The sequence below is a fragment of the Heloderma suspectum genome, chromosome 11, assembly GCF_057233095.1.
Source record: "Heloderma suspectum isolate Gila_16-S chromosome 11, 16-S_ref, whole genome shotgun sequence".
NCBI classification, from domain to species: Eukaryota; Metazoa; Chordata; class Lepidosauria; order Squamata; family Helodermatidae; genus Heloderma; species Heloderma suspectum.
Genome location: NC_139468.1, coordinates 31,325,345 through 31,858,804, shown reverse-complemented (window position 1 = coordinate 31,858,804; position 533,460 = coordinate 31,325,345). Strand labels below are relative to the sequence as shown.

Below are 533,460 nucleotides of genomic sequence, written 5' to 3'. Positions count from 1 at the left end.
CTCCCCGCTCTGCCGTCGTGGCGGACGAAGCGAAGCCGCGGGCCTCGCGAAGCGGCCTGGCGCCCACCGGCGGGGGGGCGATGGGAGCGGTCGTCCGTCACCTCTGGAGGGCGCCGGGTCGGGGAAAGGCTGGGATGGAGGACACGGCCATCAGGGGCTTTCAGTCGTGATGGCGCTGTTATTTACCTCCGGTACCCCGGGGCTGTAAGCCGATTGCTGGGGAACAGGAGTGGGAGGCTGCTGTCGCACCGAAGTGTTCCTCGTGGGCTTCCCATGGGCTTCCGGGCGAGGAGAGCCAGCGTGGTGTAATGGCAAGAGTGTTAAACAAGGAGCCGGGAGATCCGGGTTCTAGTCCCCGCTCGGCCATGGAAGCTCACTGGGTGACTTTGGGCCAGTCGCAGACTCTCAGCCCAACCCACCTCACAGGGTTGTTGTTGTGAGGATGAAATGGAGAGGAGGAGGAGAATGTAAGCCGCCTTGGGTTCCTTGCAAGAGGGAAAAAAGGCGGGGTATAAATGCAATAAATAAATAAATAAATCCGGTTGGCCGCAGCATGACGAGAATGCTGGACACGGTGGGGCCTTTGGTTTGATCCAGCACGCCTCTTTTTATATGCTTATGCCCCTTAAAAGAAAACAGGCACCACCCTGGCAATACGGGTTCTCCTTTCGCAACCAGAGTGTAAATTCCTCATGTGGCTTTCCTTGGAAGCCAGCCCCACTTACTCCCAAGTAAGTGTGGCCTCTAACAATCCAGCCTAATTGGCCCTGATTGCAGTTTAACAGGAATATACAAAACTGCCTTATATCAAGTTAAAGCATTGGCCCATCCAACTCGGTATTGTCTGTGCACTGGCTAGCAGGGGCTGAGGGTCTCCGGGGTTTCAGGCAGGAGTCAACCTGAAGGTGCTGGAGATCAAGCCCAGGATGTGTGCCAAGCATGTCTTCTGCCACTGAGCTGAGATCCTTAAGAACATAAGAAGAGCCCTGCTGGATCAGACCAAAGGTCCATCTAGTCCAGCTGTCCATGACTGCAACAGCACCCTCCCGCCCATGTTCCCCAGCAACTGCTGTATCTAGTCATACTGCCTCTGATACTGGAGGTAGCATATAGCCATCCATACTAGTAGCTACTGATAGCCTTATCCTCCTTCCCTATGTAGCTCCAATAGGGAGCTAAGCATTGCCCAGAACTGCTGGGCTCTGCCCCAAGGAGTTTATAGTCTCCATTAGATGGGGGCAGAAGAGGAGGGGACAGTCATTGCAGAGCTATCAAGGGTTATGAACCATAACAACTAAATTAAACTTCTATGTCCAGAGGCAGTATATATTTGCCTACCAGTTGCTGGTGGCATACCTTATGTTTTCCTTTGCATGCCATATCTGTCTGGGCCAAACCCAGGTAAAAACAAAGCATCATTAAATCTCAGTGGAATTGGGTGCAGAAATTAGTAAATTGACAAAGTGGTTAACAGCATCAGTGTCAAAAATGTTTGTATTGATTTTATAAATCACCATAATAAACCAATCTTGTGTACCGTAAATACTTGCAATAAAGGAAAAATAATTCCAATAATCCTGTTCTCTTTGGGTTCCCAGTATTGTTTACATCTATTCTGAGTCTACTTAAAATCTATTAATGCAACATTCACCATGACATCAGGTACATACATACACATGCCTAGTCCTAACTGACAGCCCAGCCCAGCTCAGAACTAAGGCCCCCTGAGTTCAGTGGGAATTACTCCAAAGTAAATGTGCATAGGATTGCAGCCCAAAGTGATGAGCAGTACCATTTCATGCGGAAAACAATTGAATTCTCTATATAAAAATATTCCCTCGACGCAGAAAAATAGATGTCAGAGAAGAGTTCTAGATTAGCTTTCTGCCTCACATACTAATTGCCTATGTGCAGGGATTTTAAATTTTTGTACGGAAGAGCATTGGGGCCCCATCTTTGAGTCCAAACTGGTACAGTCCAGACATAGGTGAGGACTAGTCCAGTGCTGGCCTGCATTTACAGGTAAAGGTATCAGATACTTTTCAATACAGTTGGAACCAAACTCAGCTCTCTTCTTCAAACCACAGACTTCTTGATGGAGAATGTGGCTGTAATATCTATATATGGAAGTGTTTGTATGGCCTCGATGGACTCAAAAACCGTACATCCAATTGTTATGAAGCTTTCAGGATATGTTCTACCTCTATCTGGGATGGTTATAGGCAGAGTTAATTTTTTTAAAGAAAGGGGAGGGTAATGTAGAAGGAGCTGAAATTAGATACAGATAGATACAGCAGGAATGGGGAAAGGAAGCAAGTTGCTCAGGTAACAGAAGAAGAATGTTGGCAATTGATGTGATGGGAGAGAAGGAAGAGCGGAGGAGAAGGGAGTCATGGCTGACAGAGAGGGAAGCTCAAGACAGTCTTCAGAAGACAAAGAACAAAACAGACCCCTTTCAGGAGTGCCCTAGCTGCCTCTTGCAGCCTCCTCCAATAGCCAACTCAAAACAGATTAAGGATTCCTTCCAAGGCTTTATTCCTTTATAACGTAATGACTCAGATACTAATCACCAGCAACTAAGCCAGGAACTGCACTGGGCTAGTTAGCAGAGTAGCCTAAGCTCTGGGTAAGGCAGTTGGTCCCCATTTGAAGGAGAAGGGCGGGAAGATTCTGAACTTACAGGCTATGGAGAGGTCCTCCCTCTTTCCCTTGGGTCCTCGGGACGTGACCGTTGTTTGAGCACCAAGTGAGCAGAGCACCTCCTCTTGCCGCCCTCCACCTGGCGCTGCTCCCTGCGTCTGCGCTGAGCGTCCAGCAAGGCCCTCTCCCCCACTCTCTCGCTGCCAGGGTCACTCAGGAATGCAGGCAGGAGAAATCTCCCTGCTGCTGTGCCTCTGGGAGATGAGCAGGCTCCTCTCCCACAGGTTGTTGCTCTTCCTCAGAATCAGAACTGGTCTGGGGCTCTATGGGCTCAGTTTCCACCCTGACACCCCTCCCTCAAAGGGCTATGGGTGTCACCATGGCAGGGGCTGTCCATCTCTGGCAGTTGCGTAACTTTGCACGAAGGCTTTGCTCTATCCAACTCAGATAGGTGTGTATGGCTTTGTTGTATCAAACCAAGGGCTCTTCCCAACCTGTGCGAAGCCAGATCCTTTTGCTAGTCTCATATTTATATATAAAAGGAAGTGTTTGTCTGCATGTCCTCGATGGATTCTAAAACCATACATCTGATTGTTATGAAACGTTCAGGATTTGTTCTACCTCTGGGATGGTTTTAGGCATAGTGAAAATTCCTTCCCCCATCTTGAAACAAAATGGGGGGCAACCAAAATGCGTAAAGATGTACTGCTTCTGTGTAACTGTTCTTGATGGACTCAAAAACCACACAACCAATTGTTGCATCTCTTTCTGAGATGGTTTTAGGCATAATGGTCACCACGGCAAGGGTGGTGCCTGGGGCCAGGGCAGGCACTTTGCTTGAAGGCTTCACTGTATCAAACTACATCCAGAGCAAGTGGTCATGTGATAAAGAATAATAAGTAATGGTTCTAAGAGCCTAACCTAACTTTTGTGACATCACTAACTGCTATCCCTGTCAGCTCCCACCTCAAACTCAACTAATTCTCTCTCTCTCTCTCTCTCTCTCTCTCTCTCTTCTAACGAAGCAACTGCCTCAGCTGTATCAGACTAAGGGCTCTTCCTAGCCCGGGTCCATTTGCTAGTCAGGTATAATTTGAAGGTCATTATGTCTTCATCTAGAAGCTGTTCTGTGTTCCATTTCTGTATTCAGGTGTTTGCATGATAAGACTGAGGTTGTGACAGCAATGTGAACTTGTGAATTAGCTACAAGACATAAAGATCAGTGAATATATATAAAATGGTGGAAAGGATAGAGACAGGACACTGCTTGTCCAGTTAGAGGCAACGGGCTGGTTTGCATGACATGGCCAGTTCACTGTGGGTTATTAAACCCATGATGAGCTGAGACATGTCCCAGGCAACATTTTGACTATGTAACCCTGAGCGGAGGTTGTTGTGTCATGCAAACCTGGCCACCGAAGGTTATTTGAGGGTTAAACAACCCTCACATAACCCTACAACAAACTGAGCAAAGAACCAGTGAGCAAGTAGGTATAGGCAATGGCATCTACTTCTCCTTCTCACCACCGCGTCATCTGGACCAGACTGAGAGGCAGGTGAACAAGAAGGATGCAATGGTGAGGAGTAGGAGCAACTTCAGGGGCTCTTATCAGTGGAGACCTGCTGGGGTGTGGGCCCTCAGCAGGTGCCCGACCATGCCTACTCTTAACACCAGCCCTGGTTCAGGACTACAGTTGCCTTCTTGGAAGGTGAGATGGGAAGGTGAGACAGAGCTGGCCATCATCTGCATGATGCCTCACTCCAGATCTCTGGATGACCGCTCCCAGATGATTCATGTAGATGTTAAAAAGCACAGGGGACAAGAAGGAACCCTGTGTGACTTCATAGGCCAAAGAGCCAAACAGCAGTCTTCCAGTACCATCTTCTGAGTCCTACCTTCAAGGTAGGATCAGAACAAGCACAAAACTGAGTCCCTGCAAACCCAGCCAGTCAGAAGACTAGCATGTTCTATAGTATCAAAAGCCTCTGATAAGAGGTCCAGTGAACCCAACAAGGATGCACTCCACAACTCTGAGCACAGATCATCTACTGAGTTGACCAGGGCTGTTTTCATTCTCAAAAGTGGACCAGAATCCAGGCTGAAATGGGCCTAGATTAAATCATATCATCCAAGACCATCTGGAGTTAGGTTGCTGCTAGATGCTGGAGTACTTTGCCCCCAAAAGGTCATTGACCTATGAAGCTTTGGATCAAGGGATTCCATTGACCTTTTATCATTTTAAAAGGAAGTTCAATTCAGGCTGTGTGGCTATGGTTATAAAAAGGAAACACATCACAGTGTCAAAAACAAAGAAAAGGGGGATGGTGGGGTTTTATATCTATTGAGGTGTTAAGTGGGTGGTGGGACTTCTATCTCCCCTGAGTGGATTGGGCCTGTAAGAACATATTATGATTTGCAACAAATACACAAACTGTCATCAGTTCTTTGTGCAACTCAACACTTCCCTTGAAAAATATTTGCAGACTAAAGCAAGCATTTTCTGATGTGTGATAGCAGGATATTTGCTTTTTGTAGGGTTTAAAAAAAAAAGTAATAATTCTTTCTCAACCTTTTTTATGTTGGTCATGCTCCAGCCAGAGTGAAACACTTTTAAATCCTGTTAATTTTCAGTGAGAGAAGTTAGAGGTTAGAGCCTTTAAATAAACAAACAAACAAACAAACACATTCAAATCATGGAATCATAGAATACTAGGGTTGGAAGGGGCCTATAAGACCATCGAGTCCAACCCCCTGCTCAATGCAGGAATCTGAATCAAAGCATCCCTGACAGATGGCTGTCCAGCTTCATCTTGAACGCCTCCAGTGTGAGAGACCCCACCACCTCCCTAGGTAATTGGTTCCATTGTATTGTTCTAACAGTCAGGAAGGCTCTTATATAATGCCTCGGACAGTTTTGGAGAGAAGATTAAGAAATGATTAATATGTAAATTCATTAGTTCCACAAGTATTTTGTGTAACTGAGTTATTGATATAGAAGTTAATATTATAGAGGAGCCAGAGTGGTGTACTGGCCAGGGCTGGCCTTAGGGGCAAGCGTGCGTGGTGATCGCCCAGGGCGCCGAGCTGAGAGGGGTGCCGAGCTGAGCTTAGTCGCTTTGTTTTTTGAATGCACTGTCTGCAGTGAGCTAGAGTGGCAACAAGCAAATGTCTGTAACCTTTTCTTCAAGATTCTACAGGTTGTCTGGTGCTAACAACAAAAATTATCTTCCTTCAATTAGCTTGAAAGTATGTTTCTTTGTCCATTTCTACGTTGCTGTCATTTGCGCTAGGTAAAGGTAAGTGGAACACAGCTTTACTTTGAAGCAACGTTACTGAGCACTTAGCACTTCAAATGCTGCGAACACTATAAGCATTATAGAAATAATAATACAATAAAACCATACGCTGTAAGCGGTCAGCTGGAAGCATATCTATCATTGTGCTTGATCCCAGTGCAAAGAGAATCATAGAAGAGTAGGGCTGGAAGGGGCCTACAAGACCATCGAGTCCAACCCCCTGCTCCATGCAGGAATCCAAGTCAGAGCATCCCTGACAGGTGGCTGTCCAGCCTCGTCTTGAATGATAGATGGCTGTCCAGAAGCTGCAGGCGAGAATTCTTAGATGTAGTCCATGCATGCAATAATTCTCACATGTGGCCCCAGCTTTGTATACATGTATACAAAGTCCTTATAGGGGGCAGCAGCAGGGCCCCCAACATCACACCTGCATCAGGCCCCCATAAACCCTCTGGGTGGCTCTGCAAAGCTGACCCCTTGGGGGGCGGGGTAGAGCACCAAAGGCACTCCTCTCCCAGGGCACTATTTATCCTAGGACTGGCCCTGGTAGTGATTATTGTACTGGCCTCAGACTTGAGAGTCCCTGGTTCAGAATTATGCAGGGTGTGGAGAAAATGGATCAGAAGACATTTTTCTCCCTCTCCCATAACACTGGAACCCAACGGGGTCATCCCATGAAGCTGATTGGTGGGAGACTCAGGCAGATAAAAGGAAATGCTTCTTCACACAGCGCATAGTTAAACTATGGAATTCACTGCCAGAAGATGCAGTGATGGCCACCAGCTTGGATCCCTTAACAAGAGGATTAGACAAATTCATAGACAATAAGGCTATCAGTGGCTTCTAGTCATCATGGGTATACATTATCTCCAGTACCGGAGGCAGTATGCCTCCGCATATCAGTTGCTGGAGAATACAACCAGGAGGGTCCCCCTTCTGGGCTTCCCACAGACACCTGGTTGACAACTGTCTGAACAGAATGCTGGATTAGATGGATCCTTGGTCTGATCCAGTGCGGCTCTTCTTATATTCTTCTTATCCCTACACATCTCCTTTGTCACCCTACGTACACTTGATCTGTGATGGGCGCCTGCTTTTAACATGTTGATGCCAAAACAAGTTTAAAAATGACACAGTGGTCAGCCTGCAGATCAGAGGGCATACCCACGTTTAAATGTTTTTGCAGAACTTTAAGGCTTAGAAATGTGTTTGTTTAAATAAAACCTGAGATCCTAAAGAAGCCATATTCTGTAAAAGATTCTAGGTACACCATCCCGATTTTAAGGGGCGTGGTGCTGTTTTTTATCTGGAGGAAAACCATAGTTGTCATGTGAATTAAGAGTCTGTCTATGAGGCTGAGTCCTCCCATGGTCACAAGCTTAGCAGCTGAGCACATCTCAGCCCTGTGTCTGGGAGGGGCCTTTACTCCATCCTAGGAATGTTCTTTCTCCCATGGCCCCAGCCTCCATTCTTTAATGTAGAAGGTTCCTGGCACGGTTTGTGGCATCTCCAATTACAGTCAAACTATCAAGATTGCGCAGAAAAGGCCATAAGAAGGAATGGCTTTTGAGCAATTATTTCCCTGAATGGACCATTCAGGAGCACATGTTTGTCTTGCCCTTAAACTTATGGTGGCTTTGTTCATAGTTCTTCTGCTCATCGAATGATGATAATGTGCCACATGAATAATATATTGTCGGAGGTTCTCCTCTGCCAATGATGGATGGCACCGATACATAATCAGGGCAACCCATTGCTAAGCTGATGTATTATAGCAGCGTGCTATCAAAGGATGGGCTGTTGTTTTATTGATGCCCCCAGCATGATCTACTGTCTGACTAGGACCCTCTGATGATGTATCACACACCAGGGACTATTTCCTGGTTGGAGAAGGAAGGTATAATAATTGCTAGAATAAGGCATACAGGGAAGGAATAGCCATGTTGATAGACTGGAGTAAAACAGGATAGGGGATTGCCATATGATACTGCAGGGGTGGGGAACTACTTTCAGCCCGAGAGCCACATTCAATTTCAGAGAAGCTCTTGGGGGATACATTCCAGTGGGCGGAGCCAAAGACAAAAGGGGTGGGGCCAAATCACAAAAAAAATGCCAGCACATTTTAGCTTAAAGCTCCCATCACCGGTTACTAAGCCTTAACAGAGGCATTTCAACCTTTTAGAATGGGGAAAAAACTGCACGAAAGCTGGGAAGCCACTCAACAATCAACACTTGGGGAAAAGGGGGTATGGCCATCATCTGGGCAGCCCTGGAGGGCTAGATTGGGATCCCAGAAGGGCTGGATTTGGCCCCTGGTCCTGAGATTCTCCACCCCTGTTATACTGAGCCAGACCACTGCTCCGTCTAGCCCAGTGTGGCCTATTTGGACCGGGAGGCTCTTTAAAATCTTGGGCAGTGTTTTTACCCAGCTATCCTGTCTGAGATCCTTTTAAATGTGATGCCAGAGACTGAGAGCATCTCTACACCAGCCGAAAATCCCACATTATAAAGCATTTTATATGCAGGATCACGACGGACTCCCTTTACACACACTTCCTTCCCCCACTCCTTTTCCCCTTTATCTGAGTCTTCCATATGTTTCATTATACAGCCACTAGATGGCACTGTGGTCTAGCTCCTCTTATCGTGGCTTTTCTTTTTTCACAGAGGGAACACAAGTGCTATAATTTGATAGCTCATTATCTCCAGTCTTTAAAAAAACGGAATACAGGTTATTTAGTGCAGGAGACACCCTGCAGGTTGATGACGTCATCTAAACGACCTGCGAATTTCTGTGAGTAACCAATCTCAATAGCAGGATAAAAGCTCCGTGTGAAGAAGCCCTGAATATGGGACCTGTTCCTGTTCTGCATACAAAGTATGTGCTCTACCTCTGAGCAATGGTCTCCCTCACAAAAAGAATCACGTTTTTCCAATGACCAAATACTGAGGTTTGGGGAAATGTAATTCTCCAGCAACAGATATTCGGGGGGGGGGGGGAGAGAGGGGTGGTGGTGGTGGGAACATGTTAGGCTCCTCCATAACAATAAAACAACACAATGTAAGGTATTTTGGAGAAGCCCTTCATGCCAATAGTAAACTAGAGCTAAGCATGATGTAGTGGAGAGAGGCCTTCAGTGAGGAAGACCTTGGTTCAACTCAGTGATTCATTTCACTGGGTAATCTTAAGTTAGTTGTTCCCTCTCAACCTGCCCTACCTCACAGGGTTGCTGGGTGGATAAAATATTGTAATTATTATTATATTATTTATATAGTACCATCAATGTCCATGTTGCTTTACCGCAGTGGTAGGCAGAAGGTAGATGTTTTGAACTTCAACTCCTAGAAGCTACTGCCAGCAAGGTCATTGGTCAGGAATGCTGGGAGTTGAAGTCCAAAATATCTGGAGATCTTCCTTCTGCCTACCACAGCTTTACAGAATACAAGAAAATGGGTCCCTACTCTGAGGGGCTTCCAATCTAAAATGTATACTGCTTTGAGCTTCTTGGAGTAAGGGCAGGACACAAATAATAATAATAATAGAATAAGGGCACCATCCTGTGCATGGTTTGACAGAAAAAAGGCTTAAAACTCCCAGCATTCCCCAGCCAGCAATTGTAGGCCTTTATCCTTTCTAAATGTGCATAGGATTGCACCTTAAGAGAGTAATATTCTCTTATTAGATTTTCTTTCCAGACAATTGCTTCTCACTCCTCTAAATGTGATGGAATTAACACAGAGGTAAACTTAATGGGGCCCATGTTGCTGTTGTGTTGTTGTTGTTGTTGTTTAAAGTGGCTTATTTCAAATGTACTGGATCCAGTCCTCCAGCTCAGCCCAGGTCCTGGATGCAATCATGAAATGAATATTTATCATAGTAACCTTCTCTGTATGAATGTTTCAATTCAAAGCTGGAGGCAGACTGTGTGATGCAAACAGCTCAAAGATGTTTCTGAGCCAAGCAATTACGGGTAAGGAGAAACCACTTCAAATACCTACATACATACATATATACATATGGAAATACCAAGGTAAAAGAGTTCAAATCTGCAAGAACTTCAGCCTTTCTTAGTTCTAGAGGTCCTTTCCTTCTGCACCCCCTCCTCCGCTCCTTCTCCTTTTCCAATTTTCCTTTCCACTTTCAAATGCCTCCTTGTACCCTTCTAGAATCTGTACAGCCTTCCTTTCTTGGCCCCTGCTTCTTTTCTCCTTCCTTTCCTAGGAATTTGTGCCTGCCCCGCCCCTTCTGAAAGGTCAGAGCAGTTCAGCCAATGGCAGCCAGATATTCTTAGGACCAACCAGTGGCTCTTGCTTCTGCAGTTTAGGTTTCATCATTACCACAAAATCCCCTCGCACATTGCTATGTAGATTGTAATGATATTTTCCTGCCACTCCCCCTAAGCTACAATTTTGCAAAAGAATCAGATCTACAGTTTTTGTCAGTGGAGATGAGATTTAGCATGGAATAGTATAAAGATCCAGTAGCACCAAGCCACAAATTCAGCTATGGTTATTATTTATTTAAATGAATAATTTTTTTAAAGCTGTGATTATTAAACCCATTCTTCAAATTCTGAGCACTCAAAAACCCAGGGCTTGATTGCATCGAAAGAGTTGGTTTACATTTTTGCTGTGTCAAAGCTGAGACTGGAGTATTGGAATCGCACCGAGCATATCCTCGTATCTTATCCTATGATTAGATTTTCAGAAGTGGGTGGCTTTGTGAGGAAGGGATCTGTCATGTCATTTAGAGGGTTGCTGCAGTCGTCGGGGAAGTCGTCGATTTCAAAGTAGGAAATATTCATTCCCAATCTAATCCTGCTGTTACCAGCTGCTGTGCCACCCAGATTGCTGGTTAATATTCACAGTGTCAAGGCCAGGCCAGGCCAGGCCAGTGAGCATCCTGTGCGTGCAAGATCTCTGAGGTTAGCTGTGCTCAGCTGGCAAAGACAGGAGTGAAGCAAGCAGAAGGTAACACTGATCAGAAACAGCCCTCCTTTCTGATACCTCTTCCCGCCCCTAGTTTGCTTTTGGATGAGATTCTAGGGTGCCTTTTAACAATTCGGTTACTGCATGCAATTTGGTTACTGCATGGTGTACTGGCATTTCTTTTATCCTTGCCTCCCCCTCTTAACTGCCTACTGTAGCCTTCCCTAATCCGGTGTCCTCCAGATGTTTTGGACTTCAACTCCCATCTGCCCCAGCCAGCATGGCCAGTGGTCAGGAATGCTGGGGACCGTAGTCTAAAACATCTGAGGGAAAGTTGCAGTAGGCAGTTGCCCTAGTGACTGGTGCTGAGTTTGTTTGAGCTGCACCTATTCTGTAATATGTCTAGCCGGATGTATCGTGAATGATGAACAGATCACGCAGCCTTAAACTGAATCAGCCTTAAACTGAATCAAATAAATTTATTTATTTAGTTAAATAAATAAATAAAAAACATGCATTGTAAATACAGATCAGCCCTGCAACGGATTCCCTCAGGCAAACAGAAAAAAGGTTGGCCTTCTCTCTCTCTTTTTTTTTCTTTCTTTCCCTTCATACAAATACGAATGTGTGGCTCTATCTAAACCTGTATTGTCGTCACTGGGTCCTGGTGTCTCTCCAGGCTCTCAGACAGGGTTTTTTCCCCAATACCTGCAACCTGAACCTTTACATGAAACGAAATTCTTGAGACTGAGCTGGAGGGCACCAGGTGAAGCTTCCACCACATCCGGAAGGCTGAAATAGAGGATGTCTTCATTTAAAGGGATGCCCTCTGGCACTGTCTATTTGACACATGGGCTCCCTAGCATAGGTGTCAGGATTGCTTTAAACTGTGATCCTTGGTGTAAAAACATGGGAGGAGGGGTGGGTGGTGTCCTATAAGCAGTGTCTTATATTATTTTCATCTGTGTAATATTTAAGGGGCTGGAAATCTGAGGACCAAACGTTCACGTTGTTTGTTCCTGGTTGCTTCCTAGGCCGGGCTCGAGTCTTAGGCTTTCTTCACACGGCGCTTTTATCCTGTGATTGAGATTGCTACCTCATGGGAAATTGCAGGCTCTTTACATGACACTGTGACTCTCTAGGACATCTCCTGCACTAAATGCCCTTTAAATAGATCACAGATAATGAGCTATCAAATTACCCTGTTGTGTTCCCCTTCAGTTCCCTTTGTGAAAAGAGGGAAAGCGGCAAGAAGAGGAGTGAGATCAATGAAAGAGAATGGAAGGCTCAGATACTGGGAGAAGGAGGGGGAAGCGGGTGGGGAGAAAGGAAGCAGGTGAAAAAGGGAGTCGTTGTGATCTTGCATTTAAAATGGAAGCAGAAAGCCCCGTTTTAAATGCAGGATTTTAGGCTGGTGTGGAGATGCCCTTAGACCCCAAGCATCCACCAGTTCACAGCCTGCCAGCCTGATGCAAGTGAAATTTCTCATACACCTCCACACCCACATGCCGCTGATTCCTAGATTCCTTTCATAAGAAGACCGATGGGGAGGGGGAGAGAGAGGGAGGGAGGCTGTGGGTAACTGTACCATTGGTAGCTCAAGTTCAAGAAGTTAAATAAATAAATAAAAAACATGCATTGTAAATACAGATCAGCCCTGCAACGGATTCCCTCAGGCAAACAGAAAAAAGGTTGGCCTTCTCTCTCTCTTTTTTTTTCTTTCTTTCCCTTCATACAAATACGAATGTGTGTCTCCACAGCTCCGGTGCCAAGAAGCAATATATTATTGAAAGAAATAAAGCTTGAAAGTTTTTCCCCGCCATCCTCCCCTTGAGAAACTCTATAAGCCTCTGCTGGAAATTGGTGTGGACACAAATCCAGTGGAAAACCACTGAGTGAACTCCTGTTTCAGCAGCATACAAAGAACAGCCTCTCTCCCTTAGATGTGGCTGCTGCCCTTGCCGCTGGTTCATCATTGCAGACTCCTGTGCCTTTAAGCAATGGCCTGATAGGCAGAAATGAAACAGGTGAAGCTTTACTTGGCAAAGGGGCAAACAAAAAATAAGCATGAAAGCTTCACCTGTTCGATTTCTTCTCATCAGGCCTGCTGCTGTTCAAAGCAGAGGGCAGTCAGAGAAGATGGGAAATGCAACATTGCCCATGGTTACCACTGCAACATGGAACAATTGAAATCCTGCCTCCACTGACCGGCCATAATGTGCTCACCAGGAGGGCTGGCCTCAGGCATTTTGCTGCCAATCTTTCTCTAACCAAAATCTACAGGTACCAGCATACTTGACAGAACCCCAAGATAAGTTAGGAGGGAAAAAACCCTAAGGGGACCACCCCAAAGCAGCCCAGTCAGGACTGAATTTGTTCAGTGGGCATGGAATACTGGTTAATTATTCTGGAGGGAAACATAAAACTGCGGGGTGGGGTGGAATGGAATCTCCTGGAAAAGGTTATGTCTGTACGTATGGCTGGCTGGCACCCTCAGCGGGAGCAATATTTTGTTCTAGGTCCTGCTTGAGCTGTGAAATATGTAGTGCTAGAGGGAGGAAAAATGCCTGCTTCCCCCATCCCCCACTTTTAATATTCAGTAGCTGCAGTTCTTTCTCTGGGTTTCATTGTCAAGTGGTTCTGGCGAGACAAGAGTGTGAGCCTGTTTGCTATGGTGGGAGGTGAACAGCCTTCTCTGCTGTGGCACCCCGGTTGTGGAATGCCCTCCCCTTGGAGGCCTGATGGGCGCAGACATTGGCCTCGTTTCGGCTCCAAGTTAAAACATGGCTCTTCACCAAAGGCTTTGCATTCCCTAAAGTTGCACACTGTTTTAACAGTTTTATTGTTTTAGATTTTTTAAATCAGTATTAGCTTGTTTAATGGTTTAATATGCTTTTAGCTGTTTAAATTATTCATTGTTTTATACTGTTTACATTGATTTTATCTGTACGCCACCCTGAGATCTTAATGAGATAGGGTGGGATACAAATGTTTTTTTAAAAAATAAGTGTCGCAACAGCTCACAGTGGGTTAATTTACCCATGGGGGCTGTTGCGTTGTGCTGGGCACCCAGCTTGCTGTGACTTGTCATATCATGCAAACCCAGGCGGGAGGAGTTGCTTGAGGGTTAGGCAGCCCTCAAATAACCCATGGCTTGATTTAGAGTTTTTTTGAGCATGGTCTAACCCCCAAAGAGCCACTGCTGCCTGGGTTCGACACAACACAACAGCACAACAGACCCTGGGGGTAAATTACGCCACAGTGGGCTGCCGTGTCATATGAACCAGGTCAGTATGTATTAAGTAAACAGTGGTACTAGACCTGTGGCAAAGTCTGCGCAAGCATGGGAAGATGTAAAAGAGGAGGAGCCAGAAAGAAAAGGATGAAAGACCATCAGGGTAAGATGTATTAGTAATTCAAATTACACATTATGAGGAGACATTACAGCGAATGCCCTTGAATGAATGGAATGCTTAGTACTTCAGAGCGAGGGCAATGGGAAAAGGAGAGATGGGTGGAATTTCCTGAGCAGGGACTAGAGGGCATCTTTAGACACATTTACCTGCACGATATGTCTGCTGTCGTCTGAAAATAGCTCTTGCTCATGATCACCTGTCCAAAAAAGGAAGACAGGAATGTAGTACAGAAGGTGGAATCTTCCCAAGTCCCAGTGGTTTCGAAACAAACAAAAAGCGGCTCTCAGAATTTGCCCAGACCATGTTGGCTATGTTCATTTGGTTGCAAGACAGTAGAAGATCGAATTCACTTTCTGCTAGAGTGTGCTAAATACGATGATTTGAGACTCAAGAGGTATTTTTCCACTCCTAAAGAAAAAGAGGCTGGAAACATCAAGGGATATGGTGCTTATGTTATTAAATGGATTGGATTATTATGCTGCTTTTAGAATGGCAAAATATATTCTGCTCTGCAAGTGAGCCAAGGGGCTTTGAATTCAAAGCCCAAATTTTGTTTAGTTCAATGTAAGACTAGCCAAGATGGTTTGGCCGTAGGTTTTAAATATTAATTTTTAAGGATTGTTGTATTTCTGGATGTAACCAGTGGCTGTATTTTAGTCAAATATGTTTTCGCTTTACGGACTGGTTCGCTGTTTTGCAAATGACTGCTTGTCAACGCAATAAAACTGAGCAGAACAAAGAGTTTGCAGTGAGGGCAAAGCCAATGGCCACTTGACCTGGCTCTGTAATCTATCAACACTGGTTTTCCTAATGCCCCAAGATATTGCAGATGAGGTGTGTATTGAGGGACGGGGGGGGGGGGGGATGCCGGTAGGAACAGGCCTGGTTCTCAAAGGGAGGGGGTTGTCAGGGGCAGGAAACAGGTATAGCACTGTTGTATAGGTAGAAGGAATGACTGCAGAATCAGCATGCCTCAAATATTGATTGATTGATTGATTGATTGATTGCATTTATATCCTGCCTTTTTTCCTCTTACAAGGAACCAAACACAACTGTCCTTTATTTATCGCACACAGAAGTGACCACGTAGCAGAAGCTCCAGCCACTGCTGCTACTCCCAGCTTTACAGGAGCTGCCAAGGTTCGAAACAATAACTAAGCCCCCCCTTCCCCCCCCCCAGATACATAACAAGCCCACATCCCCTATGACAGGGTTGTTAACACTCTTTCAACCCGAAGGCTGATTTCCATTTTGGAGAAGCTCTTGGGGGCCACATTCCACGGGTGGGCAGAGCCAAAGGCAAAATAGACAGGGCCAAAAATACCACAGCATTTATCTTAAGGGCGCAATCCTAACTAGATAGGTGACAGCCTCCGAACTCAGGGGCGACCACCTATCCAAAGCAAGGCAGGAGAGGCACAGGGGAATCGTTCCCTCTGCGCCTCCCTGGCCGACTGGGAGAGGAAGCTGCTGTACGACACATTGGATCTGTTGTACACGCAGCTCCGCTCTCCTCACCCCGGAACGCCCCCCCCCAGAACGCCCCTTTTCAGTTGCTCTGTGCTCCTCTTCCGATCGTGGAGGATGGGGCTTCTCCACGCTGCCTCGGAGGCAGTGCAGACGAGGGGGGAGGGCTGTTTGCTGGGAACTGACCTCCGACCACAGGCTCCGAGGTCGGTTCCCGGAAATGAGCATATCCTCTAGACAGCATCTAGTGGCCATAAGATTGCTCCCTAAAGCTCTTAATGCCAGTAAATAAGCCTTAGGAGAGGCAATTCGACCTTTAAGAATGGGGAAAATACTAGTGCTGTGCCGAAAATTTCTCCCACACCTTTTTCCAGCCATTCTCATTCCATTTGAAAGAAAAGAAATGGCTTTCGAAAAGAAATTCAAAGGAGGAGAAATTTCGGAGACGTTCTCGTGGGCTGGGTTTGTGATTACCTTACTTAGGAGGTGGCTGAGGAGGCTGCATGAGTGTCCTGTCTGTCATCGTACAGTAATCTTTGTGGCAGCCTCCTCAACATCCCGCACTTCAGTTAAAGCCCTCACGAGGAAGACGTCATGAGGCAATTCCTCCCATGGGGCTTTTTCAGTTCAGGAAGTGCAGGGGGCCTGGGAGGCTGCAGAGCAATGGAAAGATGTGTGACAGAGAGACAAAACACACACAGCACCCTCGGCTACTTCACAGTGATTAGGTTAGCTCAAAGATTCCACCCAAAGAAATTAAAATTCTGCCTCAAAAAAGTGGAAGCCCCACCTACAGAAGCAGTCTGTATGGGATGCTTTGGTTGCGTCCTGCATTCTAGATCCTGCACTGATCAGGGGGATGGACTAGATGACCTCCATGGGGTCTTCCAGCTCTAAAAATCCTATGAAACTATGATTCTGTCTTCACAGGGCAACCTGTGAATGAGTTCATACTGCACAGTGGGTTGGGGAGCCTAAAACAATAACGATCATTAGAAGGATGCTAAGCAAAGAAACTGGGGTCAGAGGGAGGTATGGTCTCTTCTCCCACCACCCCTGTAAATTCTGCCTGTGCTTGCCTTGTTTGATTATTGCCACTCACTCTTCATAACATCCATGTAGTCTGTGAAATTATTAATGAAGTCTCCAGCATACCAAGTTCCCGCCTGGCCGGAGATGAGAAGAGGCAGGCAATTGCTTCTCAGAATTATTCAAGGGCAGTTTAACAAGATTGCTCTCTAGGGCATACACTGTGGTTGTCAAAATTGTAACTTTACCCCCCTCCCTACGTTTTGTTTTGCAAAGAATAACAATGATTAGCAGCTCGTTTTACTATAGCTGTCTCAGATACATTGTGTGAAATCTCCGGCAATATAGCACATAGGGGGTTGCCAACTGACTAGAAAAACAGAGCCTCAGACCTGCTGCTTTGCCTATAAGAGCAGTTTGATCCACAGAAATCAGCATTTGTTGGCATGGGGATTAGCTTAATTGCCTCCTGCTGTCTGCAGCTCCAAGGTGCTATTAAAAACAACAGCAAAGCATAGGAGCAGGAGCTGCTAAAAATGTGGCAACTTCACATACACGCTTCACATTTGTGTAGCACTTCAGAGTGTACAAAGTGCTTTATGTATATTATCACCCCCCAAAAAACCTTGCAACAACTTGTAAAAGACGTCAGGATGATTATCCCCATATTCCAGCTGGGGGTGGAGGAACTGAGGTTGAGGGTTGAACCAAGGATTTCTTAATTTCCAGCTCAATCTCTTATTTGGAAGAGAGAGAGAAAGGAAGGATCGGAGACTAACTACCAGAGAAGAACTAGATAAAAAAACTAACAGTTTAAGACTAGGCACCTCTACTCAGAAATTAGCCCCACTGGGTGCAAGGTTTCCTCCCAAGTAAGTGTCTGTAGGATGCAGCCTACACATTGTCATTACCACTAGCCAAATGCCTAGAACTATGTATTTTTTATTATTATTATTATTATTATCATCATCATCATCATCATTTCTATACCTCCCCATAGCCAAAGCTCTCTGGGAGGTTTACAACAATTCATAAAAAATGCAACAACAGCATTACAGAATACAACACACACATTAAAGAAAGAGGGAGAAGAATGCCTTTCAAGCATTTGCCCCATACCTACAGGCCAAGATATTGTTCCATTATGCTTAAAAGAGGCGGTTGTGAGGCCTCTGTTGAAAAAGCCTTCCCTGAATCCCACCATACTAGATAACTATCGTCTCTAACGTACCATTTTGGGGCAAGGTATTAGAGCGTGTGGTGACCTCCCAGCACCAGGGGTTCCTGTATGAAACAGATTATCTTGATCCATTTCAATCTGGTTTCAGGCCTGGGTATGGGACGGAGACAGCTTTGGTCGCCTTGGTGGATGACCTATGCTGGGAACTAGACAGGGGGAGTGTGTCCCTGTTAGTTCTGCTGGACCTCTCAGCAGCATTTGATACCATCGACCATGGTATTCTTCTGGGATGCCTCGCTGGGATGGGACTTGGGGGTACTGTTTTACAGTGGCTCCATTCCTTCCTAGTGGGGCAAACTCAGAAGGTGGTGTTGGGGGATGCCTGTTCAACTCCGTGGCCGTTAGCTTGTGGGATCCCTCAGGGTTCTGTTCTGTCCCCCATGCTATTTAATATCTACATGAAACCGCTGGGAGAGGTTGTCCAGAGTTTTGGAGTTCGGTGCCACCAATATGCTGATAACGCCCAGCTCTACTACTCCTTTCCACCAGATGCCAAGGAAGCTGTTTCTGTCCTTAACCAGTGTTTGGCATCAGTAATGGACTGAATGTGGGAGAACAAATTGAAATTTAATCCAGACAAGACAGAGGTGCTCCTGGTCAGTCAAAAGACAGATCAGGGAATAGGGATTCAGCCTGTGTTGGATGGGGTTACACTCCCCCTGGTTCGCAGTTTGGGGGTGCTCCTGGATTCAGCCCTAAGCCTGGATGCTCAGGTTTCAGTGGTGGCCAGGGTTGCTTCTGCACAGTTAAAACTAGTGCGCCAACTGTGCTGGTTCCTGGAGATGTTTGATCTGGCAACGGTGACACATGCCTTAGTTACATCCCGTTTGGATTACTGCAACGTGTTCTATGTGGGGCTGCCTATGAAGAGTGTTCAGAAACTGCAGTTGGTTCAAAGACCTGCTGCCAGACTGTTGACTGGGGCTGGCTACAGGGAGCATACAACTCCCTTGTTAAAACAGCTTCACTGGCTCCCAGTCTGTTTCCGGGCACAATTCAAAGTGCTGGCTATGGCCTATAAAGCCTTTTACAGCTCTGGTCCAGGTTATCTGAAAGACCGTATCCTCCCTTAAGAACCTGCCTGTGTCCTTCTCTCAGTCCCACCACTGTCACTGGCACGTTTGTTGGGAACCCGGGAGAAGGCCTTCTCAGTGGCTGCCCCACAGCTGTGGAACACCCTTCCCAGGGAGGCTAGGATGGCTCCCTCTTTAATGTGTTTCTGGAGGCAGGCTAAAACATTCTTGTTCCAGCAGGCCTTTGGGACACAGTTGGAACCTGGGGGTAAGCTGCTAATATACTGTTTTAAAATGCTGTTTTAATGTTTTAATATAATTTTAATTGTATTGTTTAATTTATATTTTAACTTTTGTATATTTTCATATGTTTTAATTGTATATGTTTTAATTTTGGAAAGCCGCCTTGTGTCCCAGTACTGGGAAAAAGGCGGGGTATAAATATAATAATAATAATTTTGGACTACAGCTCCCATCATCTCTGGCAAGCACCACTAATGGACAGGAATTATGGGACTTGTAGTCCAAACTATCTGGCCTACACCTGTAGAATGCAGCATGCGGGGGCAGAGGTTTCTCTATAGACAATATTATTTATTTATTACATTTCTATCCTGCCCAACAGCCAAAGGTCTCTGCGCGGTTCACGCTAATGAACACAGGTAAGTCAGGGCAGAGCTTGCAGCTGGCCAATCCCACTCACTCTCTGTGCATGATCATTAGAAGGTCTGAAAGGGGTTTAGAGAGTCTGTATGTTCAAAGGATGTATGGGGCATAGTATATCTTGTACACGCAGCGCTGGACCAAACCCCTTTCCTGGTTGAGTAGAATCCAAATACACGCACGCACACACCCCTTGTAGAGCCAGCTCTTTAAAACCACCTTCCACAACCTGGTTCCTTCCATATGTCTTCAACTACAACTCCCAGCATCCCCCAGCCTCCTTTAAAAGGTCTCGATGCAACATTCAGACACCAAGGGTGCTTCCATATGGAAGACTCCTAGTACAGTGTACTGCACTGCAAGGCTTGAGAGCTACTAGTGGTTCTTGATCACCATAGGCATGTCTCCCTCTCTCTCTTTTATTCTCACGTTCACTCTCTCTGTTTTTGCAGTAGTTGCTCAGTCTCAGCAGGGTCTCTCTAGCTCTGCTTGGTTGTTTGCTTTAGCGCTGGCCTGCTGCTGTCATCTGGGCTACTGGAGGAGGCTTCGGGGGTAGGGAGTCAGGAGACCTGCTGTTCCTCAGCTGTACAGTGGCTTGGGGTGGGGAGAAAGGTGCAGGCACCATCAGCCAAATAGCTGTGGCGCAGGAGGAGCCCAAGAGGCAAAGATCAATGTGATTGGCTAGCTGCAGTGCTGCACTGCACAGGGCGGAGCCTAGAGCCCAAGTGGCTCATGTTGAAAAATAGTGGAGATCGCTGCCCTAATGCTAACAAGGCCTTTAATGCTAAAGGCCTTGTGCAGCTCTTCCTTCCTTGCTTCCTTAATGCATTTGTTTTTCTGGTTAAAACCGAAGAATCTGCAGGAAAGCTAGTCCTGGATCTAGTGTTGCTCTGAGGCGTTCTAGGAGCATTTCTACATGAGGCTTTTATTGCACACTAAGGACTGGTCACTCACAGAAGTTTGCGGGTCCTTTACATGACATCGTCAACCTCCAGGACGTCTCCCACACTTTCTGACCTTTATTTAATTATTTATTCATTCATTTCATTTCTATACCGCCCAATAGCCCAAGCTTTCTGGGCGGTTCACAAAAATTAAAACCAAACAACACACAGTAAAACAATTTAAAATATACAGAACATTAAAACCACAATATAACAATACAACCACAATAAAACCTAGCAGCAGTGCAGGAGTTTAAAATACAGATTTAAAACAGCAAAGCTAAAAATTTAGAAAGCTAAAATGCTAAAATGCCTGGGAAAATAAAAAGGTCTTCACCTGGCGCTGAAAGGAATACAATGTAGATGCCAGGCGAACCTCACTAGGGAGCTCATTCCAGAGCCAGGGTGCCACAGCAGAAAAAGCCCTCCTCCTAGTAGCCACCCGCCTCACTTCCTTTGGCAGGGGCTCACGGAGAAGGGCTGCTGACGATGATCTTAAGGTCCAGGCAGGCACATATGGGAGGAGGTGATCCTTCAGGTAACCTGGCCCCAAGCCATTAAGGGCTTTGAATGTTAGCACCAGCACTTTGAATCGGGCCCAGAAATGGACTGGCAGCCAGTGCAGCTGGAAAAGTACTGGTGTAATATGAGCTCGCAGGCCAGTCCCTGTTAACAATCTTGCTGCCCTATTTTGGACCAGCTGAAGTTTCCGGACCGTTTTCAAAGGCAGCCCCACGTATAACGCATTGCAGTAATCCAGACGAGAAGTTATCAGAGCATGGATCACTGTAGCTAGGCTATCTCTGTCCAGATAAGGGTGTAGTTGATATACCAGCCTAAGCTGATAAAAAGTGCTCCATGCCACTGAGTTCACCTGTGCCTCAAGTGACAGTTCTGGGTCCATGAGCACCACCAAACTACGAACCTGATCCTTTAGGGGGAGTGCAACCCCTTCCAGAATAGGTTGAATATTACCTAGCCAGGCAGACGAACCACCCACTAACAGTACCTCCGTCTTGTCTGGATTGAGTTTCAGTTTATTGGCCCTCATCCAGTCCATTACCGTGCCCAGGCACTGATTCAGAACAGCCACTGTCCCACCTGGTTTTGATGAGAAAGAGAGGTAGAGCTGGGTGTCATCCACATATTGATGGCACCTCAGCCCACACCTCCGGATAACCTCCCCCAGCGGTTTCATGTAGATGTTAAACAGCATGGGGGATAAAATAGAGCCCTGTGGAACCCCATGTCACAATTGCCATGGTACAGAGCAATAATCCCCCAGCACCACCTTCTGGAATCGGCCATCCAAGTAGGAGTGGAACCACTGTAGTGCAGTGCCTCCAACTCCCAACCCAGACAACCTATCCAGAAGGATACCATGGTCGATGGTATCGAAAGCCGCTGAGAGGTCCAGGAGAATCAACAGGGTCGCACTCCCCCTGTCCCTCTCCTGGCAGAGGTCATCCCACAGGGCGACCAAGGCAGTTTCCATTCCAAAACCAGGCCTGAAGCCCAATTGAAATGGATCTAGATAATCCGTTTCATTCAAGAGTGCCTGGAGCTGTCCTGCAACCACCCGCTCAAGCACCTTGCCCAGGAAGGGGATGTTGGCCACTGGCCTATAATTGTTAACATCCTCTGGGTCCAGGTTAGGCTTTTTCAGGAGTGGTCTAATTACCACCTCTTTTAAAGTGGCAGGCACCACTCCCTCTCTCAAGGAGGAATTTACAACCTCCTGGACCCAGCCAGACATCCCCTCCTTGTTTGATTTAATAAGCCATGAAGGGCAAGGGTCAAGCACACAAGTGGCCAATCGGACTTGGCCAAGCACCTTGTCCGCATCCTCAGGCCTCAGTAACTGAAATTCATCCAATAAAACTGGACCAGACGGTGCTCTGAACGCCTCTACCAATGGAACTGCATTAATGGTGGTGTCCAATTCATGACGAATCTGAGCGACTTTATCCTCAAAGTGCCGTGCAAACTCGTCACAGCGTGCTACCGAGGGTTCCACCGTCTCTCTCCCTGGCCCAGAATGTAACAGGCCGTGAACCACTCAGAAAAGCTCCTCTGGACGACACTGAGAAGATGCAATGCTGGTGGAAAAGAACTGTCTCTTTTCCACCCTCACCGCCACAGAGTAGGCTCGATAGTGGGCTCTTACCTGTGTTCGATCAGACTCGGCACGAGTTTTCCTCCACCTGCGTTCTAGCCGTCTCCCCTCTTGCTTCATTGCCCTCAGCTCAGGTGTATACCAAGGAGCTGGCCAGGCTCTGCTCAGAGGGAGAGGGCGCTTGGGCGCAATTGTGTCAACCGCCCGAGTCATCTCTGCATTCCACAGAGCGACCTGGGCTTCGACAGGAGCACCAGCCATACCAGCAGGAAAATCCCCCAGAGCCCTCTGGAATCCATCGGAATCCATTAATCTCCAGGGGCGGACCATTTTAATAGGTCCCCCACCCTTGCAGAGGGGGAAGGCCGCCAGGAGTCTAAACCTCAGCAGGAAGTGATCTGACCATGACAAAGGGACAGATGTTAATTCCTCCACTTTCAGATCACCGTCCTCCTGCCCAGTCAAGAAAACCAGATCAAGCGTGTGTCCTTTTATATGCGTTGGGCCGATGACATGTTGGGACCACCGAGACCACCTCCGTCAGCTCAGGCAGGGAGTCTGATGGGCAGCGGGGTGGGCGGTACACCAACAGAATCCCTAATCTGTCCTGGGTACCCAACACAAGGTACAAACACTCAAGATCTGCACTCGAATGAGCAGGAAGCCTGGAGAGGGAGATTGAATTCCTATAGACTATGGCAACACCCCCTCCCCGACCCTCAAGTCGGTGTTGGTGCTGCACCGAGTACCCAGGAGGGCACAGCTGGGAGAGAGTGACCCCTCCCAGTTCCCCCACCCAGGTCTCAGTAATACATACCAGGTCAGCCCCCTCAACCACAATCAAATCATGGATGAGGGAGATTTTATTTTGGGCCAACCTGGCATTCAGCAGCAGCAGCACCAGACCCGAGGGCAGACTGGTAAGGCTGCCAGGAACCATCAGGTTGGGGGAAGAACCAGAAGAGGGGACAGCTGTGAGGTGTCTAGCCCCTCTTCTCCTCAGCTGGCCTGTTAATCCCCCAACGCCATACCTCCCCCTGCCCGTGACCACAGTTATAGTGGCACCTCCCCGACCCCCTGAGTTGCCCAATAGTCCTCCCAGGCACATATTAAAATGTTAGGGTATAAAATGTTCAACAGTATAAAAGAATATAAAAGATAAAAGAGATAAAAGAGAACAGCAGCTAAGAAGGAGCAGGTAAAGTCCACGTTTGCCCCTTTCTCCCTCGTCTTTAAAGCTGCTGCCCTCTGCTGCTGCTATTTGCTGCTGGTATCTGTGGCTGCTGGTGTCTCTGGAGAGGCAGGTGGGTGGGTCTTCAGGTCCTGTTCTACGCAACTCCAAGTGCAACGCTAAGTGTGCACTTAGCATCGCACTTGGCGCAACGCTGAGGCCCTGCCTCTGGCAGCCCCGCCTTAAGTACCTGTTGGTGGGGGCAGAAGCAGGCTCAGGATCCACCTGGTGCAGCTGCTGGCTGGTCCTCCTTCCCCCAGGCTCCTTCCCGAGCAGCCTCTGGCAGCCTCGCCTTAAGTACCTGGTGGCAGGGGCAGAAGCAGGCTCAGGATCCACCTGGTGCAGCTGCTGGCTGGTCCTCCTTCCCCCAGGCTCCTTTATCCCGCTTTTTAAAAGATTGGAGATAACCAGAAAAGGAACATTAATCTGATATATCAGGTGTGTGTACTGATGGAGTTGTGCTACAACCACAGCACCATCTAGTGGCTGTAAAATGAAACATATAGAACTTGCCGAGAAAGACAGCCCCCCCCCCCGCAACAGCCCATGTCAGCCTGCGTATGGAGCCGTCCTTAATCCCACAAAGAATCCAAAAGCAGAAGCCCCAGTAAGTTGTGGGACAAAAAGCCTGGTGTGGTGAAGCCTTGGGAAATTAAAAGGGTGGCCAAACCCAGCCACTCACTGCATCTTGAAGCTCTGCCAGTCACTGCAGCCAGGTAAGCCTGCCAAGGCCCACTAACAGAGCAGGGGGCCCACCCAAGGACACACTGCCCAGGATCCCTCAAACCCGGTCCCCCACTCAGCCATGAAGCTTGCTGGATCAATGTCCAGTAGTTGCTTCTTTGGGGGAGGAGGTTATTACACAGATAAATTTTGTACTGGAACAGTCATGGAAATTAACAAATAGTCAGTGCAAATGGATTCTCCACACCCTTTTGACCCCTAAAAGACTGATATTACAACATTGGAAGGATAAATGCTCACCTCCCATAATGCAATGGATTGAGGACCTTACAATGCTTTCAATATTTGAACAGGTGGCATATAGACACCACCTTCAAATAGATACTTATTCGGATATCTGGTCTGCTTTTGTTGATGCCTATGTATAATTGCTAGTAAGTTGTATTTTCATATATATATGCATTTCATATGTATTCATTGCTATAGATATATACGCATTGATGTATGTGTATGAACAAAACTCAACAACATAAAAAGGGGGAAGAATCCATGAAGCTTGCCAGATGACCTTGGAGAAGGATCACACAGACTCACCTACCTCACAAAGCTGTTGTGCCACTTCTTGGAAGACGGGTTCCAAGTGCCTTTGCATGCTGAGGTAAGGAAGGGGACTATTCCGGAACTGGCCTTTTCAACAGTACTCCCACACCCTCCCTAGAGAGTTCCTCCTGGCACATACTTTATCTTCTTGGCACGAGGCAAAGACCTTTTTCTTCTCTCTGGCCTTTCCATCCTCTGTCTATTTCTGCGGCTATGTTGCTGCGGTGCAGCAGCTTGGGCTGGATTTGGGGGCCAAAATCCAGGACCCCCAAGAGACCACCCAGAAAGCAGCAGGTGACAAGAGCATCAAGGAAGCTGAAGCAAACTCCTTTTTATTCCTGTAGTCACGATGGTGCTATGGTTTAAGGGAACTTAAAAAGCAAACCTGCATCTTCTTGGAGTTTAAAATGAGGGTTGCGAAACAGTTTTGTTATTCTGACATATCAGGAATGTAGAAGCACTTGTAAAGCATGGAATGGTGACAGTAGGGAGCAAGGTGCTTCACAACTGGAGTAGTACACATGGCTGTGTCCAGGGGTGCCCCATAAGACCATTAAGTTCAGGGTCTAAAGTTACCTAACTGTACCACTGCTAGGTTGTGTTTTTAGGGGCACGATCCTATGCATGCTTAGACAGAAAGAAAAAGTCCTACAGCTCCCAGCATTGCCCAGCCAGCAATCGTAGGACTTTTTCCTGTCTAAACGAGCATAGGATTAAATCCTAAGTAGTTTTATTTCTGCAGTACGTTGAGAACTTTGTGATGCTGGCTGTTTCAGCCTCTGCTGCTTTCAACTGACGGTGGCTTTTAACTGATTGTTTTGTTATGCTGGTTTTTCTTTGATGGATAAGGATTTGGATTTCATTTGTGTTTTTATCATGCGTCACCCTGGGAGCTGTTCACTATAGCGTGAAGAATAAATTTTAGAAATAAAGAAATATGGGCAGGATAAAAAAGTAACAAATGCATCAATTAATCCATTTAAGGTTGATGCCTTATTGCCAATATTTTGGCCAGCTAATGCGAAGAGAAAACTCCCTGGAAAAGACGCTGATGCTGGGAAAGATTGAAGGCAAAAGGAGAAGGGGACAGCAGAGGATGAGATGGCTAGATAGCATCACCGATGCAATGAATATGAACTTGAGCATGCTCCGGGAGAGAGCGGAGGACAGGAAGGCCTGGCGTGCTATGGTCCACGGGGTCATGAAGAATCGGACACAACTGAACGACTGAACAACAACAACTTATTGCCAATTTGAGAAAGTTTACCAATTGAATTTCTTCCAACCGCACAGCTGTTAAACGCACAGGAGCACAGGATTTAGCTGCCAGGTTTCCCCCTTCCTCCATTTTATTCTCTTTGCATTTTTACAATTTGCAACTTGAGGTGCTTTATTCTTGTCTGAGATCCAGATTGGGAGATAATGATACTTCTGTTTGTCTCACAACATATGTGGTAGGGCTCAGATTGTAGTTAATAAGAGAGGAAAATAAAATTTAGTCTTCAGCCAGCCAGCCAGCATTATTGGACCTGGCAGTTATCTGGGCGAACCGCAGATTGAACTGTTAACAAAATTCATGGACTGGAGCTGACGTACACTGGACTCAATAAATTAAGCCCTTGATAAATTAAGCATCCATTTCTCTTTTAGAGAGGGCAAGAAAATGGGAGGTTAATGTCTTTATAGTTAGAAAACGACTTATACGTCTTTGTTAGACATAATTGCACTTTATCCCAAAATGCAGCATCCAGAAGAATTGTTAACGCTTAATAGAAAGTTAATACATATTCTTAAGATTATGGGGAAATTAAAAAGAAATACTGAACAGGGATGGCATTGAGGGTAGGCATAGTTAGGCACCTGCCAAGGGCCGACACCCCAGCACAGGCCCACTAAAAAGAGTCTCCTGGACTTGCTCCTCCTTTTCACCATTGCAACCTGCTTATTCATCTACTTCTCACTCTGTCTCAGACATCAATAATAGTAAGAAGGAGGAGCAGGAGATGCCACAGCCTACTTGCTCCCTGCCTGTCAAGCAAGCAAGTGGTAGCAATGAGAAGAAAGAGGTGAGAAGCAAGAGCCGCTGGTGACCATGGCAGTGAGAAGGCAGCCTCGCTGAGGGAGGGGGCCCACTGAGGGAGGGGGCCCACTTGCCCAAGGGCCCTCAGAAACCTGGAGGAGGAACTGATACTGAATACCGAGGCTGGTTCAAGTGTTAGGATGACTGCTACTGGCAACTACTGGTCTGTCTATCTGTGGCCTGTATAAAATTAATAGGCTCTTTATAACCAGTTAGAAAGAATACCAGGGAAATTGATTAAGGCTACAGTCATATAAACATGATTGCAGCCAGGCGTAGATCCAATGGGATGAAGTGGGGCTTACTTCTGAGTAGACATGCACAGGATTGCACTGCAATTATACTCTTTCAATTCAAACAGAACTCTTTTCTGGCTGAAAAAGGTACAATTGTCTACTCCCTGCCCAAATAACAGCTCCTTAAATATTGGCCTCTTGTGATCTGACCAGGGAAGATTTTGACACTCCACGCCTATGCGAACTTGTTTGGACGCAAGCTCCATTGGACACCATGGAATGTTCATCTGAGTAAGCATGCTTTTGATCACAGCACACCGCTGCAGTCCTGTACCATCTTAATTGGGAGTAATCCCAATGGCACCGAAAAGACTTATTTCCAAGAAAGTACACATAGAACTGGACTGAGAAGAAGATTGCCATGTTTGTTTGTTTTTACTGGCCCTACTCCAGGGACGGGGGACCTCTTTCAGCTAGAGGGCCAAATTCCATTTTGGAGAAGTTCTTGGGGGCCACATTCCAGCGGTGGGCAGGGCCGGAGGCAAAGGAGGCGGGGCCAAAAATGCAAAAAATACCAGCATATTGTAGCTTAAGGTAGCTGCCAGTAGCTAAGCCTTAGGAGAGGCACTGCAACCTTTTAGCACAGCAGAAAAAACTGCACAAAAGCTGGGAAATTGCTACACAATTGGTGGTTGGGGAACCATTTGGGGAATCCTGAAAGGCCAGATTGGGACCCCAGAAGGGCCGGATTTGGCCCTCAGGCCTGAGGTTCCCCACCGCAACACCATTCACAAGGCCAACACAAATTTAGCCAGTGCAATTTTTGTTTTCCAGACAGGGGCATAAGCCGGTGGGAAACGGGTCGCCTACTAAATTTGCATGTGTTAGGTGGCTGCTAAAGGCACGACAGCCTTTTTTAAAAAGTGGACATTGGCACTGCAGAAGCTCAGGTGAAAGCCCCTCCATCTTCAGAAGCCAGCCACCTTGTCTGCTAGGAGACAGGTTGAGTCAAGTGCCTGGTTGTGTATTCACAACAGCTTCAGTTGTGTCTCGGGACCGAGCTACATTGCACCCGCCATCACAACGAATTCAGTGTCCTGTCAGGTTAAACGCTCTTGCATGATTATCCACACTCGGCCATTTTCCCCGTTGCGGTGCTTCATCAGATGCGCGAGCTCGGTTCACACTCGAGCGCTGTGCTGTTTTCCTGCTCTTAAAGACAGCAGCTCTCATTGGAGGATCAGAAACTCTTCCTGTTTCTGCCAATTCCACGCCCACCACGCAGCAGTGGCGTAGGAGAGGCTTGTCATTTTCCGCATGTTTTCTTGGCTTCGGGGGAAATGACCAGCTTTTCCCTTGCTGCCGCCACTGTAGCAAGTGTGTTGGAGGGAAGAAGGAGGCACCTATTCTATTCTCCACCCCCACCTGCTGGAGGCCAGGGACAGCGGCTGGGGGGTGTCTGCCAATGCTCTTTTCCCCACGCCAGCCCTTGACAGCCGGCGTGAGGAAGAGGGGCAGTGGTGGCGGCACCCAGCACTCGCGTTTGAGGGGGGGCTGCTGGCATCTTCGAAGCTTCGAAGCTTCACGTCGGCCCAGTCAGTAGTTGGATGGGCGACCACCTGGGAATCAGGCTTCCTGCCTTGAGTAGGGGGTTGTTCTAACCCTTCAAATGAGACTAAGTTTTACCCCCTTCTATCCCCTGCTTCAGCTTTTTTAAAAAAATTAAGGCGTTATCTTCAAAGAACCATGGCTTTGCTGCGATCTTTTTTTTCTAATTCAGGCATGATCTTCGAATCTTCAAAGATCATGCTGTCAGGAGCGCCCTAGCTGCCCCTTACAGTCTACTCCAATAGCCAACTCAAGACACAGACAAAAGGATTCTTTTCAAGGCTTTAATCCTTTTACAACTTAATGACTCTTTCAGATGCTAATCACCAGAGACTAAGCAAGGAACAGCACTGGGGAAAGATAGCAGAGTAGCCTATGCTTCAGGTTAGGCAGCTGGTCCCCGTTTGAAGGAGAATCACTGGAAGACCCTGAACTTATGGGCTAGGGAGAGATCCTCCCTCTTTCCTTTGGGTCCTCGGGATGCGACTGTTGTTTGCGTGCCAAACGAGCACTACGCCTCCTTTCCGCGCCCTCCATCTGTTGTCACTCCCTGCATCGGCGTCGAGCATCCAGCAAGCCCCCCTCCAGCACTCTCTCGCTGCCAGGGTCACTATCTATCCCAGGAATGCTGGCAGGAGGAATCTCTGCCAGCGCTGTGCCTGTGAGAGATGAGCAAGCTCCTCTCCCATGGATTGCTGTTCCTCCTCAGAATCAGAACTGCTCTGCGGCTCTATGGGCTCAGTTTCCACCCTGACATTAGGTTACTGAAAGTGGGAGCATGGAAGCGGGAAATTCCGGTTCCAATTCGAGGCAGGGACTGCATAGTGTGAAAGACGGGCGGTGAAACCTCATTGGAAGCTAAAAAAACCTGTAAGTGTAGATCTGCCCTCGGGCTCAACTCAACCCTTCTGCGCTGCCAATCAGATGAAATGCAGGGTGTTTATAGCTAAAGCAGATCCCACACCTAAGCAGACGGAAGAATCCTCATTTGCATGCACTTCACCCATACACGGCCAGCTTTTAGGGGGCCCTCGGGCAAGACACCCTCCGTGGGCCCCCTCCTTCAACGGGTCTGCCTTCTCACTGCCATGGTCACCACCAGCCGCTCTTGCTCCTTCTCCGCCTTCTCACCATTGCTGCCTCTTGCTTGCTTGGCAGGCAGAGAGCCAGGGAGCAAGAAGGCCGTGGCATCTCCTGCTCCTCCCGCACACCACCACCCTTGTCTGGGCCAGAGCGAGAGGCAGCTGAACACGCAGCATGCAAGGGTAAAGAGGAGGAGCAGCTGCGGGAGGCTGTCGATTGGCCTCTGCTGGGGCGGGGGCCCTCGGCAGGTTCCCAACCACACCTAATTTTGACACCAGCCCTGCACTCATATATATTTCTCCACTCAGTCCATTGCAGCCTTCCCCAAGCTGGTGCCCTCCAGATACACAACTCCAATAACCTCTCAGCCAGCATGGCCAAACAGTGTGACCTGGCAGAAGGCAGCTTCCTATGTAACTTTGGCATCTTCAGAGGCCGTTTGCTTTTGCCATCATGGCTATGTGGACAGCAGAGAGATGCATTTTAACAGTTTTGTGGAACCTAGGTGCAGATTTCCCCCCACTACTTGAAGCATGATGGGGGAAGTCATACCTTGCAGAAATTCTCCCCTTCATGCAACTGGAGCTCTGTCCTGTATGGAACCTGGCAACCTTGGGAGAGGAACCATTGCTCTGCGGTAGAGTTCATGCTTTCCATGCAGAAAGTTCCAGGCTCAGTTCCTGGCATCTCCCATCAAAAGGCTCTTCAGGAAGGTGATGGGAAAGCCACCTGGGACCCTGGAGAGTGGGAAGGTGATGGGAAAGCCACCTGGGACCCTGGAGAGTGCCTGTGAGTCACAGTAGGCCAGCCTTCCCCAACCTGGTGCCCTCCAGAACGGGCTGGCACCAAGGGTAGGCATGCTTGGGCATCCACACCCCAGCAGGGACTCACTGGCAAGTGCCCCCTGGACCTGCTCCTTCTCTTCACCATTGTGACCTGCATGTTCACCTGCCTCTCTTTCTGGCCCAGACAACGGTGGGGCAGGGGGAGGAGCAGGAGATGCCCCTGCCTCCTTGCTCCCTGCCTTTCTGCCTGTCAAGCAAGTGGGAGCCATGATGAGAAAGAGGAGGAGGAGCAAAAGCAGCTGGGGACCATGGGGGTGAGAAGGGAGGCTCACTGAGGGAGGGGGGAGCCCACTGAGGGTGTCTTGCCCACGGGCCCTCCAAAACATGGAGCTGGTGCTGCCTCAAGAGGTGTTGAACTACAACTCCCCTCATTCCTAGGCAGCATGGCCATTGGGGAAGGCTAGGGAAGAGGGTTAAAGAGCCTCTAGGATCCTGTACAATCCCTTGTGCTCACTCCACTACAAAGAAACTCAAAAGCCAAACAAGGACGTAGCGGATGAAAAGAACTGCGAGCTATTGCGAAGTAAACGTTTCCCCAAAGCAACACCTGGCATATGGCATCTTCAAATGGCTCTCTTTTTAAAAAAACATCACGTTACATACCCAAGGGAGGGAGCGGGACATACTTTCCGAATGTAAGGACACTTGAAAGTGCGTGTCAGGACAGCCAGCCATTACCTGCCAGCGTCTGTTGCAAGTGATGCCCACTTAGAAATTCCTCGGAGAGCCCCCTCAGCTGCCGAGAAGGAAGCAGACGTTTGAAGCCAGCAGATGGGAAGTCTCATTTACGCACCTGTTATCCTCCAGGTAGGAGAGAAGATTCCCAGGTTGATGGATATTTTTTTTTAAGCTATCAATTACTCAATAATAAATTTACAATCCTCTCACTTAGCACAGTTAGGAACCCTGTGAGAAAGTGGCGCTCTTACAACACTGCCGATCAGCATATTTTCTGGTTGAATGTTTCCTGCATGTAGGCCTCAGTCTGATAGCTCTTGTGATGACTCAGTGGAAACTCCCATCTGCAAAGGCAGGATACCTCTGAAAGCAGATGCTGGGAATGGGCAAGGGAAGGTTGCCATGTCCTGTGGCTCTCCTGTCCAAATGCTAAAGCAGGGGTGAAGAACCTCAAGTCTGGGAGTCAATTCCAGTCCTCGGAGTTGCCCCATAGTGCTGTGCCAAAAGTCTCTTGCATATTTTTTTTGACGATTCTCATTCAATTTGATAGAAAAGAAATTCAAAGGAGGAGAAATCTTGGAGAAATTCTCATGGGTTGGGTTCAGGGTTCCTGCACTTTCCTTACTTAGGAGGTGGCCAAGGAGTGTGCACAAGCATCCTTTCACTGTACAGTCACCTCTGTAGCAGCCTGTAGCCTCCTCAGCTTCCCTCACTTCAGTTAAAGCCCAGAGGATTTTATTATGTTTCAATAACAAAATCATTCCTCCCCTTTTTCAGATCAGGAAGCGCAGGCAGCCTGGGAGGCTGCAGAGCCATTGGGGGATGTGTAACAGAAAGAAATCAGACACAGACACACACATGGCGCCCTTCACCACATTGCAGCAATTAGGCAAGCTCAAAACCACTACCAAAATAAATTATAAATTGCCCTGAGAATGATGTAGAAAAGTGGAAGCCTCAACACTTGTTGTGGCGGCAGAAAAAAACAAAAACCCTTAGGGAAAAAAGAAAGAAGCTGTGCTACAACCCCTGACAATTGTGAGTCCTGACTGTGAGAAACTGTTGGAGAATTTCTCCTCCCCTTGGGGAAATTCGGGGAAATTGTCCCCCAAATTTCTCTGCCCACAAATACGCTGGAGAATTTTGAGAGGCCGTTTAGGCACAGATGTAGTTCCCCGTATGGTTTGTCTGCTCAGGGAGATGGTGTGCAACCTGTTCTTGATGGGGTTCATCTCCCCCTACAGCAGTGGTGTTGAACCTCAGGCCCATGGGTCATAGAATCATAGAATAGTAGAATCACAGAATCATAGAATAGTAGGGTTGGAAGGGGCCTACAAGGCCATTGAGTCCAACCCCCTGCTCAGTGCAGGAATCCGTCAGAGCATCCCTGACAAATGGCTGTCCAGACTCGTCTTGAAAGCCTCCAGTGTGGGAGAGCCCACCACCTCCCCAGGTAATTGGTTCCATTGTCGTATTGCTCTTACAGTTAGGAAGTTTTTCCTGATGTTCAGCCGGAATTAGGCTTCCTGTAACTTGAGCCCATTATTCCATGTCCTGCACTCTGGGATGATCGAGAAGAGATCCTGGCCTTCTTCTCTGTGACAACCTTTCAAGTACTCGAAGAGTGCTATCATATCTCCCCTAAACATGCCCAGTTCTGTCAGTCTCTCTTCATAGGGCTTTGTTTCCAGTCCCCTGATCATCTTTGTTGCCCTCCTCTGAACCCTCTCCAGTTTGTCTGCATCCTTCTTAAAGTGTGGTGCCCAGAACTGGACACAGTACTCCAGATGAGGCCTAACCAGTGCTGAGTAGAGGGGAACTAGTACTTCCCAGGATTTGGAAGCTATGCTTCTATTAATGCAGCCCAAAAGAGCATTGGCCTTTTTTGCAGCCACATCACATTGTTGGCTCATATTCAGCTTGTGATCGACAACAATTCCAAGATCCTTCTCACTTGTAGTGTGGTTGAGCCACGTATCCCCCATCTTGTAACTGTGCATTTGGTTTCTTTTTCCTAGGTGCAGAACTTGGCATTTATCCCTATTAAATGGCATTCTGTTGTTTTCTGCCCAGCGCTCCAGTCTATCCAGATCACTTTGAATTTTGTTTCTGTCTTCCAAAGTATTAGTTATCCTGCCCAATTTTGGGTCATCTGCAAATTTGATCAGCATTCCCTGCACCTCCTCCTCCAAGTCATTAATAAAAATGTGGAAGAGCACCGGGCCCAGGACTGAGCCCTGCGGTACCCCACTCATTACTTCTCCCCAGTTTGAGAAGGTCCCATTGATAAGCACTCTTTGAGTCCGATTCTGTAGCCAACTGTGGATCCACCGGATCGTTGTTTCATCTAGCCCACTTTGAGCTAGTTTGCTCATCAGGATATCATGGGGCACTTTGTTGAAAGCTTTGCTGAAGTCGAGGTATATGACGTCTACAGCATTCCCACGGTCTACAAGGGAGGTAACTTGATCAAAAAATGAGATCAGATTTGTCTGGCAGGACTTGTTTTTGACAAATCCATGTTGGCTTCAAGTAATCACGGCATTGTTGTCAAGGTGCTTCCAGATGGATTCCTTTATCATCTGCTCCATAATTTTCCCAGGGATTGATGTCAGACTGACTGGTCTGTAGTTCCCAGGTTCCTCCTTTTTACCCTTTTTGAAGATAGGGACAATGTTAGCCCTCCTCCAGTCATCTGGCACTTCCCCCATCCTCCATGATTTCTCAAAGAGAATAGACAGCGGTTCTGAGAGTGCTTGTGCCAGTTCCTTTATGACTCTAGGATGCAGTTCATCTGGCCCTGGAGATTTGAACTCATTCAAAGTAATAAGGTGTTCCTTGACCATATGCCTATCAACCTCAAGCTGCAATCCTGCCCCTTCAGCCTGTACTTCGCCTTTGCCAGGGGGCTCATAGACCCTCTTTTGGGAGAAGACTGAGCCAAAGTAGGAATAGCACCTCTGCCTTTTCTTTGTCATCTGTTATCGTTTTGCCATCCTTATTTAATAGCTGAACCACCATTTCTTTCCTCTGCCTATGCACTATGCACGTAGCTGAAGAAAGCCTTTTTGTTGTTTTTAGCATCCCTTGCTAACCTCAGCTCATTCTCAGCTTTAGCCTTCCTGACGCCATCCCTGCAATTCTGTGCTACCTGCCTGTACTCTTCCTTTGTTACTTGGCCTTCTTTCCACTTCCTATATGTGTCCTTTTTTGTTTTCAGGTCATCCCTAAGCTTTTTGTGAAGCCACATTGGCTTCTTCTGTTGTCTTCCACCTTTTCTTCTTGTTGGAATTGTTTGTGATTGTGCCTTGAGAATTTCCTTTTTTAAAAGCTCCCACCCATCTTGGACTCCTTTTCTCATTAGCGTCGCTTGCCATGGGACCTTACTGATCATTGTTCTGAGTTTATTAAAATCAGCTTTCCTAAAATCCAGGGTACGCGTTTGACTACACTCAGCTTTTGCTTCCCTTAGAACCAAGAACTCAAGTACAACATGGTCGCTTTCCCCCAGAGTTCCTGTAACTGCTGCTTTATCCACTAAGTCATCTCTGTTGGTTAGGATCAAGTCAAGGATAGCCGATCCTCTAGTTCCTTCCTCCACTTTCTGTAGGAGGAAGTTATCTGCCACACGAGTCAGGAATTCCCTGGAGGGGCCATGTTTTGCAGAATTTGTCTCCCAACAAATATTGGGGAAATTGAAGTCCCCCATTACTACTACATCATGCTTCCTTAAAACATTGGCTATTTGCTTTTCAAAAGTTTCATCCTTGTCTTCTCCTTGATTGGGTGGCCGGCAGTAGACTGCGACCACCAGGTTCCTTTTATTCTTTGCTCCATTTATTTCAACCCAGATGCTCTCAATGGGGCTACCAAGCTCCTCCTCCTGTATTTCTGTGCAGAGATATGTATTTTTCACATACAGTGCAACCCCACCTCCCTTTCTGTTCCTTCCATTCTTTTTGAATAAGTTATATCCTTCAATTGCTGTATTCCAGTCATGAGAGTCATCCCACCAAGTCTCAGTTATACCTATCAGGTCATAATTTCCCTCTTGTATTAAGAGTTCAAGTTCGTTCTGTTTGTTTCCCATACTCTGGGCATTAGTATATAGACATCGAAGACCATGTGCTTCATAGTCTGGCTTTCTTCCTACATATGTCTGAAGTCTATTATTGGGCTCTGTCAGAGCTGTTCTCTCCGTTGCAGTGCATCTGCCTTCGTCCATTGTTACCCCCAACATTACATCTCCCTTCCCCGTAGGATTCAGTTTAAAGCCCTCCTGATGAAGTTCTTCATGCTGTGGCCAAACACATTCTTCCCATCCTTTGTGAGGTGCAACCCGTCCCTAGCCAACAGCCCATCTTCCAGGAAGTATAGCCCGTCGTCCCAGAATCCAAATCTCTCTCATCGGCACCACCTTCGTAGCCAGTCATTCACCCGGAGTATTTTTCGTTCCCTTTCTATCCCTGTTCTAACTACTGGAAGGATGGATGAGAAAACTATCTGGGCCCCAAAGTTCTTGAGTTTCCTTCCCAAAGCTTCAAAGTCTGATGTGATCTCTTCGTAGCTCCACTTGGCGGTATCATTTGTTCCTGCATGGATGAGAAGAAAGGGATAGCTGTCAGTGGGCTTTATGAGTGCAGGCAACCTTTCAGTCACGTCTCTAATCTGTCCTCCCGGGAGACAACATACCTGGCGAGTCCACGGGTCTTCGTGACATACTTGGGTCTCGATCCCACGCAGCAAGGAGTCTCCCACTACTACCACTCTTCTCTTCTTCTTCTTGTAGGCCTGGGTTTCATCGCCCCTGTTTGACTGACCTTCAGCCTCTTGCTCACTCTCATGCAGGTTCCCCTGTGATTCTTCCTCTGCAGGCTGTCCTCCAGTCTCATCCGCAAGTCCCTGGAATCGGTTCCACAGCTCCACTGCTTCCACTGGTGCAGAGTGGCGTCTAGTTCTTCTTCTCCTAACTGTCACCCTTTTCCAAGGAGTATCCTCTACTCCATTTTTCTTCACCTCAGCATTTCCCACTGCCTCATCTTGCTGTTGCTCTTCAAGCTTCTGGTCTGCCCTTTGCTGCTGTAGTTCCCCCATTCTGTCCAAGAACTCTTCCTGTTCTCTTATTCCCCGGAGGGTCGACAGTCGCCACTCCAGTCCACTTACTTTTTCTTCCAGCAGCGTGATCAACTTGCACTTGTTGGAGGTGTAGGCCATGTTGTTCTCAGGCAAGAAAACAAACATTGCACACACCTTGCAGGTCACCACCACTGGAGAGTCTTGTCCTTCCATAGCCTCTTTTCCCTTTTTGTGTCTAGCTTTGTGATTGTTCTAGACTAGCCTGTGCCTGCTCCTCTACTCAGTAGAGGTTAAAAGCAGAGTCCCACTGGTGTGAAAGTGTGTGTTAAAAGACAAATAAATGGAAAAAAGTTAGTTAAAAAAATAAAAAAAAAATGTTAGGGGCCTCCCCCTTGACCTCCCCTGGCCAACTCCTGTTTGCTCCCCCTGTCCACTTGCTCTGTTCGCTCGCTCTCTGGGAGCTTGCTTGCTTCTGTAGTCCCTGGACCAGCTGGAGCAGCTTGCTCTGCTCTGCTCAGCTGGGAGGCGGGAAACAGACTGAAGCTTCCCGCCCAGTCAGCTGCTGGGAGTACTCAGGCCACACCCCTCCAATTCAGTTGGAGCTCTCAGAAGCACCTGGTGAGCTCACAGCCAATCAGAAGGATAAAGGGCAGCTCCCTGGGCTTCCTGCAGCCCACTTACCTCTTGGCCTCTGTCTCCTTTGTCTCCTTTGTCTCCTTTGTCTCTTCAACCACTGCAACTCCCCTGGCCAACTCCTGTTTGCTCCCCCTGTTTGCTCGCTCTGTTCGCTCGCTCTCTGGGAGCTTGCTTGCTTCTGTAGTCCCTGGACCAGCTGGAGCAGCTTGCTCTGCTCTGCTCTGCTCAGCTGGGAGGCAGGAAACAGACTGAAGCTTCCCGCCCAGTCAGCTGCTGCGGGTACTCAGGCCACACCCCTCCAATTCAGTTGGAGCTCTCAGAAGCACCTGGTGAACTCACAGCCAATCAGAAGGATAAAGGGCAGCCCCCTGGGCTTCCTGCAGCCCACTTACCTCTTAGCCTCTGTGTCCTTTGTCTCTTCAACCACTGCAACTCCCCTGGCCAACTCCTGTTTGCTCCCCCTGTTTGCTCGCTCTGTTCGCTCGCTCTCTGGGAGCTTGCTTGCTTCTGTAGTCCCTGGACCAGCTGGAGCAGCTTGCTCTGCTCTGCTCTGCTCAGCTGGGAGGCGGGAAACAGACTGAAGCTTCCCGCCCAGTCAGCTGCTGCGGGTACTCAGGCCACACCCCTCCAATTCAGTTGGAGCTCTCAGAAGCACCTGGTGAACTCACAGCCAATCAGAAGGATAAAGGGCAGCCCCCTGGGCTTCCTGCAGCCCACTTACCTCTTAGCCTCTGTGTCCTTTGTCTCTTCAACCACTGCAACTCCCCTGGCCAACTCCTGTTTGCTCCCCCTGTTCACTCGCTCTGTTCGCTCGCTCTCTGGGAGCTTGCCTGCTTCTGTAATCCCTGGACCAGCTGGAGCAGCTTGCTCTGCTCTGCTCTGCTCAGCTGGGAGGCGGGAAACAGACTTTCAAACAGTAGGGTTGAAAGGGGCCTATTAGACCATCGAGTCCTTGCTCAGGGCAGGATTCTAAGTCAAATTCAGCCCAACAGGAATCCCAATACTGCCCTCCGGCATTCCTCAGATGGCCATACCCACACTCAGATGGCATTCCTCTGGCCACACCTCCTTTCCCCCCAACCACCTATTACTGGGTGGTTTCCACGATTTTCTGCATTTCTTCCCTCCTTGTGTAAGGTTGAAATGCCTGTCCTTAGGCTTTGTTGTTGTTCAGTCGTTAAGTTGTGTCCGACTCTTCATGACCCCATGGACCATAGCACGCCAGGCCTTCCAGTCCTCCACTCTCTCCCAGAGTGTGCTCAAATTCATGTACATTGCATCAGTGATGCTATCTAGCCATCTCATCCTCTGCCGTCCCCTTCTCCTTTTGCCTTCAATCTTTCCCAGCATCACGGTCTTTTCCAGAGAGTTTTCTCTTCGCATTAGGTGGCCAAAATATTTCAGCTTCAGCTTCAGTATCTGTCCTTCCAATGAGCAGTCAGGGTTGATTTCCTTGAGGATTGATTGATTTGACCTCCTTGCAGTCCAGGGGACTCGTAAGAGTCTTCTCCAGCACCACAGTTCGAAAGCATCAATTCTTCAGCGCTCAGCCTTCCTTATAGTCCAGCTCTCACAGCCATATGTTACTACTGGGGAAACCATAGCTCTGATTATACAGACCTTTGTTGGCAAGGTGATGTCTCTGCTTCTTACCATGCTGTCTAGGTGTGCCATAGCTTTCCTCCCAAGGAGCAAGCGTCTTTTAATTTCATGGCCAAGGAGCAAGCGTCTTTTAATTTCAAGGCCTTCTTGTCTCTCCTTGCTATTCTCTGGAAATTTGCATTCAGTTGGGTATATCTTCCCCTTTCTCCCTTGCTTTTCACTTCCCTTCTTTCCTCAGCTACTTGTAAAGCCTCATCAGACAGCCACTTGGCTTTCTTGCATTTCTTTTTCTTTGGGATGGATTGAGTTGCTGCCTCCTGAACAATGTTACGGACTTCCGTCCATAGTTCCTCAGGCACTCTATCAGGTCTAGTCCCTTAAATCTATTCCTCACCTCCACTGTATATTCATAAGGGATATGTTTTAGGTCATACCTGAATGGTTTAGTGGTTTTCCCTATGTTCATCAATTTAAGCCGAAATTTTGGAAGCAGCAGCTCATGATCTGAGCTACAGTCAGCTCCAGGTCTTGTTTTTACTGACTGTATAGAGCTTCTCCATCTTTGGCTGCAAAGTACATAATCAATCTGATTTTGATATTGACCATCTGGTGATATCCATGTGTAGAGTCACCTCTTGTGCTGTTGGAAAAGAGTGTTTGCTATGATTAGCGTGTTCTCTTGGCAAAACTCTTATTAGCCTTTGTCCTGCTTAATTTTGTACACCAAGGCCATACTTGCCAGTTATCCCGGTGATTTCTTGAGTTCCTACTTTAGCATTCCAATCCCCTATGATGAAAAGGACATCTTTCTTTGGTGTTAGTTCTAGAAGGTGTTGTAGGTCTTCATAGAACCGATCAACCTCAGCTTCTTCAGCCTCAGTGGTTGGGGCATAGACTTGAATTACTGTGATGCTGAATGGTTTGCCTTGGATTCGTGCTGAGATCATTCTATCATTTTTGAGATTGTACCCCAGTACCGCTTTCCCCCAGCTTGCTGCGGGAAAGGTAGTCACGACTGGGGAAGGCAATGGCAAACCACCCCGCTATAGTCTGCCATGAAAACGCCAGTGCAAGCGGCATCCCTCTAAGGGTCAGTAATGACCCGGTGCTTGCACAGGAGGAACCTTTCCTTTTCCACTGCTTTTCCTACCCTTTTATTGACTATGAGTGCTACTCCATTTCTTCTAAGGGATTCTCGCCCACAGTAGTAGATATAATGGTCACCTGAAGTAAATTCACCCATGCTTGTCCATTTTAGTTGGCTGATTCCCAAGATGTCGATGTTCAGTCTTGCCATCTCATGTTTGACCACCTCCAGCTTACCTTGATTCATTGATCTTACATTCCATGTTCCTAAACAATATTGTTCATTACAGCATCAGATTTTCTTTTCACCACCAGACACATCCACAGCTGAGTGTCCTTTCGGCTTTGGCCCAGCCGCTTCACTCTTTCTGGCGCTACTTGGAAATTCCCTCTGCTCTTCCCCAGTAGTATATTGGACACCTTCCGACCTGAGGGGCTCATCTTCCGGCATCATCTCTTTTAGCCTTGTGATACATTCCATGGAGTTTTCTTGGCAAGAATACTGGAGTGGGTTGCCATTTCCTTCTCCAGTGGACCACATTTTGTCAGAACTCTCTGCCATGACCTGTCCATCTTGGGTGGCCCTGCAAGGCATAGCTTATGGCTTCACTGAGTTACTCAAGCCCCTTCACCACAACAAGGCAGTGATCCATGAAGGCGTCCTTAGGCTTAGCTACTAACAATAGGAGCTTTAAGCGAAAATATTCTGGCATTTGGGGCCCTGCCCCATTTGCCTTTGGCCCCTCTCCCCCACTGGAACGCAGCCCCTGAGAACTTCTCTGACATGGAATTCAGCCCTCAGGCAGAAAGAGGTTCTGCACCCCTGTGCTAAAGGAATCTTTGAAGCAGCCTTCTTTGGAGTTGGACCATTGGTTCATCTAGACCAGTATTGTCTTTTCTGACTGGCAGGGTCTTCCAAGGGTTACAGGCAAAGAGTCTTTCTCAGCCTTGTTACTACTTGAAATCATTTCACTGGAGATGCCAGGGATGGGATTACACAGAGCACATGCTCTACCATTCATCTAAGCCTCCCCTTTTAGTCAGTGGGGGCTGGTGGCTCCAATGTGGTGTAGTGGTAACAGTGTTGGACTGGGAGCCTGGAGATCCGGGTTCTAGTCCCCGCTTGGCTATGGAAGGTCACTGGGTGATTTTGGACCAGTCAGAGACTCTCAGCCCAACTTACCTCACAGGGTTGCTGTGAGGATAAAATGGAGAGAAGGAGGATTATGCATGCCACCTTGCAAGAGGGAAAAAGGCGGAATATAAATGCAAGAAATAAGTAAATAATAAATAAATAAAGTCAGTGGGGTGGTGAATCTGCTCCAGGTTTTGGTCAGAACTCTAAAGGAGCTATCCAAGATTGGAGAGCTCTTTCAGAGTCCCGACTGGTTCTGACTGAAACCCGGAGCTGATTCACTGCCCCACTGACATCAGAGCCACCAGCCTCCACTGCCTTTAGTATAATCCAAGGGTAGGGCACAGTCTCACCCCTCCCAGAGAGCTGCATTCCCTCAGACAAAAGTAGTGGCAGGGGGCTGCACTTTGGGTCAGGGCCCCAAAGCAAAAGTGGGTGGAGCAAAACTCAAAGTGGGTATGGGCAAAGCCATCTGCCAACAAACTGTGGATGGGCAACTTCCTGCTCTCCCTCCTTATGGTTATTTACATAGCCGGCCCTACCATTAGGCAAAGTGAGGCAGCTGCCTCAGTCAGCAGATGCTGAGGAGGGGGAGTGGTGGCAAGGTGCTGGGGGACAGAGTTCTGTGTGCCAAGCAGGGCCTTCCCTGTGCCCCCCCCCCCAAGCTAGCCTGCTGCCTTCAGATGCATTGGAGGATCTGGGTGTTAGAGTGGCCATTTATGAATCAATGTCTAGGCATATATAAAAATGTCTAAACAGATTTTAAAATGTGAAATGTTTTGGCATAAAAACACCAGCTTCAGTCTCAAATAAGAATATGCTACAATACCACTGATAAACAGAGTCATAAACCTTCACTGAGGGTTTATTTCCTGCACTGTTCCTGATTGGTTCTGGCTCAGTTTATAAGTGGTATTGTAGCCCTCTCTTATTTTTGACTAAAGCTGGTGTTTTATGCCAAAACGTTTCACATTTTAAAATCTGTCTACATATTCTTTGATAAACTGGATGTGGTATTGTCGGTCATTTGTTCTGGAGCACTTATGAATCCCCCCAAAAGGAGGAAATTCATCACCAAAGAAAAGAGGATGATAGAACAGCAATTTGCATAAAACCTGAAACAATCACATCACCTGGCAGAGTCCGATTTGAATGTCTGCTAATCCCCTCCTCCATATCCTCTTAAGACTGACTATGCAGACATCCTGTCACCCACTCCTCCCATCTCCCTGCAACCATGACCAACTAGCTTTTTGTAACATCTTGCCCAATGAAGACATCTGGAGATCTCGAGAGCTTGCACATTTTTTTAAATGGTCTTTGAGTTGGCCTACTTGAGGTATTACCCTCTGTGGAAGTTAGGCAATTGGGCATAAGAAAGTCTTGAAGATCTACTAGTAGATCTCTGGGCAATTTGCAGTAGATCCCAATCTACCTTCTACCCACCTCTTGCTGTAGCGTTTTCATCTCCACCCTCCCCGGCCTGTTCTAGTAAGTTGGAAAACAGGTGGGAAAAGTGTGCATGTGTGTGTGGGGGGGAGATTGTGGGAGGAGGAAAAGGGGATAAGCCACTTTTGCCCAGTCTCTTAATTCTGTGGCCAATTTAAGAACATGGTGGAATCCCCAGCATGCAACCTGACAACCTTAATCTAGCAAGGCAATTCTTGTTTCTGAACTGGAGTGGCTGTCCTGTCCTGTCCTGTCCTGTCTTGTCCTGTCTTGTCTGTCATGGCAGTGCCAGCAGTGGCATTAGGGCAGGATGTTCAGGGCCCAGAGCAGAATGACCAGTGGCGGGCCCCAACACAGCACAGCCAGTTTGCCGCAATTTTGAAGTAAGTTAACTAATACACATTACAGTCTGGAGCGCTCCCATCCATCCTGTAAGGTGGGGTGCAGAAACTTTGTGGTCCCAAGAGATGTCACACTGGCACAGGAGTCTTAGACACCCCCCCACACACACACACACAAATATCTTGATACAGATGCTAGCAGCAGGAAAAGAATGATTTGCATCAGGATCGCTGGGGAACAGAGTGAATTTGGGAGCAGCAGCGTCAGGACACCTGTGGGAGAGGCACATTTAAGGCCTGGGGAAGGGGACAGCTTGTGTACCCCTGCCATAAGGCCACAAAGTTCAGAGTCTACAATTTCCAAACTGCACCACTGGACAGGGCTCCTGCACCTTTTAGCAGTTGCACGACAGGCAGAAATTCAGCAAGTGAAACTTTGCCTGCCAGAAAACCGTAGTGAACGGGACAGCCGCATCAGCTGAATTCTGCCCAGTGTACCACAGGACATCTTTCTCGGCACTTGCTAAGGTTCTTTATCCCTTCCACTTAAAAACAAGCACATTTGCTTGTTGTGATTGCTCTGAAACAGGTTTCTGTTGGTGCTGAGAACTGTGGGCTCAAAGGAGTTGTGTAGTGTGCTTTGACTCCGACCCACCTCTGTCTGATACTCCGTCTTTTGAGCGGGTTACTTGTCCTTTGCCACACCTCCCAGGGCAGCCATTTTGTGGTGGGTGGCCAGGACAGTTTCTCAAATTGCCAAATGTGCTCGGGGCCCAAAAAGATTGCTTACCCCTGCCATAGTTAAAAGCACAACAGCCCCACCAGAGGAAAAGGTGGCAATACTAAACAGGCCAGTGTGCACTGGGTGAACTGTATCTAAGCAGGAAGTAATCCTTGTCTGGACACATCTGAATACACATCCAGGTCAAGTGTAGATGATCACTGCGCCTGTTACTTGCATGAAAGAGATCTGCAGTTGTGTTTATTGTAGTAATTACTTCTAAATTTGCATCTACCCATGTCTATTAGCACTGTAGTCAATTGCAAATGTTATGCAAATCTGTGTCCTCCTTTGCCCTATTTTTTTGGGTGACATGTTTCCCCCTTTGTGGTCATGTAATGTGATCATGTTGATTTCTGAGCTGTGAAAAGGTTTGGTTGCTGCTGTGAAATTTTCTTGTTGTTATTCAGTCGTTAAGTCATGTCCCACTCTTCGTGATCCCATGGACCATAGCACCGCCGCGCCTTCCTGTGCTCCTCTCTCTCCCAGAGTGTGCTCAAGTTCACATTCATTGCGTTGGTGATGCTATCTAGCCATCTCATCCTCTGCCGTCCCCTTCTCCTTTTGCCTTCAATCTTTCCCAGCATCACGGTCTTTTCCAGAGAGTTTTCTCTTTGCATTAGGTGGCCAAAATATTTCAGCTTCAGCTTCAGTATCTGTCCTTCCAATGAGCACTCAGGGTTGATTTCCTTTAGGATGGACTGATTGGACCTCTTTGCAGTCCAGGGGACTCGTAAGAGTCTTCTCCAGCATCACGGTTTGAAAGCATCGATTCTTCGGCGCTCAGCCTTCCTTATAGTCCAGCTCTCACAGCCATACTTTGCTACTGGGAAAACCATAGCTTTGATTATACAGACCTTTGTCAGCAAGGTGATGTCTCTGCTTCTTACTATGCTGTCTAGGTTTGCCATAGCTTTCCTCCCAAGGATCAGGCGTCTTTTAATTTCATGGCTACAGTCACTGTCTGCAGTGATCTTGGAGCCCAAGAAAGTAAAATCTGTCACTGCTTCCATTTCTTCCCCTTCTGTATGCCAGGAAGTGATGGGGCCAGATGCCATGATCTTTGTTTTTTTAATGTTGAATTTCAAACCAGCTTTTGCACTCTCCACTTTCACCCTCAACTAGAGGCTCTTTAGATCCCCTTCGCTTTCTGCCATTAGGGTGGTATTGTCTGCGTATCTGAGGCTGTTGATAATTCTCCCGGCAATCTTAATTCTGAACTGTGATTCATCCAACCCAGCGTTTCTCATGATGTACTCTGCATATACGTTAAATAAGCAGGGTGACAATATGCAGCCTTGTCGTACTCCTTTCCCAATTTTGAACCACTCGGTTGTTCCATGTCTGGTTCTCACTGTTGCTTCTTGACCCTCGTACAGGTTTCTCAGGAGACCGGTAAGGTGGTCTGGTACTCCCATCTCTTTAAGAATTTGCCATAGTGTGTTGTGATCCACACAATCAAAGGCTTTAGCATAGTCAATGAAGCAGAAATAGACGTTTTTCTGGCATTCTCTTGCTTTCTCCGTGATCCAGCGAATGTTGGCATTTTGATCTCTAGTTCCTCTGCCTCTTCGAAACCCAGCTTGTACTTCCGGTAGTTCTCGGTTCACATACTGCTGAAGCCTAGCTTGTAGGATTTTGAGCATAACCTTGCTGGGATGTGAAATGAGCACAATTGTACAGTAGTTTGAACAATCTTTGGCATTGCCCTTCTTTGGAATTGGAATGTAAACTGACCTTTTCCAGTCTGATGGCCACTGCTGAGTGTTCCAAATTTGTTGGCATATTGAGTGCAGCACTTTAACAGCATCAACTTTTAGGATTTTAAATAGCTCAGCTGGAATACTGTCATCTCCACTAACTTTGTTGTTAGTAATGCTTCCTAAGGCCCACTTGACTTCACACTCTAGGATGTCCGGCTCAAGTTCAGTGACCGGACTATCATGGCTATCAGGGACATTAAGGTCTTTCCTGTATAGTTCTTCTGTGTATTCTTTCCACCTCTTCTTCATCTCATCTGCTTCTGTTAGGTCCCTGCCTTCTTTGTCCTCTATCATGCCTGTCTTTGGACAAAACGTTCCCTTGAGATCTCCAATTTTCTTGAAAAGATCTCTAGTCTTTCCCATTCTGTTGTTTTCCTCGATTTCTTTGCATTGTTCATTTAAGAAGGCCTTCTTGTCTCTCCTTGCTATTCTCTGGAAATTTGCATTCAGTTGGGTATATCTTCCACTTTCTCCCTTGCTTTTCACTTCCCTTCTTTCCCCAGCTACTTGTAAAGCCTCATCAGACAGCCACTTTGCTTTCTTGCATTTCTTTTTCTTTGGGATGGATTTTGTTGCTGCCTCCTGAACAATGTTACGGACCTATGTCCATAGTTCCTCAGGCACTTTGTCTACCAGGTCTAATCCCTTAAATCTATTCCTCACCTCCACTGTATATTCATAAGGGATAAGATTTAGGTCATACCTGAATGGTTTAGTGGTTTTCCCTACGTTCATCAATTTAAGCCGAAACTTTGGAAGCAGCAGCTCATGATCAGAGCCACAGTCTGCTCCAGGTCTTGTTTTTACTGACTGTATAGAGCTTCTCCCCCTTCATGGATCACTGCCTTGTTGTGGCGAAGGGGCTTGCGTAACTCAATGAAGCCATAAGCTATGCCGTGAAGGGCCACCCAAGACGGACAGGTCATGGCAGAGAGTTCTGACAAAATGTGGTCCACTGGAGAAGGAAATGGCAACCCACTCCAGTATTCTTGCCAAGAAAACCCCATGGAATGTATCACAAGGCTAAACGAGATGACGCCGGAAGATGAGCCCCTCAGGTCGGAAGGTGTCCAATATGCTACTGGGGAAGAGCAGAGGGTATTTCCAAGTAGCGCCAGAAAGAGTGAAGCGGCTGGGCCAAACCCGAAAGGACACTCAGCTGTGGATGTGTCTGGTGGTGAAAAGAAAATCCCATGCTGTAAAGAACAATATTGTTTAGGAACCTGGAATGTCAGATCAATGAATCAAGGTAAGCTGGAGGTGGTCAAACATGAGATGGCAAGATTGAACATCGACATCTTGGGAATCAGCGAACTCAAATGGACAGGCATGGGCGAATTTAATTCAGGTGACTATCATATCTACTATTGTGGGCAAGAATCCCTTAGAAGAAATGGAGTAGCACTCATAGTCAACAAAAGGGTGGGAAAAGCAGTACTGGGGTACAATCTTAAAAATGATAGAATGATCTCAGTACGAATCCAAGGCAAACCATTCAACATCACAGTAATTCAAGTCTATGCCCCAACCACTGAGGCCGAAGAAGCTGAGGTTGATCGGTTCTATGAAGACCTACAACACCTTCTAGAACTAACACCAAAAAAAGATGTCCTCTTCATCATAGGGGATTGGAATGCTAAAGTAGGAAGTCAAGAAATCACCGGGATAACAGGCAAGCATGGCCTTGGTGTACAAAATGAAGCAGGACAAAAGCTAATAGAGTTTTGCCAAGAGAACATGCTGATCATAGCAAACACTCTTTTCCAACAGCACAAGAGGCGACTCTACACATGGACATCACCGGATGGTCAATATCGAAATCAGATTGATTATGTCCTTTGCAGCCAAAGATGGAGAAGCTCCATACAGTCAGTAAAAACAAGACCTGGAGCTGACTGTGGCTCAGATCATGAGCTGCTTCTTGCAAAATTTCGGCTTAAATTGAAGAACGTCGGGAAAACCACTAAACCGTTCAGGTATGACCTAAATCATATCCCTGATGAATATACAGTGGAGGTGAGGAATAGATTTCAGGGATTAGACCTGATAGACAGAGTGCCTGAGGAACTATGGACGGAGGTCCGTAACATTGTTCAGGAGGCAGCAACGAAATCCATCCCAAAGAAAAAGAAATGCAAGAAAGCAAAGTGGCTGTCTGATGAGGCTTTACAAGTAGCTCACGAAAGAAGGGAAGCGAAAAGCAAGGGAGAAAGGGGAAGATATACCCAACTGAATGCAGAGTTCCAGAGAATAGCAAGGAGAGACAAGAAGGCCTTCTTAAATGAACAATGCAAAGAAATCGAGGAAAACAACAGAATGGGAAAGACTAGAGATCTCTTCAAGAAAATTGGAGATCTCAAGGGAACGTTTTGTGCAAAGACGGGCATGATAAAGGACAAAGAAGGCAGGGACCTAACAGAAGCAGATGAGATTAAGAAGAAGTGGCAAGAATACACAGAAGAACTATACAGGAAAGATCTGAATGTCCCTGATAGCCATGATAGTGCGGTCACTGAACTTGAGCCGGACATCCTAGAGAGTGAAGTCAAGTGGGCCTTAGGAAGCATTAGTAACAACAAAGCTAGCGGAGATGACAGTATTCCAGCCGAGCTATTTAAAATCCTAAAAGATGATGCTGTTAAAGTGCTGCATTCAATATGCCAACAAATCTGGAACACTCAACAGTGGCCACAAGACTGGAAAAGGTCAGTTTACATTCCAATTCCAAAGAAGGGCAACGCCAAAGAGTGTTCAAACTACCGCACAATTGCGCTCATTTCACATGCCAGCAAGGTGATGCTCAAAATCCTACAAGCTAGGCTTCAGCAGTATGCGAACCGAGAATTACCGGAAGTACAAGCTGGGTTTAGAAGAGGCAGAGGAACTAGAGATCAAATCGCCAACATTCGCTGCATCATGGAGAAAGCAAGAGAATTCCAGAAAAATGTCTATTTCTGCTTCATTGACTACGCTAAAGCCTTTGATTGTGTGGATCACAACAAACTGTGGCAAATTCTTAAAGTGATGGGAGTACCAGACCACCTTACCTGTCTCCTGAGAAACCTGTACGAGGGTCAAGAAGCAACAGTAAGAACCAGACATGGAACAACCGATTGGTTCAAAATTGGGAAAGGAGTACGACAAGGCTGCATATTGTCACCCTGCTTATTTAACTTATATGCAGAGTACATCATGAGAAAGGCCGGGTTGGATGAATCAGAGGTCGGAATTAAGATTGCTGGGAGAATTATCAACAACCTCCGATATGCAGACGATACCACCCTAATGGCAGAAAGCGAAGAGGATCTAAAGAGCCTCTTGTTGAGGGTGAAAGAGGAGAGTGCAAAAGCTGGTTTGAAACTCAACATTAAAAAAACCAAGATCATGGCATCTGGCCCCATCACTTCCTGGCATATGGAAGGGGAAGAAATGGAAGCAGTGACAGATTTTACTTTCTTGGGTTCCAAGATCACCGCAGACGGTGACTGTAGCCATGAAATTAAAAGATGCTTGCTCCTTGGGAGGAAAGCTATGGCCAACCTAGACAGCATAGTAAGAAGCAGAGACATCACCTTGCCGACAAAGGTCCGTCTAATCAAAGCTATGGTTTTCCCAGTAGTAATGTATGGCTGTGAGAGCTGGACTATAAGGAAGGCTGAGCGCCGAAGAATTGATGCTTTCGAACTGTGGTGCTGGAGAAGACTCTTACGAGTGCCCTGGACTGCAAGGAGGTCAAATCAGTCCATCCTAAAGGAAATCAACCCTGAGTGCTCATTGGAAGGACAGATAATGAAGCTGAAGCTCCAATATTTTGGCCACCTAATGCGAAGAGAAAACTCCCTGGAAAAGACCCTGATGCTGGGAAAGACTGAAGGCAAAAGGAGAAGGGGACGGCAGAGGATGAGATGGCTAGATAGCATCACGGATGCAATGAATATGAACTTGAGCACGCTCCGGGAGAGAGCGCAGGACAGGAAGGCCTGGCGTGCTATGGTCCATGGGGTCACGAAGAGTCGGACACGACTGAACGACTGAACAACAACAACAACATAGAGCTTCTCCATCTTTGGCTGCAAAGGACATAATCAATCTGATTTCGATATTGACCATCTGGTGATGTCCATGTGTAGTGTCACCTCTTGTGCTGTTGGAAAAGAGTGTTTGCTATGATCAGCGTGTTCCCTTGGCAAAACTCTATTAGCCTTTGTCCTGCTTCATTTTGTACACCAAGGCCATGCCTGCCTGTTATCCCGGTGATTTCTTGAGTTCCTACTTTAGCATTCCAATCCCCTATGAGGAAAAGGACATCTTTTTTTGGTGTTAGTTCTAGAAGGTGTTGTAGGTCTTCATAGAACCGATCAACCTCAGCTTCTTCGGCCTCAGTGGTTGGGGCATAGACTTGAATTACTGTGATGTTGAATGGTTTGCCTTGGATTCGTACTGAGATCATTCTATCGTTTTTAAGATTGTACCCCAGTACTGCTTTTCACACCCTTTTATTGACTATGAGTGCCACTCCATTTCTTCTGAGGGATTCTTGCCCACAGTAGTAGATATGATGGTCACCTGAATTAAATTCACCCATGCTTGTCCATTTTAGTTGGCTGATTCCCAAGATGTCAGTGTTCAATCTTGCCATCTCATGTTTGACCACCTCCAGCTTACCTTGATTCATTGATCTTACATTCCAGGTTCCTAAACAATATTGTTCTTTACAGCATTGGATTTTCTTTTCAACACCAGACACATCCACAGCTGAGTGTCCTTTCGGCTTTGGCCCAGCTGCTTCACTCTTTCTGGCGCTACTTGGAAATTCCCTCTGCTCTTCCCCAGTAGTATATTGGACCTGAGGGGCTCATCTTCGAGCGTCATCTCTTTTAGCCTTGTGATACTTTCCATGGGGTTTTCTTGGCAAGAATACTGGAGTGGGTTGCCATTTCCTTCTCCAGTGGACCACATTTTGTCAGAACTCTCCGCCATGACCTGTCCATCTTGGGTGGCCCTGCACGGCATAGCTTATGGCTTCACTGAGTTACGCAAGCCCCTTCGCCACAACAAGGCAGTGATCCATGAAGGAGTTTCCCCCTTTGTGGTCATGTAATGTGATCATGTTGATTTCTGAGCTGTGAGAAGGTTTGGTTGCTGCTTTGAAATTTTCTGCCCCTCCCCTTTTCCGGCACTCCTAAACCAAAGAGCATAAAAACAGACAGCAACATTGTAGGCATATTATTAAAAAGGTTCTCTCAAAAGGGTTCATTGCTTTTTAAAAATTTTAACAGGCAGGCCTGGTCTGAAAGTCATACAACTGCCCGAAAGAAGCTAAAGCAGCCTTCCTCCAATCTAGGAGCCGCCAAACGTGTTGGGCTACAACTCCTATAGTAGGGGATGATGGGAATTGTAGTGCAATACATCTGGGGGGCACCATGCTTGGGGGAGGCTGAGCTACAGTAGCTTTCCCCAGCCTGGTACCTTCCAACCAGATGTGTTGGGCTGCAACTCACATCATTCCTGGCTGGCAATGATGCAATCCAACACATCTGGAGGGCATCTGGTTGAGGAAGGCTGAGCTAGAGGAAACTTCACCCAGAACCATACCCAATGTTGTAAACAAATCATGGAATGGAATAGGAATAGAATAGAAGTACGGTTGGAAGAGGCCCACAAGGCTATCGAGTCCACCCCCCCTGCTCAATGCAGGAATCCAGGTCAAAGCATCCCTGACAGATGGCTGTCCAGCTTCATCTTGAATGCTTCCAGTGTGGGAGAGCCCACCACCTCCCTAGGTCATTGGTTCCATTGTCATATTGCTCTAACAGTCAGGAGGTTTTCCTGATGTTCAGCCAGAATCTGGCTAACTTGAGCACATTCTTCCTTGTCCTGCACTCTGGGGTGATTGAGAAGAGATCGTGGCCTTCCTCTCTGTGACAGCCTTTCAAGTCTCCCCTCAGTCTTCTCCCCTCCCCTATCTCCCCTCAGTCTTCTCTTCTCCAGGCTAAACATGCCCAGTTCTTTCCACTTCTCCTCACAGGGCTTTGTTTCCTTCCCTGGAAAGAAGTCCCTGGATAATGGCTGGAGGTAGAATTATTCAGCAGGCAAATTATTATGGAATTTGGTAGATCTAGAAAGATCCGTTCCTGGATGGCCATAACCTAGAGTCAGTAACTAAATATAAATATCTGGGAATCATTTTTTCAAAAGCTGGTGAATGGGATAAACATATAAAAGGGACGGCAGAGAAAGCTAAGATTACAAGCGGGGCAATCCGAAGGTTTTCAGCTGGGAGGGGAGGGCGCTTAAATTTCCCCACTTTGGGAACTTTATCGTTGTAAACTATTGCCACAAATGCTTTATGGGGCTGCGCTGTGGGCAAATTCAAACCTGGCTGAGCTGGAATCAGTTCAACATGGGTTTTTAACAAGACCTCCAAATGTAGCAAGAAGCACCCAAGGGCCATAATAAGAACTGAAATGGAGGTCTTTCCCATCTCAGGCCTGGTAATGAATGCAGCGGCTCATCTCTGGCTCAGATTGGCTGGGTCATGGTCAGGTACAATGGAGAGTATGTGTCCCAGATTGGTTTCTCATATGAATTCCTTTTATTAAAGCGTTATGATGTGGCCAAATCACTCATAAAGCAGAGGATAGCAGATATATTGTGGCAAATGGACACAGCCAAGGTGGCTAATTGTAGGTCAAATTATATGCTACATTCAATCAGGTGGCAAAATATCTGGCACACCCAAGTCCCTATTCATTATGGGTTCTTATGACAAAATGCTGACTGAATAGTATTCCCTTGAAGGAGGTAGAGGGAAGATTTCATAGGCCATGTCAGCTATGTCCGTTCGGTTGCAAGACAATAGAAGACCGAATTCACTTTCTGCTAGAGTGTGCTAAATACGACAACTTGAGATTCAAATATATTTTTCCACTCCTAAAGAAAAAGAGGTTGGAAACATCAAGGGATAAGGTGCTTATGTTATTAAATGGATCGAACTATTATGTTGCTTTTAGAATGGCAAAATAGATTAATTCTGCTCTGAAAGTGAGACAAGGGGCTTTGAATTCAAACCCCCAAATTTTGCATAGTTCAACGTAAGCCAAGCCAAAATGGTTTGGTCATAGGTTTTAAATATTACATTTTAAGGGTTGTTGAATTTCTGGAGGTAACCAGTGGCTGTATTTTAATTAAATATGTTTCAGCTGTATGGCCTGGTTCATTGTTTTGCAAATGACTGGATGTCAATGCAATAAAAAAATTGAATGATAAATTAGCATATGCAAATTTCATGCGAATTTTGCTGAGGCATTTCCCCTTTTTTGGCAACATGTAAGTGGGCCTCCTAATCATGCCCCTCTAACCTTTTCAAGGAGTAGCTATTCCCCCCCCCATTAAAACCAACTCTCCAGCTTTATATATAAACAGGGCAAACATTCATAAACATAAACATTCATAAACAGCTCCCATCATGTTGCTGTAGCACAGAATCCAAACCACATCCCACCCCACTATGGTGAAATGATTTGGGAGCCCAGAGCAAAGTCTGACACGCTTTCCACAATCCCTCCCAAGAGAAAAAAACATTGAGTCAAAAACTGTTAAGGTTGGAAACTGGGGGTGGGACTTATGGTGGAAAACAAAGTCTCAAAATAATTACATACAGGACGAGGGGGAGATTATATATATATATATATATATATATATATATATATATATACATACACACACACATATACATACATACACACACACACACACACACACACACATATATATATATATATATATACATACATACATAAATATATACATCTCTCTCTCTCTCTCTCTCTCAAAGGCACAAGCTGTTTGATGATAGGAGAACAATCTTTTCATTCTTGGCTTGTTTCTAATCCTTGAGATGATATCAAAAATGCAGGAAATTGCATTTTTTAATGAGACTGTGCTACTTAAAAAATGTAAATCTTAGGAAATAGTTCAGTGGAACTCAATAACAGGGAGATAAGTATGTACTTGCGCCATCCAGCCCTCCCCGCCCCCCAGCAATCAAGAAGCTACTGGGTCATCTCCTTGCTAGAACAAATCCTATTTATGCCAGGCCATAAACCACACACGCCTTGCCCCAAGTTGGGAAATTATTATCATAGACACATGAGGCATGACCTGCATGAACCCACGAAGGGAATGGTACCAGGCTGTGGCTATTCCTAAATTGCAGAAGATCTTAAAGCAGCTTTCCCCAACCTGGTGCCTTCTGGATGAGCTGGACTACAACTCCCAGCTGGGAGTTGTAGTCCAACTCATCTGGAGGGCACTAGGTTGGGGAAGGCTTTCTTAAAGGGCTGGTAAGTTCATATGGGAGGAGTTGGTCCTTTAGGTTCCCACACACAGGGCGAACTCCGGGTTTGAGGACCCCCTTCAGCAAATTACCATCTGGTGGGGCTATTCCTGTGTCAGTACGCCCCAGAGTGCTTACCTGGCAGCAGACAGGACTGGGCAGTTTAGAGCCATAATTTTAAGTGGTGTATCCAATCTACCCACCACTTGGGATTTCTGTTTCCCACAAAGCTCCAAATTGACGCTTATCAGGCATTGTGGGAAATTAAAATGGCAGCTCCAAGCCATTCGCGATGGGGGGCCCAGCGTGAGCATCAGTGTGACAACGACCTCTGCTGAGGCTCTGGGGTCCTGCCAGCCGCATTCTGCACACCAGTGCCAGGAGTGGTCAATTCTGAAGTGCAGGCGCTCATCCTGACAGCGCCAGTAGCATCATGCTCCCAAGGAGAGTCCAAAAGTTCAGGCAGCTGAATCCATATCAACAAGCCTACTGCTAGCAGTTTTATCTCCACCAGGAGCAGGTCTTTTGTAATGCTAATGGCTCTCAATTGCCCATTGACACCAAGCCACCAAATACTTTGCATCACATCAGGGAATAATATATTGTTGTCGGGATCATCTATTCCCCACCCCCCCACCCCCAGCTACTGTGAGGATTGCAGCATAGCTCAGAGAGAACAAGGAAGCCCAAGGGGTGTATGCGTGGCAGATAAGATCAGTGTCCTTGTTGATAAGACCTGCCACTGCTGCATCCCTATGAGCACTGGCTCTGGGGCACCGCTGGGTACCAAGCATGGGTACTCACTTTCAGCCCATTTAGAGGTTTAAGGCAGAGGCAGGCAACTTGTGGGCCTCCAGATGCTTTGGCCCACAACTCCCATCAGCTCTCACCACTGGCAGCTGGTGCTCGCTGTGGCTGGTGGGGTGGAGGGCAGGGCAGAGAGCCAAGAGCTGCTCAGATGGGCATGTCCCTTTGGACAGCCTTGCAGCTATGTTCTAAGCCCTGCCACATGGAGGCCCCACCAGCCTTGCACTGCAAGGTGAAGGTCTACAGGGCAGGGGGCATCTGCCGTACTCTGTTGGCTCCCTACATGATTTCGAGTCCTGATCTTCCAGGGTTCCAAACAGCATAAGGAGCAAACATGAGTATAACAGGCTCCCTGCTGTGGAGCATCCCCATACATGGCAGGCCCAGCCCTACCACTGGGCAGAATGAGACAGCTACCTCAGTTGGCTGCAGCAAACCCCACCGTCCTGCTAGGGCTGCATCAAGCTCACCATTAGGACAAACTGCGGGGCAAGCCAAAGGCAAGTCAGTACATAGGCAATGGTTAAAGACACAGTTTTACCAGGCAAGTAGGTGGTTTCCAGAAGAGATGTCTGAAACACAGCCAGAGTCAAAACACAGATAAGCAGTCAGATACAATGCACAATCCCAGAAGCAGAAGCCAAGGGCTCAGTAGCACAAAGGTTCAATAGCAAGGTCAAGAAAACACACCACAGAGGCTAACAGAACAATGCTGCTGCTGACACAGTTAGCCTCACACTGAAGGCTTATATAGCCAGGGCTTGGCCGCAGCTATTTACAGGCTGTCTCGGGAAGTCCTGCTCAGGGGAAGGGCCTTGCTCACAAGGAGTCCTTCCCTCTTGAGGAGTCCTCCTCTGTAATTGAGCACTCCTTCCCAAAGGAGCCCTACCGACCTGCTTTTTGAGGCGACGATGCTCTCAGGGGCCCGGGAGTGGCTCAGCCTGTCCTTCAGAGGTGGAGTCCCCTGTTTCTTGCTGGCTGGGGCAGATGGGAGTTGAAGTCCAAAACATCTGCAGGGGGGCATCAGGTAGGTGAAGGCTGGCATAAGCGCTGTAACTCCTGAATAGGACTTATGTCCCATTTGATAAATGAATAAATGGGGACGAAATAGTAAACAAATGACTTCCTGCCACCACAATAACCCCCTTTCTAGCCAGGTGTGGCATTCTGATCCCAAATTTACCAAGCCAAAGTGATTTTCATAGGAACATAGGAAGCTGCCTTATGTCGAATCAGACCACGGGTCCTTCTAGCCCAGTATTGTTGACACTGACTGGCAGCAGCTCTCCAGGGTTTCAGGCAAGAGCTTTGCCCAGCCCCCTTAGCGGCAACTGCCAGGGATTGAATGGGGGCCTCCTGCATGCAAAGCAGGTGCTCTACCAGTGAGCTATGGTCTCTCCCTTACTGTATCTCATTTCTTGGCTGAGGCCAATTTGGCAGCCAGATTTGGCTTTCCAGCATTGTCAACGGTGTGCGGGCCAAGGAGAGCAAGGAGCCGCTGGCACGAAGAGATCCATCTCAAGTTGGACATTGTTCACTGGGAAGAATGGATTGCAGGACAAAGGCTTGGAGGAGAAAGAGGCTTTGGTCACTGCCAGGAGAAACGATGAGTCATTTGGCCCAAACAGAGTTATCATCACCCTGTGATGAGGAGGCAAAGGAAGGGACAGTTGGCTGCCATTCTTTCTTCCAAGACCATGGAGCATCTGTTCCGTATCCATGCCAGCTTCCTTTGATCAAAACTTCACAGCTGCCATTTTGGGAGGTTGGAACTCTTCCACATAAACATACACACACAGATTGGGAAGACACTGGTTTGAATCTCTCCTCAGCCATGACCTGACGAGGTGGCCTTAGGCAAGCTGCTTTCTCTCTGCTTCAGTCCTCTCATCTGCAATGTGGGGAATAATAATACTGACCTACAGAGCTGTTCTAAGGACTGCAGCTAGATAATGCACATAACATGTGTTGAACCCTTGAAAGCGCTATACAAAAGTTAAGAATTGTTGTTGTTATTAAGTATATATACCAAAGACACAAAACTCTTTTCTTAAAACGCCAACATTGTTCTCTTTTCGATGCCAGGTTAAGACCTCTCTGTTTTCCCAGGCATTTGGCAGCATATGATGAGTTTCAATCGGTCCTGGGTGTGTCTTTAGTTATGACTGACTGTTCAAAGTTGTTTTTAGTTATATGTTTTTTGTGTATATTGTCTGTGTGCTTTTATGTAAATGGTTTTTAAACTCTGTATATTGTATTTTGATGATGCTGTCAAGATGATGCTGTCAAGGTGATGCATGCCATATGCCAGCAAATTTGGAAAACACAAGAATGGCCACCAGATTGAAAAAACCAACTTATATATCCCCATACCAAAAAAGGGAAACACTAAAGAATGTTCAAACTATCGAACAGTGGCACTTATTTCACATGCCAGTAAGGTAACGCTCAAGATCTTGCAAGGTAGGCTTCAGCAATTCATGGAACGAGAATTGCCAGGTGTACAAGCTGGGTTTAGAAAAGGCAGAGGAGGAGACCAAATTGCCAATATCCACTGGATAATGGAGAAAGCTAGGGAGCTTCAGAAAAACATCTATTTCTGTTTTATTGACTATTCTAAAGCCTTTGACTGTGTGGATCATAACAAATTGTGGCAAGTTCTTGGTGGGATGGGGATACCAAGTCATCTTGTCTGCCTCCTGAGGAATCTGTATAACAACCAAGTAGCAACGGTAAGAACAGACCACGGATCAACGGACTGGTTTAAGATTGGGAAAGGAGTATGACAGGGTTGTATACTCTCACCCTACCTATTCAACCTGTACGCACAACACATCATGCAACGTGCTGGGCTTGATGAAGCCAAGGCTGGAGTTAAAATCGCTGGAAGGTGATTAATTAACAATCTCAGATATGCAGATGATACCACTTTGATGGCTGAAAGCGAGGAGGAGCTGAGGAACCTCATGACGAAGGTGAACGAAGAAAGCGCAAAAGCTGGGTTGCAGTTAAATCTCAAAAAACCCAAGATTATGGCAACCAGCTTGATTGATAACTGGCAAATAGAGGGAGAAAACGTGGAGGCAGTGACAGACTTTGTCTTTCTAGGCGCAAAGATTACTGCAGACGCTGACTGCAGCCAGGAAATCAGAAGACGTTTACTTCTTGGGAGGACAGCAATGACAAATCTTGATAAAATAGTTAAGAGCAGAGACATCACACTGACAACAAAGGTCTGCATAGTTAAAGCAATGGTATTCCCTGTAGTAACCTATGGCTGCGAGAGCTGGACCATAAGGAAGGCTGAGCGAAAGAAGATAGATGCTTTTGAACTGTGGTGTTGGAGGAAAATTCGGAGAGTGCCTTGGACTGCAAGAAGATCAAACCATACTCCAGGAAATAAAGCCAGACTGCTCACTTGAGGGAATGATATTAAAGGCAAAACTGGAGTACTTTGGCCACAAAAGGAGAAGACAGGATACCCTGGAGAAGATGCTGATGCTAGGGAAAGTGGAAGGCAAAAGGAAGAGGGGCCGACCAAGGGCAAGATGGATGGATGATATTCTGGAGGTGATGGACTTGACCTTGGGGGAGCTGGGGGTGGTGACGGCTGACAGGAAGCTCTGGTGTAGGCTGGTCCATGAAGTCACGAAGAGTCGGAAGTGACTGAACGAATAAACAACAACAACATATTGTATTTTAATGTTTTAACTTCTGTAAACTGCCCAGAGAGCTTCAGCCATGGAACGGTATAGAAATGTAAATAATAATAATGATAATAACAAAATAAAGCCTGTTCCCAGCACTTGAATCCAAAAAGGGACCTTTAGGGTGCAATCCTATGGCTGCTAGTCAGTGGCTAGACGGCCATAGGATAGGTTGGTTCCCAGGAACCGACCTCAGAGCCCATGCTCCAAGTTCAGTTCCCTGAGAACTGACCTCCACCCCCTCCCATGCTGCCTCATAGGCAGTGCAGATTGGCCCTGCACTCTGTGCTCATAAGAGGAGCAGGGAGCAGCGAAAACGGGGCATTCCTTGGGGCAGGCTGGGATGGGAAGGGTGGACATGCCTTTCCAATGCTTCCTATGCATTGTCGGGCATCACACACACACACACACACACACACACACACACTCCAACTTCCCACAGCTACACAGTTGAAATTGGCTGTCTAGCCGCAAAAGCAAGGTGGCTGAAGTGCGGAGGGGATGATCTCCTCCGCGCTGCTCCTGCTCTGCATTGGATAGGCAGTCGCCTCCTGGTTCGGAGGCGGCCACCTATCCTGATAAGATTGTGCCCTCCATAACACAAACAATTAAGGGGAAAGGGAGGAGCAGAGGAAGATGGGGAAAGGGTGGGAGTGTAGACCAGTAAATGGAAGCAGTGGGGTCTGGTCACACTAAGGGATTGCTTGTCTGTGTACACACACACGCATCCCAGAAACTCACTTTGTTGCTGCTGCTGTTTTTTTTATCTACAGGGCAGTTATTCCTCTCCCCACCACCACATTCCAAGTGCCACGTTAATGAAATCTCATAGAGTTTTCAAATAATCTTGAATATATCCAAGAGCTGGCTTTAAAACTTGCTGAGAATTTTATCCCTCATCTCACCCTGAAATCTCTCCCACCTCCAAAATCTAAAACAGTTGAGACAGAACCTGCTGGCATTTGTCCACCTGTCAAAGTAATCAGGGATAGCAACCTAGACCATAAGGAATCAACACTACTGGTGAACTCAGCTTAGTACATTTTTTAAAGAGTACATCATAGGATTAGGATTGTGCTCAGACAGAATCTGCAGAAAGATTGGCCATAAAATATTTTCTTTGGGGTCTGTGTCTCCCACACCCTGGGAGAAATTTATTTAAGGTTGTCATCTTTTTTCCTTTTTCCCTCACAGGGAATGCACCTGTGCCATTAACAGCAGACACCCGATAAAGTGACACACAACACAAGTTTATTTCATAAAGACGTTACTGTGTTCAAGAATGGTACTCCCAGTTTCAACTCCTCCCCCTCTGCAAAGTGCTGGGAAATGTGCACAAGGGCGGAGGGGTGGGGGTGGGGGTTGCATCGGGTCGCTTTCAATAGCAAAAGGAACATTCCTTCACTCTGCTGGGGGGGGGGGAACCCCCTCAGTATTTTAGAGTGGAATACTTCACTCATTGCAGGATTGGTTGTTCATCAATTCCAATTCCAGGGAGTCAGGGACAAACATTTTTTAAAGGCTTTGGATGCCCTCTAGCGGTGCTAGGTTTTCATACAAGGGCTTGTTTCTTGGCAAAGGATGGAGGTCAAACATATAGTGAATCCACCATAACCTTCAACAATTCATTGATTAAAATAGTGACAGAGCCAGGGATCCCAGAAGAGTTTTCAAGGTGGTGTGTGGGGTGGGGTGGGGTGGGGTGTTCAGATGAGTGTTGCCTACTTTTAAGGTGCATCTTTACATCTGCATATTTAATGGAAAAATAATAAAACCGTAAGCCAGTCTCCCCCAACCTGATGTAGAATCATAGAATGGTAGGGTTGGAAGGAGCCTACAAGGCCATCGAGTCCAACCCCCTGCTCAGCACAGGAATCCAAGTCAGAGCATCCCTGACAGATGGCTGTCCAGCCTGGTCTTGAATGCCTCTAGTGTGAGAGAGCCCACCCTGGAGGCATTCAAGACGAGGCTCGACATGTGTTGGACTACATGTCCCATCGCTGAGGGGCGGGGGGACCAAAGCCTCTTCTCCTTCCCCAGTGACCGTGATTGGGATTGCTGTCCCAACACTGCTAACAGCTAGCTGCACAGAGAGCGGCGGAAGCCATGGGTTGCCCACCCGTAGCTTAAATAAAGAAATGTGGCCCCAGACAAAGAAAACTCCATATTATCTCTGCATCTTGCTGCATCTTGCATACTGCTGCTAGGTTTTATTGTGGTTGTATTGTTATATTGTGGTTTTAATGTTCTATATATTTTAAATTGTTTTATTGTGTGTTGTTTGGTTTTAATTTTTGTGAACCGCCCAGAAAGCTTCGGCTATTGGGTGGTATAGAAATAAATAAATAAATAAATAAAATAAAATCTTGCAAAAGAAGACTCTATCCTAATGAACAGGCTGGTGAGTTTAGAGAAATTGCAGAAATGAATAGAGGGTATATTTACCAACAGCCGGATAGCAGTGTGGTGTAGTGGCTAGAGTGCTGGACTGGAAGTTGGGAGATCTGGGTTCTGGTCCCCACTCAGCCATGGAAGCTCAGCGGGTGACTTTGGGCCAGTCACAAACTCTCAGTCCAACCTATCTCACAGGGTTGTTGTTGTGAGGATAAAATGGAGGAGAAGTATTACATATGCCACCTTGAGTTCCTTGGAGGAAAAAACGGTGGGATATAAATGTAATAATAGAATAATAAATAGCAAAACATGAGAGGCATGAACCATTAGAGAACATTAGAGGCAGAACCATTCCCTTTATTTCCCACGTTCAGACTGTGTTTGCTGACGTTTCTGCAGCCAAAATGGCACCATCTATACACAAAAAAGAGGCTTGGGGCAACTCCAAGGTTTGAAGAAGTGCAATACATATTTAGATAAAAGAAGCCCTAAAGGGGTGAATGGGCAAAAACAGCCCGGTGAGGCTGCAGAATTCTGACTAACTATTGGAGGGAGGAATATGACCTGTGGGGGAAGGGGAATGGAACAGAATGTCTGTAATCTTGAACAGCAGTATTCCGCACTGCAACATTCTGTTGCAGCCCCCACTTACACATCTGAATATCAGGTGCTGAGGAAAAACATCAGGGCAGGGCTGCCATCTTAAGGCCCTACTTGTACAGAAGGCTGGACAAGATGGAGCTGAGTTTGTTCTAACCAGATAATTCTAATGTTTTTATGCTTGTTAACTCTCAAAATTAATTTTTTCAACACTCGGAGGGCAGGCAAAACTTTGTCAGGTGGCTTACCATGGATGTGTGTGTGTGTGTGTTTGCGCATGTGACTGTAACTCTGTGTGTTTGATATTAGAACTGTAATATTATTTTCTGTGTGTCATGGTTCATGGGATGTTTATTTAATGTGCTGGGCTGGATAAATAGGAAGTTGCCTATATACAGAGTCTGACATTGGTCCATTTACCTCATTATTGTCTGCGCCAGCTTTCCACAACCTGGTGACTTCAGGACGTTGGCTGGGGATAACGGGAGTTGTAGTATGACATAGCTGAAGGGCATTAGGTTGGAGAAGTCTGTTCTGTTCTGACTGGCTGCAGCTGTCCAGTATTTCAGGCTGGGAACTTTCCCCATCCTACCAGGATATGCTGGGGATTGAACCTGGGCCCCTCTGCAAGCAAAATATAGGGCTGTAATTAGCAGATCCATTACAGCACTCATGTCCTGCTTGTGATTTCCTGTGGGCAGCTGCTTGGCTGCTGTGTGAACTGAATGCTGGACTAGATGGACCCTTGGTCTGATCCAGCAGGACTCTTCTGATGTCCTTAGCAGCCTCTCCCAACCTGGTGCCCACCAGATGTGTTGGACTGGGGGGAGCTGGGAGTTGTAGACTGAGTGACAGCTTCTCCAATAAATGCTGTGATGTCTGTTCCCCAAGATCAGGGGGGAAAGGGGTCCATGCACCCTCTGGTGGCAGGAAAAGAGAGAGAGAAGATAGGGAGCTACAGTTGCAAAATATTTCCCTGTGAGTTTCTGGATGCTTCAGGGGCTAAATTATACAATTTGTCACCAGAACTGGCAACGGAGCTAGTGGGTGGGTGGCCGGGTGGCCTACTTTACAGACAATAATCCCCTATTTGGCTCCCCAGTTCAAGTTGGGATGCAAGATAAAGAAGCGGGAGAAGCCGGCAGAGCAGGGGGGCCCTTGAAGCTGCCCATCCACCGTTAGCATCTGCACAGCAGACTGAGCAGGGACACAGGTCTTCCCAACTACGATGAGATGAGAATGGAAATGCATTACGTTATAGTCATTATTTCTAAAATTGCACCCATACCTGTAAATTAGCATATGCAAACTTGCATCTTCTGTTGTTCTTTTTTGGGGGAGGAGTGATGCGCAAGTGACCACCCTACTGCCATGTAGGAATTCCATAAGCAATCCCAAGCTAGGGATTCTTTCAGCATGGCCACGCTGGCTGGGGAGGGTGGGAATTGTAGTCTGGTGCATCTGGAAGGCACCAGGTTGAGCAATGCTGCGGTAGCATAATGGCCCATGAATCCTCTCTCAGATTTGTTACTTATTCTGACCAACTCCTACCCCCTTCTTCTGGCCAGTGTTAAGAACCACACTGTTAAGAACATCAGTGAAGGGTCCTGCTGAATCAGGCAAGGAGTCCATTAAGTCCACCATCCTATTCCCACCTATGGACACTCATAAGCAGGGCATGAAGCCCCCCAGCCCCCAGCCCCCCCACACACTGTGAGCCTGTTCAGAAGCCTTGCTAAGCCATGATGGTTAGGGAATTTGCAGAAACCACAGTGGCTTCGTGTGTCATGGGCGGGGAGAAAACCACTTTCCTCGTGGTCAGTAAGCCACCCTGGCTAACCACTCCCCTGCAGCAGGGTTAAGGGCCCCCGGGGTGGCTGACCATGTTGTCTGGTGGACTCCCCGGTGGCTAACATGGGCTCTAGAGGACTTCCAGGCTGCAATCATAGAGTCCATCAGTTAGAGCATCTGCCACTACCACAGACTTTCTCTATAGTTGTGTGGCCATTTCAGACACTTGAGCGGATGCCAGAAGCCTGTTCGCACCACCGAGGATGACAGGATGTGCACTAACCCCACTGGGATGATCACTAGATAACTACCGGGGGGAGGATTGTTTGGCGGGCCCATGCATCATGGTTTTGCTACCTGCCCCACCCCAGTTACCCTAACCACGCTCTCACCCTGCGCATTTGAACAGGCCCAGTGTGTTCATCCCCAAAGACCTATCTGTCAGGGTGGAAACTGAGCCCATAGAGCCCCAGACCAGTTCTGATTCTGAGGAGGAACAGCAATCCATGGGAGAGGAGCTTGCTCATCTCTCACAAGCACAGCAGCTGGCAGAGATTCCTCCTGCCAGCATTCCTGGGAGAGAGAGTGACCCTGGCAGTGAGAGAGCGCTGGAGGGGGGCTTGCTGGATGCTCGGCCCAGATGCCAGGAGCGGCGACAGATGGAGGGCGCCGAAAGGAGGCGCTCCGCTCATTTGGCGCTCAAACAACGGTCGCATCCCGAGGACCCAAGGAAAAGAGGGAGGATCTCTCCCTAGCCCTTAAGTTCAGAGTCTTCCCGCGGTTCTCCTTCAAACAAGGACCAACTGCCTTACCTGGAGCTTAGGCTACTCTGCTATCTATCCCCAGTGCAGTTCCTTGCTTAGTCGCTAGTGATTAGTATCTGAAAGAGTCATAAAGTAATAAAGGAATAAAGCCTTGGAAAGAATCCTTGTCATCTGTGTCCTGAGCTGGCTATTGGAGGGAACTGCAAGAGGCAGCTAGGGCGCTCCTGACACTATCTTCCAGGCATTTGCTTAGTCCCCTTTCCAAGCCAGTGGCTACGTCTTGTGGCACTAAATCCCATAACTTAATTATGCATTGTTTAATTAGTAAACTCGGGATGGCTGCACTTCCAATCTTTCCAAGAACACTGCAGCCTTCCATGCTACAGCCAACGCATTTTGATTTAGGGCCGCTCTATAAATCACTATGACTGACCAACTTTTTTTTTTTAAGTGTCTTCTGCCACCTTATCTGCATATTATTAATTACACTGCAAGCTCATCTGACTTCTGTACACCCACCCACCTGCTTCTGTTGCCACCCCAAGAAAGGCTTTGCTATAGATCTAAGGCGGGGTGACATTTATTAGAATAACAATAAAAATAATAATTAAATTCCCAAAGCAGTTGCTAGTACTAATTGGATGTCTTAATCTGCAGTGAGAGACCTATTTCCCACATTCCCCTCCACGATTAATGTTACAGATCTTGATTTATCCCAGTTTGGAAATGAGACTGTTGCTTGTGCTGGTCCTTCAATAACAGACATAAAGACGTTGACAGCTGGTGATCTGTGTCCATAATAACATCAGGAGTTTACTATACCTGGTGTTAATGGTATTCAACTTTTCATTTCCAAGACCTGACCTGCAACATTGCAGAACTTCAGGCCTGGCGGCCAAATTCTGCCCTCTAGGGCTTCCAAGAAGGCCATGCCCTCTTCCTCTGGTCCTACTGCTTTTCTCCAACCACTCATTGTTTGGTGGTTTCCCGGCATTTGTGCAGTTTTCCCCCACCCCATTTCCACTCTCCAAAGGCTTAGTTACTGGCAGTAAGGGCTTTAAGCTAAAACGTGCTCGTACTTTTGGTCCCACCCCTTTTCCCTTTGGCCCCACCCACCACTGGAATGTGGTCTCCAAGAGCTTATCTGAAATGGAATTCGACCCTCACACTAAAAGGGGTTTAACACCCCCGATATACCAAACTGCTGTATATTTGAATCAGATCCATCCAGCTCAGTGTTGACTGTTCTGGCAACAGCTCTCCAAGGTGAGATCCTTTTAACCGGGATTTAACCTGGGATCTTTTGCATGCAGGGTGTCAGGGTGGACACTGAGCCCATAGAATCCCAGAGTAGTTCTGATTCTGAGGCAGAGCAGCCGCTCCTGGGAGAGGAGCGCGCTCATCCTTCCCAGGGCCAACAGCTGGCAGAGATTCCTCCCACCGGCATTCCTGGCATAGATAGCAGTCCCGGGAGTGAGAGAGCGCGGGAAGAAGACTTGCTGGACGTGCGACGCCGACACAGGGAGCGGCACCAAAGGGAGGGCGCAGAAAGGAGGCGTAGTGCCCGGTTGGCGTGCAAACAACGGTTGTGCCCAGAGGATCCAAGGGAAAAGGGGAGGGACTCTCCCTAGCCCATAAGTTCAGGGTCTGCCATTGATTCTCCTTCAAACGGGGACCAACTGTTCCAAATTAGGGCATAGGTACTCTGCTGCTCATAGCTAGTTGCTAACAGTAGAGTTGTTAAGTTGTAAAAGAGGAATAAAGCTTGGAAAAGAATCCCTTTGTCTGTGTCTGGACTTGGCTACTGGATTAGACTGATAGAGGCCGCCAAAGAGCCCTTAACATAGGGATTTAACCTGGGATCTTTTGCATGCAGGAATTTAACCTGGGATCATTTGCTTACTACAGTCCATGCAGTGGAGGCTCTGATTTCAGTGGGGCTGTGAATCCATTCTGGGTTTCAGTCAGAACCAGACAGAACTTTAAAAGCGCTGCCCAAGGTGCTGAATACTATCCCCCCAAGTTGGTTTGGCACCTTGGATAGCTCCTTTAGAGTTCTGGCTGGTTCTGACTGAAACCCAAAATGGATTCACAATCCCACAGAAATTGGAGCCACCATCCTCCACTGAACCCATGGTAGCCCTTTGTCTAGTCTGATCCTATATGCATGTCCCACTGTGCTCAATGGGTAAGAGTGAATAACAGTGCAGCCTGAATCTTTTACTAGTGCACTGGGGCTTTGATCTGTTGTAAGCCTGTGGTACAAGTGAAACAATCTGGATTGGTAGAGAAATCCACAAAGATGAGTTTGTTGCCAATGTCCTTTTTAAAAACACACAACTAAATCTTAGGCACTCTAGAACTTGTACTTTAAAATAGAATCTGTACATCTACAAGTCTTATTTGCTAGGGGGGAAAATACTATAGCTGATCCGGAAATATTCTGTCATCCCCCGCTTTTCTTTTTTTACAAAAAAATAATGATTGTTGGAAATTCATTGCTTTTTCCTTCTTGAATTATGTTTTACTATGTAGCTTTTATTCATCAAAAGCTCCACAGAAGGAAACTGGCTGCCAGTGGGCGTCTTTACACCGCCAGTTTATTGCATATTCATGACTGGCCACTCACTGAATTGTGCGGGTCCATTACATGACATCGTCATCATCCAGTCATTGTCCCACCATTTCCACACACCTATCCCGTGTTTTCCTCAAATGGAAAAAATGTAGTATTTTTCCAAATATGCACAAATGGAGTGCCATGACCTCCCTGTGTATTTCTCCCCTACTGTGAATGAACTGCTGGGTGTTGGTAGCTGTAGGTGGTTGTTGGGGGTTGCTGGGGGTGCAGTCATGATGGCGAAGGCAGTGACGACAGGCTGAGGTCGCCTTCCCACACCTGCACCATTTTGGGTCCTTGCCATTTTTGGCCTGCACAATTCTGAACAAGGCAGCAGGTCAGCAGAGCAGCAAGGCGGCAGAGCGGCAGGTCGGCACAGCAGCGTGCTGGCCATCCATCCTGTCGGGACACCCTCCTGCTGTGCATTCCCAGCAAGTAAACAGCTGAGTAAACAGCAGAGATTGTCAAAAACTCTGAATGGGGAGGTGCGGGGGGGAGATCAGTGGGGGGACTGTCTGCGTGTCAGTCCCCATCCACCAATAACATGCAAGGGGAGGGAAAGGGACAGGAACCAGGAAGGAGCTGTTGCTACACCCCAAGTGAATGTAATGCTTTTTTGTGGAAAGGTGGCGATGCCTCTGAGTGGCATCACACACACACACACACACCCCCGAGAAGGAAAGAAACAAAAAATAACATGATGGGGACAGCCATCTAAAGAGAACGACCCAGTCCTGCAGTGATACTGGATGGGGAAAGAACCGGCATTGATGTGGAATTCTCCGCCTGTGTGATGGAGCCCAATGACTCCCATTGTACAAACTGCATTTGTCTTCCCTTGTGGAAACAGAACATCTTGTTTCACACTGTGGTACAGTAGATTTTGTTGTCATTATGTTGTCAGGGTGGAAACTGAACCCATAGAGCCCCAGAGCAGTTCTGATTCTGAGGAGGAACAGCAATCCGTGGGAGAGGAGCTCGCTCATCTCTCACAAGCACAGCAGCTGGCGGAGATTCCTCCTGCCAGCATTCCTGGGAGAGAGAGTGACCCTGGCAGTGAGAGACTGCTAGAGGGGGCTTGCTGGACGCTCGGCGCAGATGCAGGGAGCGATGACAGGTGGAGGGCGCCGAAAGGAGGCGTACTGCTCATTTGGCGCTCAAACAATGGTCGGGTCCTGAGGACCCAAGGGAAAGAGGGAGGATCTCTCCATAGCCCATAATTTCAGAGTCTTCCCGTGGTTCCCCTTCAAACAAGGACCAACTGCCTTACCTGGAGCTTAGGCTACTCTGCTATCTATCCCCAGTGCAGTTCCTTGCTTAGTCACTAGTGTCGCTTAGTATCTGTAAGAGTCATAAAGTAATTAAGGAATAAAACATTGGAAAGAATCCTCGTCATCTGTGTCCTGAGTTGGCTATTGGAGGGGACTGCAAGAGGCAGCTAGGGCGCTCCTGACATATGTTTGGTTCAGTGAACCTGGGCAATGGGATGAGCTTCTTTAGTGGTCTGCAGTCCCAAAGACAAAGTTTTAAATGGGTTGATATTGGCATTAGAACTCCAGAGGGTTAAGCAGAGATTTACACGTCTGCACTGCAGAAAAGCCGGCGGGTGGCACTCATTATCTCCTGCTGCTGTGATAAATGACTGGTTCCCTTCTGCCTTGCTGCCCCCTGTGCCTGGAACCAGTGGTGCAGTGGCAGATGCTGACATGCAGGCCTCATCATGACAATTCCAGTAGCCATGCCCCGAAGGTGAATCCAAAAATGCAGGCAGTTGTGTCGATCTGTATCAACCAGGGATGTCAGAGAATTTCGCCACGAATCTTGGGGAGGCCGAATGACGATTTCGGCCCCCTGAAATCGGTGGTAAAACGGTCTGCCGCCCCCCCAGGATGGGACTTACCTTGTGCGAATGTCCCTGGCGGCGGCTCCGGCGGCGGTGCGGTGGCGGTGCGGCAGCGGCGGCCGGTCTTCCAACCGGCTGACACCACCACCATTTCCAGTAAAAAAAAAAAAAAAAGTGATAGGCTACGTAAACATTTACATAGCCTATCATGGCTAGATTTTAAAAAAATACCGTGATAGGCTACGTAAATGTTTATGTAGCCTATCACGGCTGAGTAAAAACAAAAAAACAAAAACCGCGCGTACGCAAATGGCGGTGCCCATGGGCGCCGCCATTTGCATTCCTTATTTTGGCACGTCTATTCTACGTAAACATTTACGTAGACTACAGCGAATATAAGGGGAACGCAAATAGCGTAGCGTCTACGCTATTTGCGTTCCCCTTATTTTCGCTGTCTTAGTCTATGTAAATGTTTACGTAGAATAGACATGCCAAAATAGGGAACGCAAATGGCGGCGCCCATGGGCGCCGCCATTTGCGTATGCGCGGTTTTTGTTTTTTGTTTTTTGTTTTTACTCAGCCGTGATAGGCTACGTAAACATTTACGTAGCCTATCACGGCTGATTGCAGGGACGCAAACGGCAGCGGCTACGGCCGCCGCCATTTGCGTTCCCAGCCAGCCAGGATTCACGGCGGGAGGGACGAGGCGCCTCCCCCCCCGGCCAGAATTTCGGGGGGGAGGGACGGGGCGCCTCCCCCCCCGGCCAGAATTTCGGGGGGAGGGACGGAGCGCCTGCCCCCTACCGCGAAACAAATTTCGGGCAAGGTAAGTGACTTTCGTACATCCCTAGTATCAACAAACCATTCTAGGGGTGTGTTTCCACACTGTCGCCTTTACTTCTTTTCCAACTGTGTTGTGCTGTTTCCCCAAGCGCATTTTCTCTCTCGCATGTTTCTTTGTCCCAAAAGGACCCAGTCTATCATCATTGTACCCTGATGGGCTGCACTGTTTCCACAGAGCCCTAATCGTGTTATTCTCTTGATGGCTCGGGGGGAGCCTTTTTGGAGTGGGTTGGATCTGCTTACCCCGTCTGTTTCCCAGCATCCTCCTGTTTCCAATTCCCCCCTCCCTCGCCCCCTCTGCCTGGCTGAAGTTTCCCGCTCTGGCCAGTCTCCTCCTTGCCTTCCCAGCCCTTTTGTTTTGCTTTAGAGAAGGAGCAAAAAATCAAAACACTGTATCTGGAGCATCCCCTCCCCCCTTAAACCTTCCTTGTTGCCCCTAAAACAGAGATTGAAACCACAATTATGCATTAATGAAGGGGCAAAAAATCAAAGCACTGTGTCTGGAGCATCCCACACCCCTTTAAACTTTCTTTCTTGCCCCTAAAACAGGTGCTTATGTGTGCATCTTTTCACCTCTGCCTGATTGCTCCCTCCAGGATCATCTCCCCTTCTCCTTCACACAACTTCAGTGTTCCCCCCTCCTTGGCCGTGTTTCCAGGACAGCAGAAGGAAAAGCTAATGGAGGAGTAGGGATTTTTAAAAAGACTTTCCCTTTCTCCCCCCCGCCCCTTTCTCCTTCCCCTGAAAGTCCAGAAGCGCATGCATTTCAGGAGCAAGCCTCATTGAGCACAATGGGAGTTACTTTCAAGTAGACACATATATGCTTGTGCTGGGAAGGAGCGGGGAGGGGGGAGAACACAAAGAGGGAAAGTAGCCCCTATTTTAACCCAGAGGACCTCATTGAGCACAATGGCAGTTACTTCTGACAAGACAGTAACGGGTTTGTCATGGGAAAGAGAGCAAAACCAACCCCTATTTTAACGCACAGGATCTCTGTTTGGAAGCTGTGAAGGAGTTACGTCCTAAGGCAATGGACCGAAGCCTCGAGATCTCACTTAATCGCATTTAAGGAATTGGGCTTAAAAGTGTGCCATTTCAATTGAAGGGGAATCTCTGTAATTTCTGATGTAGGCATTCAAAGGCAAGCCTCATTCAGCACAATGGGAGTTACTTCTGAGGAGACACTAATGGGTTTGTTGTGGGAAAGAGAGTAGTAAAGAAAAAGACAGAATCCAGCCCCCACTGTAACCTGCAGGATAGCTGTAAGGAAGCTGCGAAGTACTTTCGTCCTAAGGCAATTCATTGAAGCCTCCCTTGGTTGCTTAAACGCATGTAAGCAATTGGGCTTTAATGTGTGCCATTTCAATTGAGGGGGAATCTCAAGCCTCATCCACCACAATGGGTGTTACTTCTGAGGAGACACTAATGGGTTAGTTGTGGGAAAGAGACAGAAACCAATCCCCATTTTAACACACAGGATCTCTGTTTGGAAGCTGTGGCAGAGTTACGTCCTAAGGCAATGGATCGAAGCCTCGAGATCATGCTTAACAGCATTTCAAGAACTGAGGGCTTTGATATGTGGCATGCCAATTGCGGGGTTTCTCTGTAATTTCTGTAGTCATTGAGAGGGCAAGCCTCATTCAGCACAATGGGAGAAAACACCCCTTAACTGGGGTTGTAGTGCTTATTTTCAGTGATGTTTTCAAACTCGGTCCCTTGGCATCCTGCTTCAAAATGGCAATGAAACTTCCGGAAAACAGGGAGGGAAAGGGTTGGGCCACTGAGGTCAGAGCGACATACCCACAAAGGCCGGGCTACACGCCCCGTGGGCAGGGCTAAGACAGCAAACCCAGCGCGACTGTGGAAACAGGTCAGCAATGGAGCCGCCAGAACCGGGAAAAGTCGGACGATAAGCGGTCTCGGAAGAAGCGGTTTGTCAGCGATAAAATGCGACACTGGGGCTGAATGGCCACAACATCATGGAACCACAGAGACCCCATGGCGCAGGCAGGTTGGAGTAAATCGCTGGTGGGAACACAGCCCATGGCTTTTATTTCCATCAGGAGCAAGTGTTTTGTAAAGCAATTGCGTCTTAATTGCCCATGCAAGACCAAGCCACTGCAAAATACTTTGCATTGTAGCAAGGATTTTTGCTGGGGGAAATTCAAACCCCCCCCCCCCGCTACTGTGAGGATTGCAGCTAAGGTCAGAGGGAACAGAGAAGTCTCAGGGGGGTGGCAGGTGATGTCAGCGTCCCTGCTAATAAAATGTGCTGGCGCTGTGTCCCTGTGAGCCCTGACTCCACCACAGCACTGCTTGGAACTCCGTCTCCGAACACCTAAGTGGTGCCTCCCCCTCTCAATCTCTCTTCAAAGAACTCCTCAAAACCCCTCTAGGAAGCTGTTTAAGCCTCCACTCTTCTCCCCATACCAAAACAAATACATGGGGAAGGCCTGCGGCTCAGTGGTAGAGTGGCCAGGTGTCCAGTCCTCTGTTTGAAGGCCTGTCCAGTCCAAGTTCATTTGAAAGATAAAGAGCCGTTAGAAGCCAGGAGAGCAGGGCCCTTGAAGCTGCCCATCCATTGGTACTTGTTTATTTATAATCCTCTCCCCTCCCACCAAACCAGGCCTAGCTGTTTGTGTATCGGTCCTCCAACACACAGTTATTTTTCATTTAGAAGCATCGACTCCATCGTTCATCCACAAAAGCTGAAGGCTGCTTATATGAAGTTAGGAATAATATACTGTAGAGCCATAACAAGAAAATATTGCTAATAAGAGAGAGCTTAAAAAAACAACAACAACACCCAGAGCCATGCTAGCTAATTCCATTCATAGCAGCAGGAAGCAACTCTTTCTCTTTCAGAAAAATAGAGGGCATGACTAATGGGTGGACGGAGAGCTGTTGAATTATCTTTGTGGCCAGTATTAGCCTTATTTGGAAGGTGGTAACCAGGCAGCAAACAGGAAGCAAGCACCATCACCTACCGTAGAGGATTATTAAGGGCATCCGGTGAAACTGCAGGCTTCCGTCCCCTGCGGAAAAAGAAATTAGTAAGAAGCTTTCAGCAACCTTTCTCTTGTAAGATCAAGGGGAACACAGACTTCATGTGTTGCTTGCCACAGGTTCCCACCAGGCAAAAGACTATCTGATAAGGAAACCCCTCGCTACAGGCACTGTCAGCAGCAGGAAACCAGACCACTAACGCTGTATTTATTCATTTATTTATTGCACTTTTAGGCCACCCAATAACCAGATTTCTCTGGGCGGTGTACAGGTACATTAAAAAGCGACAACAACGGAAAATACAAAACAGTAAACGGATAAAAGAACTGCACATAATAAAACCAAGATACCTAGGGAGGTAGTGGGCTGTCCCACACTGGAGGCATTCAAGATGAGGCTGGACAGCCATCTGTCAGGGTTGCTCTGACCTGGATTCCTGCATTGAATCCAATGCTCTGACATGGATTCCTGCATTCCTGACTCGATGGCCTTGTAGGCCCCTTCCAACCCTACTATTCTATGATTCTATAAAACCATTGGCAAGGGGTAAAAACAGAGTTGGATCCAGATGTAGGTGTGTGCAACTGAACCGCAACATCCCCACCCCCTCATGCCTAGGGCAACCCCTCCAACCCTGTGGAATGCTACACAGAGGGTCAGGGGGCTCTGCTAAGTGGGGAGAGCTGTGGTGCAGGGCAGCTTCTCTGAGTGGAGCCCTTCCGTCTGCAGAAGGCAGATTCTATGGATCCAACCCACAGAATACAAAACAGTAAACTGGTAAAAGCAGAGCCCAATAAAACCAAGATAAAACCAGCAGCAAAGGGTAAAAATAATGCAGCACATACAACCAAAATGAAACCAGCATCAAAATAAAACACTGCCAAGATCTAAAAGCACTTAAAATAGAATGCCTGGGAGAATAAAAAAAAGGCCTTCACTTGGTGCTGAAAAGACCATAAAGTTGGCACCAGGTGAGCCTCTCTGAGGAGGGCATTCAACAACCAGGACCCCACCACTGAAAAGAAAGTTAGCAAGAGCACTGAAATTTGGAATTACATTTGTTTTGGTTGTTGTTGTTGTTTTTAAATCCCAAGCACATTTAATCACAAGCTTTTCAAAAATCCCAATGTATTGTTTCCTCACTGAAATAATGTCTTCAAAACATTCCCTAGGGTGGATACTATTGGATTTGGTGAGAATTAGGAAGGGACTAAGAAAAGAACTGAGTGCTAGGATTTAAAGACAATAAACAAGGAGACTTGGGTCAGCGGTGGGCCCCCTGCCAATTATATGGGCCTTGGCAAATGCCCAACAATGCCAACTCTTGCATGCCATGGCTCAGCCAAATCCTGCTATAAGTGGCCTTTTTGGTCCTTACTTTCAAGCATCCTTGTGTCCCCCAGAGGGCACCCTTATGCCTGCTTACCTCTACTCCTGTTTCCATTGAGGAGTAGACTGTGCACCAGGGGCAAGCAGATGCAGGAACATTTGGAGACATGGCCTGGAAAGGTTGCTGGTAGCCTTGGACAACCGGGTTGAGTTGCGGCCTCCTCAGAAGAACTATGGGTGCACCATGCAAGGAGGCTGCTGGAAGGAATAGGATTATACTGGGGCTGGATTGGAGCTGCCTGACATCCAGTGGAGGCTGGTGGCCCCAATTTCAGTGGGACTATGGGTCCATTCTGAGTTTCAGTCAGAACCAGCCAGAACTCCAAAGGAGTGATCCAAGCTGCTGAACCCAGCCCCCACAATAGGTTCAGCATCTTGGGTAGCTCCTTTAGAGTTCTGGCTGATTCTGACTGAAACCTGGAATGGATATACAGCCCCACCCAAATCGGAGCCACCAGTTGCCACTGTCAACACCCTATTCTCCGTGTATCCAGAATATAGACTTGCATTCTTAAAAAGATAGCCTGCACTGGCGGTACATTTGCAGCTTGATTTATGCTCAGTGTACACCACAGTTGTATTAATTGACTAGAAACCACACACTGTGTCTTAAAAAGACCTTTTCTGCATATATTATGGCTTGAAAAATAAACCCTTCATGTGAAAGGGTTTTGGTGCTGCCCCAAAATCCATGTCTAATCCACTTTATCTTAAACTACTTCTTGAATCAGGCCAAGACCAGCTATGGTACATAGAAAGCTATACACTTGGCCACACTAAGGATGCTGTGTACAGTTCTGGTTGCCACATCTCAAAAGGGATGTAGCAGAGCTGGAAAGGTACAGAAAAGGGAAACAAAAATGACCAGGGCACTGGAGGAATGCTCCCAGGTGCACACTTCTTCTGTGCTTTGTGGAATTCAGACCCAAAGCCGTTTGAAACCAATCCGTTCTGAACTGGCTAATGAGAATACACAAGAAGCAGACGCACCCAGGATTATCTTTGGAAGGAGGGGGAATTAAGTAGAAATGTACAGCCAATTGTCCAGACACTCTAATCTATCCTGCGAGGTTACGAATGGCCATTATTACATTAGTGTAATCTGACTGGGAAAGTACATCTCTTTGGCTGTCATGCCCTTTGTAATGCTGAAACATTCTTTCACTTAGCAAAGAGCACCAAAAGCCTATATGGGACAGTCTCACGCAATGGATACAACTATTTCCTCCGGTCTGATAGCTAACCGCCTGCAAGTCTCCTGGTGGGATAGGAGTGGCAGATCAAATGCCTAAAATGAGAATTTAATGGATCAGATTGGGGGATAATATTACTAACACAGGCCAATTTAAAACTATGAACATTACAAAGCATAGCTGGTCATTGTTATCTTTGGGGTAAGAAAGCAGACAGTTGAGCTCCACTGGAACTGCTCTTGAGTAAGTGGTGCTTTTCAGGCTCTGATCCTTTAGGGGTCAGCTCCCTCTCGAACTGTGGTCTTCGCTGGGAACATGAAGCTGTAGAACAGGGGTGGCCGTGTAGATGATGTTGGACTGTGACTCCCATCAGCCCCAGCCAGCATAGCCAATGGTGAGGGATGATGGCAGTTGCAGTCCAACAACAGCTGGGGGGCCAACACGTTCAGCTGTCCTGCCTTAGCTGGGCCAAGGCAGGGGAGTGAGCTGCCAGCAAAGTTTAGGTCCCAGTGCCAGCTATGAGGGGTAGGGAGCACGGTTTCTGGAAACCAAGGTCAGATGACCTCCATTTCCAGAAACCAAAAAATCCTTTGGCTGTCTAGGTAGTGTCTAGTGGCCATAGGATTGCTGTCCTCAGCTCTGACTGCCAGTAACTAAGCCTTAGGAGAGGCATTTCAACCTTTTAGACTGGGGAGAAAAACAAGCAAAAGCTGGGAAACCCACAAACAAGTGATGGTTGGGGGAAAGACGGTGGAGCCAGGGTGGTTTTCTAAGGGGCCACGGAGGGCCAGATTTGGCCCCCAGAGAGCCAGATTTAGATCATCCTCTGACAAAGATTCCTCCCAGGGAGTGGGACATGACACTACCCTTGCTGTAGCAGGTAGCTGAGGGATAAGCTTAGACACGTAGTTTGAGCGGGAGGTGTAATCAGCTACAAATCGGGATGTCACCCTTGACTTCTGGACAGGGATGAAGAAGAATCTGTTCCCTGGGCCTGTTTGAAATAGTAACTAGGGATGTGCAGATTTTGTTAAATCCACTCTGGCTGTGTTTCCCAGATTGTCAGGCATCTTTCATTCTGTTGTCCTCTCGTTGACAGAATCTGATTTTTTTAAAACCAGAATTTCATCCTACTTGTGCTAATGCACACTTGTACAAATGCATATTGATTAGTGCATATTAGCTCTAATGCACACTTGTGCACTTGCACTAATGTGCTAATGCACATTAGCTAATGCGAATTAGTGCAAATCCCCCCTCCTCAAAGTAAAAAAACGTTCCGCAAGTCCATGGAATCCATGCAACTCGGGAAAAGCCAGCCCTTTGCGGAATCTGTAGGTCGGATTAATAGAACTCTGAACTCACTTGAATCTGTTGCAAATTTCTCCAACATCCCTGATAGTAACCAAAGTCGGCTAGAAGTTGCCGCTGCATTAGGAATGTTCTACAGGGGTGGGATTGGATATCTTTCACCTCTTGAACCAGTTTCTTGGCAAAAGACAAGACAGCAAGTGGCTGTCTTCTCATCTGCAGCCAGCTAGTAGGTACACACATAAACAGTGATGGTGAAAATTTATTTTAAATTTCATTTTAAATTTAAAAAAAAATAAGAACGTACATTTGCAAATTTCTTTATAAACAGCATGGAAACAACCTGAGATTTTTTAAAAAAAAAATCAGATGTGAGAGAAAGCGAAACTGACAAATTTCTCTATCCAGACAGAGTGCTTGGTGTGCTTAGCTCTTGAAAGTTTGGCTTTGAATCCCTGTGAATTCAGCCATGTTTGTGGTGTTGAATCAGGGTTGCCACTTCTTTATTTCTGACAGGCCCATCATCTTTAACAGCTGTTTGGCAGGGAGGTTCTCTCTGTGATGGGAATAGCTCTACAATACATTCCAAACAAGGTACAAACATTGAAACGAGATTAAAACACTGCAGAATAAAACCAAAACAAAACCAGTAGCAGAGAATAGAATCTTAGAATTATAGAATAGTAGGTTGCAAGGGGCCTACAAGACCATCAAGCCCTGCTCAGTGCAGGAATCCAAGTCACAGCATCCCTGACAGGTGGCTGTCCAGGCTTGTCTTGAATGCCTCCAGTGTTGGAGAGCCCACCACCTCCCTAGGTCATTGGTTCCATTGTCGTATTGCTCTAACAGTCAGGACATTTTTCCTAATGTTCAGCCGGAATCTGGCTTCCTGTAACATGAGCCCATTATTCCGTGTCCTGCATTCTGGGATGATCAAGAAGAGATCCTGGCCTTCCTCTTTGTGTCCTGGCCTTCCTCTCTGTGGAATAAAATCACTACAGCTTCATAAAACCTAATTAAAACCACCAGCAGAATCAAGGTAGTAAAACAGTGCTTAAAATGCCTGGAAAAATAAAAAGGTCATCACCTTGCACCAGGGAAACTATGATGTAGGCACCAGGTGAACCTCTCTGGGGAGAGCATTCCATAACCGGGTGCCACCACTGAAAAAGCCCTCTGTCTTGTTGCCACCTGCCTTGTCTCATTTGGTGGGGGTATCGGGAGGAAGGCCTCAGATGATGATTTTAATGTCTGGGTAGGTAAATAGCTAGTAAATATGTAATGTCTGGGTAGGAAGACATATGGAATTTCCTGTAGGATCCTGCCTGACAACTAATTTATAACAGGGGCTGTATTTTGAACAGAGGAAAGGCTGAAAAATCAGCAACATTGGTTTTCCTTACTCCCACTCATGTGATCCAGATTATCATCATCATCTATATCCACCAAAACTGATGGCTGCGATGTGGAAGTTTTGTTCTCATTGCATGTGAATGTCGAATTTGGAAGGGGAAGAGAGAGACCACACAAGGCCTGCGCCCTTAGAAATTGCAACAGGCACACTTCCTCTGCTTGGGCTGGAGGCGACATTGCTTAAGAAAAAAAATTAGCGTGCAGTTTATTTTAGGAGCCCACGGCATTTCCACTTTCTGCAAACCTTGCTGCTTGTGTTGTGGTTTGACAAGCTGAAGGTCCTAGGAGGAACAGTCGAGAGGGCTGAGTATGTTTAGCCTGGAGAATGGAAGACTGTCTTCCAGTAGCTGAAAGGCCATCATGCAGAAGATGGAGCAGACTCATTCTCTGTTACTCCAGAGGGCAGGGCTAGAACCAATGGGTGGAAATTGCAGGGAAGCAGGTTTTGGCTAAACATTAAGACAGGGCCCCCCAACCTTTTTGGACCCGTGGGCACATTTGGGAATTTGAGAAACTGCTGTGGGCACCACCACAAAATGCCTAATCAGTGGATCACCGCTTTGGGATCTACCTGTCATGTTTATGGATCTTAGGCTTCATCTTATTCAGCAAAAACATTGCTTTCATGTCTGTTGGACACTGCAATGTCTCTTTAATAAGGGATTGCCTAATTCAGCAAATTGCTGGCGGTGCAATACAGTTCATGCTTTTCTTACATGTATGTTCTGGCACAGTCCATTATTCGCTTCTTCTTGAGGGGAGGTTATTACACAGATAAATGTTGTACCGGAACAGTCTTTAATATTCATTGATGTACACGCTCTTTTAAATTATTTCCCTGCTTCATGGAAACGAACAAAGGGTCAGCGTAAATGGATTCTCTTTTGACAGCTAAAAGACTGATATTATAACACTGGAAGGATAAAGGCGCATGTCCTATAATGCAACAGATTGAGGACCTTACAATGCTTTCAATATCTGAATGGGTGGCATATAGACGCTACCTTCAAATGGATACTTATTTGGATATTTGGTCCGCTTTTGTTGAAGCCTATGTATAATTGCTAGAAAGTTTCATACAAATCCAAGTTTCATTTCATACAATTCCATGTAAATAGATTTTTTTAAATGGGTAAAATAAAATAAAATATTAAAAAAATGGGAGCTTAGGGGTGCCACATTGGGGACCCCTGCATTCGGAGAAACTTCCTAACAGTGAAAGTTCAGCAGTGGAACAGACTGCCTCAGGAGGTGGTGGGTTCTCCTTTCTTGGAGATATTTAAGCAGAAGCTGGACAGCCATCTCTCAGGGATGCTGTAGCTGCACCCTGCAGTGCAGAGCCTACATTGAACAGGGGGTGGACTAGATGATCTCCAAGGCACCTTCCAACTGTAAAATTCTATAATTATAGGGCTGCTTCCAACTCTTATCATTCTATGTGGATGGTACTGGTTGCCAACTGGGTACTTGTTACATGGAATGGTAGCTTCATTTACCTGATAGCTTTGGTTGCATAGACTCCATGTGTCTATTCCAGTAAATAGATAAATCTGGGACTTCAGTCCACCATTCTGCCGCTGACGGCCATCCAGCTCCAAGGCAGTGGTGTAGCTGGAACTAACCATAGCATTGGATACCATACCATATGCATATTGCCTAAATAATGCGACCATTATGGGCAGCTGGAATTGCCATTCACAGCTGTAATTGGAGCCTGAGTGAACATGGGAAGTTCTTAACACAACATGTTAAACTGAAAGGGGTTTTTTGTTTACTGAATTCTGTGATATCAAGAGCCGAGCGCCTTTTGAATACTGCCAGTCGAGTGATGGTCTGCGGCCACTGAAAAGGGTTGCCATCTTTTTTTCTCTTCCTGATTCACTGTGCCATTATCAGCTGCGAGACAAAAATTCAACCTGTGTAGAGCTACCCCATGACTGTATATCCATGCTGAAGAAGATGCACCTCTTTTAAGAGCTGGTGTTGTGTAATTCAGTGGCTAAGAGCATGAGCACAGAGTTTCCTGTTCAAGTTGCACCATGGCCATGAACTCACTAGGTGGCCTGAATGCAGGACTGACTGGCAAGGACCCCTGCCCTGGCCTTTGTGCTGCTATGCCTCCATTTGAAATGTCCCATAGTGCCTCAGAGTACATGCCATGTCAGGATTCCTTTTGCCCCCACTGAACTTCAAATGCCAAATCAAACACAGGCAAGAGGCTTCAGTCTACGTCTTTTATTCCATTATTTCAATGGGTCATACAGATGCAAATTCTCAGTGACTCTCAGTATACAAAGGAAATGCCTTCGGGGGTTCAAGAGGTAGCTATAAGGCGGGGCTCACTATCCTAACTTCAGGGGTGGGGGAGGCCTCCCTCTCACTTGTGAGGCCTCCAAGCTCAGCTGTTCACGCCGGATCAGTTGGGCAGACCGTCTAAGTTCTGCCTCGGCCATCTCTCTCTTGGCGCTGCGTCTGTGCCTAGTGTCTAAGAATTCAGGCTCTCCAAACCCCGCCTCTCCCTGTTCGCTATCTCTCACAGGGGGGAGGGGGTGAAGAGGGGCCCCCTCCATCCAGCTGGACCTTTGAAACCTGAGGAGTCTGCCTAGCCATGTCTGGGCAAGCCTGGGAAACTACCTCCCCCATGTCTTGCGTTTCTTCTTCAGAATCTGAACTACTCTGCCACTCCCTGCGCTCAGAGGCAACCCTGACATGCCACAGCATCGCTCAGGTGCATTGTGGGAAATTTAAAATGGTGGCCACCCACAGCTGATCACAGAATTGCCATCATTCGGTCCAACTGCTCAGGGAGGCCCCCACTGGTGTAGGATGGGTCCACCAGAGACCACCATGCTGAAGCCCCCCTTACAAGGGTGGCCACTTATGCATTGCCATAGAAGACGAAATGCATCAAAGAGGACAGGAGAGGGTACAGATCTGCATAATTTTTGCATCTGCTAATGCACATATACAGATGCACATTCAGAAATAATTACCATCATGGCATCCCAGGTATTACAGTCTTTCAATTTCTGCTGTTTTTAAACCTGTTACTGTATTTTACATTTTTGCACTTATCTTTCAGCCGGGCTCGGACTGGACAGCCCTTCAAATAGGGGATGGCTTCAAATAAAGGACTAATGGGGCCGCAGTGGCTTAGTGGTTAAGATGCTGAACTGCAGACCAGAAGGTTGGCAGGACAGCAGTTCGAGACCCGAGTGCTGCGTGACGGAATGAGCTCCCGTCTTCAGTCCCAACTCTTGCCGACCTAGCAGTTCGAAAGCAAGAAATTGCAAGTAGATAAACAGGCACCGCTTCGGCGGGAAAGGTAACAGCGTTCCGTGCACCTCAGTGTTCAGTCATGCCGGCCACATGACCATGGAAGCGTCTTCGGACAGCGCAGGCTCTTCGGCTTAGAAATGGAGATGAGCACCACACCCTAGAGTCGGACATGACTAGCTGGGGACACCTTTACTTTTTTACCTCAAATAAAGGACATTCTTCTGACAGTCTTTGGAGGACTGCCTTCTGTGGGACACATGGCCAACCTTACCCTCAAACCTAGAGATGACCCTGCCTTATACGCTAAGCGTCACTCCCTTCAGGGTTTAATAACACCACTAGTCAAATGCTCTTCACATATAGAGTGAATATGTGTGTGTGTGGCGGGGGTAGGGGGAGAGCTGGATTACAGTGCCAAGACCAGCCTCCTGACCTCAACATGTTCATCAGATTATCTGTGCATTCTTCATCCGTATTCAGACTATATGTGTGTATGCTCTGTATGTACTGTACAGTTAGGGCCCTGATCTCATATACAGAGCCTCTATATTTATAGGCTCTCCTATATGTATATATTTATAGGCCTCCCTACATGTATTCACTGAACTCTTTTTCCAACAGTCTGAACTAGACTTTCCCCAATCGGATGCCCTCCAGACGTGTTAACAACATAAGAGCCCTGCTGGATCAGACCCAGGGTCCATCTAGTCCAGCATTCTGTTCACACAGTGGCCAACCAGCTGTCGACCAGGGACCCCCAAGCAGGGCATGAGCGCAACAGCACCCCCCCACACCCATGTTCCCCAGCAACTGGTGTACATAGGCTCACTGCCTCTGGCACTGGAGGTAGCATAGAGGCATGAAGACTAGTAGCCATTGATAGCCTTCTCCTCCAGGAATTTGTCTAACCCGCTTTTAAAGCCATCCAAATTGGTGGCCATCACTTCATCTTGTGGCAGTGACTTCTGCAGTTTGCGCTGTGTGAAGAAGTCCTTCCTTTGATCTGTCCTGAAACTCCCACCAATCAGCTTCATGGGATGACCCCACTGGGTGCTAGTATTATGAGAGAGGGAGAGAAATGCCTTCCTATTCACTTTCTCCACACCATGCATAATTTTGAACACCTCCGTCATATCTCCACTTACTGGCTTTTTTTCTAAGCTAAACAATCCCAGCTGTTGTAACCTTTCCTCACAGGGGAGTTGCTCCAGCCCCTGGATAATTTTAGTTGCCCTTTTCTGCACTTTTTCCAGCTCTACAATATATTTCTTAGCCAAAATGGCCAAAAAAACCCTTAATAATAAAAACGACAATAATAAAACAATAATAAAAACCACCACAGCAATAAATATTATTATTAAAATATTATCATCATCATATTTCTTTTTCCAGTCCAGGGATCTTGCCCCATTGGAAGGTACCAGCACCTTCATAAATATAGTTAGGTTGGCCAGTCGACTCCCCCGAGAAAGTAAAAAAATGTTCTCTTTCATAGCAAAGATCCATGGAGGATGTGGATAGGGAAACATTTTTTTCCCTATCCACTGATGTTCTGTTGTTGGTGCATCTATAATTAGGCATGGAAAGATGGGACTGCTGGGTTGAGACTAATGAAATCAGAGTAACAATTTATACATGCATATTGGCTTAACTTTGTTTAGTGAGATTAACCACATTTTATTGTCTCCATTATTAGCTTCAATAGGTACAAATACAGATTACGGTTTGAGGCAGTCTCGGCCATCCATGTATTTTATAGCTGCCTGCTAAAACAGCTGCCTGTCTCCCATTCAGCTCTGCCTCTGTCATAGCAAGGGTTTAGTGGTGTCATTGGCTGCTGGTTGAGGCCTGGGTTATAGGTTCCACTATGGATCAGGTCTTTATAAGGGTTTGGGGCAAATCATGTTTCCCAGGGAGGCAGAAGCAGGAATAGCTCTCAGAATGCTAGAAAGGCTGCTTTATACTTAAGAAAGCTAAATGTATTTCAGCCCAGATTTTCTTTGGGGCTATAAAATAGACAATATATTTAGGGTGCAATCCTATGCATGTTGAGACAGAAAAAAAAAGTCCTACAATTCCCAGCATTCCCCAGCAACCATAGCTAGCTGGGGAATGCTGAGAGTTGTAGGACTTTTTGTCTGTCTAAACATGCATAGGATTGCACTCTAAATTAAATTCCTTACATAAAAAAGGGGAAACAACAGATACAATGAATACATTTCATGATTGGCTATGTATACTTATGTTTTTGAAATAGCCTTGAGAGAAATTTAAGGGATGCATTGATGCTCATTTAAGCAAGCTATGCCTGTATCTTTCACGTTTAGCTCCTGAAGAGCCTTGAGAAAAGGTCCTATCTGCATGGCTGAAATGATATTGATGCAATAAAGCCATCTCCAGGATTCTTTGTGGTTTTGCAATTGTAAGAGAGAGCTAATTTACCCCTTGAATATACAAGTTCATGGCTGGCCAGAGTGACACTGAGGGAGGACAACAGAAGATATATTCCTCACTGAGATGAGGAATAGAATCCCATATCCAGTAGAGAGATGAAGATGAGAAACAGAATAGCCGTACTCCCAGAGTAATATAATCACAGACCTGCTCTGAAAAGTCATGTATCAGCAAATATGGAGAAAGCTTTTATTTTCTAAATGAATCTCTCACTTTGGAATGATGACTGTAGTTCTATACCTAGAAGGAACCCTTTCCTTATTGACTTACCTGCCAAGAAACGTCTCCTGCATGTCAGCTTGAAATTGTAACTCCAAAGGACATATTCTATGGCGCACCTTCAGTTCGCATTGGCCAGGTCTATGGAGCCTCTCTGTCATAGGATGGCCACTTACACATAACCAAAACAAAGGGCAAAAGCAGACACTGGATTGCATAAATGTGCGTATGCTAATTTATAGGCATAGATGCAAATTAAGAAATAATTACTAGGATTTAAATAGAAATACAATACAACTCAGCAGAGGTGGCATCAAGGGTAGGCCTGGTCGGGCATCTGCCAAGGGCCCACAGCCCAGCAGGGGCCCACTGCCAAGAGCCCCTTGGGTTGCTCCTCCTCTTCACCATTGCCACCTGCTTGTTCACCTGGCTCTCATTCTGGCCCAGACAGCGATGGTCATGAGAAGGAGCAGCAGTAGATGCCACTGCCTGCTTGCTCACTGGCAAGCCAGTCATAGCAGTAATGAGAAAGAGGTTGAATGGGTGACAACTGGTGACTCATGGATGGAGGAAAAGGGCAACTAAAATGATCAAGCATCTCCTCTATGAAAGAAGGTTACAGCAGCTGGGATTGTTTAGCGTGGAAAAAAGGAGGGTCAGGGGAGACATGACAGAGGTCTACAAAATTATGCATGGTGTGGAGAATGTGGATAGGGAGACATTTTTCTCCCTCTCTCAAAATACTAGAACCCGAAGTCATCCCATGAAGCTGAGTGGTGGAGTTTCAGGACAGATAAAAGGAAGGACTTCTTCACACAGCACATTGTTAAACTATGGAATTCACTAGAGATTTACACCCTAGAGAAGGGATAGGCAGAAGGTAAATCCAGGTCTACTGGTACATCTTTGGATGATTTCCATAGTACATCAACAAGGACATCTGACTCCCAACCGTTTAACAATAGCAGCAACAAAACAACCCACCTGACCCTGAATTATACTTCTAAAAGAAGAAAGCTTCAGGTAACCAGGTGGGGATTTTTGTGTGGAAGGACTGTGAGTTCCATTTAGTTCTGATACTCAATTTTGTGGGCTCAGCATTCTTAGATTCTAAGCATAGATAGTACCAGTCTCCAGTTGGTGGATCTTGGGGTTCTAGTAAAAAACAAAGTAGATCTCAGAAGTGTGAAGTTTGCCCACCCCTGCCGTAGAGAACTCTGCAGAGTTCCGAACTCTGAAGAGCGACATTAACAAAATCAGGGGAGGCTGGTGGCTCCTATTTCAGTGTGGCGGGGAATCTGCTCTGGTTTTCCATCACAGAACTCTAAAGGAGCTACCCAAAGTGCTGAACCTGCTAAAGGAGCTATCCAAGGTGCTGAACCCATTTTGGGGATAGGGTTCAGCACTTTGGGTAGCTCCTTTAGAGTTCTGACTGAAACCCAGAGCAGATTCGCTGCCCCACTGAAATAGGAGCCACCAGCCTTCACTGAACAAAACATTTTAAAGGCAAGATAGGTGCAGAAATGTACCAGAAAAGTAGGAACTGAGCCTGGTAAACAGGGACAGCTGGAGGACACATAGACTTGAACTCAAGAAAAGCAGCTGAGTCGAGCTTGCAGGGAAAGGCCCAGAGAATTCTGAACCAATTTTTTTTTTATTTTGGGTCTTTTTGTGTGGGCAGTCTGCACACTGTGACTCTTCTGACATCATTCCTGGGGCCTTAAATATCATAGCTGACTAAGTCCCAGTGTCATGGTTATTTCTCCACACTAGATTAACAAAGGAAGTCATGTGAAGATGAGCGTACGAGAGCTTCCCCAAATAGAAACTGATTTGTATGATGTTTCCATAGAAAAACCTTTAAAACTATAGGTGGGAAAAGAAAAAGTTTCTACACTGCAAATCTGGACTAGACAGACACTCCTATCATCACCCTCAGTCTGGGACTGGTCAGGAGTCCATCTGGTACTGCATAAACACAGGCCTCGCGGTGACAGGCCCAGGTTTCGGAGGGCCCTTGGGCAAGATACCCTCAACGGGCCCTCTCCTTCAGCGAGTCTCCCTTCTCACCACCGTTGTCACCAGCTGCTCTTGCTCTCCTCCTCCTTCTCATCATTGCTGCCACTCTTTTGCTTGACAGGCAGAGAGCCAGGAAGCGAGGAGGCCATGGCACCTATTGCTTCTCCTTACCACCACCCTTGTCTGTGCTGGACCGAGGGGCAGATGAACAAGCAAGTTGCAAGGGTGAAGAGAGGGAGCAGGTCCAGGGGGCTTTTGTCAGTGGGGAGTGGGCCCTCGGCAGGTGCCTGTCCATGTCTAGCCTTGGCATGGGCACTGACTTGTGGGGAGGGCAGTTGTAATGAGGAAAATGGCAAGGGGTGGGGGAGGATTAAGTGCACACTTCTCCAACTCCAGCGTCCCTGTCCAAAGCACCCCTCCCCAGGTGCTCTTAAAACTTTTTTGGAGGGTGGGCAGAGGAGGGAGGGAGTTACTAGTTGTGGGTTCCTGGTCGACAGCTGGTTGGCCACTGTGTGAACAGAATGCTGGGCAAGATGGACCCTCGGTCTGATCCAGCAGGGCTCTTCTTAGTTGCTGATGCCCCACATCACCTGGTCTAATTTTGCTCACAAACTTGTATCAGCATTGTTTCCGTGGGTTGAAGTTACTGGCTGGCCTGTCAGCCAAATCCAGCCAATGGGGATTCTCCATCAGGGTTCGCCCCCTTTCTCCCAACCCCCGATTGTTTGGTGGATCCTTCAAGTTCAAAAGCAGTATACCTCTGAATATCAGACGCTGCCTGGGGCCAGTTGAGAAGAGAAGGGTATTGCCCTGCTTGAGACGCTCCCGGGGGTGTCCTGCTGGGTGGGGCGGGAAACAGGATTCCGGACTACATGCCCAGTTGTGGTCTGATCCTGCACGGCTCTTCTTGTGTCCATCACATTGTTCTCTCGAGCTTCCTGACCACAGTGGGATGCATTGCTGGGTACAGGCTTTAACCTATGGTACAGTTTGTCAGTTTCAATTGTACAAAAGAAGAAAGTTGTAAACCAGCCTCAAATATGTGTTATACTCTATTGTCATGCATGTGCACTTTCTAAAAATATTTTCTGGTTTTTAGGCTGATTAATATTTTCCAGGAAAGATAATAATATTGGCCAACACCCTGTGTTTATAATTACCCGCCCTTTATTTCCTCCAGCTGTGCTGTTTTAAAGCTAGGGCATTACATTTTGAGAGATATCAGTGTCTGAGGGCATCTGCCTAAAATCCTGCATTGAAAACAGGGCTTTTTGCTTCCATTTTAAATGCAGGATCACAACTGACTCCCTTTACATGTGGTCCCCCCCCCACACACACACACAGCTGAGTCTTGCATTGATCTTGCTCCTCTTCTTGCTGTTTTTACTCTTTTCACGGAAGGAACTCAAGCGGAACACAACAGGGGTAATTTGATAGCTCATGATCTGCGATCTATTTAAAAACGGAACAAAGGGCATTTAGTGCAGGAGATGCCTGGGATGATCACTGCATCATGTAAAGAGCCTGCAAACTTCCGTAAAGGGGCAATCTCAATCGCAGGATAAAACCTGGTGTGAAGGAGCCTTGAAAGTGGTATGAAATAGGCATTGTTACTTACAGTGGGTTATATCCAAGTAAGTGCTACTTAGAGTGGATCCATTGAAATGAATGGGTCTTGTTAGTCATGACTAACCTAAGTCCCATTCATTTCAATGGGTCTGCTCTAAGCACTTAAGTTGGATTTCTCCCAATGCACATTCTTCCTTTTCTTTTCTTTTTTTCCTCTCCCACTATTGTGGATGCTCACATGGGCTTTGCAGATTTTAGTAGCAGGACAAAAATAGGGGAAAACTGAGAGCAACAGATTACTGAGAAGCTCAGCCATGCTGGTTTTCACCCATTGTTTGGGCATCACCCTAAAGAAATAAATTTAGTTCTGTACAGATCCTGATCTACAGTCACTGAGAAAAGTCACCATAGAGTGAGGTAAACAGGTCAGTTGAATCCACATGTGGCTGGATTGCAAATGTTCAAGAGTTATAAATGCTTTTAAAAAGGGATTTAGCAAATTCATGGCATCTATTGAGGGCTATTTGCTACAGCAGGTAAATGTTCAGATACAGTATGCCTCTAAATATCAAATTCTGGGGACAGAAAAAAGGGGATCACTGTTGCCTTCATGTCCTGCGTGAGGGTTTTCCAGAGGCACCTGGATGCTGCCACAGTTGGAAACAAATACTGGGCTAGACAGGTCTTTCATCTGATCCAGCAGGGTTCCTCTTAGGTTTACAGAGCCTTGACTTTCTCTTTCCTTTTTGTACTTAGGAAGTACAAAGCACACTCCACGGTGGATCAGTTGGCGGCTGTGTGGGAGTACACCACACTCAGCAATCATAACAAGAACAAGGAAGATTCAAAAATAGCTGTAAAGCCCCCAAACCATCACACACAAAAAGTCAGCTCTGCTTTGAGTACTATTTTTTGGCAGGAAGGTGGGCTGGCCATAGAACAAGTAAGTAAGTAAGTAAATGACCCCGACACGTTTCGAGATGTGTCTCTTCATTGCCGGTAATTCTTCACTTCTAAAACTTTGTAAAGACCTACTCTGGATTACCCAGGGCCAGCCCCACCATTAGGCAGAGTGAGGCAATTGCCTCAGGTGATAGATGCTAGGGAGCCGTGGTGGCAGCCTTCTTAACTCCCTGCCTTTTCCTTTCTGAGGACGGAGTTGTATATGCCACGCAACCTGGGTCTCCTAAACTAGCCTGACACCTCAGGTGTGGTGGTGGACACTATTGCCAATGCTGAAGTAAGATTCAACGGCTGGTCGAGCTGGCTTCTGTATGTAGAAAGGCAAAGGGTGGCCATCTTGATGTTTCCTTCAAGCAGCAAATTGTCTTGGGCCAGCCCTGGGACTACCTCAGATCTTCCTTGGATGAGGCAGAAGTAAAGTAGTCCTGAGTAGCTTTTTGGGAAGTTTTAGAAGGAAGAGTGCCCAACTCCCCTTAAAAGAAGGAAAAGATGGGATGGGAGAAGCAATGACTGTTGGATTTCTGTTTATTGCAGTTAGCTGTTAAAAGCAAAGGGGCCTAGCCAGGAAGTGCGGAGCGTAAATGGTGTCCTCCACATGGATGGTTGAGCCAATGTGGTATACTGGTTAGAGACCAGGACTAGGGACACAGGTTCAAATCTGCACACAGCCATGAAGCTCATGGGGGAGGAGGGGGGGCTATTTCTCAGCCTAGTTTACCTCACAGGGTTATTGTGAGGGCAGAAAAAAGCTACAAATTAGGAAGTCCCCAGTTCATATTTTACCTCTGCCATAAATTCACTAGTTGGTCAAAGCAATAGCACGCAAGCCAGTTTCTCAGCCTCTGTACCTGCATTTTAGGGCCAGCCCTACCGTTAGGCAGCATGAGGTTAGCTAATTTATTTTAACTTCCAGAGGGGTAGATGTCTTAGCCTGTTGCAGAATAAACAATGAAGAATCTTGTGGCGTCTTGAAATTTAACACATTTATTATGGCATATACTTTCATGGACTCTGTCCAAAAGACTCTTTGTTGTTTTCATTATTGTTGTACTATTTTTATTCCCAGGGTAAAGGGCTTGTGGGATTGTCTGCTTCAGATGTCAGAATAACTTGGTCAGACTTGGGTACAATGTACTTCGAGTTGTGGAGGTCAGTGGGGTGGGAGGAGGCACCATTTGCTGTTTCTCCTCAGGCAGCCTTGGGCCAGGGCCATCTTGGCCCATCTACAACACTGGGGGTGGGGAACATAATATTGACTTACATTACAGGGTTGTTCTATGGATTGCAACTAGATTATGCTTTGAACGTGTATAGATGATGATATGATTTTCTCTGGAGCTAGGGCCCCTGTCATGGGACTTACAAGCAAAGGTGCACAGGGTTGTTAAGAATGTATATGCAACAAATCCTCTAATTTGGAGCCATGGGGCCAAAATCGACATTACTTTAAATGAAAGGTGGGCAGGATGTAGGGATAACATCCAACTTAAGTCCTACGTAGAGTAGACCCATTCTAATGAATGGGAATTAAGTTAGCTATGACTAACTGAAGTCCCATTCATTGTAATGGGTCTCCTCTAAGCAGGCCTTATAGAATCATAGAACAGTGGGGTTGGAAGGGGCCCATAAGACCATTGTGTCCAACCCCCTGCTCAATGCAGGAATTATGTTGGAGTCTACCCTAGATCTCCAGATGTTTTGGACTTCGACTCCCAGCATTTCTAACCATTGGCTATGCTCTCAGGGGCTTCTGGGAGTCGAAGCCCCAAACATCTAGAGGTCTATATCTTCCACCCACCCCTGCTTTCAATGGCTGTCTAGCCCAGAGCTGGGCAAGTTGTTTTGGCCTACAGCTCCCATCAGCCTTAGCCAATGGTGAGGGCCGAGATGTAGGCGAAAACATCTGGAAGGCCAGAACATGCCCACTCCCGTTTCTTTTCATTTTTAGTCTAGAGTAAGCGCAGGATCCCCAAGCCAGAACTTAACCCATCCCCTCCCCTCCCCACTCCTCCGCACTTGGGCCCCAATCCGGATCCGGGGGCCGCTGCACTTTCTCTAGAGCAAATGCAGGAGAAAGAAAAGACGCTGCTGCAGACGCACAGTCAACGTTACGCCCGCGTCGGCCCCCCGGGCGCGCTCACGTGGGCCTTGCTCCCGAGGAGAAGCTGGCATGATCGAGCATTGCAAGCTAGATCGGGGTTGCTGGAGGGATGGGGTGGCTGGGGGAGGAGGAAACGCTCGTCTCCCCTTCTCAGCTGCTGCTGCTGCCCGTAGTTCCTCCTCCGCCTCTGCTTCCCTAAGAGCTGCTGCCGGAAACCCAGCGCTGGGGCGCGCGTGGCTGGTGCCGCCGAGCCTCCTCCGCCCGGAGCAAGCGGCGCAACAGCCTCCCGGGGAAAGCGGCACGCGGCGGCGCTTCTGAACGCCAGACTTCCTTCGGCAGCGCCCGGGAAGTTGCTGCACGCCCTCCTCCCCCTGCGTCCCCAAACCGGCGCGCTCGAGCTGCGGGCTGGGGCGGCAACCTCCGGGAAGGCGAGCCCGGGAGAGGATGGAGTGAACCCCGCAGGCGTGTGGAAGACGTGGGGGAGGCATTAAAAAGCGATCTCCGGGGGAAGACGCGGAACGTGCTTTTTTCGGTTTTGTTTTTATGCGGGGTGGAGAGAGGGAGAGAGAGGGAGACCAGCCCATCTTTTGATTTTGGCCAGGGGGAGACGCGTCGCCCTGCTCCTTCCTCCCCGCCACCATGGGAGATGTGAGTAATGTGAAGCTGCGGATGGGTTGGCGAAGGGAGGGAGCTTAAAAGGCTTCGCCTTTCTGCGCGAGAAGGCATGGGGAGGAGGGGGAGACGTCCTGAGAAAAGTGCGCCTTTCTTTCAGATGGTTTCAAAAGTTAAGTTTCCAGTCCTCTGGGTTCGCCGCTTTCGTTTGCTTCGCTGGCAACCCCAAAAGGTGTGTGTGTGTGTGTGTGTGGATCCCTTTTGCACATTCTTATCCGGAGCTTGTCTTGCAAACGGGCTAAACTTGTGCAAGTTTCACATCGACGTGAAGGAGTAAAGTTTTTAAAGCTCTTTTTGGGGTGGGAGATGGGAGAAGCTGATGGAAGGCAAAGGTTGTGGAGGATGGAGGTGATGGTGTGTGTGTGTGTGGGGGGGGATCTCTGCTTACTCCGCACTCCCTGCCAAGATTGCTGCAGAAATGAAACAGAGGGAGCTCTCAGAACGGCCTGGACAGACGCCCTTTAAAGGGTTGTTTTCCTATTGGCATGAGATGGTCCTTGGGCAGGGAAACCGAAGGGAGAGAAAAAAGCACAGCCTGTTTTGCTGATGGACGTTGTGGCTGGTAAATAAGGGGGGGGGAAGAGCGCTCGCTTCAGAGGTCTCTTTGGCGAACCCTCCAAGGCAGTGAGAAAATTCAAGAGGCTGATAAAGTTGCCAACTTGTTTTTACTGACCCTGCTCGGGTGCCTTTCACGGAAGCTTGGCACACAGAAATGTTAGCCGGTAAAACTTTCCCTGGCACGCATATAAAGTGTTCAGGGATGGAGGCAAGTGGGAAGCTCCGGCGGTTTAATGTCTAAGCACGAAGCGCTGTTAATGACAGTGGAAGAGGGCCAATTAAAAAAGAAGTTGGCAACACCACAGATGGACCTGAAAGGCGGTTGATACAAGTGGTTTAACTGCATTGAGTGCGCAGCACTGTAGGAAATAGTCATGGCTAGTGCTTTTTCTCAAGTGTGTGTGCGGGGTGTATCATGAACTTTGGAGAAAAAGTGTTTGCTGGGCAGAAGCAGGGCATGCACAGGAGTTTTCAGCCTCTTCTGATCTACCTTTAGCTTTGATGTGTGACCCTCTTCTGCTTCCTGAAGGAGGGGAATTGTGCATCTTGACACTCCCTCCCTGGACCCAGAAAGCCACTGGAGTTCATAGGCTGCAACTTTTAGCCTATGGATGGATCAATTACAAACATTTGGTTGATAAAAAAAAAAAAAGCTCCTGCAGATTGCAAGTGTCCTCTTAGAAGAGGCATTCCTTTTTGAGTGCCTCTTCTAGGCCTGCTGTGACTCATCATCTCGAAACAAGGAAACGTGCCTTTTCTTTTCAGAACCATTGTGTTTTTCTTGAACATAACTGAGATCAGCTAAAACCCATATAACTAATAAAGAGTTTTATAATCTGTTGATGGCTCTAGTAAGTATGGGTGTTTCCACATAGAAGCTTCGTAGTGCAACCAATGAAAAGCCATTGTACACCTGTTCCGTCTTTTTCTCCTTAACTGATTATTTTCTGGTAAGAAAAAAGATGGAAGAAGTGGTGGGAAAACACAGGAACGTTACAAATGGAAGACGATAACGTCTGGATGCTGTAAAATTTCATGTTTGTGGTGAGGCGGTTCCAGGACGAAAACCTCACCCCCAGTCTTGACAATAGGGCCACAGAACACACACCTCTTGTTAATTTGTGGGTTAATAATGATCCAACTGTCCCCAACGTTGTCAGGCTTTACTACCTAGAGGGAATCCCTGTTCATCACAGGCAGCCAGATCAGTGGCAATTTTATAGTCCTAATGTAATTAATTCAAAGGGTCATACGAAGCACATTGAACCCATTCTGTATTACAGATTGCCTCCCGCTATGCTGATATTGCGGCACTATGATATACATGATAAGCCAAGAGATGAGAGAGAGACCTGCTTTGCTAGCAATGCTCTTCGTACCTTTAGCATGAGAACGCTTTGCAGCAGAAAGCTGTTTTCCTAGAATGGATAGGTAGTGGTTGGAGTGGGACCCAGGAGATCTGGGTTCTAGTCCCCACTCAGCTATGAAGCTCACTGGGTGACTCTGGGCCAGTCACTGACACTCAGCCTAACCTACCTCACAGGGTTGTTGTGAGGATAAATGGGGAGAAGGATTACCATGTAAGTTGCCTTGGATTCCTTGCAGGAGGAAAAAACGTGAGATATAAATCATGTATTATTGTTGTTATTATCGTTACTAACAACAATAATAACAATTTTTATTTTCAAAATGCAGCAGTAGTGCCTTCCTACGTTGATGTCTACTCTTGCATGTGTCTGTCTATCCAAGTTGTTTCTGGTCCAGGGTGAATCATACCCCCTGGCCTTAGCATTTAAATGGATCTGTCAAGACCAGTTTGTGGCTTCTTTTTTCTTCTTTCTCCTCCTTCCCCTTTTTCTTTTCTGTGTTTTCTCTTGTCTTTTCAAATGGGTCTCCTGTCTGCTTTTGCCAACAAACTCTACTTGCACCAGTTCTGTCAGGGCACTTTTGTACTGGCACCCGCAAGCTGCATTCTCTCTGCTAATAGGCTGTTCCACTATGAACTCTTGAAAAGTGGATTTGATGGAACCTTCAGCTGTTGTGTCCACTCGCATAAATAGGAAGTGGGGAGGGGAGAGGAAATAGCTCACAGTGCTTTATAAGGGCATGTAAATGTAAACCAGTTTCAAACCTGCTGAAATATCTTGGCTCACGATTTGGAACAGAAAGAATAAGGGCACCACAGACTTAAATAGGTTCTATACTACCTCCCTGTCCCCACAATGTCTTGGGAACTGTAGAACCTGGGATTTTTCAGGATTAAATTTGGGATCTTCTGCATGCAAACCATGCATTCTACCACTGAGCTGCCTTAATAAATCACTTAATGCAAATTAGCTATCCCCTTTAATCACTCTGTTGTGTTCAGAGTGGTTATAGGGAGTGGCAAAAGGATGGATTTTTCTCTTCTGTACATTCATTTGCATGCGTTTGGGTGAAGAAGAGGTTTGTTTTAGTGGTGGTTGTGAGTATGGATTTGAAGAGTGGTGATCTTTCTGGATTAATTAACGTGCAACATGCAATACAAGCCTATCACGCCTGTGTCCCTGTGGGTTGAACTTGTGTCCCCGAGAATTTAAGGAATATAAGAATTGCCTTGCTAAGTCAGACCATCTAGCCCAACACTTCGTTTCCAGAATTGGTCAGCCAAATGCCTCAGGGAAGTTTACAAGTCGGTAACATTAACTGGGTTCACACAACGTGCTAACCCACACTGGTGGTTGAGCATGGCTTGTTGTTGAACCATGAGTTAGAGTGCTGTCTGAACTCAGGACATTTTCCGCAGGGTGGCTGGTTAACCAAGCAGTGTGGCTTGTTAACCACCCTGAACAACCCAATAACAAACCATGGGTTCTCAAAGTGGCTTGTTCGAGGAAAATAAGCCACATTGCATGGTTAACAAGCCACCCTGTGGAAAATATCCAGGGTTCGGACAATAAGCTAACCCACGATTCAACGAACAACCCATGGTTCAACAACAACTCACACTCAACCAGTGAATGTGGGTTAGTGTGTTGTGTGAACAGCACCAGTGCGGGTTAGTGTGTTGCGTGAAACCAGCCACTGGCAATATCTCTCTACCGTTGTTGGTTTCCAGCATCTGGTATTTTAGAGATGCACTACATCTGAACAACGAAGTCACAGTGACCTATCATTGCTAATAACCATTGATACATGGGATTCATGGAGGATAAGTTTAATTTGTTTAAAAAACCATCTAAGCCACTGGCCATCACTACATCTCCTTATTTCCTCTTTACATGATCTTTCTTCCTCCCTCTGCCCCCTTGTTCACCTCCCCAGCTCAAATGATGAGGTCTCTATGCTGAACATTGCTATTTTTATTACATTATGCAGCTTCATTAGATTAAAGCCTAATTGTTTCCAATGATTCGAAGTAACCAACAATGACAATGATGCTTGTTTATAAGCTCCTGTGATTCTGCAAAATTACTACTTGTAGATGTACACTTACTGTGAGAAGTCTTTTTCTAAGGATTGCCTAAGCTGTGTGTATGTGGATTGTCCCTGACTTTCTGTTGAGCTTTGGAAACTCTCCACAATCATCTGAAGCTCAGTGGCACACCAGAGACAAAACCCCTTCCTCCCACCTCCATTGGGAAAGCACTGGGATCCTGGCAACTTCAAAATCTGGTTAGCAACTAAAACCACATGAAATTTGTAGATGCCTGCCTCAGTCCAGAATTATTTATTATTTATTTTTTATGTCCCAGGGCACAGTCTGAAGGCACATGAGGCAGTCACCTTGCTGAAGCTAAGCAGGTCTGGGTCTGGTCAGTGCTTGGAGGGGAGACCACCTGGAAACCCCATGTAGCCACCTTGAGTTCCATGACGGAAGAAAGGTGGGATATAAATGCAACAAATAAATAAACAAACCTGCATGCACAAAGAAAGCTCCCTCTGGGTAATATCGTCATATGAGGAAGAAAGGGTTACCGTAACCCTCTCCTTGATATGCTCATTTGTCTTTATGTGCATGCATGGGAGCACACCAAAATATGATCCTCCCACATGCTAGTTGAAATGGTTCAGTCCAGAATGTCACCAGCTTATTTTGTGTGATGTATAGAATGGCTTGAACCTAATGTACAGTTTTCAGTTCCAGTATGAGAGGAGACTGGGAGAAGCAGGCAGCTTGAGATAAATGTGTGGTAGCCAATGTTGTGTCGAAAAGAATTGAATTAACCTCCCATGTCGACCGCATACCTGGTGACTTGCCAAAGGGCACCGTCTGAATCTATGTTGGAGCACCAATTTCAAAGCGGTTGTACCGCTTCCAAGTCCGCCACTGCTTCTGCTGGACCACACTAGCTGTGGACCACTACAAAGAGAGAAACTGGCATCAACAGGGCTTGCTGATTCCAGCAACTGGAGGTGCTTTTTTTTTTAATGCATCGGCTAGCACTGTAAATAAAATGTTAAAAACATGTCAGTGACGTGATCACTGAGATCAAACATGCAGGGAAACTCAGAGCTATTATTTGCAGAATGTTTATTTGTCTTACAGTGCAATCCTGTGTATATCCTGAAGTAAGCCTCATTGAGTTCAATGGGACTTATGCATGGTAAGTCTATAGGACTAATCTATATCTTGAGGATTTGGTTTATGCTATTTTTGAGCCCTACGCAATAGAAATTGGGGTTATTTTTATCAATTTAAAATTATTTTTAGGTTGCCTTTAAAAGAAGGAATAACAAATCTGTGATTTGAAAAGTTGCATCAAAGGGGGCTTGATCAGAAATCCTGACATGTACATATTTGCAAAAGATCTAAAGCTTACAGGAAGCAGTAACATTTAGCAAGATGCAACTTCCTTGTGTCTTAAGAAGGTGTTTTTTAAAAGTAAAATAAATATAAACTAATTTAAGAACTCTTTGCATCCTCCTCAGAAGAAGTTTGAATTGAAGGAAGTCTAAACATTGTGAATCTTTTAAACTGCATCTAAATACAATTAAAGTCAGGACCGATAACAGCCTACTGAGGTTCCCATACAGAAGGCATTTGGAATTCTGTATTGATATTATAGTTGGCATTTATATTGAGCTTTACTGAGTTTAAAGAGCTTTGCATACAGTATTTCTTACAACCTTTAAGGTGGATCATTATTTTTACTCATGGCTCATGCTTTTACAGCACAAGTCAATGCAAGTCTACTCAGAAGTAAGTCCCATTGAGATCAGTGGAACTTACTCTCAGTTAAGTGTGTATGGGATTGCATTCATAGCTACTAAGGATGCAATCCTATGCAGGTTTAGACAGGAAAAAGTCCTACAACTCCCAGAATGCTGGGAGTTGTAGGACTTTTTCTTGTCTAAACCTGCATAGGATTGTACCATAAGAATACACATTGAGCAAAATAGCATATGCAGCTTGCATCCCGAAACTAGCAAAGGAACCTCTTGTGTGGAAGCAGGATTCCACATATAAATCTCCTTCTGGATTCTAAACTCTCACACCAAAAAGGGGGCTATGTGCACAGATCCTGAGACTATATCCTCACATGGCCCTCATTGCTAGGTGGGTGCTGTGCATGCAGCACCAAACAGATGGATGGTGCTGTCTCAGCTTTGTCAGTGCAAACCACTTGCGTAACATTGTGTGAGGCAACTAAATTGGGGAGTCTTCCTTAAACAGGTGACTAGTGCTGTCAAAGCTGACAAGGTATGACTCTCTGATTGACAGGTAGGTATGCTGGAAAGCTATGTGGAAGGAATTGGGAACTGAACTGAATAAATTTCTCTGACAGCTACCCCCCCCTCCCCTGCACAACTCTTTCTCTGGTGTATAAATATATAGGAAACTGTAGAGTAATTTACAGGGTTTTTCCCCCCTGAAACCATGAGGGCTAGTAAATTGCTACGTAGATAACTGAAACAAAGACTTTCAGGTGTGGAGAAAGAATATTAGTTTCAGCACCGGAGATCAAAGTGACCTTTTCAGTACTACTGGATTATTATTATTATTTCTGTACCACCCTATAACCAAAGCTCTCTGGGCGGGTTACAAAGATTTTTAAAAGTCTAGTGTACTGGATATAGCAGTACACTACTGATATAGCAATACTGCTGGATATAGCAGTACTTTTTACCTTTCAGAAACCCGTATGGCAGCCTTCTTCTGCCCATGCTGGCTGGGGGGTGATGGGAGTTATAGTCCAACACATCTGGGAGGTACCAGGTTGGGGAAGGCCACCGTGCTCTATTTACTCACCTACCAACTACTTTGGAACACAGAATATCCAGGGATGCATTGTAGGGTGTACAGTGAGTTCATGTGGAGTGCTAGTCCAGTTTTCTTAAGCTTTCCCATGATCGCACAGTCCCCTTGAACACATCCAGAGCTCACCTGGGAAGATGGGTAGCAAGCTGTCTCCTGGTACTGATCATCTCGGTGAGAAGGCCTGGGGCAGGGGCCACAGCTCAGTGGTAGAGCTCCTGCATTGCATGCAGAAGGTCCCAGGATTGAGGTGATGGAAAACACTTCTGGCTGAGATCCTGGATAGCCATTGCCAGCTAGAGTAGACAATATTTATTTATTAACATTTATATACCGCCTTATCTGCTAAAAAAGCATTAAGGTGTTGTTGTTGTTGTTGTTCAGTCGTGTCCGACTCTTCGTGACCCCATGAACCACAGCACGCCAGGCCTTCCTGTCCTGCGCTCTCTCCCGGAGCATGCTCAAGTCCATATTCATTGCATCAGTGATGCTATCTAGCCATCTCATCCTCTGCCGGCCCCTTCTCCTTTTGCCTTCAGTCTTTCCCAGCATCAGGGTCTTTTCCAGAGAGTTTTCTCTTCGCATTAGGTGGCCAAAATAGTTGAGCTTCAGCTTCAGGATCTGTCCTTCCAATGAGCACTCAGGGTTGATTTCCTTTAGGATTGACTGATTTGACCTCCTTGCAGTCCAGGGGACTCGATTAAGGTAGTATACAACACAATAAAACAAAATTGTGCAACAATAAAAACAAGAACATTAAAAACTGTAAAAACATTTTTTCAACTGCACATTTTAAAAGGCTAAACTTAAAAGATGTGTCTTTGATCCCTACTATTTAGAAAGGGTATAATCGTAGTACTTGAGGGAGCGCATTCCATAGTTTGGGGACACCACAGGAGAAAGCCCAATACTAGTAGAGAGCACGGGCGGGCAACTTATGGCCCTCCAGATGTTGCTGGACTGCAGCTTCCATCAGCTCCCAGCGAACATAGCCAGGGGTGAGAACTGATGGGAGTTTTAGTCCAACAACATCTGGAGGGCCATGCGTTGCCAACCTCTGGTCTAGACGGATAAAAAGTCTGACTTGGTATAAGGCAGCTTCCCATGATGGGTGGGAAAAGGATATTGTAGAGTTGGGAAAAAGTGCAGAAACAAGCAACAAAAATGATCAAGCGGCTGGATCATCTCCCCTATGAGAGAAGGTTACAACATCTGGGCCTCTTAGCTTAGAAAAAAGGCAAGTAAAGGGAGACATGATAGAGGTATACAAAAGTATGCATGGTATGGAGAAAATGGATAGGGAGACATTTTTCTCCCTCTCTCATAATGCTAGAACCCAATGGGGTCATCCCATGAAGCTCATTGGTGGGAGATCCAGGACAGATCAAAGGAAGGACTTCTTCACACAGGGGATGGACTTTGCTACCACAAGATGTAGTGATGGCCACCAATTTGGATGGCTTCTAAGGGATAATGGACAAATTCATGGAGTATAAAGTGACAGGGCCAGCCCTAGGATAAATAGCGCTCTGAGTGAGGAGTGCCTTTGGTGCCTCCCCCCCACCCCCCATGGTCAGTTTTGCAGGGCCACCCAGAGGATTTATGGGGCCTGGTGCAGGTGTGATGTCCATCAAGAACGACGCTGCTCAAAACCTTGATCTCTCAGCCACTGTTCTTAAGTTTGCACAAGCCAAAGTTTGAAAAGCCACATTCTGAGCAGTGGGAGTGTGCTATGCAACACAGCAGAATCATCACAGTTTTTACTTTCAATATTTTTTTATTTTGTAGCAGATCCTATCTTTTGGTAAGCATTCTTTATTTAGAATATCCATTTTTATCTTTAACAATAATAAAGAAAAGTTATGAATAAAAAAGGTATCCAGCTGACCTCTAACAGCTTATGGCTTTATTTTATTATTTTCTGTAGTGCTTATAGTGTTTACAGTATTTGAAATAAGCGCTTGGTAACGTTGCCTCAAAGTGAAGCTGTGTTCCACTGATTCTGACCTAGCACAAATAACATCGAAGTGGAAATTGAAAAAGAAACATACCTTAAAGCTAAATGAAGGAGGATGATTTTGTAGTTAGTACCCAAACAACCTATACAGCCTTGAAAGAAAGGTTACAGATGCTTGCTTTTTGCCACCCTAGCTCACTGCGGACAGTACATTAAAAAAAAAAAAAAACAGCCACTGAGCTCAGCTTGATGCCCCCTTCAGCTCAGCACCCTGGGTAGCCTCCCAGCTTGCCCATCCTTAAGGCCAGCCCTGGCTATCAATGGCCACTACTCCTGATGGCTCTATGCCATCTACAGTATCAGAGGCAGTATGCCTATGTACACCAGTTGGTGAGGAACATGGGCGGGAGGGTGCTGATGCACTCATGTCCTGCTTGTAGGTTTGCTGTGGGCAGCTGGTTGGCCACTGTGTGAACAGAAAGCTGGACTAGGTGGACCCTTGGTCTGATCCAGCACGGCTCTTCTTATGTTCTTATGATCCTAACTGCTGATAAGCTTCTGTTGAGCCGCACCATTCTCCAGAACACTGTTTGGAAACCATTGGTCTATGGCAGGGGATGGAAAAAAACAATTATGCTAAGAGCCGCATTTCCTTGGAGATAAACTATCTGGGGTCCCATGCCAGAAGTGGGCAGGGCCAGAGCCAAAAGTGGATGGAGCCACCCTTTTTCTTGTCTCTTTTGGCCACTCCCTTTCCCGCTCTCTCTTTCTGATACTCTCCTCCCTCTCCCCCTCTGCTCAGTGGGCTGCTGGCAGAGGGGGAGGATGCTTTTGCAGGAGGTCTGAACTGATTACTTACAGAGAGCTTTTGAAATTAGACTAAGGGCTGCTTGCAGCTATAGGGCCCATGCTTGTTCTGTGGCAAACACTTGCCAGTGTCAGATGGCTGGGAAATTTTGCCCACTATAAGGGCAAATAAGCCCAATAAGCATTTGACCATTGAATAGTATGCACTGAGTCTGGACTTATCTCTCCTTTGCAATCATCTGACACAGAAGTTCCCTGTTCCTCATGTAATACGTCCCTTTCAACATCCCTCTGTATACGCACGTGCTGTATGATATTTTTTTTCTTTTCCTTTCTGTCTCTTGGATGGTTTCCCCTTTTCGTTGTTTTGCTTCAAAGCCATGCAAACCACTCTCCGAGATGGTTTTGGCTCATGAAAAGAGGCTTGTATCTGAGCTCCCAAGAATGTGAGCTGTAAAAGTTTTATAGGAACTCCTCCTTTTTGTGTTAACTAGATACTGCAAGACTTTCAATTAAAAAAAAAGAAAAAGACCTGCTTCGTCTGGAAAATAGAAGCGTCTTGTCCCTAAAAGGCCTGGAGGAAGCTGTGCTGGAGTTTATTTCTCTCCAGATATACTGGTGGATGGTTGGGTAGCTGAGCTGGTTTATGGGCTTCTGTTAAATGTAGCTCTCAGCAAGGCTGGCTGAGGTGGAGATGCAACTGAGGCGGCCTACACCTGAAGAAGAGGCTTTTTTTTAAAAGACAAAATGTGTATGAACGTGACAGGAGCAAGAAAACAGCAAGAACAGGAAAGGCCAAGTTCTTTGTATAGTCTTGTTAAAAAAGAACCTGAATTACTGAAGAATCTTAAAGCTTCTTTCAAGGTATTTTTTTAAAGGTCTGTAATTAAGACCTCTGTTGCTTTCAGAGGTAGCATTTTGTCAGCGGCGGGAGCGCTGGCTACCAGCAATTCCCCAAGTTCACGGTGCCAGTCTCCAAGGTGCTTTGCTGCTAGTTCACATGAATGAGCAATATCGGCAAAAGTGGTAGGAAACCGTTATGACAAATACAGCCTTTCAGCCCCTGCAACAAGAAATACCTCTCCTTTGAGGTACCTCTGTTGTGCTTTCTGTCAGGTAGGCCAGAGGTGTGAGTGGCTGTATCTGAAACCATACATAGAATTGGGGGTGGAGTGTTCTCCAGTCCAGGCTTGAGAGGAAGTACTGCTCTCTTGACTAGAGTAGGCTAGAAGGCCAGGCTCCTACTATTTATACCAGACCTGGCCAATCCGGAGGCTTCGTGCTGTGTGCCAATTAGGGTAGCCAATGTTGCACATCCTTACTGCTTCTGTGACTGAAGGGGGCCCTGAGTGCAGAACGTTCTTCTAGATAGCTAGGTTTTTGCCTCAGACCGTGAACTTCCCGGATCATGTCTTGGATCCTCTGATGGAATAGTTGCTGCTGACAACAGCTTTCTGAGAGCTCTCTTTAATGCATACCATTTATGTTACGCTAGAGGGACGTTCAGGTGAATGCCTGAGTGTCAGTACCTGAAGTAGGACAAAAAGGGTGATGGTTTCAAAGTGGGAGGAAAAAGAGGTTAGGCCACACTCAGTTATGTCCCCTAGAAAAGAGGTTGGATGCTGTTCTGCCCCACTTCAAACGCTGCCTCATGACCTCAATATATGCGTTGGTTCACTCTTCTCCAACCTTGTGCCTTCCAGGTGTTTTGGACTTCAGCTTCTGTCAGCCCCAACCAGCACAGCCAGTGGTCAGGCATGCTGGGAATTGTAGTCCAAAACATTTGGAGGGCCCATGGCTGAGGAAGGCTGCCCTAACACGCATACAATGAGAACATGAGGTGGTGTTTGGAATGTGGTGAAATAGCATGCCCGTTCTTTTCAGGCAGACATAACTGAGTCCGGCCTAACCACCCAACTTTCTCTTTTTCCTCCCACTTTGAAACCACCCCCTCTTTTTTCTCCCACTACAGGCATGCGAACACCTGAACATCTGAACACCCCTCTCAGTCAGTGGATAAAGGGGCCTAGAGCCTCTTTCTCATCAACACTGAATGTGTGGCTACTGGGGAAGTGGCTCACAGGCACATCGGTGTAGGATGGGGATGCCCAGTAGGTATATTCCCCCCTTCCCCACTTCACACATTCAGTGAAAAGGTTTGAATACCCTTTATATCATGCAGATAAAAGTCATGCTTACGTTTGCATTACTTTCAGAGATGTCAGAGTGTGGGTTTCTAATCACAACCATTTTTTTCCTTGTGTGACTCTAGGGTGTGAAGGAGGAGACCCCGGAGAAACCCAAGTGTGTGAGGGCAGACAAAGCTGGCTGGATCAAGAAGAGCAGCGGGGGGCTTTTGAGTCTCTGGAAAGAGCGTTACATCCAGCTGTGTAAAAACCAGCTCTTGATGTACGAAGATGAGGTAAGAACAGTCAAGGAAGACCTTTTTGAAGAGGGGTTTGATCTTGGTCAGTGCTGTGTGCCGTTGGGCCCTGCTGCAATGCAGTGTTATGTGCTACTTGGCTCTTTCTTGAAATTGTGCCTGGCCTGGTTCAGGTGTAACGACAGCCCAGAGTATGGGTTGAGTATGGGTTGTCGTTGAATTATGGGTGGTGGCTGAATCATGTGTTGTCGTTACAGAATCCTGCTCTATGGTTTAACTATGGGTTGTTAGCAATGAACCACCCAGGAAAAGAATCCATGCTTTTTTCTTGGGTTGTGAACTCTTGAGTTGTTTGTGGTTAACAACCCATAGTTAAACCATAGTGCAGGATTTGCACGTAGTGACAACTCACGATTCAGCAACAACCCATGACTCAATGACAACCTGTACTGAGGGCTGTCGTTACATGTGAACCAGGTTGGTGTGTCTGTGAGATAATTTTCGAAGATCTGGGTCATAGTATCCCTATTTTTCTTCAGTTTTAACGCTGCAGCTCTTAACGCAGACCAACAGCTATCTTTTCTTACTGCATTTACTCAAGAGAAGTGAATTATTTCCAAGCGATATTAATTATTACAGTTACTTTCCTCGCCCTTTGGTGCTGGTCTACAAACTTGGTCTGGCAGAGAAGAGCATTGGGCACGTGCTCTTTCTGCTGCTGGGTATTTAGTTCTCTCTGTCAGACAGATAAGCTGCCCTGTGCTTTCCGGCAAAGAAAAAGGTGGGATATAAATTCCATAACAAAATAAGCTGCTGTGAGATGCATTCCAGAGGGGCTAGCTTTGTTAGTCTGCTGCAGCTGAAACAGCTGAGTTGTCATGGTACCTTAAAGACTGCAATCGTATTTTTTAGACGTGTGTTCGAGTGTGTTTTAGAATTATGGTTTCATGGTTTTATGGTCTGTAATATGTTACAGATTGCTTTAATATGTTATGAGCCTCCTTGAGAGGGGTAACCCTGAAAGACGGCCTATAAATACAGAAATAAATAGAGAAATGCATATACATTTACTGTAGCATGGCATTTTCTTGAACTCCCACATCAACCTGCCCAGGCAATAAGATCTGCCTTGGAGGCTGTGCTCTGTGACATCATCATCACGAGAGGTCAAGGGAGTGAGCGCAAAAGGCAGGACCTTCTCAGTGGTGACACTGAAGTTGCTGACTGAAGTCTTGGAATATGGAAGCCCTGTGGAGCTTCACCTGGTTCCCTCCCTGTTGTTTTTCAGACAGGAATTGAACATGTTTTTATTGAAACAAGTTTTTGATATCTTAATATTGTGCTATTCTTAAATATTTTAATAGCTACTTTCCATGGTTGGTGGGTTGTTTTTTTTAGTTCTGCGGTTTTTAATACTGTATTAAAAATGTATTGTATTTTCCTTTTCCTTTTTGCTAAGCCACTCTTATACTGGTAGAAAAGCGAGATAGAAATGTAAAATAATAATAATAGAGCCCACTTCGTTAGATGTAAGGAGTGTTGTTCTGTCCATCACTGTTTAACTATCTTTTTCTTCTATTTCTGTATGTGTGATCTCTCTCTCTCTCTCTCTCTCCCTCTCTCAACTAAGCCCAACAAACGATAACGCTTCATACATCTGATCTAGGCCACAAATGTTTATACCACAATAAATCCGTTAGGGTGCAATCCTATGCATGTTTAGACAGAAAAACGTCCTATAACTTCCAGCATTCCCCAGCCAGCATGACTGGCTGGGGCATGCTGGCAGTTGTAGGGCTTTTTTATGTCTAAACATGCATAGGATTGCACTCTTAGTCTTTAAGGTGCCACAAGACTGTTATGTTTTGTTAGAGATGTGTTTGATCAGTACAAGTGGAGTTCACTAACTTACACGGGTCTCCAGTGTGATACCCGTGGACACAAATGTGCCCATGGACACCTTCCTTGGCACCTGCCAGGCTCTCTGCCTCTCCAGATCTTCATTTTATTAAGATGTTATTTTATTTTTTAACTGGGAGGGTTAAAAAATAAAATAAAACTGTCCCCATGACAGCCATTTTGTGAAAATGCCCCACGACACTCTCTCAACATTTCAAATGTGTCCACCAATCCAAAAAGGTTGAGGATGCCTGAGTTAAAAGACTAATGAGTAAAAACGTGTCACATTGGTGCTGTGATGGATGTGCTGGTCAGAGCTGCAAGGGTGGCTCAAAGCTGTTCCATGCATAGTATGATGTGCCACAGAAAGAACTGATTCAAATGAAGGGGACCGAGTGGGAATGAAATGTCGTCTAAATTCCAGTGTTGACTGGGGGCTGGGCTTGGATGTCAGAGAGCTGAGTTTGAATTGTGCCTCCTCTTTGCCCTTGTGCGAGTCAGTATTTTACTCTGTTGGACTCATTTTGTCATTTGTACACAGGGAATAATGGTGACTTACCTTGCAGGGCTTTATGAGAATTACCATTAATAACTATTATTTATACAGATATCAGGAGCCTCTTTTTATATATGATGAGAATACTTTATATGAGAAGTACAGGAAAGTAAAATCAAAGCCCAAAGGAGTGAATTTGTTCAGTAGAATTTGTGAACTATTAACTGGAGTAAATTTCAGACTTCAGCAGTGCAATTCTGTGGGTTGTATCCAACGCTGTCGTTCCGCTGATGAGAGTGGTTCCTTAAACCAGGAAGGGGGGATGCCCCATCCTGCCCTCAGCATCCCCGCCTTCAAAATCAGCTCTGGAGGGCTAGGAAACCCTCCGGATTAGAGTTTTGGATGGCACAGAGGGCTGCTATGGGAAGAAGAGAGGGAGAAGGTCCCATCATCCCTTTACCACTCCTCCCTCCCATTACCGTAAAAAGCTAGCCAAGGCATGTGCAGGCTAATAAGAATAAAATAAAATTTGAGGTTGGTGAGATTATTTGCAAGGCTTTTGCAAAGCACTATGGAAAATTTAATGCTGCTGTATAAGTTGCATTAAATACATACTTTTAAAACACATATCCCATCCTTCAGTGTCGCTCCTCCCAACTGGTATTAAAACAACAAAAATGTTTTTTTAAAAATCTCACATGTCAAAAGACAGATCTGTTAGAAAGAGCAGAGCAAGGCAATAAAACCCTAACAACAGCAGGGTAAAACCCAGTTCAAACAGCCTTTTAAAAGGCCTGGAAAATAGAAAACAGTCTTTGTCAGGCACCAAAAAGAAAATGATGTGTTTTGCCAGGTGAGCCTTTCTGGGGTGTGCTCCATTAATGGAGTACTGCAGTCAGGGAAGCCTTTTCTCCAGAGAGCCTTGGAGTTGCCCCCCCCCCCCGAATGTCCGAAGCTGGGGGGACCTGGAGAAGAGTCTCTGAGGGTGATCTTAATGCTCAGGCAGGTTCATGTGGGAGAAGGTGGTTTTTTAGCTTCCTGGGTGCTTTAAAGCAGGGATGGACAGAAGATAGATTGGGATCCACTGGTAGTAAATATCTGGGTGATTTGCAATAGACCAGCAAGTTTCTTTCTGATTCCCAATTGTTTTCATAGAATCATAGAATAGTAGGGTTGGAAGGGGTCTATAAGACCATTGAGTCCACCTCCGTGCTCAATGCAGGAATCTAAGTCAAAGCATCCCTGTCAGATGGCTGTCTAGCTTCATCTTGAATGCCTCCAGTGTGGGGGAGCCCACTCCCTCCCTGGGTAATTGGTTCCATTGTTGTATTGCTCTAACAGTCAGGAAGTATTTCCTGATATTCAGCTGGAATCTGGCTTCCTTGTAACTTGAGCCCATTATTCTGTGTCCTGTATGTTGGGATGATAGCGTGCGTGTTAGCAAGAGACATTAGCAAGCAACGCTAACAAGAAAAGGAGTCCAAGATGAGTGGGAGCTTTTAAAAAAGGAAATTCTCAAGGCACAATCACAAACAATTCAAACAAGAAGAAAAGGTGGAAGACAACAGAAGAAGCCAATGTGGCTTCACAAAAAGCTTAGGGATGACCTGAAAACAAAAAAGGACACATATAGGAAGTGGAAAGAAGGCCAAGTTACAAAGGAAGAGTACAGGCAGGTGGCACAGAATTGCAGGGATGGTGTCAGGAAGGCTAAAGCTGAGAACGAGCTGAGGTTAGCCAGGGATGCTAAAAACAACAAAAAGGCTTTCTTCAGCTACGTGCATAGTAATAGGCAGAGGAAAGAAATGGTTGTTCAGCTATTAAATAAGGATGGCAAAATGATAACAGATGACAAAGAAAAGGCAGAGGTGCTCAATTCCTACTTTGGCTCAGTCTTCTCCCAAAAGAGGGTCTATGACCCCCCTGGCAAAGGCGAAGTACAGGCTGAAGGGGCAGGATTGCAGCTTGAGATCGATAGGCATATGGTCAAGGAACACCTAATTACTTTGAATGAGTTCAAATCTCCAGGGCCAGATGAACTGCATCCTAGAATCATAAAGGAACTGGCAGAAGAACTCTCAGAACCGCTGTCTATTCTCTTTGAGAAATCATGTAGGACGGGGGAAGTGCCAGATGACTGGAGGGGGGCTAATGTTGTCCCTATCTTCAAAAAGGGTAAAAAGGAGGAACCTGGGAACTACAGACAGGCAGTCTGACATCAATCCCTGGGAAAATCTGGAATAGATGATAAAGCAATCCATCTGGAAGCACCTTGAAAACAATGCAGTGAATACTCGAAGCCAACATGGATTTGTCAAAAACAAGTCCTGCCAGACAAATCTGATCTCATTTTTTGATCAAGTAACCTCCCTTGTGGACCGTGGGAATGCTGTAGACATCATATACCTCAACTTCAGCAAAGCTTTCAACAAAGTGCCCCATTATATCCTGATGAGCAAACTAGCTCAAAGTGGGCTAGATGAAACAACGATCTGGTGGATCCACAGTTAGCTACAGAATTGGACTCAAAGAGTGCTTATCAATGGGACCTTCTCAAACTGGGGAGAGGTAACGAGTGGGGTACCGCAGGGCTCAGTCCTGGGCCCAGTGCTCTTCAACATTTTTATTAATGACTTGGAGGAGGAGGTGCAGGGAATGCTGATCACATCTGCAGATGACACAAAATTGGGCGGGATAGCTAATACTTTGGAAGACAGAAACAAAATTCAAAGTGATCTGGATAGACTGGAGCGCTGGGCAGAAAACAACAGAATGCCATTTAATAGGGATAAATGCCAAGTTCTGCACCTAGGAAAAAGAAACCAAATGCACAGTTACAAGATGGGGAATACGTGGCTCAACCACACTACAAGCGAGAAGGATCTTGGAATTGTTGTCGATCACAAGCTGAATATGAGCCAACAATGTGATGTGGCTGCAAAAAAGGCCAATGCTCTTTTGGGCTGCATTCATAGAAGCATCGCTTCCAAATCCCGGGAAGTACTAGTTCCCCTCTACTCAGCACTGGTTAGGCCTCATCTGGAGTACTGTGTCCAGTTCTGGGCACCACACTTTAAGAAGGATGCAGACAAACTGGAGAGGGTTCAGAGGAGGGCATCAAAGTTGATCAGGGGCCTGGAAACAAAGCCCTATGAAGAGAGACTGACAGAACTGGGCATGTTTAGCCTTGAGAAGAGAAGACTGAGGGGAGATAGGATAGCGCTCTTCAAGTACTTGAAAGGTTGTCACAGAGAGGAAGGCCAGGATCTCTTCTTGATCATCCCAGAGTGCAGGACACAGAATAATGGGCTCAAGTTACAGGAAGCCAGATTCCGGCTGAACATCAGGAAAAACGTCCCGACTGTTAGAGCAATATGACAATGGAACCAATTACCTGGGGAGGTGGTGGGCTCTCCCACACTGGAGGCATTCAAGACGAGGCTGGACAGCCATCTGTCATGGATGCTCTGACTTGGATTCCTGCACTGAGCAGGGAGTTGGACTCGATGGCCTTGTAGGCCCCTTCCAACCCTACTATTCTATGATTCTATGATCGAGAAGTGATCCTGGCCTTCCTCTCTGTGACCACCTTGCAAGTACTTGAAAAGTGCTATCGTATCTCCCCTCAGTCTTCTCTTCTCAAGGCTAAGCATGCCCAGTTCTTTCAGTCTCTGGGCTTTGTCTCCAGTCCCCTGATCATCTTCATTGCCCTCCTCTGAACCCTCTCCAGTTTGTCTGCATCCTTCCATTTTAACAATGGCAACAACAAAATGGAGTTTTCCCTCACCTCAATTCAGTTGTTGAGATGAAGAAAGCTTGGGGTAACCAGGAGTGAAATGTATGTAAACTCATTTCTGATCTTGGACTGGAAAAGAAGTTTGTAGGCCCTGAATGTGCTCAGAGGCACCACTCTTTTCTTTAATTCTGAGCCGATGTTTTTTGCACCTGGCTCTGGATGGTGGATCTTACAAAAACAAAACAAAGTAGATCCAACAAGTCTGTTGTCTGCCCTGAACTGCTTTAAACACTCTGAACTGGACTCATCAATGGCCCGGCAACCAGTGGGGCTGTTTACAGACTGGCAGTATATATTCTCTTTGGCCCATCCTGGTTACTGTATTTTTGAAGTAGCTGAAGTTTTTGAATAGTCTTCAAAGGAAGCCCCACGCACAACACATTGCAGTAGTCCAGAGCATGGCTAACAGTAGCTAGACTGTTAGAGTAAATATGGCGTTTCTAATTGATCAGTAATTTCAGTTGGAAATGACCAAGTCAGGGGGACAGATGAGAAATATAAAAATTCATATACAACAAACAAACCTCTGTGTGGATTGCCAGAGCCCAGCTTTCCGCCTGCTACTGAACACCTAAGCAACTGCACAGCTGTTTGGTGTCCTTCAAATCTTTTGGTCTGGCTTGCAGCTTTCCCCTTCTTCCTTATTATCCATTCATGGGCGTGAAGGACACTTTCCTCTGTGTGTGTGCGCGTATGTTGTTTTTTTCTGCCTTAAATGCAGATACCTCTATAGATGTTGTCAGCTTATGTCATCCCCTGCTTTGATTGAAAACAATTTGCAAATCCAGAGGCTGAGCTGGTCCCTTAAGTTTTCATTTGAATAAAAGTTACATTAATCCGCATGTACTTGGCTTGAAGAACAAACAGGGCTTGGAGTTCAAACCAGTTTTTCCGCCAGTGGTACAATCTCTCCTGAAGAAATCAGAGACAACAATAGATATAAAATAAATAAATGCATATCTGTGTGGCATAAATATGCTGTGAGGTTGTATATATGTTAGACTGAGGCTGTAGTAGGGGTATGTGTCCTAATTTACAGAGGACAGTTCTCTATTTGAAGGTGTCCTCTATTAGAACGATTGTCCAGTCCAGAGCCTGTTTAAAGAACCATAAGAAGAGAAGGAGTGCAGTGGCCTTGAAATTGCCAATTATTTATTATTATTTATGTTTTATTAACATTTATATACTACCTTATCTACTAAAAAGCAGGTGTTCAACAATTACAAACAAGAAAGCTGTAATAAAAACAAAAACAGTAAAAACATTAAAACATTAAAATTACACATTTTAAAAGACTAAATTGAAAAGATGCATCTTTATACCCTTTCTAAAGGCCAAGTGGGTTTTCATGATCACGGAGGGAAAATAAGGCATGCTAGCTTATTTTCCTTCCCTGTGTAGACGGTCGCAAGCTTCCTAATTAGCATAATTACCCTCACCAGATGTGGGTTGTCTTGGTGTCTGAACTTGGCTGGGGTGGTTTACAAGCTACCCTGAAGCGTTAGAACAATCAATGAGTTTCAGGGTGGTTTGTAAACCACCCCAGCCAGGCACCCACCCTCGCCAAGTTTGGATATCACAACAACCTGTGCCCAGCGAGGATAATTATGCTGATTAGACAGCGACTGGCATGCACAGGAAGGGAAAATAGGCCACCATGCCTTATTTTCCCTCTGTGACACAACATGCTAACCCACAATCAGAAGTTGAGTGTGGGTTGTTTTGAACTGTGGGTTGTTTGTTGAACCATGTTGTCCAAATGCAGCCAGGGTGGCTTGTTAACCATGCAGTGAGGCTTATTTCCACCCTGAGAACCCATGGTTTGTTGTTCGGTTATTCACAGTGGTTAACAAGCCACATTGCACGGTTAGCAAGCCACCTTGGCTGTGTTCAGACAATATGATAACCCACAGTTCAACAAACAACCCATGGTTCAAAACAACCCACACTCGCCCACTGAGTGTGGGTTAGTGTGTTATGCAGAGGAGCAATCACAGTTCTTGAGAGAGTGCATTCCATAGTTTGGGGGCAACACAGGAGAAAGCCTTTTCACGCGTGCCTGACAAATGGGGCTTTGTGGGTAATGGTGCCCTCAAAAGGGCCTCTCCTGCAGACCTTAATTACCTGGGCAGGTTCATAGCAAGACAGGCAGTCTCTTATGTCAACAGTTAGCACCTGGACAACACCTGGTCCCATCAACTGTTACCCACCTGGACAACAGCTAACTAAGCAAGCACACAGGTCACCTGGACACAGTATTCCCCACTATGGTCGGAAGCATAGCATTTAAATTATAGCAATTATTTCTAAATGTTCATATATACATATAAATTAGCATATACAAATATTATGCAAATTTGTGCTCCCTTTTTTGGCAATGCTGCCCTAGGCTGCCACGTTAGACTTTCGCAATGAAAGAGGTAAGGAGTGATGGTTCACACATGTACACATTTTAGTGAGCAGACAACGAACCTCAAATGGTAGCTTGCGTGTGTGAATGGTCTGTTGTTGCAGATCTAAAGCCTTCACCCAACTTCAGCCGGTATGCTAGCTCTGCTTTTTATAAGATAAAGCGGATCAAGCCACTGTGATACATCCTTTGGTCACATCCAGAATAGATTACTGCAATTCACTCTAGCGGGGCTGCCCTTGAAAAGTGTTTGGAAACTTGTGGGGCTCAGTTTTTGGAGCACGTTTAGCTCCAGTTTTGTTTGATCTACACTGGCTTCCAGTTTTGTTTCTAGTCACAATTCAAAGTGCTGGTAATTATCTATAAAGTCCTAAGCCAATGGGTGCAGAACCTCAGGCCTGGGAGGCAAATTTGGCCCTCTGGGGGCCCCCAGACAGCCATGGCGTTTCCTCTGGCACTGCACCCTTTCTCGCAACCAACCACCATTTGGTGGTGTCCTGGGTTTCGCATAGTTTTTCCCCATTCTCAAAGCTTGAAATGCCTCTCCTAAGGCTTAGTGACTGACAGTAAGAGCTTTAAGCTAAAATATGCTGGTGTTTTTAGTATTTTGGGGCCCACTCTTTTTGCTTTCAGCCCCACCCCCTTTTTCCTTCAGCCCTGCCTACCACTGGAACGCGGTCCCTGAGAACTTCTCCAAAATGGAATTCAACCTTCGGGCTGACAGAGGTTCCACACCCCTGTCCTGTACAGTTTGGGAGCACAGTATTTGAAGGACTGCATTCTCCCACATGTGCCAGTCCCCATCGGCCCCTTGCGACATGCCCCATTGCCATGGGATGGCTGGTTGTCTGGGATGCAGGTCAGAGCCTTCTCAGTCGAAGCGCTCAGGTTGTGGAACTCCCTGTTTCAAGTGGTGTTTGCAATCACTTTAGAATCAGGCAGGAGTTATACAAAATACATTTCTTTATTTAACCAAGCATACTTCTAACTCCTCACTTTCTGTGTCCCTCCTGCTCAATCTCTGTCCTTCTGTGCCGAGTCATTTCCTGGTAGCTGTTTCCTCTATGTGTCGAAGTTATTCTTCCTGTCTGCTGTCCCAACTCCTACTTAGTTCCACATACACTGATCAATTCCTGACCACAGGAAGCCCAATCAACCTAATCTTCCTTGGCTTTTTGGCATTTTGTTAAGGCTTTTCTTTTCTTTTTTCCTTTTTTTGCCAAGTCTTTGGGTTGATTTGAGTTTGGGGGGTTCCCCCGTTGCCATTTTGTTTGGCTCTGGTTTTTAGCTCTCTGTTTTATTTTGGTTTTGTTGTTGCAGTGTATCATGTTTCTAACTTGCAATGGTGAGCCATCTTGGGTGCTCGAAAGTGCAATGGACTGAAAGGTGGGATAAAGATGATTTTAGCAATAAAAGTATCAATCAAGTCACAGGCAGATCTTGCATCTGTCATTGCATCGCCTCAGACACAATGCTGTTCAGTACAGTCGGCTTGTTTGTTCAGCCACCAGGCACCAAGGCCTAGTTCACACTTGCATATCGCTCACATGATTTCTCTAGGCTTGATTTCCCTGTACTGGTTGATGACTGACAGCTGAATGTGTGATCTGATTTGCACAGAAAAATGTTGCCTTTGAGGTGATAGGAAAGTTCTCTCTGCGATGGCCCCATTCATCCATGCAAGCTGTTAGGTGATGTTGGCAGTAATCAAGTGCATAAAGAAGATCTCGGACTGAAGAGCTCCAGTTTTAAAAAAGGATGTTGGATTGCCGGTGTGGGAAGGACGTCTGCTTGAAAGTCACCACCAGTCAGAGTAGATAATACTGGGCTAGACAGATCCATTTTCTGTCTTGGGGGCTGTATCTGTACAAAATGTGAACCCCAAATTCTGCAGTGTTCTGGCTTATCGGAAACAAACAAGGAAGCATGCTGGTGCACGCGTCCCGATTGCTCCTGCTTGGCTCCTCCTGCAAGCGGGAGCAGCTATAGTAACTTAGGAATTTAACCAGGGCAGGAAAGCTTAGTGTTGCGTCCAAACTCTGACCCTGGCTTGCTGCTCCTCTAACAAGCCAGGCTCCATAAGCCAGCTACAAGTCCTGGCTTCAAACTCTGGTTTGTTAGAGGAGAGACAAGCCAGGAGTCTGGGTTTGGATATAAAGCTTAGTGTTCCCTAGTTGGTTTAGCTGATCCTGCTTGCAGGAGGAGTCAAGCGGGGGTGGAGTCGCCAGGTGTCCTTCTTTCTCTGTTTAAAAGGCTGTCCAGTCCAAGTCTGGTGTCAAGATAAAGAACTATCAAAAGGAAGAGCTAGGCCTTGACATTTTCCACCAGCAGGTAGTATTTGGACAGCGGACTGAGCAGTAAGGCACACAAGTCATACAGACACAGTCTTCCCCACTATGATGAGACCCGTTATATTCCCATTTAAAATATAGCAATTATTTATAAATTTGCATCTATACATATAAATTAGGCTATGCAAATTTTGTGCAAATCTGTGTCCCCTTTTGTCCTCTTTTTTTGGTAATGCATTTCCTCTTCTTCTTTTTTTGGGGGTGTTGAACGGGCAACCAACCTAAGAAGGAGCCATCAGCCAGCATGCAGCAGCATGCTTACTCATTACCAGTAACACTGCTAATTGCTTGTTGCCAGTTGTAACATAATACTGCCCTACCTTTCAGGATTGTTGTACTTTGATTATTTAGGGGAAACGCCGTAGGGCTTCAGCTAAATATTTAGCTAAATATTTTGAATCGGTTTTGATCATATGAGTTTTAGTTGATTCATGAATCTGCTGAATGTAAATTTAGAGCTGGAGCTCTCATCATGCTTAGCATCAGCTGATGCCCTCGTTCTGGATGTGGCACTATTGTCCTGTTAATTAGCTCAGTTTTATTGTGGGGTTGGGGCACGTAGCTCAGTGGTACAGCAGATGCTTTGCACGCAGGAGGTTCTGTCCCTGGCATCTCCAGGTAAGACTGGGAAAGACTCCTGCCTGAAACCCTGCAGAGCTGCTGCCAGTCAGTGTACGCAGTACTGAACAAGATGGACCAGTGATCTGAATCAGCCACTTCCTATGTTCCACTTCCTATGAGCCACTTCCTATGTTCCTATATATCAGGGGTGTTGAACCTCTTTCAGCCCAAGGGCCAAATTCAATTTAAGAGAATATCTCAGGGGCCATATTCCTGGGTGGGCGGGGCTAAAACTACCAAAATATTTTAGTGTAAAGCCTTTACTGCCAGTAACTAAGAATTGGGAGGGGCATTTCAACCTTTTAGAATATTATTATATTATTATTTTTATTATATCCTAAAAAAAAATAAAAAATTGTAAAGCTGTAAACAGTGCAGAAAAGGGCAACTAAAATGATCAGGGGCTGGAGCATCTCCGCTATGAGAGAAGGCTACAACAGCTGGGATTATTTAGCTTGGAAAAAAGGAGAGTAAGGGGAGACATGATAGAGGTGTACCAAATTATGCATGGTGTGGAGAGTGTGGAGAGGGAGACATTTTTCTACCTCTCTCATAATACTAGAACCCAATGGGGTCATCCCATGAAGCTGATTGGTGGGAGATTCAGGACAGAGAAAAGGAAAGAAGGACTACTTCACATGGCACATAGTTAAACTATGGAACTCGCTACCACAGGATATCGTGATGGCCACCAATTTGGATGGCTTTAAAAGGGGGTTTAGCAAATTCCTGGAGGAGAAGGCTATCAGTAGCTACTAGTCCTGAGGGCTATGTGCTACCTCCAATACCAGAGGCAGTGAGCCTATGTACACCAGCTGCTGGGGAACATGGGCAGGAGGGTGCTGTTGTGCTCATGTCCTGCTTGTGGGTTTCCCGTGGGCAGCTTGTTGGACACTGTGTGAACAGAATGCTGGACTATATGGACCCTTGGTCTGATCCAGCGGGGCTCTTCTTACGTTCTTCTTCTTATTATTATTTATTACATTTCTATACCACCCTATAGCTGAAGCTGTCTGGGCGGTTTACAAAGATTAGAAACTATTAAAGATACACTATACAAAGTTTTAAAAACCATTTAAATAAAAACATACAAACAGACAGTAGACACAAAGAGAACATATGTATCTAAAAACAACTTTAAGCAGTCAACCATGGGAGAAATCTAGAACCTGATTGAAACTCATCATGTGCTACCAAATGCCTGAGAAAAGAGGGTCTTAACCTGGCACCAAAAGGATACCAATGTTGGTGCTGGGTGGGCCTCATCGGGGAGATCATTCCAAAATTGGGGGGCCACCACTGAGAAGGCCATCTCCCTTGTTGCCGTCTTCCAAGCCTCCCCCGGAGGAGGCACTCAGAGGAGAACCTTGGATGCTGAACGTATTGTACAGGTAGGTTTATGGCAGGAGAGGCGGGTCCACCAGGTATTGCGGTTCTGAGCTGTGTAGGATAGGAAAAAAAATGTGCAAAAGCCAGGAAACCTCCAAACGATCAGTGTTCGGGCAGAAAGTGGTGGGGCCAAGGGAAGGGGACGTGACCATCTGAGCAACCCTGAAGGCCCAGATTGGAACTCGGCGTGTGCCGGATGTGGCCCACAGGCTTGAGGTTCAACACCCCTGCTCTTTGTTCTAACACCGTTTAAATGTGTGCAAAGAAACTCTGCACTAGGATTTGGGTTGAATGCATGCCTGCAATGCAAAACACAGCAACCAGGGTGGGGCTTATGGGATGCCAAGCCCCTGCCTTTCGGTGTTACTGTCCTGCGCCTGCTTCCCATCCAGTGAGCAGCATCTAGCTATGTGCACTTTCACCTGTGAGGCTTTCACAACATCAGATCAGACCTGGCCAAAAACAACCCGTATTCGCTCAACATTTCCGTTTGTGTTCAGTTTCCTGTGACTGGATTCTTGTATAAGCCACATTTTGCAGGATTTAAGCTGTAACAATAAGAATATTTTTCTGCTCTGTGTTGTAGCAAGTGCTACAAAACGTAGACATGTTGCATCTCAAAGGTATTTGGAATGGCATACCTTGGCACCTTTAGAATATTGCTGCTCCATTCCGTTTTGCCCTGGCCCAGACAGTCAGCTGACATCCTGTGCCACTGAGCAGGCTCTGTCTTCACTGGACTCTTTTTGCAGTCCCCTGTCCCACCACTTTTTCTTTCTAAAGTTTTTTTGGGTTCTTCTTTGGGTTCCACAAGCCTGCTCTCTCTTGTGCAAGAATGGTGCCATTTGGGCTACATAAGGGCCGGCACTCCTAGAACTGAGTTTCCTGTTAGGCCGGGATAGAAATCCTATATATGTTCTCCAAAGAGCTCAAAGTGGTGTACAGGGTTCCTCACTCTGTTTTATCCACACAACAACCCTGTGAAATAGGTTAGGCTGAGAGAGGGTGACTGACCTAAGGTTGACCAGTAAGCTTCCTGGCTAAGTGGCAAGTGGCAACCTTCAGTGTGGGTTTCCATGCTCCTTGTCCTGTAACTGCTCAACAGCACTGGCTCTCATTTCATTGGCGGGAGTTAAGCGGCATCCAGAGATCTTCCATGTCTTCTAGGCTGTGTGTGTGTATACGATAATGCTTCCTTTTGACCTTGTAGACCAGCAGTCCACTGTACTCAGTGAGTGGCACAATTCTGCTGAAGCACAAACACCTATGAAATGTGGCTGCAGAATTTAGCTTCTCAAAGAACTTCACTTCCACTTTTTGTTTTGTTTTGTTTTAAATTTTAAGCAAGTTTCTAGCCCATATGGCTGCAGAAGCTTGCTACCTCCAGTATCGGAGGCAGTATGCCTATGTACACCAGTTCCTGGGGAACACAGGTGGGAGGGTGCTATTCTCCTCCTAGGTTACTTGTGGGTTTCCTCACAGGCAGCCAGTTGGCCACTGTGAACAGAATGCTGGACGAGATGGACCCTTGGTCTGATCCATCACGGCTCCTATGTTCTTATTTAAGTGTGTGGATGCTGTCTGGTGAAACAGCAGAAACAGAGGAAGGGAACTAAGTAGGATTTCAAGCAGGTGGTGGATTTGAATGGCCTATGTAATGTTTTGGCCTTTCTTACAATGGACAAAGCTAGAACAAGTTATATGAAGTAGTAACAATTGCAGAATAAATGATGCAAAGTGAAAAATTGGGACTCCGCTTTTAACTTTTGTTTTAATGCTGAGTGTGTGTGTGTGTGTGTGTGTGTGTATGTGTACGGACATGCATGCATGTATCTCTCTCTCTCTTAAAAGTGTGCTTATGAGTGCAGGTTTGAAACGCCTGATTGTGTGTGAATTTATCACATCTGTATCCTTTCCCTTCCCCCATGCGTTAAGTCAGTGTATCTCATTTTTACTCTTGCAAGCCCAATACCGCAGTCTGCAGGGTTTCAGCATCCTTGCAGAATGGCCAGCTAAGGAATGGCCGAGAATGGCTCGCTGCTGGCTAAGACGAGAGACAGCGACTGGCCATGTGGGGACTGGGCTGAGGTGGGATTTGAACCCAGGCTCCCTTGGTCTGTGTTCAGCACCCTCTCAACAATGCTGCATCAGGTCTTGTGTCATATAGTAGAAAAATTAAGTGAATATGATCTCCCCTCCATCCCCATACTGCCTTACAGGAGGAGCAGAAGTGTGTTGAGACAGTGGAGCTGGAAAGGTATGACAGATGCCAAGACTTGCGTGCACTCCTGAAAAGGAAGAACCGGTTCATTTTAATTCGGTCTCCGGGTTGCAAGGTAGGATATCCTTCTCTTCATACACAAAACTATATATCCGCTGCCCCCCACCCTGGAAGCAAATGAAATGTTTAGTATCAGGTCTGGAATCAAGGGTAGGCATGGTTGGGCCCCTGCCAAGGACCCACACCCCAGCAGGGGCCCACTGACAAGAGCCCCCTGGACTTGCTCCTTCTCTTCGCCATTGCAACCTGCTTGTTCACCTGCCTCTCGCTCTGGCCCACTCAGTGGTGGTGGTGGTGAGGAGGAGGAGCAGGAGATGCCACTGCTGAATGCTCCCTGGCCCTCTGCCTGTCGAGCAAGCAAGGGGTAGGGATGATGAGGAGCAACAGCAGCTGGTGACCATGGCGGTGAGAAGGTCGACTTGCTGAGAGAGGGGGCCCATTGAAGGTGTCTTGCCCAAGGCCCTCAAAAACCTGGAGTGGGCGCTGTTCAGTATGGCGTGCTCGTCCCACCCACGCTTCAGGAATCCCTCTCGACAGCACTTGAAGGTATTGGGCGATTTCCTGTTCCCTGAGGCCTCTTTTGGCTGGGGAAGTCAGGAACTGAACCAGGGACCTTCAGTTATGGCCCTGGTGTAGTCTGCTGAACAGCTGGGCCTCACTGTTGGGGTAGCCTCAGGGAGTGAAGGCTTCACACTTGTGGAGCACGGATGCTTAGGCACACGGTTGGTCTATTACACACAAATTCCAAAGAGAGGTTTGATGTTAAGGTATGGAATTTCTCTAGGGAGGTTCCTTCAGCCTCCCCATCAGTACGTATGATGCACTGAAAGTACACATGCTGGGGATGTGAAGTCACACTATGAAACCTTGACCCCCACCAGCCCTGCCCCCCTGCCAGCTGTGTGATTTGACAGCTGTGTGATCAGCCCTCTTGTGAGGAAATGATCACATGTAAGCATCACACTGAGAACATGTAGGCACTACATGTATTTATTCCATTTATATTCCACCTTTCCTCCAAGGAGCCCAAGGCTGCGTACATGATCTCCTCTCCATTTTTATCCTCACAACAACCCTGCAAGATAGGTTAGGCTGAGAGTCAGTGACTGGCCCAAAGTCACTCAGTGAGCTTCATGGCTGAATGGGGACTTGAACCCGGGTCCCAGTCAAGCACTGTGACCACTACACCACGCTGTCTCTAATGTAGGCATCACACTGGGAGCATGTGGGATCACATGCTAGGATCACACTGGCTGGAAGCAAAGCATGTGTGTGTTTGTGTGTGTGTAGGGGGAGAATTTACAGGTAGTTCAGCATCTCCTACCACACCCCCCTTTGGCTTATTCTACACACATGCACACGCATACACACGCATGCACGCACGCACATGCACACACTGTTTGCAGATAGGAGAGACGGATTTTTTTAGAGCTGTGCCTGTTGCAGTCCCAGAGTATTCGTGTGCTGATAACCATTCACTTCAAAAATTACCACCAATTAAATTCAGATTCTCTGCTCAAAATAAATTGTGAATGGCCACAAGCATTATGAAAGCTGCCCAGTTTTGCTTCTTGTGCCTGTGATGTTCGGAACCCAAAGAGTTGAGTTTTTGCATGGTTCTTTCTGTAGTTCTTGGAGTAGTATCCAATGTTGGTCCTACTTAAAGCAGACCCATTGAAATGACTGGGTCTTAAATTAGTCATAGAGAGGAAGGCCAGGATCTCTTCTCGATCACCCCAGAATGCAGGACACGGGCTCAAGTGACAGGAAACCAGATTCCAGCTGAACATCAGGAAAAACTTCCTGACTGTTAGAGCAATACGACAATGGAACCAATGACCTAGGGAGGCGGTGGGCTCTCCCACACTGGAGGCGTTCAAGATGAGGCTGGACAGCCATCTGTCAGGGATGCTCTGACTTGGATTCCTGCATTGAGCAGGGGTTGGACTCGATGGTCTTATAGGCCCCTTCCAACCCTACTATTCTATGATTCTATGATTCTAGTCATTACAAACTTAAGTCCCATTCATTTCAGTGGTTTTACTCTAAGTAGGACTAACATTGGATACTTGCCTTGGTTTCTAATCCTGCTTCATTAATGGCAAAATACGTGAAACACTAACTAAACTAGGAGACGTGGGCCGATGAAAAGTATACTGTTCAGTGCCTCCCCCCTCTCTGCTGGCTTCACTGGAATCTGGCGTGAGTGTTGACAGGCAACATAATTGTGCAGATGTTACACCAGGCTTCCAACATATACAACTGTATGCCCCCTTTTTCATTTTTCTGTTTTGAAATTGCAGCTGTGGAAAGATATATCGACAAAACTTTCTCCCTTCCGCCCCGCACACACGGTCGTTGTGACGCTTGCCACAATGGCAGCTTCAACCCTCCCTAGCTGGACTGCAGTTGCTTTTTCTTGTCACTGGGTAAAATGAAAAATAAAAAAACCAAGATGTTTGAGGCTAACAATTTGACATGAGGGTGTGGAGTCGCTTTGGGGGCAGGGAGACGGACACACCCCAGACTGCATCTGTAGAGACTGACTCTTTGCCAGGATATTCAGACATTTCCAGGCCAGTCACATGATGCAGAGTCTAAGCTAGCTATCCAGTGCAGGAATCTGCAGAATTCAAATATCTGTTTTTTGTTTGTTTGTTTGTTTGTTTTAAATAAGCTTCTTGCCCTCATGGAGTTAGAGAAAAGTTTGAAAACATCTGTATGCTGAGTGTTAATGGTGCAGAGGTCTCTCCAGCGCTCCAAAGGGACCCAGGAGTGGATGTCTTGGAACTTTGTGAAAGCCCCTTTCCACCCTGTTGGCTCTTTTTCTGTAACATTGCTTCAAAAGACCACCTCAATGCCTTCCTTTCGGTTGCAAACCCATGTGTGAAAATTCCAGATTTCTTGGAGGAGAAAACATACAATTTGCAGCTCCAATACACAGGGAAAATGAAGGAAACTTGGTATGCATGATGACTGAAATGTGGTTAGTTCCTGCCCCCCTCCCATAATCCCGCCCTCCGGCATGGAAGAGGATTTTGCCACTCTGTGGCTGCTGCCACAACCACTTGGAATACCTTGCCTTAGCTCTGGCGCCTTTTGCATTCTGATGGACCCGAAACGTTTTTACCATGTGATTATTCTCAACATATCCACTCTCCAAGTGACCTCCCCTACAGGGTTGTTTTGAGGATAAAGAAAATAAAGTATTATAAAGAATTTTGTGCATGTTAAAATCATCTTACAAACCATTTCCACTAGTGCTAGAAGCATTACTCTTGCTATTAAAGTTGCCAAGTTCAGTAAAGAACAGGGCTCTGGTGCATTTTAACACTTTTGGTAGAAGCTAGGTGCAGCTTTTCCCACTCCTGGAAGCATTATGATAGGGAGAAGTTGCACCTGCAGAAATTCTCTCCTTCTTGCAACTGGGGCCCTGTTCCGTACTGAACCTGGGTGCATAGCTTTGTGGTAGAGTGCATGCTTTCCATGAAGAAAGTTCCAGGTTCAGTCCCTGGCATCTCCCATCAAAAGGCTCTTAGGGAAGCTGATAGGAAGGACAATTTACTTGGGTCCCTGGAGAACAGCTGCCAGTCAGAATAAACAACACTAGGCTAGATAGACAAATTGTCTCACAGAAGGTAGCTTCCCATATTCCTGTCTTTCTTTGTCACCTGGGTTGCTTTGCTTTTGCCCTGTTGACAATGCAGTCAGCATAAGAACATAAGAAGAGCCCTTCTGGATCAAACCAAGGGTCCATCTCGGCCAGCATTCTGTTCCTACAGTGGCCAACCACCTGCCTGTGGGAAGCCCACAAGTAGGACATGAGCTCAATAGCACCCTCCTGCTCATGTCCCCCAGCTCCAATACCAGAGACAATATATAGCCATCACGACTAATAGCCATTTATTTTGTTTGTTCGTTCGTTACATTTACATCCTACCTTTCCTGCAAGGAGCCCAAAGTGGCGTACGTGATCCACTCCTCTCCGTTTTATTTTCACAACAACCCCACGAGGTAGCTTAGGCTGAGAGTCAGTGCCTGGCCAAAAGTCACTCAGTGAGTTTCCTGGTCAAGTGGGGACTAGAACCCAGGTTTCCCTGGTCCTAGTCCAACATGCTAACCACCACACCACACTGGTGCATTGATAGTCTTATCATCCACGAATTTGTCTAATCCACTTTTAAAGCCATCCAGGTTGGCAGCCTTCGCTACATCTTGGGGCAGCACATTCCATAGTTTATTTAAATGCTGCGCAAAAGCGTTGTTCCTTTTACCTGTCCTGAATCTCCCACCATTCAGCTTCATGGGTTGGACCCATTGGATTCTAATATTATCGGAGAGGGAGGAAAAACCTCCCTGTCTGCTCTCCACAGAACACAGGGGCCTCTCCAGATTACATAACCGTGTTTCACCCAGTCAGCCAAGAACAAATAATCTAATAATGGAGAATGATAATTGAATGACTCAGTGATACAACTGTTCAAGGACCTACAGTGGGGACAGGATGGGGATAGGAAACTGGAGGTTTAGTCAGGCTCATGCCTGGCTTTTGAGAGGGACGGTGCTGCTGTTACTTCACTGAGGAAGCGTGGCCTTGTGGGAATTCACCAAGACACGCTCACTCTCTCTCCGGCCCTTTTTCTCCATTCCGTAGGTTCCCAGCCAATGTTTGCATACGGAAACAGATAGTTCATCTGCTGGGGCCCTGCACTCTGAGTTTAAATGACTGTAAACTGCCTGCGTTGTTCAGCACGGGCGGTATTGCGTTGCTGATTTGCCAGAACAACCCTTTAACCCCCTTCTTTTCCTGGCACTGCAGCTCTTTGTTTTTAAGGGTGACTCAGACACAGCTGTCCAGGCGCTTGGGAGGAGCAAAATGTTCATCCAGCAAGCTGTCCCTCTCCGTTGTCCGCTTGGGCTGCTGACAGTTCTCTTACCTTGCAGCAGCTGCAGCAGGGGGGAAAAAAACATATATATATTATATATTACCCTGGAACAGAGATAGAAAATAAAGGAGGGGAGAAGAAGAATCCTGAAACTGTTTGAGCTGGGGGAGGGAATGGGGAGGGACTGGGCTCGGATTTTGAATTAATAAGAATGTGGGTTTTTTTGTAATTTCTTTTGAAAAATAATTTAAAAAACCTACCCTGCAGGAACCCAGGAAGCTGCCTAACACCTAGGCAGACCATTGATCCAGCTGGCTGAGCCTTCCCCAACATGGGGCCTTCCAGATCTTTAGGACTTCAGCTCACATCAGCCCCAGCCAGCATGGCCAGTGGTCAGGGATGATAGGAGTTGTATCCCCAAAACATCCGGAGGGCATCACGTTGGAGAAGGCTGATCACGCTTAAGAACATCGGGGGCTGGCTTAGACCAGATTGATCCATCTAGGTCAGTGTTGTCAGCACAGTTTGGGTTTTCACCAGGGGTGTTCAACCTGTGACCCATGGGCCAAATCCAGCCTACCCGGGGTCCCAATCTGGCTCTCCAAAGTTCTCTAGATGGCAGCATCCTTTCCCCCCAGTCAGAAGTTGTTTGATGGTTTCCCACCTTTAGTGCGTCCCGTCCCCCCCATTCTAAATAGTTGAAATGCCTCTCCTAAGGTTTAGGTCAGGGGTGGAAAACTTGTGGCCCTCCAGATGTTTTGGCTATGACTCCCACCAGCCCTTGCCAGCATAGCCAGTGGTGAAGGTAGATGAGAGTTGTAGGCCAAAACATGTGGAGGACAAGTTGCCCATTCCTGGCTTGGTTACTGGCAGGAAGGGCTTTACACTAAAATATGCTGGTAAAATATGCTAGTTCTGTCCCCTTTGCCTTCAGTCCTGCTCACAGCTGGAATGCAGCCCTTGAGAGCGTCCCGAAAATTAAATTCAGCCCTCAGGCTGAAAGAGCTTCAATGCCCTTGAGTTAAAGAGACACATCGGAAAACATGCCTGTGTTTAAATCTATAATAATGAAAGAGGATGTGTGTCTCTTTGTCTGCCTGTCACCACCATAGCTCCAACATCGTGAAACCAACCCACCTGAACCTTAACATGCATGCTAAGGAGAACCTCGGGGTGTGCACCTCGGGGGTTATTTTCTTTTTTAAAACACATTAATTGATTTCAATTAATTTTAATGTGTCCAATATTTCCCTGTGGTTGAAGCTTCCAGTAACATCTTCAGCCTCTAGGGGCAGGCTTCCCTAAGCAGTCCATGCAGCTTGAAGCCAACAAAGGCTAGTCAGCTGAGGGACAGAGTTATACATCTGCCCCCTGCTGTGGCGCATCCCCCCCCCAGGGGAATGGCGTGGACAGGGGATTATAAGGGTACACCATGGAAGGGACTATGGCTAGGGGTGCCAGCAGGCATGGCTTCACTCAGGCGGGGTGGGCACAATGTGTCCGGTACGCTGACAGTTGTGTAGGTTTGCTTGCAGCCTTTGCTGCATTGACGTAAGGGCTGCACCCACCCATGCAAAGCCGGGTCCATTTGCTAATAAATAACAATGGTTCACCAACTCCATACAATTCTCTTTCAAGAATCCGGGTAACCAGCAGATACCAGGTCAGTGGTCCACAGGAAGGTAGAGTGTGGGTCCACCAGACACAGGCCAGTGGTCTACACCTGGGTTGCGACTGACCTCCCTGTGTCTGATCTGCAGCAGAGGAAAACCTTTGTTCCTTCAGGCTACCTGATGGAGCAGATGCTCCGAGGAATCTCTGCTTTAAATGCAGAATAGAGCTGGTCACTGATTTCTTTTTCTTCTCTTTTAAAAAAAAAAAGAAAAAAAAGGGAAAAGGAACCAACCATGAATCCAAATTGTAATCCTTGGGAAAAGTCCATGCCCCTCTCTCTTTTTGCTTTCAGGTACAAGATATCAAATTTCAAGCATCAAATGGGGAAGAAAAGGAGTTGTGGATGAAAGCCCTCAATGAAGGCATCAACCGAGGCAAAAACAGAATATTGGATGAGGTAAAATACAGGGTGGGGTAGCTCCATATATAGGCCCAGGAACCAGGAACTCCAGGTTCTCACCCTCACCCTGAGAAGCAAGATAGATAACCCATGGTTTGTTGCTGGGTTATTTCTCTGGCTTGGTGGAGGAGAGGCAAGCTAGAATTCTTGGTTCGCACATCACAAGAAACAACCAGAATGCCCCTGGTTTCTTTAGTTTCTCCTGCTTGCAGCAGGAGCAGTCGAGCAGTGTGTGCTCTGGGTTGCTTTGATGTGTGAGCATTAGCTCAAGGCAGTCTTTCCCAACCTGTCACTCTCCAGTTGTGGTAGACTGCAACTCCCATCATTCCTCAGCCAGCATGGCCATGTGCCAGGTTGGGTTAGGCTGGATTAAGCCTACCACTTATCTTAATGTGAGAAGATTGTCATGGCAGCTTCCTCCGCTCCTGATCCCATACCTAAGCCCAGAACTGGAGGCATATAGTGCCACAGGGAGCTAGGGAGAGCTGGATCAAGATTTGACAGGCCCTGGACTTGGGAAGAACTACATGATGTCGTATAGCCCAAACTCAAATTATGAAAGATTTTTTAGCCAACTGATACAGATTTGGGGAACATATAAAGGGGGGGGCAGAGGAAAGCCTGGCTGCCTTTATACATAATTGAAGCAAGGACTGATATCAAGTGCAACCCCTTCCTTGTCCTATGTCAGGGATGAGTCCCAGCCCTTTCAGATGTTTGACAGCTCCGATTCTGAGTCAGAATTAGAACTCCTAGCCTGGGGGGGGGACGCTCCCTAGAGCGTCTAGATGCTGGGAGAGATTCCTCCAAAGGCCTTGACAAACAGGTGGCCCAGGCTGAGTCCCTGCCCCCTCCCTCCACTGTGGGAACTCAAGTTTCGGAGGAGGAGGAAGAGGGGTATGACTGCAGAGATGCTAGGGCGCATCGCAAAGCAAAAGTTAGGGGCAGGGCTCAGATGTCCAGCCAGGATAGCCAGTCTTGGAAGCCAACATAGGAGGGAGCCACCCTAAGGGACGGGCATCACTGTGAAGCAAGCTTGGCTGTGAGGTTCATATCCAAACTGCTGGCAACTTCTCTACCCTCTGGTTCGTCTCCTCTGCTTAGAAATTGTTGATGAGTTGTTTAGGGCCTGACGCAGTCTGAGAGTTTCCTTGAATCTGCATTTGTAGAGAAACTAGTCTCTAGCAAAATAAAGTAATATTAGCCTGAAGCTTTGTCTATTGTGGTGTTGATTGTGAAGGGGAAGGACGATCCATTTCTGACATCCTAAGAGGAGTGGCAGTTGTAAAAGGAGATGGAGGCTGAGGTAGAGATGGGTGAACGAGTGATGTTCGAGACCTCCAGGATTCTCGGAACGTCATCTCATGCCCAGTTGCTGTTCGCGTTTGCAGTTGCTGCTCACTCTGTGTGAACAGGATGCTTGTGTGTATTGAGCCGTGATCAAATGGATGATCTGTGCATTTTCCCAAATTTCTGAAAATCTCCCCTAATTTGCCCAAATTTCCTCCTTAGACTAAAGCAGGACTGACTCAGTGCACTGAGGAAATTTGCATAAATTAGGAAATTTGCACAAATCAAACTAGGAATTGGAAATGAGATGAATGCGAGCTTGTGTTCGACAATTTGTGAATAGTTTTGGCAGACATGTGCTCGCGCTCACCTTTGGAGCTTCAAACGGGGCACACTCGCATCTTTTGCCAGCAAAACCGAAATTCTCGTACATCCCTTGGTTGCGGTAAATGAACCTGCTTCAAGTAAAACCCTGGTTCAGTGGTTTTTCAAACTTTCTTCCTTTAAGAGACGCCTTTTGACATTGACTTGTCTGCTGAGGAAACCCTCTGCCTCTGCCACAGAACTCTGGTGCATTGCAAAGGATTCTGGGTGCTTCGCTAAACCAGAGGTGTGGCCAGGTCAATGTCGAAGAGAGTGGAGGCATCAAAGGTTTGGTATGCTGGTTGATGAGGCTTGATGCTCTGGTGTGGCCGAGGGGCCCTTGTTGAGGAACAGGGCTATAAACTGATGCGTCAGCTCAGCCCTTGACTACTGACAAACGTTGACTGAAGTGGGCAGGATAAATTGTGTTATAGACAGCATAAGACGGTCCCCTACTGTTTTCTTTATTTACAAGCCTTTCTCTCTATTTTCAGTCTTTCCCTTACAGCAACCCTTGAAGCCTGATAATCATATGAGCCAGTGAATTTCTAATGCTGCGTGTTCAGTACAGTACTTAGATCCAGGCTTGGGGTGTCAAGGGGGAAAGGATGTATTTTGGCCAAAGCAGCAACACTGCTTGGGCTGGCCCTTCGTAGGCCTGTATCAAAGATGGTTTTGGCAGTGGAATGTAAACTCTGGATGAACTTTGAGTCTTGTTCCCTTTCTCCGTCCCTCTCTCTCTCTCTCTCTTGCAGTATACGCCAAAGGGAGGTTTGTGTAAGCAGCGTGGATGTGTACCGTTCTGCTGAGAGGGAAATGGTTTCATAAGACCAGCTGAAACTGGGTGCCTCTCTTTCTCCAACGACATATACAGAAGGAGGAGGAGGGTGGGGCATTTCCCCCTTGTAGCAGAACTGAATTGCCTTTGAGTGTCAGCTTATTGAGGGTGGTATCGCTGCCCTTCAAACTGTACCCTAGTATAGGCCATGCACTGAATTGTACTACGGGGCCAGCTGGCAGCAGGAGACTAATTATAGTCGCTTCCAAATCTGAGCAGGAGGGAGGGGAATGGCTGTATCGAAGCTATCCGTGGCTCCTGCTACACAGGAAGAAGGAACTGGAGAACTGATGTCATGTTGGGGGTGATGCTGGCAGCTTTTGCTGTATCTGTGGTCATACATTGTTTTTCTCGGGTAGCCGTGTGCTAATGAACTCCGTCTGCCCTTTACCGACAGCATCCAAAAGGGATTGTCTCCGGGGTGAGCAGACTTCCAAAGCCTGTAATGCTGAATACTTGGATCCTTTAAGAAAATGAATGTATGAGAGGCGACCCAGAAAGGCTCTGGGAAGAGACCTGCAGGTCATGTTTTCCATCAGTGGAAAATCTTTGCAAAGCTCTGAGGCTGCACAAGCTTACACCAGACAAAGATTTGACCCACTGGTTATTTCAAATAAGGGCTGCTTCACATGGACAATGTCTCTTTTCTGGAAAAAGCATGTTTTTTTTGGTAATGTTTGAAAGGTAGGGCTGTCTTTGCCCCAGGTGCACAAATCAGGGAACATTGGAAAATCCTGATTCATGGACCCCAAATTAGATGCTTATGACACCCTTGACAAATGTTTTAACATTGTGACAGCAGTCTTTTTTAGCCTGGGGTCAGGGGGGCTGGAGGGACTGGTCGTAGCATTGTTGTGACCCTGAGCAGCTTGGCCGGAATGGTCTCCACACCACCACCCGAGGGTGGAGAACCTGACAAGCACCCTTCCCAACACCAGGGGAGAGGATAGAGTCAGCCCATTGGTATGTGTAGCTTGGTGTTGTCTGAAGCAGCCTTCCCCAACCTGGTGTCCTCCCAAAGTGTTGGATTGCAACTCCCATCATTCCCAGACACTATGGGCTGGGAAAGATGGGAGTTGCAGTCCCAGTGCCTCTGGAAGGCATCAGGTTGGGGAAGGCTGTCTGGCAGTGGCTCTCTGGGGATTCGGAGAGGAGTCTTTCCAGGGGGCTGCTCAGCCTGTCTCTCAGAGGTGGAGTCCCTTGTTTCTTGCTGGGGCAGATGGGAATTGAAGTCCAAAATATCTGGAGGGGGGCACCAGGTAGGTGAAGGCTGGCGTAAGCCCTTTAAATCCTGAATAGGGCTCATGTCCCATTTGATAAATGAATAAATGGAGATGAAATAGTAAACAAATGACTTCCTGCCGCCAGCATAACCCCCTTTTTAGCCGGGCGTGGCATTCTCACCCCAGATTTTAACCAGCCAAGGTGATTTTCATAGGAACATAGGAAGCTGCCTTATGCTGACTCAGACCACCGGTCCATCTAGCCCAGTATTGTTGACACTGACTGGCCGCGGCTCTCCAGGGTTTCAGGCAGGAGTTTCCCCAGCCCCCTTAGCTGGAGAAGCTGGGGATTGAACTGGGGACTTTTTGCATGCAAAGCAGGTGCCCTACCATTGAGCTATGGCCCCAGGAGATTTTCTTGTAGCCATGTGAGGCCTCCTGCTCCGGATTAGAAGGGGCTCACTTCTTACCTGGTGTAGGAGAGCTGGAAAAACACACAAAGCAGGGCCGGACGTGCCTTACACCCTTTCTGTTGGTCATCCCTCATCTAAACGATGCTTCGTCGCTGTTGTTTTAACACAGTGGTTAATCTCTCTGTTGTAGCAATTGATATGCGAAGGGATCCTCCGTCTTCTGTGTAGTTTTGCAGGTTTGCAAGACCGAGCTTCTTTAGTCTTCTGCCATGCACAGGCCAAGAAAGTGATGTCATCCCCCCCCCCCACTTTATTTTCTTTCCTTCCTGTCTACAGGTAAAGGTTGACGAAAGTCTCTCTCTGGAACATGTGACTCGAGGCAGACCCAAACTGGCTCAGGGTCGTCGTCCACCGACCAGAAGCCATCTAAAAGAGGTAATAATCAGAGTCAGAAAATACCCCAAACTCTGCTTTTTACACTCGCTGATCAGAATTCTGCTGCATCAGGGGTGGGGAACCTCTTTCAGCCTGAGGGCCAATTTCAGTTTTGGAGAAGTTCCTGGGGGCCATGTTCCAGCAGAAGGCAGGGCCATAGGCAAAGGGAGCATTTTTTGTTGTTGTTTTGTTGTTGTTAAAAGTCCTTTTAACAAGGAGAAGCAGAACAACAACAACAACAGCTCCTCACTCGGGTTTCGGGCACTCAGCAGTAGGGCTGTATGAACCTCATGACTTCCAGTCCAGAGGGTGGTCCACGGTGGGGAAATCTGGGCTGCTTGGGGCCCCATAGATTTCCCCAGAGCCTTAACACATCCGGTGGATTTTGCGGAGCGGCTCTCCTCCATTCTAAATGGTGCAATCGGCTAATGGCAGTCACCATTAGCCAATCACGGGAAAAGTTTGGCTGTTTATGCCACAATTTACATAGAAGAAAGTTCTTTACAGCCACAAATGCTGTAAACTATGCAGTTTATGGCTGTATTTCCCCTGCAATTGGCTAATGGCGATCACGCCATTTAGAACGGAGGAGAGCTGCCCCGAGGGAAATCCGACGGACCAGGAGGTGAGTCGGATTGGTCTGCTGCGGACTTCACAGGTTGGATTCTTGAGAATCCTGCCTTACTTGAGTCCGCAGCAGATTTCTCTGCCATCCCTACTCAGCAGGCCGCAGCACTGGAAAGCCCTAAGGGGTGAAGTCCTGGTTAAGTCTCCTAGGATGCTTTCCAGAAAACATAAGCAGCCAGAGAAACTGCAAGGACAGAACGGGATAAAAATGGTAAAATAAAGAGCATGCACAAACCCCCCAGCCATCTCTTACGGTAAGGTAAGTGCTGAAGAAATTTCTCCCAAATTCTCAACATAAAGAGGTCACTACAGACTGATGAAACACCGGTAGTGTGGGAGCCAAGTGAACCTCTTTGGGGGAGGGGACAACTTCCACGATCTGGGAGCCGCTACTGAAAAGACCCTGTTCCTTGTCACCTCCAACCACATCCCCAATATCACAGGACACAAACCAAGGCCTCTGCCAATGACCTTACTAGTCAGGCAGGCTCATCTTGGAGGAGCCAGTTCTTAAGATATAAATATCAGTGCCTCCTGAATAAATATCAATGCCTCCTGAAAATGTACCCATGAATGAAAGCTTTCCCTGGCTTGTAATTGATATCTTGATGCTCCTCCATTTGGTTGTTTTCTATTGTTCTTTTAAAAAGATTTTTGATTGTTTTTGTTACTTATTTCGTTGTATCTGTAATTGTTTAGTGTTTTAATTGTGCTTCTTAGGATTACAGCATGTAAGCCACTTAGGGATTTTATTATATCAAGTAGTATACAAGTAATTAGGGATGGGTGAACATGCAATTGATTTTCAAGCTCATTCTGGTTCAAAGCTCAGTTTGCCTCATTTGTGTTTCCAAACACGAGCATCTTTTTTTCCAATCAGGAAAAATTCGCATTTTAAAAAGTGCACACCCAAAATGTGCACTTTCCCGCATAGGCTAAATTGTGAAAATGTGGATTGGGGAGGAGGATGCACATTTTTGGATGTGCACACTTGCACAAATACATACTTTTAAACATGAACGAAAGCTTGGAAAATGGCAAAAATTTCCCAAGAATTGTGCTCCTGCTTAAGTTCCAGGTTGTGAATGGGACATGTTCACAAGATTTGCAAATAGGAACAAAAATTCTCTTACATCCCTACAAGTGTTATTAAATACATAAATATAAATAATTAATACAATACATATGATTCTCTGAGTATGAGTTGGTCCCTGCTCATGCAAGTCGGCCACAATGGAAAATGGGTGGAGAGATTGCACGAGTGTGGCCACACGCATAGACCTTCGTTCGTGTTCAGTGTTCTGCATGGGGGGGGGGGAAGCATGAGCCCAAACGTTCCTCTTGCGCTAGCCTACATGCTGTGACTATGTGGACTGGCTGTAACACAGGTGTGTGAATCTGCTGGGTTAAAGAAAAGTTGCTAACAAAAAAAACCATGGTGGTCTGTACTAGAAAAATGGTGGAGTCCACATAGTTCTGGTTTATGTTCAGATCTGTTACTTTAGCTCCGTAGTCTCTGCCTTTTTGGTTTTTTGAAAGCTGGATGGTCCAAATGCCTGATGCCGAGATCTCTGTTGCTTTCTTGTCTAGGTTGCCAGTGCAATGTCAGATGGGGTCCTGAGGCTTGACTTGGATGTACCAGACAGTGGCCCTCCAAACACCACCTGGGCGGCAAGCGAGGATGCTGATACTTCTCCTCCGAAGGAGACACCTAAGCCGCCCATGCCCCCCACAAAACCGCCCATGCCCCCTTCGGAGAAGCCGAGTGCTGATTCCATCCCTGAAGGTCTGGGGGTCAAGAAACCCCCAATGCCTCCAGCTAAGCCTCTTAAGGAAGCAGCAGCACCCAGTGAAAATATGAACTCTGCAGAGGAGGAAGAGGAAAAAGAGGAGGATGGGGGGGAGGAGGAAGAGGAAAAGGAGGAGGAGGAGGAAGGAGAAGAAGATGATGATGTTGCTGCGACAAGTGACGATGCTGAAGAATCCCAAATTCCCCCAGATGGAGAGAACTTAATGGAGGCCAACAAAAATACTCCTAAACCTCCCATGCCTCCCCCGAAGATCTTATCCAATAAGATGAAGGCCACAGGGGATGCCCCAGCCTCTGAACTACAAGGTCGTGAGGCTGCAAATCTGTCAGCAGCTGGCAGTGAAGAAAACCTCCCCGAAGTAGCCAACGAAAGGGCAAAACCACCGACTCCTCCTCCGAAGATCCTTTCGGAGCGTTTGAGAGCCAGCATGAGGGCCAAACGGAGCAGTTCAGAGGTAGACACCTCCGAAGAGGATCACCGACCTGATGACACGAAACCCCCGGTGAATGGCCTTCATGGCGATGGAATGACAGAGGCCGTTTTTCAAGATGGACAGGAGGATCACCTTTTGCAAGATGAGCGAGAGCCTTCTGGGGAGCGAGGAGAGAATAAGGAGAGGGAGAATCTGCCTTCTAAAAATCAGGTGCCCTCATCGGAGTCTGTAGGGAATCCTCTGACTACCAAGCCTCGCTGTGCCTCTCTTGAGGACCTGCTGTTGGGACCGGCAAAAGAGCCCTTCCTGGGGCTGGATCTCCAGCGGGGACCTGCCCTCCATGTGGCCCAAATGGAGAAGAAAGTGGCTTGCGAACAGGAAAGAACGGAAAAGCTCCTGCAGAAGGTTCTACAGGGGGGATTTGAGCAGGCCCAGGAGGGCAATGGACCTCCAGTAAATGCAGAGACGTTGCTCAACGAAGCAGCAGCACAGCTCCGACAAGCCTCGCAGGTCTTGCAAGAGATCCGAGATTTAGGAGAACTGAAAAAGGAACCTGCAGAGCGACGGAAAGGACCGACAAAAGATCTAGTCACTTTGTACAGGAGAAGTGCTCCCTGAAAGGCGGCAGCGTCTTCTGCTTTATGACTGAAGCTGAAACATTGCCACATAGCACACTTTCTACAATCCTACTAGGCCAGTATTTGTTAAAAAGAAAGAAAGAAAGAAAGAAAGAAAGAAAGAAAGAAAGAAAGAAAGAAAGAAAGGGGGGTCTGTGTCTTGCTGTGCACACTCTCAGCAGGAAAAAAAAAAGCTTAATTTTAGAGTGCCTCTGTCATGACCTCAAGCTGTGGGCTGGACCCCCCCACACCCCCAGTGGGTTACGAAATACTGGCAGGGAGGTTGAGAATGCAGGGATTCCAGGAATGGAAGGCAACCAATAGCTAGGGCAAGAGGGTCCCTTCCTGCTCTTTTCCTCGCATTCTCCGAAGTCCGTTGCTGGAACTCTGCATGCAATAGCTCAGGGCCTAGGTCATGCACGTGTTTCTCCCTGGCCAGAGAGCAGGCATAAGAGAGCTAGGAGCAGGCAGGACTCCTCTTCAAATCAACTTCAATGTCCGTTTGTCCTGATCCACCGATTCTCTCAAGTGCTGGTGATGCACATGGCCCGGCACTCAAGGAGTTCCAGATACTTACCAGCCAAACAGATGGCTGTAGGGGAGTGGGAAGAGGAGGCTCCCAAAAGGTAGAATTAAGTTTTTAAAAGAGGAAAAGACCCCAGAGTTTGAGAAACGCTTGGTTTATGCTCTGGCTATCCAACTCTTGCCACACCAGGGAGTAAGTTGATTTTTAACCTCAGATGGAAACAGGGCGTGAAGAGCCACTAACTGCTTGAACCCAAGGCCCCACAGTGGGTGACTAGATGGGAAGCCCACAAGTAGGACATGAGTGCAATAGCACCCTCCCGCTTGTGTTCCCCAGCAACTGGTATACAAAGCTGTCTTGGCTCCAATACTGGAGGTAATATTATGTAGCAGTCATGACTCGTAGCCCTTGATCGCCCTGTTCTCCCATGAAAGGGAAGTGACTCACCATGCATGCTCCTCCCTTGATGATTGCAGCTTCAAGGGGTGATGCTTGCATGATGAGCAAATAGACCAGCACAGATCACAAACCCCATAGATAACATTTTCATATCTTCTTGGGTCCCTTTAAACAATACTTTTCCATGGAGTGGATTGGCACATTCAGCTGTGAGCTAACCAGTGGTGAGCATGCGTGGGCATGCTGGTCCTTCCACAGTCTCTGGTCTCAGTCTGTCGATAGCCATCATTACTGTTGAGAAACAGAGTGGGGTAGAACACAGGAACATAGGAAGCCGCCTTATACTTATGAGTCAGGCCCTTGGTCCATCTAGCCCAGTATTGTCGACACTGCCTGGCAGTGGCTCTCCAGGGTTACAGGCAGGATTCTTTCCTAGCTCTACCTGGAGATGCTGGGGATTGAACCTGGGACCTTCTGCATGCAAAGCACGAGCTCTACCACTGAGCCATCCTTCAGATGGCAGTTCGTGACTTTTGTCCCTTGACTTCTTCAATGCGTGCTTCACGACACCCTCCTTGCTCCTCTTGACCTTAAAACAATGGCCTGCGTGTTTCTTAAATCCTGGCCTCAGGCCCAGGGACAGCATCCCGCACTCTTGCGCAGCTGCTGGGGCCTCAGCGCCCTCAATGAGGCCCGCCACCCACATCTGGGTCTTTTAGACCCCAAGAAATTGTTGTGAACCGTCCAGAGAGCTCCAGCTGTTGGGTGGTACAGAAATGTGATAAATACATTAAATTAATAATTTATATGTTCCCAGCAGAGCAGGGACACACAAGGTTTTTGCCCCGAGGGCTGCAGGTGACACTGGCGTAAGGAACGGGGGCTGCCCACGCATGGGCGCGCGTGCATATTCACAGACACACATCCCAGCAATCCTGATACATCTCACTCTTTCCTCACTGCTAGCTGTGGCAGGGAAGGAGCAGTCTGTACGAAGATCGCTGGGGAGGAAGTGGAGAGTACAGGTGTGTGTGTGGGAAATCAGCAGTGGGGGCACTGCACCCTTGGGGGGGTGCAAGTCGTACACCCCTGTAATAGGGACTGCCATTTAATTTTACACAATACCCCAGAGTAGGTGTAAGCAACATGGTGCCTCTGGGCACCAATGCACACCCAGACACCTTTCTTGACTCACACCAAAGTGCCTGCCCTCCTCCCGTTTAAAAATGAACACATTTTGTTACTGGCACCTGCGATTGCTGTGAAATAGGTGACTGTTGGTGCTGAAAATGGTGGGTTCAAAGGAGTTGTTTAGTGACCCCACCTGTGCCTTCTACTTAGTTGTTTGGGCAGGTTACTGGTCCTTTGCCATGCCTCCCATGGCAGCCATTTTGTGGTTGTGGCCAGGACAGATTATGTAAGAGCCAAATCTGCCCATGGACCCAAAAAGGTTGCCTACCTCTGCACCAGATCAGAGGTGCAGAGGCTCTATGTCAGAGTCTTGATGGGAAATTTAAACTATAGCAGCTCACAGCTGCCATGTAAACCTGTGCTACCAGCGTAAGAGGGGACCCACCAGAAGGCACTTCATTGAAACCCTCAAACCTGGCCTGAATAGTTGTAGATATGCCTTAATACAAGAGAACATTTTTCTCCTCAACAGCTTACAAGCTTATTATGTGCACTCAGGTTAGTTGTTTTTCTTTCAAAAGTGCTCAGCCTGCTGGGAGCTGAGGTATTCTGATCATGTGACTCATCATCAAATTACCCCATCAAAGCTCTAGTTTCCTGAATGCAGAGCGAAACTGGATCAAAGCTGGGCTCCTCTCTAGCATATATGCAATCATTTTGCACTAGCAACTTGGCTTTTAATTGCAGGGGAAATAGGTATTAGTTTTAGGGCTGCTTCACCCATTCCATTTTTTATGTAAACCCCATGATGATTTCTGTATACACCTAAACATGTAAAATTGTGAATGTAACAAACACACGTTTGCAAAAAGAACCTGTTTGCACATGTGTGTTCATCAGCTGAGGACTGCAGCAGCACCGTGTGATGATTTTCATGTGTGACTTGGCCATCATAAGTGTGAAAACCACAGGGAACATGCACATAACCTTCAATGCAGTGCTTTTTTTTTAACAAAGTTGGTTCACACACTCAACTTCCAGTCATCTAGTACAGAGAAGCCAAGTGATGTACACAAATGTTTGAATCAAAACTACAGACTCACTTAGCCAGTATTTAATGTAGCTCTCTTTGCAAGTATACACTCAGCTGCAAAGCCAGGTTTGCTGCCACGTAAAGTGTGAACCAGCCCTTATTTATCTAGTTAAGCACTGAAGGAAATACCTTTTGGCATCACCGGAGCCATCCATCTATGCTGTATATATTTAATTAACACTGAAGAATTGTCTGACATATTTTCTCGAAGTGACTTCCATAGGAATCTCAATAAGAAAGTCACCAGTGAATCTTAATTGTTGGGTGTGTCCCCATCCACCCAAATTAGAGCTAAATATTGTACGACTTATACTAACAGTAACTTAAAATCTTTTCTATACTGTCCTGTAAATAAGGGTAACTTAAAGTCTCTTCCAACGATAGCAGGTGGATTGAATATTGTGTTGCAAAAAAACGCTGTCCAAAATGTTTGTTCAGAAAGGTGTTGCATCCTTGTATGATGCTGAGGAAATCGGTGACCCCAGCCCTGAAAACCTGAGAAACATAAATATATATATTTTTAACAAGATTTTCTGAGTGTCTTGGTTCTTTTATTTGGCTTTAGGGTATATTTGCATGTATCTTTATTCTGCCAGACTGTTCTGGTTATCTGTTTTAGCTCACATCAGGGTTACGCTGCTGCCCTAGAGCTTGTGGAGGACAAATCTAAAGAGATGAACTGCACTAGGTGAAGGGTGACTCCGCTGGTCTCTGGCCAGAACTGTCCCACTTGGATGGACACATCACTGAGTTGCTGGCAGTGCTGCTGTTGGAAGTGGAAGTGGCTGGCTTTGGCAAGCAATGGCCTCAACTCAAAGTTTCACTAGAGTGGCCAGGCGCCCTACTTTACAGAGAACAGTCTTCTATTTGAAGAGCTCGCTTAGTCAATCTCCCCCCCACCCCCATTGTGAGAGGTATTGCATTTCTAATATGTATGTTTACATTTACTGTTCAATCCAAAGATAAGTGCAAACGATACAAACTTAAAATTTAAAATGCTACTTTACAATAACAAAAATTACACATAAAGTTAGAACAACAAAAGTATAAGATACCTATCAAGTCTTTACTAAAGTTAAAATAGGGTGGATGTGCAACAATAATATCGCATAAAGGAACCTTTAATATCATGTCAATCACCTTATATTCCTATCTCTGAATCTTTATAACGATTCACACCGATAGTGTCCAAAACCTTTGCTGTACATCTACTGGCTTTCACCGGAAGTACCGTGACCCTCTCTATCACGTATGGGTTGGGTGATTGTAATAAATATATACATTTCTCCTTTATGCCCCTATATTTCACTTTCTCTAAGAGATGCTCTAAATATGTCTCTATATAATTGTACATCATGAGCCAAGTCCTCTAGAACTGGTTCTCCACAAACACACAACCTGTCTTCTACTGGTATACCATGAAATCTCCCCCATTTCATCATAGTATCCATTTGTTCATATTTTAGATGTGTAAAAAGCTTTTTGATATTCCATTGTCATAGGAACTGACAAATATTTCTCATATTGGTGCAGTTGTTTTGTACCGGCTAACCATTTTGCTGTTTCTGGTGATGTAAGAGCAGTTATATTAGTTTGTGCTCCTACGTCAAGCACTCTTTTTAAAAAAATATTGCTGCTAGCTTTCAGCCTTGGATTTAGTGCCTGGTCAGAGAATCCAAAATTTTGAACATTTTCTATTTAAATTATAGTAATTATTTCTCAGTTTGCACATTGACGTACACACACACAAACACACGTGCAAATGTTATACAAATCTGTGTCCTCTTTTGGCCTCTCTTTGGCAATGTGCAAATGGCTGCCCTATGTTCTACTTTCTTGAAAAAGGGCAGGACCGAGAGGAAAAGCAGTGGGGATAATGCAACTGTGACCTATCAGAATCTCTTCAGTTTTGAGGGGGAATGATAGATACCTTATTATCCCTCAAACCTATCTGTGTGGACTCTGTTGGGTGGTTTAAAGGCCCAGAGGGTGGTTTAAAGGCCCAAGATGCACCCTATATCTAACAGCAAACATTGTGCCAATCCTTATATAGCCAAAATGGCACCACCCGTGCACACGAGGGAGGGCTTGACTGGCTTGGAGGAAGCTTGTAATTTGCAGAAGTACCCCCTCCCCAATCTTCAAGGGAAAATAAAGCAACACGGAAACCACAAGGAGGCAAATGAGGAGAGATCATGCTTGGTGGTTATGGTATGTGGACAGCCTGCAGGGCCGGCCCTACCATTAGGCTGAGTGAAGTGACGTCAGGTGGCAGATGTTGGCAGGCAGCAGTAACAGCCCCCTGGCTATTCCCCTGAGCTCCCTAACCATTCTCCGTTAGAGGACAGAGATGTGTGTGCCACATGGCCTATCCTACACCCCCTAAACTGCTCTGCTGACTTCAGGTGTGGTAGAAGATGCTATCCCTTCACCAGTATCGAAATAAGATTCTGGGAGTACAGCCACATTCTATATGTGAAATGGTGGAAGGAGCGCCATCTTGTCCTTCACCTCCATTAGCAAAATATCTTCGGCAAACCCTGACAGACGGTTGGAGGGGAATGTCCTGGAAGATGGCAGGACTAGCTGGCTGGAACGATGAACAGGAGCACTCCATTCTGCAAGACGTAGTTGAAAGTCATGCGTGTTGCAGTTCTGCTGCTGATGTTAAGCACGTTTGGCCCTGTAAGTGTCCAGGTACTTCCTGGGAATGATAGTAAGCTGTTCTGAGCTCTTCAAAGGAAGGGCAGGGGTTAAACAAAATTAACATTAAATTGTCAGCCTAAATAGCAGAAGCCAAAGACTGGGGCTACATTTATTTATTTTAAATATTTATATCTCGCCTTTCTTCCCGACAACAGGCTTCAAAGGCAGCTGATGATCTGAAAATTGATGATGCATGAGATGCTTTTTTCACAAGCAGTGGTGATTTATGAAAGGCTCTGGAGCAGCGTTCCCCAATCTGGTGCCCTCCAGATGTGTTGGGCTGCAACTCCCATAATTCTCAGCCAGCATGGCCACTGGCCATTATAGGAATTGCAATCCAAGACATCTAGGGGTGTAAGAATCAGCAAAACTTGAGCTCGCCAAAGTTCTCCGAATTCTATCTCGCAGCTCGTTCCAACTCAAGTTCATACCAGATTGCGAGCTTTGCTTCTTTTCCCATGAAAACCCATGTGAATTTTTCCAAATGTACACGTCAGTCGTGCACATCTTTGAAATGTATGCATTCTTCTCCCATTGATTAAGGTGTATGTGTGTGCATTTTTCAAAAGTATGTCTTTTTTCATGCACGTTTCTCAAATGTATGCCTGCTGTCGAACACAGCTTTTTGGTCCATGAATGACAAGGAGCATCAGAATGCTATGGGCTTTTGGATTCCATTTTAAATGTAGGATCACGATGGACTCCCTTTACCTGCGCTTCCTCCCACCCTTCCCCCTCCTTTTCCTCCTTATCCGAGTCTTCCATATGTTTCATTGGTCTAGCTCCTCTTCTTGTGGCTTTTCCTTTTTCACAGAGGGAACTCAAGCGGAGCTCAAGCACTGTAATTTGATAGCTCATTATCTCCAATCTTTAAAAAAATGGAATAAAGGTAATTTAGTGCGGGAGGCGCCCTGGAGGTTCATGATGTCATCTAAAGGACCCACAAACTTCTGTGAGTAATCAGTCTCAATAGCAGGTTAAAAGCTCCGTGTGAAGAAGCCCATTGCAAGCTCAGAAGTGTATGGACTTCAACCATAGATTGCATCCAAGCCTGTGTTCAATCTGGAGGGTGCAAACTGGTAAATCGTGATCAAAAACGAACTGAAACAAATTTCTCTTACATCTCTTAAACACATCTGGAGGGCACCACATTGAGGATGGTTGCTCTGGGGTGATGAAAATGGGAAGTGTCCACTCCTTAGGCCTTAGACGAGGAGTGGGGAATGCATGGCCCTCCTGAGAGTGGAGGACTGCAACTCCTGTGAGCCTTAGTCAGCATAGCCAGTGGTGAGGGATGATGGGAGTTGCAGTCCAACAACATCTGGAGAGCCACACGTTCCCCATCCCTGCTTTAGATGTTGCTGCTGGTGGTGCTACTGTTTCAACTGCTGGACATCTAAGGTTCCATAGCGACCATAAGGGAGAATAGCTCCCCTCCGTGCTACTTAAAAGTTCAGGCAAGGTACCCTAGTTTTGGTCTCTTGGGTACTGGGCATCTCACCGGGGTAGTCTACTGCTCTTGCCTCTTCCTGGTGTTAGTGGGGTGGGGGAGCTTGGTGGTGGTTCTGGAGGGATAGTGATTGAAAATGCCCACTCCCCAGATCTTAGTTGCTGCTGATGCAGATGTTTGAATTCTGAGCTAGCGTCCGGGGTTGCCGGAAGATCTGGGTTCTAGTTCCCACTCGGCCATGGAAGCTCACTGAGGGACTTTGGGCCAGTCACAGACTCTCAACCCAACCTACCTCACAGAGTTGTTGTTGTGAAAATGGAGAGGAGGAGGATTATCTACGCTGCTTTGGGTTCCTTGCAAGAGGAAAAAAGGTGGGATATAAATGCAACAAATAAATAAAGGTAGGCCTAGATGGGCAGCTGCCAAGGGTCCACACCTCAGCAGGCGTCCACTGACAAGGGCCCCCTGAAGTTGCTTCAGCTCCTCACCACTGCAACCTGCATGTTCATCTGCCTCTTGCTCTGGCCCAAACCACGGTGGTGGGGAGGAGGAGATATAGATGCTGCTGCCCACTTGCTCCCTGGCTCTTCGCCTGTCAAGCAAGCAAGGGGTAGCAACGATGAGAGAGAGGGGAGGAGGAGGAGGGGGAGGAGCAGCTGGTGACAGCAGTGGTGAGTAGGCAGAAGTACGGAAGGAGGAGGCCCACTGAGAGTGTCTTGTGCAAGCGCCCTCCAAAAGCCAGAGCCAGCGGTGTTCCAACTGTTTATTCATGGAATCATAGAATCTGAGGGTTGAAGGGGCCTACAAGACCGTCGAGTCCAACCCCCTGCTCAATGCAGGCAGCCTGATTCCCAGGCGGTTCCCCATCCAAGTACTAACCAGGGCTGACCCTGCTTAGCTTGCAAGATCAGACGAGATCAGGCGCATCCAGCCCTTTAATCGCGTGTATGAAGCCCTTTGATCCAGCCCTTTGATCGCGTGTATCCAGCCCTTTGATCGCGTGTATGAAGGCAGATCCACATGGCCCTTTGGCCACGGGGGTGGAAGCCAGCACACAACCGCCTTTCTGAGCAGCTGCCGGTTGTGCAAATAGGCACCAGTTTTCAAGAAAGGTTGTCCCTGGAGGGGGCAATGTCTTTTCTCGATTCCCTTGGTAGCAATGCACGCTTCTACCACAAAGCCGTTCGACTCTCCCTGCTACACGGTAGGCGGATTCTTCTTGCAGTGTGGTTTCACTAAACAGCAACGTCCCCAGCTAGCCCGCAGATAAACCACCGTGCAAAGAGCTTCAGGGAGTCTTTCCTTATAAGGAAGGCTGCAGGGACTGCATTGAAACCAGCTTGCTTCGGTGGCCTGCAGCCACAGATAGCGCGTAGCAATGCTTACATCTGTAGCAGGAGACACGCTGATCCTCAACAGAGCCAGCCCCAGGCTTTTGAGGGAACCTGAGCAAGGGTAGGCATGGTTGGGTGCCTGACAAGGGCCCACACCCCAGCAGGGGCCCACAGAGAATTGCCCCCTGGAGCTGCTCCTCCTCTGCACCATTGCAACCTGCATGTTCGGCTGCCTCTTGCACTGATCCAGACAATGGTGGTGGCGAGCAAGGCTCCCTCAGTGAGTCTGCCTTCTCACTGCCACTTTCACCAGCTGCTCCTCTTCCTCATCATTGGTACCACTTGCTTGCATGATAGGCAGTGAGCAAGGAGGCTGTGGCATCTCCTGCCCCTCCTCCTCATTTCCACTTCCGTTGTCTGGACCAGACTGAGACTGAGAGGCAGCTGAACAAGCAGGTTGCAATGGTGAAGAGGAGGAGCAGCTCCAGGGGGCTCTTGTCGATGGACCCCTGCTGGAGTGTGGGCCCTCAGCAGGTGCCCGACCATGTCTACCCTTGGCACTGGGCCTCACTGGTGGGGAGGGCAATCTTAATCAGGAAAATGGCACGGGGTGGGGGGAGCAGGGAGGATTAACTCCATCTTTCTCCAACACCACGGTCCCAGTCCAAAGCATCTTCTCACTACCATTGCTACCAGCTGCTATTGCTCCTCATCATCTTTCTCATCATTGCCTCTACTTCCTTGCTTGGCAGGCAGAGAACCAGTGAGCAAGGAGGCCATGGCATCTCCTGCTCCTCCTTCTCACCACCACCGTTGTCTGGTCCAGAGCGAGAGGCACCTGAATGTGCAGGTTGCGATGGCGAAGAGGAGGAGCAAACTGGATGTCGGAAAAATCCACAATGGATTCAAATGAGTTCGGAGATCTATGAATCTGACCTGTGGATTTCGCAACAGATAGGCTTTTTCTGAGTCATGCAGTTTCCACGGACTTGTGGACTGTTTTTTCCCCTCCTTTTGGGAAGTATTTGTGCAAATTCATACTTGCACTAATGCACAGTAGTGCAAGTCGAAAAGAAATTAGCGTTAATGCGCATTTGCAGAAGTGTACACTTGCATTAATGTGCACTTATGCAAGTAGAATGAAATTCTTGTGCATCCCTAAAAAAAGATTCAGTTCCATCAATGAGTAGATGGAATGAAAGACACCTAACAATCTGCAAATCCCAGAAGGGCCAGATTTAACAACATCTGTACACCCCCTGCTGACATCTGTCCTGAGCCCCTCTTAATTCCCGCTCCCCAGGACTCATCCAAGTGGCCGCCATTTTGATTTCTCACACTGGCTCTAATGTAGCGTCATGCCGGGGCACTGTGGGAATTAAAATGATAGCTGCCCAGCACTGAGCAGAGCAGAACTGCCACCAGGTAAGCTTATGGAGAGGACCCACCGGTGGCATGGGAGCGGGACCACCAGAGGGCACTATGCCAACTGTGCTTTCAAGCCCAAAGCCAGTGCTTGACAGGTCTATCAAGTATGAGTTTGCATAGCTGGATTACACCTTCCTATACAGAAGCTATACAGCTCCGAATACCGGTTGCTGGGGACAGTTCATAGCAAAGGCCATTGAACAAAAGAGGACACTGATTTGCAGAACATTTGCATTCATTCATTCATTCATTCATTCATTCTTATACCGCCCAACAGTGAAGATCTCTGGGCGGTGCACAAAAAAATTGGATATGCGAATGTGTATGTAGAGGTGCAAATTTAGAAAGATTAACTATCATCTAAATAGAAATACCAGACATCTCAGCATAGCCGAGAAGGCTGTGACCAGCTGACCTGTGTGGCTGCTCTGTCTGCTCTCCATGTGCTAACTGTGTGTGTGGTGGTGATGGTGGTGGTGGGGGGGGGACCGTCAAGGCCCCTGCCGGCTCTCCCTCCTTAGAGTTCGCTTACCTTAAACCAGACTTGGACACGACCCTGCTTCAAACAGAGGACACCTTCCAAAAGGGGGCTGTCCTCTGCCAGCTCTCCAAAACAGAGGACTGTCCTGCATAAAGTAGGCCACCTGGTCATTCTATCTTTGTGCCTTTCTTGTTTGCTCTTTGGGGATCTGATTGTTGGGGGTGGGGACTGTTGGATTTTTAGGTAGGCACTTGATCTAAACTAAGTTCTTCCCGTTAAAGACAGCATCATCCAACCTCTCTGTCTGAGCTGATACAAATCAGGCCTGCGATATCACACAGACCCAGCCCAACGTCAACGTTGCTTTCAACAGAAGAGGAAACTGGGCTTTTGGAGATGGCAGGGCTGTGGCTTAAAATACCGTGAATAAACAAACACAGCCTAAACATGCATTATTTCTGCCACAGGCCAATGGCAAAAGAGAGGGGAATGCTGGTTCACAGAGGCAGGGTGTGGATTTCTGCGGCAGACGGAAAGAACGCCCAATGGGCTTTTTGTCTGTCAGATATTTTCACGGCTCACATGGGTTGTTACTGCCCTGCTGTGTAGCCTGTGGGCTGACTGAAGCCAAATGGGATGACCCCTGTTCGTAAATATCCAGGATGAAGCAGGGACCACCATTCATCTGTGCTTAAGAACATAAGAAAAACCCTGGTGGATAGAACCAAAGGTCCATTTAGAGCAGAGGCAGGCAACCCTGGTGCCCTCCAGATGTTTTGGACTACAACTCCCATAAGCCCCAGCCAGCATGGTCAAGGATCATGGGAGTTGTGGTCCAAGACACCTGAAAGACACCAGGTTGCCTGCCCCTGAACTAAAGAGACCAGAATCCTGTTTCCAACAGTGGATTGCTACAGGGGAACTCACAGATATCGCATCAATGATTGATAAGCTGCAGCCCAGAAATCCCTGTGCCAAATTGCAATCGGATCAGCACTTCCTGTTTTCAGTACCATCACTGAGGTGATGGCCCCACAGAGAAGTAGAGTCTAGAGCAGGGGTGAGCAGACCTCACACTTGTATGATCGACCTTGTTTTTTTCCTCGCACCCCAACGTCCATCGACCAGTGCCTGGTGTAAAAGACATACACTTTAGAATTAAAACAATTCTGAGGCCAGGAATCAATTTTAAGTACCAGAACTGAATGGAGCTCACAATGGAGCTCATACAAGCCCCTGCTGCTTTTCCTTATGGTTCTTTATCTTTGAACCAGACTTGGACTGGACAGCTTTTCAACAGAGGATACAAGTCGAGGCCTGTCCTCTGTAAAAGGGGATGCATGGCCACCCTAAATTGTCCAGCTCATACCTTCTGCTCCCTTCTTGGTCTGCATCACAGTCCTGCCCCCCAAACGGCACCGTTCAAACAGGAACAGGAAGTGAGGGTTGCTGTGTACTACCTTTAATCTCTTCCTCCCTACTATTTCTTACGACTGCAGCCAACGTTTGGATTCATATTGAGAATTCAAGGCTGGAAGTTAAAAAGCGAAAATGCACAGTCTATTTCAGTGCCTTAAAATGAGAAGGCAGTGACTTTAAGGCTTCTGAACACTTCCTTTGCGTTTTGTTATACACAATCATTTCATCTCCTGCCTTCCGCTTTGCGCCCATCTCAAACAGGAAAAGCACTTGTTTGCTCTTTGAAAAAACATCTTCTCCAGACAGGAGACTGGACAGCCAAGACACTGGAACGTCTGTAGCCACCGACACAGACTTCCTTTGGCTTCTTCCTCTCTTGTCATGAAAACAAACTTAAAAGAACAGTTATTTCAAATATATGCTTCTGGGAGACCACCCGCATGGAAGGTGGTTTGTACAAATTGTGACATATAAGTTAAAGAAATTGGCAGATGTATGTTTGTTAGCTGGAAACGTGGTGTGCGTGGTTGTTGCTAGGCTTCGCAACATGTGTTGTTGAAACAGACAGTCACCATACTGTGGCATCTGCCTTCTGCTTCCTGTTCTTTCTAAAGAGCTATAAACAGTGGGAAAGCTCATGGTTTTTAGTGCTTGAGGGTTTCCCTTTGCAAATTAACTAACAGTGCAATCCTATATGTGTCTACTCTGAAGTAAGCCCCACTTAATTAAATGGGGCTTTCTTCCTGGTGAGTGGCTATAATATTGCAGTCTAAGGCTGAACTTATGTGCTGGGGAGTAAATCCCATTAAATTCAGTGGGACTTACTTCAGAGTAGGCATGTATAAGATTCCATGGTAATGTGATAAACCTAAGCACAGTGAGGAATAGATTTAAGGGATTAGACCTGATAGAGTGCCTGAGGAACTGTGGACAGAGGTCCGTAACATTGTTCAGGAGGCAGCAACGAAATCCGTCCCAAAGAAAAAGAAATGCAAGAAAGCCAAGTGGCTGTCAGATGAGGCTTTACAAGTAGCTGACGAAAGAAGGGAAGAGAAAAGCAAGGGAGAAAGGGGAAGATATATCCAACTGAATGCAGAGTTCCAGAGAATAGCAAGGAGAGACAAGAAGGCCTTTTTAAATGAACAATGCAAAGAAATTGAGGAAAACAACAGAATAGGAAAGACTAGAGATCTCTTCAAGAAAATCGGAGATCTCAAGGGAACGTTTTGTGCAAAGACGGGCATGATAAAGGACAAAGAAGGCAGGGACCTAACAGAAGCAGATGAGATGAAGAAGAGGTGGAAAGAATACACAGAAGAACTATACAGGAAAGATCTGAATGTCCCTGATAGCCATGATAGTGCGGTCACTGAACTTGAGCCGGACATCCTAGAGAGTGAAGTCAAGTGGGCCTTAAGAAGCATTACTAACAACAAAGCTAGTGGAGATGACAGTATTCCAGCTGAACTATTTAAAATCCTAAAAGATGATGCTGTTAAAGTGCTGCACTCAATATGCCAACAAATTTGGAACACTCAACAATGGCCGCAAGACTGGAAAAGGTCAGTTTACATTCCAATTCCAAAGAAGGGCAACGCCAAAGAGTGTTCAAACTACTGCATAATTGCATTCATTTCACATGCCAGCAAGGTGATGCTCAAAATCCTACAAGCTAGGCTTCAGCAGTATGCGAACCGAGAACTACCGGAAGTACAAGCTGGCTTTCGAAGAAGCAGAGGAACTAGAGATCAAATCGCCAACATTCGCTGGATCATGGAGAAAGCAAGAGAATTCCAGAAAAGCGTCTATTTCTGCTTCATTGATTATGCTAAAGCCTTTGATTGTGTGGATCACAACAAACTGTGGCAAATTCTGAAAGAGATGGGGGTACCAGACCACCTTACCTGTCTCCTGAGAAACCTGTACGAGGGTCAAGAAGCAACAGTAAGAACTGGACATGGAACAACCGATTGGTTCAAAATTGGGAAAGGAGTACGACAAGGCTGCATATTGTCACCCTGCTTATTTAACTTATATGCAGAGTACATCATGAGAAACGCCGGGTTGGATGAATCACAGGTCGGAATTAAGATTGCCGGGAGAATTATCAACAACCTCCGATATGCAGACGATACCACCCTAATGGCAGAAAGCGAAGAGGATCTAAAGAGCCTCTTGTTGAGGGTGAAAGAGGAGAGTGCAAAAGCTGGTTTGAAACTCACCATTAAAAAAACGAAGATCATGGCATCTGGCCCCATCACTTCCTGGCATATAGAAGGGGAAGAAATGGAAGCAGTGACAGATTTTATTTTCTTGGGCTCCAAGATCACGGCAGACGGTGACTGTAGCCATGAAATTAAAAGACGCTTGCTCCTTGGGAGGAAAGCTATGGCAAACCTAGACAGCACAGTAAGAAGCAGAGACATCACCTTGCCGACAAAGTTCCGTCTAATCAAAGCTATGGTTTCCCCAGTAGTAATGTATGGCTGTGAGAGCTGGACTGTAAGGAAGACTGAGCGCCAAAGAATTTATGCTTTCGAACTGTGGTGCTGGAGAAGACTCTTACAAGTCCCCTGGACTGCAAGGAGGTCAAATCAGTCAATCCTAAAGGAAATCAACCCTGAGTGCTCATTGGAAGGACAGATACTGAAGCTGAAGCTCAAATATTTTGGCTACTTAATGCGAAGAGAAAACTCACTGGAAAAGACCCTGATGCTGGGAAAGACTGAAGGCAAAAGGAGAAGGGGACGGCAGAGGATGAGATGGCTAGATAGCATCACCGATGCAATGAATATGAACTTGAGCACGCTCCGGGAGAGAGCGCAGGACTGGAAGGCCTGGCGTGCTATGGTCCATGGGGTCACGAAGAGTCGGACACGACTGAACAACTGAACAACAACAACAACAACAACAACAGTGGGGGGGACATTTAGCTTTATTTAGAATAGCACTGTAAGGGTGCAATCCTATGGCCACTAGTCAGCAGCTAGACGGCCATAGAATAGGTCGGTTCCAGGAGAACCAGTCTCCACCCCCTCCCGCACCACCTTGTAGGCAGCACAGATCGGCCCTGTGCTCCATGCTTGGAAGAGCAGCATGGAGCAGGGGAAAAGGGGAATTCCTGGGGCCAGGCTGGGGTGGAGAGATTGGAAGTGCCAGTATGACACATCCTATGTGTTGTCCGGCCACCCCTTCCCGCACTCTGAGGTCCTGTGGCTAGACAGCTGAAACCAGCTGTCTAGCCGCAAAAGGAGGGCAGCGGGAGCGGGGAGGATATCCGCTCTTCACCACTCCTCCCGCCCCCAGGCTCGGAGGTGACCGTCGATCCGCATAGGATTGCTCCCTCCATTAACTAATAATCATGGCCTATCGTAAGTAAGTAAGGGGTGCAAAACCTCAGACTCAGGGGCCAAATTCAGCCCTCTAGGATTCCCTAGGAGACCACACCCCCTTCCCCCCAACCTTCAATCATTTGTTTGTTTGTTTGTTTATTTTATTTACAACATTTGTATACCACTCCGTATCCAACAGATTCTGGAGCGGTGAACACAATAGTAAAAAATTGTGAACACAATAGTAAAAAAGATAAAAGATTAAAACACCATATTAAAATGATTAAAAACAGAATGCCAATACAAACTGTGGCCAGTCATTTAAGGACTGCTACCTGGAACAGAGCTGTTTTCAGGAGATGCTGGCAGCAACACAGTTCCAAAGAAAGTGGAAAGTGTGGCACCCCGGCTCTGGAATGAGCTCCCTAGTGAGGTTCGCCTGGCGCCTACATTGTATTCCTTTCGGCGCCAGGTGGAGACCTTTTTATTTTCCCAGGCATTTTAGCATTTTAGCTTTCTAAATTTTTATCTTTGCTGTTTTAAATCTGTATTTTAAACTCCTGCACTGCTGCTAGGTTTTATTGTGGCTGTATTGTTATATTGTGGTTTTAATGTTCTGTATATTTTAAATTGTTTTATTGTGTGTTGTTTGGTTTTAATTTTTGTGAACCGCCCAGAGAGCTTCGGCTATTGGGTGGTATAGAAATGAAATAAATAAATAAAGTGGGGCCACTACACTGAAGGCTATTCTCCTGGTAGACTCTGATCGGGCCATAGGTTTGGTGGTTTCCCAGCTTCCCTGAAGTAGACTGTGTTTCTGTTGCAATTTGCCACCATTATGCCGGCAGCAGGAGCCCATCCTGAGTTCGGCTTGGCACGGGGCATGTTCTCTCTACCACCTTTGTGGACATACAGTAACTACTTCATCACAAATTCCATTGGGCAATTGCAGGCCCAATGTCGGGACCACTCTGTTTGAGCAGCTCCCTCAGCAGAAGCCCTGGCACTAATGTCTGCCCTTAACCCCCTACAGTTGGGTTTGGGAAGCCGCCATTTAAATTCCCCACAATTCCTCATTGTGGCGCTACATTGGCTACTCTGAGGCTAAAGTGAAGAATATGGTAATGGTACAAGCCTGACTTTTTTAGGGTGAGACATCCTAGACATCTTTCCATTGTGGGTAATAGAGATGAGAGAATGAGCAGTGGCTATTTCTGGCATAGGAGGGGTTTGGCTGATCGGAAAAAGAACAGGAAAAGGTTTGTGTCATGTTGATGGCTGTTGCTGCAGCCATGCCACTGAGATGGTTGCATCAGGGCACCTCTTTGGCAGGGACATGATTCTCCTGTGAGGCTCCAGGAGTGAGACTCAGTTGCAGGCACCAAGGTCTTTCGAGGGGAGGAGGAGAGAGAAGTGAGGTGTGGTTGGGCTTGCATGTGCACCCTTTTTATCCTTCTCCCTGCTTCCTTTCAGTGTATCTTGAGTTTGTTCTGTGAATTAATATTTATAGGACAGGGCATCTGCTTCCTACAGCAGTGTGGGAAGAAGTCCCTTGTGATTATCCTTAAGATGGTTGTTGGACTTGCCATAGTTAGAGGCTTTGGGCCTCAGTTGTATTACACCCCAAAATAAACAGATTGTGTTTCGTTCCTAAGCAACTGGTTTCTGGGAGATGCTAGAAAACACCTCTGAAACCCTACTGCAACAAAGGCATTGTGGGAAAGTTTAAATGGTGGTTTCCCAGCTATACAGCGCTGCTACCACCATGCACATCTGTGGTTGGGACAGGAGCCCACTGACGTACGAGGGGGACCACCAAACAGCACTTTGCCGAGAACCTCCACAACACTTTGGAGCCAGCCCTGGACAATTGCAAAAGTAAATTTGTTGAGTTCAGCTGCCATGCGTGCACACACGCGCCCCCCTATGGGCTGGTCCATATATGAATGTATATCACTTGATTACTATAGACTTCAGGGGCTGGTTCACACATGCATGTTAATCTTCTGAGTGACTGAAACGTCCAGGGATGACTTGCGTGTATGTGTGAAGAGGTTGATGCAGATCTTGCACCACAGAGAGAATGTTCATATTGCCTCAGCCAGCAACGCTCTTCAATGGAGCTCAATTCATATGTTCAGCTGCCGGTCAGTCAGCATACAGTAATCTTATGCACAGCATTCTCAGGTGTGTGAACCGTATCGATGTCAAGTAGATCTTTTTTACAAGGCTTGTTGATCAGCTGCCTCTTAGGTTACAGGAAAACCACGAAATTTTCCTGCTTGGCCCAAGGTTCCATATGTGTATGGTGGCCATACTTCACGCTTGAGCACCTTGTAGCACTGCTAGCATGCAAAGGTGCCCTAAGAAAAAGGGGAAGAAGGTGTGTGTGTTTCTGTTGATTTGGGATGTCAGAGAAATCTGCAACAGAATCAAATGACTTGGGATTTCTATGAATCCGCACCAAGGATTCCACATGGATTCCACAGACTTGCGGAGCAGTTTTTTAAAAAAAACTTTCCAGAATGTTATGCAAATTTAGTCGTAGAAAAATACGTAAAATTAAAAATCACTGGCCAAAAATGAACATTTCCTCCATAGGCTAAAGCATGAAAATTCACATTTGGGGGAGATTTGTGAATTTTGCGGGGGATTTGTACTTTTTGGGGGGGAGTGCACATTTTCGCAACTGAGAATTACCAGGACATTGGAAAAATCCAATTCTGTCAATGAGCAGATGATGGAATGAAAGGAACTTGACAATCCGCGAAGAGCAGATAGAACGGTTTTTACAACATCTGAACATTCCTACCATTGACAAGCAATTGCAGAATGTGCTCCTTGAGCGCTTGCTTTCTGTCATCCCCAGGATGTGGTAAAGTGGCTGCCATGGAGCTGCCATTGGTGAAAGCAATGTTCACACATAGTTCAATTTGCACTTTCAAACCAATGCACAAACGAAACTCCATTATCCTTTGAAATGGGCACTTCTAATTTTGCAATGGAGTTCTCCCATCAAAAAGTGTGTAGAAATGTGTACGTTAGGGGGAAGTTCACACAAATATGCATTATGTTAGGAAAGATGCTTGCCAAAACTGTCTATATTAGGCAAAATTGTGTAATGAAAATGCATGTATTAGGGGAAATGTGCACGAAAACGCATTGTGTGTGTGTGTGTGTGTGTGATATATATAAAGAAATTCTCAAAGTTCAGGATGAACTGAACATGAGAGTGGAAAAATTCTCATGCTTCAGGATGAACCACAGTTATCATAGAATCATAGAATAGTAGGGTTGGAAGGGGCCTATAAGACCATCGAGTCCAATCCCTTGCTCAATGCAGGAATCCAAGTCAGAGCATCCCTGACAGGTGGCTGTCCAGCTTCATCTTGAATGCCTCCAGTGTGGGAGATCCCACTCCCTCCCTGGGTAATTGGTTCCATTGTCATATTGCTCTAACAGGAAGTTTTTCCTGATATTTAGCTGGAATCTGGCTTCCTGTAACTTGAGCCCATTATTCCATGTCCTGCATGCTGGGATGATTGAGAAGAGATCCTGGCCTTCCTCTCTGTGGCAACCTTTCAAGTTCTTGAAGAGCGTTATCCTGTCTTCCCTCAGTCTTCTCTTCTCAAGGCTAAACATGCCCAGTTCTTTCAGTCTCTCCTCATAGCGCTTTGTTTCCAGTCCCCGATCATCTTCATTGCTCCCCTCTAATTTAAGATTAGAAATATGAGAAACTGTCAGAAATGAAAATTGACTGATTCATCCATCCTTGTAATGGGGATGCCCCAAGGACATTGGTGCAGCTGAGTCTCTGAGCATTTTAAGGAGCTGTCTCTGGATCCATCATCATATAGGGAGACATGGGGGCACAGCAGCTGTCAAGTTATACTCTTTCTCACATCCAACCTATCTCTTATTTTTAGTGTCTCACTCCCATAACTACCTGGGCTAGCGGGGGGATGCTAGGACTTGTGGGACTTTTTTCTGTCTAAACATGCATAGAACTGTGCCCTTAAAATACTAAAAACCATACTGAACAAAAAAGTTTTAATAGCCACCTAAAGCTGAACAGAGAAGGGGCCAACCACATGTCCTTTGGGAGAGAGTTCCACAGGTGGGGTGCTGCCACAGAGAAGGCCCTGTCTTGTGTTCCCACAAACGGAGCCTCTCTTTATGGTGGGACATGCAGACAGGTATCCAAGGAAGATCTTAAACTATGGGCAGGTTCATATGGGAGGAGGCGATCTTTCAGATATCCTGGCTTCAAGCTGTTTAGGGCTTCATAGGTAAGCACCAGGACTTTGAATAGTGCCCCCAAACTGACTGATAGGGGAAATTTTCCACTGTTTACCTCTAGAACACCCTACCCTTCTGCATGCATTTGTCCAGTGCATGTTTCCTCTGGTGCTAGCAGACATGTGCAGAGATAGGGAATGACCATGGTTCAGGGGTGGAGCATGTGCTTTGCATGCAGAAGGTCCCGGGTTCAATCCCCTGCATCTCCAGATAGTGGGGTGGAGAAAGAATCCAGCCTGGAACCCTAGACAGCCATTGTCCATCACTGTCGACAATACTGAGCTAAACGGACTAATGGTCGACATCATACCATTTCCTAGGTCTTTCCTAGGCTTCCTAGGTCTTTTTTTCCACCGCTGAATGACTACAGCCACACATGTGGGGGAGAGGGTGTGCCTTCTAAACAGGCATAAGCCATGGTACATCCCGTGGTAGATGTTTTCTTTCCAGTTTGCTTCCTATATATCACTACTTCGTCCGTTAAATCAGTTTAAAAACTGGAAAGGGCAACATGCCACCAGCAGTTTTGAAAAGTGGTCTGGCCTAAAAGCATCTGCAAAGAAGCAGGTTGGGTGTGTGTGTGTTGTAGTACACCAAGTAATTGTGGGAAAGCACCACCAGATGGCAAAAGTCCACAGAGTGCAAGGGGCAGCTGCTTAGCTAGTTTCAAGACCATGGTTGCATTAGACACAATGTCAGTACCGGCTCGAGGTTTTGGAGGGCCCTTGGGCAAGTCACCCTCAATGGGCCCCCTCCCTCAGTGGCCCTGTTCAGATGTGCATGGGGGGAGGGTAGTTAGGGTGACTACAGGGGGTGGGGTAGCATAACCATGACACATGCGGATGTCACCACCAGCGATCCCAGCAGCCCTTGCGCCACAAAAACACACGCACCGGCTGCTCCATCTGTCGTGATGCGCTGGCGACCATAGAGAAAGTCCACTCTGGCTAGAGCGTCACCAGAACTGCAGGACGCTCTAGGCTGCTGTCTCTATGGTTGCGGCCTGTACACCACCCGGAGCCTGTTTTAACCACGGGGGAGCACGACACAGGTAACGGTAAGCCACCCCAGGCCCCTTAACCCTGCTGCAGGGGAGTGGTTAGCTGGGGTGGTGTCAGGAGCACCCTAGCTGCCTCTTTAAGTCCCCTCCAATAGCCAACTCACGACACAGATGAAAGGGATTCTTTCCAAGGCTTTATTCCTCTACAACTTAATGACTCTTTCAGATGCTAATCACCAGTGACTAAGCAAGGAAACGCACTGGGGTAGTTAGCAGAGTAGCCTAAGCTCCGGGTAAGGCAGTTGGTCCCCGTTTGAAGGGGAAGAGCGGGAAAACTCTGAACTTATGGGCTATGGAGAGGTCCTCCCTCTTACCTGGGGATCCTCGGGACGCGACCGTTGTTTTAGCGCCAAGCGGGCAGAGCGCCGCCTCTCGGCGCCCTCCATCAGGCACCGCTCCCTCCGTCTCTGCCGAGCGTCCAGCAAGATCCCATACCCTGCTCTCTCACTGCCAGGGTCACTATCTCTCTCAGGAATGCAGGCAGGAGGAATCTCTCCCTGCCGCTGTGCCTGTGAGAGATGAGCGAGCTCCTCTCCCGCGGGTGGTTGGTCCTCCTCAGAATCAGAACTACTCTGGGGCTCTATGGGCTCAGTATCCACCCTGACAGGTGGTTTCAGAACCATGGTTAGTGGGTTTTTCTCCCCCCACATGACATGCTAAGCTACTGAATTTTTGCAATTTTATTGCAAAAATTCCCTAACCATCACGGCTTAGCGTGACGTCTGAACAGGGCCAGTGAGTCTACAGCACATAGTTAAACTATGGAATTCGCTACCACAGCATGTGGTGATGGCCATCAATTTGGATGGCTTTAAAAGGGGGTTAGACAAATTCCTGGAGGAGAAGGCTATCAATGGCTACTAGTCTTGATGGCTATGTGCTACCTCCAGTACCAGAGGCAATGAGCCTATGTATACCAGTTGCTAGGGTATATGGGTGGGAGGGTGCTGTTGCACTCATGTCCTGCATGTGGGTTCCTGGTCAACAGCTGGTTGGCCACTGTGTGAACAGAATGCTGGACTAGATGGACCCTTGGTCTGATCCAGCAGGGCTCTTCTTTTGTTCTTCTAACCACCATTGTCACTGGCTGCTATTGCTCCACATTCTCTTTCTCATCACTGCTACCACTTGCTTGCTTCACAAGCAGAGAGTCAGGGAGCAATAGGCAGGGGCATCTCCTGCTCCTCCCCATCACCGTTGCCTGGGCCAGAGTGAGAGGCAGGTGAACACGCAGGTTGTGATGGGGAAGAGGGGGAGCAACTCCAGGGGGGTCTTGTCAGTGGGCCTCTGCTGGGATGCGGGCTCTTGCTGGCTTCCCAACCTTGACAGTTCTTTTGTCTGCCTTCAGGCTGAAAGAGCTTCAGCACCCATGGCTTAGGACAGGGGTGGGCAGAAGGTAGATCTGCAGATGATTTGTACTTCAACTCCCAGAAGACCCTGCCAGCATGGCCTCTCACACACCTTAATGGTTGGGATTCTGCCTCCTTTGCGATGCACCAAGTGTTATTTGACTCAGGGTCAAAGTGTTATTTTTGCACAAAGTGCTTCAGTCCCTTATGCCCAAGGCCATACTTAGGAGGAAAGAACAGGATCTCTCTATCCCTGCCCTAATAAGCTTGCTACAGCTAGGGTTACATATTGTGGCCGAATTCCAGGGCCCTGCAACCCAGCCCCCCTGTGCCCCCAATGACAACCCAGAGAGCGGCGGGTGATCAGGAATGCAGAAGAAAAATCCAGTGTATTCTTGCAGTCATGATCGTGCTATGAGTGAAGCGAGTTTAAAATGCAAAAGTGCACACTATTTTTTTTAAAGATCAGGGTTGGCAAACCGTTTTGTTGTCATTGTTCTAACATCTCGGGAAGGCAGAAGCAGTTGTAAAGCATGGAATGGTGGTGGAGTGAAGAGAAATGTTAGTTGTGCAGAGTGGGGTAATAGAGCCAGGGCTCAGAGGCTTAAAGCCGGTGGAGGCCAGTGGCTACTGCAAAGCACCTTGGACGGCTCCTTTAGAGTTCCGACTAGTTCTGACCGAAACCCGGAGTGGATTTACCACCCCACTGACATCCGAGCCACCAGTCTCCACTGGTCAAAGCACCTGGACGTTTTTTTTATTAGCAGGGACCATGTTGTTATCTGCCACCCCTTTCTGACTTCCCTGTTCCCGCTGAGGTTAGTTGCAATCCTCACAGTAGCTGCGGGGGGGGGGGGGGATGGATTTTCCCAGCAACAGTATATTGTTGTGAGCTATCCCCATTGTAATGCAAAGTATTCTGGGATGGCTTGGTCCTGGAAGGGCAATTAAGTCCCCTACTTTTTTTTATAATTTATCTGCTCCTAGCAGATGAAAGCTCCTAGAACTGGTTTGTTGACATGGATCAGCACAGCTGCCGCACTTTTGGCCTCTCCTTGGGGGGTGGGGGTGGCTATGGGGACTGTCATGACGAGTGCCTGCACTTCAAAATGTATCACTACATCATTGGTTGTGTGCTTCACAACTGAAGTAATAGACATGGCTGCCTAAAGTCCGCCCCACCCCCTGCCCCCTGGATAAGACCTTTAAGTCCAGAGTCTAAAATTACCAAGCTGTACCAGTGCCTCAGCTATCCCAAATGACACGCTCACACCACTGGGCGTCTGTCCCCTAAGTCAGGGCAGGGCCAGCCCAAGACATTTCACTGCCTGAGGCCAAGAGCAAGATGGCGCCCTCTCCTGTTCCATGTACAAAAGGCGACTGGACTGTTTCTTCAACACTGACAATGGAACAGCAGCCTCCAGTGCAGCAGAAGTTGGCAGGTTAGCTTAGGAGGTTCAGGGCAGGCTGCTTGGCACTCAGCTCTCTCCTCCAACACATTGCTGCCGCCTCCCAGCATCTGCCACCTGAGGCAACCGCCTCACTCTGCCTAATGGTAGGGCCGGCCCTGACTCAGGGGTTGGCAACGTACAGGCTACAGCCTGCACGCAGCCCCCACCACCCCCAGTGTGGTCCCTGCGGCCTTCATCATCCTCAAAAAGTTGAGGGGAAAAATGGTGGTTTGTTTTCAAGCTGAATTTGTCCTCAGTAAGCGTTTGTAGCCATTCCATAGTGGCTGTGTAGCTGCTTCGTCACAGCTATGGAAGCTTACTCCGTAGTGGTGTGCCAGCAAATTTCAGTGGCAAACGCCCATTGTTTTCTTTTTTTGCTGCCACTACGGGGTGTATGTGTGGCCCATGGGAGGGGGGCAGCGGGGAAAATTGCCCCCTGGACCACCTGAGGTTGCCCATTCCTGCCCTAAATAATGTCCCGGTATTGTTTCTTACAGTTGCGTCATTTGGGCAAAAGGCACTCCCCCTTCCAATCAACTGGGAACCCAAAGATGAGGGTTTCATATAACTGTGTTCTAGGTTTCTAAGCTGTTTAAGGAAAGATATTAATTTAGAATAGGCAGTGAGATTTAGACCCACTAGAGGGAGATGTACTATTTCTGTGACTCCTGAAGGAGCAGGCTCATTCATGAATGAGGAGGACGAGGAGGAAGAGATAGTGACATGCCGAGATAAAGTTATATTTTAAGACAGGAACGCTGGAGAATTGTCTCCGGAGAAAAATATATACCTGGAACTTAGCAAAGCTGATCATGTCTATGCCTTTAACCCTGGCACAGAAAGCTGATATTATAAACAATTAAGATAGATTAGGAGAGCTGCTGGATAAACTGAAAAAGGTCAGTCAGAAGGCAGAAACGTCAAGGTGAAATGTAGGTGATAGGCAAAATGACCCACCGCATAAAAATTTCATTGAGGACCAAAATAGCCAGGCTTTGGAGAGCTCCGTTCTTGCCTGTGCCAGGTCACAAAAGGCTTAAGATTTGCCAGTTAAACCCGAACAATTAGCCATCCTTTGGGAACGCAGACATCCCCGCTGCTTTTTCCAGGCACTCGGCACTGGGTGGCCAGCACTGTCATTACCCACAATGCTCTGGAGCAATGCAGCATCACACTGGGACACTGTGGGTACTTACAGTGCCGGCTGTCCAGTGCTCAACAAAGGAGAGCTACAAGAGGAGTCCAAGGCAGCAGGGTCGATAGCAGTGGGCCCTTGGTAGTTGCCCGAGGATCATGTCTGGTCCGGCTACCCTAGCTGGGTTGATCCAGTCAAATCTCACTTGAATCATACTCTAGGAAGTGTCCTTAGGGAAGCCATCTCTCAGTTTCCGTCCTCCCTTCTGCGATATGGGGATAAAGATAATAATGGCCTATCTCATAGGACTATTGAAAGGACTAGGGTACGGTCCTGTTGAATGCACCCTCGCTGCTTAGAAGCCCCCGAATTTGGAGGCTTCTGAGATCCCTATGCCTTCCAAGCTGAAATCGGCAGTGTAGGAGGAGTGGCGGAGGCGATCTTTGCCTCCTTGTCCTCCAGTCTCCTTTAGTGTCACTACGTGGGCTTGTCAGCCTGTCTAGCGAGGACGCTTTGGAGGGGGAGGGAAGGAGGCTCAGGATAAATGGTTTCCTGGCCTCTCCTGTCTCCTCCCCTTCCTGCCCACTGGAATGCCGCCTTTCCCCCCTCTCTGAGGTTGATTTTCCAACCTCGGAGAGGCAACCGGTGTGGTTCTCTCCAGGCTGTCTGTGAGGGGGAAGGGGTTGGATCTCTGACTCCCCTTTCCGAGGTCAGAGTGCTGTCTCCAACCTCGGATGAAGTTTTCCGAGCAATCCTATGGTTTCTGGGACGCTCGCCCAGGGACCATACGATTGATCTCTTAGTGTCAGTATATCGTTTAACCCCAGGGTCCTAACCTTTTCGGGCCGGTGGGCACATCTGTAATTTTGAAAGCATGTAATGGGTGCTCTCACAAAATGGTTGCCATGGGGTGGTGGTGGTTGTCCATTCATAAAACGGCTGCCATAGGGGGCCAATCACAAAATTCTTGTTTCCCAGAAGGTGAACAGGGGAGACCAAAAGAAAAGCAACTTGCCAAAGCATCTAAGTACAAGGCAGAAGGGGGGCTGCGCTCCAAAACACAAAAACACTCTTTTGAACCCAGATACAGCTGGTGCTGGAACGCAGCACTGTACTCTGCAGAAGGCCAGCATCCCAGTTAAAAAAAAATAATTAACTTTAAACAACAAAAAGAAATAAAATAAAATTCAGGAGGGGCAGGGAGCCTGGTGGGCACCAAGGGAGGTGTCTACTGGCACATTGGGGCCCATGGGTGCCATTTTGGAGACTCCAGGGTTGGTCACTAGGTGGCACTGGACTTGGCTGCAACTGGGTGGAATCAGGAGTTTCCTGCATCTGTTCTGTTCTTGTTTGAGTACGCGAAGTGCTGCGCTTGCATTGAAAAGCGCTATATCAAAGCGAGGTCACCATACATCCACATGGCACACTGAAAACAGGTTCATTTTCATCCTCCCTCCCCTGAGAGCACTGGGAGTTTTGCAAAGGCACCAGGTTCTCTGCAAGATATTCCTTACCTTTTCATGAGCTACAGTTTATTTATTTATGGTGCAATCCTAATGGGGATAGGCGGCCGCCTCTGAACTAGGAGGCGACTACCTATCCAATGCAGGACAGGAGAAGCACAGAGGGAATCATTCCCTCCATGCTTCTCCTGCTCTGCATTTGCGGCTAGACAGACGAGTTCGGGAAGGCGGAGTGGGGGAGGAGGTTGCCGGATCCTATGTGTCGTACTGGCATTTCCGCCTTCCTCGCCCCGGAACGACCCCCGGAACGCCCCATTTTGGCCACTCGGCGCTCCTCTTTGGAGCGTGGAGAGCGGGGCTGTTCCACGCTGCCTGTGAGGCAGTGTGGAAGGGAAGAAAGTCGGTTCTTTGGGAACCGACCTTGAAGTGTAGGGTCTGAGGTCAGTACCCAGAAAACCAGGTATCCTATGGCCGTCTAGCTGCTTAGCGGCCATAGGATTGCTCCCTTATTTAGCTAATACATTTCTAATCCATCCAATAACTAATGTTCTCTGTAACTAATGTTCTCTGGGAAGATTGCAAACAGCTAAAAAACTAAAATGCCATATAACAGTTAAAAATATGAAATACAGTATAAATATTTAAAAGAATAAAGTACAATATAATGCAAAACAAGAAACAGCACAGGAATTGATCAAACAGCCACAGTAACCTAGAACTAGGTCTTTAAAATGCCTGGGAGAAAAGAAAGGTCTTTGCCTGACACCAAAAGGCAACAACGTAGGTGCCAGGCGAATCTCTTTGGAGAGTTTCTTCCATAAGCAGGGTGCTGCCACTGAGAAGGCCCTCTCTTTCATAGCCATCTGCCTAGCTTCCTTTGGAGGGAGCACCTGGATGAGGGCCTCTGAAAATGACCTCCCAAGGACCAGACTGGGAACTTTGACACATAGCGTGTTTCCCGCTGGGCAGTTCCTAGCACTACCAATCAAAAGGCATGGTACATCTCTTTTGTCTTTCCTGTCCTAATTATTTTTCTTAACAGTTTTTGGGTGCTTCCAATTGAGGCTTTTATAGTGCCATCAGCCTGCCTCATTCACGGAATTTTATGTGTGTGTGGGGCAGACACAGTTGTTGTTAACTCGTCATCCTCCTGTGCTTTCCCACTGCTTTCCCCATTTCTCTCCCCCCCCCCCCCCCGGCAGAAAACCTGTTAAAGAAGGCAAAATAGCTGCAGAAAAAAGCCTTCTAGGACGCCTTCATCTGGAAGCACCCATTCTCTGGTCAGAAAAAAAGGTGGAAGAAGTGGTGGGAAAACACATGTCTGGAAGCCCCACTCAGCCAGATTTGAACCTGGTTAAGGGCACAATCCAATGCATGTTTAGACAGAAAAAAGTCCTACAACTCCCAGCATTCCTCAGCCAGCCCGGGAAGGTTTAGGACTTTTTCTGTCTAAACATGCATAGGATTGCATCCTTAAACTTGTAGTGTAGACATGCCTTCTTGACACTTTAAGGCTGGGGTCTCAATTGTGCTGTGCATAGGTGCTCCCTATGCTTCCTGCCCCTCCTGTATTTTATTTCTGAAGATGTTTTTAATTTTTTTAAGAAGAAAGAACAAAAAAGAACGGGGAGGCTGGCAAAGGGAAAGCTGCCATCTTTATTTGGGTTCGTATCTGGTTTTGTGTTTTGGAGGTCAGATCCATTTCTGCCTTGCACTTCAATTCTTGGGGAAGCGACTTTTCTTTTAGTTCTCACCAGTTTGCCTTTGGGGAAAGGAATGTTTTGTGACCGGCCATGCTTGCCTCCCTGGTGGCCAGTTTCTGGTAGATCACTTGCTCTGCATGCAGAGGGTCCCAGGTTTGATCCACGGCATCTCCAGGTAGGGCTGAAAAAACTCCTGCCCGACACCCTGGAGAGCTGCTGCCAGGCAGTGTCGACAATACTGGGCTTGATGGGCCAATGGTCCGATTCAGCATAAAGCAGCTTCCTAGGTTCCTACTTTGCTGTAACTGAAAGGGGCAATTTTTTGTAGGTTTTAATCCGGTCCTCAATTTTTCTTACTGTCGATAGTTTAAAATGGTTTTAGATATTTAGAGATGTCTCTCTGTGTGCTGTCTGTTTATATGTTTGTATGCAAATCCCCAGCATTTCTAGGTACGGCTGGAAAAATTCCTGCCAGAAACCCTGTAAAGTTGCTGCCAGTCAGAGTCGGCAATACTGGGCTAGATGGGGATAAGAAGAGCCCTGCTGGATCAAAGCAAGGATCCAGCTAGTCCAGCATTCTGTCCACAGTGTGCCAGTCAGCGTCGGCAATGCTGGGCTAGATGGGGATAAGAAGAGCCCTGCTGGATCAAAGCAAGGGTCCAGCTAGTCCAGCATTCTGTCCACACAGCAGCCAACCAGCTGCCTGCGGGAAACCCAGAAGCAGGACAACGAGTGCAACAGCAACCCCCCCCCCGCCCATGTTCCCCAGCAACTGGCATGCACAGGCAGACTGCCTCTGAGACTGGAGGCAACGTAATAGCCGTCAGGACTAGTAGCCATTGGACCAGGTGCCTGACTCGGTATAAGGCAGCGTCCGATGTTCCTTAAAAGCACCCCCCATGGCAGCCATCTTGTGACAGTGCCCAGGACACTTGTTCAAACTTGCAGCCTTGCCCCCGACCCCAAAAGGTGGGGGAAGCCCTGCAAGCCGACAGGGTCAGAAGAGGAGGCCCGTCGCGGGCTCGGAAGCTGCGCTGAGCGCCCGGTCCAACAGGTGGCGGTGGTGGCGCCCCTTTTGGCTGCGCCGGGGAAAAAAAGGAATCCCTCCTCCTCCTCCTCCTCCTCCTCCTCGCAAGTTCCCTTCCCTTCCCTTCCCTTCCCTTTTTTTCAAGTCCTCTTTCACGCGCTTGCTTGCGACGCAGGCGCACCGGGCTGGAGCGCAGCCGGCCAGCCAGCCCGCCAGCCGTCTTGCCTGCCTGCCTGGCTGCCTGGCTGGGGCGGGAGGGGGCAGCGCAGAGCGCTTCGGGTCCCGGACGGAGCCGCAGCCTCGCAGGCGCGCGGCACCAGCAGCGGCGGGCCGTGCGAGCGGCCATTTCCACCCGCGACTGCCCGGCGCGGATGCTGAAGCCTCTGCCTCGCCTTCCCCTCCTCTTGCGGCGAGAGAGCGAGAGCGGCGCTTCCCCGGCGGCGGGCACCGTGGTGAGCGAAGGGGGGAACTTGGGTGTGCGTGTGCCTGTCCGTCCCCGTGTCTCTTGCTAGTTGGGGAGAACGTGGCGCGTCGCGTGCAAGGAGAACTTAGGTTTCTCCTGTTTGCTCCCGAGCAAGGCCTGCCTAGGATCGGGGCTTGCTTCCTTCCGAGCAAGGCCTGCCTAGGATCGGGGCTTGCTTCCTTCCGAGCAAGGCCTGCCTAGGATCGGGGCTTGCTTCCTTCCGAGCAAAGCCTGCCTAGGATCGGGGCTTGCTTCCTTCCGAGCAAGGCCTGCCTAGGATCGGGGCTTGCTTCCTTCCGAGCAAAGCCTGCCTAGGATCGGGGCTTGCTTCCTTCCGAGCAAAGCCTGCCTAGGATCGGGGCTTGCTCCCGAGCAAGGCCTGCCTAGGATCGGGGCTTGCTTCCTTCCGAGCAAAGCCTGCCTAGGATCGGGGCTTGCTTCCTTCCGAGCAAAGCCTGCCTAGGATCGGGGCTTGCTCCCGAGCAAGGCCTGCCTAGGATCGGGGCTTGCTTCCTTCCGAGCAAGGCCTGCCTAGGATCGGGGCTTGCTTCCTTCCGAGCAAGGCCTGCCTAGGATCGGGGCTTGCTTCCTTCCGAGCAAAGCCTGCCTAGGATCGGGGCTTGCTCCCGAGCAAGGCCTGCCTAGGATCGGGGCTTGCTTCCTTCCGAGCAAAGCCTGCCTAGGATCGGGGCTTGCTTCCTTCCGAGCAAAGCCTGCCTAGGATCGGGGCTTGCTCCCGAGCAAGGCCTGCCTAGGATCGGGGCTTGCTTCCTTCCGAGCAAAGCCTGCCTAGGATCGGGGCTTGCTCCCGAGCAAGGCCTGCCTAGGATCGGGGCTTGCTTCCTTCCGAGCAAGGCCTGCCTAGGATCGGGGCTTGCCTAGGATCGGGGCTTTCTTCTGAGTGAGGCTTGCCTAGGATTGGGGCTTGCTTCCTTCTGAGTAAGGCTTGCCTAGGATCGGGGCTTGCTTCCTTCCGAGCAAAGCCTGCCTAGGATCGGGGCCTGCCTTGGATCGGGGCTTGCTTCCTTCTGAGTAAGGCCTGCCTAGGATCGGGGCTTGCTTCCTTCCGAGCAAAGCCTGCCTAGGATCGAGACGTGCTTCCTTCCGAGCAAAGCTTGCCTAGGATCGGGGCTGCTTTAGAGCCTCTTTGCAAAACCTTACTTAACTTCATGAAGGATTCAGGCCGCCTTGAACCCGGCCGGGCGGAACTTTTTTGTCGCTGAGTTGGAGGAGGAGGAAACTTGGCCTAGGATCGGGCCGCGCCGTTGTAATCCTGTTGCGCGCTGGTTTGTTTCGGCGGCAGCGGCGGCCCCTTTGCCCCGGGGGGCCTGGCCGTGAATCCCGAGTCAAGAAGGCAGAAGGGGCGATTGCACGTGCAGCGGGAACAACAGGTCCCTCCTCGACCCGTCGATTGCGTGAGAGCGTGTGTGTGTGTGTGTGTGCGTGTGCGTGTGCAGTGCGACGGGGGGCCGCCTCTAATTCTGCCTTGCATGAAGCGGGGAGTGGGGGTGGTGGAGGGGCGGGGGGGGCGTCCAAGAGGGGATTGCCTGGTGGTGGTGGTGGTGGTGGGGAGGGGAGGGGAGGGGAGGGGAGGAAAGTGTGCCAACTATGTGCGTTTGGGGACGAGGGGGGGGAGAATGTGGTTTCGTTTTTAACCCCCCTTTTAAAAGTGTGCCATTTTCTAGGTGGCCCCTAAGTGTGAAGCTGACGATGGATGTCTTGCAAAAGTGGGGTGGGGGGGAGCAGGGCCCCCTCTGCGTGCCTGGTGACCTCCCTCTGAGTGGGGAGGGGCTTTGCTTTGGCTGCCCTCGTGGGGCTCCCCTCCTACCCGCAAAAGCCCCTTGCAGCTGGGCCTTAGATGCGTTTCTTCAGAAGTTAAACACCCCCCCCCCCCAATGTGGCTTTACTCCAAGACGAGCGCACATAAAGTTACAAATCTTGAGTGGCTTGAGGAAGCCAGGGCGATGCTTTGCAAAAGGCTGCCGGAGGTGGGGAAGGGGCCGCGCTGCCCCCCTTCGCTTTATGTGGCTCGTATATAAAATGAAGCGTTTCCCTCCCCAAGCCTTCCCTACCCCTTCCTGCAAATCCTCGAGTCCTTGGAAGTGTTGTATGTGGGGGAAATCGCGGGCTTCGCAGCGTGGGAGGTGGTTTCGAAAGTGTTCTTTCTCTTGGCTTGGATGTGTGTGGCTCTATTTGTGCGGCTGTATGGGAAGATAGGAGTTGTAGTCCAACACATCTGGAGGACACCAGGGTGAGGGGGGCTGTCCCATGGGGGCTGTGGATGATACGGCTGGTACAGTGCAGCGTTATGCTCTGAAACGGTGGCAGCTTCCAGGCCTCTGTCACGCAGTCGCCTTGCCTTGTTTGCAGAATTTTACGGAGTTTTCCCACCGCTTCTTCCATCTTCTTTTGTTTTCTTTCTTTCCTCGCAAAGTCTGTTTAGGAAGAAAAGAATAGCTCCACAGTGGATGCTTCCTGATGGAGGGCTCTAAGCGCTACAGATCAGAAGACACTGTGCAGCTATTTTGTCTTTTCCTCCTCAAGGATCTTTTGCTGGCAAGGAAAAAGACGGAGGAAGCAGTGTGAAAACGCAGGAAGATTACAACTGGAAGATGTTGCCTGGACCCTTAAGGCAATTGCACAGTTAAAAAAAAGTGTTCGGAAGCATCCAGTGTCTTTGCACCCTGTATGTCTCTGTGCTTTGGGGCTGACCAGGCTTCCCAGCTATTTACCTGCACTGTGTGCGTCTTTTCTATGGAGCTGGAGTCTCCAACGTTTTAGGGACACAGTGTGTTGTATGAGCCTGATGAGTCCCACCATGTGCTAGTGTGGACACATGGTGGTGTGGTCTTTCCCACAGAGCTATGGCATCATTGCAAGAGCAGAATTGTCTTTGAGATGAAGTGCTGGCTGACTTAGAGATCCTGGTTGTCTAAAGACCCCCCCCCCCCTTCCAGACCAGTTTCTTCCTTTCCCCTCAGGGGTGGCCTGCAGAGTTACTGTCTCTCTTCTCCCCGCCCTGCGCCTTCCAAATGTTTTCTGTCTAATATTCTGTCTCCAAACCTCAGTGTGCTGTAACATCTGGGCCTTTAGGGCTTCATTTAACATGCAGCCTTGTAACTTCACTCCTGGAGCTTTGCAAGTAGTCTTTTACATTGTAGGGGAAATCGGGAAGCTTTTAAAAATACATGAACAAAAAATGAATGCCTTTGAGATGCTGGGAGGAAGGACAAACTCTGTTGAAACTCCACCTCTCTTGTAACATGAAGCCAGTATACTGTGGATCTTCTCCCTTCCTCCCTCCCTCCCTTCCTCCCTCCCTCCCCCCATCCCCCAAGTTCTGTTTTGGATTGTAGTAGTTCCTGCTATTGCCTTAACCTGCAAGTCCCCTTCAGGTTTTTTTTTAATCGATGGTCATCAATTTTGGTATGCACCTAAGGCAGTGGGGCAGAAGATAGATCTGGATATACTGGTAGATCTCTGGGTGATTTATAGTAAGTCACCAAAAATAGATGCTACAAGCCTGAAGGGCTCGGTGTACGCACATAGACACACACACACTTCCTTTTTAAAATTCTTTTTAAATTGGTATTTTGGATGGGAGGGAGGGAAGAGGTTGACTGAATGTTTCCTGATCAAGTGCATCGGAGACTCCATAAAAAAGACACACACAGTTGATTGAATGTTTCCTGATCAAATGCATACTGTGCAAGGTTTCTGTGGGTAAATCTCTTGAGCAGAAAGCATGTACAACCATGTACCGGAAACACACGGGTAGGTGGAGAGGCAATAAATAGTAAAGAAGTGAATGCCATGCCATGCATCTCTAGTGTATGGAAATTACTTTTAAAACCACTTCTGATTTTTTTGTAAGCCAGGGCCTGCCCAAAGTCGTATATCCAGTGCTATTGCTTGGCTTTTTGGTCTTCATTTGTTAGTTAGTTTCTTTTGTCTTTCTAAACTGTTGGTTGTGTTTTGTCAAGAGGACATCTACGTTTTTTATTTGAGTTTGGCTTTTAAGCAACAATGGCATGCCAATCACACTATTGTTTTTAGCGAAATATATTTGTCCCACAATTGTGAATATGCCAAATTAGAAAAACAAACCCAGTGGCTTCTACAGTTTCTGTGTAAATGTGTAGAGAGTCATATGAACAGTGCAATCCTTTGCATGTTTACTCAGAAAGAAGTCCCATGATCGTCAATGGCACTTTCTTCCCCATTGAAGTTCAGATTGCAGCTGGAATTGACTTTGGGGTCTTTAGAGCTGAGGTCTGAGTTTGCTTTTTCTGAGGGCTTGGTGGGGAGGGGTGTGTGTGTGTGTGAGAGAGAGAGAGAGAGAGTCACATAGGAAGCTCCCTTTAAAATAGGCTTGTTGCAGCCCTCAAGATGTGTTGGGCAATGCTATCAGAGCTGGCATCAGGTTTAATGGGGCCCTGGGCAATGTCCTATAGTGGATCCCCCCATGACTGGATTCACACAACACGCTAACCCGCACGCAGTGGTTGAGTGTGGGTTGTTGTTGAACCATGGATTGTTATTGAACCGTGGCCTATCAGGTTGTCTGAACACAGCGCATTTTCCGCAGGGTGGCTTGTGATCTACCCTGAACAACCCAACAACAAGCCATGTGTTCTCAAGGTGGCTTGTTCGAGAAAAAAAGCCATCCTGCATGGTTAACAAGCCACCCTGTGGAAAACGTGTTGCATTTGGACAACACGATAACCCACAGTTCAACAACAACCCACACTCAGCCGATGGGTGTGGGTTAGCGTGTTGTGTGAACCCCGTCAGTGTCTCCTTGGTAAGCCCACCCAAAGCTTTATGCAGGCCAGGGCCGGTCCAAGGCATTTTGCTGCCTGAGGCAAAGAACAAGAGGCTGCCTCCTCCCTTTCTATGTACAGACACCAACTGGACTGGTAGGTGAACTTTCCTTCAACAGCAGTACGGCACAGGGCAGGCCGTCTCCCAGCATCTACCACCTGAGGCGGCTGTCTCAATCTGCCTAATGGTAGGGCCGGCCTTGCTGGGGGATATGGGGGTCAGTGGCAGCTAGCAACAGAGGGGCTTACTTCTCTCTCTCTCTCTCTCTCTCTCTCTCTCTCTCTCACGCACGCACACGCACACTCCCTCACACACGCACTGCTGTGGGGAATGTGATTTTCATGGTGATGATGCCTCATGGGGAAGACCCTCCCTATGTATTGTTCTGTGTGCTCCCACAAGCCTGCCAGTCAGCTGTTTGGCGGGCTGGGAAGACTAGTTTTCATGGGGAGGACAGTGAGCGAGAAGGGTCATTTGCAGGGGAACTCAACGGAGGCGGTGGCAAAATTCAGACAGAGTTCAGGCATCCTTATGAACTTAACCACGGGTGTTGTGAAGGGAAGTGGTGGGTTCAGGATAGCTGCAGCCAACTCGCTTATTCTCAGTACCTCTGGGATCCACCCCAATGTATGCTGTGTAGGGGGGGGAGGCCCGGAGGCACTGAGGATAAGGAAGCTAGTGGTAGCAGAATAAAGAAGTTTGTGGCCACAGCATCAGCAGTGTTTCCCAGTCATGCCTGTTTTTACCTTTGTTGCCCCGGAATACTCCTACAAAGGAGCTGGGATTAGCAGAGATGGGTTCTGTTGGGTTCTGCATGTTTTGTCTGACTTCAGTTTGTCCATTGGAGTTCTCCATGTTGCGCGCGCGCTCTCTCTCTCTCTCTCTCTCGCGCATGCCAACTGTTGGCATTGTCCGACTATACTGTATTCCTTTCATGGGACCATAGTATCGTATAACTTCAGATATGCCAGGATGTTGACTTGCTAAGTTGGTTTCAGCTATACCGCTGAGAAAACATCAGCATGTGTTGATTGCCTGAAATTCTCCCTCCAGCCCTGTAATGTAAAAATAGGTCTGGAGGAGATATGATGGCAGTGGAAGTATTTTAAGGCTGTACATTGATTATGAGCTGTGTTTTTGACACTTGCCTTCAGCTGTGCGAATTCTTGTGTTTTGGAAACTGTGGATATTTGCAATTGGACCATTCCAAAAACCGGAAGGGTGAGGGGAATTATATGGCTTTCTGTTTTTGGACAACTCGTTTTGAGTTTTGAACTGTTCCCCTCTTGACAGAGAATATGTATTGGTTTTGTACAGCTTGCCTTAATTTGCATTGTTGTGAGTGAGATGCAGTAACCAGGCAGTATATTTCCTTGAGGTCCACTTTGAAAAGAGATGCCATCCTTTGTAACCGTTTTCCAGAGGGATAGCTGTGTTAGTCTTTGCAGCAAAAACAACAAAGAGTCTTGTTTTGTGGACACTGGACTTATCTATGAAAGCTTATGCCAAAATAAAATTGTTAATCTTTAAGATGCCACAAGACTTTTTGTTGTGTTTGAAACAAAAAGAGTGAGTGGGGAGAGATGCATGTTGCTTTAAGCTCTTCCCCATAAAGTTAGCAAGTTCTTTTGCCATGGAGGTCAACTTCTCTGTGCCTTCTTTTTGGTTCTTGGTGGGCAAAAGGGGGAGTGGTCAGACAGAACTCCTCAAGCAGTCAGATTTGGCCTGGGGGTATTCAGCTGCTGGTCTCTCATTTAGATTCTTGAAACTGTTTTGCAAAATATAACAGCATGAGTTCGAGGGAAGGGAAGTGCATATCTAGTGGTTAACAGCATGAGTTCGAGGGAAGGGAAGTGCATATCTAGTGGTTCGCGTTGTTTTATGCACATGAGAGGTTTTCATACTGCAGCATTATTTTGCGCATGCTTTCCCCCCCAGTCTGTACAAAGAGGGTGGTGGTGGTTGCTTGTCTGTCTGTCTGTCTGTCTGTCTGTCTGTCTTTCTTTCTTTCTTTCTTTCTTTCTTTCTTTCTTTCTTTCTTGGAAGGCTACCAAAATGGGGCAGCTGCTGAAAAGATGGGCTGTAAATGTGTAAATGTGTTTTTAAAAGCTCCGCTCAAGTCCTGGACTTGCTGGGTCCCCCTGAGCAAATTGCTCTTAGCTGTTTGCCACTTCGTATCTGTAAAATGAGCATTGTGAAGATGACGTTGTGCAGTGTTGGCGGAGGATTTAGGGGGGATATGAGTTATAAAACCCTCAGCCGGAGCCAAGGAAATGCTTTCTTTCTGTAAGTGCTGGTGTAATTGTTTAAAGGTGCTTGCGCGGTTCCTGTTCATTTCAGGGTGTGTGTGTGTGTGTTGTGATGGCTTTCCCCCCATGGCATCGTTAGTACTTAATAACCACGTTATTGACACATAGCAGTGGTCATTTTACCTAGTGTTTTGTCCCTGATGCTGACCAGTACAAGGTGCTACAGAGGAAAGTAGTGGAATCATTGTAGTATTACTCCCACTCCCTATGGCTCATCCGTAGCTCCTTTGGAATATTCCAAAAGCTTATTGTGACAATGGAGGTGAACCAGTGTGGTGTAGTGGTTAGACTGTTGGACTGGGACTCGGGGGACCTGGGTTCTAGTTCCCACTCTGCCATGGGTGACCTTGGGCCAGTCACTGGCTCTCAGCCTAACCTACTTCACAGGGTTGTTGTGAGGATGAAATGAAGAGGAGGGGGACCATGTACGCCGCCTTGGGTTCCTTCCAAGAGGAAAAAAAGGCAGGCTATAAATGCAACAAATATATAAATTAACTTTTACTAGATTTTTATCCCACCTTCAACCCTTCAAGGAGCTTAGCATGGAATGCAAGGTGTCCTCTCCTTTATCCTTACAACATCCCTGTGAGATAAGTCAGGCTGATTGTGTGCGACATGGGCCCACAGCCGCCTGGTGAACTACACAAGCTACAGGGAATGGAATCAGAATCTCCCTTGTCTTAAGTCTAACATTCTCTCGACCGCTCCATGTTGGCTCTCTGACTCCATGGTGTCTTAGTAACAGCCCTGCTCTTGGTCTTCTCTGGGCCAGGTGGCCACAGCTGTTTCAAGCCTTGAGCATTACTTCCTGTTGCTCTTCGGTCTTGTAGTGAAGTATTGAAAATGTGGCTTGAAAAGTAGGTGCCAAAAACAAATATTGTGGGATCTGTGATGTTCTGAGTATTAGAAAATACACTAATAAATTGCTTTGTGGCTTAACTGAACTTGCCCTATTTTTATTCCATTTAACCAGAGTCATTTTTATTGGAGTTTGCTGGTAGCCTTCTGGTAATACTCTGTGTTTTAAGTGTGACTCTGGGAGTTTGTATGTTTTAAAAACAATGATCCATTCGGAGTTCTGCATACTTGGCATCATGTACCATCGGGATTGTTAGCACCTATGCATGCAATATTAGCACGGCAACATTGTGCATGCACAGGCCATGGTTTCCTGATGTGATCATGTTGGAATTGCAAGAGATGGCAGCCTGCATTGTACATGATACTGAGCAGGCCGAATAATATTAATGTACCCAGGGTCCAATTTCAACAGAGGAGACTGCAGAATATTATCAGAAGGCAATCTCTGAGTCCTGATAAATTTGTTGTTCAGTCGTTCAGTAGTGTCCGACTCTTCGTGACCCCATGGACCATAGCACGCCAGGCCTTCCTGTCCGGCACTCTCTCCCGGAGCGTGCTCAAGTCCATATTCATTGCATCAGTGATGCTATCTAGCCATCGCATCCTCTGCCGTCCCCTTCTCCTTTTGCCCTCAGTCTTTCCCAGCATCAGGGTCTTTTCCAGAGAGTTTTCTCTTCGTATGAGGTGGCCAAAATATTTGAGCTTCAGCTTCAGTATCTGTCCTTCCAATGAGCACTCAGGCTTGATTTCCTTTAGGATTGACTGATTTGACTTCCTTGCAGTCCAGGGGACTCGTAAGAGTCTTCTCCAGCATCACAGTTCGAAAGCATCAGTTCTTCGGTGCTCAGCCTTCCTTATAGTCCAGCTCTCACAGCCATACATTACTACTGGGAAAACCATAGCTTTGATTAGATGGACCTTTGTCGGCAAGGTGATGTCTCTGCCTCTTACTATGCTGTCTAGGTTTGCCATAGCTTTTCTCCCAAGGAGCAAGCGTCTTTTAATTTCATGGCTACAGTCACCGCTGTAACCATTTTCATGGCTACAGTCTTCCCCTTCCATATGCCAGGAAGTGATGGGGCCGGATGCCATAATCTTCGTTTTTTTAATGTTGAATTTCAAACCAGCTTTTGCACTCTCCTCTTTCACCCTCAACAAGAGGCTCTTTAGATCCTCTTTGCTTTCTGCCATTAGCGTGGTATCGTCTGCGTATCTGAGGTTGTTGATCATTCTCCCGGCAATCTTAATTCCGACCTGTGATTCATCCAACCCGGCGTTTCTCATGATGTACTCTGCATATAAGTTAAATAAGCAGGGTGACAATATGCAGCCTTGTCATACTCCTTTCCCAATGTTGAACCAATCGGTTGTTCCATGTCTGGTTCTTACTGTTGCTTCTTGACCCTTGTCCTGATAAATGTCAGTGTTTTAATCAAACAAAGCAGCAAACTTTTAGTTAATGTACCTGGAGTCATGTTTAAGCGAGGCTTAAGGCTGCAGAAGTTATTAATTCATGATGCGTTTTACTGGCTTGCCTGCTTGCTTGCTTACATGCACCCAGGCCTCAAATAACTTGCCATAAGGGAGGAAGGGGCAACTTTTGTAGGCCTTCCCTGCCTGTTCACCTGGAGTCAGTTCTTACTACAGGTGAACAGAGCCTGGTGTTCTCATGCTACCTTGTGCCGTGGCTTTGCATTCATACAAAATAGCTTCCTTTGCATCAACAAAGGGTGTATTTACACATTTCCCTTCCTATGGGCTGTGTAAACTCTTTGACCAGATCAAACATTTGTATAGGTTGCCCAAGTCCTGCACTGAGAGAAGCTGAATCCAGCAATCTGTGCAAGTAAAGGAAGTTCACATTTATGACTTGAGTGCATTTTTCTGCTTCTGTTAATTGTTGGGATGGGCAAAGAGCTATGCAGAATTCAGAAGTTCCACTACTCCACGAAAGCCCTGATCACCCATCACTCTGCTTCAGTGCATTTCCAAATCTCTTTATACTTAAGAAAAACTATATTTTAACACTTCAGGACAAAACAAAATAACCTTGCCCTCCCTACCACCCCTATTGCTCAACCAGTGTTTACACATGATCATTGTCAAAAAGCAAAACACAGATCTCCATTAACAAGTATATGTTCTGTGTCCAAGTATTCTATTAATGGTCACCAACCTTGTAAGTGAGAATTTTTTTATTTGCCATCCAAATTTTGTCCGTCGTTGAGAGAGTATATCCATCATGTGTGACCCAGATGGAGAAATGGCCCCGGATAGACAGGTAAGTTGATTAAAAATAAAATTATCAAGTATACAGAAGGTCAAATCTTGCTAAAAGAAGAATCAGCACGGCTTCTGCAAAGATAAGTACAGTTTTACTGATTTTTTAGAGTTCTTTGAGAGTGTGAAGAAAAATGTGGATTAGTGGCTGGGGCCCGCTGGAAGTTGTAGGACTTTTTTCTGTCTAATCATGTATATGATTGTGCCTTTAGTTATGGATATCCATTCCTTATATTAAAGGGCTTGCTGTCTTTCGTATGTTGAGTGATCAACATGTGTCCTGCACTGAACTTAAGTTTGATCAATTTCCTGTAATTGCATGAAGCATTTTCCTCATCAGTCTAATCCAATAGCATTGTGAGAGGATGAAGATGCAATAGGAAATTTTTATCTCTTTATTTTTTGATGACCAAGAAATTCTGGATGGCAGGTCATCCCCACCAGATGTGTGAGTATGTTCCCAGTTCTCCATATGGCTTCCAGCCCTCTGTTTTACTTAATCTATCACAGGCTTTTTGGTGCAAAATACCAGAATGGCACAACTTTAAGACACTTCAAGATAACAGATCAATGCTCGGAAATCTCACAGGGGAACTGTTCCAAATGGCTGATCACACTTCTTCTGGGAATGGTTGCAATTAGATTGTTTCCCCCTGTTTTGTAATGCATTGTTTTAGAAGACTGGGTATGGTGAAGTTCATTTTTTGTTGTTTTAAAAAGTTGAGGTTCTTAAGATGTTGATTGCATTTCTGTGGTTGTGCAATGCCTTGGTTACTATAATATTAAACTACTATTATCTTAGTCCCTGCACTGTTGTTTATTATCTTAGTTCCTGCCATATGATACTGTATTTCATGCTGTGTTAGCACGCCTCTTAGTTTTATATTGTTGATTTTATTGTAATTTTATTTGTATTTTTTCATTATTCTAAAGCACCCAAGATTATTAAATGAGGCGTTAAAATTAATAAATGAATACAAAATATGCAATATTTATTACATAATATAAATATAGGGTTGGGATATCAGTGGCTCTCCAAATGTTGTTGGAGTCTAACTCTCACCAGCTCCAGCTAGAATGGCCAGTGGTCAGGGATTATGGAGCTGTAGTCCAACAGTATCTGGAGAGACACAGGTTCCCTACCCCGTTAATATATATTTTGATCAGTTTTGTCTTCTTCTTGTTTGCATGCACTGGTGTGCCTCCACCCCTCAGTTATTAGAACGGCAGAGAATGGCATATATTGGGTTTCTCTGTTCCTGTTATGGGCGTGGGTAAATGACCTCTTGAAATTCTGTACCCTATTTGTGGGCAGAGAGTCTGGGGAGGTCTTTTCACATAATTTCTCTAGGATGAGGAGAAATCCTCCAACAGTTTCTCAGAGTGGGGCTCACCATTAGCAGTGGTTGTAGCACAGCGTCTCTCTTTTTTCCTAAAGGCTTTTGGGTTTTGTGCAGCCACTGTTTTGATAGAATTTTTGAACTTACCTTATCATTGCAAGGCGGCCGTGGGTGCTTTTTGTGTTTTTTCATCCTATTATACATCTCTCCATCACTCTACTGCCTCCCTGGCTGCCCACACTTCCTGATTGGAAAAAGCCCTGTGAGGAAGGAGTTACTTTATGATGTCTTCCCCTAGGCTTAAGTTGAAGTGCAGGAAGCCAGGGAGGCTGCCAGAGGGATGCTTGTACAATGAAAGACAAGATACTCACACTCTTACTCTTTATCTACCTCATAAGTAAGATGAACCCTGAATTCCACCTATGAAAATTTCTTCATGAAGTTCTTCTCCTCTGAACATTTTTCAAAAGCAATTACGATTTGATAGAAAAGTACCTTAACTTTTGTAAACTGCCCAGAGTTCGGCTGTGGGGCACTACAGAAATGCTAATAATAATAATAATAATAATAGAATGAGAATGGTTGAAAAAATGTGGAAGAAATTTTTGGCATAGCACTGATTTCTGTCTTACACAACCTCTTTGTAAAGGTGAGTTAGGGTGAGACTATTACTTTTTTTTAGAAACGCCGGCTGCCACCTAAAACAGCAGCCCTGTGTTGAGTTTTTCCCACCTGTGTAATTCAACTCCTCTTTTGACTTGATATCACTGAGGCTTTGCTTACAGGCCACGAGGTACATATTACACAGGGCAAATTGTACGGTAATTTTCGGCCAGATTTATTTTTTTATTATTAAATTTATTATTAAATTTATTAATCGCCCATCTGGCTGGTCACCCAGCCACTCTGGGCGATGTACAGCGTACAATAAAACAGTTTAAAACAATAAAATTCTACAATAAAAATGTTTTCTAAAATACCCTAACCCACCCCAAATGCCTGCCTGAACAACCACGTTTTTAATGCACGGTGGAAGCTCATTAAAGAGGGGGCATGGCGAAGTTCCCTAGGGAGGGAGTTCGACAGAGTGGGGGCCACCACAGAAAAGGCCCTCTCCCTCGTCCCCACCAGTCTAACTGTCCTGGCTGATGGGACAGAGTGAAGGCCATCCGAGGCTGATCTTGTTAAGCGGCCTGTCTGGTGTTGCTGGAGGCGCTCCTTAAGAATGTTATATTCCTTATAACATGTAGTTCCACCATTGGTACTGAGTACCCCAGGGGATTACTGAATCCTACTGATACTGGTGGGCGCTTGCTATCATAGTTCACCTGATCACTTGGCTTGTGGTCCTGGCAAGTGTAGGATAGATTCTCTGTTAACATATGGAGCGGCAATTCGAAAAACCCGGTGAGAAGTCTGATTCCATTGGCTCCTGAGCTGTGGAGTATTTCGCTCCATTGGTATACAAAGCGGATGGAGAGAGAAACGTCTCCCTCCTTTTCTTGAGGTGTGTGTGTATGTGTGTGTTTTTAAAGGAAAAACTGAATTATTACACTTTAGAAAGGAGATGTAGTGGAACTGGAAAAACTTGTAACCTGGCATGGAATCTCAAATTGTAAGCAGGCGGAACCTGGTCTGTGTCCTGAATGCTTAATAAACTGTTGGAGTGCGGGGAAGGGAGTAGGGTTCAGTAGTTTGCCCGAAAGTCTTGTCCGCCATTCTTTCCCATGCTAATAACTCCCATTCCAGAAACAGAAAGGAAAAAGCAGAGACATTGTGAAAAAGCAGAGAGGCCAGTCCCCCTGCCCTCCCCATGTGCCAGTATACATTTTCAAAACAAGTATAAAGACACTTCGCAGGTCTTTTTCTCCCCCTACACCACTGTGCTTTCTCTCTTCCTCCACGTGAAAGGGTTACGGTGTGCTGGTGTTGTGTTATTTTGGACTGTAGTGCACTGGTCTCTAAACCTCCTGACTTGAGGCATATGTTCCATGTTCATTTACCTGAGGAGGAACTGATCCTTGTCTGGTGTGGAGCTGTTGCATACGGCAGAGGATTCTGGGTTACCTTCCATGCCAGCCATGTCCTTTTGGATGATGCTGTATTCGATTCCTCCTCCTGATTTTCTGTCTCCCCCCCCCCCCAGTCAGCGTTCTGTGGCCTCTGAGCATGATCTCATTAGGCTGTTTTTTGGTTCCCTCCCCTCTTTAGGGTTCTTTTGTGGTTCTGCAACCCGTAGGTTCCTCTAAGGCCCCTCTTGTGCGCAGTTTAGACATGTGAAGGCTTGGGGAAAAAAACTGGGGGAAAACCAGAAAAATTCAGACAACCCACCAAATTTTCTCAAATTTCCTGTAAAACAACAGGGAATTTCTTTCTGGGCTCTCGCTCTCGCTCTCTCCTCCCCCCCCATACACTTTTTTCTGTTTTTTTTTTCCCCAGGACTTCACATCTCTAGCCTGGATCGTGCCATTTTGGTAACATAGGTTTCCATACTTAAAGAATGAGTTTGCTGTTCTTTATATACATAATGACTGGGGGTAGGTGGAGGAATGGATCCACCATCAGTACCACTTTGGCTAAGAGTTTGGGATGCAGTATACATAACGAATATGATTAAAGTTAAGAGAAGGCAGACGGGATGGGTTATACATTTATCAAGTAAGAAAGTATATTTATAAAGTATTGGAATGCTCTCGTGCAATTTAACGCTCAGCCATAAATTTTAATGGAGTCGTATAACATTTAACACTTGGTACACAATTATGGTCAGCCATGAGATATTTAGAGATAATGAATTTGTACAAACGCTATAGGTGTGGTGTTTATCAATTTTATGATGAAATTTAAACTTCATTAAAACTTTGTTTTAAAAAAAGTTGGATGTTGGGCTGCTGATGACTCACCAGCGGATTGACTGATCTGATGGATTTATTGGTCCAACTGGATGTAAAAAAAAGGTGGATCAGGTGGGACTGCTAATGTCTGGGTTCAAATGTTCCTGTGCAGCTGTGGTCTTTTATATAAGGCAGCTAATGCCCCCCCCAGATGTCCTGGACTGCAACTCCCATAATTCCCAGCCAACAATAGCCCAAGAGATCAAACTATTTGCACTGCAGTCTTTTAAAAGAAGAAATCTTTGTCTCTAGCAGTAATTTAAACAGTTAAAATAACAAAGAGCCCTGTGGCACCTTAAAGAGTAATGCATTTATTCTGGCATAAGCAAAAGTTTATGCCAGAATAAATGATTAGTCTTTAAGCAAGGGGCTGGATGTGCCTGATATTGTCTGATCCCGGAAGCTAAGCAGGGTCAGCCCTAGTTAGTACTTGGATGGGAGACCGCCTGGGAATCAGGCTTCCTGCATTGAGCAGGGGGTTGGACTCGATGGTCTTGTAGGCCCCTTCCAATCCTATGATTCTGTGAAGGTGCCACTAGACTCTTTGTTGTTCTTGGTGCAGTAGACTGACAGGGCTACCTTTGGAAAACTTAAACAATTAAGGGTGCAAGCTGATGCATGTTTAGACAGAAAAAAAGTCCTACAGCTCCCATGCTGGCTTATGAATGCTAAGAACTGCAGGACTTTTTTCGGTCTAAACATCATAGGATCATGCCCTAAACCAGCCTTCTCATTAAGCACTAGCCTGGTCGCCATAGGCAACCAGGAATTATATGCAGGTGAGTGAGCAGGTTGGCAAAAGAGGGAGGGAGCAGTCCATCCCTACACCAGTCACTCTTCGCAGGTTATTAGCATCTTTGTTCCTCTGCTGGCTCACTCCTCTTAGCAGATCTCTTAGCCGATGACTAGCCTCTAAACAGTCTGAGAATGACTTTTTTGTAGGCTAGTAACTTTTGTGAGCTGTTTCATAGGTCTGAATGAAACCAAAAGTCACCTGAAACACCTCTTAGAGCAGCCTTGCATTTAGGTACTAGCCTGATAGCCATCGGTGATCAGGAATTACATGCAGGTGAGTAAGTGCACTGTTGGAGGAGAGGTAGGAGACCTCCATCCCTCCTCTGCAGCCAGCATAGAAACTGAGTGGGTTGCTAGAGGAAGGAAGCCCTACCTCTGTGCCCAACATAGAAATACAGCTCTTCATCCCTCCTTGGCCAGACCCCAGCAAGGTAGGGTTTTTGTGTGTGTGTGCAGGCTAGTAACTTTTGGAGGCTTATTTGCAAGGCTATCTTAAGAGGTTCAACCTCAACCTTTACGAGTCTAGCAGCTTTATTAAAATACCTTTTCTTCACTGTGTTCCTCCCATGGAGTTAACCTTTATGCTTCTTGAGAAGGCCATAAACATCACCTCAGTGTTCTTTTAGTTAGTGATAAGAACTGTACTGGCTGTATTCCAGCAGAAGCAGTTTGTCAACATGGAACATACTTTGCATGAGCCAAGGGCTAGAGAACGTACCTGTTTCTAAAACATGAATGCCTTTGCACCCCTTTTTTTTTTAATCACTTCTAACTACGTGACTCTTTTGTTTGATCACAGGATCCAAGCAAATATTTTCTTCTCAACTAAATTGGAACATGGATTTGAAGCTTGTGGAGAAAATAGGTGTAAACGAGTCTTGTTCTTTGTAAATGGTTTCTGATAAAAGTGTATGATTAAGTCTATTAAAAGAAGAGAAAAAAAAATTCTGAAAGCAGACAATCCAAAGTCTGTGCCAAACCCATTTGTTAGTTTTATTACATATATTTTACATTTTGTTCATGTTAGTCATGGAAGCCATGGATTCTCACCCACCTGAAATCTTCACCAATTTCTGGAACAAAGGAAGCTGTCTTATACTCGGTGGGTTCACACAACATGCTAACCCATACTCAGTGGTTGAGTGTGGGTTAGTGTATTGTCCAACCCCAGGACATTTTTCCGCAGGGTAGCATGTTAACCATGCAGTGTGACTTATTTTTCTTGAACAAACCACCTCGAGAATCCATGGTTTGCTTTTGGGTTGTTCAGGCTGGTTAACAAGCCACGGGAAGGAAGGAAATGTCCCCAACCAGTCGTGCCCGACTCTAGGGTGCGGTGCTCATCCCCGTTTCTAAGCCGAAGAGCCAGCGCTGTCCGAAGACGCTTCCGTGGTCATGTGGCCGGCATGACTGAACACCGAGGTGCACGGAACGCTGTTACCTTTCCCGCCGAGGCGGTACCTATTTATCTACTTGCAATTTCTTGCTTTCGAACTGCTAGGTTGGCAGGAGCTGGGACTGAAGACGGGAGCTCACTCCGTCACGCAGCACTCGGGTCTCGAACTGCTGTCCTGCCGACCTTCCGGTCTGCAGTTCAGCGTCTTAACCACTAAGCCACCGCGGCCCCTAACAAGCCACACTGCATGGTTAACAAGCCACCCTGTGGAAAATGTCCTGGGTTCGGACAACATGCTAAGCTGCAGTTTAACAAGCAACCCACGGCTCAACACTCAACCACTGAGTGTGGGTTAGCATGTTGTGTGAACCCAACCACTGAGTCAGAGTGTTAGTCTATCTAGCTCAGTATTGCCTACATTGACAGGCAGCGGTTCTCTGGTGTCTCACATGGAGAATGTTCTTTTCTATTTTCTATATATTTATTTATTACAATTCTACACCACCCCATAGCCAAAGCTCTCTGGGCAGTTTACAAAAGTTAGAACGTTAAAAAACGATATACAAAGTTTACACAGGGATGTATTGCTCTGGGGTCGCACTGAAGCTTCGCTCCTGTACTTTAATTGGAGCCCGCCCCAGCTGCTGCTGCTGTGGGGCAGATGCTGCGGGAGGAGGAGGGAGCAGAGGAAGGGAGTGCGAGTGATTGGCGGCTGCCTCTCGCCTACCACGCAGAGCCGGCCAGACAAAGGGGGCGAGAGAGGGAGCCTGAGGGAGCTCTGCGGCCTCCCCTTGGCACCCCCTATTCTCCTGCTCCGCTCTTGGCTTCTCTGCCTTCCACCCCCTGAGCAGCTGCCATCCCCAGCCAGCCCCTCAGCTTCCTGACTCTTTCCCCACCCTTCTGCCCGTCCCTGCCCTGTGCCTGTGTGCCCGGCGCTGCCCTAGTCATCCTGCAGCACCGGCCACCCGTTCAGGGCTGCTGGCCATGGCAGGAGCGGGGGGTGGGGGTGCTGCCGCCACCATTGTCTTTTGCTTGTGCTTATGCATGGGGTTTACTGTGTGTGGCAGAGGGATTCTAGTGGGCTTGATGTGCAGATGTTAGCAGGGGATCATGTTTTAGCACCATGTGGTGAAAAATTTTCACCTGCTGTTCATTTGCACATTAAGTTTGTCCTTCAAGGCACAGGAGGGGGCCTGGGGTTGGATCCAACCCCTCTGGTTGACAGTAGGATCCTAGGTTTGTTTACTCAGAAGTAAGTCCCAACGTGTTCAGTGGAGTTTATGTTGGAGGGACTAGGTCCTGAACTGGAAGGCTTAATATGAGTATGGTGGGAGGGAATGAGAGCCCTCTTCTGCCTTTTCTTTGTCTCCTCCCTCTACTTTTCTGTCTTCTTCCGTCTTCCTCCTGCAAGTGATGCTGACCACAGCCAGCTTAACTTGAGATGTAAGTTTGTTATATTTCCAGTAAAAGTCTGTTCCTAACCCACCACTCGAGTGTGTTTTGTCTACATCTGTGGCTACTGACGGTGGTCTGATTCGGACTTCAGTTTACTTCCCTAGTGAGTGTAGTTGTGCTTGTAGCCTTGTAGGGCAATCCTGCTTGTCTATTCAGAAGTAAGTACCATTATGTTCAATGGGATTTACTCCCAAATAAGTGTGTATAGGATTGCAGCCTGAAAGGAGTTGTGGGTCACCATTGACTAAGTTCCATTTATTTTAATGGGGCATTGCTTCACACTTGGTTGCAATTGCTCTTCATAATAATAATAATAAATATGCTATGATTATATTATTATTATTGCTATTATTATGTTTCTTGAATTAAAAAGGACTAACCTTTTTAGTCCACACTGGAGGCATTCAAGAAGAAGCTAGATAGTCATCTGTCAGGGATGCTTTGACTTGGGTTCCTGCATTGAGTTGGGTTGGACTCGATGGTCTTATAGGCCCCTTCCAACCCTACTATTCTATGATTCTGTGATCAACCAAATAATATTTTCTAGCAAGTTGCTGGATATGACTGTGTGTGTGTTTTCTTTTCAAATGGACCTTTTAATAATTCTGAATTAGGGTGACGAGATACTCCAGACAAAGTGGCTGAAAGCTCATTTCTATTGTGTAATCTTACAAGGTTGTATAATTTTAGAAGGAGGCGTGGCTGTGACTGTCATGAAGGGACCCTGCAATTCTGAATTTGCCACTACACTACTGTATTTACATAAAAGCATATGGACAATATATACAGACGACATATAACTAAAAACAAAGTACAAAACTTAATTTTTTAAAGTTGTTTTTGTACTAAAAACAATTTAACCAAAAAAAATTCCAACAGTAGAACAACACAGCTCAAAACAACACAGCTTACAAACAGTATACAAGATTCAGCAAAAGGAACAAGAGTTCTAAAAAGGGAAGGCCCACCAGAATAACAGAGTCTTTAATTCTCTGCATCCTTGCAGGATAGAGGCTTCTTCAGTACTGATTCAAAGCTGCCATGCAGGAGAACATTAATTGGATCCTCAAGTTACTGCTTCAATTTATGAACCTGCCCGTTTTCTCCTCTGGCATGCTCCAGAAATATTGGCTAATAATTTTCTTTCCCAAAACGATCTGGCTTTTTCGTCATTCCCCAGATAGTTTCTTTGTGGTGGCCATGCTGGTAGTTACCGTGTGACTAGTGTGCAATGTATCCCCCTCCTGTTGCCAAAACAGCTTCGTGCCCTTTCAAGGGGTTGAGAGGAACTGCTTAGCAACCGTCCTCACCTGGTTAATGTTTCCACAAGCTTTCCGTGCTGAAGTGGAATCTGCTTGAATGTCTGGGGTTACTCATGTCCGTCAAGGTCGAAGGCCCCAAACAGTTGAAATTTGTGCTTCTTTTGTGAGGGGGGTGGCTACTAGGAGGAGGGCTTTTTCTGCTGTGGCACCCCGGCTCTGGAATGAGCTCCCTAGTGAGGTTCGCCTGGCGCCTACATTGTATTCCTTTCGGCGCCAGGTGAAGACCTTTTTATTTTCCAGGCATTCTAGCATTTTAGCTAGATTTTTTTATCTTTGCTGTTTTAAATCTGTATTTTAAACTCTTGCACTGCTGCTAGGTTTTATTGTGGTTGTATTGTTATATTGTGGTTTTAATGTTCTGTATATTTTAACTTGTTTTATTGTGTGTTGTTTGGATTTAATTTTTGTGAACCGCCCAGAGAGCTTCGGCTATTGGGCGGTATAGAAATGAAACAAATAAACAAATAAATAAATAAATCTTTAAAATTCCTTGGTTCTCAGAAGTCGAGAGGCCTTTCCTAAGGGTGTGTACGTGGGTAGCTGAAAGTCTTCCACTCTGGTTGTTTTATGGCAGGGGTGGGGAACCTCAGGCCCAGGGGACAAATCCGGCCATCTGGGTTTCCCCAGGAGGCCATGCCCCTTTCTCTGCCCCACCCCTCTCTTCTGACCACCAATTGTTTAGTGGTTTCCCAGGTGTTGTGTAGTTTTTCCCCATTCTAAAATGCCTCTCCTAAGGCCTAGTTACTGGTATTGAGAGCTTTAAGCTAAAACATGCTGGTATTTTGGTGGCATTGGCCCCACACACCACTGGAATGCAGTTCCTGAGAGCTTCCCTGAAATGGAATCTCCCCCACCCCAGGTCTGAAAGATGTTCCCCGCCTGTTTTATGGCCAGGAGTCACCCTGTGTGTATTCAAGTCCGAGCAATTTAGAAACCCCCTTGAAGATGTGGTTGATGACGTTGAATTCTAATAGGGAAGTTCGTTGATCTTTTATTTTGTCATAGTGCAGAAACTCCCTTTGGTACTCTGCATTGAAATATTGCTTCAGTTGTTGTGTCAGGGGTGTTTCTAGGCACTTGAAAGGACATAGGAGACAAATCTGTGTAAAATCTGCATATGCTATATATCTATATATGAAAACTTCAAAATAGTTTATACGATTTATTTAAATTTAAATTTAATAGGAGGCAAAGCCAGCCGATTAATGCCTCAATGAAATAACCTCAAATAAAATAAAATCTTTAGTTAATTCCCATGTAGGGAAAGATTTGGTGTGTGTGTGTGGTGCAGCATGTAGGAAGGAGAGAGTTAACCTTTCTCTTCCCGGCTGAAACCCCCCTTGAAAATTGGCCCGTACATAGCAATTATGCTGAGAAAATGGACACTCAGGGCTTTATAGAATAGATCTGGGGGGCCTTGAGAAATAGATTCGGGGCAGGGGGCCCAGCGTATTAATGCCCCTGGGTTGCTTAATGCTACTTAGGGTTCAGTAAAGGAAGCTGCAAAGGACTCTGGATGGCTGAAATGGTGGGACATCTTCACCGGGGCAGACTTATAAAAGTTGATTGGGTAGGGAGGCCTAGGATGCACGCTTTCTTGAACTGGGGCTACTCTTGGTACATTATACACCTGAAAGTCCTGATGTACTTTCTGCGTGTTCACTGTTTCTAAGTTGCATCTGCACTGCCTTCTGCATACACCTACATGAATTCTCTACCAGGCAGCCCAGCATGCACCGCATCTGTAAGCAATTTTCAAACCTGTTCTGTGTGTACATTGCAACTTCTTCATTTTAAATACAAATAATTTATAGCAACTTTATAACAAAATGGCTGTCTTGGGCTCTGCGCTGGTGGTACAATTTCTCTTGCAGAATGCTAGGTCTTATGTAAGAAAACCCCTAGAGGTGAAGTAGAATTATGCTGTGCGAAGCTGTTCTCAGAAGCATTGAGCATTCGGTTCAAGAGACTGGCTCACAGGTTAAGAGGGCCTACCTGTTCATGTGCTGATATTGTTTTCATGTCATCTTGGCCTTGCCATCAGTATTTTTCAATTCTGACACCTGGGAATATAATTCCTTAATCAGCCTTCGCTAACCTGGTGTTTGACTACACCTCTCCTAATCCACAGTCAGCATGGCCCTTTTAAAAAATATGCATTTTACATCAAAATGCATACAAACTTTCATGCAGTCAAACTCAGATTTATGCGGAAGTGGGATGGATTGGATTTATGAATGAACACATGTGAAATTTACATGGAACTAAAACAGACTGATCCGTTCATCCCTAGAATAAGGGCTTGGAGTTTATGGAGCACATGCATTTGGGCAAGGCCAGGGTGTTGCATGTGAAACCTCAGGAGAGATGTGTGAAGGTGGGTGATAAGCTCTCTTGCGCACACCAGTCCGGAGTATTTGCATAAAACACGTTCTTTTCCCTAGCTGTTGCTATTTTGCTGTGAGGCTAGATTTTACTTCTGCTTTCTTGCCTGTTTCTATTAGAGAAGATATCCAAGAACCAGTCTTAGAATCTCTAAACCCTGACCATTAGTTCTGATTCCCTAATTTCACCATGGATTGCCCTTTGCTTGTTTACTCTGTCATTAAGTTACTGACTTATCAGTAAGGCCATTACAAAACATCAAAACCAATGTAGCATTCTGCTGTCAGCATCGAGTAAATCCACAGTCCTAACACTTCTGCAAATGACAGGAGAGACCATAGGTCAGTAGTAGAGCATATGTGTTGTCTGCAAAAGGTCACAGATTCAGCCTGTGCTCCAGGTAGGGTTGGGACAGACCTCTGGTTGAGACCCTGGAGAACTGCTGCCAATCAATGCTGGACTAAGACTGCTGAGTTCCTAACCTTGCTACTCCTCCCTAGGCCCTCTCTTCTCCCCTTGTGGCTTGCCGCAAAACCAATTCACAAAGCTTGCATAATCAAAGCCAAGTGAAAGAAGGAAAACAAATAAATGAAAAGTAGATATGGACTTTTAGAAAAAGGAATGGGACGAAAGAATGTCTCCTTGGCTAGAGCAGGTGACCGCTCTGAGCAAACTGACACCCGTCCCAAACTGTTAAATAAAGGAGAACCAAATGGATCCTAATTCTCAAACTGAGCTGTTTTCTGGAGGTGTTTTTTTTTCTTCCTTTCACCAACAAGTGAGGGAGTTGTGACTGCCCCTTGTGTACAAACAATGCAGCTGGTGATTTCCACTCCGCTTGTACTAGTCCGTGATTGCCACCATCTTGTCTCATTTTGTTTAGGTCTTCTTCTGCAGGAGAGTGTGTATATGTTTTGGGTTTTGTCTTGTTGCCTTTTAAAGTGATATTTTTACCCATTCTCAGCTGCTTCATGCTTATGGGAAAGAAGGTTATAAATGTTTTAAATAGTTGGCTGATGACTGAAGCATCACCAAAGAGAAATACTTGCGGTGCCCCTTCAAGGGCCCATATCACCAGTATCCCCCCTAACACTGAGTAGAAGTGCCAGTGGAACCTAGAATGCGATTCACATATGTTGCAACCTCGAAAAGGGGAAATGATAGTTCCAGCTCATATGTATTGGGTAAACATTGGCCATATGGCACCTCCAGTGTTCAGTGGAGTGGCTTATTCTACCCCTCTTCCCCCCACCCCCGATGCAAAGTGACTGAACAGCAGATTCATTTTAGCCTAAAATCAGTAGTGTCTATTCTCATGTATATTTGGTGGTGGTGGATTTTGTTGAGACAGACGTCATTTACACTGTCCCCTGCTTTTGTAAATTTTCAGGGGCACTTGATTCAGCTACTGATCGAAAGAGGATATTAGACTAGCTGCAAAGTTTTAGTCTGATCCAGCAGAGGCAGCTATTAAGAGACAACTAGTCCAGATGGCTATACGCTACCTCCAGTATCAGAGGCAGTATGCCTATGTACAGCAGTTCCTGGAGAACATGTGGAACTCACGTCCTGCTTGTGGGTTTCCTGTGGGCAGCTGGTTGGCCACTGTGTGACCAGAATGCTGGACTAGATGGAGCCTTAGTGTGATCCAGCATGGCTCTTCTTATGTTCTTAGACTACAGCTCCCATAATCTCTCAGCAAGCATAGCTAGCTGGGGAATTATGCGAGTTGTAGTCCAACACATCTGGAGGACACCAGATTGGAGAAGGCTGCTATAGACTCATCACAGGGTTTATTTAGTGTGGTATCAGCCAAAGACCATAGCAGGAAGCAAAATAACTGAAACATCAGATGATACACATCGCGTAAAACAAAAGCGGTGTCCATCAGGTTGTATCGAAGGGCAGAAATTATGGCAACCAGCTAGAGCTGTTTCACTCGCTACTTATTTTTGACTTCTTAGGATCGTATGAGCTGCAGCAAAACACACAGAGGCCCCTGTCCTAGTAATGTTAGGAAGCACAGTCCCATAAGTATATCATTTCGGAGTAGGGGCATAGAGCAAATGACTCCAGAGTTCTGATTTCTAGATATAAAAGGACAGTTAAACAGCTGCATCGTAAGAGAACTTTCCATGAGTCTACAGGATGTGGTAAGCCTTGCATTTCCCTACTTGGCGGCACTTTCAGAAGCACAATCACCATGCGACTGGGCAAAATCACTTTGTAGTTTATTCAGTATTCTTCAGCGATGCTCTGCTGTGGACCCTAAGGCAGGAGCATGCAGACTTCAGGCTTGCGGGATCCATTTTGTCGACTCCTGGTGTCTCACCCCCCCCATCCCCTAGCCAAGCTTTCTTCCTTCTCAGCAGCCTAATTTACAAGGCAGGCGGTGGGCAGGGTGGCCTTTTTGTTGTTACTCTAGTTAGACAGTTGGGAGTCAGAAACCCGTGGTGTTATCTTTTAAATTAATTTTAAATTAATTTTTATTGTAAATTTCAGCAGAACAAAGCAAAGCACAACCATAAAAAAGAAGAAAAATGTCGACATGATTGAATGTATCAATTTCATACATGTGAAATGTGTACATTGTGCTGCTATACACCAACCAAACCCCCTCCCTCCCTCTCTCTGAAAATACAACTTTCTAAAAAATTAAAAGAGATTTATACATAAACTTCAAGAAAGGCAGACCAGTTATCCATATATGTATCCATTTGCGAGTGGCACCTACATACTTCCCGTTCAAATGTTGAAAGCATAATTAGGTCCTCAATCCATTGCGCTAGAGGAGGTGAGGATTTATCCTTTCAAGGTTGTAATATCAGAAACCCACGGTGATCTATAGCAAATCCTTCTGCCCACCCCTGCTCTAGGGGGCTGGGCCCTAGCTTAGCGAGATGCCATGGAGTGATTGAGTGTGTGTATGCGCTAAGGCCCTTTTCAGGCACAGAAGAGAATAGAAGGTGCAACAATGGTCTTTCCGATTGGCTGGTAGTATGGAGCATCTGGATTGGTCACGCCTGATTTAAACAGTAGTGGCCTCACCTTCTACCTCTCCTTGGTCAGTAGAGCAATGTCATCTGCTCACTGACCTTAGGCCTCAGTTTAAGCCACTGATCTTGGGGACCTTGAGCTGGAAAGCCTGGATTCAATACTGCTACTCCTGGTTAAGCTGGGCTTAACTTTTGCAAACCTTCACTGAGGAACACTAACTCGGGGGTAGGCAATGTTTTTGGGCTAATGGGCATATTTGGCAACTTGAGAAAGTGTCCTGGGCAGCACAAAATGGCTGCCATGGGAAGCGTGGCAAAGGATGAGTAACCTGCCCAAAAGACTTGAGTACAAGGCAGAGATGGGATCTGAGCCCCAATACACTAAACAATTGCTTTGAACCCACAGTTTTCAGCACCAACAGAAGCTTGTTTTACAGCAGTCACAGCTGCCAGTAAGAAAAGTTGTTAATTTTTTAAAAAAATGTGGGAGGGGAAGGGCACTTTGGCAGGTACCAAGAAAGGTACCCAGGGGCACATTGGTGCAGGTGGGCACCCTGTTGCCTACCCCTGCACTAACTCTTTGCATTCTTGTTTTCCTGGCCCAGGGGGGTCCTAGTCTTGACCATGCTGATGTTGCAAGCCAGATCTGACTTGTTTCATTAGTATTGTGGTGTCATGTGAATTTGTGATGAGTAGCTTAATTGTTGCCTACAGAAGGCATTGGGAGAATACAAAGAAGTGGATTATCTAAGGGCAAACCTTGCTGTGTCATCATGCGAGCCGTGCATGTTTGTTACAACATCAAGAAGTACCTTTTAAAAATTGCCCTCCCTGCCTCTTGCATGTGGGGAGATGGAAGCAAGCTCAACTCTTTGGCCATAAAACAAAGGGTGCAACTTTATCACGCTAGTTAGACTCCCCCCCCCCCCCGCCCCTTGGAATCTTGCTTGGCCAGCTGACTTTTGTATAAAACTAACACCACATTGTTTTATGACTGTAAAAGTTCAACAGTTGGCAGGCAGCCACTTCAACCTGATGGAGAGCATCACATCATCAACCTCTTGTTCACCTCTCTGTGAAGTGGACCACACGCTAACTACTTTAGCAGTATGGCCAGACTTATAAATAGCTGCTCACCTGGTCATCTATGGAGACTAAAAATCATATCTAGGTGACAAGACTTAACAGGCTTTCTAGAAATTGAGGGAAAGCTTTCCACCCCCCTCTTCTTCCTTTCAGGCTGTCTCTGTATCACCTGGCAAGTGGACATGTGTCAGCTGGCAAGTGGGCTTGTAACAACTCTTCTTAGCTTGCAGCTCTTGTGGGCTAATTGGCAAGTCTCCCTATAATTTGTAGCTGTACTTTGAGTGTAGTCCTGGTGTGTTGAGGTGTGTGAACTGAGAATCAGGAAGTCGTTGTACACTGCCTAGATACGTTGTATGTGAGAGGCGGCATAGAAGTATTGTAAATAAAAAAATAATAGTTGGAAACAGATTGTATTTTAATTTTACATCTACCACTGGATACGCTTACTTTGAGAAATATACGGATTAGAAAACTTGATTCGTTTAAATGAAGTTTCCAAGTAGACTTCTTTCTTGGTGATTTTAAAACTGTGCTTCCTGATGTGAAACACTTCTAACAATTCCAAGGGCTAAGCAGTTATTGCTATTAATATGATGACACTGATGAATAGGCTTTGTTGGCCAAAGTGTCAGCTTTGTGTCGGAACCTGTCAGGCTAGTTAGCTTATTGCCACAACTTATGTGAATTGTAAAAACGGTGCCTGCCGTTCTCAAGTGCAAGATGTGGGAGACAGATGCATAATTAAAGTCCTGGGCGAAAGCAAACCCAGTGGTTGCTAAGTAAACCCAGGGGCCTGAATCTAGAAAATGGATCTGTAATGTTCCTGCCAAGCAGACAGCACTCTAGTTGTCAGGGAGTCGTTATTAAAAACAAACAATCACGCTCTTGCTTATCTGTCTTAAAGAATTGAATGGGCCCTGAGTATACTTTATAACTAGATTGGTGTGACGCGTCAGAGATCAAGTACTTTGAGCCTGATACAATAGTAGTTTCTGACATTTACTAGGTGTGCCCACTACTCATTCATGTCAGTGGTCCCCTCATATGGGTTGCACTGACTAATTATTTGTTGTATGCTCTGTATCGTGGGATCAAAAGATTCCCATGGATGAACCCATGCACATCTGCATATGCTAGACTGCCACAATTTTTTTCTCTGGTTGTACTGCATCCAGTGCAGCTCTGGGGGCCCTCCTGACCTTCAGAGGGGGTCTGCCCAGGATTTGTGTGGGGCTGTGGTAAGAAGGCAAGCACTCAAATACTGGTGCATGTGTTGAAATGTGACCCCTTGGATCCACCTCTTAGTTTGATTTTTTTATTTTTTTTTTGCAATGTCCCTGTGACATGGGACCAGTAGCGGTCTATTTTGCACTTGAGCAACCCAAATGCAGATTATTTCTGAGCAAAACTTTGAGTCTAGGTTTTCGCAAGGTTTCCTTAACATTTGTATGGCACTGTAGGGAGGGGCTGTAGCTCAATGGTGGAACACGTTCTTTGGATGTAGAAGGTTCAGGATTCGCTCCCTGGCATCTCCAGGTAGGGCAGGAAAACCGCCGGCCTGAAATCCTGCTAGGCTAGATAGACCAGTGGTCCGATTCAGTATAATGCAGCTTCCTACGCTCTGTGTTCCCTGGGCCGGCCCTACCATTAGGCAGGGTGAAGCAGTCGCCTCAGGCGGCAGATACTGGGAGGCAGCAGCAAGGTGTTCAGGGAGAGAACTGTGTCTTGCAGCCTACTCTGCACCCTCTAAGTTAGCCTGCTGCCTTCAAATTCAGTGGAGCATGTTGTCTCAACAATAGCGTTGAAGGCAGATGTGCCTGTCCAGTCAGCCTTTGTACATGGAATGGGAGGGGTGCCATCTTGTCCTTCGACTCAGGCAGCAAAATGTCTTGGGCCGGCCCTGTGTGTTCCACTTCGAAGTTTGTAAAGCGCTTTGCGGGCATTACCTAGCTGTAATCCTTGCAACAACCCCGTAATGTAAGCCAATGTTGTGATTCCCCCATATTGCAGAACTATTGGGAGAACTAGGGCTGAGAGAGAGAGTGTGTATGTGGCTTGCCTGACTAGTTGAACTCACAGTGGAGGCAAGATTCAAACCCCGGACTTCCTGTTGTGTAGCTCAGTTTCTATCTCATCTGGTTGCAGGGTGTGTGTGTGTGTGTGTGTGTGTACCAAAGCCACATGAACAGTGCTGAATGCATAGGGTTGTTTTTTTTTTTTTTACTACCTGATAGCCTTCCTTCCTAGTGGCATGCCAATTATTGGGTGGGAAAAACCTGTGTGATTGGCCCTGTCTAGGTGGTTACAATATATAGATGATGTGTATATGAAACACACAAACACACTGGGACCATGTGGGCATGTGTGAAGGGCCCCCAAGATTATAATTCATTCTGATTTATTGGACTTGCTTTTACCATATATGCTTCCATTCATTTGAGTGGATCTCGGCCATAGCCTCTCCAGAGTGATCTTAGGCAATGCTAACACCATCTTGAATATCCTTCCACTGGCAGGCAAAGCCATTTTTATTCAGGCAAGCCTTTGATGTTTAAGCTTTCTTGTTTGCTGAACTAGGTTTTCACTGGTGGGTGCTGTTTATTTCTTTTAACTGATGTGTTTTGAATGTGTCCCTCACTGGCTATTTTTAAAAAATTCTGTAGCATTTTTTCTGTATTTTCTTATTGTTGTCTACCTTGAGCACTATTTTTAGTGGAAAGGCAGGATATAAATTAAGTAAATAAACTTTATTGCACCAGTCCGTTCCCATGGCCATGCTGGCTGTGAATGATGGGAGTTGCAGTCTGACACATCTGGATGGCACCAGGTTGGGTGAGGCTCTACTAATCATACCTTTGGGGTTGAACATTTTGCTCTCCAGTAGCAACCTAGTTAAACAGCAATAGAATGTGGATTTGCATTCAAACAAGATCACTCACATCGGGCCTTTTGCTGATAGGTGAAGCGTGAGGATCCCTATCTTGCTATACTGGAAACACTGAACATTGACCTCCAGCAGCACATCTGGGGTCCCATACTTGCCAACTTTTCATAGATGAAGACTGAGATACTATAATGTGACATTTCTTTTTTTTTCAATCATGAAATTTTTATTTTAGTTTGAAATGAGGTTAACAAAATAAAGGCAACAAAAAGAAGAATGTGCATAATAATAAATCACAATCACTAAAGAAACAAAGGAATTCACTAATTATAAATCTAAGTAGGAGCTCAATTTCTAATGAAAGCAAAAATGCAAGTTCTACAACATACGAAAGGAGCATGTGGAGGTGTATGCCATTTTGTGTGCTCGTGCATAGTAATCAGAAAACATACAGGCATCTGTATTGTGTTGGAACTTTATCAAAAGTCTGAAGTGCCTCAGCATAGGAAAAGAATGCAAACCATGGTGTCATAATATTCTTCACACCAGAGATGCCTGTCTTTGCAAACTTCTGAATGCTAAACATATTTACTATGCAATAGCATGTCCTGCTGTGACTTAAAGGCAAGATGTGTGTGTGTGTGTGTGTGTGTGTGTGTGTGTACGTACCTCCAGTTTTGCAATGTGGTGTCTTAGGGCGCAATCCTATGCATGTTTAGACAGAGAAAAGGCCTACAACTCCCAGCGTGCCCCAGCCAGGGAGTTGTAGGCCTTTTCTTTGTCTGAACGTGCATAGGATTGCGCCCTTAGTGTTTGTGTGTGTGTTTTTACAAGAATGCACGCTTATATGCAAGATGACTCCTCCGTGCCCTGCCCTGCCCACAGCAATATGGGATGGAAAGCATTTTGCTACTATATTTTTCCATATTTTCCCCCATTTTTAGAAATGCATTGTTTCAGAACATTAAATTGTACGATAAGGAATGAATGCAGTACGTGCCACACTGTACAACTGGAATGGATTCAGTAGTAGTCAAATCTAAGATCAAAGTTGTAATTTTTTAAGGTTGACTACCCCTAGGAAGCGCTGGTGCTTTTAAAAAGGTGTCCCCAACCAGTTACCTTTCCCGCCGAGGCGGTACCTATTTATCTACTTGCAATTTCTTGCTTTCGAGCTGCTAGGTTGGCAGGAGCTGGGACTGAAGACTGGAGCTCACTCCGTCACGTGGTACTTGGGTCTCGAACTACTGTCCTGCCGACCTTCTGGTCTGCAGTTCAGCGTCTTAACCACTAAGCCACCGCGGCCCCTGCTGTGCTTTTAGGCATGCTCAAATTAGTATTTCACAGTTTTCAGTGCCTTCATTCCATGCCCCCCCCAAAATCTAAATAACTTAAGGGAAATCTGTGCTATTGAGCTGTTATGTCTGAAAATATTTACAAGTATTCCACTAAACAGTTCAAAATAAAGCTTTAAATAATATTTTGATATACTTGCTATGATATTTAACTACACAAAATGTCCTTTGTTCAATTTCCCCCCATATCAAATATTTTAGTTCAACTATCTTTGGCTGTTGGAAAAAACTTTTGAGATGTGCATACGGCATGTAAAATCAACACGGCATACAGTTTTGTTTGCTAAATGTAAGTCGAACATGGATAGCCAGATCTCAATCAATTTTAGGGAAGTGGAAAATTTTCCAGTGCAAAATCTTATGGAAAACCCACATCACAGCTCCTGATAGTATAAATATAATTTCTAGTGACCCAGCTGGAGGGGAAGAGGAGAGCTGAAATCTGGAGCTTTCTCTAACCCAGTCTTTGAAAAGGCACTTGCCAGGGACAGATTTGATACCAAGACTTTGGCAGCCCCCCCCATAAATATTTATTGACTTCAAAAACATTGTATATCCTGCACAGTACATCATTTAATAACCATTTCATACAATAAAAGAAATGGAAAAGGCTTATTTATAAATGGTAATTGAAACCTATGCTCCCTTCTTAAAGGCACTCTCCGTGCCTAACAAACCATCTTTTCTTCTCTTCTGGATGCTGGAAATGGCTGTGATTGGGTTTCTCATTATGACAAAGCCTCTGCAAGGAGCTAGACGGAATGACCAACGCATTTTACTGTTTCCTGCCTGGGTTCAATAACTCTTGAGGGGATCAGTGCGCCAGCAGATTGCTTCTTAGTCATCCATTGCACTGGTTTATTAAGCTTCCTTTTGGAAGGGTTAACTTTCTTCGCTTGCTGCTGCTTAAACTTTGCTAGTCCTTCCTTCCCGGAAGTAGGAGCTTTACCCACCCCTAGATGAATAATGTCTTGAAAATCTGCCTAGTTTCTCTGTAATCTCTATAAATAGTCCTGGCCACCTCCCCCCAAAAGGAAGGGTCTGAATTGCTGGAGGGTGGTGGTAAGTGGGCACACCTGTTTGAATGCCATGGTTTCTGTATTTTAGTATCGACTTCCTAAAAAAAATGTTGGATGTTTTTAAAGATAAGCTCTTTGGATGCCTTTACACTTTTACTGCCCACAACTGGAGTTCCTTTATGGAAGGAAGGTGGTGGAAGAAGCTCTTCAGTCCCTTACCATCTCTTGTACACACAAAGAAAGAAGTTGCTAGTCCTTATGGCTGCAAAGGTATTTTGGAAATATGTGGGCAATGTCTGCTGAAATCTCAGTAGCCTGAGGGTGGCTGAATAAGGCTTCCGGCAAACCAGGATAAATTTTTCAAATGGCTAAAAATGTAGAATAAATTTTGCAAATGAGAAATGGCAGACTGTAGGTTGCCTGGATGCAGAACACGCTCTCTTTGGAGTGGGATTTGAAGGATGTAAAGTTTTCCCCAAATTTTGAAGCCATGGAGAAGAACAGTTTTTCTTTTTTTTCTGGAGGAAGTAGATATGATAACCCAGCCTTCCCCAACTTGGTGCCCTCCAGATGTTTTCAACTTCAACTCCCATCTGCCCCAGCTAGCATGGCCAGTGGTCAGGAATGCTGGGTATATTAGTCCAAGACATCTGGAGGACACCAGGTTGGAGGAGGCTGCAATAACTTACAATTGCTTTCCCTTACATCCCGTCACTTCCTTTAACTTCCTTAAAAACATTAAATGTATCATGTATAATTTAGCATAGAAAATTCTTCAGTATATTTATTATATGTAAAAGTGTACGTGCCTGGGTTTAAACAAACAGTAATTACAAGTATACCCAGTATTAGAGACAAAGCTTCATCCTCTTCTTTTTGCATTTAATTTCCCTCTGATCGTGTTCCTTTCCATTTCATTCCAGCCCCACCCCTAGAACCATGTGTGTATATGCCTGGCAGTTTAGGATTACACTTCATGCATCTTATAAAGGGGACTCTAGTCTGCAAAAGCTAATGCCATAATCGAGTTTGCTAGGTGCCACAAGACTTCTTTGTTTGGCAAACGTGTGAGAACTAAACAGAACCAAGAACTTGGTTTTGTGAACCGCCCAGAGAGCTTCAGATAGTATAGAAATATCATAAATGAAATGAAATGAAACTTCAGTTCAAGGCGGAGATATGGGCTGAGCCCCGAAACGCAAAACTACTCTTTGGTAGGGATGTCAGAGAATTCCGCGACGGATCTCGGTGAGGCCGAATGCCAGTGTATTCGGCCCCCTGAAATCCGTGGTGGAACGAAGCCCCCGCCCCCCAACCCACGAAAGGCGCGTGAAACAGAGCACTTACCTGCTGCCGTCCGCGCTGACTTGTGAATGGCGGCCGTCCTGCGGCCGCCATTCGCTTCTCCTTCATAGCTGTGATAGGCTATGCAAGTATTTACATAGCCTATCGCGGCAAGCCAAAAAAAAACACCTGCGTACGCAAATGGCAGTGGCTATGGCGGCCGCCATTTGCATTCCCTATTTTTCGCTGTTTATCCTATGTAAATATTTACGTAGGCTTTTACGGCAAAAAAAAAAGGAACGCAAATAGCGCCCACTACACTATTTGCGTTCCCCTATTTTTCACCTTAATTGCCTACGTAAATATTTACGTAGGATAAAACGGCGAAAAATAGGGAACGCAAATGGCGGCCTCCATAGCCGCCGTCATTTGCGTATGCGGTTTTTTTTTTATTATTATTTTGGCTTGCCGTGATAGGCTACGTAAATACTTACATAGCCTATCATGGCAGCCTGGAAGGACGCAAATGGCAGCCGCTACAGTGGCCGCCATTTGTGTTCGCAGCAGCCCGTCCGCAGCCAGAAGTCCGGCTGCGGACGGCCCTGGCCGGCTGCTCTGCAGAGCCGCCGTGGAGCGGAGCCGTCTGGGCAGGATTCCGGGGGAGAGGACCAGATCGCCTCCCCCCCGTCAAGGATTCTGGGGGGAGGGACGGAGCGCCTCCCCCCCACCGCGAATCACGTCCGCGAAAAGGTAAGTGACTTTCGTACATCCCTACTCTTTGGAACCTAAATAAAAATGGTCGTGGAGGGCAGCCCTTGCTTTCAGCATAACAGCCTCCCAGTTAAAAATAAATAAAAAATAAACAAATCTTAAGAAATACAATAAAAATCAGGAGGGGCAGGGAGCCTGGTGGGAGCCGAGCGAGGTGTCCGCAAGCATATTGATGCCTATGGACGCTATTTTGGAGACCCCAGACCTACATTTAGAGAGTGTGAGAAATGGCAATAGGAAGAGAGTGGCTGGATGGAAGGGAAAGAGACAGCTGAGGGATGTGTGTGTACGATCTGAGGTTTGAATTGCTGGAAGCAAGTTTTTTTTTTTTTTAACTCATGCACTACTTCCTTCAAGTGCAGGCCTTCAGAACAAAATCAGTCCAGTGGTGTGTACTCCTGATTTTAAAATGTGGTCAAATTGAGTCTAAAATAAAAATAACAATAAAAGCAGCAAAACAAGTATTTTAGTAGGAACTGGAGATGAATATAAGGAGGGCAATATAGGAAAAGTCAAATTGGGCCCCAAACGTTACATCCAAGTAGAGCACTCTCTCCCTCTTTGTGTGTGTGTGTGTGTGTTTGTGTATGAGAGAGAGAGAGAGAAAGAGATTTTTTATTTACCCTGTTTTCAACTCAGCTAAACAGATTTTGGTGCAATGATTAGGAGTTTAGAATATGGCTCTACACAAAGTAGTGAAGTCTGCTTGCTTGAAACCTTTGGCAGTGTCCTTGACTCGAAACAGCTGTCTGTTTTCTTCCTGGCTTTCTCCATATTTGCACAACATTTCTTTTAAGCAGTGGTATCTGTGCAAGCACATGAGGCTTTGGAAAAGATCTTGTTTGTTATGAAGTACGAAAGCAGTTCCTCCTTTCGGTGGCAGACATTTAAAACAATCAGCAGATCTAAGAGGACATCAGCCATCTTTGTTGGCTGTTGCTGTTATTACTTTATTTAACTTTTTAAAATATATAAATCCAAATTATCTGGGTTGCCCTCTCTTGGTGACTTGGAGCATGTTGCATCATTTCTAAACAAAGAAACCACTTTATAGAACAGGGGTGCAAAACCTCTTTCAGCCCACGGGCCAGATTCCATCTTGGGGGCCGCATTTCAGTGGCAGGTGGGCCCAAGGTTAAAGGGGCAGGATGAAAATACCAGCACATTTTAGCTTGAAGTTCTTACTGCCAATAATTAAGTCTTTAAGAGAGGCATTTCAACGTTCTAGAATGGGTGGACAGCTGCATGTAACCCGGGAAACCACCAAATGGTTGCTGGTTGGGAGAAAGGGGTGGGGCCAGGAGAAGAGGGTGTGGCCATCTGGGGAAGTCTGGGGGGAATTCCAGAGGCTGGATACACTTGTTGAGAAGGTTCCATTCTGCATGGCCACTGACTCATTTCAAAAAGGGGGGGGGCTTGGAATGAATGGGAGGTAGGGTTGTATTGCATGGCTTCTATTGGCTTGTGTTGCATGGCACTTGTTGAGGAGGCCCCATTCTGCATGGCCACTGTCTCATCTCAAAATGGGGGTGGGGGGCTTGGAATGAATAGGTGGTAGGCTTATTTTAGAGGTGGTCCTTTAAAATATCCCAGACCACTTAGTGCGTTAAACAGACTTGTTAGTAAGCCACCCTAACTTACCAGTCTGCAGTTTTGTTTTAACCTGCCTGGTTTTTACTCATAAGAGGGGGCCCTCTTATAAGTAAAAGGCAGGTAATATTTCTTTATTTTCATTTTTGGCATGCTAGAAGTGCAGTGGATTGGCAAATGAGAAACAGAGCTCTCTGTTCCTTCTTTGCCAATCAGCTGCATTTCTGCAGTGGCTGCGAATGAAGGCGTTTCACTTCCTCCTGTACCAGTATGGAAGCTGAGAAGGCTGGTGAAGAAAGGAGAAATGGTTCACCTGGGCTGGGGCAGGGGTATTCCATGCACTCACCTGTGCCTCCTGCCCTTTATTGTGACCCCATGGCCTTCCCACTGCTGTGGCTGCCAAATTTGCTGTTGCAGCAGCAAAAAACCAGCGTTTTGCTGTTAAATTTCAACAAGGCGGAAAAAGGGGCATCTTTTCTTTAAAATTAATGGCCCTGTGTGCTTTGTTTTAAAGAGAACTCACCGCTTGCTTGCTCTGGCTGCGCCGCTGAATTTGGGCAGCAAATTTGATGGTGGTGCAGCAGTCAGAAGGCAGATGTGTTGCTCCTGGTGGGTTCCTGGGGTGGGGGGATAATCGGTCCCTGGAAATTGTCCAGCCTCGCTTTAAATATATTTCTGTACTTACTTACTCACTTACTTACCTACTGTACTTTTAAACCTCCCAGTAATCTAAGTTCTATGGGCAGTGTACAATCATTTACTTTTAAGCTCCCCTAGTAAAACAGCTGCTCTACTAGATGGTGGCCATGGATTGCCCTTGGTTATTTTAATCTTTTCAGGTCCAGTTCTCAATATACCAGTTGCTTGTCTTATTGCTAGTGCCTTGGTTGCATCTGGAACACAGTTTGAGCATCAGTGATGATAAAGTAGAGGAAGACGGTAGAGTTAATTCTGAAGTAGTGGGCCCAGGTGTGCTGAGCATAGTCCTCTTCCGTACATGTGGGCCATGCTCTTTCTCCAAAGACTTTAGAATGGGTCATGTGTATTTCCCAGGTATTTGCTTATCCAGCTAGTAGAAGGCCACCAAGCCTTCTTAGCTTCAGGCTGGGTGATGGATAGGGATGGGTGACCCCCCAATGTCCCGTTTGGGTGGGGAGGGGGTCCGCCACAGGGAAATCCAGGCTGCTTGGGCCCCTATGGATTTCTCCAGAGCTCCAGTGTGTCCACTGGATTTCATGGGGTGGCTCTCTGGCATCATAAGAAGTGCGTAAAGCACTTCTAGGTAAATTGCAGCTGTAAACGGCCTCAAATTGAGAGCCAGTGTGGTGTAGTGGCGAGAGTGCTGGACTGGGAGTCGGGAGATCCGGGTTCTAGTCCCCATTCGGCCATGGAAGCTCACTGGGTGACTTTGGGCCAGTCACAGACTCTCAGCCCAACCCACCTCACAGGGTTGCTGTTGTGAGGATAAAATGGAGAGGAGGAGGATAATGTAAGCCACCTTGGGTTCCTTGCAAGAGGAAAAAAGGCGGAGCATAAATGCAATAAATAAATAAATAAATAAATAAATAAATCAGAAGTAGGTGCTTTACGGCCACAAATGGCATAAAATATGCCAATTACGGCTGTAATTTTCACACTTCTTATAATGCTGGAGAGCCCTCCCACAGGAAATCTGAAGGACCTGGAGGTAAGTGGAGCTGGTCCACTGCGAACTCCCCAGGTTGGATTCTTGGGAATCTGGCCTCATTGGAGTCCACAGTGGAATTCTCCAGCATCTCTACTGATGGACTCTCTGGGCCAAGTGTATACACTGCCTCTGAAAAGCATGCCTATCAAGGAAGAAAGGCAAAGAAGAAAGGAAGTGGTGAGGAGGGTAGAGTAAGAGTTCGTGGAGATGAGCAAGAAGATAACTAGTGTGTTTACCTCTTCACAAAACGCTGTTGTACTTCTTTCTAAAGCAGTCTGAGTCTAAGGAGTTTGACAGATGTTAGCGGACATGCAAATGAATCAGTGTGCGTTGGTGCTCTTTTTGTTTTGGTTTTTAAGACATGGGTGTACGCTTAAGAGCCGTTCTTGTGTCTTGAAATACTCTTAACCTGTGCATGTTTGTGCTTAGGAACATAGCAAGCTGCTTTCTCCATCTTGCTGCTGTCTCCTCCTCCTCCTCCACTTGCCCCATCCCTGATTGAAATTAACCATCAGTAGCTCTCCAGGGTTTAAGGCAGGGGTCTTTTCCAGCTCTATCTGGAGATGACAGGTGTTGAACCTGTTACATGTGTTTCACCAGTGTGCTTTGGTCCTTCAGAGTAACTCTTGCTGGGGAACATGGGCGGGATGCACTCATGTCATTGTTTCCCATGGGCACCTGGTTGGACAATGTGTGAACAGAATGCTGGACTAAATGGGCTCTTGGTCTGATCTAGCACAGCTGCTCTTATGTTCTTTGTTCAGTTCTGTCATGTTTTTTCTGCAACGTGCATTTCAATTCCAGCATTATGTGCTTAGGGATCTTTGCACATGAGGACAGCTATCTAAAGTGCATGCAAGAGTCTCAAATATGGCATGAGAAGTGGTTATGCAGCTGTTGTTCTGTTGTCTGCATGACCTGTTGCCTTCAGCAGTTTGCTTTCCACCACCTCTGTGGTTGCTGTCCCACCACTCTGGGTAAGGTGCATATCTTCCATCCACAGGGGGAGGGCACGTTGTACAGTTTTAAGTTCAACACTGGCAATGCTTCCCCTAATGGAGTATGCATTGCGCTATGTTACCAACCGATGGACTTGAGCACACTCTGGGAGAGAGCGCAGTACAGGAAGGCCTGGTGTGCTATGGTCCATGGGGTCATGAAGAGTCGGACACGACTGAAGGACTGAACAACAACAATGTACCAACCATGCAAACCTCCATAATAGTTAAAACATTAGACAATAGAGCATTACAAGAAATTCTCCAGCTACAGTGTAGTAATTTAGAGCAGCCCCTCCCCCTGCCATGAAGAGCCTTCCAAAATAGCCAGGTGCTGCAACCCTTTTGGAAGGCCATAAGGGAGGAGCTCGTCTTGACCTCCATAGGGAATTCATTCGAGAGTCATGGGGGAAACTGCAGTAAAGGCCCTGCTGTTGATGAGTGTTACTTAAGTAATGAGGGTATAATTGTTACCTGCAGCAGCATAGGAGAAATTATTGAAGTGGCGGCATCTATATTGCTGAGGATAACATAGACTGAGCTGAGGATGTTACGATGAACAAAGGTACACCTAGTTGTTCACGCAGTTTCGCTCCAGGGGTGAAATTTCGTCCAGTTTGCATTTTGATAAGAACTTATCAAATTTGCATTTCCTGACTCAAAGGCAAACTGCAACACAATTATGCTGTGGTATTCACACTTCTTTAAAAAGTGCAGCTCTTGGAACCAAAAAACGTATGCAAAAATGTGTATGTTGGTGGGAAAAACATGCCAAACAGAGCATACAGTATGTGTGTGTGTGTGTGTGTTTGCACATGTGCGTGCACTTGTGTGTATAGTGTTTTAAAAATGCATAGGCAGAAATGCATATGAAAATGTGTTTATTAGGTGAAATGCACACGGGAATGCATATGCATTTTCATGTGGATTTAACTTTTTGTCGTTGCAAACTGATGCAGAAACAGGATGGAACAAACAGAGGATTTGGAGAATGAGAAACCAAAACTGACAGATTTCCTCATCCCTACTGTCATCCTGTTTGTGTGGAGCTCCTGAAATGTAGTCCCAGATACTGGTGCTGCAATCCGTAATGATATAGAGGATCTACATTTTCCTTCCTGGATGTTAAGTGGATGGAACCCTTCTGAATTGTGTTATCATCTGGCACACCATGTGGTGACCACTAGCAGAGGTCCCTAGCCAGTTCTTCGGCCTCCTCTTTAGTTGTCTGGGGAAAATGGTGCTTTTTAGAAGAAGGGCTGAACCTGATACTGATGCCTGCATTGAACATTTGTGTAGCACTTCTGAAGGTTCAAAGCCCCTCACACATGTCAGGGGTGGGGAACCTCTTTCAGTCCGAGGGATGAATTCAATTGAGAAGTTCTCGAGGGCCACCTTTCAGTGGTGGGTGTGGCCAAAGGCAAAGGGGGCAGGGCCAAAATCTTAAAAAAACCCTCATGTTGTAGTTCAATTCAATTTTTCAATAAAGCTTTCATTGTTTCAACCAATGGTTACAAACAAGCATACAAAAAAATAGATCACTAAAATCAGAAAAAATAATATGTTGCACGTTTTTAATCCGTTTGCAAAGTAAAAAAAAAATTACTCCGTGGCTTTGGGCTGCAAAGGTAAAATTGTCCAGTGCAGGAGAATTGTCTTAGTATGACATGTAAACAAAAAATTTATTCTGTCTGAGTTGGACCAGATAGACTTTTTCTCAAAAAATGTATCTAAATACTTGGAAGAATTAGGGAAAAGATAGAACAATAGAACAGGTAATGAGGCGGGTTCTCCACTTTGCCAGTACGACAAGGGCAAAGTCTGGAGGCAGAAGGTGTTCTATTAAAACGGCCTTCCAAAACTGAGTTTTCATCTGTTGCATCCTTAGTTGTGTTAGAGCTGATCTGAGATGAGGATTAGGAATAACAATCAAATATCTTTCACATTCAAAATTATTCTTGGTCTTAGCAAACCAGGGTGCTACGTTGTTACTGGAAACTGCACAACGGTCCAATTGGATAGTTTAGTTATGTTGTAGTTTAAATCTCTTACTGACAGTAATTAAGACTTCGGAGAGGCATTTCAACCTTTCAGAATGGGGAAAAATCTGCACCAAAGCCAGAAAACCACCAAATGATAGGTGGTTGCGGGGAAAGGAGGTAGAGTCAGAGGAAGGGATGCGCCCATCAGAGGAATGCCAGGAGGGGTGGATATGACCCACGGACCTGAGGTTCCCCACCTCTGACATATGTGAGTTTGTAATTCTTAACATCAGCCGCCCTGAAAATTATGTCAGCATTATCCACATATTGTAGTTGGTACTACCAAAGTGCTGAGAGAGAGGCGGTGGGAGTCTTTCCTAACATCACCTAACAAATTCATGGGGACTTCCTGATTTGTAGCTCAAACCTTTAGCCACCCTAGGCTATTGAACCTCTTGCCTTTTGGCTCCTTTCTGTCTGTATAGGCTTGTTGCTTGACAGGTTCTGGTTTAAATGTGTCTGTTTTTAATGGCTGTGCCTTATTTGTATAGTTGTCTGCCAAAGAAACCCATGACAGGTTGATTCTTTACAGGGCAGAGATTTATTTCAAAGATTCATGGAAAGTAGCTGCTTTGCCTACTCCGCAGAACCCTCTAAGGGACCGACACGTTTCAGTTCTTAACTTCACCATCCATATCGGTTCTTCCCTTGATCCATTTTTAATTAACACAGTCCCTAAGTACATAGGAGAAGTACACTTCCACAAGCTCTTTCCCACATGTCGGCTCCAAGGCCTGAATGGTTTTGACTTCTGCTGGTGCCAGTATTGTTGATCTCCGACGAGTCTTCAAAGGAAACGGAATTCCCATATCAAAGCGTTATTAATGCCAGAAGTGTTTACATGCACAGTTCAGGCTTACAGGGCAGCCAAGAGAAGTGTGACTATTGATATTACTGAGGAAGTTGGAGATTATAACCCCAGTTTGGACACAGGGTTTTGTGCCTGCTGAGCAGCTTCTTTAAAAATAAAAAAATCTTGTGAGGCACTTAAATGCTGACTTGGAACTGATTTACTTGTTCAACTATTTTTTCAGGGATCTATCTAAATAGGACTGCTCACTGCTCATCAGCCTCTCGAAGAAGTTACCTGTCCATAGTTTTTATCATGTCCATCTTTTCTCTTCCCTCCTCTCAGCCCCGCACACATGTGTTTGTGACACATTCAAAGAGCCAGTGTGGCGTAGTGGCTAGAGTGTTGGACTGGGAGCCGGGAGATCTGGGTTCTAGTCCCCACTCAGCCATGGAAGCTCACTGGGTGACTTTGGGCCAGTCACAAACTCTCAGCCCAACCTACCTCACAGGGTTGTTGTTGTGAGGATAAAATGGAGAGGAGGAGGAAACTGTAAGCCACCTTGGGTTCCTTGCAAGAGGAAAAAGGCGGGATATAAATGCAATGCAATAAAATCAATAAAATAAAGCTTGGGGTCTGCACGCGTGTACGTATAAGGAAGGATGGAAGGAATCCAAGTTGTTCCGGTTCACAAGAATCACCCTGCCTAGTCATCTCACAGAGACTCTCACTTTCCCGAATGACCAAGAGAGTGGTTAATTTATAAGCTGCCTGCCCATGAAATTGTCTCTGGAACAGCGTTGCAGCCAGATTCACAGAGCCCTGGGAGAGTTACATTGGTAATCAATTCAGACATACTAAAGATAAGTCATCCTGTAATTGCCTTCTGTAATGACACAACGGCCTGACATTTCTGAATCAGCAGTGCCTGGGGGAGGAAACGCCTTGAGTACATATAAAGCGGCCTCATTCTGAGTCAGACCATTGGGACGTACATCCCAGTATTGTCTTACATGAATAGCAGCAGTTCTTCAAGGCCTTGAGCAAGGTCTTTGGCAGCCTTGCTCCCTGGGATCCTTTAACCATGGACGAACATAACATAAGAACATAAGGCGAGACATGCTGGATCAGACCTATCTAGTCCAGCATTCTGTTTGCACAGTGGCCAACCAGCTATTGACCAGGAACCCACAAAGAGGGCATGAACGTAACAGCACCCTCCCGCCCATGTTCCCCAGCAACTGGTGTACACAGGCTCACTGCCGGTGGTACTGGAGGTAGCACATAGCCATCAAGACTAGTAGCCATTGATACCCTTCTCCAGGAATTTGTCCAACCCACTTTTAAAGCCATCCAAATTGGTGGCCATCGTTACATCCTGTGGTAGCGAGTTCTGTAGTTTAACTCTGCACTATGTGAAGAAGTCCTTCCTTTGATCTGTCCTGAGTCTCCCACCGATCAGCTTCATGGGATGACCCTGGGTTCTAGTATTTTGAGAGAGGGAGAGAAACGTCTTGCTATCCACATTCTCCACACCGTGCATGCTGGGAACTGAACCTGCGACGGCCTGTGTGTGAAGTATATTGGGGTGCCGGAACTCAGGCCTGGGAGGCCAAATCTAGCCTTCCTGGTGTCCTAATCTCTATCCCCTTTCTTCTGGCCACCGATGGTTTGGTGGTTTCCTGGCCTTTGTGCCCTTTTCCCCTCATTCTAGAAGGTTGAAATGCCTCTCCTAGTTAATGGCAGTAAGAGGTTTCACCTAAAATAGGCTGGTGTTTTTGGCCCCATCCTTTTTGCCTTTGGCCCTGCCTACCACTGGAACGCAGTCCGCGAGAGCTTCTCCAAAAGGGAGTTCAGCCCTTGGGCTAAGAGGCTCAGCACCCCTGACGTATATACTCTGTGGGCCCTCCAGAACATCAGGGTGAAGCTAAATAATTTACGTGCACTTCTCCATCTTTGAGAAGGACGTCATCTGATTTTTGGGTGGTGTAATATGTGGTCTCCAAAGTGTCTGTTTTGTGTGCACCCCGGGGGGTGAACGAGACAATCCATTGGAGTGCGCGAGCCACCTGATAACTGAGCAGCCTCCTGCTGCCCTGCTGAGCTGCCATTCTGTGCAGTGATGGCGGCGGCGGAGGCAGCAGGATGGGATGGGAGCCAAGAAGGAAGCTCCATGGCATTTCTCTCTCGGCTCCAATCCTATCCTGCCTCTGCTGCGGCTGCCGAGAGCAGCTGTGCTAGTCTCTGCCAGGCACGGCAGAGGAAGCCACAGCACCGGACCAGCTGCCATCCTGCCGAAGGAGAGTGGGAAGGAGATTAACCTTTCCCACTCTCCTTTGGCAGAATGAAGCCAAGAAGAAAGCGCGTGCTATGACAGCTACATCAGCCATGACAGCTGCATCAGCTATGACAGCCGATAAAACCAAGTATCGAAATAACTGGGGCTTAGAACCAGACCTTCAGATTGCTGTATCACAAAGTGTTAAACCAAGATTTTCAAAAATAATGAAGCATATTCCATCACAGTGCTCTCACTAAAAATAATATTTTTTTAGTGAGAGCAAAAAGGGTTTTTATAGTGTTAATAAATAAATTTTTAATAATTATTTAAAAATATTGTTATTTTTGTGTATGTTTTATAATGTACATAATATACTAGTACAGTAGTATATGTATATAATTTATAAATATCCATGTATTGGGGGTGCATGCTCAATTTTTTTTACTGATGGGGGCGCGTGATCAAAAACGTTTGGAGACCACTGGTCTAGATGCTGCTGTGACATACAATCTGTACATTGTCTAACTACTTTCTAGGACGAGCAATGCCGCTCGACCAGATTTACAGAAATGGGTTGGGGAGAGAGCAAGTGTGCAAGTAGACGACGGCATCTTCTGCTCCTCCTTCTCACCACCACCACCATAGAGTGGGCCAGAGCGAAAGGCAGGTGACCAAGCAGGTTGCGATGGTGAAGAGGAGGAGAAACTCCAGGGGGCTCTTGTCAGTGGGCCCCTGCTGGGTTGTGGGCCCTTGGCAGGTGCCCAACTGCGCCCACCCTTGACATCAGCCCCCTGCATGGTGTGCTCTGAAACGTGAGACCTTCCGTATCACATGTCAGCTTAGACAATTCTGAAGATTAAAATCAGGTGGACGTGTTGGCTTATTATAACAAGCCTCACAGGGTTAGTCCCGGCAAGTAACAGTATGTTGAAGGCCTACTCAAGCCTGGGCCTAGACCTGATGTGTTGGCTGGAGAGTTAGATTTGGATTAAGGAGAACTGTCTCCAAATCCCTGCAAAGCCATGCTGTTTGTCAGATGAGCTTGGCCTAAGCTAACTTGCAGGGTAGTTGTGAAGATAAAATGGGATACCTCCAATGTATTTTTTGCTCCGAACTCTACAGAAGAAGAGTAGGCTATAATAATATGGGCACTTCTCTTTTAAGATGCATTGGCCCAGAAGGGGAGACAGTAGCTGTAGCTGCTTTGGCGGCTGCTTAATTAGACAGCCACAAGTCCTGCTCTTTTTCCTAGCAGGAGGGAGTGAAACTTTCTCACTGTGCGATGTGGGGGTGGAGAAATTATATGCTTCTGCGTGCTGAAAACAAAACTGAACAGTGTTGTTCTTGAATGATCTTCAGTTTAATTTCAGGATTGGCGCAACAAAGGCTGTGCATTGATAGAACCGACGCCCTTGCAAAATCTGCAGGGCAGCCAGACTCCATCCTGTGAAAACATTGCAACACCTCTGTCCTGGGAAACACCCAATGGGGTGTGCGTGTGTTTGGATAAACATTTTTTTTTTAAATACACAAGGCGAAGCTGCACATTTGCCTGGGATGACTTAGGTCAACTGTTCCCAAAGATAGGAGGATCTGTAGCATTTGAAGACCATTGGGTCATAGTGGATCAAACAGATCTGGACTAGGGACCCATCTGGCTTCAGACTCCTGCTTGGCCCTGAAGTTTGCTTGGGCAGACTTGGGTCCGTCATCACTTCCCAGTGTGAACTGCACCGCTGTAGCACTGCTGTAGCTGAACTGTCTGCCAGTAGAGCAGAGGTGCAGAGCCTCAGATCTGGGGTCCCAGCCTCACCCTCTTGGGGTCCTGATCTGGCCCTCCAGAGTTCCTCAAATGGCCACACTCCTGTCAGGAGCGCCCTAGCTGCCTCTTGCAGTCCCCTCCAATAGCCAACTCAGGACACGGACAACGAGGATTCTTTCCGAGGCTTTATTCTTTTATTACTTTATGACTCTTTCAGATACTCATCACTAGCGACTAAGCAAGGAACTGCACTGGGGTTAGATAGCAGAGTAGCCTAAGCTCCAGGTAAGGCAGTTGGTCCCCATTTGAAGGGGAACCACGGGAAGACTCTGAACTTATGGGCTATGGAGAGATCCTCCCTCTTTCCCTTGGGCCCTCGGGACCCGACCGTTGTTTGAGCGCCAAACGAGCGGAGCGCCTCCTTTCGGCGCCCTCCACCTGTCGTCGCTCCCTGCGTCTGTGCCGAGCGTCCAGCAAGCCCCCCTCCAGCGCTCTCTCACTGCCAGGGTCACTATCTATTCCAGGAATGCTGGCAGGAGGAGTCTCTGCCAGCTGCTGTGCTTGTGAGAGATGAGCAAGCTCCTCTCCCATGGATTGCTGTTCCCCCTCAGAATCAGAACTGCTCTGGGACTCTATGGGCTCAGTTTCCACCCTGACATCTCCGTTGTCCCCAACCACCGGTTGATTGGTGGTTTCCTGTCTTTTGTGCAGTTTTTTCCCATTCCAAAAAGTTGAGATGACTCTCAGTTGCCTCCCCCGTTTTCCCCTTTCCCCCACTTTCCCCCTATTTTTTCCCCATTCTAAAAGGTTGAAGTGGCTCTGCTAAGGTTAAGTTACTGACAGTAAGAGCTCGTAGCTATGTTATACTGGGATCTTTGGTATTTTGGCCCCACCCCTTTTGCCTTTGCCCCCCTCGGCTTGGGCCCCACCCACCACTAGAACAGGGCCCCCAAAGCTTCTCCAAATGTCACATTCTTTTGTCCTCTTTTGTCCTCTCCCTTCACAATCAGCACACTCCAGGAAACAAAGTTTCAGGCCAACACTACTTTATTAGTTAATAACTAGCTTCTTTACAAATGCAGATTCTAGGAAACTCTCAGACTGCAATGAAACAGCTAATCCACATGTCTGCGAATGTCAATAGAGGAGATGAAGTGGAAGTTAGAGAACTTGCCAGCAGTCTGGGCAAGAACTTCTCTGCCAGACTTGCTCCTCAGGGATACCCCTCCCTTAGGGTGGCTCCCTCCTACACTGGCTTCCATGAGTGGCAACCTGGTGGAGTGTCTGAGTCCGGCCCCTAACTTTTCCTGCTTCGCTCTACGATGGACCTTAGCATCCCTCAAGTCACTCCCCATGCTCTTCTCCTCCTCCAAAACTTGAGTTCTCATGGTGGAGGGATGGGGGAGCCGTTCAGGCTGAGCCGTCTGTGTGTCAAAGTGTGTTAAAGGAAAAGTGCCACCCTCTGTTTTTGCTGTTCCCATTCTGATTCCGAATCTGACCTGCCAGACATCTCCACACGCTCAGATTCATTCCTGGCATTGAAATGGAATTTAGCCCTTGCGGTGAAAGAAGTTCTATTCCCGTCCTTTGTAAAATAGGCTCCATAGCCATCTTACTGACCTTGGTAGACCACTGATTCCAAGAAGCCAGTCTTGTCCCACTGCCTGCTGTGTACTCTTGAGTCTGCTGAATTATTCCATCTGCCTGGACATCTTGTTGCTGTGGAATGATCTTTGCTGCCAGATTGTCTGCCTGTTGTTAGCTCCCACAGCAGCCTCTTGTTGAGTTCCCAGGGTCAAAGGGTATTGCTGGTCAGAGAACTGTAGTCCTGGCTTGGCCTCTGCCCTGGACTTCAGACTCCATCCCAGCACATCACTTTGGCTTCCAGGTACCAGTAGCATTGCTGACCGTTTGGGTCTGAGTCTGCCAACACTCAGACTGGGTGCCTGACTCCCGTGCAAGCGTTACACGAGTGAGAAGCTGCCTTGAGTGCCCTGCTTTTGAATGGAATGGTGGGTTATAAATCTAGCAAACAATAAAATATTCCAGTGCACCATAGCCCTTTGAAGTCTCTAGTTCACCGTGCCCCAAATTATTTTGGAGAAGGCTCAAGCCGTGTGTCCTGCTGTTGGGTAGTTTGGCTTGCAATGAAACCTGACAACACCTTGCCTCCAATAAACATTCTTGTGTTTCTTAACCCTTACGTCAGGAATGGGGAATGGATGGCCATCCAGATGTTGTTGGGCTGCAAGTCCCATCACCATTGCCTGTTCCAGCTAGGTCTGATAGGAGTTTCAGTCCAACAAAATCTGAAGGGCCAGATGTTCCTCACCCCTGTCTTCCATGATGCTTTCCATATTGCCAAGAATGTGACTTTTTGGAAAGGCTTCCCCTTTGGGGGAAAATGGAGACATTGGATAAGGACGTTGCTTCTAAGAGCTGTGCTTTTGTCAGCTGGTCACAGGTAGTTCCATTTAGACTTTGTTGTACAGGTGGAGTTGCTGAATGTTCCAAAACCAATTTGTCCCACAGGCATGTGTGTTAATAGAGCAGCTCCTGTAGTCTCTGTGCAGTCAAATGCTGTTTTGTAATCTGTTACGTAATGAACAGAAGTTAATGAAATTCAAGCTGGTTAATGGGTTCCCCCTTGTTGTCTCTTTATCCATTGCTTTGGAATCCATTTGGAATTTATCATGAAGTTATAAAGAACCCAAGAGGTTAAAAGCCAGTCATGTTTGTGATGTTGGGCATTTAATAAAAGTTTTTCTTGAATATGTCTGCTTGAAGTGATTTGAGAATACAACTCTCAATACGTGCGTGTGTGTGTGAGTGAGAGAGACAGAGTCAGAGACAGACAGATAGATGGACAGTCAGTCAGTGTGCACACTTAGTGCAGGCTTATAAATAGCCACTTGCCTGGTGATGCATAAAAATATTATTTAGTTTTTATTTATTTCATGTCTATATTGCCCAATAGCTGAAGTTCTTTGGGTGGTTCATAGAACAAAACTTAAAATCATAAAATACAAAAACATAAAACAAAATATAATATAAAACCCTTAAAAGTTTAAAACAACAGAATAATACAAAAGTAAAAGCCAGCAGCAATGCACAGATCTAAACAAACATTTACAGAGGTTTTTAGAACTGAAGGAGTAAATAAAAAGGTCTTCACCTGGCACTGAAAAATAAAAATGTAGAATAAAAAGGTCTTCACCTGGCACTAAAAAGACCAAAATATAGGCACCAGGCAAGCCTCTCTGCAGAGGGAATTCCACAACTAAGATGCCACCACTGAAAAAGGCTCTCCCCTGTATCAGCCACCTGCCTTCTCCAGGCAACTAGAGAGGGAAGCTTTACAAAAGTTGGGATCCCCCTTCCCCCAATAGGCACACAGTTCTACTGTGGGCAATCAGACAGGCTAGTAAAATGTGGACTACTTTATAAGTCTTGCTTAGGGCTAATTACACACTTTGTGGGAGATCAAGGAGTTCAATCTTGGATGCTTTTAACACTAATATAATATAATAAGCCCATTTCAGTCGGGCTTCAGGCTTGGGCATGGGACAGAAACGGCCTTGGTCGCCTTGGTAGATGATATGAGGAGGGCTATGGATAGGGGTGAATGCTCCTTCCTTGTTCTCCTCGACCTCTCAGCGGCTTTTGATACCGTTGACCACGGTATGCTCCTGGACTGCCTGGAGGGGTTGGGCATTGGAGACACCGTACTGCGGTGGTTCTGGTCCTTCCTCTCCGGCAGGTACCAGAGGGTAGCACTGGGAGAGGAGGTTTCGGACCCGTGGCCACTCACTTGTGGGGTGCCACAGGGTTCCATCCTCTCCCCAATGCTATTTAACATCTATGTGAAGTCGCTGGGGGCTATCATCAGGAGGTTTGGGGTGTGGTGTCATCAATAGGCAGATGACACGCAGCTCTACCTCTCGTTCAAATCTTCACCAAGGTTGGCTGTAGAATCCCTGTCCAAATGTCTGGAGATGGTGAGTGGCTGGATGGGGAGGAATAAGCTGAAGCTGAACCCTGACAAGACCGAGGTACTTTTGGTGGGAGACAAGAGGAGGCTGGGGGAATGTTGACCTGGTGTTGAATGGGGTACGGCTACCCTTGAAAGACTAGGTCTGCAGCCTGGGGGTCATTTTGGACTCCCAGCTGTCCATGGAGGCTCAGGTGTCAGCTGTGAGCCGGTCAGCGCTGTATCCATCTGATACGGCGGCTGCGCCCCTTCCTTCCCGACCATCTGCTCCCATCGGTAGTACATGCCCTGGTCTCCTTTCGTTTAGACTACTGTAATGTGCTCTACGTGGGGTTACCCTTGAAGACGGTTCAGAAGCTGCAGCTGGTACAGAACGCGGCGGCTCGCCTGATTAAAGGCAGCCGCCGGCGAGATCACATCACTCCAGTGCTGAAGGAGTTGCACTGGTTACCAGTTGTTTTCTGGGCCAAATTCAAGGTGTTGGTTTTGACCTTTAAAACCCTATATGGTTCCGGCCCAGCCTATCTTAAGGAGCGCCTCCAGCAGCACCAGACAGGCTGCTTAACAAGATCAGCCTCGGATGGCCTTCTCTCTGTCCCATCAGCCAGGACAGCTAGACTGGTGGGGATGAGGGAGAGGGCCTTTTCTATGGTGGCCCCCACTCTGTGGAACTCCCTCCCTAGGGAACTCCACCATGCCCCCTCTTTAACGCGCTTCCGTCGTGCATTAAAAACGTGGTTGTTCAGGCAGGCATTTGGGGTGGGTTAGGGTATTTTAGAAAATGTTTTTATTGTAGAATTTTATTGTTTTAAACTGTTTTATTGTACGCTGTACATCGCCCAGAGTGGCTGGGTGACCAGCCAGATGGGCGATTAATACATTTATTAATAAATAAATAAAAATAATAATATACCTGTACGTTTCCCATATGAGGATCACAGCAACTGGTTGTGTATTTCAACTGGAGTGGGGAGAAAGAATTAAACAGCTCCTTTCACTGTGCTGTTGCTGTGACCAAAATTGGAGCCCTTCTCAGCTGCATTAAATAATTCTGTGATGTTTGAATTCTGCAAAAGAAGCAAATTTGCATCTGATTTTGTATAATTCTGCATTTGGTCATCATGTATTCAGCTTTTGCTAGTCATAGAGAGGAACGAAGAGCTACACAGGACGCTTAGAAATCTTACTCAGCGCTTTCTCTGGCTTCTGAAATTCACCAGGCTTTGCCCACACTCTGTCGAGCACGAGGTCTAGAAAGTTGATATTCTCAGCTGAACTCTGCGGCCAATATTACATTTTGTAATTTTTCTATTGAATTGCAGCACACGAGCTCATGCACGCAGAGGCCTGTGGAGATTTCACAGTGATTCTTTGTGATGTTTTGCCATCGTGTAGGCTGTTAAAAACATAAATATTTATTCATTTGGAGTATTTTCATCCTGTTCCTCAGTCAAAAAGGTTCCTGGAGCGTCTTACATATAATACAAGAATTACATATAATTACAAAAAGTAATACAAGAAAGCCCTTGCCTGAAGCTTATAATCAACATGCAAACAAAAAAGGAATTGAGAGGGAAAGGGGGGGGGGGATTAAGTCTTTCAGCAGGGCTAGTGTCATGGCCTTCCTTCCCGCTCTCATCTCCCTCCGTACAGCCATATATCCCTTCCAGGTTTGTGTGTGTGATTTTCCCCACCCTATTCTTGCAAGCATGCATTAGGTGTGTGGTGGTCAGTAACAGGCTTTTTAATGAATGCATGTGTTGTTGATCTGGGAGAAGTAATCTTATGAATGTAGCTGGTTTTATAGTATATTACTCCCTCCCTGTCTTGCTTAATGTGATGCAAGTATTAGCGTTTTCTCTAATAAGAGAATCCTCCCTTTCTCCCTCTATGTCCAAAAGCCTTTATTGGTTTCCATCTGAAGACTGCTGAGTTCTATATGTCCTGACATCCTGTTGCATGTTCTGGCTTTTGATGGCAGTGTTTTAAACCTGACGACAACAGAGAATACTGGGCTGTGTTACAAATCCATCTGGATGTACTCTGCTGGAAAGGAAGAGCTTTTCGGACTCCTCCTTAAAAATTGCATTTCCAGATGGTGACAGGCTTTTCATGTCCTTTTAGATAGTCAAGTACTTTGCCAGGTGTGTTGGTGGTAGGTTCTCTACTTCCCCCACAGCATCCACAAAGAATACTCGCCTCTCTATCTGGAGTAATGACCTTGAATCAGCCTTTCACCAGTTTCGGTTGGTACGCCAGCTACGCCTGGTCCTGGGACTGTCCCATTCCAGGAATAGCGTGGCCACACTGATCCATGCATTGGTAACTGCAGTGAACTCTACATGGGGCTCCCCTTGAGACTTGTCTGTGCAGAATTCAGCAGTTAGGTTGCTAAGAGGGGCAGCGTACTGCAAGCACCATACTCCTTTGCTCAGCATATGGCACTGGAGGCCAATATATTTCCAGGCCAGGTTCAAGGTGATGTTACTGATATACAAGGCCCTAAACAACTTGGGGCCAGGCTACCTGAGAGAGGTCTATCTCCCGTATTTTATTTATCTACGCTTGCATTTATATCCTGCTTTTTTTCTCTTTTCCTTTTTCCCTTTCCCCATAAAAGGTGGCTTACGTGGTCCTCCTCCTCTCCATTTTATTTTTGCAACAACCCTGTGAGGTAGGTTAGGCTGAGAGCCAGTGACTGGCCCAAAGTCACCAAGTGAGCTTCATGGTTGAGTGGGGACTAGAACCTGGATCTCCCGAGTCCCAGTCCAACACTCTTACCACTTCACTACACTGGCTCTCCATATCAGTCTGCCCATTCACTCCTGGTTGTCCTGTTGGCTGCACAGGTACACCTGATGGCGGCCAGGGCCAGGGCCTTTTCTGTTGTGGCACTCCACCTTTGGAATTCTCTCTCCCCTGCAGTGTGACATGTGCAATCCTTGATGGTATTTAGGCAGCTGTTGAAAACTTATCTATGCACCAGACATTGGCTGGTTTTAGTACCTGTCTTGGTAGACTTCCTTTCTTCTTCTTATTTGTCTGTCTTATTGTAATTGTTTTAATGGTTTTTGTACATCGCCTTGTGATTTGATCATGAAGGGCAGTATATAAATATTTTAAAGAAATAATAAACCTTTTGATGCAGTTGCCTGTCTATTTCAGGAGGATACCCTATTTGTCCAGAAATCAATAGCACTGTGATTTCAGCAAGCCCTTGCTTGTCTAGAAGCCATGTGAGAAATCTTGTCCCTTTCTACAGCTACAGTAGAACCAGGTTCCTTCCAGGTGTTTTGGGCTATAACTTCCAGACATGCTCAAAGAGCAGGGATGATAGGAGTTGTAGTGTGACACATCTTTGGGCACCAGGTTGGGGAAGGCTGCTATGAAGTCTCCAACAATTCGGGTGTGTATTTGGAAATTTAAATTCTCTTCTGAAAATGTTTGGCTCACTAAAGTACAAATACTCACCTGCAATATGTGTAGTCTCAACTGAGGATGGGATCTGTGTGCACACACAATTAAGCCCCGAAGTGTCCCCAGCCATGTCACAGATGAGTACAGGGCTAGGCAACTTCTAACGGGTTGGGGGGGCCGTATTGCCCCCTGGAACGCCCAGGGGCCCCACCTCACCCCCACCAAATTTGCTGGATCGGCGGAGACAAAAATCTTAGCGATTTTGCAGGGAAAGTGGTGCTCAAGGAGCATGATTCTGTTTGTGAACATGGTGTGTGGTCCACGCGTGCCTTGCTTCCTTGCAAAATTGCTGTGATTTTTGCCGTCACTGCAGCAAATTTTGTGGAGGTAGAGGTCTACAAAAAGTGCTGGAGGAGTGGCTGCATGCAGTCTGTCCCTGGTATAGCGGCTTGACATTCAGCTGAATGCGCTTACATAGCTCCTGTGATGGGAAACTGCCTTTTCAGGGTTCCCAATCATGGGAGCTGTGTAAGCCAAACGTACTTACAACCCCCTAGACAGACCTTTGTGCTCAGTGTGATCTGGATCTCAGTCTATGAGATTTTAGCATAGAAGCCGCCATTTTGATATACCCAGAATACCATGGAGGTGATGCTATGTCAGATTGCAGTTGTCCTGTTGCTGCTTACCACTCAGTCTGCCTGCTGAAGGTGGGGGGGTTCATGGTGTCAGAGAATGCCCTCAGGAGGCCACGGTGCTGAATGCCTATCATACCTATGTTAAGGGATTCCCTAGGGCTCCATTTTATCCCCCCATGCTGTTTAATGTCTACATGAACCTGGTGGGTCAGGTCTTCCAGAGATTTGGACAGAGTTGTCATCAGTATATGACACCCTGCCCTGTCCCTCTTTTTTATCTAATCCAGGTGAAGTGGTGGATATTCTAAATCAGCGTCTGGGTGTTGTAATGGCTGCATGAGGGACAATAAACAGAGACCCAAGCCAGTCATAAGAACATAAGAAGGGTCCTACTGGATCAGACCCAGGGTCCATCTAGTCCAGCATTCCGGTCACACAGTGACCAACCAGCTGCCCACGGGAAACCCACAAGCAGGACGCGAGTTCAACATGTTCCCCAGCAACTGCTGTACATAGGCATATTGCCTCTGATACTGGAAGTAGCGTATAGCCATTAGGACTAGTTGTCTCTTAAGAGCTGCCTCTGCTGGATCAGACTAAAACTTTGCATCTGGTCTAATATCCTCTTTCGATCAGCGGCTGAATCGAGTGCCCCTGAAAGTTTACAAAAGCCATCAGGACTGGTAGACGTTGATAGCCTTCTCCTCCATGAATTTGTCTAGCCCCCTTTTAAAGCCATCAAAATTGGTGGCCATCGCTAGCTACATCTTGTGGTAGCAAATTCCATAGTGTAACTATGCGCTGTGCAAAGAAGTCCTTCCTTTGATCTGCCCTGAATCTCCCACCAGTCATGGGACGACCCCATGGGGTTCTAGTATTTTGAGGGAGTCAAAATACTACAGAGGTGCTGTTGGTAGGTGGTTCCTCTGCCCAGTTAGGTGATTTTCAACCTGTACTGGAGCGGGGATGAACTTCCCCTAAAAGGACCAGGGCTGCACTTTGGGGGTGCTTCTCGGTCCATCACTAGAGGTGCAGGTGGCTTCAGTTCAACTTTGGCTGATATCAGGGCTGTCTTTGAAAATGGTCCAGTAACTTCAGCAGGTCCCTGCAGAAAAGAGGCCACAATGTTATTGACTGGGACTGGCTTTTTTGATCATAGTATGCCACTGCTTTTTCATCTGCACCGGCTGCCTGTCCCTTTCTGGGCCCAGTTCAGAGTTCTGGTTTTAACCGATGAAGCCTTCAAACAGCTTGGGACCAGGTTACCTGAAGGATCACATCCTTCCATATTTACTCAGCAGGAGCCTAAGCTTTTCTTCTTCTCAACATGCCCCTGCCAGGTAAGGTACGGCTGGTGGCTACCAGAGAAAGGGCTTTGTCAGCAATGACACCCTGACTGTGGACTGCCCTTCCCAGAGGGGTTCAATTGATGCTTACATTGTGGTCATTTCAGCACCAGGTGAAGACCTCCCCCCACCCAGGTGTTTTAAGAGCTTTAAAAGTCTTTTTTAAAGGACTTTTTAAAGATCACCGGTGTTTAATTTCCTTCTGTGGGAACTGTTTTATTGCTACTGATTTTATTTATCTTTGCATTTGTATTGTGGTGGTGGTGGGGTTTAACCTCTCTCGGCCTTCCCCAACCCGGTGATCTCCAGATGTGTTGGGCTATAAATCCAGGTTGGAGAAGACTGATTTTTTTACTTTAGAAAGTAAAGTTTAAGTTTTACTTTTTTTTTTTTACCTTAAATCTTGTGAACCGCTCGGAGGTCTATGAGTGGGTGGTATGTAAGTGCTGAAATAAATAAGTATATAAAATATCTGTCACTGTTCTCTCATTCTGGGCAAGAGGTGCTCTTTTGAGGGCAAGAGATTCTTACTCTCTTACACACTCAGTCTTTTTCTGGAAGTAAAGGTAAACATGCTTCCCATGTTTAATTCGAGACACAGTGCTTTTCATTTGGTGGGAACTGGGAAAAACCTTGCTACCAGATTTGCGTGTCTGGATGTTGCAAGTAAATAAATGTTAGGTTTAGCTGCCTGAATGCTCTCCGAGGACATGAGGATTTCCAGTTATGGTGGTGCTTTGGTTCCAATTGCATCACTCCCGGCATAGCTTATACATCTATAATAATAGAGTCTGTCCATCTGGCTGTAAGCACCATAGCGCCAAGGCCATGGAACCTAGACACCTGAAACTTGGCATGTATATGAAGGGGATCTTAGGGGTGTGCACCAGGGTTATTTTGTTTTTAAAACACATTAATTAAGCGAAGAGGATCTAAAGAGCCTCTTGTTGAAGGTGAAAGAGGAGAGTGCAAAAGCTGGTTTGAAACTCAACATTAAAAAAACGAAGATCATGGCATCCGGCCCCATCACTTCTTGGCATATAGAAGGGGAAGAAATGGAAGCTGTGACAGATTTTCTTTTCTTGGGCTCCAAGATCACCGCAGACGGTGACTGCAGCCATGAAATTAAAAGACGCTTGCTCCTTGGGAGGAAAGCTATGGCCAACCTAGACAGCATAGTAAGAAGCAGAGACATCACCTTGCCGACAAAGTTCCGTCTAATCAAAGCTATGGTTTTCCCAGTAGCAACATATGGCTGTGAAAGCTGGACTATAAGGAAGGCTGAGCACCGAATAATTGATGCTTTCGAACTGTGGTGCTGGAAAAGACTCTGCCGAGTCCCCTGGACTGCAAGGAGGTCAAATCAGTCAATCCTAAAGGAAATCAACCCTGAGGGCTCATTGGAAGGACAGATACTGAAGCTGAAGCTCAAATATTTTGGCCACCTAATGAATGCGAAGAGAAAACTCTCTGGAAAAGACCCTGATGCTGGGAAAGACTGAAGGCAAAAGGAGACGGGGACTGCAGAGGATGAGATGGCTAGATAGCATCACTGATGCAATGAATATGAACTTGAGCACGCTCCGTGAGAGAGCGGAGGACAGGAAGGCCTGGTGTGCTATGGTCCATGGGGTCACGAAGAGTCGGACATGACTGAATGACTGAACAACAACAATTAATTTGAATTTGCCCATGTGGTTGACACCTGCAGTAACATCTGCAGCTACTAGACTTCCCTAACCAGCATATAACTGTGCAGTTCATCCAGCTTGAATCCAGGGAAGATTAGTAAGTTGAGGGACAAAGTTGTATGCCTGCCTCCTCACCCCTGCTGTGGACAGCATCCCTTCCTGGGAATGGGGTGGACAGATCCCTCCCTCAGGGGGCTACAGGGGTGCACCATGGCAGGGGGTGTGGCTAGGGGTGCCAGCAGACATGGCATCACTCAGACACCAGCGTGGGCAAAACATGTCCAGTTCTGGCAGTTGCTTGAAGTCTTCGTTGCATCAAACTAAGGGCTATTCCAACCCATGTGAAGCCGGGTCCGCTTGCTAGTGGTAAGTAAGAAAGTGATCGGGTTTTCTTATCTTTCTGTCGAAGGCTGAGCGTCGCCATCTCTTCCTGCCAAATAAGTCTTAAGTATCTTATCTGCTTCATCGTTAAGCCTTCTCCTGGTCCTCTTAACAGCCTCTCTGATGGGGGTGGGTGGTAGGGAGAGATATAAAAAGGGTCTTTCACTACCAAACAGGAAGCGGAGTGAATAGCAGCAACTTCTGATAATGCGCCGTTTGTGTAAAGAGAAAGACCAGGAGGGTAGGGGGGGAGGTGTAGCGTTGAGCAAAAAGGAGGGGAATTTGTCTCTCTGAAACGTACCAGAGCTGTGATTAGAGCTGCAGAAGGAATCCCAGACTCGCAGAGTGTAATTAATACTTGTGGATGAAGAATGTTTCCTCTTCAACTAATTATAAACCCGTTTCCAATGTGGTGACCCAGGGGGTGGCTGCTGTTTTTTTCCGCTTATAAGCAGCCTTGAATGTTCCTGTTTTCCCCTACCCACTGTGCATTTCCCCTATGAGCCTGCCTGGGTGTTTAAGATTGTCAGCGAAGTCCCTTCTCTCATTGTCGCTGCTATCAGAGAGGCACGGTGGGGATGCGAGAGAGGGCCTTCTCTGTGGCTGCTCCAAGGCTCTGGAACTCCCTGCTGAGAGAGGCTAGGGTGGCTCCCTCATTGCTTTCCTTCTGCCAACAGGCAAAGATGTTTTTATTCAGTCAGGCCTTTGGTACATCAGCCAGTCTACTGCTGCAGGGGTTTTTAATTGGCTGGGTGCTGCTTATTTCTTTGATTGTTGTGTTTTTAATTTGTTTTTATGCTATGTTTTAACTTTCATTTTTAATTTGGATCTTATTGTTCATTGCCTTGAGTGCCATTTTTTGGCAGAAAAGTGGAAAATTGTTATTATTATGTAAAATTTTCTAAGCACTGTACAGATATTAAAGATAAGACAGTTCCTGCCCCCAGTTTCACGATCTGAAAGACATGATACAAAAGGAAAAAGGAACAAGGCGGGCAGAGGAAAGCCAGCAATGGAGAAGGTGCACCTTTACTGGCACATAAATAGGGCCAGTATAGCCTCCTCACTGTCACAGTGTTCTTCCTGGGAGGCAGGGAGGCAGCTTTCTTGTGGCCCTTGGTGGTGGTGGAAGAAAAGGCCAGAGTTAGGAGGTGAGCTGAGAGGAGTGTCACGGGAGGAAATTCAAGGGAGGACTTCCTCTGAGGTCATTGTGGTTCTTTCACACACTTGCCTTTTCCAGCCTTTCCAGGTGTATGCATGCCTCCAGTTTTAATTCGGAAATGTTGTGCACCTTAGCTGTTGAACTTGGGCGATGCAACAAGGGTGAAAAAAATAGGAAAGGCGCCAAAAATGTAGAATTAGTGCTGGATTTGTGTTATGCCTTGGGAAAAGTTTAAACTCTTATTTTTTATTTACATGTATTAGTTGCCTGTTAACTTAGTTCTCTAGGTGACACACAACAATTTAAACTACTAAAATTAAAGCACAAATCATATCATACAACAAAATATCAAATCCAAGAAAGTACATCAAGAGAAAAAACAACCACCTTTAAAATAAAACATAATATTACACATAAAAGGGTGTTAAAGAGCCTGGATGAACAAATTAGTCTTCGTCTGGCATTGAAAAGATGTCAGTGTAGGCACCAGGTGGGCCTCCTTTGGGAGAGTGTTCCACAGCCAAGAGGGGGACCACCACTGATAAGCCTCTGTTTCTTGTTGTCAGCCTCCATACGTCAGATAGAGGGGGCAGTCGTAGAAGGGCCACCGTTGATAATCTTCAGGCACAGATAGGTATGTATGGAAAGAGGTGCTCCTTTAGGACACGGGCAGGCAGCATGCAGCCCATGGCCTCTTGTATGGCCCCCACCTGGCCTCTGTTGCCACCAGAATGGTTTCCACCACTACCCCATGCCTTGTTTCCCTTCAGAATCACTGGGATTCTGGGGGCAAGGGCCTCTGGTCTCAGCATTGACTTCCTTCAGGGCTCTGCAGATTTGGCTGGCTTTGGCAGCCAGCCGAAACTTGTGGCCTCCATGCCCTTGCCCTTTCCTTGATGGGAATGGGGATGAGGGTCTTGTCTCTGATGTCATGCTGAGTTTCGGAGGTGCTCCAAGAGCATTCCAAGCCCAGCACAAGCAGGGATGATTCCCTGCCATCCTACACAGCTCTGCGTTTGAGAGGAGGGCTGGAGTTTGCCTCTCTTGTGCTGCACTTTCAACGTGCTAAGAGCAGCCTTCCTCAACCCGTCAGATGTGTTAGACTGCAGCCCCCATCATTCCCAGCCAGCCATATTGGGGGTGATGGGAGTTGCCTGCAGGGTGCCAGGTTGGGGAAGGCTGGCGAGCAGCATCTCCAAAGCAGAGTGCAACATGGAAGAGACGTCTGCCTGCACACATAGCTACTTCTCTTCTCCCTTCTCCATGTGTGTCAGACTGCAGTGTGGAAGTCTCTGATTAACCATAGTTTCCCAGTTCGTCTGATGTGGGGAATTGTGGTTACCAACTTTGGAACAAGCCGGGATCCTATGCCATGGTTTGAAGCTGGTTCAAGATCCTGGCATATTCTGAGCCAAGATATGATTGTCTGAACTGGGACAAATGAGCTGCATCTTTTCTTTTGACTTTTTAGCTGTGGGGTGGGATTGGGCCAGGTGAGATTCTCCGTGCAGTTGTGCTGAGCTTTGGAGGCACTGTGAGCACATCATGGCTAAGCGATCCCTTCCCATCAAAATCTCAAATTTTGCTATTGCACACATTTTGCCAAATGCCAGGAACTTGAACCAGCCAGAATCACAACATGCCAAGATCTTCAACCAGCTTCAAATGATGGCCTAGGATCCTGGCTTGTTCCAAAGCTGGGAATCACAGTTTCCCAGACTGGATGAAACAGTGGCTACTATTTCAGGAGGGCTTTTTCTCCTGTGGCACCCCGGCTCTGGAATGAGCTCCCTAGTGAGGTTTGCCTGGCGCCTACATTGTATTCCTTTCGGCGCCAGGTGAAGACCTTTTTATTTTCCCAGGCATTTTAGCATTTTAGCTTTCTAAATTTTTATCTTTGTTGTTTTAAATCTGTATTTTAAACTCTTGCACTGCTGCTAGGTTTTATTGTGGTTGTATTGTTATATTGTGGTTTTAATGTTCTATATATTTTAAATTGTTTTATTGTGTGTTGTTTGGTTTTAATTTTTGTGAACCGCCCAGAGAGCTTCGGCTATTGGGCGGTATAGAAATGAAATGAATGAATAAATAAATAATAATAATAATAATAAAAAAACAGGAAACTATGGTTAATCAGAAACTTCTGCACTGCAGTCTTGACACACACGGAAAAGGGAGGAGAGAAGTAGCTGCCTGTGTAGGCAGAAGACTTTTCTATGTTGCACTCTGCTTTGGAGGTGCTGTCCGCCATGCTGGTGGCTCCCTGCTCAAGAGGAGGACTTGGGTACGGCGCACTCGCCAGGAAGGCGGGTGGGATGCTCACCTTGTGGCGAGTGTATTTGTGGACCCCATTTTCCTTGGCCCTTGCTTTAGGCGCCCGAGTCTATTTAAAATGTTCCCCTGGCTTCTTTTTTTGTCGTTGGTTGTCTACAGTAGGATTTAGGACAAGGAAGCGATAATAAAAGGACAGATGCTGAGCTTCGCTGAAAGTCCCTGTATGCAACTGTGCAGACCTACCTGATAAATATTCCAGCCTGGTAGTTTAAAGAAGGAAAAGCGTAATTAAATCCGCAGTCTGTTCAGCTTTCAAGTAGGGACCCGAGCGGTAATGCTTCTTAGGCTGGAAAGTTAAACACTGTCATTATTCAGCAGCGAAAAGCGCACACAGAGCTGACATTGTTTCTGCCTCTGTTTGATTTAATAATCATTTGTAGCAGGTTTGATGGGCTGTTAGCTGGTGTCTGCTTTTTTGCAGAGGGACTTTTTCTTATATACAAAGGCGTGCTCTGTGCGATGAGGCCATGTTCCCTTGATTCATGTTTTGCGTTGATACTCTGCCATTAATTTGGAGGGGGTGGAGTGGTTGTGGGGAAGCAGTGAGTGAAACATTTTGGGTACAAATCCGTAGCGGTGGAGCTGGGAAGGCTTTGTTTCCAGAACAAATTGCCTTTAACCCCAGCCTTGCAAACAAATCTCCAACGTTACAAGTCCACACACGTTTTTTTACCAGCTAGCTGGCGTGTGCGTATACCTCTACAAAGTCATATGTAGCATGATCCTTGCATGCTCATGCAGAAGTCTTTCCCACTGCATTTAGTGGGGCTTACTCCCAATGATAGGATTGTAGGCTTCTGTAATTGGATAGCATGAAAGAGGAGATGAAAGAGAAAGAATACCAATTTGGAACATGGGAAAATGCCTTATACTGTGTCTGGCTGTTGGTCTGTTTAGCTCAGCATTGTTTCCTGACCCATGGTTCTCCAGAGTTTCAGGCAGGATTGTTTCCCAGCCCTTCCTGGAGCTGCTGGGGATTGAACCTGGGACCTTTTGTATGCAAAGCAGGTAATCTACTGCTGAGCAAAACCCCTCCGTTTGAGAAAATCATCCCTGCCTGGTTACTTGGAGGCAGTTCCGTCATAGTGGGTGGCCACACTATGTACAAATAGCCTCAGCCCAAGAAAAGTGATCCCGTTACTTAGACATTGGATTTTACTCTCATCTTGGAGGCACAAAAAGTAAGGGATTCAGATAGCCTGGGTTTTTGCCTTTCTCGATTGCAAGCTACTTGCAGCTTCGGGGCTGAGTTAATGTGGTCTAGTGGTTAAGAGTGTGAGCTTGAAGTCACGCTGGTTCAAACAGCAGCTTAAATGTGAACACAGTGTGGCTTTAAGCAAACCACAATCTCATTCCCCCACCCCCAAATTGTTGCTCTGTTATACATGTTGCTGGACTACAGTTCCCATCATCCCTTGCCATTGGGTCTGATGGGAGTTGGAGTCTGACAACATCTGGAAGGACACAGGTTCCCAACACCTGCTCTGTTTAGACCCTAATTGGACGTTACCGCATTTTTTCTTACCTGCACATTTTGGACCCCCTCACACACATGGGGGGGGGGGCTATTTGTCCGCCAGTTCAGCACAGCTTCATACTTTGTGTATTTTGGGTGTGAATCTATACATGTGTAAACCTGAAAGTGTGAAGTATGGATGGGTGAAATGTATATTTTCAGCTATTCATCTGGGATTGGATTCTGACTGGCTGTTGAATCAACTTTTTTTGCTAGGAAATCCAAGATTTGCTGCTGTGTGGAATGCATGAAATAGCTCTTGGAGTGCTTTAGCAGTGGTTCTCAAAGCTAAACCTCACATGTGTTAAATGTGTGTAGCCAATGTGGGGCGGTGAATAACTCCTTTAGAGTTCTGACTGGTTCTGATTGAAACCCAGAGCTGATTCAGTGCTCTTCTGCCATCGCAGCCACCACATGTTTTACTTCAGTGTAAGCATGTGGGGCTCTGATTCAGATCAGGACCCCTGTGTGTAGGGGGGCGGGGAATTAAACCTTCCCGACCAGCTGCTTTCCCATTAAATTCCCTTCACCCCCCCGCCCCCATGGGGGCTAAAGAAAAAAAGGGAGGGGGATGCAGGTGGCTTGATGGGAAGGTGCAACCCTACTTATCTACATGTGGTGGTCCCAATCTGGATCAGGTCCCCATGTGCTTACACTAAGTAAAATAAAAAGTTAGGATCACCTACATGCTATGCATTTAACATAGGGTGTAGTTTAGCCCTCAGACCTTTGTTACAATGGTTGAGCTTCCATTTTGCTGCAAAAAAGCAGGGTAGTTGCAGAGAACTCGTTGTTTCCACTGGAGCCTTGAAGGACTGTTCCACTGGAGCCTTGAAGGATCATTCTGGAAATGCCTCTAAAATGTACTTCTTGTGTTGATAAGTAGAGAAAATGCCCTCCTTACAGGGCAGAGTTAGAATCAGCAACTGGTGGCCGTAGGATGACATCTGCCCCCCTGAAGGAAACCATCTGGCCCCTTCAGCTGCCATTTCGGAAGCCAGGAGGCATATCTACGCAGTGGTGGCTGTAATGGTGAGACTTGCTTGTAGCCTACTGTAAGTGGAGTGGGACCTGGCCCACTGTCTTCTATCATCTAAAATGGTCGGTTCGTGAAAAAATGCCGCTGACGGGTGAGGTTCTGATGATGAGATGTAAGCGTAATAGCGGTACTGCAGTCAGTTTGCGCAAAGGCTTTGCAAAGTATCCGCAGATGGAGACAACTGTTGTAGCAACATGTCTGCTTTCCAGAGAAAGTTCTGCAAGAATTCCTACTCTTTCTCCCCTCCGCCCCCCGATGTATTTTCTTTGGAAGGAGTGGAGCCCTTAACTTTGTTTGCTTTGGGCTCTGTTTGGTCCTCCTTGGTGAGCTGTGTGATTTAAGTTTGGGCTGTTTGCAGAGCGTGTCCATTAAATCCCTTTTTCCGGCGCAGGATAAATATTGTCTAGGCTCCCCCCGCTTCCTTCAGGACTCTCTCCTCCCTTCTGGTTTTAGCTGGCTTCTGAAGACAAACTGATGTGGTATTGCTGTAGGGCCCACCTGAAGTGCATGTATTCAGAAATGTTAATTTTTTCCTCCAAAATCTCTGCATCCATCTGTGTGAGCTCAGGTTGGGAGACCCATGGGTCAGGCAATAGTCCCTTGTTCCATGCATGACCAGGGGCTTCCAGATAAGGCTTTTATTTTGCAATTGTCCTGCCTTATTCATGACATTTTATGGGGGTCATGTTCTATTTGTAACAGTGACATGCTTTCCCACCGCTTCTTCCATCTTTTTCCTTACCACTGAAAATCTGTTAAAGAGAAAAAGACGGAATTGCTTCCCATTTATTTATTTATTACATTTCTATACTGCCCAATAGCCGAAGCTGTCTGGGCAGTTCACAAAAATTAAAACCACAAGGTACAACATAAAACAATATAAAATATAAAAGCTTAAAACTACAATATAAAAGTACAACCAGAATAAAACCTAGCAGCAGTGCAGAGATTTAACATACTGATTTAAAACAGCAGAGCTAAAAGACTAGGATGCTAAAATGTCGGGAAAATAAAAAGGTTTTCACCTGGTGCCAAAAAGAGAACAATGTAGGCACCAGGTGAACCTCTCTAGGGAGCTAACTGGGGTGCCACAGCAGAAAAGGCCCTCTTCCTGGTAGCCACCCACCTTACTTTCTTTGGCAGGGGCTCCTGGAGAAGGATCGCTGAGGATGATCTTAGGGTCCAGGCAGGTACATATGGGAGGAGACGATCCTTCAGATAATCTGGCTGCAAGCCATTTAGGGCTTTGAATGTTAATATCAGCACTTTGAATCCGGCCCGGACATGGACTGACAGCCAGTGCTGGTGGAAAAGTACTGGCATAGTATGATCTCGTTGGCCAGTCCCCGCAAGGCCTTCTTAGTGATAGTGCTCGGAGCCCTCCTTCTTTAAGCTCCCTGGGGGTGCTGGTTGGAGGACGTGCAGGCAATTCAAACTTGTGGAAGGACTATGGTTCAGTGGTAGAGCACCTGCTTTTCCTCCAAAAGTCCCAGGTTCGATCCCCGGCATCTCCAGGTAGAGCTAGAAAAGAATTCTGCCTGAAACCCTGGAGAGTTGATGCCAGTCAGTGTCGAAAATACTGGACTAGATGGACCAAGCACCTGACACAGTATAAGGCAGCTTCTCATGTTCCTCTGTTTCCTTACTTAGCTCAGTGGAAAGCTGGCATCGCAACTTAGAAGCCTTCTGCAATCTAGGCAACTCGGGGAAGCCACAAGGCCGGTCCCCATGCAGTGGCAGACCTCTCTACACCACGTACCTGCCAGCCCTTAGACCTGATTGCCTGACTGTGTCTTTCAGAAAGAAGTGATCTCCTAGCAGGGCTGTGTTTCCTAGTGTCCCAGATCAAAGGGGCCAGGATCCCCATCCATGTTTTCACCTCCTTCCTCCATGTGTAGCATTTCCTACTTTGCAGGGCGGGAATCGTTCCAGGCCTGTTTGTTTGTGTGTTGTCATCATGTTGGGTAATTAGCAGCATGGATTGACTTGAATCTGTATGCAGTGCTTAGTAGATTTTAGGTGCTTTATGTAACCTACAAGCCGGACGCATAACTGGCTCCATCAGGATTGGTGCTTGGAGAACCAGTTTGCTATTAGTATGTAGGATTACGTTGCATCTATAATGCAGGGATAGAAAATATGTGGCCCTCTAGATGTTGCTGGACTGTCTCTCCCGTCAGACCTAGCCAGCAAACCAACGGTGAGGGCAGGTCGGAGTTTATCCCTATAGTTCATACTTCTGCATTTGGTTATGAAAAAGAGGATCTTTCATTCCCTCATGTGTGTTACAGGGTGCTAAATTACATTGGGGAGGATAGTAACTTCTAGCATGCTTGTATTGCATTTAGGTTTCACTGTAGTTGAAACCCATTTATTTTAAAGAGATACTGTAATAGAAATACATATTTTTAAAAATTAAAATCCGACATAATTCTAATTTAAAATAAATAATTGACTTTTATCCCTCTTGCTAACCAACTTTACAGCTCCTGCTATAAAAGGCGCCTCGTCCTTTTCTCGGCTTGTAGCATGATACGGAATATGGAGCCGCTTTCAAAGCATGCAGGGGTAGTGCCTGTCTTCTCTTTCAGTTGCTTGCAGAGCATTCATTCAGCTTGCCATCTGTCCTGGCACATGAATGTGCCGAGACGTTTCCTCCGTCTGACCCACTTGGCATTGGAACTCTGAAAGCCTACAAGGCTCTTGTTCATCCTTGTACTTTCTGGGGGATGCCGGGAATTGTAGTCCAGCACACCTAGAGGACACCAGGGTGGGGAAGGCTGCTCTGGTTTGCTGGCAAAGAGATCCCTGAAGCAGCCTCGCCAGTAAGGGAGCTTCAAGATGTGGCTTTTATTGTGCAATCACTCTGCTCGATTCATGGGATTTTACCCCTGGGTGGGTGGGTGGGTAGGTAGCCGGCCTTGTCGTTTTCGACTTGCAGCCCTCTTGTGCTTCCCACTGCTTCTTCCGTCTTTTTTTTCTTTCCATAGGAAATATGTTGTTACCAGTGAATTATTATTATTGACATTTATATAGCACCTTATTTGATTAAAAAAACCCATCAAAGCAGCATACAATAATTCAAAAACAAACCCATAAAACAATGAAAAAGAAGAACATTAAAACCAGCAAAACATTGAAACTACGCAATTTAAAAGGCTAAATTTTTTTAAATGTGTCTTCACACCCTTTCTAAAAGCCGAGAGAGTGGTTGAAGCTGCTTGTAGTATTGGGGGGAGCACATTCCATGGTTTGGAAGTGACATAGGAGGAAGGAAAGAATAGTTACGCAGTGTCTTTGGTAGTGCTAGGGCCCATCAGTCTGGAAGCACCCTAAATTAGTGTCCCACAACTTCTTACTAACCCGTTTATCTGCATGTAACTATTTGGTGGCATGTCAACAGCCTGAAATAAACAACAAACCAACTTTTCTTCTTCTTGGCAGCCATCCAGGTTACAAAGCTCTCTTTCTGAAAAGTGATTTTTTCCCCCACAGGTGATCTAGTCATTGTGTCTTCGCAAACCTGTATTAAAGTATGTTCCAGATCTTAAATATTTATTTTATTTATTTAAGATATTTATGTCCTGCTTTTCTGCCTGTCAGTAGACCACCAAGATGGCTTACAGTAAAATAAAATCAACACACCATAAACTAGGAGCAAGCAGAAGGTAGATCAGGATCTACTGGTAGATCTCTGGGTGATCTGCAGTCGACGACAAAGGTTTGTGATTCAGTAGTGTAACAGTAACAAGTAAAATTTAAAGTTAAAAATTAATAAATCCCAGCCATAGCTGGCTAAGTGCTAATAGCTTCTTACCTCTTGGCCTCAGTGTTTCTCAACTGTAAAATATGAGTATTAATTAGTTCCCTTTGACCAGATCTTTGTGCAGCTCAGTTTTGTGTTGGAAACTTTCATCTTTATTAACTCAGATGCAGATTTGTGTTTGTTGATACAGTGTACTCCTCATAGGGTGCAATAGATAATGGACTTCACTGCCCCCCCCCCTTTTGCACCTGGCCCTGATTAGTAGACTTTGGAGTTTATTTATTTATTTATTACATTTATAGCCCACCTTTCTTCCATGGTGGAACTCAAGGTAGCTACATTTGGTCCCAGGTGGTCTCCCCTCCAAGCACTGACCAGACCCAGACCGGCTTAGCTTCAGCAAAGTGGCTGTCTCATGTGCCTTCAGACCATGTCTTGGGACCATGTCTTGAGTTCCAGTAAAAAAAAACAATGTAGCTACCCAATTAGACTACTGTAAGGTGTTGTACGCGGGGCTGCCCTTGGAGATGACTTGGAAGCTTCAACTTGTACAGAATACGGTTGTTAGAATGTTAACAGCTCTGGCGATATGATCCCTCAAATTACACCAATCCTAATGTTGCCTATTTGCTTCCAGACCCAATTCAAGGTGCTGGTGCTTACCTATAAATCCGTAAATGGCTTGGGACCCAGATAGCTGAAAGAATGCCTCTCCTTGTACCAGCTTCCCCATGTCCTGAAATCTGCAGGGGAAGCTCTTCGTGAGGTGCTTTTTGCGTGGTGGGGCTGTTTCCATGACACAACAGCCTGCCATGAGTTATTCAACCCACAATGAGGCTGTGGTACATGTGCGGTGCATGCAGCCACCAAGTTGCATATACAACCCCCACTCAGAGGCTGTTGTGTTGTGTGAACCCAGAGAGTGTAGGTAAACAACCCTTGCAGAACCCATGGTCTGTTTTAGTGCTATGCGAAGGTTGTTTTTTGTTTGCTGGGAATTGTCATCTGGTCAGTCTGCTTTATGGATTATCACTGTCTTTTATTGTTTTATGATTGTATTTTGCTGTTCATTGTTATATATTTATTGTTTACTGCCCTGACATCATTTGATGAAGGGTGGTTGATAAATATCCTAAATAAATGAAGTCGTTCCCGCAAGCCTGAGGTCTGCCCAGCCCTACCTTGGTGCACTGTCTGGTCCGTTTCCTTGGTGCACTGTCTGGTCCTGTCAGGGGTGTTTCTGAGCGCAGGGAGTGGGATAGCAGTTCAGATTCTGAAGGAGAACCATCAGACATGGGGGTTGTGTTTTCCCAGGCTAGTCCAGGTATGAGTAGGCCTGCTTCTCAGGTTACAAACATCCAGATGGCTGAGCTTGAGGGTCTCTCCTCACCCCCCCCCCCCGTGAGAGGCAGTGAACAGGAGGATGACCTAATAGATGCCAGGCGCTGGCGCAGAACAAAGAGAGAGAAGGCAGGGGCGGAACTTAGACGGTCTACCCAATTGGCCTTGCATGAAAAGCTGTGCGTAGAGGCCACACGAGAAGAGAGGGACCTTCCTCCCTTAAGTTAGGCTAGTCAGACTGCCTCCCTCTTCAAAAGGTGGGCAACTCTTGTACATTCCATTTGAATCCCCTGAAGGCATTCCTTTGTAGACGAAGAGTCTCTGAGAATTTGCATCTGTATGACCCTGTGAAGTAATGGTTTAAAAGCTGTAGACTGAAGCTTCTCATCTGTGTATGTCTGGGCATTGAAATGAAGTGGGGGCTAAGGGAATTCTGACACCACCTCTGTGTTTGAGCCTGGTCTGTAGTGGTTGATAACATCTAGCTGAGAGAGAGAGAGAGTGGACTGGTCTGGGAAGTAGGGATGCTGGAGAAATTCGAGATGGACTAAATGAGCTCAGATTTCTAAGAATTCGACCTGCATAATCCACTATGGAGCAACCCCTGCAGGCCACGCGGAGTCTGTGGACTTCCGGATGAGTTTTTTTACTTTCCCGACAATTACGCATATAAATTCCTAGGAAAATACGTAAGTTCCTGCTGAGGACATCTGTTGAGTGGAGTGGTGGACAATATGCTAAATGTTACATATTAAGGTGAATTATGTAAATACTTATGGAATTATTTACATGTTTTTCCACATGACGAAAAAAAATATTCGCATCTGTCTGCGGGCGGACGATGGAACAAAAGGCACCTGACAGTCTGTGAAACACAGACGGAGTGGATTTTACACAGTTCGTACATCCCTAATGGGAAGCTGTGACTGCTTCTTTGAAGAGGGGTGGTTCCTGCTGCCTTGGAGTTGTTGGTGAAACTACTCATTGAGAGACCTTGGATCCTGCTGATTTGTTGAGCTCTCAAGGCCTGTGTCTGATCTTCCATTTCAGGCAAGGTACTTGATCAGGTGATGGCTGCTCAGCTCCAGACAGGTTGCAGTGACCATCTGGACCTGTAGTGATCCTCTGGACCTGTTTCAGTCTGGCGTCTGACCTGGGTTTGGTACTGAGATGGCTTTGGTTGCCTTAACTGATGACCTTCTGGATGTGAAATATGAAGGAGTGTGACTCCTAGATCTCTTAATGGCTTTTGATACCATTGGCAATGGTATCCTGGATCGCCTGACTGTGTTGGGTGTCTGGGTGTTGCAGGCACTTTTGGTTGGTAGCTCCACCTACTTGACAGGTAGATCCCAGAAGGTGTGCTGGAGGATTCTTGCTCTGCCCAGGGCCTTTGTGCTGTGGAATTTCAAAGGACTTTTTTGTATCTCCCTTGCTGTTTAACATCCTACATGAAACCACTGGATGTGGTCATCCCCAGGGATTTGGAGTGAGATGTGACAAAACTGCTGATGACTCCCAACTCTTTCTCCTTTTCATCTGGCTTCTTGGAGTCACTGTTAGGCTGGTGGTTCGCTAATATGTTTTCTCTAATGGAGTGATTAGCAGATGGAGGGAGGGGGGATTTCATTGGGAAAAGGCAAGGGAGGGGGAGAAAGGGTTAACTCTCCTCCTCTCCAGAATTGTTTTTTAAAAGGTCTTTACACATACATGTAGTTTATACTGCATGGGAAATTTTATCAGTTGGTCATGGTTCTTTTTGGTTCTGCAAAGGCATGTTCATGAAAGATGAGAGGGACTCCAGGTTTAATATATCAGTGCTCTCTGAAGGACCTCTTTGTTTCATTTTCGTAACAAAGGCAAAGCTGAGCTTGGCGGTATGCATGGAGTGATGGTGTTCTGTTTATGAGTAACCAATGCATGGTGGAATTGCTATTTGCTTTGCTAGGAAATCTGTGTTTGGCTTGCGGAGACTAAATAGTACACCTTCCTAACTGGATGCATTAAGCCAGGGGGTGGGCAACTTGGGGCCCTCCAGATGTTTTGGAGGGCCCATCAGCCCTAACTAGCATAGCCATTATGAGGGCTGATGGGAGTTGTAGGCAGAAACATCTGGAGGGCCCCAGGTTGCCCATCACTGCATTAAGCAGTTAGAGGTGGGGAACCTTTAGGGCTCCTTCACATTGAGCTTTTATCCTGTGATTGAGACTGCTCCTTCACGGAGGTTTGTGGGCTCTTTAGATGATGCTGTGACCCTCCAAGGCATCTCTTGCACTAAATGCCCTTTGTTCCGTTTTAAAATAGGTCGCAGATAATGAGCTATCAGATTACCCCGTTGTGTTCTGCTTCAGTTTCCTGCATGAAAAGAGGAAAAGTGGCAGGAAGAGGAGCAAGATCAATGAAAGATAATGGGAGACTCAGATATGGGGAGAAGGAGGGGGAAGGGGGTGGGGGAAAGGAAGTGCGTGAAAAAAGGAGTAGTTGTGATCCTGCATTTGAATCAGAAGCAGAAAGCCCCATTTTAAATGTAGGATTTTAGCCTGGTGTAGAGATGCCCTTTTTCTGTCGGGGGCTGTGTTCCCTTGGGGGCAGTTTACCAGGAGCTGCATGACCGTGGTGGGCAGGGCCATAGACAAAAGTAGGAGGCAGGGCTTCTCCCTCCATCCCCCCAACCCTTACTTCCTCTTCCCTGCCCAGTGGGCTGCTGGGAAAAGGAGGATTCCTCTTGCCAGAAGTGTGACCTGATGGATTGCAGAAGGATTTGGAGAGTAGTTCGAGGGGCACATGAACTTTGCCCTGAAGGTTGGAGGTTGTCTGCTTTGACATAGAGTGATCGAATGGCAAGCTTGAGGCTTCCCTCTCTAGAGCTCTGGTATTCTGTCATCAGTTTGTAACTGTCAGGGTTGGATCGGAGCCCAGAGAGCCCCAAAGCAGTTCTGATTCTGAGGAAGAGATAGAAACCACGGGAGACGAACCTGTGTGCTGTTCAGAGGTGCAGCCCGGGGGAGAGCCCCTCCTGGTACACATTCCTGAGAGTGATAGTGACCCTGGCAGGAAGAGGGAGGCGCAACAGCAGTTTCTGGATGCTAGGCGCTGGCGCAGCGTCAAGTGGGAGATGGCGGGCGCTGAGAGGAGGCGTTCAGCCCGCTTGGTGCGATGGCAACAGCAGTGCCCCAATGCCCCACGGGAAAGGGGTGGACTCTCTCCTCCTAGCCCATAAGTTCAGATGTTTCCCACCTTCCCCTCCAAACGGAGATCAACTGATTCCTAAGGTTAGAACCCCTGAGTAGGCAACTCTCTTAAGTCTCACTCATAGGATCAAGCAATTAGCATCTGTAAGCGTCATTAGGTTAAATGGAAATAAAGCCTTGGAAAAGAGCCCTATTGTCTGCGTGTTGATTCTGGCTACCTGAGGATTTCAGAAGGCAGCAGGGGCGACCTCCCGACAGTAACGGCCTCCCATGGGACATTGCCCGCCCCGGCTTTCCTTTTCTCCTCTAACTTAACAGGTTGGAGCAGCAACTGGTAGGCCTTGTCGTGGGGTCTTCTTTAGCCCCATGGCACAGCTACAGCAGTGTCTCAGGTGCAAAGAACTATGGGAAATGCAGTTCCCATGGCTTCAGACCTCTCTTCTGTACTGGGGCAGGGCAAAGCTCACCCATCATTATTATTAAGACCCATTTTAACATGGGAGCCAGTGTGGTGTGGTGGTCAGAGTGTTGGACTGGGACTCGGGAGATCTGGGTTTGAGTCCCTACTTGGCCATGAATCTCACCGGGTGACTTTGGGCCAGCCACTGACTCCCTCAGCCTAACCTACCTCACAGGGTTGCTGTGAGGATAAAATGGAGAGGAGGAGGACTGTGTAAGCTGCCTTGGGTTTCCAACAAGAGGAGAAATTGTGGGATAGAAATGTAATAATAATAAATAATAATAGTTTTTTTTAGAAGTCGCTGGTGAATGGAGAATGCGCACCCCAAAATGGGATGTTATCTGTCACATTTATCTCTTTGGCTGCTAAAAACCCCAGACACATACAATCTCTTGTGTTTTGGTATGAAAGTTAAGAACTTTGCTATATAGCCTTTGGGGCTAATTTCCAATGTTATTCTCTTACCCTTGCACTTGTGGGGTGTCTGTAAAGTAGTGTGGTTTGTTTAGTCAGTGGTGGTCAACCTACAGCCCTCAGCCTAGCTCTGTGCTTGCAGTCATTTCAGACCTCCGGCAAGAAAGAGCTGTCTCTTCCCTGGCAGTCGGCTAAGCAGGAAAGAAGAGGGAGGGAGAGAAAAGGGGGTGTCAGAAAGAGGAAAAAGGATGACACGCCCACTTTTGGCTCTGGCCCCACCCACTACTAGATTTGGCTCCGCCTACTGCTGACTTCAGCTCTGCCCACAATCTGCATGCATCCCTTGACAGAAAAAAGGTTGCCCACCCCTGGTTTAGTGAGACCGGAGTTGGACACACAAAAGTGACGAGGCCCTGTTGACAGGTTCTGTGTAGGAGAGTTGGACTGGACCATTTCCCACTTTTATCAAGGCTCCCTGCTTCCGTCACTGAGCAACCTAAGCACATCAAAGCCCTGTTGGATCAGACTGAAGGTCCATCTAGTCCATCATTCTGATTCCCAGAGTGGCCAACCAGGTGCCCTCTGGGAAGCCCAGAAGCGAGGCCTCAAGCGAATGGTCCCCCCTTGTTATACTGTTCAGAGGTACAGTGCCTCTCTGAACCTGATGTTTCCATTTATCTGTCATAGGCCAAAGCTGCCGACAGATCTATCCCCCATGGCTTTGCTTAATCCCCTTTTAAAACCGTCTGAGCCAGCAACTCGGGACAGTGAATTCCATAAATTGATCGTGTGTTGTATGTGAAGAAAGAGAGCTAGAAATTCAACCCAAGCTGGGAGGGACAGCCCCCCCCCCCCCCATGCAGGTGCCTTTTTTTCAGAGATATCTTCTCTTAGTTAAGCCAGACCTTTGGCCTGTTTGTCCTTTGTCACAGAAAGTGGGTCAAAGGACCGTATCGTTTGCCTGGCTGTTTCCTTGGTCTCGGCCGAGCCCTCCATGCAGGCGTGGATAAAGCGAGGAATCTGATCGGACCTGCTAATGTCAGCCCTGCTTTGAAGTGCATGAAATGGGATACGGGCAGGGTTACCGCTCTGCAGAGGGTCCTGGCATTATGGATTGAAACAGGCGCAAAAGAGGGCCTGTTTTGGGTCATGCCTTCTAGCTGAGTAGCTCGCCATTGTCGTGGCACGGAGGAATGGTGTGTTAAAGCTGCAGTGCTTTGTGTTGAGAGCAGCTGGTAGTTCTTGGGTGTGGTGCCTGTGATGTAACGGCAGACGTGTCTCTGGAGGCTGCTTGCACATGGTCCTGGCATGTATGCTCTACGTGCATGTGCAATATTTTCCCCGTCCCGCCCACTCTACTCTTGGGTGTGGAACATTCAGGGTGAACACAAGCTACTATCTTCTCTCTTGGTGGTGGACAGAAGCATAGGAACATATCGTGATTATATTTATACCCCGCCTTTTTCCCAGTACTGGGACACAAGGCGGCTTACAAAAATTAAAACATATACAATTAAAACATATGAAAATATAAAAAAGTTAAAATATACATTAAACGACAATACAGGTTCCAAATATGTCCTAAAGGCCTGCTGGAACAAGAATGTTTTAGCCTGCCTCCAGAAACACATCAAGGAGGGAGCCATCCTAGCCTCCCTGGGAAGGGTGTTCCACAGCCGTGGGGCAGCCACTGAGAAGGCCCTCTCCTGGGTTCCCACCGAATGTGCCAGTGACAGTGGTGGGACTGAGAGAAGGGCCTCCCCAGAAGATCTCAGGACACGGGCAGGTTCATAAGGGAGGATACTGTCTTTCAGATAACATAGGCAACATGTCTTACATTGGGGTGGGCCACATGCGCCCCCTCCCCTGGCTGTTCTTGTGGCCAAATTTGTGGCTGCAAGGAAGCAAGGTGTGCGGAGAGAGCACAGCTTGTGTGCAAGCAGAATCATGCTACCAACAGCCTCCTGGGAGCGGGATGCTGCTTGAAAAAAGAGGGGCGCTTCCCGTGGGCCTTGTTTCCTTGCAAAATAGTTACTCTTTTTGTGTGTGTGTGCAAATTCAGCAGCAATTTCAATGGGATGCAGTGGCAGGTGCATTCTAGCGGACAATGTCTCCCCCTGCCTTATATACTAAGGTCATTGGGCTGCTAAGTGCATTGTCTGACTTGCAGCAGCCCTCCAGGGTTCCAGACAGGGGTCGTTTCCAGCCCCACCTGGAGATCCTGGGGATGAAACCTGGTACCTTTTGTATGCGAAGCATGTGCTCTACCCTGAGCTACGGTGCTTCCCAAAGGTAAATTATAGTTCTTTGCATCTTTTTTAGGAACACATGAAGCTGCTTTCTACAAGGCCAGACTATTTGCCTATCTAGTCCAGGTTTGCCTAAGCTGGTGCCCTCCAGATGTGTTGGACTACAACTCCCAGCCTTTCAGAGTTGTAGTCCAGCACATCTGGAGGGCACCAGATTGGGGCAGGCTGATCTAGCTCATCACTGTGTACTCTGCCTGGCAGTGGCTCTCCAGGGGTTCAGGTGGAAATCTAGACATGCCAGAGGTTGATCCTGGGCTCCTCTGCTTGCCACGGTGGTATGGACCTTTCTTTATCTGTTGCATGGATGGGGTCTGCTCACGTGCAAATAAATGCATAATGGCCCCTGGTTTCCCATAAATTGCATTGTTGCAGCTGGGGGGATGAACCAGCCTGGGGCTTGCTCACTGCCCCTCCCCAGTTTACAGAGGCTGTGAAACTAGGTGAGCTTTGAACCATACTCTGCAATTGCCGCAAAAAAAAAAAGAAAAAGAAAAAAGGCAAGGGTTAAAAATAAGCCCAGGAACTTGCCCTTTGATATTGTACATTAGGCATTTGGGATGCATTGACAACTCAAAAGAAATGTAGAATGAACTTTCTTTTCTTTATAGGGAAGGTTCCTTGCAGAACTTCCTTTCGGTGATACATGGGGCTAGGCTAGATGTGGCATCAGTTATGTGAATGCAGTTAATGTGTTCAGCAGGAAAGGGGGGCTTGGATAGGAAGTTTTGACCCTCCCCCCCCCAAATGTTGTGGTCACAATGAAAATTGCCCCCTGGAGGCTGCTATTCCATTGGTGACAATGGAAGCTTCGCTCTGGGTGGGAAAAACAGATTTGGGGGTGTGATTTTCCTTGGGACTGTAGCATAGAGGGAAAGGGATAAACACCTCTGCCTGTGCACCATGGTCCCGATCCTGATCGTACCCTCCACATCCCACGGCTGCTATTTAAACCTTAAGAAGCTCTGCATGTTTATTTATTTATTTATTGCATTTATACCCTGCCTTTTTTCCTCTTGCAAGGAACCCAAGGCGGCTTACATTATCCTCCTCCTCTCCATTTTATCCTCACAACAACAACCCTGTGAGATGGGTTGGGCTGAGAGTCTGTGACTGGCCCAGAGTCACCCAGTGAGCTTCCATGGCTGAGTAGGGACTAGAACCCAGATCTCCCAGCTCCTGGTCCAACACTCTTGCCACTACACTACACTGGCTCATTTCCCCCTTGCAAGAGGTTTTTTCGGAAGGAGAGCTTGACTTCCAAAGGTGATTAGTTGCTCTTGTGTGTGTGTGTTTTGGCGTGGCTACTTTTCACTTCTAGTTTTGAACCTTTCCTATTATGCCTGTTTAAGCAGCTAATCTTCCTAAAAGCCATTGAGCTCCTTGGTGTAACTTTGTAGTCTTGGCTGCCTGCATGTGTACATGTGTGTTATTTCGTGTCTCCGCGATCAAGAAAACAGTCAAACAATTGCTTCTGTTTCTTGAGTTCTGCTGGGTTCTGTTTCTCTGGGTGGAGCAGCGCTTTATAAGAACTGCGAGGCTGCCCCTGAAAATGGCAGTGCTGTGTCATTGTCCCCCCTCCCCCCAATCCCATTAATGTGTAGTATAAGACTTGCTTGGTGACCCAGTGTCATAATTCTGAGTGTTACCACTGGTTGTATCTTATTGTGCCCATGCGCTTGCGGGAGCGACTGCTTGTACAGTGGGGCTTTTGCGCTTCTAAAAAGAACTTGAAACAAGTGGAAACGCTCATTTCTGGAACGGGGCAGGTCAGCAGAGCTCGCAGGAGGGAGCTCTGCTGACTTGTCCCAATCAGGAAATGAGCGTTCCCATGCTTGCTTTTAGAAGCGCAAAAGCCCCATTGCGCAAGCAGTCACTCCTGCGAGCGTAACAGAATAGGCGGAGGTGGAGTGGCCCTGTTGGATTACCGCCCCAGGTCCAGGCCAGTGGCAGCTAATGATGCAGAGCTGGGTGGGTGGAGAATCCGGGGAAACACTCAACGTAAAGATGCGGGAGCCTGAGTAGCTATGGCAAAAACAAGAGTACTTCTGCAGCCATCCGTCTACTAGCTTCTTTCTGTAGCTGTGAGCATATATACCCACCAACTGCTGAGATGGACTTGAATCCATGAAAGCTTCTTCCGTAATACGGTTGTTTGATTTTTTTTGAGGTTGTGCGGGACTGTGTTGTTGGAGCACGGAGTAAGTTATATTACACATTACAGAGCGGGAGGGAGGAGTTTGATACAAGGTCAATACAAGCTTTGCTTTGCATGTTCGCCTGAAGGCAGGCAAAGAGGTTCTCACGGATAGAGCGCTACTTTAAAAGAACGCTGCTTCTAATTAAGTGTGTACCATCCCATCAAATGACTAGTGATTCCCCAGGCAGGTTTCCAAAACAGAACTCATGCTGTCTGCTCTTTCCCTTATGGACAAGGGGACTTTTGCAAAGGGGTTTGAAGTGGGAGAGAGAGGGAGAGAGGTGGCACCGTATAATTTTGAGGGTGGGGGGAGGCATCTGCATTTCTGGTAAAGGTTTTCATACTGAATGCACCTGCCCAGCCCTGCAGTCGGGATGGTAACATCCCAGGCCCTGCTCCAGCATGCCCTACCGAATCTCATTTCCAGTTTTGCCTCGAGCGTGAGTGCCCGAGATGGTGAACATCTCTAGGTTCTGTGGAATATGTGTGTGAGGGAGAGATGTGGTTGTGGATCTCAGCTGAGAGGCCCTGTGTTCCACCCTGCCCCCATCCCATCTCTCGCACCTGTTCTGTGGTTTTAATCCTCGTGGCTTTTGTTCTGACCTGGCACTGTTGCATAAGCTTGGACCATTTGCTTCAACTTGTGCGTTCCAGGGCAACAGGTGGAAATGCGATCTGTGTGTGTGTTTTCGGCTGAGCATATGTTTGGTAGTGCTCCCTCTGTTTAATGTAATCGACCCACCTGTCTGGCCAAGTGGTTTGGGGTGAGGGGCAAACTGTTTGGGCACTGTGTACCAAATTTTTTAGGCTGGCCTTCATAGCCAAAAGCTGACTGTTGCCAGACTCCCACCTATGCCCTTTCCCTGTTGAGGAAATTAAGCTCCCCGCTCCCTTTCCTGCAGGGAAAGGAGATGGGGAGCATGCTGGTTTGACTGCTGTTCAGTTGAGAATATGTGGAGTGATTTGGCTGTGCCAGGCTGAGGCCTACTGGGCTTTCCTCTATGGAGCTGCCAAACATCCCCCAGACTTCCTCTCAACCTTGGAGCCGGGAAGGGGGTGGCGATCACTGTGGAACATGTGGCATGATTCCCAGCCATCTCTGTGGCTCGAAGGTTTGGAAAAGGCTGAGGCTTTGGCTCGTTGCACTCGCCACGGCGAGCCAAAATGTGGAAACCTGACATACTTCTTCCATTCAAATTTTGTCGTTAGAATTGAGGAAGAAAATTCAACACATTTCTGTCCATGCCAATGCAGGAGTGGTTGGCACATCTGGGTACATCTTTGGGATATGCAATTTGCAGCGTTCGAGATTCCAAAATAAAAATAAAGTGGCAGATGATTCATACCAGTGTATCCCAGCTGCTCAAAGGGGCATTGGGGGCCACATGGAGTGATTTGCAGGGGAGAAGCAGCAGGAATATGCAGGGAGCACGAAACTCTTCTCCCATTTGCCGGTTTCCCCCTCCAGTCATCCCCCACCTGCCCAGCTGGGGGTTCCAGACTGTGTGTGTTGCAGCCCAGGCCGAATTATTTCCAGTACGTATTCCCTAACTGGCTAACTCAGATTTTGTGTAATTGGTTTTTATCTGCTTTACAGTTTCAGGAAAATGTAACAGCATCTTGAAGAAAGACAGCAAGCTTGCATTTAGCCTCAAAACCAAAACACTTCTTGTTTCGAGACCATCTTGTTCTCCATCTCTTGGTTAGTGGGAGTCTGGAAACTCCACCACTGATTGTGGGTTTGTTTTTTTTTTACATTGGGGACCATTTGTTGTGTACAGAGGAATATAAATATCCCTTTGCTCAGCACTCGGAGGTTCATAGTCAAACCTCTAAGCCAGGCTTTGGGTGTTGGATTACTGCCAACATCATTATATTCCCCTCTTTTATACACTGTTGAATGCTAGAGGACCTTTTTTTGACACTTTAAGCACGTGGGGCAAAGGAAAGATTCAGAGCAACACCCTGCTGTTCTATTTCTTAATTATTAAATAATTGTCAAATCAGTGGTCCAGTTTGGATGTCAAGACAACCTGGGTTCTTGCAGGTGAGCAAACATGTTGTTTAGCATTGTATGTGAACCAGGAACTCTGGTTTGTTGAGGGAGTTAGTCAGAGTTTGTGACATCTGAACCAGGTCATTATTTTAGTTTCTTCTTGAAAAACAGTCTTAAGAGTTAAAGGGGGAATAGGAATGTTCCCTGTAACTCAGAAAGTAGATGTTTTTGCGTTCCTTAGTACAGGAGTGGGCTGAAGGGGTATTGGGATCTGTTGGCAGATTTTGGGGTGATCAGCAAGGGTTTCTGACTCCCAGTAATTTAACACTAGCAAGTAAAAATACAAGTAAAAAGAATTCCCTTCCCTTGCTGGCCTTGTATTAATCACTTATCTCCCAGCCTCAGTTTTTCCTCATAGGTTGGATACTTATGCCTTGCCAAAAAAGAGGACAAAAACCGCAGATTTCCATTAAAAGTTGCATGTGCTGATATATTTGCATGGATGCAAATTTGGAAATAACTATAATGTAAAGAGAAATACAGTACATTTCACCTTGGTGACCTGTATGCCTGCTAAGTCCGCTGTCCATGTGCAAACTGATGATAGTGCCTGCTCTCCCGTATGGTTCTTCATCAAGGACCGAATGGCCTTCCCAGTAGAGGGACACCTTCAAATAAAGGACTATCCTATTTAAAGTGGGACACATGGCTACCATAGTGCCTCTCTTCAAAGTAATTGCCTTTGTCCAGGTCTTTGTGCAGCTCTGGAGTCCCATTTTAGAGCTATATTAAAATCCCTGCTCTACAGTAAGTCAGATGCAGATTTATGTATGGGCATCATCCCAGTTTATGGCTCATGAGTTGGGAGTGATGGGAGTTGTAGTCCAACCCCTCTGGAGGGTGCCTGGTTGGAGAAGGCTGCAGTAGACAATCAGTTCCTTTCCCTTAATCAACATTTTTGCATCTAGCTCCTTCCCTCGTTTCCTGCTCCTTAGCCAGTAGTTTGCATCTGGCTTTTGTTGCTGGATATTTGGTGTTTTTGTGTGTGTGTGTGTGTGTGTGTGTGTGTGTAAAAAAACAAAGTAGATCCCACACTCTTGAAGTCTGCCCACCTCTATCTTAGCATTCTCATTTCGATGGTCTTCCACTGGCCATCTTGAAGGATGACTCTCCAGCAGCTATGTTCAGCATGCTGTGGTCCAAAGGCTTAGCTGGAGTGATGTTCGCAATTATTGTGATTTATTTTTATACTGCCTCTCTTGCCTCAGGGTTCCCTGAAAGTGTAATGTGAAACTGGCAAGAGATTCTGGAGGGGTACACGAGTGTGTGTTTAAATTATCTCTTCGAAGAGAAGATGTATGTATTGCAACCTTCTTAAAGAACTAGATAACATGCCGCTGTAGTCCAAGGAATGTTTCACGAACTTTCTATAGTAAGCCTCTGCAGTCTCTACCCAGTAAGAGCCAAATCTAATAATTGTAACTGAGTCAAACTGGTTTGTGCCACTCCTCTTGAAGTATGCACACACTCTTTTCGTACCAGCTGCGTCTTTGGGTTTCTATTTCTTCTTGAATATTCTTCTTCCCCTGCTCGTCAGCCTGGTTCACATGTCAGGCTGGCTGGCTACAAACTGAGGATCAGCCTGCTTGCTTCCTGCCACCAAATCCCCCCTCCTATCCCTTGGCCCCTTAACTGTGGTATGATATCAACATCTTATTTGTTTCATTTTTATACCGCCCAATAGCCAAAGCTCTGTGGGCGGTTCACAAAACTAAAACCACGAAAATACAACAGAAAATACAATATAAAATGTAATCGATTAAAACTACAGAATAAAAATACAACCGGAGTAAAACCTAGCAGCAGTGGAGATATAAAATGCCATAGCAGATTTAAGACAGCAAAGCTAAAAAAACTGGAATGCTAAAATGCTAGAAATGCCTGGGAAAATGAAAAGGTACAGAAAGAGGCTGGAAAGAGTACAGCGTCAGTCATCTTCACTGACTCGAACTATGATTAAACCTCACTGGGTTTCCCACCACAGTTAGTATTTGGAGTAGGATCGTAAATCCTGATTAATTATCCCTGGATAATACTGCTTGAAGGAGTGCCTTTTCCCATAGGTTCCTGCCTGATTGTTAAGGGAATCTGTAGATAATCATCTCTGGGTCCTGCCACCCACAGATGGGCATATGCCAGTGTTTAAAGTAAACAGACAAACAAACAAACAAACAGTACCTGTTTAATAGTACCTGTGTCAGAGGGAGTGACACAGTGTGCCTGATCCCTAATTTGCAGACTGGTTTTCAGGGAGCCAGCATTAGTTCTGCCCCGAATCCCTGATAGTGTGGGTGCTGCTTAAGTTCAAGGCCACAAAACTTGTTTTTCCTTGTCTTAATTTCATTATGTTATATTGTTTGTTAACAAATAAACTGAAGATGACGAGGGTGACATTTATCCTAGCTGGGCAAATTCAGAAGCTTCCTCCTCCTGCAGAGCTTTTGTAAAACCTGTCTTGCATTTTTTTGTGGTGGTGCTGGGGGCGTTAATCTTGACTTCCTTCTAGAACGGAAGCAAAGGCCAGCCATTAAGAATCCTGCATCAACCAGTTTTTTTTCTATTTTCTCCCTTTTCCGTTTGGAGGACATGATGATTCTCTCCTCTCCTTTCTTTGACCTCATCCTTCCATCATCACCCTTTGCCTTTCTAACAGCCACTCCGATGGGGGGCACCGGTTTAGCCAAGAACAAAGCTCAATCTTTCTGCAGCCCTTAATTGACTTGCTATGAGGAAGCGGAACACTGGTCCATTAGCTGGCGTGACCATCAAAGCGCCAGTCTTTACTGGGGGGGGGGGGCGGGCAGGGAGATGAGTGGTTTTGATGATGTGGGTTTCTTTTTAACAAATTATGGGAATAATTGTGTTTCAACTAGATCATGTCACAAGATCTGCTTAATTCGGACCTGGCCTTTGAATGTCCCACTTTTGCCTGATAATCCCATGCCAGCTGGAGCTCTGGTCTTCATATAACAACAGCTTTGCTTTTTTTCAAAATACTCTGTCGGATGTTTTCCGGAGTGGGTGAGGAGCAGTGCTTGATCTGCTCTTCTCTGGCAAGGGCATTCAGCTAGTAATGCTCATCTCTGACGGTACAGTTCAAGGAAATTGGATGCTCATTTGAATGTAATATGCATATGTAGAAGGCATCACTTGAGTTGTAACACTTTTTTTCCGGCTGTATAAACCCCATGTCAATTTTCACATATGTTCCGCCCTGCTTCTGCATCATTCTGAGTTTATTTTCAGAAATAAATCTGCGAGAGAAGTTGTTTGCGTCCTGTATACCTTTTCCCCCCCAAATATGCATTTTATATGGATTTTAATGTAAAATATGCCTTTGTGTAAGTATTTTGGTACACTTTTAAGGCTGAAAACTGTATGGTAAAATTCAGAGAAGTGCTGAAATAAGGATAAATGTATCCCAGTCTTCACATTAGTTCAGGTTGGTTCACTTCAAAATGTGGACAGAACGAAATTCTTGAACATCTCTCCTACAATACAAATCAACTGTGTGTTCTTATTAAATGATTGAGGCTATCTATCAACAGCTATTGGACACGATCTCTAAATAGAATGTCCATGTTCAGATGCAGTGTACCTCTGAATTACCTGTGGCTGGGGAGAAACAGTGCATGGTTGTTGCTTTAAGGCCTCTTTGGGGCTTCCCTGTGGCATCTGGTTGATCACTGTTGGAAACAGAATGCTGGATTAGATGGAGACTTTGGTCTGATATACTAGGGTAGTTCTTATAATTCTTCAGTTAATATAATAAAATCTCTTAAGCAGTTTATATACAAAATATAATATGATATAACACTAAACAAATTCAACTTACAATAGCAAAAGCAAGATAAGAAGCAACAACAAAAACAGAGCAGCAATATGGCAATCAAATATATAAGCCAGGAAAAGCTCGCATGATGAGGTACATTTTAAAGAGGTGTTGAAGACACTCCATATTTTCTGCTTGCCAAACTGTATGGGGGAGGGGGCGTTCCAGAGGGTGGGAGCCACTACTGAGAAGGCCTGGTTTCAAGATGTTACGTGGTGACATTCTGTTGGTTGCAGAATGGCCCAAACAAGGCCACCTCTGAAGATCTTAAGGGTTGAATGAGTATCAAATAAAACACGTATAAAAATGGTCACCTGTAAAATTGTCCTTAGCTCTACCCCTTGCATAAAACAGGGGCAAGCAAAAGACTCCTCTTTTTCCTTTGCTTTCTTGTGTGGTCCTCCCTCCCTCCCATCCACCCATCCTGGTGGGTTGGTAATTGCAACAGCTGGAATCCATCCAGAACACGTTCTCTGCAGATGTGATAAAAGTTCTGTTTCTGCAAGACTTGTCCGTTGCGCCCTCTCTCCCCGCTGTTGCCTTTCAATTACCTGGGCCTCCTTCCTCTTTTTCGCTGCCCTCACTGTTAGGGTAGCAGTCACCGTCTCCATTATTTATCTCCGTCACTCCCTCCCTCTTTCCTTGGCACTGGACCACAGGGATGTCTTTGTAGGAGACAACATGATATAGCGTGGGAATAGGCTCTCATCAGCACCGTCACTTGGCTCTTGATAAAGATGAGCTCCCCGACTTTCTTATTTAGGCTGTCGTTCTGACAGCTCCCACGCTCTTGTCTAGCATCTGATTTTTGCCACGTTGGCTCTTGCAGCGCTGTGGATTGATGCACACGACGGCCAAGAGCGTTGAGGCCTCATAATCTCTCGCAAAAAGGATAAGGTTCCAGTATGCTGCTTTCACACTCTTGTCTGCTGTTGGAGTGGTTTCCTTTTGTCCTAAAATAATTGACTTTAAATGCAGAGGGCAAAGCGGCCTCCATATTCTGGCATTTTTTAGCATCTGCCCACTGCCCGCTGCTCCTGTGAATCGGAACGAACCTTGTTGCTTTCCTTAACTTACACACTTCAACAGCCCTTTTGTGTAAGCTGTCTGGGTGATTTAAAGAATGTGTGTTTTGCTCTCTTATCAGTGCATATGCAGCCTGCAGATGAAACACACAACTATTTTTGTGTTGAATGGTGAACCTACCTGTACACTACAATAAACATCTGAGGCCCTCTTCTGAGTGCCTCCTCCGAGGGAAGTTTGGAGGATGGTAACAAGGGCGAGGGCCTTCTCGGTGGTGGCCCCTCAACTGGAGAATGCTCTCCTCAGGGTGTTCGGTCTGGCACCAACGTTGTCGTCTTTTTGGTGCCAGGTTAAGCCAGGCATATGATGGGACTTTTTTGTTTTTTATTGGCTCCTTGGTAGTCCTTTTGTTTATTGTTTTTAACTTGTTTTCAAACTGTTCAAAATTTTTGAATGTTAAAAGTTTTTTTTTTTTATTGTGTTTTATGTTGTGAACCACCCAAAGAGCTTTGGCTATTGGGTGGTGTATAAATGTAATAAATGAAATGAAATAGAAGTATTGCATAGGAAAGAATAAACGGTGGTGTTCCTTGGCTTCAATACGCTGTTGATTTCAGTGGTAGTGTAGGTGCTACTGGGCAAAGAACGGGATCCTAACATTACAAAACAAAACATGTGCTGGGCTAGTTCTAGCCCTTTCCACACAACCCTGTGAGGTAATCATAGAAGTGTATTGGTTGCAGGAGGAGGGGGGGCAACGTTTTGCGGTTTGCAGGTTGCAGGAAGGAAACAACATTTTGGCGGTAGGCGGCAGTATTGCAACCGAAACTCTCCCCACTGCCTGAGTTCGATCCCAGCGGAAGCCGGGTCTCGGGTAGCCGGCTCAGGTCGACTCAGCCCTCCATCCTTCCGAGGTTGGTAAAATGAGTACCCAGCTTGCTGGGGGAAAGGTAGTCATGACTGGGGAAGGCAATGGCAAACCACCCCGCTGTAGTCTGCCATGAAAACGCCAGCGAAAGTGGCGTCCCTCTAGGGGTCAGTAATGACTCGGTGCTTGCACAGGAGGAACCTTTCCTTTCCTTTCCATCTTAGCCGTTAATGTGCATAGGACTATTGATTTTAGTTTTATATTGTTGCTGTTGTTATTGGATGTGGTTTTGTGTGTTTTTAATTAGAAAGAAGGCATTTTCACTTGTGCCAGGCCAAGATTTTCCTCTACTCCCAGGCATTTGGAGGCACAGGATGGGCTTTTTATGCATCAGTTGTTTTGGTTATGGGCTGTGCTGATGTTTTAGTATTTTTATTATGTTTTGGTATTTTTGATGGAAATTCTTTTTAGCTATTTTATATTTTGTATGTTTTAATAATTTTGTTATAAGTTGCCTTGGGTCTTTTAAAAAAGAAATAATAATAATAATAATAATAATAATAAAAATAAAAATATAATGTGGTATGCAGCAAGTTTAATAGCTTACTGGTTAGTGCTAGATGGTGGCCCTGGCAACAAACTAAATTTTTGCTTGGCATTCCAGTACAAGCCCCACTGCACGTTTTGAATCCTGCAGATCTTGTTCAAAGGGGAGGTGCTGTGGCTCAGTGGTGGAGCACCTGCTTTGCATGCAGAAGGTCCCTGGTTCAATCCCCAGCATCTCCAGGTAGGGCTGGGAAAACTCCTGTCTTTAACCCTGGAGAGCTGCTGCCAGTCAGTGCTGACAATACTGGGCTAAATGGACTGCAGTTATGATTTGGTATAAGGCAGCTTCCGATGTTCATATGATTGCTGGATTAAGTTGTTTATGTGAGGAGTAGGCTGTAGGTCAGGGTAGAGCACGTAATATGCTCCTGGGTTCAATCCCTGGCACCTTCAGGTAAAAAAGCATTTCTGAGGTAACAGCAAGCTGCGATGGTCTGGCTCAGTATAAGGCAGCATTGTATGTGTCTGTGTGTGTGTCTGTGTGTACACAATAAAATAAATGAATATCTATGCACTCACACATATTGGTTCTGTTGAATTTGTAAGAGGTTATGTTTTTTGAGCAGCCGTTGTTTGGGTATGGTATGATTTCTATTATGAGTTCCTGGAACCTTCTTAGTTGACTCTCCCTTTTCCTTCCATGAGCTGTCGGCACAACGTGGCATTGCAATAAAAGCAGGAGTGCCTGCTTAGAATTAAAAAGGATGAATTCACATTTCTCCTCTCTGGCTTTTATGTGAGCCCATTGAGTCAGAAAGCTCACTGGCTGTAAAATGGACACTCATGCCAAAGCTAGTCTGCATTTTTCCCGGCCAAGTGCTTTTGCTAAACAGGTTTGATAGTAGCAACTATTGGACAAAAAGTCTACTTACCATAATAGGACTTATCACTCTTTGAAAAGGAAAAGAAAACATGTAGATACATCTCTTATAAAGCTGAACATAACCCCAGTTTGTATAATTTTGGGGGTTACATTTATATCCCACCTTTCCTCTGAGGTCCCCAAGGCAGTATATATGATCCTCCTCCTCTTCATTTTATCCTCACAACAACCATGTGAGGGAGATTAGGCTGAGAGACAGTGACTGGCCCCAAATCACACAGTGAGCTTCATGGCCAAGTGGGGACAAGAACGTGGATCTCCCCAGTCCAACCGCTACATCACACTGGCTTTCCATTCTTGGTGGTTGCTAGATCTGAGGTGGTTGAGGGCAAAGTGAGGCAACGGCTGAAGGTCAGGGAGTAACACCTGATCCTCTCTGGCCTGTTAGGAGCAAGGAGAGTTCCTTGGCTGGTTTTCCTGCAGCTTTCTCTTTTTACCCAGTGCTTGGTAGTACTCAGGGAAAATCCCTTCCTGACAACCTTTAGGCCATCGGTTCAAGACCCACTAGATGGTTCAAGGCAGGATATTCATCCGTCCTTCAGAAGAGTCTGCATAAGGCATTTCTCCCTCCTCTCCAATATTGTTGAGGTAAAATGATTTTGTAAAAGTGAGTGCATGGGGTAAAATCACCAGTCGCCAAATAACTTAGATCTCCATTATGGTTACGTGAATATAGCCTCGGAGCACAAGTGAGGTCCCTTCTTGAAACAGAGAAAGCTATCTGAGCCAGACCATTGGTCCCTGTAATTTAGTATAGTCTACATCAGGGGTGCAGAACTTGAGGTCCCAATCCAGCTATCTGGGTTCCCCAGTTGGCCATGTGCCTTTCCCCCAGCCACCTATCATCTGGTGATGCCCTGGCTTTGTGCATTCTCCCCCCCCCCCCCCAACACACACATTTTAAAAGGTTGAAATGCCTTTCCTAAGGCTTAGTTACCGGCAGTAAGACGTTTAAGCTAAAATATGCTGATATTTTGGGCCCTGTCCATTTTGCCTTTTTGCTCCGCCTACCACTGGATGGAGCCCTAGAAGCATCTCCAAAATGGAAATGTGATGCAATGCTTGTCAGCTTTCCCTCCCAGCATTTTTTAATCAGTAGCAAGTGCAGGCGACCTGCTTCACAAACGTTGGGTTGAAATAGTGCACATCTTAAAAAACAAAAACATCATCATCCCCCCCGCTTTTAAAAACCACCGCAACAACTCCAAACTCCAGTTGCACTTGTAAAATATTTCATGATGGAGAATGCCTACTTTTTGATATTTTCGATAGTGGTTCTTTGCATACTTTCTTGGTAATCCTTATTCCAATTTGAGCGGGATGATTGTGCCCACATTACAGATGGAAGTGAGGGGGCTGTGGAGAGAACAGTGGCTTATTTAAAGGCCACCCAATGAGGAAAACTGACAAAGCATCCATCCCAGGTGCATTGCAGGTTTGGGTATTCAGAAGGTTGAAGGGTGTCTTTAAGGCAAAAGTGCCAGAAAGGTGAAGCAAGGACAAGGGCAGCATTAGGTGGCTTAACTGGCAATTTCCTTGCTGCTATTAGTTTAAAGCCTAACCCCATGTATTGTTTTGTATTTCATTTCCTCTGCTTGAAGGTGTGGGGGCAGTGGTTCATTTTGAAGGCACATTGTTGCGGCCGTTCCCAGGAGAAATGAGCACACGGTGTCTTAACAGGTTGACGGAAAACAAGACCAGGTTCCTTGTGTTCTGCCCCATTAACCAGTTTATTCCCCCTCCGTGGCATTATAGAGGGAGCTGGTGATTCCATGAGAAATGGTTGGCCTGCTTTGATCAAAAGGAGTTGGAATCTGTGAATTAGACTATGGATTCTAATATGGTGTGTATGTATGTGTGTTATGGGGGAATGCCCAACTCATCTGCATTTTTATGAGCGGAACTGAGCTGGAGAATAGGATTTTGTGTGTGTGTAAAATTATGTTTTGTTGGCCTAGATTTATTAGTCCAGCAGTTCTCCTTGAAAGGTGGACGGGTGGGTGGGAGTTCTCATTCCCTATGCACTGTTGGCCCCTCTTTTTGTGCATAATGTTACAGGAATTGGGCACATCATGCAGATCCATAATAGATAATCCTGATTGCTGCAATAAATGAATTTCCCCTGCCCCCCCCCTTTTGGCCGGGTATGGGTGGGAGAAGCATTGCGCAAATTGGGTATCACATGAGGTGCCTGTTTTGTGTGTGTGGTGGAAGGGAAGTTTGTGTATGTGCCTTCTCCATCACCACCTGAAGAGGCTTGTTAGCTCACCAAGGGTCAAACTATATGTTAAAAACTTAGTTAGCAGCTATGTCCTTTTTTTTTTCTTTTTTGAACTGTGGGCCCCCTCCCAATTTTTATTCCCCCCCCCCCGGAAGAGAGGTTTAATCCTTCTCTACCTAGCTGTGATTTTACCAGTAATCTCTCCCCCTGTGCAGCTATGGCGCTTAGGAAAAGGCCCCATTCGTACCAACAGGGACTCTTTTTCTCCTAAACCCTTGGCCATACATGTGGGCAGGATTATCAGTAAAATCATGCCTGGGGAGGGAAGGATTAAGTCTTGCTACGTGGGGTGGCCCCAGTAAAAGTTGGACCACCTCAACTTTTACAAAGAAAAGAAATAAGAAGACACAGCTGTTAGCTACATCTTTAACATAACATGCAGCTTGACCCTAAGTATTTAAACTGGGCCAAAGGCTGAGACTAAATTACCTGGGGTTATCAAATGTAGTGAAATGACTTTGGGGCACAGAATGAGGACAGGCACAGAATACAGTCTTAATCTTAGTGGCAGTTGGCTCCAACAGCCTCAGAGGGCCTGTCCACATATTGTCAACTTTCAAGAAACCCATGGAAGGGTTGACTTAATGTCCCCAAGAAGGGGTTGTTTCTAAATAACAAGATATCATTACAATAAGCACTTGGGGTTGGGAGTGCTTTTCAGGCACTGAAGGGAATAAAGGTGAGTGGTATCAGTCCTCTGTCTTGGCTAGGCCTAGCTGGGAGGCCGGCCTTCTGCCAGATCCACAGATCTCCTGCTTGCTGCACTCTCGGCTCTAGCCATGACAACAGATTGCAGGAACGCTGTGTGGAGAGACCACAGATCTGGCATGGTCAGCCATGACCTGTGTCTGATGCCAGCGCTCACAATTATGGCGTGAAAGATGGGTAGGCCTGTATTTGATATCTAAAAGCCCCTCCGATTTCCCTTCCCCATTTAAAGCCAAATCATTGCCCACCCCCGTAGCCTTACAAAAAGGCAGCTAAAGGGGCCTGGGACACCTCTGGGTCTCTGTGATTTGAGTACTGGGTCTGATCCTGACAATTGCCCTTATGTGGATAGAGATAGCCTAGCTACAGTTATCCATGCTCTGATAACCCTTCGTGTGGATTACTGCAATGCATTATGTGTGGCGCTGCCTTTGAAAACGGTCTGGAAACGTCAGCTGGTCCAAAACAGGGCAGCGAGATTGTTAATGGGGACTGGCCAACGGGATCATATTATGCAAGTACTTTCCCAGCTACACTGGCTGCCAGTCTCTTTCTGGGCCCAATTCAAAGTGCTGGTATTCACATTCAAAGCCGTAAACGGCTTGGGGCCAGGTTATCTGAAGGATTGTCTCCTCCCATATGTGTCTGTCCAGGGTCCTTCTCCAGGAGCCCCTGCCAAAAGAAATGAGGCAGGTGGCTACCAGGAAAAGGGCATTTTCTGCTGTGATACCCCGGTTGTGGAATAAACTCCCTAGAGAGGTTTGCCTGGCGCCTACGTTGTACTCTTTCTGGCGCCAACTGAAGACCTTTTTATTTTCCCAGGCATTTTAACATTCCATTTTTTTAGCTCTGCTGTCTTAAATCTGGTATTGTGTTTTAAATATGTGCACCGCTGCTAGCTTTTACTCTGGTTGTATCTTTATTCTTTTTTTTTAAATATATTTTTATTTATTTTATATGAATGAAATAAACAGTACCAAAATTACCAACAACTTCATCATTGCTTCAGTTTCCCAGCAATATAATATTCTGATGAGGACACTACAATAACAAAAAGAGAAGAAAAAAGAAAGAGAAAAAGATAAAGGGAAAAGGGAGGAGGAAAGGAAGCGAAGAAAAAAGAAGAAAGTTCTTTCCCCCTCGCTCCCCCCTCCCTCTCCCTCCCCCCTAAAGAATCGAGTTTAAGCTCCAACACCCCCCCAGTCTCCAATGTCATTCTATTTTAAAGACTATATCTATAACCTTAACAATCTTAAAATTTAATAAACAACCTTACATTTCTATATCATATCATCAATCTTCTATCAAAGAAAAAGGTCTAGAATTCATTCCCAAAAGTCTAGTATTAAAACTTAATATAAACCTTCAACATTCAGTAATATATTTTATACTAGATATATTATCTATTTTAAAATAAAAGCAAGAAAAAGCAAGAAAAAATAAGAAATGAAAGAAAATAAGCAAATATATATATAATCATTTATCTTCTGAGTTAGCCTGGATCATATAGGCTAAATAGAAACAACAAAGCTTGTTTCAAAATTCCAGTTGTATCTTTATTCTGTTTTAATCAATTACATTTTATATTATATTTTCTGTAGTTTTTTTGAGATTTTAATTTTGTGAACCGCCCAGAGAGCTTCAGCTATTGGGTGGTATAAAAATGAAATAAATAAATTGTGTTTTTAACTTATTTTTTAATTATTGATGTCTTTGTTTTTTGTAGAACAACGTTTTTGTTTTAAATTTTGGCTCATTATTATAGAGTGACAGCTGATTGGGAACTGAATCCTTTGTATCACCCACCAAGATCGAAGTGAAATGTTAATTTATATTTCCTCTTCACCACCTCTTTCTCCTCTGCCGTCACGATTATCAAAAGTTGGCCAGCTGCAGAGGAGTAAAAAATATATGTAGTTCACCTATAGTGAAAATTACGGAGGAATGAAACACCAGGGGGAATTTAATGCTGAATTCCAATTATTGGTCTCTTGGTGGAAATCTTCCAGAAGCCTTGCCTAGAAGCAAGCTGTGGTGAAACTTTTTTAAAAATTTTTTTTTTGTTGGATACAGAGAGGATTTTTTTTTAAGTGATCATATTTGTTTCTCCTGGCCTTGAAAAAAAACCTGACTAATTGAAATGTTTGTTTTAAAGCTCCCACTTTAACCACTGTAATCTTTCATTTGCTTTGCCATACCTCTCTTTGGCCCTCCTCTGCCCTCCGCTTTTCATGGCTCTTTCTAATTGTACAGGACATTTACATGAAAACAAGATCCTTGTTGCTTGGGATTTAATCTGCTCCTGCTGAACAACAACAAGCTGCTTATTCTCCATCTGAACCTTCCCAAGAGATTGATTACTTAGGTTGCAGGCAGGGGTGGGGGGGTTGGGGAGGCCTGAAAAAAGAAGCGGGGCGGGGGGCAGTGGAAGTGGTTCTTTTTTGAAGTTAGCTGAAGGCTGGGTGTTTTTGTTGATGTTGTTGTTGTTGCAGTTAGCTTCTGTGTGTGTGTTTGGGTTTGTATGTTTTCCCTCTACCTGTTCCTGGATTAAAAGGAAGGAAGAACCTTGCCCCTCATCCCTTGCTGTTGTGTAAGTCAATGCCTCTTGCCCTCCCCCAAAGAGGAATGCTTATAAATCTCTATTTCTTAACTGTACTTTTAAAAAGAAAGTCTGGAAGCTTCACATTCCAATCTGGTGTCTGCAGGCTAGTCCCCTTTTTGGAAGCTTAAAGCTTTGGTTTTAACCACGAAAGGTTACTGATGCTAAAAACAAGAGGGCATCAAGAGGGAAAGTAGGCCCAAGAGCTGCCAATGGCTGCTCTCGACACAGCAGTCCAAATGAATTGTGTGTGATGGAAAACGGTTCCTTTTGAGGTCCAAGCTACGTCACCCGGTCCAGAGTAGTGTGCATGTGTGGGAGAGCTCAGTGTGTGTTGCCTGCCTTGTGGTGTTTCCCTACCAAAAGCGGTGCTGTCGTGGCCGTGATTCAGAACCGGTAAGATGCCAGGAGCTGCATGAGGATGGGCAGCAAATGACACCTCCCTATCCCCTTCTGCCAAGTTTCTTTTGGCGCCCGAGGCGGAAAATACCACAAGTCCCTCTCCCCCCTCCCTGGCAGTAAAAGTACAGCAGCAATAAATGAAGTAACAATTTGGTGCCATTTTATGAAGCCCCAAATCAGCTGTCCGAGGTGCCTGCCTCACTCGGCCTAGGACCGGTCCTGCAAGATACTCAATCACTACTACTTCTACTACCACCACCACCACAAAGCCCCACAGGGGATTCTTGTACTGGGCCATCTTGTGTTGGTATGGAGAGTATGTGTCCTAGGGCTCTTACTTTTCCTTGTGAATGGAAGCCATTATATGAGAGGAACTACAGGGGTGCATCTAGGGACAGAGTTGGATTGAGCTCGAATCTCCATTTGAGGAGCTGAGGAGCTGCTGTATACCAGGTGAGGTCAGACTATTTGTCCATCTAGACCAGGGGTGCACAACCTGCAGCCTGGGGATTGCATGTAGCCCCCCAAGGCCTTTACTGCACCCTCCCCCCAGAGCGCCCTGACCCTCCCACTATGGCTGGATTTCCCCCCACACACCTGTACTCTCCGCTCTCTCCCCAGGAGATCCTCATAGAGATTGCTGTTTCCCAGCTGGTGCTAGAAGCAGTGAAAGCGCAATTTGGATCAGGTTCTCTGGTGTGTGTGTATATGCACATGTGTGAGTGTGAGCATACGGATGTGTGGCCCCCCACCCCCAAGCCAGCATCACATGTGGCCCTCAAGGCCAAAAAGGTCATGCATCCTTCACCTGGCCCAGTATTGTCTACTCCAACCTTCCCCAACCTGATGCCCTCCAGATCTGTTGGACTACAAACCCCATCATCCCTAGCCAGCTTTCCCATCATCTGCTACTCGATCCTTTTAACTGGAGATCCGAGGGGCTGAACCTGAGACCTTCTACAAAAAAACATGTCCTCTGCCATTGAGCTGTGGTCCCTACTTATCTGCCCAGCTTCATTTCCTGGTCGCTTGGAAGTGTGGCAGACATTCAGCACTGGCTCTTATATCTCGTGCATCAGCAGACATTTGTCTCCAACTGAAGGGCTGATGCCATTGTTCGAGGCATGGGGGATGCCACAGGAGCACAGAAGAAGCACCAAATGCAGTATTGGGTATAGAATGCCACTTCCTCAGGGCCAAACTGCACGTTCTACTAATCGCATTGGTGTAGTTCAGCCTCCCATTGTTCTTTACTTTTGTGTAAGCGCATCAAGATTGGGACCATGGCGCTTTGAGAGGGGAGGGTTTAATCTTCCCTGCCACCCATTTTCTCCCTGAAATTCCACCCCCGCCTCCCGTTAGTAGAATGTGTACTTTGGCTCTCAGGTGCTCGGATTTTTTAAAATTGATTTTTTTGTAAGCGTGTTTGTAGACCTTGGCTGAATCTACATATAGCAGTTATACCGTTATCATACCATTATCATAACTATTGGTACATGTGACACCGATGGCCAGCAACAGCTATGATAACGGTATAACTGCTGTGTGTAGACTCATCCCTTATGGGTGTGAGGAGATAGGATTTGAACTGTGTGGGTAATGACTGCTAAAATCTTAGAAGTCAGAGGAGTGTGAGGGTGTGTGGGGGTGAATAATATTTTCAATGCTGCTTCCACTGCATATCCACTCCTTCCCCCGCTCCACGACTGCCGAAGCCAGAATAAACTATCCACAATAAGTAGGGAGTTGCAGGCTTGCAGTTATTTATTTATTTATTTATTTATTTATTTATTTCAGGGCATAGAACTTGGTTTTCCTTGGTGCAGGATTTGAATTGCCTGGGTGCGGAAGTTTGTTTTTCTGTTGATTTCCGTCACTTAGTAGTAGTAGTGGTGGTAGACCCTGGTTATAGGCTGAATTTGCTTCTGTTTGGGAGATGTTAGAACAGCTGCTACTTCTGGTGCTAATTGCTTATAAACTTTTCCTAATAAATCCATTTTGTGACATGCTAGTTTGTAGATCACTCGTGCTAATGTATGTGTTTTGGCTGCACCCCACACAAACGGGTAGTGAAAGATAAAACTTGTCAGGGCTGGTGTATTCATAATATAGACCCATACATTTAGGGTTTGGGCCATGGGATTGAGTGATCTCTCTTCCTCTCCCTGATCTCTTATGAAATGCTCCTTCCTCCTATAATTCCTCTCTATCTTTGTTAGATATTATTTAGGACTTATATGGCTAACCCTGGTTCAGGCCATCCAGTTCACTCCCAATTCCTAATCCATGGATCTAGACTCATCTTCACCAGGTCGGTGCCCTCCAGATGTGTTGAATTACAGCTCTCATTGGTCATGTTGGCTGGGGATGATGGGAGTTCTAGATCCAATTCCTGGCACGTCTACTTAAAAGGCTCACGTAGCAGATGCTGGGGGAAAAAAATCTCTTTCTGCTTGAAACCCTGGAGAGTTACAGCCAGTCAGAGTTAATAATATTGGGCTAGGTCAGGGATGGGAACCCTGGCCCTTCTGGGTTCCAATCTGGCCTTCTGGGGTTTCTCCGGTGACCCCAGCCCTTTCCCCTCCAAGTTCCCCAACCACCAATTGTTCAGTGGTTTCCTGGCTTTTGTCCAGTTTTCCGTATTCTACAAGGTTGAAATGCCTCTCCTAAGGCTTATTTATTGGCAGTAAGAGTTTTACATTACAATACAGCATTTTTTGGTATTTTGGGCCCCAACCCATTTGCCTTTGGCCCCGCCCTGTTTGCCTTTGACCCCACCCATCCCTGGGGTGTGGCCCCCGAGAGCTTCTGAAAAATTGAATTTGGCCCTCAGGCTGAAAGAGGTTGCCCACCCCCGGGGTAGATTGATCAATGGTCTGACCTGGTATAAGGCAGCTTTAGAGATGTCAGAGAAATCTAAACCACAGATTCCGCAGCGGGCTGGCTTTTTTCCGGAGTCATATGGATTCTGCAGACTTGCAGATTTTTTTTATTTTTTTTTTAAAGTCCTGGAATTTTATGCAAATTTAGTCAAAGAAAAATACATGAAATAAAAAAGTGGTTCAAAATGCACAGCTCCCCCATAGGCTAGAGCATGAAAATGCACATTGGGGGAGACTTTCACATTTCTGCAAATGTGAATTGCACATGTGTGAATTTCTGCACATTTGGAAAATTGGGAAAAATCCAATTTCATCAATGGGTGGACAGTGGACTGAAAGGCACCTGGCAGTCCGCAAAACGTAGATGGAATGGATTTTACAAAATCCATACATTCTTAGGCAGCTTCCTATGGTCTGAGGATTTCTGTGTGTGGGCAGGGGGCATGGTTGGAGAGTTACTTTTTCTCCCCAAGATGAATTCACTAAGATGAATGCGTGTACGGCTATTATCAACTTGAATTCATAGTTCATAAAACTTCTCAGATGTGATAATAAGCCCCATCACAGACTACTGTACAACATCTACTGAGAACAGGTTTGAGTAGAAAAGCTTTGTCCAGAGCCCCCCTTTTCCTTCAGCCCGTCATCCAAACAGCTCTGGTCGGGCTGGTACAAACGTTACCGTGCTTCCAGCAGCTGAAACAGGTGCAGGATTACTTTCTCCGAAGTCAGTTCTCCGCCCTCCTTGCATCGGGAATTGGCGGTTACTTGCACTTAACACAGGGAACACAGGAAGCTGCCTTCTCCAAGGTCAGACCATTTCTCCGTCTTGTCTACCCTGACTTGCAGCGGCTTTCCAGGGTCTTGGGCAGAGAAGGCCTTTCCAAACACATGCAATGTGGTTCTTTTAAGAGGAGTTGCCAGAGCCAGAAAGTGAGACCTTCTGCATGCAAAGCATTTGCTCTACTGCTGAGCTCTATGGTCCCTATATGGTCCCAAGGTATGATTCTGAGATCCAGGGAGGCTGAAAACATCTCGCTCTTCCTTTACAGGCCCACCTTCCTTTACAGATACGTGTGGATGTTCCTGCTGCAGAAAAGCATCTTCAATCAGGCATAAGAAAACTGCAATTCTGAGCTTAATCCTCAGATTCAAGGGCTTAATGGCTGCAAGTTAATTGTTTAACCATTCCCCCGCCCCTCTCCATGGTAATATGTGGTTCTCCCCCCACGGTTTGTGAGGTTGCACCTCTAGAGGCTGACTCACGAGTCAGTAAAAGAGGCCAAGAAGTCAACAGGGGTGGACTTTGTTGATGACCAGAGCTGTGTTTGCACAGTGGAGAGCTTTATAACTTTGCTGTGAAGTGACTCTGCTGCCTGTCAACGGTGTTTTTCGCCACAGGTTTTCTCGAGCAGGTGTTAAAGGCTTTTGCTTTCATTTAGGGACAAGGCATCCTCTGAGCATATGCTACTGCATAGGAACATATTCTGGGCCAAAGGTGATGTGAAGCGGGACCGCTGTGTTTGTTTATTAGTGTGTAAGGGGTGGGGGCTGCTGGAGCCTCTGCCTTCTCTCCACAATGGGCAGAACTGGGTAGGGGAGAAAAGTGCCTGAAGGGATGGAGAGTGCCGAGGGGGGGGGCAGTGCAGCACCTCGTGTTCCCTTTTCCTGTAAAAATCAGATGCTTTCCCATGCTTTATACACCAATGAGGCAGGACATAGGAACAACGAACATGGTTGCCTCGTTATGCATACTCCAGCCCTCAACCTGTCACCGTGCCCCCTGTTCATCCCTCTTGCCCGCTATGAAAAGCTGAGTTTGAATGTTTTTTTTTCGTTTTGCTTGTGTAACTCAGTAAAGTGCCATGTATATGGATGCTGCCATTAGAATTCAAACGTTTGCTGGAACAGCATGGGGCAGGCAGGCTTAAGGGGGTGGGAAGTAACTATTTCTCGCTTTCAGAAAATAAGGGCCTGCTACCTTTTTCGTCTGGGTTTTGTGTTGCAATAGTGTGTGTGTGTGTGCGTGCGCGTGTACGTGTTATTAAATATGCCCCTTGTAGGTTTTTTGTTAAGGTAATGGTTCTTAATCGCTGATTCAAGACCATGCGTCTTCCCTAAATACTTTGCTTTACAGCCGGGATATTGCACAAAAATATATGGCTGCTGGGAAAATCCATCCCCCCGCCCCCCATGCCCAGCTACTGTGAGGATTGCAGTCAAGTTCAGAGGGAACTTGGAAGTTTGCGGGGGTTATGGGTGGGAAGGTGCTGTTTCACTCATGTCCTGCTTCCGGGCTTCCTGTGGACAGCTGGGCCATTGTGTAAACAGAGTGCTGGACTACATGGCCTTTGGTCTGATCCAGCATGGCTCTTCTTACATTCTTAATCAAAAAGTCCCAGTGCTTTGACCCTGCGAGTCCTGGTTCCACTACACCATTGATAGAGTAGTGGTCAGAGTGGTGGGCTTGGCGGAAGGGGTAGGTGGGAGATTTGGGGGCAGGGTTGGATGGGTGGGAGAGGTGCGGCTTCAGGTCTCCTCTCCGCCACGAAGCTTACTGGATGGCATTGGCCGACTCCTCCTTGATCTAGGCTACCTCACAGGGTTGTTGTGTGGATAAAATAGGGGTTGCCCCCCATGTATGCTGGACTGGAGAATCTTGGAGGAGGGAAGGGTGGGACACCATGGGGATGATTTCTGCTTGCGCCTCGAGGAAGAAGCCATTTGGTCTGCTGCTGCCTTCTAAAATAAATCAGTTTTGAACATCTGCTTGGTTAATGACAACTTCTACCACTGACCATCCTCTCGCCCTGGCACCCTCCCAAAGTTTTCGGGGACAGCTTCCAGTATTCCTGACCATTGGCCATGCTGGCTAGGCTTGAGGGGAACTGAAGTCCAAAATATCTGGAAGGCACCACTTTTGGGGAAGGCTGCATCTCTCCTGTATTGAAATAAGTGTTATCAAACTACTGCCCTTGCAGCTGTTGCTTCCTTTGACAGAGGTTTAGTTCACATTGCAGTGGTAAACCTGTGTCTGGGTTGCACCGCTTCAGACTGCTGCTGGGGACTCACGTGGTTGATGTCTGTTAAAACATTCCCTGCACATAGAAAGCTGGGGTGTCAGGGACTCCCTGACAATATAGTTTTCTATGTGGAGGCAATTTGTTATTATTTTTGTATGGAGGAGCATTCCATCATTTGAGCCCTGACCTGCAGTCTGAAGCTGTTCTGCTCACACACAGGTTTACTGCCTAAGTGAGATTCAGGCCTGAGTTAACACTTAAATCTATTTCATTGTGCTTGCATGGATGATTAAACAATCTCTCCCCCCCCCATATTCTGCAGGACCCAGCCTTATGGTGGATCTCTGAGTCTGATTCGTCTGCCTTGACAGAAGTTGCTGGAGCTTGCATGCTGCTTCATGCAGTTACAGTAAGTTAACCTTTAAAAAAAAGTGGAACAGAATAATGTTTTCTTTTACAGAAGTTTTATTGATCTGACAGAGTGGACTCTAGCCCTCAAAAGCGTATATTTTAATGCAGCCTTCCCCAACCTGGAGCCTTCCAGATGTGTTGGACTATGATTCCCACCATACCCATCCAGCATGGTGGAAGTTGTAGTCCAGCACGTCTGGAACATGGTAGGTTGAGGAAGGCTGTTGCAAAGCATTTAGTAGGCTGAGATTCTTGAGTATGACCAATGAGTTTTCTGGCTCTTGAACAACAGACACTCCCCCCCCCCCCCCGCCCTCTGGTGCCATAGTGCAAGCTGCTTTTGATACCCCCCACCCATGGATCACTGCCTCGTTGTGGCGAAGGGGCTTGCGTAACTCAGTGAAGCCATAAGCTATGCCGTTAAGGGCCACCCAAGACGGACAGGTCATGGCAGAGAGTTCTGACAAAATGTGGTCCACTGGAGAAGGAAATGGCAACCCACTCCAGTATTCTTGCCAAGAAAACCCCATGGAACGTATCACAAGGCTAAAAGAGATGATGCCGGAAGATGAGCCCCTCAGGTCGGAAGGTGTCCAATATACTACTGGGGAAGAGCAGAGGGAATTTCCAGGTAGCGCCAGAAAGAGTGAAGCGGCTGGGCCAAAGCCGAAAGGACACTCAGCTGTTGATGTGTCTGGTGGTGAAAAGGAAAGTCCGATGCTGTAAAGAACAATATTGTTTAGGAACCTGGAATGTCAGATCAATGAATCAAGGTAAGCTGGAGGTGGTCAAACATGAGATGGCAAGATTGAACATCGACATCTTGGGAATCAGCGAACTAAAATGGACAAGCATGGGCGAATTTAATTCAGGTGACTATTATATCTACTACTGTGGGCAAGAATCCCTTAGAAGAAATGGAGTAGCACTCGTAGTCAGTAAAAGGGTGGGAAAAGCAGTACTGGGGTACAATCTCAAAAATGATAGAATGATCTCAGTATGAATCTAAGGGAAACCATTCAACATCACAGTTATTCAAGTCTGTGCCCCAACCACTGAGGCCGAAGAAGCTGAGGTTGATCGGTTCTATGAAGACCTACAACACTTTCTAGAACTAACACCAAAAAAAGATGTCCTCTTCATCATAGGGGATTGGAATGCTAAAGTAGGAAGTCAAGAAATCACCGGGAGAACAGGCAAGCATGGCCTTGGTGTACAAAATGAAGCAGGACAAAGGCTAATAGAGTTTTGCCAAGGGAACACGCTGATCATAGCAAACACTCTTTTCCAACAGCACAAGAGGCGACTCTACACATGGACATCACCAGATGGTCAATATTGAAATCAGATTGATTATGTCCTTTGCAGCCAAAGATGGAGAAGCTCTATACAGTCAGTAAAAACAAGACCTGGAGCTGACTGTGGCTCTGATCATGAGCTGCTTCTTGCAAAATTTCAGCTTCAGTTGAAGAACGTAGGGAAAACCACTAAACCATTCAGATATGACCTAAAACATATCCCTTATGAATATACAGTGCAGGTGATGAATAGATTTCAGGGATTAGACCTGATAGACAGAGTGCCTGAGGAACTATGGATGGAGGTCCGTAACATTGTTCAGGAGGCAGCAACTCAATCCATCCCAAAGAAAAAGAAATGCAAGAAAGCCAAGTGGCTGTCTGATGAGGCTTTACAAGTAGCTGAGGAAAGAAGGGAAGCGAAAAGCAAGGGAGAAAGGGGAAGATATATCCAACTGAATGCAGAGTTCCAGAGAATAGCAAGGAGAGACAAGAAGGCCTTCTTAAATGAACAATGCAAAGAAATCGAGGAAAACAATAGAATGGGAAAGACTAGAGATCTCTTCAAGAAAATTGGAGATCTCAAGGGAACGTTTTGTGCAAAGACGGGCATGATAAAGGACAAAGAAGGCAGGGACCTAACAGAAGCAGATGGGATTAAGAAGAGGTGGAAAGAATACACAGAAGAACTATACAGGAAAGATCTGAATGTCCCTGATAGCCATGATACTGCGATCACTGAACTTGAGCCGGACATCCTAGAGAGTGAAGTCAAGTGGGCTTTATGAAGCATTACTAACAACAAAGCTAGCGGAGATGACAGTCTTCCAGCTGAGCTATTTAAAATCCTAAAAGATGATGCTGTTAAAGTGCCGCACTCAATATGCCAACAAATTTGGAACACTCAAGAGTGGCCACAAGACTGGAAAAGGTCAGTTTACATTCCAATTCCAAAGAAGGGCAATGCCAAAGAGTGTTCAAACTACTGTACAGTTGCGCTCATTTCACATGCCAGCAAGGTGATGCTCAAAATCCTACAAGCTAGGCTTCAGCAGTATGTGAACCAAGAACTACCGGAAGTACAAGCTGGGTTTCGGAGAGGCAGAGGAACTAGAGATCAAATCGCCAACATTCGCTGGATCATGGAGAAAGCAAGAGAATGCCAGAAAAACGTCTATTTCTGCTTCATTGACTACGCTAAAGCCTTTGATTGTGTGGATCACAACAAACTGGCAAATTCTTAAAGAGATGGGAGTACCAGACCACCTTACCTGTCTCCTGAGAAACCTGTACGAGGGTCAAGAAGCAACAGTAAGAACTGGACATGGAACAACCGATTGGTTCAAAATTGGGAAAGGAGTACGACAAGTATATTGTTGCCCTGTATATTTAACTTACTGTATATTGTATTGCTGTATATTGTTGCCCTGCTTATTTAACTTACGTGCAGAGTACATCATGAGAAACTCTGGGTTGGATGAATCACAGGTCGGAACTAAGATTGCCGGGAGAATTATCAACAACCTCAGATACACAGACGATACCACGCTAATGGCAGAAAGCAAAGAGGATCTAAAGAGCCCTTTGTTGAGGGTGATAGTGGAGAGTGCAAAAGCTGGTTTGAAACTCACCATTAAAAAAACGAAGATCATGGCATCTGGCCCCATCCCTTCCTGGCATATAGAAGGGGAAGAAATGGAAACAGTGACAGATGTTATTTTCTTGGGCTCCAAGATCACCGCAGATGGTGACTGTAGCCATGAAATTAAAAGACGCTTGCTCCTTGGGAGGAAAGCTATGGCAAACCTAGACAGCATAGTAAGAAACAGAGACATCACCTTGCCGACAAAGATCCGTATAATCCAAGCTATGGTTTCCCCAGTAGCAACGTATGGCTGTGAGAGCTGGACTATAAGGAAGGCTGAGTGCCGAAGAATTGATGCTTTCGAACTGTGGTGCTGGAGAAGACTCTTACGAGTCCCCTGGACTGCAAGGAGGTCAAATCAGTCAATCCTAAAGGAAATCAACCCTGAAGCTGAAGCTCAAATATTTTGGCCACCTAACGCGAAGCGAGAACTCCCTGGAAAAGACCCTGATACTGGGAAAGATTGAAGGCAAAAGGAGAAGGGGACGGCAGAGGATGAGATGGCTAGATAGCATCACGGATGCAATGAATATGAACTTGAGCACGCTCCGGGAGAGAGCGCAGGACAGGAAGGCCTGGCGTGCTATGGTCCATGGGGTCAGGAAGAGTCAGACACGACTTAACGACTGAACAACAACCCATTTCAAATTGCTTTGCTATGCAGCAATTGCTCTCAGAGAAATTCAAGACCAAAGCTCCCTTGGGTGTATGGAAGTTGCACAGCCGTAATCTTTAAGGTGCCCCGAAACACTTCTTACTCCAATATATTTATTACTAAAAAACCCTTTGTATTTTCGAGGAGGCACTTAAAAAGAACCACATACCGTGTTCTTAGGGAGTCAATTCTTGAAATGTTTGACCCTTGCCTGTTCCTTATCTCCTCACCCCACACACCAAATGGACATAACCCAGTTGGTGGGGCAGAGGTTGGGATGGGTTGTTTTTTTTTTAGTCTCCCAACTGTTCCGTAGGTAAAATAGCACCATTCTTGCACAAAGTGTGATCTTGTATTTTTTAATTCCGCTGTAAGTTGCCTTGAGTCTTTTTTTTTAAAGAAATGTTTCTAAGAAATGTATTGTTATTGTTATTACTATTAATAATAATGTACAAGAAGGTTTTGGAACCCCTAAAGTCTGCAAAAGTAAAAAAAAGAAAAGAAAAGATAGACACCCCCCCCCCCAAAGCAGAGGGAACATCTTAAAAACAGCCCAGTGAAAACAGCCCAGTGAAAACAGCATGTTCAATGGGCATGGAGCAGTGGGTGACTGTTGTGCGGTGGGGAATGGAGTATCCTTGAAGAGGGCATAATTGTCTGGGTGGCATTCTGAATAGAAGCATTCTACACTACAATATTTAATTGCAGGCCTCATTTTGTGTGCGTGCGTGCGTGCGCGTGTGCGTGCATGTCGTATGACCCAGATTAACAAAGTACCCTCGATTTATGTATCAAAAATTTTATTACTGAACCAATTAATTTACTAAATTAGTCCTCCTGAACCTGATGCCCTCCAGATGTTTTGGACTACAACTCCCAGAATTCTTGGCCACTGGCCATGCTGGCTGGGGTTGATAGGAGCTGAAGTCCTAAACATCTGGAGGGCACCAGGCTGGGGAACCTAAATGCTGCTACAGGTTTTAGGTCTGTGGGTGTTTCAGTGTTGTTTTCTTTGTTAACTTGGGCTTCCCCCAACCTCGTGCTCTCCAGATGTGTTGGGGTGCAACTTCAATCATGCCCAGCCAAGCTGTTTTAATCATTCCCTTTTTAAAATTAAAATTTCTTAATTATGGAAATAATTGTGACCCATTTTACGAAGTCTGAGATCCAAATTCTTTAAAATGTGAGTTCAGAACCTAGAATACTGTTTTGGGGAAAATGGCATATGTGGCCTCTTTTGCAACATAGCAGCACATCTAAGTGTTCTTGCTGCAGATGTCAGTTAGTCTGGAAAAGAGATGAGCATTCTGTGTTTTTTATTTGATTTTCTCCTCTACTGCCCAAACGGGAAGCAGAAGGGGAGTGTGTTCAGCCATTTATAGATTTTTTTGGTGGGTAGGAAATAAATCCTTTTGCTGGAACTAATTTCAGATGAAAGCGATTCCTTTGACAAGTTCGGCAGTGAACTTGAAGCATCTGCTTTTTAAAACTTCATTTTGTAAGAGAAATAACAGAACACATGATGCAACTTAACATTGTGCATGTTGCAATCAGAAGTCCAATTTTGGAAAAGAGTAACTAATTTTGGCATAAGAGGAACTTTATCAATGTAAATGAATCTCTCTGGAATGCAGGTTACTACTGAGATATCCCTGCAATCACTTATTCTCCTCCTCTCACTGGAAGGTTGATGGCCTAAAGCAGGTTTTCCCAACTCAGCACCTTCCACATGTGACTACAGTGCCCACACCCAACACATCTGGAGGGCACCGAGTTGGGGAAGTCTGCTTAAAGCAGAAGATGAGGCTTATTATAGGAAAACGTAATGGAATTCCTGTAGAAGCTTGTGGAGTTCTGGGTTTCTTTTGACTTCTCTGCCATTGTTGGTAAGGAAATCAGCACCTGCAATGGCTGCTTATAGTATCTTAGGACCAAACCAAGGTGCTAGATTAAATGGTAAAGCCCTTTATACTATTGTTACTATCTATATCCATTTGTGATTCCAATAATCGGCTCAGAGTAATTTCTTGGTGTCGCTCTTCAGTGCTAAAGTCTGGCTACTTCTAGGTTTTGCTACTTTCCTTCCCCCGGGGTCTGTGAAATCCCAGGGATAGTATGGAAGGCATAAGAGCCAGCGTGGGGTAATAGTTAAGAGCAGGGGTAGGCAACCTGGAGCCCTCCAGATGTTTTGGACTACAATTCCCACCATCCCTGACCATTGGCCATGCTGGCTGGGGCCTGTGGGAGTTGTAGTACAAAACACCTGAAAGCACCAGGTTGCCTACTCCAGGTTAAGGGAGTCAGACCTGGACTGGAGAGAGCCAGGCTGAAATCCCTATTCCGCCATGAAGCTCACTAGGTGACCTTTGGCTATCTATCTTTCAGCCAAACCTACCTCACAGGGTCATTGTGAGGATGAAATGAGGAAAGGTGGGATGTAATAATAAAGACACAAAGAAGTGCATATTTGAGCGATCATTCAGTGGCTGAGAACAAGTAGATCGTTAGTGGCTGTAGATATTTCTTTAAAAAAACAACACTTGCGTGTTGCTTCTGCATGCTGAAAGCCCCTTGCTCAGTCCCCGGGAACTCAAGTTGGAAGGAAGGAAGGAAGGAAGGAAGGAAGGAAGGAAGGAAGGAAAAGGAACCAGTAGTAGATTCTGGGAAAGACCTCTTTCTGCCTGAAATGCGGAGACGCTGTTGCCAGTCCGAGCAAATAATACTGGACTAGATGGACAAAGACATACCTGCTGTATGGAAGTTTCTTATGTTATGTTATTTTCCCTATGTGATCAAGCCTCTCTCGAGCCTTTTGAATGAAAATCCAGACCAACAGATAGATCAGCAGTTGGGTGCTATGAAAATGCTCTTGGAAGCAAATCCCTTTTGCACTTTCCTTTCACAGCGATATGCAGTAGTGTGGTGCAAAATTTTGAAGTGCAGGCACCCATTTTTTAAAAAATAAAAATTTTATTGTGAAATTTCAACAAAACAAAATGAAAAAGAGGAAAAAAAAAATTGTAGCTGCATAAATGTGAATATAACAATTTCAATGCATGCATATGCCAGGTGGCCCAAAAGTAGGTATACAGTTGTTTAGAATGTTGATGGGAGGGGGAGAGAATGTGTGAGTAGAAGATGTGTGGGTGGAGTCGGGAAGACTGAGTGACAGGGGGTGACAGTTAAATCAGTTAAGTGTAGGGAGTGAGGCCCTTAAGTAGGTATACGGTTGTTTTTTTACTGAGATTTGAATGATGGCAGCGAACTTGAGTCAAGAACAAGGGAAGTGGATTCTAAAGCAGTACTGAAAGACTGAAAATGCCGAGTGGGTGTGCACAGCGTGGCAAGAAGCATCTGACACTCCTCCACCAACACAATTTATCGTCCTAGAGATAAATTTGAAGCAACAGGTGCAGTGGCTAATGCACTGAAATCTGGACGTCCTAGGACGTCTATGACCGAGGAAAATGAGATGAGAGTCGCTCTGACATTTGTGAACAGTCCGAAAAAGTCCACACGACGTGCGTCTAAGCACCTATCCATACCTAGAATGTCCTTGCAACGCTTAATGCGTAAATTGAAATTGAAGCCGTGCCGTCCAAGACTGTTACATGGTCTTCTGGAGGACGACCCAGACCATTGGTTGCAATTCTGAGAGATGATGCGTAACCAAATTCTAACGAACCAGACCAGTGGACTTCTTTTTTGGGGGCGTAGTAAAGAATAAGGTTTTTGAGAGGAATCCCCGGACAGTGGACGAATTAAAAGAGTTCATCTCGGAAGCATTTATGGACATTGATGCGGACCAGAATTTGTGTCGTACTGTGTGTCACAGTGTTCTAGACAGGTTCGAGGAATGTTGCAATGTTGATGGAATACACTTCGAGCACTTACGAGATTAAACAGTGTTAAACAAATGTAAATGCAATAAACAATGTAATAAAATGCAAATAAACTATACTGTACACCTACTTTTGGGCCACTCTGTATATATAGAATGAAAATACAGCTTTCTAAGAATTATACGTAAACTTCAACAAAAGCAGACCAAATATCCGTATAAGTATCCATTCCTAAATGGTGTTTATACACCACCTGTTCAAATGTTGAAAGTGTCATTAGGTCCTCAATCCATGGCATTATAGGAGGTGAGCGTCTATCCTGCCAGTGTTACAATATCAGTCTTTTAGCTGTCAAAAGGGTGCGGAGAATCTATTTGTGCTGACCGCACGTTAACTTCCAGGAGTGTGGGTGCTAATCGTGACAATTCCCATAGCCATGCCCCCAAGGAGAGTCCAAACATTCCAGCAGTTGTGCTGATCCATATCAACAAACCAGTTTTCATCTCCTCCAGGAGCAGGTCTTTTGTAAAGACTGAGCCACCCCAAAATGCTTTGCATGTCAACAGGGAATAATATAGTGTTGCTGGGAACATTCATTTCCCCCCAGCTACTGTGAGGATTAAGCTGAGCTCAGAGGGAACAGGGAATTCTGAGCTGGGTGGCAAATGACATCTGTGCTGGTCCTGTGGTCCTGTGAGCCCTGGCTCCACCTCACCACTGGCGTTGTGTCTCCTTCTCGCTCTGTTAATGTTAGGAGTCAGAGGTTGCTAATAATAGTTGGCATGGGAAGGGAGCTGCATGGGAAGGGAGCCATGTTGCCAGCTTCAGCCACCCAGTCTGGGTATTCTGGCATATCTGGAGCAGCACATGAATTGGATGTGCTGCATCAGTTCCCATGCCACAACAGTAACATCAGGAAGGGCGCTGAGCATGCATATACTTCCAGCCTTGGGCCTGTAGTCCACTGGATCTCATGGTCTGAGTGTTGTTTTATTATGCTTGTATCGCACCCTGCCTCTAGGGAGCTCCAGATGACGCCGTGCCATCCTGTTTTTATCTTTGTCCCTGTGAGGTGGGTTGGGCTAAGAGTCGCTCTCCCAAGGTCAGTTGGTGAGCTTCCTGGCTCAGCAGAGATTCAAACCCAGATCGCCCTGGTCCAAGTCTGGCGCCCGTGGTTCTCAGTCTTCCTTCCTGCAGGGAACTCCCGTTCACCATTGACTTGGCTTTGGTGGAATCTCTGCCCATTGCAGAGGTTTCTAGGACATGCATGGGTGGGGAATCCATGGTCCTCCAGTTGTTGGACTGCAGCTCCCATCATCCCTGGCCATTAGCCATGCTGGCCAGGGCTGATTGGAGGTGGAGTCCAACAACATCTGGAGGCCCACAGTTTCCCTACCCCTGTAATACAGGAATAGTACTCTTGCCATTGCCCTTGCAAACAGAGAGGGTCCTAGAACACAGCAAACACTCCCCTACAGCACATTGCAAGGAAATATTTTATTCATTTATTTACAGCATTTTCATCCCCACCTTTCAGCCCGAAAGACCCCCAGGGTTGCTTACAAAGATAAGAAGGAACACAGTCCTTGCCCACAGGCTTGCAATCGAAAAGGCGTGACTCGAAAGGAAAGGGGATTGGGAGGGAGGAGGATAAAAAGCAATTCCAGGCACTAGAATAAAGCTTGTTCTCCGTTACTCTATACTAAATATTATAATTTTAAAAATTATGGAATCCCTGCAGCTCCATATCTATATACATTGACCATTCCAAAGTATAGAAGAATATTTACTCTTGTCTGTTTTAATGTGCTGCAATTGGTACTATTAAATAGACGATTTAGTAAGATCCTGGTTAGGGAACGGATATGTTTTTGCAGTGCTGGAGTAACAGAATGGGTTGAACACATTCTCTGACATTGTGACTTCTATAGGGAATGCAGAGCAAAGCTAACTTCCCCACTATTAACAGCCTTCCCAGGAAGTAGCTCCACCACTTTGGTATCCATTTGTTTCAGGGATGTGTGCTCCTGTGTCACTGGAAGGATTGCCAGGCTTTTTATGATTTCAGTACAAACTAGGGAAAAAATGATGTTATTTTCTTGAGAGAAGGAACCTCATAAATTGTATTTTGTTACTGTACTGTACTGATGGCACGCCTCTCCCAAAATGAACTGACCCGTACACTACGCTCTGCATCTAAGGTCCTCCTCTGGGTGCCTCCTCCAAGGGAAGCTCAGAAGGTGGCAATGAGGGAGAGGACCTTCTCAGTGGTGGCCTCCTGTCTGTGGAACGAGCTCCCCAATGAGGTCTGCCTGGCACCAACATTATTATCTTTTTGGCACCAGGCTAAGACCTATCTCTTTTCTCAGGCATTTGGCAGCACATGATGAGTTTTACTTGGTCCTGGATGTGTCTTTAGTTATGGCTGACAGTTCGAAGTTATTTTCAGTTATATGTCGCTTGTGTATATTGTCTGTGTGCTTTTAAACTTTGCATATTGTATTTCAAGGTTTTAATGTCTGTAAACCACCCAGAGAGCTCTGGCTATGGGGCCGTATAGAGATGTTGATGATGATGATGATAGTTTTAACTGTGTTTTATGTGTTTTATATTGATTTTGCTGGTCATTGACCACAATAAATGAATTCATTCATACAATTCCAGGCACTAGATGCGTAGTTGCAAAGTTCAGCAGGTCACAGAGTTGGATCAGAACACAGTCGAAGGGCTTCTGTTTCCTTGTCTTCCAGAGTCCTGAGCAGTGGCAGTTGGTAGCAGGAGGGAGGGGTGAATTCAGGCACGATGGGGGATGTCTGACTGTTACATCCACTCCCACTGACGGCCTCAATAAGGGTAGTTGGTAGGTAAGCTTTCTTTAATGGAAGCTTGTCTTCCATTTTCTCACTAAGGACCCCTTCCCCAGGGTTCATTGGGCCATGGAAACCCACCGTACCACACCACCCTGGTTTTACCAGTGATTTAAAATCACTGCCTAGAAAGGTTTTCTGAAAGTTTTACCCCCATGGGCAAAAGGTCAGAACTTTTAAGAGCCCCTCCTCTGCCTAGAACTGCTGGAGGAGGCATCAAATGGCCTTACATTTTGGGATGCATAGAGTGTTCCAGCCTTCGGAAACCGAGTCAGAGGGGAAGGGTCTGTAACATAGTGGAATAAGACAAGTTTTGCATGCAGATTGTCCCAGGTTCAATCCCAAACATCTCCAGGTAGGACTGGGAAAGTTTCCTGTCTGAAACCCTGGAGAACTGTTGCCAGTCAGTCAGTACAGTACTTGAGCTCGATGGAACACTGGTTCGACTCTGTATAGTAGGCGTGTCGCTAGGCACAAAAGAGTCAGAGCCCAGGCCCATAGGACACAAATCTGCATAAAATTTACATACGATGACATATATCTATTTAAGCACATTTTGAAATAATTACTAGGATTTCTTTAAATGTCACAGATGGCAAAGTCTGCCAATTAGTTTCCCATCCAAATTGCACCAAATAAAACAAATTAATTAATATGCACCCCACCCCCAGATCAACCAAAATCAGTAGTTCCTCTTCACATACTATTAATTTGCAATGGCTGCAAACAGGTGTGAAAAGTGCACAAAAAAGAGTGGCTGGTACATTTTGTCATCCCCATCCCCTACTTAATTAAGTTTAAGGGAAAAAAAGCTTACATTACCATTAATGTAAGCGTTTTCCGGGGGAGGGGTATTGCAGTACGTGGCAAGGGGCAAGTTACCCCTTCCCTTCTCAGCTGCAACCCCCCTTGAAAACTGCCCCTGCATGGCAGTTAAGCTGAGGAAGAAACATTCTGTTGACGCCAGTGGACACTAAGGGCTCTTGTAAACAGATTTGGGCCAGGCCTAGCAATTCCCCTGCTGTGTAGGACAGCTTCCTAATAGTGGATTCTGCAGGAAGATGGAAGTACAGATAGATGTGAACTAGAAATGCATGTCAGGGGTGTCTTCAGTTCTTCACAGGATCTAGGCTCTGCACCAGCTTTACAAGGATGGCTTCTAGGTCAGTATGTTCTACAGACTGGAGTTGCTTAATGCACACTGGATGCTTGTTATGTGAGTATTGTACGGCAGATTTCCTGGCGGACGCTTAATGACGCCTATCTCAAAACTGCACAGTTGGAAGGAACTTTCATGTATTTTCTTCTTTCCTTGCAAGCTTGATGTCCTAAACAGGCCTCTCCAATTGTTTCCCGAGTTTGTTCCGTTTCCAGTTAGGAACTGAAAGGACGCAGGGAGCTTCCTTTCTTTTGGCACTCATGGCTGAAAGACCTAAATCATGATGCTGAATTATGAATGCCCGTACTTCTGAATGGACGTGCTTGAAATACTGCCCTCTTAAGAATCTGTAGAGTGTTAAGACCAAGCTGGATTAGGAGCCAATGGCAGCGGCCTTCCTGATGAAACCCAGCAGTTGACACAAGTTGGACCAAGCTCCCTTTGTGTGGGAGATTCCGCAAGTGTTCTTGCATTACGGATGTTTGTCAGCTTAAAAGCTGGTTTTGTTCTGTGTTTGCACATAGTTTTCCAGGGAGTGCTGGGTGCCTGAAATGCAAAATCCAAATGGTACCTCCTCTCTCAAAAGCAACTTCCCCCAACTTGGTGCCCTGCAGATGTTTTGGACTTTAGCCAAATGGCTAGGAATGCTGCGCCAGTGGTTAGGAATGCTGGGAGTTGTAGTCCAAACCTTCAGGATGGGACCAGGTTGGGGAAAGCTGGTCTAAACATGGGCATAACCTACCTGGAATTCCTTGTGCAGAAGTCTCACTGGGATGAATGGGAGGTATGAAAAAAGTGATCATGCGCAGCCCCCATTAATTCCAGTGAAGTGTGGATTGTGCCATGTTAGATCTGTCTGCCGCTGCCTTGCGCTGCCTCTTGGTTGGGCCAACCCTCCCATCTATGCTAGGATGCCAGTGCCATCCATGTTCACGAGAGAGATTTAATTGCTAGATGCACCTAATTGTGACACAGCTGCATCTAATGTTGTGATCTTGAACACGATTGTGTAACAGCTCTGCCGTGTTAGTGTAAATGTGATTTTCAGCGATTGTCATTGTGATTTGCAGTGTTGGTGGCTAAGTTCAGATCAGGGGGATTTTGTTGATCTGTTGTCTCCCTCCGTGCCCACTGTGAATAAGGCCCAGGTCCCTTCCAAGTTCAGGCCTGGTTTGTAATTGGTTAATCTGCTTTTTCACCTTCCTCTTCCCAGCCAAGCGTACTTGGTGGCAGTGACGATGGAGACGATGTGGTAGGGCCCGCATTAGGGCCTAGACTAGAGGTTGGCAACCCGGTGGCCTCCAGATGTTTTACACTACAACTCCTATCACCCCTGGCAGCATGGGCAATGTTTGGGGATTATGGAAGTTGTAGTCCAAAACATCTGATGGGCATTGGGTTGCCTACCTTGGCCTAAACACTGCCAGCTGAGTGCCCTGTGCCCCATGGTTCTTGGTGTAGTATCTGTGGCAGGGGTGCAGAACCCCAGATGACTTCACCCCTTCTCCTGGCCTCACCCCTCTCCTCCAACCTCTGATTGTTTGGTGGTTTCCTGGCTTTTGTGCAGCTTATCCCCATTCTAAAATGTTGAAATGGCTCTCCTATGGCTGTAAGTGGTTTAAGCTAAATAGCTTCACCCTTTTTGCCTTCAGCCCCGCCCACCACTAGAATGCGGCCCCCAAGAGCTTCTCTGAAATGGAATTTGGCCCTCAAGCTGAAAGAGGTTCTGCACCCCTGGTCTAGGGACTTAAAGAATTCCTGCCATTCAAGCCCTTACTATAGCCACTGTCCTCTGGTAAATATTGGGAACAGGGCAAAGGGAAGGTGGTGGCTTGGGGGTCCAAAGGCCTTTAGGCCCTCTTTGCTCCGTATGACATCAGGAACATGATGGAGGCTTAGACTAGGAATGGTTTTGTAGGTAAATTTCAAGCATTCAGTGAAGGTTTGCCAAATTACTTTGCTTGAGCCAAGGGGAACTCATCCATCGCTATTAAGAACTGCATACAGCAGTGCAGACCAAGGACATAAGCACATAAGAAGAGCCATGCTGGATCAGACCAAGGGCCCATCTAGTTCAGCGTTCTGTTCACACAGTGGTCAACCAGCTGTCGACCGGGAACCCACAGGTGGGACATGAGCGTAACAGCACCCTCCCACCCATGTTCCCCAGCAACTGACGCACATGGGCTCACTGTCTCCGGTACTGGAGGCAGCACATAGCCATCAGGACTAGTAGCCATTGATAGCCTTTTCCTCCAGGAATTTGTCCAGCCCCCCTTTGAAAACCATCCAAACTAGTAGCCATCTCACTACTTCGTGTGGTAGCGAATTCCATAGTTTATGTGCCGCATGAAGAAGTCCTCCCTTTTATCTGTCTTGAATCTCCCACCAATCAGCTTCATGGGATGACCCCATTGGGTTCTAGTATTTTGAGAGAGGAAAAAAATGTCTCCCTATCCACATTCTCCACACCACACTTAATTTTGTACACTTCTATCATATCTCCCCTTACATGTTACATCACTTGATGACTGCTGTATGAAGCAGCAGCTTTCATTTCTGCCTGAGCCACCTCAAATCTCGCACTATGGGGAGAATGGATGTTCTTACTGAAAAGGATGTGGCATCTCCCTCCCTCCCTCCCTCGTTTAAGAAACATTGTACCCTGCCTTTCCACCTGAGGGTGCACAAAGTAGGTAACAATATAAATACAAAAATAAAGAGATCCATAACATTAAAACTACCATTTTTAATAACCCCATAAAAACTGAGTAGTTAAAACAACTTGTAGTTAAAACACCAAAACAGCTCTTTCAGAGAGATTTAAAAACACTTGCCAAAGTAAGTATGTTTCCAAAAGGCACCCAAAAGTCATTCAGGAGGGCGCCATCTGGATCTTTCAGGGGACCCAGCAGTGGTTTTGGAAGGTGTTTTTTTTAGGTACCCTTGGCCCCAGACCTTTAGGGCTTCAAAGGAAATATTCAACACCTTGAATTGAGCCTGGAAACGGATCATCACTGAGATGGTATTGTGTGATCCGGTGGGTCAAAAGTTGAGCTGCAGCATTTTGAGTTGGCTGACGCTTCCGACAGTTCTTCAAGGGATCCCCTTGTAGCGTCTGTGACAGTCATTTCAAGAAGAGGTAACTATGGCATGTGTCACTATGTGTAACGTGGAACAACTTATGTTGCCTCAAATGTAATGCTTGTTCAATGGCAGCAGTAAACTTTGGCTGACTGTTGCTGTAATCTCTGTCAACGAAAGATGTTGCCCTTGTAACTCTGACAGCACTGAGGCTATTTGTCTCTTGCTTTTCTGCTCCTGAGATTTCTGAGGGCAGGGTGGGCAACTTTGGGCAGTCCGGGGAGCAATTACCAGCCCCCACCCTCGGAGCCGCTTTCCTGCAGCCACACTGGCCGGAGCAGCAACTCCCCCTGCAAAATTCAGCAGTAAACCATTACAGAAATGCAAAAGGGCCACATTTAGTTTGAAAACAAGCTAAATTTGGCACTTTCGAGTCACTGTAGTGGTTTGCTGCCTAATTTCGATGGCAAACCACTTATATTTTTGCTGCTTCACCCCCAAATTTCAGCAGTGTGGAGACAGCAGTGGGGGTGGCAGGGGCCATAGGATGGCTCATGCCGCCATTGGGCTCCATGTTGCCCACCCCTGTCTTCATGTTGCCCACCCCTGTCTTAGGGGAACTGTTCTTAGGGTCAGTTTTCAGAAACGTGATTGATCGGACTGCATAGTATAAGCTCGTTCATCTGTTATAAGATACAGACAGACTTGTAATGAACAAAGTCATGCAATCTGCAGCTTGGGTTCATTCTTAATTTAAGAATGAAATGTTGAATTGTAGAGGGGTGGAGTGGATTTGATCAGGTCGTTCTTTTATTCTACAGGCTGTTTTTAAAACAATATTTTAAGGCAACATTGCTATATACCAGCCTTCTGCAACCTGGTGACCACCAGATGCTTTGGACTTCAACTCTCATCAGACTCAGGCAACATGACCAATGGGCAGGAATGCTGGGAGTTGTAGTCCAAGCCATCTGGACAGTATTAGGTTGGGAGAAGGCTGCTATATACGAATGACTGATGTTTTTCAGTGGAGTCATCTGCCAATAATAATTACAGTGATTTTTGGACTTGAACCACAGTGGTTCTTGAACTGGTGACCTGAGGGCTGTCTGGTGGGAATTCACTTGCTAGGTTTATACCTCAAATGTAGCTTTCCCCAACCTGGTGTCTTCCAGGTGTGATGGACTGTAACCCCATCATTCCCAGCCAGCATGACTCATGACTCTGCTTTGTCGTGCTGTCAGCATCATTGGTCATGTACACAGACTTTTGAACCAGCCTTTAGTGTTACGGTTGGATTGATGTGTTTTTCATTTTGAAAGTGGATAGAACAAGTATATCTACTGGAAAAGGGCCAGGAGCATAAATAAAATAGGCATGGAATAGGGCTATCTTACTCTTAGCTTCCGCCTTTCTAGACTAGATGAGTCATAGTGGTCAAGCAATTGTGCATTCTCCGTTCAACTGTGTACATCAATACTTGTGGCAAAACGCTGAGCATTATGTTACAGGTTCCGGACAAGGGAAAAGAGGCTTATGACGAGGGAGAGCTCAGCCAGTATTCTTAGAGCCAGCTGATAATCCTTTTTACACACCCATTACTGCACTGAAAATATCCCTATTTTATTTGAAATTGAGGGTAGACAGGGCAAGAATGGTGAGTGCTACCAGCTTTTGGTGCCTGATGGATTTTTTTTTTTTTTTTAGGACACTGCTACTGTTCAGGGATAAAAATGGAAGGGGCAAGAGCAGACTGATGCTTAGATTAAACAGGAGGAAAGCTGTTGCTGTCCTCCATTTCTAGAGAGGGTGGTGGAGAAGATGGCTTTTTGCATCACCGTTCCATCGGCCTTCAACTGTTCTGTAGAACAGGGAGCTTGGAGCTACGTTACTAGCAAATTTTTGAGGGAGGAATATTTGTGGAGGCATTTCGACATTTCTTCCCAGAACAACTTCAGATTATTTGTAAAAAGATTTGTTTTTTTAAGCTGTCTTCCTATCTCTCTCCTCTTCCTCAGATAGATGTACTTAGAAACTCCTCCCTACTCCTGTCTGTCTAGCATCTCATGTGTACGGAGGTGCTCTTACTGTTAGACGTGATGAGGCAGCTGCCTCAGGTGGTATATGTGGGATACCGCCCTCAGTGGCAGTGGGAGGGGATGGATAGTTGAGGTCTGGAGATCACAGACCACTGGGAAGCTGGCGATGAAACTAAGGCTGTGTCGGCTAAGAAATCTCAGTAAATTAACTGAGCGAGTTTTAAAGATAAATTAATTATGTCTGCCTACAGTCATGTATGCATTAAATGAAATATACTTAAGGAACAAAAAAAATCATACTTGTCTTGTTTTTTTAGATGATTCCCATACTGGTTACAGCAGGTGCCATCTTGGAAGAAGCATTCTGTCCTGTGTGTGTGTGTGTGTGTGTGTGTGTGTGAGAGAGAGAGAGAGAGAGAGAGAGAGAGTTTGACTTGGTTCATATGTAAAAGCCAGCCACCATGGGTGAATTTCTCTGTGGGGCTTTCCATTTGCATTCTGAAAATTCAAGTTGCGACGGGAGAACTCCTCGGCTTGTCACTACACGCGAACCTGGTGAGGGTGGCCTGATGAGGTGGTTAACAAGCCATCCAGAACCCATGGCCTGTTTTAGCATTGTGGGTGGTTTGTTATCCACTCCAACAACCAACCCTCTCTGGGTTCGCATGTAACAATAAGCTCTGGTGCCCTCCGCCCCCCCACTTGAATTTTCAAAATGGTGGCCGGTGCTGTGACAAGAAGCCCTGCAGGGAAATTCTCCGATGCTGGCTTCTCGTAACATGTGAACCGGCTCAAAGAGAAAGGGGGTGGAGGTGGAATTCCTGTCTGAAGATGGCACTGCTACCTTCATTTTTTGTAAGTACTTGTACCAAATCGTTTTAAAAAATGTATTTTTAAAATCACCTGCCAGTTTTAACTGGGGGAAATACATAGTTAATTGTGCTTGCTAAAGTCTGTACAGCCAACTAGAGTGAGACCAGAAGCAGGCCAGTGGGTTGGGAATCTTTCTTTTATACACCTGTCTTTTCTAAATATAAATCCACTCCCAGAGCAGCCCCTGTTGCAGCTGCTGTCGGGCTCATGCGTTCAGAGTGGCACCGTGCAGTTCTCTTTGCCTCAGTTGGACAGGAAATCTCAGTGCTCTCTGGGAGTCCTTTGCACCTCCTAAGGGTGGATGACTCTTTCAGGAAGCCAGCTTTCATTTCAATGCAGAAGAGATCAACTTGCATCACTCAGTTCTTAAATGTTCTGAAAGGCTTGTCTACATTTAAAAGTGGCTGCGTTTATTTTCTTTCATGTCTGCATTTTGCTAATGGCTTGGCCTGTTTCAGGTACCTTGTGTCCTGCTTATTTTCAGTATCCTGCACGAATAGGCCTGATAGTTTTCAGCACCATTCTTCTCCACTATCCTGTCCCCGTCATCATCTGGAGCCCTGGGCTTTTGATAGCACTGCAACTTCTGTAGATGATGCCAAGCTTGCAAATTCATTCATTCATTTCATTTGAGTCCGCCAAAGTTACTAGTCCATAATATTTCTGCCCACTTGCCACTTTTTGTCATTTGTGGCACATTGGTGACTTTCCAGCTTTATAAAAGCCTCCCCTTCATGATTATCTGAAGGTGAGTGTTACTCAGCACAGGTGATCAGGTGAGTTGCTATATACAAGCTTGATGGATCTTCCCACACTAACGGTAGCTTAGAAGAAAATCTTACTTGGCAAGAACAATATAACTGCAGCAGCTCATTTATGCAAATGCCTGAACAGGTGATCCTCTAACACAAGGGTGCTGAACACCTTTTAGCCAGAGGGCCAAATTCAATTTCAGAGAAGCTGTCAGGAGCCGCATTCCAGTTGTGGGTGGACCAGTGATAAAAAAGGGTGGGACCAAAATTACCAACAACACCAGCATATTTGAGCTTAAAGCACTTACTTCCAGTAACAAAGCCTTAGGAGTGGCAGTTCAGCCTTTTAGAATGGGGAAAATATTGCACCTCCTTTCCCCTGACCACCCACCATTTGAGCTGGGAATGATGGGAATTGCAGTCCAACACATCTGGGGAAGGTGGATTTAGGGCACAATCCCATGGGGTTGGCCAGAAGCCTCCAAACCCAGAGGCTAACGGCCATCCAGTGCAGAGTGGGAGCAGCGGTTGTCGCTTCTGCAGTCCTCCTGTTCTGCATTTTAGCTAGATGGGCTTTTCTGCATGTCTAGCAGAGGGGGAGGGGGTGAGGAGACTGGGAGGCTGGAGGATTCCTCGTGAGCTGGCCTCCCCACTCTCCTCCCCTCCCTGCCCATTGGGACCTTGGAGGGGGCAGCCAGCGTGGTTCTCTTCACGCTGGCTACGAACGGGATGGGGTGGGGAGTTCAGACTCCTGGGTCCGAGGTTGGAGTGCTGTCTCCGACCTTGGATCCAGGAAACTGAAATATCCTATGGCCCCCCAGATGCTGTCTAGGGGCCATAGGATTGCTCTCCCCACCTCTTAGTACTAAACAGTGGAGGGGCTGGGGGGAAGCCACAAATGGGTGGTGGGAGGAAGAGGTTACCTCTATGTGCACAAACATTTCAAGGCCAGTTCTACCGTCAGGCAGAGTGATGTGGCCACCTAAGAAGGCAGATGGAGGGGCAGGGGACAGAAGTAAGGGGATGGCTGGACGCTTGGGGCAGGGTGGCAGCCAGGCTTGATGGAGCTCTCCGTTTCCCTGCATAAACTTGGATGGCATCCGGGGCTCATGCCCAGTGTTCCCTAGCTTTTGTTCAGGCACATTCATCCACCGTTGCTGGTTTTCTTCTGTGTTCCTAGAAACATGGCTTGAAAGCCATCATTGTTGGGGAAGAAGCTTCTTGTTTTCAACCAAGCCTGCTTCTGAGAAAGGGAGCCAAACTGCTTCCATTCTCTGAGCAGCCCCAGTCAGTGACCATTTTCCCTTAAGGCTCTGCAAACATCCTTGTTAATGTCAAGGATGCGACACAGTTGTTCTTTTGTTTAGATTTAAGCTTGCATCCAGCACCTCTTCCTCCCACCACCCATCTGTGGTCTCTTCTCTCCTCCCAGCCCATGTTTGCAGCTTTGAATAGCTCACTTATGGACGTAGTTCCATATTTGTTTCAGCAACTGCTTTGCCCCAGGAAGTCCGCTTTGCATAACATCCTTGGATTGCTCCTAATGTAGATCTTGTCCGTCTGCTAGGAATTGGCCTGTGGTTATATGGCCATTCTTGTTATATGGCCAAATGCATACTAGCAAATAAAGCTTTAATATAACCAGTGCTATGAGAGAGAGAGAGAGAGAAAGAGAGAGAGAGAGAGAGAGAGAGAGAGAGAGAGAGAATGTATATGCCTTGAGTGCCATTTTTGAGGTGGAAAGGCAGAGCTTCTGCCGGGCTTTAAAAACCTGGCTGTTCAGGAAGGCATTTGGGATGGGTTAGGGTTTTTTAGAGCAGTGTTGTTATGTTATTTTTTTTGTTCAGTTGATTTTGTAAATTTGTTATTAGTATTGTACGCTACCTAGAGTGGCTGGGTAGCTGGCCAGATGGGCGGCTAATAAATAATAAAAAAAATACATTCTATCTGTATATACAGACGTGTGTGCGTGTGTGTGTATGCATATGTGTATGCATGTGTCTCTGTGTCTCTGTGTGTGTCTTTGCAGCCTACTAGTCTCCCAGCTAAAAATAATGAATGAAAAAATCTTAAGAACTAAAATAAAAATCAGGAGGGACAAGGAGCTTGGCAGATCTACAGGTACCACATTGGAGACCCCCTGACGTGAGTGCTGTATGCCCCCCTTTTTTGCTCTCGGCAGCCCAGATGCCTTAATTCATGCTGCTGGTTTGGTAAAATGTTAGTTTATCTCCATAGAGTACTCAATGTAATTCTTTTGACATCTGCCACCTGGCATGTCTGCTAAAACACACATAGGCCAGGAATGTGTCTTTGTTTTTCTTCACCGCAGATTGGTCCATTAAATGAATTTAAACAAAATGCTTGGCTTGGATTTTTTTTTTTTTTTTAAACCCAAACAAACGTTTTGGCAAGACATGGATCCAAATGCCTCGATTTTGGAAGTGTGCATTTGTCTCTGAAATAATAGCAATTTGGAGCAGATCTGCAGTTATACACAAGCACTGGGCTCTCTGCTGAAGGCATGTCTTTGGGCCCCATCTCAGTGGAGGCTGGTGGCGGTTCTGATGTCATTGGGGCGGTGAATTCGTTCCGGGTTTCAGTCAGAACCAGTCAGAACCGTAAAGGAGCTTCGTACCTTGGATAGCTCCTTTAGAGTTCTGAGTGGTTCTGACTGAAACCCGGAGGGGATTCATCGCCCCACTGACATCAGAGTCACCAGCCTCCAGTGCTCCATCTCTCTGTGAAAGTTGCCTTATACTGAGCTGGATCGTTGATCTATCGAGCTCAGTCCCATCTGCACTGACTGGCAATGGCTGTCCAGGGTTTCAGGCAGGGTCTTTCCCGGTCCTACCTGGAAATGCTGGGGATTGAATTGGTGCTCCTCCGCGTGCAAAGCGTCTGCTTTACCTCTGAGCGACTGCTCTTCCCCATGGCTCAGAGAAGCTGGACTGGGTTGGCCAAATCCTTAACTGTCCTAGAGGGTGGTTAAAAGAGTATCCAGCCTATAGCACAGGGTGTAGAACTTCTCAGCCCGAGGGCCAAATTCCATTTTGGAGAAGCTTTCAGGGGCCACATTCCAGTGGTGGACAGGACCAAAGGAAAAGGGGACAAGGCCAAAAATACTAACATATTTCCTCTTAAAGCTCTTCCTGCCAGTATCCAAACCTTAGGAGAGGCATTTCAACCTTTTAGAATGGGGAAAAAAAACTGCACGAAAGTCAGGAAACCACCAGATGAACAGTGGGCAAGGGGAAGGGGAAGAGGTGTGGTCATATGGGGAGCCGCACAGGGCCAAATTAGGACCCCAGGAGGGCCAGGTTTGGCCCCCGAGCCTGAGCTTTTGTACCCCTGCTATAGGACGTTGAGCCGTTCTGCTGGCTCACATAAGAACATAAGAAGAGCCCGGCTGGATCAGACCGAGGGTCCATCCAGTCCAGCATTCTGTTCACACAGTGGCCAACCACCTGTCAACCAGGAACCTACCAGCAGGGCATGAGTGCAACAGCACCCTCCCACCCATGTTCCCCAGCAACTCATGTACACAGGGTCACTGCCTTTGATACTGAAGGTAGCACATAACCATCAAGACTAGTAGCCATTGATAGCCTTTCCCCCCAGGCATTTGTACACCCCCCTTTTAAAGCCATCCAACTTGGTGGCCATCACTACATCTTGTGGTAGTGAATTCTGTAGTTTAACCGTGTGCTGTGTGAAGAAGTCCTTCCTTTTATTTGGGAAGCCAAAGGAGCAGTGTATAAGCTGGTGTAGTATAGCAAGGAAAGTGACCTCTTATGGTATCAGGGGTGGACCAAGATCAGGGAGAGAGAGAATTCTTAATGCTTGGAAAGGACAGAAACTCCTCTCTTGCTGTGCTGCATACACTTCAAAGGATACTGTTGTAGATTGGATATTCAGGGTTGAGAATGTGCTGATTCTCTGTGATTACTGAATAAAGCAGAATGTGGCATTTGGGCCCAGCCACCAGCTCTCTGAGCACCCCAGATTTCCTTTTAAAAAGGAAAGAAAAAGAGCAAAGTTTCTAGGGGTTTGAAGAGATGCTGACTGGGTTCGCATGGCACACTAACCCATGGTGGGTTGTTTTCTGGAACAGCCCATGACGGGTTAGCGTGTCATCTGTGAGCTGTTTTTTCCTGCCATGGTAGATTGTTTCCCTCAAACAGCCCACCCTGAGAACCCACAGTCTGCAGTAGAGGTTGTTTTACCTACAGTAGGTTAGTGTGTCGTCCGGCGCACCAGCGTGGGTTACGGCGAACGCCTACAGAGCCGCTCAGCAAGAGTGGCTGAAAGCACTGCTGCCACTGCTCCTCTTGAGTGACCTCTGAGCAAACTTGTTTTCCTGCCACATTCAGCTTTATCTCTGACTCTAAATAATCTCTCCCCTGCCCCCCATGGCACCCAAACAGTTTCACCTGGGGTTAAGTCCTCATTTTTCCATGAAAAAGCAAAGCTGCAATTTATTCAGTAATGCATGTGGTGGTTCCCCATAAGGGAATTAATTTTTTTTAAATTAAATGTATTAATTTAAATTAATACATTAAATTAAATTAAATTAAATTTAATGTGTATTAAATTTCATCCCCATCCTGCAAAGTTTAAAGGAGTTGGAGGCCCCCCTCACTTTTTGTTGCACATGGGCGGAGATAGGGGGCCTGGCAAAGCCTTGGAAAGGCAGTGTGAGGGATGGTGGGGTATGGTTTCCACCGCAAAGGAAGCTGGGATACCTGGCCATGCCAGGTGGGAGGACTACAGGAGGAGGAGAGGCAAGGGGGGAATAAACCACATTGAGCAGCTTGTTTGCCTGATCATCCAGCAGGAGTACAGTAGGTTGTTTGCAAAACAACCTACTCTGCATAGCTTATCACCCACCATGGGTTAGCGTAATGTGTGAACAGGCCTGCTGTGTGGGCAACGATTGCTCAAATGGAGAAGCTTGAAAAGGGTTTGAAACGAGACCTCCAGTGGGTGCAGGGTGGATCTTCAGTGCCCTGTTGCATAGTGCCGCATCCCTCCTCCTGATTAACAAAACCCAAATAAATAGTTTTACTATCATGATTTTTGGAACCTGGCTCAGTTTGATGGCTGCAGGATTTTAATATTTTTAGCTTGGAAGCTAAACAGGATACACAGCCCTTGTTTTATTTATGTGGCAGAGCATGCTGGGAGTTGGAGCCCAGCACATCCAGAAGGCACATAGAATCATAGAATCATAGAATAGTAGGGTTGGAAGGGGCCTACAAGGCCATCGAGTCCAACCCCCTGCTCAATGCAGGAATCCAAGTCAGAGCATCCCTGACAAATGGCTGTCCAGCCTCGTCTTGAAGGCCTCCAGTGTGGGAGAGCCCACCACCTCCCTAGGTAATTGGTTCCATTGTCGTATTGCTCTTACAGTCAGGAAGTTTTTCCTGATGTTCAGCTGGAATCTGGCTTCCTGTAACTTGAGCCCATTATTCCGTGTCCTGCACTCTGGGATGATCCAGAAGAGATCCTGGCCTTCTTCTCTGTGACAACCTTGAAGAGTGCTATCATATCTCCCCCTCAGTCTTCTCTTCTCAAGGCTAAACATGCCCAGTTCTTTCAGTCTCTATTCATAGGGCTTTGTTTCCAGTCCCCTGATCATCTTTGTTGCCCTCCTCTGAACCCTCTCCAGTTTGTCTGCATCCTTCTTAAAGTGTGGTGCCCAGAACTGGACACAGTACTCCAGATGAGGCCTAACCAGTGCTGAGTAGAGGGGAACTAGTACTTCCCAGGATTTGGAAGCTATGCTTCTATGAATGCAGCCCAAAAGAGCATTGGCCTTTTTTGCAGCCACATCACATTGTTGGCTCATATTCAGCTTGTGATCGACAACAATTCCAAGATCCTTCTCGCTTGTAGTGTGGTTGTGCCACGTATTCCCCATCTTGTAACTGTGCATTTGGTTTCTTTTTCCTAGGTGCAGAACTTGGCATTTATCCCTATTAAATGGCATTCTGTTGTTTTCTGCCCAGTGCTCCAGTCTATCCAGATCACTTTGAATTTTGTTTCTGTCTTCCAAAGTATTAGCTATCCCGACCAATTTTGTGTCATCTGCAAATTTGATCAGCATTCCCTGCACCTCCTCCTCCAAGTCATTAATAAAAATGTTGAAGAGCACTGGGCCCAGGACTGAGCCCTGCGGTACCCCACTCGCTACCTCTCCCCAGTTTGAGAAGGTCCCATTGATAAGCACTCTTTGAGTCCGATTCTGTAGCCAACTGTGGATCCACCGGATCGTTGTTTCATCTAGCCCACTTTGAGCTAGTTTGCTCATCAGGATATCATGGGGCACTTTGTCGAAAGCTTTGCTGAAGTCGAGGTATATGATGTCTACAGCATTCCCACGGTCTACAAGGGAGGTGACTTGATCAAAAAATGAGATCAGATTTGTCTGGCAGGACTTGTTTTTGACAAATCCATGTTGGCTTCGAGTAATCACGGCATTGTTGTCAAGGTGCTTCCAGATGGATTGCTTTATGATCTGCTCCAGAATTTTCCCAGGGATTGATGTCAGACTGACTGGTCTGTAGTTCCCAGGTTCCTCCTTTTTACCCTTTTTGAAGATAGGGACAACGTTAGCCCTCCTCCAGTCATCTGGCACTTCCCCCGTCCTCCATGATTTCTCAAAGAGAATAGACAGCGGTTCTGAGAGTTCTTGTGCCAGTTCCTTTATGACTCTAGGATGCAGTTCATCTGGCCCTGGAGATTTGAACTCATTCAAAGTAATGAATAAAGTAAACTCATTCAAAGCACTAGGTTGGGGAAAGCTGTGCTACAGATTTAAATTATTCTATACAAGCTTAACTGTCGTGGATTCCACTAAAGAATTGTTGCTTGGCAAATAATTCCTTTCGCCTCCCCCACCCCCCGGAAAACCACCCCTACAATTCCTAGGGTTCCTTAGGCTATTAAAACTAGTTTAAATCCATAATGGAGATGTGGCGGTAGGCTAGAAAGGGGAGCAAGGACATTTGTGTTGTACCTTCTTAAATTTGAAAAGGAAACATTGTGGACATTTTCATGCAACCTTTCCTAAAAATAGCTGTAATATTTTGGATGGAATGCTTTCGTATCCACACTGCTGTCTTTCTTGCCATAAATCTCCGTATCGTGTTCCTGCAAAAAAAAAAAAAAAAAAAGAGAGAGAGAGAAGAAAGAAAAGAAAAAGATGTTGCCAGAGAAAAGAATCTGTCTTGTTAAACGTACCAGGCGCAAATTGTCTGTGCAGTACATCTGGCAGAGAGAAACGGGAGAATCACATAACTAACAATTGTATAACACGCTAATACTAATGCCATACATGGAGACGTTTTATCAGATTCTGAAAACGTTTTAAGGCACAGTTAAGAATTGGGCTCGCACAAACTAGGAATCATCAAGGTAAGAGAGAACCAAGTATGGTTATGCTTTTTGCAAACCTTAACGCATCCCTATGTTTGACAGATTTTTAAGGGGTTTGTTGAACTATTTTCTAAGAAGCCCATGCAATGCCAAAAGGACTCAGTCTTGCTTTTGAAATATGAATGTTAAAGTAACGTATTTTTTATTTACTTTTCCATTACCGGCATTGAAGTGTTAACATCTTCAAATGAAAAATTTACTCAGATGAAAGCTGTTCAAAAAGCAGAGGAAGCTGTTGTGCTGGTCTGTTAGGAAAAGTTTTGCATTCGGGCAATAACTATATTAGGCCCACCCAAAATGTCGCAAGCCTAGTTGTCATACTAAGGTGAAAGCCGAGTTCTTTGGACCAAACTAGATGTGATGTGGGGGATGCGTGTAGGGTCTCCTGACAGGCTATTGTGAAAGCTATGGGGAGCAGGAGAATTGAATGGAATTGAGTGGTGGGGATGTTTAATCCTATCCCCACAGGCAGTTTGTCTGGTCAGAATGACCCCTGCAGCTGCTTGTCTTCCCATGGAGGAAAAGACATGTGCATTCTTCTTTTTCCCCATGCATGGGAAAGCAGCATGAGAGACGATTTTAGTTGGACAAACAGCTGTGGGGAAAGGATCCTCCCTTCTTCTGTTGCTGCTCAGATCCCATTTGGAGCACACACACCCGGGCGGGCGGGGTAGGTTACATGAATGATCATCTCCTCCCATATGTACCTGCCTGGACCCTAAAATCATCTTCAGCAGGCCTTTTCTGGGAGCCCCTGCCAAAGGAAGTGAGGTGGGTGGCTACCAAGAAGAGGGCCTTTTCTATTGTGGCACCCCTGTTGAGAAATGAACTTTCCAGAGAGGCTCACTTGGAACCTGCATTGTTCTCTTTCCAGTGCCAGCTGAAGACTTTTTTTAAAAAAAATTTCCTTGGCATTTCAGTCTTTCAGCCCTGTTGTTTTAAGTCTGTTAACTGTATTTTAAATCTCTGCATTGCTGCTAGGTTTTCTGTTGGATTGTACTTTTATACTGTAGTTCAAAACTGTTACATTTTATATTGTATTTTATTACATATTTTTTGGTTTAATTGTTGTGAACTACAACAGTTAAAGAGAGCTTTGGCTATTGGGTGGTATAGAAATGAAATAAATATTAAAATGTGTGTGAGTGTGTATGTAAAAAAAATCAAAACAAACAACTACGTCAGGAGAATCTCCATGCGCCATGTCCACTTTGGTCCCGAGAACCAGGCTTCTGTCTAAATATTACAGTTTGTGCTTCTGTTTGCTACTATTTTTATCACCTTATTTTTCTGGGCTTTCTCCAATTTAATTCAGAAAGTCAGTACTTCATATGGGTCAATTTAAAAATGTGCTGCTTTGGTTTTCAAGAATGGATTGAGTGCCCTTTGGGCATTGCTTGGGTTTCTAAAATGGCCCCCCAATTTAGCCTTTCTCTCCCTTTCTCATTTTTTCCAGTCTTATGTTTGGTTCATCCAACTTGAGAATTTTTCGAGTCTTAAGTTTGGCTTGTCCCGAAGGTTGAGATTTTTGAAAAAGTTTGCATAAAAAGTCACATGGATTTTTGTGTGCATTTCTCCTAATACATATATTTTTGTATGCAATGCTGTCCGATACGCAAATTTTATGCAAGACATTTTTCTAATATGCATTTCCATGTTATTTTCATGAATATATGCATTTTTGTGTGCACCTTCCCCTAATATACACATGTTTGTATGAGGCAGCATGATGGGGTGGTCAGAGTGTTGGACTGGGACTCGGGAGATCTGGGTTCTAGTCCTCACTTGGCCATGAAGCTCACTGGGTGACTTTGGGCCAGTCACAGACTCTCAGCCTAACCTACCTCACAGGGTTGTTGTGAGGATGAAATGGAGAGGAGGAGGACCATGTAAGTTTCCTTGGGTTCCTTGTACTAAAAAGCAAACCGAACGAATTGTCCCTATTGTAGACAGTACCAAGCTGGAATGGTTTGACTCCATATAACCTATGGAATTCACTACTACAAGATGTAGTGATGGGTGGCCATCACTGCATCTTGTAGTACTGAATTCTCTAGCTTACCTATGTGCGGTGCTTTTATCTGCCCTGCACCTCTCTCCTTTCAGCTTCATTGGATGACCCCCAGGTGCATTATGAGAGAGGGAGAAAAACTCAGAGTAGGGCAACACATTCTCGGGTACCAAGTTCAGGAGATCGCATGTTTGGAAACTCAAAGGGAACTCTGCAATGGCTCCATTTCTGTGCTCCAAAACATAAAGGGTGTTTGCAAATTCTAAGGCCCCTCTGCCACTCACACCTAGCTACTTTGGAAGGAGAGGTGTATCTCTTTTAACAGGTGCACCTGTGAAGTTCAAGGCAGCTAGATGAACTTGATGATGTAGGTGTGTGCATCCACATCCTTTGCATGTATGGATCTTTCTTGTAAGATGAGGATGTCATCTATATATTTCAACATTTCATTTCTTGAAAACTTTTAGGATAATTTATTGAAAAACGAATACGCATTGAGAAGTTTCTGTGATTTGCTTATTAATTAATTAATTAATTAATTAGAAAATGGAAAAAACTCCATCCTTTCCAGGTATATCATGAGTGTTTTTGGAAATAATTTATGAGCTTTATTTTCTTTTACAAAAGTAAATTGGACAGAGTCTTGTGGTACCTTAGGTACTAATGCAGTTATTATGGCATATGCTTTCATGTTCAAGAGTCCAGTTTGTCTGAAGTAGGGTGCTTATTCTTGTATTGTGGGTGTTGCAATAGTATTTTAACAAGCCTCTCTTTCTGTTCCAGAGTTCTGGGTCATGAAACTTAATCCACAGCAAGCTCCGTTGTATGTGAGTACAACATTCCCCCTCCCCCAATTTTCCATCCACTGGGGTTTTAAAATTGTTTTCTTTTAAACTCTTTATTTCTCGGTGGTGTGGCTTTTAAAAGATCATTTGGTCAATAATTAGAGAGCTAGTGTTGTGTAGTGGTTAGAGTGTTGGGCTGGGACTCAGGAGATCTGGGTTTTAGTCCGCATTCATCCATGATGCACACTGGGTGACTTTGGGCCAGTCACTTACTCTCAGCCTAACTTACCTGACAGGATTGTTGTGAGGATAAAATGAAGATGAGGAGAGCCATGTAAGCTGCCTTCGGTTCTTTGCTAGAGGAAAAATGGCAGGATATAAATGTAATAATAATAATTAAATAATTTGCATTCATTTGAAATGGTGGTAGTATTGATGAGAAGTAAACTTGGGCCAAAGTCCAAAATCTGCTGTAATCAGCAAATACTTTAGAGCTCTTTATATTCTACACTACGCCTGCCTGTTAATTGTGGAGCCATGTGATGGAAAATGTAAAAACAGATTTCTATGCCCCTTCTTTCAGAATGTAGGACTCATTATGTAGTGAATTGAAACTTAGGCACAGATGTGATTGAAGGCACACTGATAACTCGGCCCAAAACATGAGACTTGATGGGTGTAGGGGTGCATGAGCATTTGAGCAGGTGTGTTTGCAAAAGCCAGCGACCCTGCTTGGACACTTGCAAGGTGTCAGGAGCGCTCTTGCTGCCTTCTGAAATCCTCAAGTAGCCAGAATCAACACACAGACGATAGGGCTCTGTCTTTTCCAAGGCTTTATTTCCATTCAACTTAATGACGCTTGCAGCTGCTAATTGCATGAGCCTAATGAAGGAAATTTAAGAGAGCTGCCTACCAGAGGTTTCTAGCCTTAGTGAATCAGTTGATCTCCGTTTGGAGGGCAGAGGTGGGAAACCTTTGAATGTAAGGGCTAGTAGGTGAAAGTCCACCCCTTTCCCGTGGGGCATCGGCACGCAGCTGTTGATGTCGCACCAAGCGGGCTGAGCGCCTCCTCTCGGCGCCCTCCATCTCCCATTTGTCCCTTCGCCGGTGCCTGGCGTCCCGAAGCTCCAATTGTCCCTACCCCTGCCTGCCAGGGTCGCTACCACTCTCAGGAATGTGAGCAGGGAGGGACTCTCCTTCCGGCGGCACCTCTGAACAGCGTGCGGGTTCCTCTCCCACAGTTTCTATCTCTTGCTCAGAATCAGAACTGCTTTGGGGCTATATGGGCTCCTATCCAACCCTGACACAAGGAGATTGGTGTGAGCACAGCCATGAACAGCTTGCTCTGTGCTCTGCAAGCCCGGGTGTGCTTACCTTGATCTTGTGAGCCACGTCTGCTACCTGCCTCCTGTCTCAAAGCCCCAAGAAACTCCCTCCAGAGCAGCGGAAGAGGAACCTGGTGGCAACGGGCCACAAGTTGCTACCACAAGATGTAGCTATGGCCATTGATTTGGATGACCAGTTTACCAATGCACCAATTTAAAGGGAGATTAGACAACTTCATGGAAGATAAGCCTATCAATGGCTACTAATCGTGCTGGATATATGCTATCACCAGTATCACAGGCAATATACGTCTGTATAGCAGTTGCTGGGGAACAGGAGCAGAATAGTGCTGTTGCACTCCTGTCCTACTTGTGAATTTCCCTCAGGCCGCTGGTTGGCCACTGTGTGAATAGAATGCTGCACCTTGGTCTGATCCAGCTCAGCTCTTCCTATGTTCCTAATGGGTGCTCCCCAGGCCCTAAGGGAGCATCTTTTCCTGCCACGGAAGGGACTCGGACTACTTGTCCCAGAATTCTGAGACAGGAAAATGCTGCCACTTGTCATTTCTGGTGGATATTCTGGGAATAGATCCAGTCCCACCCTCAGTGGGAACAGACACTCATAAGAACATAAGAAGAGCCCTGCTGGATGAGACCAAGGATCCATCTAGTCCAGCATTCTGTTCACACAGTGGCCGACCAGCTGCCTGTGGGAAACTCAGAAGTAGGACTTGAGTGCAGCAGCACCCTCCTGCCCATGTTCCCCAGCAACCACTGTTTATAGGCTTACAGCCTCTGATACTGGAGGTAGCACAAGGCCATCAGGACTAGCCGCCACTGATAGCCTTATCTTCCCTGAATTTGTCCAATCCCCATTGAGAGCCATCCAAATGGGTGGCTATCACTACATCTTGTGGAAGTGAATTCTATAGTTAACTATGTGCTGTATGAAGAAGGCCTTTTATCTGTTTACTCTTCCAGTGGAAGCAGCTGCTGCCTTCCCCTCCCCCAGAGGTATGTTCTTGGGCTTTGGAGAAGGTTGTGGTGGAGTGTGGCTCTTTGACAGTGCCCTTGAGCTTTTGCTAGTGCTACGATTGAGGACTCGCAAACATTCGACCTCTTTTGGGGTGAACCATTGGATGCTTGTGCAACCCTAGAAGCAGGGATCACAAGTCTAGCCATTGAGCAAGCCAGAATATGGGAGGGAGCCAAGGGCTATGGGATTTCTGTTTCCCCCTTCAGACACTTGGCTATAAAATGGTGGAGGAAAGTCTTCTGGTGGTAGCCAGGAACCTGCCTTCATGTTGGCAGAGTACAGTCTTCCTTTAAGAGTACTTAAGAAAAGAAATTCTTCACCAGCTAGGGTACTTTTTATACTCGATTTACCTTGTGGCAAGGACGCAACTTGTGGTTTCCCAGATTCATGTAAGCTTCTCAGTCATCCTTTTCATGTGGTCCTAAATATTGAAATGTGGTCACATTGTGCGCATTTCTGTTTACACATGAGTTTCTGGACGCTATCCCAGAATCCACCAAGCAGTTTTGGAGATCATATTCGCTACTTCCGTCTAGGTATTCGTAGTCCCTCTGAGAAAGAAAAGAAAGAAAAAAAGACAAGGCACTGAGAAAAGGGTGGTGCGGTAAAGTGCTTGTTGTGTGACCAAGGAAACAGAGATTACATGGTTAAGATTACATCATGCAAACATATAAACATAGATACATGCATACAGATTTACTTTGCATGAACATGCCTAACTATATATATTTACTTTGCATTCCTAGAATACCTTTTGTGTGGAAACATTTGGAAAGGGGATAAAGGGGGGCATTTTTGGCAGGGCAGAAAGACATGAGGAACTGTGGCAAGAGACATGTGGAGAAAGAGGGGATTAGGGAGCACCTTGTCATTATCAAACCAGCCTACAGTAAACATTGAAGGAGCTGGTTCTAACAGAAAGGCTCATGATGAAGCTAGCGATGCTGTTTCATTGAGCTCCTCCCTAGGAGATTAACCTGAGCTAAAGCAGTGGTTTTCAGACTGTGGACTTTACTCCCTACTCATGTTTTTTACAGGTTCTGACTACGTCGTGACCCTCCAGTTTTTCTTCTGTATATAGCTAGTACTTTCTGTGAGTTTTTTTAGAGCAGGGAAAATGTGGCGTTTAATTGTGACAGTGAAAGAAAGCGCAATTTCCTCTAGTGTATTTGCACTATTCCGCTATACCACACAGTGCCACCTAGTGGTTATGTAGCGGAGAAGCAGGAAAGGAAAGTCTCTGTGTAGTGCTCAGATCTCAGTTTCTGTGACGAAACCGAAAGCAGATTAACAGTGGCGTGTAGAAAAGCTCTGTATTTTGGGAACCCTGGAGTTCTTTGGTAAGTCAGTAAGAAAACCCATCATGGTAGACCAACTTCCCTGAAAGACTACTTGACTGTCAGGACTGTAGATCTTTCTCTGCAACATGGAGCTGTAGGGTAGACGTTCTTGGGCGTGCTTACCATTTTTTGTGGAGCAATGCTGAGAGCTAGCAGGCCTGGCCAATGCCCAAAAGAGAGTCTGACTGTAGAGCACTCTCCCAGACTCCTTTGCAATATGCAGGAATTCTGCGGCAGGTGCGCAGGACGTCCTCGGCAGGTATATGAATATGGGGTGCTCCCAGACGGAAGGCTCCTGGTGCAACCAGCTGGAAGGTGTTGTGCAGCCGTCTATTTCATAGAATCATAGAATGGTAGGGTTGGAAGGGGCCTACAAGGCCATCGAGTCCAACCCCCTGCTCAGCACAGGAATCCAAGTCAGAGCATCCCTGACAGATGGCTGTCCAGCCTGGTCTTGAATGCCTCCAGTGTGGGAGAGCCCACCACCTCCCCAGGTGATTTCTCCTTAACGATTTTCTGCGGTAAGAAAAAAGACAGACAAAGTGATGGGAAAACACAGGAGGGTTATGAGTGGAAGATGTTGTTGTCTGGACCCTCTGTAAAATTCCATGGATCAGGCAGAGTAACGGAGCGATAAAAGCCTCTTCTTGAAGCACCCCTGGAGAGGGGCCCCTTGAAGGCTGAACGTTTGAAAACCACCGGGTTAAACCCACTGGAGGCTGGTGGCTCCCATGTCAGGTGTGAAGCACGTTGGATAGCCCCTTTAGAGTTCTGACTGGTTCTGACTGAAACCTGGAGTGGGTTCATTGCCCCACTGACATCGGAGGCACCATCCTCCACCGGTTGAAGCAGTGAACCTGTTAAGACGTGACTGGCACTGGTGCTGTGGTGGCTTTTGCAAACTCTGAACTTTGCTGCTCTCCTTCATGCATCACCTCTTCCTCATTCTGTATTGCAGCCTTCCCCAACCTGGTGCGCTCCAGATGTGTTGGACTGCAACTCTCATAATTCCCAGTCCATCACATCTGGAGGGCACCAGGTTAAGAAGGCATGTAGAATACAAGCCTTGGTTGAGAGCTGTGCACTGCCACCCAGTGGGCACTGCAGAACATGCACATCAAATGTTCATAGTGGTTTCTTCTTTGCAAAGGTGTAATCCCCCCCCCCCCCTTGTTAGTTGTTCGGGACTTTAAAGGAACAAAAGAAGCCCGTTTGTTTGAACTTTTGAGGAAGTGTCCCCCGTATTGAAATACAAGTGAATTACGTACCTTTGTTGATTATGCACAAAACACATCTGTTACTTACAAAATAAGTCACTGTGGCTCCAGCAAAGGCAGGTTAAAGCAATCAGGAGTCAGTTGTGGAATAGCCTACTCTCTCCTTACAACCCATGACCTCCTCCTAGAGCAAATTTCCCTGCCCTCCCCCTGTTAACTGGGTTTAAGGGATCTGTCAGCACCCATCACAACTAGGTTTTGAAATTAGAGTCTATTTTTTGTTGGATGTGCTCCTGTTCAGGTTGTCAGCTAGCGAGCCATGTCTTCCTCTGGGATACTATAAGCCAGGGGTCCGCACCTTTGGGGGTGGGGCTTCCCCATTCCTAAAATGGTTGCCATGGTGGGTGTGGCTGGTCACAGACCACTCATTTCCCAGAAGGCAAACTGGTGAGACCAAAAGAAAAGTATCTTGCCCAAGATCCTAAGTACAAGGCAGAGGTGGGGGCTGAGCTCCAAAACACAAAACCACCCTGTTGAACCCAAGTAAAGATGGTGCTGTAAGGCAGCATTTAACTTTGCAGCAAGCCAGTCAAAAATGGTTTTAATTTTTTTAAAACTTAAATAAAATAAAACTCGGGAGGGGCAGGGCCGAGAGAGGTGTCCGTGGGTCTATGTGTGCCCATGGGCACCATGTTGAAAACCCTGGCTATAAGCCATTAGAGATTCAAGCATACCAGTGGTAATTTACTCCCCCGCCCTGCACTGGTTTTCCATTTTTCTTTTCCGACTGACCTCTAATATTACGTGGCTTCTGAGAACCACTGAGCAGGCTCCTGGTGGCTCCTGAGCATTGCTCCGTCTTCACCGAACCGTTTTGGCAGAGGCGTAATTTAGTTATTTATTTATTACGTTTATATCCCGCCTTTTTTTCCTCTTTAAGGAACCCAAGGCAGCGTACCTAATCCTCCTCCTCTCCATTTTAGCCCCACAACAACAACCCTGTGAGGTAGGTTGGGCTGAGAGTCTGTGACTGGCCTAAAGTCACCTAGTGAGCTGTGGCTGAGTGGAGACTAGAACCCGGATGTCCTGACTTCCAGTCCATCGCTCTAGCCACCCTGGCTCTCACACTGATTTCCCCTCCTTTAGTGTTTTGTTTGCGTGGTTTCCTATGTGTGCATACCTCGGGATTCACCTGAGCATGTTAATATCTTGTTGTTTGCCAGTGGGCCCCTCTTGGCTCCAATCCTGTCAGGACACGTGGGTGCTGAGTTTGCTATTAGGGGGAGTGATGATGTGTTTACAGACTCTAGTTAAGAGGGAACCGTGTTAAACTTAACCTATGAGTAGGGAGAAGGAAATCCTAGGTCTGGCTCCCAGTTCTCTTCGCTGCCGTATGTCTGCACCGGGCTGCTCCTTACCTCTTTAGCTGTAGTTAAGTGTTACACAGACTCCATGCTCTGGCTCTGCAGTGTTTGCCATTCCGATAGACCAGCTGCTGCCAGGAAGGCTGAAACGTCTAAAGCTCATAGCACCCAGCCACACATCTTGGGTTAAATGCTGTCACAGAATTAGGAGAAGAGGAGACTGCCACCTGCTCTGATCTCTTGCCAGTGCCTTTGGATGTGAACAATAATTTCAAGAGCAAGATTGCTAGGGCATGATCTTGGAACGTTCTGGAAGCCTGCATGGTGGTTTTTTTTTTTTTTTTAATCCTGTAGAGATATGGAGCAATTCCCCTTTAGATTTTTATTCTAGCTGTAGTCTACAATTGAACAATGATGCTATTTTTCAGCTGGGTAGGCTTTGAGAATTAGCCTGGATTTCTTGGTTCATCATTCTAGTGGGTCAGCGTCCTTGTAGGTAGAAGAAACTGCATCTATATTCATTGTTTCAGCAAGAAGGCTCTTAGGATGGTTTCACACATTGGCCTGCGTTCACATGTAAGGCCAAACTATGCTTTAGCATTACACTCCCCTCCCTTCCCCTAATGCAGCCACAAAGATGAGATTGGATACTTCTGCTTACTAACTGTGGGTTATTTGTTAGGGCCAAACCCAGACAAACCGTGGCTAGATTAGCTGTGGTTTAGGGAAACAAGCCAACTTCAAACCATGGTTTACAATCCTGACCTGTGTCCTTAAATCATAGTTAACACCAACCATGGTTTTCAGTTTGGGTAGAACGAGTAACTAGCTTCCAACCTCATCACGGCTGCACCAAAGGAGAGAGGAGGGGCCATCAGCCTAAAGTTTATTTCCATAGTGCAGAGGTCTGCATCCTGGGGGACACATGCAGTCCCTGAGGGTGCCCTGACCCTCCCACCGCCCCCAATTTTCCCACCACCACCTCTTTCTGCAGTGCCTTTTCTCTTCACTCCTTCGATTGCTCTTCCTCCACCACTGCTCGCAGTGAGGAAAGAGCAACCTGTATCTCACATGTGTGTGAGCGTGCCTCTTCGTGTATTTGCATGCGTGTGTGCGTGCAGCCCCCAGTCTCCCAGCCAGCATCATACGTGGCGCTCAGGGCCGAAAATGGTGTGCACTCCTGCCATAGCCCTAAAACGCGGTTTTGTGTTGTGCCCAAACAAAGGCATTATGTGACAACAAATCTGGGTTTTTCCCACTAATGCCTCTGCCTGCTCATCACATTCGCTTGTTACAGTTTTAGGTGTATATTTAACTATCTTAAGTGTACATCTAAAAAAACATATTATGCACAATGGCCCTTAATCCCAGCATCTGGAAACTTGGAACTATTATCTGTTTGTTAGGTATGTGGATTTTTAAAAAAAAATTATGCTGAAAAGAACGACATAAAATATTAAAGCTTGGGAAACGTTGATTGCAAAAGTTAAGAGATCTGGGTATCTTGCTTATGCAGTCCGGTGGGTTCTTTTTAGTATTCTGAACATACTTGAAGCAGCTATGTAGTGTTTCTGTGCAAGTAACCTGACCCCCCTCGCCCTTACCCCAGCCCCAGCCCCAACACGGCAATTTTCCATTCCACTTATTTCTGGAATTTTTCCCTTGGAGGCGTTTTATCTGCAGAAGATTGCAACACAGACGGCGAATGACATAAGTCTTTTTCTCTGCGTGCTTGACCCAGGCCACTGCTTTGACCGGGGGTTGTTTTTTTGCTGCATGAATAGGTATCTCAAACATGCTACGTTATTGACACTTGCCACCTTGCCCCTCTGCAAACCCCGTGGTCTTCAGCAAATGTATAGGTGTTGTTCTCTGGATAAATATACATGAATATGCACAGTCAAATGTACATTGCTTATCCCATCCTTCTTCCAAGGAGCTCAGAGTGATGTGGGGACTGTATTTTAGTGATAAAGCATCTACTTTGCATGCAGAAAGTCCCAGGTTCTGTCACTGACGTCTCCAGTTGAAAAGGGCCCCAGGGAGCAGTTGATGGGTCAGGTCACTGAGCGTGAAGCCCCAGAGAGCTACTGTTAGTCAGAGCAGACAATACTAGGATTCATGGATAAGCGGTCTGACCTGCTATAAGGCAGGTTCTTATGCTCACAACAGCCCTATGAGGTAGGTCAACCCTATGAGGTCAGGCTGAGAGGCAGTCACTGACCCAAGTTTAGTGAATGAGATTTGTGGTTGAGTGAGAATTTTGATTTGGATCTCTCCACTCAAAATCTTATCTATCTATCTATCTATCTATCTATCTATCTATCTATCTATCTATCAATCAGTATTTATATACCGCTTCACATCGAGACAGATTCCATAGCAATGAGCAATAAAAGATCAGAGGAATAAAACACAGTATTAAAAGTTAAAAACAAATGAACAGAATACCAATAAAAACTGCAGTTGGTCAGTCGGGAAGGCTTGTTGAAATAAAAATGTCTCCAGCAAGTGCCGGAAACAGAACGATATTGCTGCCTGCCTGACATTCAGAGGCAGGGAATTCCACAGAGTTGGAGCAACCACACTGAAGGCTCTGCTCTGGGTGGACTCCAACCGGGCCATAGGTCCACTTCATCTGATGACCTCAGTGACTGGGCGGGTTAGTAAGGGAGAAGGCACTCTCTCATTTATCCTGGTCCAACACCGTTTAGGGGTTTGTACACTAGTACTAATACCTTAAACTCAGCCCGGTAGCGAATAGGCAGCCAGTGCAGTTCCTTCAGCAAAGGAGTTCCAAGTTCAGCGCTCTACCTGCTTCATGGCTTTGGCTCTCAGAATTAGCTCATCAGAGTGTGCTTAATTAACCCATCACTGCTAAGCTTATTCCCCCCCCACCTGATATCTTGCTTGTTTTCTCCATCGCCGCCTGTAAGTAGAGATTAAAGACTCCTTTCTTTGCCTTTCTTTGCGTTTCTCATCTTATTTGCTCCTCTTTCCTGGCCCCTTTCCACATGTGTTGTATCTTTGAGGTTGTAAGCTTGTAGGCAGGAAGTGCCCCCCGCCGCCTTTTTATCCCATGCCACTCTAGCAACATGTATAAGCAAGATGGATAGATAGTTTTCCCCTTCCAGTGCCATTGACCTGTAGCAACATGGCCATAGTCCAGCAGGGGGAATGGCAGGTAAAATCCTGAATTTGCACTGCTGCTTTTGAAGCCAAATAATACTTTCTGGCCTGAGGCAATTGGGTAAGGAGCAGGGGGCTTGGCAAGTGAATGCAGAACGGGGCTTAGCATGCTTGCCGTTCTGTGTTTGCACACAGTCTTTGAGCACCCCCCCCCCCCGTTGCAAGGTATGCTTCCCAGCTTAGCAATTGTGTTTAGAGCTGAGGGATGGCGAACTGTGTAGTGTATGGGATTCGTTGCCACAAGCTGCCATGATGGCCGCTGGCTCTGAGGGTGTAAAAGGGGATTAGGCAAATGCATGGAGGATGTCGATCTACAGCGAGATTGCTCAATAGAATCTCCAAGCTCCAGAGGGGCCATGTATCTCTGAATCACAGTGGTGGGGGCAGCCGCGGGGTTGGCCTTAGGGCCTCTTTGTGTGCTTCCTGGAAACATCTGGTTGGCTGCTCTGGGAAATCGGATGCTAGTTTAGACAGACCCTTGGCGCCACCACAGGGGAGGTCCTCTCTTTTTCAAATGCTTCGCTGTGTCTCCCACTGACGGTATTCGGAGAAGGGCCTCCTCTGAAGATCTTAGTACATGGGCAGGATCGTATGGGAGGAGGTGATCCTTGAGGTATTTGAGCCCCAAGTCACTTAGGGCTTTAAAGGCGATAACCAGTGTCTTGAATTGGGCTCGGTTGTGAAGTGGGAGCTCTTACTTTCAAATTGTCTCGTGTCATAGGTGAGCAAATTCGATGCTCTGCATTTCAACTGCTTTTCTAAGGGAAGGACTGTAATTTTCTCTTCCTTCTCCGTGCTGTTTGCGACTAGCTGTTGGCACGTTTTATATCCTCCACCCCAAAGAGAACCTTTTTGTTTTTGTTTTTGGGAGGGGTGGGGAACACAGCTTGCTCACTGTTTCATCGAGAGTTCAAGAAGGTAAATTGCAAATTGACCCCAGCAGTGGATTGGACTTATTTTTGGTGGAAAACAACTGGACAAGTTAATGGGCCGTGTTGTTCGTGCACATCTAATCTGCACACCAAGTTGGGCGCTTTTATTAAAACAGTAGATCCTCTCCTGGGCTGCTTGCAAAGGAACCCAGTGAAAGGTGTTAGATCCGTTTTGCGTGCACCCTCTAGGGAAATCGTCCTTCAACATCTGGCGTACGGTTTGGTGGTCAGTCCTGCTATAAAGGAATTGATACAAGCTGTCACCAGAGGCTTCACTGCTTAGCATGAATAATCCTGTGCTAACACACAGAATGAGCATGTTATTAGCAAGTGTTGACTGTTTTCAGTTTGGCATTCTACTTTTAATAAAACACTGCCCTTTAGTTGAAAACAAGGAAAAAAGTCATAGTGTTGATGTCTGGATTTCCTTAAATAGTTGTAGGTTTGGCGTAGATGGACATTTCCGCTCAAGCGCTACAGTGTGTTTTGAACTACAGCATTTCCCAGTTGTGCGATAACTGCAGCCTCGTGGGTCCACAAATGCACTTGCCAGCCCGCCACTGATAAGTACATTCCTTGGTCTGGTGAGAGCATGGACCCCTTGCCCTTCTGCAGAGTAAAATGGACTGTGTTGTGAAGAGGCACCCAGAATTCCTTCTGCGAACATCCAGGCGCACTTCTCTGAAAGGTTTATGGCTTGAAAGTAAAGGTGACCTTTCTTGTGTGTCGAATGGAGGAAAGTGGCATGTTTTCGTTGGCAGCGGGGCGTCAAGCCAAGTAAACATTAGTCAATCCAGGCTAGGTACAAAATTAAGTTATACTTTTGTTTGCTGGCCTGTGCCAGAGACTCTCTTTGATCTTGGGAGACTTTTCTCCAAATGGGGTTTGGCAGCCCAGCTTTTCCATTTGTTAGCTGCTTCAAATGGAGGGGGTTATAATAACCACCTTGTGTGGTAGTGATCTCAAACAGATGACATTATTTGGGTAATAATAAATGAGGAAAGGTAAACACGCTTGAATTAAAACGTCTCTTTCTGGACTAAGAGCAGCGGTGCTGTTGGAAACGGATCGCCTTCCTAGGTTACAGGAATTCAGCTGCGTTTGCTTTTGCTCTGGAGTTGTTTAAAACCACGAGCCTTGCACTGCAATTCGTGAATTTATATTCCTAACAGGGTTTATGGCATGGGTGGATGAAATGAACTTCTGGACCCAGTCTTTTTTTTTTTTATATAAAATCGGTAAGAATAATTTTTCATTAGCATCCCCTGCTAGAGAAAGCATTTATTGACTCATTTATATTTGTCTTCTCTTCTAAGGATTTCAGGGCACTGTATGTAGGCTTCTCCTCCATTTTATCTTTTTATCAACCCTGTGAGGGAGGTTAGGCTGAGAGCAGGCCTGAGGTCACCTGGTGACTTTTGTGGCTGATGAGGGAAATGAACCCAGGTCTCTATGTTCCTGGTTTGACAGTCTATCCACAATGCCCCACTGGCACTCTGATTCACTGCATAAACCATCCTCTCCCATACAACTTGTTGAAAGGGCTGTTCTTGTATATTACTATATGTCCAGCCAAGAATGTTCACGCCACACTTGATAATCTCCGTGTCTAGAGGAACAGAGTAGTGAAGCTGCTCTGAGCCTTACTGGAGCTTGTTCAACAGAACTTGGATATGACTTGCTAGCAACCTTCGTCAGAAACTAGTTTTATGAGGGAGAGAGTGAAGGATGATAGGCCAGAACTGTTCCCACCAGCATGCTTTCTACCAGTGTGTATTATTAACAAGGCCTGTAGTCATAGTCATGGTTTTGCCGTTGTCTCCTCCTCCTCCTCCTCCTCCCCCTCCCCCCCCGCTCCTCATTATCATTATTATCAGACAGCTTTCTCAAAAAAAGTGGGCTCCTTAACACAAAGTTAAGAGATACAAAAATGTAAGTCAATTTAAAACAGCTAAAACCAATTGTCAGTAAAATACCACGCCACCATAAAACAACTAAATCATCAGTGACCACCACAAACAATTCAGTAGATGCGTTAAGGAGCCCATCACCTGCCGTCAGATGCTTGGGAATAGAGTAAAGTTTTAGCCTGGCACTGAAAAGATGAGAATGTTGGCGCTGGGCAGACCTTGCTGGGGAGCGCTTTCCACAATTGGGGAGCTTCCACCAAGAAGGCCTTCTAACCTCTGGCTTGGCAGTTGAGAGGCCAGACATTCCGTGAGGGGATGGGGGCAGTTTGTTCTAGGTGGTAGGTAGCAGCGGCCTGCTGGGCTTCGTTTCTCTATTGAATAGCCAAGTTGCCATCTCTCTTCAGTCGTGTCATAGAATCATAGAATAGTAGGGTTGGAAGGGGCCTATAAGACCATCAAGTCCAACCCCCTGCTCAATGCAGGAATCCAAGTCAGAGCACCTCGGCAGATGGCTTTCCAGCCTTGTCTTGAATGCCTCCAGTGTGGGAGAGCCCACCACCTCCCTAGGTCATTGGTTCTATTCCCCTATTGCTCTAATAGTCAGGAAGTTTTTCCTGATGTTCAGCCGGAATCTGGCTTCCTGTAACTTGAGCCCATGATTCCGTGACCTGCATTCTGGGATGATCGAGAAGAGATCCTGTCCTTCCCCTCTCTGACAGCCCTTCAAGTACTTGAAGAGCTCTATCCTATCTCTCCTCAGTCTTCTCTTCTCAGGGCTAAACATGCCCAGTTCTTTCAGTCTCTCTTCACAGGGCTTTGTTTCCAGTCCCCTGATCATCTTTGTTGCCCTCCTCTGAACCCTCTCCAGCTTGTCTGCATCCTTCTTAAAGTGCGGTGCCCAGAACTGGACACAGTACTCCAGATGAGGCCTACCCAATGCTGAGTAGAAGGGGATTAGTACTTCCCAGGATTTGGAAGCAATGCTTCTATGAATGCAGCCCAAAATAGTATTTGCCTTTTTTGCAGCCACATCACATTGTTGGCTCATATCCAGCTTGTGATCGACAACAATTCCAAGATCCTTCTCTCTTGTAGTATTGTGGAGCCAAGTATCCCCCATCTTGTAACTGTGCATTTGGTTTCTTTTTCCTAGGTGCAGAACTTGGCATTTATCCCTATTCAGTGTCATTCTGTTGTTTTCTGCCCAGTGCTCCAGTCTATCCAGATCACTTTGAATTTTGTTTCTGTCTTCCAAAGTATTAGCTATCCCTCCCAATTTTGTGTCATCTGCAGATTTGATCAGCATTCCCTGCACCTCCTCCTCCAAGTCATTAATAAAAATGTGGAAGAGCACTGGGCCCAGGACTGAGCCCTGCGGTACCCCACTCGTTACCTCTCCCCAGTTTGAGAAGGTCCCATTGATAAGCACTCTTTGAGTCCAATTCTGTAGCCCACTGTGGATCCACCTGATGGTTGTTTCATCTAGCCGACTTTTTGCTAGTTTGCTCATCAGGATATCATGGGGCACTTTGTCGAAAGCTTTGCTGAAGTCGAGGTATATGATGTCCACAGCATTCCCACAGTCCACAAGGGAGGTTGGCTTCGAATAATCATTGCATTGTTTCCAAGGTGCTTATATGCTCCGGAATTTTCCCAGGGATTGATGTCAGACTGACTGGCCTGGAGTTCCCAGGTTCCTTCTTTTTACACTCTTTGAAGATAGGAACAACATTAGCCATCCTCCAATTATCTGGCACTTTACCCATCCTCCATGATTTCTCAAAGAGAATAGGCAGTGGATCTGAGAGCTCTTCTGCCAGTTCCTTTATTACTCTAGGATGCAGTTCATCTGACCCTGGAGATTTGAACTCATTCAAAGTAATTAGGTGTTCCTTGACCATATGCCTATCAATCTCAAGCTGCGATCCTGCTCCTTCAGCCTGTACTTCACGTTTGCCAGGGGGGGTCATAGACCCTCTTTTGGGAGAAGACTGAGCCAAAGTAGGAACTGAGCACTTCTGCCTTTTCTTTGTCATCTGTTATCATTTTGCAATCCTTATTTAATAGTTGAACCACCATTTCTTTCCTCTGTCTTTTACTATGCATGTATCAGAAGAAAGCCTTTTTGTTGCTTTTAGCATCCTTCTCTAACCTCAGCTCATTCTCAGCTTTAGCCTTCCTGATGCCATCCCTGCAATTCTGTGCCACCTGCCTGTACTCTTCCTTTGTAGCTTGGCCTTTCTTCCACTTCCCATATGTGTCTTTTTTTTTGTTTTCAGGTCATCTCTAAGCTTGTTGTGAAGCCACATTGGCTTCTTCTGTTGTCTTCCACCTTTTCTTCTTGTTGGAATTGTTTGTAATTGTGCCTTGAGAATTTCCTTTTTTAAAAGCTCCCACCCATCTTGGACTCCTTTTCTCATTAGAGTCGCTTGCCATGGGACCTTACTTATCATTGTTCTGAGGTGATTAAAATTGGCTTTCCTAAAATCCAGGGTACGTGTTTGGCTGCACTTGGCTTTTGCTTCCTTTAGAACCAAGAACTCAAATATAACATGGTCGCCTTCCCCCAGAGTTCCCGTAACTGCTACTTTATCCACTAAGTCATCTCAGTTGGTTAGGATCAAGTCAAGGATAGCTGATCCTCTAGTTCCTTCCTCTACTTTCTGTAGGAGGAACTTATCTGCCACACAAGTCAGGATTTTCTTGGAGGGGCCATGTTTTGCAGAATTTGCTCCAAACAAATATCGGGGAAATTGAAGTCCCCCATTACTACTACATCACGCTTCCTTGAAACATTGGCAATTTGCTTTTCAAAAGTTTCATCCTCGTCTTCTCTTTGATTGGGTGGCCGGTGTCCTTGTATATCATTTTATTTTATTTTAAACATGGTAATTGGCAGCTTACATCAGGTTTCCCCAAGCTGGTGCCCTTCAGATGTTTTTGGGCTTCAGCTCCCATCTCGCATGGCCAGAGTTCAGGAAAGATGGGAGGTGTAGTCCACAAAATCTGGAGGATGGTTGTGGAAGGTTGGCTTACATAAAGATCATTTTGAATGTACCTTGAGAGTTGTGGGGGAGGGGGGAAAAAGAGAGGGGGGGGAACTGCTTGCAAGATGGAGTTCCTAAATTTGGTAAGATAAAAATCCTTGTGCTGTTCTCTTCTCTTCTCTTCTCTCCTCCCCCACCTCCAATCTTTTAGGGTGACTGCATAATCACCGTATTGCTTACTGAAGATGACCAAGTTGGAAGCGATGATGTTATTTTTTACCTTGTGTTTACCGGATCTGCTGTCCAGCACTGTAGCAGCACTAGGAAGCTCGGCTCGGGGGTGCTGGAGACCATTGCTCCCGGTAAGCTTGTGTGCCCCTCCCCCTGGTATCTTTTATTGTACAGTAGCCTTCCCCAACCCGGCACCCTCCAGATGTGTTGGACTTCAACCCCCATCATCCCCAGCCAGCATGGTCAGGAAAATGCTGGGAGTTGAAGTCCAAAACATCTGGAGGGCATCCGGCTGGGGGGAAACCGTTGTAAAACATGGATCTGTACCTCTTGACTGAGCTCAATAGCCAGTTAGAATGTGTGCTCGCCCTTGATTTGGTTTGTTGTTTATGATTGCATTTATAACCCACTCTTTTCCTATTGCAAGGAACCGAAGGTGGCTTATATGGTCCTCCTCTCACTTTTATCCTCACAACAACCCTGTGAGGTAGCTTAGTCTGAGAGTCTGTGATTGTTCCCAAAGTCACCCAGTGAGCTTCATGGCCAAGTGAGGACTAGAATCTGGATCTCCTGAGTCCCAGTCCAACACTCTGACCACTACACCACCTGCTTGATCTTGCCTGTGATACACAGAGCTTCTGAGGTCAAGCGTGACTGCAAGGATGAGCGTTACATCCTCCTCCTAACGTCTGAGCTGAACAGGGGATGGCTCATCCCTGTTGCACTCATCTTTGCAAATGCCGAGTAAGCAGCGTAGCATCCAGAACAGCAGCTGCCCTTTTCTATTGCCAGAGAAGGGGGTGGGGGCTTTTGCCCCCCCCCGCCAAATCATACTTGTCAGCGGTGAGGTGGCAAGCACACTTCTGGACCTCTGTTGTAATAGCAGCTTTGCAAACAGATGTGTGGCTGCCTGACCACATGTAGCCTGACCATATCCCTTCCTTCCTTTGGTCATGTTTAACTGTGCAGTGGCAAAAAGTTCCTGGGCTCTTTAAAGGCTTCTTTTGTTGTTGCATGAACTTTTGGGGGCCAAGGAGTATTAATTGGAGGCATGAAACTCACTGTGAAGGTGGGCTTTGCAGATGCGGACAAAGGTTGGGGTACTGTGGAGGGTTACCCACATTAGCCAGGCAAGGAACTACCAGTCTCAAAATGCAGCTGCATGTTTACTAACTAGCACTAGCTGCAAGAGCATATTCTGCCAGCGATGAGAGAGCGACTGTTAGGTTTCCTTTTATGACCTGGACCCCCTGAGCAACTCCTTAAGGATCTCTTGCCTTCTTAAGAGTCCCACCTTCCTTTTTAAAAACGTCCTCTTTCCAATAATGTAGGGTTTAGGCTGTCGATGTGGGGTGTTTGACAGGGTTTAACACAACAGTTGACTGGTAAATTAAAATAAGCAAATCACAACTAAAGGTATTTTCTCAATAGAGCTGAGCAATGCAAAAGGCATTAAGAGAAAATAAAAGCTGCAAAAACACAAGTTCTTCTACTTTAGCTGCTTTTAGACTTCTCTAGGTTGCTTCTTCCTGCTCTCTCTTCCTGCTCTGGTCTTCTTGATTCTGAACCCGGGTTCGCTCCCTCTTTTTATCCCCTCCTCCCTCAAAACTTAAAGTACTGTTTCAGAGTTGAAGAAATGAAACCTAACTCAGGAAAATGAAACTTAACTGGAGAAATGAAACTACTTTTCTCAGGGTTACCCTCTTCCAAGAGAAAACCCCAGGCTTCTAGGCCTGACCTTTTTACCATGCCTCTGTAGGCCTCAAACCTTTACATTGACACTAGCTGCCAGTTGGTTCATGGCAGGGGTGCAGAATCTCTGCATGTAGAGCCTCTTGGGGTTCCACCAGTGGTGGCGCTTAGGGTGGCCCCCCATATTGTCTCCTCTCATATCTCCTCCCCCCCACTACTTTAACTTCTTTTGTGAAAGTCCTGCTGAAGCTGCCCCCACCATCTAAACTGTGTGGGGTGTCTACCAGCTCTAGAGCCTTCTCAGTGGTGGTGCTCTCCTTTGTAGAACTCCCTGCTCAGAAAGGCCCTCTTGGCCTTAGAAGGCAAATCAAAAATTTCTTTTGCCTGAGCCAGTGTGCTATAGTAGTTGGACACTGAGTGTTGGACACTGAGCGGAGAGACGTGGGTTCAAATGCTCGCTCATCCATGAAAATGGTTGGGTGAACTTGGACTATGCGTTCTCTTCCTTAGCCTAATCCACCTCACAGGACTGGTGTGAGGAAAAAAATGATTTATTTATTTAAAATATTTCTAGGCCCCCTCCCAGGGTTGGAGTCCTCCAAGGTGGCTTACAACAATAAAATCCCATATAATACAAAAATTTACAGTAATAAAACAGCAAAAATTCATAAAAACAACAAATATCAGCAATAAAACCTTTGGCCTAAACATGGGGGGTGGGGGTAGTCCATTTATGCTGGCCCAAGCTCCTTGGAGGAAGGATGGTATAAACATGAAATAAAGTAAGTGATGCTTAAAACTGAACAAATCATGACTGGGTTGTTTATTTTAGATGGCTCCCCTCTGGTAGGCTAGTTTTTCAATGTAAAGGGAGTATTTTTCATGACAGGACAATCCCACCCCTCCACTGTCTGAAGTGGTACAGCCCATGGAAAGTTCTGTCGCTCTATTCTGCCTATTTAGATAAGCCATTTCTCCAGTTAAACCTGAATGTTTTATGAAAGGAAGCATTCTATACTCAGGAGCTGAAACTGAGCATCTCACAATAATGATGCATACAGAGCAAAAGCAGAAGAGTTGCCTTGGGGTTTAGCACTCTCCCGTCCTGGCATGCGCCATACACTTTTGCGGCCTGTGGGTGCAGAAAGCCTCAGTCGGGTAAATAAAGGCCTATGGTTTGGTTGTGAAGCATAAAGCTCACACACGCACGCGCGCGCGCGCGCACACACACACACACACTTTATCTCTCTTGGCTCAGCTTGCTTTTTTTTGCCTCTAACTCCACACCACACGTCTGTAATCATGTGCTTAAATTGTATATTGAACCAGTTTCCTTGGAAATAATTGTGATGACTCAGAGCCAGCGTTGTTTGACCGCCGCAGGATTAATAATGAGCGAGAGATGGGCTGTAGCTGAGACCAAGCCCTTGTTTATCCATTGGAGAAATTGGAAGAAAATTGCACAGTGATGGGATGGGGTCGGGACGGGGAGAGAAGGAAAAAGCTGAAGGGAATGGCTTTTGGCCAAAACCTTCCTTGAGCAACCTAGGCTGGTGTATCCCTATTCCCCCTCCTCTCACAATTTCCTATTCCAAACACGCACCATGGCAGCTTTTGGCCTTAGGTGGAGAGCGCACCCTGATCTGTCCCCTGTTTGTGAAAAGCTGGGGTGGTCGCAGTGACAACAATGGCAGAAATGAGGAACATAGGAAACTGCCTCATACTGAGTTGGACCATTGGTCCATCTAGCCTAGTATTATCTGCACTGACTGGCAGGAACGCTCCAGGGCTTCAGACATGAGTCTTTTCCAGCCCGACCTGGAGATGCCAGGGATCGAACCAGCATCCTTCTGTATGCAAAGCAGCCCTGCTGTCCCACTGAGCTGCAGTCTTCCTGTAGCATGTGTTGTCAGGACCCGGGCTTGCAGTGCATCTTGGGCCGGGGTTGCCAGGTGAGGGTTCAGCCTCTGCACCACCTTCCGGTCTAGCCAAAGGAAGACAACTGCAGGGAGACCAGCAAAGTAACCTCTTAACCATAAGTTAGAGCGGGCAAGTCTTTCTTGCTGGTCTGAGGGAGAAGGCCCCCCTCCTTCCACTGTTTCTTGTGATAACCTTCTTCACCCCTGCTTTCCCCTCCCCAGCCTTGGCTTGAAGGGATGGTATCTGTCAGTGGGGAGAGAAGCCAGGCTGCATTAGGTTACATAGACCATGAAGTGTCCCAGCAGAACTCTATGTGTCTGTCTGCAACATGTAGGGACTTAGTTTATAATTCTTTGCCGTTCAGAATTCGTTGGCCATTCCTTATCCATCCCATCCCTTTCCGTGCTTTCTGTCTCCGGGCAGGCCTGTCTGCTTCGATTTGTCTGGTGGGGAAGCCCCACAAGTTTTTACTGCCCCGGAATGCCCATTGCCTTGTAGAAGATTCTGGGACAGGCATATTTTAGAGCAGGGATGTGGGTCTAATACAGCTGGAGACCCCAGTTTCTCCGCCGCTGCATTAAACCTTTAAAAAGCCTCCGTTGGTGGCAACGGAGGCTTTAAAAATTGCAGCCGGGGCGGCCCTATCCCCAAAATGGGTCCAGCACCTTGGAGAGCTCCTTTAGACATCTAGCTGGTTGTAACTAAAACCCAGAATGGAATCTGGCCCCCACTGAAATTGGATTCACCAGCCTCCCCTGGGGTTACCCCCCCTCCTCTGAAAAACGCCCCTCCTGCTACAGTCAGGCCTTTAGAAAACCCCCATTCTAAAAAGCCTCATTACAGTGGGAGAGAAGCAGCGTATGAGTTTATGTGTGTATATGTGGGGGCAGTCGCATCATGGGGCCATGTCCTAGCAGTGGGGTGGCCCAACCCACTTTGGGACATGGCCTCACTCACTGCAGGAGTGTGACCCCCCCCGTGACATACTTGCCCAGGACCAATTTGGCCCTTGAGCCGAGAAAAGTTCCCCACCCCTGTTCCAGAGCTCATTTCCTGATCATCTGGGGCCTTGGCCTGTCTTGTCAGGGCCTCCCTGTCAGCCCAAGTGACTGGAGAGTGTGATCATTCTAGAACACCCCAACGCGCGCGCGTGTGCGCGCACACGCACACACTGTGACCAGACTGCCCATTGCAAGGGAAGTTTGATTGTGGTGGGAAGCTTCGCCAACAATTGTCTGTCATTACCGATCTTCTCTAAGAGGATTCCTCACTAAGCTTTTGAGGAGCCTCGGGATTCTGTGGAGCACAGCTAGAAAACCACAGCTGTATTAGCTTACAGGAGAGCTGTGATGTTTGCTATTTTTCCCCCCAGTTGTCAAAAAATATTTAAAACTCTGGTTGCCTGGAGAGCAGGGAAAAGCAGTATGACGCTGCTTACTTGTGCTGGTGTGGCTGTAACGGAGGCTATCTGGAATGAGCCCCAGATCATGCATTCCCTCTTCCCTCCTATCACCAGTGTGAATTCCCCCTGCCCTCCAGTCTGCCTTTACCATGGTTTAGCATTAAATTGCTGCTGAAATTTAACTGGTTATGGCTAACCAGGTTTCCATCTTAACCAGGGTTTGAATTGAGTTTGGAAACCCTAGTTAAAAAGAGTTTGACTATAGTTGGCACTCATGCCAACGTAACACTGAACGATGTTAAGGTGGATGGGTTAACTCGTGCTGGGGAGGGGTTGGGTTGAGAAGCCTTCCAGATGTTTTGGACTTCAGCTTCCATCAGCCCCTGCCAGCATGGCCAATGGTCAGGAATGCTGGGAGTTGTAGTCCAAATCATCTGGAGGGCATCAAGCTGGGAACGGTATGGTAGAGTAGGGAGAGGGAGCACAGAATGTGCAGCCCTCACTTGATCTCTTAACCACAGTTAAGTAAATGCCATCTGGTCTATCTGTGCAGAGATGTTAACACACGCTTGCGGTTATTAGCCCAAGGATCGGGAAAAGAGCCCAGGGCAACTGTGCAGCCTTCGTAACTAATCTCCCACAAAGAGGTCTGCCAGGTTTCTTTCTTTCTTTCTTTCTTTCTTTCTTTCTTTCTTTCTTTCTTTCTTTCTTTCTTTCGAAGCTCTGCACCTTGGTGTCCAGTTATGTAAGTATATATAAAAAAGAAATTTGGCTTTTCTGTTGTTTTGCCATTCACAACGCAACCCCCACATTACTTGTGAGTTTTTAATGTGTGTTCTAAAAGATCATGTTTTTTTCCTTCTTCTTTTATGAAATACTCTTTGTACTGTGAGACCACAAGAGTAAACAAGTTGCATAAGAAATGGTCACTTGAAAGTAATAGTCATGCGGGGCTTAGATTAAAAATATACTTTCTTATGGACAAACCCCAACTCCCTTAAAAGAGCAGTATAAAGCTCTTCCCTGAGGGGGAGTATCACCTTAAGATGAATGGGTGGGGTGACATGGAGAGTTGGTGCCTCCTCCCCCTTAAATTGGCTATCCAGCAACTTGCATTGCATTGCATTAAATTGGATTGCATTGCATTGCATTGAACTTGCATGGCATTAAATTGGATTGGATTGCATTGCATTGAACTTGCATTGCATTGCATTAAATTGGCTATCCAGCAACTTGCATTGCCACAGATGCCACTTCGCTCAGCCGTTTTCTGCATTTGGGTTGACTGCTGGGGGGGGGGCAGAAGCAAATCTTATAGGTCTGGATTGGACCTAGGGGATTCTGCAGTTGCCGACCCACTCCTATAAAGTCAAGAAAGGTTCCAGGCTGTATATGTGCTAGTATATGCTGAAGTTCCCCCTTTCAGTCTCTCGACTTTATTTATTTGTTTATTTTATTTACAGTATTATTATCCTGCTCCTCAGCCCCCCAAAAAGGGCTCCTGGAGCAGTTTACAATCAATGAGCAAAAACGACAGTCCCTGCCTGCAGGCTCAAAATCTAAAAAGACATGACACACAAGGAAAAGGAGAGGGGCGGGCAGAGGAAACAATTAAGTAGACTAACAGCGGGCCTGGTGGAATGGCCCTGCTTCCCCTCTCATCTCCTGGAAAAGTGTTGGGGAATCCAACTGGAGGAGACTCTGATGTTCCCATTGCCTGCTCCTGTCTCCCTCACTCCTTTCCCACAAGGCAGTTGATATCAGTTAGCCTTGGGGTAGGGGGGAGTCCAACTGGAGCAGGCCCTAATGTTCCCTTTGCCTGCTTCTGTCTCCACATTTTGACTGTGTGTGTCCAACGAGCAACTTCAGAGATGCCTGATCCATGTATATGAACTTGGGCATGCACCCCCAGACTGCAGGCTTCGCTCCAGGCTGGACAGCTCAGGGCTACAATTAATACAGTTATCTTCGGTCACCTGCAGAGGCCATGCTCCCTTGCGCTTTCGGCGGAAACTTAAAAATAGCTGCTGAAGCTGTACTCCTATTGTTCGTTCCGTGAGATCTGAGTCCTCAAAATAGGACCTTTCGGACAGACTGGCTTCCACTCCTGGCTGGATAGGATATGAAGTCATGCATTAGCCAGGTTTCCAGTGGTGCTTGTTTAGCTACAACAGTGTTTTGTCTCCATGTCGCTTGGCAATAAAGGAGCCTGCTTGGATGGCTACCGCCCTTCGGAATACAGCTGAGCATGATTCAACCCAAAGTCATATTGGAGGGTGCTGTTGCTGCTGCTGCTGCTGCTGCTGCTGCTGCTGCTGCTGCTATTAGACAGTCTAGACTTATTGCCTGCCCTTTTGCAAGGAAAGGCCAGTGCGTTGTAGAGCTTGGACCAGGATTGGGGGAGACCTGGGTTCAAATACTTCCTCAGCCACAAAGTTTAGGACCATTTTGCACATGGTGCGTGAACCTCTGTTCAACAAATCTTAGTTGGTTAGCCAGCCAAAATTTGTTCTTGCTGCCCACTCCAGAGGGGAGATGGGACAGGGTTTTCTGGCATTTTGCTGAGCTTCAGACCCAACACAACTCTGTGTGGGGGTGGGGTGGGGTGGGGTGAGGGGGTGTATTGGCCCCAGGAGCGTAACCAAGTCACTTGTAGTGATAGAGGGACCTAGAGATCCATAATGCCTTGCTTAAGTTCATTATTAGTGCACTTCCCTTGCTAGTAAGCCTCTGAGCATGTGAAGATGAGTGAACAGGTGACAGCATGGCCTAGCACATTCCATACTAATGAGTAGAGTATCTAATCAAGATGTGCCTGGGAAGTGAAGTTTGTTTACCTTAAAGCTACAGGTGGCTGTGCTGAGAACCAAGTGCTGTTAGTCTATGCTGCGAGTGAACGCTAGGGGGCACTTGCTGCTGTCATGCTGCCTCATTGCTAACATGTATGGTATAAAACCCATTGTACCCCATGGCTCTGGGTTGAGAGAAGCTGTCTGATCCAACCATTGGGTACGCCTGTGTGCTGTAAGTTACTCAATAAAGTACTCCTTGTAAGTAAACCTGGGTCTGATTTATCACCATCTCGGCATCTCTAAATTAAGAGGTCAGAGCCCACGCCCCGGGCAATACAGGGGAGGAGCCCCGCCTCTCCTTCGCAGCTGAGGAGGAGGATGGGAGCATGTCCCCATTGCACTAAGCCTCAGATGTTCAGAAAGTCAGCATCGGGCAACCTTCATGCTTCTCCAGGCATGGAAGAAGGGCAGGGCTTCTTCCTGAGTCTGTGCCTACACCAGAGCAAAGAAATGTACTCGCCAGTGGTGAGCCAGCGAATGTGTTTGTGGGCCCTTGCCACAGCCCTAGGTGGCCAACCTGTGGTACGAGTGACACAGGTCACAGGAGTTTGTGGCACACCTGGGCAGCAGCAGAAAGGGCTACACCTGTTGGCCTGGGTGAACTTTGAATTCCACAGCAATGCCTTCTGCCCATTCCATGGTTCAGGAGACCACAGTCTACATCACATCGTCTCAGACTGCAGGATACTGTGGTTGTGCACTAAAGTGCCATTATCTTGGATCGTGGCACACTTGCGTGAAAGGCTAGCTAGCACTGCTCTGTTTCACGTATAGTTTATGTGCATCAAGAGGCGCATTAACTGCCCCCAAATCTGGTATCCCCTCCAAACATATGCCAAAGTTTTGTGCCAGTTTTGTGCTGGTTTGGGTCACAAACCTGGGTTGAGTGGCTGCTACACATAAGTATGTAATGATACGTTGAATGCGGGTTTGTAGTTAACACATACAACCCCCCCAATATTGTCACCCCCCAAAAAAAAAACCTATGCCAAAATTTTATGATAGTTTTGGGCCACTAACCCTGAGTTTTGTGCCGTCACCCCAAGCATGAAAACGACATACCCACGGGGTGTGTGTCCATGTGTGTGTCCTGGTGAACTCTAAAAACCCCACATTGTGACCTTGTCTCCGAACCTTTGCAAATTGTTGTGCTAGTAGGTACTTAGACCAATGGTGACTGTTAAATGTGACTGGTAAATGACTCAAGGGATTCTTTTTTTGTATGTTGGTAGAGATGGCTTCTTGTCTGAAAGACTCACAGTCTATATTGGAGACGACACAGCAGGAAGAGCTATACCTTTATGCTACCTACTGTTCAACCACTGTCCTCATTCCTAACTCCAGTTTTGAAAGTTGTGTTGGCCTATAGGTGACTTAACAACAGAAAAATGCAAGGTGTCATTTACTCATTTCATGTATGTGTGTGGTTATACATGTTTAAGAATCATTAGCTGATTTCAGTTTTGCATTAACCGACTTTTGCAGTGCAGACTCCTAGCAAGGTATATTGTGTGTGTGTGTGTGTGTGTGTGAATTCCTTTTCTCTTGCTGTTAGAAATGAATTTGTCTTTTAGACTGTGGCTATTCTTTAAAAAAGCATCAGCTTGTTACGTTCCTTCCTGCTTCCCTTACACCTGGATAACACCAAGTTGCCTTTTGCAGCGACCTGAGGTTTGTTGTGATGTCCTAAAAGCAAGTGATGTCTTGACTAGTGCTGAAACGAGGCAAACATTTAAAAGCATAGATTTTGGTGTGTGTGTGTGTGTGTGTGTGTGTGGCTTCTGGAGCAATTTAAGTCTTTGCCACACTCATTATGGAGTAGCTCCCTTTCTTTTTGAACTAATTGCCAAAGTTAAACTCTTGTCTTGGAGGGTGGGGCAGCAGTCTTGGTCTGAAATCTTTCTTGGCTATAAGGGAAGGAGGATATCAAAGAGCCTGAAAGGGAATGAACATGTTGCCCTTGAGGAGCACAATAAACTCCTTTGCTGTAGCTGGATCTGATTTAAATCCAATTTGTCACCTTCTTCCCAACTCTGAGAGCCGCAGTTGGGTTTTCAAGCTCTTCATAGTTCTCTCTCTCTCTCTCTCTCTCTCTCTCTCTCTCTCTCTCTCACTCACTCACTCCATTTCACAGGTGGAAAAAGGGCACCCCTGTGTGATTGTCTTGCCCTTCATCTCATGCCTAGAGTCACTGCCTAGGCCTGGCCCCCTTCACTTATTCCACGTTCACACAAGGGCAACACAATCACATTTTAAGAAGGATGCAGACAAACTGGAGAGAGTTCAGAGGAGGGCAACGAAGATGTTCAGGGGACTATGAGGGGAGACTGAAAGAACTGGGCATGTTTAGCCTTGAGAAGACAAGACTGAGGGGAGACAGGATAGCACTCTTCGAGTACTTGAAAGGCTGTCACAGAGAGGAAGGCCAGGGTCTCGTCTCGATCATCCCAGAGTGCAGGGCACGGAATAATGGGCTCAAGTGACAGGAAGCCAGATTCCGGCTGAACATCAGGAAAAACTTCCTGGCTGCTAGAACAATACGACAATGAAACCAATGACCTAGGGAGGTGGTGGGCTCTCCCACACCGGAGGCATTCAAGACGAGGCTGGACAGCCATCTGTCGAGGATGCTCTGACTTGGATTCCTGCATTGAGCAGGGGGTTGGACTCGATGGCCTTGTAGGCCCCTTCCTACCCTGCTATTCTATGATTCTATATGATTCTATATGATTCTTCTCTTCCCATTGTGTGTGTCTCCATTTACTCAGCAGCAGCCTTTTGGAAGTCTGGATTTTGGAAGTCTATCAGATTTTTTAAAATTTTGGTTGAAGATATGTTAGAAGAGCATGATACCTCCACATGAGAACCATCAGCCACAGTATGTTACAGTGGCATTTACATGATGCACCCTAGTCAAGATACATCCACACACACATCCCACTGCTGCCCAGAAACCAAAGGGGTGGGGCTGAAACCTCAAGAATGGCCACTCCAGCCATCCACACATGCCTGGGGACGTATGGACTGTGTAGAATCCGCACCATCTGTGTTTTGCGGATTGTCAGGTGCCTTTCGTTCCGTCATCCGCCCACAGACGGATGCAGATGTTTTTTTTCTGTCATGCTGAAAAATATGGAAATAATTACGTAAGTCTTTATGTAAGTCTTTACATAAGCATTTACATAATTTACCCCAGTACGTAACATTTAGTGTATTGTCCCCTATTCCATTCTACGTTTCCTCAGCAGAAACTTACGTATTTTTCTATGGATTTATATGCGTAAATTTCGGGAAGTAAAAAAATCATCCGAAAGTCCACGGACTCTGCAGGGCCTGAGGGGGTCGCTCCGCAGTGGATTCCGCAGGTTGGATTCTTAGAAATCTGAGCTCATTTTAATCCGTCTCGAATTTCTCCAGCATCCCTACACACAGCACATTTAAATACTACTACTACTACCACTACCACCACTACTACCTTCAACAATTGCTCCAAAGGCACAATAAGGATGGGTGCCAGAGAATTGGGACAGCCCCAGGTAGATGGGGATACTTGGAGCATAAGGTGTTGCTAGCATGCCAACATTTCCACTTGCTGGTTTGCCCTCATCCTTTAGCTGTGCTGGGTATTGCAGGACTCATGAAGCTGCCACCATTTCTTGCTATCAGGGCTCCACCTGTGCCTTTTTAAACAGCTGCTTGAAAAGCTAAAAACATCAGCAGGTGACTGCATCTGCATACCAGGAAGAGCTTTGCTTGTTGAATTTCTGCTGATCATTTGGTCTCTTAACATTGGTCTCTTGGGGTTGGATCCAGGATTTGCCTTCCATGAGAAGAAGGGCCTTCTGTCCAATTTTTGGGGATTCCCCCACATGCACCACAGCTCACCTCCTTCAGCAGGGCCTCCTGACTCTCTATGTAGCCTTTTCAGGGGGGTGGAGGGGCTGCTGTGGGAAGGTGGGGGGCAGGGAAGTCCACTTCTGTCAGCGTAGTTGATCCACCATAAATCTGGATCCAGCCCTTTTAAGTTGGTCAAGTAGGAACCTTTGATCGGAGCGTTTAACAAACACCTCCTCAGCCCACGCTACAACATCTTTGTAAAGCTAGGTCAAATATTAATTTTTTCCATATTCCAAATTGGAACTGCTGGGTGGGTGGAGGTCTGCAGCTGAGAAAAACAGCATCTTAGCCAAGGCTATCTAATGAGTACATGGCAGAGGTCGTCTTTGAATTGGGAACTTCTGGTTCACAGTTTATTCCCTTATCCATCGCACTATGCTAGGTGTTGTGAGAAGTCAACCAGGCCACTCAACCATACGAACATCCCTTCTCGACTGCTTTTGAGCAGAATCGAGGTGGGGTAATCCTGCTGCGAGTAGGGTTGGAAGAATCTGTCCATTTTGTTTCTCATTTTTAAGAATATAAGAAGAGCCATGCTGGATCAGACCAAGGGTCCATCTAGTTCAGCATTCTGTTCACGCACTGGCCAACCTGCTGCTTGTAGAAAACCCACAAGTATGAGTGCAGTAGCACCCTCCTGCCCATGTTCCTCAGCAACTGGTGTACATAGGCATACTGCCTCTGATACTGGAAGTAGCATATAGCCATCAGGACTAGTAGCCATTGATAGCCTTCTCCGCCACGAATTTGTCTAACTCCCTTTTAAAGCCTTCCAAACTGGTGGCCATCACTACATCTTGTGGTAGTGAATGCCACAGTTTAGCTGCTGTGTGAAGAAATACTTTCTTTTATCTGTCCTGAATCTCCCACCAATCTGCTTCTGGGATGACCCCATTGGGTCCTAGTGTTATGAGAGAGGGAAAAAAAATCTCTCCCTATCCCCTTTCTCCACACCTTGCATAGTTTTGTATACCTGCGAAGAACAAAAGTTCATTTCGTCTTGCTTCCACATCAGTGTGTGTGCGTGTGTGTGTGTATAAAAAAGTCCATACACACATTTTCAAGTACATTTCTTCCACTATACACGTTTTTGTATGCATTTGCCAAATATATGCAGTTCAGCAAGCAATTTCCCCTAACTTAATGCATTTGTATGTTATTTTCACAAATATATGCTTTTTTTGTGTGCACTTTACTGTAGTAGTAGTAGTAGTAGTAGTAGTTATAATAATAATAATAATAAGTGTGTTTGTATGCCATTTTTGACTGGTGAACTTACTGCAAAATTTGAAAAAGTACAAATATTGAAGTATAATTATGTTTTGCTTTGCATATTGGTTTGGTATGTGCACATTAGGTGCATTCACATGAAAATGTGAACTGAACAAATTTCCCCCCATCCCTAGCTGTGAGCGTGCTGCGCTTGTTTAGTTTCCGTTCACATCAGTTTGGTTTTATTTGCCTGTTTCTGTTCACTCTTCGAGGCTGGCTGCCCCATGCCGGGGAGAGGGCAGGGCTGGAGGGGGCAGCCAAGGGCTGAAGGCAATCACTTAACAGTGGTTAAAATAATACACAGCCAGGGCTTCGAACAACTCCATCTGCTTGCTTCTCTTGCTGATGAAGTCACAGTGATTTAAAACTTCCGATTCCGTTAGGATGATTTAAGCCTGAAATCTCAGTTTTAGTTTTCTCTTCAGCTGTGAGGAAAGTGCCCCTCTGCACTGCTGTAGAAGGAGTTTTCCCGACAGCCACTGTCTGGTGAGCAGTTGTAATTTTCAAGCCTGTTTCAGGGTGGGTGGGGAGGAGAGTCCAACTTATTTATGCAATTAAAAACAAAGAGGAAAAAAAGGGTAAGGGTTGTTTCACACAGTAAGAGACTGAGGTAATGGGCAGAGCAGCTTTTCCAGTAATTACTGAATGGTCTGTGCTGTTCTGGCGATGATGTCAGAGAGAGAGCGAGAGTGAGAGAGTGCAAAAGAGAGCCTGCAGAGAATTTGAACCCTCAACTCGATTATTAAAGGGGCTGAGTTGGCAATTATTGAACAATGGCCAGGCTGAAAAGGTGAAACTTCCACCTCTTAACTTCTTGTTGGGAGTTTTACATCATATTCCCTGGGTCTGTGCAATGTTTGTTTTGCTTGGACTGTTAAAGCACAGAAATGTACAAGATCAGGCTGTGAAAATTGACTTTAATTGGGCATGGCAGTCGCACGCGCACGCGCACGTGCAACCTCCCCCTCCCAATATATATTAGGGTGACTAACGAAGTAGAAACATTAAAATCTTAAAATGTTTCGGCTTCCATCTTTTTCAGCAGCTCTGAAGGTGGAACCCGAAATGTTTTGTTTGAAGATTTTAATATTTCTGTTTTGTTAGTCACTCAAATAAATATTGTTATTTATTTTTTAATAATATGATCATGTATTTTTCAAAAGAAATTACAAAAAACAAACACATTCTTACTAATTCACAATCCCTCCCCAGTCCCTCCCCAATCCCTCCCCCAGCTCAAACAGTTTCAGGATTCTTCTTCTTTATTTTCTGTCTCTCTCCAGGGTAATATATTAGTTCATCCTATTTCATTCCTTTATTGTCTTTTTATTTTCATGAGTCACAGATTTCTATAAGCATCTATCAAAGTTGTTCCATTTGACTCTTTTTTCATTCATATATATATATATATATATATATATATTCCAATCCTTCCTGAAGGTGTCTTCTTTTCTTTATTCCTCTGTGCACCCTTAAAATGAATATTTTTATTGTGTTCCAGATCCCAAAAGGATGCAGTTAATCACATCAAAAAATAACAATTACGTGGTTAACTGCATCCTTCTCGATCTGGAACACGTTTGTCTGAAGTGCTGTTTGATGCTTTAAAAATCTTGTGTGTGTGTGTGTGTGTGTGTGTGTAAGCCTGTTTTCTCAAATAGGTGTCTGCAGAGTTTGGCTGGCCATAGTAACCATCTAAAATTTGTAGTTGCCACTAATGCTGCCCCATATTCCCCCCGCCCCCCAACTCGGGAGGGGAAGACTCTCTTCTTCCCAGACATCATGTAGAGCTAGTGGTAACCAAGTGGCTCTCAAAACCCAGAGCAGTATTGGGGGTGAGCTTGGAGAAAGGTGTGGACTCACCTCTGACGTTAAGCTGGGCTTCAGGGATGCTTGGGAACTAGCAAGCCTTCTAGCTGCTTTCCAAATGCCTCCGAAATTCAGCACCCTGTCAGCAAGGAGCAGCCCTACCTGTGTCTCATAGAAAACATAGGAAACTGCCTGATACCAGAGCAGCCTATTCATCCATCTATCCCAATACTGTCTTACTCTGAGAAAGATCTTTCCATTGGAGATAGCAGGGATTGAACCGGGGACCTTTTTATATGCAAAACAGTGTTCTACCACTGAGCTATGTTCAAAGGCTTGCTACTGGCATGCTGGCAAGTGACGGTGTAGACCCCTGGGAATGCTCTTAGCCCAGTTTTTGCCACAAGAGAACTAAATCTGCTTGGCCGTTGCAGTGCCATGAGCTATGTCTGCCCAAGAGAGTATATCTGAAGTTTGTTATGTAGTATTGTGTTACTGTTTAGTTTCTGCAAGTAAATGGAAGTATCACTTCGATTGGATAGATCAGAAATTTCCTAACTGTGGCTGCAAGAAGGAAATCAATGAAAGAAGTCCACACCCACAGAGGAGCCTGCCTGCTGTGTGTCTCTGTATGGTACATTTCTTCGGCTTTGCCTCGCTTTGCCTCTTTCCCATTAGCGGCCTGTGGTGGTAGTAATTCTGCTTTGAGTATGATTGTAATTATCAGCAACCCCCCCAACACTGATGTGCAAAAAATTACTTGCTCTTGGCAGAGGCTGCACATTGTTTCTCTGCATGGAATTAACTTTTTGCACGTCAGAACAAACTGTACCGTCAGTTTTCATGCAGAAAAGAACATTTCTCAGCTATCAGAAGTTTGGGAAGTAATGAGCACCATCTCCTGGGGGTGGGGGGCATGGCTCAGTGGTAGAGCACATGCTTTACATGCAGAAAGTCCCTGGTTCAATTCCCAGCATCCACAGACATGGTGGGAAAACCCCCCACCTGAAGCCCTGGAGAGCTGCTGCCAGTCAGTGGCAGTGTCAGTGTCGACAGTACTGGGCTCGATGGACCAATGTTCTCGTTTGTTATACAGCAGCTTCCTATCTTCCTAAGTTGCTTTCACTTCTCTGCTTCTTATCTGTGGTATGAAGGAGCTGATTCAAAATACACTCTTGAGTATTTGAGTAAGTTGAGATTCTTAACAGTAAAAATGTAAGTTCATCTTCTTCATTGTACTCCCTCTGGCGCCAGGTGAAGACCTTTTAATTCTCCCAGTATTTTAGCATTTTAGCTTCCTAGTCTTTTAGCTTTGGTGTTTTAAATCTGTATTTTAAATCTCTGCATTGCTGCTAGGTTTTATCCTGGTTGTATTGTTATATTGCGGTTTTAATGCTTTTATTTTTCATATTGTTTTGTCCTATATTTTTGGTTTTAATTTTTGTGAACCGCCCAGAGAGCTTCGGCTGTTGGGCGGTATAGAAATGAAATGAATAAAACCAATCAATCAATCAAATCAATCAGTCAGTCAATCAGTGCAAAGAGTATAGGGTCACCATAGTGTCAGGGTGGAAACTGAGCCCAGAGAGCCTCAGAGCAGTTTGGATTCTGAGGAGGAACAGCAGTCCGTGGGAGAGGAGCCAGCTCATCCCTCACAGGCTCAGCACCTGGCAGAGATTCCTCCTGCCAGCATTCCTGAGATAGATAGTGACCCTGGCAGTGAGGGAGTGCGGGAGGGGGGCTTCTGAGATGCTTGACGCAGACTCAAAGAGCGACGAGCGATGGAGGGCGCGGAAAGGAGGCATAGCACCTGTTTGGTGCGCAAGCAACAGCCACCTCCCCTGGACCCAAGGGAAAGAGGGAGGATCTCTCCCTAGCCCATAAGTTCAGGGTCTTCAAGTGACTCTCTTTCAAACGGGGATCAACTGCCTACTTGAAGCTTAGGCCACTCTGCTCTTCCTTGCTTTAGTCGCTGGTGATTAGCATCTGAAAGAGTCATTAAGTTGTAAAAGGATTAAAGCTTTGAAAAGAAATCCTTTCGTCTGTGTCTTGAGCTGGCTATTGGAATCTACTGGGAGAGGCCGCCAAGGTGCTCCTGACACATAGTATCTCCCCACCGATATGCAAAATGTACATCGAGAGCAAACCTGGGAGAAAACTGGTGTAAATTAAAATGACATTGGAATAAATAGTGTGGAAGAGAAGCTGTAGCAATGGAGTAATTAACGGTGAAATGGTCATAGGAGTAAAATTAGGTTGTATAAAATTTGAACAGATGGAGTCTCAGGTATGTCTGTTTTTGTTTCACAGGCCATGACTGTTGTGAGACAGTGAAAGTCTCCCTCTGTGCCGCCAAGGAAGACCATCCTATTCTGGTGGTGGCTGAGGACAGCTTGCAGTTTGTTCAGGATGAAGCTTATGATGCGGCTCAGTTCCTGGCAACCTGTGCTGGCAACCAGCAAGCTCTAAACTTCACGAGATTCCTGGACCGCTCCAGGCCACCTGCTGGGGACGTGGACTTTCTGGATGAGAAAGTGACTTTGGCATTTCGGCACTTAAAATTGCCATCTGAGTGGAATGTACTGGGAGTGGACAACACTCTAAATGGTAAGATGTGGTGACTCTGTGTGTGCTGTGCAGCTGTCAGGGTGGAAACTGAGCCCATAGAACCCCAGAGCAGTTCTGATTCTGAGGAGGATCAGCAATCCATGGGAGAGGAGCCCACTCATCCCTCACAGGCACAGCAGCTGGCAGAGATTCCTCCTGCTGGCATTCCTGAGATAGATAGTGACCCTGGCAGTGAGAGATTGCGGGAGGGGGGCTTGCTAGACGCTCGACTCAGACGCAGGGAGCAACGAGCAATGGAGGGTGCGGAAAGGAGGCGTAGCGCCTGTTTCGCGTGCAAGCGACGGCCGCGTCCCGTGGAACCAAGAGAAAGAGGGAGGAACTCTCCCTAGCCCATAAGTTCAGGGTCTTCCCGTGATTCTCCTTCAAACGGGGACCAACTGCCTAACCCGGAGGATTGGCTACTCTGCTGTTCATTGCTTAGTTGCTGGTGATTAGCATCTGAAAGAGTCATTAAGTTGTAAAAGGATTAAAACCTTGAAAAGAATCCTTTTGTCTGTGTCTTGAGTTGGCTATTGGAGTAGACTGAAAGAGGCCGCTAGGGCGCTCCTGACGGCAGCATTTGATTATCGTTTTGGATGATTTGGGGACCTAGTTCACAACACCATGTCTTGGAATGGCTGGACTGCACTGGAGAAAGTAGGTGTAGGGACAGCTTAATCACTCTTTCATGTTGCCTTCATTCATTCATTCATTCATTCATTATATTTATACCCCACTTTTCAGCCGAGATTGGCTTCTTAAGCAGCTGACAGCTACAGTCCCACACAACACAAGCAAGGCCCAGTAAAATTACCCAGTCAGTGCTGTTATAGTAGCAGTAATTATTGTTATTAAAAGCAGTTTTACCCCACTCTTCATACAGTTAATTAAAACAAGACAGTCCCTGCATGCTTACAATTTAAAAAGACGCAACAGAAAAGGAAAACAGGATGGGGAGGGAAGAGGAAAAAAGGAAAAACCAGCATGAATTCTTCAAGCTTAAAAGTTGTCCTTCTAATGACCCACTGGTCTTTCAGTAGAGCTGAAGGAGTGGCCCTTCTTCCCATCTCCCTCTGCTGTAGTCTGCTGGAATGGCTGCTGCCTGGTGACAATTGAAGGAGGAGCCCAGTGGAGCTGGTCCTTCAGCAGAGCTGATGGCTTTCACTTTCCATACCCTCTGCTGCTTCATATCAAACCTGACCGCTAAAAATATTTCCCAAGACCTCCCTCTTGTACAGCCCTCCCCAATCTGGTGCCCTCTAGATGTTGTAGACTACAACTCCCAGCATTTCTGGCCATCGCTTATACTGTCTGAGGCTGAACAGAAGTTCAAAACATCTGGCAGGCATCATGTTGGGAAAGGCTGCTCTTGTAGAAGACTTTTTGAAGTCTCACATAGTAGCCTCATCTAACTCCCTGCTCTTGCTAGAGAGTTAGCACGTACAACCAGCCAAAAAGTCTGATCTGAGACTTAAGAGAATAAACCAATAAAACATCATGCCTTTGCTCCATCTCTGAAGTGGTGACCCCCAAACGATCCACTCCCTTCAGTGTTGTCCCTTTGGTGGCAATCTGCAAACTGGGGCAGACCCAATATAAGTTGCCCTTTCTGCCAGAAATAACTGCCAAAAGCCTCTTGCAGAAGATGTCAGTCATGGGGCACATGGCTTCTTAGAAGACCATAGGTCTAACTGCAGCCCTGGCTGCTATCTCTTCTCCACACTGGCTCCAAGTTGATGGGAAGGCTGTGGGGAGAAGATGGCAACTGGCCTGATGTAATTTTTTCAAAAGAATTTCATTTGATTGTCCAACTATATACATAAAAAAAGAAACAAACAGGAAGCTTATAACATATAACAAACATATTGCTGCACTGTAAATTTAACAATCCAGATTTCTTTAACCTCTTGGTTTAATTTTAAATTTCATTAAATATGATTTATAGTTTGCTTTTAGTTTTGCTATCTTCGGAGAGTACAACAAACGTCTTAATTTCCTGTCTTACACTGGCTTCACTGTTCAAGTAGAGAGTTAAAGGGTGCTTCCAGATAGAAGGCTGTTAGTGCTACTGATCAAAAAATGCTATGCACCTGTTCAGTCTTTCCTCTTTAATGGATTTTTCCTGGTAAGAAAAAAAGTCAGAAGAAGCGGTGGAAAAACACAGGAGGGTTACGGAGGAAGCTGATGAAGTCTGGATCCCCCTGTAAAATTCCATGAATGAGGCTGGGCAACTGAAATGGGCTCACTTGGAAGCACCAAGGGTGCAACTATTCCAAAAGTGATGATTGTACACGGCTTGAGCTTCCCTATAATCTGTTATAATTATGAGCTTATTCATCAGGATTGTATGCCTAAACATCCTGGTCCATTCTTCCACCATGGGGAGCTGTATTTGTTTCCGATATTTTGCAAGTAAAATAAGGGTGATAGTTAATCAGTTTCCTAATAGATTCCAGTAATTCTTCTGCCTGCATTCTTGAAATATCCCAGAAGGAGTACAATAGGATCATACTGAATAATGCCTTTTGTGTCATACAGTACTTTTTCAGACAATTTCTACCAAATATTGATAAAATCGGGGTCTGCTATGCCTGTGCAAATTTCTTCAACATCTTTACCTGAATAATGTTATGGTCTGTTGATGCACTCCACTCTTTTTAATCACTGAATATCATCTTCCATATTTAGCTCTATCTGAACTAGAGCTGATATGGGGGAAAAATCAATTTAAAATTTGATTCAGAATGGTCACATTTGGATAGTAGGCAAATAATCCTTAATGAAGGCATAGTTGTGTTTTGGGGGATTTGGAAGCCTCACTTCCTTAACATCTAAAATACACAAACCAGGCTACAACCTGTAATTTAAGGAGAAACAATGCCATCTTGTTTCCGTTTGGCCTTTCTGCCATTTATTTATAAAACAACTGTGTCTTCTTCTTCTTCTTCTTCTTCTTCTTCTTCTTCTTCTTCTTCTTCTTCTTCTTCTTCTTCTTCTTCTATACTGCTTACTATATTAATATCCCTAAGCAGTTCACAATAAAATACAATATAACAAGATAAAAACAATACAGAAAGGATCTTGAGGAACTGCTAATGTTTTGACATTGTCTCACTGTGATTTTATTACTGTATGTTGCTTTTACTTGTAAGCTGCCTTGGAAGGATTTGTGCCCTTAAAAGAATGATATTAATAATTATAATAATTAAATGCTAATTGCCTTTCTCTAATAACATGTCTAAAGTGATGTACAGTAAAATATACAGTACAGTAACCCCCTCCCTCCCAGAGCAAATAATATCAGGACAAACAGCAAAGGAAAAGCCGATATCCATGCTGCCCACAAATTATATGGAAATGAGTCAAAATGTTTGAAATCTGAATTTTAAAAAGGTGAATGAGTTTCAGACACTAATATCTGGATGTGACTTTAATCTCCCCTGCCCCCCTTTTTCAGTTTTATTGTAAACTGTTCCCTTCAATTGCCTCTTTCTTTCTACGACTTGTACCAAACAGCTTGAGGGATAAATGGGATCCTGATCTTTATTTGTGCTTGTTGTTGTTGTTGTTGTTGTTCAGTCGTTCAGTCGTGTCCGACTCTTCGTGACCCCATGGACCATAGCACGCCAGGCCTTCCTGTCCTGCGCTCTCTCCCGGAGCGTGCTCAAGTTCATATTCGTTGCATCCGTGATGCTATCTAGTCATCTCATCCTCTGCCGTCCCCTTCTCCTTTTGCCTTCAGTCTTTCCCAGCATCAGGGTCTTTTCCAGGGAGTTTTCTCTTCGCATTAGGTGGCCAAAATATTGGAGCTTCAGCTTCAGTATCTGTCCTTCCAATGAGCACTCAGGGTTGATTTCCTTTAGGATGGACTGATTTGACCTCCTTGCAGTCCAGGGCACTCGTAAGAGTCTTCTCCAGCACCACAGTTCGAAAGCATCAATTCTTCGGCACTCAGCCTTCCTTATAGTCCAGCTCTCACAGCCATACATTACTACTGGGAAAACCATAGCTTCGATTAGACGGACCTTTGTCGGCAAGGTGATGTCTCTGCTTCTTACTATGCTGTCTAGGTTGGCCATAGCTTTCCTCCCCAGGAGCAAGCGTCTTTTAATTTCATGGCTACAGTCACCGTCTGCGGTGATCTTGGAGCCCAAGAAAGTAAAATCTGTCACTGCTTCCATTTCTTCCCCTTCTATATGCCAGGAAGTGATGGGGCCAGATGCCATGATCTTCGTTTTTTTAATGTTGAGTTTCAAACCAGCTTTTGCATTCTCCTCTTTCACCCTCAACAAGAGGCTCTTTAGATCCTCTTCGCTTTCTGCCATTAGGGTGGTATCGTCTGCATATCGGAGGTTGTTGATAATTCTCCCAGCAATCTTAATTCCGACCTCTGATTCATCCAACCCGGCCTTTCTCATGATGTACTCTGCATATAAGTTAAATAAGCAGGGTGACAATATGCAGCCTTGTCGTACTCCTTTCCCAATTTTGAACCAATCGGTTGTTCCATGTCTGGTTCTTACTGTTGCTTCTTGACCCTCGTACAGGTTTCTCAGGAGACAGGTAAGGTGGTCTGGTACTCCCATCACTTTAAGAATTTGCCACAGTTTGTTGTGATCCACACAATCAAAGGCTTTAGCGTAGTCAATGAAGCAGAAATAGACGTTTTTCTGGAATTCTCTTGCTTTCTCCATGATGCAGCGAATGTTGGCGATTTGATCTCTAGTTCCTCTGCCTCTTCTAAACCCAGCTTGTACTTCCGGTAGTTCTCGGTTCGCATACCGCTGAAGCCTAGCTTGTAGGATTTGGAGCATCACCTTGCTGGCATGTGAAATGAGCGCAATGGTGCGGTAGTTTGAACACTCTTTGGCGTTGCCCTTCTTTGGAATTGGAATGTAAACTGACCTTTTCCAGTCTTGTGGCCACTGTTGAGTGTTCCAGATTTGTTGGCATATTGAATGCAGCACTTTAACAGCATCATCTTTTAGGATTTTAAATAGCTCAGCTGGAATACTGTCATCCCCGCTAGCTTTGTTGTTAGTAATGCTTCCTAAGGCCCACTTGCCTTCACTCTCTAGGATGTCCGGCTCAAGTTCAGTGACCGCACTATCATGGCTATCAGGGACATTCAGATCTTTCCTGTATAGTTCTTCTGTGTATTCTTGCCACCTCTTCTTCATCTCATCTGCTTCTGTTAGGTCCCTGCCTTCTTTGTCCTTTATCATGCCCGTCTTTGCACAAAACGTTCCCTTGAGATCTCCAATTTTCTTGAAGAGATCTCTAGTCTTTCCCATTCTGTTGTTTTCCTCAATTTCTTTGCATTGTTCATTTAAGAAGGCCTTCTTGTCTCTCCTTGCCATTCTCTGGAACTCTGCATTCAGTTGGGTATGTCTTCCCCTTTCTCCCTTGCTTTTCGCTTCCCTTCTTTCGTCAGCTACTTGTAAAGCCTCATCAGACAGCCACTTTGCTTTCTTGCATTTCTTTTTCTTTGGGATGGATTGAGTTGCTGCCTCCTGAACAATGTTACGGACCTCCGTCCATAGTTCCTCAGGCACTCTGTCTATCAGGTCTATTCCTCACCTCCACTGTATATTCAGAAGGGATATGACTGAGGTCATACCTGAACGGTTTAGTGGTTTTCCCGACGTTCTTCAATTTAAGCCGAAATTTTGCAAGAAGCAGCTCATGATCTGAGCCACAGTCAGCTCCAGGTCTTGTTTTTACTGACTGTATGGAGCTTCTCCATCTTTGGCTGCAAAGGACATAATCAATCTGATTTCGATATTGACCATCTGGTGATGTCCATGTGTAGAGTCGCCTCTTGTGCTGTTGGAAAAGAGTGTTTGCTATGATCAGCATGTTCTCTTGGCAAAACTCTATTAGCTTTTGTCCTGCTTCATTTTGTACACCAAGGCCATGCCTGCCTGTTATCCCGGTGATTTCTTGACTTCCTCCTTTAGCATTCCAATCCCCTATGATGAAGAGGACATCTTTTTTTGGTGTTAGTTGTAGAAGGTGGTGTAGGTCTTCATAGAACCGATCAACCTCAGCTTCTTCGGCCTCATTGGTTGGGGCATAGACTTGAATTACTGTGATGTTGAATGGTTTGCCTTGGATTCGTACTGAGATCATTCTATCATTTTTAAGATTGTACCCCAGTACTGCTTTTCCCACCCTTTTGTTGACTATGAGTGCTACTCCATTTCTTCTAAGGGATTCTTGCCCACAATAGTAGATATGATGGTCACCTGAATTAAATTCGCCCATGCCTGTCCATTTTAGTTCGCTGATTCCCAAGATGTCGATGTTCAATCTTGCCATCTCCAGCTTACCTTGATTCATTGATCTGACATTCCAGGTTCCTAAACAATATTGTTCTTTACAGCATCGGATTTTCTTTTCACCACCAGACACATCCACAGCTGAGTGTCCTTTCGGGTTTGGCCCAGCCGCTTCACTCTTTCTGGCGCTACTTGGAAATACCCTCTGCTCTTCCCCAGTAGCATATTGGACACCTTCCGACCTGAGGGGCTCATCTTCCGGCGTCATCTCTTTTAGCCTTGTGATACGTTCCATGGGGTTTTCTTGGCAAGAATACTGGAGTGGGTTGCCATTTCCTTCTCCAGTGGACCACATTTTGTCAGAACTCTCTGCCATGACCTGTCCGTCTTGGGTGGCCCTGCACGGCATAGCTTATGGCTTCACTGAGTTACGCAAGCCCCTTCGCCACAACAAGGCAGTGATCCATGAAGGGGTTATTTGTGCTACTGTGTATGTAATGTTGCATTCTTTGGAAAGTGTACGGTTGATTCTTTACCCAGCTGTTTTTTGTGCGTGGCTGCAGCTTGCAGGTTCTTGTATAGTCTACAATGTATAGTAACTACCATTTGTTCTTTCTGTAAACAAGGAAAAGATGGGGAGAAACGGCAGCGGTTGAACTATTTGTTCTTGAGTGGTCACAATAGTGTTTGCACTCCGTGGGGTTATTTTTTAACTGAACCGCAACCACTGTGGAATGCATTACATGTTTGCACTACAAAATCATCTCCCCCTTGCGCATCACGTTCTCTCATTGTATGGCTCAGTGGCTTCTTAAACGTCTGACCTCCAGGGAACTTCACGTTGACTCATCTACCAGGGAAACTCCAGCAGGTTTGCTATGGCACCCCTATGCACTGCAAAGGATTCTGGGTCATGGTTTGGACTGGGCCCTCAATACAGGGGTAGGGCACTAGCCACCCCTGTTGGGCTTTCCTGTTGTCATGTGCGTGGACTGAGTGGGCCACAGAACATACCCAGCATTCCCCTGTGACTGTTGCAGGAGAAGCATAGTAATGGTGGGCAACCTGTCTTTAAGGGAAACTGGTTCACCGTTACTGTTCATCTCATTGAAGAACCCTTTTTAAATGTGCACAAATCCCCAGGTTTTCCTGGCACGCAGGGTTGAAAACCTCTAGTATAGCTCCCATTGTCGTTTGTTCTTAAGGGGCCTTCTCTCTGCCCCCCCCCCCCCTCCAGACCCAACTAGGTTCAGGATGTATTGCGTCCATAATAAAAATACGCAGACTCGAGGGGCCTTCAACTCAACAGACGTCTAAAAGTTTGTGGTTTTGAAACATTAACATCAATGATTTGGACCTAGTTCTCGCTGAGGTAATAAACCAGAGTCAGGCCTTTAACTGCTAGAGGCCCCAAACAGACGTTACTTTAAATCTGTATCAACATCTCCCCCCCCCCTCCTTTTTTCCTCTAGGGAAGGCTCAGGGCCCCAGATCTAAACTGGGACCCTAGTGTGAGGGATAAGATGTCATTTAAGATCGAGACTGAGGCCCCTGCACCTACTCTAGAGTATAAAAAGAGAGAAAAAACATAGCTGCAAGATACCAATTTAAAGTAATGTTTGTTTTGGCTCTCAGACTGCAGGTTTGGGGTTCCTGTGATGGAATGTTCTTATACACACACATTAAACCATACTGTCTTTAAAAAATTGGCTCCTAGAAAACTAGGTATCAGGGAGAAGGATAGGCGTGCACCCTTCTCCCCAGTGTACTGGTTTTCTATGTGAAGGGTGCATTTTTTCTTGTGAGTGCCCACTGTCGTCTGAGCTTACAGTTTTGACCATGGTTTAGCAACCTCAGTGAGAAATAGGCCTTAAAATGTTTGTTCATTTTCCTTGGGCACTTCTCGTGTTTGTGAATGTGCCAGCAGGCCTGTGGGGCTGATTAATTTACGTCTATATAAATGGAGTTTTCACAGCAAGGCAGCCTTTCAGTTTCCTAAGTCAGTATGGCCAATGTGAGGGGTAAAGAGGGCAGTTCAGGCTGGTACTTGTCCTTGTTATTAATACCTTTCTTACTACTTGCATGTTGCCAATGCCTCAACTCAAGGTTGATTGGCAGTTGAGGCCCTTCTGTGTCCGTGTTGATTTTGAAGAGGGACTTCCTAGATAGTCTTTCTGTGCTTTTGGGGTGGAGAGGGAGGTGATCTCTGCTGTTTAGAACTACCTTGGCAAACATACAATAAAATTAGGCAAAATCGGACCTTGCTAGATGGGGCCAAAGATCCCTTTTACCCCACCATGCTTTGACCGCTGGCTGTCCAGATGTCCCTGGGAATTTCACAGACAAGGCACAGTGGTGATATCTTGCCTCTGGTGATTAGAGGTTTACTGCATTTAGAATTATCCACTTATGCTTTCAAAAATACCCCCGCTCCCACCCCTCAAGCTGGCCAGAGGTGAATCAACTGGGACAGAGCCTAGAATTTACTAGCCTTTCAGTTCTCAGTGCAGGTCACTGGGCAGAATTGTTTTACTGATTAGATCACTAAGGCATTGGCTGGTTGACAACTCAAACTGCCTGTGAACATGGAAGCTTCATTCTTTGTTGGCATGCCTACTAGGAGTTGATGGATCTCTTCTTGATTTAAACGGTAGTTGGTGGTTTCTGAATCCAGCCGTGGAGGGTGTGTTCTCCAGGCTAGTCTGGAACTGGAATCGAGCCTGATGTTCAGGAGGCAGAAGGCCCTGTTTGACTGACGTGGAAGGCTCAGCTTCCGCTCTTTGTACCACGCCTGGCCAACCCAGAGGCTTTCTACTGCCTCTCAGTCAATCCCTATTCCCGTCTATGTCAGAGGAGCTCTCCAAGACTGCAGCTGTAGCAGTAGAGAACGGGGGAAGGAGCAAAGCGAATTTCCTAATAAGAAACAATTGTGCGTGGAAAAGGTGTGCTTTGAAAGGTAACAATAGATGTGTAGGCCATGGCACTAAGAGGAGAATTTGGGATAATATAGGGAAGGATGAAGAAAATCCCTTTGGGGACATGTTTGAAACCATAGGAGCGGGGAGGGAAGGATACATGGAGAATGGTGCATGGAAGTACATGGAAGAGCCAAGTTGAAGATCTAGAAGATCAAACATTGAGCTGACGGTATTGGGAAAGGCTCGCCCAGGGATCAGATGTTGAGAAAATGAAGAAAATGGCCAGGATTATGTCAGTACATACCAGAAAGGCTGGAAAAGTGCCACTGAAAGGATCTATTCTGGGTCCTGAGCATTAGAAAGGATTTTGGAAGTTAATCCCACAGTTAAAATGTCACTGGGAACTGGATTCTGTGCCTCCAGACTTCTGGTAGCCTTGTGTTCTGAAAAATACATAGGGAGGCCTGTTAAATGCTCCTATCTGTAGTTCCGGCAGATAAAATAAACCCAGAGCTCATGCTGATAAAGGTAGGATGTGGAAGGGGCAACGGTGACCTTGCATCTTGATGGTTTTTTTTTCTTTTAAAAGAAAGATCCCTTTTCTCCCACTTGACCCTGCAGCAGCTTTTCGGTGATAGGTGTGCGAAATGTTTAAAGCCAGAAACGGGCAAGTATCTCAAGGGGCTGCATTAGATACCAACTAGTAAAGGGGGATATCTTTCAGTTGGCCTTATTGCGGACTTTAGGTTGTCCCCAGCCTTCTTGACCAAAGCCTTAGACCTGTTCTCACCTTCGCCCCATGCCTTCAATCAGCATGGGATTGAGGAGCGGGATTGCTCTCACTGGCCCCACACCCAGCTTCCGTGTCTTCAGTGGAAAGTGTGAACGGGGTGGCTGTAGGCACATAGGCTCTTCCATGCGACCGGCAACCCTGTGCAACAAGCGTTTTGAAAGCAGCGCCTAGGTGCACAGAGTGCCTTTTACACTTTCCATTGAATGGAAATCTGTTGAATGGTGAGCATGGTAGTGCTCCCTAATTGCGCATGGACTGAACATGCGGAGCCCAGGTGGGAACAGGGCTTTGGTTTTTGAAATCAGTTGCATGACAGCAATGCTGTTTCCTATTGGCCCCCCTCACTCGGTGAGTCTTCCGTCTCACTCCCATTGTCACCAGCTGCTCTTGCTTCTCGTCGTCTTTCACATCATTGCTACCACTTGGTTGCTTGACAGGCAGAGAGCCAGTGTGGTGTAGCGGCTACAGTGTTGGGACTGGGAGTCGGGAGATCCAGATTCTGATCTCCACTCGGCCATGGAAGCTCACTAGGTGACTTTGGGCCAGTCACAGACTCTTGGCCCAACCTATCTCACAGGGTTGTTGTTGTGAGGCTACAGTGGAGAGGAGGAGGATTATGTACGCCGCCTTGGGTTCCTTAAGGAGGAAAAAAAGCGGGATATAAATGTAATAAATAAACAAAATAAATAAATAAAATAAGTTTACTGCTTCTTCTACTGCTTCTCCTTCCCACTTCCTTCTCACCACCGCCGTTGTCCGAGCAAGAAGCAGGGTGACAAGGAGGAACAATTCCAGGGGGCTCTTGTCAGTGGGCCCCTACTGGGGTGTGGGCCCTTGGCAGGTGCCCAACGATGCCTACCCTTGACCCAGTCCTGCATGAGAGTTAGAAATGCAGCTCTTCCGTCACTGGAATCTCTGTCCAAGGGGACAGCTCCTCCAGTGGTACAGCACATACTTTGCAGGTGGAAGCACCTGGCATCTCCTCTGCCTAAAATCCTGCAGAGAGCCACTGCCAGCCACAGTACTCAATACTGGGCAAATAGTCCCACTGTGGTGTAAGGTAGATCCTTATGCACACATAAGGATTTCCTGCACACAAGACCAATGCTGATGCTACTACTTTCCTCCCTAATAACTCTGCCTTCTTTCCTCAGTGGGGAGGCCTGGCCAATAGTACTTGACTGGTGGGCATCCCCTTCTGGGGTTATGCCCAAGATCAGTGCCCTGTCTGTCCAAAAAGTCTGCCTGTCTCTGTCTCTGTCTCTCATTTTTACTTGCCATCCTCCACACTGCTGTCTCTTAATTAATCTTTTCTCTGAACAAGATCAGTTATGCCCTTTTTCTGAACAGCTTCAGGTGTGGTTTGAGACCTGCTGCTGTGTGCGGGAGGCATTGATTCCTTCAACTGTTACCAGGGTGAGGCTGCAACGACTTCCTGCCAAGCTTTAACACAGATACATTTGATGTGTCAGGATCCTGGAACCTTTTTGGCTCTTGAGTTTCATGTTGATTTGATGAAGGAGAGGAGCCTTTTAGCAAATACTGTGTGATTCAAAGCACTGAAACCACTGTCTTGGATTTTGACTTCGTGTGTGCGCAATGAATTAGCAATGAGTAAGACATTCTAGGAGCCAGACAGAAGGAGAGACCTGTGTAACTCAGTTGCCAGTCCCCAGGCCCATTTTTTTAAATAGTTTTAAATGATTATGTATGCAAAAAGGAAAAGGAAAAAATTATATCTGTAACACTATACATAGTCTGACAAAATGAAAAAAGGGAAATATATCAATTGCTTTTCAGTCTACTCATTAATCCATCAAAAATACAACTTAATTTTTAAAGGCAAGAAAACAAAGTTAATGGATGTACTTTATCTTGATAATTGTCATTTCAATAATTAATAAATAAGATCTACTTTTCTACAGATGTGCCTTCTTTCATAGTGCTTTCTTTTCCCCTCCTTTTTTATGTGCCACTGGGCATCTGGGTTTTTTGCAACCCAGTTAGGCTCAGCTTCCTGAGAATCTCCACTTTCATTTTTAAAAAGACAACAAGTTGCTTCTGGTCCTCATGGTTGTGAGTAAATGCTTAGAAGTAGGTCAGTGATGTCTGCTGAAATCTCAGAAGATAGCAAAGTGGCTGAACAAGATTCCCAGTGGTTAGTTCCTTGTGTGCCTTTCCCATGATGGGCAAAAGGAGATTAAATAAAGTAAGAAGAAGAATAGACTATGTAAAATATATGCATTTTTGTATAGTTTGAATAATATATGCAGAGAAGTGAGGGCAGATTTTTTTTTTTTAAAGGCAGATTGTGCACACTGCCTTGGCTTATCCGTATATACTTTAGAACACAATTAACCCACTGATAAATTAGAAGTGTGGGGCTTTCTGACTGTAAACCCGTTGTGCGAGTTTTATGGCCAACCTGCTTTATAGACCCATAAATCATTACTATATCACTTGAGGTGTTCGTAGAGGTTCCTTGGTCTGATTATATTCCTGCAGCTGTGGTCTGCAAAGCAGCACAAAAGTTGAAGCAGGTATCATCATCATCATGTCTGCAGGCACTCTAAATGCAGAGATGAGAGATACTGAGCTCTTAGCAACCCCTGTACATTGCATGACACGTGGCATAGATGTGTTTGTTCAGGTTGGTTTACAGATTGGGGGTATGAGATAGACAAGGTGATAGCATTCTAAACGAAGCATGCAAGGTTCTTGGTTTACATAAGACAGTTCACCAAATAGAATCAGTTCTGTCTTTCTTATTCTGTATCTTGGTGCATTCTGATCTCAAGTTTGGCAGCTGCCTTTGTTTTCTCCCCATGGTTTACAACTGCCCCTGATACTTGGTAAAATTAATTCTGAGGTCAAGGTAACAGAGCCAAAAGCCTCACTCTCAACCTGTCATACAGCTGTGTGCAGATATTTCTAAATGTTATTGTAAGCTCCTCAGGGCAGACACCTTTCTTTTTTGTTTATGGTACACTGCAAAGATCTTTGTACATTGGCAGTACAGTATAAAAACAAACAAACAAACAAACAAACAAACAAACAAACAAACAGATATAGCCAATCCTGTTAGTATATCATAAAAACTGCACTGAAGATTAACTCTTGCTGCAAAAACTCTTCGTGTTTTGCCATTTTGTCTGAGATAATGTTGGACTCTGTTTTGTGTCTCTTACATGCTTTTCTGCCTGCTGTTCCTGTTGTGCTCTGGGTGAACCCTATCTGTTGAGTTGCATATTGCATTTAGCAAATGCCAACATCTTGATTTATTTGAACTGGGATGAGAGGGAGAGAGCCTGTTAATGAAAGCAATAAGCCTGCCTTTCTCTTAAGCTGGTGGAGCAAATTTCTATCTACCAAGCACAAAATAGGACAATTCCCAGTGGCACTGAGCTATAGATTTCATCCTGAGCAAGGTGTGGGCATGTTGGGTCAGTTCTGAGGCCTGTCTAGTGCATCATCCTTTCTCCAGCGGGGCCAGGTGCCTTGCATATGCTCACAAGCAGGTCAGTAGAGGTGATGGCCAAACGGCTCTAGCCTACAGCATCTGTTACACTCAGAGGTACACTGCCTCTGAATATAGCAATTCCAAGGAGTTTTTTAAAGCTACCGTGGGCATTGATAAACCAACTTATATGTATGTATTTGGCTAAACCTTGCTTCTACCTAATGGTATGTGGGTAGGAAAATCCCTCTGTGTTAAGAGACCCTTATGGAATCTCTGGCCCAGTTCTCACATAATGAGAAGCCACCGTGGGTGAATTTCCCTGCAGGCCTTCTCGTTGCAGTGGTGGCCATTTTGAATGTTCAAGCCACGGCAGGGGCGCACTGTAGCTTGTTGTTATGTGTAACCCCAGCGAGAGTGGGTTGTTGAGGGGGCTAATAAACCACCCAGAACCCATGGGCTATTTTAGGGTTGCGGGTACCTTGTTAACCACGCCAACAACCCACCTTCGCCAGGTTTGCACGTAATGACGAACTACAGCACCCCACCCTCCTCTATGGCTTGAAGATTCAAAATGGCAATGGCCGCCATGATAAGGAGCCCGTGGGGAAATTCACCCACAGTGGCTTCTCATTATGTGCAAACCAGTTCTCTCCCTCTCTTACTGGGTTTGGACATCATGCTAAGCCACAGTGGGTTGTTTTTGTGGGCGATTGCCAAGTGGCTTAGTGTGACATCCGAACCTGGAGTGTTTTCCCTGGCATGGGTAGTTTTGCACAAGCAAGCCACACTCAGAACCCATGGCTTGTAGTAGGTTTGTTTAGGGTGGCTTGTTCTCAAGGTAGCTTAGTGTAACGTCTGAACCCAGTAGGGTGATTTTTTTAGTGGGTTGTTGCGAACGGCTAGAGAGCCTTCCAGCAAGAGTGGCGAAAACTCCTGCCACTCCTCGTGATCTCACTAGTGCCATCACCATTCTCCTTCATCCTTTCTTAGCCCCAGGATGGATTTTTAATTCCCCCCCCTGCAAGATTCTTGAAGGAAGGACACCAGAGAGTGTCCCCGAATGCATTCACATTCTCTTTTTTTTCTCTTTTAATTTCTGGTCCTGTGCAAGAGTGAAGGATCGAATGACCACTACTAGGTGTTTTTGCCCTCCCATTTTACTGCCCTCCCATTTTAATTTTGCCCTCCCATTTTACTGCCCTACCATGAGATTTGTGCAATTTCCCCCTCTATTCTACTGCTCTGCCATGAATTCTGCATAATATTTGCAATCCTGCTCTCTGCTCTGTAACCCTTGTGTACAGCTGACAGCTAGCAGTGGAGACCAGTGGAGTGGAAAAGACAAGCAGGAAGTGGTGGTCCTGGTGGGGAGCTGAAAACGGCTGGCAGCTGCAGGAGAGAAGGAGCTTTGGGGGTGGGGAGGGGGAAATTACACAAAATCCATGGCACAGCAGTAGAACAGAGGAATTTGTGCAAATTTCATGGCATGAAAAATAAAAATTAAAAAGTTTACGAACTCCCTCCCATGGGTATTCTTACTTCAGTGTAAGGGAAGTGCTGAAATGGATGATATTGACAAGAGGGGGATATGGGCATGTTTGGCTAAACAGCGGCCAGGCATGGCTTATTGGAAGGTTAAACAACCTTCAAATAACCCATGGGCTGTTGTAGGGTTATTTGAAAGGAAAGGAAAGGAAAGAAAAGGAAAGGAAAGCTTCCACTTGTGCAAGCACCGAGTCATTACTGACCCATAGAGGGACGCCGTTTTTCCTTGGCGTTTTTCCTGGCAGACTGTATAGTGGGGTGGTTTGCCATTGCCTCCCCCAGTCGTATCTACCTTTCCCCCAGCAAGCTGGGTACTCATTTTATCAACCTTGGAAGGATGGAGGGCTGAGTCGACCTGAGCCGGCTATCTGAAAACCAGCTTCCGCTGGGATTGAACTCAGGTCGTGGGGAGATTTTCGGTTGCATTACTGCCGCCTACCACTCTGCGCCACACAAGGTTATTTGAGGGTTGTTTAACCCTCCAACAAGCCTTGTTGCCCTGGTTCAGACAACACGATAAGTCACAATTGGGCAGTGATTATGCAAATTGCTCGCTGCACGTGCCTTGGCTCACAATGAGCCACCGTGGCATGTTTTGATCATGCAAACCAGGTCTCTCTCTCCCTGGCTTACTCCCTGGCCTTGTCTGAGTCAGGTACACTTTGCTTTACTGCCACCAAACCATAACACAGTTGCTTTCCACCGTGTTCTGGATTGTGTAGAGGCTTAACAACATGAGAACAGCCATCTTGAATCAGACCAAAGGCTTATGTAGACCAGCATTCTGTTCACACAGTGGTAGCGATGTGAGGTCTGCCTTGTTTTACTGATGTCATGCAAGCTAGTCTGGGATAACTCCTTCAGAGTTCTGACTGGTCCTGACTGAAACCCAGAGCGGATTCACCACCCCACTGACATCAGAGCCACCAGCCTCCACTGGTCTCTGGATTTACAGTAACACTTTGGCTTTTAACACCAGCCACACAGCTTTTTTCTTCATGTGTGTGCGCGTGTGCATCAGCGTGCTCCTCCACATCCAAACAGTAATGGCGGAGCTTTCTAGAGACAGCGTTTATCTGAACTCGCGGGCTAAACATTTCGCTTTTCTTCCCATTTTTCTTCCCAGAGGATGTTCCCCGGGAGACATTGATGCATTTTGCAGTACGTCTGGGGCTGTTGCGGCTGGCATGGTTCCTGTTGCAGCAACCAGGGGGCAGAGGAGCCCTGTGTGTCCCCAACAGTGAAGGCGCGACGCCCGTGAGCTTAGCCTTGGAGCGGGGCTATCAGAAACTGCACCGACTCCTGACAGAGTAAGGACGGTTTTCTGGGTGTTGCAGTGGTGTGTGTTATTCATCCTACTAACAAACAGACCTGGCTTTGCGTGGGTTGGAATAGCCCCTAATTTGATTCAGCAAAGCCTTTGACTAAATGTATGCAGGTGTCAGAGTTGGACACGTTCTGCCTGCCCTGCTTGAGTGAAGCCATCCCTGCTGGCAGCCCTAGGTACGGTCCCTGCTAAATCACTGTCCTTTGGCCTACTAATTTCCCCTGGCTTCAAACTGTACTGACTGCAAAGCTACGCTATGCTATGCTCTGGTTAGGGAATTCTGCCCCTAGCCATGGAAGATGTTAATGCAGGCTTCAACCACATGGACACATTTAAAGTAATTTATACTAATGGATGCATTTTAAAAGCAAAATAACACTGGGGTTCACACCCCTAGGGTCCCCTTGGTATGCATGCCAAGTGTCAAGTGACTGGGTGCAGATGGACAGAGAGAAAGACACATCCTCTGTTATTACAGGTTTATATCTTGCCTTCTAAGGCAGCATACCAGGGATTCCCAAGTGGCCTCCCATCCAGGCACTGACCAGATCCGAACCCGCTGAGCGTCAGCGTGGTTGCTGCGTCATGGGCCTCTTGACCACGATGCCTTAGGACTCATGTTTGGCTCAGGGCAGATGGCTGCCTCCCTTCACATGCACAAATTTCCTCACCTTCTCGAAACAGCCTTAACTATCCTCCAACCTGGCACCCTCCAATTGGGTTGGAGCACCATAATCTCCAGCCAGCCTGGCGTTTAGTGGGCTGGAATTATGGGAGTTGTATTCCAACACATCTGGTGGGCTCCAGGTTGGAGAAGCCTGGTCTTATCTGTGGTTAACGGTTGCCTCTGTGCTGTGCTTAACGGTAACCAGGCTTACCATTGTAAGCAGGTGTTACAAACCAGCTTCAGACTCTTGTTATGATGGGAATCTTGGTTAGCGTTAACCATGGTTAAGATGAGCGCAGTGGGAACTCTCAACTCATTTTAAGGCTGTCAAGGGGAGAGGAGAGGACTGGCTGGAGGGAGCATCTGTGCGACGCCACAGCCCCTTTCCCTTTTCTTTTGCCTGATTCCCGGCTTGAAGGAGAAAAGAGGTGAGAGATCCAGGATATTGAGTTTTGTGCCCAATATTATGGGAATTGTAGTCCAACATACATAGAGGGCACTGGGGTGAGGAAGGCTGCTGTATACTCTCAGGGGGTCACCCTTACTTCAGTGGAAATTCATGGACGCTTCAATGCCTCCTCTTGTAAACCTTTCAGTTCGGGCCAAACACGGCGCGGCCTCACACGTGTCTTTGTATTTAAAGTGCACATTTTAAAGATGCCAGTAGAAGTTGCTGTGGGGCCTGGCATGAGATACTGATAACTGTTGGGATTTCAGCAGCGAGGGAGGAGGAGTTTAATCCTTTCCTCCCGTGATGAACATGGTTCCTCTGTAGCTGCTCTTTGTATTGGCAGGAAATTTCCCGTCAGGGTGGTGCTGGAACGACGTCAAAGTAGGCATCTGGCTGGCCTCCCTGCGGGGGAGAGCATTCCCTAAGAGGGTCCTGCCAGACGTACCATCTGCCCCATAGGTGGTGGAGACACCTGGGGAAGGCCTCTGTTGAAGGCCTTCGTGTGCAGGCTGGCACAGGTAGAGACAGGCAGGCCTTTGGGTGCCCTGGTCCTAAGCTGCAGAGAGCTTCAAAGGTTTAGGCCAGCACTTTGAATTGAGCCCAGAAACAGACCGGGAACCAGTGCAATTGACAGAACACCGTCATAATGTGACTGTAACGCCTACCATCATGTTTTCCCTAAACACCTAATAGCAGAGGCAGATTTAATTCTTTCTGAACACGCTGCTCTTTCACATTCCCCAAAACGTACTTTTAGAATGTATAAGAGTCAAGACTACATGTCCTCAGAGGAGGCCACCTCCCCCCTCGCTATTTCTGCACAAGTCACTGTCCTGGCCATGCCTCTTCTGGCGGCAAGGAATCTCGCTGCATTTCTGCATTGGGTGTGACCCGCATGCGGTGCGGAGAAGCGCAGTAGAATGATGTGCTGCCAGCAGAGGCTGATGGAAAGCCGACAAGGCCAGATCCAGAGTCTTCCAGAGGGTGGCCTCATCGGTGTGCTTTCAGCAGCCTTTTATTTAATGTATTTCTCCTGGTACCCTGGTGGTCCTAGGTGCATTGTTCAGGAATTTGGGAATTAACTTCCCAGAGAGCTTCGGCTGTTGGGCAGTATAGAAATGTAATAAATAAATAAGTAAATAAATAAGTTTGCTACTCTGTATTATAGCTGCAATCCAGGGGTACATTGGTTTGCAAGTTGGTTGTCTCGTGACAGTCACTCATGTGGCTTTTGATGCTGAACAGTCTTCGTATCCTCGTTGCGGAGGGGCCATAGCTCAGTGACAGAGCCCCTGCTTTGCATGCAGAGGTTCCCAGGTTTGATCCCCTGCATCTCCAGGTAGGGCTGGGAAAGAATCCTTCCTGAAACTCTGCAGAGCTGCTGCCAGTCCGTGTCGACAATACTGAGGGAGGTAGACCGATGGCCTCATTCTGCATAAGGCAGCTTGCTATGTGCTGTCCTTCCTCTTACCTCTCGCTCCCCTCTTTCCACTTGTAAGTCAATCAGCAGGCATCACCTTCCTAAGCTGCTTTAAACTTCTTAATCTAGGTGCCTGTAACCCTTCTGCAAGTAATCGCGATGCTTTCAGCATCAAGGAAATATGAAGGGATAAAAGGGTCCATAAGGAGAGACCCCCCCCCGCTTGAGTACTTTTTTTTTTGTACACACAAGATTGAAGGGGTATATTTAATTCCTAGAGGATCTGTCTCCAAGCTTGGAGTCATTCTTTCGGGGGGCAAGCCCGCATCGTGCATGATGTCTCTAGTTTCAGTCCATCAGTTACAAAACGGTTATTGATGTACTTGTGGCAAGATTAGCTGGTATGAGGAAGGTTACTGGGTTCCTTAGGTTGTGAAGCTGTAAATCAGCCCTGGGGCAGGACAACGTGGTGTTTTGTTTCAGAGCTGGAGTGCGGCTGCCAAGTTCAGTCTGACCCAGGTCCAGTGAATAAAAGAGAAAATTCTTGCCCATTTTAACAGCGGTGGCCTGTTAGCAGACTGGATTTCATGGTGTTTGCTTGTCCATCGTCCCGGTCCAAATCTGAATTTTATACATTCAGCAGGATCCAAGTGATCAAACTTAAGAACAGAAGAAGAGCCACGCTGGATCAGACCAAGGGTCCATCTAGTCCAGCATTCTGTTCACACAGTGGCCAACCAGCTGTTGACCATGAAGCCAGAAGCAGGGCATGAGCACAACAGCACCCTCACCCATTTTCCCCGGCAACTGGTGGACACAGGTTCACTTCCTCCGGTAATGGAGGCAGCAAACAGCCATCAAGACTAGTAGCCATTGACAGCCCCCATCCCCTTCCAGGGTGCTTGTCCTGCACTGTACCACTTCAAGCTGCTGGTAAGGTCATGTCTGAATGTTCCTATGCGGGAGAAAAGAACCCCATATTCCCTGCATGTAGAAAATAAGCATGCAAGGGAACTGTCCCTTCTGTTGCTAATTTTCTAGGTTCAACAAGATTTGTTCATGGGCCTGGTGCATTCAACATGCATCCCATACCCCTTTCTCCCACAGCCTGAAGTAAACATAGTTCAGGAAAACTTTTTGCTGCTTCATTCTGTTCAGTATATAAACAGAGGTCGCGCTGGGAATTTCAGATTATGATAGGATTGCCGGATGTCAATGGCAGGTGACATTTGGGATCTGTAAGTAAGTGATGCTGCAGTGTTGTTGCAGAAAGGCTGGTCTGGGTCTGGTCAGTCCCCAGATGGGAGACTGATTAGGTTTCTGGGGAATAGTGAACACTTCTTATATTAATTTATTTACACTATTTATATCCTGACTTTCTGCCTGAACAACAGGGCTGTTGACAATAAGTGAAATATATGCATTAATCTCCTTTTTGAAGAGGTAGTGCTGGGTGGGTGATGAAGGCTCAGGGTGGATGGGATGATGATGGGAAATGGTAGATGCTGCTGCTGGTGCAGTTCTCTGTGCGCTCTGGAGGACAAGGTCACGATAGGCACATAGTGAAATACACAGAATTTGCTTCCCTTCTGTAATACCTCCAGCAGTCCAGGCTGGAATATTTGATTGGTTTCCCCCAAACAAATGCAACCGACTAAAAATGTCGGTTGCAGTTCTGTTTCCCCCTCGAACTTTTTTTATGTTCCAATCCAATGTGAAAGAATGCGAGAATTGCGTTATTCTGTGCCTGGGGTGCCGAACCTCTTTCAGCCTGAGGGCCAAATTCAATCTCAGAGAAGCTCTCAGAGCCCATTCCAGTTGTGGGTGTGGCCCAAAGTGAAGAGGCGGGCCCAAGACAAAAGGGGCAGGGACAAAAATAGCAGCATATTTTAGCTTCAAGTTCGTACTGCCAGTAACTAAGCCTTTGGAGAGGCATGTCAGCCTTAAGGGGGTGGGGCCATGGGAAGGGGACTTGGCCCTCTGGGGAACCCCAGGGGGCAGCCAGATTGGGACCCCAGGAGGGCTGGATGTGGCCCACCAGCCTGAGGTTCAACACCCTGTTCTATGCCTTGTCCCACTTGGCAAGGCAACTCATGGGCAAGCTGATTAAGGAGTAACTGGAAAAGTGTTGTCTGTCTGTCTGTGTAGCCCTAGGTGGCCAAAGAGAAATTTGATTTCAGAGCTGATGCCAGGCTGAGAACATGACCAGAAGAATTCATTCATTGGGAAGCATTTATCTCAAATGGAATTCATAATATGTACACCTGGTTGGTTGGGCATATGGCTTCTATCTTGTGAGGCTTTCTGTTGTACTGCATCCCACATGAACATTTCAAAATTGGTTGACTCACAAAGGACTTGTCCTCTTGAAGGAGGGTAACGTATGGTGCCCAGGTGTCAGAATAGCTTTGCGTGTACTTGGAGAATATGGGGGGGGCGGAAGAACCAAGCAGCTTGGCCTGGGTGTCATGATCACAGGGTGGTTAACAAGCCACCGTGGCTTGTTAACCACCTTGTTCTTGCTGACTGATTTGCATGCTGACTGATTTGCATAATTTCTTGTGTCGTCCGAACCCAGTGGTGGCTTGTTAGAATGGTCAACAAACCACTCAGAACCCATGGCCTATTGTAGGGGTGTGAAGTGGTTTGTTAACCACCTCAACAAGCCACCCTTGCTGGGTTCACACAACATGAGAAGCTGTGGTGGTGGCAGGGGATGGGTGGGTTGGATCAGCATTCTGGTGTCCACAGGCACCGCACCCCACTGTGGCTAATACTGCAGTGATCTTTCGAACCAGGTCTTATCTTCTCTTGAGTTGTAGACTAGAGTTGGGTTGCTTCCCCAAATCTTCTACATTTTTGCATCCTTCCCCAATCTGGCTCTCCCCAGATGAGTCAGACTACAACTCTCATCATTTCAACCTTGAATGGGAATGATGGGAGCTGTAGTCCAACACTGCTGGAGAAAGCTGGTTGAGAGAAGGCTGCTGTTCACTTCTTTATCCAAAAGCGTTGAACAACTCATAATAATTATACAACTTAATTATGTAAATATTATAATTATTATATAAATATAAATATTTTCCAAGTTTAAAAAGGGGGGAAGGTATGTGGGTGCTATAACCTGTGCAAGTGGGACCTATGACAAAATGTTGTAATGGTCTCACCTCCTGATAAGGTTGCTTCAGTTCAAGGCACCAGCTAGCCAGCCATACCCTCCACTAGCAGACCATGTCGGGAGCTGCCCCCTTTCAGCATGTAACTCCTTTGTTGAGGGAACTGCACTGGCTGCCTATTCGTTACCAGGCCAGGTTTAACGTTTTGGTACTAGTGTACAAAGCCCTAAACAACTTGGGACCAGGATACCTGAGAGAGCCCCTTCTTCCTTACCAACTGTCAGGAGCACCCTTGCTGCCTTCTGAAATCCTCAAGTAGCCAGAATCAACACGCAGACGATAGGGCTCTTTTCCAAGGCTTCAACCAAATGACGCTAACAGATGCTAATTGCTTGAGCCTAATGAGGGAAACTTAAGAGAGCTGCCTACCAGCGGTTTCAAGCCTTAGAAAAATCAGTTGGTCTCCATTTGGAGGGAGATGGCGGGAAGCCTCTGAACTTATGGGCTAGGAGGAGAGAGTCCACCCCTTTCCCATGGGGCATCGGGGCACAGCTGTTGCTGTCGCGCCAAGTGGCCTGAGCGCCTCCTCTTGGTGCCTGCCATCTCCCGCTTGTCCCTGAGCCAAAACTCCTGTTGTCCCTCCCCCTCCCTGCCAGGGTCACTGGCACTCTCAGGAATGTGAGCAGGGAGGGGCTCTCCCATTGGCTGCGCCTCTGAACAGCATGCGAGTTCCTCTCCCACGGTCTCTGTCTCTTCCTCAGAATCAGAACTGCTTTGGGGCTCTCTGGGCTCTGATCCAACCCTGACACCAACCTGCCCAGTCACTAAGGTCATTGGAGGGCATGTTCCTGGTGGCTCCACATGGATGTATGGCCCGACTGGAGTCCACCAGGAGAAGAGCCTTCAGTGTGGTGACCCCCTTTCTTTGGAACTCCCTGCCCCTGGAGGTCAGGCAGGCACCAACACTGTGCTGTTCCCGGTGCCTCCTGAAAACAGCACTGTTCCAGGAGGTGTTCCTTAATTGACCAGTCACGGTTTCTATTGGCATTCTGTTTTTAAAATAGCGTAATTTTAATCTGGTGTTTTAATCTTTTTATCCTTGTAGTGTTTTATCTCTTGTGTTCACCTCTCTGAAATCTGTTCTAGATACGGAGCGGTATACAAATATTGCTAATTAATTAATTAATTAATTAGCAAGCAAGCAAGCAAGCAAATACAAATCTGCGTCTGAATTAATATAGATCAGGGATCCTAACACTGAGGATAAAAGATAAACGGTTAACCCAGCCTTTTCCAACCTGGTTCCTTCTAGATGTGTTGAATTACAACTGAACTCCTGTTAGGGATGATGGGAATTGTAGTCCCAACACACCCTGAGGGTACCAGGTTGGGGGAGTGTGGTGTAGCATCTTGACCTACTTCATGAATTAACTTCAATTTGTGGGTCTGAGGTTTCTGTTTTTTAATTTCAGAGAAGGAGCCAGCGAACCAGATTCCTGGAGCACCTTGTCACACACAGTGCACTCCGGGGAGTACTGTGTCAAGCACCACCGGGTGCTAAACATTTACACTCTGACGGCTGAAACTAAGGAAGGAGCGGGATCCAGCATGGAGAGTGACGTCGTCCTGCTCGGAACGCACATACGGCGCCACCAGCACATGGTAAGGAAAAGAGGGCTGTGTCTACTCCACATGCCAAGTCTGGGATATGTTCATTTCATTTAAAACATTTCTATGCTCAGCTGATCAGCCATCAGCTGGTGGGGCGGGACCAAATTACCCCCAATACTCCCACTTTTTAGCTTAAAGCTCTTGCTGTCAGCCTTAGGGGAGGCATTTCAACCTTTGAGAATCGGGGGCAGGGGGGAACCTGTGCAAAAACCAGGAATCCACCAACCAGTTTGCGGCCTGGGGAAAGTGCGTGTGGCCATCTGGGGAACCCCAAAGGGCTGGATTTGGGACTCCAGGCCAGGTTGGGCCTGTGTGCCTGAGATTCTGTGCTCCTGTTCTGCATTGACTGGCAGCAGCTCTCCAGGGTTTCAGACAAGGGGCTTTTCCTAACCCTACCTGGAGAAGCCAGGGATTGAATCTGGGACCTTTTGCATGCAAAACACGGTACTCTACCACTGAGCCACAGGAGGGGTTGTAGATGGAGACCTGGCATGCCTGATTGCAGGATGGTTAATAATCCACAGAGGCTTGTTTACCACCCTGTGCATGCCGGTCATGTGTCAGAGGGGATTAGCATAATTACCCTCAGCAGCGTGGCTTGTCATGTGCAAACCTGGACAAGAACCCTGCCACAGCCCCTGGGTTCTGGGTGGCTTGTTCCCCACTGCAACAAGCCGCCCTGCTTGGGTCCACACGACAAGCTGTGCTGACGAGGGCAATTATGCTAACCTGCCCCGCCCCCGGCACATGTGGTGCAGGAAATAAGCCACCATGGTTTATTTCCCCAGCTGTAGTTGTGCAAATTGGGCTGGAGAGCGGATGAAGGTTACCATCGCTGCTTTCCCCCCATGTCCTTTTTTGCTGCCCCTATGTCCTTTTTGCTGCATACCTTCCGGAAAGAGCAGTTTCAGCTGGGTATTCCATCAACACATCATAGCTTTAAAGAGCTGGAAGAGCCAAGTAAGAGCAGTAAGGCAGGTTGAAAAGGTGTAAGATAATATGCATATACTCTTCCGTGCTCTTATGAAGCCAGGTCTGGATAACCTGCTAAGGTACTTATTGTAGCTTTAAAGAGACAAACAATGTATTGTATTCAAGTATAGAACTAAAAAGGAAAAAAAAAAGTGTGTGTTGCCAGTTTGTGCCCAGCATCAGATCAGCTCAACAAAAGAGAGGAAAAAACTCAGGCATTTGACTCGGTTGCTGAGATGTTATAGAATGTTTTATGATCATTCTTGCTGCTCAGAAGTTTAAAAGCTGCCAATCCTCTAGGCTCAGGATCTAGACAAAGGTATTGTGAGAAAGGGGTGCAGAGAAGGGCAGAGGCAGCTGTGTTGCAATACTCAAGGAGATACGATCGGCCTCCTCTTTGTTTCCCTCTGGGTGGATCCTGATTACATTTTTGTATCAATCTGCCTTTGAAGTGGGGTTGTCCTTCTTTAGGAGTCATTCGAATTGGCAGCCAGGCTGATGTTTTGCTGTTTGATGTATTTTATGCTACTTTTTTGGGTAGCTGCTTGGGTCCCGGGTTATTTTTTAATCAGGTGGCGGTGGGGGAACGGACATTAATAATGGCAAGTTTTATCGTATTAGTGTTTCTAATATGCTCGTTGTGAGTCGCTTTCAGATAACGTTTTGGTTCTGAAAAATGACATTAAAAAATCTCTTAAATAAATCAACATCACAGTGTTAATGAAAGATTATGCATGTAAACTGTGCGAAAGTGAGTTTATGTGGGATAGGAATGGGAACCGGAGATGCTGTGAACTGCAAATGTTGAATGGTCTCCACTTGCTCTCTAGGTAGTTCCATCAGTGTAAATGTGCTTATAGAATAGGGTTAGACAACCTGGAGCCCTCCAGATATTTTGGACTACCATTCCCATAAGTCCCACCCAGCATGGGCAATAGTCAGGGATTATGGGAATTGTAGTCCAAAACATCTGGAGGGCACCAAGTTGCCTACCCTTGTTATAAAGCAGGCTTCCTCAACCTGGTGCATTCCAGATGTTTTGGACTACAACTCCCAGCATTCCTGACCATTGGCTGTGCTGACTTGTACTAATGGGAACATTTGGAGGGCACCAAGTTGGCTAAGGCTATTATAGACTACATATTTAGGAGGGGGAATTTCCTGCTCTGTGGAGCTTACACTCAAAATGTATGTCGTGGTGATGCCCCGGGGGTAGGGTCTGAAGGCAGATGATACAGCGAAGCAGGGCAGAGTTTGCTCAGTGCCTGCATGGGAACGCCGCGTACTCTGCTTTGAGTTCAATTGAAGAAAGTCAGGATGCCATTATTAAAAAATCATAATTCTAAAGGGAGAGATGGAATGGGAGAGGTCAAGGGAGCAAGGGATGAATATAAGCAAACCTGGTAACACACCTCTGTTCATCCCTCAAGGCTCATCTTTGTGAGAATGAGGTCTTGAAAATGCAGAGCTGAATTCTGACATAATTCGAATGCTACTTTGCAGTCCCATAGAACACTGGGCAATACCCCCAAGCTACCTGATATACAGGCCTGGGCTTGTCATTTATTTTATCTCTTACATTTGTAACCTGCGCTTTCCTCCAAGGAGCCCAAGGGAGCATCCATGGACTTCCCCCTCTCCATTTTATCCTCACAACAGCCCTGTAAGGTAGGCTAGGCTGAGAGTCAGTGACTGGCCCAACATAACCCCGTGAGCTTCATGGCTGAATGGGGACTTGAACCCGGATCTCCCCAATCCCAGTCCAGCTCTCTAACCGCTACACCATCCTGGCTCTCTTGTGACGTTCGTTCTGGCACCTCAGATAGTAAAACAGAGCTTAGGGGTGTGTGTGTGTGTGTGTGTGTGTGTGTGTTCAAAATGTAATAAAGGAACACTTTTAAAATATTGCTTTGCACTCCCACTGGTTGTCAGTTAGCGGTCAAATGCAGCCAAGAGCACATCACACACCAGTTCTTTTTTTATTGATAGCACTGGACAAGCACTGGATGGGCACATCATGTCTTACAAATCGGAAAGACTATGTTTAGATGGCCCTTCCTATTGAGGCCTGGTTTGCATCACATCTAATCTAATTTGAATTTGGACTGGGGCCGGCAATTATTTCATTTCAGTTCATGCAGGGTCAGCTGAGAGGCCTCCGGCTTCCTCTGGAAGAGGCCTCTGTTTTTTCAGTCTGTGGAAGCATAATGACTTCATTGCAAGGACTGCAGAGAACTCCCATTCTTCCCCTCCCTCCCTCCTTGCCCAGTCTCTATGGGACACTTCTGTGTTCCTGAACAAGTGTCACTTGTATCTGTGTCTGCTTGCTCCACTGGCCAAGAACCAGCCAAAGTGTTTCTCTCTGCTTTTGCTGCAGAGCTATCAGCCACCAGATTCAGCTAATGCTTCATTTGGATGTGTTCACTTGTGCAGGCATTTTAAGAGTTGTGTGTGTGGGAGGGGAACCTTTGCTTTTCTAAGGTGTCCGTGAGTGGTGTTTGGGGCACAAAAGACAGCTGTATGTCTGTGTATTTCACAAATGCACCCTACAGACACAGGATCTGTGTACCATATTTGGCATCTGGAGAATGTCCAGGATTTTGTTTTTAAAAGGCAAGTTTCTAGTCCTTAAGGCTGCAAAGGTAGACTTGAAATGTGTGCGTGTGTGGGCAATGCTGCATGAAAACTTAGAAGTGGAGACATAGGTAGGAAGGAGTGCATGGGTGTGTAATGGGATTTCCAGTGGGCACGACTTTTCTGCTCCATGGATTTCTTTGCTCCTCCTCTTAAGAAGAGTCTTGGTAGTTCGGAGCAAGGGTCTACCTAGTCCAGCATCCTGTTCTTGATGAAAGCCACCCAGATACCTCTCCAAGTACTTAAAGGAAGGTGTCTGAGGCCAGCAACTGGTGTTCTGTGGCATAGTGCCTCTGAACATCACGATTCCCTTCAGCTATCCTGCGTAACATCCATAGATGGACCTCCTCTCGTCCTCCACAAATTTGCCCAATTCCCCTTTCTGAAGCCGCCAAAGCCAATGTCCATTGTTGCATCTTGTGGCAGTGAATTCCATAAATTATGCATTTATGGTGAAGCACTCCCTTGGGTCTGTCCTGGATGTCCAGCCAATCGGTGTCATTTGGTGACTTCCCCCTGCCCTGGTCCCCTGAGTTTTCACATTACATGAGGGCAGATCACACTCTCCTTTTCAACATCATGCATAATTCTCTAAGCTGGGGCGCAGAACCTCTTTCAATCCAAGTGCTGAATTCTATTTCAGAGAAGGGGGGGGGGAGGAATGGGACAGGGCCCCAAATACCAGCATATTTTAGCTTAAAGCTCTGACTGCCAGTAACTAAGCCTTAGGAGGGGCATTTCAACTGTTTAGAATGGTGAAAAAACTGTACAAAAGCTGAACCAAATGATCCATGGTTGGAGGAAAATGGAAGGGGCCAGTGGAAGGAGGGGTGGCCTTCTGGGGTACCCTGGAGGGCTGGCTTGGGACCCCAGGTCAGCCAGACTTGACCCCTGGCTTTGAGGTTTTGCACCTCTGCTCTAAACCTTCATCAAGTCCCCCCTCAATATTTTTTCTCCTAAATCAAAAAAGCCTGTCCTTACAGAGAGCGTACTCCAACTCCTTGTCAGTTAGCTAGAATAGGCATGCCAGTTTGTTCAAAGTTGCCTATTTGCCCAAGTTGCCTAACTTTGGCTCAGTTTGGGAAGTCCAGTTTCCATGGGAGAGTGGCAGTTTTAACCTGGTGCCAAAAAGATGAGCCTTGTTGGGGAGAGTATTTCATAAATGGGGGGGCACTGAGAAGGCCCTCTTCATGGCAATTAAGCAGTTCCCATTGGCACTAATGGACACTCAGGGCCCTGTGAAATAGGACCAGGGACCCGAGAAATAGATTTGGGGCTGGACCAGGCCTAGCAGTGCCTTTAAAGCAAGGGTTATACTGGCCTTCCCCATTCTGGTGCCTTCCAGTTGTTTTGGACATCAGCTCCCATTAGTCCCAGCCAGTGTGGCCAATGGTCAGGATGCCCCTGTTGCCCACTGACTTCTCCAATAGTCAAAATCAACACTCAGACAAAAGGGCTGCTTTCCAAGGCTTTAATTCCATTTATCCTAATTAGGCATACAGATGCTAATTGCTTGAGACTCAGAGGAACTACAAAGGAACAGCCATCTAGGGGTTTCTGAGGGTTAGGACATCAGCTGATCTCCATTTGGGAAAAACACGGCAACTCTCTGAACTTAAGGGGTGGGAGGGGAAGATCTCCCCCTCTCCCGTGATGCTTCTGGGCACAGCTGTCGACATCGAGCCAATCGGGCTGAGCACCGAAGCTTGGCCCCTGTGATCTCTCATTTGTGCCTCACGTCTAAAAGCTCCAGTTGTCCCTCCCTTTCCACGCCTGGTTCACTGTCGCTCCCAGGGATGTGAGCGGGGGGGGGGCTCCCCCTCCAGCTGTGCCTCTGAAGTCTGAGAGAGTTCCTCCCCCACTAATTGTATCTCCTCCTCAGAATCAGAGCTGCTTTGGGACTCTGTGGGCTCAGATACAACCCTGACACAGGAATTCTGGGGGTTGTAGTTCAAAATGTCTGGAGGGCATGGGGTATACATAGCCCTGCATGTAGCATACACTTGTGTTACTCCATTTATTTGATTTATGGGGAAGAAATATTGCTGTAAGAAGCGAATAGACTCTCCTACAGCCTGCGATGATAAAAGCAGCTACGGAGAAGAACCTGACCGATCCAGGCAACAAGTGAGCCACAAGCAAAGAGCAGCAAAGCTCACTGGGATCTGACACTAGTAGAGCAATGGGTGACTCAAGCCAGGGTGAAAAGCTTCCTGCTATACAAGAGGAGTTGGCAGCTCTTGAGCCCGGCCCGCTCCCTTGAGAAGTGTTGCACGGCCTTCCGTGGCCAGCCCTGGAGGCTGAAGGAGGGTGTTGGCTATGACAGTGGGCCCTGCTGTGTGTTTGTGTGTGTGTGTTCTCCAGGGTGCAGGGTGGGGGTGTGGCCCTCCCCTGTCTTCCAAAAGTGGCTCTCCAGCAAAACCTAGTTGACAAACAGGGCTGTCAAAGAAAGCAAGAAGCCCAATAGACAAACAACACCCGAGCTGCCCGCCCGTGTCACCCTGCGACTAATTTGCTTCCTGGTGATAATTGCTGGGTGGTTTTTACTAACAACGATTAGAAGCCTTGTAGGAAAGTTTTACATTAACACGCAAATTAATGTGTGCACTTTTGGAGGGCGATGCACAGCCAAATAAAACTTAAAACTGTCCGTCTTCCTTCTCCTCTTTCTTCCAGAATCTGAGTGAGCCCCCACAGCCCGGACAGACGAGTGAGAACTGCAGTCCTGAAGCCAAGGGCTGCGCAGCTGCTGCAGCCTGCGATCTGGGCGAAACGATGGCCGGAGGCGACCCAGGAGATCCTTCTGCCCCACTGCGTCTCCCTGCAATACCGATCCTGGCCCCTGCCTGCCCTGAGGATGGTGGCTGCCAGCAACCCGAGGAGCTTTTAGATACGCTGGAGGGTTTGTTGGGGCTGGAGGATGCAGAGAACCCAGAGTCTTCCGGTGAGAGTAAAAATATAGCTGACAGGTTGCACAAAGAGGAAGAGGAGGAGCTCCGCTCTGCCATCGACTCTGGGGCACTGTTGGAGGAGAATGAGAGCAGGCTGAACGCGGTTGCCAATCTCCGTGGTGCTGCTGGGGCCCCCTCCTGTGGAAATACAAACAAGGGAGCTGGAATGACATCCCCCGATGTTGCTTTGGAGCAAGGAGACCCGAGTGACAGCAGCCATTTCCAGGAAGTGCAGCGTGCTGAAGCAAGAGCAGCTGAAAGTGCCACTGAGCCTCTGACTTCCTCTGCACAGGCCAGCGATGTCGGTATGGGGCAAGGCGAATGCAAGAGCTGCACTGGGACTGGTGATACTGCTGTGACAGTCCAGCGGTGCGCAGAGAGCAACAGCGAGCCCCCTGGAACCAGGGCTGCGGGCGTATTACCATTGGCAGGTGTGGCAGTGACGGATCCTGCCACATCCTTCCTTGGAGATGGCGGTGCCGTTGCACCCGAGAATGCCACAGACCTACAAAGCGACGGTCCTGTTGATGCGAACACAGATGCTCGTCCTGTTGAGAGGGAAAGCAGCGCGCAGACGGGATCGGAGACTCCCAGTGACAGCGCAAAGAGCGATTTTACAGAATGTCCAGAGGATCGTGAGCTCCCACCAACGGAAGTGCAGGGCACAGCTCCAAGCCCTGGAACAGAAGTGGCGGCAGAAAACGTGGGGGGCGTTTCTGAGATTTCGCCAGAGCATGATCCTGCGGAGAAAGTGAATGATAATAATGGGCAGCAGCTGGAAGATGGAAACATGGATGCCGGGATGTATGCCTTGGATTTGCGTGGCAGAGTGCAGAACGCTGAAGAAGATAGGCCAAGTCAACCGTCTGTGGAGCCCAAGGCCTCCTGTGCCAGCCATAATATATCGGCGGCTGCAGCTGAAGTGCAGCATGAGCAAAACCCTGCGGAGCGGGTGCCTTCTGAAACCACCAGCCACGGCTGTGGAGGAAGTGCCGATTCTACCAGCCTCAACGAAGGGGCCATTGCTGCGTGCCCTGCTCGTAAACAAGACGCTGGCAAAGATGAACCAGGGAGCGGCTCTATATCATGTACAGATTCTCTGGATGCTTCTGAACCGCTTCCGTGTGTTCTCAGTCCTGCAGTGCTGTCCCTGGTTAAAGTGGAGCCTCTCTGCAACCAAGCAAGGCCGGCAGGAAGCAGTTGCGAGCTGGACCGGTTTAGCAAAAGTGCTCAGGAATTCATTGCCGTGGCTTCTGCCTTGCTTGTGGAGGAAGCGATCCAGCAGGCCCAGCTGATCGTGGCTCAGCGGGACAGTGCCGGAGCGGCCCCTGTTGGCCAGGAGGCATCTCTGCGCCTCGAGGACCTTGCCTTACCTTCGCGTGGCGAGGGCACGGAGTGTATTCAGGATCATGTAATGGGCACACCCTCGGCTATTCATCATCAGGAATCCAAACAACACCAGGAAGCAGCAGCAGCAGCAGATACGACAGCAACAGAACTGACGGGGGTTGCTGAACAGGGAAGCCCTGTCCGCTGTGAGCTAACAGTGGAGCCGCTTTCTCTGGTGGATCACTGGGACAAAAACAAAGAGAACAAATCTTCCTCGCAGCTGTCTGAAAGTGGGCCGGAGCTGCCTGGCAAGGAGGAGGAGGAGGGCTTGGCATCGATAGCTGTTGTGCAATCTCCTTGTTGTGATCAGGAGCTCCGAGGGAATGAAAGCAATGCAGAGGCTGGATTAAAGGGGGAAGCCTCCAGCACGGAAGCTGATGAGAATGTGAAAGTGGGTGTAGCTGGGGATGTCCTTCAAGGGTCTGGGCTGCCAGAGGATGTCTGTCTGTGCACCAGTGAGGGCCCCTGTACTGATGCCTCTCTGAACCCAGAGCTTGAGTTCAGCCCGGCTCTGCAGGCAGCCTCTCCACCCAGTGGAGTTTGTGATTTAATGGAAGCCCCTCTGGTCACCCATGAACTATCAATGGTAGCCAATCTTCTGCAGGAAGTGGAGGAAGTGGAAAATGTGCCTTCCAGGATCTTACTTCAGCCAATTGCCGAAGAGACGCTGTGTGATGGTGACTCTGGCTCTGAAATGTTCTTTTTAGCCAGGGAGGATGAAACCAGGCCTGAAGCTAAAGCAGCCCAGCTGTATGTCCTGCCTCAATCCGATGAGGGCAAAGGGGAGGGAAGCCAAGCTGAGCCAGAATTGCAACTTTTGCCACCCTGTCCCACCGTCGAGCTATTGAGAAAAGTGAAGGTGGAAAGCTCTGTTCAAGAAATTGGTGGTATCTTGGTGGATAACAGTGTCAAGACAGCAAATCCCCCTGATCAAGCCACATCGGTGGCTGAGGCATGTCGTCCCTTGGCACCTCTAGCTGGAAATCCCATGGAAATCCCCCTCTTGTTGGAATCCAGGGCTGAGGCCCGGCATGTGGTGGGCACTGGATCCATTCCTAATGGAGAAGCAGATTTAAATTTGCAACCTGACGGATTGGTGGAGACAGCTGCAAGCCTACAACTAGCAAGCTCTTCACCTGTTGCAGGTAGGCAGAAGTAGATTTCTTCTGTGTTAGGGCATGGAATTTGGGTATTTTTTTCAGAGGCAAGCAGAACGGGGAGATGTGCTTTGGCCCATGGGAACTGGGCTTTTGAAAGAGGGAGTGGGATCTGATTGCTGAATAGATGTATTTGAAATATATCCATGGGAAGGAAGATGGAGAAGAGAGAGAGAAGCAATCCCCATAGCTCTTTGTTTGGAGAAACTGTAGATCAGCCTTCCTCAACCTGGTGCTCTCCAGATGTGTTGGACTGCAACTCCTATCAGCCCAGGGGATCATCCCTTGTTCCCCTGGCTTCTCTCTCCTGTCCCTTCTCTTTGTTCTCTCTCTCCCACAGTTGAAATTCAGGTTGTAAGCTCCTTGAGGCAGATACCTATTTCCTTCCCCTCCCTCCTCCCCTTTTTACATAAATTACCTTTGCGAATTGCTGTAAATGGGTACTGGTAGTGCTGTATAAATAAGATGGCGATAATGAGCATTAAACAGTCAGCTTTATTAAGAGTGGCAGTGGAAAAATAGTAAGCCACTTAGGCATTTTGCATGTGGCGTTCCTCCTGGAACAGGTGCCTGGGCTGACCCAAACTTTAGTTGTGCCTCTTCTTCCCTGGTAGCTTGGAACTGGAGAACACAACAGGGCTGTGTATCAAGCTTCTTCTGCACATCAGCTGCTCCAGTTCTAAAAGTGTCCTTCCCAACTGAGCCAGCCTGTTTCCAAATGTACTTTTAGTTCACAGAGAGAGAGACAGACAGACAGACAGAGACAGAAACAGAGAGGGTAGTCTCCATCCCCCACTTTTGCATTTCTGGATCCCCAAGCGAATGCAGCAGCTACCCTTTCCAGCACATTTAAGGCTTTGCTCTGATTCAAGCCTTTATTTCCGACTTGACAAAACAAAGGGCGGGAGACAGATTTTGGCTGATGAGCAGCATTGACAGGAGAGGACTTGACGGCATCAGGACAGACCGGTTGGGACACCTCATTAAACCATCTTGCCTCTTCTGCAACAGGACTTCATAGAACACATTATTTTTTCTAAGGTAAAAGAGAGAGAGGGAGAGAGAAAGGAAGGAAGGCCTTTTTCCAATCCGAGCTGAAATCCTAGAGGTGGAATCTTTAGCAATGCTTAATGATAGTTTAAGGCAGGCTTAGGACCCCACCTGTTCAGACAGCTGTTAAAATGTAAACAGCTGAGATGTCTCTGTCTCTGTCTCTCTCTCTGTCTGTCTCTGCTGCCATTATGCTGTTTGCCCTGAGGAATCACAGGTGTGGCAGGTACCCCCACCCCACCTCAAGCAAAGCTTGATCTGCAACAAATTAGTACCGGCAAATCTAACACAAGGTAGAACTGCAAAAACATAACGAGTTGGAAGTGGCGTATGTGTGTGGCGTGCATGCAATGAAGGCTATATCTCCCCGCCACCCTCCCAATTCTGAAGGGCAAACAGAGGTAAAGGGTTGAGTCGCTGTCGTCTTAGGAACTTGTGTGCAAGTGGTGACCATTTTATAAGAACTAGATCTGAAAGAGAGCATCCTTCGACCTGGAAAATCTTAGTTGCTGCTGTGCTGGGCATGAATCAGCATTTAATAAGCTCCATTTTATTTTTGTGCTGTACGGGAGTTTGCTATTTCAATAGCCTGGGAGCGGCTGTAAGGTGATACTTGTTGAGTTTTGGCTCTGTGGGGACTCCTCCTCCTTCCATACTTCAGCGGCTGGCTTCTAAATTTATCCCCCCCCCCTTTATCTCTGGAGGATTCCCACCTCCACTGAAACAGTGTGGATAGGGGAAGGGATGAAGGTGCACAACAGATTAGCATCTGTCAAGTTAACAACCCGCCCCCGAAAAAAAACCACACACACAATGATGATGACATTAATAGAATTTAATACAATTTCACTTTGTTTTGTATTGTATTTAGATTTGAAGATTCCTACTGAGCCTCTTACTGCTTGTTTTAGAGATAATTACCTTTTAAACAAACTCTTATTTGTATTGGCTGGGACAGATTATTTTGTGACATACCGCACTGTTAAATTTCTTAAGGTAGCTCTAGGGATGAGGAATGTTTTCTTTAATTTTGGCAGATGAGGTCATTGAACAGGCCACTGCAATGGTGACCTTTTCGTAAGAACTAGATCTGAAAGTTGTTAACAGTTAGTTAAATTATTTCTTATTTTCTTATCATGATGCCTAGTTTGATTTCCGTGTATGTTGACATTCTGTAGTTTTCTTGTTTCAGTGCTTAGTTTGATGTATATGCAAAAGCCTGTTTGGCTATTAAGCATTTGGGTGAGTGAATATAATTTAAAGACAACTCAACAGGTAGCATAAGGAAGGATGGCGATGAGGTCATTGTCCTGTGGATTTCAGTGATTTGGAGGGCCAGCTTAATCATGGCTTTGTGGGTCAGGAAGTGCAGGAAGGCAAAAGCTAAAGGTGCAGGCGGGAGGGCTGGGACTGGAAGCCCTTAATTAGATACACTTCCTGCTATTCACCTGCTGCAAACCCGATGCTAGGGCTAGGAAGGGGTTGTTTGTTTGTTAGTGCAATTTGTTTGTTAGTTCAATTCAGTGGTGACTTTTGGGTAGTCAGAGAAAACAAGGTGAAACAAGTTCCATTAGTCCCAGTCAGTATGACCAGTGGCCAGGGATGATGGGAGTTGTAGTCCAAAACATTTGGAGGGCACCAGGTTGGGGAAGGATGCTGTAGTGTACCAGGTCACAGAGGAGGCATGTGTGCCGCCATGCCATCAGCAGGCATTTCCCCAGCTAAAGGTATGGTCTGAGGGAGTTGCCAGGAACAGCAGAGGTATATAGCTTGAAGGTGAGGGAAGGGGTTCCTGAGAGTTTTTGTAGAGCTTTGCCAGGCAGATAGGCCTTTTGCCTATTCACCTATGGAGAGTAGGAATGGTCTCCAGGCAACCAGACAAGAGGGAGATTTGGAAAGCTGAAGAGAGTTGGCTGTTACAGGTGTGATTGATCGGCCGAGATAACTTTTCTGGGCTAGTTTGCAAGGTTGAGTTCTGCCTTTATTATCTTGATTTATCTTACAGGACATGACGTCTGTGAATGAGGTCTCCCTTTCAATAATGTGTTTTAAATATTATTATAAAACCTTTATGCAACCTTGCCTACAGCATAGCTGAGTGCAGCATGTAGGTTAACTATAGTTAGCTATAGTTTTCCCATGTACTGGAAAACCTAGGCATGTATTCTAGCCCACCTCATCTCTAAGGCTTAGAAGATGTTACAGATGTATGTATTCCCATTGTTCATACAGTGCCAATCTGCTATTTTGCCTCCATGCCATCTGATCTATGTAGCAAACAGGCCCCTTGGGAAAATGCTTGGTACCATGGAAGGTTGGCATCCGTAGTCAGTCAGTCTGTCTGTCTGTCTGTCTGTCTTTCAATCCCTACCCCCCCTAGAAAAAAGGAAGAATTTTATACATGGAAGAGCTGCTGATCTGAAGAATCACTTTAGCAGTAAAAAATAAATCCATCTAAAATTACATAAATACATATAAATTTACATATGGAATAGAACTTCGTCCATACGTTTGGCATGGACAATAGGCAAAAATGAAGGAAGGGGGCTTGAGGCTTTTGAAATGTAGTGGTGATGAAAACATATACACTTTATTGGATATTTAGGGAAACCGATAATGAAATACTGGACAGGACTGGAGAGGGATGAGGACTGCTGCAAAGTGTGGGTAGGCAAAGTGATCACATACATAAAGCACATTCTAAGAAATAGTAGACTATTGTGTTTGGTTATTCATTCATTTATTTGTTTGTTTACAGTATTTCTATCCAGTATTTCAGTCCTCAGCCCAAAGGGCTGCTGTAGTGGAACATATAATCAGTAACACTAGGCTTCCCCTGCCCGCAGGCTTACAGTCTAGAAAGACCGACGCACAAGAAAAAAAGAATGGGGAGGGACGAGGAAAAAGAAAAGTCTTTCATCAGGGCTGGTGGAATAGTCCCGCTTCCCACTCTCATCTCCCACTGTACAGCCTGCTGGAATGGCTCTTGCTGGTGTTGAGGGAGGAGGAGGTTTCACAGAGCTGGTCTTGCAGCAGGGAACGGCCTTGCTTCTCCCTCTCATCTCAAGATAGGATTGATGGAAACTTGAAGTAATGCATATCTATTCCCAGCATAGGAGGACAGTACTACTCTTAAGCAGGGCCATGTATACTTTTCCACGCTATTACTTCCTTCAACCTCATCTGTATCTTCCTTTGCCTGTTCCTTCGGAGTTGCTCCTTCCTGAACCATAAACAGCCTGCTAGCTCCTTTCTGTTGATATTGTATAAGGCAGAAGAGAAGGGGAGGCTATGGCAATTTCTGCCTGCTGTATTGTTGGCTGCAGAGGAAGAAGCAGTTGCCTATTCTCCTTCTCGTCCTTGCTTGAGCTAGGAACATAAGAACGCAGGAATTGCCTTGCTCGATCAGTCCAAGGTCCACCTGGTTCAGCATCTGCTAATGGTAGACATCCAGTACTTCTGGGAAGCTCACAAGCCTGGCAAGAAAGTGACAGCCCATCCCCTGCTGTTTTGTCCTCAGCACCTAGGACGGGGGCAGATCAGGGTCTACTGGCCAATCTCTGTCTGACTTGCAATAGGTTAGCAACTATTTCTGACATCCAGCTGTTTAAATACAGCAGCAAATCCTCCTCCCACATTATCCTGCCCATGCATTAAGATTTTTATTGGAGGTCCTTCCCTAAGTACCATCAGGAACAGAAATACACTATGCATTTACTAAGGGGTGGGCCTTCTCTGTGGTGGTGCCCCAACTTTGGAATGCCACCCCAGAAGAGTTATGGTCGGTGCTCTCTTCGTTTTCTTTTCAGTGCCAAATTAAAATGTTCCTTTTTTCCCAGGCATTTTAACATTTAAGAATTTATTTAATTTTTAGATTAATTGTTGTTTTGCATTGGTCTGCTGATTGAAGAGGTTTTTTTTTGTTTTGTTTTGTTGGTCTCTTTAATTGTAGTTTTTATATTAGGCTTTAAAAAAATGTGGTGTACACTGCCCTGGGATCTCTTGCGGATGAAGGGTGGTTTATACATTTAAAAAATAAATAGCAAATAATAACAAAAAGCCTTGCCCCATCCTCTCAATTACACCATTAGTATCTCTGAACTGTAATGTCTCAGATGTAGATTTTGTACTGGAATATGCAGGCCCTCCCAGTGTATAGCTCATGGGTTTCAGATGGCATTGGCTCTGCTCCTTGAGCTGCCGTGTTGCACCTGTCTCTCCATAGTTGGTGGACCTCGGGGTTCTTATATAAACCAGAGTACACCCTGCAAGTCTGAAGACTGCCCACACCTCATCTAATCCCTCTGAACATGGAGACTCCATTCTGTGGTTGTGGCTAATAGCTGGTGATAGATGTATGTATGTATTTATTTATTACATTTATATCCCGCCTTTTTTCCTCATATACTCATGGAGGTGCAGGTCTAACCCTTTAAAAAGCCATCTGTAGTTGTGAGTTCCATATGTTACACCTTAGGCAAAGAAGATCATCCTTCTGTCCTGATTTGTCGGCCGGGTAATTTCATTGGGTGACCCTTACAAGTTTCTTCCCCAGTAGTATATGAGAGGGGGGAAGTACTCTTCTCTCCACGCTGATTTATAATTCTTTTAATTTTCATTCATGCTCACTGAACCCCAGCCTTTTCCCCCTCTCCCAAAGTGCCCAAGTACTTCAACCTTTCCTCCTATGGCAGCTTTCCCTAACCTGTCCCCTTCCAGATGTGCTGGACAACACGTCCCATTATCCCAGCTTGGGCTCCCTTCCTGTGATCATTTGCACTCCCCTTTCTATGTATTTTCCAGCTCTTCCGATATACGTGGTAAGGCTCCTTGGAGAGACGAAGCCCAAGAGTGGTGGTCTTCCCACCCACCTCTCTCTCTGTCTCTCTCTCGGTTTTGCTGTAGAAACTAGTATAAGCTCCAGCCTACCCCCCCTTTTTTTGTTTGTGGCCAGTCACTTTTGCCAAGCATGCCTGCATTGTTTGTTCTGAGCTAGAGCTGAGCTTGTTTTTGCTTGCCAAGACATGCATTGTGTTCCCCTCTTCCTTTCGAGTCTGTGGAGAAGCGACCGCTACTCCCATGAAAACAAGCACAATCTTCTGGCAGGCCTTTTGCTGGGGTGGGGTGGGGGGCTTTGAAACACACAAAACCCCTCCTCTGTGCGTGTGTGTGTGCGTGCGTGCGCGTGCGCACGTGTGTTTTTACAATTCCTGCTGCTGTTACTAACTTTTCTTCAGTACAATCAGAAATGGCTCTCCTCTTCCCCCTGCTTCCCAAATATATGGAAAAAATGCTGGTCCCCAATAGAACTCTGTATAGTAGCAATGTGCCTGTATAGTAGCAATGTGCATGGGAGATAACTTCCAGATTCCTAGGTGCGCGCATTACAGGATATAAAATCCAGCAGCAGAATTTTGGCACTGATCCTGCTTGCCAGATCGGACCAAAGTTTGATCTCTGGTCCAGCACTGAATCTGTCTGTCAGTAGTCAGTTGTTTAGGAAACCTGGAGGAGCTGCTCTGTTTGTGTATTCCTCTTTGAGTGTCTATTAGGAGATGGCCCAACAGCATACTGCTCCTGGCTAAGCTGGCTTTGCAAAGTTACCAGCCCAGCTAATGCATGTCAGGGTGTAATGTGAGCCGCATATACAGGCAGAAAAATAGAGAACCTGTTCTTATATAATGTACAAAAAAAATCCTACTTACTTCCCTGGAAACTGTCACATGAAGCTCTCTTCATGTGAGTCAGACGCAGTGGATCATCTGGCCCGACGTCATCTACTTTGTTTGGCAGAGGTCTTTCTGTCACCTTTTGAAACTGGAGATGCTGGGAATTGAACCTGGGACCTTCCACGTGCAAACAGTGGCCTCAACCACTGAGCTGTGTCTCTTTTCCAAAGGATTAATGTCAGAAGGTTGCCTTATACTGAGTCAGACTGTTAGGGTGCAATCCTACTTATGTTTAGACAGAAAAAAGTCCTACAACGCCCAGCATGCCCCAGCCAGCCATGCTGGCTGGGGCATGCTGGGCGTTGTAGGACTTTTCTCTGTCTAAGCACACATAGGATTGTGCCCATGGTCCAGCTAACCTCCTGTTGTCCACTCTTGACTAGCAGCTGCTCTCCTCATACCTCGGATCTTTCTTTAAATCAGAAGTGGGGGAAACTGATGCCCTCTGGATGGTGCTGGACTACAACTCGCATCATCCCAGACCATTGACCATGCTGACTGGAGCTAATGGAAATTGGGAGTCCAAGAGATATCTGGAGGTTGAAAGGGGCTCCCCACACATGGTTTGTGGAGCTGTAGGGAATAGAATCTGTCACCACCTATATGCAAAGTATGTGCTCGAGACTGATCTACAGCCCTCTCCTTGAGAGTGGCCATTTACAAGTCTGGGTGAATCTCCTTTTCTTATCGCTCAAATGTGGCTGAAACGCCAATGATTCAGGGCCAGTTAACACAGCCAGCACAATCAAGTGCTAACATTTTTCCTGACCTCTTACTGCTAAAAGACATCCTTATGCATAGAAAGCTAAACGTATCAGGGGAAAAACTAAATGCTGCTCCCGGACATGTTAGTTTTCTGTATGTGGGGATGTTTCTCGCCTTCACCCTCAAGAAGTACAGTCTAGAAAAGCTTTACCACTCGATTCAGCTGACAGCATAAACTGGCCCTCAGTTGATGTGGTTTCCCCTTTAGAGACAGTTTAGCACTATTACCAACATCATAAGAGGTTAACCTTATGTACATTTCCAATCAGCTCATAACTTTTTTAGCCTCTGTGTAGAAACCTAGTCAGTGCCTGTGTCTTGTGCAACAATATGGATTTTATGGTTAACTCTTCTTCCTATCATAGAAGCATAGAATAGTAGGGTTGGAAGGGGCCTATAAGACCACCGAGTCCAACCCCCTGCTCAGTGCAGGAATCCAAGTCAGAGCATCCCTAACAGATGGCTGTCCAACCTTATCTTGAATGCCTCCAGTGTGGGAGAGCCCACTACCTCCCTAGGTCATTGGGTCCATTGTCATATTGCTCTAACAGTCAGGACGTTTTTCCTGATGTTCAGCCGGAATCTGGCTTCCTGTCACTTGAGCCCATTATTCCGTCTCCTGCATTCTGGGATGATGGAGAAGAGATCCTGGCCTTCCTCTCTGTGACAGCCTTTCAAGTACTTGAAGAGCGCTATCCTATCTCCCCTCAGTCTTCTCTTCTCAAGGCTAAACATGCCCAGTTATTTCAGTCTCTCTTCATGGGGCTTTGTTTCCAGTCCCCTGATCATCTTTGTTGCCCTCCTCTGAACCCTCTCCAGCTTGTCTGCATCCTTCTTAAAGTGCGGTGCCCAGAACTGGACACAGTACTCCAGTTGAGGCCTAACCAGTGCTGAGTAGAGGGGAACTAGTACATCATGTGATTTGGAAGCTATGCTTCTGTTAATGCAGCCCCAAATAGCATTTGCCTTTTTTGCAGCCACATCACGTTGTTGGCTTATATTCAGCTTGTGATCAAAACAATTCCAAGATCCTTCTCACTTGTAGTGTGGTTGAGCCAAGTATCCCCCATCTTGTAGCTGTGCATTTGGTTTCTTTTTCCTAGGTGCAGAACTTGGCATTTATCCCTATTAAATGTCATTCTCTTGTTTTCTGCCCAGCACTCCAGTCTATCCAGATCACTTTGAATTTTGTTTCTTCTTCCAAAGTATTAGCTATCCCGCCCAATTTTGTGTCATCTACAGATTTGATCGGCATTCCCTGACCACCTCCTCCAAGTCATTAATAAAAATGTTGAAGAGCACTGGGCCCAAGACTGAGCCCTGCTGTACCCCGCTCGTTACCTCTCCCCAGTTGGAGAAGATCCCATTGATAAGCACTCTTTGAGTCCGATTCTGTAGCCAACTGTGGAGCCACCTGAAAGTTGTTTCATCTAGCCCACTTTGAGCTAGTTTGCTCATCAGGATATCATGGGGCACTTTGTCAAAAGCTTTGCTGAAGTCGAGGTATATTATGTCCACAGCATTCCCACAGTCCACAAGGGAGGTTAGCTGATCAAAAACTGAGATCAGATTTGTCTGGCAGGACTTGTTTTTGACAAATCCATGTTGGCTTTGAGTAATCACCGCATTGTTGTCAAGGTGCTTACAGATTGATTGCTTTATGATCTGCTCCAGAACTTTCCCAGGGATTGATGTCAGACTGACTGGTCTGTAGTTCCCAGGTTCCTCCTTTTTACCCTTTTTGAAGATAGGGACAACATTAGCTCTCCTCCAGTCATCTGGCACTTCACCCGTCCTCTATGGTGTGACGTTTCCAGCTGCTAATGAGCCAGAGAGCTCCTGTAAATAATACCCCCCTCCCCACACCCACCCACCTGAGCAATGCCTGAAGTTATACTCCTTAGAAATGAGCCAAAATGCCCTCCGGGTTTTGTCTCCATATTTCCAGGGGGCAAAAATGGGGAGGAGTTTGACCATTTTTCAGAGGGCTTGCTGAACGTTCTCTAGAAATTTCACGCCCTCCCTTCCCTTTGGGCAGTGGTGTGGCAGCTGTGGTGGTTCCTCCTCCTCCTCCTCCACCTCCTTATTTTCATTGCTGCACTTGGTGGCAGGGGTTTCCCATTTTTTGAAAAGATGTGATGCTGAGGCCTCCAGCCATTTGGAAATGCTCTGTTGCTTGCAGCAACGGTGAGAATAAGTTTTCAAAAAAGAGTAAAATGAACTACTACCCCCGTCCTCCAAATACCCCCTTTCTTTTTGCCCCCCCTTTCCTCCCACCCCTAATTTTTAGGGCCAAAGTCTTTCTTCTCTGCTTCTTCCCGTAGCTTTTTGTCACTCGGTGGTGTCTTTTGGATCAGAGAACAGCGAAGTGTTTAAGAAATGACATAAAACAAACCAGCAATCTGGCATGGATTGAAACCAGCCATGTGGAGTGGAAAGCAGATGGGGGATTGGGGTGGGGTGGGGTGGTGGTGGGAAGAGGTGGCGGGAAGAGCTTCTGTTGAATTACTGAAAAGGAAACCTCATTCGGGTGAGCAGAGCTAGATCAGCTGAGCTGTTGGAGGTGGTGTGCGAGGGGAGAAATTTGTCAAAAGCCACATGACGGTTCTCCCTCTGTCTCCGCAGACACTCTTGAGATGAAAACTGAAGAGGAGGTGGATTTTTTGAGGGACCTTGCTGAGGCTGCTACTTCTGGAGGAATGGTAAGTCCTTATTCACATCCCTTGTTCTAGCTTTGTGCGTCCATTTCTGAAATTAGATGCACCTGGATGCCAATTTCTCCCCCACCGTGCTCTGAGGAAGCCAGCCGTTGGTTTTTATTCTCTCCTTTTCCTGCTTGTCCTCTTCCTGAAAAGGCCCATATTTTAAAACTTGCGCTTTGTTGCTGGGAGACCTTTCAGTCACATGACAGAAGGACTACCATTTGGGCCAGTTGATTCCCATTCTCTCTTCCCCCAAGGGTGGAGTTGTCACTGCACTCTGGCTTGGTTTGGGGTGATTCATCAACATGTGCTAGTGGACAGGCTTGCCCATTCCGGGGGTCCAGAGAACTTGATCGGGAGTCAAGGGGTGATGGTTCTAGCCTTTTCCGTTGGCCTATTTGGAAAAGGCACACCTGCTTGGCTTGTTTTTCCTCTCCTCCACTACATCATCCTTGTGTGTGCTGGAGATCAGCAACTGGCAGCCCAGAGGTGTAATCTGTCTCCCCCCCCCTCCGCCGCCCTCGATCCTATGGAGCCTGTTTATTATATACTTGGAGACAAAGGGCTCTATAACCACTCAACCTCCCATGTTAAAAGGAGTTGAAGCTCTGACTCAGTCCTCCCTGTAAACGTCTTACCTGCTCATTTCCCTTTTCTTGTGTCTTGACTTTTGCATGGGAATCAGAAACAGAGGCTGGTAAAGGTAGGAGGGCTCTGCCAAAGCATTGCTGATGATCATGCTGGGGTGAACGGGAGGAAAGCGCCCTTGGTCCGTGTCAAGAGTTCCCATGAGATTGAGTCAGTTGCTGGCCCTTTTTGTCCCTTGCTCATTTTTTTTAAAAGTGCCCCTCTGTTAGAAATTAGTTGCTGATCAGGGGCAGATTATATGTCTTGGATCGAAAGCCCTTGCATCAGGGAATAGGTTCCTAAGCATCTTGGACATCACCGGTGTAAATGACCAAGGCTTGGCCCAAGTGATTCTTGGCATGAGTTTATTTTGCTGGGATTGCTGTTGTGTGTGCTTATGGCACTTGGCAAGAATGAATCATAAGTTTGGACACAATTGCTGCCTAGCCCTCCCGGGCGTTTCCAGGGCTGACCCTTCCTGTGAGTCCTTTGCTTTTGGTCCCTGCTGACTGGCAGCAACTTCTGAAATGGAACAGCCCATGTCGGCTTGTTTGTGGAAGAGGTTTGACAGGCTGGTAGCTAGGCTGGATGGGCCCCGGTGCAGACGAAGGGGGCAAAAGTGTGCTTCCAGTGGATGTTGATCTTCCATTTGGTAGTTGTGGCCCCGAGTGTTTTTGTGCTTGAGCCTGTGATCCCACCCTGGGTGTGGTCTGAAGCTACATGATGGAGCCATCTTACTGAAGTTCAGTTGGCTGGGTTTGGTCAGCACCTTTGTGGGAGACCACCTGGGAAGTCTATGGATGCTGCTTCGAGTGCCATCATGGAAGAAAGGCAGCATATAACGCGATAAATAAAATGAAACAGAATAGTGGCCATGGCACCATTTCCCCCTTTTTTGGTTTAAATATTGTTTTTCTTTCTGAGAGGGAAAAAGATGGAGAAGCAAGGGGAGAGGAAATATAGAAGAGAAAAACAGGTGCACAGACAAAAGAAAGGTTGATGTATGTGCTTAAAAATGAAAAGTGGGCTCCATGTTAAGAACGTAAGAAGAGCCATGCTGGATCAGAACAAAGGTCCATCTAATCCAGCATTCTGTTCATACTGTGGACAAGCAGCTGCCTATGGGAAGCCCACAAGCAGGACATGAGTGCAACAGCACCCTCCTGCCCAATTTCCCCAGCAACTGATACAGAGACAATACTGGAGGTAATATGTAGCCGTCATGACTATTAGCCATTGATAGCACTACCTTCCATGAGAGTATTAAAGGTTTGATGCTACCCCTCTGGAAACATTTACTTATTACATTTATATCCTACCAGCCTTCTACCCTGGAACATAAGGGGGTTCCTGATTGTTTTAGCATTGCCTTTTGTCGCTGTCTGTTATTTGTTGATCACTTTTGTTTTGTTGCAACAATTTCTAGCAGTGTTAGACTTTTGCAGCAAAAAATGCCTCTGATGAAGTGGGCTGTATTGCACGAAAGCTGATGCCCTAATAACATTTGTTAGTTTTTGAGGTGCCAGAAGACTCATTCGTTGTTTTTGTTATTTTATTGTGTTTTAAGACCTATTATAAACTGCCCTTGAAATTTTAAATTGAAAGGCAGTATAGAAATAACTTATATAAATAAGTAGCATTCTGTGATGGTCTCCCATTCAGACATTCATCAGACCTAGACCTGCTCAGCTTCAGTAGAGTTGCTGTGTCATATGCCTCTGGCTAGACCCTGGGACCACCGGACCAAAATGATAGCTGTGTGTATCAGATGCAAATCTGCATGCGAGATTTTGGTCATCTTTACACTGATGTTTCCCCCCAGTATAATTGATGATGAGAGGCCCCCCCCCCCAACCACGTTAGATGCTTCCAAAGTAACAATAGCAGCTCTGTTCTGTTTTATTAAATTTTGAGAATGAAAATGCTATGCTTCTGTGTGCCGCCGGCATGCCTTCCTTGTATGTCTCGAGTGGGTGTTATCTTTGGACCCTTTGTGCACAATACTGTGTGAAGACATAATGTGGGCAACTCAAGGTAACTTTGGATTCCTCTGAGGAATGACATCCCTGATGGAGTATAAGATCTTAATGCATCAGATTACTTGTTTGAACAATACCCACAACATTTATAACTGGCCTTTTCCTCTTGTGTTTGTGGTTCTGCTATGGCAGTAGGTTCATATTCATCATCTTGGTTTGCTATACTGCATCTGTTGTCAATTCTTGTATATGGTTGTCAGTGGCAGCAAACAGCAGATATAACTATGAAAATGTGCTCTCTTGTGTTGTTAACCTGCTTTTGATGCTGTTCCTCTACGACAATGGTTTTCAGATATTTTCAGGGAACCCTTTCCACATTGACTTGTCTGCTCTGGAACCTGTAGACATGGCAGACTATTCTGGGCTATGTTCTAAGGCAGACGCTTCGTTCACACAGGACATAGGATGGGACTATGAGGCCTTGCAACCTCTCCACGTGGAACAGAGAATGTACCTAGAACATATCCAGAACAGTTAAAATAATTGACTTACTCTGTGTGTGTGTGTGTGTGTGTGCGCGTGCATGTGCATGCTAATCCTCAAATATGGGAACACATGGATATACGTGAAAATGGCTGTTTTGACCTCAAGCAGCTGCCTGAGTATGGTGGCTGTTGATGCCAGTCCTGGGTGCAACAGGTATACAGGCTCAATACCTGTTACAGGCATTACATTTTTATACACAGTGGTGTGCATGCGCTAGTGCCCGACTGTGCATATGGATTCCCTGGACTGGTGAGCATGTGAAGCACTAGCTCACCCAGACCCTAAGGTCGTTGTCTAAGGCCCTCCTCAGGGTGCCCCTGTCAAATGAGTTGGGGTGGGTGGCTACAAGATACAGGGCCTTTTTAGTGGTGGCTCCCTCTCTGTGGAATGCCCTCTGTAGAGAGACTGGCCTGAAACCTATGTGTGATCTTTTTGGTGCCAGATGAAGACTTTCTTCTTCTTTTTTTTCTTTTCCTTTTCCTCCTGGGCATATTAAGCACTGTTTTCAGTACTTATAGATTTTAGCACTCTTTTATTTTGCTGCTGTTTTTACCTTGGTTTTATGTGCTGTAGTATTTTTACGCTTTGCTGGTGGTTTTCTCTTGGTTTGATAATGTTTTGCTTTTATTCACTGTTTGCATGTTATTTTTTAATGTATGGTATGCTGCCCAGAGAACTTGGGTTCTTGGGAAGTTTTAAAGTGCAATCAATCAATCAATCAATCAATCGACTATCTCTGCACATACAGCTAATGGCCATTGATAAGACCTATCCCCCATGAATTTAGATTAAACTTTTTTTTGTTGTTAAAGCCAATGATAGCCTCCACCTCCTGTGGCAGTGAATTACATTGTTGTGTTGTTGTGTGACAAAGTACTTCTGGGTGGGGCTGAAGGAGGCCTCTGTGAAAGACTTTAGACAGCCCATCAGCGTGTGCTGAGTGCTACTGGCTAAGGGAGCAGCTGTCATTTCCACTCCTTGCTTTATGATTAAGAGGTGAATGCGAGAATAGAAAACATGACGAAGATGCATTTCAAGGGTGGTGCAGGGAGAACCTGGCTCTTGGGGGAAGCAATTCAGGCAGTAGAGTCCTCTTGCTGAGGCAGATTGGTAGAATAAAGGCTTCTTCATGCTCCTGTTCCCTCCCTTCTTCTTGAATATATTCTAAAGTATTTATTTGTTTGTGCATATTTATGACCACTTTATCCCTCCCTTCCTCCAAGGAACTCAGGGTGGATTACAAATTATCTCCCCTGCTTTTATCCTCACAACAACTCTGTGAGGTAGGTAAAGGTCAGAGGGAGGCCCAAGGTCACCCAATGAGCTTCATGGCTGAGTGGGGATTTGAACCCTGGACTCTTTGGCCCTAGTCTGACACTCTAACCCAGGGATGTCAAACCGCTTTCAGCTCAAGCACCTGATCCAATTTTGGAGAAGCTTTCCGGGGTGGCATTCCATCAGCCGGTGGTGTGCTTGGTACGGCCAAAATACCAGAATATTTTAGCATAAAGCTTTTACTGGTAGAAACTAAGCCTTAGGAGAAGCATGTTGACCTTTTGGAATGGGGACAAAACTGCACGGAAGCTGGGGCAAGATTGGTGGTTGGGAGAAAAGGAGTAGGACGGGAAGGGGGCATCCTCTCGGTAAGATTCTCAGCATAGTTATTTCTTCCATTTCTTATTAAAATTATTGAACAAATGTATCTTTTTCTCATAGTCATTTTTGGATACTCCAAGTCATGCTTAGTTTTCCAACATGTGAACAGAGTCACCATATAATAATATGGGGGAAAATGTACATCCTTGACAGTTTGGGTTTTGTTCTACAGTGTTTCAAGACTTGTCTTCCTCTGCCTTCAGTTCTTCCTGCTTCTTCTGGCTTCTAGGATGATTCAGATGTTTCAGGGACTACTTGCTGAAGTTCCCTTTGGTCAGACATAAACTAGGAATCTAAAATATGTTATGTTGGGTTGCTCATAAAATTGATCATGTTCGGTATAGTATATTTTAAAAATATAGTTTATTCAGACAGAAATTACAAATTTACTGACTCACTTTTTAAAGTTTTCAAATATAATGATAATTTTATGAGCAAACCATATTATACATAATATAAGTTTAGGAACATAAAGTCTGCTTTATGTTCCTAAAGCAGCCTTCCTCAACCTGGTGCTCTACAGATATTTTGGACCACAATGTCCAGCATTCCTGACCATTGGCCATCCTGCCTGAGGCTGATAGGTGCTGAAGTCCACAATTTCTGGAGGGTACCAGGTTGGGGAAGGCTGTCCTAAAGCAACAAAGTGACTTTACGTCTGTAAAGAGTGCCCAAAAATAAGTATTGCTTATTTTTCAATCCCCCCCCCCCAAGTTCTGTTTTTTACCTGAGAAAAACAGGGAAAAAAACCTGGATTTTTCCCCCATGGCTTTAAAATTTCTGGAAATTTTACATCTCTAGTCCAAGTAGAGTAGACAGTAGTTTGCTAGACCTGCTGTATAAAACAGATTATGAGAGAGCAACAAAGTACTCACGGTACTTTGCGTATATTATCTTGTTTTAATCTTTACAACAGTGGTGCAAGGTTAGTCAGTATTATTATCCCCATATTGCAGAGGGGGGTAGGGGGAGACTGAGGCTGAGATTCAGGCCACTCAGTGAGTTCCTGGCTGAGGTGAGATTCAGTAATGACGTGATCCTATGCATGTTTCGACAGAAAAAAGGCCTACAACGCCCAACATGGCTGGCTGGGGCATGCTGGGAGTTGTAGGCCTTTTTTTCCTGTCGAAACATGTATAGGATTGCGCCCTAAAGAAATAAACTGAGGACTTGCTGATCCATAGCTCAGTCCCCTAGCCTTTGCATCTGTTGGATCTGTTGGTAGATCTCTGGATGATTTGCAGTAGATCAGTGAGTGTTTTGGACTCCCAGTAGTAGGGCTGGCCCTACCAGTAGACTGAGTGAGGCGACTGCCTCCAGTGGAGATGTTGGAGGACAGAGACGTGTGTGCCGCATAGCCTGTCCAGCACCCCCTAAACTGGCCTGCTACCTTCAAGTGTGGTAGAAGTTGTTATCCCATCACGTTACCCCATCACTGGTGCCGAAGTAAGAGTCTAGTGGCTTCTTTACGTGGACTGGTGGAAGGGGCTCCATTTGCCTCAGGCAGCAAAATATCTTGGGCCAGCTCTGCCCGGTAGTTTAACAATAGCAAGCAGAAAATATAAAAAGAATACCTTGCCGTGGCTGGCCCTGCGTCAGCCAGTTTAGCCTCAGTGTTCCCCGCCTGTAAAGTAGCTGCCTCTGGCCACGTCTTTGTGCAGCTCTGCACTTTTAGAGCTGTGTTAGAATCCCGGCTCTATAACTCAGATGTAGATTTGTATATTCGGATCTTCCCAGTCTATTACTCACAAGTTGCAGTAGATCAGCCTTCCCCAAGCTACTGACCTGCCGATGCGGTGCACTACAACTCTCACCATCGACAGGCAGTCATGCTGGGATGATGGGACCTGTAGTGCAACATATCTGCAGGATGGCAGCTTGGGGAAGGATGCAATGGATTGTTGGCTCCACTCCCTTAACCTAACAGGTAGTTCATCACCAAGAGAACCACTATTTTGCACCTAGCTCTGGCTGTTGGTAGATCTCTTGGGGTTCTAATAAAAGAAACCAAAGTGTGTTGTAGAAAGCCGTACCTCCAGCTTGAAGTCTGTCCGCCTCTGCTCCATGTTGCACCCAACTCTCGGTGATTCCCCGAGTTAAATATCCTCTCAGTGGTAAGGTGCGTGGTTTTTGTTGTTGCTGAATTGACTCCTCTGTGATTAGGACGCCTTCAAGTTAAAAGGCACTGCTGGCTGGCTCAACTCACCTCTTATTATAGGTACTTTTTTGTGACTAACCCTCGGGTGTTTGCTTTGCACAGAAAGACTGTCGGTCACTGAGCTCCAGAAGAACATGCCCCATACTTCATTTCACGTACTTTCTTAGGAGCAGCCTGACTCTCATTAATACATTTGGTGCCTCTCACCAGTCGGCACTGGAGTGCTTTTTTCTTAAAAAACGAAACAAAAACACAATTAGCAATTGAAAAGGAGGAAAACAACCAGTCTTGCAAAATTAGTGGCACAGCTATATGATCCAAGATGGAGCTGCTATTTTCGTCTTTTCTTTAGTTCTCCACCGCGGGAGCTGAGTATGCCCCCACTTTAAATCTGGCTTTTCTGGAATGGGATTGGGAGTGCCAGGGCAAGTGGAAATTTTGCCGCAGGACCGGTGACCACAGTTTCCTGTTGCTAAGTTTTATGGAAATAAAAATGTGCGTGTGCACGCACACACAATACTCCCTGCACTGTACTGACACTACTTTAAAAGTCTGCTGAAGTGTGTTTAACCCCCTGGCACATTTAGATTCATAACTGACCCCAAAGGAGTATTAAAAATGTTTCTCTTGTGTGTAAAATTTGACAGTTTCACTAAAAGAGCAACTAAAGGGTGGCGGAGAAGAGGGAAATACTCCACTTCCATAGTGTGGAGGTCTATATGGATTATTTTTAGATCCATTTAAGTCTGGATTTTGACACAACTTCGTGACTTTATGCTGGAAGCTGGATGGTGGGAGTGCAACCTTCTTGGTTCTGCTGGACCTCTTGGATGTGTTGGACTACAATTCCCATCATCCCGAGCCAGCATGGCTCCAACACATCTGGAGGCCACCAGGTTAGGAAAGGCTTGCCTATACTTTTCAACATCTATATGAAACCGAGATCTATGATGATGTCAAGACAGACATTCTAAGGTTCTGTGGGTTGGAATGTCAGCTAGTCTGCAGAGTGGTGTAGAAGTGATCTTGGATGGGTTGTGGTTGTGCTCTCCCTGAAGGATCAGGTGCCCAGCCTGGGATTACTTCTGGACTTGTTGCTATCTGGACATCCTCCTGTGTGGCCGTTTCTTTGCCACTGGGAAAAGAAATTGGTGGTAAACCACTATGAAGGCTTCAAAAGGACAAATTTAGCTTGTTTTCAAGCTAAATTTGCCCTTTTGAAGCCGTCATAGCGATTGCCACCAAAATAAAGCACCGAACTGCTGTTCTTTCCCAGTGTCACGGAAGTAGGAGTGTGGCCCGTGTGGGGAGTCGGAGGGATGGAAAGTGGCCCCCGGACACCCCAAAGCTTCCCACTCCTGTTCTAGATCAAACATAACTAGCCTCAGTTATCCATGTGCTAGACACCTCCAAACTAGATTACAGTAATGAGCTTTAACTGGAGTTGCCTCTGAAAACAGTTTGGAAGCTTCAACTAGGGCAGAATATTCCCCCCCCCCCGCCCCCTGTCCCAGTGCTGGTGTGGCCCAGGAAATCAAATTTATTACACCAATTTTGTGTGGACTTCTTCGGCTGCCTACACACTACTGAGCCCAATTCTAAGTACTGCTGTTAACATTCAGAGCCCTAAGTGGTGTGGAAACAGGTAAAGGATGTCCTTCGCATGTATGATCTTGCCTGCGCACTGAGATCTGCTTGGGAGGCTCTGCTTGTGTGCCCACCTGTAAGATCAGCTAGGTTATTGAGCACGTGGGACAGGGCCTTCTCTGTGGTGGCTCCTTAGCTTTGGAACATCCTCTTGATGGAGTTATACTTCTCCTTCACTACTCAGTCCTTTAAGCGTGCCTTAAAAGCCTTTCTTTTTAAGATTGCTTTTGTCTAATCTGCAAATGGCTCTAGGCTTATATGCTGAGAACAACCAACTACATCAGTTTTCTTTCTCTGTTGTTGCCTGCATACTTTTGTCTTGTATCTTAAGGCTTTTCTACACAAGGCATTTATCGTGCACTCATCATTCCCTACTCACAGTTGTTCTTTAGATAACATCATGACCCCCTAGCTTCGCTTCTGTATCTAACAAGCACTTTTGGTGAGGTTTTTTTAGAGCAGGGAAAATGTGGTATTTAATTGTGAAAACAAAAGAAACCACTTTTTTCACTTGTGTAGTTGCACTGTTCCTCTGCACCATAGTGCCACCGAAAGGTTATGTAGCAGAAAAGCAGGAAAGGAAAGGGGGTTGGACTCAGTGGTCTTATAGGCCCCTTCCAAGCCTACTATTCTACGATTCTAAGAAACACTATTTGGGTAGAGCGCGGATCTCAATTTTGCGATGAAACCAAAAGTAGTTACAGCAGGTTAACAGCCTTGTGTAGAAAAGCTGTTGCTCTTCTTGTACTGTAAGCTGATTTGGGATGGCATGGCTCTAAAAAGCAGCTTATAAATTCCTTAAATAACAAGCAATAAATAAAAAGGGAGGGGAAAGTTGCAGGATATAATTTGTTTCTTTAGTAGAACCCTGAAGTGCAGAGAGCAGAGTCAAGTGCAAAACAATGGTTCAGGCAGGCAGACATACTCTTCCTTGGGAAAAAATATTTTAAAAAATCAATTAGAAAGAAAGAAAGAAAATAATTAAGGATGATAGTGCCGTTGAACACATGCTCAGCCCAGGAATTTGTGATTGGTACCAGAACCAAGCCCATCCATCCTTTCCCACACAGATACACTCCAAGTTTTTCCTGAAGCATTCTTTTTGAGCAACCTAACTTAGGACAGAAAAGATTTGGAGTTGTTGCTATCATTAAGACAGCTTGGAATTGGGAACCTTTGCCAATCTGTGCAAATCATCCAGAGAGCTACCAGTACATCCTGACCCGACCTTCTGCCCACCCCTGATCTCAATGACTCCAACATGGTGGAAATTCTAATTTACCAATATATAATACAATAGCTGCTTTGATGTTGCAGTAGTTAAGATTAAGGTGGTGGAGGCCTTTCAGTATTGCTTTCTTCTTCATAATGCCAGGAGGTTTCAAGTAGATGGAAAAGTGCATGAGTAAGGGTGCTTCCAGATGAAGCGTTTGTTATCACAGATTTTACAAGGGGCCCAAACAACAACAAGCTCCATGAATAAACTTCCAACATTTTCCCACTGTTTCTTAAATGTTTCTTTCTCTCCACAAAAATTCCATTAAGGAGGGAAAGATTGAACAGTGCCTTTAGATCTCTGTCTGGAAGCCCTAGAGCTGATGTTAATTGTTTGATAGCTAATACCCTGGAAGACAGAAACAAAATTCAAAGTGATCTTGATAGGCGGGAGTGCTGGGCAGAAAACAACAGAATGACATTTAATAGGGATAAATGCCAAGTTCTGCACCCAGGAAAAAGAAACCAAATGCACAGTTACAAGATGGGGGATACTTGGCTCCACAATACTACAAGCGAGAAGGATCTTGGAATTGTTGATCATAAGCTGAATATGAGCCAACAATGTGATGTGGCTGCAAAAAAGGCAAATGCTATTTTAGGCTTCATTAATAGAAGTATAGCTTCTGAATCACGTGAAGTATTAGTTCCCTTCTACTCAGCACTGGTTACGCCTCTTCTTGAGTACTGTGTCCAGTTCTGGGCACCGCACTTTAAGAAGGATTATTATTATTATTATTAAATTTATTAATCGCCCATCTGGCTGGTCACCCAGCCACTCTGGGTGATGTACAACATACAATAAAACACTTTAAAACAATAAAATTCTACAGTAAAAACATTTTCTAAAATACCCTAACCCACCTCAAATGCCTGCCTGAACAACCACGTTTTTAATGCACGACGGAAGCTCATTAAAGAGGGGGCATGGCGGAGTTCCCTAGGGAGGGAGTTCGACAGAGTGGGGGCCACCACAGAAACGGCCCTCTCCCTCGTCCCCACCAGTCCAGCTGTCCTGGCTGATGGGACAGAGAGAAGGCCATCCGAGGCTGATCTTGTTAAGCGGCCTGTCTGGTGCTGCTGGAGGCGCTCCTTAAGATAGGCTGGGCTGGAACCATATAGGGTTTTAAAGGTCAAAACCAACACCTTGAATTTGGCCCGGAAAACAACTGGTAACCAGTGCAACTCCTTCAGCACTGGAGTGATGTGATCTCGCCAGTGGCTGCCTTTAATCAGACGAGCCGCCGCGTTCTATACCAGCTGCAGCTTCTGAACCGTCTTTAAGGGTAACCCCACGTAGAGCGCATTACAGTAGTCTAAACGAGAGGAGACTAGGGCATGTACTACCGATGGGAGCAGATGGTCGGGAAGGAAGGGGTGCAGTCGCCGTATCAGATGGAGTTGATACAGCGCTGTCCGGCTCACAGCTGACACCTGAGCCTCCATGGACAGCTGGGAGTCCAAAATTACCCCCAGCCTGCGGACCTGGTCTTTCAAGGGTAGCTGTACCCCATTCAACACCAGGTCAACATCGCCCAGCCTCCTCTTGTCTCCCACCAAAAGTACCTCGGTCTTGTCAGGGTTGAGCTTCAGCTTATTCCTCCCCATCCAGCCACTCACCGTCTCCAGACATTTGGACAGGGATTCTATGGCCAACCTTGGTGAAGATTTGAACGAGAGGTAGAGCTGCGTGTCATCCGCATATTGATGACACCGCACCCCAAACCTCCTGATGATAGCCCCCAGCGACTTCACATAGATATTAAATAGCATTGGGGAGAGGATGGAACCCTGTGGCACCCCACAAGTGAGTGGCCACGGGTCCGAAACCTCCTCTCCCAGTGCTACCCTCTGGTACCTGCCGGAGAGGAAGGACCGGAACCACCGCAGTATGGTGTCTCCAATGCCCAACCTCTCCAGGTGGTCCAGGAGGATACCGTGGTCAACGGTATCAAAAGCCGCTGAGAGGTCGAGGAGAACAAGGAAGGAGCATTCACCCCTATCCAGAGCCCTCCTCATATCATCCACCAGGGTGACCAAGGCCGTTTCTGTCCCATGCCCAAGCCTGAAGCCCGACTGAAATGGGTCTAGATAATCAGTTTCTTCCAAGTGTGCCTTCAACTGCACCGCCACCACCCGCTCAATCACCTTGCCCAAAAATGGCAGATTTGAGACTGGGTAAAAGTTGTTCAAAACTTGAGGACCCAAGGAGGGCTTCTTTAAGAGCGGTCTTATCACTGCCTCCTTGAGGGCTGATGGCATCACTCCCTCCTCAAGGGAGGCATTCACCACCGCCCTGATCCCCTCACCCAGTCTCTCTCTGCAGCCCATAATGAGCCACGATGGGCAAGGATCAAGTAAGCAGGTGGTCGGCCTTACAGATGAAAGCACCTTGTCCACTTTATCAGGAGGAAGAAGCTGGAACCGCTCCCACAAAACCAGATGCAGACAAACTGGAGAGGGTTCAGAGGGAGGGCAATGGAGATGATCAGGGGACTGGAAACAAAGCCCTATGAAGAGAGACTGAAAGAACTGGGCATGTTTAGCCTTGAGAAGAGAAGAGTGAGGGGAGATAGGATAGCACTCTTCAAGTACTTGAAAGGTTGTCACAGAGAGGAAGGCCAGGATCTCTTCTGGATCATCTCAGGATGCAGGACATGGAATAATGGGCTCAAGTTACAGGAAGCCGGATTCTGGCTTGAACTTGAGGAAAACTTCCTGACTGTTAGAGCAATAGAACAATGGAACCCATTACCTAGGGAGGTAGTGAGTGGGCTCTCCCACACTGGAAGCATTCAAGATGAAGCTGGACAACCACTTGTCAGGGATGCTTTGACTTGGATTCCTGCATTGAGCAGGGGGCTGGACTCGATGGTCTTGTAGGCCCCTTCCCATCCTACTAGTCTATGATTCTATGATAGCTGAGGGAGGAGGAAAAAACAGAGAGCAAAACTCAGGCACCAGTTCTTCGTTTCAAAGTTGTTAGAGGGGGCTTTCTGGCCAGGAAGGGTGAAACAAGCTCCCTGAAGCTTTCCTTCTCTAGCCAATGTATGGGGCTTGGTTGGTCTTCCGACTGCCGTGATGTTTCTCCTGGGAGTCAGAGGGTATAGCCTCCCAGGGGCCCTTGGTTCTTTGGCCGATGTATGAGGCCAGAGTTTGTAGTCCCAGGGAGCTCTCATTTGGAGCTGTGTGTTCCTTCTGGCAGGGAGGGGTGAAGCGAGCTCCCTGCAGCTGCTCTCTTTTTGGCCAGGGTATGGGGCCGGGTTGGCCTAGTTTAACTTTCAGGATCAATGCAAGACCCCAGGTTCTACCCCTATATAATTTACCGCTGTATTACAAATAATAATCTTCAATATAATTTCATACTTTTAACATTACATTGTAGTCATTCATTGTCAAATCATTTAGTCTAATGACTAATTTAGGGTCTACTTGACTTGAATATTTGGGTAGAAAAATACTCTTTTCATTTACAGGGTTGTATAGGTTGAAAAGGTGAGTTTGCCTAAATGGTGGCTCATGACAGAGAGCGGGGCACATGTCACCCCCCCCCCCACTTGTTTGTTCAGTGTTGGTGTCACTCAGCAGGAAATTCAGGTACCTACTTAAAAAAAAAAATTGCTAGATGGCTGCAATTGCTATTTCTGGTACCCTCTCTTATTCTCAATTAGCTGTGGCTTTTGTTTTTGTGTTTTTGCTTGCAAAGTATCTGGCCTTAGTCTCTAGCACTGCTTGGAAACAAAGCAGAAGCTGTGTTAGAATTATTCCTCCCATGTTTACAAGACTGTGTTGTGCATGACGGGTGGGCCTAATCTGATATGCCCTTAAAAGTACACAGAGACAATCAAAAGTAACAGAGTGCTGTGAAGATAGAAAGATGGGCCTTCAGATGTAGTCACTTGCCTGTCATGAGTTAGAATTGCTGTGCAGTACCCACGAAGGCAAATGCTAGCGGACCATGGAGAAGGTTGCTAGTTGGGTCTTCATCGTCCTTTCAGGCAATCAGTATGCCATGTATAGCTGCCAATAAGTATTTGCTGGCAAGCAGGTCTTTATGTTCTGTGGACTTCCTTGCAAAGCTTTTGTTGTATTAAATGAATGTTCACACTGGGGTATTTTTATGCATATGCTTTAGAACAGCACCTACAGCCCCTCTCCCCCAAATTCTGATCAGGTGGAGTGGGAGGGGGTTAACTCTTCCCCCTTTGCTGTGGACCTTATCCTGCCGCATCCACCACCCTCTAAGCTGCAATTTGTCCTAGGAAGAAAACTGCTATTCAAATAGCAGCTTCAAAGAGGCAATTTTGATCACAGCTGTGGTGTGGTTGGAAAGGGTTAACCCACCCTCTGCTTGCACTGTGGTCCCAGTCCAAATGGGGTCCCCCACGGCTGCTATATAAAAACACACAAACATGATGTAGATGCAGATACCCATTTGATTGTCCTGTGTAGTTTGGTCCAGTGTGTCTCTTCTTGAGAAGTGATGACACGCACATATTTTGTTTAGAGCTGTACTAAAATACATGTCCTTTTGCAAATTATTTTGCTACCTGTGAAGAAGGGGCTCCATTTTGGCCATTGCCAGTGTGTGTGTGTGTGTGTGTGTGTGGGTGTCACAAAAATGGGCAGTTGTGTTCACTGCCGTTTTATACATTCTTGATCAAATGCCATGGACCGTGCATAATTAGGGCTGAGAGCCCTCCAGAAGGGAATAAGAGTGTGCAACACTGGTCCCTGTGATTGGTTGGCACTATGAAGCCTCTAGATGGACCAGGACTGATGTGTGTGTTTAATATCATTGTATATATGTATGAATGAACTTGAGCACACTCCGGGAGAGAGTGGAGGACAGGAAGGCCTGGCGTGCTATGGTCCATGGGGTCACGAAGAGTCGGACACGACTTAACGACTGAACAACATGTATGTATGAATGCATGTTTATTATTTGTCCATAGCACAAAGGCCTTTACAAATACAAGTTACAAATACAAATACAAGTTACAAATACAGCTATATATAACATAAGCCCAAAGCGAAAACATCAAATAATGAATACCTAAAAGCAGAATTGGGGGGGTGGGGATACAAAAAAGAGAAAATAAGAAAGTAAAAAATGCTAAGATTGGGCCACAATAAAACAGAACAAACATACAAACGTTAAAACAAGTAAGTTCATTAAAAACTGGCGCTGAGAATAAAGAACAGTTTATATAACAGAACTATACCAAACAAACAAACTGTCCAAGCTCATACAGCTTTATGTTATAATAAATTATCTCCTTGGCAATTTACAGCAGATGTAATTAAAAAGTTACGGATTTTTTGAGCTGCCACTGCAAAAGCTGTGGCCCTCATTGTAATATATTTGTTATAGTCTGCCAGATGTATTTAATATCTGAAGCCTGATACTCTGGGGGAAGAAATGAACAACCCCTCCTTGCTTATCAAGACGTGCTAGTGTTTCTAGATGTCGTAGAGCTGGCCTTCTGAGCAAGTCTGGAATGCACTGTGTTCCCCAACTGCCTATATGGAGTATCCTGGTGACCAGCTCGCAAATAACGACTTGCCTGATCACTTATGACGAGAAAGAATTGCCTGCAGATGACGAGGCAGGAAAACGTATTCAGGCCGCTAAGGTACTTCAGCTTGCTAACATAGGTACGTTTAGCCAAGCTGGCTAATGATAATTTGTTGGTCGAGGAAGTCTTGAGGATGTGGTTGCACGGCCTGCTCTGTGGGAATGGTTCTTCATGTGTCTAATTAGGAACTATGAGGAGGCCTGGGAGGAAAATGCAAAGTTTCAACCTTGGGGTCATGTGGCTGTTGTGGCATGTGTTGATGTCGTTGTGGTGTGGGGCAGGGATTCCCGAATGCAACTGTAAGATGGACTGAAGTGTGCCTAAATTTTTCAAGTTGTCATGTTGGGTGCACCCATCACTCCTCTGCACCCCTCTCCCGTTCCCACAGGGTGGGAAGCAGAGCTGGTGTCAGGAGTCAGCATTTTTGAACATCTTCAGAGGCCTGCACCCCAGCAGAGAGCCCGAAATCATACCCTAGCAGTGCAAAGAGAAGGAGCAGGTGTCACTTGCTGTGCTTTCTCCCTCTGGGCAGTGCTGTGGATTGGGTCTAGATGGACAAGGCAAGCAAATGGGAAGCCCCAACAGTGATGTAAAGGAGGTGGGGTCACTTCGGGAGGGGGCCTCCTGAGGACATCTTATAGAAGCGTGTCCCCCGCCCCCCAAGCCGACACTGGCAGGGAGGTCAGGTGCTGCTTTGATTCCTCTTGTTTCCTGCCAGTGACAACTTCCTGGGGGAGGAAGCTGAAAGGTGTGGGTGAATCCCATTCCTGAGCTCTTACTGGCTAGGCAAAGTGGAGGGGAGGGGCTGTAGCTCAGTGGTAGAGCACCTGCTTTTCATGCAGAATGTCCCAAGTTCAATCCCCAGCTTCTCCAGGTTGGGCTTGGAAAGAGTCTGGCCTAAAACCCTGGAGAGCCGCTTGAGTGTTGACAATACTGGCCTAAAGTGGCCAGCGGTTTGACACTGTATAAGGCAGCTTCCTGTGTTCCTGTGACTTCAGGAGGCAGTATTGACTGGGCTGTCCCACAATTTTATGTCTGTGCTTCTGGGAGCAGCTGATCAAGACATGCATGTATAACAGTGAAGGGTGCTGTGAATTTAACCCCCAAACTCCTCCTTTGTCTCAGAAATCCAACGGTTGGGGACTGCCAGTCTTGGGGCATCAGCATCGGATAACCATGGAGACCAGCAATTGAATACGCTGAGTGATTGCATCTGGTGGTGTTGTCCCTCACCAAGCTCCTAAAGATGGGGAAGTGCCATGGGGGGAGGCCCACTCAGTGCTGTCAAGATCTGTATATTCCAGGAAAGATGACATTATAGTTACAAGAATAACACAACTGTTCAGTCATGGTTTAACTTTTCTCACACCCACTAGCATCCTCTTTCTGACTGGGTCTCTGATAGAATCATGAAGGCTTTAGAGGAGCCCTGAGCATTAGGGCAGCTGTTTTTGCGTTTGTTTTTTTAATTTCTGTCCTTTTTTCCCCTTTGAGCGTAGTGAATTTCTGAATGAAGCGTATCTCCTGTTGGTAGATATTTTCCAACAATTTGCTCAATTTGCTTCCTTACTGAACTGTGTAAAGGTCATTTTTTAGCGCAAACACCGACTTAAGCCCAGCAAATCTTCCTGACCAGCAGATCTCGGAATGTTTGCTTTTGGGATTACTAAGGCAACAGGCTTCGTACTTCGGGCTCCTCAAACACGTGAATGCAGGAGTTACAAATGGAAAAGCAAAAATTACAGTGGGTGCTGCCTGAATGTGTGGATGTTTTCTGATACAACAACAGTGCATTGGGAATTAAGGCAATCACTTAGGTCACCGATGCCTTGGTTATATCCAAACCAGACAATAGCCACCTGCTGTTTGTGGGCCTGGCTTTGAGGAAAGCCTGGAAGCTTCACTTGGCAGAAAATGCTGTGACACTGCAGTTCATGGATCATTTCACATCACTGTTACTATATTGTCTTCATCATTCCTTCTAGCACCAATTCAAGTCTTCCCACACTTGGGCTTATGTAGTCAAAGTGCACAGCTTATGCACAAGAGGGAGGTATCCCCAGACTCGGGGTAACTCAAGGCTTTTTAGTTGTACAAAGAAATCTTAGAGACATCCTCCCCCCCGAAGTTGGGGAACCCTCCAAAAACTGACCCATGACAACTTAATGACATAGAGGGACTGAGAAGAAAAACAGAAAACTGGGTGAGATGGGGAATGGGATGGAACAGCTAGAAAGGGAGGATGGGACACACAGATCAAAAAAGGGAAGAAAGAACCCACACATTGGATTGCTAATTTCCTGGTTCACACTGAGAATCTTATTTTTAAATGGCCTGAGGAAAGGAAGTGATAGCTGCCCAGAGGCTGACAGCAGTGGAGAAATCAAAGATTTTAACAGAGCTGGGATTGGGCACAGGCGTGTCCACCCCTGCCCCCGAAAAACCCCTTAACCTATTGGTCCTGTTCTGTCAACCAGTTCCAGCAGCGATTTGTTTAGAGTCCTGTAGGACTCTGGTCTCCTCCTCCTCCTTCTCTCTGCCTTTCTGCCTTAGATTGTAATCTTTCAAAGTTAGTTTTTCCTCTCCCCAGTGTTAGCCAATTGGGAGGGTAGTTTCTTGTTGTTCTGCAAACTAAGTTTCTATTTCCTGAGTTTAAAATTCTCCTCCCCCCCTCTCTTCTCTGACTTTCTGTTGAACTTTATAATCTGCCGGCTTCCTGAGCAAACTTCCTGGCCTTTACATTCTAACTTAATTTTTGACCTCCTAAACTATTAACCTTTTGGCCAAAACTGACTGGCACACCCACACACAAAATCTTTAAGGCCCATAATATCCCAAAATCAAACTAAGTACAAAAATGGAGGACAGTTCCTTCACATCAGCAGCCATCTACTTCCTCCCTTTCCTGCCATGCTCAGCTCAATTCACCACCGGGGTTACACTTAAGTGCAGTGGACTCTATATTTAGGTGTCAGTTTGTTTGGGGTCCCCTTCATGGATCACTGCCTTGTTGTGGCGAAGGGGCTTGCATAACTCAGTGAAGCCATAAGCTATGCCGTGCAGGGCCACCCAAGACGGACAGGTCATGGCAGAGAGTTCTGACAAAATGTGGTCCACTGGAGAAGGAATGGCAACCCACTCCAGTATTCTTGCCAAGAAAACCCCATGGAACGTATCACAAGGCTAAAAGATATGATGCCGGAAGATGAGCCCCTCAGGTCGGAAGGTGTCCAATATGCTACTGGGGAAGAGCAGAGGGTATTTCCAAGTAGCACCAGAAAGAGTGAAGCGGCTGGGCCAAACCCGAAAGGACACTCAGCTGTGGATGTGTCTGGTGGTGAAAAGAAAATCCGATGCTGTAAAGAACAATATTGTTTAGGAACCTGGAATGTAAGATCAATGAATCAAGGTAAGCTGGAGGTGGTCAAACATGAGATGGCAAGATTGAACATCGACATCTTGGGAATCAGCGAACTAAAATGGACAGGCATGGGCGAATTTAATTCAGGTGACCATCATATCTACTATTGTGGGCAAGAATCCCTTAGAAGAAATGGAGTAGCACTCATAGTCAACAAAAGGGTGGGAAAAGCAGTACTGGGGTACAATCTCAAAAATGATAGAATGATCTCAGTACGAATCCAAGGCAAACCATTCAACATCACAGTAATTCAAGTCTATGCCCCAACCACTGAGGCCGAAGAAGCTGAGGTTGATCGGTTCTATGAAGACCTACAACACCTTCTAGAACTAACACCAAAAAAAGATGTCCTCTTCATCATAGGGGATTGGAATGCTAAAGGAGGAAGTCAAGAAATCACCGGGATAACAGGCAGGCATGGCCTTGGTGTACAAAATGAAGCAGGACAAAAGCTAATAGAGTTTTGCCAAGAGAACACGCTGATCATAGCAAACACTCTTTTCCAACAGCACAAGAGGCGACTCTACACATGGACGTCACCAGATGGTCAATATCGAAATCAGATTGATTATGTCCTTTGCAGCCAAAGATGGAGAAGCTCCATACAGTCAGTAAAAACAAGACCTGGAGCTGACTGTGGCTCAGATCATGAGCTTCTTGTTGCAAAATTTCAGCTTAAATTGAAGAACGTCGGGAAAACCACTAAACCGTTCAGGTATGACCTCAATCATATCCCTTATGAATATACAGTGGAGGTGAGGAATAGATTTATAACCAAACAGCACACAATAAAACCATTTAAAATATATAGAACATTGAAACCACAATATAACAATACAACCACGATGAAACCTAGCAGCTGTGCAGGAGTTTAAAATACAGATTTAAAACAGCAAAGCTAAAAGTTTAGAAAGCTAAAATGCTAAAATGCCTGGGAGAATAAACAGGTCTTCACCTGGCGCCGAAAGGAATACAATGTAGGTGCCAGGCGAACCTCACTAGGAAGCTCATTCCAGAGCTGGGGTGCCATAGCAGAAAAAGCCCTCCTCTTAGTAGCCACCCGCCTCAGGAAGAACTTCACACAGCGTATAGTTAAATTATGGAATTCAGGATGTAGCGATGGCCATCAATTTGGATGGCTTTAAAAGGAGATTGGAGAAATTCCTGGAGGAGAAGGCTATCAATGGCTACTAGACCTGATAGCTATATGTTACCTCCAATATCAGAGGCAGTATGCCTATGTATACTAGTTGCTGGGGAACGCAGGTGGGAGGGTGCTGTTGCGCTCATGTCCTGCTTGTGGGTTTCCCGTGGGCAGTCGGTTGGCCACTGGGTAAACAGAATGCTGGGCTAGATGGACCTTGGTCTTACCCAGCACGGCTGTTCTTATGTGCTTAGGTGGGGTAGTGGAAGAGACATTAAAGTTTGCATACAAACTTGAAGGTAGTTATTCAGTGTCACCACCTCTGCAGTTTACTGAAAGGAGGAAGAGGCACTTTGCAAGAGATGAGCTGGAAGAAGCCCTTTGCAAGAGTCAAGCTGCAAGAAAAAAACTGGATCTTTCAGCTTCTCAGCACATTAACTTAATCTCAACTGCAAGTCAGCTTTGAAAGCTGAAGAAGAGGAAAAAGAAAAAGAGCAGAGCAAAGAGTTAAATCAACTTATGTACCGTTGATGCTAAAAGGGCCTGTCCTTTTGACCTTCCTGCTATTTGTCACCTCCAGCGTGTCAGGGAATATGCTAAGATACAATACCTCCCCCCACAGCTATTCCATATGTTGATAATTCTTGCTCCAAAGATAGGAACCAGGCAAACACATTAAGTCAGAGACCTGGCATTGGTCTGTTTAACATCAGGACTTTTCAGTCTGAGATGATAGTACATGTCACCATAATTCAGAGCCAGGTTCTGGATCCTAGCACCTCAGTGTTTTATTTTAGTACATTTTTATTCTGCCCTTCTTCCATGGAGCTCAGGGCAATGGATATCAACCTTCCTCAACATGGTGCCCTCCAGTTGTGTTGGATGACAACTCCCATCATCCCCATGGGATGATGATGGGAGTTGCAGTCCAACACAGCTGGAAGACATCAGATTAGGGAAGGCTGATGTGTATAGTCAATTCTCCCAGTCTCTCACCCAATTTTTTTCTGTGTAGCAGCTCTGTGCAGTAGGTGAGGCTGAGAACTTAAACCCACCCACTCAGCTAAGTGAGGATTTGAGCCCCTGTCTCCTCATGTAAGCCCCAGCCTCTCTCCTCTCTGCCAGGCTGGCCCTGCCTCTCTGTGCCCAGTTGTGATGGGAGGTGCAGGGACTTTGCAGGGACGTGGGTTTTCAATTCCTCTTGGGCGCTGCAAGGCAGCGACAACGAGGCTGGAGAGACAGCTTCCTTTCCTGATTGTGATCTGATGCCTGGCACCCTGAAGTCACCTTTGCTTTTCCAAAGACTGTGGGTGCAGTTCGTAGAGATGATAATCTGACACACGAACACTGATGGATGTAGACAGCTGGGCCTTGTCACTGTCACCAGGGGAGGCTTAGTCATTTCTTCCTTGGTTCATTCTGTCTCTCTCTGTCTCACCGTTGGATCCTGCATTTCTGGAACCTTGCAAGGTGGTTGGGCTCTTGCTTTTCCTGCAAGAGGAGGTGACATGGCGGTGGAAATCTTTGCCTTTGTATTCAGTGACAAATACTCTCGGAGACACGTCTTGAAGAATCCCCCCCCCCCTTTTAAAGTGCCATACTCCTGTTGTAAGCTTTGGGTGAAACAGATCATGGATCTTTCTGTGCATGCTTGTGGCCAGGCAGGTTTGAGGGGGCCCTGGGCAAGCTGCCCTGGTGCCTCCCCCCTGAAAATTAAGATAGCGGCAGTTGCTGTAGCCCTGGCATTTGCCCCATCATGCTGGTGCTGATGCAAGGCCTGTGATCACGTTCAGCTCAACTCCTTGAAGCCAGAGAGTCACTGGTCGGGATACAGTGAAGTAAGTTGAGACATAGTTGTGACTTCAGGGTGAACCCTGGCTAACTTTAACCCTGGTTATTGTGATGCAGAAAAAAGGGGAAAACAGGCAGAGCCTTCCATGCTGCTCCTGCTATTTGTCCCTTTCCAAAATGTCCCAGATGTCCTCCCATCCTCTGCAGCTCTGCCTTGCCTGCTTCAGCCGGGGTTAACTTGATTTGGACATCCAAGGCCAGGTAGAGTGAACCAGGGTTAGCCGCTTTCCCGAATCGAGAGCTGACTTAAAAACTGGGTTCTCAAAATGGGCCGACAGCCGAAAATTAATCCAGAAACAGTTGTTTGGACGTGAAATTCACCACGCTGTAAGACAGAATACTGGGAATTTTGATGGCATGGTATAAAGCAGGGGTGGGCAACTTCCTTCAGGTCGCGGGCTGCATTGGGTAGGTGATTGGGGGCCTCACACCTGTGTATGCACACCACATATAACACACCCACACTTAAAACACACCCACACCCTTCTCCCCTCCCTGTGCGCACACGTGCACACCTACACACACTCACTTCCCCCCTCCCAATCCTACTACAGAGCACTGGGGTGGTGATGGGGAAGCTTTAACCTCCCCCAATCTCAGCAATTCCCTAGGGAAAGAAGGTGTGCCATGATGACTCCTCATATACCTCTTTCTCTGGAGAATTGCTGGGACAGGGCGAGGTTAAACCCTCTTCCCCACTGCAGCAGTGTTGCTAAAAATTGCTGTGATGGTGAGGAGGCTTTAACCTCGTGCCTGTTGCAGCGATTCTCCAGAGAAAGAGGGGGCGCTAGGAACCATCCCTGCACACCCTCTTTCCCTGTGGCATTGGATTCTCACCAGCCTACCAAGCAGCTGCTTGGTGGGTTGGTGGGAGCTGGGGCAGCGCTTTAAGAGGCAGTGGCATGGTGGTGGTGGAAGGGGGGAACATGGGTGGGGGCGACGCAAATGGCTCCCGGAGGGCCACATGTGGCCCGTGGGACGCTTGTTGCCCACCCTGATGTAAATAACAAACGGATGTCATCTATGGAGCCTTTGATGTAACCCCTTGTCTCCAACAAAAATGGAGCCTTTGTCCATATAACTGCATTTTGCAGATTCATCCCCTATTATACTTCTCTTTTTCCACCACCACTCAGACCAGATTGAGATTATAAGCTGTTTGGGACAGGAAAGGTGCCATATCCATTGATGTGGCTCTATGCATCTCTCTCCCTCTCTCCCCCCACCCCAACCCCCTTTAAGCCAATTAAAGGTAGCAGCCGCAGCTCGGTGATAAGAGCACCTGCTTTGCATGCAGAAAGGCCCAGGTTCGCTTCCCGGCATCTCCAGGTAGGGCTAGGAAAGAATCCTGCCTGAAAGTCTGGAGAGCCGCTGCCAGTCAGTGTCGGCAATACTGGGCTAGATGGCTTGACTCAGTATTAGGCACTTGCATATAATGTTCTGTGTCGCTGTGGCATGACCAAGAAACAAAACTCCAGATAGGACTAAGCAGGCAGGAGCAGGCTCAGTTCTTTATGGCTCGGATCACCAAGGGTACAAGTGGGATCCCCACTCCCCAGTGGGGTACATATGTGTCTGTCTGTTGTGGGGAGCTAAACCTGAGGGGTGCACTTTCACTTTCTCCTGTACAGGTGAATGGTTTAATAAATAAAGTGAAATAAAAGCACTGCACTTGTGCACGCTGTTGCGATGAGGGTGGCAGCTGATCTCCACTACTTTTAAACCCCACATCCACAGGCATCTTCCAGCGCAAAGCCTATATCGGGTGTCGCTGATCCTTTGAGCTTTTAGACCCTTCTCTATCTGTTCCTTCTCCCTGCTGTTGCTTCATGTTCACCTGCCCCTCTCTGAAAGACCAGAGCATCGAGAAGGAGCAGTGATCTTCAGATTTCCCATACACCTTCCCCTCTGGGAGGTGGTAGAGATCAGGCCGAGAGGGCAAATGAATAGATAGTAGCAAGGAAGAGGGGGGCCCATTGAGAGAAGCCCCAAACCAGGGACCAGCACTGCCGCATGGATCCTTGCAATATACAAATGCATCCCCCCCCTCTTCCCCCCCATTCCCCTCCCTCCCTCCCCCCCTCCTTCCCTCCCCCATCATAATGACAGGCATTTTGCTAGTAATAAAATAAACCAGACTTCACTGTGTTGTCAGAGGTGAACCTAAGTATAAAGAAAGTAGCTGAACATTAAAACAGATCTTTTTAACCACTCCAGTCTGCTGTCTTTGATGGTGTACAGGGCTATACCTGAATGACATTTATACTGAATATAATTCAGGGATCGGCCAGCTTTTACATTTTGGGGAGGCGGAGTGGAGTGGGGGAGGCTGTGTTCTTCAGACAGTTGTTCGTGAGCCGGAAGCATATTTTACTGCCCAAACTGACTTCCTTCTTGAGTATTCAGGCTCCTCAATAAAAAGTTGTTTCCATCTACCAGTAAGCGCTTCAAAGTTACAGAGCTTAGAGATCCCAGTACATACAAACACGGGCATTTACGTGCAGCGCACATGTTACATGCAAAGTGATGTCACATTAGATCAGCCTTGCCCAACCTAGCACTGTCCAGATGTGTTGGATTACACCCCCCATCATTCCCAACCCACATGTAAGTCTGGAGATGATGGAGTTTGTGGTCCAACACAACTGGAAAGTGTCAGTTTGGGCAAGGTTGCATTAACGTGTGGAATATCTTGATTCCCTGCAACTTTTGAAAACTATTTCTTTATGAGGGGAGTTGTGGGCAATGGTCTTGCCATTTGTTGTTCAATCGTTAAGTCATGTCCAACTCTTCGTGATCCCATGGACCATAGCACGCCAGGCCTTCCTGTCCTCCGCTCTCTCCTGGAGTGTGCTCAAGTTCATATTCACTACATCGGTGATGCTATCTAGCCATCTCATCCTCTGCCGTCCCCTTCTCCTTTTGCCTTCAGTCTTTCTCAGCCAGCATCAGGGTCTTTTCCAGAGAGTTTTCTCTTTGCATTAGGTGGCCAAAATATTTGAGTTTCAGCTTCAGTATCTGTCCTTCCAATGAGCACTCAGGGTTGATTTCCTTTAGGATGGACTGATTTGACCTCCTTGCAGTCCAGGGGACTCGTAAGAGTCTTCTCCAGCACCACAGTTCGAAAGCATCAATTCTTCAGCGCTCAGCCTTCCTTATAGTCCAGCTCTCACAGCCATACGCTGCTACTGGGAAAACCATAGCTTTGATTAGACGGACCTTTGTTGGCAAGGTGATGTCTCTGCTTCTTACTATGCTGTCTAGGTTTGCCATAGCTTTCCTCCCAAGGAGCAAGCGTCTTTTAATTTCATGGCTACAGTCACTGTCTGCGGTGATCTTGGAGCCCAAGAAAGTAAAATCTGTCACTGCTTCCATTTCTTCCCCTTCTATATGCCAGAAAGTGATGGGGCCAGATGCCATGATCTTTGTTTTTTTAATGTTGAGTTTCAAACCAGCTTTTGCACTCTCCACTTTCACCCTCAACAAGAGGCTCTTTAGATCCTCTTTGCTTTCTGCCATTAGGGTGGTATCGTCTGTGTATCTGAGGTTGTTGATAATTCTCCTGGCAATCTTAATTCCAACCTGTGATTCATCCAACCCGGCGTTTCTCATGATGTACTCTGCATATAAATTAAATAAGCAGGGTGACAATATGCATCCTTGTCGTACTCCTTTCCCAATTTTGAACCAATCGGTTGTTCCATGTCCAGTTCTTACTGTTGCTTCTTGACCCTCGTACAGGTTTCTGAGGAGACAGGTAAGGTGGTCTGGTACTCCCATCTCTTTAAGAATTTGCCACAGTTTGTTGTGATCCACACAATCAAAGGCTTTAGCATAGTCAATGAAGCAGAAATTGACTTTTTTCTGGAATTCTCTTGTTTTCTCCATGATCCAGCAAATGTTGGCGATTTGATCTCTAGTTCCTCTGCCTCTTTGAAACCCTGCTTGTACTTCCAGTAGTTCTCGGTTCACATGCTGCTGAAGCCTAGCTTGTAGGATTCTGAGCATCACCTTGCTGGCATGTGAAATGAGCACAATTGTACAGTAGTTGGAACACTCTTTGGCATTGCCCTTCATTGGAATTGGAATGTAAACTGACCCTTTCCAGTCTTGTGGCCGCTGTTGAGTGTTCCAAATTTGTTGGCATATTGAGTGCAGCACTTTAACAGCATCATCTTTTAGGATTTTAAATAGCTCGGCTGGAATACTGTCATCTCCGCTAGGTTTGTTGTTACTAATGCTTCCTAAGGCCCACTTGACTTCACTCTCGAGGATGTCCGGCTCAAGTTCAGTGACCGCACTATCATGGCTATCAGGGACATTCAGATCTTTCCTGTATAGTTCTTCTGTGTATTCTTTCCACCTCTTCTTAATCTCATCTGCTTCTGTTAGGTCCCTGCCTTCTTTCTCCTTTATCATGCCCTTCTTTGCACAAAACGTTCCCTTGATATCTCTGATTTTCTTGAAGAGATCTCTAGTCCTTCCCATTCTATTGTTTTCCTCAATTTCTTTGCATTGTTCATTTAAGAAGGCCTTCTTGTCTCCCCTTGCTATTGTCTGGAAATCTGCATTCAGTTGGGTATATCTTCCCCTTTCTCCCTTGCTTTTCGCTTCCCTTCTTTCCTCAGCTACTTGTAAAGCCTCATCAGACAGCCACTTTGCTTTCTTGCATTTCTTTTTCTTTGGGATGGATTGAGTTGCTGCCTCCTGAACAGTGTTACGGACCTCTGTCCATAGTTCCTCAGGCACTCTGTCTATCAGGTCTAATCCCTGAAATCTATTCCTCACCTCCACTGTATATTCATAAGGGATATGATTGAGGTCATACCTGAATGGTTTAGTGGTTTTCCCTACGTTCTTCAATTTAAGCTGAAATTTTGCAAGAAGCAGCTCATGATCAGAGCCACAGTCAGCTCCAGGTCTTGTTTTTACTGACTGTATAGAGCTTCTCCATCTTTGGTTGCAAAGGACATAATCAATCTGATTTCGATATTGACCATCTGGTGATGTCCATGTGTAGAGTCGCCTCTTGTGCTGTTGGAAAAGAGTGTTTGCTATGATCAGCGTGTTCTCTTGGCAAAACTTTATTAGTCTTTGTCCTGCTTCATTTTGTACACCAAGGCCATGCTTGCCTGTTATCCTGGTGATTTCTTGACTTCCTACTTTAGCATTCCAATCCCCTATGAGGAAAAGGACATCTTTTTTTGGTGTTAGTTCTAGAAGGTGTTGTAGGTCTTCATAGAACCGATCAACCTCAGCTTCTTCGGCATCAGTAGTTGGGGCATAGACTTGATTTACTGTGATGTTGAATGGTTTCCCTTGGATTCATACTGAGATCATTCTGTCATTTTTGAGATTGTACCCCAGTACTGCTTTTCCCACCCTTTTGTTGGCTATGAGTGCTACTCCGTTTCTTCTAAGGGATTCTTGCCCACAGTAGTAGATATAATGGTCACCTGAATTAAATTCGCCCATGCTTGTCCATTTTAGTTCGCTGATTCGCAAGGTGTGGATGTTCAATCTTGCCATCTCATGTTTGACCACCTCCAGCTTACCTTGATTCATTGATCTTACATTCTAGGTTCCTAAACAATATTGTTCTTTACAGCATCGGACTTCCTTTTCACCACCAGACACATCCATAGCTGAGTGTCCTTTCGGGTTTGGCCCAGCCGCTTCACTCTTTCTGGCGCTCCTTGGAAATTCCCTCTGCTCTTCCCCAGTAGTATATTGGACACCTTCTGACCTGAGGGGCTCATCTTCTGGCGTCATCTCTTTTAGCCTTGTGATATGTTCCATGGGAACATGTTTTCTTGGCAGGAATACTGGAGTGGGTTGCCATTTCCTTCTCCAGTGGACCACATTTTGTCAGAACTCTCTGCCATGACCTGTCTGTCTTGGGTGGCCCTGCTCGGCATAGCTTATGGCTTCACTGAGTTACGCAAGCCCCTTCGCACAACAAGGCAGTGATCCATGAAGGGGGGTCTTGCCATACTTTGAGATTAATTGGGGGGCCAGATAAAATTGCCTTGTGGGCCATATTGAGCCTGTGGGTTGCTCGTGGACTATCCCTGGCTTCATTGGTCTCTTCTGGTCTCAACTATAAAATAAAAGAGAGAGAGAGAGAGAGAGAACCCTCCCTTTGTTTAGATCTTGTGCTGGATTTTCCCCTGTGAGCATCTGCATAAAATAAGCTTCTTTAGCAGAACTTGATCCTCTTATGAAAACAAGGAATAATGTCACTGTCCTCATATGGGATTCATTTACTCTTTTTTAAGATATGTTTTGAAGGAGCCCTTTTTTTCTTTTTTCTTTTACTGACTTCAAAAACATCAGACATTGTTGGTCAACAAGAGGCCCCTACCAGAGGTATAAATGAAGAGTGGGTTGCTGGCAAGCTAATTAAGCATCCCAAAACTGGAAGGGATTTCTTTTCCTTTCCTTACTTTGCAAAATAATCTCCTGTAATCCTTGTTAGGCCTCCAAAGCCTATTGTTGTAGTTCGGTATTGATTTCACTGAAATCTGCTTTTGCCAATTATCCACCAGCTTTCTTTCGGCTTGCTCGAGAAGTAGTTCGGTTTCTCAGACCCTAGGAACTTAAAAGATGTTTCCTTTGCTATATCTCCTGCTTAAATTCCCAGTTAGGTTTTCAAATAGATTTGCCATGTGCCATCTTTTACAGAGAACTGTTCTCTGTTTGGAGGGCTGTCCAGTCCAAGTCCGGTTTAAAGATACAGAACCATCTGAAGGGAGACCTGGGCCTTGAAGCTGCCCATCAGCAGCACCTGGACAGCAGACTGAGCAAGGCATACAGGTCACCTGGTCACAGTCTTCCACACTGTGGAGAGATGTACTATATTTGCATTTAAATTATAATAGTGGCTAGAGTGTTGGACTGGGAGCCGGGAGATCCGGGTTCTAGTCCCCACTCGGCCATGGAAGCTCACTGGGTGACTTTGGGCCAGTCACAGCCTCTCAGCCCAACCTACCTCCCAGGGTGGTTGTGAGGATAAAATGGAGAGGAGGAGGATTATGTACACTGCCTTGGGTTTCTTAAAAGAGGAAAAATGGCAGGCTATAAATGTAATAAATAAAAATCATTAATAAAAATATTTTCTAAATTTGCATCTATACATATACATTACCATATGCAAATTTTATGCAAATAGGTGTCATCTTTTTTTAACAATTCACAAGTGTCTGCGTTATTTTTCAAAGGGCTGCGTTTTTTGTTTTTATAGCCCTAAGCCGGGGGCGTTGAACCTCAGGCTCACGGGCCAAATCCATCCTACCTGGGGTCCTGATCTGACCTTCTGGGATCTCCCATATGGCCATGCCCCTTCCCCCAATCACCAAACATTCTGTGCTTTGCCAGCATTCGTGTGTTATTTTCCCCATTCTAAAAGGTTGAAGTGCCTCTCGTAAGGCCTAGTTACTGGCAGTAAGATCTTTAAGCTAAAATATCCTGGTATTTTTTGCCCTGTTCCTTTTGCCTTCGCTCCCGCCCATCTACTGGGATGCTGCCCCAGAGAGCTTCTCTGAAATGGAATTTGGCACTTGGGCTGAAAGAGGTTCGATACCCTTGCCGTAAATGGTGTGGGGCCCTGGGCACTTGTCAGAACTCCTCCTCCCTTACATCCCCCCATGGGCTCAGATACCAAGGGAAGGCCTTGGCTTCGGGGCCTTCTCAGTGGTGGTGTCTACTGTGCTGAACAACATACCAAGGGAACTGTGCAGGGCTCACTCACTTGGCACTTTTCAAAGACTGGCTCAGGGCGCAACTAGATGCAATCATTACATAAGCCAACCCACTTTGTGCCCAATAAAGTGGAGTGGAAGGGGGTAAAGATGTGAAGACCTGGGCGAGGGGGAGGGATAGAAAAAATTGGAGGGAAACCAGGAGAAAAACCATCCCCCCATTTATTTCCAAGGGGTTTTGGAAAATTTGGAGGGAATAGGTTTTCTGGGGTTTTCTCTTAGCGCCCCCCCCCCCCCGCCTTCGCATCTCTAGGTGGAGGACAGCTATCATCCAAGGGAGATGTTGACATGAGGGTCCAGTCAAACATGTGAAATGCCCATCCCAGGGCAACAAGGAGGTGGCACAGTCCCCTTCCTGAACAATTGGAATTCATTTAGAAAAATTGAATTGCCAAACATCCCCCATTTATGGATTATCCCGCAACTCTGCGCAAGCTCACCAAAATTAAAACCTGAGCACTTTTTGGAAGTTTTGCCAAGTGCTTCCTGTTGCCAAGATGTCAGGAAAAGGCTGGAGAGGATATATATTTTTCTTGAATTTAACCAAGTTGTGTTTCATCTGACTGATTTTTGTTTCCTCCTGTTTTTCTTACCCTCCCCAGACCTGGGCTATCTAAATGAAGGGTAGCTTTTTAACTTGTTCGTTGTTTGCTGGGGCTTTAGCTTTCCCTGCTTGGAGGAGTCTTTGACTTAGATTTCCAGATTCAACTGTTCACTGCAGACAAGCACAGATATGGGGTCAATTTAGAACAGTAATTATTGGCCTGCTTTGCGGGCAAAGCAGTTACTTTGCAGTGATCGCAGGCCCGTTCCAATTAACTGTGGAGACTGGAGTCTAGCGGGGACTCCAGCCTCCCTAAAGAATCACTTTCGGAAGGACAAAACACATAACTCAATGTCTCAATATCCTCTGTCCCTCTTCATTAGCAATATGGCAAAAAATGCACCTGGAAATGCAGTTGGATGGTAGATGCTTCTGCACATAAAATCTCTACTTTCTCCCTGCTTCCACATCTGGGACTTCAGCCTACTAGGTTGAGAAAGGAGATCACCCCCCCCTCCGGCCTTTGTTCACTTTTTTTCACAAGATATCCAGCAGGAACTACAGGCAAAACCATGTGGAAAGTTGTGGGTGTCTTTACCCCCACCCCAGAAAACAAACCCAAAGTAACATGCGAGAAACGTGATATTCTATGAATGGACCAAAGTTGGCCAAAAGTTTCTTGCTTACATGAATTTCCATCTTACCTTTGTATGCTTTTGTTAACCCACCCCCCACCCCCACAATTCTTCTCCATGAAGGTTTCTGTGCTTGGCTCTGGTACTCTCTGTATATTGTTTTATTTAATTATTTAAACATTATTAGTAGTATTGATCTTAATTAATTAAATGCTTTATTCCCCAATTTTCTTTATCCAAGATAAAGTGGCTTTTAATGAAACACAGCAAAACACAATACAAACAATTCAAAATAAATAATAAAGAACACCCTCCAGACCAATCAGCCCCATAAAAGTAGCCAAACTAGATAAATGTCTTTTGAAAGAACCAATTGACTGACCGCTGAAAGAGGCCAGTTTTGGGGGTTTGGTGAAACACAGCGGAAAAGGCATTGCACAAGGCTGGTGCCACTGCCAAAAAGGTCCTGCTCCTTGAAACAGAGCCAGCGTCAAGGATAGGCATGGTCGAACACCTGCTGAGGGCCCACACATCAGCAGGGGCCCACTGACAAGAGCTCCCTGGACTGCTACACCCTCTTGTTTCTCTGCCTTTTACTCTGGCCCAGACAATGTTGGTAGTGAGAAGGAGGAGCAGTAGATGTCACTGCCTACTTGATCCTTGGCGCTAGATTAGGACCTTGATGAGGAGCAACAGGAGCTGGTAATAATGGTGGTAAGAAGATAGACTCATTGAGGGAGGTGGTCCATTGAGGGTGCCTTGCCCAAGGGCCTTCAAAAACCTAGAGTGGCACTGCCTTGAAGATGCCCTCTGGACTTCGTTTGGTAAAGGGACCAGAGCAAGAATTCAAGTTTATAGGACGGAGTGTCAGCAGGGGCACACGGGGAAAAATCCAGTCCGTGAGGTACTCAGGCCCCATTAATTTTTAATCTCGATGGTGTTAGTGAGGCCTGATGAAGCTGAAGTTAGCTTGGTTTGTACAAAATACGAAACCATGACTTGGTTTGGAAAGAGGCCGATACCGATGCACTCCCTTCTCTCATGTGCTGCTTCGTTAGTTCCCATCCTGCTTTGCGGCAAGCCATACCTATGCTGTTACATCCAACCTGGAAAACTATGGCTTGTGCCTGCCCTGCAAATCAACGTTTCAACTCGTGGTTTGAAGCTGGTTTTGCAACTCTTGCTTGGAGGGCTAGCACAAGCCATAGTTCACCCGTTCTACTGTAATGGCAAATTCTATTTACACCAGGAAGTAAATAACTAACCAGAATGGGCAAGGGGAGGAGGGTGCACACTAGCCTGAAACTAAATCTCGGTGAACTAGCGATGGGCAAACAAGCTATTTTTACAACTTCCTAGGTTGTCTGAAAACCAATTTGAAGCCTGGCCTGCCTCATTTCCCGCGTTTGCTTGTGCACTTTTTTCATTTTGGTTGAATGCAAAAAGTATGCTTTTCGAATGGGGAAATGCATGTTTTTAAGAGACAGTGCCCAAAATGTACTTTTAAAAGTGCTTTAAAACACTTTTTTTTTTTAGTGTGAACATGAGTTTGGGAATTCGCTCACAGTTTCAGAGAACATGCTGTCCTGCTTGTGTTTGCGTTTGGGGTTTCAGTTATGGCATATTTGCATGATTTGTGAACATTAATGAAATTTTCATATACCCCTAAAACTGCCCCATTGTCCTGCTATTATGTTTCGCTGACGTGAGCTATCCTTATGCTTATCCATAGGTAGGGAAGGAATTGGAGGAAGGAACTGTTGCCAAAAACACCAGACTGGATGTTTGGGTAGATCTGTAGAATCTGATGCTGACTGAGGCTGTGTAGTTGGGTGGTGGTGGCAGCTGTAGAGATCTCTGGGACCATCAGCAATGTGGTATGTGTAACTTGGAGGCTGTGGTTCAATGCAGTGTATTCACTTTGGGGATTGGGAGCGCGTGGAGCCACAGACGATGCAGAGGAGACAGGAACATTCAAGGCTGCCCTTTGATTGCGCCTCTCTGTCTACTCCACGCTAAAATGAAGTTTAAAAATTCTGATGATCCAAATTCTGTGTGAAGGACGGCTGAATTCTGCAACCTGGAAAAGTTATGTAAATCGAATGCACTTGCATATACTTTTCTCTTAACCTTTTCACCGTTTTGCCTTCACATCTCCCTCTAATAGCGGACTAAAGAAGTTGAGTGCTGAGAAAAATGGAGCCACTGAGAAATAGCTGCCCAGTCTTTTACTCTGCTCTGAGGATGTAGCGCTGAGGCCACTAGGTGGCATCCAGGCTGGGTCTACTGGGATGTCATTATTCCATCCGTCTAGAAAGCAGAATCTCCCTCTGATCTCTGTTTAACAGAGAGGAAAAAGGAGGCAGGGCTATTAAGAACAGAGGAAGAAGACTTATATTGATTCAGACCATTGGTCCATCTAGCTCAGTATTGCCTGCACTGACTGGCAGTGGCTTTCCAGGTTTTCTGGCAAGGGTCTTTCCCAGACCTCCCTGGAGAACTCAGGGATTCAACCTGGAACCTTCTGCATGCAAAGCAGGGGCTCTGTCACCTTGCTACATCCCTTCCCTAGTGATGCATTTATTTGTTTAAAGCATTCCCCCCGCCCCCGTTCTTCAGCCAAAGGGGCTCCTAGAGCTGCTTACAAAGATCAGAAATAAGACGATCTCTGCCCTCTGGCTTGCAGTTGAAAAGACATGACACAAAAGGAAAAGGGGTGGGGAGGAAGGAAGAACAGACCTTCCTGAAGGCAATGAAAGAAGACACAATGAAAGAAGGGATTGGGGGGATGGAGGAACACAAGGTGCCTGTAGGCTTTCAGTTGAAAAGACATGACACAAAAGGAAGAGGGATTGGGCGGAAGGAGGAAAAAAACAAACTTGGGTGCTAGATTCTTAGTTAGAAAGTTTTGCAGGTCAGGGAGCTGCTGTTCTTTGTTCCTCTAATGGCCTCCCACAGTAGCAGTTGGTAGCAGCGGGAGTGGGGCTCGCAGCTGGAACTGCATTTAGGCATGATGGAGGGGCACCTAACTGCTGCTTCCTCTCCCTCTGCAGGCTTCAGCAAGTCATATAGATTTTCCAGATCTTGTCTCAGGATGCAAGACTAATTCCATAAATAATCATTTCACCCATTAGCATGAATTAGTAAATAAATAGCATTTAGGCCGTGCCCTTTGAATGTTCAGAGCACTTGGTGTTATTGCAAATAGTGCTTGCAACAGTAGTGTGGGGTAGGCCAGTGCTGTCCTCCCATACTGCACACAGGAGGTTGAGATCGCGTGACGCTTGCGTTAAAGCCGCTGAGTGAGCTTGTGGCGGAGATTATGAAATTTGCGCTGGGGACATCGCGGCTTACAGCTCATGCTCTTGGCCGCTCTGCTGCACCGGTTCTTGGTGTGCTTATTCTTTTATAATGTTGTAAAGAATGCCAAAAAAGAAAAGCGTAGCCTCATCCTTCACTTTATGGCTCTTGCCAAGGAGAGCACAGCATGTACCGCACTGAACCAGTCTGTGCCCCATCAGCCTGACGTTTTTGGTATTGCTACAGACTCAACTGCCTTCTGTTCTAGAAAGGTGCCTCCACATTTCAGACCAGCTTGCTTTGTCACTTAAGACCCAGATTTCCCCTTTTGCTTGAACGTCTACTTAAACCTGATGTCAAATAGCTGTAGCAACAAGTGGGAGCTGCAACAAAATGTTGCAGTGCGGCATGCTTCTGAGCCAGGCAGCAAGCCATACTGCCCCCCTCCCCCAGATACTCCATAAAGCAGGGGTGCAGGACTTCTTTTGGTCTGAGGGCCAAATTCCATTTTGGATAAGCTTTTGGGGGCCACATTCCAGTGGTAGGCAACGCCAAAGGCAAAAGGGGGTGGGGCTGAAAGTGGAAAGAGTGGGGCCCAGATACCAAACCTGCCAGCATGTTTTAGCTTAACGCTCTTACTGCTTGTGAATAAATGAATTCATTTATTATGGTCACAGACCAGCAAAATCAATATAAAACATATAAAACACAGGTAAAGCGAGCACAGTAACAAAATACAATTTATGAGGTTCCTTCTCTCAACAAAATAACATTATTTCTTTCCCTAGTTTGCACTGAAATCATGAAAAGCCTGGCAACCCTTCCAGTGACACAAGAACACACATCCCTGAAACACATGGATACCAAAGTGGTGGAGCTACTTCCTGGGAAGGCTGTCAATAGTGTGGAAGTTAGCTTTGCTCTGCATTCCCTATAGAAGTCACAGTGTCAGAGAATGTGTTCAACCGATTCTGTTACTCCAGCACTGCAGAAACATATCCGTTCCCTAACCAGGATCTTACTAAATCGTCCATTTAATAGTGCCGATGGCAGCACGTTAAAACAGGCAAGAGTAAATATTCTTCTGTACTTTGGAATGGTCGATGTATACAGATATGGAGCTGCAGGATTCTGTAATTATTTAAATTATTATATTTAGTATAGAGTAATGGAGAACAGGTTTTATTTGCAACAGTTCTCAAATCCTGTAGTTCTAAGTCTGTTGGGGCACAATCCTAACTAGATAGCCTCCGAACTCAGAGGTGACCGCCTATCCAAAGCAAGGCAGGAGAGGCACAGGGGGGGATTGTTCCCTCCGCGCCTCTCCTGCCTTGCTGTTTTTCGCTAGACAGCCATTTTTGACTGTCTAGCGGCGGGCCCCCCAACCATGCAGCTCTGCTCTCCCTGCCCTGGAACGCCCCTTTGCAGTTGTTCCACGCTCCTCTTACGAGTGCGGAGGATGAGGCAGTGCATACAAATGGGGAGGTCAGATTTCTGGGAACCGGCCTTGGAGCGCAGGCTCCGAGGTCGGTTTCTGGAAAAGAGCATATCCTATGACCCTCTAGACAGTGTCTAGTGGCCATAGGATTGCTCCCTTAGTCTTTGAACAACAAGAAATTGGGCCTTCTCAAGCCCAGTGCTTGTAATGAAGCCTTAGGAGAGGCATTCCAACCTTTTAGAATGGGGAAAGAATCTGCACTAAAGATGAGAAACCACCAAACCATTGGTGGTCAGGGGGAAAGGGAGTGGGGTCAGGAGAAGGGGGCATGGCTGTTTGGGGAACCCTAGAGGGCTGGATTTGGCCCCTAGGCCTGAGATTCTGCACCACTGCCATAAAGCTTGCATGTACACCCCACCCCACGCCTGCTGAGACCTCTCCCTCTTGTGTGGATGGTGCCATTTTAGCTACATAAAGATCTGCGCTTGCAGAATGACTTCGCCATTAGTATGAGGCAGTCTTCTCCCAACCCAGCACCCTCCAGATATGCTCGACTACAACTCCCATCATCCCAGGTCATCGTGGCCATGCTGGCTGTGGATGTTGGGAGTTTTTGTCCAGCACATGTGGAGGGCACCAGGTTAGGGAAGGCTGGTATATGGGAGTGAATTTGTGGACTCCCTGGCACAGGTGTTGGAACACCACTCCCGGGTATTACTTCCCAGTGCAGCATCAGAGCAGCAGGCCCTGAGCTTCTGTTGCTGAAAATTATGGGCTTTTCTTGCTTCAAGTAAGCTAGGCATGAATGCTTTAATCACATGTGAATGCAAACTGATTTTGCCCGTTCATTCAAAATCCAACCAGTATTTGCCTCTCCATTCTGGACAAAAACAATGTTCCCCTACCCCCTGCAAGAAGCAGAAGGAAATATATCTCTGTGCTGCTCGTTTACCATTTTTCTGTCCCTGTAACTACTTCTGCCTGAAGAAATCAAAATGTTTTCTGGTGCTTTGGTCTGGAACACATTTCCTTGGCAGCCTGTCTAGTTCAGTGGAATTTAGTTCCAAATAAGGACCTACATTCACGCATGTTTTGTGTTTGCTACCCAAAAGTGTTTCTGTGGAGGGGAAACCCCAAATGAGCAGCAAGTCGATAGTCATGTGGTATGTCTTGCAAACCTACAGGCTTCCCTGTTTCCTCCTTGACAGCTGGGGTTCCAGTTTTGGGATTCTTTGGATGGCTGTCAGCAGTCCCCTGTGGAGAAGATCAATATTAGCAGACCAGCTTCCCCAAAAGACATCTTGCCCACCGTATACTGATTTTGTGCTGCTGTGGGCATTTTGGTGCATTCTACGGCTCACTCTCAAATCATGTGTTGTAACAGCGTGGCCCAGTGTGTCTGACCAGCATCCCATGGGAACTGCATGTGCATCCTAGAAGAGAGGTAGGCAGAAGGTAAATTGGGATCTGCTTGTAGATCTCTAGGCAATTTGCAGTAGATTGCTAAGGATTTCTCACTCCCAACTGTTTAACAATACCAACTCTCCCCCCGCCCCTAAAACCAAATCAAAACATAGGAAGCTGCCTTAGAGTGGCTTAGACCATTGGTCTACTTAGCCCAGTATTGACAACACTGACTGGCAGCAGCTCTCCAGGGTTAGAGGCAGGTAGTTTTCCTGCCCTCCCTGGAGATGCTGGGGATCAAACCTGGGACCTTCTGCGTGCAAAGCAGGGGCTCTACCACTGAGCCACAGTCCCTGCCTTTCATTAGGCTGCTGAAACGAAGAATGCTTAAGTGAAGGAAACAAGAATTGATTTTGCGTGAAAGGACTGTGATCTCAGTTCTGGTGCTGAACACGAATTCCTGAGCTGAGCACGTGCTCAGGGGTATCCTGTTCTTTCATTCTAAGGCTGGCAGGTACTAGGAATAGTGCCTTCTCAGTGGTGGACCCACACCTCTGGAACTCCCTCTGCAGGGAGATAAGTAAGGCTTCATCACTGCTGGCTTTAAAAAAGCAACAATCCTGAACTCATTTGTTCCAGTCGGCATTTAAAAATGCTGCTGCTGCTGCTGCTGACCATGTGTGTGTGTTTAACTGTAATTTGTATGTTTCTGTTTTTGTAATAGTGTAAATCACCTTGTGAGGCCAGTGCTCCCTGAAAGGTGGCCTAAAAAGCTTTTCAGTAAATAAATACATACTTGAATTTCTGAACTGCCATTTGGCACGTGGCTCCAGTTGGTGGATCTCGGGGTTCTAGGAAAAAAAGAACAGTAGATCCTGTAAGCCTGGAGATTTTCCACCCTTGCTTGGAATTCTCTGCAAAGGCACTGGGGTTACATTCCTCCATAAACAAATCAGTGAGAGAGGTTCTCCAAAGGAATGGTGTCTCAGAACCATTGCCAAGAGTTCCACAGAGTCTTTTGCCAGGTAGCCAAGCCTGATCTCCCCTGCCCCACCCCACTAGCACAAAGATTCCTTCCTCTAGAATTAGCTATGAATTGCAGAGAATTTGGGGGGCAGGAGGTAGGTGTGTTTTCCTCGCCTTAAGGAAGCCTTCCCCAGCCTGGTGCCCTCCAGATGTGCTGGAATGCAGCTCCAACACATCTGGATGGCACCAGTTTGGGGAAGGCTTCCTTAAGGTCAGGAAAGCGAAGGGCTGGTTTCTTTCCCTTCCCACGGGTTATGTAGAAGGTGCTGGCAATGAGGTGTTTAGGGATGGGGCAGGAATTTGGGCAGGGGTGTTCAGAGAAATGATCAGAATCAAGGTGGGCAGGCCCAACCCACCTCGAGCAGGCCCCGGCTTCAACTCTGCTCACACCCCCATCCCTCCACCAGCTGCTACCTTGTCCTCCCCCCCCTCCCGAAAGCAACCCCCCTCACTTGGAGGAAGGGGAGATGGGGGATAACAGCCCATGGAGGGCTCCAACAGAAGCATTAGGGAGGTGGTGGGCTGCCCATCTGCCACCTAATGACGTACAGATCACCTCTTTCCATTGGGGAATCGTGGACTGGGTTATGACCAGCCTCACGCTTCTCCAGCAAGAACTGGTGTTTGTATAATACTCCTACACAGAGGGGTGGTCCACCAACACTCTGGTCTTCACCATAACCTCTGCTGGTTGCAGCCCAGACTGCCTTCCCCAAGGTGAGCACGCTCAACCGTCTTTTTGCTTTGGGGAGAAAAGTGGGGAGGCTTTTAGTTGGTGGCCGGCTGGCCGGCATTTGTACCTTAGAAGCATTAAGACCTACACTTGGGAGAGTCCCATTGTGGCTTTCTGAGTGTTCAGCTTTAATGCTGGAGGGGGGCAGGCCCTGTTTCAGGGCAAACAGAAGGCCGCTCTCCTGTCTCTAGAGCTTTGCTTGCACCTTCTGCAAAAGCCCAGAGAAAAGGCAGAGCAAACACCCCTTCCCTCTCTCGAACTTTATGTAACTTGGGAGGAAGGAGGCTTCTCCTGTTTTCCAGTGGGAGGAGAGGGGAAGAGAAGAGTTGAGACATGCAGAAATAATGGCTGGCTAGTAAGCTGAATGGCTGGCTAGTAAGCTGCTAGTAACCAGTGGCCTTTGCCACTGCTCGCGGGGAACACGTCCCATCGTGGGCATATATGTGTGAAGTAGTCCTGAGCATGCCTATGATTTTTGATCTGATTCTGATTGAAAGGCTCAGAAGATATCCTGCCACCCTCACCCGCCTTCTTTCATGAATCTGTTCACTGTAGAGCTTGCACTGTCTAGGTCATGAATGTGCAGCAGTATTTCTGCAGATTGCATCATTTTCGGGCTTTCATAACAACATGGCTAGCCTAATATGAAACAGATATCAAAGAGGTTCTCTGTTCTCGGTGTGACTATGATTTCCTCGTCGTTAAAAGGTCAGCGAGTGGAAGAGGAGGATGGGGAGGCGGATTATCTGGATGAGCCACACCGCACAATTCGGCTGGAAAAAAGAAAAGAGGGGGGTGCCTTTTTTTAAAAAAACTGCAGACCTAGACTTTGGTTTGGAAGTGAAATGGCTGGTTAGCTTAAAAAAAAAGCTCAGGAAAGCACACATCTCTGCAGCTCTTCCAGATGTTTTTAATAACGCAACTTGGATCTGTCGCATCAACAGACAAGCTGCTGATGTTGTCTTTGCTCCATTTTGACTTCTTCTCATCCAGGGGCTTCTTTCAGACAAGGACTCTCCAAACTCCTGAGACCCAAGGGATGCTTATTCCCCCCCCCCCCCCGCTCAATCTGAAATGCACTTCATTCTTACATCTGAAAAGGGCTTTAATTTTTAGAGTAAGAATCAGAACGGCTTGCCCTCAGGAGTCCACCCTACGTTTTCCTGTACCCCCTTATTCCGGGCATGCCTCCATATCGGAAGGCAGCAAGCTCAGAGTGGTGACGTAGAGATACACAGACTGGGGAAGAGTTCACCTTGTTTATTTATTAGACAGTTTTATATCCTGCCCTTCCACGAATTTCCAGTGCTTAGGGTGGCTTGCAACAGTTTAAAAATAAAATGCAAAAGAAATGAACAAAACAACCAGTCAGTACCTAAAAAAAGTAATTTTTTAAAAAGTGCAGCAGATAAAAGCAATGTAAGAAGAAGGGGGTTAGCCACAATATAATCCTCAACCCAATAGGTCAAATGCCCCCCCCCCCCATATTTTTTGCCCAGGTGGTGAAAAGCAATCTCCTGAGGTCGGGAGTTTTACAATCTAGGTGGAGCCACCGAGAAGACCCACCTCTGCATCACAGCCAGCTGTGCCTGAGCCCTGATGGGAGGGCCAAGGAAAGCCCCCCCCCCCCCGGAAAGCTGGTATGGGAGAAGACAAACCCTTAGGCCTTCTTGGGCCCAAGCCATTGAGGGCTTTATAGGTAATCATCAGCCCTCTGCAGTGTGCCAGAAACAAACTGATAACCAGTGCAGCAGCTGTAAAATGGGTATAAAATCCTCCTATGCATAAGCACCCACTCATCCCATCCCATCCCATCCCATCCCATCCCATCCCATCCCATCCCATCCTGCTTAAGATTAGCCCAAAGCACTGGAGCACATAGAGATGTCGTATGCAACCTTCTGTTTGACTGCATACTTTGTGCTTGCTGGAGATCTCAGTTACTGAATAGATTTGTTTCTTGTGGCACACTAAACATTCTTTGCGTTTGCCTTGACCATCAGATTGGGAATTGCTGTGTTTATAAGTTGTACTCTGTGTGCCTCTCTGTGTGGTAGGGTGTGTGTGTGCTTGAGCTGACTATGACTTTAAACTGGAGAAACACAAAGGCACACATGCACGATGCAACAGCCAAAGTCATCACTTCTAAACACACCAGTGTTGGCTCTCCTTTTCCCCTTTCCTCCCTGTGTAGCTGTAAAGGGACTTGACTGTGTCTGAAATTTGAGAACTGCAATTTGTGGGTGATGGAGCAGAGATTCCATCCAAATGTGAGAAGAGTGCAATGGGTCTTAACTACGAGCGCAAGCAATTTGGCTATTTCTCACCACAGCTGTTTACAGCATAAGGAGCTTAATGCTGGCTAAACCCCAGAATGAGACAGGGAGGGGACAGCTATTAGTAATCATATTCAGTGGAGGCTCAGGGAAGTGAAAGCAGATATAGAATTCAACCTTGAGCTCTGATTTGAATAAGGGGGGTGGGTGGGTGGGCAAATAATCTGTGTACAACAGTTGGTTTTTTAATTTGTGCATTTAGGGATGCTACAGAAATCTGTTCAAGATGGAACTGTGGGGGTGGATAGGTTTGGACACTTGGGCTCCTTGAAATATGGCAGTTTCCATTGCGAGCTTCTCATCACATTGGGCCAGTGAGAAGAGGCCTTTATGCATGTCCAATGCATAAAGGAAGACTTACCTGATATTAAATGTCATGCATGTGCTGTTGAAGCCTGCTGCAACCATCCAGATCTCACTGATTTTGAGGTATCCAGAATGGATTTAGGACCTCCGTGGAAGGTTCAGCAGACTACCAGATGGAAAATCTGGGTCTGCCAAGCCTTACTCATATAAACATTGGAAGCTGTCTTATACGGAGTCAGACAGTTGGCCCATCTAACCCAGTAGTGTCGACAATGACTGGCAGCAACTCTCCAGGGTTTCAGGCAGAGTTTTTTCAGCCCTACTTAGCGATGCCGGGGTTGCTTTTGAAAAGCAAATAGCCAGTGTTTCAAGGAAGCATGATGTAGTAGTAATGGGGGACTTCAATTTCCCCGATATTCGTTGGGAGACAAATTCTGCAAAACATGGCCCCTCCAGGAAATTCCTGACTTGTGTGGCGGATAACTTCGACCTACAGAAAGTAGAGGAAGGAACTAGAGGATCGGCTATCCTTGACCGATCCTCTAGTGGATAAAGTAGCAGTTACAGGAACTCTGGGGGAAAGTGACCACGTTGTACTTCAGTTCTTGGTTCTAAGGGAAGCAAAAGCCGAGTGTAGTCAAACACATACCCTGGATTTTAGGCAGGCCGATTTCAATAAACTCAGAACAATGATCAGTAAGGTCCCATGGCAAGCGACTCTAACGAGAAAAGGAGTCCAAGATGGGTAGGAGCTTTTAAAAAAGGAAATTCTCAAGGCACAAGTACAAACCATTCCAACAAGAAGAAAAGGTGGAAGACAAAAGAAGAAGCCAATGTGGCTTCACAAAGAGCTTAGAGATGACCTGAAAACAAAAAAGGACACATACAGAAAATGGAAAGAAGGCCAAGCAACAAAGGAAGAGTACAGGCAGGTAGCACAGAATTGCAGGGCAGGAAGGCTAAAGCTGAGGACGAGCTGAGGTTAGCGAGGGATGCTAAAAGCAACAAAAAGGCTTTCTTCAGCTACGTGCATAGTAAAAGGCAGAGGAAAGAAATGGTTGTTCAGCTAATAAATAAGGATGGCAAAATGATAACAGATGACAAAGAAAAGGCAGAGGTGCTCAATTCCTACTTTGGCTCAGTCTTCTCCCAAAAGAAGGTCTATGACACCCCGGGCAAAGGCGAAGTACAGGCTGAAGGAGCAGGATTGCAGCTTGAGATCAATAGGCATATGGTCAAGGAATACCTCATTACTTTGAATGAGTTCAAATCTCCAGGGCCAGATGAATTGCATCCTAGAGTAATAAAGGAACTGGCACAAGAACTCTCAGAACCGCTGTCTATTCTCTTTGAGAAATCTTGGAGGACGGGTGAAGTGCCAGATGACTGGAGGAGGGCTAATGTTATCCCTATCTTCAAAAAGGGTAAAAAGGAGGAACCTGGGAACTACAGACCAGTCAGTCTGACATCAATCCCTGGGAAAATTCTGGAGCAGATTGTAAAGTAATCCATCTGGAAGCACCTTGAAAACAATGCAGTGATTACTTGAAGCCAACATGGATTTGTCAAGAACAAATCCTGCCAGACGAATCTGATCTCATTTTTTTTATCAAGTAACCTCCCTTGTGGACTGTGGGAATGCTGTAGACATAATATACCTCGACTTCAGCAAAGCTTTTGACAAAGTGCCCCATGATATCTTGATAAGCAAACTAGCTCAAAGTGGGCTAGATGAAACAACTTTCAGGTGGCTCCACAGTTGGCTACAGAACTGGACTCAAAGAGTGCTTATCAATGGGATCATCTCCAACTGGGGAGAGGTAACAAGTGGGGTACCGCAGGGCTCAGTCCTGGGCCCAGTGCTGTTCAACATTTGTATTAATGACTTGGAGGAGGAGGTGCAGGGAATGCTGATCACATTTGCAGATGACACAAAATTGGGCAGGATAGCTAATACTCTCGAAGACAGAAACAAAATTCAAAGTGATCTGGATAGACTGGAGTGCTGGGCAGAAACAAGAGAATGACATTTAATAGGGATAAATGCCAAGTTCTGCACCTAGGAAAAAGAAACCAAATGCACAGTTACAAGATGGGGGATACTTGGCTCAACATCACTACAACGAGAAGGATCTTGGAATTGTTGTCGATCACAAGCTGAATATGAGCCAGCAATGTGATGTGGCTGCAGAAAAGGCAAATGCTCTTTTGGGCTGCATTAGTAGAAGCATCGCTTCCAAATCCCGGGAAGTACTAGTTCCCCTCTACTCAGCATTGGTTAGGCCTCATCTGGAGTACTGTCTCCAGTTCTGGGCACCACATTTTAAGAAGGATGCAGACAAACTGGAGAGGGTTCAGAGGAGGGCAACAGAGATGATCACGGGAGTGGAAACAAAGCCCTATGAAGAGAGACTGACAGAACTGGGCATGTTTAGCCTTGAGAAGAGAAGACCGAGGGGAGAGATGATAGTGCTCTTCAAGTACTTGAAAGGTTGTCACAGAGAAGAAGGCCAGGATCTCTTCTCGATCATGCCAGAGTGCAGGACACGGAATAATGGGCTCAAGTGACAGGAAGCCAGATTCCGGCTGAACATCAGGAAAAACGTCCTGACTGTTAGAACAATATGACAATGGAGCAAATGACCAAGGGAGGTGGTGGGCTCTCCACTCCATTCAAAACAAGGCTGGACAGCCATCTGTCAGGGATGCTCTGACCTGGATTCCTGCATTGAGCAGGGGGTTGGACTCGATGGCCTTGTAGGCCCCTTCCAACCCCATGATTCTATGATTCTGTTCTATGAACTTGAGACCTTTTGCATGCAACACAGATGCTCTATCCCTGAGTGCTGGCTTGCGTCAATCCTTATGTAGCCAGAATGCACAAGAGGGAGGTATCAGCAGGCTTGGGGGAGCCCAAAGGTTTACAGAAGTAGAAATATCTTCTCTACGGAGGGGAGAACCCCAATCCAATCCAATCCAGTCCAATCCAATGAGGAATGAAGATGCTCCATGGGTTTGGAATACTGAGTGACTTTTGATGAGAAAAATGGAAAACTGTGGAGGTGGAAGGAATGGAATCCAGTATCCTGGAGGAGGGCATGGTTGATTATGTGGAATCCTGAACAGGAGCACTCCCCATTGCAACATTTTGTAGTTAGATCCATCTCTTGTGTATATGGGGAAGTCCTAATAGGTTAGTTCAACCACTGAGCATGAGGTGAATCTGAAGCATAATTTAAAATAACATAGTAAAACATAATTATGTTATTAAAATAACTAAACATTATGTGTGTGTGTGTGTGTGTGTGTGTGTATATATATATATATATATATATATAATGTGTGTGTGTGTATTTCTAATTTCTAAACTTTCTAAGTGAGATGGGATGACTGCAGCATTGTGGTAGAAGAGGGGTAGATAATTTCTGCTGCAAATGCGGGTTCTTTGCAGTACTTATTCCAAATGGAACCACGTGGATTCGATAGCCCCATCCATTGTTGGAAAGCTCTGTCCTCTTAATGGGACACAATAATAGTACACAGCACAAGGAGCGGAGCCGTTATTCATAAAATAAATCTGGAGCTATGTAAATAAGCACTGAAGGCTCGAAAAGGGCTATCAGCAGGATTACACCCAATACAAACCAGTTTAAACCCTGTTGAACAGGAATGGTGGGCTCTAATAGTTTTCAATCAGGGTTCTGCAGAACCCTTCAGTTCCACTACCAGTATCCCCCCCCCCCCGGTTCTGCAAAATTTTACAACCTCCCACCTCAGGCACATCACATTCCCCTCCCGCAACACCATTAAGCCCCCCCCTCGAGAGTGGGAGTGTCCAAAAAGAGGGGGTTGGGCTTCTGCAGGATGTCACAACATATTACAAGGGCTCCTCAACCAAAAAAGGGCTGAAAACCACTGCTCTCTCATGTCTCATCTTGCCCTCCCTAGTTGTTTTTAATCATCATGACTCTTTCCAAGGGCAAACAGGAGGAGGAGTTACTTTGCAAAATGGAAGTCTCTGTGGGGGTCGTGGGTTTTCCCCACCGTATGCACTGGCGCATGAGTAATTGGAAGGCACTGAGTGTCATGAGATGCATCCGTTGGCATACAGGCAGGGAACAGAAAATGGTTCCAGATAGTCTCTCATCTTCCCAATTCGTTCACTTGCAAAGACATGTCTTAATATTGAAAGCAGAAGCGCCTGGGTTAAACCCGACCAGCGGTTCCATCCCCCATGTTTCAGTTCAAAATGGTTGAGCAATGCTGGGGACCTAGTGCTCTTTATTCTTAGGATGGGAATTGCCCAGGTCTGTACTAAGAATGGAAGCTAAGATGAAAGTTCTCATTCCCAAATACATTTCAAGCAGCCGATCATGAACTACTCCATAAACCAGCTTCCCCAACCTGGTGCTCTCCAGATATGTTTGACTTCAACTCCATTCAGCCCTAGCCAGCATGGCTAATGGTCAGTAATGCTGGGAATTGGAGTCCAGCAAATTGGGAAAGGCAGCTGTAGCCCAAGGCGATGCTTGTTGTTGTTGTTTTCAGTCGTTTAGTCATGCCCGACTCTTCGTGACCCCATGGACCATAGCATGCCAGGCCTTCCTGTCCTGCGCTCTCTCCCAGAGTGTGCTCAAGTCCATATTCATTGCATTGGTGATGCTATCTAGCCATCTCATCCTCTGCCGTCCCCTTCTCCTTTTGCCTTCAGTCTTTCCCAGCATCAGGGCTTCGTGTAAACAGACATCAGGTGTAGGTTGGACAGCGCCCCCTCATTATATAATGGTTCATAAATGTAATGCAGTAATGGAGAGAGGTGTGTGTGGGTGCATGCATGCATATGTGTTTTCTCCTCCTGCTGAGGAACTAGGGAGCTATCCGTAGTGGAGTGGGATGCTGTTTGCCTGTTTAAAAAATATCAATCTAAGAGAGACCTGCAAGTAAAATGACTGGATCCAGTGGGTTGAAAGGTCAGGAATTTGTTGGGTCAAAGGACTAACTACCCTCCAAATGAGACCATTCTCTGTTTGTGTAGAGGACCCCCCAAAAGCTGGATCTTGTTGGGAAAATTCTCAGGTTTCATGCTCTGGCTCTTCTAAGTTAAGAGCACAGAGGGCGGTGCCTTGCCTGAGGGTCTCCAAAATCCTGAGTTGTAGCAGTGCTGGCTAGTCAGCTGTTTGTCGCTCAGAGCTTTTTAAGAGTGCTGATTTCAAGGCCTGTGGCTTAGAAAAGTTCCTCTTGCATCAAAGCTCATGGAAGCTCACTTTATGGGTCTCTGAAGGAAACGGAGCTGAGTCATCCCGGCCAACATGTAAACTTTTTGCCTGTTAAAAACACACACAAAAACCCTCTGTTAGTTCAGTGGCTGTTGAACCCCTTCGCAGTCTTCCTCTCCCTGGCTTTGTGAAGAGCTAGAGAAACCCGTCAATTGCACCACATCAGTACCGTGATCCTGTGCCCTGGGGCTCCAGTGGAGAGAGAGACCCTTGTTTGAAACATGGGGCTTCATTGACATCATGGGGTGGGAGCGGGTGGGGGTGGGGGTGGAAGTACACAGGTTACTTTATCAGAAGGCCTGCAAGATTGTGTTTAGCTGGTTCTTGGTGGAATTGATTCAGTTACCCCTGAAGAAGTCCTCTGACTTGGAAGGGTTTGTGCCTTTTAAACTGTTTTAAGTTTAAGGGGAACTTTTGAGATCTCTTCTTCTCTGTTTGTTCCTGGGCTGGTGCTTTACCTTCCTTTGCTTCAGTTTAGCCTATAGCAGGGGTAGGCAAGCTATTGCTCTCCAGATCTTTTAGACTACAGCTACCATAATTCCTACCACTGGCCACACTGGCTGTGGTTTGATAGCTGTAGTCCAAAATATCTGGAGAGCATCATCTTGCCTGCTGCTGGCTCATAGGGTGGCAGAGGTGAGACAGCAAGGCCAACTCCATCGGCCTGGCTATGGTCAATTGCCATTTTGCTCTACCTCTCCAACAGTGTCTCCCTCAGTAGCCTTTCAACTTAGTCATTATTACTATTCTGTAAAATTATGTAAGAGTGGATGCGTGAAAGTGCTCATTTTTCTCTTCCCTCCCCATTCTTTTTCTCTTTTGTATCCTGCCTGTTGGATTCTGCACCATTTTTTTTAATGTCAGGTGCCTTGAGTGCATTGGCAGGGATACAGTATTATATCAGTGTAGTAAATTAATTAATATAATATAGGGTCCAGCCATGGGGTGAGCTGAATGCTACCGAGACCATTCTCCTGCAAGCAGGGAGATGATAAATATTTGATCCCACTGAAAGAGACAGAAGACGAAAAACACCAGCTTGGCCTGGTGGCAACATCTTGATCTCTGAGCGGATCGCTGTCTTTGTATCTGCTTAACTATTGAATGGTCATCAGAGGAAGAGCTTGTGAGTTTGAAACGTGTTGGGAATCGGCTTGGAACGAATTTGCCCTTTTGGCACCTGTTGGGTTTTTGCTTCTTCATCTACACATTAAGTGCTGGAGTCTTTCATTTTTTGAACTGAATTCTTGGCTCACCACCTTGCTGGAACCGACAGACTGGTTCTCCACATAATTAGTGCGTCATATTGACCAACTTCAAGGGGTGATCAGGCAGTTGTGTTTTCTTTCTTTCTTTCGTTTTTACTTTTGCTCCCACGAGAACGCAAGGAGAGCCCTACTAGATCAGACCGATGGTCCTCTAGTCCAGCATCCTGTTTCCCATGGTGGCCAGACCATGCAGAAAAGGGCAATCAGGATGATCAAGGGGCTGAAGCAACTTCCCCATGAGGAAAAGTTACACCATCTGGGACTGTTTAGCTTAAAAAAAGGCAAGTGAGGGGAGACATGATAGAAGTGTACAAAATTATGCACGGTATAGAGAAAGTGGATCGGGAGAAGTTTTTCTCCCTATCCCATAATGCTAGAACCCAGTGGGGTCTTTCCATGAAGCTGATTGGCAGAGCTTTAGGACAGTTTAAAGGAAGCACTTATTCACACAAGACATAGTCAAACTATGCCACAAGATGTAGTGATGGCCACCAATTTGGATGGCTTTAAGTAAAGGTTACACAAATTCATGGAGGATAAGGCTATAAGGCTATCAGTAGCTACTAGTCATGATGGCTATATGCTCCCTCCAGTATCAGGGGCAGTATGCCTCTTGTATTCGAGTCGCTGAGGAACAAGAGCGGGAGGGTGCTGTTGCACTCATGTTCTCCTTGTAGGTTTCCCACAGGCAGCTGGTTGGTCACTCTGTGAACAGAGTAGATGGTTTGATCTGGAAGGGCTCTTCTTGGTTTGATCCAGAAGGACTCTTCTTATGTTCTTATGCCTATGTGAAGAGGACATGGCTCAGTAGCCCTCTCCCATTGTTGCTCTTGACCTGCTAGTATTCAGTAGCCTACTTGCCTGTGAAGCTGGAGACTACATATTGCCATTGTTACTAGTAGCCATGGACTAGTAGCCTGGCAGCCTTTATGGGCCTTCTGCAGTGGCCCAGCTAATCGCTACACTTAATGCTAAGAGTTGTGGTAGGTAACCAGCACAGCCCCATACGCATGTCAGTGGGCCCTTTCTGCTAAGTCTGGTGCTCTACCTGCACCCACATTTATGCAAATGATAGGTTCCAGCTTTGCGGTTTGGGGTATGTCCACACCGCCTGGCTTTTGTGGCATTAGAAACTATTCCTGGTAGCTCATGCACTCTGCATCTGATGCTGTGTCCCATCCTATTTTGTGCTCCCCTTCAAAGTGAGGGTGGATGAGAGGACATCAGCGAGTAAACTTAGCGCGGCATAAAAAACACACACACGTATTCACCTTGTTGTGACGTTTTAAGGCAGCCTTCCCCAACCTGGTGCCCTCCGGATGTGCTGGACAGAAACTCCCATCATCCCCAGCCAACATGGCCATAGGCTGGGAATAATGGGGATTGCAGTCCACCACATCAAGAGGGTTCTAGGTTGGGGAACGCTTTTCTGAAGTGCTAGGTTGCACTTTAGTGCTAAAGTGCTTTTGGAAAGGTTAGTCAATTTCCCTATTTGATCCTTCACAAGATTTTTTTTTTTTATCCCCCCCCCCGCCCCCGCCCCACTGGGTAATCAGATCATACAGACATCCATCTAGTTACTTGTTATCTTCAGGATCCTCTTTGTGGGTTCATCTCCTGACATAGCTCATGACACCTATTTCACAAGAAGAACACAAGAAGAGCCATGTTGGATCAAACCAAAGGCCTGTGTGGCCAAGATGCTGCTCGGAAGCCCAAACCGCTGTCCAAGGATGCCAAGTGCTCCTAGCATCTGGAGAAAGGCAAAAAGTGTTGGGTAGCTTAACTTCCAATCTGCATATTGGTTTGAGAGGTGTGGATTGGGACATTTCATGGAGGTGCGCGTGGAGATTGAACTCCTCACGCATTGGTTTTGTTAAGCACACTTTTTCGCAGGAGAAGCCACAGGTTTTGGGTGTTTGCTGCTGTTCTCGAACTGAAAGAGTAGAAAGCCTGCCATCTTGATCCTGTTTCTCTTTCTAACCTCTCTCCGTCCCTCCCACTCCACCCCTGCCCACTTTCCCTGCATGTGTTCTCTTTGACTCCACAACTGAGACCCCTAGTCAAACCAAAGGGAAGCACAGAAACATTTCATCCCCAGAGAGGCCAGGGGCTGGGGTGGAGGCTGAAGGGGGCGCAATCAATTTTGAAAACAGGAAACAGTATGGCAGCAGGTATGGTAGTGTGTTCTCTAGGCTCAGCTGATGTGAATAAGCTATTGAGAGGGAAAGAGGCACTGAATGTGGACAAGTACTAGGGTAGAGAGGAAAGGGAGATGGGAGAGATAGTTTTAAGAACCCTGGATTTTTGGTTCCAAGCAAAATTGGGTTGTGACCTCCACTTTTATTCTTTAATAAGTCAATAGGATGTTTTGATTCTTCCCTCTGTGCTCTGGCGCAGAATGAAATCTGCATATGCCTGATTTTTCTTTTGTATATCACCATTGCTCCCTGTGTTTTGAGAAGCTCTGAGCTGCTGAGAGTTATCTTTTTATTTAGTGCTCATTGGGGCTGCAGACAGTTCTGACTCCTGAATTCTTACATTAAAATATTCTAAATTCACAGGTGTGATTCTCCCCTTCTCTTTCTGCCTACATCTTGAGGTGGATGAAACGAACTGAAGGAGGAAACCTCTACCCTTCCTCCTCACCCCCCCTCATAACTTCCCAAAGAGATGAATCACATTCCCACAATTGTAATTAAGCTTTCAGCTCTCACAGAACACCAGGGCAGTGAGCAAACGGGGTGACGTCTCATCTTGGGTCAAGAGGGTGTGGTTTTCCTCCCCCTCCGTCCTTTCAACCCTATGTTGTCATTAGACTTTTTTTTTACTTATTCAAGAGCATCTTTTAGGGCTTGCTGAAAAGTGACCATACTCACAAGCAAGATTAGAAAGCCAAGTGTGGCAAATATATGTACATATATATATATTAAAAATTGTTGGCTTTCATTCTCTCTGTTCAGGCAGCCGTGGTATTTATTTTGGATCTTGTCACCATGCACCTTTTGAATTAGACACGTTGAGGTTTAGTCTAGCCTGGAATATTTTTGGGGTCTTTATTTTAGTCTGTTATAAAAGTTCTCGTTTTGAACATCTGGCTTATGTTGGTGGTTGTTTCCCTCCTTCTTTCCTGGATTTGGAGTCTTTTCTGCCATTAAAAATGGACTGAGAAACTTTTGCATAGCCAACCATCTCCTTCGGCATATCCATCCTGTGTGCCGCTCTCGTCTTCCATACAAGCAGCTCTGTGTTCCAAGAAGGCTGTTTTTATCAACCAGCTACAGTGTTGAGATTTTTTTCCTTCTTCCTGTTAAGAGAGCTGGCCAGACTCAATGTGATTCAGAGAGAGAGAGAGAGAGAGAGAGAGAGAGAGAGAGAGAGAGAGAGATCTTGCCGAGACTCAGGGACCCTCCACAAACACATCTGGGAGAGGTTTTTGGAGTGCTTACTTGCTTGCTGAATCTAACGTGGAGTTAATGGTTCCCATTTCTCGGACAAAATGTATGAGCGACACAAGAGACGGTACAGCCTGTGCGACATTTCCAAGGTGGACAGGACCGTCGATGTTGTGTTGTTGAAGGTAGGGTGTTGCTTCATTTCGGTGTCATATCCATATCTCCTCCACTTGCCCCTGTTGGAGGAATAAGCAGCGGATAATGCAGTGCTCCCTGCTCCCTGTTTGTCATAATGGGACACAGTTGTGTATGAATCTGTTCCTTTCCAGGGGAAGGTTTAAAATGGCCAGTAGCTGAGTGTTGTGCAGCATGATCCTATGCATGTTTACTTGGGAGTAAGTTTGCTGTATCCACAAGTATGTTTGCAAGGATTTTCCATAAAAAGAAGGAAACGCACACGCACTCATTATAGACTTATAAGTATAAATCTCCTGAGCTTCTCTAATGTGTTGTGCTCAGTGATTCCCCCCCCTTTTTTTACTGAAAGAATAAAGCAAGTAGTCTGAGGCAGAGAAATCTAGTACAGTTGTGCTCATGACAATGAAAATAAAAAAAGGTGGGTACTGTTCCATTTATCACTGCAGCTGTGGAGAAATAATTCCTAATTTTTAGCATGTTTATGTTGTCTATTGGCAGCCTTTGGTTTATTTAGCTAGCTTTGTTACTTCTGCTGTTTTCTTCTCAAATTTTAATAAGAAAATTGTTCTGCCGTATTTCTGATGTTCGCTGTTTGTATTGTTTGTGTATTATACTTTATTCTTTTCTCCAGGCAGCTTAAGGGTGGAAGATATACTCTGCCTCTATATCCTCACAAAAGCTCTATGAGGTAGGCTAGGCTGAGAGAGAGAGTGCTGTCCCGAGATCACATAGTGATGTTCATGGCTGAGTGGGGGATTTGAACCTGGATCTCTGCAGTCAAAGTCTAGCACTCTATCCACTACATCACACCAGCACTCCATAATGGCTCACTAGATTGTGCTCTGCTAACCTGTCTTCAGTGAGCTTCATGGCAGAGAGAAGATCTGAACCCAGTTCTTCCTAGTCGAGCGGTCTTTTACAAGTGATACTTTGCAACCCTTGGGAATATAATCTCTCTCTCTCTCTCTCTCTCTCTCTCCTTACTTGGCACTTAGTGCAGGACTACAGTACCCTTAAAAAACAAACAAATGCTAATCCCTCACCCCCTTTCAGAATTTCACTTCCCTCTGCAACTCCAAAGCCAGCAGATGGAAACTCCCTAACCCACCCTGCAGCGCACTTTTGCCCACTCCAAGCCAAAATCAAATGAGCCTGTGGCTTTTCAATTCCGTTCTCACCCCCTGCCCGCTTCGAGCCAGGTGTGTGGGTAGTTCAGCGCACTACAGTGCTTCCACCCCCCCTCCGCTCCAAAAACTGTGGTTCCTGCAGCAGCACACCCCCCCCCCCCCCGAGGGAAGGTTTCTCCTGTTTGGGAACTGATTTAGAGAATGCAAGTGGTTTGAGATTTCTTTTGTCGATGACAATATATTCTGCCAAAAAGGCATTTGGGGGGGGGAAGTGTATCTCCCCTTCCCCCAAAGTTGTGTGAGTATTTTTTCTTTTCTTTTTCCTTATTGGAATCAGGATTTAGTTTTGCCTTTAAATAGGGTGTGGAGGCGGGAGCTGCAAATACCTCTCTTGGCTAACGGTTCTTGGCATTCTTCCACCTGCCTCCCCCCCTTCACCCCCAAATCTAAAATTAGCATCTGCTCCACCAAACAGTAAAGTGGCAGTCTGGGAACGTTTTGTCACTCTAAAGAGCTTTATTTTCCTGGCAGAAAAGGCGGCTGGAGGAAGGCAGCCGGCTCGATGGGTAACAGAGTCTGGCTTGGTTGTATTCACTTGGGAAGGAGGAACCTCTCTGACATGGAGGCTAAAGGGGATTTGCGCACAGATTTCCGAGGTCTTGCTGAATTTGAATCCAGAAATGTCTGGTTTTATTGGCTGCCATTGGGGGAGGAAAACAGAGCAAAACCCAAACTGTTCTGGGTGAACTAGGAATATGGGAAGCAATCAGCGTTTGTAAAGCAGGCTGTATGCTCTGTGCTTAGAAGTTAAAACTATGCTCCAAGGTGACCCATGTGTAAATTATGCAAGGACGTAATTGTGTAATTATGCAAATATCCTGATTTTTGCAGAATTGATCATACTGTTTGTTCTTAGTGTTATGCATAACTCTGGTTTGCTATAATAAAATAGGAAAAAGAGCAATGCACAGTGCTGAGTCTCTGCCCCCCCGCCACTGAAAATTTCATTTAGCTACCTCTCTGGTCTCTAGGATTTTCCCAGGCTTTGTTCACAGGGTTTGAAGCAGATCCTAAGGGATATAACTGTGCTTTTTTAAAACTAAAGATGAAATTCTCAGCTGAATTCTGCACCCAATACCACACACTGTATTTTGCTTTTAATCCTGCAGAATCGCAGCATACACAGAGGCCTGGTTTTAAGTTTACAGGTTTGTAAACAGCCACTTTCTTAGTCACCTGTGGTGACTAAAAGATGCTTTGAAGCGACCAGGTCAGTTGGAACAGATTCAGTCTGCCTTCCTGTCACTGAAACTCATTGCTTCTTTGCCTGTCCTCTGAAGAATGGTTAAGAGTTTAGCCATCCTCATTCATATTTGAATGAGGGATTTGTTCAGATACGGAGTGGTATATAAATGCTGTAAATAAACAAACACATACATACTTACATGCATACATAAAATATCTGAAATTGCCCCATCTCTGTGATAAACATCACCAGCTCGTTCACATACACACCCTTCCTTGCACGATTTCCTTCCTTAGACTCTTTGCTGAGCATTTTTTAAACTGCATGGTATCACGGACCATTATTCTAGTTTGCTTTCTCATTGTGGGCCACCATGTTTTCTTGTGTTACATCTACCACACTGGAGGCCTCTGGAGTAGTAATGTATTGCTTGACAAATATTACATCACATAGACCGGGAAGCAGAAATGAGCCTCCGTCTCACTCATCCTCCTGTGATGCACAAACGGGCTCTACGCTTATATGAATGCTTAAGGACAGGACTAATCCATATGGGTGAAACGGTGATGCCACTGCAAATGGCATCTGCGTGTCTAATTCTCACCCATCCCGCTGAAATATCATCATGCAGCCAGTGATGCGAAGTAGAAGAGGGCAGGTAAACTTGCGGTGCGCTGACATCACTACACCTGCAGCGTTTCACTAGAAGTTAGTGGATGGTGGGGGGGTGGAATCAGAGGGGAGCTAGACACAATGCTGCCATTTTCAGCACCAGTCTTGCATCTTCCTTAATGTCCAGTTTGCACCCTGCGTGAGTTAGCTCACTCGTGCTACAAGCCCACATAAAAAATGGGCAGATGGATTGTGTAAGCAAAGCCTACTCAGGTGCACTTTAACCAGCATAGACTCTGGCTGGTGTTGTGCTGAATGCTGCACAGTTGGTGTAGGGGAGCTCACGAGCTGACATTTGCAACCCAATGAATAGCTGCATGGTGCCTTCCATTTGGTAGTGCTTGGAGCCCCCCATCTGGAAGCAGCCGTAGTGTTAACAATCTGTTGTGCTGAGGCTCTGATCAACCACACGAGGTCTGCACTCCAGCAAGGGCCGAGGGGGCAAACAGTTCTCTTTGAACTGTTTCAGCTGGTGAGAAAACAAACAGCATCCAGATGTATGACAGCATTACAGCTGCTTTATAGCTGGTTGCTATAAGAACTGTGTAACAGTATGAACTGGTGCCTGAGTTTGCTTGTTTTCCTCTGCCCTTATCATTCTTTTTTTTATTTTGTGTCATGCCTTCTTGGATGTTAAGCCCGAGGGCAGGGACTGTCTTGTCTTTATTGATCCGTAAGCTGCTCTGGGTGCCTGTCCAGCTGAAGAGCGGAGTAGAAATGTCTTAAACCAGGCATGTCGAATTTCTTTCGGTCCGAAGGCCAAATTTAGTTTCAGAGAAGCTCTCAGGGGCCACATTCCAGTGGTGGGCAGGGCTAGAGGCAAAATGGGCCAGGGTTAAAATACCTGCATATTTTAGCTTAAAACTTGTACTGATAGTAACTAAACCTTAGGAGAGGCATTGCAGCCTTTTAGAACGGGGGAGGGGGTGAATGTGCAAAAGCCATGAAACCACCAAGCAATGAGTGGTTGGAGGAAAGGGGTAGGGCCAGGAAAAGGGGGTGTGGCTATCTAGGGAACTCCGCAGGCCAGATTTGCACTGCTGGCCCGATGTTCTGCACCCCCCTTAAACAAACAAACCATGTGAATGAGTGTATGAGCTTGTGTGAACGCTTTAGGTGAAGCACCAACTTCTGACCTCCTGGGAAGAAATGGCATGGTTCTCATGAAGGGATTATGGGGTAACCATTCTCTTTCCCCACCCTGAACCACAAGAAATTTGTTGCCTTACGGCTGAGTTGTTCACAGGCCAGGGGCCGAAGCCAAGGTACCAGCCCAAAGGGAGTGGGATACAGGAAAGTGGCAGGCAAACTGGAGGCCAAACTCGAGGAGGATGGAAGCTAAACCTCCCAGGCCTAATCCAGACCAGTTGTCCAGGCAAAAAAGATCTAATTTTATTTTATTTTATTTTATTTTGTTTATTTATTTATTGTTATCTAGACGTGATCCAGAAGTATCTCTAGTCAGTGGGATGTCTGAGGTTGGAGCCATGGTGATGCCAAGGGATCCCAGCTCCAGTGCAGCCCCCACAGGAAATGTTGGTGCTAAATTGGACGTTGTCACTGGTGGAGTTTGCATCATCCATAGAAAGTCATAGCTGATGTTGGCGTTAAGTTCAGTAACAGAAATTCAAGACGCGTGATGCTTGAGTCTGTCTTTCTTCTTCTCGAGGTGGAGCCTGAGTAGGATAGCACTACTCCACTTTCTCTCCCCTCTGCAACTTCTCACAATAAAGAGCGCTACCATGCACACAAGGGGGTTCCACGCTCAAGTATTAGCTCTTCCGGGCAGTGTTTGACAGGGGTGGACGAATCTGTCAATTTTAGTCTCGCCCAATTTCCTATTTTCCTGAATGTATGTAAGCTTCAGCCCATTTCTGCCTTAGTTTGCAAATTCATCCTGAAAAAAGTACATGAGGACGTTTGTACGCATTTTTATGTGCGTTTCTCCTCGTATTTGCATTTTTATGCACACTTTTCTAGCATGTACAGTTTTTGCAAGCAGTATTCCCCTAATATAATTTATATGCATTTTTGTGTTCACGTTTCCTTAATCAACATATTTTTGGGTGCATTTTGTGAGTTGTAAACCACATCTCAAAATTCTAAAAATGTGGATTCTGGTTTGTGCATAGGTTCGGGCAGTATAAACTGCATAAGTTCGTATACTCAAATTTGGGTATAACTGATTTCTTCTCCATCCGTAGTGTCTGACTCCATCCATGGCCAGAGAAAATTCTCTAGCTATGTAAAGCCCCTTTGAGCACAAACTTATCTCTGCCAGTCCACACCTTTGCACACTGTTGCTTGATGCATTGGTTTCTGCGCTCTTCTTCTTGGCGCCCTCCACCTTTATATCTCCAACAGGCCAGAAGCATCTATTATGTAAAGCTAGGAGATTTGAAAAACCAATTCAGACAGCGATCCTGTAGTCTCTGGAGAAGATCCCAGGGACCATAGCTTTTTTGGAATCCCCCTGCTGAAGCTATAGACACTGCTACGACTTTGGGGGGGGGGGAGACATCTGCAAAAGCAGCCTTGGGAGACCTTGGAGAGAACAGAAAGGGGGTGTTCTGGTGGGCGTGGAGGGGAGAGGCCAGGATATGAAAAATCCTATTGCCTCTCCATCCCCAGTACCACTCCCAGCAGCTCACCTCCTCTAGACAGGCTCAGAGCCCCGCCTTGAGGAAAAAGAAAACAAATAGGGAGGATGGAGAGTTGAACATTGCTTCCATCACTCCTCCCACCTTTCCGGCAGCAACCTGGCAGGGCATTGGATATAAGGGGAGCACAATCCATAGGATTGCACTGTTAATGTTTTATATAAAGCAAGCTGTAATTTGTGTGTGTGTATTTCTGTATACACACACACATATACACACATACATATTCCTTGGTAATCTACCCATGCTTTTCTATTGCTGGTTCTACTTGTTATCCAAAATAGCTAAAAGTGATGGAGTGTTTTTTTGTTTTTTGAGTATCTGAACTATTCTTTCAAGATTCAGAACTAGGTTTTGCAGTGCAAGGTACAACACAAAGATCAGAAGCGTCTTTTAATAAACAGGAAAAAAAGTATGTTCTTTGCATACTGGAAGCTAAATTAAAGCATGATTAAAGGAAATGCAGACCCGAGGGTGTAAAAAGGAAATGAAAACTAAAAATAATCTGCTCCCCCCCCCCAAGTGAATTTAGTTTGATTTTATAGCTTTAACCAGGAAGGTTGAATCTTGCAAAGCACTTGAATCTTGGAAGGTTTTCCAGTGTCAAAATACATGTGAAGTGCACTGAGATGACCTGGGGTACAACAGTACACTAAATAAACACCAAACCTAACATAGGTTTGCCTAGTCTCTAGGTCTGACCTGAAGTTTAATTTTGAGACTCATTCTCAGGGTCTCTGGGGGAAGAAGTAATTGCGACAGGAAAACCCCAACAAGGGGGTGAACTGTTTCCCATGGGCATGCAGAGCATGGAATCTGGCAGCACCCCCACCTTAGCTCCCATTCTAAAGTTTAAACCACCCCACCCACCCCGCAACAAATTCTTTGAGTCTGTGCCTATGAGAGAGAGAGAGAGAGAGAGAGAGAGAGAGACTGGGAAGGATCACTCCCTCTAATACTGAACTCAGGAGGCTGATGGCTGACAGGACTAGAACCAAAACAGAGCCTCTGAGAAACAGGGGGATGTATCTGCATTCTCAGAGGAACTCTGAGGTTTGCAGAAGGACCAAAAATACTTTTAGGACACAGTCCTATGCATGTTTAGACAGAATAAAAGGCCCTACAGCTCCCAGCATTTTTCTGCCTAAACGTGTATAGGAGTGTGCCCTTAAAAATGAGGCTCACCTCAGGGAGCAGCCCCCACCGAAAAGACCAACGAGGACTGAGCATGCTCAGTAATCATGGCGCATTGAATGTCCATTGGAAAAGAAAAATGGGAATCCCCTGCTTGAGAAACCCTGAACAAGAGCAATCCCATTAGGAGGCAAGAGTAGACAGCAATGTTTTGTTGCTGCTGCCAGTTGTTGCTGCACATTGGGCAGTAATTCATCACAGGGGGTTAGTCAGAAGGAGAACCTTCAGGTCTTTCTTTACAGAGAAATTGAGGGGTGGGTAGTTGAGGGGTCCCACCAGGTTCCATTCTCTGCTGACTGGTAGGTAGCAGCACTCCCAGCCTTTTATGCCTTGTCTGATCTAGCTAGCCTAGCTGTACACAAACGGACCTCCATGCAGTTTATCACCACATAAAGGTGTAAGCCTTTTTGTTCAACACCGATCACTTGAAGGAGCCAACTGTGTGGGAACCGGTGTCTTCCAGCATTGGGTCTACCGCTAGGCAGAGGAAGGGAGTGCTACTTCAGATGGCAGGTTCGGGGCACTGGTGAAAGGTACCAAATCATCAATTCCTTTAAGATTTTCGTTGTTGTTGTTACCGTCATCATACAAAAACACAAAACAAATAGGAGAAAAACAGAAAAGCATGCAATTACATTTGTAAACAAAACTCATAGCAAATATATTTCTAAATATGTTAATTTATGTAGCACTGTGCAATAGCAAACAAAAACGGCCTCATATTCAATTTTTTAAAAGTCTTTAATAATTTTAGATGTTGGTTTTAGCCACATACATTTGAGTTACCATTTAATCTAACCATTCTATTTTCGAAGGCACATCGAACATTTTCCATTTGGAAGCTACTAAGATCTTTGCTGCAAGGTTTTTGTGAAACTGTTGATGTCTTCTAAGGGTGCAATCCTGTGCATGTTTAGACAGAAAAAAGCCAATGCTGGCTGGGGAATGCTGGTAGTTCTAGGACTTTTTCTGTCTATGCATTAAGTATTACATGTCTAGTCCACCCAATAGCTGAAGCTCTATGGACAGTTCATAACAGAACCATAACATACCACAACATGATAAAATATAGTATAAACATGCGTAGGATTGTGCCTTAAATCTCTCAGTATGCAGCGGAAGCTGATGACCTGTAATATTCTTTATGCGAACAAGCACCTTCCTCCATTTTTTCCCCCTGTAATATGGCCCTTCCACCATATATGTTCACAATCCGCATCTTTAGCTTTACACCTCCAACAACCTGTAAATTGTATATTCTCTGCAGTCGTTTGGTTGTCAGACACCATTGATACAGCCTTTTATAAGACTATTCTTTTTTATTTATGCTTGCCTTTACACAGCTGCCTAATTAGACGTCTATATTCTTCTATTAATTGCCAAGGAGTTGGTAACACCCCTTTCTGTTTAACGTGGTTCGGCCTGTTTTCACCCCTCCCTGCCACCTGCCCTAAGGTCAACCAGATTGCATAGATTTTTGGTAGGAGCTTGTAAACGTTTCCACAGAGTTTCAAACAGACATATACTGTGTATGTGTTTGAGTGGGGGACTATCTCGATTGAATAGCCTTGAGCCCATCCCTCTTGTGGTCTAGGGATATAGTGGTGTTGCTGGCGTCATTGTGGGGCTGTTTGGTCTGATGCAATTGGTCTCCATAGCCCTTGGGTACTACAGGGGCTACTTGGAAACACTCCCATGTTAATGTGTCTCCTCTCTACTTTTTCTTAGATTAACCGTGAAAACTGGTGTCCTGTTGAGCCTTCTCCAGATCCCTCATTGTTGAAGGCAAAGTGCCCTTGCAGTTCTGCAGGTGAGAGGAATTGTTCTTTACTCTTTGCAATACAGTAGCAGAAATATTGATGTGTTGCTGTTGTGCTTGGTCCTCTGGAAACAACTTTGCTATGTGAAACCATTGAGTTCCTTGAAACTCTTTCCCACGCTGCAGTGGACTAGGTTAGCTTCCAGGCTCAACGTGATGCATGTTGTAAACTTTAAAGGGCCAGAGCATCTTAGGGAGCACCATCTTCTGGGAAGGGCCACAGACCAGTGGTAGAGCGCGTGCTTTGTATGCAAAAGGCTCAACCTCCAAAATCTCCAGATAAGGTGGGGAAAGATCCCCGTCTGAAAACTTGTCAGAACCTTGGAGAGTGTAGGCCAGACGTCTCCAACCTGGTGTGTCCTCCAGTTGCTTTGGTCCCCATCATCCATGACCATTGGGTGTGCTGGCTGGAGCTGATGGGAGGTATAGTCCAAAGTATCTGGAGGGTTCTGGATTGGGGAAAACTGGCATAGACAGTACTGAGCTAGATGGACGAATGATCTGACTCAGTATGGGGCAGCTATCCTGTATTCATGCCCTGCATTTCTTTTTCAACAGAAGCACTCAAGGCAGCTGCCAAAAGACATCTAAAATATAATTGGGCCAATGCAGGCCAGCCTGTCCTGCAGAGTGACTGGCCGCTAATAGAGTCCAAGAGGGGGAGAGGCCAGCTGGCAGTTGAGTCAGGCAGACCAGTAGAAATAGCCTCCACTCTTCCTTCCTCCCTCTTTTGCAAAGTGACTGTAGAAATGCACCCCACCCCTCCATCTGTTAAGAGAATCAACATGAGCTCTGCTCCAAGGGTTGTAGGCTAAGCTGGTGCATAAGAGGAGCACCTTTTCTGCTGTAGCACCCAATTTTTGGAACTTACTCCCCAAAGAGATCATAAATCTGTCTGGCTCCCTTTTAAAATTCTGCTGGGCTGCTGCCGCCAGGGCGGGAGAAGCAACAGACGTGATTTTTGCCTCTCCAAGCCTTTCATTGTTTCCCACTAGACGGGCCTTTGAGCCAATGTAGTGGAATTGTGCTGGTGGGGGCAGGCCCGGGGCTGGAGTGGGCACAGGACACAGTGTATCTTGGCCTCTCCTCCTCCCTCCCCTCCCTGCCTCCCAGCATGCCCCCTTTTCCCTCTCCCCATCCTGTCTAGGGGCCATAGGATTGCGCTTTTGATTGTTTAAAAAAGTTTTCACATTGGTTTTTAATGTTTTACTTCGGTAAAGCTTTTAAATTGTTTTAAGCTTTAATTGTAAGTTGCCTGTTTGTGCTGAAAGGCGACTCATCAATTTATTAATAAAGAAATAATAAATAGGGCAGGAGATGGCTTTAAAAAAAAAATCCACAGGGCATTGAAAGATGGTTAAGGGGCACTGGTAGAAAGTGCTGCTACTGTCATTATTACGGTTTTAATACAGCCTTTATTTTATATTTGTAACATCAACTGCCCTTTGGAGACTTTGTGGGGCAGAAAGGCAGTATTGAACTTACGAAAATGCAACAGGTCAACCTGAAAACTGATGATCCCCCAAATGGTTGAGCAGGCCTGGAGAAGCACCCCTCCCCCACTTTGGGAGCAGCAGTCCTGGGATTATGGGTGCCAAACAGAAGACGCTGGCATGTTTCTCTCTTGGGACTTTTTTGAGCTAGTCTTTGACCGTAATAAAGTTCTGTTCCGTTCCGTTCCGTTCCGTTCCGTTCCGTTCCATTCCATTCCATTCCATTCCATTCCATTCTATTCTTGGGACTTTGTGGGCATCTAATGCCATGATAACTTGCCATGGTTTGCACAGCTTGCAAAATGTCAAAATATCCATAGCATGATTATAATGGGCAACTTGTGTAATAAGTGCTTATAATGTGGCTGCTATCGAAAACAGGGCTGAGCAACTCAGAGCCAGTGTGGTGTAGTGGCTAGAGTGTCGAACTGGGAGTCGGGAGATCTGGGTTCTAGTCCCCACTCGGCCATGGAAGCTCACTGGGTGACTTTGGGCCAGTCACAGACTCTCAGCCCAACCTACCTCACAGGGTTGTTGTTGTGAGGATAAAATGGAGAGGAGGAAGGTTATGTACGCCACCTAGAGTTCCTTGGAGGAAAAAAGGCGGCATATAAATGCAATAAATAACAACAACTCACAGAAACCCCTTTAAAAGCTCTGTAGCATCAAGTGTGAATGTGCAGCTTCTCCTGTTTTCTCTCTCCCTGCCCCCACCCTGTTCTCCAGTATTTCCATCAGTCTCTTTGCCTGCTCATGCCTGTTATGGGGCAAAACCTGAGCCCTGCTTGCTACAGCCAGGGGAAGAGAAATGTGGATTAAGGTGGGACAGTGGCCATATGAGCTGCACGCTCACCTGATGGTGCGGCACTTTTAATTTTTTTTATAATGGCTATTTTTCTATGGCAATCCTTCCATGGATTCTGTTCTAAGAACTAAAAAAATGGGAATATATATACAGTCAGGGCCAGAAATATTGGAACAAGGATAACTGTTTTGGCAGTTGGCCTCTGCACACCACCACATTGAAGTTGAAAGGAAACACACCCGGATGGGAGCGAAGTCAGGACTTTCAGCTGTAATTCAAGGAGTTTGACAAAAGTGGGGCACTAACCATTCAGGAAGGACAGCCAGTGGCATACACACACACCCATCGTTGGTGGCTCATAAGTAATGGAACTGATGGCTGACAAGCAGCTGCATGGCCAGGTGTGGCCTGTTTCCTTGGTGTCCCATGACCAATCAAGCAGAGAAAAGGCCTGGAGGTGGTTCTGAGTGTTACATTTGCATTTGGTAGCTGTTCACTGGAACTCCCAACATGAGGTCCAAAGAGGTGTCCATGCGAGTGAAAGAGGCCATCATTAGGCTGAGGAAACAAAATAAACCCATCAGAGAGATAGCAAAAACAGTGGGAGTGGCCAATACAACAGTTTGGAACATCCTGAAAAAGAAGGAATTAACTAGCAAGCTCAGCAACAGCAAAAGGCCTGGCAGACCACAGAAGACAACTAAAGTGGATGACCGCAGAATTCTGCTCATGGTGAAGAGGAACCCTTTCACAACATCTAGCCAGGTCAAGAACGCTCTTGAGGAGGTAGGCATGTCATTGTCAACATCTACGGTCAAGAGATGGCTTTATGAATGTAAATACAGAGGCTTCACAACAAGGTGCAAACCACTGGTAACGCTCAAGAACAGAAAGGCTTCTAAACAAAGATTAGCCTTTGCCAGAAAACACCTAAAAAAGCCTGCCCAGTTCTGGAATCATTCTTTGGACTGATGAAACCAAGATTAACTTGTACCAGTATGATGGGAAGAGAAAAGTATGGAGAAGGAAAGGAACAGCTCATGATCCAAAGCATACCACATCATCTGTCAAACATGGTGGAGGCGGCGTTATGGCACGGGCATGTATGGCTGCCAGTGGAACCGGATCACTGGTGTTTATTGATGACCTGACTGCCGATAAAAGCAGCAGGATGAATTCTGAAGTGTATAGGGCTATACTTTCTGCTCAGATTCAGCCGAATGCTGCCAAACTGATAGGATGCCGCTTCATATTGCAGATGGATAATGACCCAAAACATACAGCAAAAGCTACCCAAGAGTTTATCCAGGCAAAGAAGTGGGATGTTCTTCAATGGCCAAGTCAGTCACCTGATCTCCACCCAATAGAGCATGCTTTTCTCTTACTGAAGACAAGACTGAAGGCAGAAAGACCCACAAACAAGCAGCAGCTGAAGGCAGCTGCAGTCAAGGCCTGGCAAAGCATCTCGAGGGAGGAAACTCAGCATTTGGTCATGTCCATGGGTTCCAGACTTCAGGCAGTCACTGACTGCAAAGGATTTTCATCCAGGTATTAAAGGCGATCTTTAAGTTTGAAATGATGTTGGTTTGTTCCATTACTTATGAGCCACCAACAACGGGGGTGTGTGTGTGTATGCCACTGGCTGTCCTTCCTGAATGGCTAGTGCCCTACTTTTGTCAAGCCCCTTGAATTACAGCTGACAGTCCTGACTTCGCTCCCATCTGGGTGTGTTTCCTTTCAACTTCAATGTGGTGGTGTGCAGAGGCCAACTGGCAAAACAGTTATCCTTGTTCCAATATTTCTGGCCCTGACTGTATATTTGGTTCTCAGAACAAAATGCACAAGTGAGTTTGCCACCCCCCAAAAGAGCTGTCTGTGTAAAGATATTTGGAACTGCCTGCCATAGCACATAAAGACTAGAAATGCTGCAGAGAAGTAAAATACAGTTCGGTCATGCTGTGGCGCTTTTACAGAGACAGGTACTGTCTCCAGGTGAAAACCTGTACCTGTGTCTTCTGAGTTTGCCTTAACTATGCCCTCTGGTGGCTGCATAGCTTCATTGCAACCATGGCAAGCTCTAACACCTTTCTGCCTGTCATACAACAATTACTTGTGAAGGGTATGTGTGTGTTAATAGGAGCTCCCACCTTGTTAAGCAAACCCTGACAACAGCAACAATAACAGAAGGGGTCTTCCGCGACTGAGAAGCAAGGAGTTCTCAGCATTATTTGGAAGTTGTGAATGTAATACGAATTGTCCTTGATAAAGAGACATTCTCGAAATACATCAGGAACCATAAACGTTAGTACAGTCGTCTTTTTATCCCTGGTTTTGGCTTTTACCACTGCTTTTTAAAAATCCCTTTTGTTGTTATTCGATCTGGTCTGACTTTGGCAAACCCTGCCCTCTTTCACTGTGTAAAGCGATGTATTGCTATGTGTTGACAGACGTATTTTATTTGTTACATTTCTGTACTGCCCATTAGCCAAAGATGTATTGCTCTGCCTCTGTATTGCAAGGATTTTTAATATTGTTTTGTACCTGGACTACAGCAATCAAAGGCACAACCCTCACTGAGCTTGTGATCCTACATCCAGATTGTATCTCTTTCAACTGTAGCTGGAGGGCTCACATGATTTAATGCTCCTCCACACACACACGCACACACACACACAATCACTGCACATAGAAAACTAGTGTGTCAGGGGAAAGCCTGAGTTAGAACCCTTCTCCCTGACGTGCCAGTTTCCTGTGTGGACAGTTTTTCTATATAGAAAAACTACTACTCAATCATGTGGGGTCCCCACCAGCCATTCGAAGTGTTATTGCCCAGATATAGTGGGAGGGACATAGCTCAATGGGAGATGATGTGCTTTGCATGCAGCAGGGACCCGGTGTGATTCTCCACTTCTCCACTTCAAAGGATCAGGTAGGGGGTGACAGGGAATCCTTTGCCTGTGAACCTGGAGAGCTTTTGCCAGCCAGAGTAGGCAATGCTGGGCTAGACGGACAAGGGGGATATAAGGCAGCTTCCTGTGTGGACCAGCTCAGTGAGCAGAAGGCTGAAGGAGGGTTAAGAATGTATTGCAGGGGAGAAACTTAGCCAGTAAGAACATAGAAATCTGCCTTTAGCCCTATTCAGGCATTCATAATTTGCAGGGCTGGCGCCAAGGGTAGGCATGGTTGGGCGCCTGCCGAGGGTCCACACCCCAGCAGCGGCCCACTGACAAGAGCTCCCTGGAGTTGCTCCTCCTCTTCACCATCGCACCCGGCTTGTTCACCTGCCCCAGACAGTGGTGGTAGTGGTGAGAAGGAGGAGGAGGAGATGCCACGGCCTCCTTGCTCCCTCGCTCTCTTCCTGTCAAGCAAGCAAGTGGTAGCAATGATGAGAAAGAGGCAGAGGACCCAGCAGCTGATTACAGTGGCAGTGAGAAGGTAGATCACTGAGCGAGGGGGGCCAGTGAGGGTGTCTTGCCCAAGGGCCCTCCAAAGCTTGGAGCTGGCACTGAGAATTTGTACACACGGAGAGGACACGCGCCAGCCCTGATCCGCCACCTCCAACTTCCCATGTTGATGGGGAAGGCCTGCAAGTGTGCTGTAACTGCATGCAGCTGAATATGGTCACACTCCATGCGATTAGGAGCCCTTGATAAGGCTGGGTTCCCAGTCCCGTGGGGCTCGGCCAAACGTAGTTCCAGTGCCCTTGGAAACCTTCCCTGTTAACACGGGGAGATGGGAGGTGGAAGATCACGTGCCCTCCACGCTTCCAAAGGATGAATGCCTGAACAGGTCTTCAGTGGTGTCAGAGCACCGGTCCAAATCAGACCGTTGGTCCATCTAATCTAGTATCGTATTATTTGACTAGCAGGGACTATCCAGCATCTAGCGCAGATGGTCTTTGTAAGCTCTGCTGCCTAAGAACCTGTTTAAGCAGATATGCCAGGGAGTGAACTTGAGCTACACCTTTCTGCTAAATCTCTCTCAGATGTGATCCTTCCCTTCTGCAGTGATGGCAGAATTCAACGGGTTGGGACTTTCTTGTCAAAGTGTTGGGGAGAGCAATCCTGTGGCCCTCTAGACAGTGTCTAGGGGGCCATAGTTTCGATACTTGGATCCGAGGCCAGAGTCAGTGCTCCAACCTCGGACCCAGGAGTCCGAGCTCCCTGCCCCCTCCCCTTCGCAGCTGACAGGGAGAGAACCGCACTGGATGCCTCTCCAAGGTCATAAAACTGACCTCAGAGGGAAGGTAAAGGGGATGTTCTTGTGGGTGGGGAGACAACTAGGGAGGCCAGCTTATGAGGAATCCTCCGGTCTCCCCAGCCACCTTCTCTTCCCATCCCCAATGTCTCAGCTAGACGGGCAGAAAAGCTCGTCTAGCTAAAATGCAAAGTGGGAGGACCATGGGGGTGAAGATCCCTTCCGCTGTTCCTCCCGCTCTGCATTGGATGGCCATAAGCCTCCAAGTTCGGAGGCTTACAGCCATCTCCAGAGGATTGTGCCCTACAAGGGCAGGAACCCTCATGCAGTAAGTGGCTGGCAACCCCCCCAGGGTGCACTGACTGTCTTACGTGACTCATTGGAGGCAAATAGTCATTTTCAGTGTGTCTGTTTGAATCGTTTGACTGTACATTATTGGGAAAGAGAAATATGCACCCTTCCATGTTAATGCTCCACCTGGCTTTGAGGCTGAGTAATGTGCATTATGTAATGAATGCAGGTTACTTTCAGCCCCTGATACCTGTTAAATGCCTGGGGAATGTTGTAATCAGCTCACTGGCTACTTAAGAGCAAGCCGACCCACGAATGCAATGGATGACAAAGTGTCTGCGATGAAGAGATATCGTACATCTGCAGCCCCTCGAGGGGAAACGGGGGATCGCCTCCAGGAGCTGTAAAATAGGATGCCTTCCTAGCTGGGGCCTGTGGAAAACCTTTTGTTTGTGCTTCAGATCAAAATTCCAGAGTTGGGACTCAGACTCCTGCATTCCCTCAAGTAGAGTCAATCTAAGATGAAGGTTCCACGGCATGGTTGGTGTTCACATGAATAGTGAGTCAAGTCTGAAGCATTCCTGTTCTCACTGAAGTTCAGCATGAAGAAGGAACTGGAGCATGCAGTCCCCTTTACAAACTCAAGAATGTGCCTCTCCTATTAACATTTCTGTGTTCGTAGAGTGTTACCAGGCCTCTTTTCACTCTTCCCAGAATGCCCTTGCTTACCAAAAAATAGATCTGCTGCTACTCTAGAAAGCAGAAAAGGAAGATCTTTGGGATATTGTCATCATAACATCATGGAACCCAATTCTTCTTTTGTAGGAGCATGTGAGTGTGTGTGAGAGTGGGAGTGAGTGAGTGAGAGAGAGAGAGTGTTTATGTGTGTGTGCATGCGTGAGAAAAAGAGTGACAGTGCAAGTGTATGAAGGGAGGGGGGGGAGTCCTAAAAGGTGGGTTATAAATACGTAAAAAGATAATAGATTTCCCCAGCTGTGGTTTGAACCAGGCCAGTGCATTCCGCCACCCTGGCATTTTACCACCTAATTCTGCTGTATGTATAGTCCAGGCTGCCTGTGCCAATCCCTGCCTCCCTGTGTGCGTTAAAAATGGCCCGCGGTGTCATTTTGATGTGAGCTTTGAAAAAATGGAAGTGGAGAGTTCAAGCCATAAATACTGTTTGCTTGGGGAAGGCACGGGGCACGCGTGTTGGGGACTTGTCATCCTTCCAGCTTCGCTGCAATGGCATTCTTGTTGCTGGAGGCTTATCAGGCCATCAGTAGAGGTGGAAATGATCCCTGATTGCGCAACAGATGCACGCTTAGAGCAAAACAAATGAAAACACAAACATAAATCAGGTTTTCCCTGGAAAGAGGAGGGCGTACTTCCAGAATGGCCATTGGCTTTGGAAAGTTCTCAACACTCACAGGATAAATGTGTACATAATATCCTTCATGTTTGGGTCTCCCCACCTCCCCCCGCCTCCTCCACTCTTCTTATTTCTTAATCCTCCTACATATTTGGGGTCATAACTGACTCAAATGGGGAGGCAGATATTTCCCCCCAAACCTGTTACACTTCATACTCCTTGCATTTTGCTACAGTAGAGGGATCAATTGTTCTGTGGTTTTTCAACAGTGCCTGTCTGTCTGTCTGTCTGTATCTCCCCCCCCAATGCCCCTCCTTCCCTCCCTGTGATGTGAGGTTTTCACTAAAAGGGCACTGTGGTCAGTTAGTCTTCAGCTTAAAGCCGAGGGGGGAAGAGAAATGGAAAACTGCATAACCAAGGTATTTGGGGTTTAAATGATAGCAACCTGATGAAATCCATGCTTCCATGGCAGAGTAATTACATTATTTTAACTGCTCCATCAACACAAAGAGGGTTAACAGTTCACTTACTTTTTCGGTGGTGTGTGTGTGTGTAAATGCATATCTCCAGGAGGTTTAGTTAAAATAAAAGAGCGTGAGTAAGGTATCTGGGGTCATTATAGATCCAGATGCCACTGCATATGGCAGTACCCCACCTGTTATGTTATTCCTAATACAATTTCATATTTTTACATTAATTTTAGTCAGTAGACCAGTTCAGAGATAATGGAGAGCCATGGTTTCACACTGTATTACCAGGGTGGAGCAAGTTTCAGACTCACCTATGCCCACCTCCCTCTTTCATGCACTAAAGGTGGGAACAGGAAGCATTTGCTTCCGATATTAAACAAACCACAGTTCCCTGTTACATCCAAACTCCAGGAACTGTGGTTTGTTCCATCTCTAATAACAATTCAGGATCAAACTACGGTTTGCTCACCAACTAGAGTTTGAAGGATAGGTGGGCAGGAGGTAGATCTCAACCAACTGGTAGATCTCTGGGTGATTTTGCATTGCATTAGAAAGGATTTCTGATTCCCAGTTGTTCAACAGTAGCAGCAACAAAATGCCTCCCCACCCACCCTAAATTATATTGCTGACATGAGAGCTTGGGGTAACCAGGAGTGGATTTTTGTGGGGAAGGACTGTAAACTCCATTCAGTTCTTGTACTCTGAACAAATTCTTGGGCTCAGAATTCTTTAATTCTAAGCGTATGTTTTTTACACCTGGCAGTGGATCTCAGGATTCCACTAAAAAACAAAGCTGATCCCACAAGCCTGAGGTTTCTTTCAACTCAGAAACAAAAGCTTCCCTTCCCAGCTGGGGTGTGCAAATTAGGAGGAGAGGGGAGCGCATGTCTCTGAGCCTCACTGGTGCTTGTTCAACTTTCCCCAACCTGGTGCCGTTCAGATGTTTCAGACTTTGACGCCCATCAGGCCCAGCCAGCAGGGCCAATAGTCAAGAACGCTGGGAGTTGTAGTCCAACATATCTGGAGGCACCTGGTTGGGGAAGGCCGATATAGCAGGAAGCTTTGGTTTCCCATAACATACGAAGTAGGCCAGTCTCAAATTCAACTCATTGTACATTGCACGTTGTTTTTCTTAAAAAACAGCAGCAATGACCGAACTTGAGGTCCCACTGTTTTCGTGTGTGTTTTTTTTACATTTACATCCTGCCTTTTTTCCTCTTGCAAGGAACTCAAGGCAGCTTACATGGTCCCCCTCCTCTCCATTTCATCCTCACAACAGCCCTGTGAGGTAGGTTAGGCTGAAAGTCATTGGCTGGCCCAAAGTCACCCAGTGAGCTTCATAGCTGAGTGGGGAATAGAACCCGGATCTCCCGAATTCCAGTCCAACTCTCTAACCGCTATACCACACTGACTGCTTTTATCAGATTACTAAAGTGATCTTTACAAGCATTAGGAGGGTTAGAGAAAGGAGATACCTCTTCCTTCCTTGCGTACCCCCTCCTCACGCCCTTTTGCCGACCTTGCCGTACCTTTCAGCACATGACTTGATTAACTTTTTGGACAAGGTGTCTGCCCGGTGGCCAGTCTGGGACTTCCTTTTCAACTTTCCATCCGAACCGTTTTTGCAGAGCTGGCTTCTTTTTCAGTCTGGAATGTGGTGGGACATGCTCTGTTAAGCTGCCAGCTGGATCAGCGGGAAAGCTGGATCGCAGATTGTTACGGCTTCTTTCTCTCCCCCCCCCAGTGCCTCCTTCTTTTTCCTTTCCTACTTATGGAAAAGAAACGCAGGCTTGCCAGGTTGGGTGGAAAGTGGAGACGGTGCAGGGAACAGAAGCACACCTGACACAATAAAGAACTCCTCTCTCTGCGGCGTGGCAGCTCCTCGGCGGAAAGCCGGCGTTCCCGGCCCTGGCTCTCTGCTGCTGTGGCTAATAGCCTACTGTAGTTGTGAGGGTGGACTGGCTGGATCCTAGTACCTAAGAGCGTGACCCTTGAGCTGGGAAGTTGCCAGTTCAGATCTCAGAGCCTGGCAATTGCTATGCAGCCTTTGGGAAGCGACCGTGTTTCAGTGTCAGTCTCCCATCTACAACACGGGAACAATAATACTGACCTACCTTAACAGCAGGGGTGTGTATATGTCATGATTCCACAGGAGTGCAGGGAAAAAAACACACACCATGCAGCTTCCTGAGAATCTGTTTCTTTCTTTAGCAAGTTTCTAGTCCATATGGCTGTGAAGATACAATATATGGGTGGAATCTTAGAAGCCAAACTATGGTTGTATAGGTTCCCGTTGCAGGGGGCTTCAGTGGCTTACATTGCACCTTGTTACACCTTATGACTAGTGAAAGCAGAATAAATTATGTAAAACAACGACCAAGTCAGAAATATGCAGAATATGAGAAATTATGCAAACGTGTGCAAAATCATACAACTCACAGATAGAATTAGGCTTTCGTTGTTGCAGAATTAGGATTTCCTGGATGCAGAATATCACATTATGATGGTGACGATGATGATGAATAACACTGATGGACCTTACAGGGTTGTTGTAAAACTTACTGATTTGATGTATGTGAAGTGCTTTGAAAGAAATGACTATAGAAATACTAAGAATCCTGATCTCGCAGGCTGCAGAGGGGACATTGTTCAGTGGTAGAGCACATCCTGCCTCATAGCTCAGCTGCTATGCTACAGCAGGTCTGGGAGTTCATTTAATTAGTTCAATGCACCATCGCAAATTAGATTACCATTTTTCATTCTCTTTCCCCCCAGAAAGTGATAATATTCTTGAAGATGGATTAAGTGGCGATGGCACGTCATCACAAGGCATCCTTCAAAGGGGATCTGGGAGCGAATCCGACTTCTTTCCTCTGCCAGGCGATGGGATGGATGAGGTGGACTTTGGGAAGGTAAGGCTGAGTCTCAGTCACGCTTGGTCATCGCTTTGATGGGTCTGGTCCTGCAGATCTGCCTAAGAAATACTCCTCTGCAACTTCAGTTTAAGCTTTTGCTCTGTTTGGCATCTTGAAGTGTCCCCAGAAAATGCCCAAATGTACCTGTCTGTTGTCTACCCCCCCACACAGACACACACACACAGCATTTGGCAGCAATCACCGTTTCCTGCTGCTCCTTCCAGCAACATTGTCTTTTCCCCCGCTGTGTTATCTTCCACCCAGGATCAGATTGTGAGCAACATGATGTAATGGCGCTACTTAGCCTATCTGACTGGATTTCCTCCATTGCCATCGCTCCCATTTTGTTGCCCCAAACAACCCAGAAAGTCAGGGAGCACACTCAGGAGCAATTGTATTAACCACCCAAGCCATTTCCTCATTCCAGGGGTCAGTGAGAATTTTGAGAGGCCCACCATTGCAGCTGGCAATTTCTCCAGAGTCATCAGAAATCCAGATGTTTTGGACCACAACCCCCATCATTCCTCATTATTGGCCATGCTGGCTGGGGGTGATGGGAGTTGAAGTCCAAAACATCTGGAGCACACGGGTTGGGTACTGATGATCTAGGCCTATGATTCTTGCTTTGGCTGCGGGAGGTCTGAGTTTCAGTTCCAAGATAAACCCATGCAATCAAGTCAAGAGGAGCCAGACATTTAAGAAAGGGCCATAGCTCAGAGGGTTGTGTGATTCAGCAAAACTCGAGCTTGTTGAAGTTCCCTGAATTCCATCTCAAAGCTTGTTCCAACTCAAACATGTTTCAGATTGCGAGCTTTGTTTTTTTTTTCTGTTTGCATGAAAATCCATGCATATTTTGCGGTGTATTTTCCCCAGTGTGCGCATCGGTTGTGCACATCTTTGAAATGAATGCATTTTGTCATGGATTAAGGGCACAATCCTATGGCTGCTAGTCAGCAGCTAGACAGCCATAGGATTGGGCGGTTCCTGGGAACCAACCTCGGAGCCCGCGCTCCGAGGTCTGTTCCCGGAGAACTGAGCTCCACTCCTTCCCATGCTGCCTCGTAGGCAGCGTGGAGCAGGCCGGGACAGGGCAGCAGGAGCGAGGAGGAGATCCGCTCCTCACCACTCCTCCCACCCTGCGCTGGATAGGCGGTTGCCCCCGGGATCAGAGGCGACCGTTGATCCAGATAGGATTGCTCCCTAAAGCTTATTTGTAGACAATTCTAAAAAGGACCCATTTGTTCATGCGCATTTTCTGGATGTACACATGCTGTCGAGGTTTTTCAGGGTCCACGAATCACATTGCAAGCTCGGAAAAGTATGGAATTCAGCTGCAGATCGTGTTCGAGTCCATGTTCTGTCTGGAAGGTGTGAACTAAGTAAATATTGATCAAAAATGAGCTGAAACAATATATCTCATATATCCTTAATGGTGGAGCACCTGCTTTCATGCAGAAGGTCCCATATTCAATCCCTGGCATGTAGGGCTGGGAAAGAGCCCTGTCTGAAACCTGGAGAGCCTCTTCCACTCAGTGTAGACAATGCTGAGCTAGCTGGACCAAGGGTCTGACCCCAACAGCTTCCTACGTTCCTCCTCTTACCCTCCATCGGCACCATTCAAACAGGTCCTTCGCCCCTAAGGGATCCTAGTAAGTCTAACTCAGCCTTCCCCAACCTGGTGCTCTCTAAATGGTTTGTACTATAACTCCCATCTTTGCTGTCCATGCAGGTTGGAGCTGATGGTTATTGACGTTCAAAACATCTGGAGGGCACCAGGTTGGGGAAGGATGGTTTAAAGCATTTCAGTCTTGGGAATGTGCCAGGAGAATTAAACACACACACACACACACATGCTGGCTTAATAGGAAGTACACCAATAGCTTTATTAGCATTGAGCTGAAGTAGCTAACAAAGCCTTACTATGTTATTCACGTGACTGCATGAATGGGCTCTTGGGAGGATAATGCTCCGATCTGGAAGGGAAATGACCCCATGTTCCCGTAGATGAATCGGGGCGAGGGCTCAACATTTAACAAGCGATTTGTGAAAGCGCAAGGGTGGTTGGCTGAACTCTGCACCCTACTTTACTATCCATGGAGGGAAGTGTTCTGGTGCTGGAATAGCAGGTGAAGACCTCCCTGCTTCTCACCTTAGAGGCACTTCTTTTTAAAGAATGGCGTGTGCTGAAGACCTGTTGCAATCCATGGCCCCAGGCCCATCCTCTCTTGGCCCACAGTTAGGTGGCTGTATAACTCTGTTGGCGGGCGCAAGGGGCCTGGCCCAGGGCAAAACTGTTGGGAGAAACGTAGCTAGCATATTGAAGATCAGTACCCCTGCGTAAAAAGCCTTAAGTGGTGCTTTAAATCTAATGCTAGCACTTAACAGTCTACTGACGTATCTGGCATGACCTTGTTGAGTGATACAAATTGGCCTGCTGACTTGCTAAGGAATAAATCTTCACTCCCTTTTAAACATTTGGTTCTATTATTATTATTATTATTATTATTATTATTAAGCAGCCTTTTCCAACCTGGTGCTCTCCAGGTGTATTGGACTGCATCTTCCATCATTCCCAGCCAGCATGGCCAATGCCATCAATGCCATGCTTTCGCCTATGGGGGAAATGCGCATTTTCAATTGGGAAAAATGTGCATTTTGAAAAATGCATCTTTTTTTTTCTATTGGGGAAAAATGCACACTTTTTAAAATGCCCAGTTTTCCATGATCAAAAAGAAAAAGATGCTCGTGTTTGGGTGAAACAAGGTGAAATGAGCTTCGAGCAAGATTACAGGGAACCTGAACAAGTTTGACCATCGCACGTTCACCCATCCCTACTCCTAAATCAGGCAGACTGCAGGTGCAAAGAAATGCAGGTACAAAGAGACAATATTCATCCATTTGAAGTGATCTGGACTATGTACCTTGAGAAGGCCAGGAAACGCATTACACCAGGCTTCCCCAACCTGCCCCCTTCCAGATGTGTTGAACTGCAACTCCCATAATTCCCAGCGAGCATGGCTGCCGGCTGAGAATTATGGGATTTGCAGTCCAACACATCTGGAGGGCACCACCTTGGAAAGACTGCATTATACACTAAGCAATGTGAGTGCAATGCCTTGGGCCGGGTTCCATTGTTTATACCCTTGGGCCCATTCTTCATTCTTCTTTCTCAAAACGAACATTCAGCACATCAGGCAGACGTTGCGACATTCCCCGCTCAAGTGAATCATGATGTCTAACGTCATTTCCTGTGATTTTCTGTGTTTTAAGGCTCTCCCCGTCCCTCCCGCTTTCCCTGGCAGACCCATCCATATCGGTTGACCTTAGTGTTTAAGACCTCACCGCTTTTCTGAGTCTTCGTGCAAGTTGCGAACTATCCTATGCTGCAAGAGCAAGCAGATCTTTGTGAATTAGGGGTCTCACTCAGTGGCGTTTTAGTCATTATGGACCCACAGGGGTTCCAGCCAGCAGAATAACAGTTCTGGACAGGGAACTGGGAAAATGTTTTCCAGCTCCTTCAGCCTCCTGCACAACCCAGGGAGCGGCTAAGGAAAGGGTGAGGCACAGAGACGAATAGTAATTTTCATCTATAAAGTTCTGGCTTTGGTTTCTGGGGAGAAAAAAGCCAGCCACTAATGCAATTCAGATTTGTTTGTTTTTTTTGCCACAAAAAAAGGTCTCCTAATAGTTGGCCTAGTCACAACAATGCTCTGTTCTATCTTCTTCTCTGAGAAAGACTTTTACATACATCAGTGTAACATAGCGCCAAAGAATGAAAAGGAAGTTGTTTATCACTTGTATATTTGGAGCATGATATTGAAACCAGGCGAGAGATCATCGAGAGAGCATTCTTTAAGGTGTTTGCAAAGCACCGATCCTTGCATTACTTCTGCCAGTGGCTCCTAAATTAGTGTGCGGAGATCGCCAAATCTTCTGCAGTTGGAGCTGGCAAAGTGTGTCTGGCAAAGACTTAGCCAGTACATTGGATGCATCTACCACTCTGTGCCCATCAGAGCAGGGAGATCACATCCAGCCTTGATCCCTTTGCCCTCTGCATATATATGAGAAGGGGGAGGGGGGAGTATAGCATAGCAGTAGAGTCTGTGCTTTGCATGCAGAAGGTTCTAGGTTCGATCCCCAGCATCTCCAGGTAGGGCTGGAACACTCCTGCTTGTACCCCTGTAAGAGCCTCTGCCAGCCCGTGTTGACAGTGCTGGGCTAGATGGACCGCTCCTTTAGCCTTTTTTGGCTGAGGAGCAGAATAAAGATACTTTAATTAAAATAACAAATAAATAAATAAACCATCTATTTAAATAAACATCGTAACCAGAACCCCACATCCAGAGTACGCTATGTTAACATAAGCTGCCTCTTCTTGATTGTGCTGTAATGCAACGTTCCTGGATTCAAAAATAACCCCATGCAGTGATATTAATGCAGGGCTTATGACCCGTCCTGCCTTGTGATGCGGCAAGGTTGCAGTCTTGTGCTACATGTGGTAGAAATGTTCAGTTTTTGCATAAAATATGCCTAAGGGGATTTCTGTCAAACTAACATCTCTCTGCAAAGTTACAGTTCTGGAAGGAGGAAGATGTTGTTGGGGGGCGGGGGGAGAGAGAGACTTCTTCTTTACGTAATCTTGTAAAGAACTGGCAAGGACTTTGTAAATCCCCTCTGGGATAGCTGTCCCCAGTGAGATCATTCTTCCCTGCAATCTCCACTGCGTTGTCTTTCTAAATTGTGGTTAACATGGGGGTGATACTAACAAAGTTACTGCAAAGAATGAGGCTCTACATGGAGAATTAAAATAATCCAAGACAGAGAGAGGAGCGGCATTCTTATTTATATAAGTAAGAACCAAAAAGTGCATGGCTTTTATGTGAGAAATGGGGGCACTTGGGGATGGGGGGGGGGTCTCTTGCAGCTTCTTTGCTGAGTCATTGGAAAATCTTTTGAAAGTAGATGCTTTTCTCTACCTTTGTACTTGCATTGCACGTGGATTATATTGGCCTGCTGACCATATCTGAATGGTTGAACATTTTGCCTCTTTACAGCCAGTGTAGTGTAGTGTAGTGTAGTGTTAGCGTGTTGGACTGGAACTTGGGAGCCATGAAGCTCACTGGGTGACTTTGGACCAGTCACTGACTCTACGCCTAACTTACCTCATGGGGTTGTTGTGAGGATGAAATGGAGAAGAGGAGGATCGCATATGTTGCATTGGGCTCCTTGGAGGAAAGGCAGGACATAAATGAAACAAACGAACAGTTCTGGTCTACAAAGAGTGTTTTAGCAGGAAGCCATGTTACAGGATGAACCAGAACTGAATGGCCAACAGCATCATCTCTGCCATGTCAGCCGGATTAAAGGGTCTTCAGTGCCCTTCTCCCCAATACAAACAACATCAGAAGCTGTTGCAGATCCTTCTTTACCCAAAGCCTCAGTTGCTGTTAACATAACACAGGGGAGATTAATGAGCCCTTTGCCTGGGTCTTAGAGAAAGCAAGAGAAAGCAGCTGAAATTAATAGGAGAGGTTCATGGAATTAAGCTGCGCTAATTCAACCCTTGGGCTGCCAGTTGCCCACTCCCTAGGTTACAGTTTTGATCCCAGGTGAACCTGCAGCATAACATATATTGATTCTGGTAGCATAACCTACTGGTTTTGTTTGGAACCTGCATTCCTCTCCCTGTTTTGGCCCACACACCAGTTGGATTCGCGTTACCAATTTCTTCTTTTCTTGCCATTATTGTGAGAGGTCACAACTGTGATAGTAAAAACAACAGAGCTTGGAACGTCCTTCTTCTGCAAGTGATGGAGAGTCTGTCTCTTTCTGTTTCCCACAAGAGCTGCACGCTTTCTACAAATTACAGCAGGCGATGGATTTAATAGTTGTTTATTTGGGGGGGGGGGAGGCGTTTTTTCTATCTACTTTTTATTTAACCCTTTATAATGTTACTGTATCGTGGCATGTTTAAATATTGTATGCTGCTTTGAATGTCTGAAAAGCTACCTATAAATATTTTAGATCAATATGATTTATGCTGGTTTTTCCCCTTGCAGCAACCTGAAGAGGAGCAATTGGGTGGAGATAGCACAAGTTCAAGTTCCTCAGCAGATGATACACTATCCCTGGAAAGGAACTCGTCGCTCGGGAGTGATATCTCCCTCCCTCGGGTTCTTGGGCTCAGCAGGCCCAAGGATCCATACTGCCTGGATGGCAGCTGCTTCGACATGGCAACAAGTGCTGAGGGCCAAGAGGGCGAGGCTGCCATCTCGGGAGACCTGGAAGAGGAGCTGGATAGCATCGCGGAAGTGCCGCCTCCTTCCTCTGCCCTGAGGAATGCCATCCGGCCGCTGTCTCCTTTCCGCCGACATAGCTGGGGCCCAGGGAAGAACGGCAGCAGCGAGGCTGAGATCAACCACAGGAGGTGAGTGAAAGGCAGTTGGCAGCCCCAGTTTTTGGAGGGCCCTCGGGCAAGATGCCCCCCATAGGCCCCCTCCCTCAGTGAGTCTCTTCTGCCACCGCCATTGTCACCAGCTGCTCTTGCTGCTCCTCTTTCTCATCATTGCTACCACCTGCTTGCTTGGCAGGCAGAGAGCCAGGGACCCATACAGGGACCCTTCCAGCCCTACCCGGAGATGCTGGGGCCCCTGGCTGGGTCCCTGTGAATGTGGCATCTCCTGCTCCTCCTCCTTCACGGGGCCCACCCCTCTCCCAGCCCCCACACCCAGATTGGGAGTCCCTTTGCGTGCTGCACATGGTCCACAACAGGATGTCGAGCGCCGTGCAAAGACTCTGCCAGCTCTTGGAGGCCCACTGGATCGGTCTGGGGTGGTGGGCGATTCCGCTCTTGTTCCCCACCTCTGCCTTACAGCCTGACCCAGCAGCATCCATTCCACCAGGCTGTGGAGCAGAGGGAAAGAAGGGAAGCAGGGCTGTTCCATCACCTCTGCTAAGAGGCCATTTGCCTTTGGGTCTTCCTTAGTGGTCACCTAGCAGCAGCCATTTCATCAGGATAGGTCTTGTGGCACCCTAAAGACTAACACATTTTATTACAGGATTTCTGGACTAGAGCCCACATCATTGTATATGAAGTGTGATCCTCGGTTGTCAGCTATGTGTTCTGACGGGTGTAAAGGGTGTGTGTGTGTGTGTATGGGATGCAAAAAGTACAATCTCTGCCAAGTCAATGAGAGCTTAAGGGGGCAATCCTATGTCCCCTAGACAGCATCTGTGGGACATAAAATTTTTTGGTTTCCTGGCTCTGCACTCGGAGCCAGGAAACCGCACTCTCCCCCCCCCCCCCATAGCAGCATGGAGAAAACCATGCCAGCTGCCTCTCCACGTTCGGTAAACGGAGCACGGAGACGGGGGGAAAGGAGGCATTCCTGGGGGCAGGGAGGTGGCTGGCTTATGCCCTTTTCTATCACTGCCCCATCCTCCTGCCCTCCCCCTCTCCAAAGCCTCCGCTAGACAGGTGAAATTGCCTGTCTAGCTAAAATGCAGCACGGGAGACACCTCCGTCTCTGCATAGGATAAGTGTAAGCCTCCGAGATTGGGGGCTCGCGAGTGCCCAGGGTGCAACCCACAGGATTGCACCCCAAATGTTTGCAAAATGACTCTTCATCACTGAGGATCACACTCCATGCATCTGATGAAGTCCCTAGTCGGTGGAACGTATGCTGTAACAAAAATGTGTTTGCTGTTAAGGTGCCACAGGACTCATTGTTGTTTTTGTTGCAACAAATGTAACGCAGCTATTCCTCTGGAAATTATTATAAGAACTATAGCTTTAAGAATTGGTGCTTGCGTTTACTTATTTCCTCCCCATCCCACTTTCCTTTTGTGTCTTTCAGATTGTAAGCCTGGGGGTAGGGACTGTCCTGTTTTTTGATTGATCTGTAAGCCCCTCTGGGATTTCAGCAGGGTAAAAATGCTGTAAATAAATAATAAAAAATAATTGAATAGTTACTCTCCTCTTTGCCACAGGAAATTCAAGGCAGGCTCCCCCCCCCCACCCATACACACATTAAAATAAAAACGCCTGCCTTTTTTCCCACTGTTGACCACCACCATAAGGGCTAGAAACCTCAATTTTGGTTGCTGTTGTTTTTTTTAAAGTAAAACAAAAACAAGTTGAGATTGTCAGGAATATGTAGCAGGAGAGATCTGACTGAAAGACAGCAAGCCATATCCCATGATCAGCGATGTGATTGTAGCCAAGCGGGATTTTCAAACCTCCATCGATCCCTGGTAGTATATGACATGAGTTTAAGTCATTCTCAAGACTTACATTATTGCATATTATGACTCGCCCTAATCTGCTGAGTGGTGAGTGGCTGACACAAGGTTCCTGGTGCGAAGCAGCTAACACTTCAGCTTGTTGTCGGTTTCATGGTTAAGAAAGCTCTGATGTTGGGGGCAGGGGGTGGGGGGAGTCCCTCCTGCATCATAGTTGTGAATTTAAGGTCACAGACAATACCAGTTTATACAGTCAGCAAAACCAAGTGGTAAAGCTTGTTCTTGATTGCACCACTTCTGACCAGTGGTGTAGCGGAACCAGGGCTGGCAGGGGCGAAGTGCCGGCACTTTTTGATTAGCGAGGACACTGATGTCATCTGCCGCCCCCTTCAGACTTCCTTGTTCCTTCGGAGCTGAGCTGCAATCCTCAAAGCAGCTGGGGAGGTGTGGGTGGAATGGATTTTCCCAGCAACAGTATATTGTTGTGAGCTGTCCCTGTAGTAATGCAAAGTATTTTGGGGTGGCTTGGTCTTGAATTAAGACCCCATTAGTTTAACAAAGTTCCTGCAAAAGGCATATATAATATGGATACAGAGAGACAGGTCAGCAGCCAGCTGTCTGCATTTTGGGATTCTCCTTGGGGCCATGGCTATGGGGACCAACGGGATGAGCACCTGCACTTCAGATGAGGGGGTTGCTTGCTTGAATGCCTCCCCATGATTATGCCAGGGAGGGGGGACATCCTCCATGGCCATAGAAAAATACGATGCTGGGGAGAAGGCTAGGTTGAGCTGAGGCTTATCTGCTACTTCCTCACGTGTGTATAGATGTTGCTGTCTAATATTGGGGGCATCCAAACAGGCAACTCCCCTACATTTGCAGTCTGAAGTGGAACAGTCCGAGAAAAGGCTTCACCACGTGTTTCCGCTGATTTGTGTAACTTGGCCCTGGGACATCTTCGTTATTGCTCTATGTACATTGACAGAGCTGTACAGATAGTACTTGGATGGCAAGGCTTTGCTCCCGGAGCCCCAACAGGCCATCTTCCTTATACCTTAACATACATGTCGTCTTTCTCCAATTCTTTTACCCCGTTCTTTCATCCAGTATTTCCCCATCCCCATCCCCATCCTGGGGATTTCTCAGTTGTTTATGCTGCTCCCTTGTCATTGCTGACTGACCATTGTCCATGATTCATTTTCAGTTCAATGCGAGTGCTGGGGGATGCTGTAAGGAAGCCTCCCACCCATAGGAGAAGGTACAGCACAGACACTGTTGCTGACTAACCATGATGCGTTTGAATGGCTACTAACTTCCTGCTTTTGTATTAATCACAGTGGAGCTCCTGACCCAAACATCTGATCCTTCCAGCACAGTTAGTCAACTGGTTCGTTTTCCCCCTTAGGGCTTAGGCTTCATGCAAAACGTTCCTGGACCATTTTTCTTGTAGGTCTGGATCGCAATACAATTTCATGTTTGAAATGGAGCTTATTTTTTTGTTTATTATCTTTGCTTCTTTGTAAATGAACAGGGTTATTTTTCATTGTACATTCTTCATCATTTTATTTATTTATTTACAACATTTACATACCGCTCCACATCTAAACATTACACCCATGTTTGCTTATTAAACTGGTCAGTTGATGCGTAACGTTTCTGATCCCCCAGCACGTGATTTTAGAGGATTGAGAGTAAGCCCTGTGCTCATGTACTCACTCCTCTCATATGCCTGGAGTTGGTTAGCTGCTTCTTGGTTTAGGCAATCCATAGCTCACTGTTGCAGACAAACAGGTAAACTATTGCCTGCGTTCACCTTCAAACTAGGATTGCCAGCTATAGTTTGAAGCTGGTTTCCAGTCTTGGTTTGGAGGGCTAGTGCAAACCATAGTTTACTTGTTAGGCTGCAACAGCAAACTGTGATTTGACAAAACAGGAAGTAACTAATTGACTTTAAGTATATGGGAGGAGGAGGGAGTGTGCAAGCACAAAGCTTCTTTCCATTCCTCCTAAGCCGTGGTTTGAAGCATCAGAATCTTACATGTAAAATGACTTGATATCTATGCTGCTGTTTGACTAAACTGATCCTCGTGGCAGTTTACCAAACTTAAGTTAATTTAAAAACAATTATTTGTTGCAAAATAGTCTCTAGATTTTCAGAGCAGGCAGATTTGAAAGAAATGAAATAGATTAACAAAATATTCTATACCCTTGATTTGATTGATTTCATTTCAACACTATATATATTTCATTTAAAAACAAAAACAGAACTAACTCTCTCGAAAGCTGGGAAATAAAGTACATTTCTGTTTCCAGTTTTGGTTGTTGTTTCTTTTCTCCTCCATCCTCCAATTTATATATAAACACAACGCTTAAGGCAATTTTTTGTCTTTCCATATTAAAACCCTCAGCATGGCTAATCCTGCTAGAATTAACAGCTCATCCCATGCTTGAGTGGTGATTTTGCAAAAACATGTTTCGTCAAATGCAGGAGTTGGGTTAGAACACTGGCCTTATTTTTACAGCAACTTCGCTTCAGTATGTTTCTAACATTTTGACGAGTTTTCAATGCTGAGAGAGGGAGAGTCCATCCATGATAAATGATGTAGACCAGAGTTCCCCAAGCCAAGCTGGCTGCGGGTGATAAGAGTTGTACACCTCTAGAGAGCACCAGGTTGGCAAAGGCTGGAATAAGCTCAATACAGAAATAAAAGGGAAATGGCAGTATTGAAACATTAATCCAGTATTTCATAATAACTCAGACTAAAGGTCTGCAGCCGAAACCTGGCTGACAACCCCTCTTTGGTTCATAGCTCCCTTAGATGTCAAAGATTCTTCATCTTTTGCCTCCTTTACCTTCCTTTTTCCTTCCTTTATGCTGAATTCTTGCTGTGAGGCTTAAGAAGTGCCATGCTGGATTAGACCAAGGGTCCAGCATTCTGTTCACCCAGTGGCCATCCAGCTACCTGTGGGAAACCCACAAGTAGGACATGATGCAACAGCACCCTCCCTTTCTCCTTGACTCTTACAAATCATCACCTCCATGCCTTATTCATCCCTTAGGACTCTGCCTCCTCCAATCATTCTTTCCCAGGGTTCCATGCTTCTCAACTATTGCACTTGCCTGTTAGGTGTCTGGTCTGTTAAACACTCCTATCTCCTGAGCTAGGAGATGTCACAACTTTCCAGCCATCAGCTGCTCTGCCCACCCCCACCCACTTCTTCCCAACCATATAACACTTTCCTGGTCCACTGGGACATGTGGGGTTTTTGTCTCAGCCAAACTGGTTATTTATTTCCCTCATAAAAGTTTCACTAATGGTCAGTGTACTAAACCTTACCTAGGAGTTGGAATGTTCATAGGCATTCCATGACATCAGAACAACTCAGCCAGTACCTGAAGGGTGTGTGTCCTGATAGGCTAGCTTTGGTTCATTACATAGATGTAAATTTCTATGAGGCACCATTGGTCAGGACCTGTCCTGCCCAAGCTCTGTTTGGGAAGAATGGGAGCCATGCAAGAGCACAAGACGTGTGTTGAATTGGACACATGCCTGGACACATGTTCAAACTATTCATAAGACTGACACATGCAGAGTTACTGGGAAAATCAACTCCTAGTGATCTCACCTCTTCGCAAAAATGCCGTATGGCTGCTGTGCCCACCAGCGTATTAACAAATGAGCATAACACATTGTTTTTAAAGAGGTATAGTTCTTTAAAGACTAGCAGAATTTGTAAACATCCACCTCTCAGACAACCCAGTAATGGCAGGCCTCTTGCTCTCTTTTGCCTTTTGATGTCTCCAGTTTGAGCTGGTGTCCCTCTGGTGTCCAGTGCACTGCCATGGGCGCTGACTTTAATGGTAGAAGGTAGAGTATCAATCAATGTGCCGCAACGCCAGAAGCAGCTTGCAAACCCAGCGCTGTCTGCTTTCAGCGTGGTGTCTGTAGCCTTGTTGTGTCTGCTTCGTGTCTGCTAGCTTGGGCATTGTACAGTCTCTCGTTAAATGTACTTTCGTTTTAAGCTTCTGAGCACGCGACCCACAAAATTTGGCTGGCTGGAATTTGTGGTCACTGTGACCTTGCCCTCCCCCCTAACTTGAAGAAGGAACGGGGCATGTCTTAGCATGTCCTGCTAAGCTTCAGAGGTGCTCAGAGTGCCTCCAAAGTGCAGCATGACTGCAGGGGTGAGCCCCAGTCCTTTTCCAAGCATCTCCACGCTTGGGGAAAGGGTGAGGGCTCCCCGGCGCATGACCCATGCCATGGCAGGCGAGTTTGTGAACCTCTGGTTTTAAGGCAGGCTTGCAAGAAATGTATTAGCCCACAAAAGGCTTTCAGGCGGCCTGTGCTGTGCAAATGCACACGGAGAAGCTGAAAGAGGTAGGGTGGGTGAGATTACAGCTCCAGGTTACAAATTTCTCAGTGCCTAGTTGCCTGGAAGCAATCCTTGTTTGCCCCAGGTAGACCGAGTGAGTAGCTTATTCAAGCCTGCAGTCTCCATGGCCAGTTATCAGCGTTAGTGAACTATTTCCCGGTTTTGCTAGCGTCTGCCTGGAGCTTCTGAATTCAAAGGTAAATGTACTTAACAGCGTGTGTGAATCATCCCATGATGTCAGTGAATGTGAGCCGGGTGAAAGGCGAGCCCCACTTATTTTGGTGCTGCTTGCTCAGGAGAATTTGCAGACAGATTGTGTACTGAGAAATTTATATATATAAGAATTAGAATTAGCAATTATGAAAGAGAACTACACTTCTGTGGGTAGAGTTGATGGATTAAGACGAATGTTGCAAAGAATTTAAAATCCATACAATTAAGTTCTCAAAACGTATTATAGGCCTATAAAGCCTCACTTAGTCATGAAATAAATCAATAACAAATAATTGCCAAACATATTTTGACCGAGTTACCATATTCAGTGGCTTCGTTCGTGTTCAGTGTTCCTGGCCAGGCAGCCTTGCCCTGTTCCAGGACACTCTGTTCCATTTCTATTCCCCCTAGTTTTCCATTGGGTTTCTCCAAACAGGCAGTCAGAATTCCGTGCACATCGAGCATGCACAGTGCCCATTGGACTATTTGTAAGTGTACCCCCTCTCAAAAGGTGGGTTCCCCTAAAGATTCTGTATATTTCTGCAGACCTTGGGATTCCCCGAGGCCTACTGATCCCTCCGTCGCGCGTGGATGGTGTGGGCATGTGTGGGGAAAGGGTGTGTGTGTGTGTGAGTGAGAGAGAGAGAGATTAAGGATGCAATCCTATGCGTGATTAGATGGAAAAAAGTCCTACAGCTCCCAGCATAGCTGGCTGGGGAATGCTGGGGATTATAGGACTTTTTCTGTCTAAACATGCATAGGATCTCGCCCTAAGAGTGAATATGTGTGTATGTGAGGGGAGAGAAAGCTGTATGCGTATATAAGTGTTTCAGAATGTGTGTGTGTGGGGTAGTTGTGTGTGTGTGTCTGTGCGCGCGTGCGCGCATTTGTGAGTGAGAGAGTAGGTGATGGGCTTAGTCAAAGGCCCGCTCTTGCCTTTGGCCATGCCCCCCACCTCTGACCCATCGCTCCATGTGGCCCTTGGTGACAAGAAGGCCGCCCACCCTGGGAATATAGGATGAGAAAGTTACTCTTCTCCTGACTCAAATTGTGGGGGAAGGGCCAACGCTTGCATTGAGAAAGGGCATCCACTTCAGCAGTCCCTTATTAGATAATTAAAAAGTCATAAACACCAACAGTTTACGAATACTGAAAAGGCTTGGCATTGTCAACTCCTGCTGACTGTATTCGTCAAACTCTGTGCCAGACTTAAAAGGCCTTTTCCTCGATTATTGGAAGACCACATCAATCTGCTAGAACAGGGGTGTGGAACCTCTAGCCCAAAGTTCAAATCTGGCCTGCTGGGATTCCTGACGGCAACACCCGCTTCTCCTGGCCCCACCACCTTTCCTCCAGCCACCAGTCATTTGATGTTCTTGGCTTTTGTGTAGTTTTCCCCCCCACTCTCAAAGCTTGAAATGCCTCTCCTAAGGTTTAGCGACTGGCGGTAAGAGTTGTAAGCTTCTCCAAAACGGAGTTTGCCCCTCGGACTAAAAGAGATTGGGCACCCCTGCTCCAGAAGCCTTCAGGTTATCAGGATCTGATTCACCCTGAATAGAATGCAGATTTCTCTGCAAAATGTCCAGCTGGAGCCTGTAAACAGATGGATAATTCGGATTACTTTCAGTGGGGACCGGACAAGAGACATTACACATGGTTTGTGTCTGTAGTCATCGTTGTCGCTGCTAACTGCACTAATGCTAGATTATGCTAACTAACCAAAGAAATGAGGCAGATGCGAGCGTGCTTGCAGTGGAATCGTTTTAAAATGTAGGTTTAATTGGCAGCTTCTTCCCAAATATGCTTCAGCCAGCAGCTTTGGGTTGTTGATCCATCCAGAATCTGCAGAACGTAATTCCTGCAATTTGCTTTCAGTTACAGCTTAGAAGGCCTTGCAGGAGAGGTCGATAGTACTAAGAAGCCATCCTCCAGTCTCGAGTCAGCATCTCTGAATGCCAAAGACCTCCGGCAAAGCCCCCTGGGAAATGATGAGCGGGGATCCTTGGTCTCGCTCACAGAAGAGCTGGAACTGGAGCAAGGAGAGATGAGAGGCTTTGACCGTCAGGTAAGCAAGGGTCTTCTGTATCAGAGGTGCGGAACCTCTTTCAGCCCAAGGGCTGGATTCCATTTTGGAGACGCTCTCGGGGGGCCCATTCCAGTGGTGGGTGGTGTCATGTTCCTTCGTCCTCCCCCTTCGCAACCAGTCTGCTTCAGGAAGCAAGGCTCCAGGCTAGCTCTACTTCATTAGTTAACGACTCGCTCCTTTACAAATGCAGATTCTAGGAAACTCTCAGACTGCATAGAACCAGCTAATCCACACCTCTACGAATATCAGTAGAGGAGACGAAGTGGAAGAGAATTTTATTGTTTTAAACTATTTTTATTGTATGTTGTACATCGCCCAGAGTGGCTGGGTGACCAGCCAGATGGGCGATTAATAAATTTAATAATAAATAAAAAAAAAATAAAAGTTGCCAGCAGCCTGGGCATGAACTTCTCGGCCAGACATGCTTGGCAGAGAAGCCCCTCCCTTAGGGTGGCTCCCTCCTGTTTTGGCCAGTATGGTGGAGCATCTGAGCCTTGCCCCCAACCTTTCCCGTTTGGCTCTGCGACGGACCGTAGCATCCCTCAAGTCAATGCCCCTTGCCTTCCTCCTCTGAAACTTGAGTTCTTGTGGTGGAGGAGAGGGGGAGCTGTTCAGGCTGAGCCATCTGTGTGTCAAGGTCTTGGGAAGAAAGTCTCGCCGTATCTGGGCTCGCTAGGGAGGGTGCCTCCTTCTGTTCTGGCTGTTCCCATTCTGATTCCAAATTTGAGCTGTGCCAGACATCTCCACATGCTCAGATTCATTCCTGGCAGGTGGGGCTGAAGGCCAAAGGGGAGGGGCCCAAAATACCAAAAACTCTGCATGTTTTAGCATAAAGCTTTTATTGCCAGTCACTGAGCCGTAGGAGAGGCATTTCAGCCTTTTAGAATGGGGGAAAAACTGCTAAAAGAGGGGGGGGGGAACCACCAAACAATAGGTGACGGGCGGGGGGAACATGGCCACCTGTGGAACTCCAGGGGGCTGAATTGGGACTTCGGCCCTGAAGTTCCACGCCACTGTTCTATGCATTCCACCCCTCCCCTTCCTCATTGGTTTTGAACTGAAGTTATTCCATGGTGTTCCATTTTGGTTTGAGTAGCCTGTCCAGTCAGCTGTAGGCAGAAGCAGCTTTGGTCAGAGATATGACTGTAAGTGTGGTTAGCGAGGATGTACCGAGCTCTGGCCACAGGATGTAGTGATGGCCACCAGTTTGGATGGCTTTAAAAAGGGGGTGGACAAATTCCTGGAGGAAAAGGCTATCAATGGCTACTAGTCTCGATGGCTATGTGCTACCTCCAGTACCAGAAGCAGTGAGTCTATGTACACCAGTTGCTGGGAAACATCGGTGGGAGGGTGCTGTTGCACTCATGCTCTGCTTGTGGTTTCTGGGTCGATAGCTGCTTGGCCACTGTGTGAACAGAATGCTGGACTAGATGGACCCTTGATCTGATCCAGCATGGCTCTTCTTATGTTCTTATGCCCTGCTTATGTTCAAGGGAACACCTGCTCCTTTTAAGAGCTCTGTGGCAGGGTGACTCTCAGTAGGTCTGCCCTTCCTCCTCCCATTGATCTCTTCGCTCTTCACCCTCTTCTGCTATGCCGTGAAGGTTAGGGGTGTTGGGCAGAAACATAGCAGCTTGTCCAACCGCTAGATCTAAGCAGATTGTTTTAATGCATAATCCTGTTCCTGAAAGCCCTAAGGGAGCACACATTTATATTAAAACAAGGTTCACGCTCCCTGCATGCCTTGTTTTAAAATGAGAATGTGCCTTTTTTGCCACTGCCACTGTGCTGCCAAAATTCACTGGCAATTTGCTGGTTGCGATTTGGGGCTGCTAGGGGCCGCAGAAAAAAACTAGAGGGGGACATATGCAGCCCGCATGTTGCTCACATCTTCTCTAGGGGCTGCAGTGAACCCCTCGATTTCCTGTCCTTCTGTACAGCAAGGAGGTGGAGTCAATCTAGTTCTCTTCCTTTCCCCAGATACGCCAAAGATCACAGCCACGCTTCAACTACAGCGCAAATCCCGTTTCTCCTCCGTTGACTAAATCCATGTCACTGATGACCATCATTCAAACTGGACCAGACAGTGAGTACATGTGACTCTTCGTTTCACGTTGCATTTAGCATTTGTTGGTGACTGCACCTTGAGTGTACTGATAGCACCTTCCCCTTTCCTGCAGCACTGTAGCTCTGCGCCACTGTGGTATAAATAACTTGAGACCATGAATACACAAAGCTGCCTTGTCCTGAATCAGGCCTTTGGTTTCTCTTGCTCAGTACTAAGAAGGCAGTAACTCAAACAAGGTCTTTCCCAACAGTTCTGCCTCTTGTTTTTTTTTAAATGGGAGGCACCTGGGACCTTCTGTGTACAAAGCATGCGCTCTACTGCTGAGCTGCGGGCTGTTTTGGGTGGTCTTCAAAGAAACAAAATTGGGGGCTGGGGTGGCAGGAAGGAAACAAGAATGAACTTCCTCCCTTCACATGTACTACATTGCTGTACCTGTCATCCTGAGCGGCTGCTTGTTCAGCAGAATGGGGAAACCCGTCCTTAGAAAGTAAATGCCAAAACACAAACGAACCATCAAGCTGCCACCTTATGACTAATGTTCTCTCCTTTGAGAATATCCCCTTGATTATTTCATGCACCTCTCAGGTTTTGAGAGAGACAGAGAACAAGTAATCTCTACATCTGCTCTACTCTCTGGCATAAATGTGATGAGATGTATTATATTGGATGATTATATGCCCTGCGGGGATGGACAGGGGAGTGGGGTTGTTGGTACAAAAGCTATGTCAGTGAGTTGGTTGGTTTGCACAAGTCCATTGAACATATTATGGGATTCGACAGTTCTGACCATTGCATCGTTACTGTCATGATCCTTACCCATCCCTTGTTCCATCTGCATTGCCAAGCGTGGGATGATGTTGGCACTAGGAATGACTAGGACAGAACAGTTCCATTCCATAATTTTTCCAGGATTATGGCATCTGATTGGTTCTATCCCTGTTTAATTCCAGTCAGAAATCCATAATTTTGGAACATGGGTGGCAGAATTCTGCAGATGTACCATTTTCTTAAAAGACGACTTGAAAAAAAAATCCAAGCGTTTCCATAATTTCACAGTTATAATGATGTCTCAGTTGGAATCAGTAAGAAGATCAAAAGAAGCCTGCAGGCAGAAAATGCCTAGTGAGGGGCTGCAGCCTCTTTTAATCTGCTCCTTGATTTCAATTGTACAATTTTGCAAAAAGAAAGCGTTTTTTTAAAAGGGGGTGGGCGGAACCCCAAACCTTTCTTTTAACATTTTAGAAATTTGGTTTTCCTGGAAAAAAAATCTGAAAACACTCCACTGGAATTTGACTCCAAAACAGATTCCGCCGCACCAGGTTCTGATCTGGAAAAATACGCTGGAAATACAGAGTTGCAAAATGCGAGGTTGAATCTGTAAGCGACCCTAGTTGACACAGGAAAGCTGGGTAGCACTGCTGTTGTGTGGGGTACATCACCCACTTCACATACATGCATGTTGAAGGGTTTAACTGAGCCGGAGTGAAGTGCGAGAGCCTGGGATTAGACCACGGTTCTGGTTCAGTCCTTTACACTAAGGAATTGTAGGCAACCTGGGATTAGGGAATGGGTTTCTCCATCCTGCTACAAGTCCACACACGAATTACAAGGCAGCCAGCCAATGTGGTATAGTGGATCAAGTAGTGAGCTGAAACGGGGTAGGTGGGTAGGTGGGTGGGCAACCTAATGCCCTTGACCTGATTTCAAAAGTCCCCTGCAAGGTATCAGTTCAGATGTCTCTCAAGATCAATCTGTCCCTCTTCTGACAGCCCTCTGGGCAGGGGGAGAAGAAGGGAAAGAAAAGGGGCACACCCATCACTGTCATTGGCCTCACTCACTGCTGACGTGTGGGTCCCAACAGATTACCCTTAACAGAGGGAAAAAAAGTTGCCCATCCTAAGCTAGAAGCACAAAGATTCATGAAACTCATAGAGTGGCTTTGGGCCAATTACTCCTCATCCTCACTTGCCTGGAAGCAGTGTTATGGAGATAGTGGTGATCAAGAACCATGTCTCCTACCCAGACCTCTCTGGACAAAGAGTAGAATACAAAATAAATAAGGCATTGAGAATCCCTCTGTATTTTTAACGTAAGTGCCAGCTTCCCAAAGCCCTCTTCATTTTAACTAGAGCATCTTCTTATTGGAGAGAGCTTCTTTGGATTTGGTACTTTCTTGAGGGTCTCTCAAGGAAGAAGAGAGCCCTCTTAGAAGATCCATTTCGATTTCTTAAGCTTTGTGACTAACAAGGATGTTGACAAGAGGTTGCCTGTCCCTTAGCAATAGTAACCAAAACATTACCTTGTCCATTCATTTAAATAGCCACTTCCTTACTTCCTGTGCCATATTGCACCAATTTCCCCCCTCATTCTGAAGCCCATCATTTATTTTAAATAAATATATATATATATATATATATATATATATATATTTATGTATTTATGTATTTATGTATTTATTTATATTTATTTATTTAAGAAACAGCAAATAACCAGTTGGCATCTCTCTTTTTTCCCCCTGGTTGCTAACCAAACACTAAAACGAAAAGGAAAAAAAATCTTTCCAGAAAACAGGCTTGCCTGATGAACCAATGATTTTCTCCCCATTACAGAAAAGTTTTCCATCCAACTTGGAATGGCAGTGTTGCATCGGTCTGAGGCAAACTGTGGCTCGTTTTACAAATTCCTCTCTCTCTCTCTCTCCCTCCACCCCGCCCCCCCAGTCTAATCTCCCTCTGCAAATGCCACCAAAGCTTGAATTAGCGGATGGAAAAAAATGTGCTCACAAAAGATGTGGGGGTCAGCGTTGCAGTTTAACAAACATGGGCCTTTTCAGGCCAGAACACAAAATTCCAGAGAAGGTATAGTGGTTGCTGAAAGCAACTGTACAATGTTGTCTCTTCTCCTCCAGCTGGAAGTAGATGTTGGTTTGCTGGCTTTTTGTTTAAAACTCGTCTACATCACATCAGATTCCAGGGAGATGTGTGACACATGCAGATTACATTGCAATAGAATAGAAATATCAATATAAAAAAGAGACATCAGCAAAATCACAAAGCATTGCAGAGGCATTATACATATTTTTTAATACCTGGGTAAATAAAGATATCTTAACCTGTTATCTAAAAGCTTGTAAAATGGGCACACCGGGCTGCCAACAAAACAGCCATCCTGTACCTCTGCTCCCAACAAAATCTAGTGGGAACATAGGAAGGTGTCTTATACTGAGCAAGAATCTCGCTCCATCTAGCCCAGTACTGTTGACACTGACTATCAGCTGCTCTCTGGGATTTTAGGCAGGAGGTTTTGGAGATCGAGCCTGGGAGTCTCCATATGCAAAGCTGGGGTCCTGCTAATAAGCCATCCCCCCACAAAGTCATCAGCACACCACAACTTTCCTTTCTTCTGCAGGCTACCAGTGAGGTGCAGTGGAGCAACTGGCAGTACAGCGATGGCCTGGTTCTCACATAGTGTTAATACGTGGGATGGGTTGTTGAAATGTGGGTTGCTGTGACATGTGAACACAGCCACGCTAACAAAGCATGGTTTGTAAACCACGAAAGACCCAGAAAGAGAACCCATGGGTTTGTTGTTGGGCTGTGAACTCCGGGTTGTTTCAGTCATGGGTTGTTCATGGGTTCTTTCGCCAGGCTACATAGATGGCAGGCGGGAGTAGTAAACAACCCCCCACCCCCCGCTGCTGATAGAATCATAGAATCATAGAAGAGCAGGGTTGGAAGGGGCCTACAAGGCCATCAAGTCCAACCCCCTGCTCAATGCAAGAATCCAAGTCAAAGCATCCCTGACAGATGGCTGTCCAGCCTCATCTTGAACGCCTCCAGTGTGGGAGAGCCCACCACCTCCCTAGGTCATTGGTTCCATTGTCGTATTGCTCTAACAGTCAGGAGGTTTCTCCTGATGTTCAGCCGGAATCTGGCTTCCTGTCACTTGAGCCCATTATTCCATGTCCTGCCCTCTGGGATGATCGAGAAGAGATCCTGTCCTTCCTCTCTGTGACAGCCTTTCAAGTACTTGAACAGCACTATCATATCTCCCCTCAGTCTTCTCTTCTCAAGGCTAAACATGCCCAGTTCTTTCCATCTCTCTTCATAGGGCTTTGTTTCCAGTCCCCTGATCATCTTTGTTGCCCTCCTCTGAACCCTCTCCAGCTTGTCTGCATCCTTCTTAAAGTGTGGTGCCCAGAACTGGACACAGTACCCCAGATGAGGCCTAACCAGTGCTGAGTGGTTAGGCCTCATATCATATCTCCCCTTAGATACTACAGCACCGCACAGGTATTGGAATAAAGGGACCAGGCAAAGGAGGAGGGAAACCAACAACCCAAGGACTGAGAAAACAAACCATGGTTTGTTTGTTCAGTTGACTTCCAGACAACTGAACACAGTTCACAGGGCAACAAACCCTGTGTTAAATAAACCATGAGTCAGTGTTATCTGCAAACCAGGAGAAAGAGAAGTGGAGCTACTTCTCCGAGCAGCAACCACCTATCTGCCATGAGGTCTAGTTCCAGCCTCACGGAGAGTGAAAGTTGCAGTTCAGATCTAAATTAGCACTAATGAGTGAAGGGGAGGGGGCTTTGAATCTGCGGGTTCCTGCATTCTCAGAGTACAATTCAGAGAAAACGAAGCCTGCTGAAAAGTCTCTTTAAGAACATGGGCTCTGTTGACTCCTTTACATTCCAGAGAGAAACCTCAACCCAGTATGGGACTTGAGCTCTCTCCAAAAGCAGGGGCTGATGGTGAGCAGATGCTTAGCCACTCTTAACTCATCAGCATTTTGTAGAATTAGAGGCTTTATAGGAGCTCTACCATTGAACGGTCCAAAGGCTGATCCTAAGCGTGGAATAAAACCTGGAAAACAAATGAGAGGGGACAGTTCAAGGCAGTCTGACGTTGGTCATGAATGCAGTCCCTCTCAAGAATGGACAAGAGCATACCTGGTGGTGGGGACCGGGAAGTTCACTGTTTTCAAATATCCCTGTTAAAGTTTGACTTGTACTAGGGCCATTCCAGTTGTCTTTCCTACTGCGTACACGTGTACAAGAGAGAGTTTATTTATATGCTGCTTTTCCGCAGCTCACCATAAAAACATCAACATCAAAATACTCCACACTGGTGGGGGAGATTTTTTTGTAATGTTTAAAGCATTTTTATCCCACTCCTCAGCCAAAAAAAAAGGCTCTTGGAGCAGTTTGCAAGCAATTATAAAAAAAGAGAAAGAAAGTCCTTGCCTATAAGCTTATGATCTAAAAAGACACAGCACAAAAGGAAAAGAGGATGGGGAGAGAAGAGGAAAAATGTATTATTATTTATTTCTTGCATTTATAGCCTGCCTTTTTTCCTCTTGCAAGGAACCCAAGGCGACTTACATTATCCTCCTCCTCTCTGTTTTATCCTCACAACAACAACCCTATGAGGTAGGTTAGGCTGAGAGTTTGTGACTGGCCTAAAGTCATCCAGTGAGCTTCCATGGCAGAGTGGGGACTAGAACTCAGATCTCCCAGCCTGTCACTCTCACCACTACACTGGCTTGTTTTGATCCAAAAAAATGGATCAAAACAAAACATATCAACACATTCAAATAAGGCAAGTGTAATTCAGTAAACATATTACAAACACACACACGCACTAATCTAGACTTAATACACAGCAAGTACAGAGCAAAAGCTAAATCCCCTCTCCTCCTTAATGCTAGTGTTAATGCATTCCACCAGGTTACAGCAGCCCGGCTTAAATACAGTTCAGAGGGGGGCGGGGATCTTCCAACCAGGCTAGATGGCTTTAGCTGCCTCCCTCATCTCCTCCAAAGGAGGCTGGCAGCAGTAAGCGGAAAAATGCTGGGCAATGGCAGTGGTGGTAAGTCCTTGTCCCCAGCCTTAAAGCTGATTCCGCTAGTGCACTGGTATTAACAGTTTTTGTTTCTCTAGACCAGCCTCGTAATAACAAGGGTTAAAATTACCCGTGGACACGTTGCTTTTAGTGGACTTCATAGTGAATTTGGAGGGTTCCTTTGTGGTGTCGCTTCTGTTGAATTTCAAGGAGAACTACAAAAGGCCCGCTGAATACAGCTACATTTCTCAGGGGAGTTTCGTACGCTCTGAAGGTTGCTGCCAAATTCTGTTTAAAGCAAAATGTGAACCCCTTTGGGAAGTCCCTGCTAGAACTGCTAATGAGAAGCCAACTTTGCAGGTTGTTTCAAGGGAAACCGACAGAGCTTTAATAAGGTGTGTGAAATTTCTTGGGAGGTGTTTCATCTAGGGCTGGGTGACTCCCACCACCCCTAATTTCATGGCTCCATTTGAAGGGGAGCTGCCTATCTTGCTAAAAACCTGTCTGAAAATTAGGATTTGTAGGAGAAGCCCTTTTGAGGGCACCGTTACCCGTTGGCTCTCCTGTGTTGCCCCCAAATGATGGAAGGCGCTCCCTCAAGCACTATGACTGGCCCCCACTCTCTTGGCCTTTAGAAAGGGTGTAAAGATGCGTCTTTTCAATTTGGCCTTTCAAAAAATACCGTTTTAATATTTTTACTGTTTTAATTGTCTTGGATCTTAAAGGACATTTTTTCCCCATTTCTTTCTGGAATGGTTCTACAGGGCTGCAACCCATACTGGTGATTGGTGGCAACAGCTTAGATTGTCTCCTTTTCCTGTGCTTGCTAACTTGCGATGAATGGTGCAATCCTATGCATGCTCAAACAGAAAAAAAGTCCTACAACTCCCAGCATTCCCCAGCCAGCTATGCTGGCTGGGGAATGCTGGGAGTTATAGGACTTTTTTCTGTCTGAACATGCATAGGATTGTGGTGTAAGTGAATGTGCTGCTTGCAAGGAAGGCCTGTGCAGAGGTTTTTAGTTGCTGAGTTGCTGGAAGGGCTAGCTTTTACCATGGAGGGCTAGCTTCCCCAACCTGGTCCCTTCCAGATCTTATCGGGACTTCAGCTTGCATCAGCCCCAGCCAGCATGACCAACAGTCAGGAATGCTGGGAGTTGCAGTCCAAAACATCTGGAGGGCAACAGGTCGGGGAAGACTGCAGTAGAGCATGAAGTGTCTTCCAAGTTGTCTGTGGTATTTACACATCGGTGTTAAACGCATTCAGTATAATCCAGCCCCAACTAAGTCCTTTCAAGTGTCACAGCCTCCTTCCATGATGATGTCAGGCTTGTGTTTAAATCTCCCCAGTTGAATTCCTCCAGAGGGAACTGCTTGATCCGTTTGGGCTGGGTTTTGCTCATTATGCGGAAGCCCCGCTGAAATAAATTGGATGTACTTCCATGCAATATATGTAGAACTGGAGAGCCAGGATCCTGCAAAAACTTTTTTTCCCCTCTGTCCTTACCTTTACCCTTCTTGCTTTGTGGGGTAACAGGCAGGAGCAGCCCACAAGAATTACGTGCATCTAGGAAAAGGATTTCTGCAAGGCAAGGTGGCATTTGAAGCCCACTGTAGCAAAGCACTGTTCCTTTTCGGAGACAGCTCTGCTAGATTTTTGGTGGCGTCCTCTTCCTACTTGTAATGTTGGCTTGTTCGGTGCCCCCAACTTCTGCTTAGCTGTTCATTTGTTTAAAGTAATAATCCCCAGACTGCATGGAGGGAAGTGGTGAAGCGGAGCCAGGGCTCCCAGGGCTGCAGTCCTGGCACTTCTTCATCAGCAGGGTTGCTGACGTCACCTGTCACCCCTCCTCAAACTTCTCTGTTCCCTCTAGGCTTAGCCACAGTCCTCACAATAGCTGGGGGGAAAGGAATTTTCCCAGCAATACGATATTGTTCCCTGTGGGTCATGCAAAGTGTTTTGTGGTGGCTTGATCTGGAATGGGCAAGGAAGACCCATGAGCTTTACAAAAGACCTGCTCCCGGTGGAGATGAAAACTGCTAGAACTGATTTGTTGATATGGATCAGCACAGCTGCCTGCACTTTTGGACACTCCTTGGGGGCGTGGCTATGGGGACGGTCGTGATGAGCACCAGCACTTCAAAATTTCCCAGTACGCTGATGGTGGAGGGGCACATTAACACGCCGAGAGAGAGGGCACTCACACATGTGAGAGACTAGGTTAAGAACCCGAGAGACTAGGTTAAGAACCCGGGAAACTGCCTTCTCAAACTATTTGTCAGTTTAACCCAATATTGCCTGCTCTGACTAGCAGTGACTCTCCAGAGTCTCATTCAGACGTCTTTCTTACCACCTGCTACCTGATCCTTTTAAGGGGGGGTGATCTGGATTGAAGTGGAGACCTTCTGCATGCAAAGCTTGATCCTTTCCACTGAGCTGTTATCCCTACCACTATTTAGAAGTTTGGGAAATACTGATTTAAGGCATACTTTGTATGCCCCGAGGTAGGTTGTGGAGAATCGACTTCCTCTCTCTGCAGATTGTGAACACTGGGTTGGTTTCTTGCTTGGGGGTCCATTTGGTTCCCCTTTCTCTGTTCCACCCCAAACTTCCTCCTCTTTGTTGGGAAACTCCTAATGTAGTAGAAAAGCTGTTGATGTCAACCAAGAGCTTTTAGCCACGCTGTAGTGTAGATGAGCCCCCCCCAATTCCCTCTTTGCCACCCATCTTAAAAAAAAAACAAAACATTTGGCATTTGCATGTTAGAGCATTATGCTTTGTGTGGAAAACCTGGGTTCAGATTCCAGCTCAGCCTTGAAGCTTGCTTGATAGCCTTGGCAAGTCACCATCTTAATCTCCTTCATGGGGATGGTTGTGAAGCTAAAATGCCCACCTGAGATCCTTGGTGGAAGGTAGACTGCAACATAACTGATACGCTAAATGAGAGACATGTGCCTCAGCCATATTAAGGTTTAGCTTGTTTGAAAAGGCAAGCAAAGAAAGAATGGCCAGTAGATCTCCGTGACTGTTGTTGCCTTAGGCCGAAATAACACATGTGAATAGCAGTGAGGAGAGCTGCTAGGAAACTCAGCTGCATCGAGGTTAACGTAAGTGGTTCTCCACACATGGGTCAGTTAATTTTTTGATCATGTCACTGCAAATAACAACAACAGAAAGGAGGTGGATTATGTTACCAAGGCAAAATATTGCTCAATATGTGTCCGGAGCAGCTTCATGAAAAAGCATGGCGCTACTTCCCTAAGGTTGGATTTTCCAGAGGCTGCTGTGTGACTATTTTTCACTTCTGAATTGTACCTTAAATTAGGGATGTCCATTGCCAGGAATTCCAGCCCTCTTTTTGTGGTTGCCGGACTTCCATAGTGCATCTAACTTGACTTGCTTTTGCAAGCCAAGCCGCTGAGTTTCCCTGAGTTCCGGGGACTTCTTATGGGTTCTTTTTTTTGTGGTCTCAGACGTCCTTTGTGTAAATTTGCATAATTTGCACAAATTGCGGCCATCAATTGTGTGATTTGGTCAAATTATTGCGGTCATTTGCGCAAATCCCACAATTTACAGCCGTGACTTGTGCAAATTATGCAATTATTGGCTGTAATTTGTGCAGATGTCTCCCCCTCCAAAAAACAATAATTTACCGGAATCCCGGCAGCTGGTCCGACCCATTACACACCGAGTTGGGCCAGCTGGCAGAAGACGGAATGGAGTTTGGGGAGCCGAGCCAATGAAAGCTTGTCAAGCTTCACCCCCAAACTGGATTCCTCCGACATCCCTGCCTTAAATGTGTTACGTGAGAAAGGAAGAGGGAGGTGTCTTGGGGAGAAGTAAAAAGGTTGACAGATCAGGAATTACTTGAGTAAGCAGCAGCTCGTGGTGAGTCATTTTAAGTTAGGAATGGCCAGCTGATATATTCCCCACTTCCCGTGGTGATTTCCTCCTCCCACCCCTGGGTGATTCCCTGCTATACCATTTCTTGTTGGGTTGACACAGAGGCTTGTGGGCATCCCATTCCATGCTGGGTCGGCTGCTTCTGGGCATGCCTCTACTTTGCCCAACCTTTGCCGAGGCCAAAGGTACACGCATGGTGCTGCTTCTGTCTGAGCAGTTGCCTCCCACCATGCATGAACGGAGGACATGCCCCCACCCCCCGCTAGAAGATGCTGCATCATTCCTACACCATGAGGAGCGCTTGCCACTTTGTTGTGTCCGGGAAAGGAGGTGGGCCCTCCACAGTCAAGCTGCTAGGTCAGGGGCCCTCCATTCCCCAAGTGGTCAGGCTGGGAAGGGCCTGTGCCTCTGGCTGAAGAAGCTGACTGTTAATGGGTTTGAATAGTGCACTGTCCTGGATCAGATCCCTTTGCCTTTACCGAATGAATGGGGGCTGATCGTCTAGGGAGGTTTCTGCACCTTGTGTGGTTCAGTGTAAGCAAGTGTAAAGTGATGCATGTTGGGGCAAAAAAAGTTCCAAGTATAGCCTGATAGGATCTGAGCTAGCAGTGACTGACCAGGAAAGAGATCTTGGGGCTGAGGTGGACAGCTCAATGAAGGTGTCAACCCAGTGTGTGGCCGCTGTAAAAAAGGCAAATTTCATGTCAGGCATAATGAGAAAAGTAATTGAGAATAAAATTGCCAATATCATACTGCCCCTATACAAATCGATGGTGGTTCCGCCACACTTAGAATACTGTGTACAGTTCTGGTCACCACACCTAGAAAAGAATATGGTAGAGCTGGAAAACGTGCAGAAAAGGGCAACTAAAATGATCAGGGGGCTGGAGCAACTCCCCTATGAGGGAAGGTTACAGCAGCTGGGATTGTTTAGCATGGAAAAAAAGGAAGGTAAGGGGAGATGTGATAGATGCATGGTGTGGAGAATGTGGATAGGGAGACATTTTTCTCCCTCTCTCAAAATACTAGAACCCAATGGGGTCATCCCATGAAGCTGATCGGTGGGAGATTCAGGACAGATAAAAGGAAGGACTTCTTCACATGGTGCAAAGTAAAACTGTGGAATTTGCTACCACAGGATGTAGTGATGGCCACCAATTTGGATGGCTTGAGAAGTTGTTGTTTATTCGTTCAGTCGCTTCTGACTCTTCGTGACTTCATGGACCAGCCCACGCCAGAGCTTCCTGTCGGCCGTCACCACCCCCCAGCTTCCCCAAGGTCGGGTTGGACAAATTCCTGGAGGAAAAGGCTATCAATGGCTACTAGGCCTGATGGCTATGTGCTACCTCCAGTGCCAGAGGCAGTGAGCCTATGTACACCAGTTGCTGGGGAACATGGGTGAGAGGGTGCTGTTGCGCTCATGCCGTGCTTGGGGGTCCCTGGTCGACAGCTGGTTGGCCACTGTGTGAACAGAATGCTGGACTAGATGGACCCTTGGTCTGATCCAGCAGGGCTCTTCTTATGTTCTTATGCTACAAAAGCTGCCAGTGAATAAGTCTGTAGCTTAGGTGTGGAATGAAACCTGCATTTCCTCAGTAGTGTTGCTTTTAAGCTCAGATATTTTTTTGGCTTGTCTGCATTTGGCTCTGGCTCTGCAAGTGTTCATTTTGCTTTCCTCTTTGGCTTGTTCTTGGCTACTTGTGCTGCCATTCTTCCTTTCCGTTATCAAGTCTTTGTTTGTTTGTCGTTGTTCTTGTTGTTGTTGAAATGCATGCTCTAATGTCTGCCATTAACCCACTTCGCAGCCCAGGGACGAACTCGGCCATCCAGACGAATTTCCTTCTCCTTCAGCATCTCTCCGCTCATTCCTAAGTCTAAAACTGTCTTTTCTATTGGCTCTTCTTCCAGTGATGATGAGGAGGAGTTGGATAGTAAGTAATGTGCTTGGGCAAAATGAAGCTGGCATTGGGTGGCGCTACATAGAGATCATTTTGCTTGGCTTTCTTTCTTTAACATGAGCACGAGTTGCTAAAGTTTCTGCCGCATGACTCACCCTTGTCTTTCTGTTTCTGTGCTTCACTTGCATCACAGTAAAAGAACAGTATCACTCAGGCATCTTGCCATCTCTTCGGCTTGCAAATGTTGTTATGCTGAAGAATGCTTTTTAGCGATGTTTCCTGTGAATGGAACAGTGTTCAAGCTTTTCTTATTTCTCATATCATCACTGTGCTTTCATACATTGATGCAGAAGGCATATCTGCATTTGCTGTGAAATAGTGCACCAAGTTAAATGCCACCATTGAAGTTTTGCCACATCATGGTTTTGCACATAGGAAACGGCGCAGTAAGACTCACAAATGTGTATATTTAAACCAGGGGTGGTCAACTTCGGGGGGATCTGGGGGCCAGTTTTGACACACGCGCACATGTACGTTCTCTCTCTCTCTCTCTCTCTCACACACACACACACACACACACACACACTGCACTCAAGGAATATAGACCAGACAGCTTTTATGATAATGCTTCTAGGGCATGAAATACATAAATCCTTGGGTTGCATGGGGCAGTGGGTTCGGGGGGCACTCAGAAATGGTGGGGAAATGGTCTCTTGGGCCATTGCCCTAGAGTGCTGTTAGGGTTATTCCAACACCATTACGTTTTGAGAAGTTGAAACTTTGCTTTGCAAAGCATGGCATGAGCCTTGGTAGTTGCAGTCCAGATTGTTAAAGCAAATAGTAGGCACGCTGTTAATTTCAAAGGGATGCAGCTAGCACCCAAGGTCATACACATAATTGCGTACCTGCAGCTCTTGGACTTCTACAGTTAGAGACTTTTGTTCATTGTTAGTTTTCAACTTCAAAGGCCACAAGAATTCTGAAGAGAGATAGACAGCCCACTCACTGCCTGGGGGGCAGGGGACGGACCCCAGGGGACTATGATATGAAACTGGCAAGCTTCTCCATACTTTGTCTTGAGAGTTGTCAGTTGCAGGCTAGTCCTCAGTCATCATCACTGATCTCAGGGCTGATACGCAATTAAAGCCTGTGACACTTGCACAGTCATGTTTGGCAACCTTCCTAAGTCCGTTTTCTCCAGCAAAAAAAAGTTGTTGCTTCAATCAGTACGAAGGAAGCAGTTTGGATTCTCTACAGCTTTTTGCATTTGCTACTCTATAAAGAGATTGCCTGAAATGGCTGCAGACACCAGCTGCAGAACACTCCAGATGATGTCTCTGGAGACAGTTGTGTACACGTCATCTGGTACTATATGAACAAGCCTCTCTGGTCCTCAGTGTGCACAGCTGTGTTAAAAAAAGAAAAAGTGTGAGTGCAGAAACCCTATTCAACATTATTGCTCATTGATAACCAACTCTAATAAACTCTTAGTTCAGGGTGAGGAACCTTTGGCCATCTAGATGTTTTTGGACTACAACTCCCATCCTCCCTGACCATTGGCCATGCTGGCTGGGTTGGTGGGAGTTGGACTCCAACAATGTCTGAAGTGCCACAGGTTCCCTACTCCTTCCTTAGTGGAACACACTTGCAATAACCCTAACACCCCACTGGAACTTTGCATAGTAATACTTCCTCCTTGTCTTTTCCCAGGTAACAGATCTTTCAGCAGTACCAGCAGTTCACTGACTCAGAGGTGAGCTATTTGTGATTCTCTTAAACATCCCCCCCAAAGCAGGGTTTTGTTGCTGTTGTTTCCTTTTGCAAGCTCTAACTTCCTTGTGTTCAGCAACAGTTAAAAAAAAATTGGGGACGTCACCCAATTAAAGAAATCATGATTGATTTAATTGTATTAGTTTTCGTCAATTAATCAGTTACCTGAATGATTAAAGCTGCATGACTTTGCATATGAAGAAAAAAAGGAAGTTACAGAATGTATCCTTTCATTTATTTATTTCACATGGTGCGTGTCTGTGTTGCACAAGGGGTCATCTGGTAAGAGGCATTTCTGCTCCTCCTACCAGTAGAAGGAAAAACTTTGTAAAAGATGGCCCTTGCCATCTGCGGTTTTTATAAGTACTTGTATTAAAATAGTTTCAAACCATTAAATATGCTAACTAATTGCAGGGGAGTGGGGAGGCATAAACCTTAGTTTGAGGGGAGGTGTTGGAAATTAATGTAAATGACTAATTGGCTAAACACTGGAGCTCTGCTAAAACATTTTCTTACATTAAAGGAATACACCCAAATTTCCTTCCTGAAACATTCTCTTGTCTAGCTAGCTCATCTTCCAAGAAGCTGTGTTTGCAATTTTGAACAGCAGAGGGCGCAGTGGCTGTTTCAAGTGTGTGTGATACAAGAGAGGCTTTGCCATTGGATGACGGCCTGTGTTTTGGCAGGGCTTCTGCACCCCTTAGCAGAGGCATGACAGGAAAAGTGGCAACCAGGGAAACGTTCCCCTGCATGGAAGCACGGTGGTTAGCAAAAGTTTCACCTGCTGAATTTGTCAGTTGTGTGCTGTGGAAGGCACAGCGGTCCTTGCTGGGAACAAGAAGGTGACACTGATGCTTGCAATGTTCAGGGAAGCTAGCTTTCTTTTCTTTTCCTACTGTTCCTGTATATTTAACTGCAGCCTTGCTGCACACAAACAGTGTGTGAAGCTTCCCCTGGCACAGAGATGTAGCCATGGCAAAAGCTTCACCTGCTTGATTTCTGCCTGTCAGGCTGCTGCTAAAGGCACAGGAGTAAGGCCAGTGAAGAAAAGTTGCCATCCCCTATGTATCATTAACTCACGCTAGGTTTACAATAAGGACAGGCAAGTTAAATACCTGAATGAACTGAATTTTTTTATATATATAGAACAGAAAAATGTGGGTGGCCGGTGGTGGTGAAATCAGCCTCTGCTGTTTGAAACAGGAGAGAATGAGGCTCTATGTGCTTTCTAAAATGTTGTGTCTCTTGGCTTCCAGCATCTGCGAGGAGAGCGGCAATTTCCTGCCTCCCAGCCCCTCCAGAAAAGACTTGGAAGGCAAAAGTGGAACGAAAGTCAGCCGCACGTTCAGCTACCTCAAGAATAAAATGTCCAGTGGTAAGAAGAACAAAGTAAGTAGCTCCAGATGTTTGCTGCTCACTCGCTTGGACTTTGAGGGTACAGCACTCTAAGCATGGGATGGGGCGTGGAGGTTGATTTTATGATAGACTGTGGTTCTCCAACTCCGGGGTTCCCCCCCCAGTGGAGGAGCGGGGTACAAGACCCCTGGGAAGTGGTCACTTCCCAAGCACGGGATGGATCCTGCAGGACACAGAGCCAGAAGCACTTTTCTCTGAACTGCTGTCCGATCCTTTTTCTAAAACTGGAGTTGCCGGGGATTGAATCTGGGACCTTCGGCATGCAAAACATGCGCTCTACTACCGTGCTATGTCCCTTCTGGAAAGATGAACGTAAGAAGGTGCCTTATACCAAGTTGAACCATTAGTCTGAATAGCCCACCATTGCGGCTGCAAGGGTTGAACCTGGGACTTCCTTCATTCAGAGCATGTTCTCTGTCTCTGAGCTGTGCTCCCTCCCCACTTTGTTAAGGCTATCGGCATCCTCCATTTTTATTGGGTGAATTGATGGAGATTTAAAATAAGTCCCACAACCACAACTAGTTCATGCAAACAGTAGCCTGGCTTCTACCACAATGCAGTTGAGGGGAATCATAGGGTTAAATGCTTGCCTATTTGGGTAGTGTTGGGGGAAGCCTTGCACATGCTAAACTAGCATATTAGGGGGAAGGCTTGGATTGAACTCATTTTCCTTATTTTTAGTTTTCTACAAGCGGCGGGAGGGGAGAGTTGTTTTTACAATATAAAGGATCATTCAACAGTGCCACAGTTGTTGTTGTTCAGTTGTTAAGTCCTGTCTGACTATTCGTGACCCCATGGACCATAGAACACCAGGCCTTCCTGTCCTCCACTCTCTCCCAGACCAGGAACCATTTTACTATTACATCTGTTCATGTGAAGTATAAGCCCAAGATTCATACTGGATTGAGAAGTTCCCCCCAGAATGTAATGCTTGAACAGAGACAGTGTTACTTCAGTATTTTGTATATGCAGTAGCATAAAGATGTCTTAACCTATACATAGCCATGTCCAGTCATGGCCATAGCTGCAGCAGCAATAACCAATAGCAACAGCTGTGCCTCTGTGGGGTTGCCATGCTATGTTCCTACATTCATGCCTCCTCAGAAACTATATGCAGTCAGGACCAGAAATATTGGAACAAGGATAACTGTTTTGCCAGTTGGCCTCTGCACACCACCACATTGAAGTTGAAAGGAAACACACCCAGATGGGAGCGAAGTCAGGACTGTCAGCTGTAATTCAAGGGGTTTGACAAAAGTGGGGCACTAATCATTCAGGAAGTACAGCCAGTGGCATACACACACACACACACCCATCGTTGGTGGCTCATAAGTAATGGAACAAACCAACATCATTTCAAACCTAAGGATCACCTTTAATACCTGGATGAAAATCCTTTGCAGTCAGTGACTGCCTGAAGTCTGGAACCCATGGACATGACCACATGCTGAGTTTCCTCCCTCGAGAAGTTTTGCCAGGCCTTGACTGCAGCTGCCTTCAGCTGCTGCTTGTTTGTGGGTCTTTCTGCCTTCAGTCTTGTCTTCAGTAAGTGAAAAGCATGCTCTATTGGGTTGAGATCAGGTGACTGACTTGGCCATTGAAGAACATCCCACTTCTTTGCCTGGAGAAACTCTTGGGTAGCTTTTGCTGTATGTTTTGAGTCATTATCCATCTGCAATATGAAGCGGCGTCCTATCAGTTTGGCAGCATTCGGCTGAATCTGAGCAGAAAGTATAGCCCTATACACTTCAGAATTCATCCTGCTGCTTTTATCAGCAGTCAGGTCATCAATAAACACCAGTGATCCAATTCCATTGGCAGCCATACATACCCGTGCCATAATGCCGCCTCCACCATGTTTGACAGATGATGTGGTACGCTTTGGATCATGAGCTGTTCCTTTCCTTCTCCATACTTTTCTCTTCCCATCATACTGGTACAAGTTAATCTTGGTTTCATCAGTCCAAAGAATCTTATTCCAGAACTGGGCAGGCTTTTTTAGGTGTTTTCTGGCAAAGGCTAATCTTTGTTTAGAAGCCTTTCTGTTCTTGAGCGTTACCAGTGGTTTGCACCTTGTTGTGAAGCCTCTGTATTTCCATTCATAAAACCGTCTCTTGACTGTAGATATTGACAATGACACGCCTACCTCCTCAAGAGCGTTCTTGACCTGGCTAGATGTTGTGAAAGGGTTCCTCTCCACCATGAGCAGAATTCTGCGGTCATCCACTTTAGTTGTCTTCTGTGGTCCGCCAGGCCTTTTGATGTTGCTGAGCTTGCCAGTTATTTTATTTATTTATTTCATTTCTATACCGCCCAATAGCCGAAGCTCTCTGGGCAGTTCACAAAAATTAAATCCAAACAACACACAATAAAACAATTTAAAATATACAGAACATTAAAACCACAATATAACAATACAACCACAATAAAACCTAGCAGCAGTGCAGGAGTTTAAAATACAGATTTAAAACAGCAAAGAAAAAATTTAGAAAGCTAAAATGCTAAAATGCCTGGGAAAATAAAAAGGTCTTCACCTGGCGCCGAAAGGAATACAATGTAGGTGCCAGGCGAACCTCACTAGGGAGCTCATTCCAGAGCCGGGGTGCCACAACAGAAAAAGCCCTCCTCCTAGTAGCCACCCGCCTCACTTCCTTTGGCAGGGGCTCACGGAGAAGGGCTTAAGGTCCGGGCAGGCACATATGGGAGGAGGCGATCCTTCAGGTAACCTGGCCCCAAGCTGTTAAGGGCTTTGAATGTTAACACCAACACTTTGAATCGGGCCTGGAAATGGACTGGCAGCCAGTGCAGCTGGAAAAAGTACTGGCGTAATATGAGCTCGCAGGCCAGTCCCTGTTAACAATCTTGCTGCCCTATTTTGGACCAGCTGAAGTTTCCGGACCGTTTTCAAAGGCAGCCCCACGTATAACGCATTGCAGTAATCCAGACGAGAAGTTATCAGAGCATGGATAACTGTAGCTAGGCTATCTCTGTCCAGATAAGGGCGTAGTTGGTATACCTGCCTAAGCTGATAAAAAGTGCTCCGTGCCACTGAGTTCACCTGTGCCTCAAGTGACAGTTCTGGATCCAAGAGCACCCCCAACCTACGAACCTGATCCTTTAGGGGGAGTGCAACCCCCTCCAAACAGGTTGAATATCACCTAGCCGGGCAGACGAACCACCCACTAACAGTACCTTCGTCTTGTCTGGATTGAGTTTCAGTTTATTAGCCCTCATCCAGTCCATTACCGTGCCCAGGCCCTGATTCAGAACAGCCACTGCCTCACCTGGTTTTGATGAGAAAGAGAGGTAGAGCTGGGTGTCATCTGCATATTGATGGCACCTCAGCCCACACCTCCGGATAACCTCCCCCAGCAGTTTCATGTAGATGTTAAACAGCATGGGGGATAAAATAGAGCCCTGTGGAACCCCATGGCACAATTGCCATGGCACAGAGCAGTAATCCCCCAGCACCACCTTCTGGAATCGGCCATCCAAGTAGGAGCGGAACCACTGTAGTGCAGTGCCTCCTACTCCCAACCCAGACAACCTATCCAGAAGGATACCATGGTCGATGGTATCGAAAGCCGCTGAGAGGTCCAGGAGAATCAACAGGGTCGCACTCCCCCTGTCCCTCTCCTGGCAGAGGTCATCCCACAGGGCGACCAAGGCAGTTTCCATTCCAAAACCAGGCCTGAAGCCCGATTGAAATGGATCTAGATAATCCATTTCATTCAACAGTGCCTGGAGCTGTCCTACAACCACCCGCTCAAGCACCTTGCCCAGGAAGGGGATGTTGGCCACTGGCCTATAATTGTTAACATCCTCTGGGTCCAGGTTAGGCTTTTTCAGGAGTGGTCTAATTACTGCCTCTTTTAAAGTGTTTTTTTCAGGATGTTCCAAACTGTTGTATTGGCCACTCCCACTGTTTTTGCTATCTATCTGTTTATTTTGTTTCCTCAGCCTAATGATGGCCTCCCTCACTTGTATGTACACCTCTTTGGACCTCATGTTGGGAGTTCCAGTGAACAGCTACCAGATGCACATGTAACACTCAGAACCACCTCCAGGCCTTTTATCTACTTGATTGGTCATGGGGTGCCCAGGAAACAGGCCACACCTGGCCATGCAGCTGCTTGTCAGCCATTCATTCCATTACTTATGAGCAGCCACCAACGATGGGGGTGTGTGTATGCCACTGGCTGTACTTCCTGAATGGCTAGTGCCCCACTTTTGTCAAACCCCTTGAATTACAGCTGACAGTCCTGACTTCGCTCCCATCTGGGTGTGTTTCCTTTCAACTTCAGTGTGTTGGTGTGCAGAGGCCAACTGGCAAAACAGTTATCCTTGTTCCAATATTTCTGGCCCTGACTGTATTCCTCCAAAATCCATAGTACTGTAATACCTTTGTTAGGCCAACCAAAAGGTCACAAACATGTACGAAGTTTCAAGATCTCCAGATCTCATCAAGCAAGATGTTACAAAAAGCAGGTTTGTGGGGCAGTGGGGAGGCGGTGGGGGGGAATAGGGGAGGGGAGAAAATCTGACTTGATAGTGAAATCACAGTGTCTGCATATTCAGAGTCCCAAGGTGACGTCGGCATGGAGGGTCTGCAGACATTCAAATCAAGCTCCACATGTTATGGTCAGGACCATCTTATGGGTGAGCAAACTGGGCAGTTGCCCAGGGCGTCAAGCTGAGCTGAGGGGGGCGTCAAGCTGAGCTCAGTGACTGTGTGTGTGTTTTTTTTAATGCCCTGTCTGCAGAGAGCTAGGCTGGCAAAAAGCAAGTGTCTATAACCCTTTCTTTCAAGGTTTTGCAGGTTCTTTAGGTACTAACTACAAAAATGATCTTCCTTCAGTTAGCTTTAAAGTATGTTCCTTTTCCAATTTCCACAAATTGATGTCATTTGTTCTAGGTAAAAATCAGTAGAATACAGCTTCACTTTGAGGCAATGTTACCAAGCACTTCGCACGTCAAATACTGTAAAACACTATAAGCACGATGATGATGATGATGATGATGATATAAAGCTGTCAGCTGTAAGAAGTCAGCTGGATACATTTTTTATTTATAAGTTTTCTTTATTGTTTTTTAAAGATAAAAAATGGGTGTTCTGCAATAAAGAATGCTTACCAAAAGATAGGAACTGCTACAAAACAAAAAATATTGAAATTAAAACCTGTGATAGTTCTGCTGTGTAGCGTAGTGTACTCCCACTGCTCAGAATTTGGCTTTTCGAACGTTGGCTTGTGCAAACTAAAGCACAGTGGTTGAGAGATCAAGATTTTGAGCAATGTCATTCTCGATGGACATCAGGCCTGCACCAGGCCCCATAAATCCTCTGGGTGGCCCTGCAAAACTGACTACAGGAGGGGGGGAGGCACCAAAGACACTTCTCGCCCAGGGCACTGTTTATCCTAGGGCCAGCCCTGGTCATGGTTACAGGTTGGACCTGCAGCTGTCTCTAGGATTGCTGGGAACCAGAAAGGGGAAAATGTTGGATCCCCCATTTTGGAAATATAAAATTCCACTGTCACTCAGATATGTTTCAATGCTGGGTGAAGCACACTGGCCTGTTTTACCAGTTGATCTATATTTCTCGTATTCGTGCTCTGAGAATCAAGTGAGATTCACTGGCCGAAAGCTACTTACTCTCTTAAAACACGCTGGTGGAAAAAATGTTTGATAAGAATGTGTTAGAAGTTTGAATAACTGAACTTCACATGATCTTTCCCATGCATTGCATCAATACGTTCCTTTCAACAGAGCTGCATGATAGCATTAGCGACTAGTCCATAGCCAGAATACTGGAGGCGGCAGATTGCGTGACAAGGAGGAGAAGGTTTTTTCTTGCATTGGAAAGATGATGCAAAATTGCAGCCAGAAGCCATTTAAAAAATCCACGTTTATTTAAAAAAAAAAATCTAATCTTTTCCAGAAAGAGCAATAAGTACATTCACAACTTAGTTACAGACTTTCTTCCAATGTTACAGATATCCGTCTTTAATATAGATCAACAAAAATAATCCACAGACCTGTTTTGATAAAGCACATTTAATTTCTGTCTTCTGCCCTTAATGCAAATAGGTTTGGCATCTTAGACATTACTTGCATTATCCTCCATTTTTATACCCTTCAGCAATTGTTGGTGGTTTATCTTGTTTCCAAGAAAGAAAGAAAGAACGAACAGCAGACTTGCTTTATTTTGTAGAACAGCCATTTAATACGAAGTGGGCCAAGAGTAGCTGTGGATTGGTAGCATTTTTGTTTTTCGATGCTCTTTGTTGAAGAACTCTGCTTCAGTGGACTGACGCTGTCTGTTCTAAAGATTACACCACCCCTAGACAGTTGTGTAAGGGAAGTCAACTTCCTTTTGTGGGTGCATGTCTCTTGTGTGCACAGATTCTGTGAGAGTTCCTCCATCTATAAACAGTGAAATAGGCAAAAACCCATTCTTTTAATTTCACCACATGCTTTACCTATTTACTGTGGTAATCTCTATGTCCTTTGCCTTGTATCCATTATGCTTTTTTAGGGAACATTCAATAAACTAAACTGAATTTGTTGTACACAAAGTTCCACAAAAAATAATGTTCAGAGCACAATAAACTACGTTGCATTTTTTTTTTTAAATGCTTATATCCTGGTTGCTTTGTTAGTTTGATTGATTTCGCAGCCAGTCTCTTGCTGGATAATAGTCAGAAATTCTGGGTAAGGAGTAAAAAACCCCCCCAGACATATTGTCAATATTTTCTTGTACTATTACTGTACTGTACACCAAGCAAATCCTGATTTTTTTTTTAAAGAAATCTTTCTGATAAAAGTAACTTATTTAAAAGATCAAAGGGTCATTTTCTCAGTACAGTTTGTAATTTGGGAGGCAAAACTCCATGTTGCAAGGGACGAGGAGTTGCTGCTGAAATCAATAGCTGAATGTTGAGGCCCTGTCATCTGGAAAAATTGCAACCTTACCTAGATTTATTTATTTGTTTGTTTGTTTGTTTATTTATTTTATTACATTTATATCCTGCCTTTTTTCCTCCTTAAGGAACCCAAGGCGGCATACATAATCCTCCTCTCCATTTTAGCCTCACAATAACAACCCTGTGAGGTAGGTTGGGCTGAGAGTCTGCGACTGGCCCAAAGTCACCCAGTGAGCTTCCATGGCTGAGTGGGGTCTAGAACCCGGATCTCCCGACTCCCAGTCCAACACTCTAGCCGCTACACTCCACCTTCATGGAGATAGTTTGGCCACAGTTACCCATGCTCTGTAGTAACTTCGCGTTTACACCACTGCAACGCATCATACATGGGACTGCCTTTTAAAATGGTTTGGAAACTGAAGTTGGTGCCAAAACAGGGCAGCTCTATTACTAACTGGGTCTGGTCAGTTTGACAAAATTACACCTGTGCTTTTTTAGCTGCGGTGGCATGCAGTCTGTATCTGCACCCAATATAAAGTGCTGGTTTTAGCCTTGGAAATCCCTAAACAGCCTGGGACCAGGTTACTGGAAAGACTGCCTTTTCAGTGGCGATCTAGGGCCACACCTCCAGGTACAGGTCTGTCCCCACCCCCCCAGCACCAAGTGAAGACCTTTCCATTCACCCAGGACTTTTAAATAACTCATGTAGTCTGTGCCCCTGTGCTTTTAATTTTGTGATTTTTATACCTTGTATTTTATGTAGTTTGCGGATTTTCTGTTTTATTTTTATTTTTTGTCTTTAAATTATTTACTTCACTTTTATTTAATTGCAGTCACAGACCAGCCCCCTTTAAATTATTTTTACTTTTATCATAAGGTGCCCAGAGAACTGTCTGTTATTGGGCAGCAAACAAACGTTCTGAAGAAATAAGTCACCTCTAATACAATTTACCCCATGTCCTGACATCATAAATGGGGGGAACTTGATACATGACATCCGTTTTGGTGGCAGATCTGAGTTCCTTGTAACATGAGCAGTCCTTCCTGTGTAGGAATCAGTTTTGAGTTTAACTATTATACATGCAAGAGGTTGTCTTTCTCTTGAATTGTTGCTTTTTCTTAGATTGAAAATGTGAGCAAGAGTGTGTGTGTTTTTTCCCTTTTCTCCTTTTTCTTCGTTTAGGATCAGAAAAAAATCTTGAAAGAGGAAATGAAACAGGAAGTCTCTTGGTGCCTGCTTTTAATATTGCTGATAGTTATATGCCATCTTAAAAAATGCAATTGTTTCTCTCTTGGAAATTGCTTTTTACCCGGAAACTTCAGGATAGTCATAGCGACTGGTATATATTCTTAGAATCTCTGCTAGTTTAAGATCAGGAATCAGAAATTATCCTTAGCGAGAACATGAGCTAAAAGTTTTGTGGTTTCTGCATGTGACAAATCCCTGGCACCCTTCCACTTTTGGGGGATAACCTTCTTAAGTGTCCCAGAGAGGGATAGCCATGATGCCTCCAGCGCCAGAAGGGTTAATATCCTCTTCGAGCTGAGGAAGCCTGCAAGAAACAGACCTTCCTTCTCTCCTCCCCTCCGCCTTTCTCTTGCTCAACTTGTTTCTGACTTCCTTTTCCCCCAACCAGCCTTTTCTGATAGCAGCCGCAGAGGCAAGATAGCTTTCTTTGCTAACATTATGGATGGGTAGGTGCTCAGAGCAACTCTCCTGCCCTGCAGCTGGGAAGCATGTCCCTAAAATGGCATCATCGATTTTCCGAAGTACCACACATAACAGTGAGATTAATAGGACGGCACAGCTCGGAGGTAAGATCCTGTCTCCCCCTGGGAGCTGATGCTAGCGTGGTGCTGGCCATGGAAGGCATGATCGGTTGTGCTTTACTGCACTGCTTGGATGCTGATGTGCTGGCTGAAAGTCTAGGTTTGACCACCCAGTCAAACCAGCCCTCCAGGATAGCCTTCCATTCTGGTGTGGTACACTGTCATACCATCCCTATCTGATTCAAAAGAAGATTCAGTTGTGTTTTAGATGACAACTAAACAACAGCAAAAAGTCAATGTATGTGAGTGGTTTTGAAAAGCCTTTTCCAATTGCTGAAGCTGTTAAACATCATTTCCTGTTTTCTAGCTGAAGTCTCTCTCAGTCTCTCATTATTAGAGCAGGACTATTTTAGAAGAACAAATCAGGTTATACAGTCTCTTAAAATAGGGCCATTTTTCCTTGAGAAATTAGAATCTTAGTAGCTGCTTTGGTCCCACCAACCAAGAAGCAAAGAGCTGGTGAAAGATACCATTTTGATTTTTCTTTCTTTCCTAAGGCGACTTACAGTTAACACTTGCAACTATTTTTAAACTTTTAGGAATTGGAAAAACTTTTTTTTAAAATCGTGAACTTTGACAACAATTTAAAAACTTTAAAACAGCACCAACTGCAGAAATTAAGAGCAGGGGAGAATCTTAAAAATGAAGTGTGGAACGGAGATATATTTTTATTTATTTATTTGTAAATGGATAAATGAATGCTTAAAGTACTGGAAGTGAGATTTTTTGAGTCACACTGAAGCTTTCTTGAGTCATAGGTGCAAAACTAAGAACAAAATTAAACAGTCACACTGTGTGTCCAGGCATCTGTTAGTCTCTCTGAATTGAGTCCATACTATTAGAAGTCAAACCGAGAAGAGCGGAATAAACAATAGCAACACCTAGTGTTTCATGGTCCTTTCTGAGTGTTCAAAGCATCTCAGATACACTCAGTAATCCTTAGACTAGCCTTGTGAAGTAGGTTAGTATTAATTACTTACTCTCTTTGTTGATTTGTATCTTTGCTTCTAAAGCTTGATCTCACACCCTTCATTTCAATTCGAACTCTCAGGGCAGTTTACAATTACAGAATAACACAATTAAAGCATCAAAATTACAGTAGAAAATAGGGAAAAATAGCAACCAACTAAGAAGGGATTGGCAGCAGTTCACACTTAAGAACAGCATAAGCTTGAAAACATTGGTAAATGTAAAGATCTTTGCCTCATGCCAAAATACAAAGCATTCAGGGCCAGATGTGACTCACTGCAGAGAGAGTTCAATAGCTGTGCCCTACAACTGAGAAGGCCCATTCTCCCATTGCCACTTTCTTCACCTCAAAAGATGGGGGCACGTAGAGATGGGCCTTTGAAGGTCATCTCAGTAGTTCATTAGGAGTAAGTGGTCCTTAAATACCTGGCTCCCAAACGAGCACTTTGAATTGTGCTTGGAAATGGATGGGTAGCCAGTGAAACTATTTTAAGATCGTGTTCCATCTGACCAGTCCTGGTCAACAGTGTAGCACAGCCTTCCCCAACCTGGTACCCTCCAGATGTGTTGATTGACAACTTCCAACATCCCCCAGCCAGCATTTTTGGGAGTGGTCGTCCAACACATCTGGAGAGTGACAATTTGGGGAAAGCTGGTTTAGCAGCTGTATCCTGGACCAACTGAAGTTTCCAAGTGGTCGTCAAAGGCAGCACCATGTACAGCACATTATAGTAGTCTAATCTAGATGTCACCTCATGACTAGGGCAACATTTTAAGAAATCGAAGGTGTCCTCTCTTGTGCTGTGAGATATATAGATATGTTTAGTGGGATACAAGGGTGCTGTTGAAGTCCTCAAGCACTCTTAGGCCTCACTGAGGCAGTAAACTGCTGTCTAGGCTGTGCTGCTTCAGGTGGGGACACACATGAAGGGATGCTGCTGCATATGAAAACTTTGCATACATAGAGAAAACTGGAGTGCTGGGGACAAAAGTTCTAGCCTGACCTTTCCCCTGCCATGCTAGTGTTTCTGTGCTGGATTCTGTTTTTTGTGGTAGTTGGGGGCAGGGGGGAGAGCATTCTATCATGCGAGTTCCACACCTCAGATCTGAGTGGTGAATCCCAGATGCATGTTTACCAATGAGAACCAGACCTAGGAGCATTTAAGCTATCAGGAGGGCCTCTTTAGGATGAGATCTAAGTTCTTCAAACTCTCTCATGGGGGTCTGAGCAGGGGTAGGTGGGTTTCTATAATGGGAAACCAGGTGTGCAAAAGGCAGAAGCAAACAGGAGCAAAATGATTTCCCCGTAACTGTGACAAGTGTGGGGCTGTGCGTCCTTCCTTTCACTGTAGCTCAGTTTTGCAAGTGGAAGACTCTCGTTGGAGACCTGAAAATGCTAGTGTTGCATGTTTTATTTAGAGTAAACTTCTAGTCCTCAAGGTTCCTGGGGCTACTGAATATTTGAAGGCCAAAGTGTCCAGTGTACTTTTTCATGTTCTTCCAACAAGCTGGCTGCTTTGGTAATTTCTAGATGGAGGCATTCTTCACTCCACCAGGCCTCTGCCACATTAAAGTTCAGTGTTTGCATTTTTGAGAGAAATGTAAGCTGCAGCGGTTTCAGCTAAGAACAGGCTTCAGATTGAACCATGCGTGATCAGGAATAAAGTTTTCAGCAGCTGTTGGCAATGATTAAGGCCACGGTCCAAGCATCCTTGCTCAGAAGTAGCCTCTGTTCCTCTCCCAAGTAATTGCGTCTTTAGGATCAGAGTACCAAACTCCGCATGGCTCACCAACCCCCCCCCCCCCAAAAAAAGTGTGGGACTCACGGCACTGTGGGCAGTCAGGCAGCTCAATCCTGTTCATATTTATTCAAAAGTAAGTCTCACAGAACTCTGTGTGACTTACTCCTGGGTAAGTGTGCTCTGAAGGATTGCAGCTTTAGACGGGTCTACTTGAAGCAGGGTTGCTTCTTGCTGCTTTCTCATGCCTCTGATGAAGAGCACAGTGTCCATGACAGTTTATGCCAGGAAAAAAACGTGTGAACCTTTAAGGTGCCACAAGACTCTCTGTTGCCGATTTTGCTGCAACAGACTTAACTCTGCTCCCCCTCTGAAAGTTTATAATGTTGTTTTCCTGGTTCAGAATGCCGTGCCAGACAAGGGTCTGATAAGACTGCCCTGAGGGCTTACAGTCAGAAGTGTAGGTATGCATCCAGCTGGAGGCATTTAGGACTGAAATCAGAGAGAGATAGGAAGTTTTACGTATCACGTTACCAGGATTTGCATGTGTCATCCAGGGGGTTCAGAGCCTTTCCTCATGAGGGTTGTAGAAGTTGTCATCTCTGTCTTTATTCTCCCCCCCCCCCGCCCCCGCACACACCACACCTTCCACTGTCCTCTGATTAACTGTCATTGCTGATCTGCCATCCAGTAGACTTAATAGAATATACAGGTTTGCGGCATCTCCCCACCCCCAAAATAATTTAAGGCAGCCTTCCCCAACCTGGCACCCTCCAGATATGTTGGACTACAACTCCCATCACCCTCAGCCAGCATGACCATTGGTTGTCCTGACTGGGGGTGACGGGGGATGTAGTACAACCTGTTTGGAGGACCTCACCAGGTTGGGGAAGGCTGATTTAAGGCTAATGGTTTGAGGAACCCTAGAAATATTAAACTGTGCATACTAGTCCTCAGCAAAACATGTGCAATTCCACTCTGGTGGGGTGCACTGTAATAGGCTTCTTAGACCGCCTTGGTTTCTGCTTCAATGTGAAAACAAAGACTGATACAACACAGGATAAATGAAGAGGAAGCTCTGGTACTGCAGAAAAGGGCAACTAAAATGATCAAGGGGCTGGAGCAGCTCCCCTATGAGGGAAGGTTACAACAGCCGGGATTGTTCAGCTTGGAAAAAAGGAGGGTCAGGGGAGGCATGACAGAGCTCTACAAAATTATGCACGGTGTGGAGAATGTGGATAGGGAGACATTTCTCTCCCTCTCTCAAAATACTAGAACCCAATGGCGTCATGCCATGAAGATGATCGGCGGGAGACTCAGGACAGATCAAAGGAAGGACTTCTTCACACAGCACAGAGTTAAACTATGGAACTCGCTACCACAGGATGTAACGATGGCCACCAATTTGGATGGCTTTAAAAGGGGGTTGGACAAATTCCTGGAGGAAAAGGCTATTGATGGCTACTAGTCTTGATGGCTGTGTGCTACCTCCAGTACCACTGGCAGTGAGCCTACGTATACCAGTTGCCAGGGAACATGGACGAGAGGGAGCAGTTGCAGTCATGTCCTGCTTGTGGGTTTCCTGTGGGCAGCTGGTCCATTGATCTGTAGTAAGAGAAAAGATGGAAGAAGCGGTGGGAAAACACAGGAAGGTTATGAGCAGAAGACGTCATTGTCTAGACCGCCCCCACTAAAGCTCCATGGAGAAGGCAGGGTGATGGTGCCATAAAAGCCTCATACGGAAGCACCCCTAGAAAACAACCAGTGCACTTTTGCGGCTACTCATGACAGGAGAAGATCAGTAGTAGTTGACAGGTGGTCTTTTTCAGAGAAATTTGCCTGCCACGATGGGTCATCTTCTCGCTGAAGAAGCCCCACTCCAGGTCTGTGGGGAACCTGGGCAACATGTCCTCTGGCAGGCCCCTCTCTGTCCTGGTGGGCGTACCTGGCAAGGGGCTTGGCTCAGCTACCTGGTGCCAGAAAAAGAAATAATGTAATGGGCCTAGCATAAGCATCAGCCAGGGCACTGGGTCCCTGGCAGCTGCCCAGTAATGCCAGCTGCTGGTGCCAGCCCTGAACCCCAGTAAGTCAAGAAACCTCAGGGTTTCCTTGAGTGTGGGTTAGAAATCCTAGCCTAGCTGGATGGGATCAGGGCTACTTTTTAGGCAGTGTTGTGCTGGAGCGCCTTTCTCAACTCTTATTAGCAAAGCAGCACTTGCATCATTAGCCGTACATGGAAGAGCGAGAAAGAGAGTTGGTTTAAGCCAGTTATTTGGAGGCAACAAAACTCCAGCTGTGCGGGTGAGTGCCTGTTGGAGACATTCGTGACAAAATACCTCTCCTTTGCTTTTACTGGGAAGAGTCCATTTGCAACATAGACAACAACCGATATGAAGGTATATTATCCTAAAACGTCATGCCGATGCGTTCTGATCAAGCTGGAGAGGGACTGTAGCTTAGGCATGGGCTGTGGTTCAGTGGTGGAGCACCTGCTTTGCATGCAGAAAGTCCCAGGTTCAGTCCCCTCCATCTCCAGTTATGGTTAGGAAAGACTCCTGCCTGAAACCCTGGAGAGCTGCTGCCAGTCAGTGTCAACGGTACTGGGATAAATGGGCCAATGGTCTGACTCGGTATAAGGCAGCTTCCTATGTTCCAAGCCCAGTTTTTTCCAAGTGTTGCCTTTCCTCCCTTATCCCATGGTAACGTCATCATGCTACCAAGGTCCCAGGATTTTGTGAGGATTTAGGAAGAGCCCTGCAGGATCAGATCGAAGTCCAACTGGTCCAGCATCCTGCTTTCCCATAGGGATCAGCCAGGTGCTGCCAAGAAGGCAAAGAAATAGAAGGACCGTGTTCCATTTTTATTACACCTAGCAAGGGTGACCGGGTGTCATAGGCAAATGGGTTTGTAGCATAAGAACATAAGAACAGCTGTGCTGGAACAGACCAAGGGTCCATCTAGTCCCGCATTCTGTTCACACAGTGGTCGAACAGCTGCCCGCAGGAAACCTCCATGCAGGACATGAGTGCAACAGCACCCTCCCGCCCATGTTCCTCAGCAACTGGTATACATAGGCTCACTGCCTCTGATACCGGACGGAGCACATAGCCATCAGGACTATTAGCCATTGATAGCCTTCTCCAACCAATCAGAATTCTGATAACCTTTTGGAGCTAGGTGATGAAAAGTATGAATTAAAAAGGAGATTGCTCTATCAACTTCTGGTAGCCATGACATACCAAAGGAGCTCTCAGATTGTGTATTTCTGGGAAGTTCTGGGAAGTGTGTGTGTCAATCACCTTGGAGGAACAGAGGCTAGCTATATGTGCTGGAGATGCTGTAGGTTTTAATGAGACGTATACATAACTCAGGAGTAACTTACACAGGGAATGAAGAATTGTAGAGCTCACCATTTCTTCTGCACAGCTCAAAATGTTACTCCAAACTCAAATGGTCATTTCCAAAGCCAAATTCTGATGGCATTGGTCAGGGAGGCTGATCCAGGCATGGACGTGCATCATCCATGTGGGTGTCAACAGGCAGTGACTCACAGCTGAAGTTGTGAACTTGGTGCTTGAGGGCACAGGAGGTGAGAGGGAAGCTCTGGTGTTTCGCACTGACTGTTTTCGCACGTGCAGCTTGTCTCTTGATGATGCAGGTCCTGAGTAAATGTTCTCTCCCTCGCTGTCTTGAAAGAAAAATGAAGAGCTTTCTGTCTTTTGAGTCTCCTCTGCAATCCTCTTTTTCTTATTCTTTTTTAGGAAAAAGAGAAAGACAAGGAGAAACTGAAAGAGAAGGAGAAAGACTCCAAAGACAAGGACAAGAAGATGATAAACGGGCACCTCTTCAGCGCAACCCCAACAGTGGGGCCCGTCAATTGTCAACACTGTCAGAAGCCTTTTAACAAAGACTCCCTGGCCTGTGCAAGTGAGTGGTCTTTTTCTGCCCTGTGCTCTATTATGGATAGCTACGTGGAGGTTTTTTTCCCTCTTGAAATGTAGATGATGGATATGATTGTGAAATTAACAGAAGTAGCTACCATTTTAGTCCTTTAGAGAGAGATTTGATACGATCCAAAATAGTTCAGACAAAACACGGCCCATTTGATCGCCTGGCATCTACCTATTTATTTTTATTCTGCCTTTCCTCCAAGGAGCTCAGGGTGGCATATATAGTTCTCTTCTCTCTGCCCCACCCCCCTTTATCCTCACAACCACACTGTCGCTGTGTGGTATGTTATAGTGAGAGATCATGACTGACCCAAAGTCATCCAGTGAGCTATATGGGTCCTGGCTCAGCACTCGTAATCACTACGCTACACTGGTCGATAATCATTATGGTTTGCTTTATGCCTGGCACCCACACCTGACATGGTCGGGCAAATGCCAAGGCCCCATGGGGCCCAAATGGCTCACCACTGCTGACTCCAACTGTCTTTTAGGTAAATGGTGTTTTAAAAAACCCTTTTTAGGGCCCAGTGCTCTGAAGAGAAGCCCCGGGTGAGGCAACTGCCACGATCTTAATTCTCCCAGAAAGACTCTGGGCCTTGGTGTAAGGCCCTTCCATTAGATTATGGCCATTTCATTAGATTTAACTTAATTTTTTTCATTTAAGGTAGTGACATTGACCCCCTTCTTCATTTGTTTTTCTTGTAATTTTGCTCAGTTCTCTTAAGGAGCAATCCTGTGTCCCCTAGACAAAATCTGTGGGACATAGGATTGTTCGGTTTCCTGGCTACGAGGTTGGAAACATGGCTCCGACCTCAGAGCCAGGAAACTGCACTCCCCGCTGCATCCCCATCCCCATCCCCCTCATAGCTGGCACAGAGAGAACCACGCTGGCTACCTCTCCACACTTGGAAAACAGAGCATGGAGATGGGGAAAAGGGGGCATTCCTGGAGGAGGGGAGGAGACCGGATCAGCAGTCATACGAGAAATCCTATGTTTCCCCCGGCCTCCTTTCCCCTCCCTGAAGCCTCCGCTAGATGGACGAAAACGCCCATCTAGCTTAAATGCAGAGCGCGAGGTACCTCCCTCTCTGCATAGGATACTCATAAGCCTCCGAGTTTGGGGGCCTACTCATAGGATTGCACCCTGGGTGAACATCTTGAATGCAGGTTTTCAGTAGCTTTTCGTGCATCCAGTAATTCCGGTTCTTCATTTGATGTACTTATTAGTTCATTCACATGATTAGGCAAAAGGCAGCTTCTTTCAGAACATTAAATTCTATTCAGGGATGAAAATGGAAGCCAGATTGGAATTGTTGCGTTTGGGGGTAGCCGGAGATGTTCCTACTTCCGTTTGTTCTAGTAAGCCTAGTACTAAGATGGGGTCAAAATGATTTTTTTTTTTTAAATGGCAACACTGCATCTGACAAGTTGATTCCTGGTGTGTGTGTGGGGCCGAGGGAGGGTGTTCATAGGGAAGGAAATTCCTCATACAGTCCCTTTACAATTTCTGGCCAATTTCTGAGAATTCTGACCTATGGTAGAGATGTTGAAGTTAACATGTATAAGCCCTTAATCTGAATTAATGCTACCTGTTAACCAAAGCTGGGTGGGCGGGGTTGACCGTGAATCACAGGTTGTGTCACAATTCAGTATTTCCCTTCATATACATCACTTCAAGTTTAGAAAGTCAAATCTTAGCCTTGTTATTTTCGGGGGGAAATTCCTGACCGGAGAATCTGCACTTGCCGGTTTGTTTGTTGCTGTTGACTCAGGTGAAAACACGACTGAGTGTTAAAGGTTAATCTAAGAGATGCTTCTCTGTTGCCCAACAAATATTGGCTCTGATGATGATGATGATGATAAAGAGAATCCAAACATGACAAACCATTGTACAAATGACTCCTACCGTAGAGTTATGATGGTAGAAGTTCAGAGCTGGTTCAGGTGTTTGTCAATTATGTTTCTGTTCCTTTATGAAGCTCAGAGCAGAATGTGAAGGTTTATAGGCTAGCAGCCAGCTGGACTTGGGCAAATAACAGCTCACAAGAATGCTTGCCTCGTCTAGGAGCCAGATTGGCTGTAAACAGGAATATAGGAAGTGGCCTTATACCAAGTCAGACCATTGGTACATCTAGCCCAGTACTATTCACACTGAGTGGCAGCGGCTCTCCAAGGTTTCAGGGAGGAGTTTTTTCAGCCCCACCTGGAGATGCCAGAGGTTGAATCTGGGACCTTCTGCATGTGCTGTGCCGCTGAGCTGCCCTTCCTCAAACGCTACGAGCCGCTAATGGGATTTGAGCTCCCAGCCTGAGGTTCCACAGCAAATCTTCCCTGTCCACTGCACTACACTGACTGTGGTTCCCTGTGGCATCAGCGCTATGTGGTGCTCCCTGTTTGATGCTGCTTAATGTGCACAACAGACCAGCGCTGCTCAGAGAAGAAGAAATGGAGTACAAGTATTATGTACCTCTTAACCCCAAGGGCTTCATTTTGGGCTCTGTAAGTGGAAATCTGAGTGGGAAGGGGTCAGAGAATGAGCTCTCGAACTCCTTTCAAATCATTATATTTGCTTTCTTTCACATCCCAGTTTCCGTTGACCTTGATTTCTGCATTTTAAAGTGAATGGGTTTTTTTTGTGGGGGGGTCTGCTACCATCTCTCCATGCATATCTGATAGACCATAGGCCCTTTTATTTTAGCTTTTCACCATGGAGGCAAGAGATGACTGCTGTGTGTTTTCAGACAGAATTCCCATTAGACATCTTGTTAAGAACTGCTGGTGTGGGCCTGATACCTGAGCCGGCTGTTAGCTTTTTCTCTGACCCAAAGAATTATCATGAAAGATAGCAAATTTTAGCAGGCCCTAGAGCTACTGCGTACCCAAAGGAGCTGGAATGATTGACCTCTGAAAACCTGAATGAGAATGTGAAATGGAAGCAGTAAGACAACTACCCTTCAGGCTGGCTATACATTGATAGGTGCTGTCCTTTTCTTTTACATAGGCTGTGGTGTCCTTGTCCATAAAAGCTGCAAGGAGAACATGGCTGCTTGTTCCAAGGTCAAACTGAAGGTAAAGACTGTCCTGTTGTTGTTGTTTTTAACACCGTTTCCCCAAATGCAGATTTGGGGTGTGCGTGTGTGTGTGTGTGCGCGCGCGCGCACACCTAGAAATCATATGATGGCAATTGCACCAGGGAATCTGGAATATAGATCTCTGCTTTTGAGTTGGGGTGACTTTCTCAGTCTATGAAAATCCCAGGTTTGTTGTTTTCCTTCCTCTCCCTGTTGGTTGGTTGGTTGCAGTAAAAACCTTCAGACCACTCTCCCAGTGGATATAACATCCAGTAGGTCAGGGTCTGGAGAAGGAAATGGCAACCCACTCCAGTATTCTTGCCAAGAAAACCCCATGGAACGTATCACAAGGCTAAAAGATATGACGCCGGAAGATGAGCCCCTCAGGTCGGAAGGTGTCCAATATGCTACTGGGGAAGAGCAGAGGGTATTTCCAAGTAGCGCCAGAAAGAGTGAAGCGGCTGGGCCAAAGCCGAAAGGACACTCAGCTGTGGATGTGTCTGGTGGTGAAAAGAAAATCCGATGCTGTAAAGAACAATATTGTTTAGGAACCTGGAATGTCAGATCAATGAATCAAGGTAAGCTGGAGGTGGTCAAACATGAGATGGCAAGATTGAACATCGACATCTTGGGAATCAGCGAACTAAAATGGACAGGCATGGGCGAATTTAATTCAGGTGACCATCATATCTACTATTGTGGGCAAGAATCCCTTAGAAGAAATGGAGTAGCACTCATAGTCAACAAAAGGGTGGGAAAAGCAGTACTGGGGTACAATCTTAAAAATGATAGAATGATCTCAGTACGAATCCAAGGCAAACCATTCAACATCACAGTAATTCAAGTCTATGCCCCAGCCACTGAGGCCGAAGAAGCTGAGGTTGATCGGTTTTATGAAGACCTACAACACCTTCTAGAACTAACACCAAAAAAAGATGTCCTCTTCATCATAGGGGATTGGAATGCTAAAGTAGGAAGTCAAGAAATCACCGGGATAACAGGCAGGCATGGCCTTGGTGTACAAAATGAAGCAGGACAAAAGCTAATAGAGTTTTGCCAAGAGAACATGCTGATCATAGCAAACACTCTTTTCCAACAGCACAAGAGGCGACTCTACACATGGACGTCACCAGATGGTCAGTATCGAAATCAGATTGATTATGTCCTTTGCAGCCAAAGATGGAGAAGCTCCATACAGTCAGTAAAAAGACCTGGAGCTGACTGTGGCTCAGATCATGAGCTGCTTCTTGCAAAATTTCGGCTTAAATTGAAGAACGTAGGGAAAACCACTAAACCATTCAGGTATGACCTAAATCATATCCCTGATGAATATACAGTGGAGGTGAGGAATAGATTTCAGGGATTAGACCTGATAGACAGAGTGCCTGAGGAACTATGGACGGAGGTCCGTAACATTGTTCAGGAGGCAGCAACGAAATCCGTCCCAAAGAAAAAGAAATGCAAGAAAGCCAAGTGGCTGTCTGATGAGGCTTTACAAGTAGCTGAGGAAAGAAGGGAAGCGAAAAGCAAGGGAGAAAGGGGAAGATATACCCAACTGAATGCAGAGTTCCAGAGAATAGCAAGGAGAGACAAGAAGGCCTTCTTAAATGAACAATGCAAAGAAATTGAGGAAAACAACAGAATGGGAAAGACTAGAGATCTCTTCAAGAAAATTGGAGATCTCAAGGGAACGTTTTGTGCAAAGATGGGCATGATAAAGGACAAAGAAGGCAGGGACCTAACAGAAGCAGATGAGATTAAGAAGGGGTGGCAAGAATACACAGAAGAACTATACAGGAAAGATCTGAATGTCCCTGATAGCCATGATAGTGCGGTCACTGAACTTGAGCCGGACATCCTCGAGAGTGAAGTCAAGTGGGCCTTAGGAAGCATTAGTAACAACAAAGCTAGCGGAGATGACAATATTCCAGCTGAGCTATTTAAAATCCTAAAAGATGATGCTGTTAAAGTGCTGCATTCAATATGCCAACAAATCTGGAACACTCAACAGTGGCCACAAGACTGGAAAAGGTCAGTTTACATTCCAATTCCAAAGAAGGGCAACGCCAAAGAGTGTTCAAACTACCGCACAATTGCGCTCATTTCACATGCCAGCAAGGTGATGCTCAAAATCCTACAAGCTAGGCTTCAGCAGTATGCGAACCGAGAACTACCGGAAGTACAAGCGGGGTTTCGAAGAGGCAGAGGAACTAGAGATCAAATCGCCAACATTTGCTGGATCATGGAGAAAGCAAGAGAATTCCAGAAAAACGTCTATTTCTGCTTCATTGACTACGCTAAAGCCTTTGATTGTGTGGATCACAACAAACTGTGGCAAATTCTGAAAGAGATGGGAGTACCAGACCACCTTACCTGTCTCCTGAGAAACCTGTACGAGGATCAAGAAGCAACAGTAAGAACCAGAGATGGAACAACCGATTGGTTCCAAATTGGGAAAGGAGTACGACAAGGCTGCATATTGTCACCCTGCTTATTTAACTTCTATGCAGAGTACATCATGAGAAATGCCGGGTTGGATGAATCACAGGTCGGAATTAAGATTGCCGGGAGAATTATCAACAACCTCCGATATGCAGACGATACCACCCTAATGGCAGAAAGCGAAGAGGATCTCAAGAGCCTCTTGTTGAGGGTGAAAGAGGAGAGTGCAAAAGCTGGTTTGAAACTCAACATTAAAAAACGAAGATCATGTCATCTGGCCCTATCACCTCCTGGCATATAGAAGGGGAAGAAATGGAAGCAGTGACAGATTTTACTTTCTTGGGCTCCAAGATCACCGCAGACGGTGACTGTAGCCATGAAATTAAAAGACGCTTGCTCCTTGGGAGGAAAGCTATGGGCAACCTAGACAGCATAGTAAGAAGCAGAGACATCACCTTGCCGACAAAGGTCTGTCTAATCAAAGCTATGGTTTTCCCAGTAGTAATGTATGGCTGTGAGAGCTGGACTATAAGGAAGGCTGAGCGCCGAAGAATTGATGCTTTCGAACTGTGGTGCTGGAGAAGACTCTTACGAGTCCCCTGGACTGCAAGGAGGTCAAATCAGTCCATCCTAAAGGAAATCAACCCTGAGTGCTCATTGGAAGGACAGATAATGAAGCTGAAGCTCAAATATTTTGGCCACCTAATGCGAAGAGAAAACTCCCTGGAAAAGACCTTGATGCTGGGAAAGACTGAAGGCAAAAGGAGAAGGGGACGGCAGAGGATGAGATGGCTAGATAGCATCACAGATGCAATGAATATGAACTTGAGCACGCTCCGGGAGAGAGCGCAGGACAGGAAGGCCTGGCGTGCTATGGTCCATGGGGTCACGAAGAGTCGGACACGACTGAACGACTGAACAACAAGGTCAGGGTTAGGGGACAGGATTTCTGTACCTCCAGCGTCTTCAGCCTAACCATGTTGTTACCAGTCTATATGCAACACATGCCAGGTAGGGAGAGAGACACTCCCTCGATTCAAACCCTGTGTCTCCTGTGTAAAGGAGCCCCTCCTAATCCCGAAAAGAAACCAAAAGCAGAAAGCCCTGGTAAGGATGCGGGGGTTTTGCAAGTTTTTGGCTAATGTTGAGACACCCAGTCAGTGAGGGCTACAGTTCTTCTAAGCACAATGACTTGAAACCTTAGCTCTGTTGTCATTCTGATTTGCTGAGGCCTCCCTTCATCTAGCCAACAGCAGTAAATGGAATCCTGAGCTGAATGGCCCATTGACTGGAAGAGGAAGTTGTGTGACTTATTTGCATGTGTGTGTCTTATTTAACATCCAACCCCATGCCAAAATCTTCAGACATGTGGAAAACTAGAAACCACCTTGCTTCCAGGATTTGATCAAGGGCCGTTTAAATAAAAAGTGGTTCCCCACATGTGTTCCAATATTATTCCCTTGTGTGGGGGGCTGTATGGGGGGTGAAAATATTCTAGAGATGCATGTATGTACATTCTAAGCTTCAGCTAATCATTTATAATGCAACTCTGAAATCTGTCCTGCTTTTTATTTTATCTGCAGAGAACAGGCCTTCAGCCGCATGATACTTCTTCACTGCCCACAGTAATCATGAGAAGTAAAAGTGAGTAATTTTTTTTCCCAATCCCTCCCTCCTCATTTCTTCAGCTTCTCAAAGCGAGTCATAGAAAAGTTCAGCTGACTTTTAAAAACTGGGCCCCTACAGCAGTCACTGACACTACACAGAAATCAGATTTAGACTACAGATAAATTATCTCTGCACATGCATGACCATTTTCTGGTGATGACAACGTACTACTGGTGGCAGATACTCTTGTCTAAGAGACTATATGCTCCATCATGATTTTTAACATCAGCAGAGGGTGGGTCCCATAGACAATATTATAGATATCCTGAACAAACGGGGTTAGTAGAACTAAGCAAACAAGGAGGGTTGGTCTTGTGGTAGTCAAAAATGTCCTTGTATAGGTTGAATTGGCACATTTTATTTAGCGTGGGGCTTGCTCGATACTTTGAGCTGCTTGTTTTGACCCTTTAAAAGTCAGAAAACAGCTAGCAACAAATATTGCATCAAGGGATGACCTTGTACAAATCCAAGTCTCCTTCTATGTTCCTGTTGCATTTTGAATATACAATAAAGCAGGGGTGGGCAACTTGTGGCCTTCCAGATGTTTTGGCCTACAACTCCCATCAGCCGCAGCCAGCATGGCCAGTGGTGAGGAATGGTGGGAGTTGTAGTTCAAAAGATCTGGAGGGCCACAAATTGCCCGCCTGTGCAATAAATCTCCTTGGTCTGGTGGCTCAAACGTTGGGAACTTCTGCCAAAAAGGTGCCCTGTCATCTTGATAGCTATATCTGTTGATGTTCCCCTTGCAGCCTCTCAGCCAAAGGAAAGACCTCGATCTGCAATACTAGCCCCAGATGAGAACACCGTGACCTCCCTGTTCAATAACAGGAGATCCCAGCAGCTGCAAAACCCAGCTCTTTCAAAAAGTGTCTCGATCCAGAACATTGCTGGGTAAGATTCATTCTTTCACAGTGGGCATATTTGGCACTCATATGTGCATGGTTGGAGGTGGTGAAGAACGCATGGAGCCACACATCTTAGTGGAAGAGCATGTGAAGAAGGTTTCCACCTCATTGCCTGGCTCTTCCAGCTAAAGGATCTTGGGTGACGGGGCTGCTAAATGGCTCTGCCTGATCCCCCAGAGAGCTGTTTCTACTCAGAGCAGACCAGTGGTGTTGAACCTCAAGCATGTGGGCCACATCTGGCCCACCCGGGGTCCCAGTCCTGCCTCTGGGGTTCCTCAGACAGCCATACCCCTTCCCTTTCCCCTCAATCGTTTGCTTGTTTCCTGGCGTTTGGGCAACATTTCCCCATTCTAAAAGGCTGAAATGCCTCTCTTAAAGCTTAGCTACATGTAGTGAGAGCTTTAAGCTAAAATATGCTGGTATTTTTGGCCCTGCCCCTTTTGCTTTCAGCCCCACCCAGCACTGGAATGTGGCCTCCAACAGCTTCTCAAAAATTGAATTCAGCCCTCAGTCTGAAAGAGGTTAAACACCCCTGGAGAAGATAATACAGGTCTAGATGAACTGTTACCTGCTGTAACCTTCTCTCATAGGGGAGATGCTCCAGCCCCTGGGTCATTTTAGTTGCCCTTTTCTGCGCGCACATGCGCGCGCGCCTGTGTGTGTGTGTGTGTGAGACAACTTTGTATATTCTATGCGTTTTGACATCTTTGTATGGCAGTGTGATTTAAAGACCACAAATGTGTTCGTTATCTGCCATTTGCAAAAAGATGTCAAGAAAAGGCTAGTGAATTTGAGCAATTGGAAATTCCCAACAGTGCTCAAGGTGAGAATGCTGCTCAAGAGAGGTGTGTGCAAGGGAGAAAAGACAGACGGCTGCCACTTCCCCCTGCAAATTGCACCCTCCCTGCACTGCTTTGCAGCTTTTCAGTGGAGACCTGGGTTCCCAGAGCCAAACAGAAATTCTGAATAATCTGCTCTTTTCTTTTTCTCTGTCCCGTTTCCCCCCTCCCCCAAAAAACATCCCTTCAGAGTTGGAAATGACGAAAACATGCTTCACAACTGGAAGATCCTCTCTCATTCAACAGACTCCTTGAATAAAATCTGCCGTGTGAATGAATCCATGGAATCCTTAACAGATGAAGGTGAGTAACGGTGATAAAACTATTGAAGTCGTGATAAGCTCCAGGACGGAATTTGAACTTTTCCACACGTACAAAACAGCCTGCATATAGAAAACAAATACCATCAATAGAGGTTTAGTGCAGACCTCTCCTTGATGGGCTAGGTTCCCATACACATAGACATTTATTACATGGGACACCGCTAAAAGATACGACAGCTTGCCTGTAATCTAAACTGATGCCATCTAGGATTTGATCCCCACGTTCTGCACAATTTTTAGGCTGAATTTCTCAATGAGGTGAGGGATAGGAAGAAGGCTAGATGAGAACCCTGTCCCTTGACTTGCTAGTTTTCTGTGTGAAGGGAATGTTTTCATATAGAGGAGCATTCCGTCATGGGAACCCTCAGGAACGGTCTGAAGTTCTAGAGCCTCAACACAGGTTTATCATCTCTGAGGGTTGGGGTCACTCTTTTATAAATATTGGCGGGGGTGGTGGTTCTCCTTTATAACCCCATTTTCATGCTTGCTTAGTGTGTGTGTGTGTGTGTGGGTGTACTAGGGATGCTTGAGAAATTTGACCTTTGTGCACTCCGACGGTCCGTACTTACTCTGCTGATTATCCTTGGGATGTCCCACTTCTCCAGATTTGGTGATACAGTTCTCAGTTCAGAAAACATACCAAAATGTGTGCAAAAATGCATATTTTCAGATAAAATTTGTTTAGAAATGCGTACGTTCAGATGAAATACATTTATAAATGCATATGTTGTGAGAAAATATATTCAAAAACTCATATTTAAATACATACATACATTTTTGTGCATTTTTTAAAAAGTCACACATTGTGAAGAAGTGGGACAGAATGGACACATGTGAAATTGACATAGGCTAGTGATTGGGGTAGGCAACGGAAGCCCCTGGACACCTTCCTAAGTGCCCACCGAGTCACCCTACTGCTCTCAATTTTTATTAAAAGTATATCTTTTTATATTTTCTTACTGGCAGCTGGGATTGCTTCAAAGCCAAGTTGGAGCCTCTAGCTGCTGTCATCTTAGTTTCCATGAATGCTTCTGGGTAGGCTACTTGTACTTCGTGACTATCCATGGCCCCCCATGACAGCCATTTTGTGGTTGTGCCCTGGACAGTTTCTCAAATTTACATAGGCCCCAAAGATTGCCTACCCCTGAGAGAAAGAGAGGTCTGTCTACTGTGTGTGTGTATGTATGATTTGCACATACCTTGGGTTGGATCTAATTGTGTCATTCTGCCAGTGGAAGGGACACTGCTGGTGGAAGAAATTTCCCTTCTCCACTGTGTCCGCTCCCCCAAAACTGCTCTGGAAGTTTGGGGTGCCCTCCAGGTTTTTGGGATTGCATTTGTAGCTGTAAGGCGGAGGAGAGGATGGGGAAGTCTTGTTGCCAATATCAGTAGGGATCAGTAGAAATAGCTGTAAGACTGGAGACCAGAATAAAAAAAAAAGACAGCTACACTGGTTATGTTCCCAACGTGTTTCGACATAAGTCTTTATCAAGGGAAATATTCTTGGTAACTTTCCTGGAGGATTCCCTCTCTGCTCTTTAACCAAGGTTAAGTCACCAAGAAACGAGACGAGAACTACCGGAAGAACAAGCTGGGTTTCGAAGAGGCAGAGGAACTAGAGATCAAATCGCCAACATTCGCTGGATCATGGAGAAAGCAAGAGAATTCCAGAAAAACGTCTATTTCTGCTTCATTGACTACGCTAAAGCCTTTGATTGTGTAGATCACAACAAACTGTGGCAAATTCTTAAAGTGATGGGAGTACCAGACCACCTTACCTGTCTCCTGAGAAACCTGTACGAGGGTCAAGAAGCAACAGTAAGAACCAGACATGGAACAACCGATTGGTTCAAAATTGGGAAAGGAGTACAACAAGGCTGCATATTGTCGCCCTGCTTATTTAACTTATATGAAGAGTACATCATGAGAAACGCTGGGTTGGATGAATCACAGGTCGGAATTAAGATTGCTGGGAGAATTATCAACAACCTCCGATATGCAGATGATACTACCCTAATGGCAGAAAGCAAAGAGGATCTAAAGAGCCTCTTGTTGAGGGTGAAAGTGGAGAGTGCAAAAGCTGGTTTGAAACTCAACATTAAAAGAACGAAGATCATGGCATCTGTCCCCATCACTTCCTGGCATATAGAAGGGGAAGAAATGGAAGCAGTGACAGATTTTATTTTCTTGGACTCCAAGATCACCGCAGATGGTGACTGTAGCCATGAAATTAAAAGACGCTTGCTCCTTGGGAGGAAAGCTATGGCCAACCTAGACAGCATAGTAAGAAGCAGAGACATCACCTTGCCGACAAAGGTCCGTCTAATCAAAGCTATGGTTTTCCCAGTAGTAATGTATGGCTGTGAGAGCTGGACTATAAGGAAGGCTGAGCGCCGAAGAATGGATGCTTTCGAACTGTGGTGCTGGAGAAGACTCTTACGAGTCCCCTGGACTGCAAGGAGGTCAAATCAGTCCATCCTAAAGGAAATCAACCCTGAGTGCTCATTGGAAGGAGAGATACTGAAGCTGAAGCTCAAATATTTTGGCCACCTCATGCGAAGAGAAAACTCTCTGGAAAAGACCCTGATGCTGGCTGGGAAAGACTGAAGGCAAAAGGAGAAGGGGACGGCAGAGGATGAGATGGCTAGATAGCATCACCGATGCAATGAATATGAACTTGAGCACGCTCTGGGAGAGAGCGCAGGACAGGAAGGCCTGGCGTGCTATGGTCCATGGGGTCACGAAGAGTCGGGCATGGCTGGACGACTGAACAACAACAAGAAGTCACCAAGAATCTTTCCCTTGAAAAAGACTTGCGCTGAAACGCGTTGGGAACATAACCAGCGTAGCTGTCTTTTTTCTGATTCAGGAAGTCTTGTTGGATCTGAGCCCTTTTTTCCAAATCAAAGTTCAATGGTTTATTTTTCTGTTCCTTCTGTGAATAGGCTGTTTCAGATGAGGAAATCAAATTTATTTGCATTGGCCTCGTTTCCCAGGATATAACCTCAGCCCTTACGAGATTTCATCTTTGCTGATCTCAGGCTAGGGCTCACAAAATGGTGTCAGTTCAAGCAGTGGGGACTGGGGGCCACCTTGGTAGCAGGGAACTTTCTAAAATGGTATTCAGAGGACAAGTGAACAGTTTCTCTTTGCAATGTGCTGCTGCCCTGGATAATTCACAGCTCCAGGCATATCTGTTAATTGCTTTCATAGCTTGACTATGCAGGCTTCACAAAGCTCTCCTCAACCATTCTGTTAATCTACCAAGATAAACAAAGGCAGATAAATTGCATGTTAATTACAATGCAATTACACGAAACTACATAAATGGCTTACTCTTGAGATTTACACAGTAATTGAGGACTTGCTCAGCATTAACTACCATGTAACTTATGAAAAGAGGTTTGTTGTCGTTTTTTACACTGCATAGTTACTGGGATTGAGCCAAATTCTCATGGGGTCAACAAAAGAGGATTCCTGTTCTTGCTGGGTATGTGATCCAGCCAACATGATGACATCATGGCACCCTGTAGCCAATCAGATCTGACTGAGTGATGACATCATGAGCTCAAATCACAGTGAAGGCAACACTTCCTGCCCTCACTCAGAATGGGAAAAATTTTTCACTCTGTTCCACAGACCTCTCCCCACAAATTATTACCCAAATGGGTGTGATAGTTCTCGGGGGATGTTTTTTCAGTTATTATTGTTTGTGGTAAAATTTATTCATTTATTCATTCATTCATTTCATTTCTATACTGCCCAATAGCTAAAGCTCTCTGAGTGATTCACAACAATTAAAACCACATTACGCATCATAAAATAAAATATAAAATGTTAAAGCTTAATACTACAGTATCAAAGTACAAACCAAAATAAAACCTAGCAGTTATGTAGAGATTTAAACGACAACAACAGATTTAAAACAACAGAGCTAAAAGAATAAAATGCTGAGGAAAATAAAAAGGTCTTCACCTGGTGCTGGAAAAAACACAACGTAGGTGCCATGCAAGCCTCTCTGGGAAACTCATTACACAACCGGGGTGCCACAGCAGAAAAGGCCCTCTTCCCGGTAGCCACCTGCCTCACTTCCTTAGGCAGGGGCTCCTGGAGAAGGACCACTGAGGATGATCTTAGGGTCCATGCAGGTACATACAGGAGGAGACAATCCTTCAGATAACATGGCCCCATGTACTCCCCATTTTCTGTTCAGCTCAATCTGACTAGTTACTTTTCTGGTCAAATTTACATAATTGTGGTTCCCATTTAGCTAACATAATGCATAAAGTGGCTTTGGGGCCCAGTTTGTAAGCCCAGGGAGCATTAAGGTGGCTGGGGCATGCTAGGGATGCTAGTCCAGCAGTCTGGAGGGCACCAGGCTGCGGAAGGCTGTTTTCGGCTTGAGAGAGCTCCTAAGAAAAGGCACAAGGCAGTTGCTGATTCGGCTCAGTCCAAAGCTCAACTGAGCCTTTATATCCCCAAGCAGGGCTTGATGCCTGCAAAAGCCCTTCCAGCCAGCGCCACACAGGATGGTAAAGGGACCGTGCTCTGGCCCAATGGAATGGCCTCAGGTGGTCCTTGTTGCCTTCTCCAATGAAAGGCAGAACAAAACCCACCTTGGACAATGGGTGAAACTGATCAGGACTCAGTTCTGAGCTGCCGCTCCAGGATTCAGAATCTGCTAACTCAGGTTCTGAGCTGTTGCCAAGGACTTGCCATGGATTCTAGGGCTGTGGAGCTTCCTGGATGCTCGTGCCCTGCTTGTGGGTCCCTGGTCAACAGCGGGTTGGCCTCAGTGTGAACAGAATGCTGGACTAGATGGACCCTTGGTCTGATCCAGCAGGGCTCTTCTGATGTTCTGATGTTCTTATGAACCTGGGTGGGGGAAGAAATCCTGGCAGCGCTCGTGACGCAGACCCCCTCTCCCTGTTCCTAGGCGCAGACATGAACGAAGGCCAGCTCATGGGAGATTTCGAAATGGACTCAAAGCAGTTGGAAGCCCAGTCCTGGAGTCAAGTAGTGGACAGCAAGTTTCTCCGGCAGCAAAAGAAGGATGTTGTGAAGCGGCAAGATGTCATCTATGGTGAGAGTTGTGCTAGCGATGAAAATCGGTCGATCTCAATTCTGCAGCCCGAGAAGCTAAATCCTGCAACCTTGTATATACTGGCAAAGGAGTGTGTGGTTTCTGTTATTTTTGCATCGTTTTTTCTTCTGCTGCTAATCACAGGAAGGGACAAGGAGGTATAGAGGTTAACTGAAGTCCCTTATTTACTACTAGAAATCTCATTTAGCAGCTCCTCTGGTTTCATATTATAGTGGGCATTTCACTGAATTTTCTCTCTCCCTTTAAAATAGATCTTTTTAGCGCTTTGCTGTTTTGTTTTTACTATGGTGGTTTTCACGCTGTGCTGTTTTATTATGTTGCTTGATGTGTGTCTTCTGAATTTGTTTCGTTGTTTGTTACTTCATATTGCCTGTGACTAGCCTGAAACCTTTTTTGATAAGGCAGGATGTCCTAAATTCGAAAAATATGCCCTTGAGCATGACCCAAGCCTTTGCCAACCATGGAAAGGTCCTAAATTTGTAACCTGAAGTCGAGATGCTTGGAAAGCTGAACACTCTGACCTGTGTGGCTATTCTGTGCTTTCGGCAGAACGATGTGCGTTTTGCATTCATCCCTCTCTGCTCCTCTCCTGCAGAACTGATGCAAACGGAGATGCATCACATCCGCACCTTGAAGATCATGAGTGATGTCTACAGTAGAGGGATGGTGCAGGAGCTGCAGTTCGAGCAGCAGATGGTGGAAAAGGTCTTCCCTTGCCTAGATGACTTGCTAAACATCCACAGCCAATTCTTCCAGCGGATTCTAGAGAGGAAAAAGGAGTCGCTGGCGGACAGAAGTGAGAAGAACTTTGTCATCAAGAGGATAGGGGACATCCTCGTGAACCAAGTAAGCTGTGGATAGTCTGTCTGAGGGCTGAGCGTAGCCTAGGGCACGAACGGTATATTTCAGGGCGCCTACTCTGGGCTGTATATACTGGAAAAAATAAAAGCCATCATTTTGCATGAGGCAAGGCAGAATTCTGCAGCTTTTGCTCATGCAGAATGAGGAATTCTGCTGTTGTATCTTTATCTGCAGGCAAATTTCCCCTCCCCTTTCAAACTCACTGATACGTTTCAGCAAGCCCCGCTACTCTCATCCATGGTCTCTGAGATCAGCTCAAGATACCGTTCATGAGCCGAGTCGGAACATCAAGGATTGAGAAATGGTCTGCAGGCTTGTGGTGCTCACTCCCTGCTCCTGGTTTTTTTCTTTCACGGACATACCCCGGAGGGGTTGGTGGGATATCACAAAACCAATTTGTTAAGGCTGGTGCTTGCTTGTGATGGTTAGGACAAAAGGGGTTTGTTCGAGCTCTGTGTGTTGTAGTAGCTTTTGTTTTTTGTAGAGCTACGGCAAACGCTTAGGGGAGGGTCCATAGCTCTGTGGTAGAGCCCCTGCTTTGCATGCAAAAGGTCCCAGGTTCGCTCCCAGGCATCTCCAGGTAGGGCGAGGAAAGCCCTGGAGAGCCGCTGCCAGGAAGTGTTCACAGTACGGGGCTAGACGGAACAGTAGTCGGACTCGGTAGAAGGCAGCTTCCTATACTCCTAAGTGTTATATCTTTATTATGGAAATGAAGTATTCAGTTTGGCTGATTCATTCTGCCATCATGAATAGGGGCAAAGGGCTACGCAAAACTCCAAAACTACCCCCCGCGCGCATCACAACAAATCCTGCTCAGCGCCCACTCTCTCTTCCCCCGCTTCCTCCATTGATTTGTTTGGGGTCTGAGGGAGCCTGGATAGTTCACTCCTACACTTTCCCCTTCAATTCAAACCTTTTGCAGATATGAATCAAGGAATAGCTGAAGTGAAAGACACCCCCCCCCCCAGCAAATTAACCACCCCATTTGGAGGAGGCCACTTTTGGGGAACTTCGTAGCTATTCTTTTCAGGGTCAGGCAAACCTCCCGTAATCTTCAGGGGCCAAGATTGACCGGGTAAAGCATCAGTAGCAGCAGCAGCGGCACAGCAGAGCCAGGGCCAGCCGGGATGCAGCGCCAGCCCTGTCTCATGAGCAGAGACGCTGACCTCACCTGCCTCCCTCCTCGGATTTCCCTGTTCCCTCTGAGCTGAGCTGCAATCCTCACAGGAGCTGGGGGGGAAATGAATTTCCCAAGCTGTATATTATTCCCTGTGGTTATGCAAAGAATTTTCGGGTGGCTTGGTCTTTACAACAGACCTGCTGCGGGAGGAGATGGAAACTGGTTTGTCTGCATTTCTGGACTCCCCTTCGGGGTGTAGCTTTGATGAGCACCTGCACGTCAAAATTTACCACTAGGCAGCAGCAGCAGCTTTCTTTTTTCTAATCGAGTTTTGCTGCTGCCACAAGGGGCGAAAGAGCTCCTCTCTCCCCGCAACTCCCCCTTTGGAACAATGATATGTAAGTGGCGGGGTGGGGGTGGGTGGGAATTGGGTGGATTGAGAATGGCAGCCACCGGCCCACCAGTAGGAGCTCTGTGTTGATTGCAGCGGCAGCAAAACTAAACTTGGGGTGGGGGAGGTGGAGGCACTTCTGCCGGGTTTCCCGGTGAGCCCCCTCCAATTACTAGATTATTTTTCTCCCTGATTTCCCCCCTTGTCTTCCCCGCTCTGAGACCACTGGACGTCTCTGATTTATTTTTCCTGTCTCCTAGTTTTCTGGGGAGAACGCCGAGCGAATGAAGAAGACCTACGGCAAGTTCTGTGGCCACCACAACGAGGCAGTAAACTATTTCAAAGACCTGCACTCCAAGGAGAAACGGTTCCAAGCATTCATAAAGGTAACTTGACGGTGGTGTGGCGTTTTGCAAGTGCAGTTTTATTTCATTTATTTATTATTACATTTACATCACTCCTTTTTTCCTCCAAGGAACCCCAGGCAGCTTACATTGTCCTCCTCCTCTCCATTTTACCTTCACAACGACCCTGTTAGGTAGGTTTCGCTGACAGTCAGTGACTGGCCCAAAGTCTCCCAGTGAGCTTCATAGCCAAGTGGAGACTAGAACCTGGATCTCCACATCCCAGTCCAACAGTCTAGCCACTACACTGCACCCACTCTCAGTTGTGGAGAGGTGGAACACAGTAAAGGGGGTAGAGATAGGCAGAGTGAAGGCTTTGGGGTTCTGTGTGTCTGTCTCCCCAAGATCTAGGTGCTGCAACAAGGTCAACTGTACACCTCTAGCAGGATAAACTATGGAAATTTTAAGTAGATCTAGCAAATTGATTCTTCTGAGATTCAGTAGTTGTTGGGGTGGGGTGGGGGTTGCTGTCTCAATGAAGACTTTTAATAAAACACATGGAGATAGGAAATGAGTGGGCTTTAGAGAAGGATAATAGGTGTGGTGTTGGAGGGATAAATAAGAGACTGTGTCAGGTCACTGAACTGAAGTCCTGGTGGTTTCTCCACATTAGCCATGAGCACCAGAAACTTGATATGGGTTGTTGAACATAGAAACCTGCTTCTGCCCTTACACAGCCAACCTGTAGGAGCAATATTTAATTTTAATTAATTACATTTCTGTACCACCCAGCAGCCAAATCTGTCTGTAGAAAAGCAGGTGGGCAGGAAGTAGATCTGGATCTACTGGTAGATCTCTGGCTAATTTGCAGGGGATCTTACTTCCCAACTGTTTAACAATAGCAGCAACAAAATGATTTCCTAACCTGCGTCTTAAATTACTACTGCTGAAGTAAAGCTTTGGGGTAACCAGGAGTGGATTTTTATGTGGAGTGACTATGGGCTCCATTTGGGTCTAGTACTCAAACACAGTTCTTTGGCTCAGAATTCTTTAGCACTAGGTGTATGTCTTTTGCACCTGGCTCCAATTGGTGGATCTCAGGGTTCTGTTAAAAAGCTAAGTAGATCCCACAAGCCTGAAGTCTGCCCATGCTTGCACTATAGCACACCAGTGTGCTTGTATCCCAGGGCAAGAGGGCCTTGGTGCAATTAGTAAATATGGGGGGGGGGGGGTAAAATTGCCATGGGTAAGACAGATCGTTGGGAAAACCTGCCCTCCTGTGAGCACAGAATAAGCGAAGGGGTCATTTGCAAGGTATAAGTGCTTCGCTAACGGTGATAGTTGGTTATCTGGGATGGTACCTTTAATCCCTCACTCCCTACAAAACAAGATTTTTTTGTTTACTTCCTCTTTCTCTAGAAAAAGATGAGCAGCTCTGTGGTGAGACGCCTGGGGATTCCCGAATGCATCTTGCTAGTGACACAGAGAATCACCAAGTATCCAGTGCTGCTGCAGAGAATACTGCAGTATACAAAAGGTAGAACCATCTGAGAATCTTGGTCTTGCATAAAACTCTTCTCTTTTTAGGCGGAAAAGGTGATTTCCTTCCATCCCTGTGGGTGTGGCCTTCCATGGGGGTAAGATATCTACGTCCTGGAAAATGCTTTAAAATGCTACCATTTTCCAGCATGGCAGGCAAATGGCAATCTAAACCTCAAAAATAGTGGCATTAACTGGGCCCAGTCCATCATGGCTTAGAAGGCATCTTTTGCAAGACAGTCCCCAAAGCGTTTTGGTGTTCCTTTGTGTTCACTTGCTGAGGAACTGTTGTCTTGGATGAAAGCTCTTTTCGATGGAAAGCTCCATTTCATGGAAGTGGTCCTGAAATGGTGCTTCCGAATGTTATATTTCTAAAAAATCTTAATGGTCTCCAAATAATTCCATTTTGTTTAATCGTATGTATATAGGATTGCAGGGCTGTGCTGGTACATCAGAGGTGAGGAATCTTTTTCCTATGTAGGGCCACTGTCCCACATGAAAAGTCAATGTGGGGGCTGCAGCCGAGGGTGGGTGGAACCAGAGCCAAAATGGGTGGAGTTTGCAGGATTGCATTGCTCTTTCTTTGTTGCTGCCCCATCCCTTCTCTACCTCTCTCACACATATAGATGAGAGAGAGAGAGAGAGAGAGGCAGAAGAGAAAGCAATTCCCAAAGGGGTGGTCCAGAGAGCAAAAGTGGGTCCACAGCAGTCGGGCAGCCAGGTGATGCTGATGGCTGCATGAAATTAAGCTCAGTTCCCTGCCCCTGCGATATGTGTTCCTTTCACACTGCTTCTGGAATTGTTCCCTGTTTGGGTAGAAATACTGGAGTACAAAATAAGTGTGTCAGTTGTGAAGGGACATGCATGCATTTGGCTCTATTCCCCCTAAATTATATGGACAGCAATTATTTCCCTTATAGTATAATCATAGAATCATTGAATAGTAGGGTTGGAAGGGGCCTACAAGGCCATCGAGTCCAACCCCCTACTCAGTGCAGGAATCCAAGTCAGAGCATCCCTGACAGATGGCTGTCCAGCCTCATCTTGAATGCCTCCAGTGTGGGAGAGCCCACCACCTCCCTAGGTAATTGGTTCCATTGTCGTATTGCTCTAACAGTCAGGATGTTTTTCCTGATGTTCAGCCGGAATCTGGCTTCCTGTAACTTGAGCCCATTATTCCGTGTCCTGCAGTCTGGGATGATGAAGAAGAGATACTGGCCTCCTTCTCTGTGACAACCTTTCAAGTACTTTAAGAGTGCTATCGTATCTCCCCTCAGTCTTCTCTTCTCCAGGCTAAACATGCCCAGTTCTTTCAGTCTCACTTTATAGGGCTTTGTTTCCAGTCCTCTGATCATCTTTGTTGCCCTCCTCTGAACTCTCTCCAGTTTGTCTGCATCCTTCTTAAAATGTGGTGCCCAGAACTGGACACAGTACTCCAGATGAGGCCTAACCAGTGCTGAGTAGAGGGGAACTAGTACTTCCCGGGATTTGGAAGCTATGCTTCTATTAATGCAGCCCAGAAGAGCATTGGCCTTTTTTGCAGCCACATCACATTGTTGGCTCATATTCAGGTTGTGATCGACAACAATTCTAAGATCTTTCTCACTTGTAGTGTTGTTGAGCCACGTATCCCCCATCTTGTAACTCTGCATTTGGTTTCTTTTTCCTAGGTGCAGAACTTGGCATTTATCCCTATTAAATGTCATTCTGTTGTTTTCTGCCCAGCGCTCCAGTCTATCCAGATCACTTTGAATTTTGTTTCTGTCTTCCAAGGTATTAGCTATCCCGCCCAATTTTGTGTCATCTGCAAATCTCATCAGCATTCCCTGCACCTCCTCCTCCAAGCCATTAATAAAAATGTTGAAGAGCACTGGGCCCAGGACTGAGCCCTGCAGTACCCCACTCATTACCTCTCCCCAGTTTGAGAAGGTCCCATTGATAAGCACTCTTTGAGTCCAATTCTGTAGCTAACTGTGGATCCACCAGATCGTTGTTTCATCTAGCCCACTTTGAGCTAGTTTGCTCATCAGGATCTCATGGGGCACTTTGTCAAAAGCTTTGCTGAAGTCGAGGTATATGATGTCTACAGCATTCCCACGGTCTACAAGGGAGGTTGTTGTTGTTGTTGTTCAGTCGTTCAGTCGTGTCCGACTCTTCGTGACCCCATGGACCATAGCACGCCAGGCCATCCTGTCCTGCGCTCTCTCCCGGAGCGTGCTCAAGTTCATATTCATTGCATCCGTGATGCTATCTAGCCATCTCATCCTCTGCCGTCCCCTTCTCCTTTTGCCTTCAGTCTTTCCCAGCATCAGGGTCTTTTCCAGGGAGTTTTCTCTTCGCATTAGGTGGCCAAAATATTGGAGCTTCAGCTTCATTATCTGTCCTTCCAAGGAGCACTCAGGGTTGATTTCCTTTAGGATGGACTGATTTGACCTCCTTGCAGTCCAGGGGACTCGTAAGAGTCTTCTCCAGCACCACAGTTCGAAAGCATCAATTCTTCGGCACTCAGCCTTCCTTATAGTCCAGCTCTCACAGCCATACATTACTACTGGGAAAACCATAGCTTTGATTAGACGGACCTTTGTTGGCAAGGTGATGTCTCTGCTTCTTACTATGCTGTCTAGGTTTGCCATAGCTTTCCTCCCAAGGAGCAAGCGTCTTTTAATTTCATGGCTACAGTCACCGTCTGCGGTGATCTTGGAGCCCAAGAAAGTAAAATCTGTCACTGCTTCCATTTCTTCCCCTTCTATATGCCAGGAAGTGGTGGGGCCAGATGCCATGATCTTAGTTTTTTTAATGTTGAGTTTCAAACCAGCTTTTGCGCTCTCCTCTTTCACCCTCAACAAGAGGCTCTTTAGATCCTCTTCGCTTTCTGCCATTAGGGTGGTATCATCTGCATATCGGAGGTTATTGATAATTCTCCCAGCAATCTTAATTCCGACCTCTGATTCATCCAACCCGGCATTTCTCATGATGTACTCTGCATATAAGTTAAATAAGCAGGGTGACAATATGCAGCCTTGTCGTACTCCTTTCCCAATTTTGAACCAATCGGTTGTTCCATGTCTGGTTCTTACTGTTGCTTCTTGACCCTCGTACAGGTTTCTCAGGAGACAGGTAAGGTGGTCTGGTACTCCCATCACTTTAAGAATTTGCCACAGTTTGTTGTGATCCACACAATCAAAGGCTTTAGCGTAGTCAATGAAGCAGAAATAGACGTTTTTCTGGAATTCTCTTGCTTTCTCCATGATGCAGCGAATGTTCTCTAGAATGATCTCTAGTTCCTCTGCCTCTTCTAAACCCCGCTTGTACTTCCGGTAGTTCTCGGTTCGCATACTGCTGAAGCCTAGCTTGTAGGATTTTGAGCATCACCTTGCTGGCATGTGAAATGAGCGCAATTGTGCGGTAGTTTGAACACTCTTTGGCGTTGCCCTTCTTTGGAATTGGAATGTAAACTGACCTTTTCCAGTCTTGTGGCCACTGTTGAGTGTTCCAGATTTGTTGGCATATTGAGTGCAGCACTTTAACAGCATCATCTTTTAGGATTTTAAATAGCTCGGCTGGAATACTGTCATCTCCGCTAGCTTTGTTGTTACTAATGCTTCCTAAGGCCCACTTGACTTCACTCTCTAGGATGTCCGGCTCAAGTTCAGTGACCGCACTATCATGGCTATCAGGGACATTCAGATCTTTCCTGTATAGTTCTTCTGTGTATTCTTGCCACCTCTTCTTAATCTCATCTGCTTCTGTTAGGTCCCTGCCTTCTTTGTCCTTTATCATGCCCGTCTTTGCACAAAACGTTCCCTTGAGATCTCCAATTTTCTTGAAGAGATCTCTAGTCTTTCCCATTCTGTTGTTTTCCTCGATTTCTTTGCATTGTTCATTTAAGAAGGCCTTCTTGTCTCTCCTTGCTATTCTCTGGAACTCTGCATTCAGTTGGGTATATCTTCCCCTTTCTCCCTTGCTTTTCGCTTCCCTTCTTTCCTCAGCTACTTGTAAAGCCTCATCAGAAAGCCACTTGGCTTTCTTGCATTTCTTTTTCTTTGGGATGGATTTCGTTGCTGCCTCCTGAACAATGTTACGGACCTCCATCCATAGTTCCTCAGGCACTCTGTCTATCAGGTCTAATCCCTGAAATCTATTCCTCACCTCCACTGTATATTCATCAGGGATATGATTTAGGTCATACCTGAACGGTTTAGTGGTTTTCCCGACGTTCTTCAATTTAAGCCGAAATTTTGCAAGAAGTAGCTCATGATCTGAGCCACAGTCAGCTCCAGGTCTTGTTTTTACTGACTGTATGGAGCTTCTCCATCTTTGGCTGCAAAGGACATAATCAATCTGATTTCGATATTGACCATCTGGTGACGTCCATGTGTAGAGTCGCCTCTTGTGCTGTTGGAAAAGAGTGTTTGCTATTATCAGCATGTTCTCTTGGCAAAACTCTATTAGCTTTTGTCCTGCTTCATTTTGTACACCAAGGCCATGCCTGCCTGTTATCCCGGTGATTTCTTGACTTCCTACTTTAGCATTCCAATCCCCTATGATGAAGAGGACATCTTTTTTTGGTGTTAGTTCTAGAAGGTGTTGTAGGTCTTCATAAAACCGATCAACCTCAGCTTCTTCGGCCTCAGTGGCTGGGGCATAGACTTGAATTACTGTGATGTTGAATGGTTTGCCTTGGATTCGTACTGAGATCATTCTATCATTTTTAAGATTGTACCCCAGTACTGCTTTTCCCACCCTTTTGTTGACTATGAGTGCTACTCCATTTCTTCTAAGGGATTCTTGCCCACAATAGTAGATATGATGGTCACCTGAATTAAATTCGCCCATGCCTGTCCATTTTAGTTCGCTGATTCCCAAGATGTCGATGTTCAATCTTGCCATCTCATGTTTGACCACCTCCAGCTTACCTTGATTAATTGATCTGACATTCCAGGTTCCTAAACAATATTGTTCTTTACAGCATCGGATTTTCTTTTCACCACCAGACACATCCACAGCTGAGTGTCCTTTCGGCTTTGGCCCAGCCGCTTCACTCTTTCTGGCGCTACTTGGAAATACCCTCTGCTCTTCCCCAGTAGCATATTGGACACCTTCCGACCTGAGGGGCTCATCTTCCGGCGTCATCTCTTTTAGCCTTGTGATACGTTCCATGGGGTTTTCTTGGCAAGAATACTGGAGTGGGTTGCCATTTCCTTCTCCAGTGGACCACATTTTGTCAGAACTCTCCGCCATGACCTGTCCGTCTTGGGTGGCCCTGCACGGCATAGCTTATGGCTTCACTGAGTTACGCAAGCCCCTTCGCCACAACAAGGCAGTGATCCATGAAGGAGACAAGGGAGGTTACTTGATCAAAAAATGAGATCAGATTTGTCTGGCAGGACTTGTTTTTGACAAATCCATGTTGGCTTTGAGTAATCACGGCATTGTTGTCAAGGTGCTTCCAGATGGATTGCTTTATCATCTGCTCCAGAATTTTCCCTGGGATTGATGTCAGACTGACTGGTCTGTAGTTCCCAGGTTCCTCCTTTTTACCCTTTTTGAAGATAGGGACAACATTAGCCCTCCTCCAGTCATCGGGCACTTCCCCCATCCTCCATGATTTCTCAAAGAGAATAGACAGTGGTTCTGAGAGTTCTTCTGCCAGTTCCTTTATTACTTTAGGATGCAGTTCATCTGGCCCTGGAGATTTGACCTCATTCAAAGTAATTAGGTGTTCCTTGACCATATGCCTATCGATCTCAAACTGCAATCCTGCCCCTTCAGCCTGCACTTCGCCTTTGCCACGGGGGTCATAGACCCTCTTTTGGGAGAAGACTGAGCTAAAGTAGGAATTGAGCACCTCTGCCTTTTCTTTGTCATGTGTTATCATTTTGCCATCCTTATTTAATAGCTGAACCACCATTTCTTTCCTCTGCCTTTTACTATGCACGTAGCTGAAGAAAGACTTTTTGTTGTTTTTAGCATCCTTCTCTAACTTCAGCTCGTTCTCGGCTTTAGCCTTCCTGACGCCATCCCTGCAATTCTGTGCTACCTGCCTGTACTCTTCCTTTGTTACTTGGCCTTCTTTCCACTTCCTATATGTGTCCTTTTTTGTTTTCAGGTCATCCCTAAGCTTTTTGTGAAGCCACATTGGCTTCTTCTGTTGTCTTCCACCTTGTTGGAATTGTTTGTGATTGTGCCTTGAGAATTTCCTTTTTTAAAAGCTCCCACCCATCTTGGACTCCTTTTCTCGTTGGCATCGCTTGCCATGGGACCTTACTGATCATTGTTCTGAGTTTATTAAAATCAGCTTTCCTAAAATCCAGGGTACGCGTTTGACTACACTCGGCTTTTGCTTCCCTTAGAACCAAGAACTCAAGTGCAACATGGTCGCTTTCCCTCAGAGTTCCTGTAACTGCTACTTTATCCACTAAGTCATCGCTGTTGGTTAGGATCAAGTCAAGGATAGCCGATCCTCTAGTTCCTTCCTCTACTTTCTGTAGGAGGAAGTTATCCGCCACACAAGTCAGGAATTTCCTGGCTTGTACTCTGGTATCCAGCCAGAGAGAGTACTGCAAGTTGGCCATCCTTGTTCTTGATGAATCCTTGCCTTGGGAGAGATTGAAAAGTTACAGCCAAATGTGTGTGCTAGAGCGTGTTAAGCTGATGGCTAGGGGAGGGTCAGGGAAAGGGGATCGGGCAAGAAGCTAGGAGCTGAGTGTTCCGAACTCAGTAGCTGGGCCAAAGAAAAAGGACAAAGGACAACAACTGACAGGCGAGTCTCTTGTGTTTTCAGAAAACGATATTGAACATCAAGATCTGATGCTGTCGCTAAACCTGGTGAAAGAAGTCATCACCGCTGTGAACAGCAAAGTCAGCAACTACGAGAAGAAGATGCGCCTCAACGAAATCTACACCCGGTCGGACAGCAAGTCCATCATGAGAATGAAGAGCGGGCAGATGTTCGCCAGGGAGGATCTGAGGCGCAGGAAATTTGTCCAGGATGGGCCTGTCTCCCTGAGAAATGCAGCAGGTAGATTGAAAGGTAAGGGAGCCCTGTCGCCTTTGCCCCTTCCCTACAGTTTGGATAAAAATGAGCATCTTTGGGCACCCCCCAGCATGCCTTCCACACTGAGGCAGTTTCTACAATTCCTGGCCCACTTAAGCACAGCTAGACATTGTTGTTTCTTAATAAAAACCATGTACCCAGCCTTCTGATCTCCATGGATCTCCAAAGACTTAAAATAATTTAAAACCACAATTAAACAATATCATAGAACAAAGTACATAAAACAAAAACATAAAGCAACCCCCCCCCCCCAAAAAAAAACCCAGTATAGTCTGGTCTGGCTCTCCCAATAGACAAAGTGAAGCATCTGCCTTAGGCAGCTGATTTGGGGTGTCATAACAGGGCAGCAAATGGTTAGTTCTTTAATTTTTTATTATTGTATTTTTAATCCCAGGTAGAAGCGCCTGTGGGATTTTCTGTCTCAGATGCCAGTGTGTCTTGGCAGCCTTGGGTACTATACATCTTGGCTTTGGGAGGGGGTGTCATTTACTGTTCCACCTCTGATGGCATCAGCCAACAAATCTAGTATTATAAGCATAAGATAGCAGCAGCAATAATTAGTGATCAATTAGCCCCCAAAGGCTCTTTGAAGCCACGCTGTTTTAACATGCCATCTAAACGCCAACAGAGATTAAGCAAGCCAGACTTCCCTAAAGGAAGTCTGGGTGCCACAGATGCAAAGGTAACATGGTGTAAAGCTGATGGATGCAGCTTTTTCCCTGGTCAATGGAAAGGTCTTGATAACCTTTCTTTTTCCTGCACAGCTGCTTGACCCCTTTGATACATGCCATATTCAGCATATAAATGCAGACAGTAAATTGCTCCAGGTACATGTGTGACGTGGCTCTTAGGAAACCTATCCAAAATACATCTGAATAGCAGAGGTGGATCCAGGGGGAGTGATTCACGTCTAATAGTATTTAGCCTAGGGGGCTCGGTAGAGAGAATTTGCAGGTGGCTCCTAAGCTTCCCAGGAATGTATGTGTGCATCATCTTCAGCCTGGGGAGACAGCTAGAAATGTTGATTTCAAATGGATTAGAGACTCCAGATTGGAAAACGGTGCTAGGTCAGAATCTTCCTGCCTGTGGAAAGCTAGCATGTCAGGTAGAGGGTTATGGCCTAGGCATCTCCTCAAGAAGGTAGTTGTCTACATGCAGATTGTTCTTTACACGGGTAGCATTCAAACATACAACCACCACCATTCCCCTGCAGTCAGAAATGGTACTGTCCCAGGAACTCCCTGCCCCATGAATTATCTGAATATGTAGATTAGCTTTTTGTTACACCTAGGTAGTTCTTTTCTTCCTTTTGTAGTGCTGAAATTACATGTCATACCTCCCTCTAAACATTTTCATAATTAATATTTGTATTGCAGCATTGCAGAAAGCTATACCAATATTCCAAAGAGTCCGTTTTCATTTTAGATCCCTCCCACATTCTCTTGTAGTAATTTACTTTATATGTTAAAATCGTGTGCCATATATTTCTTTCCCACTCCTCCAGCAATGGTAATGGCTTTTTCTTCCAATACTGAGCCATTAGCATGCAGGCTACAATCAACATATCACCTATCATTTTACACTTCTTAATCTGAGTCCCATCATCAGAGCTCACTGAAAAGCAAAACTGTAGGATCTATTGGTAGCTCACACCCTGTTCTCTCTCTCTCTCTCTCTCTCTCTCTCTCTCTCTCTCTCTCTCTCTCTGTAGTCAACTACATCTGTCAATTTTTTTAAAAAAAATCCTTGCAATCCCACCAGACGTGTAACTTTGAAATTGGCTCGATTCTGCTTAATATCTTCAGTGCAGTGCTGTGGGACATTGTAACACCTGGGGAATTCTTTTCTTAATGAGGTTAATTAACCATGCGGTGAGGACCCCTGGATAAGTAAAAGGTCACCTTTCTCAGTGGTTCAGGGGCTGCATTCCATTCCACGATACTGAGCCCTGTACAGATGATCGAACGATCCCAGGGTGAGCTCTCAGCCTGGAGTATCTTGGTTGTCTGTACCATCTTGCCCCACAGTAAGAAGGATTCTGCTGCACATCAGGTGCAGATGTGCACCCCCATTATGGCGCATGGTGGAAGAAGTTTGTTGTTAGTGGCCACAACTCTTGGAGAAATGCCCCTCGACACTTCTCTCTCTCTCCTTGCTGCTCCCAGCATGTCCATTTTCAAGGCTTTTCTGTTTATGTGGCCTGAACAACTGGGATGTTGTCCTTCTGTGAAAACAGATTTTGAGCAGTAATAATGGTAGAGAATGGGATGTGGAGAGTTACAGTTTATACCCAGCAGAAACACTTCTGAGAACAGCAGCATCCAACAGCTTTTGGGGACAAAAGTATTGATTGTGAACGAAGAGTGTTTCTGCCCTCAGAGTGCCCACTTAGCCACCCCTTCCCTGATCTTCTGTGATTCTGAAAGGACTTCAGATTCAGGGACGAGCATCGATGAGAGCAGAATATATAAAAGTCCTGCTGAAATATTTTGGACGTGATACTTTGGTGCCCAGAGGACATATTCCGAGAACTGTAGGGGCTTGTTCCTCCCCTCCCCCACCCCTAAGAGGGCACCAGGCTGGGGAAGACTCTAGTAGATAGCACTGGGCCTGATGGACCCATGATCTAATCCTTTGTAAGCTAGCTTCATCTGTTCAACATCGGTGCATCTAAAGAATCTTTCTCAGCATTTAAGGCAGGGGTGGGCAATTTGTGGCCCTCCAGATGTTTTGGCCTGCAACTCCCATCATCCCTCATTATTATATCTGCTGGCTAGGCCTGATGTTAAGCAATATTTGGAGGGCCACAAGTTGCCCACCCCTGATTTAAGGTAAAAGTGGCTGAACCCCCCCCCCCCCCCCGCACGCACGCACATACATTCACTGGTCCATTTGGCCCCCTGTGAAAGTGGACAATTTTCTGCTTCTTCTTGGGCTGGGCAGGAGAACATCAGAAAACCTTACGATGTAACATGGGTATTCCAGGAAGTGCTGCAAGACCAGGAGGCTGTGTAGAGCCTCACACCCCTACGAGCTGGGTGCAAGCCTTGTCTGATCTTGGAAGCTAAGCAGGGTCTGCCCCAGTTAGTACTTGGATGGGAGACCGCCTGGGAATCAGGCTTCCTGCATTGAGCAGGGAGTTGGACTCGATGGGCTTGAAGGCCCCTTCCAACCCTATGATTCTGTCATTCTACGAAGCCTTAAAAAAATAAGTTTGAAGAGAGAAACCCTTTGGCCACCAGCTACTAGAAACCTTTTAGCTACTAGTCATGATGGCAGGGCCGGCCCTGCCATTAGGCAGAGCGAAGCAGTTGCCTCAGGTGGCAGATGCTGCGAGGTGGCAGCAAGGTGTGCTGGAGGAGAAACCTGTGTGCCATGAGGCCTGCTCTGCACCCCTTAAGTTAGTGAGCTTGATGTCTTCAGGTGCAGTGGAGGGTGCTGTCCCAACATCAGTGTTGAAGGCAGATTCATCTGTCAGTCCAGTTGGCTTTTGAACACAGAATTGTTCTTTTCCTCAGGCAGTGAAATGTCTTGGGCTGGCCATGCATGATGGCTATCTATTACCTCCAGTATCAGAGACAGCATACCAGTTACTTGGGAGCACGAGTGGGAGAATGCTATTGCCCTCATGTCCTGATGGTGGGATTCCCATTGGGGGATCTGGTTGGCTACTGTGTGGACAGAATGCTGGTCTAGATAAGCCTTTGATCTGATTCAGCAGGGCTCTCCTTACATTCTTATAAGGTTCAGTAAGCATCAAACAGTAACCTCTCCCCCACCTCAAAATGTCCTCCAAAGTTCTCTGCCATTCCCCAGTTCAGGCACATCTTCACTTTGCCCACCCTTGGAATGGCAGAGAAGAAGCATGGCTGAGATGTTCATCCCATCGCTGGTTTAAGATGCCAGGTATGCTGAGAGTTGAGCATTCTTTGGCCCCACAACTTTAAAAATACACCCTTTCTTAGGCTTGTTTGTGGGCATGATTTGCAGGATCCTTCCTTTGACTTAAAACCCATTTCATGGGAAACAAAGCATCTTAAGATGCCATCAGTAGTACTGACATACACAGATGTGTGTCGGGTGATGTTTTTTTGTTTTTGTTTAACAGCATGGTGCCTTTTTTCCTCTCTCTCCTTGCCAGAGGTCCAGGCTGTTCTCCTCTCAGATGTTCTGATATTCCTTCAGGAAAAGGATCAGAAATACATATTTGCGTCTCTGGTAAGATCTTTCTCTTCCACCCTTAAAAAAATAATTGTGTTTACTTAGGTATAAAGATGGGTCACCATATCTGATATTCGTATTTTATTTTGTTTATTTAGTGTGTGTTTAACCCCCCCCCCCCTTTTAAGTGAAGGAAATGATACTTCAGGTTGTAGGAATATACCAGATTCTTGACAAACAAGATTTTTTTGGCCCCAGTGCCTCTATGTAAACTTTTCTTACCCCTTTTACTGCGTGCTGCTTTGTTGTTGTTTTATTCTCTTAATTATTGTGGGCCATAGTGAGAAGCATACACATGCTTTAAATAAATAATAAACCATGGATTAAATCAACAAAGCAGCGTAAAGTGATAACTAAAACAGAGCATTGAAAATATATGTTTTTAATATTTTCACAAATCTATTTTGGGGTGATTCAGACGTTGCATACACACATACTTATTTTGCAAACTGAAATATTCCTATGTCAGCATAAATAATATATTGTAATTGAGGAATGCAGGGTTTGAGTTGCCAGTTTCTCAGGGTCCAGCTGTATCTAGAGCCCCTAAATGGGTTCTGAGTTAAGCTAGCTTCATTATATACATTGACTGTTTGGCAGTTGGGGGCTGGGGAGTGGGGTGGAGAGACTCCAGCAACCTAAAGTTGTTAGTGCAACCTAAATAAAAGTTGGTATAGCACAAGAGTGAAGAGTTTGAGCCAGGAAGTTTCCTGGTGTGCAATTTTCTCCTCCCCTTTCAAACTCACTGGTATGTTTTAGCAAGCCCTGCTACTCTCATCCATGGTCTCTGAGATCAGCTCAAGATACCTTCCATGAGCCAAGTCGGAACATCAAGGATGGAGAAAGGGTCTGCAGCCTGTGGCGCTCGCTCCCTGCTCCTGGTTGTTGTTGTTTTTTCACGGACCTACTCCGGAGGGGTTGGTGGGACATGACAAAACCAATTTGTTAAGGCTGGTGCTTGCTTGTGATGGTTAGGACAAAAGGGGTTTGTTCGAGCTCTGTGTGTTGTAGTAGCTTTTGTTTTTTGTAGAGCTACGGCAAACGCTTAGGGGAGGGTCCATAGCTCCGTGGTAGAGCCCCTGCTTTGCATGCAAAAGGTCCCAGGTTCGCTCCCAGGCATCTCCAGGTAGGGCGAGGAAAGCCCTGGAGAGCCGCTGCCAGGAAGTGTTCACAGTACGGGGCTAGACGGAACAGTGGTTTGACTCCGTAGAAGGCAGCTTCCTATATTTGTAAGTGTTGTATCTTTATCACCTTACCTTGATGTCTTTGGATATTGGGCTGGCTAATGGCTGTAGGTGTGAGGCTTTCAGTCTGCATCAGATAAATGCTAACCAATTTGCTTCCCTCTCCTCCACTCTCCCCCTTCTCCCCCTGCCCAACCGAAGGATCAAAAATCCACAGTGATCTCGCTGAAGAAGCTGATTGTACGAGAAGTGGCCCATGAGGAGAAGGGTTTGTTCCTGATCAGCGTGGGAGGGACAAACCCAGAGATGGTGGAGGTACACGCCAGTTCTAAGGAGGAGCGCAACAGCTGGATACAAATCATCCAGGACACGATCAACACAATGTAAGGAGACTCGTTTGTGGAGCGTGTGGGCCTTGTGTTTGTCAGAAGCAATCCCAGACAGAAGTTGGGTAGGGAATACAGAACAGTGGCAAAGCCCCTTCTTTGCATGTAAAGTTCAGTCCCCGGCATTTCCAGGTAGGGCTAGGAAAGGATCCTGCCTGAAACCCTACAGAGCCGCCAGCAGTCAGTGAGTGGGTTCGCACAACGTGCTAAGCCACACTCAGTGGTTGAGTGTGGGTTGTTGAACCGTGGGTTGTTTGTTGAACCATGGGTTAGTGTGTTTCTGAACCCAGGACATCTTCCACAGGGCAGGTTGTTAACCATGCAGTTGGCTTATTTCTCTCAAACAAGCCACCTTGAGAACCCATGATTTGTTGTTGGGCTGTTCAGGCTGGTTAACAAGCCACCCTGAAGAAAATGTCCTGGGTTTGGACAACATACTAACCCACGGTTCAACGAACAACCCACACTCAACCACTGAGTGTGGGTTAGTGTGTTGTGTGAACAGCCCTGTCGACAACACTGAGCTAGGTTGTCCAAAGGCAGTTTCCAATGTTCCTAAGCTAGGTGTTTTTGCATCTTACTGAAATGTGGACACAATTTAGGGAGGGAAGGGAACACCTCAATTTCTGGCCAGCTCAAAGTTTCTGCACACTTCTGTTATAAACAGTGAAACAGACCTATGTAGTAGATGGGTCTGTCAAAGGCACAAATCCTTTTGCTTAAAAAGTGTGTGTGTGTGTGTGTGTGTGTGAGAGAGAGAGACTGAGCTGGGTTGATAACTTTGCTATAGTTGTTAATGTGGTTTAAAAAAAGCAATACTGAGAAATCCCAATCCACTGCTCTTTTGCAATTTAATCATCATTCAACCGTTTGTATTTTTAGCCATAGGCTAGTAAAACCTAACTCTTATATAAATAAATGGTATCCATGCATACAGTTGAGTATCTTGCACCTTTAAAAGAGCAAAAAACTAAATATGAATGAATGAGAGTTCAGGCCACGGGGCATAAAAAATATACAAAATACTAAATAATGGAAGATAATACAAAATGCAGCCAGTGCAAAATCACATAATGTCAGACGGCAATATGCAAAATTGGCCAAATAGTAGCTATAGTAGTGGAAAGTTGCGTGTATTCAAGATCAGGCTTTTAAAAGCTTGTTGGGCATCTTAACGTAAGTATATAAGAAGAGTCAAGCTGGATCAGATCAAGGGTCCATCTAGTCTAGCTGTCCATGACTGCAACAGCACCCTCCCACCCATGTTCCCCAGCAATTGGTGTACATAGGCATATTGCCTCTGATACTGGAGACAGCATATAGCCATCAGGACTAGTAGCCATTGATAGCCTTCTCCTCCAGGAATTTGTCCAACCCCCTTTTAAGGCCATCCAAACTGGTGGCCATCACTATGTCTTGGCAGCAGGGGGTGGGTAGGTGGGTAATAGCCCCCGCCCTGCCAAAACCAAAAACTTTCCCTTCCTCTAAAAATATTTTCTTACTTCCCCAAAATCTGAAACGACGCTCTGTTAGGAGTTGAACAATTCAGGGGTTTCAAAAGGATGTAGGAATGAGGCCATTTCTCCTTACGTTTAGCCTGTTTTCTCAATCCTCCTCACTCTCCCTGCAGGGATAAAGAAGAAGATGAAGGAGTCCCAAGTGAGTTGGAAGAGGAAAAGCGAGTGCTGGACACCAAAGCCAGGGAACTAAAAGGTAAAAAGAAAAAGCATGCTGTGGTTAAAACCTCTGTCTAAAAGATGTCGTAATAGTTTTGAAGGCTACTTGCTCAACTTCACGGCCAAACAGGGACTTGATCCTAGGTTTCCCACATCGAAACCCAAATTTAGAGGCCTTCAAGCAGAGATTTTCATTTATTTCATTTGTTACGTTTCTATACTGCCCAATAGCCAAAGCTCTCTGGGCGGTTTACAAAGATTAAGAACCTTTAAAAATACAATATTGTGCATAATGTAAAAACAGTTTAGCTACAAACATGTAAACAGACAGCATGAGCTGATTAAAAACCTATCATATGCTGCCAAATGCCTGGGAGTAGAGGAAGGTCTTAACCTGGCACCGAAAAGATGACACCGTTGGTTGCATTGAGTTCATGTATATGAAATTTGCTTTGTTTGACTTGGCTTGTCCGGTCCCTTTTCTATGATAATGCTCTGTGAGCCAAGTAATGGGAGGAAGGCCTGTGGCTCAGTAGCAGAGCCCACACTTTGCCCGAAGGTCCCAGGTTCAATCTCTGGCATCTCCAGGTAGAGCCGCTGCCCGTCCGTGTGGACGTTATTGTGCTAGGTGGACTAATGGCTGGATTCGGTATAAGGCAGCTTTGTTTCTCGTCAGCCCTGCAATTCTCTGACTGGCCAGGAGGTGGGGCCCGAGCCTCGGGGATCGCTGGCCCCACGGCGTCTGAGAAGCAGTTCTGTAAGAGTTCTTCTGTTGACCTTCTCTCCCACCCTCATCCACCCCACAGAACAGCTCCAGCAAAAAGACCAGCAGATCATAACACTGCTGGAGGAGAAGGAGAAGATTTTCCGGGACATGACGGACTGCAGTGGGCACGAGGACGGCTTGGGGTGCAGGACGTTGTTCCGGGCCCATACGGAAGAGGCTCCCAAGGGGGAAAGTGTTATGAAGAGCGTGATAAATGAAGGTAAGCAGGTCCCGGAGCCCCCATCTGATACCCTTTCCCCGAATGGAAGTGTGACCACCAGCAGTGCAGCCTTAGTAGACGGTAATACTGCTGCAGTTTGGGGAACTGTGGTGTGATATGGTGTAAGGAAAGAATAATTATTTCTGATACAGAAACTTCCAGCGCACATTCCAGTAATTCAGGAAAGAATCTTGAGGTTGGAAGGGGCCACCAGTTTTGTCCAGCCCCTCGCCCCTGGTCAGGGTGCTTTCTCCCTTTCTGCTTCCCAGCCACAAAGCCTCTGCCGATGCCCTCTCCGTGTTTCCCTCTCTCTATCTGTCTTTGTGTGTGTGTGTGTCTTTCTCTCTCTGTCTCCCTGCCTCCCTTTACCCTCTTCCTAGTCCTCACCCCAACCAAAACTAAGCCTAAGTCCTTGCAACTGCACTTGTGCATAATTTTCTCCCTCTTTCCTTGTTATTCTCCCCTTCCTCTGCCTGCCTCTCTGTCAGAGTTTAGTTTGGAAGCCTCTTTGGGCAGGGCCCTCTCACCTGATGTTAACAAGGAGAGTCAAGTACCATGTAGATCACATGCATTCAGTGAATGAATATGAATAATGTTTAGTCTGTATACGTACACCCAGCAGATGGCTCTCCAGAGTCTTTCTTGAAACCCTCCTTGGCAAGGTTTCCCCAAAGCAGTGTTAATCCCATTGGTGAACTGCCTTTACAGCTGAACAGAGCAGCTTACCTGGCAGGCTGTGGCAAGCTCACTCCAGCAGGTGGTTTCCTCTGCTTAGGCGTTGATGTATTCTATTCATTTCGTTTTGCCAGTTCACTACCACTGGGAGTGGGTTACACCAGCTCTGATCGGATGTTTCCCTCTTTCGACTGGATCTTGTTTGCATTTGTGGCTGTAAGGCCCCAGGCCTGTAAGCAAGTTCATAGTAGTTTAGAGAGGCTTGGAGATTCATAATGCTCTCTGCTGTGGTTCGTTAGTAAGTACAGTTTCCTTGCAAGTGAGCTCCTTGGCTTGTAAAATGAGTCAAAGGTCGATATGGCCGCCTCAGCACATTCCATGTGTTGGAATCTTATCATGTATCTTATCAGAGTCTTGGATGTGCCTGGGAAGTGGAGCTCTGTTTGTCTTAAAGCTACAGGTGTCTGTGCTGGGAACCAAGCACTGTTAGGCTATGCTGGGAAAGTTGCAGATGAACGCTAATTAACGCTTGCTGCTGTCATGCTGCCCCCCTGCTAATATGTATAGTATAAGATCCATTGGAGCCCTTGGCTCTGGGTTCAGAGAAGCTGTCTGATCCAACCATTGGGTACGCCTGTGTGCTGTAAGTACTCAATAAAGTCTCCGTGCAAACCTGGATCTGGCTTATCATTTTCGCTGCACCTCCAAACCTTAGCAGCCCATGGCCGGGGCATGCAGTGGCCTGCACAGTAACATGGCATATATAGGAGAAAGCTTTGTGCCTCTGACAAGGGCGCTCTAGGCCATGGAAGCTGATAACACCATTGGCTTTATGGGGAGCAATCCTATGGCCCCTAGACAATGTCTGGGGGGGCCATAGCACACTTGAGATTCCTGGATCCGAGACTGGAGACAGCACTTCAAGCTCAGACCCACGAATCTGTGCTCCCCTGTCCTGCCCCCTCACGGTTAAGGCGGAGAGATCTGCGCCAGTTGCCACTCCGAGGTCACAAAAGCAACCTCGGAGAGGAGGTAAGGGGGGGCGCTGGGCGGGAGGGGAGGGGGCTGGAGAGGCCGGCTTACACAGTATCCTGAGGCCTCTCCAGCCTCCTTCTCTCCCTGTCTGACACGCCCCAGCTGGACTGGGCGGGGGGAAGCCTATCTAGTTGAAATGCAGAGTGGGAAGTGTAGTGGAGGCGAGGATCACTTACGCTGTGCCTCCTGCTCTGCACAGGATACCCATAAGCCTCCAGGTCAGAGGCTTGAGAGCATCGAGGGTGCTGTCTATAGGACTGCGCACAAAGGGGCCAGAAGAGACTTTCTCATTGTTGTTCCCCTTGGTCTCTCCTTCCCCTTCAATGTACTCTAGTCACAAATTAGCCTGGATGCCGGCTGGCCCTCTCATCAGTGTCTTCTGGTCTTGCTCTTTGTCCTTCCAGTTGAGCTATTGCAAGGGTTGGTGAGCAGGAGCCTGGGCAGCACCCTTGGGCAACAGATGAGCAGCCTCACCTCGGAGCAAGAGGGCGTGGGGCCCATCTCCCTCCCCAGGAGGGCAGAGACCTTCGGAGGATTCGACAGTCACCAAATGAACGTATGCAAGGGTGAGTACTCTGTCCGCGCGCGCGTCTGCGTGTCTGTCGGTTTCCAGGGCTGTGAAGGGCTCAAGCAAACCCCATGAATTAACTCCTGAATTTTCTTTTTAGGTGGGGAGAAGGATGAAGGAGATGACGTGCAGGATCTTCGGAGAACGGAGTCGGACAGTGTTCTGAAGAAGGTACGGAATCGTGGAAGGCCCATAGCTCGCTGCTGGAGCACAGATTTGTCCCCAGCATCTCCAGTAGCAAGGGTGTGAGGGGTTTGCTGGGGGCCGTGGAGAGCTGCTGCCCATCAGAACAGACCAGCCATCCCCAACCTGACACCCTCCTGAGGTTGCTACCGCTCCCACCTGCAGCTCCTAATGGCCATGCTGGCTGGGAAGGATGGACCTGTAGTCCAACACATCTGGAGGGCACCACATTGGGGACAGCTGGAATAGGCAGTTCTTACAAGCAGTCTGAAGGCAGCTTCTTCCGGCGTGCCTGGCCACCTAGCGATTTCCTTGGGCTTTTGGCTTTGTCAGCAGCAGCTTCTTTTCCCGGCCAAAAGACGTGAACTTCTGGGTCTGTAATTAAAAGAAAACAGAGCACGCCACTCAGGCTGGACATATGTAACTAACTCTTTTTTTTTTTAACCCTTTATTTTTATGTTTTCATGTCTAAACCATTTACTGTGTAACAGATGGTGGGTCTGGTAAGGGCCATTTATCTGCCTATTGATAAAAATATATATTTCTAATTCCTAGCATTGCCTTCTCACCCATTGTTGTGGGGTATCCGCACATAGCACCCTCAGTCCGCCTTGCAGGGCCTGCCGGAGTTGAGGCTTGCCCTACCGGGGTCCACCACCAATCAGGCCCCTCCGGTGATTACGCTCCTGCCTTGCAGCATCATTCTTCTGATGGGAGCTGAGCAGCTGCTATTTCCAGGGTGCAGTGCCTCAGACATCCAGGGTGCTGCATTCTGGGAAATTTAAAATGATGGCGCCCCTGGCTCCCATCAAAAGGCTGCTACTGCCAGGTAAACACTGGTGGGTGGGGTGGTCTCTGTAGGAAGGTATGTGTGTGGGGGGCAAATGGCAGCAGTGGTGATGGCCCAAAGTAGTGGGAGGCCAGCAGCAGAATTATGTCTAGACCCCACCCCCAAAAACCTGGTGCCGGCCCTGGGGGCTCAGGTTGCCAAACAGCTGCCAGTCCATCGCTAATGATTTAATTGCGTAAGACAGCCTTCCCCAGCCTGGTGCCCCCAAGACCCGGTGGACTAACATCCCCATCATCTGCAGAAACCATGGCCACCATGCTGGGGATAATGGGAGTTGTAGTCCAACTCATCTGGAGGGCAACCCAGTCAGGGAAGGCTGGTGTAAGGCTTCTCACAGAAATGGTTTGCTCTTGGCAGTGACTGTTGTCCTTCGTTCGCCTCTTCCTCATTAAGCCCGAATGATCTCTTCTTCCTAGGGAGGAACAGCTAACTTGATGTTTGTGCTGAAAAGGAACAATGAGGTAAGAACGTCTCTTCTAGCCTGCAAGGGTTTGGGGGGCTCCAGAATATGGGTCAGTTCCTCGTTCTTCTGGGTGTAAACAGACTTTGCACACCCAGGTGTTCTAGTCTTTTGTCTTCAAACTTGGGACGTGGCAGTATCTCACATGGTACCTGTCCTAGCCATTCAGTCTAACCTGGAAATCCTAGAATCATAGATTTGGAAGGGACCTGGAGAACATCTAGTAGTCTGGGAAACTTGTGGCCCTCCAGATGTTTTGACCTACAACTCCCACGATCCCTCACCATTGGCTCCGGGTGTGCTGACCCCTGCGATTTCCCCAAATGCGGGAAACTCGACTGCATAATTTGTGGATTATGTTGGCTTTGGGCTGATAGGAGTTGTAGGCCAAAACATCTGGAGAGCCACAGGTTGCCCACCCCAGCAACCAGGGGTTCATCTAGTCAAACCTGCTGCTCAGTACAGGCTCTGCAATGCAGGACGTAGCTGCAGCATCCCGACAGGTGCCCATCCAGTCCTACCACCTCCCAAGGCAGCCTGTTCCACTACTGAACGGCCCACACTGTGAGGATGTTTCTCCTAATAATTCACCAAACTTTGCTTCCGTGCAACTTCCGAACGATGGTTGTAATCCTGCTGTCTGGAGCAACTGAGAACAACTCTGCTTCAAATGATTGGTTTAGCAGAATAGTCAACTCAGTGGGTGGCCTTGGGGGAAAGATGCCATCCCTCAACTGAACATCATTGAGTGGTTGTGAGACCTAAGGAGGGGAGATGGACCCCAACTCCCATTAGCCCCAGCCAATACGACTGGTGATCAGGGATGATGGGAGATGGAGTCCAGCAACATCTGGAGAGTTACAGGCTCCCCAACGTTTACTTAAGGAGTGGGCAAATTGTAAGTTTGTACGTGATTGGTGGTTGTCTGTCGTTTTTAAGACGTAGAAGTTCCCGACCTATCAATTCCTTTGCCATACTTCTGAAGAGCTGTGAATGCCTGACAGCTGACAGAAGCTCTTTCCTCTCTTTTACCTCTACCATTCTAGGAGCTGCCTGTGTGCTCCCCAAGCCCCCCTCCCCCTATACATTGCCCATTACCCACTCTGGGGAAGCTTCCGGGCATCATCACCCTGTTTGGCACCATTCTGTTTTTTTCTTTTTCATGTAGGACATTTATATACCCCTTCCTTTTATAAGCTACTTGCAGGTTTGCAATTCCCAAAGCAGCACGTGGCAAGATCAAAACAACTTGTTGATCTTAAGCAAAGGTACTTTTTATTCAGCAGGAGAATAATGCAACAACCTGGTTCACACATGGTTTATTTAACCCACGGGTTGTTGAATTCTGGGTTGTCGTGACATGCGAACGCAGCCATGCTAAAACCATGGTTAACCACAAACAAACCAGCAAGAGAACTCATGGCTTGTTGTTGAGTTGTGAACTCTGGGTAGTCTAAACTATTGGTTGTCGTTATGTGCGAACCCAGAAACCCAGAAATGGGTTGCTTTGGCAGGCTATAGAGGTGACAAGCAAGAGTGGTTGACACCCTCCCCCCCCGGCTGTTCTACATGCCTGTATTACAGCACCGCAGAGGCATTTAGGATAGAGAGAGGGAGCATGCAAAGGAGGGGGAGAACAAAGAACCCAGGAATTGAGGAAACAAACTATGGTTCATTTGACAGTCTGCCCTACAAGCCCTGGGTAGGGCAACAAATCATGGTTTCAATAAACCATGGGTTAGCGTAATGTGCGAACCAGATCAGCATCTCTGCATCCAGAGAATGTGTGTTGATTCATGGTCAGCGTTGGCCAGGGTTAGGGTTAGGGTCCATCAGTAGGGCATGTTCTCCCTTCTCCTGACTCCTGGACTAAAACACCACTCTGAGTTCCTTGAAGGAAGGGCAGGAGACCAGTGTAGCAAATAACTTGATCAGCGGCTAACAGCAGTTCCCCCTTCAGCTTCCATTGTTTTTCTTCTGCAGCAAGTTCTCCAGAGCATCACTCACCTCCACACCTTGTTGGGCAGGTTGCAGGTAAGTTCCAGGAGGCGGGAGGGGCAAGGGAGAACCCTGCTCAGCACGTGGCTTTTCCGCTTGCACAGTGAATGAAGCCCCCCCCCCCCCCGCCCCGCCAGGCACGTAGCGCTTCAGCAGAACGGGCGCTCTTAGCAGCGTGAGGCAACTTGTGACGTCTAAATGGGCGAAGAGCATCAGGTGCTTGCTTCGCCTATTGAACAAAATTCAACCCTTGCGTTCTTGAAGCAGGTTTCAGCGAAACTCACCAATTGAAATAAGAAGCGTCTTAAAAGCCCAAGACGCAGAAAACGTAAAATTAGCAGCCCAAGCAAGCAGCAGCCAGTTAAACCTGACTGCGTCACACCTTGGGAATTCTGGAGGCCCTCCTTACGTAGCAAGGTCTTCACAAGCCCTTCAAGGGGGTCTGCCGGGCTTTTGCAGGTAGTTTAGGCGAGGCTTCCCATTGCTGGCCATCTTGGTGGGTGGACAGGGGAGCCCTTGTTCCAAGGCAGCCTTGTCCAACCTGGCGCCCTCCAGATGTGTTGGACTGCAACTCCCATCATTCCCAGCCAATGACCATGCTGCCTGGGAATGATGGGAGTTGTAGTCTGACACGACTGGAGGGTGCCAGGCTGGGGAAGGCTGTTCCAGGGCATATCCAGCAACAGGGCCAGTGAAATGCAAGCGCTCTTGGGGGCAGGGGGCAGTCTGTCTCTCTGAGGGAGGAGGATGGCATTGGCTTTAGGGTGCATTGTCTCAAGCAGCCCCACACAGGGCCGGCCCTGTCTCAGCAGCAGGCCCAGTCCCTGGGAATTTGCCTTATACCAAATCAGACCATGGCTCCATCTAGCTCAGCATTGTCTACGGCAGCTTTCCCATAACCTGCTGCCCTCCAGCTGTGTTGGACTACAGCTGCCCCCATCCTCAGCCAGCATGAGGATGATGGGAGTTGGAGTCCAAACACTTCTGTCGTACACAGAAAGGCTGTTTCTACACAAGGCGTTTAGTGTGTGCTCGTGATTGGCCACTCATGGAAGTTTGTGGGTCCGTTACACGACGTCGTTGACCTCCAGGACATCTCCCGAGGTTTTCCCCGGTTATCCCACCTTAAAGGCTGGAGATAAGCTGGAATATACCCCCCCCCCCCTGCCATTTCTGCAGTGTGTAGTGCTGGCATACCACGATAATTCCACCACTAGATGGCGCTGTTTCATTGAAAAATATGGGAAGCCCCAGTAAGGCTGCTGAGAAAGTGCATTTTCAGTTCCACGCCACGTTCATTGTCTAAAGGAGCCAATCGCACCAAACGGGAGCAAAATTGACTCTCAGACTCTCAGCCCAACCTACCTCACAGGGTTGTTGTTGTGAGGATACAATGGTGAGGAGGAGGATAATGTAAGCCGCCTTGAGTTCCTTGCGAGAGGGAGAAAGGCGGGGTATAAATGCAATAAATAAATAAATAAATAAAATAAAATGCTCCGGTAGGGCTGCAGGGTTTTCCATGAAAGTAGAAACACCCAAAGGCGGTGGCTCTCCAGGGTTTCAGACAAGAGCCTTTCACGGCCTCACCAGGTGATGCCGGTAAATGAACCTGGGACCTTTGCATGCCAAGCATGCACTCTCGACTGTGACCCTTGCCTCTTCTTTGCAGGCGGTGGTTGTGCAGCAGGACACCTACATCGAGGACCAGAAGCGGGCCCTGAGCCGCAGCTCTGCCCGGCCCAGCTCCTTAATCGAGCAGGAGAAGCAGCGCAGCCTGGAGAAGCAGCGGCAGGAGCTCAGCAACCTGCAGAAGCTGCAGGCCCAGCACCAGGAGGAGAAGAGGCGGCGGGAGAGGGAATGGGAGGCCCGGGAGAAAGAGCTGGCGGAGCAGGAGGCCCGGCTGGCCCGGCTGGAGGAGCAGATCCAGAAAGGGCACCAGGGCCTGGAGAAGGAGCGGGAGGAGCTGCAGCACAAGAAAGCCGCCTACCAGCTCGACCTGGAGCACCTCCGGGCAGCCCAGAAGCAGCTGGAGAAGGAGAAGGAGCAGCTGAAGAGGGACATGGAACAAATCTCCCAGCCGCCGACGGAGCCCAGGCTCACCCTGGTAATCGCTCCCTTCCTAGCTGAGCATTTTCTGGGGCTGAGCGATAGAGCCAAAAGCAGCAGAGGGAGATAGGGGCTCCAGATCAGGGGTGCCAGGCCTCCGTCAGCCCAAGGGGCCGAATTCAGTTTTGGGGAAGCCCTCGGGGGCCGCATTCCGGTAGTGGGTGGGGCCGAATGTGAGGGGCGTGGCCAGAGGCAAAAAGGGCGGGAGCCTAAAGCTCTTACTGCCCATCACTGCGCCATAGGAGAGGCACTTCAACCTCTGAGAATGGGGGTGGAGGGTGGGAAATGTGCAAAAACTGGGGAAGCCACCGAACGATCGGAGGGCAGCAGGGAAAGCAGGAACCACCTGGTGATGTGGGGCTGGGGCTGTTTGGAGAACCCCAGAGAGCTGAGTTGAGATCCCAGGAGGGGCAGAGCTGGCCCCTGGCCTCCAGGTTCAACGCCAATGTTCTAAGGCAGTAGTTTTCCATCTGTACTTCGGGGAACCCCAGGATTTCTTGGGAACTCATCAAGGTGCCTTGTTGAGAGGGTCAGCAATGGCAGACCAGCTTCCCTGAAAGACCACACGTCCTCAAACTATTGATCTTAATTTGTTTGTGTGTCTGTTTGTTTATTACATTTCTATACTGCCCAGTAGCCAAAGCTCTCTGTGCAATTACAGCCACAAAATGCATAATAAAATACAATATACAGTGTAAAAGCTTAAAACTCCAGTGTAGACATACAAACCACAATAAAACCTAGCAGCAGTGCAGAGACTTAAAATACAACAACAGATTTAAAACAACAGAGCATCTTCCCGTGCAACGTGCAGTGTTAGGGCTGGATGAGTTTGAGGCCTTGCTTTTAGTTCACCTAGTGTGCTGGTGAGGGCACTGCTGGTTTGTTATTAGTTTATTTAAGAGCATTTTGGTCGCCTCTCAAGGCAATGCCCTCACAAGGCAACATACAAACAAGAATCAGGGAAGATTCAACAGTAGAATAGCCTTGTTAGCAGGTATACAGACTGCTTTGAGGATTGGCTCTGTAAGCCACACGCTAATTACGATCTCAGATCTCTCCTAAATGCCTTTACAGATGGGGCACGGCAAACGTCAACAGGAGGGGAGTTCTGCAGATTTGGTGACGTTATAGGTTTGCAGCCCTTGTATGGCTTCTGAAGTGGTGAAAGAAGAAGGGAAAGGACACAGGGAGCAGAGGTTTATCATGCTTCCCTGAGCCGTTGTTTCCCCCAATTGTTCATTTGGGGTGGCACTGCACATTCTTACTGATGGCTTTTGAGACCTGGGAATAGGCAGGAGACATGGGGCTGCTTGAAATACAGAAGAACCATCGGTGCACGTTGATAAGTCACCACATCTAGGTGGGGTGATGGCCGCTGATTGGAGGAGGAGGAGGAGGAGAAGTTGTCTGTCAGTGGCTGTTAAGAATGATAGTTATAACTGGGACCTCCACATTCTCAGGGAGGCTCAGAGGATGGCAGCAAGGGAGAGGGCCTTCTTGGTGGTGGCCCCCTCGATTATGGAATGCTTTCCCCAGTGAGGCCTGCCTGCGGCCAACATTGTCATCTTTTGTCTCCAGATTAAGACATTAATCTACTCCCAGGCATTTCACAGCATATGATAAGGTTTTTAATGGGTCTTGGGATTTACCATTGATTGTTTAAAATCGTTATGTTTTTGTATGTTGGTTCCATATTATGTTGTTAGGCTGTATTTTTTAAGCTACTGGGTGATAGAGAACTTGAATAATTGAAATGAAATGAATGAAATGCCAAATGGTGGGGGCAACCAGGGGGATTGTTGTTGGCTTTGTGCCCTGCCAGTGGGCTTTCCAGAGCTATTTGGCTGCCCCACGTTGGAAACAAGATGATGGCCTCCACAGGACTTGTACCTCCAGCACGTGTGACACCTCGCCTGCTGGTGCAACCACCATCCTGATTTATTTCTGTTTTTTCCTTTGATCTTCTGCCGTGCAGCTTTCTAACCCGCATGCGAAGATGGCCAGGACCACTTCCCTGCCCATGGCCGAGGACTCCTCTTCCAAGCAGCCAGGCTCTTCCCTGCCCAAGCAAGGTCACTTGGACACGGAGCTCTCCATGTCGCCCAAAAGGAACAGCCTCTCCAGGACGCACAAAGAGAAGAGCGCTTTCCACTTGATCGCCACGACGACATCCAGCCAAACCAGCAAGCCAGCCGAGGGGCACAGCCAGGCCCCCAACCGTCTCTTCGGCTTGGCGAAGCCGAAGGAGAAGAAGGAGAAGAAGAAGAAGGGCAAAGGGCACCGGTCACAGCAGTCTGGTAAGCAGAGGGCTCTTTGGACTTGCCCAAGTGTTCCTTTAGGTCTCTCCAAGCCAAGGGTGTAGAGAGCTAGGGAAGCCCTCCTCCAGCCGGGTCTCACCTGTCAGCAGCCCAGACCTGAAATGAGGCAAAGTCCACAACTGGAGAGGAGGAGGCAGGCAGGAACGGCCTGGAGGCCCGGAGGGGCCAGGCCTGGTGGCTTCCTTCAGCAGCGAGTTCATCAGATGAAGAGCAGAGGAGATGAGGGAACTATTTGAGCGGGCAGAGGTTCTTCAGGGCCACTTGATTCATAGGACTAAGATTTGGTCTGTGTCCCAGCCTGAACTGCACGCCTCTGGCGCAGGCAGTAGGGAATTGGCGCTGCTGTCGCTCCTTATGTGTACTGGGCCTGGAATCAGGCCCACTGCTGCAACCGCTTGTCTCTCATGCCCACTTTGAAGGCACAGCTGTTGACCCACGGAGGAGCTGATGGCATATCGATGGTGGCCCTGAATGCAGTTTAGGCGCATCTCCAAAGTCAACGTCTGGCCTCGGTAGAAAGCCTTACACAAACGAGCTCCTGGTCGATACGGACAGCAGTTAGTTTTCAGAACAGAAAACCTGGGTTTCAAGTCAGGCCCATCTAGAACAGTTCTTCTTTGTTCCCAGATGCATGAGGTTGGAAATGCATAGAGGAGGAAGTGCACTCTGCAAATGCTTAGAGGTACTCTTGATTACCTTGTCCAGAGTTGGCCCCCTACAGGTTCGGCAGCTTAGCAGCTATGCTGGAGCCCCAGGTATAGGCTGCCACAGATATCGAAGTGAAAGATCAAAGTGACAGCCCAGCTACCTTTTCCCTTTCATGGAAGTGGGATGGCGGTTGCATTTGGACCATTGACGAGCTTTGAGGTCTTCACAACTATGAGTAGGGGGCAAGAGTAGGAAGGGTCTGGCCCTTTGGCGTGATTTTGATGTTGCTGTTTCAATTTCTTCCTTTCTCAGATGCTCACTCCCCAGAAGCAGCACCGGAGGGCGAGGAGATTTTCTGCTGACCCCACCTCTCCCCATCCCACAAGGATGAGGCCATCTCTTGTCACCTCCCGCAGAGCGGTGCGCGATCGGCAGCTCCCCCTCCTCTGCTTTGAACTGTGTTGGGCCTCCTTCCAGCAGAAGCCTCACCAGCCCACCGACAGTTCTCAGCACGTTCCCAATGGCTGATTCTACCTGTTTTCCGGGAAATGTGATGTTTTAAACAGTCCCTAAAAGGGCAGGAGGAGAAAAGCTTCTGGAAGGAACTCTGGATGTGGCCGGACCGGGCAGGCTCGGTTTTTGGCTGCACCTTCTCTAAAAAAGCGTCTACTCCATGTGCAATGGTGGCTATCAACTCACACAGACAGATGTTCCCTGCTTCTTCTTTCCTCTCCAAAGATGGGGAAGAGGTGTTCAAGGGCAGCCTAGGGGAACACCACCAAAAAATAAAAAGCCCTCTATAGCAAAAGGGTAGGGCTCTTTAAGCAGTGTTTGTACACTGGTATATATAGATATATTGTGTATATACTTTTATATATATATATATACATATATAAATAATTGTAGCTGTATATCCATTGGGATATGCTTTAATTCTGTACAGAGAAGCTGGGTGAGCTTAGCTCAGCCCTTAAAGGGTTAGATGACACGTTATGAAGTGTTCAGGGACTGTGTTGATACTAAATATTTCTTTGCTTTTCAATGCTCGGTTCAAATACTTTTGCCACCTGCACCCCCTTCAATATATGTTTGTATTTTGGGAATGGACTATGGGCCAGGTAGTGGCAGAATGACCAACTCCATTACAAGGGCGGGTTCCGGGTAGAGAACGTGAGGGCCGGTGTGAATGCAGCATGGCTTCAGTGGCGAGATTCCCATGCCAGGTGCATTGTGGAATGGCAGAGGTAGTTTGCCAGCAGGCAGGCAGCAATTCCAGGGGCGTTATCAGGAATGTTCTCCTCAACAGGCAAAATGCCTGTGAAATGGATATGAAGTGGTCAAGGCTCCCAAATTAAACTGAAATATGAAAGAGTTGTCTTTGAAAACTGAGAGATTCTAGGGGGCCATGCTTTAGGACCCATCTCAGGAGAGCTACAGCAGGCAAATGTTTAAATCACAGCAACTCTTTACACCCTTTGAATGGAATATGAGTTACAGCTTGACTCCCTGGCACGAGTCCTCCTTTCCCACCCCAATATTAAGTAGTTTCCACTGGAAAGCTGCTAAGAGACATCGCCACGAACTTTTGCCCGAAAGATGGTTAGGCAGTGGTGGTAGCTTTTCAAATTCAAGAGGAAAAAACCCGACCCAAATTCTCTTTTTCTCTTCCCTTGGCTTCTTTGACCAGGCCTGTTTGTACGACTTCTATCTCTCCAAATCTCCTTGCTTCTCCATGCTAGGAGCCATTTTGAAAGCCGTTGCGGTGGTGTGAATTGGGTGTCTGTAACTTAGATGGAAAATCAGCATGTAAGCAGAAGTATTTAAGCGATGTAGGACTTCTGTCTTTCATTTACAAGTATGTAACAACCCACTGCGCTTCCGTAAGATCGTTCATCTGGCAGGGTAGACTTGTTGACTGAGCAACAGTTAAGAATTGCGAAGTTCCCCACCCAGTTTCTGTTATCACTTTGTGTCTATGGCATCACCATTTTGAAATGGAAGAGCTGTCATGAGGTAAAAATGGCCCCCTCCGTGCTAAAATTGCTGCTGACCACATCCTGAAATAAGTTTTTCAAGACTTAATGATTGGGTTTTATCCTTCTGCATGGGTGTTCTTTTCACTATACCCCTTTCAAACTTGAATACTGGGGGGGGGGGGGGGGGTGTATCACTGAATGATTAATTTTCCTGCTAAGAAATGGCAGTGTGGGTCAGCTTTCTGAGGAGTTTGGCACACCAGAATTAATTCTTCTAGTCATGCACACTGTAATGTCTAAGTGGCAGCGCAAGCATGCAAGCATGACGAGGCGATGTCCCTCACACACCCCCTCCTATCACTTCTTTAACATTTGGATAAGTTCATAGGTGGGGAAATCTCCCCTAACATACCATCAGCACCCAGAATTCAACAGGTACACGCTCCACTGTTCACACCTAACGGTGCCCTTGCTCCTTCTCACGTGGGTAACGATAAACCCAGTTTCAGAAACAACACGTCTGAACCTGCCCCCCTGCCCCCGGAACGGAACGTAGGAGTGCTTTTTGGCTCTGTTTCTCTGCCTCCAAAGTGGGAGGACTTTGATCTCTTAATCCACTAAGCATTAAACCCCCCTTGCATGGGGAGCAGGAAGCGTGGTGGGACCTGGCCCAAATGGATGATTTGGGGTCAGTGTGAAGGAACGTTCTCTCTAGCACTTCGTGCCATTGCTGATTTATTGCATCACTTGTGACCAGAGATGCCAAGGGAAGATCAGTGTCCCCAGTTATGTTTTCACCCCCAGAGATCGATAGCACTGATCCCCAATTCTTGAAGCACTTGGAAGCTTTGTTTTCCCACCACCTCTTCAGATTTATTTTTTAAAAGAAAGGTTTGCACTATTGTCCCAATGCCCTCTCCCTTTAGCGCATCTCGGGAGCGATTTTCATGCAATGGAACTTGCAAAACCAGCACGAAATGATTCTATCACAAGCCTTCACGGCTGGGACCGTAGCAGGGGTGTCAGGTCTGCCTTAACCAGCAAGGGGAACCCTCCAGCAGCGTGGCCGAATCTGAAGCACTCTAAACAATCCACGCTCCAAAAGCAAAGCCGGGGGCAGCCGTGGCATTCTACTTCTTATTTTGTTGTTGTTGTTTTTATTATTTGATGCTTGTTCTCGATTGCAAGCTGGGCTTGCGTTAGAAACAATTCTTTCTGTTTGTTTGAAAGAGGTCAGGATTTAAAAAAAGAAAAGAAAAGAAAAATGTTTACTTAGGTTTTCTTTTTTTGTTTTGTGTTTGTTTATTTTTAAGCTGGGCTTAGGAAGCCCAAAGTATGTGTTTTTTATTTCTTCTGTAAATATTAAATTGATTATTGATGTGCCGAACTAATACAAAAAATAGCCTGCAGAGCATTAAATGCAGTTGACCACTGCTAGGGAACAACCTCTAACACCCAGCGTCTCTTAGCCAAAGCAAACATACTGTGACTGCAAGGCTGGAGACAGACAATGCTTTTCTCAGGGAACTGAAGGTGGATTGAAAATGGGGGAGGGGGGCAGTTCTTAAGGCGTGTATGCTTGCCCCCCTTTCACTGGTGCTCAATAGGGTCTGGAAGTTTGGCTATTTCAAAAAACTTGTTCAGAGGTGGCAGTGAGGGAAAAGCAACGCGTGTAACACACAGAAAGTGATGCCTCTCGAATCGCTTTCAATTCTCTCAGAACTATTGCTTGTCTCCGTCTTTGTTTAATAATAACAGACTAGCTCCCCACCCCACCCCACCCCCCAACAAGCACATCAGAATTCCATTTTCATCCATGCAAAGGGCAACAATCCGCAATTAGGTGTATATTTTTCCCCTCTAGAGCACAAGGCGAACAGTTTAATCTTGTGTGATTTGTGTCTGTGGGTCACTGCATGGGCGCAGAGACACAAGAGACGGTGGGAGCAAAATGGAAGCCACTTGAGGTGGGAACTACTTAGCCAAAAATCTGCTGCCATTGTTCCTTCTCTTCACAGAGAGGGGAGATTATATTCCACATTATTTTAAATAGAGATAGATGAATTTGTGTATTACTTAAACAAAATCTGCAGGCATTAGGAGTTCTTATGTGTCGAGTTCTTTTCCCATTCAGTTAGATTATGGTTCAAAGTCAGCTATGATAAGTTCTTTCTGACAAGGACTGAATGCACTAGCATAATTGATAGAAATGTATTATAATCTGTTCCGCTCACTTGGGTTGCCTCCCCAAAGGTACCTCTTGCATATTTCTGGTTGAAATCTATCTTTAAAAAACACTTTAAAACTAAAGATGTACGACATTGCAGAGGGTAAAAAAGAAAAAACTAAATTGCTATATGTTTATTTGTAATTATGTAAAAAGTTAAGTAGGTTACTGACTGTAAAAATTTTAAGTTTTTTCCCCTTTGTAATTTGCAAAAACAAAACAAAAACCCATCAGATTTTCATAGTAGCTTTTATTTATCTGCCTTTATTGTGAGAAACGAGTTCTTGTAAATTCATTTTTCCCTCCCCTCTAAATAAATTTTGATTTTAAGTCTGATCAATCTGTGCTTCATGCTTCATCCAAATGTGGATAAGATACTTTATTTTCTGCATGCAACAGAGGAAGAGAGGAAGGAAGGCACCTGCAGCTACTATAAGGTCAGCAGAGATGCTTTTGTGGCGCTTTTATGGTGTTCTGAGCAATGAAAGAATGGGGAGGGACCCCCCCCCCTCCATGAGTAATTAAATATCTCTACTTCACATTATCTTTCTCTCACTGTAGCCATGCTGGCTGGGGATAATGGGAGTTGTAGTTGCACACACCTGGAGAACATCAGGCTCATCTATTCTGACATATCAAGGAGGAGAGGAACAGTGAGCAAGTGTATATATGTGTGTGGCAGGGGGGTGGGGGGAGAAACTCATGGCCAGGCAGTGCCCAACTCCAGATGCAACGGGGCAGAGACACTAACTGGGTTCACACAACATGCTAACACACACTCAGTGATTGAGTGTAGGTGGTTGTACCATGGGTGATTGTGTTGTCTGAACGTAGTGCGTTTTCCGCAGGGTGGCTTGTTAACCACGCAGTGTGGCTTATTTTTCTCAAACATGCCACCTTGAGAACCCATGGTTTGTTGCTGGGTTCTTCAGGGTGGTCACATGGGTGCTGCATGGTTAACAAGCCACACTGGAAAACAAGCTGTGTTCAGACAACACAACTCACAGTTCAACAACAACCCACACTCAACCACTGAGTGTTGGTTAGGGTGTTGTGTGAACCCAGCCATACCTTTCACTCTCTCATAAGCAAGTATGTGAAGCTGCCTTAACACTGAGCCAATCCATCTAACCCAGGATGGGCTACTCTGACCTATGGTGGCTCTCCAGTGCTTCATGAAGGCATCCTTCTCAACCCTGTTTCCTGCGGTCCTTTAACGGTGGACATACTGCAAAACTTCTGCAAACAAGAGTTCTCCGTCATGTTGGATGAGCTCTGAGCTACATTTGGGTCAGA

At 46.4% G+C, this 533,460-nt stretch overlaps 2 protein-coding genes across 5 annotated transcripts; both read left to right on the top strand.

Annotated features, from left to right (window-relative positions):
• Window positions 1-90,346: 90,346 nt before the first annotated feature.
• PLEKHO2 (pleckstrin homology domain containing O2) lies at window positions 90,347-137,331 on the top strand. The gene is made up of 6 exons (XM_084817351.1): window positions 90,347-90,939; window positions 102,796-102,945; window positions 118,088-118,204; window positions 125,002-125,106; window positions 129,573-129,671; window positions 131,889-137,331. The coding sequence occupies exons 1-6, from the start codon at window positions 90,931-90,933 to the stop codon at window positions 133,158-133,160; spliced, it is 1,752 nt and encodes a 583-aa protein (XP_084673477.1). The 5' UTR covers window positions 90,347-90,930; the 3' UTR covers window positions 133,161-137,331.
• Window positions 137,332-161,956: 24,625 nt separating this feature from the next.
• Window positions 161,957-528,741, top strand: AKAP13 (A-kinase anchoring protein 13). 4 transcript variants are annotated; one of them, XM_084817350.1, is made up of 40 exons: window positions 161,957-162,397; window positions 259,496-259,582; window positions 288,033-288,076; window positions 303,546-303,696; window positions 320,720-321,016; window positions 337,140-337,323; window positions 344,467-344,656; window positions 350,948-353,756; window positions 363,938-364,014; window positions 424,144-424,225; window positions 435,635-435,771; window positions 441,834-442,201; window positions 445,220-445,273; window positions 447,822-447,884; window positions 450,478-450,667; window positions 452,669-452,774; window positions 464,311-464,436; window positions 466,114-466,156; window positions 467,430-467,562; window positions 482,812-482,977; window positions 486,002-486,069; window positions 490,097-490,157; window positions 490,931-491,072; window positions 492,116-492,228; window positions 497,185-497,331; window positions 497,948-498,198; window positions 499,985-500,110; window positions 501,488-501,605; window positions 508,392-508,640; window positions 512,806-512,882; window positions 514,271-514,452; window positions 516,086-516,168; window positions 516,938-517,117; window positions 519,232-519,393; window positions 519,496-519,566; window positions 520,845-520,889; window positions 522,872-522,922; window positions 524,556-524,990; window positions 526,971-527,292; window positions 528,274-528,741. In XM_084817350.1, the coding sequence occupies exons 3-40, from the start codon at window positions 288,044-288,046 to the stop codon at window positions 528,321-528,323; spliced, it is 8,142 nt and encodes a 2,713-aa protein (XP_084673476.1). In that variant the 5' UTR covers window positions 161,957-162,397; window positions 259,496-259,582; window positions 288,033-288,043; the 3' UTR covers window positions 528,324-528,741. The 4 variants fall into 4 exon arrangements, with proteins under 4 accessions (XP_084673476.1, XP_084673473.1, XP_084673475.1 ...); XM_084817347.1 differs by lacking the exon at window positions 464,311-464,436; XM_084817348.1 differs by lacking the exons at window positions 161,957-162,397; window positions 464,311-464,436 and adding an exon at window positions 163,684-163,799.
• The last annotated feature ends 4,719 nt before the right edge of the window (window positions 528,742-533,460 follow it).

Excerpts from the sequence above, each read along its gene's own strand:
- PLEKHO2 (XM_084817351.1), top strand. Across the intron at positions 125,107-129,572 it reads AAAACAGAATATTGGATGAG|GTAAAGGTTGACGAAAGTCT; the intron begins GTAAAATACAGG and ends TCCTGTCTACAG. Across the intron at positions 129,672-131,888 it reads CCAGAAGCCATCTAAAAGAG|GTTGCCAGTGCAATGTCAGA; the intron begins GTAATAATCAGA and ends TTTCTTGTCTAG.
- AKAP13 (XM_084817350.1), top strand. The coding sequence starts at position 288,044 with ATGAAACTTAATCCACAGCAAGCTCCGTTGTAT. Across the intron at positions 344,657-350,947 it reads TACGGCGCCACCAGCACATG|AATCTGAGTGAGCCCCCACA; the intron begins GTAAGGAAAAGA and ends TCTTTCTTCCAG. Across the intron at positions 435,772-441,833 it reads ATGAGGTGGACTTTGGGAAG|CAACCTGAAGAGGAGCAATT; the intron begins GTAAGGCTGAGT and ends TTCCCCTTGCAG.